Source organism: Anomaloglossus baeobatrachus, chromosome 2 (assembly GCF_048569485.1).
Source record: "Anomaloglossus baeobatrachus isolate aAnoBae1 chromosome 2, aAnoBae1.hap1, whole genome shotgun sequence".
In the NCBI taxonomy this organism is placed as follows: domain Eukaryota; kingdom Metazoa; phylum Chordata; class Amphibia; order Anura; family Aromobatidae; genus Anomaloglossus; species Anomaloglossus baeobatrachus.
Window position 1 is genome coordinate 167,976,566 of NC_134354.1, and position 576,716 is coordinate 168,553,281.

General features: G+C 44.0%; 1 protein-coding gene across 1 annotated transcript; it reads right to left on the bottom strand.

Annotated features, from left to right (window-relative positions):
• Nucleotides 1–25,234: 25,234 nt before the first annotated feature.
• Nucleotides 25,235–474,987, bottom strand: PUDP (pseudouridine 5'-phosphatase). The gene is made up of 4 exons (XM_075335481.1): nucleotides 474,770–474,987; nucleotides 327,684–327,902; nucleotides 314,671–314,900; nucleotides 25,235–25,509 (listed from the first exon to the last, which is right to left on the bottom strand). The coding sequence occupies exons 1-4, from the start codon at nucleotides 474,822–474,824 to the stop codon at nucleotides 25,333–25,335; spliced, it is 681 nt and encodes a 226-aa protein (XP_075191596.1). The 5' UTR covers nucleotides 474,825–474,987; the 3' UTR covers nucleotides 25,235–25,332.
• Nucleotides 474,988–576,716: the final 101,729 nt, after the last annotated feature.

Consider the following 576,716-nt stretch of genomic DNA (forward strand, 5'->3'; position numbering starts at 1 on the left):
AAAACACAATTTTCGTGGTAAAAATGTAACATTTTTCTTCACCACCCAATGATATAACATGTTGTGAAAGATATGTGATGTCAATATGCTCAATGTACTGCTATATGGTTTCATTAAGATGTGTAGTTTGCTAAATGGGGTCACTTATGGAGGTGTTCTGCTATTGCGGCACCTCAGGGGTTCTGCCAATGTGACATTGCACCCGCACACTTTAACAGTTAAATCTGCACTCTAATATTATTATTATTATTATTATTATTGCATCATTTATTCTATGGCGCTTTACATGTGAAAAGGGGTACACATAATAGTGAAAAGTACAATAATCATAAACAATATAAGGCACAGACTAGTAAAGGAGGAGAGAGGACCCTGCCACACAGTCTACAAGGGATGAGTGAGGATACAGTAGGTGAGGGTAGAGATGGTCATGTGGCGCTATAGCGGACTTAGGTTGTAGGCATGGCAGAAGAGGTGGGTCTTCAGGTTCCTTTTGAAGAGTTTCAAAGTAAGCAAGTATCTGATATTCTGTGGCAGAGAGTTCCAAAGTATGGGGGATGCACATGAGAAATCTTGGATCAGATGGTGGGAAGATGATTTGATTGGGGAGTAGACAAGGAAATCTTGTGAGGATTGGAGGTTATGTGCAGGTAAGTATCGGGACTAGGTCCCAGATGTATGGAGGAGGCAAATTGAGCATGGCTGTGTATGTCCTGGTTAGGGTTCTGAACTGGAGTCATTGGTCAATGGGAAACCAGTGAAGGGATTAACAGAGAGGGGAATTCGGGGAGTAGCAGGGGGACAGGTGGATAGTTCAGAATAGATTGAAGGGGTATGAGACTGTTTGAAGGGAGGCCACAATATGGCGCTCCTTCCCTTATATGCTTTGCACTCTGCCTGAAAATAAGTTCCGATCACATATGGGGTATTGCCATACTCGGGAGACATATTGCGTAACACATTTTTTTGGTCCATTTTCTCCTGTTATCCTTGTAAAAATGAAAACTGTATGCCTTTAGCATTATTTTTGTTGAAAAAAAATCAAGATTTAATTTTCACAGCTACGCTATGGAGGAGGCAGTTTTCTCTCTACTTAAATTTGCCCTATATATAAGGCATTAGGCAGGAAAGAATATAATATTCTAACAATATTGTTCCCAGCAGCGACTTGGAAGTCAGGGATGTTTCTTGGCATATTCTCCATGCTGCTCCATCCGTTTGATCTCTTTTTTGATCCATTTCAGCCCTTTCACTGACCCCAGACTTCCTGGAAGAGCATCCCAATTTGTTCAATTTGAGTACTGAGCACCTGATCATTTTAGTGCTCACTCTTCACTAGTGCTGATATAAGAGGTACAAATAAAGTGCTTGCAATAGGGGCAATCAAATAATGCTGTAAGCAAGTCACCAGCCAAAATCTATACCAGTACAGATAGAAAGTGCTACAGAGTTCATGGAAGAGAAAACAGGGGAATATTAGTTGAATTAGTGAGGTGAGGTGATGGGCTCATCTAAAGATATGTGTTTTTTAAGGCATTCTTGAATCCGTGGTACTGGAAATAAGGCCACATTCATATGTTGAGTATTTAGTCAGTATTTATAAGCCAAAAACAGGAGTGGAACAGTGAGAGGAAAAGTATAATAGAAGCACAGGAATTATGTATGCATTTTTCACCCAATTCTGGTTTTGGCTTACAAATGTTGATGTAAAATACTGAACAAATACTGAACTGAACGTGTGAACATGGCCTTAATCAAATCCTCTGTTGTAATGCACTCCACAAATCTAGAGCAGCAGAAAAAAAGTCCTGGAGATTCGGAGTGCGAAGTTTGAATTATAGAGGATGTTAGGGTACCTTCACACTTTAGCGATGCAGCAGCGATCCGACCAGCGATCTGACCTGGTCAGGATCGCTGCTGCATCGCTACATGGTCGCTGGTGAGCTGTCAAACAGGCAGATCTCACCAGCGACCAGTGACCAGCCCCCAGCCAGCAGCGACGTGCAAGCGATGCTGCGCTTGCACGGAGCCGGCGTCTGGAAGCGGCGGACACTGGTAACTAAGGTAAACATCGGGTATGGTTACCCGATGTTTACCTTAGTTACCAGTGCACACCGCTTAGCTTAGCGTGTGCAGGGAGCAGGAGCCGGCACTGGCAGCATGAGAGCTGCGGAGGCTGGTAACGAAGGTAAATATCAGGTAACCACCTTGGTTACCCGATGTTTACCTTGGTTACAGCTTACTGCAGGCTGTCAGACGCCGGCTCCTGCTCTCTTCACATTCAGGATTGTTGCTCTCTCGCTGTCACACACAGCGATGTGTGCTTATCAGCGGGAGAGCAACAATAAAAAAACGAACCAGCACTGTGTGTAACGAGCAGCGATCTCACAGCAGGGGCCAGATCGCTGCTCAGTGTCACACACAGCGAGATCGCTAATGAGGTCACAAAAAACATGACTCAGCAGCGATCTCAGTAGCGATCTCGCTGTGTGTAAAGTACCCCTTAGTATTAGGTCATTAGCAGAATGGAAAGGATGAATAGGATGGTAGATAGCGGTGAGGCAGAAGATGTAGAAGCATTAATGTGGAGAGCTTAGTGTGTAAGAGTTGTATGTTTATATTTGGGTTCTGTCGGGAATGAGAAATCAGAGCAAATACTGGCATAGAGTGAAAGCATCAGTGAAGCGGTTGGACAGAAATATGACTATAGCTGATGCATTCATGCTGAATTGGAGAGAGGAGGGTTTAGTAAGAGGGAGATCAATGAGGAGAGAGTTGTAGTAGTCCAGGTGAGAAAAAATCAGAGCAACAGTAAGTTCTTGCAGTCAAAGGTAAAGAAAGGTCAAATTATAGACAGCAAGGATGGCTTTCCCAGTAATGCCGGCAGCTATCAAATCAAAGTCCATCAAGGGAAACTACCATAGACGCTATAAAGTATGTGGGAAAGCAAAACAGTTGCCAGCTTAGGATTTTACAGCCTAGGGATAAGAGGACAGTGCAAACACCTCATCATTACAACAGAATTAGAAGTCATAATACAGTACAAATGTACTACTACTGCAATGCTTCATATAAAATGTGGGTATTAGTCTCATTCTGTAAATAATAATACATAGGTTCAAGTGATAGGGAGGTACAGAACCTTCAGAGTCAGTGTGATTCTGAATTGATTAATTAATTATATAATGCAGAAAAGTAAATAAATACATTTTTTTTATTCTTGATACTCTACAAAAAAAGAAGGTAGTGTATGTCCACTAAGTCTTAATGATTAGAGATGAGCGAACTGGTCCCGGTTCGGCTCGAGGTCGGTTCACCGAACGGAGGTCCCGTTCGAGTTCGACTCGTCGAACGTTCGACGAACCGAACTCGAACTGCATAGGAAACAATGGCAGGCAATCACAAACACATAAAAACACCTAGAAAACACCCTCAAAGATGTCCAAAAGGTGACAAACAACTCACAACACAACACAAACACATGGGAAAGTGACAAGGACATATACTCATGCGAAAACAAAACAGCTGGACAAGGAAAAAGAGGAGGACACACAGATATAGGCATGGCACGCCCTTCTAAAATCATGTAAAACACCGCAAGGTGACTTCAAGCGTAGTCTCGCTTTTTTTCCAAAAATTGGGCCCCACACACACCCACCCATTCAGTGGCAGCAGTTGTGCCCCAGTTGTACACTTCACAGCTAGATTTGCATCAAGCACATTCAAAAATACGCCATTCTTAACCGTCCCCAGGATGACACCGGGGTAGGTAGCAAAGTCTTTCCTGACCCCAGCTCTGTTCATCTTGGATCATTTTTAAAAAACACAGCAAGCAAGGGTTACTCCAAGCGGAGTCTCCCTTTTTTTCCAAAAATTGTGCCCCACACACTCCCACCCATTCAGTGGCAGCACTTGTGCCTTAGTTGTACACTTCACAGCTAGATTTGCATCAAGCACATTCAAAAATACGCCATAATTAACCGTCCCCAGGATGACACCAGGGTAGGTAGCAAAGTCTTTCCTGATCCCAGCTCTGTTCATCTTGGCTTCTTTTAAAAACAATGTAAGCAAGGGTTACTCCAAGCGGAGTCTCCCTTTTTTCCAAAAATTGGGCCCCACACACACCCACCCCTTCAGTGGCAGCAGTTGTGCCCCAGTTGTACACTTCACAGCTAGATTTGCATCAAGCACATTCAAAAATACGCCATTCTTAACCGTCCCCAGGATGACACCGGGGTAGGTAGCAAAGTCTTTGCTGAACCATGACTTGTTCATCTTCGCTCCTTTTAAAAACAATGTAAGCAAGGGTTACTGCAAGCGGAGTCTCCCTTTTTTCCAAATCTTGGGGGCCACACACACCCACCCCTTCAGTGGCAGCAGTTGTGCCCCAGTTGTACACTTCACAGCTAGATTTGCATCAAGCACATTCAAAAATACGCCATTCTTAACCGTCCCCAGGATGACACCGGGGTAGGTAGCAAAGTCTTTGCTGAACCATGACTTGTTCATCTTCGCTCCTTTTAAAAACAATGTAAGCAAGGGTTACTCCAAGCGGAGTCTCCCTTTTTTCCAAAAATTGGGCCCAACACACACACCCCTTCAGTGGCAGCAGTTGTGCCCCAGTTGTACACTTCACAGCTAGATTTGCATCAAGCACATTCAAAAATATGCCATTCTTAACCGTCCCCAGGATGACACCGGGGTAGGTAGCAAAGTCTTTGCTGAACCATGACTTGTTCATCTTCGCTCCTTTTAAAAACAATGTAAGCAAGGGTTACTCCAAGCGGAGTCTCCCTTTTTTCCAAAAATTGGGCCCCACACACACCCACCCCTTCAGTGGCAGCAGTTGTGCCCCAGTTGTACACTTCACAGCTAGATTTGCATCAAGCACATTCAAAAATACGCCATTCTTAACCGTCCCCAGGATGACACCGGGGTAGGTAGCAAAGTCTTTGCTGAACCATGACTTGTTCATCTTCGCTCCTTTTAAAAACAATGTAACCAAGGGTTACTCCAAGCGGAGTCTCCCTTTTTTCCAAAAATTGGGCCCCACACACACCCACCCCTTCAGTGGCAGCAGTTGTGCCCCAGTTGTACACTTCACAGCTAGATTTGCATCAAGCACATTCAAAAATACGCCATTCTTAACCGTCCCCAGGATGACACCGGGGTAGGTAGCAAAGTCTTTGCTGAACCATGACTTGTTCATCTTCGCTCCTTTTAAAAACAATGTAAGCAAGGGTTACTCCAAGCGGAGTCTCCCTTTTTTCCAAAAATTGGGCCCCACACACACCCACCCCTTCAGTGGCAGCAGTTGTGCCCCAGTTGTACACTTCACAGCTAGATTTGCATCAAGCACATTCAAAAATACGCCATTCTTAACCGTCCCCAGGATGACACCGGGGTAGGTAGCAAAGTCTTTGCTGAACCATGACTTGTTCATCTTCGCTCCTTTTAAAAACAATGTAACCAAGGGTTACTCCAAGCGGAGTCTCCCTTTTTTCCAAAAATTGGGCCCCACACACACCCACCCCTTCAGTGGCAGCAGTTGTGCCCCAGTTGTACACTTCACAGCTAGATTTGCATCAAGCACATTCAAAAATACGCCATTCTTAACCGTCCCCAGGATGACACCGGGGTAGGTAGCAAAGTCTTTGCTGAACCATGACTTGTTCATCTTCGCTCCTTTTAAAAACAATGTAAGCAAGGGTTACTCCAAGCGGAGTCTCCCTTTTTTCCAAAAATTGGGCCCCACACACACCCACCCCTTCAGTGGCAGCAGTTGTGCCCCAGTTGTACACTTCACAGCTAGATTTGCATCAAGCACATTCCAAATCCACAAGCATTTACTCTCCCCAGGATGACACAGGGGTAGTAAATTCCTTCTGGATCCATGACTTGTTCATTTTGATGAACGTCAGTCTGTCCACATTGTCACTGGACAGACGCGTGCGCTTATCTGTCAGCACACACCCAGCAGCACTGAAGACACGTTCAGAGACAACGCTGGCAGCTGGACACGACAAAATCTCCAAGGCGTAACTGGATAGCTCTGGCCATTTTTCTAGATTTGAAGCCCAAAATGAGCAAGGCTCCATTTGCAAAGTCATGGCATCGATGTTCATTTGGAGATACTCCTGTATCATCCTCTCCAGCCGTTGACTATGTGTCAGACTTGTTGTCTCTGGTGGCCTTGCAAAGGAGGGTCTAAAAAAAATTATGAAAAGATTCCATAAAATTGCTGTTACCAGCACCAGATACGGTCCTACTGATACGGGTAGACTGTTGAAGATGACGAGACCGTCCCATGTTTGTCAAGTTACAACTGGGAGATTCACTCCCTGCACCTGCACGGCTGTTTGGTGGAAAAGCCGATCTAAGATCGAGTAACAGCTTCTGCTGATACTCCTGCATACGTGCGTCCCTTTCTATGGCTGGAATTATGTCACAAAATTTGGACTTGTACCGGGGATCTAATAGTGTGGCAAGCCAGTAGTCATCATCACTTCTAATTTTGACAATACGAGGGTCATGTTGGAGGTAGTGCAACAAGAAGGCACTCATGTGTCTTGCGCAGCCATGCGGACCAAGTCCACGCTGTGTTTGTGGCATAGAGGTGCTAACCGTTCTTTCTTCCTCTGACATCTCCCCCCAACCTCTTTCAACTGAAATTTGACCAAGGTCTCCCTCATCTGCTGAGTCTTCTATGTCCATGGACAGTTCGTCCTCCATTTCTTCATGTTCTCCTGCACCTTCCTCAACATCTCGCCTGCTACCATGCGCCCTTGTTGATCCCTGTCCCCCATGGTCCCATGCCTGGCGCCTTGGTGATGATGAACGTCTGGACCTTGGTGATGTTGTTGTGTCTTGCGCATATGAATCCTCCTGTAGTTCATCCCCTTCCTGTTGTCCCACCCCCTGACTCCGAATAGTGTTTAGCGTGTGCTCCAGCATGTAAATGACTGGAATCGTCATGCTGATAATGGCATTGTCAGCGCTAAACATATTCGTCGCCATGTCGAAACTGTGCAGGTGGGTGCATAGGTCCTTGATCTGAGACCACTCCATCAGGGTGATCTGCCCCACCTCTGCATCTCGTTGGCCCAGGCTATACGTCATGACGTATTGCACCAGGGCTCGGCGGTGCTGCCACAGTCGCTGTAACATGTGGAGAGTTGAATTCCAGCGTGTCGCCACATCGCATTTCAGGCGATGAACCGGCAGGCCGAAAGACTTCTGGAGCGATGCAATTCGCTCAGCTGCGGCGCTTGAACGGCGGAAGTGAGCAGACAGTTTTCGTGCCCTGTTCAGAAGGCCATCTAGGCCGGGATAGTGTGTTAAAAATTGCTGGATGACAAGGTTCAACACGTGTGGAACAACAAGAGAGGTAGGAGCGCACCACTTAAATCAGGAATGAGTAAAGTACAAAGTCAAGGGGGTGCTATCTGGTGCAGTATGGACGTATATGGCAAAAAAAAGGAGGAAAGCTACTGCACATAAAACAGATGCACACCAGTGATAAAAGATAAAAAAGAAGCCTTTATTGGGTACAAAATGTTAAAAACATTAAAACCAAAGTGCAACATAAAAGACAAACATGAGGTGAGGTCAGCCCGCCCTGGGCCGGAGAGTCGGCACAATAATTGGTCATGAACAATAAATGTAAGAGTGGCAGTGCCGTGCACCAAAGTGCCAATATACAATGCTGAAAGATGGTCTATATACAGTCTGTGACAACAGGGAATACAAAGGTCATATACAGCAAGTCAAAATATGTTATACATGGAGATAGCCAATACCGGAATGATGAGCACAACAAGTACAAAGTACACCGAGCCGATGTAGAGTGGTAAATGGAACACTTATATATACATTGGTATCAAGAATAAACCTGAAGCACAATACACAGGGTAAGTGTCTAGCAATGAAAATGCTGGGCCCGCTTTTTGAGTGCAAAGCAATATATGAAGATGTTACGGGCGGTACTGCGACTGACTAGCAACGCACAGAACCGGCACAGTAAAATACATAGGTCACTGGGGTATATGGACTAATACCGGAAAATAACCTAAGACAAGTTGCACAGGATCATAAGCGGATAATGTGCATACTAGACCTGCTCGGCGGGTGCAGATGATGGAGTAATGCAAGCAAGAGCATCAGATTGCCAGTATTTGCCGAATAATGCTCAAAGGCAGAGTGGTGGCTGAGGATGCAGTTGTAGACGTGCTACCAGTACTCCGACTGTGTCCAGGAAGGCGCAAGGTAACTTCGTCATCAGTTGCATCCTCCTCCACCACCTCTGTTGACCTCCTCGAGTGCCTGACTGTGGGTTGACAGTAGGTGGGATCTAGAACTTCATCATCAATTGTTGTGTTTGCACTCCCCTCCCCCTCAGACCGAGCCTCTTCTTGCCCTGACCGAATATTTAAGTTGTCATCCCAATCGGGTATCTGCGTCTCATCTTCATCAGTATGTTCCTCATTGTCTATAACCACAGGTGTTACAGTTTGTGACAAAGGGTCAACATTATGCTCAGAAACTTGGTCCTCCCCACCTGAATCAGAGTCACAAAGGTTCTGGGCATCACTGCAGACCATTTCCTGTTCTGTACTCACTGTAGCTTGGGAGCAGACCTCTGATTCCCAGGCTATAGTGTGACTGAACAGCTCTGCAGACTCAGCAATCTCAGTTCCACCATACTGTGCAGGGCTGATGGAGACTTCAGAGCTGGGAGAAAGCAAGTTTGATTGGGATGACAACTCAGAGGACTGGTGTTTTTTGGATGCAGTACTTGAAGTGGCTGAGAGGGCACTTGTTGGACCACTTGAGATCCATTCAAGCATTTTCCTTTTTTGGCCATCATCTACCTTTGTTCCTGTTGTTCGTGTCCGTAAAAAAGGGAGCACATCGGATTGTCCACGGTAAGTAGTAGACATCTTACTTTTGCTGGTAGATGGTCTATCTTCAGCAGATGATAATGGAGCTTTGCCACCTTCCCCACGAACAAACCCTTTTTTTCCTTTTCCACCACGCCTCTTCCCCTTTCCACCAGCATCTGTCATTTTGCCACTCATGTTGATTGCGACAAGATTGTGCACTGAAAATGTGGTAGTAAAAATTGAGAGGTGGTGTAAATTGCAGCGGTGGTCTAGCTTTATTACCAGCAGAATAATAAAGAATAAATATCCCTGACAATGCAACTACGGCCCTTAAACTGGCAGCATCAATTGCTAGTATAATGGATTAGTTATAATGAGTTGGAGTGTGCAATGCAGGCAGAGGTGCTGCAAATGTCTTTGCACTAGTGGGACTAATGCAAAGTCCAATAGCCACGTTTAGGATGCCACTAGGTACACTGAGTGTTTGCTAGTATAATGGCTTAGTTATAATGAGTTGGAGTGTGCAATGCAGGCAGAGGTGCTGCAAATGTCTTTGCACTAGTGTGACTAGACAAAAGTCCAATAGCCACGTTTAGGATGCCACTAGGTACACTGAGTGTTTGCTAGTATAATGGCTTAGTTATAATGAGTTGGAGTGTGCAATGCAGGCAGAGGTGCTGCAAATGTCTTTGCACTAGTGTGACTAGACAAAAGTCCAATAGCCACGTTTAGGATGCCACTAGGTACACTGAGTGTTTGCTAGTGTAATGGCTTAGTTATAATGAGTTGGAGTGTGCAATGCAGGCAGAAGTGCTGCAAATGTCTTTGCACTAGTGTGACTAGACAAAAGTCCAATAGCCACGTTTAGGATGCCACTAGGTACACTGAGTGTTTGCTAGTATAATGGCTTAGTTATAATGAGTTGGAGTGTGCAATGCAGGTAGAGATGCTGCAAATGTCTTTGCACTAGTGGGACTATAGCAAAGTCCAATAGCCACGTTTAGGATGCCACTAGGTACACTGAGTGTTTGCTAGTATAATGGCTTAGTTATAATGAGTTGGAGTGTGCAATGCAGGCAGAGGTGCTGCAAATGTCTTTGCACTAGTGGGACTAGACAAAAGTCCAATAGCCACGTTTAGGATGCCACTAGGTACACTGAGTGTTTGCTAGTATAATGGCTTAGTTATAATGAGTTGGAGTGTGCAATGCAGGTAGAGATGCTGCAAATGTCTTTGCACTAGTGGGACTATAGCAAAGTCTAATAGCCACGTTTAGGATGCCACTAGGTACACTGAGTGTTTGCTAGTATAATGGCTTAGTTATAATGAGTTGGAGTGTGCAGAGGACAGGAGGGTACAGTGCCAGGATTGTGGGGCTCTGGGTAGAGGAAAGGAAGCCTGCCTTTCTATTCCCTCCTAATGGGGAAATGCAGCGACGAAATCCCTGACCTTTGCTACACAGACGCTGTCGCTGTTTTCAGGACCTGTCACCTATGGCTCTGACCCTGCCGGTACGAGCCCTTAAAAGGACTGATGGAAAGTGCTATCCCTATGCTGTCCAGCGCTGTGTATGGAGCGCATACAGCTGTATCAGCGATAGGACTCAGGACGGAGCTGCGCCAGTGATGTCTGACACCAAGGACGCAGAAGAGATAATGGCGTCCTGGAGGAAAATGTCCGGTTTTATAATGCAGGGACATGTGACATGGACATCCTATCACACATGCCGTTGCTTCTCTGGCTAAAAGTCCACTTAGCTGTGTGTATGTCTGGGATTGGCTGACATGCTGGCCCGCCCCACAAGATGCGCGCGCTTAGGGAAGGAAGACAAGGAAAAAAAAAAAAATGGCGATCGCCATTATACAAACAGGAGTGATCTGAAGGCGCTGTTCACACACACTATACACTGAAATGTCATAATAGTGTGAGTCACAGAGTGACTTACACTATTACAGCGGAAAGCCAGCTAGGAATTAGCTATTTTTTTGCTGCTAGAACCGTTCTCGAACGTTTCTAGAACTATCGAGCTTTTGCAAAAAGCTCGAGTTCTAGTTCGATCTAGAACAGGCCCCAAAATCACTCGAGCCTAGAACTGGAGAACCTCGAACCGCGAACCGCACTCAACTCTATTAATGATATAAACAAGCCATAGGCATTATCGTTCTTACATTTATTTTGCTTTTCTGCTTGTTTGTAAAAGGCAAGTTATTGGATGTTTTTTAAAGATAAAAAAAAATCTCAGGATTCCATACATTTAAGGCAACTGTCTACCTTGACGTTTGTTTAAAATGTGTAATAATTTTTACACACCAGTTTTAATAGTTCATTATTACATCATTACAAACTACCTAAAAACAGTGGCCTGTATCAGGTGCTTGCTTTTGGTACATGAACCTTCTTGCTTTTCCTTGTCATATTCAATTTCATAATGGTCTGGAGGAGGTAACTGTAAATTTGGCGTGCCCTTTAGAGAAATCAACACACAGCCAGTATGTCTAAACCCCGGCAACAAAAATGAGTACATCCATAAGTGAAAATGGCTAAATTGTGCCCAGTATCAATATTTTGTATGGCCACCATTATTTTCAAGCACTTTCTTAACTCTCTTTGGCATGGAGTTCACTATAGCTTCCCAGGTTTCCACTGGCTCCCTCTTCCACTCCTCTATGAAGACATCATGGGGTTGATGTATGTTAGGGGACTTGCACTCCTCCACCTTCTGTTTAACGATGCCCCACAGATGCTCAATAAGTTTTAGGTCTAGCAGTTTATCCTCAGTTTCTTTAGCAAGGCAGAGGTCGTTTTGGAGGTATGTTTGAGATTATTATCATGTTGGAATACTGTCCTGTGGCCCAGTTTATGGAAGGAGGGGATAAACCTTGGTTTTTAGTATGTCATAGTACATGTTGGTATTCCTGGTTCCCTCAATGAACTGTAGCTCCACACAGTTGTCAGCACTTATTCAGCCCAAACCAATGACATTCCCATCACCATAATTCACTGTAGGCAAGACACATTTGAATTTAGACTCCTCATGTAGTTTCTGCCATCTTTGCATTGACACCATCTGAAACATATAAATTTATCTTTGTCTCATAACATCACAGGACATGGTTCCAGTACTCTATGATGTTAGTGTGGCGCCCTGGACTAGCCAGGTCGTCACAGGTACTGCAACACACACCCCCACCTCGAGACAGGCACATCAGCCAAACACAAAATCCTTGTTGCCTCCCTCCAGGGGCTGATGTCCACACCAGGTGGGGTGGAGCCAGGTGGTTGGCCCCACCCACTGAGGAGTTCACAGTCCTGGAGGCGGGAAAAGGAAGTCAGTAGAGTTCAGTTAGGGAAGTGCAAGTGAGAAGGAGTAAACTGACCGTGTCCGGGTGTGTGGCCCGGGCACTAAGAGCAAGGTTGGCAGATGGTGGTGGCTGTCTGCAGGAGAGGCGAATCAACGCGGAACCGTAGGACCGGGGTCGGGCGGTGGCCCGCCGGTACCGAACCGGGGAGCGAAGTGAAGCCAGCACACACCGGCAGGGCCTGCGGCCCCTGACCAGGCTTGGAGTCGCCGTTACGAGGTCAAATCCGTTAGTGACCAGAACCCCAGGGGTTTCCTAGCAGCCAAGACCCGATAGAAGGCAACCGTACGACCAGTAGAAGGAAATACAGCTACCGCCACAGCTAGAGTTCCAAGGGCCAGAGCCTGCGGGCAAAAGGGCTCCTCCGGCACATATATACGCTGGGGAGCGGGTTACTGTTGGGAAGCCATCGGGACCGAACATACACAAAGGTGCAGGGAAAGGCAGCCACCACCAACCGTCCGGGAGAAACCACAGCAGCCGGCTGCGGGACCCGTCCATCCAGCCGTTTGGTTTACCAGAGACTTTGCGTACATTTGTGGCTGAGTGAGTACAACCGGATGGCACCGTGCTGCGCAGTCCAGGCGACCCTGCACCTTGCCAACCCTGCCTCTCCGTCACCTCACCGGGCCCCGGGACCACCAACCCCTACCCACGGAGGGGGAAAACAACATCCCAGCTGCTCCCTACCATCGCTCCCAAGATCCCCGTCACCAGCAGCGGTGGTGCCCAACCTCACCACGACCCGTGGGTGGCGTCACGGACTAAATCCTCCAAACCAACCACCCCTTTCACTCACAGGCGAGGAGCGCCGCTCGAGTCCCCAGATCCAGTCCACCGCTCGAGCCACCGAGCAGCCCTCGCAGCAGCGCCGGACCCGAGCGTTAGCGAGCGCAGCGCAGTGGCGTCCTCCCCGCCCGCGACATTAGGCTGCTTGCCTTCATCAAAACTGTTTGCGTGCTTGCTTGTACATCATCTTAAGAAGAGGTTTCCTTCTGGGATGACAACCATGCAGACCAATTTGGTGCTTTGTGCAGCATATCATATGGTCTGAGCACTGACTGGCTGACCTCCCACCCCTTTAACCTCTGCAGCAATGCTGGCAGCACTAATATTTCTATTTTGAAAAGAAAACCTCTGGATATGATGCCGCACAAGTGCACTCAACTTCTTGTCTGTTTTGAATGGCGCCTGTCTTGTTAAACCACTGTATGGTCTTGGCCACCATGCTGCAGCTCAGTTTCAGGGTGTTAGCAATCTTCATATAGCCTAGGCCATCTTTGTGTAAAGAAAAAAATATTTTTTTCATATCCTCAAAGATATCATTGCCATGAGGAGTCATGAACCTCCAGTGACCAGTATGAGAGTGTGTGAGCAATAACACCAAATTTAACATACCTGCTCCCAATTCACACATGAGACTTTGTAATACTAATGAGTAACATGACACCAGGAAGGTAAAATGGCTAATTGCGCACATTTTGGCCATTTTTACTTGGGGGTGTACTCACGCTTGTTGCCAGCATTTAGACATTAATGCCTGTGATTTGAATTATATAGAAGGCACACCAAATCTACACTGTTATACAAGCTGTGAACTGACTACTTTACATTGTATCAAAGCATCATACCTTCAGTGTTGTCCCATGAATAGATAAAATAAAATATTTACAAAAATTTGAGGGGTGTATTCATTTTTGTGATATACTGTATATGTGGCAACTATACACTCTAGAACTGCATATTGTGAGCTGTTGTCAATAAATAATTACACTAAAATAAGACATTTCACTATGCAGGTCCCTTTTGGCACTACTGTTTAAGAATTATCAGATTGGAAACACATTCACACCATACTGTTATCATGGGTAGGCTGGTGTTGCATTAGGCTTTTTGGCTATCATGTACAGTATATACTACCTAGCCTTTCTGGTTATTTTCATATTTTTTCGAAGGTGACTAAGTGCAGTAAAACGTTTTTTTAAACATTAAACTTATGTCCAAAATGTATATGCAGATATGTCCATATATACTGTATTTGGACAGAGACATTTTTGTTCTGTACATTACCACAATGGATTCCGGACAAATCAATTCAGATGCAGGCGAAGTTCAGATTTCCAGCTTTAATCCTGCGGGTTGAGCAAAATGATTGCATAAAAATGTGTGGAACAAAAGCATTTTTTAAACTCAATCCCTTGATTTCAGGGGGTCAATAGTAATTGGATAAATTAAATATTTGGAAATAAAATGTTAATTTCTAATTATTGGTTGAAAACCCTTTAGTGGCAATGACTGCCTGAAGTCTTGAACTCATACACATCACCAGACGCTATCTTTCCTCCTTTTTAATGCTCTCCAGGCCTTTACTGCAGCGGTTTTCAGTTGCTGTTTGTTTGTCGTTCTTTCTGTATGAAGTTTAATCTTTAACAAGTGAAATGTGGCTCTATTGGGTGGAGATGAACAGGCTGACTTGGCTGTTCAAGAATATTCCACTTCTTTGTTTTTAATAAACTCCTAGGTTGCTTTGGCTTTTTGTTTGGGGTCATTGTCCATCTGTATTATGAAATGCCGACCATTCAGTTTGGCTGCACTTCACTGAATTTGAGCACACAGTATGTTTCTGAAAACCCCAGAATTCTGCTTCTGTCCTGTGTCACATCAATAAACACTAGGGACCAAGTGCCACTGGCAGCCATGCATGCCTGGCCATCACACTGCCTCCACCGTGTTTTACAGATGATGTGGTATTCTATGGATCGTGATCTGTACTATGCCTTCACCATACTTTTTTCTTTCCACCATTCTGGCGGAGATTGATCTTGGTATCGTTTGTCCAAAGAATGTTTTTTGATGTTTTTTTAAGATTTTTCATTAGCAAAGTCCAATCTAACTTTCTTATTCTTGAAGGCTTGCACTGTGCAGTGAACCCTCTGTATTTTCTTTCAGGCACTCTTCTTTTTATGGTATATTTGGATATTGTTATGCCTACATCAAAGAGAGTGTTGTTTACTTGCTTGGATGTTATGAAGGGGTTTCTCTTCACCATGGTAATTATTCTGAGAACATCCACCACTGTTGTCTTCTGTGGGTGTCCAGATCTTTTGCATTGTTGAGGTCACCACTGCTTTTATTCTTTATCAGGATGTACCAAACTGTAATTTAGCCACTCCTAATATTGTAGCAATTTCTAGTATGCTTTTTTCTGTTTTCGCCAATGAAGGATGGCTTTGACCGCATGTTTATTTCTCAGCAAAAACTTCAAAATGCACGCACCACACATCAAATCAACTCCAGGCCTTTTATGTGCATGATTGAGAATAAAACAACAAAGGAATTGCCCACTCCGGCCCATGAAACAGCCTTTGAGTCAATTGTCCAATTACTTTTGGGTCCTTTAAAACCAGGGTGGCACATGTAAAGGAGTTGAAATTCCTAAACCCTTCATCAAATTTTAATGTGGATACTCTCAAATGAAAGCTAAAAGTCAGGACTTTATGTCCATTATAAAACTAGAACTTGAATATGTTTCAGTAAACAAGTAAAAAAACTAAAATTGTGTCAGTGCTCAAATATATATGGACCTAACTGTATATAAAAAGTAGCACTAGAAATGGATGTGGCAGTGTGAGGGGGGAAAACCTCATATACAGCAAAAAATGTTTGGCCGCCAGCTGTAGCACCACAAGGAATAATTATACAAGCTATCCCATCAGAAACAGTTTAAAATGCAGGAACATTAGCCCTCCTTTTCCTCACACAAGTGGGGACACAATAGAATATACATTCCTCAACATTAAAATGAAATTGCAACACCTAATGTGCATTTTTATAAACATGTCTATTAATCTGGTGATTTCCATAATTCCATGACTATTGCTTTCTGGTTTTGCAGTGTCCATGTTAAAGAGTGTTCATACTATTAGGACTAACATACATCAAAGCTTTCAAACAGAAGTGGGAACAGATAATTTGGTGGAACCAAGACATAAGCTAATATGGTGTCCTACTTAATGATGATAAAATTGTTCCCTGTCTGGAATGAAAAATGTATCTAGATAAGAAATCAAAAGAGTGCAGCTCTAACATGGAGGCATCAACTATACAGTATTTAGCTAGATAAAAGTAACCAAGATGGCCAACTGTGCACCAAGATGAAGTAATATGAATTAATTACACAGGCAAAGCAAAAGATAAATGTTTAGAAAAAAAATCATGTGAAAGTTTTAATAACCTATTTTTTCCAATAAAAAAAGTCTCAATAAAAAAGAAAAAAAATATGTATCTATATTTAGCATGGCTGTCTGTGTAACAACCTTAAATTTTAAATTTGCTAGTCACTTAGCTGTTCCAGAGAAAGTTGTAATAGATATGGCCTAATCCCATTTTCAGGGGTGCAGACATAAGCCACAGTGAAGCCTCTGAACATAGTTACAAACGCAGCCATAACACAGTCTTATGGCTCTTGAAATATGGCAACATAAAAAGACATTTTTTACAATAACACTCACTATCCATAATAGCCACAGGCTGTATCATTCTACTTCCAACCTGACCTCCTGAAGAACCTACATTTGTTTTGCGGGGGTGGGGGGGAAACATGTTGAGGCCATACCTTAAGACTTTATTTAAAATTACGTCCTAGCGGTCATAATGTTACTGCCCGCGGTCTGCTGGCGGCAGCATGCCACGATCGGCACACATCTCAGCTCATTTTCACAGCTGAGATGTGTGCCTGCTAGGCACGAGCAGAATCGTTATCTGATCGTGCCGTTTAACCCCTTAAATGGCGCTGTAAATATGTGACAGCGCCATTATAAGCGCGATCGCGGTAAACGTTTACTTACCGCCTAATACCGGAAGTCACGTGTCGCAATCACGTGACTTCCGTTCGTTGTCATGGTAGCACAGGGTCATGTGATGACTCCTGTACTACACATGAATTGCTTTCACTTTCGCTGTGCCAGCGGCACAGCAAAAGAGAAAGACAGCATATCTGCTGTTTACAGAGCGATCGGAATGCTAATCGCAATAGCCCCCTAGGGGGACTAGTAAAATAAAAAAAAAGTTAAAAAAAAGTTTTAAAAAATAAAAAAAGAACAAAAAAACCTAAAAGTTCAAATCACCCCCCATTCGCCCCATTGAAAATGAAAGAGTTAAAAAAATAAAAACTATACACACATTTGGTATCGCCACGTTCAGAAACGCCCGATCTATCAAAATATAAAATCAATTAGTCTGATCAGTATACGGTGTAGCGGCAAAAAAATTCCAAACGCCAAAACGACGTTTTTTTGTCGCCATAACTTTTGCGCAAAATGCTATGAGGCGATCAAAACGTAGCATCTGCGCAAAAATGGTACCGTTAAAAACGTCAGCTCGAGACGCAAAAAATAAGCCGTCACTGAGCCATAGATCCCGAAAAATGAGAACGCTATAGGTCACGGAATATGGCGTAAAACGTGCGCCACTTTTTTCGGTCAAACGTCCGGTTTTTTTTTAACCACTTATATAAAAGTAAACCTATACATGTTTGGTGTCTACAAACTCGCACTGACCTGAGGCATCACACCCACACATCAGTTTTATCATATAGTGAACACAGTGAAATAAATATATCTAAAGCAATAGTGCTATCGCACTTTTTTTGCAATTTTTCTGCATTTGGAATTTTTTTGCCGTTTTCCAGTACACTATATGGTAAAATTTATGGTTTAATTTAGAACTACAGCTCGTTCCACAAAAAATGAGCCCTCACATTACCATATTGACTGAAAAATAACAAAGTTACGTCTCTCAGAAAAAGAATGGCGAAAAAAAACCGGAATGCGAAAAATCGGCCTACGTGAAGGGGTTAAAGAAAAGTACCTTCTTTTCTATTGTTTGTATTTAGACCTATATGTAACAAATTGCCTTTTAGTACACTATGTAAGTCATTAGTGCTTTTTCATCTTAAGCTATTGCACACATTATACATGTACATCATGACATGTTACAATTTTTGTTTAGGAACTTTCTACATGTGAATATTATTTTTCATGGTGTTACATTCTCTCCTCCCATCAGCCCCAGGCTGCTTTTAATTAGTGTCAGAACCTACCTGTCTGTATATATTTTTAGACTTTAGTGCAGGAGAGGCATTGAATTAGGATAGAGTCCCATCAAAGAAGGGTCACCTTGATGCGATTGATGGGCACACATGAATTGGCCAATTTATGTGCCAAGTACCTTCATTTTTCTAAAGTATATTACATATAGCATTTACAGTGACAAGTTTGGACTCCCCTGATCAAAATTACTCTTATTATGAACAGTTAAGCCAGTTGAAGACGAAATGATATCTAAAAGGTATAAAACTAAAGATGACATTTCCTTTATAATTTAGGTAAAAACATTTTTTTACATCTTTTACATTTTAAAAATTAGAAAAAAGAAAATGGTCAAAAGCAAAAGTTTGAGCACCCTTGGAGATTTGTGCGCTCAGAAAAATTTGACTAAAGTTTCGAACCATAGCTTGTTAAGGTTATGGCTTGTTCACTCTCATTATTATATAAGGCCAGGTGATGCGAATTTTACAGCTTTATAAAAACCCAACCTCCTCTAGCCTTGTGCTAGAGCAGCCATGGGTTATTCTAAGCAGCTGCCTAGTACTAAAATGAAAATGGTGAAGGATCACAAAGCAGGAGAAGGCTATAAGAAGATAGCAAAGAGTTTTCAAGTTGCCCTTTCTTCAGTTTGAAATGTAATTAAGAAATGGAAGTTAATAGGAACATTGGAGGTCAAGTTAAGGCCTGGAAGACCATGCAAAATATTTATTTGAGCTGCATATAGGATTGCTAAAGACATAAGCATCAAAGAAGTCTCTGAATATAGTGGCAAACGCTATGTCAACACAACCTTATGGTTCTTGAAATATGGCGACATAAAAATAGACTTTAACTATATTTTAATAATTTTTCACAATAATACTCAAATAAACTATACTAATTTGGCATCACCTTGTGTGTAATAATCTAAACTATAAAATTAACATGCTATTTATCATATTTATACCACAAAAATAAGTCAGAATTGCTGCTTTTAGGTCACATTGTTTTTCAAAATAAATGGAATAAATGTTGGTTCTATGGTGTTGTAAAGATATACACAAGTATAAGAACAAATTAAAGTCAGACATTGCTTTTCAACCATGCTTCCACAGAATTAAAAAAAAAAAATAAAACTCATGAAATAGGCCTGGACAGAAATGATGGTACCCCTAAAAATAATGTGACAAAAGGGACATGTTAAATCAAGGTTTGCCCACTAATTAGTATCACAGGTGTCTACAATCTTGTAATCAGTCAGTCAGCCTGTATGAAGGGCTACAGATACTTACTGTGCTGTTTGGTTATATGGTGTGTACCACACTCAACATGGACTAGAGGAAGCAAAGTAAAGAGTTGTCTCAGGAGATTAGAAAGAAAATTATAGACAAACATGTTAAAGGTAAAGATTGTAAGACCATCTCCAAGCAGCTTCATGTTCCTGTGACTACAGTTGCAGATATTATTCCGAAATTTAAGATCCATGGGACTGTAGCCAACATCCCTGGACGTGACCGTGGAAGGAAAATTGACAAATCAACGAGACAGATAATACTAATAGTAACAAAAGAGCCCAGAAAAAACTTCTAGAGATTAAAGGTGAACATCAAGCTCACGGAACATCAGTGTCAGATCACACCATCCGTCATCATTTCAGGCAAAGTGGACTTCATGGGAGATGACCAAGGAGGACACCATTGTTGGAAAAAAAAACATTAAAAAGAGAGACTGGAATTTGCCAAACTACAAGTTGACAAGCCACAAATCTTCTGGGAGAATGTCCTATGGACAGATGAGACAGAAATTGAACTTTTTGGCAAGGCACATCAGTTCTATGTTCACAGAACACTGTTCCTACTGTGAAAATGGAGGAGGAGGCTCTGTTATGTTATGAGGCTGCTTTACTGCATCGGGCATAGGGTGTCTTGTATCTGTGCAGGGTACAATGAAATCTCAAGACTATCAAGGGATTCTAGAGAGAAATGTGCTGCCCAGTGTCAGAAAGCTTGGTCTCAGTCACAGGTCATGGGTCTTGCAACAGGATAATGATCCAAAACACACAGCTAAAAACACCCAAGAATGGCTAAGAGGAAAACATTGGACTATTCTGAAGTGGCATTCTATGAGCCCTGACCTAAATCCTATTGAGCATCTTTGGAAAGAACTGAAACATGCCATCTGGAAAAGGCAACCTTCAAACACCAGACAACTGGAGCAGTTTGCTTTTGAGGAGTGTGCCAAAATACCTGTCAAGAGGTGCAGAAGTCTCATTGACAGTTACAGGAATCATTTGATTGCAGTGATTGCCTCAAAAGGTTGTGCAACCAAATATTAAGTTTAAGGTACCATCATTTCTGTCCAGGTCTATTTCATGACTATTATTTTTTAAAAATTCTGTGGAAGCATGGTTGAAAAGCAATGCCTGACTTTCATTTGTTCACTTTCATAGATTTTTAATTTATTATTACTTTTGTCAGATTCAAGTTATTTATGTGACCAATGTGGGTTTTTCTTTCATTAAACAAGGGGTACCAACAATTTTGACCATGTGTGTATAAAATGCAGACATATAAGCCTAAATGTGGTCTCTGCACATGCCATACTTTTATTTTAGGATGTGAGATATGATGTAGTATTTTGGTTTTTTTTTGGGTTAGGTCACTTTATTAACCTATAAGACTACTATTATGCATTGTTTTTTTTAAAAAAATATCACTGATGCAAAACAGCATGAAACGATATAAAATACTAAGGAGCATTTCAATATGTCTAGTGTTCACTTTAGAATATAAAGGTATGGGGGGTTAATATAAATTTATTATTAAGTAATTTAGGTTTTTGTTTGTACACATCAAAAGTGTGAAAATATTACTAACCACCAGAGATGCAAAGTTTGAAAAACCATTACCAGAAAATAATTAAGCATTTTATAGGCCTTCTGTAATGTTATCTTGTTAAAGCACTACATTTTTTGCCAATTGGATGTTCATTATATCATTACCAGGGTTTTTAAAAAATATTAAGATACAAAATGTTCACTATATTTCTAACAAATAAGTCAAAGTCTTTGTGTGAAAAAAAGTTTGTTAAGTATTTCTTCATATGCCAAGAGGATGGTTAGTGTTTTTGTGTTCTCACTTTAAAGCAGATTAACCTTTTAAATTGACATAGCAATTTATTATCTTGCTTTTTTTGTGGGATGATTGGGAGTTTTCTTAGGTATCATATTATTATACCAATTTTTTGTATTGTATTTATATGTGTTACGTCACCGCCGGAGTCTGCTCTAGCGACTTCTGCTCCGATCGCCAGGCGACGCCGTGTTCCTGACATGGATGGTGCTGGTGATGGGAGTGGAATCGATGCCAGCAGCATCGGTGGGCGCAGGCTCCGATCATCCACTGGGCTGGGTTATCTTGGGATCTGCAGTACCGCTGGCTGACTGTAGGTGGCGGGTGTCTCCCAGCTGAAGTACCATCATTCAGCTACAGCTAATGGGAAGACACCACACCCTTCTTATTCCCCCTCCTGTCTGCTGGCCTCTGCCAGAGATAGTTCTGATTCTGGCTCATGTGCTGTTTGTTTTGTGATTCCTGTGCGCTGACTTGCTTGTTGTTGAATACCCTTCTGCCTGCTGTTTTGCACCTCTCTGCCCGATCCGGATCTGACCACTGCTACGTTTTCTGTTTACGCCTTTGCCTGCCGATTCTGTCCCTGTTCTGCTGTTCCTGGTTTGACCCTGCCTGACGACTACTCTCATCGGACTGCAGCCTTCCACGGGTAGAGATCTCCAGGGCCTTGTGTAATTCCAAATCACTGTATAGGGGTTAAAGGGTTTCAGGGTTCTGGGGTCCTGCTTGGTGAGGGGCTTCCCTTTAGTCTGTCCATTACATCCTACCTGAGTCTGTTTATCCAGGCAGGTGTTACAATATGAAAATGTTGCCCACTTCAGAATGCATTTCTTTAAATGGTCAAATGGCATGAAAAAGTGAAAGGAGCTCACCTTACCAATTGCAGGCCGGAAGAATTCCAACATTTCCCAAATTCAGCTTGGGTTTCATTCTCCTGGTCCCAGGACATAGGAAATAAGCACTCAGCCAATGTCAATCTGAAGAGGTTGTCCACTATAAGCCAGTGATTGGTGGCAGCTGGTCATATGTTCCCATGTTATAATATCATGGCGGCAGAAGAGCATATAAAGTTGTTGATTCAGGCAGGGTCGGGTCCCAAGATGAGGATCAGAGATAAATGTCACTTCTTGTTTTAAAACAATTTGATCACATTTTGAAACATATTTTTAGAAGTGGCCAATACTATTTTACTTCAGTAATGAGTAAAATCCATAATAAAAACTCCAGTTCTAAACTTTCTTTTGTAATTTATTGATTACTAAAGCTAATGTCACAAAGGTATTTTGCAGTATGCTTACAGTACCAGTAATACCAATTATGTCTATGTTGCATAAAAAAAATTAAGTCATACATTCCTGCATTTCCCAAGGAACTTGTGCTTTAGCCATGTATTGGTAAGTATCACTTTTCTCTGTGCTGTGATTTAGATTTCATTTTTAGTGAATATCAAATGTTACTTAGTGTTTTGTGATATTTCTTTAATAAAGTATAATACAATAGTGTACTGATTTACATTTTGGCATTGTTATTTTTAGTTTCTGTATAAATGTTAACTTTTGAAAAAAATACTGTTAACATATTTGTTTATCACATTACGAGGGTTTTATTTTTAATCCTTTTTCTACTTGTAACATACTTGTATTTATATATGTCTGTGCATTATACATTTGAAAGACAATAAAAAAAATATTGAGGAATTAAGATAGAAAAATACATGCAATGAGTTGTGAAAGTATTCATCCCCTTGACATTTTTTGTGTTTTGCTACCTCACAATGTGAAATTTCACGGTGGATTTTTTTTTGAGGGTTTGCATCAGTTCATGTAAAGAACATGCCTACACTTGTGAACATTTGGTTTTAATTTTATAAAGCAAACATCAAATAGGACAAAATAACTGAAAACTTTGGTGTGCATAACTATTCACCCCTTAAAGTCTGTGCTTCTAAGAGCCTCCTTTTATGACAATTTCAGCTGTAAGTTGATGTGAATAAGTCTCTATGAGCTTTCCAAATCTTGGTACTGGGATTTTTGCACATTCCTTAAGGCAAAACTGATCCAGCTCATACAAGTTAGATGTTTTCCTCAGGTGATTAGCAATCTTCAAGTCTGACCCCAGATTCTTAATTGGATTAAGGTCCGGGCTTTGACTAGGCCACTCCACTACAATTACACTTTCCCCTTAACCCACTCGATTATTGCTTTAGCAGTATGCTTTGGGTCATTGTCTTGTTGGAAGGTTAGCCTCTGTCTCAGTCTCAAATTACTGACAGACTGAAACAGATTGTGCTCAAGAATATCCCTGTATTTTGCACCCATCCATCTTCCCCTTGACTTGGATAATTTTCCATGTCTTTGCTGCCAAAACAAATTCCCACAGCATGATGCTGCTACCATCATGTTTCACTCTGTGGATGGTGTTCTTGCAGTGAAGAGCTGTGTTGCATTGGCACCAGACATAGCATTTACCTTTTTTGCCCAAAAGTAAAATTTTGGTGTTATCTGACCACAGTACCTTCTTGTATACATTTGTGGATTCTCCCAGATGTGTTTTGGCAAAATCAAAATAAGCCTTCCAGTTTTTGGCTGAAAGTAAAAGCTTTTTTTCTGGCGACTCTTCCATAAAGGCTAGCTCAATAGAGGGCATGGCTTATTGTGGTTGTATGGACATATACCTAATTCTATGCTAGGGAACTCTGCAGCTACTTCAGGGTTACCCTTGGTCTCTATGCTTTCACTCTGATTAATGCCCTCCATGCCAAGGCTGAGAAGTTTGTTGTGGCACTATATTTTTTCCATTTGATGATAATGGATTTTATGTTGCTCTGGGGATCATCATAGTGATTTTTTTTTTTTTAAACCCAACCCTAACTTGTACTTCTCAATAACTTTATTTCTGACTTCCTTGGAGATCTCCTCGGTCTTCATGGTGTTGTTTTGTTAGTTGTTCCTATTACTTAATGGTGTTGCAGCCTCTGTAGCCTTTCAGAAAACGTGTGTATATACTGACAGAGCATGGGATACTTAGATTACACACAGGTGGACTTCCTTCCACTAAGCATCTGACTTATATAGGTAATTGCTTGTACCAGGAACTTTTATGAGCTTCATTGCAAAAAGGGTGAATACATATGCACTTGGCAATTTTTATTTGATAATTTACATTTTTGCTTATATCTTTCTCACTTCACTTCCCCAACTTAGACTATTTAGTGCTGATCACACACAAATCAGTTTACAAAAATATGTAAACACAGGTTGAAATGTAACAAAATAGGTAAAAAGCCAAGGGGGTGGATACTTTTGCAAAGCACTGTATGTTAGAGGTAATTTATCCTATGGTTCATTATTACTGTTTTTGCCTCCTATACAGATATAGACATTTTTAAGCATTAGAAATGACATTGGTTATGCCTGACAATATTAAAGATCGTGGCAGGGTCATATAGAAGAATTAACACAGAAGCATAATGTTTACATTTTTTGTACGGAGAAATATGTCCAATCACCCTAGATGGTTGTGGACACACGTCTTGCATACACTGGTGAAGAAATCATTTCTACATCTTAACAGTATTTTTGTTCATGTCAATATGCTAAATAGCAATTAGGCACCACTTCCATTTTTTTTTTTACTTGTAAACAATTGCACATATAGAACTGTATACAAATATTTTTGGATAGATTATTTTTTTAAAGATAGAAACAGTTGATTTTTTTTTTACTATAACCACATTTTAATATAGTACTTAAAAAATATACATTCAGACAAATACATTGAGATAAATAAAGAGATAAATTTATTTCAATTGTAGTTTAATTGACTTTCTTATTTAAATTGACAAATTGTATGTTAAATCATTTTATTGACAGCTTTATTCATATGGTGGTAAACCAAATAATTCTGGTTTAAACTCCTCCAGAGAGTGAAGGACTAATGTCGCTTTCTTTGTAAGATCTCGATTCAAATTTTCATCTGGAACCATAATCACTTGCATGCCAGCTGCAAGTCCGGCTTCAACTCCATTTGGCGCATCTTCAAATACAAGGCACTGGGAAAAGATAAAGTAAATAACGTTATTACATTATACTCAAAGTTTATGACCTTGCACACATCCAAAGATCATGTTCATTGTAATCAGGCCAGGGATGATAAGATAACTGTTGAGAAGTAGTGATGAGTGAGTACTACTATGCTCGGGTGCTCATTACTCATAACGAACATTTTGACGCTCGGGCGGGCTCAACTTGTTAACCAAGTATAACGGAAGTCTATGAGGAACTCGAGCATTTGTCCAGAAAATCTACCAGAAAAATGCCTGTGTTCCCCATTTACTTCCATTATACTCGGCTAACGAGTCAAGCCCGTCTGAGCGTCAAACGTACCATGCACCCGGGCAATGGTAGTGCTCAATCATCACTATCGAGAAGGGATTTCTACAGAACAGGAAGTGTTAGCCAGTTAATTTTTACATACACCTTCAACAGCTGTCAGTTGGACAAGTTATACATGCTGGTTATGGCAAAATATACAGTACTATGGAAAAGGAAAAAAATCTTCACCAGGAATTCTATAAATATCGATATATATATATATATATATATATATATATATATATATATATATATATATATACATATATAATATATAAAGCTGAATGTGTGTGTGTGTGTGTGTGTATGTGTGTGTATGTGTGTGTGTTTGTATGTCCGGGATTGGCATCCGCACCGTCGCAGCTACAGCCACAAAATTTTGCACACTCACACGTATGGACCCCGAGAGCGTCATAAGCTATGTTTCGACCGGAAATTTTAACCCCGCGCTTTACAGTTATTGGCCAAAAAACTTGCCTCCATTAAAGTGAATGGAGCTGGGAGCCACAGTGCAGCCAGAACTTCAGAAGAATGCGCAGCCACGCCCTTATATGGAATGTTGTCGTGTCACAATGCAGCCAGGGAAAGAGAGACACAGACAGGGAAAGAGGCAGACACAGACAGAGTAAGAAACAGACATAGACAGGGTAAGAGACAGACACAAAGAGACAGACACAGACAAAGAGACAGAAACAGACAAAGAGACAGACAGGGAAAGAGAGGGAAAGAGACAGACAGGGAAAGTGAAAGACAGGGAAAGTGACAGACAGGGAAAGAGATTGAGACAGACGGAGAAAGAGATTGAGACAGACGAAGAAAGAGATAGACAGGGAAAGAGACAGAGAGAGACAGAGAGATATATACATAGCGGGAGACAGACAGAGAATGGGAGAGAAACAGAGAGACAGTTACTATCCCGGGCAGCGCCGGGTGCTATGTTGTGAGGCGAAATTTTAACCCCGCGTATTCCAATTTACCAATCAATTTCGCCCCTATCTACATAATGGGGAAAAAGTGAAACAAAAAGTGTTGGGGGCAAATTGACAGCTGCTAGATGTGAACAAGGGGGACTTAAAGAATGAGAGCGATGGCGCCAAAGAGTATATACCGTACAGTTGCTAAGGTGGGGCCCCGACATGGGATACTCACCACACTCGAGGATATGAACACACACACAAAATGCGCCACACACTACCACGTACTTGAGCACATATACCACCCTCAGCACACATTTTACCACACATACACCAACCTCGCCACATAATCGCCCTAAAACACACACAAGTCTGGTATTATCCTTCAAAAAAAAATCTCATTAATAAGCAGCCAAACTACAAGAACAACATATGTACCACATAGGAAATACGGCAGCTGTCAGTCACATGACCTGTCTATAATGTGTATGTGTGAGCTAATATATACTGTCAGGGGGAGGGCTTTCTGTTGCCTAGAGATTTATCAGGCTGCCAATAGCAACCAATCACAGCTTAGCTTCTATTTTACTACAGTTAATTAATGTGAGCTCTGATTGGTTAATATAGGCAACAATTTAATAATTGCATTTCTATTTGTTTTGTGGTTTGTGGGCAGAATACATTTTTGTTAATACATTCTATTTTGTTAACAGCAGTTATTAACCCGGGCGAAGCCGGGTAGAACAGCTAGTATATATATATATATATATATATATATATATATATATATATATATATATATACAGTGGTACTTCACTTAACAAGTAACCCACTTAATGAGATTTTTGCTTAACAAGCAAAGCTTTCTGTAAATTTGTAACCCACTTTACGAGAAAGTTTTGCTGTATGAGCGAAATCCTCACTGCACACACTTCCGGTTCCATACATCCACCGCACTCTGACCCACACTTGCAGTCCACATAATCACACACATGTACGCACAAACACACATGCATGCACACACATACAGTATTATGCTCACCTTACCTTCCGTTCCACCGCTGGCATCATGGTTCTTGTAGTTCCCGGGTACATCGCGACGTCCTCGCGGTGAACTACAAGACCCAGGAGGGTCTGGAATGGAAGGTAAGGAGAGCATATAATATAACATAATATGTGTACCTTTCGTTTCAGCGCCAGCCTCCTGGGTGCTGTAGTTCGCCGCTGTGCTCCAGTCCAAGCTGTGTATCGACATCCATAGCAACGAGGGAGGAACTTCCTGTCGGCGCTACTGAAAGGCAGCGCGCTGGCCAATCAGAGGCAAGTGGCTCTGCATTTGACGTCAGCGCTCTGACCGGGAAGTTCCTCCCTCGTTGTTATGGTAACGCGATACACAGCCCGGCCCCGTACCAGAGAACAGCAAGTCCCAGGAGACTGGCAATGGAACGGAAGGTAAGGTGAGCATATAATATGTGCGTGTGCGTGCGTGCGTGCATGTGTGTCTGTGTGTGTTTGTGTGAGTTTGTACGTATTTGTGTGTGTTTCCACGTGTGTGGAATGGCACAATAGGGGACCAGGATGGGAAATTTAACACGTTGTGGAACGAATCGTTTGCATTGCAATGATTTCCTATGGGAAATCTTGCTCTGCCTAACGAGTAACTTGGTTAACAAGCACACTCCCAGAACAGACTGTTCTCGTTAAGCAAGGTTCCATAGTATATATATATATATATATATATATATATATATATATATATAAAAAAAATCTTGAATTACTAGGAAAAATTGATTCTCAATCAGCAGAATGGAGCAATGGTGAAATGATTTAAACATAAACTAAACACAGATTAACAACACACAAGTTGTTCTGTGCTTATTTACAGGCCTGTCCCTGTAGTATAATGTCAAGCGCAGCACATTTCCTGTTAGTACAGAGCGGTATGATGTTGATAACAATTATTTATTTTGCCAGCATAAAAAATCTGATCACCTGAATTAACAAAATGGTTATTTGTCAGTTGATAGCCAGCATACTTATACCAGTGAATTATCAGGAAAGAGCGTTCATAAACATGCCTATTATCAACTGATGTAAATGCACCATAAGCCATAAACAAACCCCTCAGACAGTGGCTTACCTCACAGCAATAAAAGGATCAGTTAATAAAATGTAACATGTTATATCCTTATTTAGCACAATATTATCTAATGGGAGAAAGTCAGGGAGCACCATACGCTTTATTTAATTTATTAATATTATTTCTAATAATATATTATAAGCCATGTTCTAGGCTAATTTTCCCCCTTTAATCCGAGAGGTGGAAGCTCGTCTTAATAAACGGTCTTCTCTATGGCTTTCCCTCTTGGGCAGAATAGCAGCCGTCAAGATGTCCATGCTGCCACGGTTTTTATATCTGTTTGAGACAATCCCAGTGAGGCTTCCTCTAAAAGGAGAGTAAAGACATAACTTATAAGATTTATTTGGCATTCTGGCAGGCATTGTATTCCTGACTTGGTCCTGTGTGCACCTAAAAAATGTGGAGGCTTGGCATGTCCAGACCTTACCCTATATGCTACTCACCTCCACCAATAACCCTCTTTGTCATCTTTCCCTGCTTTTAATAAATGGACACAGATCAAAAAACTATGGTTAGCCTCATACCATCCAAGTTCTCTTATCTGGAGTAGACCCTGGGACTCCCCGTCACACCATTTACTGAGTCCTATGGCCTTAAGCAGGGAAATTTGGAATAGGTGTAGGCTCAAGTACCAACTGGCTCCAGTTTCTTCCCTCCTTACACTGTTTTTATTTACTCCTCATCTTTCAATGTCCATGGGGCTGGAGATAGTGAGGCAATGGGCGGCACTGGGTATCTGCTTCCGAGATTTAGTAGACCCACTCATGAGGAAGCTTAGGACATTCGCTAACCTTCATCACAAGTTCAAGGTTCCCCTGGCCTTTTTTTCTCCTACCAAATAGCCCATTACTTTTTATCAACTATGGGGCCAAAGCAGATTCCTAACCCCTCTCGGTTTGAATATTTATGTACAGATAACTCTTTCATGAGTTATCTGATCTCAGACATATATGGTCTCCTCTCTAACAGTGGCTCCCCATAAACGTCGACTCACCAGTATATGCGGAGATGGGAGTGCTGGATCGGGAAGGAACTGTCTGCATGGGTCTGGAAGGTTAATTGGTCTAGGGCCTCTATTAACACCCTATATAAAGAGAACCAAATTAAATTGTTGATGACATGGTACCACACACCGGAATATCTCCACAAATTTAATTCTTCTATACCAAATATCTGCTGAAGATGTGGAGGTGGTGGTGCCTCCCTGTTCTATATCTTTTGGTCGTGTCCCGGCATAGTAAGATTCTGAAGAACAGTGGAATGCTTGATTGAAAGGGTCCTGACCAGGAGCCTTCCTTTAGACCTAGTTATCTATCTGCTGAATATATTCCCACAATATTTGGCCAAAGCCGAAACAAAATTATTGTTGCATCTTCTTACAGCGGTAAAATGTCTCATCTCACTCTCATGGAAAAAAGTGGCCCCACCATCTAAGGAGGATTATATGCCCCACAATCTGAGGAGGACTTATAAGCTCGTGTCAAGGACATTTGCCAGATGGAGCTGAAGACAGCTACCTTGCATGGCTCTAAGGATATAAGGACAGTTTCCTCTGGACTTGGCACGACTAGGATACCTATGCTGCAATGTCCTATCTATAAAACTTTACTAGTCCAGAGGTCCTCCCTCGATCCCCCCGATAGACCATGAAGTGACTCCCAGCACCTAGACCTTATTGAATCTTATGATACACACTTAGTTTTGTCGACAGCTCTTAACATATGTCAGTCTGTGAAACAGTGTAATATTTGTTATTCTTGTTTTTTTGGATGTTAAAAACAGAAAATTTTCAATAAAGTTGGAAAAAAAATATATACGGTATATATTATAAGAATATAATCGACTAGCCTGCCAAACTTTGTTTGACTTTTTTCAAGTGAGTATAGGGCCTTTAAGAGAACACTTAAAAATTAATATTTGTGATAATATAGAATGTTTTATCAAAAATTAAAAAAAGATATCAAAATATTCACAAAATGCTTAGTATAAAAACTTAGAATTAATTAACTTGCAGTATTATTGAAATTGACCCTAATTGATTCCAAAATCATATTTGGTATGTCCCTAAACATTAGTGCCAGATGTTCTGTTGTGGGTCATGCTGCTTTCCAAAAACTGTAATGAATATTATATATAGCTATAGTGTAATAATGGAAGCCATATTTATCAAATATTTATAGTATGTCATGTGGCTATCTATACAGCTTCAATATGAATAGATTTTGTGGATGTTCTGTACCCAATTTCCATAACTGTGGACTCACATACCATATACTGTATACAATCTATGCTGATGTCCACAGCCTCAAGTGCTGTACAGAGGCCAAATGCCACTGAAAGCAGCTTTCTTCATTCTAATAGAGTCCATGTTAGTGAATTTCACAGCTCATAATTACTCTTGAATTATTAAAGAAACACAATGGAGTACTTATAATTAAAAAGGTGGCAAGTCACACATATCATTCCACATAACCTACTGTTTCCTATGTCAACCCAAGTACTGTGCTCTGTGACCATAGATTAATTGGAGACGAGCAAAAAATTAAGAGCATAAATTGAGCTAATTAAGATTTATCCTCTAAACTTACATATGGCCACAAGAGAAGTCTTGTGGGTCTCTATATGTCTAGAATATTTGAAAATTTTACTTGCTTTACAATTAAAGGTAATCTGTCTGCAGCTCTTCCCACCCCAAGCAACTTACAGATGTGAGTAACTTTTTCAAAGACACATGCAGCAATACCTTTACATGAGGACTCCATTCTTCTTTTACTGAAAATCAGATTTTGAATTGATATGCTAAAGTTTACAGTAGATCTGAAACCTCTGTCACTTCTGCTCTATTTCCTGCCCAGTGCCGCTTCCTCATGCTTGATTAAATGCTCCTTTGTATGAAATCCTATAGTATAGAGTCTGCCAGTCAAACAGGAGGAGGTAGCGCTGGGCAGAAAATAGAGCTGGAGTGACAAAAACTTCAGATCTATGGCCTAATTTGCACATCAACTGGAACGCTGATTTCTCAGTAATGAAGAAGCGTAATGGTCATGTAAAGATATCAGTGGACTTTTGTTTGCCAGAGCTACCTGCACATATACTAAAATGTTTGAAATCCTGCTGACAGATTCCCTCTTAAGTTAGTATCCATGATGTGCTTTCCATTTATGGCAGCTGATCTCAAAACCATAAAAGTTTGCATAGCTGAATATCCTCTAAAGCATATTTAAAGAATAATACAAAATTAAGTGTTAAAATAAATAAACTAGATAGAAGTCCACCTCCCTCATTGATTTATTTCCTTCAGCAGGTTATTTCATCAGGACATACTATGTCATCAAGCCCTATAATCAAACTATGTGTGACTATATCAGATGTTTTCAGTCTAGCAAGCCAATATGCATTAACTGTATTTATGAAAATTAGTATTACCAACCATTTATACCACTAACTCTGAATGTTATGGCAGATCATTACAAATTATCAACCATGTTATATTCCTTAATTTTTGTTTATTCAGCTCTTATATCAACTAGAGATGAGTGATTTTATTCTAAATGATTTAACATCCAGTTTAACAAAAACCCCTAAAAGTCAGATTTTAGAAAAAGTTCAGATTTAACAGAATCCATTTTTTGCCATTTGCTTTGTGCAAAGTCAATAAATTGGCAGTTGGTCAGTCTCCATTTTGCCACAACTGTCCAGCACCGTATGCCTTTCAGTCACTTATTTTATATTTCATCCATCGAGGGCCTCCATTCACTAAGCCCTACCTAGGCAACCATGGATGTGGTGCAACAAATGCCAGCTAAAAGACCCAGTGACCAGAAGACCTAGCCAGAATGAAGATAGAAGACAGATGATAGTAGAGCAGATCGAAGAACCAAATACAGTGGGACAGTTATGGGAAGGGCCAAAAGGAAAGGAATATACCGTATTTTTAATTGCGCACCGGATTATAAGATGCACCTCAAATTTAGAGATTAAAAAAGTAAACAAATATGGGGTTTGTTTTATAATCCGGTAGTGTTTCACTGGAGAGGGGCGGCAGCAGTGGTGAAGAAGGGTCACAGGAGCCAGGGACAGTTCTGGAGTACGGCAATGCTGTGGGCAGTGCAGAGGGGGGCCAAGATGCTCACTGCGGGCTGTGGCGCGGTGCTGGGGCAGCCATCGCTGCTCTGTGCTTGGGCAGCCATCCTGCTCTGTGCTGAGTCACCCGGCGCTGCTCTGTGCTGGTGCTCGCTGTGGGTGATGAGTCATTGGCCATTCTAAAGATGTCGTAATGCAGGATTCAAAAAAATTGGCGGCCAGAGTCGGCGTGTGTGTAGATGAAAGCTTGAGCCGAGACCTCCATCTCCGCATGCACCGACTCTGGTCACCATTTTTGAAGAACGTACTGCCGACATTTTCAGAATGGTCCTCGCCTCGCTGTCCACCGCACAGAGCAGCGCCACTTGCCACTCAGAGCCATGCCTCCCGCCATACAGAGCCGCACCACCCACCGCACAGAGCAGTGCCACAGAGAGCAGCACCCACAGCACAGCACACAGCATTGCCCTGTCTCCTGTGACCCCTCTCCACCACCCCCTTGTAAGCGCCATTTGGATTTTAAAACGCACCCCTCATTTTCCTCCTAAATTTTTGGGAGGAAAAGTGTGTCTTATAATCCAAAAAATATGGTAACTTTTTTTAACCCCACTCCAGCTGATTCAATTTGCATTAATTTTACTTCATTGAATCTAATTCCTCTACCTAATTTTGGGAGATATGCTCAACTCTAATATTAATCGCTTAATACAACCAACAAGTAATTTTAGATTTTCGAAAAAATTAGGTCACTGTCTTTATTGTTTAGTTTTTATAAAGCAATACAAATTACTAAAAGTAATTCTATTTTAATTATTTGATATGGCTATTTAGGAAACAGGCTTCAGAAATAGCCAATCTTTTATCACCAAATGACTGAAGCTTTACTTGAAATTGTGTCATTATACATATATTTAAATGTCAGGTGTTTTCTTTGTTCACAATATGTACATCTCAATGGCTCTTTTTAAATGTGTTTAGCTGGAGGCAAACTGCCCATTGTGCTCACTGTCTGTTCATATTCTTTCAAATGGTCACAGTCAAAATTGCTTGCTGCTCATGCACTTATCACAGCATTACTTCTAGAATATAGTCCAATGAAAATTGCAGTAACCTGCATAATTTAGCTTTCTGTAATGCACAAAATATAGTGTGGTTATAACTTTTTCTTTTTAATGTGATATAGTCACAAAATGGAAATTAAAAGAAAAAAAGTAACTACATTTGTCCAAAGTTGTAATTTGAGACATTATGATATGAGGTTATAAATTGTCAAGCTGGCTTACTTAGTCACACTGTACAAGAACTTACTATGTGTAAAAGAATTTGGCAACTTCTGGATATTTCTGTAAGCCACCATAGCCATACATATTATTAGACAACCTATCCTCACACTATTCCAAGACTTTGATAGGAGCCAGATTTGCCAATTGTTCTGAGTGGTTTCTCTTCTCCAGTTGCCTCCCCCACACTCAAAGAAAATTGGCAAATAGTGTACACTTATACATAGACTGCACCCACATTGTCCTTGCACAACTTTGGTTATTTACTACAAACACTTTATATACTGATTCTGTGGTCATACTCCTTTTGCCTTCTTTCTAACTTATGAGATGTATTTTATTAAGATGGTTGAAAGTATGGATCAAGGACCACACTATTGTCAAACAGTTATCATAAAGACAGCTGGCTCCATGTGTGGAGGTGTGCTGGAGTTAAGGGCTCCTGATTCATGAAGCATTGCAAGCCCTTTCATTAATCAGGACACTTGGAGAAGCAGCGCTATAGCGCTAACCTTTGTTTGCGTCTTGCCTATATCCTTACTCTAATCAGGCGCTGAAGTAAGGGTTCTGTCTCACTAAATGATGTACCAGCGATTCCGACCACGATATGACCTGGTCAGGATAGCTGGTGTGTCGCTACATAGTCGCTGGGGAGCTGTCAATCAGGCAGATCTCACCAGTGACCAGTGATCAGCCCCCAGCCCTCAGCGACGTGTGGAAGCGATGCTGTGCTTGGTAACTAAGGTAATAATCGGGTAACCAAGCAAAGCACCTCGCTTGGTTACCCTATATTTACCTTGGTTACCAGCACACACCGCTTAGCGCTGGCTCCCTGCACTCGTAGCCAGAGTACACATCGGGTTAATAAGCAAACCGATTCGCTTAGTTACCCGATGTGTACTCTGGCTACGTTTGCAGGGAGCCGGCGCTGGCAGCCTGAGAGCGGCGTACACTAGTAACCAAGATAAATATCGGATAACCAAGCAAAGCGCTTCGCTTGGTTACCCGATATTTACCTTGGTTACAGCTTACCGCAGGCTGCCAGAAGCCGCCTCCCTGCTCCCTGCACATTCAGATCGTTGCTCTCTTGTTGTCAAACACAGCGATGTGTGCTTCACAGCGGGAGAGCAACGTCCAAAAAATGAACCAGAGCATTATGTAACGAGCAGCGATTTCACAGCAGGGGCCAGATTGCTGTTCTGTGTCACACACAGCGAGATCGCTAATGAGGTCACTGGGGCGTCACAAAAAACGTGACTCAGCAGCGATCTCGCTAGCGATCTCGCTATGTGAGAAGTACCCCTTAGAGATCCTAAACTGTTATCTGTCCTTGAGATGGACAATCCAATGTGCAAAATGATGTCTGAGCCTTTACGGTGAACCTGAGAGCTAATTCATGCTGAACTACAGACATTATGAATAAGACAAAGGTTCTACAATTTCAGTCTACTATGTTTTATGCTGTTACACCTCCTCCTTGCCCTGTTCCACTAAAGTCACAGGTCTCTCCTTATAGAAACTTATGGTGTGACCTGTCAATCAAGAGGAATGGGGCAGGAAAGCCTTTTGAAATGGTCACCAGATCGACATGGTCCTCAGCCAGCCTTGAAATGTATGTATTCTTACAAACAGCAGGATTTCAGAGAAAACCATAGCTTGAAATGCATGGGTATTATTCTGATTTATGGTTCCCATACACTGGACAGCATGAAACAGCTTTCAGCTTGTTTAGTTCGTATTCTATAGAAGATATTGAAGACCATGATTTATAAAAATAAATTAAAATATTCTGTACAAATGTGTAAGGATTAGGAACCAAAACAAAGTAGCTGGATTTTTCCACAAATATACTGGTACCTTTGATTTTTGTTATTACATAAATAGATATAAAAGTTACAATATAAAAAAAATGTATGTGACTCTTATTCACTGTGACAGATGCAGGCTGAGAACAACATTTTCCTGCTGATATAAAGCAGAAAAATGAAAATATTTTTACTTATTGCAAAGGATTTTAAATAGCTTTTTACAGCATCTCACAAATGTAAGCTACACAAAAAATAGAAATATTTGGAAAAATTGTTTAGAATCATCTCAATGAAATATTTACAACACACTAAACAAAATGCAAGGCCCCAAATCTTCAAAAGCAATTTCGACAGAATTCTAAAGAAAATGATTTGAAAGGTCGGAAAAATAGTACATTTGTCGTTTTCATGCCAGTTTCTTCCAGCTACACCAAAATAAGTGGCATTAGAGTAAGACAATGGAGAGTCGGGTGCAAGACACAACGGCTTATCTAATTAATGATGAGCTGTGGCATACATTATTACAGAAAATTTATTCCAGTCTGAGATTAGTGAAAAATTTCTGGCATAGCACACCGTCCTCTCATCAATATTGGTGGAAAAAAAAAATTGATGGACTTGATAAACTGGCACCATTATATAGTGCCTTGCGAAACTATTCCGGCCCTCTGAATTTTTCAACCCTTCCCACATTTCAGGCTTCAAACATAAAGATAAAAATTTTAAATTTTATGGTGAAGAATCAACAACAAGCGGGACACAAATGTGAAGGTGAGCGATATTTATTGCTTATTTTAAATTTTTGTAAAAAATAAAAAAATGAAAAGTGGGGCGTGCAATATTATTCGGCCCCTTTAAGTTAATACTTTGTAGCGCCACCTTTTGCTGTGATTACAGCTGCAAGTCGCTTGGGGTATGTCTCTATCAGTTTTGCACATTAAGAGACTGAAATTCTTGCCCATTCTTCCTTTGCAAATAGCTGGAGCTGAGTGAGGTTGGATGGAGAGCGTTTGTGAACAGCAGTTTTCAGCTCTTTCCACAGATTCTCAATTGGATTCAGGTCTGGACTGTGACTTGGCCATTCTAACAACTGGATACGTTTATTTCTGAACCATTCCATTGTAGATTTTGCTTTATGTTTGGAATCATTTTCTTGTTGAAAGACAAATCTCTGTTCCAGTCTAAGGTCTTTTGCAGACTCCAACAGGTTTTCTTCAAGAATGGTCCTGTATTTGGCTCCATCCATCTTCCCATCACTTTTAATCACCTTCCCTGTCCCTGCTGAAGAAAAGCAGGCCCAAACAATGATGCTGCCACCACCATATTTGACAGTGGGGATGGCGTGTTCAGGGTGATGAGCTGTTTTGCTTTTATGCCAAACTTATCATTTGGCATTGTGCCCCAAAAGTTCAATTTAGGTTTCATCTGACCAGAGCAACGTCTTCCACATGTTTGGTGTGTCTCCCAGGTGGCTTGTGGCAAACTTTAAACGACACTTTTAATGGATATCTTTGAGAAATGGCATTCTTCTTGCCACTCTTCCATAAAGGCCAGATTTGTGCAGTGTACGACTGATTGTTGTCCTATGGACAGACTCTCATACCTCAGCTGTAGATCTCTGCAGTTCATCCAGAGTGATCATGGGCCCCTTGGCTGCATCTCTGACTAGACTTCTCCTTGTTTGACATGAAATTTTTGAGGGACGGCCGCGTCTTGGTAGATTTGTAGTGGTATGATACTCCTTCCATTTCAATATGATAACTTGCACAGTGCGTCTTGGGATGTTTACAGTTTTGGAAATCTTTTTGCAACCAAATCCAGATTTAAACTTCCCAACAACAGTATCATGGACCTGCACTTTAAACAGAACACTGAGACTATCACAGAGCAGGTGCATTTATACGGAGACTTGATTACACACAGGTGGATTATATTTATCATCATTAGGACAACATTGGATCACTCAGAGATCCTCAATGAACGTCTTGAATAAGATTGCTACATGAAAGTAAAAGGGGCAAATAATATTGCACGCCCCACTTTTCAGTTATTTATTTTTTTTCAAAAATTTAAAATAAGCAATAAATATCGTTCATTTTTACAATTGTGTCCCACATGTTGCTTCTCACCATAAAATTTAAATTTTTATATTTATGTTGTTTGAAGCCTGAAATGTAGAAAAAGGTTGAAAAATTCAAGGGGGGCGAATACATTCGCAAGGTACTGTATATAACTTATCAGAGATGAGTGGATTTTTTGAAATTTGAATATGCCAGCTTTGCCAAATTTTCCTCCAATTTTTTTTTTCCTGTGAATAAATGTGTATGAATTGCATAACTAAAAAGCCTCTAATTGCCTGGAAAAAAAATTGTAGAACACTGTGAGTTTTGTTTGGTGTCACGTTTTCAGTTCTGTAATCCAAACCAACAGCATGTTTAACAACACTTTTAAATTAAGACTTTTTAGACTAACTAAATTGTAAAAAGGGTCTAAAAATTATCACTTATGGTGGGCAGATACATGCATTGCTGTTTATAGAGAGGTGGTGCAAATGGCTACACACATTAATCATACTCAAGGAGTATGCAATTTGCATACTTGTGGTCACGTGCACCGTTTCCAACTCTGACTCTGGCAAATCCTCGCAAAGCTCAGTGCATGGGCTGGGAGGATTCGTGTGTCTGCTTTTACACAGAGTGTTTGCAAGCTTTTCATTGTAGACCGAACAACCTCTTTAAGCAAGATCTAGAGGATCAGTGGAGTCCTCTCTCTCCTGTTGAGCATAAACTCTTATGGTAGTTCTTTCTTTCCCCCAATGTGCATTTAAGTACATGAATGGAAAGTTATATGCGACAGTTGTCAGCAGTATTGCAGTGATCCCTATGATTGGTAAATGCTACAAGTAGAGTTGAGTATCTACAGTGCTGGCCAAAAGTATTGGCACCCCTGCAATTCTGTCAGATAATACTCAGTTTCTTCTTGAAAATGATTGCAATCACAAATTCTTTGGTATTATTAACTTCATTTATTTTGCTTGCAATGAAAAAACACAAAAGAGAATGACACAAAAATCAAATCATTGATCATTTCACACAAAACTCCAAAAATGGGCCAGACAAAAGTATTGAGACCCTTAGCCTAATACTTGGTTGCACAACCTTTAGCCAAAATAACTGTGAACAACCACTTCTGGTAACCATAAATGAGTTTCTTACAATGCTCTCCTGGAATTTTAGACCATTTTTCTTTGGAAAACTGCTCTAGGTCACTGAGATTTGAAGGGTGCTGTCACAAACCACCGGGGGGGTCACTCAGAAATCCCCCGCGCTGGCTACCAGTACGTCACAATCGGGGGGTAACAAGTGGGGGTCACCCCTACTTTATACCTCCCGACCGACAGACAGAGCACGTGACGCGCTCTCTAGCGCCCCTCTTATAGTCAGGCCAATTATGGAATTGCCCGACAATAAGCAAGGAGGCCGCTATACTACTTATGCCGATTATTGAAGGGTCCCCGGTGAGAGTAGGGTATATATTCCCCCGACCTCCGCGGGCGGAATATATAATATCTTCCCGAATCTCACTGGCCTCCCCACAATAATCCTTGGCACAACTCGCTGCCACCAACCGCTTCACGGTAACTATTAGCCGAACACACAGACGTGGGATTCAAGATCGAGATAACAGAACAGCCCAAGATTAATTATATAATTTAATCGCCTAAAGCACACTAGAAACTACAATATATACAATAGGGAATCTACAGAATATACAGTTATGTCAGAGTACAGTTACAAGCAAAGCATGGGTTACAAACAGGCACACACAGTTCAATCAGTTACCTTGTGCGTCTGGCCACAGGGGGGCGCTGTAGACCAGGTTTCTAGGAACTCTCTCACAGGTCTTTCCCAACCAGGCCCCCGAGCAGAAGAACACTGGAAAATGGCCGAAGTAGGGTTATCAACCTGGGCAGATCCAGGTCCCCTCCTACCTTAGTGACCTCACAGGGAAGCACTGCCACTCCCCCTGCATGGATCAGAATTATCCAGCCAAGGGGATATTGGCCATAACTTTGCCTGGGAGCGTCGTAGGCGGACGCCAATGCTCTCATTGTGACAGTTATGAATTTAGCTACAGAACGAGGGGACTCATGACCTGTCTGCCAGTTCCCCATTGGCTGATATCACGCCTGGGGCATTTCCCAATGTCCTGCTCCCATAAAAAGGGTGTGCCGGCATCGTCCACATGCGGAGACACCATTTTTATGGTTGCCATATTTATCGGAAATATGGCTTGCGAGATATGAACCATTTTTTACTGGAGTCGTTCTGTCTGGCTATTTCCATAGCCTTGCTAACTAGCTAGCAGCCCCCACTACAGGGTGACGGCAGGGAGTCATCCTGTGTCCATTGTCCCTAAGCCACCTCATTTCCATATCACAGGACATGGCCATGGATTTGTTGCTAAACCAGTTGTGTGAAGGGAAGGGGGGGGGGTGACACCAGGAGAGGGCTTCCTGACATGACTTGAATGTCATGATTTATCGTCATCTCTCCGGATTTACCTCACACCTCCCCCCTTTTGAGGGCGCTAGGGGGCAGCACACTCCGGTGTTCCCCCGTGCGCCCGTCCGCGACCTCTCCTTGTCGGGACAGCCCGTCTGCGTTACCGTGGTCACGGCCCCTTTTGTGGCGAATGGTGAAGTTGTATTGCTGGAGCGCAAGGCTCCATCGCAACAATCGCCCATTCGTCCCAGAGACGGTGTGCAACCAGCTGAGGGGATTGTGGTCCGTCTCCACGATGAAGTGGCGCCCGTATAGATAGGGTTGCAGACGCTGCAGGGCCCACACTATGGCCAGGCACTCCTTCTCCATCGTGGAATAGGCAACTTCCCTTGGTAACAGCTTCCTGCTCAGGTACAAGACTGGGTGCTCTTGGCTCGCAGAGTCCACCTGGCTGAGCACCGCACCGAGGCCGAAGTCACTGGCGTCGGTCTGTACTACAAACGGCCGCGTGAAGTCGGCTGCCTGTAGCACGGGCGGGCTGGACAGGGCGTCCTTTAGGGCCCGGAAGGCTGTCTCGCAGTCCATTGTCCAATCGACTGCAGAGGGCAGCTTCTTCTTGGTGAGGTCCGTCAAGGGCTTTGCCAGGCTACTATAGCATGGAACAAACCTCCTATAGTACCCAGCGGTCCCCAAGAAGGACATCACCTGCTTCTTGGTCCTGGGGGTGGGCCAGGATGCGATGGCTTCCACTTTCTCAGGCTCGGGCTTCAGTGTTCTCCCACCTACCCGGTGACCGAGGTACTGGACCTCGCTCATGGCCAGCTGACACTTTCCCGGCTTGATGGTCAAACCTGCCCGGTGGATCCGCCTGAGCACCTGTGCTAGATGCTCTAGGTGGTCCTCCCAGGTGGGACTGAAGACGGCAATGTCATCCAGGTACGCGGCCGCGTACCCTTCCAGTCCCTTGAGCAGGGTGTTGACCATCCGCTGGAAAGTGGCAGGGGCATTCCTCATCCCGAATGGCATCACCGTGGACTCGTACAGTCCAAATGGGGTAATAAAGGCAGAGCGTTCCCTGGCCTTGCGAGTCAGGGGGATCTGCCAATATCCCCGGCTCAGATCCATGATGGTCAGGTACTGAGCCCCGGCCAACTGATCGAGCAGGTCATCGATGCGTGGCATTGGGTACGCATCGGCGACCGTGACAGCATTGAGCCCCCTGTAGTCCACGCAGAACCGCGTGGTTCGGTCCTTCTTAGGGACGAGGACTACAGGCGAGGCCCAAGCGCTGTTGGATGCCTGGATCACCCCCAGCTTCAGTATCTCGTCAATCTCCTGGCGCATGTGTTGCTGCACCTCCAGGGAGACCCGATATGCTGAACGCCGGATCGGGGGATGATCCCCAGTGTCCACGTGATGGACAGCCAAGTCAGTCCTTCCGGGCTGGTTGGTAAACAACCCCCGGAAGGGGAGGAGGGTGGCCCACAGCTGGGACCGTTGGTCTTCCAAGAGCTGGTGGCCTACCTCCACATCCTCAATGGATCCGCCTGCCCTAACCTGGGCTAGCATATCCAAGAGGGTTTCCGCTTCTCCCTCCTCGGGCAGGTTGCACACAGGGAGTGCACATGCCTCCCGCTCATGATGTGCCTTCATCATGTTCACATGGAAGGGCTTCCGCCTTCCACGGGCAGGGTCCAGGGTGACCAGGTACGTCACAGGGTTGAGCTGCTGGTACACGAGGTATGGGCCTTCCCAGGCTGCCTGAAGCTTGTCCTGTGGTACGGGGACCAGTACCCACACCTCTTGACCCACTTGGTAGGTCCTCTCACAAGCGTTCTGGTCGTACCAACGCTTCTGATCGGCCTGGGCTTGAGCCATATTGTCGTGTACCAGTTGCGTCAAGGCCTGCATTTTGTCCCGGAAGCGCATGACATACTCGATAACCGACACTCCAGGGGTGGCCAAATCCCCTTCCCAAGCCTCTTTCACCAGAGCCAGGGGGCCCCGCACACGTCGCCCGTACAGGAGCTCAAACGGTGAGAATCCTGTTGAGGCCTGTGGAACCTCCCGGTAAGCAAATAACAGGTGTGGGAGATACCGCTCCCAGTCACGCCCATGGGAGTCGACCAACATCTTAAGCATCTGCTTTAAGGTGCCATTGAACCGCTCGCACAGGCCATTAGTCTGTGGATGGTACGGGCTGGCCACCAGATGTCGCACCTGGACTTGCTTACAGAGGGCCTCCATCAGCTGGGACATGAATTGGGTCCCCCGGTCAGTGAGCATTTCCTGGGGAAAACCCACTCGGGAGAAAATCTCCAGCAATGCGGTGGCCACCTTGTCAGCCCGAATGGACGACAAGGCCACTGCTTCTGGGTACCGGGTGGCATAGTCCACTACCGTCAGTATGAAGCGTTTCCCGGAGCTGCTGGGGATGGCCAGCGGGCCGACCAGATCCACAGCCACCCTCCTGAAAGGCTCATCGATGATTGGCAGAGATACTAGTGGGGCTTTGGGGTGTGGCCCCGCCTTCCCCACTCTCTGACAGGTTTCACACGAACGGCAGTAGGCAGCCACATCGGCCCCCATTTTTGGCCAGTAGAAATGCTGGTTTAACCTGGCCTTGGTCTTAGCGATCCCTAGGTGTCCGGCCATCGGAATCTCATGTGCGATCCGCAACAACTCCGTCCGGAACGGATAGGGTACCACCAACTGTCGGTCCCTGGGCCACGCCTCCGGTGAACCCTGCTGGACCGTGGCCCGGTACAGCCGTCCTTGGTCCCAGACCACTCGCTCCGGGTCCGAGTCCGAGGGAGGCTGTGCCGCCTGCTCCTTTAGAGCTTTCAGGCTGTCGTCAGCTTCTAACGCTGCCTGAAACTCCTGACTAGATGTGGCCAGAATCGACGAGACTGTCACATCTTCAGTCAGTACCCCGGGACCTGTGTCCTGGCCTCCACCTGACTCGGCTGCCACTTGGTCAGAAGGGGAAGAGCTATCGGACCTCCGGGAGGCCCCTTGGCTTCCAGCACTCCCACTGCGGGTGACAGCGGCCACAGCCGCTGCGACCGTGGGTCGTGCCTGCTCCTCCTCCGTTCCTGACCAAGTCGCCGGTTCAGGCAGACCTACCTGGCTTCCTGACACCCCGGTTGTGGGGGAACCATGCACCGAGATCTTACCTGGGAGCACTTCCGCTCCTGGACTGGCCCCAATCTCACCTGCCTGTTCCCCTCCTGCAGCAACAGAACCCCGCTGTGAAATCTCTGGGGACCCCACACTTGCTGTGGTAGCCCCCACCCCACACACTGGTCCTCCCCCTGCAGCACCCTGCTCTCTGCTTATCCCTGCAGAGGGCAGCAGATCCCAGCTCACAGGCTGGTTACTTGTAGAGGCATTGTCACACCTTTCTCTGACCTCCTCCCTTACATCATTCATAGATAACACATTAACATTGTTAGGAGTCAAGTCAGTACGGGCTGAAGGTTCAGCCCTTGGTTGGGGCCCAAACTGGGAGGTTATCTGCCCCAAATCTGTCCCAAGTAGCACGTTTGCAGGGATCCGATCAGTTACCCCCACCTCCCTCACCCCTCGCCCTGCGCCCCAGTCCACATAAATGTCAGCAACAGGCAGCGCCGGGTCAATGCCTCCAATCCCGGAGACAGCGAGGGTTTTTCCAGGGATCAAGTCTTGGGGGGACACCATCTCAGGCCGCACCAGAGTCACCTCCGAGGCGCTGTCTCGCAGTCCTATGGTCACAGACTGGCCGACGGTGACAGGTTGGAAGCTGTCCAGGGACCTACCACCACCCCCACCCACACAATACACCTTGGGCGGCCCTTGGGACGGGGACGGAGCCGGGGCCTTGGGACGCTGAGGGCACATGGCCTTGAAGTGTCCAGGTAGGTTGCACTGGTGGCACCGTCTTGGTTCTGCCACGGGCCTGGAGAGGGGAGTTGAGGGGGACACCCCCTGCAGTCTAGGGGCAGGTGGGGCAGTCGCAGAATTCATCTTACCCCCTCTCCAGGTGCTGCTGGTGGCCGCTCTCCTGGCCTCAGGGGCCCGGTTGTTGGTGTAGTCATCGGCAAGGGCAGCTGTAGCCGTGGACCCCTTTGGCTTCTGGTCTCGGATGAACTGGCGGAGATCCTCAGGGCAGTTCCACAAGAGTTGCTCCGTGATGAACAAGTCCAGGATCTCCGGTCCGGTGGAAAGCTGCAGGCCTTGGGTCCAGTGGTCGGCAGCTCGGGCAAGTGCCCGCCTGTGGTCAGCCCAGGAGTCCTTTGGTCCCTTCTGTAGGCTCCGGAACTTCTTGCGGTAGGACTCTGGAGTGAGGTTGTACTGTTGGATCAGGGCCCGCTTGATGGTGTCGTAGCCCTGATCTGCCTCAGCAGGCAAGTCCCCAAGGATATCCAGGGCCTTACCCCTTAAACGGGGGGTCAGGTATTTGGCCCACTGGTCCTTGTTCAGATGGTGCTGCAAGCAAGTCCGTTCAAAAGCAGTCAAGAAAGAGTCCAAGTCTCCATCCTTCTCCAGCACTGGGAAGTCCTCAACACGGACCTTTGGAAGTTTGGTGTCTTGAAGGTCACGTGCGGCTGATGAGGGCCGGAGCTGAGCTAGCTGCAGCTGGTAGTCACGCTCTGCCTGGCGCTCTTCACGCGCTGCCTGCCGCTCCGCAGCCTCAGCCTCACGCGCTGCTTGCCGCTCTGCCTGCCGCTCCGCAGCCTCACACGCTGCCCTGCGCTCTGCCAGGAGTGCCTGGTAGCCCTCCCGGTCTCCAGCCTGGAGTAGGGCCATAGCCATTTGAAGAAGGCTATCCGAGCCTCCCAGGCTCGGTGGAATGGCACGTGGTGATCTGCGGCCCGCTGCGGAGCCTGGTGCTTCACTGTCCATTGCAGAGCGGAGGGCTGGCATCTGGCTCGTTGAGGACCCTTGGGCGAGCTGCTCCTCATCTTGTCCAGCAGTGCCCGGTTGTGCAATGTCCTCTGCAGAGCTGTTTTCTGGCGTCGGGCTCCTGGAGGACTCGTGGACAACCTCCTCATCGTCTCTGGCCTGAGCATCGGCCATTCCTTTGGCTTTGCTCCTGGTGCTCTCAGCCATTCTTGCAGACTTTTGGTCACTGACACAGAACTGACACCTGATGCCTCCACACACCTTACAGTATCTGCACTCTGACACTCTAGTGTTGAGCTAGTCTGAAGACCCCAGCAGCCACAGCTGCTGCAGGCAGTCTTTAGTGTCTGGGAGTATGGGTCTCACACTCACACACACTATTATCTCGATCCCACCGCTTGCCACCAATATGTCACAAACCACCGGGGGGATCACTCAGAAATCCCCCGCGCTGGCTACCAGTACGTCACAATCGGGGGGTAACAAGTGGGGGTCACCCCTACTTTATACCTCCCGACCGACAGACAGAGCACGTGACGCGCTCTCTAGCGCCCCTCTTATAGTCAGGCCAATTATGGAATTGCCCGACAATAAGCAAGGAGGCCGCTATACTACTTATGCCGATTATTGAAGGGTCCCCGGTGAGAGTAGGGTATATATTCCCCCGACCTCCGCGGGCGGAATATATAATATCTTCCCGAATCTCACTGGCCTCCCCACAATAATCCTTGGCACAACTCGCTGCCACCAACCGCTTCACGGTAACTATTAGCCGAACACACAGACGTGGGATTCAAGATCGAGATAACAGAACAGCCCAAGATTAATTATATAATTTAATCGCCTAAAGCACACTAGAAACTACAATATATACAATAGGGAATCTACAGAATATACAGTTATGTCAGAGTACAGTTACAAGCAAAGCATGGGTTACAAACAGGCACACACAGTTCAATCAGTTACCTTGTGCGTCTGGCCACAGGGGGGCGCTGTAGACCAGGTTTCTAGGAACTCTCTCACAGGTCTTTCCCAACCAGGCCCCCGAGCAGAAGAACACTGGAAAATGGCCGAAGTAGGGTTATCAACCTGGGCAGATCCAGGTCCCCTCCTACCTTAGTGACCTCACAGGGAAGCACTGCCACTCCCCCTGCATGGATCAGAATTATCCAGCCAAGGGGATATTGGCCATAACTTTGCCTGGGAGCGTCGTAGGCGGACGCCAATGCTCTCATTGTGACAGTTATGAATTTAGCTACAGAACGAGGGGACTCATGACCTGTCTGCCAGTTCCCCATTGGCTGATATCACGCCTGGGGCATTTCCCAATGTCCTGCTCCCATAAAAAGGGTGTGCCGGCATCGTCCACATGCGGAGACACCATTTTTATGGTTGCCATATTTATCGGAAATATGGCTTGCGAGATATGAACCATTTTTTACTGGAGTCGTTCTGTCTGGCTATTTCCATAGCCTTGCTAACTAGCTAGCAGCCCCCACTACAGGGTGACGGCAGGGAGTCATCCTGTGTCCATTGTCCCTAAGCCACCTCATTTCCATATCACAGGACATGGCCATGGATTTGTTGCTAAACCAGTTGTGTGAAGGGAAGGGGGGGGGGTGACACCAGGAGAGGGCTTCCTGACATGACTTGAATGTCATGATTTATCGTCATCTCTCCGGATTTACCTCACAGGTGCCTTCTCCAAACTGCCATTTTTAGATCTCTTCACAGGTGTTCTATGGGATTCAGGTCTGGACTCATTGCTGGCCACTTTAGTAGTCTCTAGTGCTTTCTATCAAACAATTTTCTAGTGCTTTTTGAAGTGTGTTTTGGGTCATTGTCCTGCTGGAAAACCCATGACTTCTGAGGGAGAATCAGCTTCCTCACACTGGGCCCTACATTATGCTACAAAATTTGTTGGTAGTCTTCAGACTTCATAAGGTCATGCACACAGTCAAGCAGTTCAGTGCCAGAAGCAGCAAAGCAACCCCAAAACCTCAGGGTACCTCCGCCATGTTTGATTGTAGGGACCGTTTCTTTGAATGCCTCTTTTTTTTTCCTGTAAACTCTATGTTGATGGCTTTTCCCAAAAAGCTCTACTTTTGTCTCATCTGACCAGACAACATTCTTCCAAAACATTTTAGGCTTTCTCAGGTAAGTTTTGGCAAATTCCAGCCTGGCTTTTTTATGTCTCGGGGTAAGAAGTGGGGTCTTTCTGGGTATCCTACCATACAGTCCCTTTTCATTCAGACACCGATGGATAGTACGGGTTGACACTATTGCACCCTCGGACTGCAGGGCAGCTTGAACTTGTTTGGATGTTAGTCGAGGTTCTTTATCCACCATCCGCACATTCTTGCGATGAAATCTCTCGTCAATTTTTATTTTCCTTCCACATCTAGGGAGGTTAGCCACAGTGCCATGGGCTTTAAACGTCTTGATGACACTGCGCAGCGTAGACACGGGAACTTTCAGGTCTTTGGAGATGGACTTGTAGCCTTGAGATTGCTCATGCTTCCTCACAATTTGGATTCTCAAGTCCTCAGACAGTTCTTTGGTCTTCTTTCTTTTCTCCATGCTCAATGTGGTACACACAAGGACACAGGACAGAGGTTGAGTCAACTTTAATCCATGTCAACTGGCTGCAAGTGTGATTTAGTTATTGCCAACATCTGTTAGGTGCCACAGGTAAGTTACAGGTGCTGTTAATTAAACAAATTAGAGAAGCATCACATGATTTTTCAAACAGTGACAACACTTTTGTCCACCCCCTTTTTTATGTTTGGTGTGGAATTATGTGCAATTTGGCTTTATGACAATTTTTTTTTTTTCATTGAAGATAAATTAAATGAAGATAATAATACCAAAGAATTTGTGATTGCAATCCTTTTCAAGAAGAAACTGAGTATTATCTGACAGAAATGCAGGGGTGCCAATACTTTTGGCCAGCACTGTAACTATTCGTACTCGCTATACTCATAATGAGTACTGTCCAATACTCACGTATTCATTTTAAATAGCATGTGCAATGCAATTCAATGGGGAAAAACTTGCAATGTAATGAGTAACCCATATGCCATAGTATTCGTGCGAGTAGCAAATAGTGTAGCATTTGGGTTACTTGTTACTTTGCAAGTTTTCCCCACTGACTTGCATTTCACATGCTATTCGGAACGAATACACGGGTATTAGACAGTACTCGTTAGGAGTATAGATAGTACAAATAGTTAGGTACTCTCTCAACTCTAACTACTAGTCAAACTGTTGAACATCCTTAATATCTCATTGTACTTTTTTAAAAAAAATTTTTTTAAATAATTATGTTTCAAATGATCAAAATGAAAAGTATTTTCATGAAATGCTTGGTTGTGAAGTTACATTTAAATTCTTAACAAACATGTGGCAACAATTGTAATATGGATGTGGGATCTACATTAGGCAATATAAATAGGTATTTATTCCCTTCACCCCAGGGTGATTTTCCATTTTCGATTTTTCCTCTTCTTCTTCCGAGAGCCATAACTTTTATATATTTCAACAATATTGCCATATGAGGACTTATATTCGCAGTACAAGTTGTACTTTTGAATGAAATCATTAGTTATACCATATATTGTACTGGAAAAAAGGAAAAAAAATCCCAATGGGGTGAAATTGCAAAAAAAACTGCAATTGCATGACAATTTTTGAGGTCTTTTATTCATCTTGTTCACTATATAGTAAAACTGATGTGGCCATATGATGCCTCACGTCAGTATGAGTTTGCAGATACCAAACATGTATACTTTTACTTTTATCCAAAAGGTTTAAACAAATTCAGAAGATTGTCCCAAAAAAAGAGTGGCGCTTTTGTCGACATTTGACGAGACCCATAGCATTTTCATTGTTTGGGAATGGTGTGATCCCCGCTGTGGCAATTTAAATCGCACTTTCAGTATTTGACAGCGTTGACAGTGCAATCTAAGGGGTTAACAGGCACAGGTGGATCTCCTATCCACATGTGCCTTTTAGCCACACATCTCTGCTTCAGATCAAATTTACAGATTATGCAAAGCTGAGAGGGATAGCTAAAACTAAAGAAGACAGAAGGGATTCAAAACGGTCTAGATAAGTTGGAACAATGGGCAGCAAATAATAGAATGGTATTAAACAGGGAGAAATACAAAATTCTACATATGGGCAAGAAAAACAAAAATAGCATCTACAAAATGGGAGGAATGGGAGTAAGCAACAGCACATGTGAAAAAGTCATTAATATACTAAAAGATCACAGACTGCACGAGTCAACATTGTGAAAATGCAAAAAAAAACAAAAAACAGTTCTGGGATCTATTAAGAGATGCATAGAGTCTAGATCAAATGAAGTAATTATCCCCCTCTACTCCTCTTTGGTCAGACCTTGTTTGGAATACTGTGTCCAGTTCTGGGCAGCACATTTCAAGAAAGACATTGAAAAATTGGAGCAAGTTTAGAATAATTAAACTATGTCCTATGAGGAACTATTAAAGGATCTGGAAATGTTTAGATTGCAAAAAAGACGGCTAAGAAGAGCAATAATAGCTGTCTAAAAATATCTGAATGGTTGTCAAAGTGCAAAGGATTATCCTTATTCTCATTTGCACATGAAAACTTGAGAAGCAATGAAAGGAAACTGAAATGGAGAAGATACAAGTTAGCTATTAGAAAAAGAAAACTTTTTGACAGTGACGGTCATCAATGAGTGGAACAGGTTGCCACGAGAGTTGGTGAGTTCTCCTTCAATGGAAGTCTTCAGACAGAGGCTTGACAGACATCCGTCTGAGATGGTTTAGTGAATTCAGCATTGAGCAGGGGGTTGGACACAATGACTCTGGAGGTCCCTTCCAACTCTAACATTTTATGATTCTATGATTTTTAACCCACAGGTGATTCACATTGTATGATATTGGGCTGAGTAAATTAAAAATTCCCATTTTTTTCCATAAAATGTTTCTCTGGCCCCAAGATTTAATTTAATAAAGAAGTAATAAGAGAAAATCACCAGTACAATTTGTTACTCAATTTCTCCTTAGTATGCGAATACCTCATATGTGGTTCAAAACTACTTTTGTGGCACAGTGCAAAACTCAAAAGGGATGAAGAGTCATATCAAAGTGAAGATAATGATGATGGTTTGAGGTGTCATGACACATTGACAGAGCCCCTGACATGCCATAAATGACAAAGCAGAACCCACTCATAAGTGATCCCAGTTTATTAACTTCACTTCTCAATGAATTCATCTAGGGGTGCAGTGGTCATATTGACACCACAGTTGTGTCCCAGAATTTAATAACAATGGGTGGCAAATAAAAAATAGTTGTATTTAAAAACAAAAATTGTTTTAGCCCCAGATTTTACATTTGTAGATGGGGAAATGGGTAAACATTTCACCAAACGTTGTCAATTTATGAAATACCCCATATGTGGCTGTACAGTACTGTTTATCAACATGGTGAGACTCAGGAGGGAAGGAGCACTATTTGACTTTTGAGAACAGATTTTCCTACAATAGCTTGCAAATTCTACTTACAGAGCCCCTAAGTGCCAGAAAAGCAGAATCCCCCCATGTGACCCAATTTTGGAAATTACACCACTCTTGAATTTATCTACAGGTAAAGTGACAATTTTCCTGAGAGAGAATTGGAAAGCTGCAATTGTAGTGACCAATACATTGTATTGCCCATATATTGTGCCCAGCTTCAGCTTCTGGAGATATGCACCCTGTAAATTAAGCAGGCTCAAATCGCTACAGAAATGCCAAACATGTGGATGCTAAATGTGGTTTAGGGACACTGCGGGGCTCAGAAGGGAAGGGAAATTTGGAATTGAGAGCATAGAATTTGATGGATTTCTTTTGGGTGGAACCATAGCACTTTTTCAGACCCTTTGTGTTACCAGTAATATGAAAAAGCCCAATATTTACATTGAAAGATGATGGGTCTGAGTGGGAATGTGTTTTTTTGAGGACTGAGTTGAAGCTTTTATGGAGAACATCTTATATAACATTTTGGATCACATTTATCCTGTGCTCTCTGCTAAGCACTGACACTGAAGTTTCCATTTAAATCTACAAATGAGGTGATTCAGATAAAACTCCATTCTCTATAATGAGGCAGCAGAGTTACTCTGGACTATGTCTGGCATATGTTCAATGATGTCCATTGTGGAGACACAGGGTCAGTGGGTGCTCTTGTCCGCTGGCCCGGCCGCCTTTAGAAAAACAGCATGGCCCAGGGCTCATCCCAACTGAACGCCGATCTCCTTAACCGTGGGCGGAACACTACTCAGACAACACATGATGAGGGAATCACAATATTAAGACTTTATTGGATCCCTAAACAATTAACGGCACATAGCACATAACCAGCTGTCACAAACCACCGGGGGGGTCACTCAGAAATCCCCCGCGCTGGCTACCAGTACGTCACAATCGGGGGGTAACAAGTGGGGGTCACCCCTACTTTATACCTCCCGACCGACAGACAGAGCACGTGACGCGCTCTCTAGCGCCCCTCTTATAGTCAGGCCAATTATGGAATTGCCCGACAATAAGCAAGGAGGCCGCTATACTACTTATGCCGATTATTGAAGGGTCCCCGGTGAGAGTAGGGTATATATTCCCCCGACCTCCGCGGGCGGAATATATAATATCTTCCCGAATCTCACTGGCCTCCCCACAATAATCCTTGGCACAACTCGCTGCCACCAACCGCTTCACGGTAACTATTAGCCGAACACACAGACGTGGGATTCAAGATCGAGATAACAGAACAGCCCAAGATTAATTATATAATTTAATCAGCCTAAAGCACACTAGAAACTACAATATATACAATAGGGAATCTACAGAATATACATATGTCAGAGTACAGTTACAAGCAAAGCATGGGTTACAAACAGGCATACACAGTTCAATCAGTTACCTTGTGCGTCTGGCCACAGGGGGGCGCTGTAGACCAGGTTTCTAGGAACTCTCTCACAGGTCTTTCCCAACCAGGCCCCCGAGCAGAAGAACGCTGGAAAATGGCCGAAGTAGGGTTATCAACCTGGGCAGATCCAGGTCCCCTCCTACCTTAGTGACCTCACAGGGAAGCACTGCCACTCCCCCTGCATGGATCAGAATTATCCAGCCAAGGGGATATTGGCCATAACTTTGCCTGGGAGCGTCGTAGGCGGACGCCAATGCTCTCATTGTGACAGTTATGAATTTAGCTACAGAACGAGGGGACTCATGACCTGTCTGCCAGTTCCCCATTGGCTGATATCACGCCTGGGGCATTTCCCAATGTCCTGCTCCCATAAAAAGGGTGTGCCGGCATCGTCCACATGCGGAGACACCATTTTTATGGTTGCCATATTTATCGGAAATATGGCTTGCGAGATATGAACCATTTTTTACTGGAGTCGTTCTGTCTGGCTATTTCCATAGCCTTGCTAACTAGCTAGCAGCCCCCACTACAGGGTGACGGCAGGGAGTCATCCTGTGTCCATTGTCCCTAAGCCACCTCATTTCCATATCACAGGACATGGCCATGGATTTGTTGCTAAACCAGTTGTGTGAAGGGAAGGGGGTAGTGACACCAGGAGAGGGCTTCCTGACATGACTTGAATGTCATGATTTATCGTCATATCTCCGGATTTACCTCACACCTCCCCCCTTTTGAGGGCGCTAGGGGGCAGCACACTCCGGTGTTCCCCCGTGCGCCCGTCCGCGACCTCTCCTTGTCGGGACAGCCCGTCTGCGTTACCGTGGTCACGGCCCCTTTTGTGGCGAATGGTGAAGTTGTATTGCTGGAGCGCAAGGCTCCATCGCAACAGTCGCCCATTCGTCCCAGAGACGGTGTGCAACCAGCTGAGGGGATTGTGGTCCGTCTCCACGATGAAGTGGCGCCCGTATAGATAGGGTTGCAGACGCTGCAGGGCCCACACTATGGCCAGGCACTCCTTCTCCATCGTGGAATAGGCAACTTCCCTTGGTAACAGCTTCCTGCTCAGGTACAAGACTGGGTGCTCTTGGCTCGCGGAGTCCACCTGGCTGAGCACCGCACCGAGGCCGAAGTCACTGGCGTCGGTCTGTACTACAAACGGCCGCGTGAAGTCGGCTGCCTGTAGCACGGGCGGGCTGGACAGGGCGTCCTTTAGGGCCCGGAAGGCTGTCTCGCAGTCCACTGTCCAATCGACTGCAGAGGGCAGCTTCTTCTTGGTGAGGTCCGTCAAGGGCTTTGCCAGGCTACTATAGCATGGAACAAACCTCCTATAGTACCCAGCGGTCCCCAAGAAGGACATCACCTGCTTCTTGGTCCTGGGGGTGGGCCAGGATGCGATGGCCTCCACTTTCTCAGGCTCGGGCTTCAGCGTTCCCCCACCTACCCGGTGACCGAGGTACTGGACCTCGCTCATGGCCAGCTGACACTTTCCCGGCTTGATGGTCAAACCTGCCCGGTGGATCCGCCTGAGCACCTGTGCTAGATGCTCTAGGTGGTCCTCCCAGGTGGGACTGAAGACGGCAATGTCATCCAGGTACGCGGCCGCGTACCCTTCAAGTCCCTTGAGCAGGGTGTTGACCATCCGCTGGAAAGTGGCAGGGGCATTCCTCATCCCGAATGGCATCACCGTGGACTCGTCCAGTCCAAATGGGGTAATAAAGGCAGAGCGTTCCCTGGCCTTGCGAGTCAGGGGGATCTGCCAATATCCCCGGCTCAGGTCCATGATGGTCAGGTACTGAGCCCCGGCCAACTGATCGAGCAGGTCATCGATGCGTGGCATTGGGTACGCATCGGCGACCGTGACAGCATTGAGCCCCCTGTAGTCCACGCAGAACCGAGTGGTTCGGTCCTTCTTAGGGACGAGGACTACAGGCGAGGCCCAAGCGCTGTTGGATGCCTGGATCACCCCCAGCTCCAGCATCTCGTCAATCTCCTGGCGCATGTGTTGCTGCACCTCCAGGGAGACCCGATATGCTGAACGCCGGATCGGGGGATGATCCCCAGTGTCCACGTGATGGACAGCCAAGTCAGTCCTTCCGGGCTGGTTGGTAAACAACCCCCGGAAGGGGTGTAGGGTGGCCCACAGCTGGGACCGTTGGTCCTCCAAGAGCTGGTGGCCAACCTCCACATCCTCAATGGATCCGCCTGCCCTAACCTGGGCTAGCATATCCAAGAGGGTTTCCGCTTCTCCCTCCTCGGGCAGGTTGCACACGGGGAGCGCACATGCCTCCCGCTCATGATGTGCCTTCATCATGTTCACATGGAAGGGCTTCCGCCTTCCACGGGCAGGGTCCAGGGTGACCAGGTACGTCACAGGGTTGAGCTGCTGGTACACGAGGTATGGGCCTTCCCAGGCTGCCTGAAGCTTGTCCTGTGGTACGGGGACCAGTACCCACACCTCTTGACCCACTTGGTAGGTCCTCTCACAAGCGTTCTGGTCGTACCAACGCTTCTGATCGGCCTGGGCTTGAGCCATATTGTCGTGTACCAGTTGCGTCAAGGCCTGCATTTTGTCCCGGAAGCGCATGACATACTCGATAACCGACACTCCAGGGGTGGCCAAATCCCCTTCCCAAGCCTCTTTCACCAGAGCCAGGGGGCCCCGCACACGTCGCCCGTACAGGAGCTCAAACGGTGAGAATCCTGTTGAGGCCTGTGGAACCTCCCGGTAAGCAAATAACAGGTGTGGGAGATACCGCTCCCAGTCACGCCCATGGGAGTCGACCAACATCTTAAGCATCTGCTTTAAGGTGCCATTGAACCGCTCGCACAGGCCATTAGTCTGTGGATGGTACGGGCTGGCCACCAGATGTCGCACCTGGACTTGCTTACAGAGGGTCTCCATCAGCTGGGACATGAATTGGGTCCCCCGGTCGGTGAGCATTTCCTGGGGAAAACCCACTCGGGAGAAAATCTCCAGCAATGCGGTGGCCACCTTGTCAGCCCGAATGGACGACAAGGCCACTGCTTCTGGGTACCGGGTGGCATAGTCCACTACCGTCAGTATGAAGCGTTTCCCGGAGCTGCTGGGGATGGCCAGCGGGCCGACCAGATCCACAGCCACCCTCCTGAAAGGCTCATCGATGATGGGCAGAGATACCAGTGGGGCTTTGGGGCGTGGCCCCGCCTTCCCCACTCTCTGACAGGTTTCACACGAACGGCAGTAGGCAGCCACATCGGCCCCCATTTTTGGCCAGTAGAAATGCTGGTTTAACCTGGCCTTGGTCTTAGCGATCCCTAGGTGTCCGGCCATCGGAATCTCATGTGCGATCCGCAACAACTCCGTCCGGAACGGATAGGGTACCACCAACTGTCGGTCCCTGGGCCACGCCTCCGGTGAACCCTGCTGGACCGTGGCCCGGTACAGCCGTCCTTGGTCCCAGACCACTCGCTCCGGGTCCGAGTCCGAGGGAGGCTGTGCCGCCTGCTCCTTTAGAGCTTTCAGGCTGTCGTCAGCTTCTAACGCTGCCTGAAACTCCTGACTAGATGTGGCCAGAATCGACGAGACTGTCACATCTTCAGTCAGTACCCCGGGACCTGTGTCCTGGCCTCCACCTGACTCGGCTGCCACTTGGTCAGAAGGGGAAGAGCTATCGGACCTCCGGGAGGCCCCTTGGCTTCCAGCACTCCCACTGCGGGTGACAGCGGCCACAGCCGCTGCGACCGTGGGTCGTGCCTGCTCCTCCTCCGTTCCTGACCAAGTCGCCGGTTCAGGCAGACCTACCTGGCTTCCTGACACCCCGGTTGTGGGGGAACCATGCACCGAGATCTTACCTGGGAGCACTTCCGCTCCTGGACCGGCCCCAATCTCACCTGCCTGTTCCCCTCCTGCAGCAACAGAACCCCGGTGTGAAATCTCTGGGGACCCCACATTTGCTGTGGTAGCCCCCACCCCACACACTGGTCCTCCCCCTGCAGCACCCTGCTCTCTGCTTATCCCTGCAGAGGGCAACAGATCCCAGCTCACAGGCTGATTACTTGTAGAGGCATTGTCACACCTTTCTCTGACCCCCTCCCCTGTCACAGCTGCAGCTGAGTGTGTGTCTATGGTGTCTATGCAAGCAGAAATATCAGAGTTCACTCCCTCCTCCCTTACATCATTCATAGATAACACATTAACATTGTCAGGAGTCATGTCAGCACTGGCTGAAGGTTCAGCCTTTGGGGCGGGGCCAAACTGGGAGGTTATTTGCCCCAAATCTGTCCCAAGTAGCACGTTTGCAGGGATCCGATCAGTTACCCCCACCTCCCTCACCCCTCGCCCTGCGCCCCAGTCCACATAAATGTCAGCAACAGGCAGCGCCGGGTCAATGCCTCCAATCCCGGAGACAGCGAGGGTTTTTCCAGGGATCAAGTCTTGGGGGGACACCATCTCAGGCCGCACCAGAGTCACCTCCGAGGCGCTGTCTCGCAGTCCTATGGTCACAGACTGGCCGACGGTGACAGCTTGGAAGCTGTCCAGGGACCTACCACCACCCCCACCCACACAATACACCTTGGGCGGCCCTTGGGACGGGGACGGAGCCGGGGCCTTGGGACGCTGAGGGCACATGGCCTTGAAGTGTCCAGGTAGGTTGCACTGGTGGCACCGTCTTGGTTCTGCCACGGGCCTGGAGAGGGGAGTTGAGGGGGACACCCCCTGCAGTCTAGGGGCAGGTGGGGCAGTCGCAGAGTTCATCTTACCCCCTCTCCAGGCGCTGCTGGTGGCTGCTCTCCTGGCTTCAGGAGCCCGATTGTTGGTGTAGTCATCTGCCAGGGCAGCTGTAGCCGTGGATCCCTTTGGCTTCTGGTCTCGGATGAACTGGCGGAGATCCTCAGGGCAGTTCCACAAGAGTTGCTCCGTGATGAACAAGTCCAGGATCTCCGGTCCGGTGGAAAGCTGCAGGCCTTGGGTCCAGTGGTCGGCAGCTCGGGCAAGTGCCCGCCGGTGGTCAGCCCAGGAGTCCTTTGGTCCCTTCTGTAGGCTCCGGAACTTCTTGCGGTAGGACTCCGGAGTGAGGTTGTACTGTTGGATCAGGGCCCGCTTGATGGTGTCGTAGCCCTGATCCGCCTCAGCAGGCAAGTCCCCCAAGGATATCCAGGGCCTTACCCCTTAAACGGGGGGTCAGGTATTTGGCCCACTGGTCCTTGTCCAGATGGTGCTGCAAGCAAGTCCGTTCAAAAGCAGTCAAGAAAGAGTCCAAGTCTCCATCCTTCTCCAGCACTGGGAAGTCCTCAACACGGACCTTTGGAAGTTTGGTGTCTGGAAGGTCACGGGTGGCTGATGAGGGCCGGAGCTGAGCTAGCTGCAGCTGGTAGTCACGCTCTGCCTGGCGCTCTTCACGCGCGGCTTGCCGCTCTCGCTCGGCCATGAGTTCCTTGTAGCCCTCCCGGTCTCCAGCCTGGCGTAGGGCCATAGCCATTTGAAGGAGGCTATCCGAGCCTCCCAGGCTCGGTGGAATGGCACGTGGTGATCTGCGGCCCGCTGCGGAGCCTGGTGCTTCACTGTCCATTGCAGAGCGGAGGGCTGGCGTCTGGCTCGTTGAGGACCCTTGGGCGAGCTGCTCCTCATCTTGTCCAGCAGTGCCCGGTTGTGCAATGTCCTCTGCAGAGCTGTTTTCTGGCGTCGAGCTCCTGGAGGACTCGTGGACAACCTCCTCATCGTCTCTGGCCTGAGCATCGGCCATTCCTTTGGCTTTGCTCCTGGTGCTCTCAGCCATTCTTGCAGACTTTTGGTCACTGACACAGAACTGACACCTGATGCCTCCACACACCTTACAGTATCTGCACTCTGACACTCTAGTGTTGAGCTAGTCTGAAGACCCCAGCAGCCACAGCTGCTGCAGGCAGTCTTTAGTGTCTGGGAGTATGGGTCTCACACTCACACACACTATTATCTCGATCCCACCGCTTGCCACCAATATGTCACAAACCACCGGGGGGGTCACTCAGAAATCCCCCGCGCTGGCTACCAGTACGTCACAATCGGGGGGTAACAAGTGGGGGTCACCCCTACTTTATACCTCCCGACCGACAGACAGAGCACGTGACGCGCTCTCTAGCGCCCCTCTTATAGTCAGGCCAATTATGGAATTGCCCGACAATAAGCAAGGAGGCCGCTATACTACTTATGCCGATTATTGAAGGGTCCCCGGTGAGAGTAGGGTATATATTCCCCCGACCTCCGCGGGCGGAATATATAATATCTTCCCGAATCTCACTGGCCTCCCCACAATAATCCTTGGCACAACTCGCTGCCACCAACCGCTTCACGGTAACTATTAGCCGAACACACAGACGTGGGATTCAAGATCGAGATAACAGAACAGCCCAAGATTAATTATATAATTTAATCAGCCTAAAGCACACTAGAAACTACAATATATACAATAGGGAATCTACAGAATATACATATGTCAGAGTACAGTTACAAGCAAAGCATGGGTTACAAACAGGCATACACAGTTCAATCAGTTACCTTGTGCGTCTGGCCACAGGGGGGCGCTGTAGACCAGGTTTCTAGGAACTCTCTCACAGGTCTTTCCCAACCAGGCCCCCGAGCAGAAGAACGCTGGAAAATGGCCGAAGTAGGGTTATCAACCTGGGCAGATCCAGGTCCCCTCCTACCTTAGTGACCTCACAGGGAAGCACTGCCACTCCCCCTGCATGGATCAGAATTATCCAGCCAAGGGGATATTGGCCATAACTTTGCCTGGGAGCGTCGTAGGCGGACGCCAATGCTCTCATTGTGACAGTTATGAATTTAGCTACAGAACGAGGGGACTCATGACCTGTCTGCCAGTTCCCCATTGGCTGATATCACGCCTGGGGCATTTCCCAATGTCCTGCTCCCATAAAAAGGGTGTGCCGGCATCGTCCACATGCGGAGACACCATTTTTATGGTTGCCATATTTATCGGAAATATGGCTTGCGAGATATGAACCATTTTTTACTGGAGTCGTTCTGTCTGGCTATTTCCATAGCCTTGCTAACTAGCTAGCAGCCCCCACTACAGGGTGACGGCAGGGAGTCATCCTGTGTCCATTGTCCCTAAGCCACCTCATTTCCATATCACAGGACATGGCCATGGATTTGTTGCTAAACCAGTTGTGTGAAGGGAAGGGGGTAGTGACACCAGGAGAGGGCTTCCTGACATGACTTGAATGTCATGATTTATCGTCATATCTCCGGATTTACCTCACACCAGCAAAACACACAAATGTAACAGGCAACAGAGTCTCACCCTTCCACTGGCTCACCAGGGATTAGATTGTTCATGCATCGGGGTTTCCAGGGCCAGCTACTCTGAGAAAAGACTAGTGGCAAGCGTAGGAAGCTTACTGAGCACAGCAAAGTCTGTAGCCAGGTGACCAAATTGTCCCAACCTGGGTTTCTTCCTTAAGTAGTCTTTGGTATGATGATATAATATAATCCTGGCAGCCGGAGTCAAAATCCCTAGACTGTGGTATGGTCTCCAATCGGAATCGGAGTCCCTAGATTGAAGCCATGTAGCCAAGTGATCCTCTAGTCGGAGCCAAAGTCCCTAGACCAAGTCCACAAGGCATCCTGGTTCTGTTCCTCTAGCCAGCTTGTTATGATCCGGAACCATGGAAGACCACCACAAATGATTGGCAAAAAAGGAGACAAGAGCATTGGCAACTAATCTGGCCGCCATCCCCTTACTAACCATCACAACTAGAAGTAGCCGAGGGGTGAACTAACATCCTGTGCACCGCGAACCCAGCCGGAGAACTAACTATCCTAAAAGGGTAGGAAAGATTAATAACTCTCTGCCTCAGAAAATAGACAAGAATAGCAAGCCCCTAACATTCAAAGACTGCGATGATATAGGAAAAACACAATACACAGGTAGATGACAGGATTAGCAAAAGGTGAGGCCCCCGCTGACTAAAATAGGAAAGGACAGGAAAGGGACTGATGGTTGCCAGAGAAAAACCCTGCAAAATACCTACTTCCTGATAGTACAAAAAGGCCCTCAGATCGCTCGATCTGAACTCCGTCCTATACCAGGTGCCCTTGTCATACCAATGAACAGAAAACAAGAATTATAACAAATTCAACAAGCCACAAACACATGGACCCAAAGGAGCTATACTCCACACAGAACTGCAGGGAGTTCCTCAACAATCCACTGAGGGGGAAAATCCCTGGAAGGAACTAAACTGAAACCAACCACAACAAATGACAAACCCAGAAAGCAAAAGAACCAGACAATAAATAAAGAGCAAGCACTTATCTGGAGTAGATGTGGTGTAGAGCAGGATTAAGCAGACTAGAGATACAAAGAACAACTGACATCCGGCAACAGCCTGCAATCAGACCAGGACTTAAATAAGCAGAGAGTTAGCAAAGGAAACACCCACTGCACAACACACCTGGTCTCTGTCCAAACCTTTCCTGGCCACCAGAGGGAGCCTCCCAGCAGCCAAAACATAACTAACATTCACAACAGTACCCCCCTTTGAGGAGGAGTCACCGAACCCTCACCCACGCCACCGGGTCGCTCGGGATGAGCATGATGGAAGGCGCGAACCAACCTGTCCGCATGAATGTCAGAAGCCACAACCCAAGAGTTATCCTCCTGCCCATAACCCTTCCATTTCACAAGGTACTGAAGCTGATGCCTACTGCGACGGGAATCCAGAATTTTTTCAACCTCATACTCCAGATCCCCTTGTACCAAAACAGGGTCAGGAGGCGCTGCTGCAGGAACTGCCGGCTCCACATGTTTCTTCAACAATGACTTATGAAAGACATTGTGAATCTTAAATGATGCAGGCAGAGTCAAACGGAAAGATACAGAATTAATAATCTCCGAAATCTTATAAGGTCCAATAAATCTGGGCTTAAATTTAGGAGACGGAACTCTCATAGGAATATTTTTAGAGGACAACCACACCATGTCCCCTACTTTAAACCGGGGACCAACAGTCCGACGCCTGTTGGCAAACTTTTGGGCAGTTTCTTGGGACTGAAACAATTTATCCACTACCTGCCCCCAAATCTGCTGCATTCTGTTGACCACCGAATCAACCCCCGGACAGTCAGATGCCTCAAGCTGCCCTGAGAGGAACCTATGGTGATACCCAAAATTGCAGAAAAAGGGGGACACCAACGTGGTAGAGCTAGCTCTATTGTTAAGGGAAAGTTCAGCCAAAGGCAAAAACGAAACCCAGTCATCCTGATCCACAGAAACAAAACACCGTAAATAGGTCTCCAGGGTCTGATTAGCCCTTTCCGTCTGACCGTTGGTCTGAAGATGAAACGCCGAGGAGAAAGACAGCTGAACACCCAATTTGGAGCAAAAAATCCTCCAAAACCTGGATACAAACTGCACCCCTCTGTCAGAAACAATGTTTTCGGGAATACCATGCAAACGAACAACATGTTGGAAAAACAAAGGCACCAACTCTGATGAAGACGACAACTTAGATAGGGGAACCAAGTGGACCATCTTGGAGAATCTGTCACAGATCACCCAAATCACAGTCATTTTCTGAGAGACGGGAAGCTCTGAAATAAAATCCATAGAGATGTGCGTCCAAGGTTTCTTAGGTACAGGCAAAGGCAATAATAGCCCACTAGAACGTGAACAACAGGGCTTGGACCTAGAACAAACTCCACACGACTGCACAAAACGATGGACATCTCGGGACAGGGAAGGCCACCAAAAAGAGCGTCTCACAAGCTCCTGAGTACCAAAAATGCCAGGATGACCCGTCAAAACAGAGCAATGAACCTCAGAGACAACTCGGTCTCTCCATTGGTCTGGGACAAACAGTTTCCCTGTAGGACATCTCTCAGGTTTATCCCCCTGAAATTCCGCCAGTGCCAACCGCAGATCAGGCGAAATAGCCAAGAAAACTACACCATCATTCAGGATAGTAGACGGTTCGACAACCTCCAAAGAGTCAGCGCAGAAACTCCTGGAAAGGCCATCGGCCTTAACATTCTTGGTGCCCGGCAAAAAAGAGACCACATAGTTAAACCGGGTAAAAAACAAAGCCCACCTGGCCTGCCGAAGATTCAACCTCTTAGCCGATTCCAGATAGATGAGATTCTTGTGGTCCGTAAGTACCACAACTTGATGCCTAGCCCCCTCCAACCAATCCCTCCACTCTTCAAATGCCCACTTCATAGCCAATAATTCCTGGTTCCCCACATCATAATTCCGTTCAGAAGGAGCAAACTTCTGAGAGAAGAAGGCACAGGGCTTAAGTTTAGCCGACGTAGCGTCTCGTTGAGACAGAACAGCACCTGCTCCGATCTCTGAGGCATCGATCTCAACTTGAAATGGGCGAGACACATCAGGTTGCTGCAGAACTGGGGCAGAAGTGAATCGCCTTTTAAGCTCCTGGAAGGCCACAATAGCCTCAGGGGTCCAATGCTCAGCATCAGCTCCCTTCTTCGTCAAATCTGTCAGAGGTTTGACAATGGCAGAAAAATTGGCTATAAATTTACGGTAACAATTAGCAAACCCCAAAAACCGCTGCAGGGATTTTAGAGAAGTCGGTTGCACCCAGTCGTAAATAGCCTGAACCTTAACCGGGTCCATTTCAATAGCGGAGGGAGACAGGATGAAGCCCAAAAAGGAAATCCTTTGTACCCCAAAGAGGCACTTTGACCCCTTAACGTACAGTGCATTATCCTTAAGTATCTGAAAAACATCCCGTACTTACCCAACATGAGAGTCCCAATCATCAGAAAAAATCAAGATGTCATCCAAATACACAATCAAAAATTTACCAATAAGGTCCCGAAAAATATCATTCATGAAGGCCTGGAAGACGGAGGGTGCATTAGTGAGCCCAAAAGGCATCACTAGGTACTCAAAATGCCCCTCAGGAGTATTAAAAGCCGTCTTCCATTCATCACCCTCCTTAATACGGATGAGACTATACGCACCCTTGAGATCCAGTTTCGTAAACCATTTGGCACTCTTCACTCTAGAGAACAGATCAGACATCAGAGGCAAAGGGTACTGATATTTGACCGTAATTTTATTAAGAAGACGGTAATCAATACAAGGCCTCAACGAACCATCTTTCTTAGCAACAAAGAAGAAGCCAGCACCCAAAGGAGAAGATGAGGGCCGAATGTGCCCCTTCTCCAATGATTCTCTGATGTATGACCGCATGGCATCATGTTCGGGCACAGACAAGTGGAAAATTCGCCCCTTGGGAAATTTACAACCGGGCACCAACTCAATGGCACAGTCACAGTCCCGGTGTGGGGGCAGAGAATCAGATTCCTGGTCATTAAATACATCACGGAAATCAGACAAGAAAGCTGGAACATCAACTGCCTGAGCAGACGTAGACGACACGGAAAGGTCCTGATGCAAACCTTGACAACCCCAACTAGCTACCGACAAGGATCTCCAGTCAAGAACCGGATTATGGGTCTGCAACCACGGAAATCCCAGTACCAAGGTACCCTGTAGATTATGCAATACTAAAAATGTACAAGTTTCCTGATGCGCTGGTGCAACTCTCATAGGCACCTGGGTCCAAAATTGGGGTTTATGTTCTGCCAAAGGGGTAGCATCAATGCCCCTTAAAGGAATAGGAGTTTGCAAAGGAACCATGGGAAAACCACAATCCCTAGCAAACCCAAAATCCATCAAATTGAGCGCTGCCCCTGAGTCCACAAAGGCAAATGCAGAAAAGGAAGACAATGAGCAAATCAAGGTGACGGACAAAAGAAACTTTGGTTGCAAAGAACCCACAGTAACAGAAGTAGCCAATCTCCTTTCACATTTAGGGAATCATGAATGGATAAGAAAGTCGGGTTTAACACTGCGCTAAAACCATGAAGCCAAACGATGTGATGAATTCTTTGCTATATTTTCTTTATTTAGGCCAAGTCTACATGTTTCAAAGGCATGTCCGCCTTCTTCATCAGGACAAAGGAAATACTGTTTTTTTCCTTTTTTCCTTTGTCCTGATGAAGAAGGCGGACATGCCTTTGAAACATGTAGACTTGGCCTAAATAAAGAAAATATAGCAAAGAATTCATCACATCGTTTGGCTTCATGGTTTTAGCGCAGTGTTAAACCCGACTTTCTTATCCATTCATGATTCCCTGTTGCATCATCGGGGCTGCTGCTTGACCATTTACTGCATACATAGGAGTTGTGCCTGTCACAACTTCCATAGGTGAGCACCTGTTTTCATTTTCTAAGCCTGCATTGTTTGCCAGATAAGACCCTATGTGCGCTTTTCTCTCCACAGCATTTTGATTCTTTCACATTTAGGGCAGACAGAGATGTTATGAGAAGTGTCTCCACAATAGAAGCACAGTCTATTCTTCCGTCTGAACCCCTGCCGACTAGCATTAGAAAGGACCCTATCACACTCCATAGGCTCCAAAGGCTGTTCCACAGGCACAAAACCAGCAGGTATCTTCCTGCGCTCATGTAAACGCCTATCAATCTGAATGGTCAAGGTCATAGAGGCATCAAGACCAGAAGGGACGGGAAATCCTACCATTACATCCTTCACAGCATCCGCAATACCCTTGCGAAAAAGAGCAGCAAGCGCATCATCATTCCATTTGGTAAGGACCGCCCACTTACGAAATTTCTGACAAAACGTTTCTGCAGAATCCAAACCCTGAGTTAAGGACAACAAGACCTTTTCTGCTTGGTCCACAATATTGGGTTCGTCATATAATAATCCCAAGGCCTGAAAAAAGGAGTCCACATCATTGAGAATCGGATCATCAGACGCTAAAGAGAAGGCCCAGTCCTGAGGGTCACCACGCAGCAAGGAGATGACAATCTTAACCTGCTGTATGGGATTCCCTGAGGACTTAGGGCGCAGGTCAAAAAATAATTTACAATTATTTTTGAAGCTCAAAAATCTCGATCTATCTCCCGAAAAAAATTCAGGAACAGGAATCTTAGGCTCTGCAAGGGGAGTCTGTGCAAGATAAGACTCTATATGACGAACCTTAGCATCAAGATGAGCAACACGCTCACCCAATTCATCCATGCTAGAAAAATAAATCTTCCACAGAACCCAAAGAAAAAGAGTAAAAACACAAAAAAAAAAGCTGCTGAGAAAATTTTTATTTTTTTTTCCCTTCTTAAGAGTAGCCTTAAAATTTGTTGGCCGGATGTACTGTTGTGATCCGGAACCGTGGAAGACCACCACAAATCATTGGCAAAAAAGGTGACAAGAGCATTGGCAACTAATCTGGCCGCCATCCCCTTACTAACCATCACAACTAGAAGTAGCCGAGGGGTGAACTAACATCCTGTGCACCGCGAACCCAGCCGGAGAACTAACTATCCTAAAAGGTAGGAAAGATGAATAACTCTCTGCCTCAGAAAATAGACAAGAATAGCAAGCCCCCCACATTCAAAGACTGCGGTGATATAGGTAAAACACAATACACAGGTAGATGACAGGATTAGCAAAAGGTGAGGCCCCCGCTGACTAAAATAGGAAAGGACAGGAAAGGGACTGATGGTTGCCAGAGAAAAACCCTGCAAAATACCAACTTCCTGATAGTACAAAAAGGCCCTCAGATCGCTCGATCTGAACTCCGTCCTATACCAGGTGCCCTTGTCATACCAATGAACAGAAAACAAGAATTATAACAAATTCAACAAGCCTCAAACACATGGACCCAAAGGAGCTATACTCCACACAGAACTGCAGGGAGTTCCTCAACAATCCACTGAGGGGGAAAATCCCTGGAAGGAACTAAACTGAAACCAACCACAACAAATGACAAACCCAGAAAGCAAAAGAACCAGACAATAAAGAGCAAGCACTTATCTGGAGTAGATGTGGTGTAGAGCAGGATTAAGCAGACTAGAGATACAAAGAACAACTGACATCCGGCAACAGCCTGCAATCAGACCAGGACTTAAATAAGCAGAGAGTTAACAAAGGAAACACCCACTGCACAACACACCTGGTCTCTGTCCAAACCCTTCCTGGCCACCAGAGGGAGCCTCCCAGCAGCGAAAAACATAACTAACATTTACAACACCAGCTCCTAAGAGCTTAGACTGGATCATGCAACATCCATCAACCTTGGTGACTCCAAGAAGTCCCCTTTTATAGCCATAGCCTCCCCTTAGGATATACTGTGCCCTTATCGGATTGGTTGTACAAGGTTGCTTCTCTTATTGGATGAATTTCAAGCTGCATGGATAATGTTCATTTAAATGATGTGGATAGAAAGACTGAGGATAATTACATGTAGTCTGAAATCCACAGACTAGGCAATTGCCACTGAGGTAATTTACATTTGATTAGCAATACAATGGGTGTCTGGCCTTCAGTGGCCAAAACAATTACATGAGTCAACAAAAACTTCAATACTAAACTCCCAAGAGTCTTGTAGAACAATGAGGGCTTATCCCCCGTCTATAAACAAACTATCTTCATGTCTGGCTGAATGTTAAGAAACTTTAACCCATGCTAGGCAGTGAGTGTCCATGTCGTCACATCCATCTTTTCAGAAGTGCACAAAACTTTGCAGGATGAGTTGACATTTTTATTGGTACAATGTTTGGGCACATAAGATTTTTTTTATTTGCTTTCTAATCTGATTTTTGGGAGGTCGCATGAATATGAAACATCAATTCAGGAATTGTTTTTATTTTTGACACAGATCCCCATATGGTAAAAGTGATAAGACAGCTTTATTCTTTGGGTTAGTAAGACTAAAGTGATTTATTTCATTTTTGCTACTTTTACACAAATAAAAACTATTTTACAGAAAAAATAATTGTTTTTGCATTGCTCTTTTCTGAGAGCTAGAACTTTATTCTTCCACTGAAAGAGCTGTGTGGTGGCTTGATGTTTCTGGGACATGATGATGTTTTCAACAATACCATTTTTCTTTACCGAACAATTTTTGATTGCATATTACTCCACTTTTTTTGGCCGCATCGTTTCTTGCCATTTGAATTTTTTTTTGACAGTGCTCATTGAAGGGGTTAAGTAGTGTGAGTTTTATAAATCAGATTCTACTGGTTGCAGTGTTACCAAATGTGTCCTTTTTGTTTTTACAGAAATATATTTATTGGTATAATATTTTGTTCATTTTTTATATTCATTTGAAGATTTTTGTAAAATTTTTTACATTTTTTTTTACTTTTTTTTAACTTTTTTTCTTAGTCTCTATATGGAACATTTTTTTCCCTACTCACTGGTATAATGTATTGCAATGAACATGCAGAGCAATACATTACACCTGTCAGTATGACATTGACAGAAAGCCTTTTAAAGTCTGCTCTTGTCAAGGCTTAAGGCCACAATAGCCAGCACACCTGGATGTCATTATTTGACCTTGAATTGCCATGGCATTGATCGGCAGCCTGTGATTACCTTCTGGAGGTGCCAATTGCGTGGATGAGGGTATATTCTCACCCTCACTGCCTCTTAAATGCAAGGACCACTATTGATTGTGGCATTCGGAGGGTTAAGCAACCAGGGGAAGTGTAGGCACCTCCCCTGGCTGTAATGGCTGGAGTTACGCCAAACTCTCGGTGGTGATTTTAACTAACCATAATGTATGGGTACCTAAAATGTATTGAGGGGGTTAAAGAGGCTTAGATGTTGATGTTTCCATTTTCACCAGCCTATTTTAAGTTAAAGGCCATGATTGGTACAAACACCAATCGTGGCCAATGTAGGTATACTATACAGCTCACACAAGCTGCATTTTCTCCTGTAGGCATGTCTTGCTCTATTATTGGTATTATTGGCCAGATCAGTAAATAGTCATATTGGCAGTGGTATGGTTGCATTTTATAGAGGCTTCTGTAGAGATTGTGATCAAATTTCCTGCAGTGCATATTTATACTTCTTAGAATTATTTATCTGAGGTAGCTACAGAACATGAGGTTTGTTTTTTCCTGAATGTGTTTTGTTTTTTGATGCCACTGAGCATAACATTTTGACATATTACATGAAATTAAAATAATTACATCAATAAAGAAAATGCATCGTTATTTAAATTTGTCATCTTAGCACAACATAGGCATAGCAAAAAACATAATTATAGCTACGGTATATAGCTGGCCAGTTTGGAAAGAATGAAAATAGTATTGGTTGTTTGTGGTGATAATGTGACAGGAGGAGTCAACTCATTAATGACTGCACAATTTATAAAGTTATTTGGCCAACAAAGGAATTATCGCTAATCCCAGCAATTGTAGAATGATGATGAGTCTTAGCTATTTTTGATAACGATAGATGATGGTGCAGGCAAAGATTCCTCACCTGTATCATCACTGCAAGAGATCAGTGAATATAATTTAAGTGGAATTGAATTCTACTAGAATATTCCAAAAATCTGCATTCTCCAAAAAGTGTTTTTTTTGGAATTTGTCTCTGTACAGATACAGTAAAATGGTGGCTGCTGGTCGCATTTTTCTAATCATAAAGTGCCATCAAAAAATTGAAAAAAAAACCCCAATGCTTAAACTCACCTTACCATTCCCTCTCTCTATTTGCAGAGTGACTAGGTTAGTTTTTTTTGTTTGTAAACTCTTATGATCTCCAGGGTCCTCTCTCTCTTGTAGAGTCTAACATCTTATGGTCAGAGGGCTTCTCTCCCCATGTGTATTTTCCAATCAATTATAAGTTTTCAAGTACTGATATTTAAGTTAATTTATTTGTTGCAAATTTAATTTTTAGTAAAATTGGGCAAAATCGTCAAATTTGAATTTAAAATGTCTGCTCTTCTCCTTGAACCAAATATTGATGACCTCTGCTGCAAATGGAAGTCTCAAAAATGCCCTTAACAGGGCTCAGGCACTAATGAGTAGTGATGGGCGTTTCCGATCTTTAAAGATCGGGGATCGTACCGATCACATAGTGGAAAGCTCGTGTTACAGATCGGGTCCAGGGGCTGTAAAAAAAAGCACATTATTAAAAAAATTATGATCTTACTTACAGGTTCCACGATGAGTCCTGCAGATTGTCTGCCGGCCGCTTCTGCCTCCGTGATCGATCATTGCTTTGCCCCCAGTAACCAACGCTGGACTTACTTACAGGACCTTCAATGACGTCATACCCATGTGACCAGCTGGTGTGAATGTTGTACAGACATTGGCTTACAGACTGGTCACATGACTATGATGTTTTCAAAGGTCCTCTTAACTTCCTGGGGTGTTCACTGCACTGTTCGTCACTCGGCAGTCATCGGCTATTTTCGTCCAGGTTCGCGGTGACGTCAGGGTTCACTCGAGTCCATGTCTCATGGACTCGATTGAACTTTCACTGTCCCTGTGCGAGAATCGCCTCACGGCGCACAATCTCCTGACAGCGGCAGGTCAGCTGCATGTGTTTCCATGCAGCTGAAGCACTCCTGTCCTGAGATCAGTCCGTGCGGGGTGATGTCCATGCGAGACGCAAGTGCAATCATCCCCTCACTGTCAGCCTGCTTCTTGCTCTGTACACAGCGATGTAGCAGAGCTGACAGTGCTCTCTGTGCTTCTCACTGTTTATAATGCAAAAGGAGAAAGAGAGATGAGCTGAGTAGCACCCGGTGGTAAGAGGGGCTAAAAATAATGCCCAGAGGCTGCTCACCTCAAGAGGTTGTGCACCCATGCACAACCCCGGTTAATGCAGTGAATAATCCACAGGGTCCAACTGGAGCATGGAGCTGTCTGAAGATCCTGGGGAACAAAGTGGAGCGAATCCTTCCAGGTTAGTCACGTGATCGCGAGCAACCGGAAGTGCATCACCGCAGGTCCTGTGCAGTCAGAGCAACGCAGTATCATAGCAACCGTGGGTCCTAGTGAGTATTGTGTGAGGCTCACCGCTCCCAGAGCTGCTCCTGCCGTTGATCCCTCAATGGGATAATGCAATGAAGATAATGAGGTGATTCAGATAGGAGCGCTAGGAAACAGGAGGGCTGGGAGCTCCCAGCCCTCTTGCTTCCTAGCGCTCCTATCTGACTGCCACCTCGTTATCTTCTCGCACTGTGTATAGACACTGTCTGTACAGAGAGATGAAGCTGACAATGCTCTACCTGTGGATTACGTCGGACTAAGGGGTACTTTGCATGCTGCGACATCGTTAGCCGATGATAGCGATGCCGAGCGCGATAGTACCCGACCTTGTCGCACATGCAATATTTTGTGATAGCTGCCGTAGCGAACATTATCGCTACGGCAGCTTCCCACGCACTTAACTGCCCTGTGATGTCGCTCTGGCCAGCGACCCGCCTCCTTCCTAAGGGGGCGGGTCGTGCGGCGTCACAGCGACATCACACAGCAGGCGGCCGATAGAAGCGGAGGGGCGGAGATGAGCGGGACGTAAACATCTCGCCCACCTCCTTCTTTCTGCATAGCCAATGGAGGCAGGTAAGGAGATGTTCCTCGCTCCTGCGGCTTCACACACAGCGATGTGTGCTGCCGCAGGAACAAGGAAAAACATCGTACCGACATTATGGAAATGACCGATGCTACACAGATCGCCGATTTACGACGCTTTTGTGATCGTTTATTGGTGCATCTATGCTTTACACATTGCGACATCGTTACTGGCGCCGGATGTGCCTCACTTTCGATTTGACCCCGACGATATCGCAATAGTGATGTCGCAACGTGCAAAGTACCCATTAGGATTTTATATATTAAAGATGGAGTCTCTAAATGTTTTCTTTGTTTTATTTCTAATAAAAAATTTTTTTCTCTGTGTTGTGTTTCTTTTTACTGTTTACTAGAAATTCATGGTGGCCATGTCTAATTTGGCATGACACCATGAATTTCGGGCTTAGTACCATCTGGGAATCCAAAGCTGGTATTAACCCCTTTATTACCCAGTGAGTACCTTGCTCCAGGGCTGCTAGGTGAGCCGGGTAAAGCGCCTGGAAATGGCGCTAAGAAACAATGCGCCAATTCCAGGGACGGCTGTGGACTGCCAGCCAGTCAGGTAAAGCCAGCTGCCTGGCTTTACCTGACTGGGGATCAAAATTCAGCGGGAGCCCACACATTTTTTATTTAATTATTTTTTTTAAATAATTAAAAAAAATACTAATGGGCTTCCAGTATTTTGATTGCCAGTCAGGTAAGGCCAGGCAGCTGGGCGCTACGCAATTTTTAAAAATTATTTATTTTTATACAACTATATATTATGTACATTTTATACAATGTTCAGTTCTGGCAAAGATTAAAAGACCACAGCAAAATTTTCAGTTTTTCAGATTTTTCTCTTTATAGGTATATTTTTGAGTAAAAAGTTGTTGCAAAATAAATACAAAATGTTTTGCTTGGAAATTCGGAGACATGTTGTCAGCAGTTACTAGAATAAAAGAACAATTCAGAAATCAGAAAAACTGAAAATTTTGCAGTGGTCTCTCAATTTTTGCCAGGGTTATATATAATATATATATATATATATATATATATATATATATATATATATATATATATATATATATATATATATATATATATACAGTTAGGTCCAGAAATATTTGGACAGTGACACAATTTTCGCGAGTTGGGCTCTGCATGCCACCACATTGGATTTGAAATGAAACCTCTACAACAGAATTCAAGTGCAGATTGTAACGTTTAATTTGAAGGTTTGAACAAAAATATCTGATAGAAATTGTAGGAATTGTACACATTTCTTTACAAACACTCCACATTTTAGGAGGTCAAAAGTAATTGGACAAATAAACCAAACCCAAAAAAAATATTTTTATTTTCAATATTTTGTTGCGAATCCTTTGGAGGCAATCACTGCCTTAAGTCTGGAACTCATGGACATCACCAAACGCTGGGTTTCCTCCTTAATGCTTTGCCTGGCCTTTACAGCCGCAGCCTTCAGGTCTTGCTTGTTTGTGGGTCTTTCTGTCTTAAGTCTGGATTTGAGCAAGTGAAATGCATGCTCAATTGGGTTAAGATCTGGTGATTGACTTGGCCATTGCAGAATGTTCCACTTTTTTACACTCATGAACTCCTGGGTAGCTTTGGCTGTATGCTTGGGGTCATTGTCCATCTGTACTATGATGCGCCGTCCGATCAACTTTGCGACATTTGGCTGAATCTGGGCTGAAAGTATATCCCGGTACACTTCAGAATTCATCCGGCTACTCTTGTCTGCTATGTCATCAATAAGCACAAGTGACCCAGTGTCATTGAAAGCCATGCATGCCCATGCCATCACGTTGCCTCCACCATGTTTTACAGAGGATGTGGTGTGCCTTGGATCATGTGCCGTTCCCTTTCTTCTCCAAACTTTTTTCTTCCCATCATTCTGGTACAGGTTGATCTTGGTCTCATCTGTCCATAGAATACTTTTCCAGAACTGAGCTGGCTTCATGAGGTGTTTTTCAGCAAGTTTAACTCTGGCCTGTCTATTTTTGGAATTGATGAATGGTTTGCATCTAGATGTGAACCCTTTGTATTTACTTTCATGGAGTCTTCTCTTTACTGTTGACTTAGAGACAGATACACCTACTTCACTGAGAGTGTTCTGGACTTCAGTTGATGTTGTGAACGGGTTCTTCTTCACCAAAGAAAGTATGCGGCGATCATCCACCACTGTTGTCATCCGTGGACGCCCAGGCCTTTTTGAGTTCCCAAGCTCACCAGTCAATTCCTTTTTTCTCAGAATGTACCCGACTGTTGATTTTGCTACTCCAAGCATGTCTGCTATCTCTCTGATGGATTTTTTCTTTTTTTTCAGCCTCAGGATGTTCTGCTTCACCTCAATTGAGAGTTCCTTAGACCGCATGTTGTCTGGTCACTGCAACAGCTTCCAAATGCAAATCCACACACCTGTAATCAACCCCAGACCTTTTAACTACTTCATTGATTACAGGTTAACGAGGGAGACGCCTTCAGAGTTAATTGCAGCCCTTAGAGTCCCTTGTCCAATTACTTTTGGTCCCTTGAAAAAGAGGAGGCTATGCATTACAGAGCTATGATTCCTAATCCCTTTCTCCGATTTGGATGTGAAAACTCTCATATTGCAGCTGGGAGTGTGCACTTTCATCCCATATTATATATATAATTGTATTTCTGAACATGTTTTTGTAAACACCCAAAATAACAAAACTTGTGTCACTGTCCAAATATTTCTGGACCTAACTGTATATATACAGTGCCTACAAGTAGTATTCAACCCCTGCAGATTTAGCAGGTTTACACATTCGGAATTAACTTGGCATTGTGACATTTGGACTGTAGATCAGCCTGGAAGTGTGAAATGCACTGCAGCAAAAAAGAATGTTATTTCTTTTTTTAAATTGTGAAAAGTTTATTCAGAGGGTCATTTATTATTCAACCCCTCAAACCACAAGAATTCTGTTTGGTTCCCCTAAAGTATTAAGAAGTATTTCAGGCACAAAGAACAATGAGATTCACATGTTTGGATTAATTATCTCTTTTTCCAGACTTTTCTGACTAATTAAGACCCTCCCCAAACTTGTGAACAGCACTCATACTTGGTCAACATGGGAAAGACAAAGGAGCATTCCAAGGCCATCAGAGACAAGATCGTGGAGGGTCACAAGGCTGGCAAGGGGTACAAAACCCTTTCCAAGGAGTTGGGCCTACCTGTCTCCACTGTTGGGAGCATCATCCGGAAGTGGAAGGCTTATGGAACTACTGTTAGCCTTCCACGGCCTGGACAGCCTTTGAAAGTTTCCACCCGTGCCGAGGCCAGGCTTGTCCGAAGAGTCAAGGCTAAGCCAAGGACAACAAGGAAGGAGCTCCGGGAAGATTTCATGGCAGTGGGGACATTGGTTTCAGTCAATACCATAAGTAACGTACTCCACCGCAATGGTCTCCGTTCCAGACGAGCCTGTAAGGTACCTTTACTTTCAAAGCGTCATGTCAAGGCTCGTCTACAGTTTGCTCATGATCACTTGGAGGACTCTGAGACAGACTGGTTCAAGGTTCTCTGGTCTGATGAGACCAAGATCGAGATCTTTGGTGCCAACCACACACGTGACGTTTGGAGACTGGATGGCACTGCATATGACCCCAAGAATACCATCCCTAAAGTCAAGCATGGTGGTGGCAGCATCATGCTGTGGGGCTGTTTCTCAGCCAAGGGGCCTGGCCATCTGGTCCGCATCCATGGGAAAATGGATAGCACGGCCTACCTGGAGATTTTGGTCAAGAACCTCCGCTCCTCCATCAAGGATCTTAAGACGGGTCGTCATTTCATCTTCCAACAAGACAACGACCCAAAGCACACAGCCAAGAAAACCAAGGCCTGGTTCAAGAGGGAAAAAATCAAGGTGTTGCAGTGGCCTAGTCAGTCTCCTGACCTTAACCCAATTGAAAACTTGTGGAAGGAGCTCAAGATTAAAGTCCACATGAGACACCCAAAGAACCTAGATAACTTGGAGAAGATCTGCATGGAGGAGTGGGCCAAGATAACTCCAGAGACCTGTGCCGGCCTGATCAGGTCTTATAAAAGACGATTATTAGCTGTAATTGCAAATAAGGGTTATTCCACTAAATATTAAACCTAGGGGTTGAATAATAATTGACACACACTTTTATGTTGAAAATGTATTAAAATTTAACTGAGCAACATAACTTGTTGGTTTGTAAGATTTATGCATCTGTTAATAAATCCTGCTCTTGTTTGAAGTTTGCAGGCTCTAACTTATTTGCATCTTATCAAACCTGCTAAATCTGCAGGGGGTTGAATACTACTTGTAGGCACTGTATATATATATATATATATATATATATATACACACGAGTATATATATGTATATATATATATATATATATATATATATATATATATATATATATATATATATATATATATATAAAAAATGTACACAATATATAGTTGTATAAAAATAAGTGAATAACTTTAAAAAAATAATGTAGTGCTCCATGGTATTTTTGATTCTCAGGGCACATAAAGCAGACTCCCTGCTGCCTATTTGTACCCAGCTGGGAAACAAAAATATAGGGAAGCCCTTTTTTAATTATTTCATGAATTTCATGAAATAATTAAAAAAAAAAAAAACTACGTGGGCTTCGCCCATTTTTTGTGTCCAACCAGGTACAACTAGGCAGCTGGGGATTGGAATCCACAACGCAGGGTGGCCCACGTTTTCTGCCCCCCCTCGGCTGTGAAATGCAGTCCGCAGCCACCCCAGAAAATGGCACTTTCATAGAAGCGCCATCTTCTGGCGCTGTATCCAACTCTTCCAGTGGCCCTGGTGGTGGGTGGCACACTGGGTAATAAGGGGTTAATACCAGCTTTGTTTTACCAGCTAGTATTATGCCCAAGATTCTTAATGTCAGGCCAAGTTTGATCCAGCCATTAAGAATCTCCAAGAAAGGGTTAAATACAAAAAAGACACCACACAGTGAATAAATACTTTATTAGAAATAAATATACAGACACACTGTATGCTGTCTTTATTACTCCCTCTCACTCCTCCACTATACTGGTCTTCTGTCTTCTTCACCCAATCTAGCTCTGCTGTATCAGACAGCACGGGATGGGAGGAAGAACACTTCTGCTCCCCGTGCAGTCTAATGCCTCAATGAGTGAGCAGAGGCTGCGGGTTGGTAAGTGGTGACGTCACCGCTGCCACCGTTGTCATAGTGACCTAATGAGTGGGTTACTATAGCAACGGTGATCTCTGATCACCTGATTTCCGACGCCGCTATTCACCGGCTGTGGCACTGCAGTGTGTGGCAGCTAATCCCTGCATGTGGGTTGACTCTGTAAAGAGCGCCAACATGCAGGGAGGGGGTGCCGAGCTGAGCATGTGCCTTAGCATCTCGCCGGTATATGGCGGTCACCGAGTATACCGAGTGTTCAGATGAACAGACAAGCACCGAGTACCGGCAAGCATGCTGACACTACAGGACCTTGAATGACATCATAGTCATGTGACACAGTATGTATCCAATGAGATAATACAACATTCTCACGTGACTGGTCACATGTTATGACGTCACGGAAGGTCCTTTCGTTATCGGGTGGCACAGCGATAATCGAACCTAGAAGCAGAAGCGGTGGGAGACAGAGTGCAGGATGCGTCGCGGGACCTGTAGGTATAATAACAATTTTTATTATTTACTATATTCTTTATTTCACAAACCGCCCGCCCCATCACATAACTGTAAAGCTCGAGATCGGTGATCGGACAAGAGATCGTGTTATCTCGATCCTGATCTCGATCTTTACAAAATAATCGGACGAGTCTCCCCGATCCCGACCATGGGGGGGGGGATCGCCCATCACTACTAACGAGCTAATTACAGTGCTAAAACTGTAGACTAAAAACTCAAGAAGACATAAATCATATTATGGGTAAAAGAAAGAAGTGACAATGCTTTTAAAATATTTAGCTATAGTCAGCATAGCTTTAGTTACAAAGCCAGAAATTAATCAATTGAACAGTTTGTGGACAAAGGAGAATGGAAACAAATCTATGTTGCAGCTCTTTTTGTAAATTAGACTCCTAGTGCTTGTTAAACTCTATTAACTTGCTTTATGAGAAGAAAATAGTCTATTTTAGAATTACACAGCATGAAAAAACCCTGTGATGTCTATTTCCTATTGACAGTGGTGTCCCAGTGTCCATCAATCTGTCTGGGTCTTTTCAAAACGTACAATTGCAAACCTAACTAGTCTTTTATCCTTTGCGAGTAAATAAACCATCCGTTAATTAATCCTTTTTATTGAGGTAAGCAACATTCTTCTTTGACGTTATTCCTTATTTTAACTTTGTGTTTGCCCAACCTAAATAACATTTATTTTCAAGTCCATTGAAACTTACATTCATGAAAGAGTTTCAAGTCTTATTTTGTCATCATCCATGGGATTTGGCAGCTTCATCAATGAGCTTTATTTAAACAATATGGCATATAAATAGCTCAAAAGCAAGATTTCAATGGTAAATACTATTTCAACCTATTAAGTGAAAGCATCATCTAAAGCTGTATTATTTTAGCCTTACAGACTTGCATAAAATAATGTTCTTCAATCGCTGGCCCTGCAAAGTTCTAATTGAGTTCTGTGATGTCACTGTTATAGCCAGACAAGAGACAATCATTATTATAGATAGCATTGTGCACTGTGAATTAAGTAAAAATAATAAAAGGATAAAAAGTTATTTTCTATTCCAAAATTGGCCTAGAAAAATTAAATATAATTATTTAGCTTTTAATGTAGCAATATATTCTAAAGTACATAGCCTTAATCATTACTTATAATAAAAGCATTTTTTTAATCAAATGAAAAGACCAAGTCATAATAGAATGGAGTAGAGTGAAATATGAGTGAAATTAATTGTGTATTTTTAGTAATTTACTTCTCAACAGATTCGACATATAGCATTTGCTGGCCACCATAACGTGCATCTTCTGATTCCTGACCTTTGCACTGAAATTCCCTAGTTTCTCACTGTGCAGCAGGATTTTCAGCTCTAATGAGAGCCAAAGCCACTCTGTGCAGGCATGTGCAAGGTCAAGGCGCAAGTCCTGATCTCATAACCTTTTGAGCAGTTGCACAGAACCCTCCCAGGCCTCATAAAATGCATAAATCAGAGCCAATGAGAAAGGGCTGGGGTTTCAGTGAAAGCATTAGACATCAGAAGCTACAAAGAGGACCAGACGGCTGATGTTGAGGAGTAGAGTGGCTGGAGAGGTGAGTGGAAGGATTGTTTTTAAATCTTTACACATCCTATTGGTTATGCTTTGGGGTCTAAAGACATTACATTTCAGAAAATAACTTATTTACCAATCAAACGACCAGGGAAAAAAAGCTCAAATAAGAAAACTAGAATTTTGCCTGAGCAGCCTATCTCTAGAATGGACTATGGCAATCATCTTTAACCCCTTCACGACCATGGACGTAAAGATCCGTCATGGTGCCCTGGGCCTTAACGACCAAGGACGGATCTTTCCGTCCCCCCCACCTCTCATCCCCGTGATCGGCTACTCACCCCCTCCCCTGTCACCCCCGTGATGTGCGCTCCCTCTCCTGTCACCGCCGTGATGTGCGCTCCCTCCCCTGTCACCGCCGTGATGTGTGCTCCCTCCCCTGTCACCGCCGTGATGTGCACTCCCTCCCCTGTCAGCCCCGTGATGTGCGCTCCCTCGCCTGTCACCGCCGTGATGTGCGCTCCCTCCCGTCACCCCCGTGATGTGCGCTCCCTCACCTGTCACCCTCGTGATGTACACTCCCTCCCCTGTCACCCCCGTGATGTGCGCTCCCTCCCCTGTCACCCCCGTGATCTGTGCTCCCTCACCTGTCACCCCCGTGATCTGCTGTTCGCTCTCCCTCACCTCTCTGTGCTCCCTTCCCTGTCACCCCCGTGATCTGTGCTCTGCTCACCTGTCTCCTCCGTGATCTGCGCTGCGCTCCCTCCCCCACCTCTCACCCTCCCCGATCTGCTGCCTCCTTCATCTCCTGTGATCCAGCTGCCTAGATCCATCCTGTAGGGTAACTATCCCCAATCTCACCTCCCACTCCCCTTCCCACCCATACCCCCTCCCCCCATCCTCTGCCGCTCCTGCATCCACTGCGCCCTCTCCCATCCGCCCCCACCCTATCCCAGCCGTCGTCTCACAATCAGAGATGCTCCCTTTATATGCCGCTGCCCCCCCACCTCTCATCCCCGTGATCGGCTACTCGCCCCCTCCCCTGTCACCCCCGTGATGTGCGCTCCCTCCCCTGTCACCCCCGTGATGTGCGCTCCCTCTCCTGTCACCGCCGTGATGTGCGCTCCCTCCCCTGTCACCGCCGTGATGTGCGCTCCCTCTCCTGTCACCGCCGTGATGTGCGCTCCCTCCCCTGTCACTGCCGTGATGTGCGCTCCCTCCCCTGTCACCGCCGTGATGTGCACTCCCTCCCCTGTCACCCCCGTGATGTGCGCTCCCTCCCTTGTCACCGCCGTGATGTGCGCTCCCTCCCCTGTCACCGCCGTGATGTGCGCTCCCTCACCTGTCACCGCCGTGATGTGCGCTCCCTCCCGTCACCCCCGTGATGTGCGCTCCCTCACCTGTCACCCTCGTGATGTACGCTCCCTCCCCTGTCACCCCCGTGATGTGCGCTCCCTCCCCTGTCACCCCCGTGATCTGTGCTCCCTCACCTGTCACCCCCGTGATCTGCTGTTCGCTCTCCCTCACCTCTCTGTGCTCCCTCCCCTGTCACCCCCGTGATCTGTGCTCTGCTCACCTGTCTCCTCTGTGATCTGCGCTGCGCTCCCTCCCTCCCCTGTCACCCCCGTGATGTGCGCTCCCTCCCTTGTCACCGCCGTGATGTGCGCTCCCTCCCCTGTCACCGCCGTGATGTGCGCTCCCTCACCTGTCACCGCCGTGATGTGCGCTCCCTCCCGTCACCCCCGTGATGTGCGCTCCCTCACCTGTCACCCTCGTGATGTACGCTCCCTCCCCTGTCACCCCCGTGATGTGCGCTCCCTCCCCTGTCACCCCCGTGATCTGTGCTCCCTCCCCTGTCACCCCCGTGATCTGCTGTTCGCTCTCCCTCACCTCTCTGTGCTCCCTCCCCTGTCACCCCCGTGATCTGTGCTCTGCTCACCTGTCTCCTCTGTGATCTGCGCTGCGCTCCCTCCCCCACCTCTCACCCTCCCCGATCTGCTGCCTCCTTCATCTCCTGTGATCCAGCTGCCTAGATCCATCCTGTAGGGTAACTATCCCCAATCTCACCTCCCACTCCCCTTCCCACCCATCCCCCCTCCCCCCATCCTCTGCCGCTCCTGCATCCACTGCGCCCTCTCCCATCCGCCCCCACCCTATCCCAGCCGTCGTCTCACAATCACAGATGCTCCCTTTATATGCCGCTGCCCCCCCATCTGCCGCCGCCCCATCTGCCGCCCCCCCTTCATCTGCCACTGTTTTTTTTTTCTATGCCATGGGGGTCTAGTTTCCAAAATGAGCTCACATGTGGGGGAGCTCCACTGTTTCGGCACCTCAATTTTTTTTTTATTTTCACGGCTCAACTCTATTAACTTTTGTGAAGCCCCCAGAGGCTCAAAGTGCTCAATAAACATCTAGATAAATTCCATGAGGGGTCTAGTTTCCAAAATGGGGTCACATGTGGGGGAGCTCCACTGTTTCGGCACCTCAGGGGGTCTCCAAACGTAACATGGAATACGCTAATTATCCCAGACAATTTTGCGTTTGAAACGTCAAATGACACTCCTTGCCTTCCGAGCCCTGCTGTGTGCCCAAACATTTTATTTCCACCACATATGAGGTGTCTGTGTACTCAGGAGAAATTGCACAATACATTTTATGGTGCAATTTTTCTTGATACCCTTGTGAAAAAAAAGCTACCTGGTTGAAGTAACAATTTTGTGGTAAAAAATTTTTTTTTAATTTTCACGGCTCAACTCTATTAACTTTTGTGAAGCCCCCAGAGGCTCAAAGTGCTCAATAAACATCTAGATAAATTCCATTAGGGGTCTAGTTTCCAAAATGGGGTCAATTGTGGGGGAGCTCCACTGTTTCGGCACCTCAGGGGCTCTCCAAACGCAACATGGTGCGGCTAACGATTCCAGCTAATTTTCTGTTCAAAAAAGTCAAATGGCGCTCCTTCCCTTCCGAGTCCTGCCGTGCGCCCAAACAGTGGTTTTTCGCCACATATGAGGTATCTGCGTGCTCAGTAGAAATTGCCCAACAAATTTTGGGGATTCAGTTAATCCTGCTACCCTTGTGAATATGCAATATTTGAGGCTAAATTAACATTTTTGTTGCAAAAAGTAAAATGTTCATTTTTTCCTTCCACATTGCTTTAGTTACTGTGAAGCACTTGAAGAATAAATAACCTTCTTGAATGTGGTTTTGAGTAGCCTGAGGGGTGCCGTTTTTGGAATGGTGTCACTTTTGGGTGTTTTGTGTCATGTAGACCTTTCAAAATCGCTTCAAATGTGATGTGGTCCCTAAAAAAAGTGGCTTTGTAAATTTTGTTATAATGAGAAATTGCTCATAAACTTTGAACCCCTATAACTTCCTTAAATTTTTTTTTTTTTCCCAAAATTGTTCTGATGTAAAGTAGACATGTGGGAAATGTTATTTATTAATTATTTTGTGTCATATGTCTCTTTGGTTTTAAAGCATAAAAATTCAAAGTTTGAAAATTACAAAATTTTCAAAATTTTCGCGAAATTACCGTTTTTTTCACAAAGAAACGCAAAAAATATCGGCATAGATTTACCACTAACATGAAGCCCAATATGTCACGAAAAAACAATGTCAGAATTACCGGGATCCGCTGAAGCGTTCCAGAGTTATTACCTCATAAAGTGACACTGGTCAGAATTGCAAAAAATGGCCTGGTCTTTAGGGTCAAAATAGGCTTGGGGCTGAAGGGGTTAAGGTGCTTGCATTGTATGTTGTACAGGTTTAATATAAATGAGAAATTGAGAAAAATATTGACTATCTAAACTAGAGCATGTAATATTAATCTGCAGTGTCTAGAGCTAAGGAAATGTTATGTATAATCAAGGATGTTTTATTTTACCATTGAATTAATTGAGTTTATCTACTGTAGAATATACCATCCTTTTTTTTCAACTACTTCTAGATTGCCCATTGGCTTTAAAGATCCAAATAGTACATACTTTACGCTGCACAGATATTCTAAACCATCACTGCAGACCAAGCAGCTTGCAGGAGATTGTATTAAAGGGGTCTTACACGCAGTGATATCGCTAGCGATATCGCTGGTAAAAGCAGCCGCCCCCGTCATTTGTGTGCGACGGGCAAATCGCTGCCCGTGGCGCACAAAATCGTTTGGAGACGTCACATGGACTTACCTGCCTAGCGACGTCACTGTTGCCGGCGAACCGCCTCCTTTTTAAGGGGCGGTTCGTACGGCGTCACAGCAGCGTCACTAAGCGGCCGCCCATTAGAAGCGGAGGGGCAGAGATGAGCGGGACGTAAGATCCCGCCCATCTCCTTACTTTTGCATTGCCAGCAGCCGCAGATAAGCTGCAGTTCGTCGTTCCAGAGGTGTCACACGTAGCGATGTGTGCTGCCTCGGGAACGACGAACAACCTGCATGCTCAACAATCAACGATTATTTAAAAAGGAACGACGTGTCAACGATGGACGATAAGGTGAGTATTTTCCATCGTTAACAGTCGTTCCTTGCTGTCACATGCAACGACGTCGCTAACGATGCCGGATGTGCATCACGGAATCCGTGACCCTGGCGATATATCATTAGATCCGTCGTTGCATGTAACAGGACCTTAACTGTAAAGGGTGGGGAGTCAACAGTCAGACTCAGCCAGACTCCCTATACAGAATACCTTCATGAGCGCTGTGTAAGGCTGGTTTCACATCTGCTGTATTTTGCCTCACTGCCGGATGCGGCACAAATACGGTACAGTTCTATACAGTTCACAGGCATCGTGGCAAGCTCCGGTCACATGCTGTCTCATGCTCTGGTCACATGACCGAATGTGACAGGAGCTTGCCACAATGCCTGTGAACTGTATAGAACTATACTGCATTTGTGCCGGATCCGGCAGTGCGGCAAAATACTGCTGATATGAAACCAGCCTAACCAATCCTGAGTAAGCTATGTGAAGAAACTGGACTTAGTGATCATTTGATTACTTGGTATAGGAAGGGAATAGGATGTGCTTGGTCTTAGGAGACTCAATTAACTTTGTTATGCAAGTAGGCGGCTAATTCAGCAACAAAAAAAATGTATTAATATGTTTAAATGCTCTCCAAAGATCTTTTAATACCATTTAATACCTTAAAAGGGGCATTGTGTAAAATAATGGTAAATAAAATCAAGAACAAAAAAAAATACAATAAAAATTAAACCACCAGTCCAAATTACTGCTAAATTGTTCACCTCCATTGGAAAAAAATGACCAATCTGTACAAATAACTTTTGTGGAAAAGTGAACACTATATCATATGTACTTGGTCTGTTTTGGTCAGTAAATATTTCCTATTTTACCTTACATTTTCTCTCAACATCACTAAAAAAAATGAGGATTCACAAATTCTAGAAAAATTAAGCACCATGTATCACGAAAATCGAGGCAAAAATTGTTTGAATATATAATGAGAACATTTTTTATAGTCAATAAAAGCTTGTCTATGGAAAAAAAAAACAACAAAAATCTGCCTGGTCAGCAATGCAGTAAAATAGGCCTGAACTGGATAAAATGCACATATAGTTCCCGATGACTTTTGAAAATAAGGGATTCTATTTGTGCACATGGGGAATAACAGTATTTCTGGCTATCATGTCTTGTTCATTATTCACCATTCTTGCCTCTTTTGGCTTAATCTTTCATTTTCAGTTATCTCTCAGATAGTGGGTGGAGTAGCTTTTATGATATTTTCCTGACGTAATTAGTATTATAGATGTGTTTCTGATGCAAGCTGTGGAGACACGGGGCTCAGTGGGTGCTCTCGTCCACTAAAACCCGCCGCCTTTAGAAAGACAGCGTGGCTCAGGGCTCATCCCAACTGAACGCCGGCCTCCTTAACCGTGGGCATAACACTACTCAGACAACACAGGGTGAGGGAACCACAATAATTAGACTTTATTGGATCCCCAAACAATTAATGGCACATAACACATAACCAGCAAAACACAAATGTAACAGGCAACAGAGTTTCACCCTTCCGCTGGCTCACCAGGGATTTAGAATGTCCATGCCTCAGAGCTTCCAGGGCCGCTTACTCCAGTCCAGCAGCACCCCGCTTTTGGCGGGCACCCACCGAGAAAGGAATAATGCCAGATTCAGGAAGCTGTGTGAGGTCTGCAAAGTCTGTAACAGGTGACTGAACTGTCCCAACCTGAGTGTCCTCCTTAGGTAGTCCTGGTTTGATGTTACAATCCTGGCAGCCGGAGTCGAAATCCCTAGGCTGTGGATATGGTCTCCAACCGGAACCGGGGTCCCTAGAGTGAAGCCATAAGATATCCTGATCCTCTAGTCAGCTCCAAAGAGCTTAGACTGGATCCATCAGCATCCATCAACCTTCAACAACCCTGGTGGCTTAAAGAAGTCCCTTTTATAGCCATAACCTTCCCTTAGGATACACTGCGTCCTCATCGATTGGTTGGACAAGATTGCTTCTCCCATTGGATGAATTTCAAGCTGCATAGATAATGTTCATTTAAATGATGTGCTTAGAAAGACTCAGTATATCTACATGGAGTCGGCAAGTCACCGACTAGACAATGGCTACTAAGGTAATTACATTATCAATACACAACTACAATACAATTATTACTGGAAAAGTCTGGAGAGCAATAGCTAAGCAAACATGACTTAGCACACATAAGAACAATAGTCTGGCTGAATGTTAAGAAACTTTAACCCATGAGAGTCCATGTCGTCACATTCCTCCCCCTTCTTAATATTAGCCAGACATGATAGGCTTCCGATCATCCTTCTCCTCTTGTCGGGAAAGCCCATCCGCATTTCCATGGTTCTTGCCCTGTTTATGGGAGATGGAAAAATTGTAAGATTGTAATGCCAGACTCCACCTGAGCAAGCGTCCGTTGTCCCCGGCAGTGCGATTTAGCCAACTCAATGGATTGTGGTCAGTGAGGACTGTGAACTCATTGCCATAGAGGTAGGGCTGCAATTTTTTTAGGGCCAGGATTATGGCCAGGCATTCTTTTTCTATGGTGGCATAAGCCCTCTCTTCTCTTGAGGATCTAGGCCCCAATGCATCCAACAACGCTGTGGCTTGGGCCATTTTGGGCAACGTTGATTCCTGATTGTCACTAGATCCATGATGTGGCACATAGTTTAAATCCTCTGGGTCAATATCGGCGGGATCCTCATCGTCCTCTGCATCATTCTGGGCATCCCAACGGACTAATTTCTGGATCAAGTCTGACCGAGTCTCAGCGTTCCAGTGGATAATCTTTCGCTTCTAGCACAGATCCTGTAGCATCCATTTACTGCAGTGGTCGTAACTCCTCTCTTGTCCTTGTCCCATGGCTGAGCTGGTGGGGTTGGACATGGCAGCGTCCGAAACCTGAATGCCTCCCCTATGGCCTGCTGGGTATGCTTATGTGCCTCCCTGGTTGTTGAGCCCTGGACGGTGTCCAAAAACACCAGTCCGCTGCAGCTCCCCTGGGTAAACCAGGCTGAGTAGTATCCCACCGCTGCCGCCAATTGTGGAGACACGGGGCTCAGTGGGTGCTCTCGTCCACTAAAACCCGCCGCCTTTAGAAAGACAGCGTGGCTCAGGGCTCATCCCAACTGAACGCCGGCCTCCTTAACCGTGGGCGTAACACTACTCAGACAACACAGGGTGAGGGAACCACAATAATTAGACTTTATTGGATCCCCAAACAATTAACGGCACATAACCAGCAAAACACAAATGTAACAGGCAACAGAGTCTCACCCTTCCGCTGGCTCACCAGGGATTTAGAATGTCCATGCCTCAGAGCTTCCAGGGCCACTTACTCCAGTCCAGCAGCACCCCGCTTTTGGCGGGCACCCACTGAGAAAGGAAAAATGCCAGATTCAGGAAGCTGTGTGAGGTCTGCAAAGTCTGTGACAGGTGACTGAACTGTCCCAACCTGAGTGTCCTCCTTAGGTAGTCCTGGTTTGATGTTACAATCCTGGCAGCCGGAGTCGAAATCCCTAGGCTGTGGATATGGTCTCCAACCGGAACCGGGGTCCCTAGATTGAAGCCATAAGATATCCTGATTCTCTAGTCATCTCCAAAGAGCTTAGACTGGATCCATCAGCATCCATCAACCTTCAACAACCCTGGTGGCTTAAAGAAGTCCCTTTTATAGCCATAACCTTCCCTTAGGATACACTGCGTCCTCATCGATTGGTTGGACAAGATTGCTTCTCCCATTGGATGAATTTCAAGCTGCATGGATAATGTTCATTTAAATGATGTGCATAGAAAGACTCAGTATATCTACATGGAGTCCGCAAGTCACCAACTAGACAATGGCTACTAAGGTAATTACATTATCAATACACAACTACAATACAATGGTTACTGGAAAAGTCTGGAGAGCAATAACTAAGCAAACATGACTTAGCACACATAAGAACAATAGTCTGGCTGAATGTTAAGAAACTTTAACCCATGAGAGTCCATGTCGTCACACAAGATATCTACCAAATAGGCAATCTGTTTCTTTATAAACATAAAACATATGCCTAATGTTACATTAAAAAATGTTAAAAATCAGAAACATTTTTTACTGTTATCAAGAAGGTCAAAGTTGAAATTTCTCTTTTGAGATCAAATTTCACTGTTCCTCATAAGCTTGTTTTGCCATCTTTTAGATCAAAGTGGCATTGTATATATGAAAAGATGTACTTGATAGACCTTCAGGTCTAAGAATTCAGTTTGGTTTGAGTACTCATTTGCATTCTGTTCAGTGAAAAACTACAGCCCCTGCTTCAAAGAGACAAGCAGGAAAAAAAGCTAATTTATACATGACTGCTAAGTATGAAAATCTCATGTGAGTGGCCAAGTGACAGATTCTGGGACTTGCAAACAGAGCTGAATCCTGCCAGAATATGTTACATGCTGTTTTGGGCATGCTACAGTGCTTGATTTTATAATTAAAGATGTTGTACAAGTGTGTACACACTTCTGAACTCTCACAGCTAGCGCACTGCACACTTTCAGGATTCTCCCATGACAACAGCAAGTGTAGAAAGTCCTGTGAGTGTAAGTATTTGATTTGTATACTTCCGGCCACATTCCAACTAGACGTGTCTGGTCTCACTCAATCCCCTTGCATTGACTGAGGCTACAGATATCTAGTCGTCACGTGAAAGCATGTATGCATATATACTTATTTATATTTTCATGACCTCCTGCTCTCACTGGCAACATTAAACAACCATGACTATGTGCAGTTCATGCAATAAGAATTCAGAGGTCTGCATAGAGTGACAGCAGACTTACATCACAAACTTGGACAACTCTTTTAATACTTTTAACATAAATAATAAAACATAGTAACCCTTGTCAGATGTCACATTACCTTATTAACATGGCCATGCATCATGTAATCTTGCAAATTATGGAAAGTTACATGTGTACAGGATTAAAACTAATAACAGCAGTAGCATACATCGTCAAAACCACCAGCAGTACAGAAACACAGCTTCACAACCACCATCATTACATGAATTTACATGAATACATCACCAAAACCACCATTAGTACATGAATACATCATCAGAACTACCAGAAGTATAAAAAAGCAGCATCACCGCCACCATCATATTTGGATATGGAAAATTACTCTGTTGTACAAAGAGTGCTCCCCTGGGAAATGCTAATTTATATGGTACTGGCCCCCATGACTACTAGGTATTATAATCCTTAAGCTGCTGTGCGTTATGGGGAAGCATGTGGGGCAATGCAACATGACGTTGCCTACTGTTTGACACATAAGCAGTGTTGGAAATGGTTTCAGGCAAGGTTTAGGGTTTTTGTTGCAAACTCTTAATTAAATCTCAAAATATTTGAATTTGCAAGAAAAAAAGAAAAAAACAAATTTCAGGAAACTTAATCTGAATTAAATAATTTGTGATTCAATCAGCTCATTTCTATTGATTAGATATTATTGGCCTATCCTATTGGCAACTATTTATGGATCCAGAACATTCTTTTACTGTAGTCTCCTTATTTGATAAATTATTAAGCTATAACATATGCCAGATAGAGATGGAAGAATATTTCATTAGAAAAGAAAGTTGTGGGGGTTAGAAAAACAAATTATTTCTGAATACGGCCATTGCAGAATTTATTGCCGAAAATATGTAACACTGCCTGTAACACTTTACAAACAAATGCAATTATGTTTGGTGCACAGTTAAGTTTATCATGCATTTTATCAACACATTTTTACTTGATGTTAATTATAGTATTTTTAGAGAAAGGTGGTTATGTCAGGATGCTTAAAAAAATCTATATAGGAAAATGACAAGGGTAAAAAAAGAAGTCTGTCATTTTTATGCTTTGCATTGAATGCACACATCAGTGTTAGATGCCACTGCTGTGACATGTTTCAAAGAGCAAAATTGTTTTTACCATTGCCTTACGACAAACTTGACACTGGCATTCAAGCAGACCTCTCAGGGGGCAGCTAAGTTCCATTTTCTCAGAGGGTTTAGCTGATTTATAAGAATATATTGCTGAATAGCTGATTTTGCTGTTGTGATTTAAAAAGCATACTTCTAGAAGTGTAAAGTAAAAATACAGGAATTAAGAAAAAGAAAATTGTCGAACATAACTTAAAGATATATTATTAGTGTAGAAGATTAAATAAGAACACATAAAAAATAAACAGTTTGAGGTAAGAATAAATTGAGAAAGTGATTAACAAAAGGTCAAGAATCTATAATAAAGTACATAGTATAAACAGTGAAACCTCTTCCACGTTCAAATTAATATTTTTCAAATTCATAAAATGATTAGGTAAAAAAAAAAAGCTGCTGCACCTTATAATTTGCTAGTTACCTTCAAAATCTATATATATAATTGCCTTATTCTGTCTGTCTGTCTGTCTGTCTGTCTGTCATGCTCCAAAATTGTGTCCTTACGGTGACACAAAGCTGATTGGCCGCTGGGCTCGCCATGGCCCCGCCCCCCCACACGGATTGGCCTCTCGCCCCGGCTCTCTGCAGGCCCCGCCCCCCTCACGCAATGCACGCTCGCTCTGGCCCAACTGACACGGAGCTCCGACTCCCAGGTGAGTACACACACACACATCAGATCACACTCACTCTCACACACACCTCACACATCACATCCACACACTCACAACATCCTGGGATATCGCTTGCTTCTACACCAGCTTCGTCACGATCCCAGCAGCGCCAGACATAACCTTGCGATGCTGGGATCTTGACGGAGCCCGTGAACGCTGGTAACCATTATACACATCGGGTAACTAAGGTCCCTTGGTTACCCGATGTGTATCATAGTTACCAGTGTACACCGGCTCCGTCACGATCCCAGCAGCGCCAGACATAACCTTGCGATGCTGGGATCTTGACGGAGCCCATGAACGCTGGTAACCATTATACACATCGGGTAACTAAGGTCCCTTAGTTACCCGATGTGTATCATAGTTACCAGTGTACACCGGCTCCCGGTACACATGTGCAGGGAGCTGGCATTATACTCCTCTCCCCCCAGGACTACTCCTCCTATTACAGTCCTCCTATTATACTCCTCTCTGAGTATAATAGGAGAACTATTATAGCATGGGGGATGTAGCACGATGGGGGGTGCGCAGCATGGGGGATGTAGCACGATGGGGTGCGCAGCATGGGGGATGTAGCACGATGGGGAGTGCGCAGCATGGGGGATGTAGCACGATGGGGAGTGCGCAGCATGGAGGATGGAGCACGATGGGGAGTGCGCAGCATGGGGGATGGAGCACGATGGGGGGTGCGCAGCATGGGGGATGGAGCACGATGGGAGGTGCACACCTCCCCCCAACACACACACACACACACACACACACACACACATAGGGAACCACAAACACCGCCATACACAGACACCCACACACACAGACAACGCTGCACACACACAACACTCAACACACAAACACCGCGGCATACATAAATATACGCACATACCGCACAACACACACATTGCACAAAACATACCTCCCCCAAAACACACCACACCCACACAAACCGCGCAACACACACACACACAACGCGACAGACACACAGCGCTCCACAAACAACGCAACACACATACAACACCGCTCTCACCCCCGCCACACCCAGACAACACCCAGAACATGTACAGCACACTACACAAACACTTGGTAACTACACACAACAACATCTATATATATATATATATAACAAAAATCATACATTAACTACACAATACGTAAATTCTAGAATACCCGATGCGTAGAATTGGGCCACCTTCTAGTAATTAATAAATACATTGGATCCTTACCAGATTATGCTTGATAAAGGCTGAATATAGAAAGATTAAAAATAGTGGGTATTTTTTAGATGAATTCAAATTCTCTGCAGCCTATTATTATGGGATTATTATTGTTTCAAGCAAGAGTAATTCTAGCAATAGGTGTATAGTATATTATAGAATTTCTATTTATATAGTGTATCACTGTATTATATATGTAAGTACTTTTTCCAAACGTAAGTAATGACATCAAATTTAAAGAGATTATAATGAAAATGTGTGCTTTGCAAACTCTTGGAATTCTCTTGATCAGCTTTAAGAGGTAGTCACCGGAAATGGTTTTCACTTCACAGGTGTGCCCTGTCAGGTTTAATAAGTGGGATTTCTTGCCTTATAAATGGGGTTGGGACCATCAGTTGTGTTGTGGAGAAGTCTTGTGGAAACAGCTGATAGTCCTACTGAATAGACTGCAAGAAAAAAGAAGCTAAGTAAAGAGAAAAATGAGTGTCCATCATTACTTTAAGAAATGAAGGTCAGTCAGTCCGAAAAATTGGGAAAATTTTGAAAGTGTCCCCAAGTGCAGTGGCAAAAACCATCAAACGTTAAAAAAATAAACTGGCTCACATGAGGACCGCCCCATTAAAGGAAGACCAAGAGTCACCTCTGCGGCGGAGGATAAGTTTATCCGAGTCACCAGCCTCATAAATTGCAGGTTAACAGCAGCTCAGATTAGAGACCAGGTCAATGCCACACAGAGTTCTAGCAGCAGACACATCTCTAGAACAACTGTTAAGAGGAGACTTTGTGCAGCAGGCCTTCCTGCTAAAATAGCTGCTAGGAAAACACTGCTAAGGACAGGCAACAAGCATAATAGACTTGTTTGGGCTAAAGAACATAAGGAATGGACATTAGGCCAGTAGAAATCTGTGCTTTGGTCTGATGATTCCAAATTTGAGATCTTTAGATCCAACCACCGTGTCTTTGTGCGATGCAGAAAAGGTGAACGGATGGACTCTACATGCCTGGTTCCCACCGTGAATCATGGAGGAGGAGATGTGCTGGTGTGGAGGTGCTTTGCTGGTGACACTGTTTGGAATTTATTCAAAATTGAAGGCATACTAAACCAGTATGGCTACCACAGCATCTTGCAGCGGCATGCTATTCCATCCGGTTTGCATTTAGTTGGACCATCATTTATTTTTCAACAGGACAATGACCCCAAACACACCTGCAGGCTGTGTAAAGGCTATTTGACTAAGAAGGAGAGTGATGGGGTGCTACGCCAGATGACCTGGCCTCCACAGTCACCAGACCTGAACCCAATTGAGATGGTTTGGGGTGAGCTGGACCGCAGAGTGAAGGCAAAAGGGCCAACAAGTGCTAAGCATCTCTGGGAACTCCTTCAAGACTGTTGGAAGACCATTTCCGGTGACTACCTCTTGAAGCTCATCAAGAGAATGTCAAGAGTGTGCAAAGGAGTAATCAAAGCAAAAGGTGGCTACTTTGAAGAACCTAGAATATAAGACATATTATCAGTTGTTTCACACTTTTTTGTTAAGTATTTCACTCCACATGTGTTAATTCATTGTTTTGATGCCTTCAATGTGAATCTACAATTTTCCGACTCATGAAAATAAAGAACTCTTTGAATGAGAAGGTGTGTCCAAACTTTTCGTCTGTACTGTATATATATATATTTTAAGGATTTCAGGTATTAAGTAGTTCGTAGCGTATGCATACACAATGTCTCTAGTCCAACAAGACACTGTTTATTCTCTTCATAAATTCTCAGGGGGCTTGAAATAAGGAAAACAGCTTTAGGCTGTGTGCACACGTCTAGCACTGTAGCGTAAATGCATGCGTCCTGCATCCCCAGCACAATCTATGAAGATTGTGCATAATCCATCCGCACGTTGCGTTTGAGAGCGCAGCAATTTGGATGCTGAAATTTTGATCCAAAACGCTGCATTCAAAAAAGCAACATCACTTCTTTTGTGCATTCTGGATGCTTTTCCCACTCTGTCTATGGCAGAGCAAGCATCCATAATGCATGAATTCTGCATCCATTCTGCAATCACAATGCATCCAAAACAAATCTTTTCGGTTGCGTTTTGAAACTCACATGCGCTGTCAAAACGCTGCAAAATATTTGACAACCAGTATGCAAATGTGCGCACATACCCTTCCACCAGTACAGAAGTTTAACCAACAGAAAAAACAGTTCATACAGCCGTTTAAGTCCACAACTCAGTCTCTGTAATAAACTAGCTGACACTGGAGGCTTTTCTTTTCTTTTCCTCCCAGATTGCAAATGAGGCAGGTGAACTGCCCTTCATAGCTCGTTACAAATCTTGGAACTGGAGGTAAGGGAACAGTCAGACCAACCCAGCTTGTGTGGCTGTTCCTAAAACCCAACTCAAAATCTGGGCCCATTATAAACAGCTCTCAGTATTATATGTGCTGGAGTCTTCTTTTCTGGGTCCTATATCATAGAGACCTTGACACCTTGGTGACATGTAGTTTTTATCCAAGAACCGTTCCTCTGTCACCCTGCAATATATATTTATTGCAATTATATAAGTTTTTTTATTCACATGATTATTTTTTGTGCCTATTTGAACAATATAAAAAAAACTGAAAATAAGTCAAATTGAACATAATTTCACACAAAATCCCCAAAATAGGCTGCACAAAATTGATGGCATACTCAATTTAAAATTTAGTTGCACGACCTTTGGAATAAAAACCTGCAATCAATTCCTTCCTATAACCATCATCAAGCTTCTTACACCTCTCAACAGGAATTCTGGACCTCTGTTCCTTTGTAAACTGCTGTAGGTCTCTCATATTTGAAGGACACCTTCTCCCAACAGCAATTTTAAGATTTTTAAGATCTCTCCACAGCTGTTCAATGAGGTTTAGAACCTGACTCATTACTAACCACTTCAGAACTCTCCAGCACTTTGTTTCCATTCATTTCTGGGTTCTTCATTAAGTATTTTTGGGGTCATTGTCCTGCTGGAAGACCCATGACCTATGATGCAAACCCGTTTTTCTGACACTGGACACTACACTGCAAACAAAATTTGTGTTTTAGACTGTAGATAAAGGAACATCAAGATCTCTGGAGATGGACTTGTCATCTTTGGATTTTTATATTTCTCAACAATTTTGTTTTCAAGTCCTCAGACAGTTCTCTTCTTCTCTTTGTGTTTGCCATGCTTAGTGTGGCACACATGAACACACAAACACAATGCAAAGATTAAGTTAACTTCTCCCCTTTTATCTGGTTTCAGGTATCATTTTCATATTGCCTACTCCTGTTCCTTGCCACAGGTGGGGTTTGAACGAGCATCCCATGCTTGAAACAAAGTTGTTCACCCACAATTTTGTAAAGATGGCAACAATTTTGTCAGGCCAATTTTTGGGTGTTTTGTTTGAAATTCTATCCAATTTACATTTCTTACAAAAGAAGTTAACATGTGTAAAAGAAAATGTTTAAGTACAATAAGAGAGAAATACTTAATTTTCTGGAAAAATTTAAAGTCTGCCAACACTTTCTACCATGGCTGCATAATTTATCTAAATATATATATATATATATATATATATATATATATATATGTATTTAACTTAATCATTGAGTGTCACTATGGCTTGTTTCAGACGTTCGTGTTTAATCAGGTACCAGTCACACACATGGTTATGGTCATACGTGTGTCACACGTGTGACATCCGTGTTTGCATGCGTGTGACAGGTACCGGAGAAAACAGGGGTCTGTGAAATAAAAAGATTTTTCATATTTACCTGCTTTCTCCAGCTCTGCTGCCTCCTGCTCCTGACTGCCGCTCATTATATTCATCGATTATTCACCGCACTCAGGACCTGGAAGCCGGAGCATCGCAGGGACAGCATCGCCGAGGACAGGCAAGTATTCTTCAGCACTGTGACATCCAGGAGGTCATCAGAGTTCCCAATGAACTCTGATGACATCCTAATGACCCCCACGCCACAGCTTCACGGGTTCATCAGAGTTCACTGGGAACTGTAATGAGTCCCCGATGCTGTCCCCGCAATGTTCCGGCTTCTAGGTTCTCACCACACACAAACACACACACAGACACACACACACACACACTGAGCACATATACACACATAGCAGACACACATGGATACACTGAGCGCATACACACATAGCGAACATGCAGGTATACACACACACACACTGCTGTACATTCACCCAGCGATGCGGTCCCCAGCACTGAAGTCCCCATCACTGCTCCACAGGGCACTGAATATTCAGTGAGTATAATGAGCGGCGATAAGGAGCCGGAGACAGCACCGCTGGAGAGAAGTAAATATAGAAAATATTTTTATTAAAAAGACCCATATTTTCTCGGGTATGTTTTACACTGATGTCACACGGATCACATCAGTGTGCAATCCGTATGACATCCGTGCTGCCGGAGATGCCTGCTTGTGTGCGTGCGGGGTCATGAAAGGTCATATGGTCTGTGTGCAAACACGGACGTGTGAGGCACATCATAGAATAACATGGGTACGTGTGACATCTGTGTTAAAAACGGATGTCACACGTACCTAAAACACGGACGTCTGAAACCAGCCTACATTTAATCACTTTAGCTTCAAAGCTCTGTCGACATATGGTGAACATATTGTTCAGTCACGTATAAATTATACCTAATTGCTTAACTTTACTTACGAATGATAAATGTGCAAAAGACAATTTGTCATTATGACAATGACAAATAATTATAAGGAATGCCACTTTTACAATTTCAAATATTAAATGAAGTATTAATTTTTAACTATTTATATTGCGCAGAATTAATATAAAACATTAAATATGTTTTCTCTTTTTTATGATGCAGAACTGAAACAGAGATAATAACACTTAAGCTATAATTTATTCTAAGGACTAAATACCCTATAAGACTATGGATTTGAATAATCAAAGCAATTTCGCCAGAATTGTAATTCATGATGAGCTGTGGCATTGCTGATGCCAGAATCTTACTCTAGTCAGTGTCTATGAGACCCCCCATCACTAATCTTTAAGTGAAAGTAAATAAACACAAACACCCAAAAAATCATTTATTTAAAAATAAAATACAAAAAAAAATCCTCTTTCACCACTTTATTAACACCCATGCATGTCCCACGTAATCCACACAAGGTCCCATGACGATTTAGCTGTGCTACATATAAGTCACAGTGAGTGGCGATAGAGTATGACTGCCCGCTGTTGGTGCAGACAGAGAATGACTGAGCCGTGATGAGTGGTGATGTCCCTCAAGTGATTTGCAGTCACAGCTGGAGGTTCCCACATGTGACCACAAATAACCTGAGTGACGTAATCACTCATTTTCTGCCAGGAGGTGCAACTTTGTTGCTAAAATGTCTGCATTTCAGCACCAAATTTAAACCTTGTCACAAATCGACGCCTGCTGCGGTTCCTGCAACGCCCAGGCGCCCGCTTCTGTTTTTGGCCGTGCAACGGGTCATCCAGCTGGCTGCTTCATCCTCCACGTCTAAGTGTGGAGAGGTGGCAAGGGAGCACGCGCGTACCGATTTGCCCCAGCCAGAGCCTAGGTCCAGTATTTCATCTAGTGAGCATGCTCAGCCTGTTAGTACCATTTTTGAGGCTAAGTCCTCAGTTCAGGCTACTGAGCTTTACACACTTAGTGCGAAAAGCCTCTTTGCTCAGGTACTTGGACTTTGTTCTGTGTCCAAGTCCTCTGTTGTGCCTACTGAGCATGCTCAGCCTGATAGTCATGTTTCTGAGACTGTCAGTTGTTCATGCCACAGAGCATGCTCAGGCACTTAGTGCATCAGAAGCTAAGTCCGGTAAGTCCGGACTCTGTGTGGCTTCTGTTTGGTGGTGTCCAGCTTTTAAGATGTGCACAAAAGAGGTGGTCAATTGCACATTTATTCACTCCATCAGCCTAATTATAATAAATGTTCAATCAGGGGTTCCGTCTGAATCACGTATTTCAGAGATTTTCATAGAAACCTCAATGCAATTGCTTAGCATAGAGGGCAGGATAAATTTGAGCCGAGTCTTACTGCGATCTTCGGGAGGAAATATGAACAAATCAAAAGCAACTCAAGTATGTATTTAATTTATTTCTTATGCCATTCACTGTGCAGTATAAGTGTTAACGTAGCTTTATTCTTCAGGTCAGTAAAATTGCAGAGATAAAAAATGCTTTTTTAAATAAATAAATAAATATATAATTCAAAGACAAGCACTCAGGTAATGGGCTGGTCACCTGATCGTCTTCATATATAAAACAATAAAAGAACATTAAAATAAATTTAATGGTGATCTTTCATGAATGAAATTTGAAAAACACAACAGAAAACATTAAAAATACCTTTAGATTGGTAAATAGTATATCAATAGAGTAAAAAAAAATTAAATAAAAATTTGAATTAGAACCTACATCAGGACTGACATGTGTATGCACAATATATGGAGGGGAACAAACAGCGGGAGCCATAGGGAAACAGTATATAGTGGCAGACTGGAATTGATATGTATTCTGCATAAAAATTGATATTATATATATTGATAATGGTTGTGAAATGTATCAACAATTATATAAAAAAAATTAAAACGGGAGTTTTTTTAAAAAAAAACTTTCTATAACAGAAACTCTAAAGACATTTTATATGATAAAAAAAAAAAATCTTGTGCTAAAAATGAACTGTGAAGTAAAGAAGAATTAACTTGGTATATACAAATAAAATATTTATTTATCTAATATATAAAGCAGAATGTGTGTGTGTGTGTGTGTGTGTGTGTGTGTGTGTGTGTGTGTCCGGGATTGGCATCTGCATCGTCGCAGCTACAGCCACAAAAATTTGCACACTCACACGTCTGGACCTTGAGAGTATCATAGACTATGTTGTGAGGTAAAATGTTAACCCCGCACGTTCCAATTTACCAATCAATTTGCCCCTATCTACATAATGGGGAATAAGTGAAACGGAAAGTGTATCCGCACCGTCGCATTACAATCATGAAATTTTGCAGAGACACCTCATGTGACCCAGAGAACATCGTAGACTATGTTTTGACAGGAAAATTTAACCCCGCGTTTTACAGCTACACTCCAAAAAACATGACTCCATTAAAGTAAATGGAGCCTGGAACTACAGGTTATTAGTAGGAGCTGTGATTGGTTGCTATAGGAACAAAAGACATTCATAGTATAAGAAGCTTATATGTGAGGTAATAAGATGTCGGTGGGGAGACGGATAGACAGAGACAGAGAGAGACAGACAGAGAGAGAGACAGACAGGAAAGAGACAGAGATAGAGACAGACAGGGAAAGAGACAGACAGAGACAAACTGTGAAAGAGACAGAGACAGATAGTGAAAGAGACAGACAGAGACAGACGGGGAAAGAGACAGACAGAGACAGACCTGAAAAGAGACAGACCTGGAAAGAGACAGACCTGAAAAGAGACAGATGGGGAAAGAGACAGACAGACATGTAGATAGTGACAGAGAAAGGCAGACAGGGAAGGAGGAGACAGCCAGAGAGACAGACAAAGATAGATGGGGAAAGACACAGACCTTGATAGAGAAAGATGGGGAAAGAGACAGAGAAATAGAGTCAGACAAGGAAAGAGACAGACAGAGACAGGCAGACAGGGAAAAAAACAGACAGGAAAAGACACAGACAAAGAGACGGGTAGACAGACGGGGAAAGAGACACACCTGGAAAGAGACAGATGGGGAAAGAAACAGAGAGATAGAGACAGACAAAGAAAGAGACAGACAGAGACAGGCAGGTGGGGAAAGAGATGGATGGGGAAAGAGACAGAGACAGATGGGGAAAGAGACAGCCTGAGAAAGAGACAGACTAAGAAAGAGGCAGACCTGGAAAGAGGCAGACCTGGAAAGAGACAGACCTGGAAAGAGAAAGACAGGGAAAGAGACAGACAGAGACAGACTGGGAAAGAGACAGACCTGGAAAGAGACAGACCTGAAAAAAGACAGACGGAGCACATTACTTGGCCAATTTAGTTAAATCTGTGTGGAATATTTGGGGTGTTGAAATATATGTTGTGAAATGCTTCTATTAGCTTAGTTTTTGCCTTTTAATAATTACATTTCTATTTGTTTTTTGGCTTTTGTGTGCAGAATAATTTTTTGTTAATACATTCTATTTTGTTAACAGCAGTTATTAACCCAGGCAAAGCCGGGTAGTACAGCTAGTATATTATATATACAGTACAGACCAAACGTTTGAACACACCTTCTCATTCAAAGAGTTTTCTTTATTTTCATGACTCTGAAAATTGTAGATTCACATTGAAGGCATCAAAACTATGAATTAACACATGTGGAAAGAAATACTTAACAAAAAAGTGTGAAACAACTGAAAATATGTTTTATATTCTAAGTTCTTCAAAGTAGCCACCTTTTGCTTTGATTACTGCTTTGCACACTCTTGGCATTCTCTTGATGAGCTTCAAGAGGTAGTCACCGGAAATGGTCTTCCTACAGTCTTGAAGGAGTTTCCAGAGATGCTTAGCACTTGTTGCCCCTTTTGCCTTCACTCTGCGGTCCAGCTCACCCCAAACCATCTCAATTGGGTTCAGGTCTGATGACTGTGGAGGCCAGGTCATCTGGCGTAGCACCCCATCACTCTCCTTCTTAGTCAAATAGCCCTTGGTAGCCATGCTAGTTCATTATGCAATCAATTTTGAATAAATCCCCAACAGTGTCACCAGCAAAGCACCATCACACCTCCTCCTCCATGCTTCACGGTGGGAACCAGGCATGTGGAGTCCATCCGTTCACCTTTTCTGCATCGCACAAAGACATGGTGGTTGGATCCAAAGATCTCAAATTTGGACTCATCAGACCAAAGCACAGATTTCCACTGGTCTAATGTCCATTCCTTGTGTTCTTTAGCCCAAACAAGTCTCTTCTGCTTGTTGCCTGTCCTTAGCAGTGCATTCCTAGCAGCTATTTTAGCATGAAGGCCTGCTGCACAAAGTCTCCTCTTAACAGCTGTTCTAGAGATGTGTCTGCTGCTAGAACTCTGTGTGGCATTGACCTGGTCTCTAATCTGAGCTGCTGTTAACCTGCGATTTCTGAGGCTGGTGACTTGAATAATCTTATCCTCCACAGCAGAGGTGACTCTTGGTCTTCCTTTCCTGGGGCGGTCCTCATGTGAGCCAGTTTCTTTGTATCGTTTGATGGTTTTTGCCACTGCACTTTCGGACACTTTCAAAGTTTTCCCAATTTTTCGGACTGACTGACCTTCATTTCTTAAAGTAATGATGGCCACTCATTTTTCTTTACTTAGCTGCTTTCTTCTTGCCATAATACAAATTCTAACAGTCTATTAAGTAGGACTATCAGCTGTGTATCCACCAGACTTCTGCACAACACAACTGATGGTCCCAAACCCATTTATAAGGCAAGAAATCCCACTTATTAAACCTGACAGGGCACACATGTGAAGTGAAAACCATTTCCGGTGACTACCTCTTGAAGCTGATCAAGAGAATTCCAAGAGTGTGCAAAGCAGTAATCAAAGCAAAAGGTGGCTACTTTGAAGACCCTAGAATATAAGACATATCATCAGTTTTTTGTTAAGTATTTCATTCCACATGTGATAAATCATAGTTTTGATGCCTTCAATGTGAATCTACAATTTTCAGAGTCACGAAAATAAAGAAAACTCTTTGATTGAGAATGTGTGTCCAAACTCTTGGTCTGTACTGTATATATATATGTTATTTACATTAATTGGTGATAAATTGTGTCTGAAAATAATGATTTTTGAGGGACACAGTGAAATATGTCTAATTATAGAGAAGTTTTCATTATATTCTGTGTGCGATCAGTAATAGGGGCTGAACACTTTGGTACTAGAGAGATATTGAAAGGCAGACCGTGGGAATGGATGGCCTGCACATGTCAGACGAGGTCCCTAAAGTGCAGACAGTGGGATAATCCTCTATGCATACGTGAGCTCTCAAGGAAATAGATGTGCGACGGGTAGAGAAAAGAAAAACGCTGCGATGGAAGGAAAAAGATCAAGATAGAAGCAGAAAAGACCATATTAGAAAAAATAGGCCACACTAAAAAAATGATGACATTAAAAATAAATATTGTTTTAATCATAGGATAAATGATTAAATAACCAAAAGATATACAGTATACTGGGTTATATTTATGGTAATCACAAGCCTGATCTAATTAATTTAGTGTGAACCTTCTACACAAGTTAATTTTTATATTTATGCCCTGAATGAAGTATAATAAAGAAACCTAGTCGATAAATTGTTGTTTGTGATGTTAACATGTCTGTTATATTTGAAGATGAATTTTTAACAAACACATGATTAATTGAGCACATATTGGATTTTCTTCTGATCAATTAGTCCTCCTGGATGTAGAAGGTCCAGAAGGAGAAAGCTATATACTGATAGCTATAGCTATATATATTTTTGAAAGAGGTAAGAGTCCCGGTGCACCACCTACTCCACGTGTTACTACACGTTCAGCTACTTGAGCTCTACTGAGCCATGGAGGGGATCATGGTGCAGACTTGCGGTGAAGACCAAGATAAATCCAAAGGAGAAAGAAAGTCGCACTCCAGATGATCACCATATCACTCCGTCTTTATTGCAGGGGAAACATGAAGGTACAAGCGGTGGGGAGGGTGAGACAAGCCATACAACGCCGGACGACGGCGTGCCGTTTCGCTAGAACTTAGCTTCCACGGGTCCAGGCAACCCGTGGACCCGTGGAAGCTAAGTTCTAGCGAAACGGCACGCCGTCGTCCGGCGTTGTATGGCTTGTCTCACCCTCCCCACCGCTTGTACCTTCATGTTTCCCCTGCAATAAAGATGGAGTGATATGGTGATCATCTGGAGTGCGACTTTCTTTCTCCTTTGGATCTATATATATTTTTCGTTTTATAGGACGAATCGGATTATAAGACGCACCACAAATATAGAGTTAAAAAAGGTAAAGAAAAAAATGGGATCCATCTTATACTCCGGTTGTGTCTTACCGGTGGCGGGCGACAGCAGTGATGGAGCGGGGGCCACAGAAGGAAGAGGCGGTGCTGGAGTAGGGTGATTCTGGCTGCTAAGTGGCCAGCTGTGTTGGCCGCGGTGTGGCCGGCTGTGCTGGTCGCTGTGTGGCCGGCTGTGCTGGCAGCTGTGTGGCTGGCCGTGCTGGCCGCTGTGTGGCCGGCCGTGCTGGCTGTATGGAGCAGGGCAGTGGGGGGGTGACATGCTCTGTCGGTGGTGTAGTCTTCAAATAATGTAGCCCGAAATTGGCGCCTGCGCAGATTGAGCTGTTGGCTCAATGACAATCTCAGAGCTTCATCTGCGCACGCACTGACTCCAAGCGACATTATTTGAAGATCGCATCGCTGACAGAGCATCTCACCCACTACACGACCTTGCTCCACACAGTGCCCACCACAGCCAGCACCTTAACTGCCGCAGCCAGCACAGCTTCGCACCGCCAACAAAGCATCTCCCCCATCGCAGCCAGCCCAGCCCCGCTGACAGAGCATCTCACCCACCACAGCTAGCACAGCATCTCACCCGCTACAGCCAGCACAGGCCCACACCGCCGATAGAGTATCTCACCCGCTGCAGCCAGCACATCCCTGCACCGCCCTGTTCCTCACAGTGCCCACCGCAGCCAGCACAGCACCCATTCTCCACCTCCTGGTAAGCTACGTTTGGATTTTAAGATGCACCCCTCATTTTCCGCTCATATTTTTGGGAGGAAAAGTGAATCTTATAATCCAAAAAATATGGTGAATGTTTGTGTGGAAGCATTTTTTCCCAGTGGAGACAAAAAACTTCTCAACAATTCATATTGTAGGGTGAGTTTCAATTAATTTAATTTATAAAACCAATATGTTTATTTTCTGATTAAAGCTTCAATTCTGTTAGGTACATGATGTGGGATACGATCAATAGGTGTTTCTTAAATCCCATGGATTTTTATATGAACAATTGAAAATTGTTTAGATAAACCTTGTAATAAAAATCCTTTATGAATATTATGACAATGGGCATTTAGTCTATTATGTAGGACTTGTGTAGTTCTCCTTTATTGCAAGTGCACTCCACAAGCTTGATAAATTTTGATTGAAAAGTTAAGACTTCTTTGATGGAAAAACTCTCATATAATTATTACAGTATCTTATAATTGGAAGAAGAGATATGTACAGATTTTACATGTTAGATGGATTCCCCACTTCTTATTCAGAACAAAGAACAAATTACTAATAGTAATAATAATTTGGTCCCAACTCTGATAAAGTGGGGCATCGCTTAGAAACACTTCAATAAAGTACCTTTTCTCTTATACCATTATCTTATTCACAGCAGCACAGATTGAGCCATAGTTGACCAAGTTCCAACTTGACAATGAGGAATTTCGCCCACAATGGGAGTGTCAAGACCAGCTGGATATAGGCAATTGATATGATGGCAACTCAGCTGCAGAATTTGTCCTCCTCAGTCTCTACACTGTCCTACTGTTACAGGTCACCTTTCCTCAGGATTGACTTCCTCTCCAGTGGTCCTGCCTAATGCTCCAGTTTCTGGTGGAACAGCTAAACTCCAGCTTCCACTTCCATCCCACTATAATGATGGCCTCAAAGAGAGCCTCAGCTTTATAAACCAGTGCCAAATTCCCTTTACTCTCCATGCTCTTCTCTTTCCATTGGACCAAGCCAACATTGCGTTTATTGTTACACTGCTGTCCGGAGAAGCACTGGCTTGGGCAAATACCATTTTGGACAGTGGGGATCCAGAGACCGGTGAATTAGGGAAGTTCCTGGAGATGTTCTGGTGGGTATTTCAGGAACCACCCACTCAATAACCTTGTCATCTTTGACTCTGAGACAATGAGTGAACAACGTGGCACAGTATGCATTATTCTTCCGTATTCTGGCTGCGGGGCCAGCTTGCAATGAAGAAGCCTCGGTGGTGACCTATTGTCAAGAGTCTGACTGGTCGTATTAAGGATGAATTTTCAGGCAGACACCTACCGTCCTTGCTGCATGTTCTTATCCACCTGGCTACTAGAACTGATCTCCATTTCCATGACTGAACTTTAGGATTAGCTCTAGTACCTACTCATGTTCATGGAACACCCAAGCTGGACACAAACTCCCTGCAACTCTTGCTGCCGCAGGTCACACCTCTTGTTGTAGAGCCAATGCAAGTCGAGTTGTACAAACCTTCTGTACAAGAGTGACAGCGAAGGTATAGAGATAATAAGTACATGTACTGTGCATGCAAAGACATCAGGTTTATCAATGCCCAGTGAGGGCTGGGAAACTCCAGTACGTACAGTTGGTAGAAGAGATGACCTTAGTTGAGAAAGATTGCTCTCCAAAACTATAGACAGAGGTTACCCTGCTCTGTCGAAAGAGGAGACTATTTAGACTCTGGCTCCGCTGCCAACTTCGTATTCATACTTCTAACCTGCAGGGCAGCTGCTATAGATCTGGGGACTGACCTAGAGTCTTCACTGGTGACTAACTTAATGCCCCAAGCCTATCCTCACCATCAGAGGTTCTGGTGAAGACCAGGTAGTCACTTAGTTTTGCCTTCCAGGTTAAGCCCATCCAGTGGCTCCACACCCATGCACCGTCACACCGTGAGTATAAAAGTATGACAGTTAGAAAAATCGCTCCCATGATCTGACAACTTCATTTATTCTAAAGAAATGTAAATTTGCAGTAAATAAACTTACTGAGCCTGAAAGTCTTTCTGTCTTAGAAATGATATCTTTATAGCAAATTCCTTCAAAGCAATAGAAACACATTTTCTATCATTATTCAAAATGTTTAAACTAAGTGTCATCTTATTGTAGATTGAATTGCAGTTTTGAACAGCAAAGGCTGAGTACATTGCTTTACTTGTTTTGTCTTATGGATTTTAGTGATGTAATAACATGCGAGATATTGACATTTAGTTTTACTCATTCAAATATCACAAAAATATCAATTCACAGCGACTAGGTTGATATACTGTATAGCTTGATATTCTTCACTAAAGTCAACTAAAGTGAATACAGTAATTGTTGTACTCAACAGGTATCCAGGATTATGAATAGACAAAGCAGTCACTGGTCTTCTGTAAGCTTCAGGCACAGTTGCAAATCCCTGCTGTCTGTCCACTATTCCAAAATGCACTTTGCTTCAATATCTCTGGAACTTGGAGCCATTGACAAATAGCATTGATGGTAACTATTCCCAGAGGTGACATGAGCACAGAGACTACATTAGTTGAGAATTGTAAGTGTTGCTGCCCTTATTATTAGAGACTGTACAGCAGACTCTGCAAGTGAATATATATGTGTGTGTGTGTGTGTGTGTGTGCGCATAGTGTAAGTATTACAGGTGAATGACTCAGATGAGTAAATTGAATTCACCTCGGATTATGTAAAAGAAACTCAGATTCTCTACTCTAGCTCCTTTCCTTATGTAATTTGTAGAGGGACAAGAAGAAAAATTGAAAAATATATTTCTCATCTCGTCATTTAGCTGTCCTATTGCCAAAGTGCCCCATCTTATCCTATGTGCTTCTCCCTCCAGAATCTTCTTTACTACTACCCATTGTGAGACATCCCTTCATCTTCACTTTGCCATAGTGCAACCAGAGCTACGTAGGTATCAGAAGTAACATGTTGTGATGTTACCACCTGCATCGCCTGAGGGCCTGACTACCATAACATCCATAGCATGTGGTGCAGAGTGAAGAAGGAGGAAGAAAACATTGTGCGTAATGGAGCAGTAAAGGAGAAGCCATAAGGAGCTGCATGCAGAAACAGATGTAGGCCTGTGGCTGGACAGGTGAAAACCAAGATATTATTTTTAAAAAATGTTCCTCCTGGGTTTGTTATGCTCTGAATAATGAGAGACACCCCTTAATTATAAGCCAGAAGTCTTGGCCAAGTGTGAAGATGGCTAAGGCTTTAGTGAGCTGAAGAATGTTACGGGGAACAATGATCAGCAAATTTGATGCATATAATTTCTCATTAAAATCCTGCAGATTTATTGACTCATCTCTAGCTGCAAAGGTAAATAGTAGATTAAAAAAAAATCAATGTCTTTGGTTCTTATATTTTATAGTTTTGGAGCCATGTATATTTTATGGTCACATTTATAGCCATTGAGAGGCCTTTATTGTAATTAGAGTATTTGGCAAGGAAAATTAGATTGTACATTTAAGATATTGTTTGCATATTATTCTTGTTCTATAAGGTCAAAAAAGGGTGTCTGAATCTCAGACTACACTTAAGTTAAGGAGAATACAATAATCTGTGTGAGTAAACTCAGCTGTACTAGTCTGGCCAAAAGATTTATATTCAGTCTTTTTAACTGTAGTTATTGCTTAAATATAATTATTTTATTTTTTGTTGGTCCACTACCACAAAAAAAATATAAACATAGACATCTGTAATCAGGTCATAGTAAGCAAACCAGGTAACATCAGCAGATCACCTTTAGTCCTGTTCCCCATAGGGAAATATTGAGGTCACCCCAAAGTTCTGCTGTGACTTTACAAGGATTCACAGACAACACTATGTCAGCACGTAGTCCAAGATTTACAATCTCGTATACATTTTATATATACTTGTTCAGTGAACCTCCAGTTAGACCATAGAAGTGACTTATATATTTTCACTGCACCTTGTCATAAGCTCAATCTAACTGTTTGTTACATAATTTGTTCAGTCTTATTCTCTTAAAGTTCATGGTGGCTTGTTCTGTTCTATAACTAGTAAAGGTTACGTGTTTCAGCAAACCTTCCTCTCTGGATTTTTTTTAAACAATGAGCCTTCTCTAAAATGTCAAGATATCGCAAATATCTTGCCTAAAACAGTATGAAATCTGCTCAGCATAAGTGCAGCCTGACATAGCTCCCTTAGGTAACATAACAGATCATTATGAAGCAAGATATAACAATTTGCAATAGGTTGCAGAGGTAATATTGGTGCTGACTAATAGTATACAGCTGAATGGAATGAAAAGCACAGCCAACTTTCTAAAACTTAAAAAGAATGTGAAACTCAATCAACTATTTCTTAATCCATGTATGCTTGCAAATATAATATAACATACTTTGAATTTTTGGGAAATGTTAGAAGGTTGTCACTGGTAACACAGATGCTGCTTTCTTTTTCAGCAGTGCAGTCCATCTAAGATATAGTATTAAGGCCACTTTACATGCAACGACATCGCTAACGAGATGTCGTTGGGGTCACGGTATTCGTGACACACATCCGTTCTCGTTAGCGACGTCGTTGCGTGTGACACATATGAGCGACCGCTAATGATCAAAAATACTCGCCTTATCATTGATACGCTGTCCATTTCCCAAATATCGTTGCTGTCGCAGGATGCAGGTTGTTCGTCGTTCCTGTGGCAGCACACATCGCTACGTGTGACATCGCAGGAATGAGGAACCTCACCTTACCTGTGGCCGCCCGCAATGAGGAAGGATGAGGGTGGGCGGGATGTTCGTTCCGCTCATCTCTGCCCCTCCGATTCTATTGGGCGGCCGCTTAGTGACGTCGCTGTGACGCCGAACTAACCGCCCCCTTAGAAAGGAGGTGGTTCGCCGGTCACAGCGACGTCACTAGGCAAGTAAGTAGTGTGACGGGTCCTTGCGATGTTGTGCCCCACGGGCAGCAATTTGCCAGTAACGCACAACCGACTGGGCCGTGTATGCTCACTAGCGATCTCGCTAGCGTGTGAAGGGGCCTTTAGGCTATGTGCACACACTGTAGTTTTGTTTCTTCAGCAAAAAAATGCACCCTCTGGCAGAAAAACACACCCTCTGGCTGAAAAACGCATACAAAAATGCACCCTCTGGACAAAAAACATAAAAAAAGCATGCAATTTAGCTGTGTTTCGGTGCAGCTGTGTTTGTGGTGACCACAAAGATGCATGTTTTGGCCTAAAAAAATGCACCCGTTGCAAAAATGCATTAAAAAATGCATGCATTTAGCTGTATTTTTTGCCGCATTTTTTAATTGAATAATTGATTTAATTGATAGAATAGATAGAAAACTAAAAAGAATAGATAAAATATATAGAATAGATCGAAAGAACATATAAAAGATAATAAGAAAGAACAGATAGAATAGCTAGAAAGAGAAAACAAAATTGCTCAATAGATAGAGCAATAGCCAGCTGTTTTTTTAATTATTGTTTTGCTAAATAATGACATGGGGCTCCCCCATTTTTCATATCTAGCACAGGAACAGCAGCAGCTGTGAGATGCAACCCTCACCTGTCTGCTGTACCTAGGCTGGTTATGAAAAATTGAGAGGATCCCACACTTTTTTTTTTTTAATTATTTAATTTTTTTTAGAAAAAAAAATGATGTGGGGTCCCCCCCATTTTTCTAAAACCATTCAAGGTGCAGCAGACAACTGGAGGCTGATATTATTAGGGTGGGAAGGGCCATGGTTATTTTGCCCTTTCCATTAGATGCACCAATTCTTGTGCTGAACCTGGCTCTTCTCGTTGCCCTGGTGCGGTGGCAATTGAAGTAATAAGGAGTTAATGGCAGCCCATAGCTGCCACTAAGTCCTAAATTAGTGATTGCAGTCATCAATGAGACCCACCTCTATCAGTAATCTGCAAGTAAAAAAACACAAACACCTAAAAATCCTTTATTTGATATAAAAGACAAAAAAAGCACCCTCTTTCACTACTTTATTAACCCCCCCCATACACCACTCCAGGTCCGACGTAATCCACATGAGGTCCCACGACACTTCCAGCACTGCTACATCTGACACTCACAGCGAGTTCCATAGAACAAGACTGCCCGCCGTGAGCTCCACGCGGCAACTGAAGTGAGCCGCGCGATAAGCAGTAACTTCTGTCAGGTGATTTGTGGTCACAGCTGGAGTCCTCCACCTGTGACTGCACATTACCTCAGTGACGTTACCACTGGAATGACTGTACCCTTAGAAGATATTTTTATCAGGGTCCTTCAGAAAGGTAAAAGGAAGCTCTGGTGTTATATGAAGCTATGGGGTCCTGGGAGACCGCTATGGCCTTAGTCATACAGATCAATAGACACCTCAGAGATAGACCTGTGATCACCCCTCCTGCTGTTTTATTCTCTAGGGGTGAAATCTCTCCCTTATGATCTGATGAACCCATGCAGTTGGGACAGGATGCTCCTTAGTCTGAGCCTCTTGTGGTTCACTGTAATATGGGGCTTGTTTCTTTTGTGGCTGAAGGGGTCATTTTATTGGGGTCTGTCCTTTTGTACCTAAACAGAAAAAAAAGTCAGCAAACTACTGACCCCAGGTTGTGAGGAGAAATACAACTTGAGCGAATATATCTCCTCTGCATGTGCATCTCAGTTTGTCCTGCCTGCTGAGGTTGTCTTAGATACAAAATCTGATATAATTTCAATCCTATTGGAAAGTGGGCAGGGGCTAATATGATGGATTGCTGGTTTGCTTGGACCCATGGTCTCCCCTGAAGTATTTTGGCGAAAGTTATCCTCACTTTCGCCATCGACCGCGCCTCATAGCCAGGGGTGTTTTTAAGCAGCTTGTGCATAACGTAAACAATTTCATTGGTTTCCATTACAATTAAATAATTTCTTGCTAGGTCATTGAAATCCTTCTTACTAATATTGTGTTGGACTTTCCCTGGTTGGTTATACACAATCCTTTTGTTGATTGGCAGTCAAGAGAAATAGGTGGAGTGATTTCTGTTAGCATTCTCTCCACCGTCTCCACTAAAACCTTACTCTCTTTTCTGTCTGACTTTGAGGATGCTTTCTCAGAAAAGGGATGTCAAGAACTGTCCCCCATCATGCATATGACTGCCCGATAATTTGATATCTGGAGCAAAATTACCCAAAGCCAGCTTATAAAATCTTTCAGACCCTGAAAAGAAACTATGATATTGGTAGAGAATGACTGGCTATTAAGTTGGCTTTTGAGGAGTGGTGTCATTTTTTAAAGAGGGCAGCTCACTCTGTCATGGTGATTACCGATCATAAGGATCTGTTATATCTTGAATTTGCTAAACGTCTCAATCCTAAACAAGCTAGGTGGTCTTTATCTTTTACTACGTTTCATTTTTTTTTCACTTACTATCCTAGTGTAAAGAACATCAAGGCAGATGCTTTGTCCCAGAGTTTCCCCTGTGAGAATTAGTTCTGAGGACTGTGTTCTTATTCTACAAGAGGGGTGGTCAATTCCTCTATGTGCTCACATATTGAGGGTGAGGTGTTGAAGACCCAGGGGGAAGCCCCTGCTTCCAGTCCTTCAATTAAATTATTTATGCCTTTGTATTTGCCCCTCAAAATTGTAGGAAAACATCATAACTCGGTTCTTGCAGGTCACCCAGGTAATAAAGCAACCTCATACCTCCTTTCTTATCGTTTTTGGTAACCAAGGTTGCATCAGGATGTTGTCAATTTTGTGCCTATCTGTTTAATGGTTGTGCACATTCTAAAACTCTGCATACTCAGCCGCCTGGATCTCTTTTACCTTTAATTATACCTGACAAACGTCCTACATCTGCTGGAAAAACAGTGATTTTAGTGGTGATGGATAGGTTTAGTAAGATGTCACACTTGATTGCCTTATTTGCTTTTCCAAATGCCAAAACTTTGGCTCAAGTGTTTGTCAGTGAGATTGTGAAGTTTCACGGGGTTCCCTCCAATGTAGTGTCAGATCAGGGGACCCACTTTTTGCCCAAGTTTTGGAGGGACTTTTGTTTTCATCTAGGGGTATACCTACTGTCATGCTGCCGATGCCTCGGCAGCAATCCTTACCTGCTGAGCCGGTCTCACCATCGCACCACCGCTCCTTGCTCAATGAGCCGTTCCCTGCATCGCACCACCGCTCTGTACCCACTGATCCAGCCTCGCCAGCGCACCACCGCTCCTTCCTTACTGGTCCTGTTCACGCGTCCACCGGTCACGCCTGCCGCTCCTGCTCTTGCTCCCCTGAGTCCTGTTCCAGGTCTCAGGAGTCTGACTCTGACTGATACCTCTGTATAGGACCGGGCCGCGCCCACTCACCTGGTCTTATAGGCCCAGCACTGCTGCAACAGGAAATGACCTGAGGCTGTGCTGGGTATATAAGACTGGCCTTTCCATGTGGGCGGCGCCTGATCATCACTTGTGGTTCTTTGCTTTGTCTTGTGAGCTAGGTGCTCAGGTCATTTTGTTCCTGTATTACTGCCTTAAAGTACGATGTGACCCTAGTGACCTGGTCCTGTCTTTGCTTCCTGATACCTGCACCTGTTCCTGTACTGTCCTATGGGACTCCATGACCCTGGTGACCTGGTTCTTCCCGTTCCTGCCACGCTAGTGCTCCAGCTACCATGTACCCTGCCCTCCAGGTGGGGTGCTCGGTCCAGTGGATCCACCTCCTGGGCCTACCAGTCCTCCCCGGCCCTCACACCTACCTTATTTCTCAATTTTTCACCCTCAGTTCTTTGCCTTTATTTCAGTTAACTGCTTTCTTCAGGGGTTCCTGGGGAGTAACATTTTCTCTGTTTCTCTCTTCTGATTGTCAAGTGATACAGAACTATTTGAAGGATATTGGGGACAGATATAAACGTATGGCTGACAAGAGATGTTTGTTAGGTTCAGACTTGTGTGTGACTGACTATGTATGGTTGTCTATTAGAAATATTAAGCTGAAAATTTGTACTTGGAAACTTGTTCCTAGGTTCATTGATTCGTATAATTATCCTGTGGTTTTTTGCCTTGAGTTGTCATAAGCTCTTAAAATCCACAATGTGTTTCAAAGATCATTGCTCAAAAAATATGTTGCATCATCTGCACTGTGGCCCTTACCACATCCTCCAGTCTTGGCTGACCCTCATGATTCAACAACTGGTAGCAGCAGTTGGATACTACTCAGCCCGGGTGATCTTTTGAAGTTGCAGGGGACAGGAGATTGTAGATACTGTCCAAAGGCTCCACAATTAGGAAGGCATACAGACATACCCAGCAGGCCACAGGTGAGGTATACAGGTTTCAGACACCACCATATCCAATTCCACCAGTTCGGCTTTGGGAAGAGAACTGGAGTGAATATACAGCTGCAACAAGAAACGGCAAGTACAGGAGCTGTGCTAGCTTTGACAAAACAAAAGCCAGTCCACTGATACCTGGTCAGATTTTATACAGGAATTGGTCTGTTCTGGTGCCCAGAACATTAGGGAGAATGCCGAAAAGCCCACGGAGGCTAACCCAGACGAATAAACTGCATGTCAGATCAAGAATCTAGTAGCCGTCTGAAATCAACAACCCAGACCCTAGCAGCCCAAATTCATGAGTTATTGGTTGCATTAGGGCCTAAAGCCCCAAGCAGGGAGAGGGTTTGTGTTCTAGAATCAGTTTTGAGAGTTCCAGTTGCCCTAACATAAGTGGTGGCCCTTAATGCCATGATTATCCACAACCAAGGAAATCATCTCCACTACAGGGACGTGACACTAGTTAATGAGTTCAGCACTGAAGTTCATGATCACCTGCAAATCTTTGAGACCCTGATGCTGTTGCACTAGATGCCCATAGCTGATTGGGAAAATACTTGTGGACTAGTTTGGCTGGCCATATGTATATATCCCCAGCACACACAATGAAAATAGAGGACAAAAATATGAATGCAAGTGTCTTTATTTTGACAGACTGCAAAAAGGTGGACCTCCACTAGAGCAACAACAGAACCTTTCGGCTTTTACGCCTTTTTCAAGGTAGTTGCGTTATGCGCAAAATCAAGACAGCGCAGGTCACTTAGGACGACTGTATCATAGAAGTGGAAGCAAGGATCATCACATTTTTCAGTAGGCAGTCACAGTGGTGAATGGACAGTGAGACAGGTATGGAGGGTGAAAGAGTGACTGCAGAATGAGCCGTGTATATGGCGGCAGCGGCGGTCACCGCTGCTGCCGCCATATACACCGCTCATTCTGCATTCCCTGGGCTATGGAGGGTGAAAGGGCACCTGCAAAATGAGCCCAGGGAACGCAGAATGAGCGGTGTATATGGCGGCAGCAGCGGTGACCGACGCTGCCGCCATATACACGACTCCTTCTGCAGGTGCTCTTTCACCCTCCATACCTGTCTCACTGTCCATTCACCACTGTGACTGCCTACTGAAAAATGTGATGATCCTTGCTTCCACTTCTATGATACAGTCGTCCTAAGTGACCCGCGCTGTCTTGATTTTTCACATGATGCAACTACCTTGAAAAAGGCATAAAAGCCAAAACATTGAGGTGTTGCTCTAGTCGAGGTCCACCTTTTTGCAGTCTGTCAAAATAAAGTCACTTGCATTCATATTTTTGTCCTCTATTTTCATTGTGTGTGCTGGGGATATATAGATATATTCAGTAATTTGTTTTCCTCCAAGCACCAGCACTAGCAGTGAGCCTGAAATGTTCGTTTTTTCTATAGTTTGACTGGACAGGCTTAGGATGCTGTCCAATCACTTAGTTTTTGGGACTGCCTGGACTATAGGACTATTAAGAACACCCTGTTGGTCTTGAGAGATATTACACCAAGTTTCAGACTTTGTCTCGCCAGCCAGCTTCCTATGTAGAAATTGGAAGTCAACTCTGACAGCACTGAAACTGTTGGTTCAATGGTCAGGCTGCCCATTTCGCTGCTGCCCTCTGGGACGTGAACATACTTATGGGGAAAAATTGACCCAGAAATATGGGAGTGGATAGCTGATTAGACGACTGATGCCCCAGCACAAGCAGCCTGACTGGCAGATGAGTTTAGTGCCAATCGAGCCTATTGGAGACCAGATCTGCCAACTGATCTTTGAAGACCCTCAACCCATGACTCGAGGAGCCACCAGCCACTTGAGCAGGACTATCCCACTACTCAGCAGAAGTCCAGCTAGGATAAAGGTTTAGAAACATGGCCCGGGACTTGCCCAACCAACGGCGCTGTTATACATGCGGTCGCATTGGACACATTAACAAAGATTTTATGATAGGCCAAGGTCCCATGCCTGGAGCCTGTCTGCCAGTCCAGCCGGTCAACTTCTGCTGAGATGAGCCATCTGGGTCCGAGGGAGATTACCCCAGGGACACACCAGCCGTGGATGAAGTGACATACTCTGTTCACACGTTATGGTGAGGTGGCCACTTTACACCAACCAACCTCCATCTCCACATCTCGGCAGTTGAAGTCAGTGACATCCTGGCCCAGGGACATTGAGACACTGAGTTTTGCATCATCCTAGTCAGCCCAGATTGTGTTCCTCCAGAACACCATTTACCAGACCAGTGACCAACTTCTTTACCGGAGGTCAGTGCTCAGACATCCCTCTGGCACATGTTAAGCTGGACTAGGAGCCCGACCAGGAAAAGCTTGAAGTGGGGCTCATGTATGGCCTCCCCACACCTGTTATTTTGGGGAAAGACCTAGGACAAGGGCTGTCCAGCCACTTTGTCAAAGTCATCACTCACCACCAAGCAAAGCAGCACCCTGATACAGATCCTTCTCCCACTCCTTCTGAGGATAATAATTTTTCCCAGCCTCCATCATCATTCTCTGACTTGGTGACTGTGAGTACACCTGATCAAACTGTGGCCATTGACTGACTGTAGATAGATCATAAAAGTTTAAGGAAACCCATCTCACAGACCTCACCTTAAAGATTATCTACAGTGAGACTCCCCAACCTGTGGAAAGAAATAAGAGGGAGGTGTATAGATGAGAGAACATGCTCTTTTATTGGAAAAAAAAACACATCCAGTTAAGAGAAACCCTAGACCCCTGTCCATAAACTTGTGGTACCTCAGTAGTACAAACCCCAACTCCTGTGCTTGGCACATGACATCCCTGCAGCTGCATACATTGGGATAAAAAAAAAAAAACACGTTCACCTGCTGCACAGCTTTTTTTTGGCCAAGGGTCATTACAGAGGTGAAGAAATACCAAGCCTGTGGTCCAGTGTGTCAATGCCCTGTCATGCCCTGATCCAAACCATGCCCTTGATAGGAGAATCCTAAAAGATAGTTGATTATTTAGTAGGCCTTTTAGACATCCACAGATGCAGAAGAAAAACGTTCATCTTCACCCTGAACGATTAGATCACCCTCTATCTAGAGGCTGTTGCCCTGTCATGAGTAGATGCAAGACAAAACAATCACTGATCTCGGGGAGACCAGCCAGAGAAAACACTGCCGGCAGCCAACGAGGGCGCTTAATACAGTGAAATCCTAGGTGCATTGCCCCCTGGGAAATATGCAAATCAAAAAAGTCCGTGGAGCCTCTGTTAGGAGTCTCAACACAGAAACTAGCCAGATATCCCTCCGGGAAGGACCTAGCCAAGGAGTGGCTCTTTTTAGGAGACCACCATAACCACCATATTAAGTGGCCCTTTTAGTCAATATCCAACTCTTTGACAAGTTTAAAGATATGACAAGGGAAATACCAATAAAAAAAGAGCAAGCTTCGGTACACTCAAATAAGAGAATATGAAATATTTTTTTTTTCTCAGGTTACCATGCCTGATGAAGAGACTTGAGTAGTCTCGAACGCTTGCTATTATTACCATCTTTTCAGTTAGCCATTAAAAGGTATCAACCACTGAGGACTTCAGTTCTTTTAAACAATTTTTTTTCTCAGATGATTTTATTGCAAGGCACAAAAAAAGGTTCATCAATTACACCGACGTTTCAGCTCATAGAGCTTTTATCAAGGTGATACTAAAAAATATATATAAGGACATAGACCATACATTGGATGGATCAATTGGATCAAAACGTGGTTGTGGGATGATGCCTATTGCTGCAATAATACAAGTAGGTGTGAAAAGGAATGGTGATGATGCCAATATACACTGGTGAAAAGTGATGCTGTCCTTGGCAATAGTCCTCACGGAAAATAGAGAGTTTGGGAGCTGAAGAGCATGAATCGCCTATGGCGTCAAAGAGGGGAACTTTAATGGCAACCGTCAATACAGGCTTAGTGCAATAGGGATCCAATAGAAATCCTAAAGGTAAGTGTGTAATAGTGAGAATCTCTCCAGGTGGATTGAACCATATAATGCATATCAGAGATCCACATTCAAATCAGGCTGTGGTATGCTTCAATGAGACCATTGGAAGTGCCTATGAACTGAGTCATTGGGGAACATGGTGTGCACTCTTAAACGCCAGGGGACAGCAGGAGATTTTTTAACTGCAGGTGAGGTTATACATAGGTTAGGGACCCCTAGCGATGTTGCAGTGTGTAATGGGGCCTTTACTCCCAATCTTGTGGGATTAAATGCCCTAAAATGGAAGCTGAAAGATATAAAAGCGACTGCTTGTGTCAAATTGTGTCAATCCACAGGACTTTAGACTAGGTTCCAAGGTTGTAGCTGGAGGATTACAGAACTGAGCCCACAAATTCACTGGAGAACCTAAGTTGGGACAATCCAGTCACCTGGCTACATACTTTGCTGTGCTTGATCAGCTTCCCAAGTTTACCACTATCTCCTCTCAGTGGGTGTCCGACAAAAGCGTGGTGTTGTTGGGTGGGAGAGTTGGCCCTGGTAGTTCTGAAGATTCTAATCCCTGGCAGGCCAGCAGAAGGGTGAGACTCTGTCGCTTGTACTATCTTGTATTCTTGCTAAGAATGTACTACATACTGCTGACTGTTGATGACCCAATAAAGTCAGACTGGAGTGTAATACATTCACCCTGTGTTATCTGTGTAGTGTTCTGCCCACGTGGAAGGAGTGAGGGTATTCAGTGGGATGAGCCCTGGTCCGTGTCTTTCTAAAGACAGCCAGGTCAGTGGACTAGAGCACCCATGATCCTTGTGTCTCCTCAGCCAGTATATTATACCTTCTCTGCAGTATAAAAGTATGGTTATATGCGATAACAGCTGATTTCTAGAATTAAGAGAAGCTAGAAGGGAATAGCAAAGTGCCAGCTTCTATTTAAAAAAGCGTTTTCTTCAAGAAACAGTCTCTATAATGTGGAAAAGTTTATGTACAATAGAGAAATGTCTTAAAACAAATGTTGATAGATAAATATGTACTTTTGATGTTTGTTTGCTTTACCACTACAAAACATGACCACGTTTGCTTATCTGTAGTCATGTGTGTTATTTTTATGTTGGTGTATATATTGTGGTGCCTTTCAGATTATGTGTCTGTCAATTGACATTACCAGACATAACATAATGACATGTTTTATAAGTCACATTAAATTTGTTCCTAGAAAAAAAGCAGGATCTCGAATGAAGTTTGTCAACCTGAAGATATATAAAACCATGCATGTCATGAACAATATCCCTGGCAGCTAAATATTTCATGAAGAGAATATCTCTCCAATGATAAACTTGGCTTTTAGGGAAGCTTAAACCTAAAAGTGCTGCTGTAGCTGCCAGTGAATATGCATTTCAGATTTAAATATATGTCTTTTTCAATGTACTTCAAAGGAAAAAGAGTACGTCAACTTTACAAGACCTCTCTTTTATCCAAATATGTGTTCGTGCTTGAGCATAAAAAAGGTGCCGTTTCTAAATTCTAAGTCTTGTTTGAAGTTAAATATTAAACTTTTAGGTTTCATTGTAAATATGAAATGCACCTTCACCTTACCTCTATTTGTACATACAAAAGCAGGCACTAACCAGTCAATGACATTTTGGATATAAATTCAACATCCAGAAAATGTATACACATGTTACTTTCACCTTTTAGAATGGTATCATCACTAATAGTACTCTACTTCCACTAGAAACCGCTAAGTGACAAAACAAAAATATACAGATGATGTATTGTAAAAACTAGACTGAAACCTGAGAAAATAATGTAACCATTGGTCATGGTATGATATCCACCCAAGAGTACTGCAGAATATGCCAATTTCAAGTGTACAACGTACACCACCAGTGATTTCTAAATGGGGCATTCAAGAGGAGTTCCAGATTTTCCATTAAGGAGCCCAGGGCTTATTTTAATAATGAGCATTAGAGCTCCCTATTTAGAGCTAAAATTGGAGGAAACTGCATATCATTAGAATCTAATTCTTATGGGCTGATTCATATATATATATATACATATATATATATATATATATATATATATATATATATATATATATATATACAGTGCCTACAAGTAGTATTCAACCCCCTGCAGATTTAACAGGTTTGATAAGATGCAAATAAGTTAAAGCCTGCAAACTTCAAACAAGAGCAGGATTTATTAACAGATACATAAATCTTACAAACCAACAAGTTATGTTTGCTCAGTTAAATTTTCAACATAAAAGTGTGGGTCAAGTATTATTCAACCCCTAGGTTTAATATTTTGTGGAATAACCCTTGTTTGCAATTACAGCTAATAATCATCTTTTATAAGACCTGATCAGGCCGGCACAGGTCTCTGGAGTTATCTTGGCCCACTCCTCCATGCAGCTCTTCTCCAAGTTGTCTAGGTTCTTTGGGTGTCTCATGTGGACTTTAATCTTGAGCTCCTTCCACAAGTTTTCAATTGGGTTAAGGTCAGGAGACTGACTAGGTCACTGCAACACCTTGATTTTTTCCCTCTTGAACCAGGCCTTCATTTTCTTGGCTGTGTGCTTTGGGTCGTTGTCTTGTAGGAAGATGAAATGACGACCCATCTTAAGATCCTTGATGGAGGAGCGGAGGTTCTTGGCCAAAATCTCCAGGTAGGCCGTGCTATCCATCTTCCTATGGATGCGGACCAGATGGCCAGGCCCCTTGGCTGAGAAACAGCCCCACAGCATGATGCTGCCACCACCATGCTTGACTGTAGGGATGGTATTCTTGGGGTCGTATGCAGTGCCATCCAGTCACCAAACGTCACGTGTGTGGTTGTCACCAAAGATCTCGATCTTGGTCTCATCAGACCAGAGAACCTTGAACCAGTCTGTCTCAGAGTCCTCCAAGTGATCATGAGCAAACTGTAGACGAGCCTTGACATGACGCTTTGAAAGTAAAGGTACCTTACGGGCTCGTCTGGAACGGAGACCATTGTGGTGGAGTACGTTACTTATGGTATTGACTGAAACCAATGTCCCCACTGCCATGAGATCTTCCCGGAGCTCCTTCCTTGTTGTCCTTGGGTTAGCCTTGACTCTTCGGACAAGCCTGGCCTCGGCACGGGTGGAAACTTTCAAAGGCTGTCCAGGCCGTGGAAGGCTAACAGTAGTTCTGTAAGCCTTCCACTTCCGGATGATACTCCCAACAGTGGAGACAGGTAGGCCCAACTCCTTGGAAAGGGTTTTGTACCCCTTGCCAGCCTTGTGACCCTCCACGATCTTGTCTCTGATGGCCTTGGAATGCTCCTTTGTCTTTCCCATGTTGACCAAGTATGAGTGCTGTTCACAAGTTTGGGGAGGGTCTTAATTAGTCAGAAAAGGCTGGAAAAAGAGATAATTAATCCAAACATGTGAAGCTCATTGTTCTTTGTGCCTGAAATACTTCTTAATACTTTAGGGGAACCAAACAGAATTCTGGTGGTTTGAGGGGTTGAATAATAAATGACCCTCTGAATAAACTTTTCACAATTTAAAAAAAAAATAAAAAAAAGAAATAACATTCTTTTTTGCTACAGTGCATTTCACACTTCCAGGCTGACCTACAGTCCAAATGTCCCAATGCCAAGTTAATTCCGAATGTGTAAACCTGCTAAATCTGCAGGGGGTTGAATACTACTTGTAGGCACTGTTTATACATACTTTTTGGCCTTTTTGACGGTGTGTTTTATGTACGATGCTACTGTATGATGAAAGGTGTGTCCTCTGCATGCAAAGGGGTAGGGCCTCAGAATTATTTCCTTTGATGGCTGAAAAGAAACATAAATAGAGAGGAGCAGTTCGATCTGCAGAGGATTGAGTTGAATTTCCTGAAATATGAGGGTTGTAAGCAAATTCAAATATTTTGATATTCCATTCTCAATAGCAAATAAAAAATCCCAACAACTTGCTAATAGCATTCCTCACACTGGTTAAACATTTGAGAACAGGTGGACATCATTTTGCATTTCTGCGCAGGCTCTCACTTAGGCTCTGTGCGCACTAGTGCGTTTTACCCGCGGATTTACCCGCGGATTTGCCGCGGAAATTTCTTGAGAAATGTCTGCAATCTTTGTGCAGACATTTCCCAGCAAATTCTATGAGAAAAAAAAATAGCTGTGCGCACTGTGCGGATTTTTCTCAAGAAATTTCCTTGAGAAGAATTTCTCGAGAAAATTTCTTGAGAAAATGAGCATGTCAATTCTTTTCCGCAGGTACCCTGCGGATTTCGGCAGTACAGCCTGCAAAATTCGCAGGGAACCACCCGAGGGAAAATCGCGGCAAATTCGCGGCTAATCCGCGGCAAATCCGCATGCGGATTTGGTGCGGATTTTTTCCGGAGGTCTGGAAATCTTTTACTCCCAGAAGTTTCTTAAGAAATTTTCTTGAGAAACTTCACATTTCTAGTGCGCACATAGCCTTAGTTTACTGAAGTCTCATAGAATAGCATACCTTGTAAAGGGGAAGAGGGGTGGTACCTGGGCCATCTGAGATCACTGGTTCACAGTGGAGGACAGATTGTATGACAGAGTTGTTTTCCATCTCCAGTATGACTGGGTAAGCCTACCTCTCCTGTAGAGCGTAAGTTCTTATGGCAAAAGGGGTCTTTCCTTCCTTACTTTCTTCCTTCTTGCTTTGCTTCCTTCCTAAGCTTTTATGGTTACCCTGGTTTTATCTCTCTCACTCCTCTATCCCACGAGCAATTACAATCTTTCATTATTTAAACTTGTGCAAATGTATTTCCACAAATAATTTTCTTTTTTAAAATCTACGAATTTGAATTTCCTCTCTAAACAATAGTCTTAAAGGGAACCTGACAGCAGATACATGTTGCCAAAACTGTGAGCAGCATGTATCAGTCCATGGCTGTGTGATAAATTAGCCAGGTATGTGTCACGCCACCAGCCCAGGGGCATCAGCAGCACTCGTCACTCACCATCCCGGCCTTCATGCCCCCTGCTCCAGACCGCTGCCATCGGGTCTCACCACCGGCGCCGCCAGCGCTCCCTGCCCAGGAATCCCATCGTCGCTCTACGGTCTCCCCTTAAGTCCCCTAAGCACTTCTACTGGCGTTCCAGAGGGGCCCAGGTGCTGCAGTTCGATATAGCCTCCTCTCCTATGCTTCCTGCTCTGGAATCCGGGTTCCAGAACTTGCACATATGCACTAGGGCGTGGGCTTTTTCTTCATCTTAAAGGGCTAGCATCTCTTGACTCAGATTTTCCTCTGCTGACCTCTGACAGGTACTGGGTACTTAAGAAATCTTTCCCTATTGTGTGGTGCTTGTTCAACATGTTCCTGCAGTTTGTCTCTCGTGCTAGTTGTTCAGGTTCCGCTGTGCTCCATACTGTGTTAACTCTGTCTCTGCCTCCAGACCCCGAGTGCCAGTCTGAGAGCGTTCATCTTCCTGATCCCTCCTGTGAGTCTCCTCTACCAACCAGCTACCACCCGTGCCTGCCAGCTTCAGTCTCCACCAGACCCTGCAAGCCTGTTCCTGTCCTGGATCTTACTACCACCTCACCTGTAGACCCGAGCAGGACGCTATTCAGTCCACCTGAGTTTAGTATGCTGGTCCTCGCTGCCGTGCATTAAGGCCCTCTGGGGTTCCTCTATGTGGGTTAGCTTGTGGTTAGCTTCCCCGGGGGAGGCTGTGCATGGCCCTGTGGGTTTGTCCCTGAAATGCTGCGGTGTGTCAGAGATAAACATACTTTTATTAGCTGCAGGACGCAGAGCTGCGCTATTGGTTAGCTGTACAGGCTGGTCACCGATGGCTTCTCCCTGCCCGCTCACAGTGCCTAACAGGTCTCTGCCAGCATGTACGTATAGGCAGAGACTTGAAAGTCAGTAGCAGCGGGAATGGAGAAGTTATTGGGGACCAGCCTGTATGACTAGCCAATAGTGCAGCTCTGTCTCCTGTGGCTAATAAAACTATGCTTTTCTTTGAAATACAACAACGTTTCAGGGTCAAACACGCCTTGCTAAAATACTACAGCCTGTGGATGATACATGCTGCTCACAGTTTGGGCAGCGTATATCAGCTGACAGATTCCCTTTAAACTGAATAGAGCTTTTGATTTTAGGGTGGTTGTATAGATTTCAACTCTTAAGGGGGCTTTACATGCAACGACATCGCTAACAAGATGTCATTGAGATCAAGGAATTCGTGACGTACATACAGCCTCATCAGCGACGTCGTTGCGTGTGAAACGCAGAAACGACCGCTAACGATCAAAATTACTCACCGAATCGTTGATCGTTGACACGTTGTTCTAATCCCAAATATCGTTGCTGTTGCAGGACGCAGGTTGTTCGTCGTTCCTGCGGCAGCACACATCGCTATGTGTGACACTGCAGGAGCGAGGAACAACATCGTACCTGCGGCCGCCATCAATGAGGAAGGAAGGAGGTGGGCGGGATGCTCCGGCCGCTCATCTCTGCCCCTCTGCTTCTATTGGGTGGTCGCTTAGTGACGCCGCATGAACCTCCCCCTTAAAGGAGAGATTGTTCGGCGACCACAGCAATGTCGGTGAAGAGGTAATTGCATGTGACGCTGCAGTAGCGATATTGTTCACTATGGCAGCAATCACCCTGTGACGCGCCATCCGACGTGGACGGGTGCCATCGCTCGCGACATCGCTAGCAATGTCGCAGCGTGTAAAGCTTGCTTTAATCTTATTTTGCAAATATAAAGTTGTTCTAAAAGTTTCTGTGAAAAAAGGAGGCCAGAAATAATAATGAAAGCAATTAGAACGCTTTCACTATTTTCCGAATTTTTAAATTTACAGGTAGTTCTAACAGTTAGAGGGGCTTGCCGACACAAGAAAAATCTATTGGGCTTCAAATGTAAATAATAAGTAAATAAACATTAGTAAATTCTATATTGATCATCTGGTGCCAGACACTACATGTTGATGCTTGTTCTGCAACAGTCAAAAAACGTTCCTTGCCTCTTTCAATGCGAGACCGTCTGGCTCAGGTCATTAACTAAACCAGTTCTTTTCTTATCTCTGCATGAGAAATTACAGTGAGGGGAGCTGGCATAGATATTACATTAGGTAAACTAGAAAACCAGGTTCCTCCAGAAAAAAAAATAGAAAACAACACATTATTGAGGCTAAAAAGGACTCCTTTTACTTTATTCCAAACCTCTCCAGTTTAGGCACTAAAATGTAAAGATCATGTAGCACATTACACAGCTGAGTACAGGTTAAGGCAAAGGAAGTGTTAACATTTTCTGCTTGAAAAAGTATTTCCGTTTCTAGTCTATTATAACTAAATTGTTATGATAGGATTGACAGATGGAACTGCTTGGTCCCATTGACTATTAGGTTTAACACAGGTGCAAGCAACGCAGATCTCGCAGAGGGCATTTAAATGAGCAGTTAAGCAGAAGAAAAAAACAGAAGTCCAATCTCTTTGTAAAAATTGCCTCTCAGTAAAATCTAAATGATTCTTATGTTATGTTTTAAGTTCCTTGTTTATAGATTATTTAACTAAGAAGTCAATAAAAATACTGATGAAAAAATTGCTAAATTTCACTTTTTACGGATTGGCAGTTTAAACAGAATTAGTAAGCAATGATCCAGACACAGAGGGAAAGAATTACAAATTGTTGCTTCCACATAGAATTCAATCAAGTGAAAGAATGTGCTTCTGTGAATGACAGCTAGACAGAGACACTGTGACTCTATGAAGTAATGAGAAGGTCACATTTACATGGGAGGTTACTGTCATCATTCCGGATGGCTGGAGAATTCTTTTCATAGAGGGCTGTGTTTGGAAGACAACACTAAGAACTTTGTGAGGCTTCTTGAGTCGCAAGGCCAAAAAAATTCCCAGGCATCTTAGACAGTATTTGATTATATGAAGTATAACCATTTTAGTTTAATCAACAGATGCCTGAAGGACGAATAGAGAGGCCTTGTTCTTTCCTTAAGGTCAAAAAGATATTTCCATGAAATATTCATGTTATATACAGTTAATTGCTAGATACTATACTAAATACTACATTCGTTCTAGTTATCGATGTATTTGTATACAATATCTATACATTAACATAATATTATCCTAGAGACTGTTACAAGGTACTATTGATAATATGGTCTATAACAATACAAGAATATGTGAATAATGAATTGCATACTTGCCATGAATATTAGGAAAAAGGAGATATTTAGCAATCGCATTGATCAATGTAACTGAGCCCCAAGACCTCGTCAAGGTATATCTCTATATTGGGGTCCCTAGCTCTGTGACCCTAACTGTGTGTCATCTCATTGCAATTAAAAACTGCTGTGGGTGGAGAGGGGTAACTAAGGACTTTCTTATATAGGAGATGGAAAAAACATGGCCGAAAGTGGCGGAGCTGTGTTCACATTCAGAAAAAAAATATTGGAATATACAATGAATATACAATGAAAAATGCTACTTGCTAATTTGAACATGTGAATAATGAATTGCATACTTGCCATGAATATTAGGAAAAAGGAGATATTTAGCAATCGCATTGATCAATGGCAAGTATGCAATTCATTATTCACATGTTCAAATTAGCAAGTAGCATTTTTCATTGTATATTCCAATATTTTTCCATATGCTTGAGGCATTATACCATTATCTATGTTTGATGTGCAGCCTTATCCTTTGTATAGTATGTATTTTTTGGCTTGCACTCATAATATATATATTAGTGCTCACTTCAGTTATCCTATTCAGTTATATGTAGTTTTTTTCTGAATGTGAACACAGCTCCGCCACTTTCGGCCATGTTTTTTCCATCTCCTATATAAGAAAGTCCTTAGTTACCCCTCTCCACCCACAGCAGTTTTTAATTGCAATGAGATGACACACAGTTAGGGTCACAGAGCTAGGGACCCCAATATAGAGATATACCTTGACGAGGTCTTGGGGCTCAGTTACATTGATCAATGCGATTGCTAAATATCTCCTTTTTCCTAATATTCATGGCAAGTATGCAATTCATTATTCACATGTTCAAATTAGCAAGTAGCATTTTTCATTGTATATTCCAATATTTTTCCATATGCTTGAGGCATTATACCATTATCTATGTTTGATGTGCAGCCTTATCCTTTGTATAGTATGTATTTTTTGGCTTGCACTCATAATATATATATTAGTGCTCACTTCAGTTATCCTATTCAGTTATAACAATACAAAAACTGTATTTCTGTTTTATAATCTATATCCATTAAAGAGGTTGCCAGTACCATTATTGATTTTTTTTTCCCATAAATCTTGCTATTGTGTGTCTCTCAAAACATCCATTATATTATTTTAGCAATATTACTTTTAATCATGCTCTAGCAGAAAATCTTCATTGCTAGATATAGCTCTGATGGGTTTAATCAACAACTTTCTGCTGACTTCCTGTGTTTTATTACTACAAATTGCATCATGCATTGCCTAGGCCTGTAAGTAAGCACCTATCACACTCAAAACTCCACCCAAACCCCTCCCTCCCCTCCTTCCCATAGCTTGAACCCCTGCATCTTGTGACAAAGTGCAAGCACTGCCATTAGCGCCCAATTATACCAACGTCAGCTGCCGGCATACTCACTGCTCCCCACGCCCAGGTTTATGCACATGGTGAGCAGTGAATATTCATTTAATTAAACAGTAGGCATGATGTTCTACCCAGTGCTGGCTCCTGCTACCTGTGAACCCGCATTTTGCTACGCAAAGAACTAACAGGTCTCTGTACTGCAACGCATTTCAGCTGGATGTGAAAAGTATTGTGTTAAACTATTACAGACCAATGCCATACCCCCATAATCTTCCTTCCCATCATCAATCAAGAAAAGTTTATTCATCTTCACTACAAATCACACATCTCTACTCATGACTCCATCCACCTCCTCCTCCAACTTCACCATCCTGCTTATTCCATCCCTAAACCATATTTTTGCTATTCCCATACACCTCCAAACTCCTCGAACAGCAAGTCCACACTGATCTTTCCTCCCACCTCTCATCCAACTCACTCATTGACAATATACAATCCAGCTTCCGACCCCACAACTGTACTGAAACTGTCCTAAACAAAATTACTAAATCCTTAATGCAATACTAACAGACATTTCTCTATACCCCTACATCTAGACCTTTCCTATGGCTTTGACCATTCCCTCCTACTACAGATCCTGTCTTCACTTAGCATCAAAGACCATGCCCTTTCCTGGATCTCCTCATACCTCACTAACTGTACTTTTAACGTCTTCCCATAGTACTTCCTCATCCCACCCTCTCTCTGTTGGTGTGCCTTAAGGCTCTGTCCTGAGATGCCTACTCTTCCCTAGCTATACCTTTGGCCAGGGGCAACTTATAAAGGTCCATACACAAATCTACTTATCCAACCCAGACATCACGTTTGGCTGTTCAGAGTCCGAGAGTTCGATCAGCCATATCCTTCTCTTGGTTTCTAATATGTAATGTGGATGAAACCAAACTAATGGTTCTTACTAAATCTCACCTAACGTTCCCACCAGAGCTATCTATTACTATAAACAACATCATGCTTTCTCTGTAGCTGAAGTCCACTGCCTCGAAGCAACCCTGTCCTGTCCTTCAAGCCAAATATCCAAACCCTTACCACCTGCTGCTGCCTCCAACTCAAAAATATTTCCAGAATTTTTTCATTCCTCTACCCTCAACCTTCTAACATTACCTCCCGCTTTGACTACGATAATATCCTCTTCTGTGGGCTCACAACGAAAACACTTGAACCTCTCCAGTCCATCCTTAACTCTGCTGCCTGATTAATCCACCAGTCCCCTCACTGCTCCTCTGTCTCTCTACTCGCACATTTATACTACTAATGCTGAACAACAAAGCCATCCATAATCTGTTGCTTCCAGATATCTCCAAAGTAGTCTTCATATATCATTCCGCATGTGTACTCTGACTCTCACAAGATCTCTTTCTCTTCTCTACTTTCATACGTTCCTCATCCAACTGCCTACAACACTTCTCCAGAGCATCACCCCATCCTCTGGAATTCCATGCCCCAACAACATCGGGTTGCCTCCAACAATCTTGAGATTGGGGGCCTGGTTGCATCCTGGTAGTGCATTAGTTTTTTGGCTTGAGCAGTTCACCACTGCTTTATCCTGCTGTATGTTAAATTGTGCAGGATATTTAGTCCTCTTTTTGTTTTTTATATATATATATATATATATATATATATATACATATGGATTAGTGTAGGGACCTACAAGTATGAGGAACCGTGACATGATTTGTAGACTACCATTATTATGGCCATAATATCAACTAATACCTCAGATATTTTGTATATATTTTTCTGCACATAACATTTTATACAGGCTGCAGCCAGGCCCCTTTATGTCTGGTACTTGGATAATGGAGTCCCCGTCCCTATATGGTGCACATAAGTACCGGCAGCCCGCCTGGTCGAATAGTATGGGCGTGCAATAAGATGCTGGCTAGGATATTATGCAGCTGTAATTGTGAACGGCGCCCTATGCAAGACACTAGTGTGCAATTTATTATCTAGCGATCACCCCCTCCATGTTTGGGAGTTGTGTGAGTGATTTGCTCCTCTTGCACCTGTGATGTCTCCATCTTTTGGAGCTCTGGTTGTATCCTGGTAGTGCATTAGTATTTTGGCCTGATCAGTTCACCACTGCTTTATCCTGCTCTGAGAATCTTGAGATAGAACTTTAAAAAACATCTCTTCAACAAAGTATACACTTTGAAATGACCCCACTGTCACCTCACCACCTCTCGAGCTGCTGCAATGCTCCAACCTATTGTTTTTTTCTCCAGAAACCTGCAGGTTGTAAGCCCAAGAGGACAGGGTCCTCTCCCCTCTGTACCCGTCTGTCACTGTTATTTTGTTGATTGTATTTTATGATTGTATTTTTTATCTAGACCTTTTTCACGTGTACATCACCATGAAGTCAATGGTGCTCTAAAATTAAATAATAATATATACATACATACACATACATTTCCTCTATATTTGCAGCAAGTATTAGAAGTACCTAACAAACTGCAGCAGTAAAGGTAATCTGTCAGCTAGATTTCACTCCCTTCACCCCCCTCCCACAAAAAAAATCAATTTTTATGTGCACATAGCTTTCTAGCTATAGCAATACCTTTACATGGCTAGCCTATTCCTCCATTACTGAGAAGTTAGCATTTAAATTGACAAGCAAATTAGCCTGTAGATCTGAAGCCTCGGTCACCTTAGCTCTACTCCTCACTCAGCGCCACCTCCTCCTTCTTGACAGTGACTCCTTTGCCTGAAGCATAGAGCCTCTCAGTAAAGGAGCTGGAAGTGGAGCTAAGCAAGGACTAGAGCTGGAGTGACAGAGCATTCAGAGCTAATACTGTACTTCAGTCTGCTTTGCATATCAATTCAAACGCTGATGTCTCAGTAATGGAGGAATGGCTGGGCCACTTAGAGGTACTGTTGGACTTGTCTTTTAGAGATGCACGTGCATATAAATGGTTTGGAGGATGAAACAGACTCCTTTAAAGTGTCTTTAAATATTGCCTTTCATTCTTTAGCATTTCATCTGTTATAATCATGTGCAGCTTTTCATGGTCACAGTGTAATTTCATAAATTTGCATCAAATATTGCATCAAAAGCTTGCCATCGCTGACACTGACGGCTTCATATTATGCTATAGCTGCTTTGTGATCGCTCTGCGATAAACGTGAAAATGGAACATAGATCGGTTTCACAAAGGAGAAAAATATTTGAACTGCATTGTAGAGATTGCTGAAGTTAAATCACCTGTCACAAGTACAATTATAAAGCAATTATGGAATTCATTTCTCTGCTTGCCTTCTTGCTTCACTGTTAACAGGATGAAATGCCATGAAAGGAGCAGGTAACATCACTAGGAGAAAAACACTGCTCCAAAATGATGGCTCCGTGCTGCAGAGTGAATGCAGAGATAAAGGATTTCAACTGGAAAACAGCATTTCATCTGGATATTCACTCACTTCTTTTTTTCTGAAGTGAAGGGAGATCTGTCACATTTTATTTACATCTATTATTTGACAGTGTGCACTTCCCTACATAGTATCAACTCCTACGAAAGGAAATACAATTACACGTGAAATAACATATACGCATTTAGGAGGATACAGTAATTATCTATAGGTAACTGAATATTTAGGTTGTTAGGGATGACAATAATTACTGGTTTGCAGCTTCCATATTACTCTTCAGTCAAATAATGTAGTATTGACCAGCGTAAGGTATTTAAGTGTTTTACCTCATTATTTGTACGCCAAAACCAGGAATGGAGCAATCATGTAAACCAATTCTGCATTTTTCACTCATTTCAGGTTTTGGCTTACAAATACTAACATAAAAATCTCACCAAATACTCAATGTGTGCGCATGTGGCCTCTACGTTTTTGTGGCGATATTTCCCCATGCATTACTATGAAAGAAATCTGCAGCAAAAAAACACTGATGCCACATGCACATGAGTAATTGATGAGATTTATATATCGGTATTTGTAAGCCAAAACCAGGAGTGGATCAATCAAAAGGAAACAAATAATAGAAACACGTGCACAACGTCTGCATTTTTACCCACTCCTGGTTTTGGCTTTCAAATAGTGAAGTAAAAAACTAAAAAATCAGTAAATACTCAACGGGTGCATGTAGCCTGAAAGAATTGACATACTGCTGTCACGGGGTTGGTAGAGAACAGGGGAAAGGGGCTCCTAGACTGGCCTAGATATCCCTAATCCCAGAGATACCTCTGATGGTGAGAATATCTGGGCCACCTTCCTTGTCCTACTCCTGACTAGCCCTGATCTTATACCCCCCTCCCCCCAACCCCTGCGGAGAACTGGGGCAGGAGTGATAAAGCCAACAGAAATAGAGAAGCAGGGGAAACCAAATCTCTATCTCATGGCACACACACAAGTATTAGACAAAAAGAGGTTAGGAGGAAAATAACAGTAGGGAGGAAACAACAAGAGAACTACACAACAACTTCATACACAAAGTAATACAATCACCAGCACGGCTGGGATACAACAGCACACAAACTTGTTTAGCAAAAGCTATAGTCAGTATGGAAAGACAAGCTCCACCGTCTTAAAAAGGCAGTGTGTGACTGTGATAGGTGTTCCACAACATGTGATCCAAGATGAAACCAGCAGTCTAGCAGAAATTAAATCCTGCATGCCAGATCACTAATGAGATTTGATGTTTCTTGTGCCTGTTTGTCCTGAGGAAGGGAGCTGAGCCTCCTGAAATGCGTAGATCTGAGCATGAAATAAAGCAACATTGATCTTATCATCTCTACCAGTGGTCATTGGCGCGGTGTGAAATTAACCCGTTCTCTACTACTCTCTGATCACTAATGAGAACACAGCTGGCCAACACCCAACTTGTTGGTGTAAAGGCCCCGTCACTAGCGATATCGGTAGCGAGCGTACCCGCCCCCGTCGTTTGTGCGTCACGGGCAAATTGCTGCCTGTGGTGCACAATATCGTTAGTAGCCATCACACGGACTTACCTACCTAGCGACGTCGCTGTTGCCGGTGAACCGCCTCCTTCATAAGGGGGCGGTTTGTGCGGCGTCACAGTGGCGTCACTAAGCGGCCGCCCAATAGAAGCGGAGGGGCGTAAATGAGCGGCCGTAACATCCCACCCACCTTCTTCATTCTTCATTGCCGGCGGCCGCAGGTAAGCTGTAGTTCGTCGTTCCCGAGGTGTCACACATAGCGATGTGTGCTGCCTCGGGAATGACGAACAACCTGTGTTCTCAACAATCAACGATTTTTTGAAAATGAACGACGTGTCAATGATGGATGATTTGGTGAGTATTTTCCATCGTTAACGGCCGCTAGTTGGTGTCACACGCAACAACGAAGCTAACGATGCCGGATGTGAGTCACGGAATCCGTGACCCCGGCGATATATCGATGAATACGTCATTGCGTGTGACGGGGCCTTAACTCAGAAGCACCAAAGGAGGCATAGTGTGGAGTGTTAGATTCTGCAGTGTGAACATCATCAGTTGCCGCCATGAAACTCGGCGAGTTTAGAGCCAACACCATGTGACAGATGCAGATTTGCTACTGCTACAAAACTGAGTAAAAATAAATAATGTGCACAGGCCCTTAAATTAGATTTAAAATCTATTTCGTCATTCAAACCCTTCTTGAGATTACCCAGCCTAGTGCAATGTTATTGTTGCAATTTGATGTAATTGTAACACCTTTACAGGTTAACTAATCAAAGGAAGAGTCAATACTCTTCATCTGGAGTAAAGCGCTAATCCTCTTTTTCACTGGCCACAGACCTTTTTGGTGGATGATGGAGTGGGAAGTGTGAATTGATTTGCACCAACTCTAAGCAATATAGATCATAGATTCAGATTATAATCTATAGATCTAAAGATAATAATATAGATTTCTATTGTAGCCTAAACTCCATACACTACAACCTTAGAGAAATCAGAACTTGTAATAATAAGAACATGCAGTTATTTTATTGACCAAAATGGCCTAAGATGGACCATTAATTTTTTGGTCAACCAGTGTAGAAGGGTTTAAGACACATTATTAAACACCCCAGTGCTTTTGTCAAGATTCATGCACTGCTCTGCCATTCCTGAGCCAGTGTATGTATCCTACAAACGGGAGGGGCCTGCTTGTTCTGGCATCATTCTACGGGTCATTCCACCAGATCTTGGTGCTTCTGCCTCCGGGACGCCGCCAGTGATATTTCCAGCTCTGCTGTGTGCTCCGTTCCTGTGAGACATTCTCTGGTTCTTGTCCTGCTACCAGATACTGACCTGACCTCCGTTCGCCCCAACCTGACCTGACCTCCATTTCCCCCGCCTGTCCTGATCTCCATTCCTCCTGCCTGTCTGTACTTCCGTCCTGCCTACCCGTCCTTTTGTCCATACCTCCCCGTCATCTGATTTCCTGTCCTGTGTTCCCTACATCCTCCCCTGTGCTTTTGCTCTCCTGGTATATGACCTCGGCTCTGTTCTTTGACTTTAGCTTGTGTTCTCCTTGGTACTAACGTGACATCCCGGCTTAGACCCTGATGGTTCCATTATCCCTGCTCTTGTTAGCGACCTCTAGTGGGCTTATGTCTAACCACAGCAGGAGTTCTTTTCATACCAGAGTCCCTGCACCACCTAGTGGTAGCTTGACAGCTTTTTTTTTTCTTTAAAAAAGTAAAATCCCATGTACACACAAGTCAAAATAATTCAGTAACAAATAGTTTTTATTCCCTTCTTCATTGATAGATATGTGCTTGTAAAAACAATCACTATCGTTTTTCTCTATTTTTTTATGTAAATGGAGCACAACAGATATATCCATATATCAATAAAAAAAATCCTTCATTTGAAAATTGAGATATACAATGCAGAGGAACCATGTTTAAAGGGATATTCCCATCTCCAAGATCATATCCCAAAATATAGTAGGTATAATAATAATATTAGCAACTATCTCCAACTTGAAATCTCAAATAATTCTTCTGATTAGCTATGTTTCTTAACTCATGTGCAGGGCATTACAGCTTAGGTCTCCCCATGGTTACATCCAATCACAGAGTGACAGTTTGTTAATTAGATGTTCGTGGTCGTAACCATGGATACCCAAGCTGCATTGCCCTGCACATGAAGTAAGAAACATGGCTATATAAGGAAAACAATACTACATTTTTAATTTGAGGTACTTGCTAATATTGTTACACCTATTAGATAAAGGGATATGATCTTGGAGATGGGAATATCCCTTTGTGTTCTCTAAATTTTCTTAATTATGGTATCAGGTTAGTCATATTATTATTATTATTAATAATAATTAATAATAATTATTATAGCGCCATTTATTCCATGGCGCTTTACATGTGAAAGGGGTATAGAAAATAGGGATACGTACAATAATCATAAATAAACAATAGAAGGCACAGACAGGTACAGGAGGACAGAGGTCAATGCCCACGAGGGCTCACAGTCTATGAGGGATGGGTGAGGATACAGTAGGTGAGGGTAGAGCTGGTCATGCGGTTCTATATCAGATTGAGGATTACAGCAGGTTGTAGACTTGTCGGAAGAGGTAGGTCTTCAGGTTCCTTTTGAAGCTTGTCAAGGTAGGTGAGAGTCTGATGTGTTGTGGCAGAGCATTCCAGAGCATGGGGGAGGCACGCGAGAAATCTTGGATGCGATGGTGGGAAGAGGAGATGAGAGGGGAGTAGAGAAGGAGATCTTGCAAGGATCGAAGGTTACGTGCAGGTAAGTACCGGGAGACTAGGTCACAGATGTAGGGAGGAGATAGATTGTGGATGGCTTTGTAGGTCATGGTTAGGGTTTTGAACTGGAGTCGCTGGGCAATGGGAAGCCATATCTCACACTACATATAGTACTGTTTGTGTAGAATAATGTCAAGGATCATGCATGCCACAGTTCTGAATCACAGGAGGTCTCTGTGCTGCCATATGACATCGCCACACAAAACTTTTTTCTCCCCTTAAATATGTCAGACATGGAACCAGATTTTGTAGCTAGGACCCTCATTTACAAAAACTGCATCCTCTCTACCATCCGCTAAGCAGGGAATCTGCAGCATCAACAGTTTCTGCTCTGTGAGTATAAAAAAGCAGCTGATGTGGCAGAGACTTGGCAGCAATTTATAAGTGTGCGGATGTTGTAACATTTACATTCTTCTAGCATTTTTAGCAAGGAAAATAGTTAATTCTTTACAATATAAGGGAAGGCTGAAAAGATACTATGAAGATGCCCTTAGTGTTTTTTCTTAAAAAAAAAATGCTTTCATTTTCTTAATTGTTTAATGAGTTGGAAAAAATATAACTACAAAAAGACTTTAACACTATTCCCAAAAAATACAGAAAACACGCAGGAAAAATCAAAAAGTGCTCATGAAACGATGAAAAAAAAACATTTACAAAACTTCAGAAAATAGGAGATTCCTGAATTGACTTCTGCTTGAAAAATTTAGGTTATTGATTGCCATAAAAAATGAATTCATTTGTGCCATAATTGGGAGCCTAGGTCAAATCTGATCCAAATGGATAATATTTCATATTTACAGTGGAAATTCTCTTTGGCTGAAATCCTCAGTGATTCTGTTTCAAATTTGCATCTAAATCCATTTTGATTCACTTTGTCAAATTAACCAGTGTTTATTGCTATTCTGACTATTTGATCTGCATTATACTCATTGCGCTTGCACGTTATCATTTTTATTTGACCCTAAGTGTACTTTTTATTTTATTTATATCATAGCAAAATATAATTTTTTAGTCAATTTATTTAGTTTCACACAATACAAATGTATTTTCCAAATTGTATTTTATTATTTATTTAGCACTAGTTTGATTTATACATGTGATTTATAATAGTTATATTATTTTTCTGCCATCAGTTAGCGAATTCCCGCTTCTTTTTGCCAGTCATAAACTTTTTATCCTGTCTCTGTGCTATGTTGTTTTTCAGTTTTTATTTTGTAGTAATAAAATCAAATTGTTGATAATGTTCTATATTCATTTATATTACTGAAGTATCTTCGATTTTTGAGCCTTGGTTTCAGTGTGGAATAGCCGCTCATCACAGAGATGTAAGACAACTTCCCTGGTTATGAATGGAAGAAAGGAGATGCATAGAGTGGTGCCATATCACTGCATTAGAGAACAGCAAGGAAGCAGATAAATATAAGGGGTGAGAAGCTGAATAAATTAGGATTTTGTTGCCCCTCTTCCCCTCAAGGTGAACCTAGAGCACATGCTCAGATACTCCTAATCCTTCCACTTCAGCAACATCTCATTTCTACATGTAGAGCAGAGATGTCAAACTCAAATACACAGAGGGCCAAAGTATAATGGGCCCCACATATTCTTCCCAACAGAAAAATGGGCCGCACATAGTCCTTCATACAGAATAATGGGTACCACATATTGTTCCATACCGAATAATGGGACCCAAATAGTGCACCATACAGATTAATGAGCCCCAAATAAGTTGCTCCATATATTCCTCCCTACAGAATAATATGCAATACATAGCGCACCATACAGAATAATGGGCCACACATATTCCTCCCTACAGAATAATATGCCCCACATGGTCCTTCATAAAGAATTATGGGCTCCACATAGTCCTCAATACAGAATAATAGGTCCCACATAGCCCTCCTTACAGAACAATGGGCCCCACATAGCTCTCCATAGAGAATAATGAACCCCACATAGTCGTCCATGCAGAATAATGGGCTCCACATTGTCATCCATACAGATTAAATGGCCCCATAGAGTGGTCCATACAGAATAATGGGCCTCACATAGTCCTCCATAAAGAATAATTGGCCCTACATAGCCCTTTATACAACATAATGGGCTCCACATAGCCCTCCAAACAGAACAATGGGCCCCACGAAGCCCTCCATACAGAATAATGGGCCTTACATAGCCCTCCATACAGAGTAATGGGCCACACATAGTCTTCCATATGGAATAATGGACCCCACATAGTAATCCGTACAGAATAATGGGCCCCATATAGTCATCCATACAGAATATTGGGCCATACATAGCACTTCATACAGAATAATAGACATCTGCCATTGTGGGCCAAATAAAATCAGAGTTTGACATATGTGATATAGAGGTACTAACATTTTTAGTGAATGATGTAATTATTAAATCCCTGAAGTGTAAATAAAGAGGTCATGTTACTTTAGTTTTCTTTTTTATATTTGATTCCTAAATGCAATGAATCCGTTTACAGATCCTGCCATACTCTAGAATGCCTTACTACTATTAAACCTTATGCGGGCGTCACACGAGACGATCTATCGTGCGATGCATCGTCGGGGGTCACGGTTTTCGTGACGCACATCTGGCATCTTTTGCGACGTCGTTTCATGTGACACCTCCGAGCGACGCTGAATCGGTCACAAATCGTGAGTCGTGTACACGTCGCTTATTTTTAAAAAATTGTTTATTTTTCATGGCGCCGGTTGTTCATCGTACCCGGGGCAGCACACATCGCTCCGTGTGACACCCCGGGAACAATGAACACAGCTTACCTGCGTCCCGCGGCTCCTGCCGGCTATGCGGAAGGAAGGAGGTGGGCGGGATGTTTACGTTTCGCTCATCTCCGCCCCTCCGCTTCTATTGGCCGGCGGCTGTGTGACGTCGCTGTGACGCCGAACGTCCCTCCCCCTTCAGGAAGAGGATGTTTGCCGCCCACAGCGAGGTCGCTCAGCAGGTAAGTACGTGTGACGGCGGTTAAACGACTTTGTGCGACACGGGCAGCGATTTGCCCGTGACGCACAAACGACTGGGGCGTGTACGATCGTTCGTGCGATCGCACGATAGATTGTACCATGTGACGCCCGCATTAGTGTTGCATAGACACTACATGGCAATTCAAGAATACAAAGCAGCTACTACAATGTGTCAAGCATCATTTACCCCAGCTCATAATCACTAAGCCTAAAAGTTATGTTTTATAAATTGGAAACCACGTTCTCTTTTTCTGAAAGTTGCTGAAAATTTTTGCTGAGTGACACAATAAATGTGGCCTTTAGCAGAAGTTATAATTACTATACATCGATAAATATAATTCTACACATCTATACAGACATTTGTAGGGATGTAAATGTGGAAATTTACATACACAATGTATATGCTTTGACTTAATAATAATATGCAGCCTTTGATGCTATTTTTGACTAATATTTCCTGCACACTTTTTGGATTTTACTATGCTGGCAGCAAGAGTGGATGTTCATGTGAGTGCATAAATGCGATTTGCATACTTCAGCAGCATTTCGACTAGACTTGTCCGGTCTCACTCAACTCACGTGCATGAGTGAGACCAGCTCTCAATCCCATCGCTAGCATCAAAGAATCCTAAACAGTGAGCAGTGTATGATCTGTGAGAATTCAGAATTCTACATTTACCACCAACACTGGCTGCTCCTCTGAGGTGCCAGCGAGTGACATCAAAAGTGTGATCAGCTGACGTCGCAAAAGTGCCAAAGGTCTGGACTTCAGATGTACTCAAGTCTGAAAGGTGCGAGTACAATTGATCAGTAGGAATCAATACACTGCACCTTCTCTGAGACGGCTGACAAATTGACAGCCGGCTCTGAGAACGTCTGATTCCCACAACAGGGGTCGGAAAATTGCAGCTGCAGGGAAGACATCACTAACTGCCCCATCAGGTGACCAGACAGCAACCCCCTCCAGCTGCACCCTGTGCGTATGGTATGCCACTGGCATTCTGTATACCAGAATGGTACACCATTGGCATTCCATATACTAGAATGTTACGCCACTGGCATTCCATATACCAGAATGTTACGCCACTGGCATTCTGCATACCAGAATGGTACACCATTGGCATTCAGTATACCAGAATGGTACGTCACTGGCATTCAGTATACCAGAATGGTACACCACTGGCATTCAGCATACCAGAATGGTACGCCATTGGCATTTAGTATACCAGAATGGTACACCATTGGCATTCAGTATACCAGAATGGTACGTCACTGGCATTCAGTATACCAGAATGGTACACCACTGGCATTCAGCATACCAGAATGGTACGCCATTGGCATTTAGTATACCAGAATGGTACGCCACTGGCATTCAGTGTACCAGAATGGTACACCACTGGCATTTCGTATACCAGAATGGCATGCCTTTGGCATTCCATATACCAGAATGGTATGCCACTGGCATTCCGTATACCGAAAATGTTACTCCAGTCCCTATGTGGAGTAATATTTCTGGCAAGGCGCACAGAGGCACTTAATTATAAGTTAAAATAAAACAACAGTAGTCATGGATACATTCCAATAGATACTAATAGGAATGTCGGTAACACCAGAACTGCTAATTAACAGAACAGATCTGCAGCTGACTCAGTAAAGATAATTCGGTATAAATAGAGTTTGGTATTTTCCTTCACAGAAATACAACAAATTCTGTTGTTTCTGTGTCCATTACAAATATAACAAAGACAACAGGAAGGAAGTGGGAGGAAATAGGAAAATCTTAGAAGAAAACTACATGTTTGATAGAGGAGCTGCTTTTTTTTTACATATTCTGGATAGAGTGCCAGGCGTCTGTGCCCAAATAATAAACTACTAACTGGACGAGTAATGTTGTGGTGGGAACAATCTGCCATCACAACTTGGATTTACTGATATTCATGACTCATTTTTACACTGCTGGGACTTGGATGTACTACAAACAATCTGGTGGGTGTTAAAACTGATGAAAAAATACAAATTTTAGTAATTTCTGCAGTGAATTCTAAAAATACAAGTTAATTACAAGATACAGTTTTAAAACAATGTCACTAATATTCTAAAGACTACATTTTATAGAACAATGAGTTTTTCTTTTTTAACAAAAGGTTCACATCCCATACATGGAGCAGATAAAATCAATGATATGCAATTATTTGCAAGCAATTGTGTATATACTGCATGTTTGCTTGCTTTGAACGGTCACCAGATTTCTGGCTGCAAAGGCAAATTTTGAGTTTAGCTCATAAATACCCTGGACTCATAACCTATGACAGATTACACTGTAGCTGAATTCATAAAATACTCATTTTAATTTCAGACGGGCAAAGTTTCAAAAAGGATTTTATAGCCATTCTAATACGGATGTTTCAATGTAAGTACATCATTCTTATCAGTCTGAAGAAAAAATGTATTAATGTGGGTGTTTTTATTGTGAAATCTTAGCTTCTGCCTCTGATCCAGAGGTTGGTTGCAGCACTCGCATGCATTGTAGTTGTAATGTTGGCATTAAAACATATAAACAATCACAAGGAAAAGCTGTGGAAAACCAACAGGTGTAATGATCGTAGTTACAGAGGGTGGGTTCATGACCGGGCCCAAGCGGGAGGAGATTCCCTGAAGCCAGTGACCATTACAACTGGATGTGCATCTGAGCATGAACATTCAGTTGAAATATATTGCGGCACAGAGACCCACTGGCTCCCTGCACTGCAATACACTCCATTGGCCAATCAGTTGCTAGTAGCTGACATCAGCATTCCAGTCAACGGCCTGCATGTGTTGCCAATAACAGACACATAAAAGACAGCTGCCAGCTACAGAAGAGGATGCTGTGCATAGCAGGAGAAGAGCAAGGTGATATGAATCTTTTTTTTTTTTAAGGGTTAGAGAATAGCGGCTGAACGGGGAACATTATTATAGGATGGGCCCAGTAGGAGGGACATTATTCCAGGAAAGGGCCAAGGATTGGGAATATTACTCAAAGGGGCCCAGGATGCTGGACGCTATACCAGGAAAGGGCTAGGATGGAGGCATTATTACAGGAAGAGGACAGGATAGGGAACATTATACCAGAAAAGGACCAAGAATATGGACATTATTACTGGAAGGGGGCTATGATGGGGAACATTAGCACTGGGAAAGACACAGGATGTTGGACATTATTACTGTAAAATGTCCAGGATGGCAAACATTGTTACTGGAAGGGGTACAGGATGGGGAATATTATATCAGGATGGGTGCCTTTAGTACAGTACGGGGGCATTACTACATTATGGGGACAGGCAAAACATAGGTCTTTATATTATTAGAAAGCTACAAGGGTCCATATATCTGATCAACATGCAGGTGGGTGCCTAGATCCAAATTTTTCACTAGGGCCCATCTGATTATTTTTTATGCCACTGAAATCACTGCTAAAGCAATGAAGGTAAGTACAGCTGATTTAATTATTTTTACATTGGGCAAGTTAATGGCATGACAAAGGTTGAAGAAGAAAACCACATTTAATGACAAAAATCCAAATTTTTCAAATCTGAACTATTGAAAGAAAGCTAACTATTCCCACACCATTCTCTGTAGCACATTATCTATAGACAGTGAGCTGCTTAGTAGAGGAGGGGACAGACTCGGACCCATGCCCACACACCAGGTACTCACAGCAATTATAATCATCTTCAGTTTAAGTAAACAGAACACAATGTGACATGTGACAGATCATTGAATTCTGTATTTTAGCTCTTGCTGTCTGCAGATTACATAGCAAAAATCTGCTGACAGATTCCCTTTAAAAGCAGGTAAACCAAAAAATATGTATGATCATATACATACAGTATTTATCATGAAGTGTCAAGGAGTTCCAAAAATTACTTGAAAGTCCATGTGTCAAGATATATCACATATAGACAGCATGGTAGCTCAGTGGTTAACACTTTTGCCTCGTCACTGTGGGGTCCTGAGTTTGAATGCTAAAACAGGCAACATTTGTGTTTTTACAAGTTCTCTATTTCTTTTCTAGGTTTTTTTCACATTTAAAAAACATGCTGAAAGTTTAATTGGCATACTAAATCTGATTGAAATGAGGAACTATGGGAAAATTTAGATGAATGTATTTCACAGTTCAAGCATGGACTGCAATGCACTCACTGGCTGCAGGACTCCTGACTAGAACTTGACAGACTCATACATGTGGGTGTCAAGCTTGGGTCAGAAAACCTTAATGCAGAATATGATGTATTATATGTCTATTAAAGATAATCTGTCACTAGATTTATTCTACTCCATAAGAGAGAAGCACAATATAGAGGCAGAAACGTTGCTTGCAGCATTGTGTCACTTACTAGGCTGCTTACTGCAGTTATGATGAAATCACAGTTTTATCTGCTGTAGATCTAGCAGCTTTTTGAATGCTGAGTTCTATGTACCTCCGCGCATATCAAAAATTGGCAGCTTTCTGCATACACTGTGCATAGGCAGAAATCTCCTAATCAGTGTTGTGGGTGTAGATACACAAAGGACTATATGGCAGCATTTATACTAGTCATCTAGTAAAAATCTCCTGCTGAAAAAAGTTATTTTATGCAAATTACAGCAAGGAGCCCATGGTCTCCATCATGCTGCTCTCAAATTAGGTGGAAAAAACCTGGTGTCAGATTTACTATTTTTTATTTTCCACGTTATAGTTCATAATATTTTGTTACCTAACAATAAAAAAAACAATATTATATCAGTAATATGAATTAGTGAATCTGCAAAAATTCTAAGTGGCAGATTTACTTGAATTTGCCCAGAATAGTAAATGTAGGGACTGAGGACACACTCAGGGACATGATACTACTGTACATGGGTAAGCAATTACAATATGAGACTCCCCTCTCCCTCCGCTTCTCCCTCCCCTTCTCCCTCACCTTTTCCCTCACCTTTTCCCTCACCTTTTCCCTCACCTTCTCCCTCACCTTTTCCCTCACCTTCTCCCTCACGTTCTTCCATACCTTCAATGCACAGGTAACCGCCAAGACAGCAGGTCCTCAGTCTTTTTCCCAGTTCCTGTTCACTGGAGGCGCTTATAGGTGCTGTAATATTACCACTTATAGGAGCTCCTAATTTGATGTCAACATTATGTATGAAATCAGTTGGTGTACTAATAATGGTGGAGAAAAATTATTCAGCTCATCCTTCTATTAGTGTGCAGGAGTACTTGGGAGAGTCATTCCACCCAGAAAGTTCTAAGGCAGTACGGATCCAGCACATATGAATAAATAAATTCAATGTTTATTCCAAAATTGTTAAAAACCTCTTAACCATGTATATGCCATAAAAAGATTAGGCAAAAGTTCTAAACCATATGAAAGTTATTACGTGTTTCAAACCTTTGAACTATCAATTTGAGTTAATAAATATCTTCAGTACTGTTCAAAAGCATTTTTTTTCTTTTGTTATATTGATATTTTATTTTATACGGTGTATATGTAGATTTCTGTGAAGGGGATAAAAAAAGCCAAATTATCTATTCTGTTCTTTGTCTATACTAGTTATGTTTTTTTCTTGAGCTTGGTGCTAATAATACAGAGGCAATTATCTCTTTCACTTATTAGATATTACAACTAGTGATCAGTGAGCACTACCATGCTCAGGTGCTCTGTATTCTTTAAGAGCAGTTAGATGGTTGGATGGGTGCGATTTGAGTACCCAAGTTTAATGAAAGTCAATGGGGAACTCAAACATTTTTACAGGAAATCTTCCAGAAAAATGCTTGAGTTCCCCATTGACTTTCATTATACTTGGATACACGAGTCACACCCATCTGAGCATCCAACTGCTCTTAACAAGTATCAAACAACTGAGGATGGTAGTGCTTGCACATCACTAATTACAACCTCTCAATCATTTCACTAAAAGGAAAATATCTGCGACAATTCCAAATATTGTCCCTTTCTATTAATCCCTTGATGCCATGTAAAATTTTAATTTTACCATTTTGTTTTTCCCTCCCCTTCTAGAAGTCATTGTCATATGAAAAGCTTTTGTTTTGTGGGACATGTTGCACTTTTGATTGACACCATAACTTTTAGCATAGTATGTACTTTAGAAAGTACTATTTACTCCCAAACACTGAAAAATACAATTCATCCCATAGAAAAAAAACAGGCTCTCATACGACCCCCACCCAAAAAATGAGAAAAAGTTATGGGTCCTGCAATGTGAAAATAAAAAAAATGAAAAAAAAATGGCTTGAAATGAATGATCACTGAAGAAAAAGATGTCTAAGTGTAAAAAGCTGCAGAATATATTGCAGTTATATAAACAAGTGGGGGGCGGCGGGGAGGGGGGGGGAATGGAAATTCAGTCCAGTACTAATGGAAGTTTGAATTGAGAAATCACATACTATGGACTGAGCTTACTGCAAGGACAAGGAAATGTATGTTAACCTCTAAACTTGATTGAAAGAGCAGTCCAGGGCCAATGATATGTTTTTACATTGTTTATTACATGACTGCCAAGATTCATCATTGTCTTAAGAACAATAAAACAATAGCCAGTACATCCCATGTGTTGTGGCGTTCACTAATGAAGATTAGCTGGCACAATCTAAATGTCATAGTAGAGATATAATACAAGTCTGTTTTTAATGCCTTCAGAAGGCCGCGGCTACAAAAAAAGAGTTCTATAGTCTTTGAAGGAGCATACAATTTCCTCCGTGCAGTACATCTTATTGCAAGGGACAGCTATAGAGTACAAAAGCTGCCAAGGCCAGATTATAGCAAAAGCCTTACAAAGCCCAAATCGTAGAATTCACTATATGGCAGTTCCCTTATATTTAAAAATAAATGAGGTAGGAAGAACGAAGGAAAAAGGAAATTAGAAAAAAGAATACAGTAGAAATAATAAAGAAGAAGAAATATTAAAATAATGACACAATCAAGAGTTTTTACTAAATATTACTAATATATTCACATGTAATTACTTTACCATTGTATTTTTTCTTAATGAAATAAAGGTAGTTCTCTAAATCTAACTATGAATATCCCAGTACTAGCAATTTTAGGTTTCTTTGTCTGTTTTAACTTTAAACTCTAGGAAAAAGCACTTTAACCTTTTGTGTCCAGGTGATTTTTTTATTTTTACACCTTTGTTTATGCCCATTTTTTTTCCAAGGGCCATAACTTTTTTATTTGTCTTTAAATATAACTTTTTGATGGCTTGTTTATTGCGAGTCAAGTTTTAGTTTTAAAAGACACCATTGAAGAATTCTCCGTAATGGAAAAAATAAAATGTCAGTGAAGTTAGAACACCCCTCCCCCCCCCCGCAATTCTGTAATGGTTTATTGGGTTTTGTTTTTACGTTATTTATTTATATGGCAAACTTTTTCAAGGTAGTATGATTATGGAGATACTAAACTTGTATGTTTTTTTTTTAACTAAACGCTGGGAAAACGCTTGGAAATTCCATAAAAATAGATGATTATGTTACTGTTTTCCAAGACCTGTAACATTTTAATTTTTACGTTGACTGAGCTACGTGAGGGCTTGTTTTTTATGTGGCAATCTGGCATTTTATTGATAACATTTTGGCGTAAGTATAAGGTTTTGATCACTTTTCTCTACACTCTTTTGCTTAGTTATTATGACCAAAAATTATAATTTCTTATTTGTTTTGCTATTACCGATTAGTTAATTACATTTGTATTTTAATACACCAGTCTTTTTTCAATGTGTCAATACCAGATATGTTTATTTTTTATTTTTCCACTAATGACCTTAGAGTAGCATCCTCATCTGAATATCCCAGTCCCTTTTCTGAGACTTCTTATGAGCTGTGCCAATTCTCTGGAATGCACCACCCAGGACAATTTGATTAATTCTCAATGCCCAAAGTTTTAAGGGTGCTCTAAAAAGGCATTTCTTTACTGGGTTATCACCTTCCATTACTTATCTAACTTTTCAAAATAGTCTTCCAATCTGGTCCCTTGTGTAACATCTGTTTACACAAACTGTATGCTGCACTTAATGGCACTCTGTATCTGAACTTGTACAGATAGTGACTGGTGACCGGTTCATGCAGTGTTATCTGATTTCCCTATTTATTTTATTTACTAGCTGTAATTCTCGGCATTGCCCGGTAAAGTAACTGTCTCTCTCTTTTTTTCGCTGTCTCTCTCTCTCTATGTCTCTGTCTGTCTATCTCTCTCTCTCTCTATCTCCCTGTTTGTTTCCCTCTAGCTCCCTGTCTCTCTCTCTCTCTAGCTAACTGTCTCTCTATCTCTGTCTGTCTATTTCCCTATCTGTCTCTCTGTCTGTATGTGTCTCTTTCCCTGTTTGTGTCTCTTTCTCTGTCTGTGTCTCTTTCCTTGTCTATCTCTCTTTTCCTATGTCTCTCTCCCTGTTTGTTTGTGTCTCTTTCTCTGTCTTTTTCCCTGTCTTTCTCATTTCCTATCTCTTTCCCTGTTTGTCTGTCTGAGTCTGTCTCTCTCCTTGTCTGCCTCTGTCTTTGTCTGTCTGTCTGTCTCCTTTCCCTGTCTGTCTCTCTGTCGGTCTGTATCTGTTTTTCTCTTTCTGTCTCTTTCTCTGTCTGTCTGTCTCTCTTTCTCTGTCTCTCTTTCCCTGTCTGTCTCTTTACTTGTTTGTCTGTCTCTGCCTGTTTCTTTGTCTGTCTCCTTGTCTGCCTCCCGCTCTCTGTCTGTCTGATTCTTTCCCTGTCTGCCTCTTTCTGTCTGTCTCTCAGCCTGTCTGTCTGTCCCTTTCCCTGTCTGCCTCTTTCCCTGTCTGTCTTTTTTTGTCTGTTTGCCTCTTTCCCTGTCTGTCTCTGTCTGTGCCTATGTCTGTCTGTGTCTGTCTCTGTCTCTTTCTCTCTATAAGTCCCTCTACAAAAATCATATTACCTCACACATAAGCTTCTTATACTAAGAAAGTTCTTTTTTGCTTATAGCAACCAATCACAGCTCCTATTAATGACCTGTAACTTGAAAGCTCCATTGACTTTAATGTAACCAGTTTGTTTGGTGATTAACTGTAAAGCGCAGGGTTAAATTTTCTTCTCAAAACATAGTCTAGGACGTTCCCTGAGGCACATGAGGTGTCTGTGCAAAATTTTGTGATTGTAAATTCGAAGGTGCGTATTCCTTGAGTGAACATACGCACACACACACACACACACACACGTACACTCCGCTTTATATATTATATTATATAGATGGCTGAACCAAACAATACAAACATTATTTACCATTTATCCTTTGTATCTCCCTTATTTCCTTATATATTATTTTTCCGCAACTACCTACTAGAGGTCTGAGGTAAACTATTCCATGTATTTTGTCCTTAGTGTAACATGTCTTATTGTGTTGGTCAGTTGTCCTGTGCAGCATTGTATAAGTTATTCATTTATATATTGCCTGATAAACAAATATGTGTGCTCCCAAACACAGCAGGCATCTATTATTGGTTAGCTAAATGGTATCACTAATTTAATACTTTTATCTTTTTGGCTCTAAAGTATTTAACATTACATCTTTCCATAGTCTTTTTGTACAACTTTGTAGCAATTAAAAAGTAAAAGGTACCATCAACAGTTTCTATGGATAAATAAGACTTTACAAAGTATAATAAAACAAAAACAAAGGGCATTTAAAATCTTGAAGGCTGAGAATACAGAAATAGCATTTCAAGAGTAAAAAGATATCAATAGGAAATGTAAAAAAGAAATCAAGCAAGCAAACTTAGCTACTGAAACAAAAATTGAAAAAGACATTAAAATAAATCCCAAATACTTTTATAAATACATTAATGCCAAAAGAAAAACAAAGGATAGTATTGGCCCCTTAAAGAATAATAACAAGTTAGTTAGTTATAGAGGACAAAGAAAAGACTGAGATATTTAACAGGCACTTACTATCAGTGTTCACCAAAGAACTGACTGTTCCAGAGATCATTCAACAAGTCAAAAATCAAAGTTTAACACAAGCAGTACGCTTGCATCTTAGTAAATTAAACATTGACAAATCCCCCAGGCCAGATGGCATTCATCCACGAATATCGAGGTAATTGAGCTCAGTAATTGACAGACTGATGTATCTCATCTTCTTAGACTTGCTTGTAACAGGGTTGATGCCTCAGGATTGGAGGATTGCTGATGTGGTACAGATATTTAAGAAAGGTAAGAGGGTGGATCCAGGAAACTATCGTCCAGTAAGCCTGACTTCAGTAGTATGCAAAGCAGTGGGGTGCCACAGGGATCTGTGCTAGGACTGATTCTTTTTAATCTCTTTATTAATAACCTTGTAGATGGGATTGATAGTAAAGTGTCAGTCTTTGCTGTTGACACCAAGCTATGTAAGATATTAAAAACTGACCTTCCTAGTACAATATTACAAAATTATCTGGATAAGATGTCAGAATGGGCAGATTGTTGGCAAAAGAGATTTAATGTTGATAAATGTAAAGAAATGCACCTAGGACGGAGTAGTCCTATAGCGGTGTATACATTAAATGGAAGTAAACTCGGGACTACAGAAAAGGAGAAGGACTTGGGTATTCTCATTACAAATAAGCTGAGCAGCAGCACTCAATGTCAAGCAGCAGCTGCTAAAGCAAACAAGATTTTAGGGTGTATAAAAAGAGAGATTAGATCCCGTGATCTCAATGTATTGTTACCCCTCTATAAATCACTTGTAAGGCCACATCTGGAATATGGGATCTAGTTTTGGGCCCCACATTTTAAAAAGGATATTCAGAAGTTAGAATCAGTTTTAAGGCGGGTAACTAGACTACTACAAGGAATGAAAGTCCTCCCACATGATGAGAGGTTAAAAAAGTTAAATTTGTTTAGCTAAGAAAACATACGGCTGAGAGGAGATCTCATTTATATGTATAAATACATGTGGGGTCAAAACAAAGGATTGGCACATGGCTTATTTCTTCCAAAGACAATACCAAGGACCAGGGGGCATTTACTGCGAGTGGAAGAAAAGCGATTCCGGCAGCTAAATAGGAAAGGATTCTTTACAGTTAGAGCAGTCAAACTGTGGAATGCCCTACCAAAAAAGGTAGCAATGGCAGATACTATAAAAGCTTTTAAAAATGGCTGGATGATTCCTCAGTACATACAACATTGTTGGTTATAAATGCCTTAATGACAAAATGTATAATTGGTGGAGGAAGGTTGTACTACATGGAACTAGATCTTTTTTCAACCTATGTAACTATGTACACATGGTGGTGGCAGCATTGTTCTGCGGGGATTATTTTCTTTAGCAGGCAAGCTGGTTAGGATTGTTTGGAAGGTGGATGGAGCTAAATACAGGACAGTCCTGGAAGAAAACCTGTTAGAGGCTGCAAAAGCCTTTAGACTAGCTTAGGGTCACCTTCTAGCAGGACAGTTACTTTAATCATACTTTCAGATCTTCGAAGGAATGGTTTAGATCAAAGCATATTTATGTGTTTGGAAGGACCTGTTAATCCAAACCTAAAGCCCATTGAGAATCTATGGTAAGACTTGAATATTGCTGTTCACAGATGCTATCCATCCAAATTTCATTGAAAGAGCTATTTTGAAGAGAAAAATAGTTCAATATTTAAACCTCTAAATGTGCAAAGCTTGTAGTGGCATCCCCCAAAAGGATTAAAGCAGTAATTGCAGTGAAAGGTGGCCTTACAAAGTATTGACTCAGGGATGCTGAATACAAATGCACATCACAATTTTCAAATTTATATTTTTAATATAGTTAGAGACCAATGTATCATTTCCCTTTCACTTAAATACTTTCTATGTAGTGTAAATATACCCCATAAAATACATTTAAGTATGTGGGTGTAAGGTGAAAAAGTATGGGAAAGTTCATTAAGTACGGACACTACTATACAGTATGTAGTATTCGTTTCCCATGAACTTCCCCATGTTGTACCCACATACTTAAGGAGGTGGTCCACTACAAATCATAGTGGCCACATCGATTCAAATCTGGGAAAGAAGGCTTTTTCTAAATACCTTCTTTTTCCAATTCAGCCTGTGAGTGGTGCTATCGCTGTCCACTCTTCCCCATCACGTGACCCCAGGCTGCTCTAGCCTCTGATGTACGGTGATGTGACATCAATTTCCGGAATTGGAAATTGATGTGACATACCGAGGCAAGGACCCAGTCTCCCTGAGTGACTGCGCTGTGGTTGGAGTTTCATCGCACAACACAACATCTCATATGCATGTGGCAGTCTCTTAAGCAGTCAAGGTGAGAAGGCGTGAGAGCTAGGCTGTGACGTATGATGAAACTCTGCTCACAGTCCAGTCACTCAGGAAGAAAAGGGTCCCGCCTCAGTGATGCCAGGTCAATTTCCAATTCTGGAAGTTGGCATGACATTACCAGATATCAGAAGCCGAAGCAGTCGGAGGTCACGTGATGGGGATGAGCACCTTGTGAGCGGCGCGTATTGATGTCCAAATTGGAAAAAGAAGGCATTTAGAAAAGCCTTCTTTCCCAGCTTAAAATTGATGTGGCCACTATGCTTTGTAGTGGACCACCTCTTTAAAAGAATTTTATGGGGAATTGATGTGATATACCTACACAAAGTCAAAAAGTAAACAATATTTTTTAAGTGTAAAGGAAATAATACATTGTTCTCTAATTATATTCAATATATCGCACAAGTGAATACACCCATCACATTTTTGTAAATATTGTATACGTTTTCTTGGAACAACACTGAAGATATGATACTTTGATACAATATAAAGTAGTCAGTGTACATCTTGTATAACAGTGTAAATTTGGTATGTCGTCTAAATAACTGAAGACACAGCAATTAATGTCTAAACTGCTGGCAACCAAAGCAAGTACATCCTTAGGTAACAATGACCAAACTGTGCCCAAAGTGTCAATATTTTGTGTGGCCACCATTATTTTCAAGCATGGCCTTAACTTTCTTAGGCATGGAGTTCACTAGCGTTTCATAGGTTGACATTATCATCCTCATGCATCATTTTTAAAATAGGCTTCCTCCTGGATTGACAGCCATGCAGACCAATTGGGTCCAGTGTGGAGCATATGGTCTGAGTACTGACAGGCTGCCCTCACCCCACCTATTTAACCTCTGCAGCAATGCTGGCAACATTCATATATCTATTTTGCAAAGACAATCACTGGATATGATGCTGAGCACGTGCACTTAACGTCTGTGATTGCCATGGTGAAGCCTGTTCTGAGTGGAATCTGTCTTGTTAAACTGTTGCATGGTCTTGATCACTGTGTTGCAACTCAGTTTCAGGGTATTAACAATATTTTATAGCCTAGGTAATCTATATGTAGAGCAAGAATTCTTTTTTTCAGATCCTCAGAGAATTCTTTGCCATGAGGTGCCATGTTGAACTTCCAGTGACCAGTACGAAAGAGCGTGTGACCAATAACACCAAATTTAACAGACCTGCTCTCCATTCACATCTGAGACCTTATAATAAAAAATGGGTTGCATGACAGCGGGGAAGGAAAATGGCTCATTGGGTACAATTTGCCCATTGTCACTGATGGGTGTACTCACTTTTTGCCAGCGGTTTAGATATTAATGGCTGTGTGTTCAGTTATTTAGAGGGCACACCATATTAACACCATTATACAAGCTGTACACTGACTACATTTACATTGTATCAAACTGACATATCTGCAGTGTTGTTCAATGAAAATATATCATGAAATATGTACAAAAATTTGAGGGGCGTAGTCGCTTTTATGATATAATGACATACTGTATATATATATATATATATATATATATATATATACACACACACACACAAATATATATGCAGTATATATATATATATATATATATATATATATATATATACATATATGTATATATATATATATATATATATATATATACACACAGTATATATACACACAAGCGCACTACATGATAAAACTAGTGATGAGGTTGGATGATTTCTATCAGGTCTTAGTTACAGTACACGGTAATACTACTGCTATGATTGTAACATCACTATTCTATGAATATAGCACTATAATACATGGTTAGCAAATGCAGCCAATGAATTCATGCTTATAATGTGTTGCAGACAGCTTTGTAATGTCTATAACATTTTTTTTTTCAATGCAGTGAGCTAAAATAAAACTGTGTTTCAGGATGATTAACTCAACCATCCAATATCAAGTCTGTTGTTTCCTTCAAGACTCAGCAAAAGAAATCATGATTGAAAAATTAGCATGAACTAACCTTATAGAACCACCGTGATGTTGTCAAGGATATGTCCACCCTCACAGCAGAGGGCTTCAGTTATTGAGAACAGAAACAGAGATGGAGAAGAGATTCAAACGGAACAGCATTCACTGACTTGGCAACAAGGTAATATATGCAAGTCTAACTGTGGCTGAACTGACAAGTTTATGAGAAATTACTGGCCTTGAGAATAGAGTCTGCAATCTAAAATCTATCAGGGAACAAATCTCTATGATTATGATCAGGTATTTTATATACAAATCCTTGTTTTTTTGCTATATATGTTTCTGTTTTCCAATATGTCTATAAATCATAACTGGAAATTGACTTTGCCGTGCATTCTAGTGTTTGTCTCCTTATGTACTGACTGAACTAATTTTAAACCTTCAGTAGATCAAAACATATATTTAAGTATAGAGTAAAGGTCCATATATATGGCTGTTTTATGGATTGGTGTGACAGACATTGGCTTTTCCTATGAATTATATATGTACCCATTAGGAAAAGTAAAGTGACATGCATCAATGTAGGAACCTCTTAAGGCCGCTTTACACGCTACGACATCGCTAAAGCGATGTCATTGGGGTCACGGAATTTGTGACGCACATCCGGCCACGTTAGCGATGTCGTTGCGTGTGACACCTATGAGCGATTTTGAATTGTCGCAAAAACGTGCAAAATCTCTAATCGGTGACATGCCCCCCTATTCCCAATTATCGTTGCTGCTGCAGGTACGATGTTGTTCGTCGTTCCAGCGGCAGCACACATCGCTATGTGTGACACCGCAGGAACGAGGAACCTCACCTTACCTGCGGCCGTCCACAATGAGGAAGGAAGGAGGTGGGCGGGATGTTCGTCCCGCTCATCTCCGCCCCTCCGCTTTGATTGGGTTGTCCGCTTAGTGACATTGCTGTGACGCCGAACGAACCGTCCGCTTAGGAAGGAGGTGGTTCGCCGGTCACAACGACGTCGCTAGGCAAGGTAAGTAGTGTGACGGGTCTACGCGATTTCGTGCGCCACGGGCAGCGATTTGCCTGTGATGCACAAAAGATGGGGGCGGGTACGCACGCTAGCAATCTCGCTAGCGAGATCGCAGCATGTAAAGCGGCCTTAACTGGCACCAGAACTGCAGATAATTTGGCTAAACTACACTACCAGTCATCACCATTTTAACAGACATGTTTATGTGGTTGGATAACTAAAGATGGGTCTCTGGTAATTTAGTGAAAATCAGTGATGATGATCATCAAGGATTTTGATAATTGGACTCCCAAGAGAAAAGCATTAATTCCCTAATTTACATATAGGTAATTAATATTGAAATAGGACCTGTCATCAAAACAAAAGTGGCCCATTTTTGCTTTTATTTTATTCCTGCCACTTCAGCAGAAGAATTCTTTTTTTTTTTTTTCAATTTGGCAAAAATGGATCCTCCTACTTAGAGCTTGAGTTATTATACTCTGAGCAATGTCTTATCGTCCAGAGTCTTAGGGGTACTTTGCACGTTGCGACATCGCTACTGCGATTTCGTGGGGGTCAAATCAAAAGTGACGCACATCCGGCGCCAGTAACGACGTTGCAACGTATAAAGCCTAGAAGCACCGATAAACGATTGCAAAAGCGTCGAAAATCGGTGATCTGTGTAGTGTCGGTCATTTCCATAATTTTGCTGCAGCGACAGGTACGATGTTGTTCCTCGTTCCTGCGGCAGCACACATCGCTGTGTATGAATGTGCAGGAGCGAGGAACATCTCCTACCTGCGTCCCGCCTGCAATGAGGAAGAAAGGAGGTGGGTGGGATGTTTACATCCCGCTCATCTTCGCCCCTCTGCTTCTATTGGCTGCCTGCCGTGTGACGTCGCTGTGACGCCGCACGATCCGCCCCCTTAGGAAGGAGGCGGGTCACCGGCCAGAATGATTTCGCAGGGCAGGTAAGTGTTACACCTCGTGGCTCTCCTGTGGCAAGGAATGAGACAGTCTCCTTGCCTGCCACGAGCGCTCCTGCTCAACAGCGCCGAAGGTCTGCCAGACTGCGCAGAGTGCAGGAGAAACCTCCTCAGAGAGGCAGCACGAGAGTGACACCTAGTGGTACTCCTCTTGCAAGAGATGAGGCGGTCTCCCATTCCTTGCCTGCCGCAGCTCCTCCTGCTCAGCAGCCTCGAAGGTCTGTGAGGTTGCGCAATGTGCAGAGGTTTGCTGTTCAGGGAAGCAGTGAGACTCCCCTTATCTCTACACATTATGAGACCGAGGATCCCGCCTCTATTTCCCAGAGGCAGGAGGGTGAGCATGTGCTATGCTTGGTGGATCCTGATTCGCCCACTGACGTCACACGGCTTGATGACAAGGCCGGTGACGTGGTGAATCCTGACTGGCCAGGCTGGGATGTCGTGGATCCTGATTGGGTCAAGTCCGTCATCTCCGCCTCGCGCCCGCCCTTGGCTGGAGCTACACCTCCTTAAAAGCTCCTCCTGCCATCATGGCGGCGTGCGACCGTCCTTCTATGTTTGGATGTCTGGCAGCGTGCTGCCACGCCACTGCTCAGGCATTATCGTCTTCTGTGGGCTTGGCCCTTGCTGCTTAGGCAGCACCTGGTTTGCAGGCCGTGTCCCTGCCTTGCTGCTCCGGCAGTAGCTCCTTTGACAGGCCGTGTTCCTGTTCCAGGTGAGCTCCTCGAGTCTCCACCGGACTCACCTGGTTATTGAAAGCACACGTGCGTGGGCACCTCTGTGCTACCCTCGTGCCATATTCTCGTGACTTCCACTGGCACACGTGCGTGGGCACCTCTGTGCTTCCCCGTGCAACAGGTACACCGAGCCGTGTGATCCCTGCCATACAACCCTCACGGGTTAGGGCAGACCGGTGTACATAGATCGTCTGTGACATTCCAGACGATCGCTAGCAGCAACCCGCTCACTCTTCACCCACCATAGCAGCGGTCCCTTACACCGCACAGTGGACCTTGACCGGCGGAAGCTGTCCATTCCCCATCTTGGCACGCTTCCCCGGGTCCCCCTCGTAACATTACGGTCGCGCCAAAGGTCTGGCTATGGCTGAAGAGCAGCAGCAGTTGCTGCGTTATGTGCAGCAGTTGGAATCACGATTGGCAGCAGTGGAGCAGTCTTCCTCCGACAAGACTACTCTGACGACAGTCGCCACCCAGGCGGCTACCCAGGCTGTGATATTGGGCGGAAGGTCTCCTCGCCTTGCGCTTCCAGAGCGCTTTAGCGGGGACAGCTCCGAGTGCCGTGGCTTTATAAACCAGGTCACCACCTACTTAGAGCTGTCCGCGACTCTTTACGCTACCGAGAAGGCGAAGGTAGCCTTCGTCTAGTCCCTGCTCACAGGCAGAGCGCTGAAGCGGTCCACGCCGTTGTGGGAGCGCGGAGATCGGGTGGTGAATAACTTAGCAGCCTATCTTGGGGCCATGAGAATGGTGTTCCTCGAGCCTCAAGTCACCCACGACTCCGCGCTGCGCCTCCTACGACTTCGGCAAGCGTCCGCTTCAGTCGGGGACTTTGCCGTACACTTTAGGACACTTGCCGCAGAGCTGGACTGGCCGGATAAGGTCCTTGTCCCTGTGTTCTGGGAGGGCCTGGCGGGGTTCGTCAAAGACGCACTGGCCACGCGTGAGGTGCCTGCTACTTTAGAGTCCTTGATTGTGGTTGCCTCTCGCATTGACATCCGCCAGGCGGAGCGGAGGCTCGAGGTCTCTTCAGTACCCACGTCCTCAAGGCCTAAAAAGCGTCTGGCTTCCGTTTTTCACCAGACAGGTCTCCCAGCCAGCTCTGTAGGCGACTCCGTGGAGTCAATGGAGGTGTCCAAAGCGGTCTCCTCTACCCCAGGTTCTCGGTCTGGTGTCATCTGCTTTTCCTGTGGGCAGAGGGGACACATAGCTACCCGATGTCCCAAACCGTCGGGAAAAGACAGCGTCTAGTTTCTATCAGAGGGGGGACTCTAGACGCTACCTCTCCCTCTAGGTTGACTATCAGCGCCCAGTTGCAGTTCGGCACTACTCTCTTCTCTGCCCTGGCTTGCTTGGACTCAGGCGCTGAAGGCAATTTCATTTCAACCTCCCTGGCAACCCGATACTCAGTTCCCCTGGTTCTGTTGCCCAAGCCACTCAGGGTCCGGGTAGTCGACGGGTCCATACTACTCGATCCTATCACCCAGATCACTATCCCTCTCAGGATGGATGTACCACCGGGACACCATGAGCAGGTGTCCTTCCTGGTGCTTCCAGGGGGGACGGATGAGATCCTACTGGGCCTTCCCTGGTTGAGACAGCATGCTCCTATACTCAACTGGGCAACAGGGGAGATCTCATCCTGGGCAGGATCCTGTAGAGAGCACCTCGTGACTACCGAACCACCCGCTACCATTAGGTCGGTTGGGTCCTCAGAGAATACAGGGGGGCCGGGTTTACCGACACCTTATGAGGCCTATAGGGATGTCTTTTCAAAAAGGGCCGCAGATACTCTTCCTCCCCACCGGCCATATGATTGCCGAATAGACCTGAAGCCAGGCTCCGAGCCCCCTAGGGGCAGAGTGTATCCACTCTCTGCTCCAGAGACGGAGGCTATGTCCAAATATATTCAGGACAGCCTGGCGAAGGGGTTCATTCGCAAGTCTATTTCACCGGCTGGTGCAGGGTTCTTTTTTGTGCAGAAGAAGGAAGGGGATCTGCGCCCTTGTATCGATTACAGGGGATTAAATGCAATCACGATCAAGAACAAATACCCTTTGCCCCTCATTACTGAGCTATTTGATCGATTCCGCGGGGCAAAGGTCTTCACAAAGCTGGATCTACGCGGGGCGTATAATCTAGTGCGAGTCCGAAAGGGCGATGAGTGGAAGACCGCCTTTAACACCAGGGACGGTCACTACGAGTATCTAGTAATGCCCTTCGGACTCTGCAATGCCCCCGCCGTATTTCAAGACTTTGTGAATGACATTTTCCGGGATTTGTATCTTTCCGTGGTTGCATACCTGGATGACATTCTTATCTTCTCACCCGATCTTACCACCCATCGGAGGGATGTCATCCGAGTACTTAAGAGGCTCCGCACCCATTCGCTATATGCTAAGCTGGAAAAGTGCGTTTTTGAACGGGAATCCTTGCCGTTCCTGGGGTACATCGTGTCCAGTCAGGGGTTAGCAATGGATCCGGGGAAGTTGGAGACAGTGATGAACTGGCCTGAGCCCCGCTCGCTGAAGGCGATCCAGCGATTCTTGGGGTTTATCAATTATTATCGCCAGTTCATTCCCAACTTCTCGACGGTGGCAGCACCCATCATTGCCCTTACCCGCAAGGGCGCTAATCCCAAAGCATGGACACGAGAAACGGTAGAGGCATTTCACTCTCTCAAAACTCACTTCTCCAGAGCTCCCATCCTTCATCGTCCAGACATCTCCAAACCCTTCCTACTGGAGGTAGACGCCTCTTCGGTCGGTGCAGGTGCAGTCCTGTACCAGAAAAACGAACGAGGAAGGAAGCATCCTTGTTTCTTTTTCTCCAAGACCTTTTCTCCGGCCGAGAGGAACTACTCCATAGGGGATAGGGAGTTACTGGCGATGAAACTAGCATTCCAGGAATGGCGGCATCTCCTGGAGGGTGCGAAGCATCCATTTGAGGTATATTCTGACCACAAAAACCTCACATACCTCCAGACAGCACAACGCCTGAACCCAAGGCAGGCCCGTTGGTCTTTATTCTTCTCCCGGTTCCGCTTTATTATCCGCCACCTGGCCGGTGAGAAGAACGTACGGGCCGATGCCTTGTCACGTTGTATGGTTGTGTTGGAGGAGGACGAGGAGGAGCCTCGTCTTATACTACCCCCGGACAGCTTGAGGATGGTCACTCCCACTTCTTTGGACCAGGTGCCACCTGGCAAAACCCTCGTTCCCCCTGAACTACGGAACGAGGTGCTATCGTGGGCCCATGCCTCCAAGGTCGGGGATCACTTTGGGGTCAAAAGGACCAGAGACCTGGTGACCAGGCATTATTGGTGGCCGAGACTACCCCAGGACGTACAGGAGTATGTGGGAGCCTGTATGTCGTGTGCTCGGAATAAGCCGTCTCGGCAGAGACCGGCAGGTCTTCTTCACCCACTGCCAGTGCCGGATCGTCCCTGGGAAGTGGTAGGGATGGACTTCCTGGGAGATCTGCCCAAGTCAGCAGGGCACAAGGTCGTATGGGTCATCACGGACCACTTCTCTAAAATGGTCCACTTGGTGCCTCTCCCACGACTCCCGACGTCACGTGCTCTCGCCACCTTGTTCATTCGGCATGTATTTAGGTTGCATGGCATGCCTGACAAGGTGGTGAGCGACCGGGGTCCCCAGTTCGCGTCTCGCTTCTGGAGAGAGCTCTGTAAGCTCCTGCAGATAGAGCTGAACATCTCCTCCGCATACCATCCCGAGACCAATGGACTAGTGGAGAGGACTAATCAAACCTTGGTAACTTACCTCCGCCATTTTATCTCCGCGCATCACGACAACTGGGCTAACCTCCTTCCTTGGGCCGAATTTGCCATTAACAATTCGGTCCATGAATCCTCTGGCCAGACTCCGTTCCTACTCAATAACGGACAACATCCCAGAATCCCGGTTCCGATGCCCATTACGTCACCCGATACTAGAGTGGAGGATTGGGCGACCAAGGCCCGGGAGATCTGGGATGACACCCAAGAGGCTCTTAAGAGGGCTAAAGACCGGATGGTGACAACGGCTGATGTCCGCCGTCGCCCTGCACCATCCTTCGCCCCTGGTGACCTAGTATGGCTGTCCTCTAAGAATGTTAACCTACGGGTACAGGCAGCCAAATTCGCCCCTAGGTATCTGGGTCCGTTTAAGGTACTACAGCAGGTAAACCCGGTGGCATACCGACTCCAGCTCCCTCCACGCTGGGCTATAGCCAACACCTTTCACGTGTCCCTCCTGAAACCCGTACGACTTAATAAATTCTCGGGGTCCCTGCCGGCTCAAACAGACTCCCCGTCCGACGACCCTGAGGTGGCAAAAATTGTGGAGACAAAAGTCATACAGGGCAAGAGGTACTACCTCGTGGAGTGGGCCGGTCGTGGTCCGGAGCATAGATCCTGGGAGTTGGAGGATCATATCCGCGCCCCGGGGTTGATAGCGGCCTTCGAGCACGGGCAGGGGGGGGCCTAGACGGGGGGGTAATGTTACACCTCGTGGCTCTCCTGTGGCAAGGAATGAGACAGTCTCCTTGCCTGCCACGAGCGCTCCTGCTCAACAGCGCCGAAGGTCTGCCAGACTGCGCAGAGTGCAGGAGAAACCTCCTCAGAGAGGCAGCACGAGAGTGACACCTAGTGGTACTCCTCTTGCAAGAGATGAGGCGGTCTCCCATTCCTTGCCTGCCGCAGCTCCTCCTGCTCAGCAGCCTCGAAGGTCTGTGAGGTTGCGCAATGTGCAGAGGTTTGCTGTTCAGGGAAGCAGTGAGACTCCCGTTATCTCTACACATTATGAGACCGAGGATCCCGCCTCTATTTCCCAGAGGCAGGAGGGTGAGCATGTGCTATGCTTGGTGGATCCTGATTCGCCCACTGACGTCACACGGCTTGATGACAAGGCTGGTGACGTGGTGAATCCTGACTGGCCAGGCTGGGATGTCGTGGATCCTGATTGGGTCAAGTCCGTCATCTCCGCCTCGCGCCCGCCCTTGGCTGGAGCTACACCTCCTTAAAAGCTCCTCCTGCCATCATGGCGGCGCGCGACCGTCCTTCTATGTTTGGATGTCTGGCAGCGTGCTGCCACGCCACTGCTCAGGCATTATCGTCTTCTGTGGGCTTGGCCCTTGCTGCTTAGGCAGCACCTGGTTTGCAGGCCGTGTCCCTGCCTTGCTGCTCCGGCAGTAGCTTCTTTGACAGGCCGTGTTCCTGTTCCAGGTGAGCTCCTCGAGTCTCCACCGGACTCACCTGGTTATTGAAAGCACACGTGCGTGGGCACCTCTGTGCTACCCTCGTGCCATATTCTCGTGACTTCCACTGGCACACGTGCGTGGGCACCTCTGTGCTTCCCCGTGCAACAGGTACACCGAGCCGTGTGATCCCTGCCATACAACCCTCATGGGTTAGGGCAGACCGGTGTACATAGATCGTCTGTGACATTCCAGACGATCGCTAGCAGCAACCCGCTCACTCTTCACCCACCATAGCAGCGGTCCCTTACACCGCACAGTGGACCTTGACCGGCGGAAGCTGTCCATTCCCCATCTTGGCACGCTTCCCCGGGTCCCCCTCGTAACAGGTAAGTGCGTGTGAAGTTGCCGTAGCAATAATGTTCGCTACGGCAGCTATCACAAGATATCGCATCTGCGACGGGGGTGGGTACTATCGCGCTCGGCATCGCTACAATCGGCTAGCGATGTTGCAGCGTGCAAAGTACCCCTTAAACTCAGCCCCCCCGCCAATGAGCTGTTCTCGGTCGTGGCAGTGTTAGCAGGCAACTGGAAATGCTCAGTTCTAGAGCTGCCCCTTCAACTGATGGTGGACGCAGTCAGGGACCGCACATCCGTCTACCATTCAAATCAATAGTGGTGGATGTGCAGTACCCGGCCATAGCTGCTATCAGAAGATGGTGCAGAAGTTCAGAAGTGAGCATTTCCGGCTGTGTGCTGCAGCTGCTGGCACCGACTGATTGGTGGGGGTGCAGACTGTAAAGCTGAAAATCTTCCTATTCCTTATAGAAATAATTGGCATGGAATTTTGCAAGAACATAGCTGTACTCCTCTCATCCTCAAGCTACTTACTGTACAACATGTTTTATATGCCACTTAGAGAGAGAATTGTTATATGAGACGTTAGCAATGGCTGTCTGTTAAATTTATGAACTACGTTTAAAGTATACATCAGGTGACCTAATCAAATATATTTCAAATGTATTTCTATGGTGACAATAAACCTCCAACATCGGCAATGGTGGTCATGGTGCAAAACTTAAATAAAAAAGAGGAGGCAAGCCATGAGGAGAAAGCATCCCAGAGGACCCAACCCACAAAGTCGTGCCCCGATGCTCAAGCCACTGCACCAATGACGTAATTTATGAAGGTCTGACAAAGGATTTTTCAGAAATAAAGCATTAAATCTCTAAACAAAAGGTATGATTTGAATCAGCACCCTAGCGCCAGTATGGAACTGCATGTACTTTATACAGTCCCTGACAGGCGCTCTGTCCCTTATCCATGTTATGTAAATAAATAAAAGCTGATAACCTGACTTTAAATTTGTCCATTGGTTTTATAAATTACTCTTTTGAAAGCTGAAACCCTCCCAAATTTGTTTTAGGCTCTGAAAATAAAGTTGCTGCAAAGCTGAAATATTGATCATTTAATGAACACAGAAAGGTCAGATTTTGGCAAGACAAAAGTTTTGTTGCCCACAGAAAGTAATGTGAAATTCAAACAAATAATTAACTTATAATACAAAGATATATTGCATAACATTGGTGAATGAAGTTGTGGTGCTATTAGAGCCATATTTAATATTTTGAGTGATTTCCATGAGCTTAAAGGATTGTATCCATGTGGTTCAACAATGATTCATACAATTTATTGATAAAGTCATCAGGAATAGCAAAGAATGCAGTCTTACATGCCTCCCAGAGTTCATCTAGATTCTTTGGTTTTGGTTATCTAGAGTGCATGCTGATGAATTTGAAGACTACTGAAGCTCTATACTTTAGTGATGAGACCAAAAAAAGTTTTTGAAAGTCATGGCTTTAAAAATGTTATAGCGTTGCAGTGAAATATGGTGGTGGCAGTGTCCTTATGTGGGGTTGCATGAATGCTACTTGTGTTGGGCAGCTTCATTTCATTGACGGCATGAAAAACTCAAAGTTGTACTAATCTATATTGAAAGAGAGGATGCCTCCATCATCCTTTCCCAATAGGACAGAAATCCAAAACACACATCTAAGGCCACTGTTCCATTTTTTAAGAACAGCGTGAAAGTGATTCAATAGCCAAGTATGTCTCCTGATCTGAATCCAGAGGAGCAAGAATCAGAGCTCTTCCTTTTTCCTCCTCTTTTCCATCTCTATTGAATCTTAAAAGGCAATGCTGTGTTCTTCTATCTCAAAATTGTAAAAATCTGAATTCAGATTTACTGATAAATAAAAATTAAGAATTTTGAGAATGAAAAATAAGTCCTGGTGGAGAAAGAAGCAAATTTCTCTAAGACATAAGATACGATACGATACGATAATTTCCCACGGGATCAATAAAGTGTATCACAGCAGCACAACTTAAATCAGAACATGAATTACTTAATTGACAAGACAGTAGAGTTGACAGAAGAACATTATACATTAGATTAGATCATACACAGCGGGTGAACTGAAAAGTAGAAGAAATAAAGAAGTAGGCATTCACCTTGATGATTTAACACTAATGTTATTATTGTACATTCCCATAGCAGTTGGCACAAATGATTTCCTATATTTTTCCTTCTTAGGCTATGTGTCCACGGTAGAATGTACCTGCGGATTTTTCTGCCTGAAAATCCGCGACTTTCGCGGCAAATCCGCACCCGCGGATTTGCCGCGGATTTACCGCGGATTTGCCGCGGATTTTGATGCAGATTTTTTTTTTTTTTTTTTCCCCATTCAAAACCAAAAATCCGCACCAAATCTGCACCAAACAATTGACATGCTGCAGATTTTTCCGGATCAAAATCCGCGGCAAATCCGCAGCGGAAAAATCCGCAGCATGGACACAGCATTTCCAAAATGCCATTGAAATGGCTTGGAAGTGCCGCTGCTGCAGATTTTCGGGAAATCCGCGGCAAAATCCGCGCAAAATCCGTGCAAAATCCGCAGCGTGGGCACATAGCCTTACACCTCAGAAGGATTAGTCGGTTACTGAAGGTGCTCTTCTGTCTCATGAATAGCTCATATAATGGATGTGCATTATTATTCATAATCGCCATACACTTTTTCAGAGTTCTTCTCTCCACTACCTCCTCAAAAGAGTCAAGATTGCAGCCAACAGCGGAGCTTGCCTTCTTGATAAGCTTATTCAGCTTATTAGCACCAGAGACTCGCACACTACCACCCCAGCATATTAGTGCAAAAAAGATGGCACTTGCCACTACAGACTGGTAGAACATTTCTAACATTTTGCTGCACACATTAACACAGTCTGCTGATCCCCTTCTTGTAGACCATCTCTGAGTGGCATCTCCAGTCCAGTTTGCTATCCAGGTGGACCCCCAAATATTTGTAACTCTCCACCTGCTCCACCTCCTGACCAGCAATAGTTATCGGTAAACATTCCATCTTTCTCCTGCTATAGTAGGCCACCAACTCCTTAGTTTTCTTAACATTTAGTTGAAGATAGTTACCATGGCACCAATCCACAAAATTCGACACCACCCTTCTATATTCCTCATCACCCTGGTCCCCCCTAATACATCAAACAACCACAGAGTTATCCGAGAATTTTTGAAGGTGGCAAAATTCAGATTTATACTGAAAGTCTGATGTATACAGTGTGAATAGAAAGGGTGCTAGCACCGTTCCCTGAGGGGCACCTACACTGCTCAATAAACTGCTAGTCACAACTGCTCCCATCCTTACAAATTGTGGCCGATCTGATAGGTAGTCAGTTATCCAATTTCTCATCCCCTCCTCCACCTTCATATCAGTCATCTTTTTGTGTAGTAAAAGTGGCTGCAGGGTGTTAAATGCACTCGAGAAATCAAAGAACATCGCTTGCACAGTGGTTCCGTCATTCTCCAAAAATGAATGTACAGTATGTAACAGAGAAAGAGTAGCATTGTCCACCCCCAATCTATGCCGGTAAGCAAACTCACCCTCGGACTCAAGTGAGCAAGCACTAATCTTTCCAAGGCCTTCATAGCATGAGATGTTAAGGCTACAGGACGATAGTCATTTAGGGATGCAGGAGAAGTAGTCTTGTGTACTGGAACCAGACAGGAAGTTTTCCATAACACTGATACCCTCTGTGTTTGTAGACTCCCATTAAATAGGTTTGTAAAGACCGTACACAGCTGGTCTGCACACACTTTAAGGACACGTGGACTGAGTCCATCTGGCCCTGCAGCTTTACCAATGTTAAGTGACTTAAACTGCCTCCTCACATCATTTTCGGAGACTCTGAAATTAGTCTGCTCATCCTCCAATATCAATGTTGCAGAATTTGCACCAGATTCATATTCTCTGGCAGTTGGCGTTACACATGTATTGCTAAATCTATTGAAAAACTCATTCATCTCATTAGCCTTGTCCAGTTTTCCTCCCCCATGCTCAGAACTCACCTTAAGCCCAGTCAGTAATTTAATTCCTGACCAAACCTCCCTGGAATAATTGTGGGACAGTTTCTTTTCAAGTTTAATTCTGAAGACTTCCTGGGCCTCCTTTATTTTATACTTCAATTCATGCTGTATCATTTTAATTTCCTCTTTGTCACCTAATTTAAATGCCTTTTTTTTCCTGTTGAGCAAATGCTACAATTCTTTTGTTATCAATGGCTTGTTATTTGCAAAACACCTAATCTTTTTAACAGGCACCAACATATCAATGCAGAAGTTAATGTAGTCAGTCACTCTACCAACCACTTCATTAACATTTGTATACTTGTCCATTGTCCCTAGCAACACATCCCAGTCTGTAAGATGAAAACAATCCTTTAAACCCTGTTCATTTGTTGGATTCCACATTCTAATTGTTTTAATTGTAGCAGGCTGTTTACTACCAACAGGTTGGTAGACTGGTGACAATAGTATAAGATTGTGATCGGATTTCCCCAAGGGCGGCAGGGCAGATGATGAATAAGCATTCTTGACATTAGCATAAAGTAAATCCAAAATAATTTTGTCACGTGTTGTCCATTTAACAAATTGATAAAATTTATGTAAAGCAGTTGAAATTTTAGCCTGATTAAAATCCCTGGGGATTTTAGTAAGATTACAGTAAGCGAGTTGGGGTGTTTCATCTGGAGCCGAGCAATGACTCCTGACAGCACTTCTCCTGCAGTCTCATGGTTTGCTGATGGTGGTATGTACAACACTATTGCAATTACAAGCGAGAATTCTCTAGGAATATAGTAAGGTCTGAGGCCAACGGCTAGCAGTTCAATGTTCGGACAATGGCGCTCCCTTACTGTCACATGCCCCTGATTGCACCATCCGTTGTTTATGTAGAGTATAACTCCTGTTACAATTGTCTCATATTTTCACTTGTCTATTGATTTATGAAATAAAAATTAAAACAACAGTAGATCTAAGATTAAGTGATTAACACCTTCACAACCTTGGATGTAATGGTACTTTCAAGGCCATGTCTGTCAATTTAATATGGGCTCACAAGGCAAGCCTGCATGTTTCCCCACACATGTCAGCTAATCTGATCAGCTGACATGTGCAACTAACAGACATGGATGGATCTGCACTCTAGCAAATCATGGGGCACCGATGGGTTGTCATGACAGCCGGGGGGGTCATCTAATCACCCCTGTCACTGTCATGACTAGAGTTGAGCGCGGTTCATGGTTCGAGGTTCTCCAGTTCGAGGCTCGAGTGATTTTGGGGCCTGTTCTAGATCGAACTAGAACTCGAGCTTTTTTGCAAAAGCTCGATAGTTCTAGAAACGTTCGAGAACGGTTCTAGCAGCAAAAAAACAGCTAAATCCTAGCTTGGTTTCTGCTGTAATAGTGTAAGTCACTCTGTGAATCACACTATTATGACATTTCAGTGTATAGTGTGCGTGAACAGCGCCTTCAGATCACTGCTGTTTCTATAATGGCGATCGCCATTTTTTTTTTTTTTCTTGTCTTCCTTCCCTAAGCGCGCGCGTCTTGTGGGGCGGGCCAGCATGTCAGCCAATCACAGACACACACACAGCTAAGTGGACTTTGAGCCAGAGAAGCAACGGCATGTGTGATAGGATGTCCATGTCACATGTCCCTACATTATAAAACCGGACATTTTCCTCCAGGACGCCATTATCTCTTCTGCATCTTTGGTGTCAGACATCACTGTCGCAGCTCCGTCCTCCTGAGTCCTATCGCCGATACAGCTGTATGCGCTCCATACACAGCGCTGGACAGCTTAGGGAGAGCACTTTCTAGCAGTCCTTTTAAGGGCTCAAACCGGCAGGGTCAGAGAGCCATAGGTGACAGGTCCTGAAAACAGCGACAGCGTCTGTGTAGCCAAGGTCAGGGATTTCGTCGCTGCATTTCACCATTAGGAGGGAATAGAAAGGCAGGCTTCCATTCCTCTACCCATACCCACAATCCTGGCACTGTACCCTCCTGTCCTCTGCACACTCCAACTCATTATAACTAAGCCATTATACTAGCAAACACTCAGTGTACCTAGTGGCATCCTAAACGTGGCTATTGGACTTTGCTATAGTCCCACTAGTGCAAAGACATTTGCAGAGCACGTCTGCCTGCATTGCACACTCCAACTCTTTTTAACTAAGCCATTATACTAGCAAACAGTCAGTGTACCTAGTGGCATCCTAAACGTGGCTATTGGACTTTTGTCTATTCACACTATTGTAAAGATATTTGCAGCACGTCTGCCTGCATTGCACACTCCAACTTTTTTTAACTAAGCCATTATACTAGCAAACAGTCAGTGTACCTAGTGGCATCCTAAACGTGGCTATTGTACTTTTGTCTACTCAAACTAGTGGAAAGATATTTGCAGCATGTCTGCCTGCATTGCACACTCCAACTTTTTTAAACTAAGCCATTATACTAGCAAACAGTCAGTGTACCTAGTGGCATCCTAAACGTGGCTATTGTACTTTTGTCTACTCAAACTAGTGGAAAGATATTTGCAGCATGTCTGCCTGCATTGCACACTCCAACTTTTTTAAACTAAGCCATTATACTAGCAAACAGTCAGTGTACCTAGTGGCATCCTAAACGTGGCTATTGGACTTTTGTCTATTCACACTATTGTAAAGATATTTGCAGCACGTCTGCCTGCATTGCACACTCCAACTTTTTTTAACTAAGCCATTATACTAGCAAACAGTCAGTGTACCTAGTGGCATCCTAAACGTGGCTATTGGACTTTTGTCTATTCACACTATTGTAAAGATATTTGCAGCACGTCTGCCTGCATTGCACACTCCAACTTTTTTAAACTAAGCCATTATACTAGCAAACAGTTAGTGTACCTAGTGGCATCCTAAACGTGGCTATTGGACTTTTGTCTATTCACACTATTGTAAAGATATTTACAGCACGTCTGCCTGCATTGCACACTCCAACTTTTTTAAACTAAGCCATTATACTAGCAAACAGTCAGTGTACCTAGTGGCATCCTAAATGTGGCTATTGTACTTTTGTCTATTCACACTATTGTAAAGATATTTGCAGCACGTCTGCCTGCATTGCACACTCCAACTTTTTTTTAACTAAGCCATTATACTAGCAAACAGTCAATGTACCTAGTGGCATCCTAAACGTGGCTATTGGACTTTTGTCTATTCACACTATTGTAAAGATATTTGCAGCACGTCTGCCTGCATTGCACACTCCAACTTTTTTAAACTAAGCCATTATACTAGCAAACAGTCAGTGTACCTAGTGGCATCCTAAACGTGGCTATTGTACTTTTGTCTACTCAAACTAGTGGAAAGATATTTGCAGCATGTCTGCCTGCATTGCACACTCCAACTTTTTTAAACTAAGCCATTATACTAGCAAACAGTCAGTGTACCTAGTGGCATCCTAAATGTGGCTATTGTACTTTTGTGTACTCAAACTAGTGGAAAGATATTTGCAGCACGTCTGCCTGCATTGCACACTCCAACTTTTTTTTAACTAAGCCATTATACTAGCAAACAGTCAATGTACCTAGTGGCATCCTAAACGTGGCTATTGGACTTTTGTCTATTCACACTATTGTAAAGATATTTGCAGCACGTCTGCCTGCATTGCACACTCCAACTTTTTTAAACTAAGCCATTATACTAGCAAACAGTCAGTGTACCTAGTGGCATCCTAAACGTGGCTATTGTACTTTTGTCTACTCAAACTAGTGGAAAGATATTTGCAGCATGTCTGCCTGCATTGCACACTCCAACTTTTTTAAACTAAGCCATTATACTAGCAAACAGTCAGTGTACCTAGTGGCATCCTAAACGTGGCTATTGTACTTTTGTGTACTCAAACTAGTGGAAAGATATTTGCAGCATGTCTGCCTGCATTGCACACTCCAACTTTTTTAAACTAAGCCATTATAATAGCAAACAGTCAGTGTACCTAGTGGCATCCTAAACGTGGCTATTGGACTTTTGTCTATTCACACTATTGTAAAGATATTTGCAGCACGTCTGCCTGCATTGCACACTCCAACTTTTTTTAACTAAGCCATTATACTAGCAAACAGTCAGTGTACCTAGTGGCATCCTAAACGTGGCTATTGTACTTTTGTGTAGTCACACTACTGCAAATCTATGTGCAGCACCTCTGCATGACACCCTCCTGCTCTGTTTTAATAAGCTATAATTATAGCACAAAATACTGCCATTTAGTGGCATCATAGAACTGGCTGTTGTATTCCATTAGTGCCCCACTGGTGTCAAGCTATTTCTAGCACCTCTGCATGACACCCTCCTGCTCTGTTTTTAATAAGCTATAATTATAGCACAAAATACTGCCATTTAGTGGCATCATAGAACTGGCTGTTGTATTCCATTAGTGCCCCACTGGTGACAAGCTATTTATAGCACCTCTACATGACACCCTCATGCACATTTTGCTACGCTAATGTTATAGCAAACTCATGGAATTCATTGATGCATTTCATAATTCGGAGGGATAGAAAGTCAGGCTTCCTTTAGCTTTTCCTTCTGTTCATAGACAGCATCTCCAAGAGCAATTTCCCCTCCACGTTTAAGTGTGGAGAGGCAGCTAGTGCGCATGCGTGTGCCGATTTACCCCAGCTGCAGCCTAATTACAGTGTTTCGCCTAGTGAGTATGCTCAGCCTGACTGTGTTATTCCTGACGCTGAGGCGGGGTTTGCACACTACGACATCGCAGGCCGATGCTGCGATGCCGAGTGTGATAGTCCCCGCCCCCGTCGCAGCAGCGATATGTGGTGATAGCTGGCGTAGCGAAAATTATCGCTACGCCAGCTTCACACACACACTCACCTGCCGTGCAACGTCCCTGTGGCCGGCGACCCGCCTCCTTGTTAAGGGGGCGGGTCGTGTGGCGTCATTGTGACGTCACACGGCAGGCGGCCAATCGGAGCGGAGGGGCGGAGATGAGCAGGATGTAAACATCCTGCCCACCTCCTTCCTTCCGCATATCCTACGGAAGCTGCAGTGAGGCCGGTAGGAGACGTTCCTCGCTCCTGCGACTTCACACACAGCGATGTGTGCTGCCGCAGGAGCGAGGAACAACATCGGACCATTGCGTCGGCGTAATTATGAATTACGCCGACGCTATACCGATGATACGATTACGACGCTTTTGCGCTCGTTAATCGTATCATCCAGCCTTTACACACTGCGATGTCGCATGCGATGCCGGAAGTGCGTCATTTTCAATTTGACCCCACCGACATCGCACCTGCGATGTCGCAGTGTGCAAAGTGCCCCTAAGTCTTCATTTCGGGATACAGCGCATGCTCCCACACTAAGCGTGAAAAGCCTCTTTGCACAGGTGCTTGCATTCCGTGCCGGGTCTAACTCCTGTTTTGTGCCTAGACACCATGCTAAAGCTGATAGTCTTTTTTCAGAGACTGTATTTCATGCTACTGAGCATGCTCAGGCACTTACTGCATCAGAGACTAGGTCCGGTAATGAACTCTTTGGCCCTGCCCCTGATGTGGGGGTCCCATATAGACCACAGGGCATCAGGTGTCCTCCCAAATGGCTTGCAGAGGCCCACCCCTATGACTTGTCACCGCATGATTGATGGTCAGACGATGACTGGTGAGGTGTTTGGGTCATGGCAGCCATGAGGTCATCATTGAAGTTGCGGTTCCAAATAGGACGCTAGTTATGCCACTCATGACGTGTCACTCTACTTTTGTCTCCAGGAGGTGCATTGTGGTTCACCCTGGTTTGGGGCAGACCCAGGTTATAAAAGGGGCTGTAGCCAACAAGGAGGTGCGCAGTCTTCTATTATGCTACGAAAGAGCACACCTCCATGTGTTGAACCCATTGCGGCTTTAGGCCAGAGGTAGGCAGGGATAGGGTGTCGATGCAGGCCACCACCACAGTTGGTAACGCAGAACGGTTAAGACCAGCTCCTGTCCTACCAGTCCTGCTTGTGCAGCCCAGTGGCATTAACAGGCCTGCTGCTGCTGATGCGCCTGCTGTCCACAGGTGTGCCCCTACGCCGCACACGGTCAGCGTACTGAATGGCCCCTGTGTTGTTAACAGGGAGTTCCTGGGCTGGGTGGGCATGTGGACCCTGTGACGCTAACAGGGCTCACAGTCTCCAGATCCGAATGGCGTCTAACTCGGTTCAGGCTACTATTAGTTTCATAGCCACACAGCTCTGTATCCTCCACCAAACCTTCCAGTTGCCAACCTCTCCTTTTTGCAACTGGGAGCACGGTGGACACTGACTGCTGATGGGGATATATACCTTTCTCTTTCTTTTCTTATTAATTTTCGTTATATAGCGGTAACATAGTATATACCACTTTATCCAAATCTGTCAGTCCCACTGTAACAGATGGTGTTTCTTCAGCAAATGTTACTGTTGCTTAACCACCAAATCCACGGACCAAAACTTTTTTCCCCTTTCCAACACACCTGTTCCCCTTTCCACCAGCATCTGTCCTTTTTCAACTCATTTTGGTATATGACCAAAAGTGCAACTCTGCAGGGACACCGTACTCAACGCCATCTCAGCACAGCAGCCATCCCTCGGTCCCTCCGATGTGGACAAGTAAAAGACCATTTCCTCCTATCCATGACAAAGCGTTGAGATTCACTCTGTGCAGCACTGGTGTTTAGTGGAAAAGTAGATCTAAGATTGCGTACCACATTCTGCAGATACTCCTGTATACGTGCGTCCATTTCTATGGCAGGAATTATTTCGCCAAATTTTGTCTTGTACCGGGGATCTAACAGTGTGGCAACCCAGTATTCAGGATTACTTCGAATTCGTACAATCCGAGGGTCATGTAGGTAGTGCAGCAAGAAGCCGCTGATGTGTCTTGTGCATCCAGGAGGACCAAGTCCTTGGTGTGTTGGTGGCAGAGAGGTGAGAATCGTGCCTCCTTCCTCTGCCCTCTCCCCACAACTTCGCACAACCGAAATGTGAGCAAGCTCTCACTCATCTGCTGAGTCTTCCATGCCCATCGCCAGTTCGTCCTCCATTTCTTCATGGGCTCCTGCACTTTCTTCAACACTTTTTGCTGATACTATGCGCCCTTGTTAATCCCTCTCCCTCACCATGAATGCCGCATAGGTGCCGCTGACCATCTGGACCTCGTAGATCTTGTTATCCCTTCCGCATATGACTCCTCCTGTACTTCCTCCCCTTCCTCTTGTCCCAACACCTGACTCCGAATAATAATTACAGTGTGCTCTATCATGTAGATGACCAGAATTGTCACGCTGAGAATTACATTGCCAGTGCTAAACATTTTCGGCGACATTTGTAAACTGTGTAGCAGGGTGCATAGGTCCTTGATCTGACACCACTCCAGCAGCGTGATCTGCACCACCTCTTGATCAAGTTATCCCAGGCTATATATCATACCGTATTTCAGCAGGGCTCTGCGGTGCTGCCACACACGCTGCAACATGTGCAGATTCCAATTCCTGCGTGTCGGAACATCGCATTTCCGGCGTTTAACTGCCAGACCCTAAGACTTCCGGAGTGATGAAAGTTGTTGAGCTGCTGTGTGCGCACGATGGAAGTGAGCACATAGCGAGCGTGCCCGCTGCACAAGGCCATGTAGGCCGGGATGGTGTTTTAAAAATTGCTGGAGAATTCGGTTCAACACGTGAGCCATACAAGGCACGTGTGTCACATTGCCCTGACGATGGCCCGCAGCCAGGTTTGCATCATTGCCGCACACGGCTGTTTAGTCACCAACGGAGTCCGCTCCGTCAATTTGTACTCCGGTCGCCAGGTGACAACGTGTTCCTTTCATGAATAGTGCTGATGATGGGAGAGGAGTCTATGCCAGCGGCGCAGGTGGACGCAGGTTATGCTCACCCACTGGGCTGCATTACCTTGACAGATGCAGAATCTCTGGCTGAATGTAGCTGGTGGGTATCTCACAGATGAAATACCATCATTCAGCTACAACCAATGGGAAGACACCACACCCTTTTTTATGCCCATCCTGTCTGCAGACCACTGCCAGACATAGCTATGACCTCTGGTTACTTTTACCCCCAGTTCAGTTTTATGATTTTGTGTGCTTGTTACCTGACTACTTTTCCTGCTTGCTGTTTATGTACCTTGTTGGCCGATCCGCATTTCACCTCTGCTTGTTTTCTGATTAAGTCCTGGCCGTCCCATTCTGTTCCTGTTCCTCAATTAATGTTTTGACCCTGCCTGACTACTATTCTCTGGAACTGCAGCCTTCCACAGGTATTAATCACCTTGGGCCCTGTGCAATTCCTAATCCCTGTATAGGGGTTAAAGGGTTTCAGGGTTCTAGGGGTCCTGCTTGGTGAGTGGCTTCCCTCTAGCCTATCATTAACAGCCCATCTGAGTGTGTGGATCAAGGAAGGCATTACACCGTGCTCTCTGCAGAAGGCCATGTGGTCCAGGATAGTGCTTTAAAAATTGCTGGACAACCAGGTTCAACACGTGAACCACACAAGCCATGTGTGTCACATTGTCACAGCGAAGGGCCGCACCCATGTTTGCATCATTGTCGCACCCGGCCTTCCCTGGCTGCTGGTTGAGTGGAGACAACCATTGATGAAACTCGGTATCCAGAGCTAACCGTCCACAACTTCTCAGCGGTGTGACTCACATTTCCCATACATTTCAAAGTAAAACTTTGACCGCCTGATGGCATTGAGCTCTGCTGCCAGCATAGTAAGGAGGTGTGTGGTAGTCCTTGTGCGCAGTTACAAGGAAGGGTGGCCTGACCACACAGGGTTTGCGCCAAGGTGGAGGACCCACACGAGGTTGAAGAGGCAGAAGCAGTGTATTAACTTCTACATACAGAAGAAGGATTGAAACAACTCGTGGGGACGGCAAGACTTGGACAGCAGACCCTTCTCCATCTCTCACCATAGTTTGCCAGTGCCCAGTCAGTGACATGTAATGACCCTGTCTATGCTTACTGGTCCAAGTATCTGTGTTGAAATGCACCCTGTCGCACACAGAGTTTCTCAAGGAAGTGGTGATGTTGTGTGCGACATGCTGGTGTAGCGCGGGCATGCTGTTCTTGGAGAAGCAGTGGTGATTGGGCATCTTGTACTGGATCACAGCGACAGACATAAGGTCTCTAAAATCCTGTGTGTCCACTAGGCGGAAAGGCAGCATTTCGGTAGCCAACAGCTTACAGAGGGATAGAGTCAACCTCTTAGCTTTGTCATGGGTCGCAGGAAGTGGCCTTTTATTTGACCACATCTGAGGGACAGAGATCTGGCTGCTGTGTGTAGACGGTGTTGAGTAGGGTGTCCCTAAAAAAATGCAGGTTTGTGAGGAAAGTGCAGGCGGAGACATGATGTTGCCTTCATCCAACGTTGGTGCTATCGATGACTGAGAGAGCTGTACACAGTCACTTGTTTCCCCTTCCAAACCAACTGACGACCTACCAAGCAAACTGCCTGTTGCGGTTACAGTGGTGGAAGTTGTGGGTGGAAAAACAGGTGTGACAGCTGTCCCCACAGTCCTAGAAGATGACGAGCGCGCGGATGCACTGGAAGGGGCAGGCGGTGGATGGTTCGCTCCGCTAGGCCGCATTGCAGCACGGTGAGCTTCCCACCGGGCCATATGATATTTATTCATGTGACGATTCATGGAAGAAGTTGTCAAACTGCTGAGGTTTTGACCTCTACTAAGAGAACCATGACAAATTTTACAGATCACATAATTTGGGCGATCTTTTTCTATGTCAAAAAAGGACCAGGCTAGGCAAGGCTTAGAGGCCATGCGACCTGTTGATCCACCCCGAATAATGCTCAGAGGCAGAGTGGTGGCTGAGGATGCAGTTGTAGACGTGCTACCAGTGCTCCGACTCTGTCCAGGAAGGCGCAAGGTAACTTCGTCGTCGGTTGCATCCTCCTCCACCGCCTCTGTTGACCTCCTCGAGTGTCTGACTGTGGGTTGACAGTAGGTGGGATCTAGAACTTCATCATCAATTGTTGTGTTTGCACTCCCCTCCCCCTCAGAACGAGCCTCTTCTTGCCCTGACCAAATATTTAAGTTGTCATCCCAATCGGGTATCTCCGTCTCATCTTCATCAGTATGTTCCTCATTGTCTATAACCACAGGTGTTGGAAAGGCAGCATTTTGGTAGCCAACAGTTTGCAGATGCTGAAAGTCAACCTCCAAGCCATGTCATGCCCTTCTAAAAGCATGTAAAACACAGCGAGGGGACTCCAACCACAGTCTCCCTCGTTGCCACTAACTGGGCCACACACACCCCACTTGACTGGCATCGGTTGACCCCCCCTTTTGAAAAAGAAAAAGATGCTTGGCATGAAGCACTCTCAAAAATACGTGTGCCTTTCTCGTCCCCTGGCTGACCCAGGGGAAGAAAAGTCCTCTGAGAGCCATGACTTGTTCATCTTGGTTCTTTTAGAAACACAGCGAGGGGACTCCAACCACAGTCTCCCTCGTTGCCACTAACTGCGCCACACACACCCCACTTGACTGGCATCGGTTGAGCCCCCTTTTGAAAAAGAAAAAGATGCTTTGCATGAAGCACTCTCAAAAATACGCGTGCCTTTCCCGTCCCCTGGCTGACCCAGGGGAAGAAAAGTCCTCTGAGAGCCATGACTTGTTCATCTTGGTTCTTTTAGAAACACAGCGAGGGGACTCCAACCACAGTCTCCCTCGTTGCCACTAACTGGGCCACACACACCCCACTTGACTGGCATCGGCTGAGCCCCCTTTTGAAAAAGAAAAATATGCTTTGCATGAAGCACTCTCAAAAATACGCGTGCCTTTCCCGTCCCCTGGCTGACCCAGGGGAAGAAAAGTCCTCTGAGAGCCATGACTTGTTCATCTTGATTCTTTTAGAAACACAGCAAGGGGACTCCAACCACAGTCTCCCTCGTTGCCACTAACTGGGCCACACACACCCCACTTGACTGGCATCGGTTGACCCCCCCTTTTGAAAAAGAAAAAGATGCTTGGCATGAAGCACTCTCAAAAATACGCGTGCCTTTCCCATCCCCTGGCTGACCCACGGGAAGAAAAGTCCTTTGAGAGCCATGACTTGTTCATCTTGGTTCTTTTAGAAACACAGCGAGGGGACTCCAACCACAGTCTCCCTCGTTGCCACTAACTGGGCCACACACACCCCACTTGACTGGCATCGGTTGAGCCCCCTTTTGAAAAAGAAAAAGATGCTTTGCATGAAGCACTCTCAAAAATACGCGTGCCTTTCCCGTCCCCTGGCTGACCCAGGGGAAGAAAAGTCCTTTGAGAGCCATGACTTGTTCATCTTGGTTCTTTTAGAAACACAGCGAGGGGACTCCAACCACAGTCTCCCTCGTTGCCACTAACTGGGCCACACACACCCCACTTGACTGGCATCGGTTGAGCCCCCTTTTGAAAAAGAAAAAGATGCTTTGCATGAAGCACTCTCAAAAATACGCGTGCCTTTCCCGTCCCCTGGCTGACCCAGGGGAAGAAAAGTCCTCTGAGAGCCATGACTTGTTCCTCTTGGTTCTTTTAGAAACACAGCGAGGGGACTCCAACCACAGTCTCCCTCGTTGCCACTAACTGGGCCACACACACCCCACTTGACTGGCATCGGTTGACCCCCCCTTTTGAAAAAGAAAAAGATGCTTGGCATGAAGCACTCTCAAAAATACGTGTGCCTTTCTCGTCCCCTGGCTGACCCAGGGGAAGAAAAGTCCTCTGAGAGCCATGACTTGTTCATCTTGGTTCTTTTAGAAACACAGCGAGGGGACTCCAACCACAGTCTCCCTCGTTGCCACTAACTGGGCCACACACACCCCACTTGACTGGCATCGGTTGAGCCCCCTTTTGAAAAAGAAAAAGATGCTTTGCATGAAGCACTCTCAAAAATACGCGTGCCTTTCCCATCCCCTGGCTGACCCAGGGGAAGAAAAGTCCTCTGAGAGCCATGACTTGTTCATCTTGGTTCTTTTAGAAACACAGCGAGGGGACTCCAACCACAGTCTCCCTCGTTGCCACTAACTGGGCCACACACACCCCACTTGACTGGCATCGGTTGACCCCCCCCTTTTGAAAAAGAAAAAGATGCTTGGCATGAAGCACTCTCAAAAATACGCGTGCCTTTCTCGTCCCCTGGCTGACCCAGGGGAAGAAAAGTCCTCTGAGAGCCATGACTTGTTCATCTTGGTTCTTTTAGAAACACAGCGAGGGGACTCCAACCACAGTCTCCCTCGTTGCCACTAACTGGGCCACACACACCCCACTTGACTGGCATCGGTTGAGCCCCCTTTTGAAAAAGAAAAAGATGCTTTGCATGAAGCACTCTCAAAAATACGCGTGCCTTTCCCGTCCCCTGGCTGACCCAGGGGAAGAAAAGTCCTCTGAGAGCCATGACTTGTTCATCTTGGTTCTTTTAGAAACACAGCGAGGGGACTCCAACCACAGTCTCCCTCGTTGCCACTAACTGGGCCACACACACCCCACTTGACTGGCATCGGTTGACCCCCCCTTTTGAAAAAGAAAAAGATGCTTGGCATGAAGCACTCTCAAAAATACGCGTGCCTTTCCCGTCCCCTGGCTGACCCAGGGGAAGAAAAGTCCTCTGAGAGCCATGACTTGTTCATCTTGGTTCTTTTAGAAACACAGCGAGGGGACTCCAACCACAGTCTCCCTCGTTGCCACTAACTGGGCCACACACACCCCACTTGACTGGCATCGGTTGACCCCCCCTTTTAAAAAAGAAAAAGATGCTTGGCATGAAGCACTCTCAAAAATACGCGTGCCTTTCCCGTCCCCTGGCTGACCTAGGGGAAGAAAAGTCCTCTGAGAGCCATGACTTGTTCATCTTGGTTCTTTTAGAAACACAGCGAGGGGACTCCAACCACAGTCTCCCTCGTTGCCACTAACTGGGCCACACACACCCCACTTGACTGGCATCGGTTGACCCCCCCTTTTGAAAAAGAAAAAGATGCTTGGCATGAAGCACTCTCAAAAATACGCGTGCCTTTCCCGTCCCCTAGCTGACCCAGAGGAAGAAAAGTCCTCTGAGAGCCATGACTTGTTCATCTTGGTTCTTTTAGAAACACAGCGAGGGGACTCCAACCACAGTCTCCCTCGTTGCCACTAACTGGGCCACACACACCCCACTTGACTGGCATCGGTTGACCCCCCTTTTGAAAAAGAAAAAGATGCTTGGCATGAAGCACTCTCAAAAATACGCGTGCCTTTCCCGTCCCCTGGCTGACCCAGGGGAAGAAAAGTCCTCTGAGAGCCATGTCCACATTGTCAGTGGACAGACACGTGTGCTTATCTGCCAGCAGACCCCCAGCAGCACTGAAGACAGGTTCCGAGAGAACGCTGGCTGCAGGACACGACAAGATCCCCAAGGCGTACGTGGCGAGCTCAGGCAATTTATCCAGATTGGAAGCCTAAAATGAGCAGGGCTCAAGTTGCACAATAATGGAATCGATGTTTCCTTGCATATACTCATATATCTGTGTGTCCTCCTCTTTTTCCTTGTCCAGCTGTTTTGTTTTCGCATGAGTATATGTCCTTGTCACTTTCCCATGTGTTTGAGTTGTTTGTCACCTTTTGGACACCTTTGAGGGTGTTTTCTAGGTGTTTTTCTGTGTTTGTGATTGCCTGCCATTGTTTCCTATGCAGTTCGAGTTCGGTTCGTCGAACGTTCGACGAGCCGAACTCGAACGGGACCTCCGTTCGGCGAACCGGCCTCGAGCCGAACCGGGACCGGTTCGCTCATCTCTAGTCATGACGTAGTTCCTATGAACACCGGCTGATCGCTGGCATTCTGCTTTTCTATTGTTCACAGCGATCCTGAAGTAACACTCTGAACAGCAGAAGGATTGGACAGTGTCAGCATCAAGTCCCCTAAGGGGACTAGAAAAATCAATAAAAAAAGTAAAAAAAAGTTTTTAAATACATGAAAAAAACAAAACCCCATAAAAGTTCAAATCACCTCCCTTCTGCCCATTAAAAATAAAATAGTAATTAAATGTCACCGCATATTTGGTATTGCAGAGATCAGACATATAAAATAAAGTAATCTGATCGGTAAAGAGCGTAACGAGAAAAAAAAAATCAAAAAGGACAGAATTATGGTTTTTGGTCACCGCAACATTGCAATAAAATGCAATAAGAGGCAATCAAAACATCACATCAACCCAAAAATGGTTTAATTTAAAATGTTTGCACAAGCTACTAAAAAGAAATCCTCATGCAGCCCCACTTCGCGAAATATTAAAACGGGTCTTGAAAAATATCTAGAAGAGCGCAATTCTTTTTTTTTTCTTTTTTTTTTATAAATATCTGAATTTTTTTTACCACTTTAAAATAAAACTAAACATATTTGGCATCTACGAATTTGTACTGATGTGGGAAATCATATCGCTAGGTCAGTTTCACCATATAGTGAACATGGTAAATAAAAAAACCCTATAAAACAATTGTGGAATTGAGTATTTTTTGCCATTTCACTACACTTGGAACTTTTTTCCCCATTTCCAAGACAATATGTGGAAGAAAGAATGGTGTACTTCAAAAGTACAACTCGTCCAGTTAAAAGCTCTCATATGGCTATATTCATGGAAAAATAAAACAACTATGGCTCTTGGAAGAAGCGGAGGGAAAAACTAAAATGAAAAATCGATGGGTGGTGAAGGGGTTATACTTAGGGGTACTTTACACACTGCGACATCGCTAGCTGATGCTAGCGATGCCGAGCGCGATAGTACCCGCCCCCGTCGCACAGGCGGCCAATAGAAGCGGAGGGGCGGAGTTGAGCGGGACGTAAACATCCCGCCCACCTCTTTCCTTCTGCATAGCCGGTGGAGGCAGGTAAGGAGATGTTCCTCGCTCCTGTGGCTTCACACACAGCGATGTGTGCTGCCGCTGGAATGAGGAACAACATCGTATCTCCTATTGGTGCAACATTATGAAAATGTCCGACGCTACACACTGATTTACGACGCTTTTGCGATCGTTTATCGGCGCATCTAGGCTTTACACGTTGCGACGTCGTTACTGGCGCCCGATGTGCGTCACTTTCGATTTGACCCCGATGATATCGCAGTAGTGATGTCGCAGCGTGCAAAGTACCCCTAAGAATAAATGACAATCAAATTGAGATTTCAAGGTAAATATCAATTGTTCACACAGGAAAAAAAATTCCTAAACTCCAGTCCTCAGGACCCTCAACTTATCATGCTTTAAAGAGTTGCTTAGCATTGAACAGGTGATGGAATCATTATGAAGGCATCCCCTGTGCAATACTAAGGAAATCCTGAAATCCTGACTTGTTGGAGGCCATGAGGACTGGAGTATGGGAAACACAGCCACAGAAAATATTAGTTGCCTATTAAAAGTGCTAAATTTAGAAATGCCAACATACAGTTTATTATGAATGACCTCAATGGGCAAATGGTATATTGTGAGATCAATATCAAATAAAGATAGCAGTAATACACAGAAGAGCTCAACCTAAGAAAATCAGAAAACCATGACAACTAAACCTTTTGAGATAACAGTAAAATAGTATATTTCACGTCCTTGACTTGCTATCATGGTGTGTGTGCCATTTTGTTACAGCAACATTACTGTGATATTCTAAAGTCAAGATTTTATCAAAACACAACACAGACAACCACTTTGTAGAAAGTTACATACAGCAATAAAAGGATTAGTCCATATAATTGTTCTGCTCTGATGAATTTTAAACAGAAAATCTAATAGTATTGCTATTAAATATTACATCATATCTTGGGGAAGATAGTCCAGCCCAAAGAGCACCGCTTCCCCTAGTTTGCTTCCATATCTATAAAAGATTTATTCAATTTATCATTATGCAATAGATATAAATAATTTTACATTAGAATGTCAATATTTTCTTAATAACTATTGGTTTTTTTTTTAAATCATAAGAGATTATCAATCATATGTGAAGACATATTTTCTTTTTGTTATATGTCTCTTTAATTTTAAGTGGCTTACCCATAGTAATAAAAAAAATAATGAAGCCATGAAATGGTGGAAAACTGTCCATTTCTGTACTGCTTTTATTTACAGTTATTCAGGAGTTTTGAGGCTAGTGTTCACTAAATTATGTGAATTCTCCTTTTATCACATTTCTCTAATTATTTTTTGAATGTTCTCTTATAATGTAACCCAATACCAGGGTCACACTGACTTCCTAGGGTACCAGAGAATCTTCCTGAGAGCTCAGGTCGGTATAGTTTCATTTCAAACCGAAGACAATTCCATTTAGCGATATCATTTACAAGCCAATTACCAGTGGTCTCTATTTCTAATCGGCTGATTAAATAACCTATTTGTTCTTAATGATATGTCCTGAATCTACACATGATAACAACAAAGTTTAGAATAAAATTTAAAGTGAACAAATACATGTTTTATGTAAATTGAAAAATGGGCCATTGAGGTACATTTTTCTGTTTCTTAAAAGGAACACCAGCCCAACATTTTAAAACACATACAGTGGGTGAAATAAGTATGAATCACCAAATTTTTAAGTAAATATATTCTAAGGGTGCTATTGACAAGAATTTGCTATCATGTCTGTAACAACTCATGAAATCCACACAGGCAAATAAATTAAATCATAGATATCCATAAATTAAATTATGTTATGCATTGAACACATGAAGAGAAAAAGGTGCAAAATGCCATGGGAAATCTAATATCCTCTTTGTCATCTGATGGCTTATAAAAAAGTGTCTTATTACCAAGGTGCCACACAAGCAACATCTCATAATTGGTAAAACTAGTGAGCTGCCTAAAGACCTTCACAACATTATTGCTATAAAACATACTGATGGCATTGGTTAAAAAAATTTAAACTACTAGCTTCAGTGAGTACTCTTGAGGCCATATTCCGGAAATGAAAAGAACATCATTTCTCTATAAACCAGCCACAACCAGATGCTCTTCACAAGATTTCAGACAAAGGAGTGAAAATAATTATCAGAAGAGTCCAAAAACCAAAGGACACCTGTGGGCAGCCACAGAAAGACCTGTAATCAGCAGATACAATTGTTTCAAATGAGACAATAATTAATGCACCCAACATCCAAGGCTTGTATGCACACTCACCATGCAAGACTCCATTGCTGAGCAAAAAGCATGTTCAATCACATTTAAAGTTTACTCAACAACACTTAAGGCCGCTTTACACACAAAGACATCGCTAACGAGATGTCGATGGGGTTACGGAATTCGTGACGCACATCCGGCCTCATTAGCGACGTTGTTGCGTGTGAAACGCACGAACGACCGTTAACGATCAAAATTACTTACCTAATCATTGATCATTGCTGTTGCAGGATGCAGGTTGTTCATCGTTCCTGCGGCCGCACACATAGTTATGTGTGACACCACAGGAACGAGGAACATCACCTTACCTGCGGCTATTCGCAATGAGGAAAGAAGGAGGTTGGCGGGATATTTGGCCCGCTCATCTCCACCCCTCCGCTTCTATTGGGTGGCCGCTTAGTGACGCCGCTGTGACACCGCACGAACCACCCCCTTAGAAAGGAGGCGGTTTGCCAGCTACAGCGACGTTGCTAGGCAGGTAAGTATGTGTGACGGGTGTAAGTAATGTTGTGTGCCACGGGCAGCGATTTGCCTGTGACGCAAAATCGACGGGGGCGAGTACGCTCGCTAGCAATATCGATATCGCTGCGTGTAAAGTGCTCTTTAGACAAGCCTGTGAATTACAAGGAGAATAAAGTTTGGTCAGATAAGACCAAAATGTAACTCTACTGATGCCATAATACACACCATGTTAGGAAGCCAAAAAGCACTACATATCACAGCAAAAACACAATACCAACAGTGAAGTTTGGAAGTGAGAACATCATGTTGTGGGGCCTCATAATTGAAGGAAGAATGAATGGACAAATGTACAGAGACATTCTTAATAAAAAAAATCTGCTGCAATTTACAAGGATGATGAAGATGAAACATGGGTGGACTATTCAGCAAAACAATGATGCCAAACACACAGCCAACTAAACTCAATTTATTTTTAGAAAAAAAGGAAGCTACTAGAATGGCTGATTCAATCACTTGACTTGAAACCAATAGAAAATATATGGAAGGAACTAAAGCTCAGAGTTCATAGAAGAAGCCAACAGAACAATCCGGACTTGTAGAGTGTTTGTGTGGAAGAATGGTCCAAAATCCCACATGAGCAATGCACGTTACTAGTTTCTGAATACAGGAGGCATCTTAAAGTTGTCATCTTCAACAAAGGCTTTTGTCCAAAGTATTAAATACATTTCAGAAAGCATGTTTAATAAATTTTCCCTGTGTCATTTCTCATTATTACACATCACCAAATTATGATTTGATTTCTTTGACTGTGTGGATTGGATAGATTGTTACCATCATCTGGTAAGAAATTATTATCAGTAGCACCTTTATAAATATATGTACAGGACAGACCAAACGTTTGGACATACCTTCTCATTCAAAGAGTTTTCTTTATTTTCAAGACTGAAAATTGTAGATTCACATTAAAGGCATCAAAACTATGAATTAAAACATGTGGAATGAAATACTTAAAAAAGTGTGAAACAACTGAAAATATATCTTATATTCTAGGTTCTTCAAAGTTGCCACCTTTTGCTATGATTACTGCTTTGCACACTCTTGGCATTCTCTTGATGAGCTTCAAAAGGTAGTCACCAGAAATGGTTTTCAAACAGTCTTGAAGGAGTTCCCAGAGATGCTTAGCACTTGTTGGCCCTTTTTCCTTCACTCTGCGGTCAAGCTCACCCCAAACCATCTCGATTGGGTTCAGGTCTGGTGACTGTGGAGACCAGGTCATCTGGCGTAGCACCCCATTACTCTCCTACTTAGTCAAATAGCCCTTACACAGCCTGGAGGTGTGTTTGGGGTCATTGTTCTCTTGAAAAATAAATGATGGTCCAACTAAACGCAAACCGGATGGAATAGCATGCCGCTGCAAGATGCTGTGGTAGCCATGCTATAGCCATAGTATGCCTTCAATTTTGAATAAATCCCCAACAGTGTCACCAGCAAGGCACCCCCACGCCATCGCGCCTCCTCCTCCATGCTTCACGGTGGGAACCAGCCATGCAGAGTTCATCCGTTCACCTTTTCTACAAAGACACGGTAGTTGGATCCAAAGATCTCAAATGTTGACTCATCAGACCAAAGCACAGATTTCCACTGGTCTAATGTACATTCCTTGTGTTCTTTAGCCCAAACGAGTCTCTTCTGCTTGTTGCCTGTCCTTAGCAGTGGTTTTCTAGCAGCTATTTTACCATGAAGGCCTGCTGCACAAAGTCTCCTCTTAACAGTTGTTCTAGAGATGATAAGGTGTGTCCAAACTTTTGGTCTGTACTGTACTTGGAAAATTAGAGATATGTTCAATACTTATTTCACCAGCTGTAAAAGCAGATCTGTCAGCTATATGTCCTATTCATATACGCCAGTGATAGGATGAGCCTAAATAGTTTTGATGTGTGCGCCTTTTAATGAATTATTCACATCTATCATCACCACACCCACCATTAAGACTGTGGTATGTTTTCCCGGCTTATTGAACTGGGCCCTTGGCCTCTTGTTGGATGAATACTCTGTAGGAAGATCAATCTTATGCGAGCCTAGATAGGTCCATCAGGGTCTTCTCCGTCAATTTCTTGATAGTATCAAGTAATCAATATGTTTACTATTACTCCTATTACTGTATATTGGTGTTTATAGATGACAGGATATGTAAGTGCTCTATTGCTCACTAGGCAGTTGTTTTTTGTGGCTTTTCTGGCTGACGATGATAACATTGATTGGCTTCAGACTTGGGCAGATTCAAGTAGTTTTTTTAAATGTTCTTCCCTTAAACCGAGCCAATATTTTTAATCAAACTACAGGGCTCAGTTCGAGACTTTACAACTGCATGGTCATCCTCAAAGCCTATGCTCCTATCTTTATACACAAGCGTGCAGAAGAAAGGATTTTACTACCTGGTGGACTGCAGTAACTGATTTTAAAACAGGCTTTTATTGGAACTGTGATATTCCCAACTCCATCAGGTGAGCAGCATCTCAACCCTCCCCCCACCCTTATTCTACCACACAGTGTCACCTAAGGGCGCCAGTCCCTTTTCTCTATATTTTTTTTGAACACCGACTGGCACACTTTGTGAAATACTGTTGCTGGCATAATATGGGATGCAATGAGGATGACTCTTTCATGGGGCTAAAAGGTGTTTACAACATACCTCAGGCTTTGTAGAACATCAACTAAAGGGAATCTGTCACCTAATGTACGAAATGAGTCCCGACAATGTATCACACTTAAGCCTGCTTTACATGTTACGATTATGATATCGTATGCGATCGTAACCGCCCCCATCGTATATGCGGAACGTTCAATTTGTTGAATGTGCCGCACAAACGATTAACCTCCGTCACACGTACTTACCAGTCCATACGACCTCGATGTGGGCGGCGAACGTCCACTTCCTGGAGTGGGAGGGACATTCGGCGTCACATCGACGTCACGTGGCAGCCGGCCAATAGAAGCGGAGGTGTGGAGATGAGCAGGACGTAAACATCCCGCCCACCTCCTTCCTTCCGCATTACTGGCCGGGAGCCGGATGATGCAGGTAAGATCTGTTCATCGTTCCCGGGGTGTCACACACTGCGATGTGTGCTACCCCGGGTACGATGAACAATCTGACGTTCAATTTTTAGGAATTGAACGACGTGCATGCGATGAACGTTTTAACATTCAATCACAATCGCACGTACCTGTCGCACACTACAATGTACCTTACGATGCCAGATGTGCGTCACTTACGACGACGTGACCCCGCCGACACATCGTAATATATATTGTAGCGTGTAAAGCGGGCTTAAAGGCCGCTTTACACGCAGTGACATCGCTAGCGATGTCGCTAGTGATCGCACCTGCCCTGTCGTACGTGCGTCATGGGCAAATCGCTGCCCATGGCGAACAATATCGGTAGTATGCGTCACACACACATACCTTCCTAACGACGTTGCTGTGGCCGGCGAACAATCACTTTTTCAAGGGGGAGGTTCGTGCGGCATCACAGCGACGTCACACAGCGAGCCACCAATAGAAGGGGCGGAGAGCAGCCGCATTCACGTCACTCCCACCTCATTGCCGGAGGACGCAGGAACGCTGTTGTTCATCGTTCCCGGGGTGTCACACGTAGCGATGTGTGCTGCCTCAAGATAGACGAACAACCTGTGTCCAGAATGAGCAATGATATTTGGAAAATGAATGACATGTCAACAATCAATGATTTTGTGAGTATTTCGGATCGTTAGCGGTCGCTCGTAGGTGTCACACGCAACGACGTCGCTAACAAGGCTGGATGTGCGTCACAAATTCTGTGACCCCAGCGATATCTTGTTAGCGATGTCCTTGCGTGTAACGGGGCCTTTAGTTTACTGGGTGTAAGGCGGGCTTTGCACACTACGACATCGCAGGTGCGATGTCGGTGGGGTCAAATTGAAAATGACGCACTTCTGGCATCGCATGCGACATCGTAGTGTGTAAAGGCTCAATGATACGATTAACGAGCGCAAAATCGTCGTAATCGTATCATCGGTGCAGCATCGGCGTAATCCATGATTACGCTGATGCGACAGTCTGATGTCGTTCCTCGCTCCTGCGGCAGCACACATCGCTGTGTGTGAAGCCGCAGGAGCGAGGAACATCTCCTACCGGCGTCACTGCGGCTTCCGTAGGATATGCGGAAGGAAGGAGATGGGCGGGATGTTTACATCCCACTCATCTCCGCCCCTCCGCTCTGATTGGCCGCCTGGCGTGTGACGTCGCTATGACGCCGCACGACCCGCTCCCTTAACAAGGAGGCGGGTCGCCGGCCAGAGCAACGGTCGCAGGACAGGTGAGTCCATGTGAAGCTGCTGTAGCGATAATGTTCGCTACGGCAGCTATCACAAGGATATCGCTGCTGCGACGGGGTGGGTACTATCGCGCTCGGCATCACAGCATCGGCCTGCGATGTCGCAGCGTGCAAAGTACCCCTAAGAGTTGTGACACAATCAGAGTTCTTAGATGTAGAATGTAGCAAAGTTCAAAAATCTAATCTCACTGACACCACATCTTTCTGTGTAGATTGTCTATTGAGAGTGAACTGCTAATCAGAGAAGAGTGGATGGTCGAATGTAAACAAAAGGACACAGCCTAATAAGTGACATATTGCTTAATTCAGTAATTTATCCTCTACCTTATGCTGCCCTCTGATTCCATAGCAAAAACCTATTTTAAAGATTTCCTTTAAAATAGGATTTTTTTTTCTTGGGGGGTGTTGGTGTAATACAAATTAATCTAAAGATAGTTTAGTTTTGTGCAGCTTTCTTTTATTATTGTAATATAGGTTATATAAAAGATTGAAAATCATACAAAAAGAACATTTTGCCCAACATCTTGAAACTAAGGGGATTAGGAAACATTCTGTTTTTATGCTAACATCAAATCTGACACATCATCTTTTCTAACAGAACATAAAGCAATAAGCACAATTCTTATATCGGTCAACAATGGAGCAAACAATGACCACTTAGACTTACAAAATAAATTGATAAAGCAGATGATCACTTCTCTCACGCCATATATCACATTGCACTTACACCAATGACTGTTGTACTGCAGTAAGTATCAAATTCTATGTCCTTCATGACTAATAATCTTATTAAACCGTATAGAGAATGATCCAGTGCTCAGACAGATATCCTGGTAAAAGTTGATGTGCTTGATGTCCTTGTCATTTAGTTCAGGGCTGTTCACAATACTCCAATAATCTTTGCCACATTTAGATTGAATAATACAAAAAGCAGGCATAACCAAAATGCCGATATCATTTGTATCCGTAACTGAGATGCTGGACTCATGCATTAAACATTATTTTACCCATAATTGCACAGAATATTTTTCAGAACTGCTATCACTGCATTTCAGCACTAACATGTTTTTTAGATTCAGAAAACAAAAGCTATATCCAAGTTTACAGCCGATATGATTTATTGTTGCAATGTAGCTAAAATTAATAATAAGGTAACTAGCAAATAGTCCTAAAGGGGTAATTCACAACTTAAATAAAGAGGAGCCATGTTTAGGATACGTTGTTAGTTATTAGATTGGTGGGATCCAAGTATATGCACGCTCAGTGATTAACTGATAGGAAAGGGTTCTTTACAGTTAGAGCAATCAAATTGTGAAATGCCCTACCACAAGAGGTAGTAATGGCAGACACTAACAGCTTTGAAAAAAAGGCTGGATGATTTCCTGTGAGATATAAATGATTTAGTGACTAAGGCCGGAGTCACACTTGCGAGTGCCTCACTTGTATCTCGCGCAAGTCTCTTATTGAATCACCCGGCACAGCCACACACTCTCCAGACAGGAGCATCTCAGCTGCATAGAAATACATGCAACCAACCCGCTCCTGTCCGGAGAGTGTGCGGCCGTGCCTGGTGATTTATTCAGAGACTCGTGCGAGTTACACGTGAGGCACTCGCAAGTGTGATTCCGGCCTAAATGTATAATTGGTGGAGGAAGGTTGAACTAGATGAACCTGGGTCTCTTTTCAACCTATGTAACTATGAATGAGATATTCACTAGGAGTATTAAACCATCACTTTAACTAGCCATTATTTTAAATGAATAATGTGCTATACCTAAATACAAATAGTGGACTGAGTGCCTAATGTGTAGATTTTCCAATCAATATCACTATTAAATTCAGGCTGCCATTCCTAAACTTCAATCTTGCTGCAATAGTTGTAATGCTAGTGTATCTACAGAACACAACACCTTACGTATGGCAGGAACAGCCTCGACAAATGTTAAAAGATAAAACACAAGTCACTTGACACGTTTCACCATTCACCTGGCTTGTTCAAGGGTACAAGGCTTTAAGCGCCTTCAACAGGAGTGTGATGTTATAAGCCCTTGATTAACTTGAAATAAAGGTATAATATAACGAGGCAGGAATGTGTGATAGTATTGAGCAATACTACAAAGCTTTACAGGAAAATACTGGCGGGACGATGAACATAATACTGAAGTACTGCAGTGTATTATAAAAAAAATGTTAAAAAAGCTTATAACATTTGAAAACTATATAAAGAAAAGATAAAATATAAAGGTTGTAATACCTTTCTTTTCCACTGTATTAAATAATAAAAATGAAATAAAATATAACAATATATAACTCATGTGGTAAATGCGGTGATTAAATGCTTTTTTTTGTTGTTTAGCCTCTCTAGTAGTGTAATAAAAAAAGTGATCAAAAACTTATATGTACTACGGCTCATTTCAGAAGAGAAAAAAACAAACCAATTTATTAACACAAAAAAAGTTAGGGTTCTCAGAATATAACATAAACCAAATCATAATTTAATTTTTTGTTCAAATCAAAGTTTATTAGAATAGAAGAATATAATCAAACAATTGCACAGCGCGCAGGCTGAGGGTATATATCCAAGCTAGCTGCTAAAAACACAACAGTTCTTTGACTACACCTGCGCCACTGGCGACCAAAAATAACAAGTACAATTCGTATGTGTTTGAAATAGGAAGAACAAGTTGAAAAAAAAGAGATAAGAGGAGGTGGAAGAAGAATTTAGAGACAGTAAAGACAACAGAAACGTGGGAAAGTAAGATGAAAGGGGAAGGGTACAAAGAGTTCCCACCCGAGTGGACGCGCCCTCCTACATCAAAACCACATTTTCAAGGCTAACCTTCTAGGTACAGAAATAAGAGAATGGAAAATTACCTACATACCTGCCCCCCCGTGAATCCATAGACCCATATCCGGTGAGTCCCTGAACATGATCCACGGGGCCCACGTAGCATCAACTTTGTCCTTGTTGCCGAGTGTCTGACCTATCAAGGTCTCCATCCTGAAGATCTCGTTGCACTCTGCTATGAATTCATCCCGTGATGGGATTCAAGTTTGCTTCCAATATCTTGGAATTAGGTTTCTGGCAGCTGTTAAAAAATGTCTTAATAAACCTTTCCTAAACCCTGAAGCAGAAACATTCCCGAGGGACAGGAGAGCTAACTCTTTTGTGGGCCGGATCTGCCTCAAGGAGAGTTTATTGAGTAACTGGAAAATGCTCTCCCAGAATGATCTCACCGGGGGACATGACCACCAGATATGAGTGAGGGTTCCCCTCTCCTTTTGGCATCTCCAGCACACATCAGAGGCTGATGGAAAGGCAGCATGGATACTCACAGGACACCTATACCACCTAGTTAGGATCTTGTAGCACCTCTCCTGTGATATCACATTCAGCGAAGTTTTACCAATAAAGAGAAGGATTTTGGTCCGCTCCTCAGCCGAGAATGACCTCCCCCACTCTCTCTCCCATTTCCCAAAGTACCCAGGCAAGCCGTCCCTCGCACCTCTGCATCTGAGAAACAAGTCATACAAGGTCGAAATGGTATGGCCTGGAGGATCCTTCGCTAGGCAAAGGGCCTCAAAGGGTGTGAGTGCCCTATAGATGTCTACCCTCCTAGCCATAGACACTATAAAACTTTTCAGCTGTTCGAAGAAGAACCACATATCTTGAGATTTGGTGATATCTGAAGAGTAATTATCTAGGGGTGTAATACCTGTGTCTGAGATAAAGTCACGAATAATAGGATGGTCACTCTTCCTTTTATGGAGGAATGTTGATCTATGGAAACCCGCCTGAAAATCTGAATTACTATGGACCGGTGTCAATGGGCCTGGAATGGAGGACAAGTCAAGATATTTATTACCTTGGGACATAAAATTCCGCAATTGCTTTGTGATAAAGGGTACTGTGATAGAGCTGGAGCTGGGTGGTGCTCTGGTCCAAATAACTACCTTCGGATCAACATCAGATTGCGCGCTTTCGGCTTCCACCCATCTTTTCGTTTCACCTGAGTTAAATAGATCCAGAACGCACGTCCCTAAAGAGGCGTAGCTATACAAAAGGAGATTAGGGAGTCCAGTTCCTCCCATATCCCTTGATCTACTCAATATTTTGTGGGAAATACGTGGGCGTTTATGTGCCCAGACAAATTTGGTTATGCTAGATTTCAGACGTGAGAAAAAAGAGGCCGGCAATACTAAGGGGATGGTTTGGAAGTAATAAAGCAGCTTCGGTAACAGGTCCATTTTGATCGCATTTATCCTCCCAAACCATGAAAGCTGGAGTTTGTTCCAGTTATTGAGGTCTAATTCTAAGTTCCTGGAAATGTGGCGGTGATTTGATTTAAAGAGGTCAAGGGGATCTGCCGTCAGTTTAATTCCTAGGTATGTCAATGAATCCACCTGCCATTTGAAGGGGAGAGAGGCTTTGAGCTGAGTCACCAGCATTGGAGGAAGAGATATATTCAGTATTTCGGATTTATGAGTATTTATTTTAAAATTACTCAGAGATCCGAACCTCCGCAATTTAGCCATTATGTTGGGTAGACTAATGAGTGGAGAGGTAACGTACAGGAGCAGATCATCTGCGAATAAAGCTAATTTATGGTCCTGTTTGTGAAATGTAACCCCTTTAATTGATATATTGCTCCTCAATGCCACCGCCAGATGTTCCATGGTCAGAATATATAATAATGGGGAAAGGGGGCACCCTTGTCTTGTTCCATTACATATTGTAAAGGAATCTGAGAGGGAGCCATTTATTTTGATTTGTGCTGTGGGCGAAGAGTAGAGTGCTGTAACTCTGTTCATCATGTGCTCTCCCAACCCTATGTTTTTAAGGACCTGAAACATGAAACCCCAGTGCACCCTGTCAAACGCCTTCTCTGCATCTACCGACAGGATGCACATGGGGATCCTGTGACGTCTTGCGCCGTCAATCAGGGAGATGGTCCTCAGGGTGTTGTCCCTGGCTTCTCTTCTGAGCACGAAACCCACCTGGTCTGGATTTACCAGTCTGGGAAGAAGGTCTCGTAACCTATTTGATATCATTTTAGAATAAAGCTTGATATCTAGATTTATGAGCGAGATCGGTCTATAGTTGCAGCAAAGAGATGCGTCCTTCCCTGGTTTTGGTATAACTGTGATGTGGGCCATCAACGCCTGGGGAGGGAACGCACCCCCTGCAGATATATATCTACAGACCGATAGGAACAGAGGATTTAGAAGTTCTGAAAATTGTTTATAGAAACCCGCTGAGAACCCGTCTGGACCTGGGCTTTTCCCTGACTTCAAATCTGAGACTACCGCATTGACCTCCTCCAGGGAGAAGTCCTCTTCCAGCTCCAGTAAGGTATCATTTGAGATGGAAGGGAGATTATGGGATTTCAGGTAAGCTTTAACATCATCTTGAGTCCCATATGTCGCTATGTGTCCCGATTGTCCCCTAATATCATAAAGCGCCTTGTAGTATGTGCGGAAGCCTGCTAAAATGTCCTGGTTGCTATGCAAATGACCATCACTTCCTGGGTCTTTTATGAAAGGGATGTAAGTATTCATGGTGCGGGGATGGAGGGCCCTTGCAAGAAGCTTCCCACTTCTATTTCCCAGTTGATAAAAGCGGCTTTTGAGACGTTCTCTTAAGCCCCTGGATTTCTGGTCTAATATCTCTAGTAATTTATGTCTGGTTGTAGAGAGTTGTGCGTAGGTTGTAGGAGATGAGTCCCGTTTGTGTTTGCTTTCTAGTGAGGCAATCTGGTTAGATAACTGCGTTATTTCAATGGCTCTTTCTTTTTTCAGGCGGGTACCATGTGAGATCAAAATGCCCCTTAATACACATTTCAGTGATTCCCACTGGATTGCAGGAGAAGTGGTATCACATTCATGATCTCTAATAAAGTTATGAATTGACTGGGTAAGGTCCGCTTTGCATAACTGATCCTGTAATAGGTTTTCATTCAGTCGCCAGGTGAAATTTGATTTGACACGAGGCCCTAACTGAATCGATAAGTAAATGGGAGCGTGGTCTGACCATATTATATTACCTATGGTCGCTTCTACTGTCATGTCTAGGAGGGCATGAGAAATGTGGAAGGAGTCAATTCTGCTATAGACAGAATGGACCGAGGAATAGAAGCTGTAATCTTTGGTGTCCGGATGAAGAATCCTCCATATGTCCACCAATCTCAGACCATGCATGTGCTTTTTGACCCTTTGTATGACTGAGGCCGGATAGGACGACTTACCCGAGGACACATCGAGGGCCGGGTTCATTGGTAGATTAAAATCGCCTCCTAATATCACCGGAGAGGAGTCCGCAAAATCTTCCAGAATTTTCCTCCCGTCTGCACAGAATCTGTCCTGCCCCTGGTTAGGAAAGTACATGTTAGCAATAACAAAGATATTGGTTTTCCAAGAAAGCTTTAAGAAAATATATCTTCCCTTGGGGTCGATACAGGAGTCTAACACCTCTGGTATGAAGGACCTATGAAATGCCACGGAAACCCCCTTAGACTTAGCATCAGGATTCGAGCTATGGTGCCAAATCGGGTAGTAAGCCGAGGAACACTTAGGAATTGCATTTGACCTAAAGTGAGTTTCCTGAAGCATCAAGATGGCCACCCGTTGCTTATGACAGGAATATGCTATCTGTTTTCTTTTTTCAGGGACATTCAAACCTTTAACGTTGAAGGAGCAAAACTTGACACTATCCATAATGCAGGTCAGCTGGAAGCATGATGTGGTATCTGGGGGCTGGTCCAGTCAGGTGAGAGGGAAGGATAGAGAAGAAAGAAAGACAGAGAAAAGAAAGAGCAAGGTTTAGGTCAAAGGACCTAAAAGGTGGGTAAGGAACCCTAGTATTAAGTGGTGCAAAATTTCCATGGCAATGGATTGCCATTTGCACTAAGGGGGGTTAGAGGAAGCCAAGAACGGCAGCGAGTCCGTTCCTTACCCCCCGCCTCTAATACAATATGATATATCATTATAAAGCGCACTAACTATATGCTCCCGCTAAAACTTTATCATCTAAAGAAAAGTAAACATCATAACAGGCTATTATTCTAGGCATTGACCCCAATCAGCATTCCCGGTAGGTAAGCAAAGTGTTCAGATCAGGGACAAGATTCTAGTAATTGTAAAAAACAAGAAAATCACATGGGTCTCCCGGGCTTATTTCTCAAAAGGCCCAAATCTTCGCCTCTAGACGGTCCAGCCCCACGGGGTCCAGTCAGTAAAGGCTAGGGGAAGACACTCCAAACCAGGTCCACCAGGTGGAGGGTCCAAGTGGATGTATAACACAAACAGTTTACTGCTTCCTCCTATGAGGTTTAAGTAGTACTTGACCCAATGTCAGAACCTCTGATAACACCTGTGAAATAACACAATGCTAGTCTGGAAAGAAGCAATATTAGGTGACAGGAGAAAGACTTTCAACAAATCACAGTAACTTGCAACGATGCCTTTGATGCAGTTTCATGGTAAGGCCCTCCCCTGTGGCTCCAGGGATAATTGGCTATCATGCCGGAAGGGCCCATGAAGGTTATCCCCAGTAGGAAACAGGGGTGCTACACAGGACCGGTACCCTGTCGGATTGCTCTTGTCAGGACCTCTTTGTCTCCCATGGCGACGGACTGGCTGCCATACTGGGGGTTCCACAGGCAGTTGGGGGCCTGAGGGCCAATCCGGCAGTGCTACCATAGGAAGCTCGAAAGTCCCCAAGACCTTAGCCAGATCTCCGAGTTTGCGAAAGATTGCTGATTTCCCATCCTTATGCGCTGTCAGCTGGAAGGGGAAACCCCATCTATATGGAATGTTTCTGTCCTGGAGGTGTTGGAGCAGGGGTTTTAATGCTCTTCGCAGCTGCAGAGTGCGTCTAGCCAGATCCGGTAATATCTGGACCTGGGACCCCTGGTAGTTGATGGATCCTGCCTGCCGCACCGCGGACATGATGGAGTCCTTTACCTTATAAAAGTGGACTCTACATATTATGTCCCTTGGACGTGAATCTGGAGGGGATTTGGGACCCAGGGCCCTATGTATGCGGTCTAACTCAATCGGCCCAGAGCTTTGTTCTCCCAGAATTTGAGCAAAGAGCTTCTGTGCCATGGCCTCCAGTTCAGGCGTGCCAATACTTTCAGGGATGCCACGGATACGGACATTATTTCGCCGATTGCGGTTCTCTAAGTCCTCTTGCCCTGAAGTGAGCTCATCAATCTTTGCTGAGTGGCTAAGTAATATTTTCCTTTGTAGGGACAACTCAGCAGTGATGGCTTCCTGGGACTTCTCCACCTCCTCTACCCTGTATGTGAATTCAGATTTCAGTGCCTGCAGCTCTTTCTTATAAGTATTCTCAAGCCTGCTAGCAAATCTGTCCAAATCTTTTTTTGTAGGCAAAGCCTTGATAGATTTACTTATCTCATGTAGATTAGGCAGATCTCCCTCATTGTCCTCCTCGCTGGAGAAGTCCTGCTGTGATTTCCCCAGCTCCTGCTGTGTTTGACTTTCCCGGGGCTGTGAGTTTTCCATGAGGGAGGCAGACGCCATCATTGATCTAGTGTTCCTGACGGCTGCTGAGGTGCTCTGGCTGAGGAAACGATCCATGCTGCTCACTGTCTCCTTTGTCTCACCTCGGTGTCGGGTGACTTTCCTGGATCTGCCCATAAGCAGGGAGATGTTAATGTGCTCTAATGGAGGCTAATGGGGGAAGTTCAGGACAGAGCTCCCAGCAAGTGCAGCTCACTCGGCCATCAGCAAGCCACGCCCCCCCATAATTTAATTTTTAATAAAAAAAAAACACAAAACAAAATAAAAACTATAGTATGACATTTTGGCATTACTGTAATTGTACTCAGCTACAGAATAGAGTTGAAGCACATGCGAAACACGTGTCGGGACCGGGTCCACATGTGAGGCTGACAGACTCCCTTTCTGGGTGCTATACCTACCACAGGTAGGTCCTTCAGGTGCCATTTTACCCACCACTATATGACTTTTTTTTTTTTTCCTCTGAGATTATTCTGGTGGTGTTACATACTGGTGTATTCAGGCCCTGATCTGGACCTTATCCTGTTGGTTACTGTTTAATGTATGGACATTCCATCACTCCACTAGCCCAGGGGGTATACTATTGATATCTTTTGGTTACTTATATGCCCCCCCTGGATATAGTAATACTACTTTCTTACCAGTTTTAGTTAAGGGGTAGTCTGTCTCCCTCCCTGGGACCTTTTTTTTTCTCTCTCTGTCTCATCTAATTGGATTTTAACTACGTATGTCTAACTACTAACTGTCATCACATGTGATTTTTGATATTTGCACTTTTTGTAATAATAAAAACTGTATACTTTTTCACAACTGTGGTACAGTAGTTTTACTTAAAAAAAACATGATAAATACCCCTTCTTGTTCACAAGTTTTTGTAGAATAGAGTTAACGTGTCATTTTTCAACATCTTGAAAGTCATAAAAACTAAACTGCAAAAATGGCATATTTGATGCATATAGCCACTAGAGATGATCTAACTAATCCACTGGCGGACACAGACAGGAAAGCGCCCCTGTGCAAGAACAATATAAGGGCCTTGTGCAGCCTAAGAGCTCATCATAATATACAATTCATTCTTCTTTGGAGATAGAAATGGGTCCATTACATCTTGGCCCCACGGGAGCACAAGTTGCACCAATGATATCTCCAACTAATCCTCTGTTAATTGACTTTTTGAGTTGACTCTATTTAACTTTGCAGGTTCCTATAAATTTTAACAGTAATTTCATTCATGAGAATTGAAAACTAAAAAGCGTGATGTCTTCTTACACATTGCTAAAGAGAGAGTGGGCTTGAATTGTGTCAGGTGAGGCAAGTTCCCCAAAATGCTTTGCAGCGATTACGTTACATAGCTTAGCACTAACAATCAGGGTAGATTATTACAAGGGAATTTAGAAGAATCCAGCACAGGAAGAAATCTTTAAGATAGAAAAGTCTTTATTCACAAATCCACAGATCCATTAAAAAGAAACTGTGACATGGTAATATAGTGGGTACAGAAAGAAAGTATTCAGACCCTTTTAAATTTTTGTTTCGTCGTTGCAGCCATTTGGTGAATTCAAAAAAGTTTATTTTTTTTCCTCAAGAATGTACACTCTGCACCTCATCTTGACAGAAAAAAATGTTTAATAAATTTCCAAACATTCTACAAGAAAAACTGAAATATCACTTGGTCATAAGTATTCTTTAGACCCTTTGCTCAGACACTCATGTTTAAGTCACATGCTGTCTATTTCCTTGTTATCCTCCTTGAGAAGGTTCTACTCCCTCATTAGGGTCCAGCTGTATTTAATTAAACTGATAGGACTTGATGTGGAAAGGCACACACCTGTCTTTATAAGACCTCACAGTTCACAGTGTATGTCAGACTAAATGAGAATCATGAGGTCAAAGGAACTGCCCAAGCAGCTCAGATACAGAATTGTGGCAAGGCACAGATCTGGCCAAGGTTAGAAAAGGATTTCTGCAGTACTCAAGGTTCTTAGGAGTACAGTAGTCGCCATAATCTTTTAAGGGAACCTGTCAGGTGCAATATGCACCGAGAACAACGAGCAGTTCTGGTTGCATATTTCTAATCTCTGCCTAACCGTCCCTGTATCTAGTAGCATAGATAAAGAGATCTTTAAAAAAAAGTATTTCCAAAGATCTTTTATCTTATGCTAATGAGCGTGGGGACTAGTCCCAAGGGTGTTTCTCCCCTTAGCTAGTCCGCCCACATAGCATGCTAGCACAAAGCTGTGGGTGTACTAACATGCTAATGAATAGGCAGCAATGCCGCACATACCTCACTGTCTATGGCGGCCGGCGGAGGATGGATACACACTGGGCATGATTCAGAGTCCTCAGAACGTACCTTACTGAAGCCAGGAATCTTACACCCAGCATCAATTTAGTGCGCATGATCGGAAGCCTCGGGTACTCCGGATCTCCAGATCATGCACAGTGCACATCCATCCTCTGCCGGCCGCCATTGACAGTGAGGTATGTGCGGTGTCAATGCATATTCATTAGCATGTTAGTACACCCAAAGGTGTGTGCTAGCATGCTTTGTGGGCAGACTAGCTAAGGGGAGAAACTCACTTGGGACTAGTCCTCGTGCTCATTAGCATAAGATAAAAGATCTTTAGAAATAATTTTCTAAAGATCTCTTTATCTATGCTACTAGATACAGGGAATGTTAGGCAGGGATTAGCAATATGAACCCAGAATTGTTCGTGGTTCTGGGTGCATATTGCACCTGACAGGTTCCCTTTAAATGGAAGAAGTTTGGGATCACCAGAACTCTTCCTAGACTTGGCAGTCCAGTCAAACTAAGCAATCATGGGAGAAGAGCCTTGGTGAGAGAGGTAAAGAAGAACCACAATATCACTGTTGCTGAGCTCCAGAGATGCAGTAGGGAGATGGGAGAAAGTTCCACAAAGGCAGCCCTCCACCAGTCGTGCCTTTATGGCAAAGTGGCCCAGCGGAAGCCTCTCCTCAGTGCAAGACATATGAAAACTCGCATAGAGTTTGCAAAAAAACACATGGAGGACTCCCAGACTATAAGAAAGAAGATTCTCTGGTCTGAAGAAATGAAGATAGAACTTTTTGGTGATAATTCTAAGTGGTATGTGTGGAGAAAATCAGGCACTGCTCATCACCTGCCCAATACAATCCCAACAGTGAAACATGGTGGTGGCAGCATCATGCTATGGGGGTGTTTTTCAGCTGCAGGGACAGGACGACTGGTTGCAATTGAAGGAAAGATGAATATGCAAAGTACAGAGATATCCTGGAAGAAAACCTCTTCCAGAGTGCTCATACTTGGCCAAAGGTTCACCATCAAACAAGACAATGACCCTAAGCACACAGGTAAAATAACAAAGGAGTGACTTCAGAACAACTCTGTGACCATTCTTGACTGGCTTAGCCAGAGGCCTGACCTAAACCCAATTGAGCATCTCTGGAGAGACCTGATAAATTGCTGTCTACCAACGTTCACCATCCAACGTGACAGAACTGGAGAGGATCTGCAAGGTAGAATGGCAAAAGATCCCCAAATCCAGGTGTGAAAAACCTGTTGCATCATTCCCAAGAAGACTCATGGCTTTACTAGCTCAAAAGGGTACTTCTACTCAATACTGAGCAAAGGATCTAAATACTTATGACCATATGATATTTCAGTTTTTCTTGTTTAATACATTTGCAAAAATGTCTACATTTCTGTTTTTTTCTATGAAGATGGGGTGCTGAGTGTACATTAATGAGAAAAAAATGATCTTTTTTGAATTTGCAAATGGCTGGAATGAAACAAAGAGTGAAAAATGTTAAGGGGTCTGAATACTTTCCGTACCCACTGTATGTCCCACTATTACATGTGCCATAAAGGATGTGGGCAGAGAAAGCAGCAGCAACTTTTGGGCTTTAAAGCCTAGGTATCGGAGTTCAAGGCGCACAGCTTATAATTTCAAATATTGATAGAAAGGCAAAAAACAGAGTGTTGTGTACTACAGAAGCGGTGAAAAACAGGAGTGGTAGTCCCAGCCTGTGAATAATAATGCACAGATTCCAGTGATATGGAAGTGCTGATCCTGCAGTCAGTGTGACTGTGAGTTATCATTATGCTTTTACTTAATAAGCAATTGTAGATTAAGTCTGGCTCACAGAATTGGTCAATAGGAGCTTTGAAACCAAAAATTAAGTAACTATAGGGAGGTAATGCTAAGGCACTCAATAAGAAAAAAGCGAGTAAACAAAAAAAGAGCTCCTTTCCTGAAATACCTTTATTAGCTTATTTAAGAAACTTTTGTGAAAAATTTGTGGGAGACATGTAGTACATCCAACGTTTTGGTTGGTGGTGTCAGCCTTTCTCAAGGAAACACGTCTGTGTATGACAAAAAATGACTTTTAACAAGACAATATAATGGAAAAAAATTACACATTATTACAAACAATGTATGCACAATATATAGACAATATATACATAATATACAATATTTACAAAAGGCAATATAGTAGCATATCATAATCTTATAGATTATAGATAGATAATATTTATTCACTTATTTAGCGCCATTAATTACACAACGCTTTACATATACCAGCATACTGGGAATACTGTAATAATACATTTTTCTTCCATTATTTATGCACTAGAAAGAAACAAAAGAATACAGTTACCGTCCCTACTTTTTTGTACTGAAGTAAAAGACTCAAACCACATTTTGTTCGTCATGGAAAATGGGCTTTATGACTTGTGAGGCAGACAATTAGCATAAGCAATAAGATACACACCCATTAGTGTCTAAATGCTGGTAACAAAAGTGAGTACAACCCTAAGTGAAAATTGCTAAATTGTGCCCATTTTACTCACAAAGGAAACTGTGAGCACAATCCTTGTTAATACTGATGATGATTGGGAAAATAATTGGGGTGCCAAGGTGATGCCATTAAAGAACATAAGTGGTGGAGTCGTCATTAAAGAATAAAGCAGATGTCTGGCAAAAAGATTCCGGGGAAGACCCAATTCTTCTGTGGAAAGCTAGAGAACAAAAATGTTATTACTGATGTTTGTGTAGGATGTTCAACAGTGCCTGAAACCTCTGGCTTTGGTCTTGGTAATGTTTGAACATCTTGGGGGTGGGAAATATTTTCCATGTCTTTAGACGACCAATCTATTGCAATATTCAGGCTTTGGTGATAAAAAAAATTAGCTGTATACATCCATGGCACAATAGGACTAGAAAATATCTCACTCCATTATCACATGAAAAAGTATCACTAGGTTATGTGGGAAAAACAAACTGACCAGCAAGATGATCAAGCTTCAAGCTATCCTACTCCTCCTGATCATCTTCCTGGAAACCAGTCTGTATGAGGAAGTGGCACAGACTGGTTGTTGTCACCAGCCTCATCATCTTCCACATCTACTGCTATATGAACTCTTTTACTTCTTATATCACCAGTTATCCTCCTTTGTTAACTTGCGTTTACTCATTCATTTGAATTGAAACTTTATTCCCACATGAACAAGTTCACCACACTTGATGCAAACCACTTAGATTGTACTGCTATTTATAAAAAATTCATGTATTCAATAAAAGATATGTCGCCACAATAATGTGTTGAATAAAGTCTTCTCTGCTTTAAACTTTCAAGACGGAAAGATTGTGGCTTTCTCCATGGAATTGATGTGGTGTTGCACTACACTGCCAACAGCAGCAGTTACGACCAGTAAATTTACATGCACTTTGTGCCCGTTTAACGGAATGTTTTTTCACTTTTGCACAGCAGTGGGCTCATTTTTAACTGCTGAGACTGCTACACCAGACAATGCTTATATGTCCTTCTCATCTTCCTCAATAGACATATCATGTGATACATGTGATGGAGCAATGTCCTGCATGAAAATCATGTTTTTCTTGAACAATACCGACTTCTTCCTGTACCACTGCTTGAAGAAGTTGTCTTCCAGAAACTGGCAGTAGGTCTGGGAGTTGAGCTTCACTCCATCCTCAACCCGAAAAGGTCCCACAAGTTAATCTTTGATGATACCAGCCCATACCAGTACCTCACCTCCACCTTGCTGGCGTCTGAAGTATTGCCAAACTGGTGGCAAATGGCATCTTGGCAGCTTCACGCTTGATTTTCCTCAATTCATAGGCAGTTGTTTTGCGCCTTTTTTGCCCAACACGCTTCTTGTGACCCTGTTGGCTATTTGCCATGAAATGCTTGATTGTTCGGTGATCACGCTTCAAATGTTTGGCAATTTCAAGACTGTAGCATTCTTCTGCAAGGCAGCTCACAATTTTGGATTTTTCAGAGCCCGTCAAATCTCTCTTCTGACCCATTTTGCCAAAGGAAAGGAAGTTGCCTAATAACTAAGCACACCTTTTATAGGGTGTTGATGTCATTACACCGCACCCCTCCTCATTACAGAGATGCACATCACCTGATTTACTTAATTGGTAGTTGGCTTTCAAGCCTATACAGCTTGGAGTATGACAACATGTATAAAGATTATCATGTGATCAAAATACTCATTTGCCTAATAATTCTGTACACAGTGTATGTATATAACTTGTTGTAGTATATACATTGTATATTTCACATTTTGGTTTAGATTACCTTAAAGACTTTTTCGTTGAAGTGTCAGAAATAGATGTCCTTATACAGAATATATTTTTGATTTATTAAATATCATTTAATCATTGACGTCATTTTATTCTTTCTTCATTGCCGAAGTGTTTTTTATTCACTCCACTGTACAATGATTTGCAATAAGAATATTTTTTACTGAGCCACCAGCTGATTAGCAAAACTGCAATGTGATGGAATTTCCAATCATTGGTACGAGTAACAGGCAGTGAAGTGATGGGTAATACGCAGTATAGAAACTGTTTTACTTTTAAATCTGCCATTTATACGTGATGAGGGTCGTGTATTGCTTACTGAAGCCTTTGAAAGGGTGTGCACAAAATTCTTTGAAGTCCATAACTCAAAATATTAAAGCATACTCTTTATTTATACATAATTTCTTGGAAGAGCCCAAAACAGGGTGACAGGATTGCACTCCAGTGCAGGGATGGACTTAAATTACAAAAAGATGCTGGCCTTCTATGACTTCCAGTTTTATTTAACACCTTCCTCTCCCAGATTGTTTTCATCTTCCTGACTAGGTCAACTTTTACAATTCTGACCAGTGTCCTTTTATAAAGCAATAACTGTGGAATGCTTTAATATATCCCAGTGATTATGAGCTTGTTCTTTTATGACACATTGATTTTCATGTTGCAATGCTTGCGGGTGTGAGCAGGGAGTGGACCAACTGGGCGACAGCATGCAGAATGCCTGAGGGACGTAACTATAGTTCACACCAGGTGTTCACCAGAGACCCTGATGGTGGGGGAGTTGCACTACAGGTATAAACCAGGTGTATATGAGGGAGACTCAGTGCTGTGACAGCTGACCCCAGGGGTAAGGACACTCACTGATAGTTTCTGATGAGGCAGAGTGAACACATATGGTACAAAGAAACACAACATCCAGTAGAGAAGGCTTGGCCAATGGGGTACAATGCAGCAGTGGCCGGTATAACAGACTTGGCAGATGGGGTACAATGCAGCAGTGACCAGAATAGCAGACTTGGCCTATAGGGTACAATGTAATAGAGTCCAGTATAGCAGAGTTGCCAATAAGATACGATGCAGCAGCAGCAGCTGGTATATCAGACTGGGTTCATAGGGTACAATGCAGATGGAATAAAAGCCACTGGTAAAGTACCACAATCCAAATAATCAAAGGTAGCAAACCAGGGTACAAGAAAATATAAAACTTAACCTTTAATAAATATTCCTTAAAAGGAAGCAAGAGATCCTTACTTCAGTAAAGTTATCTAAAAAAAGTGCCGTACACCACACATCCTCCTTAGCATGTATCAGGGGTTCAAATGGCCAGAAAAGGACTTCCTGAAAGATAACATATATATAGTGTGCTGACCAGTGCAATCTGCACAGACAAGGACAGCCACCGACAGGATTTGGACTAAAAGTACCACAAGGTCCAGAAATCACTGTCTGAATAGAAAGAAAAATGGAATGGTCTCACCCATCATGATGTGATCCATCCACCTTCACTTATAAAGGATTCACATATCATCCTGGGCATCCCAATGGTCCTTAAATGGACTGAACATATGGTCCTCTTTTAAAGATGAAATCCTTAAGTCCCTGTTCTCCCAACGCGTTTCCTACATTTGTATTCTTCAGGGGAGTTTACAACAGAGACCAGTCCTTATCCACAAGGACTGGAAAGGACAGGCTGAAACAGGCAAACAACAACTGTAAGGTACTAATCACACAGGATCAAATCACCAAGCTAACCGCTAGGAATATCGCTGAAAAAAACTCACCAGATGGCAGCAGTGGGCCTTCCTAAACACTGTGCACCGCTAAGCTGCGCCCGCCATTATTAAATAGTTATTCAGCTGCAGCCGGCATATGACGCCGCATCCGTACCGCCCCATTTTCATTTCCGGGTCGCATGGTGGAACGCACGCATGAGGCGCACACGTCACAAAATGACAAAACTCACTGACACGGAAGAGACAATGAGACAATGCAGACCATCACGCCTCCTCACACATTGCAGGAGGACTTTACCCCATTACGCCAGGCATATTACAGCGCTATGTAACACAGTATTACCCATACACACAGCGCTGCTAAACCGCTCCAATAGCTTAGAGCCGGTAAGAAAAGCATAGTGACAAACACATTGTCACATACACAATATACCAGATATATAGCGATTTTCCAAAACCCAGAGACTTACTGGAATTCAGATAGCAAAAAAGGACTTACACCTAAATACAAGAATTACAAGAGGACTGACCACTGGGGGGATTGGGAGGAGAGGAAAAGGACTACCGGAGAAGTCTGGCCCTGGAGAAATAGACCCCAATAACTAGAAAATTGGAAAAATGGAAAAATGGAATAGAGGGGGAAAAAAAGAGGCCCTAATTACTCCTCCACCACTATTACTAACTAGGTGGAAACTGACCACTACCTAACCACAGAGGTTGGCACCCTAGAGAAGACGGTGAATGGTGCCCCCGCTCGTGCGACAGCTATCCCTTCTGACTATCACTAACCCTAGACTCACAAAAAGGGTGCAAAAGATAGTTTCATTTAAACCCCGGGGACTGACAGTTCTCAGCCTAAAATTCATTCAGCCTCCCGCTGAAGGATCTTTTTGTTCCAATCACCACCTCGTCTTAGGGGAGGAATTACATCAATGCCCTGGAAGGTGACCCAATCCGGATCACCCCCATGTGTGGCATTGACGTGCCGTGCCAGCGGGGTATCGTTTTTAAGCCTAAAGTCTCTCAAGTGCTCACCGACCAGCCTCCTCAATTCTCTCTTGGTCTTACCTATATACTCGAGACCGCAACGACACATGGCCTTATATATGACACCTTTTGTGCGACAATTAATAAACCAGCGGATGTCATATTCTCTCCCTGTAACATTACTTAGGAATTTTTTGCCAGTCTTCATCGCCTTGCAGGCGACACACCCACTAAAGCGGAAGCATCCTTTGATGTTACTCTTAAGCCACCCGCTATTGGTCTCTGTTGTCCACAAAATGACTGTGGACCAGCCGATCTTGTAAAGATCTGGCTTTCCTAAATGTGATGCTTGGTCTTTTTGGAATAACTCCTCCAATATCTCGATCCATCTTAAGGATTGGCCAGTACTTCTCCAGTATCCTCCTCAATGCCCTAGCCCCGTTGTTATAGGTGGTGATGAAACGAATAGTCTCATTCACCTCATCCCTCTCTTTTGGTGGAGGGTATAAAAGGGTGGATCTCTCAACTTTATCCATCATCTTGCGAGCCTCTCTGATAACTCTACGTGGGTAACCTCTCTCATGAAACTGATTCTCCAGGTCATTAGACTGTGCGACACATTTCTCTTCACTTGAGCAATTCCTTCTGATCCTAGAAAACTGGCCCCGTGGGATGCCCTTCTTCAAAGCCAGAGGGTGCCCACTCTCCCATCTTAGTAAAGAATTTGTTGCTGTTGGTTTTCGATAGGTACTTGTGGCAATACCACCCTCTGTAGTTTTCTCAACAAGGACATCTAAAAAAGGCAGACTAGAAGGATTGACCTCAAAAGTAAAGCGTAGACCAAGATTATTATTATTATTGAGCTCAGCTACCATATCAGATAGCTCAGATTCTGAGCTTCCTTTTAAGGAATATTTATTAAAGGTTAAGATTTATATTTTCTTGTACCCCGGTTTGCTACCTTAGGGTACAATGCAGCAGCAGACAGGATTATAAAACAGACAAATGTAAGTAACACAGCAACAGTAGCACATAAGTAAGGGTACAAATATTGCTTTAGCCTTGATTTTTTCATTTTCACAAGGTTATCAGGAGAAAATGAACCAAACAATTTGTTGAGCAATTTCTCCTGAGTGTGCCGATATCCCTATGTGGTGCAAAACTACTGTTTGGGTGCATAGCAGGGCTTGGAAGGGAAGGAGGACTATTTGAATTGTGGAGTGCAAAATTGGCTAGAATAGACACAGGATGCCATGTTGCGTTTGCCAAGCCCCAGAATCCCCCAAAAAGCTAAGCCTTATTGGAAAATACACCCCTCAAGGAACTTATCTAGATGTCTGGTGAGCAATTTGAACTCGTATATGGTTCACAGAATTTTATAACGTTGAGCGTGGAAATTACAATTTTTACCACAAAATGTTGCTTTAACACACATTTTTCATTTTCTCAAGGGTAACACTAGAAAGTGGACAATATTATTTATTGTACATTTTCTTCTGAGAACAAGGATACCCCAATTGTGGTGAAAAACAACTGTTTGGGCGCATGGCAGGGCTCAAAAGGGAAGGAGTGGTATTTAAATTTTAGAGCGCCATTTTGGCTGGAATAGATTGCATACACCATGTCACATTTGAAGATACCCTGACATGCCAAAACAGAAGAAATCCCCAACAAGTGAAAACATTCTGGAAACTACACCTCTCACGAATTTCATCTAGGGATGTAGTTATCAACTCTAATCCTCTGATGATTCTTACAATTATATAACATTGGGATGTGAAAATAAACAAAATAACATTTTTCCAGTAAAATGTTGCTTTGGCGCCAAAGTTTCAATTTTCAAAAAGGGTAATATGAGAAAATGGACCATATATTCCAGCATTCTGGATCCGCTGCAAGCTGTCAGACCTGTGTGAGCATGGGCAGCATCTCACTAATAATTTGTAAAGGCTACTTTACACGCTGCAATATCGGTACCGATATCGCTAGCGTGGGTACCCGCCCCCATCTGTTGTGCGACACGGGCAAATCGCTGCCCGTGTCACACAACATCGCCCAGACATGTCACACGTACTTACCTGCCCGGCAACGTCGCTGTGACCGGCGAACCGCCTCCTTTCTAAGGGGGTGGTTTGTTCAGCGTCACAACGACGTCACAGCTGCGTCACTGAACCGCCACCCAATAGAAGCGGAGGGGCGGAGATGAGCGGGATGAACATCCCGCCCACCTCCTTCCCTCCGCATAGCGGCCGGGAGGCAGGTAAGGAGAGCTTCCTCGTTTCTGCGGCGTCACACGGAGTGATGTGTGCTGCCGCAGGAACGAGGAACAACCTCGTTACTGCTGCAGTAACGATTTTTGAGAATGGACCCCCATGTCACCGATGAGCGATTTTGCCCATTTTTGCAATGATGCAAAATCGCTCAAAGGTGTCACACGCAACGGCATCGCTAATGCTGCCGGATGTGCGTCACAAATTCCGTGACCCCAACGACATCGCATTAGCGATGTCGTAGCGTGTAAAGCCCCCTTAAGGCAGACTATTTTTTTTAGGATGAAAGTGACTCTGCAAGGATGGCCTCTGTGATGGGCAGATAAAACTTACTGACATAACTCAATGTCTATTCCAGAAAATGAAAAGTTGTAATTTTTAATAGCTGTAAATTACAAAAATATTTAATTACAAATTATCTGCTTAATCAAGTATAACTTTTATAATGAGAATACCCCATTAATTATCTGGCTCTTTGCTTTACTATCTTGTTTCATTTACCGTATTTTCCGGATTATAAGACGCACCTTTCCTCCCAAAAATTTGGGAGGAAAATGAGTGGTGCTTCCTAAAATCTGAATGTAGCTTACCAAGTGGTGGAGAATGGGCGCTGTGCTGGCTGCAGAAAATGCTGGGTGGATCAGGGCGGTGCGGTGGGTCAGATGCTTTGTTGGCATTGCGGGGCTGTGCTGGCTGTGGCGGGTGAGATGCTCTGTCGGCGGTGCGGGGCTGTTCTGGCTGCAGTGGGCACTGTGTGGAGCAAAGCAGTGCCGAGGTGAGATGCTTTGTCGGCGGTGCGATTTTCAAATAATGCAGCCAGGAGTTGGCACGTGCGCAGATGTAGCTCTCGGATTGTTTTGAACTGAGAGCTCCATCTGCACAGTTGCTGACACCTGCTGGTGGCATTATTTGATGATCGCACCACCGACAGAGCAGTTCACCCTCGCAGTGCCTTGCTCCACACAACCAGCACAGCCGGCCAAACAGCAGCCAGCACAGCAGTCAGCAATGCCCTACTATAGCATCCCCCTTCCTCCTGTGATCCCGCTCCACCACTGCTGATGTCCCCCTATGGTAAGACACCACCGGAGTATACGATGGACCCCATGTTTTATTTTTTATTTTTTCTTAACCTTTTTTATCTCTATATGTGGGGTATGTCTTATAATATGGTGCTTCTTATAAAACAAAAAAATACGGCATATTAATTTGTGAGACAAATTCATGCTGGGGTGACTTCTCCCACTATAAAATCTTACAGGACTAGGTCCCCTACACATGGATAGACTATTATGGCTCTTAATTCTTTTTTAGGTCACTGCTTCACCATTATTTTTGCTGAATATGTTTTTGTTTTTTTTATTGGTGGCAGGGGGTTTAACAAGCTGACTTCCCCAGGTAGGATTTTGCACGTGTTTGGCCCTTGTGCAAGGATGAGAAAAAAAGGGTAAAAGTTATTTTACCTTGCCAAACAACAATTATTCGTATTCCATAAATACAATTTTTTATTAGATTTATTTTCTATTTTTGTATAAATATTAATTAATGATTTTGGACTGGATGACGTTCCTTGATATAGGACCATGCGCAGGATTGGATCTGGATATTAAGCAATTATCTTCACAATTATTATTATAACAGCAATACCAAGTCAAATCAAAATTGTTTCGAGAGCATCATAAAATTTCATCCTTTATTAATATAGAAATTTACAAGGAGAAAAAAAACATTGTTTTTTTCCTCAAAAACTGCAAAATGCTCACTAAGCCACCAGAGCTAACAGTCTATTCACTTAGGTCCAGTGTCACTATGATGGCCACAAATAGTCATACAAAAAACACATGGAACAAAACACAATAGACAGAACAATACACAGTAATATTGCTATAAAGCACTGGACAGTGGTCCTAGTCCATATTAACTAGGACCACTGTGCAGTGCTTTATAGCAATATTACTGTGTATTGTTCTGTCTATTGTGTTTTTTTCATGTGTTTCTTTGTATGACTATTTGTGGCCATCATAGTGACTCTGTCTATGTTCTAATTGATTTGTTGGGCAGTTTATATCTAACTGGATCCAAGTGAAAAGACTGTTAGCTCTGGTGGCTTAGTGAGCATTTTGCAGTTTTTGAGAAAAAAAACAATGTTTTTTGTCTCTTTTTAAATTTCTATATTAATAAAGGTTGAAATTTTTTGAATTCTCTTCACAAGGCACCACTTTTCAAGAATTTCTGGTTTAACAATTTAATTTATATTAGTAACTAGCTGTAGTACCCGGGCATTGCCCGGGATAGTAACTGTCTCTCTGTCTCTCTCCCAGTCTCTGTGTGTCGCTATCTGTCTCTCTGTCTGTCTCTATGTCTCTGTCTGACTATTTCTATCTCTGTCTGTATTTGTATCAGTCTATCTGTCTCCATCTCTGTGTCTGTCTGTCTCTATCTCTGTCTCTGTCTGTCTCTCTCTATCTCTGTGTCTGTCTCTATGTGTGTGTGTCTGTCTCTTTCCCAGTCTGTCTCTTTTCTGTCTACCTTGGTCTGTCTCTTTCCCCGGCTGTCTCTTTCCCCAGCTGTCTCTTTCCCAGGGCTGTCTCTTTCCCTGTCTGTCTCTTTCCCCGTCTGTCTCTTTCCAGGGCTCTCTCTTTCCAGGGTGTTACGGGGGCTGTCTGATTATAAAAACCAAATGGATATCAGACAGTCAGGGTCCACCGTGCAAAGTCTCTGCTGCAGACTATGGCAGAGGATAAGAGGTATCTTGTACTACGGAAGCAGTACTGACACTGATACGTCTCAGTGACACTAGAGCCAATCACGGCGTGTACTGTTAAAGTCACAGCGACTACCGTATTTAGCATTAACGTAAAAGGGATAGGTTAATGAGTGAGGAAGAGTATATAAGTGTGCCGCTGTAAATAGTAGTAGCACAAGTGCAGAGTGCAATACCTCTGTTAAACTCACAGAGGCATATAGTTAGGAAATAAAGCAATTCCTCCCTTACTCGGAGGGTGTGTGGTATGGTCCCTGTTAATGATCACAGAGACAAAAGCAGTGAGTGTGAAATGGCACCTACTTAGGTCCATTCCTCTAGTTGTGCCAGGAGACGGACAGCAGCGTAAGCCGCACAAAGCTCCTACCTGCGTTCGCTCCACTAGTGTGCGAGGACATGAACCACTAGATATGGCACCTGCCTAGGTCCGCTCCACTAGTGGTGCAAAAGAGACGGACAGCAGCACAAGCCGCACAAAGCTCCTACCTATGTTCACTCCTCTAGTGTGCGAGGATACGAACAACTGCCAGACGCAGTATAAGGAACATTACCCTAGCGGCAACGTCCACCTACAAGTAGAATCACAAGGCCAACTGGACCATGTCCCTCAGGCACCTGTCTATGTCCGCGCCACTAAGATGTAAGGATACGGACCGCAGCCGAAGCTGTAAGGTACAAGAACGTTACCCTGCCGGTAGCGCTAACCTAGCATAGACAGAGAGATGCCTAGAGGGAGGTGCACAGAGCGTCTACTCTCATGCATGAACCAAGAGGGCTGAGCGCCGGGCGGCGTGCATCAGGGTCTTATATAGACTCTGTGCCTCATCCAAGATGGAGGACACCAGAGCCAATCCGCTGCCAGAACGACAGTAATGACGTCACGCTGGCCTATCACCGAGCAAAGCGTCACAAGCACATGACCAGCGACCAATCGGCATAGAAGGTGTCAGAGACATGTGACCACGAGACACAAGCACATGACCAGCGACCAATCGGCATAGAAGGTGTCAGAGACATGTAACCTCGTGTCAGCGATGATGTCACCCGCACATGTGCAATGGCTCCTAGATAGGACTTAGTCTCCAGCGCTTGCACATGTGCAGTAGCAAGAAATCCGAACATAGTCTCCAGTGCTCGCACATGTGCAGTAGCAAGAAATCCGAACATAGTCTCCAGTGCAACAGCAACAGTACCTCCCCCTCAAGGGCCCACCTCCCGGCGACGCAGGTAATCGGCAACTAAGTCGGGAGCATGGACAGCCTCCTCAGGCTCCCAAGAGCGATGTTCCGGGCCGTAGCCCTCCCAATCTATCAAGAAGAACTTGCACCCTCGAACCATCTTAGAACCAACTATGGCTCGTACCTCATAGCTATAGCGAGAGGAATCAGAGGCAGGAGAGTGCACTTCACGAGCGTGAGGTAAAATAGCCGGCTTTACCATTGAGACATGGAATTTGTCATGGATCCTAAGATGGACGGGTATCTTCAATTGGTAGACTACAGGATTTACCTGTCGAAGAACCTCATAAGGACCCAGGAAGCGAGGAGCAAATTTGACAGAGCTCACTCTAAGTTTCACTTTTTTTGCAGAGAGTAACACAAAGTTCCCCGAGAAAAGACAGGAGCCGGGCGACGAAACCGATCGGACACCGTCTTCATACGGTCCTTAGCTGCTTGGATCGACTCTTGAGTCCGATCCCAAACCTCTCTGGCATTAGTTGCCCAGTCGGCCACAAGAGGAGGAGGTGCATCAGCGGGAAATGGTACCGGTACCCTAGGGTGTTGCCCATTATTGAGTACGAACGGTGTTTGCCCAGTGGCCTCAGCCAGAGAATTGTTAAGGGCAAATTCTGCCCAGGGTAGGAGGGAGGACCAGTTATCGTGGTTCTCAGCAACAAAGTGTCGAAGGTATATAATCATGGATTGATTGGTACGCTCAACCAAACCATTGGTCTCCGGATGGTATGTCGAAAAGAGATTCAACTCAGTTTGCAGAAGGCTACAAAGATCTCACCAGAAACGGGAAGCAAATTGCGGGCCTCTATCACAAATGATACGATCTAGCATCCCGTGAAGCCTAAAGACATGCTTGAGGAATAGTTTGGCTAGTACCCTAGAAGATGGGATTCTCGATAACGGTACGAGATGAACCATCCGGGAGAAATGGTCCGTAATGACCCACACAAATCTATGTCCCTGAGAACACGGAAGATCACCCCCAAAGTCCATGCCTACCACCTTCCATGGTCTATCTGGCACTGGTAAAGGATGCAAGAGCCCAGCCGGTCTCTGCCGTAACGGACAGCAGGAGCCGACATATCTCTTGACGTGGCTGGCCAAGTGTAGCCACCAATACCACCTCTCGAGTAACTCTCGTGTCCGTCTAATACCAAAATGCCCACCCACCTTTGAGGTGTGGGCCCACGACAGTATATCATTCTGTCGATCAGGCAGAACAAAGGTCTTGCCCGGTGGGATTTGGTCTAACATCACAGGGGAGAGCATATGAAAAAGCCTGGAGAAAAGGATAAGACGAGGTTCGTCAATCTCTAAATGGGTAGAAACCATAGAGCGAGACAGGGCGTCTGCCTTGTTATTCTTACTCCCAGACAGATAGTTGATGGAGAAGTGAAAGCGGGAGAAAAACAAGGACCAGCGGGCTTGGCGAGGATTCAGACGCTGAGCGGTTTGTAAGTACGTCAAATTCTTATGGTCTGTATAGACCTGGAAAGGATGTTTCGCTCCTTCTAGCAAGTGACGCCACTCCTCCAAGGTTAATCTCAGGGTGAGCAGTTCCCTATCCCCAATGGTATAGTTTCTCTCTGCCGGTGAAAAGGTTTTAGCAAAGAAGAAACACGGCCTTTTTCTACCTACACCGTTCTTTTGATACAAGACCGCACCAGCACCCACTGAAGAGGCATCAACCTCCAAGAGGAAGGGCTTATTCTCATTGGGTCTTTGAAGAACGGGAGCAGTTGAAAAGTGTCTTTTTACTGCTTCAAAAGCCTGGGATGTCTCAGTAGACCAGACTTTTGGATTAACACCTTTCTTAGTCAAGGCCACTAAAGGGGCCACCAAAGTAGAGAAATGGGGTATGAACTGCCGGTAATAATTTATGAATCCTAAGAAGCGTTGCACCACCTTCAAGGAATGAGGTTCGGACCATTCCAGGACAGCAGAGAGCTTCGCAGGATCCATAGCCAGACCCTCTTGTGAGATAATGTAACCCAAAAAAGGCAAGGATGACTGATCGAATACACACTTTTTGAGTTTAGCAAACAATGAGTGCTCCCTTAAATGGGAAAGGACATGAACGACATCCTGACGATGAGTCTCCAGATCAGGAGAAAAAATCAGGATGTCGTCCAGATACACCACAATGGAGGATAACAGTAAATCCCTTAACACATCGTTTACGAAGTCCTGAAATACTGCGGGTGCATTACATAAACCAAAAGGCATGATGAGGTATTCATAGTGACCGTCTCGGGTGTTAAAAGCGGTCTTCCATTCGTCACCCTCTCGAATTCGTACCAAGTTATACGCACCCCGCAGATCCAACTTCGTAAAAACCTGAGCTCCCCTCAGTCTGTCAAAGAGATCCGAAATTAAAGGTAACGGGTATTTGTTCTTTATTGTGATTGCGTTGAGACCCCTGTAATCTATGCAGGGACGCAAATCACCCTCTTTCTTCCGTACAAAGAAAAACCCAGCTCCCGCGGGAGAGACAGACTTATGAATGAACCCCTTCTCTAAACTCTCTCTTATATAGGTCGACATGGCCTCCAACTCAGGTATTGACAGGGGGTAAACCCTGCCCTTAGGGGGAAACAAACCTGGGATAAGGTCTATGGCACAGTCATACGGCCTATGGGGTAGAATAACCTCAGCACCCTGTTCGGAGAACACGTCAGCGAAATCCAAATAGGGTGTAGGTATGGGAGAGAGATCAGTTTATGCAACCGCAATGACCTTAGGTGGTAAGGGAAGACATCGGGACTGATATTTCGAACCCCATCTAATAATGCTGTCAGACTCCCAGTCAATTAGAGGAGCATGAGTCCGAAGCCATGGGAGACCCAGAAGAACGCCGTCTATACCCTCAGGCAAAAGAAGAAAAGAAATCTCCTCTATGTGACCCTGAGACAGGGAAAGGCGCAAGGGAACTGTCCTCAATGTAAAGGAGTCAGACAACATAGTCCCATTAACAACACGGACAGGAATAGGCGCCTCTAACATGATAGAGGGAATATTGTGTCTCTTTACAAATCATGAGGACACAAAAGTCCCGTCAGCTCTGGAATCCAAAAAAGCCATAATAGGCCATGTATTCTCAGAGAATGAGAGCTGACCTGGGATACTACACTTAGAGAGTGCAGAAGACGTCTCTAGTAACCCCCCTCTAATGGTTACTAGGCCTGGGAGTTTCCCTGACGGCTAGGACACTTGTTGGCATAGTGCTCAGCCTGACGACATATGTAACATATAGGAGGACCAGGCTTGCGTAGTCTGGAGGACGTATGACCTAACTCCATAGGAGTGGGAGATGTTTCAGATGCTGAGGAAGATGGTGGTGGACCCTCAACAACTGGAATAGCCCGATGCTTAGGGCGTGAGGAAGAGATCTCGAGTCTACGTTCCTTATGGCGTACGTCGATCCTTGTTGCTACAGTGATTAAGTCCTCCAGAGAAGCAGGGACCTCACGAGTAGCAAGGGCATCCTTGACATGGCCTGCCAACCCTCTCCAGAAGATAGGAATTAACACCTTTTCTGGCCAATCTAGTTCTGCCACCAGAGTTCTAAAAGCAATGGCATAAGAAGTAGTGGATAACGAACCCTGAGATAGATCTAACAGTCTCAGGGCCGCATCATGGGTAACCTGCGGACCCATGAATACCGCTTTAAGAGCTTCAAGAAAGTCTTGATGTCTCAGAGTAACCACATCAGAGCGCTCCCATAGTGGAGTCGCCCATTCTAAGGCTTTGTCCTGAAGTAAGGATATGAGAAAGCTTACTCTGGACCTCTCCGTAGAGAAGCGAGATGAGTTGACCTCTAGGTGTATCTGACACTGACTAATGAAACCACAACATGATCTGGCATCGCCAGAATACCTGTTTGGCAGAGCAAGTCGAGGATCATGTGCAGATGTCACCATGGTCTGAGGTTTATCCTCTATACTCTTGAGCCGCGACTCAAGTACTTGTATGTAACGGTGTAACTGCTGATATACTGCCATAACTGCCAGACCCTTGGCTCAGTCCTAATGTTACGGGGGCTGTCTGATTATAAAAACCAAAGGGATATCAGACAGTCAGGGTCCACCGTGCAAAGTCTCTGCTGCAGACTATGGCAGAGGATAAGGGGTATCTTGTACTACGGAAGCAGTACTGACACTGATACGTCTCAGTGACACTAGAGCCAATCACGGCGTGTACTGTTAAAGTCACAGCGACTACCATATTTAGCATTAATGTAAAAGAGATAGGTTAATGAGTGAGGAAGAGTATATAAGTGTGCCGCTGTAAATAGTAGTAGCACAAGTGCAGAGTGCAATACCTCTGTTAAACTCACAGAGGCATATAGTTAGGAAATAAAGCAATTCCTCCCTTACTCGGAGGGTGTGTGGTATGGTCCCTGTTAATGATCACAGAGACAAAAGCAGTGAGTGTGAAATGGCACCTACCTAGGTCTGTTCCTCTAGTAGTGCCAGGGGACGGACAGCAGCGTAAGCCGCACAAAGCTCCTACCTGCGTTCGCTCCACTAGTGTGCGAGGACACGAACCACTAGATATGGCACCTGCCTAGGTCCGCTCCACTAGTGGTGCAAAAGAGACGGACAGCAGCGCAAGCCGCACAAAGCTCCTACCTATGTTCGCTCCCCTAGTGTGCGAGGATACGAACAACTGCCAGACGCAGTATAAGGAACGTTACCCTAGAGGCAACGTCCACCTACAAGTAGAATCACAAGGCCCACCTGCCTATGTCCGCTCCACTAAGATGTAAGGATACGGACTGCAGCCGAAGCTGTAAGGTACAAGACCGCTACCCTGCCGGTAGCGCTCACCTAGCATAGACAGAGAGATGCCTAGAGGGAGGTGCACAGAGCGTCTACTCTCATGCATGAACCAAGAGGACTGAGCGCCGGGCGGCGTGTGTCAGGGTCTTATATAGACTCTGTGCCTCATCCAAGATGGAGGACACCAGAGCCAATCCGCTGCTAGAATGACAGCAATGACGTCACGCTGGCCTATCACCGAAAAAAGCGTCACAAGCACATGACCAGCGACCAATCGGCATAGAAGGTGTCAGAGACATGTGACTACGTGTCACAAGCACATGACCAGCGGCCAATCAGCTTAGAAGGTGTCAGAGAAATGTGACCTCGTGTCAGCGATGATGTCACCCGCACATGTGCAATGGCTCCAAGATAGGACTTAGTCTCCAGCGCTTGCACATGTGCAGTAGCAAGAAATCCGAACATAGTCTCCAGTGCTCGCACATGTGCAGTAGCAAGAAATCCGAACATAGTCTCCAGTGCCACAGCAACCGTAGCACAGGGCTCTCTCTTTGCCCGGCTGACTCTTTCCAGGACTGTCTCTTTCCAGGGCTGTCTCTTTCCCCGGCTGTCTCTTTCCCCGGCTGTCTCTTTCCCTGGCTGTCTCTTTCCCCGGCTGTCTCTTTCCAGGGCTGTCTCTTTCCAGGGCTGTCTCTTTCCAGGGCTGTCTATTTCCCCATCTGTCTGTCTGTCTCTTTCCCCATCTGTCACTGTCTGTGTCTCTGTCTGTCTGTCTCTTTCTCTCTCTCTATCCATCTATCCACCGACATCATATAACCTCACACATAAGCTTCAACTAACAATTTATTTTGTTCCTATAGCAACCACTGACAGTTACTATTATCAACCTACAGCTCTCACCTCCATTCAGTTTAATGGCGGCAGGATTTTAGAGACTAACTGTAAAGCACGGGGTTACATTTTTCTGTCAAAACATAGTATACGATGCTCCCTGGGTCACATGAGGCGTCTGTGCAAAATTTCATGATTTTAAATGCAACTGTGCGGATTCCTTTAGCGGACATACATACACACACACACACACACACACACACACACACACACACACACACACACACACACACACACACACACACACACACTGGGCTTTATATATTAGATGGCTAATTCTTCTGGTGATAGAGAGGGTGATTATTTGAGAAATAAAACCCTGATTGTCTCTTTCCCATGATACTCTACCATGTTACTCATTAAAAGTTCCATACATTTCAGGACCCTATGTGCATTGTCAGTAAAATTCAAGGTCACTCAAGTTTGGCTTAGACCAAAAGCCTAGTCAAGTCAATTCTGAGTTGGAAAATTGAATCTTTCTCATGGACTTACAATCAATAACAGAATGCTGATCAAATAAAAAAAGGAATAATTCTTGGACATTTTTCTTGAAATTTAAAAAGCATGAAAAGTCTGCATTTGCTTTGTGTTCTTCAATAAGCTATTGGTAACCACAGGTTACCTACCATTATCCATAACCATATATGTTGAGGTCGCTTTGACTTTTCTAAGCCTGTATTTACATTGAAAATCTAGACAAGGGTTTAATACAGTCCTGGGAGAGCTCAAAGTGATTCACATCTTTTCTGGCCAATTACAAGCTTAGCAACCCTTGAAATTCACAGCAAGTCGATTAACCACAAATAGAATTTTGGGGACAAAATTATTAAATGACAAATTTCAATTTCAAAAGATTTAATCATCTTGACTACTCACATTGGTTATTTTCAGGTTTTTTTTTATATATGTTTATGGTACATCATCTAGCATCATTGTGAAAAACAAACCTTCGAAAGACTATGTCAAAAGAAAGAAAAAGCCAATGCTCTTGGAAGGTAGGGATAAAAAAGGTGAAGAAAGATGAAATGTGGCTGCATTCAGAAGATGTACACATCTATTGTAACCATTGAAAATAGTACCTTTCATTGCTTATACTTAGGGGCTAAACATTTGTCCTGGTTATATGATGATCATTACAAGGCTTACAAGAGAAAACTAATACATGTACTGTAACAAGTCATGCACCTTTGTAAGTTGGTTTACAAAATACAATTTGTCATTACACAGTATATAAGCTTAAATTATTTTTACCAAAGTGCCACATTCAATTCATAATTAAAATGCATTCATATAGTCATTGTAATTATTGCCCTGTTATCTCAATCAGGACACAATACAAAGACAAATGTATGTACTGCTGCCTCGATTAATGCCAGGTATGCTTAGTCTATTTTAGCACAGCTTTTTTTGATACTATTGAAAAGCAATAGGAAAAAAGGGATCGAGTTATACACAAAATATACTCTTTTTACAGTATTAGAAAACTTGCGGCTTTTCCCAATTTCTTTTTAACATTTGAAATACAGTATAATTAATCACTTATAAGATGGAGGTTGAGTATTTAAGAGCAACTCTACATTCACATAAACAACATGCACCATTATAGCAGTATACTGTACTATAATATTATCATGCTGGGCATTAAACGTATTTACAGCTTCTACTGTCAAGCCAATAGATGAACAGCCTTGAAAAGTGTCAAGCTCTTCAGTGAGCTTTGAACACTGTCAAGTAGATGTCATGTCTCCTCCAGGTCTTACATTGACAGATCAGACAGTGAAAGATAAAAAATGGAGGAGATTTACAAGGCAAAATGCGCCTGAGGTAAGTTACAAAAATTGGTAAAGAGAAGTACATGGTAAACAGTACATACATTTTTTCAAGTGTTAAGTGTCTGGCACACTTCTCATGGTAGTCATAATAGTTTTAAAGATTATGGAAAAACTATGTAGTTTTACATTCAATCACTTGTACACTCATGGCATCTTGAGCTAATTATTTATTGATCACTGTAATTCATTACTGATTGCACATCCCCTCACCAAACTCATCTCGAAGCTATGGATGTCCTCTATTCAAAGAAATGTGATACATGGGCATATAAAAAGTTGGGTCATAAAATGATAGCAATGGGACTAGAGAAAAATGTGTATATGGTCTGGCATTTAGATTTTTTTTTCATTATGCTGTTTTCTGATTGGATTAATTTGTTTTATATTTTGTTAGGTGAGACTTTTATGAACGCCACAATACCCACAATCTGACTTTGATGATGGAACTTGTTCACCAGGTGATCCGCATGAAGATTTCCTGAATCAACCCAGGAGTTATCTTCAGGACTATTTGAAAAAATACTGTAAGCGGTACCAGGCACACTTGGAACTCAGTACTCATTCTACCTCAAAGTCTGGATCCTCTTCCAAATCCATCTTTATTATATCTCGAGGTCCAGATGTCCCCTCTAATCTTTTTAAAAGGGAAAAATAAAAAGACTTTTTGATTTTCCAAGCCAAAGGGAGTTGAAGTTTCACATCACAGGCTTCAAAACTTCAATAATCCTGTGTTGACCTACAAATTTGGTGGCAAACCTACTAGATGCCACTTTAAGACAGATTTTTTTCAGACAACCACCCAAACGCCACAACCCTAAAGACAGAAACCTTCTTACGTCTGTGGTTGGCACCTTTTTGGCCTGGTCGGTGATTACCAAATGACCCCCTTTAACCTTTTTCTAGTTTTAATTAATCGGGAAGTAAGTCTCTACTTCTCCAAGTTAGGCAGATCACTAACAAAGCCCATGGTCAAGTGATTACCAGGTCGCAACAGAACAGCGCTAGGCAAAAGTAAACCCAGAGAGGTTTTAGCTTTGGCACAGACTCTGCAAATACGGATATACTCTTCCACATCCTCATGACAATTCTGCCACCAAAAAAGATCTAGAAAGAGACATCTATAAGGCAGAATAAAATTGGATGTCACACTTACTTAAACTGAAGGATGCATTTCTTTAAGCAGATCTACCCGCAAAGAGAGGGGTACATAGAGTTTGTTTATTGGTAAATCTTTCAATGCACTTTCCTCAGCATTTTGAATGCACTCACTGAGATCTTCCCTCAGTGTACCTAGCACCACCCCTTCACTAAGAACCCTGACTAGTTCTGTGTGCCTCAATTCTGCTACAATACTATTAGACAAACCATCAGCCTCAACATTTTTAGATCTGGAGATACAAGTTATGGGAGCCAAGGATTTCAAGAGACACCCAGAAAATCAGTTTGATGAAATTCTAACTACAATCTAGAGTGAAGTCATGATCAAGTAGATTCAAGTTAGAACCTGAATCAACAAATGCAGAAGTGCAAACAAAACCAGACTTAGTCAAGTTATCAAGGGATACCTGTAAGAAAAAATGAACATCTGTACCAGAGACAATCTCAGACTCTTGTAAACTACAAAATGTCTCTTTTTTTCCTTATTACATTTTTTAATACATTTGAAACACTGAAACATGACATGAATAGAACCACCACAATATAAACAGAACCGAGCAAATGCTCCAAGTTCAGTTCCCCCTCTGGCATCTCTGAAAGTACCAATTTGCAGGTTCACCAATGTCAACTGGTAGAAAGGAAGATGCCACTGAAACACCTCTAAAGGTGTCTCTATCTCTTAGGAGTCTATCCAAATAAACAGCTAGTGTAAGAGCTTCTTCCAGATACTGAGAGCAGGTACTGTAAGCCATCCTGTCCTTTAATGTGACCCAAAATATCCCTGACATTGAAGAGTGCTCCTGGAGGTCTGTACTACCAAATATCTAAACTGTGAGCAATAGTCCTCAATTCTAAGGCCTTCCTGAACCAGCTTGCAGATCTTGGAAAAGCAATAGCGACTTTGTCAGAGTCAATATAGATGAGGTCAAGAGCCCAGAAAAATGCCTTATCCATGGAAAAAGCCAGCCAGTCCTTAGGTAAAGAAAATGCCCAGGCCTGTGGATCCCTGCATAGCAAAGACAATGCTCACTTGTTGTCACACTCACAAACACACACACACATACACACACACACACACAGAAAAGACAGGATGAGGGCGAACAAACAATTGCATGAGGCAAAAACAAAAACTTTATTCTATCCATCAAAGCAGTCCAGCAATTTTACTTTTGGCTGTAATGAGGCATAGAGACAGACAGAATCCACTGTAGTGGCAGAACATGCATGCTGCTGCTGGAGCTTGATATCCACCACTTCAAGGGACAAAGTCTCTAATTGCATGGCACAGTCGTTAACAACATCCGTAATAACGCCCCAGACCACTTTAATGGGCTGGCTATAATATTATGCACGTATCTAACTTAAACACTGGTAAAGGGGGAAATAGAGTCCACAACACAACAGCCAAACCCACACCCAACTGGCATCCTTAAAGGCCATTGAGCAGTTTCTCTTTCCTTTTGAGGAACCAAAGGGGAGACCGCTACACACAAGTAAACAAGAGAGAGAAAGTGTGCAGAGAATGACGGGGCCTCAAGATGAGAAAACAATGTATGTTCACAAGGGGGGGAGAAGAAATATAAATAAAAGCAAAGGAGATCTTCTACTAACCTAACTTAAGATTGAGGAAAGGCGGTGGGAAGTTAAATGCGCAAACGCAGAGCAGCAACACAACTAGTCTATGCCTAGTGGGCAAAATACCTTAGTTGCAGGGCTGGAACATCTTAGCTGAAATATAGCCAGCAAAGAAGGTAGGTGAAAGGTGAGCATAAGTAGTCCCACCCGGGATGTAATAGGATAGATACAAAAGAGAAAAGTGAGAACCTGTAAATAGCGAAAAAGCAGGGGAAGAAAAGCAAGGAGAACCATCAGGAGTTGGACAGAGGCTGAACAGTCTGTGGCCCAGCAAGTAAGGAAACTGGCCATGCTGCTAGAGGTCACCAGATGGAGTCCCGAAACTGAGTCATGAAATTTGCTTGATGGAGGAGCCTATATGCTCTGAAAGCTTGCAAATATCCTTTTTTTGGTTAGCTAATTAAAGTATTATTGTTAGAATACTTTAATCTTTTTTGGGCATAAACGTATTTCCATAGATTTTTATGATTAACATGACATGATAACCAATGACAGGCAGCTGTTCTCAAGTCAAATAAAATCATGGGATGCCTTAACAGAGGCAAAGATGCTCATAACAAGAACATAGTTTTGTATCTATGCAAGTTACTAGTCTGCCTACACCTAGAATACTCTGTATATTTTTGGGCTCCAGTTCATTAGAAGGACATAGCTCAACTAGAGCTGGTGAAGAGAAGAGCAACCAATGTAATTAAGGGAATAGGTTAATTGCAATACCAAGACAGTTTATCAAATTTAGATTTATTAGTGGGGAAACAATGGCTTGGGGGCAGTCTTATTACAATGTACAATGGTATAAAAGAACAGTACAGAGATCTTTCTAATGATCTTTTTACACTGAGGTCTGCAACAATGACCAGGGGGATTCCTCTGTGTCCAGAGGAAAAAAGGTTTAAAGAGGTTGTCCACTACTTTCACATTGATGGCCTATCCATAGGATTAGCCATCAATGTTTGATCTTCCGGGGTCCGACACCCAACACCCCTGGGTTAAGTCATGGAACCTCATGTGAATTACATCGGAACTGGGCATATGGAGTGAAAAAGGGTGTGTATTTTATTTTAAATACAGGATTTCTTTGGTGTTTGTGCTCATTTCTTTTCACTTACAGATTAGTAATTAAGTGGAGTCTCATAGACAATTCCCATTACTAATCTAGGGCTTAGCGGCAGCTGTGATATTAACCCGATAGCTACCGCATCAGGGCAATTGGGATAAACCAAGTAAAGTGCCGGTATTGTCGCATCTAATGAATGCATTTATTTTGGGTGGCTGTGGGCTGCTATTTTTAGGCTGGGGAAGCAATACCATGGGCCTCCCCAGCCTTAGAATACCAGCCCCAAGCTGTTGACTTGATCATGGCTGGGTATCAAAATTAGGAGGACCACACGCCAATTTTTATAATTATTTATTTAAATAATTAAAAGAGCTGCACTGGGTCCCTCTTATTTTGATACACAACCAAGATAAACACACGCCTGGGGGCTGCAGCCTATAGTTGCATGTGTTATCTGTTCTGGGTATCATAATGCACCATTTTTTTTATCTATCTATTTATTTTTACACCACGATAGACACGTAAACAGCATCTGTGATTTCAAGCAGTCAGACACGGTGTCACACAGAGTGGGGGCGCGGTATAACTGCAGCCAATCACAGATGCCCGGACTGTTGGTGGGCGGGGAAGCAGTGCATATGCATGAGGAATAATGAGCAGCCCTGGGAGTAGTGTTACAAAGATTGGTAAGTATAACACGCCTGCTGTAATGCCCTTAGCCCTTTCTACCACCATTTTAAAGCTCATGATTCAGGTCTTCATATACCTATATGAGGATCTGAGTCCGAGCAGACATCCAGGATTAATTGTGGGCCTGAACAGGGAATTTAAAAAAAAATCCGGTTGGATCCGCCGATTCAAGATATCTGCAGGTTCGCCGATCACTACTTAGGTTGCAGTCTAAGGTCTCCTACCAGGGCAATTAATTTGATTGCAGATAGTAATCTTTATCACAAGAGTTGCACACCTGACAAACAACACAGACAAGGTTAGTCTAACTTGACTTACATTGGTGAATTATGAATGAATGAAGGACATGTCCCAATGACAAGCATAACGGTAACCCCATTTCTCACTTTATGCAAAAATTACAGGAAGATCAACTGAAGAATTACAGAGTACTAGGAAACAATGCTCTAGGACTGTTATTTTTGGGGGGATGAAAAATAAGTGTTTACGAACAAAAATATCACGAGTTCTGATTATGCTACAGTGGTCACCTGTATATACAATAAAAACTGTAATGGGAAAGTAATACAGTTTATAGCAAACTTGTCTAAGTGAACAATCTAATCTTCTGCCATCCAAGAAAGAACATATTGCATCACAGCGTCTGAGGAGCATTACAGAATAAGCAAACAAAATGCAAGAATGCAAACCGCAGCTTTTTATTGTAGCCTAAAAATAATTCTATACAATGTTGTGAATAAATCTGGAATCCTAAAATATGTTTCATCGCTTGGTAATCTGTTTTTATTAACTTGTTTGATTTGTTTAAGACTACATAGTAATGATACTCAGACAGATGGTGCTGTAATATAATTCTCCTAATCTAAAGGTTAAAATGACAATTTTGCTGAAATAAAGACAAAATTCGCTACTTAACAGTCATTATGGTCTTGATGACAAGGATGTAATGGTTTTCAATACCTGCTTGGTATAATTCCACAGGCGGCGCATGGTTAAATAATGTGTTCATTGTAGAAATTTCAATATTGATCTTTCTAGCAGATCTATAAAATTATGCAATCATTTCCCCTTTCTTTAATGTAACACTTAGCGTGCAGTGTGTTTTCCACAATGGATTTCATTTTCATAGAATTTGTATAAAAGGCTAATGACTTAATGGGAAGTTGTCACCAGGTTTTTGCTCCATCATCTGAGAGCAGCATAATGTAGAGACAGAGTCCCTGATTCCAGCGATGTCACTTACTGAGCTACCTGCTATCATTTTGATAAAATCACTGTTTCATCAACTGCACATCTAACAGTTATCTGAGTGTTCAGCCATTTATAACCCCACCCACCAAAGATTTACAGCTTTATGCCCAAAAACAGTATACACAGAAAGTTGCAGGCAGGCTTACAGTATATAGAACTCATGAATATGCTTGCCTACCAGTCAGCAGGCCTACTAGTCCACTAATGATAGTCTCCAGGTGATAAAACAGTGATTTTAGCAAAACTATAAAAAACAGACCAGTAAGTGACAGCACTGGAATCAGGGTATCTGTCTCTACTTTATGCTGCTCTCAGATTAGGTGGTGGAAATCTAAGGATAGATGTCTATTAATAACAACGCTAGCAGACTAAACTTGTAATTCGAATATGGAACTTGTAATTGTATTTTTACTGCTGGGTAAAAGTGATGAAGCCACCAAAAATGACATTGTTTAAACTAATGTACAAATGTGTAAAAAATCGTTACATAAAGGTAAGAATTTTGGCTGCAGTTGGCTTTCTACCTGTCCTACTCCTAGGAGGACAAAACAATCACTGATCTCGGGGAGACCAGCCAGAGAAAACACTGCTGGCAGCCAGCAATGGCACTCAACACAATGAAATGCTAGGTGCATTGCCCCCTGGGAAGTATGCAAATCAAAAGGGCCACTTAATATGGTGGTTATGGTGGTCTCCTAAAAAGAGCCACTCCTTGGCTAGGTCCTTCTCGGAGGGATATCTGGCTATTTTCTGTGTCGAGACTCCTAACAGAGGCTCCACAGACCTCTTTTGATTTGCCCACTCCTAGGAGGCCACAGGGGAATCCTGATCATTGGAGCTCACAAGATCATACTAAGCAATACATCCATACAAAGACAGTCATATCCCAGGGGAAGCTAGGCATTTTATATCCTCTACAAATCTGGGTGACATGAAGGCTGGCACTATTATGCAGCATTATATATACAGATAAAGTCAGAATGGCTATGATTAAGTGGGTAATGCAACTGAAGGCTACAGAGGGCATGATTAAAGAGGTTGTCCACTGGTTGGGCAACTCCTTTTTAATCCATATTTTTCTACCTTTTAAAAAATCTTGCAGCCCATCACAGTTGCGTCACTCACCCCCATTTAAACAAATCCCACCCGGAGCAAATGAGTACCACTGCTCTCTCTCTTCCTTTGGATGTATGTGATATGTTCAAAGGTGATGACGGAGAAGCGGCTTCTAATTGACTGCAGGATTCACAAGATCTAAGACCCTTCTAAGACTGCCAACACCGCTGGAACAGCGTCAGCAGACGATAAGAATATGTGTTGTTATGTTAAAAGGCGGAAATAATCGAATTGAGAAGGGGTTGTCCAAGCAATGGACAACCCTTTAATTGTTCAAAAGGATGAAAGCGGATAAGGGTGTTTCTTTTTTTTTTTCCACTATCACTTTGCAGTAGAAATCCAATATTCTCAATACTGCATATAAATGACAAAGTAGAATTACTGCACTTCAGGATTTCTACTTACTTGTATGGAGCAAATAAGTCTTCACAATAGAAAAAGTTCCTAAATGCTGACAAGATTACAAATGTAAAGGTGTCAACCATATAATGAAATGGAAAGTTGCACCAAACCACCCTCTGCCTATCGCATATATTTCATAATATGACGTTATCAATGATTAACGGCTATCAGAACAAGATATTACTCTGTGTTACTCACCAGCAGAATACCGGCTGCAATTTACAGCAGCCAGTATAATATGTATAATAAAATAATATAACATCAAAATAGGTATAATATGTAAGGAAAAAAAAAATCTCTTTGCTGTCAGGGCAGAAAATGAATCAAAATAATTAAATGAATCAAAATACTTAAATTATAAAAAAAATATTTTCGGTGTAATTCCATAAAATACATAAAAAGTAATAAATAAACTAGAAAGTCATAGAAAAAAATAAAACACCTTTGTGTTTTGTCTTTTTTTAAAAAAAAGAGTATAATATACCGAGTGTAATAACTTTTGCAGCATTGAGTTGGCATGCCGCATACTAATAGTATGTTTTGCATATAATGAATAATTATACATATAGCGTATAATGAATAAAAATATAATGGTAAAAAACTTAAATTGACATTTGTGCATACTTGACACTTCCCATTGTTCTTGAAATAGATGAATGTTAATAAACGCTATACAATTTTAAATGGAAGACATAGTACATTAATGGGTATTATTACGGCACTAAAGAATTTATTGGAGCCCTTGTGACTCCAAATCTTAGGATTAGAGATGAGCGAACCGGTCCCGGTTCGGCTCGAGGCGGTTCGCCGAACGGGGGGTCTGGCTCGAGTTCGGCTCGTCGAACGTTCGACGAACCGAACTCGAGCCCATAGGAAACAATGGCAGGCAATCACAAACACAGTAAAACACCTAGAAAACACCCTGAAAGGTGTCCAAAAGGTGACAAACAACTCACAACATAACACAAACACATGGGAAAGTGACAAGGACATATACTCATGTGAAAACAAAACAGCTGGACAAGGAAAAAGAGGGAGACACACAGATATATGAGTATATGCAAAGAAACATCGATTCCATTATTGTGCAACTTGAGCCCTGCTCATTTTAGGCTTCCAATCTGGATAAATTGCCTGAGCTCGCCACGTACGCCTTGAGGATCTTGTCGTGTCCTGCAGCCAGCGTTCTCTCGGAACCTGTCTTCAGTGCTGCTGGGGGTCTGCTGGCAGATAAGCACACGTGTCTGTCCACTGACAATGTGGACCTGGCTCTCAGAGGACTTTTCTTCCCCTGGGTCAGCCAGGGGACGGGAAAGGCACGCGTATTTTTGAGAGTGCTTCATGCAAAGCATCTTTTTCTTTTTCAAAAGGGGGCTCAACCGATGCCAGTCAAGTGGGGTGTGTGTGGCCCAGTTAGTGGCAACGAGGGAGACTGTGGTTGGAGTCCCCTCGCTGTGTCTCTAAAAGAACCAAGATGAACAAGTCATGGCTCTCAGAGGACTTTTCTTCCCCTGGGTCAGCCAGGGGACGGGAAAGGCACGCGTATTTTTGAGAGTGCTTCATGCAAAGCATCTTTTTCTTTTTCAAAAGGGGGCTCAACCGATGCCAGTCAAGTGGGGTGTGTGTGGCCCAGTTAGTGGCAACGAGGGAGACTGTGGTTGGAGTCCCCTCGCTGTGTCTCTAAAAGAACCAAGATGAACAAGTCATGGCTCTCAGAGGACTTTTCTTCCCCTGGGTCAGCCAGGGGACGGGAAAGGCACGCGTATTTTTGAGAGTGCTTCATGCAAAGCATCTTTTTCTTTTTCAAAAGGGGGCTCAACCGATGCCAGTCAAGTGGGGTGTGTGTGGCCCAGTTAGTGGCAACGAGGGAGACTGTGGTTGGAGTCCCCTCGCTGTGTCTCTAAAAGAACCAAGATGAACAAGTCATGGCTCTCAGAGGACTTTTCTTCCCCTGGGTCAGCCAGGGGACGGGAAAGGCACGCGTATTTTTGAGAGTGCTTCATGCAAAGCATCTTTTTCTTTGTCAAAAGGGGGGGTCAACCGATGCCAGTCAAGTGGGGTGTGTGTGGCCCAGTTAGTGGCAACGAGGGAGACTGTGGTTGGAGTCCCCTCGCTGTGTCTCTAAAAGAACCAAGATGAACAAGTCATGGCTCTCAGAGGACTTTTCTTCCCCTGGGTCAGCCAGGGGACGGGAAAGGCACGCGTATTTTTGAGAGTGCTTCATGCAAAGCATCTTTTTCTTTTTCAAAAGGGGGCTCAACCGATGCCAGTCAAGTGGGGTGTGTGTGGCCCAGTTAGTGGCAACGAGGGAGACTGTGGTTGGAGTCCCCTCGCTGTGTCTCTAAAAGAACCAAGATGAACAAGTCATGGCTCTCAGAGGACTTTTCTTCCCCTGGGTCAGCCAGGGGACGGGAAAGGCACGCGTATTTTTGAGAGTGCTTCATGCAAAGCATCTTTTTCTTTGTCAAAAGGGGGGGTCAACCGATGCCAGTCAAGTGGGGTGTGTGTGGCCCAGTTAGTGGCAACGAGGGAGACTGTGGTTGGAGTCCCCTCGCTGTGTCTCTAAAAGAACCAAGATGAACAAGTCATGGCTCTCAGAGGACTTTTCTTCCCCTGGGTCAGCCAGGGGACGGGAAAGGCACGCGTATTTTTGAGAGTGCTTCATGCAAAGCATCTTTTTCTTTTTCAAAAGGGGGCTCAACCGATGCCAGTCAAGTGGGGTGTGTGTGGCCCAGTTAGTGGCAACGAGGGAGACTGTGGTTGGAGTCCCCTCGCTGTGTCTCTAAAAGAACCAAGATGAACAAGTCATGGCTCTCAGAGGACTTTTCTTCCCCTGGGTCAGCCAGGGGACGGGAAAGGCACGCGTATTTTTGAGAGTGCTTCATGCAAAGCATCTTTTTCTTTTTCAAAAGGGGGCTCAACCGATGCCAGTCAAGTGGGGTGTGTGTGGCCCAGTTAGTGGCAACGAGGGAGACTGTGGTTGGAGTCCCCTCGCTGTGTCTCTAAAAGAACCAAGATGAACAAGTCATGGCTCTCAGAGGACTTTTCTTCCCCTGGGTCAGCCAGGGGACGGGAAAGGCACGCGTATTTTTGAGAGTGCTTCATGCAAAGCATCTTTTTCTTTTTCAAAAGGGGGCTCAACCGATGCCAGTCAAGTGGGGTGTGTGTGGCCCAGTTAGTGGCAACGAGGGAGACTGTGGTTGGAGTCCCCTCGCTGTGTCTCTAAAAGAACCAAGATGAACAAGTCATGGCTCTCAGAGGACTTTTCTTCCCCTGGGTCAGCCAGGGGACGGGAAAGGCACGCGTATTTTTGAGAGTGCTTCATGCAAAGCATCTTTTTCTTTGTCAAAAGGGGGGGTCAACCGATGCCAGTCAAGTGGGGTGTGTGTGGCCCAGTTAGTGGCAACGAGGGAGACTGTGGTTGGAGTCCCCTCGCTGTGTCTCTAAAAGAACCAAGATGAACAAGTCATGGCTCTCAGAGGACTTTTCTTCCCCTGGGTCAGCCAGGGGACGGGAAAGGCACGCGTATTTTTGAGAGTGCTTCATGCAAAGCATCTTTTTCTTTTTCAAAAGGGGGCTCAACCGATGCCAGTCAAGTGGGGTGTGTGTGGCCCAGTTAGTGGCAACGAGGGAGACTGTGGTTGGAGTCCCCTCGCTGTGTCTCTAAAAGAACCAAGATGAACAAGTCATGGCTCTCAGAGGACTTTTCTTCCCCTGGGTCAGCCAGGGGACGGGAAAGGCACGCGTATTTTTGAGAGTGCTTCATGCAAAGCATCTTTTTCTTTGTCAAAAGGGGGGGTCAACCGATGCCAGTCAAGTGGGGTGTGTGTGGCCCAGTTAGTGGCAACGAGGGAGACTGTGGTTGGAGTCCCCTCGCTGTGTCTCTAAAAGAACCAAGATGAACAAGTCATGGCTCTCAGAGGACTTTTCTTCCCCTGGGTCAGCCAGGGGACGGGAAAGGCACGCGTATTTTTGAGAGTGCTTCATGCAAAGCATCTTTTTCTTTTTCAAAAGGGGGCTCAACCGATGCCAGTCAAGTGGGGTGTGTGTGGCCCAGTTAGTGGCAACGAGGGAGACTGTGGTTGGAGTCCCCTCGCTGTGTCTCTAAAAGAACCAAGATGAACAAGTCATGGCTCTCAGAGGACTTTTCTTCCCCTGGGTCAGCCAGGGGACGGGAAAGGCACGCGTATTTTTGAGAGTGCTTCATGCAAAGCATCTTTTTCTTTGTCAAAAGGGGGGGTCAACCGATGCCAGTCAAGTGGGGTGTGTGTGGCCCAGTTAGTGGCAACGAGGGAGACTGTGGTTGGAGTCCCCTCGCTGTGTCTCTAAAAGAACCAAGATGAACAAGTCATGGCTCTCAGAGGACTTTTCTTCCCCTGGGTCAGCCAGGGGACGGGAAAGGCACGCGTATTTTTGAGAGTGCTTCATGCAAAGCATCTTTTTCTTTTTCAAAAGGGGGCTCAACCGATGCCAGTCAAGTGGGGTGTGTGTGGCCCAGTTAGTGGCAACGAGGGAGACTGTGGTTGGAGTCCCCTCGCTGTGTTTTACATGCTTTTAGAAGGGCATGAAATGGCTTGGAGGTTGACTTTCATCATATGCAAACTGTTGGCTACCAAAATGCTGCCTTTCCAACAACTGTGGTTATAGGCAATGAGGAACATACTGATGAAGATGAGACGCAGATACCCGATTGGGATGACAACTTAAATATTCGGTCAGGGCAAGAAGAAACTCGGTCTGAGGGGTAGGGGAGTGCAAACACAACAATTGATGATTAAGTTCTAGATCACACCTACTGTCAACCCACAGTCAGACACTCGAGGAGGTCAACAGAGGCGGTGGAGGAGGATGCAACCGACGTCGAAGTAACCTGGCGCCTTCCTGGACACAGTCGGAGCACTGGTAGCACGTCTACAACTGCATCCTCAGCCACCACTCTGCCTCTGAGCATTATTCGGGGTGGATCAACAGGTCGCATGGCCTCTAAGCCTTGCCTAGCCAGGTCCTTTTTTGACATAGAAAAAGATCGCCCAAATTATGTGATCTGTAAAATTTGTCATGGTTCTCTTAGTAGAGGTCAAAACCTCAGCAGTTTGACAACTTCTTCCATGAATCGTCACATGAATAAATATCATATGGCCCGATGGGAAGCTCACCGTGCTGCAATGTGGCCTAGCGGAGCGAACCATCCACCGCCTGCCCCTTCCAGTGCATCCGCGCGCTCGTCATCTTCTAGGACTGTGGGGACAGCTGTCACACCTGTTTTTCCACCCACAACTTCCACCACTGTAACCGCAACAGGCAGTTTGCTTGGTAGGTCGTCAGTTGGTTTGGAAGGGGAAACAAGTGAGTGTGTACAGCTCTCTCAGACATCGATAGCACCAACTTTGGATGAAGGCAACATCATGTCTCCGCCTGCACTTTCCTCACAAAGCTGCATTTTTCCAGGGACACCCGACTCAACACCGTCTACACACAGCAGCCAGATCTCTGTCCCTCAGATGTGGTCAAATAAAAGGCCACTTCCTGCGACCCATGACAAAGCGAAGAGGTTGACTCTATCCCTCTGTAAGCTGTTGACTACAGAAATGCTGCCTTTCCGCCTAGTGGACACACAGGATTTTAGAGACCTTATGTCTGTCGCTGTGCCCCAGTACCAGATGCCTAGTCGCCACTACTTCTCTAAGAAAGGTGTGCCCGCGCTACACCAGCATGTCGCACACAACATCACCGCTTCCTTGAGAAACTCTGTGTGTGAACGGGTGCATTTCACCACCGATACTTGGACCAGTAAGCATGGACAGGGACGTTACATGTCGCTGACTGGCCACTGGGTAACTATGGTGATAGATGGTGAAGGGTCTGCTGCACAAGTCTTGCCGTCCCCACGACTTGTGTGTCAATCCTCTGTCTGTCCAAGTTCCGCCACTGCTTCTGCATCCTCCACCTCATCTGGGTCCTCCACCTCCGCCCCAAGCCTGCCTGGTCAGGCCACCAGCGTTCTCACTGCGCAGAAGGAATCACGCACCCCTCATTACTATGCTGGTAGCAGAGCGCAACGGCATCAGGCGGTCTTTAGCTTGACATGTCTTTGAAATAGGAGTCACACAGCGACTGAGTTGTGGGCAGCTCTGGAGACTGATTTTGATAAATGGTTGTCTCCACTCAACCTGCAGCCTGGTAAGGCCGTGTGCGACAATGCTGCAAACCTGGGTGCGGCCCTTCGCCTGGGCAAGGTGACACACGTGCCTTGTATGGCTCACGTGTTTAACCTTGTTGTCCAGCAATTTTTAACACACTATCCCGGCCTAGATGGCCTTCTGACCAGGGCACGGAAACTGTCTGCAGTGCTCACTTCCGCCGTTCAACCGCCGCACCTGAGCGACTTGCATCGCTCCAGAAGTCTTTCGGCCTGCCGGTTCATCGCCTGAAATGCGATGTGGCGACACGCTGGAATTCAACTCTCCACATGTTACAGCGACTGTGGCAGCACCGGCGAGCCCTGGTGCAATACGTCATGATGTATAGCCTGGGCCAACGAGATGCAGAAGTGGGGCAGATCACCCTGATGGAGTGATCTCAGATCAAGGACCTATGCACCCTTCTGCACAGTTTCGACATGGCGACGAATATGTTTAGCGCTGACAATGCCATTATCAGCATGACGATTACAGTCATTTACATGCTGGAGCACACGCTAAACACTATTCGTAGTCAGGGGGTGGGACAACAGGAAGGGGAGGAACTACAGGAGGATTCATATGCGCAAGACACAACAACATCACCAAGGTCCAGACGTTCATCATCACCAACGCGGCAGGCATGGGACCATGGGGGACAGGGATCAACAAGGGCGCATGGTAGCAGGTGAGATGTTGAGGAAGGTGCAGGAGGACATGAAGATATGGAGGACGAACTGTCCATGGACATGGAAGACTCAGCAGATGAGGGGGACCTTGGTCAAATTTCAGTTGAAAGAGGTTGGGGGGAGATGACAGAGGAAGAAAGAACGGTTAGCACCTCTATGCCACAAACACAGCGTGGACTTGGTGCGCATGGCTGCGCAAGACACATGAGTGCCTTCTTGTTGCACTACCTCCAACATGACCCTCGTATTGTCAAAATTAGAAGTGATGATGACTACTGGCTTGCCACACTATTAGATCCCCGGGACAAGTCCAAATTTTGTGACATAATTCCACCCATAGAAAGGGACGCACGTATGCAGGAGTATCAGCAGAAGCTGTTACTCGATCTTAGCTCGGCTTTTCCACCAAACAACCGTGCAGGTGAAGGGAGTGATTCTCCCAGTTGTAACTTGACAAACATGGGACGGCCTCGTCATCTTCAACAGTCTACCCGTACCAGTAGGACCGTATCTGGTGCTGGTAACAGCAATTTTATGGAATCTTTTCATAATTTTTTTAGACCCTCCTTTGCAAGGCCACCAGAGACAACAAGTCTGACACATAGTCAACGGATGGAGAGGATGATACAGGAGTATCTCCAAATGAACATCGATGCAATGACTTTGCAAATGGAGCCTTGCTCCTTTTGTGCTTCAAATCTAGAAAAATGTCAAGAGCTCTCCAGTTACGCCTCGAAGATTTTGTCGTGTCCAGCTGCCAGCGTTGTCTCTGAACGTGTCTTCAGTGCTGCTGGGTGTGTGCTGACAGATAAGCGCACGCGTCTGTCCAGTGACAATGTGGACAGACTGACGTTCATCAAAATGAACAAGTCATGGATCCAGAAGGAATTTACTACCCCTGTGTCATCCTGGGGAGAGTAAATGCTTGTGGATTTGGAATGTGCTTGATGCAAATCAAAACATCCTGTTTGCAACTAGGGCACAAGTGCTGCCACTGATAAGGTGTCTGTGTGGGGCCCAATTTTTGGAAAAAAAGGGAGACTCCGCTTGGAGTAACCCTTGCTTGCTGTGTTTTTTAAAAATGATACAAGATGAACAGATCTGAAGGCAAGATGAAGCCAACATCATGTCTCCGCCTGCACTTTTCTCACAAACCTGCATTTTTCCAGGGACACCCTACTCAACACCGTCTACAGACAGCAGCCAGATCTCTGTCCCTCAGATGTGGTCAAATAAAAGGCCACTTACTGCGACCCATGACAAAGCTAAGTGGTTGACTCTATCCCTCTGTAAGCTGTTGGCTACCGAAATGCTGCCTTTACGCGTAGTGGACACACAGGATTTTACAGACCTTATGTCTGTCGCTGTGCCCCAGTACCAGATGCCCAATCACCACTGCTTCTCCAAGAAAAGCATGCCCGCGCTACACCGGCATGTCGCACACAACATCACCACTTCCTTGAGAAAATCTGTGTGCGACAGGGTGCATTTCAACACAGATACTTGGACCAGTAAGCATAGACAGGGTCATTACATGTCACTGACTGGGCACTGGCAAACTATGGTGAGAGATGGAGAAGGGTCTGCTGTACAAGTCTTGCCGTCCCCACGAGTTGTTTCAATCCTTGTTCTGTATGTAGAAGTTAATACACTGCTTCTGCCTCTTCAACCTCGTGTGGGTCCTCTACCTTTGCGCAAACCCTGTGTGGTCAGGCCACCCTTCCTTGCAACTGCGCACAAGGACTACCACACACCTCCTTACTATGCTGGCAGCAGAGCTCAATGCCATCAGGCGGTCAAAGTTTTACTTTGAAATGTATGGGAAATGTGAGTCACACCGCTATTACAGAGAATAGTAGTCAGGCAGGGTCAAAACATTAATTGAGGAACAGGAACAGAATGGGACGGCCAGGACTTAATCAGAAAACAAGCAGAGGTGAAATGCGTATCGGCCAACAAGGTACATAAACAGCAAGCAGGAAAAGTAGTCAGGTAACAAGCACACAAAATCATAAAACTGAACTGGGGGTAAAATTAACCAGAGGTTCATAGCTATGTCTGGCAGTGGTCTGCAGACAGGATGGGCATAAAAAAGGGTGTGGTGTCTTCCCATTGGTTGTAGCTGAATGATGGTATTTCATCTGTGAGATACCCACCAGCTACATTCAGCCAGAGATTCTGCATCTGTCAAGGTAATGCAGCCCAGTGGGTGAGCATAACCTGCGTCCACCTGCGCCGCTGGCATCGACTACTCTCCCATCATCAGCACTATTCATGAAAGGAACACGTTGTCACCTGGCGACCGGAGTACAAATTGACGGAGCGGACTCCGTTGGTGACTTAACAGCCGTGTGCGGCAATGATGCAAACCTGGCTGCGGGCCATCCTCAGGGCAATGTGACACACGTGCCTTTTATGGCTCACGTGTTGATCCGAATTCTCCAGCAATTTTTAAAACACCATCACGGCCTACATGGCCTTGTGCAGCGGGCACGCTCGCTATGTGCTCACTTCCATCGTGCGCACACAGCAGCTCAACAACTTTCATCACTCCGGAAGTCTTAGGGCCTGGCAGTTAAACGCCGGAAATGCGATGTTCCGACACGCAGGAATTGGAATCTGCACATGTTGCAGCGTGTGTGGCAGCACCGCAGAGCCCTGCTGAAATACGGTAAGACATATAGCCTGGGATAAGTTGATCCAGAGGTGGTGCAGATCACGCTGCTGGAGTGGTGTCAGATCAAGGACCTATGCACCCTGCTACACAGTTTTGAAATGTCGACGAAGATGTTTAGCACTGGCAATGTCATTCTCAGCGTGACAATTCTGGTCATCTACATGATGGAGCACACTGTAATTATTATTCGGAGTCAGGTGTTGGGACAAGAGGAAGGGGAGGAAGTACAGGAGGAGTCATATGCGGAAGGGATAACAAGATCTACGAGGTCCAGATGGTCAGCGGCACCTATGCGGCAGTCATGGTGAGGGAGAGGGATTAACAAGGGCGCATAGTATCAGCAAAAAGTGTTGATGAAAGTGCAGGAGCCCATGAAGAAATGGAGGACGAACTGGCGATGGGCATGGAAGACTCAGCAGATGAGTGAGAGCTTGCTCACATTTCGGTTGTGCGAGGTTGTGGGTAGAGGGCAGAGGAAGGATGCACGATTCTCACCTCTCTGCCACCAACACACCAAGGACTTGGTCCTCCTGGATGCACAAGACACATGAGCACCTTCTTGCTGCACTACCTACATGACCCTCGGATTGTATGAATTTGAAGTAATCCTGAATACTGGGTTGCCACACTGTTAGATCCCCGGTACAAGACAAAATTTGGCGAACTAATTCCTGCCATAGAAATAGACGCACGTATACAGGAGTATCTGCAGAATGTGGTACGCAATCTTAGATCTACTTTTCCACTAAACACCAGTGCTGCACAGAGTGAATCTCAACACTTTGTCATGGATAGGAGGAAATGGTCTTTTACTTGTCCACATCGGAGGGACCGAGGGATGGCTGCTGTGCTGAGATGGCGTTGAGTACGGTGTCCCTGCACAGTTGCACTTTTGGTCATATCCCAAAATGAGTTGAAAAAGGACAGATGCTGTTGGAAAGGGGAACAGGTGTGTTGGAAAGGGGAAAAAAATTTTGGTCCGTGGATTTGGTGGTTAAACAACTGTAACATTTGCTGAAGAAACAACATCTGTTACAGTGGGACTGGCAGATTTGGATAAAGTGGTATATAATCTGTGACCGCTATATAACAAAAATTAATAAGAAAAGAAAGAGAAAGGTATATATCACCTTCAGCAGTCAGTGTCCACCGTGCTCCCAGTTGGAAAAGGAGAGGTTGGCAACTTGAAGGTTTGGTGGAGGATACAGAGCTGTGTGGCTATGAAACTAATAGTAGCCTGAACCGAGTTAGACGCCATTCGGATCTGGAGACTGTGAGCCCTGTTAGCGTCACAGGGTCCACATGCCCACCCAGCCCAGGAACTCCCTGTTAACAACACAGGGGCCATTGAGTACGCTGACCGTGTGCGTAGGAGCCACACCTGTGGACAGCAGGCGCATCAGCAGCAGCAGGCCTGTTAATGCCACTGGGCTGCACAAGCAGGACTGTTAGGACAGGAGCTGGTCTTAACCGTTCTGCGTTACCAACTGTGGTGGTGGCCTGCATCCACCACCCTATCCCTGCCTACCTCTGGCCTAAAGCCGCAATGGGTTCAACACATGGAGGTGTGCTCTTTCGGAGCATAATAGAAGACTGCGCACCTCCTTGTTGGCTCCAGCCCCTTTTATAACCTGGGTCCGCCCCAAACCAGGGTGAACCACAATGCACCTCCTGGAGACAAAAGCAGAGTGACACGTCATGAGTGGCATAACTAGCGTCCTATTTGGAAACGCAACTTCAATGATGACCTCATGGCTGCCATGACCCAAACACCTCACCAGTCATCGTCTGACCATCAATAATGCGGTGACAAGTCATAGGTGTGGGCCTCTGCAAGCCATTTGGGAGGACACCTGATGCCCTGTGGTCTATATGGGACCCCCACATCAGGGCCAGGGCCAAAGAGTTCATTACCGGACCTAGTCTCTGATGCAGGAAGTGCCTGAGCATGCTCAGTAGCATGAAATACAGTCTCTGAAAAAAGACTATCAGCTTTAGCATGGTGTCTAGGCACAAAACAGGACTTAGACCCGGCACAGAATGCAAGCACCTGTGCAAAGAGGCTTTTCACACTTAGTGTGGGAGCATGCGCTGTATCCCGAAATGAAGACTTAGCGTCAGGAATGGCACAGTCAGGCTGAGCATACTCACTAGGCGAAACACTGTAATTATGCTGCAGCTGGGGTACATCGGCACACGCATGCGCACTAGCTGCCTCTCCACACTTAGACGTGGAGGGGAAATTTGTCTTGGAGATGCTGTCTATGAACAGAAGGAAAAGCTAAAGGAAGCCTGACTTTCTATCCCTCCGAATTATGAAATGCAGCAATGAATTCCATGAGTTTGCTATAACATTAGCGTAGCTAAATGTGCATGAGGGTGTGATGTAGAGGTGCTAGAAATAGCTTGTCACCAGTGGGGCACTAATGGAATACAACAGCCAGTTCTATGATGCCACAAAATGGCAGTATTTTGTGCTATCATTATAGCTTATTAAAAACAGAGCACGAGGTTGTCATGCAGAGGTGCTGCACATAGATTTGCAGTAGTGTGAATAGACAAAAGTACAATAGCCACGTTTAGGATACAACTAGGTACAGTGAGTGTTTGCTAGTATAATGGCTGAGTTTAAAAAAGTTTGAGTGTGCAATGCAGGCAGATGTCCTGCAAATATCGTTCCAATACTGTGAATTGACAAAAGTACAATAGCCACGTTTAGGATACAACTAGGTACAGTGAGTGTTTGCTAGTATAATGGCTGAGTTTAAAAAAGTTTGAGTGTGCAATGCAGGCAGACGTGCTGCAAATAACGTTCCAATACTGTGAATAGACAAAAGTACAATAGCCACGTTTAGGATACAACTAGGTACACTGAGTGTTTGCTACTATAAATGGCTGAGTTTAAAAAAAGTTTGAGTGTGCAATGCAGGCAGACGTGCTGCAAATAACGTTCCAATACTGTGAATTGACAAAAGTACAATAGCCACGTTTAGGATACAACTAGGTACAGTGAGTGTTTGCTAGTATAATGGCTGAGTTTAAAAAAGTTTGAGTGTGCAATGCAGGCAGACGTGCTGCAAATAACGTTCCAATACTGTGAATTGACAAAAGTACAATAGCCACGTTTAGGATACAACTAGGTACAGTGAGTGTTTGCTAGTATAATGGCTGAGTTTAAAAAAGTTTGAGTGTGCAATGCAGGCAGACGTGCTGCAAATAACGTTCCAATACTGTGAATTGACAAAAGTACAATAGCCACGTTTAGGATACAACTAGGTACAGTGAGTGTTTGCTAGTATAATGGCTGAGTTTAAAAAAGTTTGAGTGTGCAATGCAGGCAGACGTGCTGCAAATAACGTTCCAATACTGTGAATTGACAAAAGTACAATAGCCACGTTTAGGATACAACTAGGTACAGTGAGTGTTTGCTAGTATAATGGCTGAGTTTAAAAAAGTTAGAGTGTGCAATGCAGGCAGACGTGCTGCAAATAACGTTCCAATACTGTGAATAGACAAAAGTACAATAGCCACGTTTAGGATACAACTAGGTACACTGAGTGTTTGCTACTATAAATGGCTGAGTTTAAAAAAGTTTGAGTGTGCAATGCAGGCAGACGTGCTGCAAATAACGTTCCAATACTGTGAATTGACAAAAGTACAATAGCCACGTTTAGGATACAACTAGGTACACTGAGTGTTTGCTACTATAAATGGCTGAGTTTAAAAAAGTTTGAGTGTGCAATGCAGGCAGACGTGCTGCAAATAACGTTCCAATACTGTGAATTGACAAAAGTACAATAGCCACGTTTAGGATACAACTAGGTACAGTGAGTGTTTGCTAGTATAATGGCTGAGTTTAAAAAAGTTAGAGTGTGCAATGCAGGCAGACGTGCTGCAAATATCGTTCCAATACTGTGAATAGACAAAAGTAAAATAGCCACGTTTAGGATACAACTAGGTACACTGAGTGTTTGCTAGTATAATGGCTGAGTTTAAAAAAGTTAGAGTGTGCAATGCAGGCAGACGTGCTGCAAATAACGTTCCAATACTGTGAATAGACAAAAGTACAATAGCCACGTTTAGGATACAACTAGGTACACTGAGTGTTTGCTACTATAAATGGCTGAGTTTAAAAAAGTTTGAGTGTGCAATGCAGGCAGACGTGCTGCAAATAACGTTCCAATACTGTGAATTGACAAAAGTACAATAGCCACGTTTAGGATACAACTAGGTACAGTGAGTGTTTGCTAGTATAATGGCTGAGTTTAAAAAAGTTTGAGTGTGCAATGCAGGCAGACGTGCTGCAAATAACGTTCCAATACTGTGAATTGACAAAAGTACAATAGCCACGTTTAGGATACAACTAGGTACAGTGAGTGTTTGCTAGTATAATGGCTGAGTTTAAAAAAGTTTGAGTGTGCAATGCAGGCAGACGTGCTGCAAATAACGTTCCAATACTGTGAATTGACAAAAGTACAATAGCCACGTTTAGGATACAACTAGGTACAGTGAGTGTTTGCTAGTATAATGGATGAGTTTAAAAAAGTTAGAGTGTGCAATGCAGGCAGACGTGCTGCAAATATCGTTCCAATACTGTGAATAGACAAAAGTAAAATAGCCACGTTTAGGATACAACTAGGTACACTGAGTGTTTGCTAGTATAATGGCTGAGTTTAAAAAAGTTAGAGTGTGCAATGCAGGCAGACGTGCTGCAAATAACGTTCCAATACTGTGAATAGACAAAAGTACAATAGCCACGTTTAGGATACAACTAGGTACACTGAGTGTTTGCTACTATAAATGGCTGAGTTTAAAAAAGTTTGAGTGTGCAATGCAGGCAGACGTGCTGCAAATAACGTTCCAATACTGTGAATTGACAAAAGTACAATAGCCACGTTTAGGATACAACTAGGTACACTGAGTGTTTGCTACTATAAATGGCTGAGTTTAAAAAAGTTTGAGTGTGCAATGCAGGCAGACGTGCTGCAAATAACGTTCCAATACTGTGAATTGACAAAAGTACAATAGCCACGTTTAGGATACAACTAGGTACACTGAGTGTTTGCTAGTATAATGGCTGAGTTTAAAAAAGTTAGAGTGTGCAATGCAGGCAGACGTGCTGCAAATATCGTTCCAATACTGTGAATAGACAAAAGTACAATAGCCACGTTTAGGATACAACTAGGTACACTGAGTGTTTGCTACTATAAATGGCTGAGTTTAAAAAAGTTTGAGTGTGCAATGCAGGCAGACGTGCTGCAAATAACGTTCCAATACTGTGAATTGACAAAAGTACAATAGCCACGTTTAGGATACAACTAGGTACACTGAGTGTTTGCTACTATAAATGGCTGAGTTTAAAAAAGTTAGAGTGTGCAATGCAGGCAGACGTGCTGCAAATATCGTTCCAATACTGTGAATAGACAAAAGTACAATAGCCACGTTTAGGATACAACTAGGTACACTGAGTGTTTGCTAGTATAATGGCTTAGTAACAATGAGTTGTAGTGTGCAATGCAGGCAGACGTGCTCTGCAAATGTCTTTGCACTAGTGGGACTATAGCAAAGTCCAATAGCCACGTTTAGGATGCCACTAGGTACACTGAGTGTTTGCTAGTAAAATTGCTTAGTTTAAAAAAGTTGGAGTGTGCAATGCAGGCAGATGTGCTCTGCTAATATCTTTGCACTAGTGGGACTATAGCAAAGTCCAATAGCCACGTATAGGATGCCACTAGGTACACTGAGTGTTTGCTAGTATAATGGCTTAGTTAAAATGAGTTTGAGTGTGCAATGCAGGCAGACGCGCTATGCAAATGTCTTTGCACTAGTGGGACTATAGCAAAGTCCAATAGCCACGTATAGGATGCCACTAGGTACACTGAGTGTTTGCTAGTATAATGGCTTGGTTTTAATGAGTTGGAGTGTGCAATGCAGGCAGACGCGCTCTGCAAATGTCTTTGCACTAGTGGGACTATAGCAAAGTCCAATAGCCACGTATAGGATGCCACTAGGTACACTGAGTGTTTGCTAGTATAATGGCTTGGTTAGAATGAGTTGTAGTGTGCAATGCAGGCAGATGTGCTCTGCTAATGTCTTTGCACTAGTGGGACTATAGCAAAGTCCAATAGCCACGTATAGGATGCCACTAGGTACACTGAGTGTTTGCTAGTATAATGGCTTAGTTAAAATGAGTTTGAGTGTGCAATGCAGGCAGACGCGCTATGCAAATGTCTTTGCACTAGTGGGACTATAGCAAAGTCCAATAGCCACGTATAGGATGCCACTAGGTACACTGAGTGTTTGCTAGTATAATGGCTTGGTTAGAATGAGTTGTAGTGTGCAATGCAGGCAGATGTGCTCTGCTAATGTCTTTGCACTAGTGGGACTATAGCAAAGTCCAATAGCCACGTATAGGATGCCACTAGGTACACTGAGTGTTTGCTAGTATAATGGCTTAGTTAAAATGAGTTTGAGTGTGCAATGCCGGCAGACGCGCTATGCAAATGTCTTTGCACTAGTGGGACTATAGCAAAGTCCAATAGCCACGTATAGGATGCCACTAGGTACACTGAGTGTTTGCTAGTATAATGGCTTGGTTTTAATGAGTTGGAGTGTGCAATGCAGGCAGACGCGCTCTGCAAATGTCTTTGCACTAGTGGGACTATAGCAAAGTCCAATAGCCACGTATAGGATGCCACTAGGTACACTGAGTGTTTGCTAGTATAATGGCTTGGTTAGAATGAGTTGTAGTGTGCAATGCAGGCAGACGCGCTCTGCAAATGTCTTTGCACTAGTGGGACTATAGCAAAGTCCAATAGCCACGTATAGGATGCCACTAGGTACACTGAGTGTTTGCTAGTATAATGGCTTGGTTAGAATGAGTTGTAGTGTGCAATGCAGGCAGACGCGCTCTGCAAATGTCTTTGCACTAGTGGGACTATAGCAAAGTCCAATAGCCACGTATAGGATGCCACTAGGTACACTGAGTGTTTGCTAGTATAATGGCTTAGTTATCAGTTGGAGTGTGCAGAGGACAAGAGGGTACAGTGGCAGGATTGTGGTGCTCTGGGTAGAGGAATGGAAGCCTGCCTTTCTATTCCCTCCTAATGGTGAAATGCAGGTAGGAAATCCCTGACCTGGGCTACACAGACGCTGTTGCTGTTTGCAGGACCTGTCACCTATGGCTCTCTGACCCTGCCGGTTGGAGCCCTTAAAAGGACTGCTATAAAGTGCTCTCCCTAAGCTGTCTAACGCTGTGTATGCAGCGCATACAGCTGTATCGGCTATAGGACTCAGGAAGACGGAGCTGCGACAGTGATGTCTGACACCAAAGACGCAGAAGGCAGATAATGGCGTCCGTGAAGAAAATGTCCGGTTTTATAATGCAGGGACATGTGACATGCAGATCCTATCACACATGCCGTTGCTTCTCTGGCTCAAAGTCCACTTAGCTGTGTGTGTGTCTGGGATTGGCTGACATGCTGGCCCGCCCCACAAGACGCGCGCGCTTAGGGAAGGAAGACAAGAAAAAAAAAAAAAAAAAATGGCGATCGCCATTATAGAAACAGCAGTGATCTGAAGGCGCTGTTCACGCACACTATACACTGAAATGTGATAATAGTTTGATTCACAGAGTGACTTACACTATTACAGCAGAAACCAAGCTATGATTTAGCTGTTTTTTGGCTGCTAGAACCGTTCTCGAACGTTTCTAGAACTACCGAGCTTTTGCAAAAAGCTCGAGTTCTAGTTCGATCTAGAACATGCCCCAAAATCACTCGAGCCGCGAACTGGAGAACCACGAACCACGAACCGCGCTCAACTCTACTTAGGATCTCATGCTACACCTAATCATACTGACCATTAACCGACATAGAAAGAAGCAATTTAACAAATATTAATGGCGTAAAGGTCTGATGTTATGAAGGTATGAATATAAAAGCTTGACCTTGTTAATTTTATGCAGCTAAGCATGCCTGTTGGTTAGTGTGGCTAATTAATAGATGGAAATACAGAAAAAGTTTTGCATGGGCAAGGAAGCAAATTTTCAATTAAAGTATATTTGGTTGGAGATCAATGTTCTCTGTGTCATGTATTTGAGTAAAGAATTTGAGATAATATAATCATGTCAAATAATTAAGTAGTAAGACTTAAGTCCATGGCTTCTGACCTGTCTGTGGCTGCTGGCACTTTAAAAAAAAGTACTCCCACCCAATTTAAAAGTACTGTATATGTAAGCGTGGTAATATACACAAGAATTGCAGTCTTCCACAGTTTCCAGCACTGCCATGGTCCTCATCTTGGCTATGTGATTGCTATCTGACTTGCCAGATCACACTGACCTCTGTTTAAGCTGGAAGGAACTTTTACAGTGCAAGATTATGGAGCCTCGTTCTGATACTCCATAGGGTCATTCCATGGTAAGTTACGTTACATTCAGAAGCCAAAAACTGAGTTAATAATGGCTACAGACTGTTCTTTGAAGGCAGGCACAAAAATTAGTGAATGTATATTGTACATTGAACTATTCTCAATAGATTTCAACACAGTTTGATTTTTCAACAATACAAATTAAATACAAAATACAATGTTATTACTTGGTAACTTACGTTTCGGTTGTGTAAGTTACAAAGTAATAAAGTAATAACAATGTATTTTCTATTTAATTTGTATTGTTGAAAAATCAAACTGTGTTGAAATCTATTGAGAATAGGTCAATGTACAATATACATTCACTCATTTTTGTGCCTGCCTACAGAGCCCGGTGTGAACCTGTGAGTTGGAATAGTCTTCCTATGACCTAGAAGAGCACCGATGCTGTGCTACAAAACAGGCAAAATGGCAATTAGGTAGTATATTTCCACACTTAGACAACATTACATAAAACTTTAGGCAGTGAGACGTTTGGACAGACTACTTCTTTAAAGCTTTTTTTTTTTTAATTTCACTGCTTGACTTGTGCTTCAAATTTAAGTCTCCTGCCCCTAGTCTGATACTTACCCTTCAGAATCCTCATCTGTTATCAGCACCTCTGTGGTCGGGCTTATACAGGTTGCGACCTGTCGGCTGCTCCAGTGTTTCATGGAAGATGCCGGGGGTCACTCTTCAACAACACAAGTCTTTGAGAACCTCATTCTAGCTTTGATGGACTTGCATTGAGAGCTTGTGGCATAACTTATGACTCTCGACCAGTCAGAGGTTAAAGTCATAATATGGCGCCACAGGACCAGTGTAACTCAAAAAATAAGGTGCAGACATTGAAGGGGGGTTATAATACTAGAAGCAGGAGATTTAGATGTCTAACACCGTTACAGGGCTGAAATGGAAGAAAAAAGAACACTGGAGTGGTCCTTCAAATTTTTATTTATGTTCTATGTCTTTGTTGTTTAGAAGTGGCTTGCATCATTGTGAAGTGAGCTGGTTAGCATGTACTCTGCCAAGTATGCTATGCTGTTCACTTTTTATTGTGGTTATGAGAGACTGTTCACAGCAATCCTAAGTCAGATGCAAAGCAAGTATTGATTGTAAATTGATGCAGATTTCATGAATCATCATTAAGCATGTCTCGATTAAGTTTTTGGAAAAATAATAGAAATTTTGGGTTTGTGTCCCTTTATTATGCGTTTTTTTTTTTTAACATCTTCACAGCATATAATGAACATATACAAGTGCATCTCAATAAATTAGAATATCATCAAAAAGTTAAATTATTTCAGTAATTCAATACAAAAAGGAAACACATCTTATATAGAGTTAAAAATGAAGTAAACCAATTCTGTAGTGGCCGCGCTCCCCGTAGTAATGATTTTAAAAACTCAAACATTACTCAAACATACGGAAATAAAAAACGGATATTTTGTACCATTAGTAGACCAAAGAGCAAAAAAAAGAAAAATAGGGCAAGGGGATCGAGAGGAAAAGGGTACACAATAAAAAAGAAAGAAAGGAAAAATCGAAGAAAGAAAAATAAAAATAAGGAAATTGAACTTGGAGAATCCGAAGGCATATCTATACCAACAATAAAAATATTTAATTTATCCTCATATATTTTATCTGAATCAGAAATAGAATTTTTAAGTAAAGGTTTAAATTTCTGTCAGACACAGGATGCAAATGCGTTTGATCTTTTTTTGGATCTGAACAATATTTCTAAGCAAGAGAAAGAGGCTCTGGAGGTTTTAAAAAATAACACAAATATTGTGATACGCCAAGCAGATAAAGGGGGCGGGGTGGTGGTCCAAAATAGAAAAGACTATATAGAAGAAGCGCATAGGATCCTCTCAGATGCTAAATATTACTTAAGACTAGATAATGATCCAACACAAATATATATAAAAGAATATAAATCACGTATCAATGAAGCTTTTATGGAAAATATTATAAATAAAAAAGAAAAACATTTTTTGATGATTCCTACACCAACAATGACATTGTTTTACCATCTGCCTAAAGTACATAAAGATCCTGTTAACCCTCCAGGAAGACCAATAATATCTGGAATTGGCTCCTTAACTACAAATTTATCTCACTATATAGACCTTTTTCTACAGGACATTGTTAAATCCTTACCATCATATCTAAAAGATTCCACACAAATAATCAATGATCTCAGAACTATCGAATGGCAAGAACATTTTTATTTTATTACCATGGATGTTAATGCATTATATTCCAATATAGATCATGATCGAGGGATTAATGCGGTAGATTATTATCTCACAAAGATGGGGCTTGCAATTAAACAAAAGAATTTTTTGTTGAATGGTTTAGGGTTTATATTAAGACATAATGTATTTGATTTTGAAGGGTCACTATACCTACAACGGCACGGGACCGCGATGGGGACTTGGGTCGCACCAAGTTTCGCAAATCTTTTTATGGGGCGATTTGAGTCCTCATCAATTTTAAGTAAGCTGGAAAATATAAAGAAAATAGTTTTTTCTAGGCGTTTTATAGATGACCTGATAATTATCTAGAATGGTACAAAAGCAGAAGCAATAGAAATGATAAATACGTTGAATAAAAACGATTGGGGTATTTCATTTACTTCAGAAACAAATAATGAAAAAATAGTGTTTTTAGATTTGGAAATTAGCCATAAGGGGACTGGTATCATCACAAAAACGCATTTTAAGAAAGTTGATTCCAACGGATTTTTGGATTTCAGAAGTGCCCATTATAAAAAATGGAAAGAAAACATTCCATACAGTCAGTTCTTTCGCATCAGGAAAAACTGTACTGAAGATAAAGACTATGAAACCCAGGCTGATATTTTAAAGAAAAGATTTAAGGAAAAGAAATATCCCAAAAAATTGGTTCATGCCGCATATGAAAAAAACAGGAGGATTTTTTGGGTAAGAAAGAAGGGGAAAAAAATGAGGTGATGTGTAAAAAAACAAATGACAGAGAAGGAGGCAGGTGGAAATTTAATTTTATTACGACCTATAATAGAGGGAATAAGATGATATGTATGATTCTGAAAAAATATTGGTATATTCTAAAACGGGATCAGATTTTGGGAAAATATTTGCCTGAGGAACCAAATATAACATTTAGGAGGGGGAAAACGATAAAACGCTTAATAGCCCCAAGTAGATTAAGAGAAAATAAAAAAAAATCAGCAAAGATAGAAAAAAATGAAGATCAGGTGATTGGAGTTTTTAGATGTAGTTCTAGGAAATGTCATACGTGTGGAATTATAAACCATGGAGCAAAACAGATTACAAGTAAAAGTACAGGCAAATTAATTGAAATAAAACAAAATCTGAGTTGCGATAGCGATTATATTATTTATGTTATGGACTGTAGCTGTGGGCTACAGTATGTGGGACGCACGACACAGACGTTACGTGCTCGTATGAACGGGCACAGAAATAGAGCAAAAAATGGGTTTTTAAAACATAGTTTATCAAGACATATACTACTCAAGCATGAAAAGAATTTTAATATAAGGGTGACACCTCTAGAACAGATACCTATGGAAACGATCAATAGAAATTGATAAAAAACAACATTGGATTTACAAAACATATTGGAGATATATAGAAAACATAATGGATTTACCGCCTTCAAACATTGCATCCTAATGGCCTTAATGATATTGTGGAAAGAATATAGTATACATCCCTGTCTAAATATAATGAAAAAGAAAAAAAAAAAAAAAAGATTTTAAATTTTGTTTTTAAAGAATTTTTATCTAATATTTTTCTTTGTACTACCTTTTATTTGATAAATCTTATTGATAGTAATTTTATTGATAAAAGCTTACAGTGTTTTTAGTTTTATGATTTTTTAAGTGATTTGTTGTTTGTGGATTTGTTTTTAATGAACCACTAGAGTTGAAGTGAACTAAGAAACTGATTATACAGCTGTGGTTATATCCATACCCTTATTTGAATACCAGGTAAATTGTATTTATTTTTTTATCTATAAAGTAGAGTGAGATGCTTTTTTTATTTATATACCTGAGGAAGGCGGTTGTTCCCGCCGAAACGCGTTGTATCCGTTTTTTTATTTCCGGATGTTTGAGTAATAAATTCCATTTGAGGACAAAAGTTTTTAAAATCATTACTACGGGGAGTGCGGCCACTACAGAATTGGTTTACTTCATTTTTAACTTTTTCACCTGTGGTAATCCGAGGCAGGACCATACACAGGATCAATTCAAGGCAAGCAGCAGACCTGGATAAGGAGACTTTGGAAAAGTCATATATGCCTGAAGTTTTGTGGCAAAAGGTGAGTGCATAAAACTTCAGTAAAAAAAAGGGCACCAGAGAGCCGCTTTGATAACTCGCTGAGATTGGCGCCGCGTGTTTGTTTTTTATTATATACCCTGCAGGGAATCACCTTACATCTTATATAGAGTCATTATACACAGAGTGATCTATTTCAAGTGTTTATTTATGTTAATATTGGTGATTATGACTTACAGCCAATGAAAACCCAAAAGTCATTATCTCAGAATATTAGCATAATTACCACAAAACACCTGCAAACGCTTCCTAAGCATTTTAAATGGTCTTACATAACACCTCAGCAGTAACACAGGCTGATCGCCTCCATGCCACGCTGCATTGATGCAGTAATTCATGCAAAAGGAGCCCTGACAAGTATTGAGGCATTTACTGTACAGAATTTTCAATAGGCACCAACATTTCTGAGTTTAAAATAATTTTTTCAGTTGGTCTTATATAATATTCTAATTTTCTGAGATAATGACGTTTAGGTTTTCATTACCTGTAAGCCATAATCATCAACATGAACAGAAATAAACACTTGCAATAGATCCCTCTGTGTGTAATGACTCTATATAATACATGTGTTTCCCTTTTTGTATTGAATAACTGAAATAAATTAAGTTTTTGATGATATAATTTATTGAGATGCACTTGTATATCATAGGTCATGTCCCTGCCTTTCATGTGGGCTTGCACGCCGAGCTCGAATCTTTCCCTGAACATAAAAGCTGATGCAATAAGCCAGCATGTGCTTTTAACAGCCGTAGGTGGAGTAGAGCTCCACTTGTGGCTGTTACCCTATTAGATATTGCTGTCAATCTCTGGCACACACCGGAAAGGGGGCAAGTCAATCAATGTAGTCATCAGCGTGCCCGTAACGTTATCATGTGGTGCTGATATGCTGTCATGACAGCTGGGGGGGTCTGCTGATGACCCCCGTGCCTGTCTTTATGATTATCCTTAATGTAATGTAAGGGGTGCACAGCATATCATTTTATGGATAAATAAGTAGGGTGCTACATCATGCATGGTAAGGCTAAACAAGGACCTTAGAGAAGACAGGACCATGCAATGTGTACACCAGTATAAATGAAAAAAGAGAAATTTATTGTAACATACATAAAGACAATAAAAACCTTTATGATTATCCTGTGAATGCTGGCCTATGGCTGGAGTTGATTAGAGATCATGATTTCGGCTATACATAGAAGTGCTGGTGCACTGCTATGTATAGCAGAGGTGCTTAGATGATTGGGGACTGGGCAATACAATCAAACATGAAAACAAAGTTTATAAAAATATGAAAAAATAAATTAAAAAAAAAAATCAAAAAAGTTAAAATCACCCCGCTTTTGCCACATTAAAATAACACAATTAAAAACAATTAAAAATTATATACATATTTAGTATTGCTGCATTCATAAAAAAGTCTGATATATCAAAATATAAAATCAAACAATCCGATCGGTTAACAGCATTAGAAAAAAAGAAAGATAAACAAAAGAATTACATTTTTTTGGCCACCATAACATTGCAATAAAATGCAATTAGATGCAATAAAAACATTGTATCTACCCCAAAATGGTATGAGTAAAAACATCCTCTTAGGGTGCAAAATAATAAGCCCTCACAAGGACTCATTTGACGAAAACTGAAAATGTTACGGCTCTCAAAAATGGCAGCTAAGTTTTTTTTTTCAAAATCTGGAACTTTCATTCACCATATATTTTATTGAGCATCCTAGTGGCATTCACAAGGGGTTGTCTAGGACTGGGGACAATCCCCTTAACAAAACACATATGACCTGATCCCACATCTTAGTTTATTTTTATTAATGGGGCTGTGACTATGAATGCACATGAATGTCGGGCGTGTGGAACCTGTGTTATTTGAAAACCACTTATTAAATCCCTTATTTTAGAAAAATATAGTTATGGTGATATCTAATTAATTCCCAATTCTTCTGAATGAGCTGTATTAAATCCTGCAAATCAATATTAACGAAAATTATCACGTAATACTCTGACTTTAACATGTAGTAATTCAATGCAGCAGATATTTAACTCGCTTTAACCTGTCACTGTACAGTGTGAAGAATGTTTTCTGATCAGCTTAATTTTGATTTATGAGTCAAATATTCACATGTACTTCTAAGAGTCTCTGGAGACCCCCTTCACTCATATCCAGATCTTCTCCACTAAACATTTCTTATTCGCTAAGTCCCCTGTGCCATCACCAATCACATAAATTCTGCTCTGATGTTTTTACAGATTTAATTCTAATTATTTAGAAAGAATCATTTTGTTTTATGCTTCAGGCACTTAATCGAAAATTGCAGAAAGCAACATGTTAAGCTACTAAACAGTGTTAACAGTATTAAACCTCATACTGGAGTTCTCACAATGGTACATATCGGGCCCTTGTGAAAGTACAATACCATTGCTCGATCACTGTATTTGCAATAGAATGCAATTTAATTCTTGAATGTTACAAAAATCTATATGCTCTGGAAAACAGATTTTTTTTTTTTAGGGCCATTTTGTCGAACTGTGGAGGTTTTTTTTTAAAAAAACCGTATAGTTATCCCATCGCTCAACTGTCCATGCACATCCAATGCCTCCTTCTATCAACAAGCAGGCACTGATGTCTTCATTCTTGAACAGGACTTCTGGCCATGAACAGGTCTAGGAGGTCACAACAAGGCACAGTCATTGCTGGAAGTCATGTTCTATCGTGAAGACACCACCATACAATTACTGAAAGAAGATGCTCTGAAGACTGTACAATGGTCAGTGGGTGCCAGTGATGCTGGGACAGGTGAGTGGTGAGTTAATATTTTTTTTAAACAAATAACATCAGACATGTCACTTGAAGCAAGGATCACCAAGTTGTAACTTGCTTACTTTGGACACATCATATGAAGAGAGCAATTACTGCAGAAGGGCCTAATGGTCGGAAGAATAGAAGGAACAAGGTTAAGAGGATGACCAGCAACTGGATGGCTTGATACAATCAAAACAATATCATAGAAGGCCATGATTGATGTATCTACACTTGCACAAGATCGATCTTCCTACAGATCGATCATACATCTAGTCGTTACTGGTTGGGATTGAGCAAAAAGCAGTTGAAAAAACAAATCAAGAAGAATACTAAACTACTTTTTTTACAGGCCCTATTCTTGTTGAAAAGTATAATTTATCCTGTTTTATGGCTCTTTCGGACATTTGTGCAACATGGTCCATGCACAAACTAGAATACATGGACTGGCCGCTTCTCTCCCGATGAGAGCATGACAGCCTCCACAGACAATAACTCCACTTGTAAAAAACATGATACGTCATTGTCAAGCTGTAATTGATGCTGAAGGCCACATGACAAGTTATAAAGACATTGACATTTTTGTAAGATATACCCACCACTGCTGTTGGCATTTGTTTCAATAAATAGTTTGAGATGAGGAAATCACCATTGCGTGTTTCCACTTACAGTGCCTACAAGTAGTATTCAACCCCCTGCAGATTTAGCAGGTTTACACATTCGGAATTAACTTGGCATTGTGACATTTGGACTGTAGATCAGCCTGGAAGTGTGAAATGCACTGCAGCAAAAAAGAATGTTATTTCTTTTTTTCTTTTTTTTTTAAAATTGTGAAAAGTTTATTCAGAGGGTCATTTATTATTCAACCCCTCAAACCACCAGAATTCTGTTTGGTTCCCCTAAAGTATTAAGAAGTATTTCAGGCACAAAGAACAATGAGCTTCACATGTTTGGATTAATTATCTCTTTTTCCAGCCTTTTCTGACTAATTAAGACCCTCCCCAAACTTGTGAACAGCACTCATACTTGGTCAACATGGGAAAGACAAAGGAGCATTCCAAGGCCATCAGAGACAAGATCGTGGAGGGTCACAAGGCTGGCAAGGGGTACAAAACCCTTTCCAAGGAGTTGAGCCTACCTGTCTCCACTGTTGGGAGCATCATCCGGAAGTGGAAGGCTTATGGAACTACTGTTAGCCTTCCACGGCCTGGACAGCCTTTGAAAGTTTCCACCTGTGCCGAGGCCAGGCTTGTCCGAAGAATCAAGCCTAACCCAAGGACAACAAGGAAGGAGCTCCGGGAAGATCTCATGGCAGTGGGGACATTGGTTTCAGTCAATACCATAAGTAACGTACTCCACCGCAATGGTCTCCGTTCCAGACGAGCCCGTAAGGTACCTTTACTTTCAAAGCGTCATGTCAAGGCTCGTCTACAGTTTGCTCATGATCACTTGGAGGACTCTGAGACAGACTGGTTCAAGGTTCTCTGGTCTGATGAGACCAAGATCGAGATCTTTGGTGCCAACCACACACGTGACGTTTGGAGACTGGATGGCACTGCATATGACCCCAAGAATACCATCCCTACAGTCAAGCATGGTGGTGGCAGCATCATGCTGTGGGGCTGTTTCTCAGCCAAGGAGCCTGGCCATCTGGTCCGCATCCATGGAAAGGTGGATAGCACGGCCTACTTGGAGATTTTGGCCAAGAACATCCGCTCCTCCATCAAGGATCTTAAGATGGGTCGTCATTTCATCTTCCAACAAGACAACGACCCAAAGCACACAGCCAAGAAAACCACGGCCTGGTTCAAGAGGGAAAAAATCAAGGTGTTGCAGTGGCCTAGTCAGTCTCCTGACCTTAACCCAATTGAAAACTTGTGGAAGGAGCTCAAGATTAAAGTCCACATGAGACACCCAAAGAACCTAGATAACTTGGAGAAGATCTGCATGGATGAGTGGGCCAAGATAACTCCAGAGACCTGTGCCGGCCTGATCAGGTCTTATAAAAGATGATTATTAGCTGTAATTGCAAACAAGGGTTATTCCACAAAATATTAAACCTAGGGGTTGAATAATAATTGACCCACACTTTTATGTTGAAAATTTATTAAAATTTAACTGAGCAACATAACTTGTTGGTTTGTAAAATTTATGGATCTGTTAATAAATTCTGCTCTTGTTTGAAGTTTGCAGGCTCTAACTTATTTGCATCTTATCAAACCTGCTAAATCTGCAGGGGGTTGAATACTACTTGTAGGCACTGTAAATGCCCTACTTTCATCATAAAATAGTTTTCCATACATTTCACAAGACAGCAAAACATCCCTAACTTTTTATGAGTAGTATAGGGTGTGCATTGTCATTGTGTTTTCGACTGCGTAATTTTATATTCTTATTTTTATGCATTTGATAGGTCCAGCTTTTGTGTATTTTAGGTATGTGATGTGTGTAAATAAAACTGCTTCTGTCATAGGCGGGAAGTTCCTATTAGCTTTGATAAAACTTAGTTGATACAGTTACTTGCAGATTACATGCGCTACTGCGTTTCTGCAGCTGAAGCACCAAATCGGGTATCATTGGGTATCTGTGGATTTGCATCAACTCAGTCAAGTCTATGGTGAAAATCTGCATATAAAAGCACATTTACCACAAGCAAAAGCAACATGTAAAAAATTTCTGACATGGCCACAGCTCCTGGGGACAGACTGCAATTCAGCTTAACGTGTACACAAAAGGCAAATACAGCATTAACCCCGGAGGGTCTGGAGCACAAATTCATTTTATGAGCCCACTCATAAGACACATGCATTAATTACTTCAAGGATCTTCCTGCATTTCTATACAGGCGAATAATTTTCCCTAACTGCCCAGGAAGGACAGGATACTCCTACCCTGAACTCCACTGTGGAGGGAACAGGAAAAACCTCACCATATTGCCACTTTTTTTTGGATTTCTGGACGAACGTCTTTATACATATGCCTATGAGTAAGGAGACTACTGTCTGTTAATCATTAAAAAAAAAAAAAAAAAACACGTTTCTTCATAGTAATTTAGCGATTAATATGATCAAGGTCCTGGAGGACCGAAACGTTAATTGTCGCAAGTGTCACATGTCTTTCGATTGTTGCTATCTTGCCTTCTGCATTAAAAATCTATTAGCATTGAGAAAAAAGAGTTACCAAATTTTTCGCTTTATAAGACGCACTTTTGTTCCCCCAAATTTTGGGGGAAAGTAGGGGGTGCGTCTTATAAGCCGAATATACGGGGGGGGTATGTATATATATATATATATATATATATATATATATATATATATATATACACTGCAGGGTCCAGGGGAGGTGGGGGCAGCTCTGGAGCGCAGGTGAACGCTGCGGCGGCAGCGTTTGATCTCCTGCTCCCGCTCATATAATATGCACAGCCGCTGTCCATCTCCGGTGGTGCTGAAATCGCACGGCAGTGACGGGCTGGAGGAGCGGTGCATATTATATGAGCCTGCGCCCCACTGTGATGGCACTCCCCCCCCCCCCCCGTGTTAGATATGGCCCCCATGCTGCTGCTCATTCTAAAATAAAAAAGCTTTACTTACCCCCTCCAGCGTTTCTCCCCGGTGTCCCTGCTTCCACTGTGATCAGGCACGCAGAGATCTCAGTCTGCTGTGCCGATCACATGACCAGCACGAAGAACCAGGAAGTGGAGGAAGAGAAGCACGGAGGGAGACAGGAGGGAGATCAGCGCTGCAAGAGGTAAGGAAAGAGTGTTTTATTTTACTATGGGCAGCAGCCTGGGGGCGATATCTAACACAGGGTGACTTGTGCGATCTATATAGGGGCCATGGGCAGCACCATGGGGGCGATATCTAACACAGGGGGACTTGTGCGATCTATATAGGGGCCATGGGCAGCACCATGGGGGCGATATCTAACACAGAGGGACTTGTGCGATCTATATAGGGGCCATGGGCAGCACTATGGGGGCGATATCTAACACAGAGGGACTTGTGCGATCTATAGGGGCCATGGGCAGCACTATGGGGGCGATATCTAAGACAGGGGGACTTGTGCGATCTTTATAGGGGCCATGGGCAGCACTATGGGGGCGATATCTACCACAGGGGGACTTGTGCGATCTATAGGGGCCATGGGCAGCACTATGGGAGCGATATCTAACACAGGGGGACTTGTGCGATCTATATAGGGGCCATGGGCAGCACTATGGGGGCGATATCTAACACAGGGGGACTTGTGCGATCTATATAGGGGCCATGGGCAGCACTATGGGGGAGATATCTAACACAGGGGGACTTGTGCGTTCTATATAGGGGCCATGGGCAGCACCATGGGGGCGATATCTAACACAGGGGGACTTGTGCCTAGGGGCCATGGGCAGCACAGGGGAACGTGTGCCATCACAAGGGGGCTATATTCAATATAAGGGGGCCATATCCAGATTAAGGGCGGCTAATTTTAGGATGGGGGTCTATGAGGGACATATACTCTATATGATTTGTTAGAGGGACACTGGCATTATAAGATGGACCCCATTTAACATTAAAAAAAATCTCTTTTCCTTCATCAAATTTGGGGGTGCGTCTTATAATCAGGTGTGTCTTATAAAGCGAAAAATACGGTATATCTTTATTCATTCTTGCCCATTGACAGTGCAGTGCTATATTTATATAGGAAATGCAAATACTACATGAAAATATGCAATATATAACAAACACTGAAATAATCATCATGGTAACTCATCGTTAAAGTTTCCAGAGGGCTTATATCCCTTTAGAAAACCCCCTCCCATCAGGTCAGTTGTATGAAAACAAACCAATGAATACTTACACACTCAGCGTTGTATCTCCACTGCTGCACAGTCTCTGTTTGGCTGCTGCAGAGACATTATGTTGACAATACTGCAGCCATTCACTGAGCTCATCAACTTATGCCATCTACAATAATATATAATGTTACCACATTTTCTAAGTAAATATATTTCTAATGATCATCTTTTTAAAGGCCATCAGTTGAACTGCCTGATATATTTCACTAAGCAACAGGATTGCTTTCTAATTACTAATTCATTTCAGCTCTATGGGCTCTATGTCTGGTAGCCTAGAAGTTCTAAAAAAAGGGTCTTCCAGAGATAAACAAATCGCCGTAACATAAGGCTAAAAGATGAGGTTTCAAAAGCTGTTTCAATACCAGGATGTCTGAACACAAGCAGAAACTTTCTGTGAAATGACACAAATCAGAATACAGGCCGGGTACGATAACAGGAAAAACATCAGAAAAACAGGAGCAGATATCAAAAGTGTGACCTGGTTGAGGCTAAACTTAGAACAAGCACCTAGTGGGGAATATTCAGGAGATTTAAATTATGTGAGATCCCACACCCCCCTCTTTCCCCAAAAGGGTTCACAGATGGATCTAATTAGATCACTCAAGAGTTACCCTTTAAGATCCTATCCTAATATACAGTAGGTGTAATAATATTAATAATAATATTAGCAAATACCTCCAATTAGAAATGTAATATAATTCTCCTGATATAGCCATGTCTCTTACCTCATGTGCAGGGCATTGCAGATTAGATATCCATGGTTATGACCATGAGAAAATAACTGTCACTATATGAGTGGACATAACCATGGATACCTAAGCTGCAATGCTCTGCACATGAGACAAGAGACATGACTATATATTAGAACTATATTACATTTCTAATTGGAGGTATTGGCTAATAATAATAATAATAATATTATTACACTTACTAAATATTGGGATAGGATCTTGGAGATGGGAATACCAGTTCCCCGTCTGGTCGGCATAACGTTTTCCTGAATAACAAGTAAATCTACTGCATTGTCATCCAAAACAAGTGGAAATGGAAGCAGAAGTGAGCTCAAGCCTAAAGTGGGCTTTACACGCAACGACATCGATAACGAGATGTCATTGGGGTTACGGAATTCGTGATGCACATCCGGCCTCGTTAGCGACGTCATTGCATGTGAAACGCAGGATCGACCGTTAGCGATCAAAAATACTCACCATATCGTTGATCGTTGACACGTCGTTCTAATCCCAATTATCGTTGCTATTGCAGGACCCATGTTGTGCGTCATTTCCTGCGGCAGCACACATCGCTATGTGTGACACCGCAGGAACGAGGAACATCACCGTACCTGCGGTCCCCCACAATGAGGAAGGAAGGAGGCGGGCGGGATATTCCGGCCACTCATCTCCGACCCTCCGCTTCTATTGGGCGGCCGCTTAGTGACGCCGCTGTGACGCCGAATGAACCACCCCCTTAGAAAGGAGGCGGTTCGCCGGCCACAGCAACACTGCTAGGCAGGTAAGTATGTGTGACCGGTGTTAGCGATGTTGTGCGCCAACGGGCAGCGATTTTCCCATGACGCACAACCGACGGGGGTGGGTGCTTTCACCAGCAACATCGCTAGCGATGTCGCTTTGTGTAAAGTACCCTTAACAGTTCCACAGCTGCTGCAGGTATGTAATAAGGTGGTTCAATCAATTTAAATGTTTCTAACAGTGAGAATAAGTTTGTGAACCCCATGCAACAGTCTGGACTGTTAAGGTTGTAATATGTGCATACAGTAATGGCCCTTTTAAATAACAAGTCTTTTTGTGTAAATTGCACAGAAACATTTTTATATTTCTATTATTTTTTATTTATTTTATAGTACAAATACTTACATTATGCAAAAATATACTCATTGCAGTAGTGTGCAATGAATTTTTTTTTTTTTGTCAATTTCCAATTTAGCAAGCACAATTGATTTGACATTAGCAGTCTTAGGGATGTTACAGCTTGAGATTACTTTATGTAACTCGCAGGTTATTTGCTAGATGTGTTTGCAGAGTGTGCGCTAGCAGGATTTTCAATTAAAAAACATTGTCTCTAATTTAACTGTATGGAATTTAAAAAGGATAAAAAAGCTGAGGAAGGTATTGCATTGCATAATGAATTGTCATTAGAACAAGAAAGCTTGCATGTCTGTGTTATTGGTTTGAGACCAATGCATGTCAACTGGGACCAACCATCATTACTATCTAAAAGCCATTAGGTTTGTGAAATTTGCATAAAATGAACTTGTACTTTCAGAATTTTAAATAAATACCAGGTAAAACCTTAGGGGCCTCTTACGTGAGACTGTACTCGTTTGATGGGTTGTGGAATCATTTTTAAATACCTTTATGTCAAAAGAGACCAAAGCATTCTAGGAGTCATACCTAGAAAAATGATATCTGCAAAAATCACTCCTAGAAAACTTTAGTCTTTTTTATACATAAGGTATTTACACAGCTTTTTGTGGCTAACACGATACAACGTTTTATATTATTTTTTCGTTTTATTACTTGTCCAATAAGTATATGCCGAGAAATGCTACAATAGGATTAATGCCACACTGCGTCACGAAGAAGCAGGTTTGATTCATTGTGAGAATTGGATACTTTTTTCATGCATGTTTAATTTTTCTAGCAAGTATTCACTTAAAAATAAACTGACTGAGAAAATATAAGAAATCGACACAGTGGAAGTGCCATCATATTGCTTAGAACTAGAACTAGATAGACGATGCAAGCGCCTCTAGCAAACCCGATACAGAGTTATCAAAGGGTGAGCTATGCCTATAACATCTTTCCCATAGCCTTTGTTAGGCCCCCTTCACATGTGAGTGATTCCGGTACGTGTGACACAATTTTCATACATACCGGAATCATGGACATACTAAGACCCATTAAAATCAATGGGTCTGCGTACACATCAGTGTTTTCCCAAAGTCCGTGTGTCCATATGGAGCACACGCGTGTCCGTGTGTTCCACATGGAGACAAGTCCATTTTTCTCCGGCAGGACTGATGTCACATGGACCACACAATGGTGTGATCCGTGTGACACGTGAAGAAAACACGTATATTTGAAATAAAATTATTTCTATACTCACCTGTCTCCAGCACTGCTGTCTTCGGTGCTGCTGTCACTTGCTTCAGGTCCCGCTCATTATGATTATCGCATATTTACTGCACCGAGGACCGGAAGCAGCAGTGCCACGGACAGCAGCACCGGATAGGGGAGTATAAAGTTCCTGATCTCTGTGTGTGATCACGGATAGCACACAGAGAACACACGTGTGCCAAAATCACAGCACACGGAGGGGAATACACACCTTCAACACATCTGTAAAAAACGTGTGAAAGATGCCTTGAGTGTGGTATTCTGCTGAAAAGAGGAGCTAAAGGGGTATTCCCAATTCCAAAAATAATAATATTAGCAAATACCTCCAATTAGAAATATAGTATAGTTCTCCTGATTAGCTAGTTTCTTACCTCATGTGCAGGGCATTGCAGCTGAGGTATTCATAGCTACATCCATTCATATAATGACAGTTAGTTGCTCCTGGTCATAACTGTGAATAGCCAAGGAGCACATGAGGTAAGAGACAGCTACTCAGGAGAACTTTACTACATTCCTAATTGGAGGTATTTGCTTAGAATGTTTTTATTATTGCAAGTAGTAATATAAGGATAGAGTCTTGGAGATTGAAATAGCCCTTTAGATGCTTCTTGACTGTGTAGTAGATACTTCTTTGGATAATATAGTGCATAAAAAAACTGGAGGAGCAGGTGACTGCTTATAGCAACAGTCTCAGTAAGTCCCCATTAACACATCTGTGTCTCTGGTATGTGTGGTGTTTATTTCCACACGTACCGGATACACTTACACACATAGAGCTATTAAATTCAATTAATTTGTTCACAAGTCCATGGTTTGATACAGCCCGTGTGCATATGTTGAGCACATGCGTATTCGTGTACTCCACAAAGCAACATGTCCATTTTTGTGTGGCAGCACGGATGTTGCACAGACTGCACAATGATGTGGCCTGTGTGATATCGATGTGACACGTATCGGAGGACACCTCACTGATATTAAATGGGTTTTTATACTTACCTGTTTCCGGCGCTGCTGTTGCTTCTGGGTTTCGATCATTATGCTTATGAATATTCATTGTGGACCCAGAAGAGAGTGTGACAGCATGCCGGAGACAGCAGCACCGGAAACAGGTAAGTATACAAGTTAATGCTGTCCATGTGGATTTAACCTAGATAGCACACAGGCCTAAAACACACGTCCTTGATAACCACGCACGTGTAATACGGGCCATTTTTCATGTCCGTGATCCGTTTTTTGGTCCGTAAATAACGCACGTGTGGTGGCTGTGTGTCCGGCGTATGGTAACCATGTGTGCGTGTGAAACTTAACTGACGTTTGTGTGTGTGTTGTCCATGTGAAATGTCCGTGTGTGATGTTAAATGTCGTTGACACATGCCGGCTGATAGCAGACAGAGTAGCGCGCTGAGAATGAACTCGGGTGAACTTCACCCGACTTCATCCTCATACCGCGGCTCTGTCTGTGTCGCGTCCTGATTAGCGGTCACCCGTGAAGGACTCACCGGTGACCGCTAATCACCAGAGTGACTGAATGGAGTACCCCTCTCGCATACTCAGCGGCGCTGCACGGCTGTTCTCTAAACTCCTGCGGCTTTTCCTCTTTTGAAAAAGCCGGCCGCTCATTAATCAATCTCGTATTCCCTGCTTTCCTTGCCGGCCGGCAAATATGATTGGTTGCAGTGAGACACGCCCACACACTGAGTGACAGGTGTCTCACTGCACCCAATCACAGCAGCCGGTGGGCGTGTCTATACTGTGCAGTAAAATAAATAAATAATTAAAAAAAAAACGGCGTGCGGTCCCCCCCTATTTTAATACCAGCCAGATATAGCCATACGGCTGCAGGCTGGTATTCTCAGGATGGGGATCCCCACATTATGGGGAGCCCCCAAGCCTAACAATATCATCCAGCAGACGCCCAAAATTGCAGCATACATTAGATGCGACAGTTCTGGAACTGTACCCGGCTCTTCCCGATTTGTGTAATCCAGGATGGTCCAGCGTCGCTTCCAGCTCTGCTGCATGAAGGTGACCGGAGTAGCAGAAGACACATCCACTCCTGTCAGCTCCACACAGCAAATGAAGAGAGCCGCGTGATCAGCTGAGCTGTCACTGAGGTTACTCACGGCCACCGATGGATCCAGTGACAGCGGGTAACCTCAGTGACAGCTCAGCTGATCACGCGGCTCTCTTCATTTGCTGCGTGGAGGTGACTGGAGCAGCGGTGTCTTCTGCTGCTCCGGTCACCTTCATGCAGCAGAGCTGGAAGCGACGCTGGACCATCCTGGATTATGCCGGACATGGAGGGCTTTGTCGGGCTGATTAAATTGGTGAACCAGGGAATGTGTTAGTGTTTTTTATTTCTAATAAAGGATTTTTCAGGTGTGTGAGTTTATTTACCGTAACTTACAGATTAATCATGGAAGGTATCTCAGGGAGACGCCTGAAATGGTTAATCTAGGATTTAGTGGCAGCTATGCCATTAACGCCTTATTACCCCGATTTGCCAACGCACCAGGGCAAATCGGGAAGAGCCGGGTACAGTTCCAGAACTGTCGCATCTAATGTATGTGGCAATTCTGGGCGTCTGCTGGCTGATATTGTTAGGCTGGGGGGCTCCCCATAACGTGGGTCTCCCCATCCTGAGAATACCAGCCTGCAGCCGTATGGCTTTATCTGGCTGGTATTAAAATAGGGGGGGACCGCATGCCGTTTTTTTTTAATTATTTATTTATTTCTATACTCCATAGTGACACGCCCACCGGCTGCTGTGATTGGGTGCAGTGAGACACCTGTCACTCAGCGTGGGGGCGTGTCTCACTGCAACCAATCATAGGCGCAGGTGGGCGGGGAAAGCAGGGAATACGAGATTGTTTAATGAGCGGCCGGCTTTTTCAAATTAGAAAAAGCCGCCGGAGCAGTGTGAACGCCGTGCAGCGCCGCGCCGGTGATCGGAGATCGGTGAGTATGAGAGAGGGGGGGAAACTTCAGTCACTCGGGGGATTAGCGGTCACCGGTGAATCCTTCACAGGTGACCGCTAATCAGTACACGGCACACAGACAAAGCCGCGGCATGACAATGAAGTCGGATGAAGTTCACCCGAGTTCATTTTCATCCCGCTACTCTGTCTTCCGACATGTAGTAACGACATTTTGCATCACACACGGACATTTCTCACGGACAACATAACCACACATCCATGCAAGGAACGTTATATTTGGACTCCCATAGGCCAACATTATGTCCGTGTGTGCGTGCTCCATCCCAAAAACGAACATGCTTCCGTGCCAAACGGAGCAAAAAACGTGGGACGCACACGAACACACGGAAAATCAAATAACACACACGTGTGCCTTTAAACATAAAAAAACAGATGTGCACGTTTGGTCGTATCTCCGGTATGTACGGAAACGGACCAAACACGCACGTTTTAAACGGATGTGTGTTGCAGGCCACAGACAGCACACTGGTGACTTGGACAGTACAAAATGTTTGTTTCTTGCACACATATGTGAAGAGGGCCTAAGGCTGGGTTTGTTATAGCTGTCCTAAAGTGAGGATTCCAGCAATGGCAAAGAGACAATCTCCAAATATTTCAAATATAATGAGTTTAAACAGCAAAAGGTACGTTAAGTAGTTTGGCATAAATTTCAGCACCATTTCTGCATCTCTTGGTAGGAAAATGCTGCTCAAAATAGATGGATTTTTGTTGTTTTTTGCCACGTTTTGATGCATTTTTTACATGTGTTTTTGTTGCAGATTTTTTCACATAGATGATATTCTGTAAAGTATTTGTTGATGAAATTCCTATCAAAACAAATGTTTTTATTGGTTCATCTTGGTGGAAATTTTATTGATAATTTTTAATGGTATAATTAAAAGTAATGTTTCATCTGCTCAGTACCAAATATATTAGTGGGAAGCTTTTGAGGAGCCATTTGCCAGATTTGTGCTTGCTCTATTTGAGATATTTCTGTGTGAAATCTGCACTAAAAAAACCTGAAAGAATTCACATGCTGAAAACTTAAATCTGCACCGAATCTGAAAGGAGAAATATCCGACGTGTCCATGAGCCTTCAGGATTCTCAGTCACTTTGCTGGAATCAGGAAACACTTTAGATTTTGTGACAAATCTATGCAGAAAAAAAAAATCTGCGACATGTGCCCAGACCCTTTAAGCAATCCTTAACCCTTGCACCAAAAAAATGGCTATATATTTATTATACTCACTCTACCTGACACCCAGTTTTTGTCTTTTCTACTAAAATAGGTATTTTAATCCTGCTGCATCCAAGATGGCCTCTGCATTAGCTCGGAGAACACATTGTTCAGTCTGAACTACGCCTCCATTACCTTTATTGTCCAGCAGTAACATTTATTAAAAGAGCATTTGAGGCGGTCTGTTGTGCATCAGAATATGACCTCTGCCACCAACTGTTGCCCATACTTTCTCCAATACGCCCGTCTTACTTTTTAGAAAGGTGAAAAATTTAACAAAGGCACAAAATGTATCTGTCATATCTCCAGCTCCGCTCCTGCGACATCTGCTCCGATCGCCAGGCGATGCCGTGTTCCCGCCATGGATAGTGCTGGTGATGAGAGAGGAGTCGGTGACCGTGGCTCTGCTGAACACAGGCTCCGCTCATCCACTAGGCTGGGTTTCCCTGGAACCTGCAGTAACACTGGCTGACTGTAGGTGGCGTGTCTCTTCCAGCTGAAGTTGCCATTAATCACCTGCAGCCAATGGGAAAACACCACGCCCCTCATATTCCCCCATCTGTCATCTGACCACTTCCAGAGATAGTTTGTATTCCTGGTTCCTGTGCTGTTTGTATTTTGATTCCTGTGCACTGACCTTGCTTGTGTTCTGACTACCCTTTTGCCTGTCATTTATATACCTCGCCGCCAGTCCCGGATTTGACTTCTGCTTCATTTGCTGATTACGTCCTTGCCTGCCGATTCTGTCCCTGTTCTGCAATTCCAGGTTTGACCCTGCCTAATGTCTACTCTCTCGGACTGCAGCCTTCCACATGTAGTGATCTCCAGGGCCCTGTGTAATACCAAATCCCTGTATAGGGGTTAAAGGGTTTCAAGGTTCTAGGGGTCCTGCTTGGTGAGTGGCTTCCCTAAAGCCTGTCCATTACAGCCCGTCTGAGTCTGTGGATCCAGGCAGGCGTGACAGTATAATAAAAATATACATTTTTCGTTAAACAGTATTATTGTGGTTTACATGTATGGATTAATTTCCTCATTAGTATGTTTTTTCCCCCCTTTGGTTTTATTATTTGATAAACCACTTTCTGGATATAATGAATATGTATAAGAATTTTCACAGTAATAACATTAATTATCACTTTTTTATTACTGTGTTTCCTGAAAAGCAGATTAAAACTTTGGGGGTTAAATTGCCTTCTTGTCATTTAGAGATAAGCAAATCTGCAGAAAAACAAATTTGTCAGTTTTTCACTTGATTCACTGTTATTTATTTTTTTTTACTATACTAGTCTATTAATACTATACTATTATACTATATTATTATAGTTAATTATTATACTATTTTGGTATACTATTATTCTACTATACTATTATACAATGCTATACAATTATTCTCCACTGTACTATTATTCCATACTAGTATACACAATATTATACCATTATACTATATTATTATACTATTATACTAAATTATTATTCTATTATACTATACAATTATACAATACTATACTATTATACTCTACTATACTACTATAATATTATACAATACTATAAAATTATACTCTACTATACGATTATACTATACTATACAATTATACTCTACTATACTATTATATTATACTATTATACAATATTATACTATACTATTATACTAAAACAATATACTATTATGCTTCTATACAATACTATACTATTATGCTATATTATACTATACTATTATACAATACTATACCATTATATTATATTATGATACTATAACAATATGTTTTTACACTAGAACATTATACTATACTATTATATTATAATATTATACTATACTACTTTACTTTTATACTGTACAATACTATACTATTATACTATAACAGTATGCTATTATCAGAGGCGTATCTAAGGAGGGTTGGCGGGGCATGTGCCCCGGGTGCAGTGTCAGGGGGGCGCTGTCATGTGGGTTGATGCAGCGCTGGCCGAGTTCCAGGGACCACAGTGCTCATGCCGGCAGCCGCACTTTCCTGATTTGCTGACTCTTAAATCCACACCTGCACGCAGTTTTCACTGCTGTGTGCAGGGTCTAAGTTCTTCTGTGGGCAGAGGTAGCACGCACTGTACACTGCGCTCCCGTCCCACAGATGCACAAATGCTAAAATGTATGGGCTCCTTCCAGGTATGACTTAATTTGTCATGAAGCTGGTCATGCCCACTAACTTGGAAGGAGCCTATACATTATAGGCTCAACCTACAGATGAAGAGAGAAGCCGAAGCATCAACATCCAGCTGAGCTGTATGTCGCCCCCCCACCCCAGTGCTATATACACCTAGAACTGTCTGTCCCCCCACCCCAGTGCTGTATACCCCAGTACTGTCTGTTCCCCCACCCCAGTGCTGTATACCCCAAGTACTGTCTGTCCCCACCAGCCCAGTGCTGTATACTCCCAGTACTATCTGTCCCCCCACTCCAGTGCTATATTTCCCCAGGTCTGTCTGTCCCCCCCAGGATAGGTAAGCAGGGAGAAAGCCTATTATTTTGTTATATATTAACTCTTCTTGGCTCTCTATACTCCAGCAAAATAGTAGCCAGCTGCTACGGTATTTTGCTGGATTTACGAGACATGAATCTAAAAAAAAAATCAGATACAGGTGAATGTGAATTGTTATGTGAAAATCAGGGCAAATTTGGAAAGCCTTGAGCCGATTTCCTCATCTCTAGGGCCATTATCATTGCCATTTCTCACTTGTTAATGTAAAATACAGGACCGTTTTTGTTATTTGATACATAGTCATGCAGAAAAACAGATCTCCTAAAATGACTTGTTCCACAGTACACTAAATTGCTATGAAAGACAGAAGCATTTTCTTATAAAATGATAATGATAATATTGCAGAAGAAGAGCAATTATGCTGACATGCACAGAACAAATGAAGGTTTAATTTAATTCACAGCATAAATAAAAAATCTTAGTTGTTTTGTTGCTGGAAAATAAAGAAATGACTAGATAGGTGAGAATATTTTATTTTTAAGACAGATAAAATGACCATTCTGCCAGCGCTGAAAGAACATATTATCTTTTATTTTTATAATACAATCCTGGCACAATGGAGCTGCTTTGTTCCGCAGTGATGCTTCATCACCGAGCATATAAAGCAATGCTTATCTCTATTTGAGCCCTGATTTTCATAATATGTTGAATAGAGAGCTGCCTCTGGGTGGAAAGTACTCTACACAAAAGTGTTCTGTTAAGATTATATCTTGAAACACATTTGTCAGTGCTCGGTGACAGCAGGGGTCATTTAATGATCCTGGAGTAGTCATGGTTTAGGCCTGGGCTCTGAAGTAGCGGAGGGCTCAGGAACACGCCGCCGTACACTACCCTGCAGTTTGCAGCAGCTCTCATCTACTGACTGAGTGATTTACTGACACTGTACTGAGAGGCAGTTTATTAATGGTAACAATGGATGAAATGCAGTCGTTGGGAATCAAGCACTTGACACAGCTGATATTAGATATATGTTGCGGCTGATAAGAGCTTATTGATTTCATGAGGATTTATTGACACATGTAATGTTTGATTTCTCGGTTATCAGTCTCTCTTGCCTTGTATATTTAGGTTTTTGTAGTTATTATTTGTCATCTCAGAGGAGTTTTGTTAAGCATTAGTTATTTGTGAACTTTTCCAGGGTATGTTTTGTATTTCATTTATTTTAAAGGGAGTCTGTCAGCCCAAACTAACAGTATACACAAAGTAATTAACTATGTGAAGGACATATCAGTGTAATAATTGTGCAAAACCATTGTAAGAATGGTGGACTGAGCTGATCAACCACACCAGGGGTGCACTGAGCTGATTAGCCACACCAGGGGTGCACTGAGCGGATCAGTCACTCAAGGGGTGCACTGAGCTGATCAGTCACTCCAGGGGTGCACTGAGCTGATCAGTCACTCCAGGGGTGCACTGAGCTAATCAGCCACACCAGGGGTGCACTGAGATGATTAGCCACACCAGGGGTGCACTGAGCTGATCAGCCACACCAAGGGTGCACTGAGCTAATCAACCACACCAGGGGTACACTGAGCTGATCAGCCACACCAGGGGTGGACTGAGCTGATCAACCACACCAGGAGTGCACTAAGCTGATCAGCCACACCAGGGGTGCACTGAGCTGATCAACCAAACCAGGAGTGCACTGAGCTCATCAACCACACCAGGGGTGCACTGAGCTGATCAACCACACCAGGGGTGCACTGAGCTGATCAGCCACACCAAGGGTGCACTGAGCTAATCAGCCACACCAGGGGTGCACTGAGCTAATCAGCCACACCAGGGGTGCACTATGCTGATCAGACACACCAGAGGTGCACTGAGCTGATCAACCACATGAGCGGTGCACTGAGCTGATCAACCACATCAGGGGTGCACTGAGCTGATCAACCACATCAGGGGTGCACTGAGCTAATCAGCCACACCAAGAGTGCACTGAGCTGATCAGCCACACCAGGGGTGCACTGAGCTAATCAACCACACCAGGGGTGCACTGAGCTGATCAGCCACACCAGGGGTGAACTGAGCTAATCAACCACACCAGGGGTGCACTGAGCTAATCAACCACACCAGGGGTGTACTATGCTGATCAGTCACTCCAGGGGTGCACTGAGCTGATCAACCACACCAAGGGTGCACTGAGCTGATCAACCACATCAGGGGTGCACTGAGCTGATCAGCCACACCAGGGGTGCACTGAGCTGATCAGCCACACCAAGGGTGCACTGAGCTAATCAGCCACACCAGGGGTGCACTGAGCTAATCAGCCACACCAGGGGTGCACTATGCTGATCAGCCACACTAGGGGTGCACTGAGCTGATTAACCACATCAGGGGTGCACTGAGCTAATCAGCCACACCAAGAGTGCACTGAGCTGATCAGCCACACCAGGGGTGCACTGAGCTGATCAGCCACACCAGGGGTGCACTGAGCTAATCAACCACACCAGGGGTGCAATGAGCTGATCAACCACACCAGGGGTGCACTGGGCTGATTAACCACACCAGGGGTGCACTGAGCTGATTAACCACATCAGGGGTGCACTGAGCTGATCAGCCACACCAGGGGTGCACTATGCTGATCAGTCACTCCAGGGGTGCACTATGCTGATCAGTCACTCCAGGGGTGCACTGAGCTGATCAGTCACTCCAGAGGTGCACTGAGCTAATCAGCCACATCAGGAGAGCACTGAGCTGATTAACCACACCAGGGGTGCACTGAGCTGATCAGCCACACCAAGGGTACAATAAGCTGATCAGCCACACCAGGGGTACACTGAGCTGATCAGCCACACCAGGGGTGCACTGAGCTGATCAGCCATACCAGGGGTGCACTGAGCTGATCAGCCACAATAGAGTGGTGCACTAAGCTGATCAGCCACATCAGGAGTGCACTGAGCTGATTAACCACACCAGGGGTGCACTATGCTGATCAGTCACTCCAGGGGTGCACTGAGCTGATCAGCCACTCCATTTGTGCACTGAGCTGATCAGCCACACCAGGGGTACACTGAGCTGATCAGTTGCTCCAGGGGTGCACTGAGCTGATTAGCCACGCCAGGGATGCACTGAGTTGATCAGCCACAAAAGGGGTACACTGAGCTGATCAGTCGCTACATGGGTGCACTGAGCTGATCAGCCACACCAGGGGTACACTGAGCTGATTAGCCACACCAGGGGTGCACTGAGCTGATCAGCCACACCAGGGGTACACTGAGCTGATTAGCCACACCAGGGATGCACTGAGCTGATCAGCCACACCAGGGGTACACTGAGCTGATTAGCCACACCAGGGATGCACTGAGCTGATCAGCCACAAAAGGGGTACACTGAACTGATCAGTCACTCCAGGGGTGCACTGAGCTGATCAGCCACTCCATTTGTGCACTGAGCTGATCAGCCACACCAGGGGTACACTGAGCTGATCAGTTGCTCCAGGGGTGCACTGAGCTGATTAGCCACGCCAGGGATGCACTGAGTTGATCAGCCACAAAAGGGGTACACTGAGCTGATCAGTCGCTACATGGGTGCACTGAGCTGATCAGCCACACCAGGGGTACACTGAGCTGATTAGCCACACCAGGGGTGCACTGAGCTGATCAGCCACACCAGGGGTACACTGAGCTGATTAGCCACACCAGGGATGCACTGAGCTGATCAGCCACACCAGGGGTACACTGAGCTGATTAGCCACACCAGGGATGCACTGAGCTGATCAGCCACAAAAGGGGTACACTGAACTGATCAGTCACTCCAGGGGTGCACTGAGCTGGTCAGCCACACCAGGGTGCACTGAGCTGGTCAGCCACACCAGGGTGCACTGAGCTGTCAGCTACACCAGGGGTACACGGGGCTGATCAGCCACACCAAAGGTACACTAAGCTGATTAGTCACTCCAGGGTTGCACTAAGCTGATCAGCCATACCAGGGGTGCACTGAGCTGATTAACCACACCAGGGGTGCACTGAGCTGATCAGCCATACCATGGGTTCACTATGCTGATCAGCCAAACCAGGGGTGCACTGAGCTGATCAGCCACACCAGGGGTGCACTGAGCTGATCAGCCACACTAGGGGTACACTGAGCTGATTAGCCACAACAGAGGTGCACTGAGATGATTAACCACGCCAGTGGCACACTTAGCTGATCAGCTACACTAGGGGTGCACTGAGATTATTACCTACACAAGGGGCAAGTGGTGCACTGAACTGATTAACTACATCAGGGGTGCACTGAGCTAATCAACCACACAGAGCTGATCAACTGCACTAAGGGGTATTTTGTACGCTGTGACATCGCTAGCTGATGCTAGCAATGCCGAGCATGATAGTACCCGCCCCTGTCGCAGATGCGATATCTTGTGATAGCTGCCGTACCGAACATTATCGCTACGGCAGCTTCACATGCACTTACCGGCCAATAGAAGCGGAGGGGCGGAGATGAGCGGGATGTAAACATCCCGCCCACCTCCTTTCTTCGGCATAGCCGGTGGACGCAGGTAGATGTTCCTCGCTCCTGCGGCTTCACACACAGCGATGTGTGCTGCCGCAGGAACGAGGCACAACATTGTACCGACATTATGGAAATGACCGACAGATCGCCGATTTATGATGCTTTTGAGATCGTTTAAAGGCGCATCTAGGCTTTACAAATTGCGACATCATTACTGGCGCCGGATGTGCATCACTTTCGATTTGACCCCGACGATATCGCAGTAGTGATGTCGCAGCGTGCAAAGTACCCCTAAGGGTGCACTGAGCTGATCAACCACACAAGGAATGGAATGACCATACTAATTAGCAAAATTGTTTATTTTTTTTAATTATTTTACTCACTTATGTACGGTAGCGCTATTAATTCCACAGCACTTTACCACCATGATCATCAAATGTGATTAAATTTCATTTTCTGCAGAATGGAGTCAGCGATTGGAACAATAAAGCTGAAACTTTTGTATAGGCAATACATCTTTTTTATAGACTCCTTTTAACGACATAGGGAAATATTGTTCTTTTTTATAAAGTGTACTAGCTAAAAATATCTAACCTAGTGGCATTAATACTTTTTTTCCTCTGTACTTTTTGTTCTCTCTACCAAATACGTCCCATTGTGTGCATTCCTCTTTATAGTATCAGGTGCAAATGTTTGCACACATAAGATGCTTTTAAAAGCTCAATTTACCAGTTCTAATAATGGCTGCTGTAAATGACATTAATTGTGACTTATCTTTACTGGCACTTGGCTTCTTTCTTGCACTATTATGCAAATGCATCATTATCAAGAGAAAAACACACACTTTACCATGCAATGAAATACTCCAGGCGTAAAACACAATAATTACCAATCATGTTCAAAATGGTGCAAATGCTCCTGACTTCATTCTGCCAACAATGCTATATAAAAACAGTTATAAGCATGGGAAATCTCAAAGATTCCTATGTGTATGTTTACCATTTGCATTATTATTAGGATTAGCAATATTTTACAATACAGTTTATTTTATAATAAGTGGTGCTTGTTAGTTGTTACTCTAAAGCACAGATGAGAAATGGAAAAAAAAAGCATAAATGTTACAATATGCATTTTCTTTTGTAGGTCACTTGTACTGAGAACGCAATGACATTTATGTTTGGAAAAAAAGCTGATCTGGTATAATGTTTTGCTTTGTTCTTTGGCTACATTTATCTTTTTAAGGACTGAAATGCTTGAAAGAGATAAAACCGGAAAAATAAAGCACTGCAACAGATCGTATTAAGTTTTATGACAAAAAAAAACACATTTAAGAAAATGGACACTCCAATGGTGGACAGAATTTCAATATCAATATAAGTACATTGTCAAGAACATTTGTCATTTATCATTGTCACATCAGAGAATAAAAATATTCACAAAAACTATTTTTTACAAACTATGCGAATATAACCGGTCTGTTATCTTTTCTAGCTTTTCATGATGATTCATAGACTGTTCCTCAGATAGGTCTTTTGAGATACAAAATTATTGAAGGTTAAAGGGGTTGACTGTGATATATTATTGTTCTTGTGTAAATGTGTCCTATAAGAAACTATGACTTCTCTTACTTACAGCCCCACTAGCAGTTAAACTAAAGAAAGTCTTGGGTGAAAAATCGTTCTCTGTTCTATAGAACAACTGACTTATGAATTGAATTAACTATTTTTAATTTTGTGACAGGTCTGATGAGCAATTACACAAAAGGCAGAAAATAAATCTCGGCAGATAAGAAATAATACAGCACATTCATAGTTATTAGTCAACTATATAAATCTATCCATTGCTTCCTTACCTATGAGCCATGACGTAGGATGCAAACTGATAAGGGGCTTGACAAAAGGCCCCCGTTACACGCAATGACATCACTAACGCGATGTCGTTGGGGTCACGGAATTCGTGACGCACATCCGGCCTTGTTAGCGACGTTGTTGCTTGTGACACGTACGAGCGATGTAAAATACTCACTAAATCGTTGATTGTTGACACTTCGTCCATTTCCCAAATGTCGTTGCTCGTGCAGGAAGCAGGTTATTCATCGTTCCTGAGGCAGCGCACATCGCTACGTGTGACACCCCAGGAACGACGAACAACACCGTACCTGTGTCCTGCCGCCGGCAACGAGGTGGGCGTGACCTTCTGTGACTGCTCTCCGCCCATCTGCTTCTATTGGACGCCTGCCGTGTGACGTCGCTGTGACACCGCACAAACCGCCCCCTTAGAAATGAGGCTGTTTGCCGGCCAGAGAACAGCCTCTTTTCTAAGGGGACGGTTCGTGTGGCGTCACAGCGACGTCGCTAGGAAGGTAAGTTTGTGTGACGACTCCCAGCAATATTGTGCGGCACGGCCAGCGATTTGCCCATGATGCACAACCGACGGGGACGGGTGCTTTCACTAGCGACATCGCTAGTGATGTTGCTGCGTGTAAAGACCCCTTTAGTATCGGGTATTCAGCAGAGCCTCTGATGTTTTTTTTTTAGAACAAGTGAAGTTCAGACAGCTTCGACCTATTGATCAGTATAATACAGCTGCGGTGCTTGGAACTACAGGCCAATTCTGGATTCATGGATAAGGCAAAAAATAATCTTTTTTATCTTGCCTTTTATTTTGCCTCTGATGGTGTGGTTGGACTTGTCTGCCAGTAGACACCAGATACCATTCCAATGCAGTCTCCAGGTCTGCACAAGCTGACCCAAGCAGCAGCAGGAAAGGCAGAGGCATATCCTCAAGCTGGAGTCTGGACTGGCAATAGGCAGGATAAAGTCAGAGCCTCAGGATGGAGTAAGGCCTGGCAACAGGCAAGACAGAGTCAGAGCCATAGGCTGGACAAGTTTGGGTACAGGTGGAGACAGGACTGCTGGCACAGGCAGGACTGGTACTAGTTCTGGTGCAGACTGGGTCACAGGTTGGATGCAGGTACAGGATGGCTAGTTTGGACCTGATAACAAACAAACAAATAGCATACACACAAGAAACTAAAGAATAATGTTGCTCAGGCACCTGCCTAAAGAGGAAGGTGCCTTAAATACCTTGAAGATCCCAGCAATAGGCTGAGCAAGAGTTTTGGAGGGCGCACCACCCCTTTAAGAGGCAGCAAGCAAGAGCAAGCTCCATTAGGGCCATACCTGAAGACCTGTGTGGTCAACTCGAATCATGGAACACAGAAGGAGCCAGGAGTGAAGCGGTAGCAGCAGGATGATCAACACAGCAGGAGGAAGGTGTGGGTGTCCGTTGAGGGGCAGAGAAGCGAGCAGATTGGCTGTTGAGGTCAGAAAATCAACCTCCATACCATAGAGAGAGGGAAGGACAGTGCAAGAATTCCAGTTTTACACAATCCCAGCTGTCTGACGCTGGGCACGACTTTGCGACTTAAAATCTTTTGTTAATCTTCAGATCCATGATGTTTTGCACAGAGTCAAGGCACACAGTGCCAGAGGCAGCAAAGGAACATCAAAATATGTTTTAATCTCCACCATATTTGACTGTAGGTACGGTGTTCTTTTCCTTGTAGGCCTCATTTAGTTTTGGTTAAACAGTAGAATGATGTGCTTCACCAAAAAGCTTTATCTTGGTTTCATATGTTCAATAGATGCTTTCCCAGAAAGATTTTGGCTTACTCATGTACATTTTGGCAAACTACAGTCTAGCTTTTTTATGTCTCTGTGTCAGCAGTGGGGTCCTCCTAGGTGCTGGAGTAGCTGGTTTGCGCATGCCATGTCACATTAGCAGTAACACTAAGGTGCCAGAACAGCAGAAATCCCCCACAGGTGACCCCATTTTACAAACTGCATCCCTCAATTAATTCATTTAGGGGTGCAGTGAGCTTTTTGACATGACCGATGTATCACAAAATTTATATTATTGGGCAGTGATAAAAAAAATAATTTAATTTTACCACTAAAATGCTGTTTTAACACCCGATTTCCAATTTTCACAAGGTGAATAAGTAAAAAAGAGCAATATAATGTGTTACCCAATGTCTTCTGAATGTGGAAATACAGTACTGTTTGGCCACAACACAGGGCTTGGTAGAGAAACAGCAACATTTAATTTTTGGAGCACCATTTGATTTTTGGAGCACAGATTTTCCTAAAGTTGTTTACAAACTCTATTTTCAGAGCCCCTAAGTGCTAGAACAGCAGAAAACCCTTCAAGTGACAATATTTTCGAAATTACATCCCTCTGGGAATTGATCTATGGGTGTAGTGATAATTTTGTCCCTGGAAAGTACCCACGGTGTCAAATGCAGTGAATGTTGCAAAATTACAAATTGCAAATAAGACTTTGTATTGTTAAGTACATTGTTATGACAGTGCATTGTGCCCAGCTTGTACATAGTCCCCGCAAATTAAGCAAGCTCTTCTCACCACAATAATGCAAAACATAGGTCCATTGTGGGGCTCAGAATGGAGGGGAATATTTAGATTTCGGATTGTAGATTTTGCTGCTTTTCGTTTTGGGGCAGCAATAGCGAGTTACATATCTTGTAATTCAGGTGAAACCCCCGACCCCCCGATCCATTCACTATAACAAAGGGCAGAGTTACTCCAGAATCCATTTGGCCTTTGTTCAGTGGTGTCTGTCATTTGAAAGGTAAATACAACTGTTGACCGCACTTTTGTGCATGTCTAAAAAGACACGTAAAAAAATGGACACCAATAGACCACAGGCCTGACAAGATTCAACATGAATCTATCTCGGCCTCATTACAGTGAATTTACAGTTGGGAATTTTGTCTGAATTACATGTTTACAGAGATTTACATGTATATCCCCAATATAAGCGCTCAGGGTAGAGCGCAGAGTAAATATGAGCTGCAACTTACTGCGAACTTTGGGAGGCAGAATGAACAAATAAACAGCAGTTGAAGAAGTGGCTTTGTTACTATTTTTTATGCGGTTTACCTTGGGTTATAAGTGATAGGGTGGCTTTATTTCTCATGTCTGTACGATTACAGCGATACCAGATTTATATAGGTTTTATAGGGATGAGTTGGAGTTTTTATTGGTACTATTTTGGGCCACATATTTTTTGATCACTTTCAACAGCAATTCAGGAATTATTATTATTATTTTTTTTTTAGGTCTTTCCTATGACATGAAGGTGATAATACAACTTTTTCTTCAGGACAGTATGAATACAGCAATTGCACATTTTTATTGTTTTTTTTTAATGTTTTGCTGATTTTACACCATAAAAACTATTTTTATAGAAAATAGAATTGTTTTCGTAATGCTATATTCTAAGAGCTATAGCATTTTTATTTTTTTATGAAAGAGCTGTATGTCAGCATGTTTTTTGCGGGACAAGATGACTTTTTCAGCTATATCATTTTCATTTAAATTATACTTTTCATGCTGTTTTATTCCACTTTTTTTGGGCGATATGATGAGAAACCATAGGTTTTTTTTTGCATTTTTTACGGTGTTCACTGAAGGGGTTAACTAATGTTTAGTGATGGGCGGACCCGGACTGACGGATCTGGCACTTGGAAAACAAAGGAAAAATAAAAATGAAGCAAGCACTTTATACTTACTGAGGCTCTGGCATGGCTGTAACTCCTCTCGTGGCCGCTCATTCCTTTTCCGGGGCCACTCACTATTACTCATTCATGTGCATTGCTTTCCTCACCCTCCATAAGTTCTGGTGGCTGTGATTGATTGCAGTAAGATATGCCCTCACCCTGTGTGACAGCGTCTGACTGCAACCAATCACAGGCGCTGTTTGCAGGTCACTATCGTGGTGTGGAAATAAATAAATAAAACTATTGATATAGAGTCCCTCCATGTTATGATACCCAGTACAGATAAAGCATATGGCTACAGGCTGCAGTCCCCAGCCGTGCGCTTATCTTGACTCTGTACCAAAATAAGAGGAACTGCATGCAGCATTTTTTTTTTATTATTTAAATAAATAATTAAAAAAACAGAGTACCGTCCCCAATTTTGATACCCAGCCATAATAAAGCCTGACAGCTAGGTGCTGGTATGCTCAGGCTGGGGAGACCCATGCTTATTGGGCACCCCCCAGCCTAAAAATAGCAACCTGCAGCTGCCTGGGACTGTTGCATTCCTTCGATGCGACAAGCCCGGCACCTGACGTAGTTCTTCCCAATTTATCCTCAATGGTTAATTTCTTACATATTTTTTTGGCCCCCAATCCTTCATAACTGTGTCTCTGTTCAGTGTGAAGTTAGTGGTCCTTCAGTGCCACTGATGAGACCACTGTAAACTACATAATAACCTACTTATACTCTAGTTTGCTTACTCTCCACATGCATAGATATTTCCTTCTGGGAAAATATCTTGTGAACAGATGAGACCAAGATAGAGCTTTTTAGTAAAGCATATCATTCTACTGATTACCCAAAACGGAATGAGGCCTTGACTGTTTGAAAGGCATCAAAAATATAAATGATCTCACTAGAACAATTGATGTCACAATGATGAAGATATAGCCCATGCCTGTGTGTTAGAAGGTGCTCAAGGGAGGTCCAGGAGCAGTTACTAACAAACAGGAATGGACCATATATTCAGAGATAATGTGTGGCCTTAAAATGTTGCCCTCTTTCTTCTCTAAGCCTATAGCCCTCTAGGATCAGCTCTTAGTCGTTGTAGCATCCATTGTCCCGGTGACATCATTCATTTTGTCTATCGGTCTGACTGCAGATTGTAGATATTGATATACTACTTTCTGTATTATGCTTTATTAGACCACATACCATTGAGCGTCTTTATATCGAAAGGTGTCTTGTTTGGGAGACTACTTTTTATTGCTTAAGAAACATTTGCCACTTATTCTAGCTTTTTCTATCTGTGGCAACAGTTTTTTACTGAAAACAGCACAGTCATATGTGTTACTATTTATAACAGGATTTCACAGGTACTATTTAGAACTTTATTTATGTGTGGTTTGTGCCCTAGGGGCGATTCTTCTTTTTAACTTCATAGTAAAAGATACGTTTTATATATATATATATATATATATATATATATATATATATATATATATATATATTTTTTTTTTTTTTTTCTACCACGCTGCTTTAATATATTAATTGGGTTTGACTTTACTGCTAATTATACAAAGGCCAAATATCCCTAACGTTTTGTGAGGGGTGTATATTATACATAATTTAAGGTGATTGAGCCATGCTAGTGCTATGGCTAACTGTCAGGGAGAGTTGTTGGCGGGGTGTGGAGTTTTAGAAGTGGCAGTGGATACTTTAATTTCTTTTTCACTGTCTTCTCCTTTTCCAAGTAATTTTTCTTGTTTCACTGGTAGTTGTCACCACTACGGCTGTGTTGGGTCCGGAGAGGGCAAGCAGCTGCTGCAGTGCAAGTCAAAAGCCCACTGGGACCTCTATTCTATACCCAGCATTAATTGAGTGGAAATCAGTGAGAAAAGAAGCAGTAAATCATTTCTCTCACCTGGGAGCCAGCATGTGCTGACAGCCAAGCACTTAACATCGGTTGCCTCATTGCTTTGCCATAACACAGAAGTACCAGAATGGGTTTTCTCACAGTATCAAGCACTACTCAGTGACTTCAAATTCTCAAATAAACGAGGTTGTCAACTGCAATCAATTTCAGCATTCGCTGTTTCGAATAATGCCCATTGAAAACACTAGTCAAAGTTTTTGCCTATCTGGGTGTCCAAGGATATGTGCTGTAGTCCTTTTTTAACGAATCGCACATGCTCAGTAGTTTTCTGTTATTCTTCTATAATGGGTATTCTGTTCTTACTACGACACAGCACATGTCTGATTGCACAGTCATTAGTGTACATCGTGGACATTGACACTGTGTACCAACTACTGTCAAATCCTCCTTTCTGACTGCACTGCTCAGTTGTGTGGCAGACGAAGCAAAGCAGGAGTACCGGTAACTAAACCATCTATTATTTAGCTCCAACAAAATGAAAGCTGCACAGTAATTGGTTACTATGAGCAGCAAAACATTTTAAACTTTAGAAGAGACCAAAGAGAACGCATAGGGGGAATATATCTGAAACACAAACAGGAGGATGGAGGATTAGGAACCTTTACACATGGAGGTAGGGGCAGAAATTATATTTTTATTATATAACATTACAAACTATGCAGAACACCATGTCTCCTCTTGTCAAATCTTCCGCGAAGGCCATTAGCATGGCAATAGGCAAACTATAGGATTGTAATGGTCACGGCCGTGGTACTGGCAGCAAGCAAGATTAGTGGACCCACTGGGCGACAGAGGGACCAGGGGCTTACTCCTTAGTGGAAGGGGCATGACTAAGCACCCACCACAGGGTGGACGCCAGGTACCAATTACAGGGTAGTGACTGGGACTGTGGCCGTGACCCCCAGGACAGATAACGGACTCAGGTATATGCAGACTGATTAAAGCAAGCTGGACAGGCAGGTACAGACAGGTATGGAGGGAACGGCAGGGGTACACAGGTATGGGAACGCAGGTAATGGAGGCAGACACAGAGTTCATAGGACAGGAGCTCAGGACCTGTCAACTAGCTAGGTAGCAGACAGGATGCTGACTGACCAACTAAGGCATTGCACAGGAACCTTCCCTAATGGGAGGCAGCTTTAAATACACAGTGCCTCTCAGCCGTAGGCTGAGAGGCATCTTCTGGAAATGGCACACCAGTTCTTTAAATGGGGGGCCGGTGTGCATGAGTGCCTTTTAGGTGCACTCCCATGAACCCCATACAGCGTGTATAGGGCCCAGGAGGGGAAGGAGTCAGCAGAGCACGTGGATGATCGTGTAGTAGCGACTCTGCGGAGATGCTGGCACTACAAGGAAAAGCAGGTGGTTATAGGAAATGTAGTTTAGAGTGGTCTCACCGGTGACACTGAAGGACCACCCACTTCACACTTAGCAGAGACACAGTTATGTAGGGTTGGGTGCCCAAAAAATATGTAATAAATTAACCATTGAGGATAAAGGCATTGAGGATAAAGGTATGATTGGGTTATTTTAGAGTAGTTATTAGACTACAGTGATTTTCAAATAACAATATATTCAGGGATAACCAGTTTATGTGGCAAGGAACTATAACATAATTCATGTTAACAAGTACATTTTGTTATTTAATTATTCAGTGAACAAAAGTATAAAACACAACAGTTTTGTTTTTGCTCTCATCTTTCATGTGCTGAACTCCAAAATCTAAGTACACCAAAAGCATTTTTTTCCTCAAATATTTTTCACAAATCTGTGTTAGTGAGCACATTTCCTTTGCTGAGATAATCCATCTACCTTACAGATGTGACATATCAAGATGCTGATTAGACAGCATGATTACTGCACAGGTGTACCTTAGGCCCCTTTCACACGTCAGTGATTCTGGTACGTTTGTGCTTTTTTTAAACGTACCAGAATCACTGACATACGCAGACCCATTATAATCAATGGGTCTGATCACATGTCAGTGATTTTTCACTGCACGTGTCTCCGTGCGGCGTACCCGCGTGTGCGTGATTGCCGCACGGAGACATGTCCATTTTTTTCTGGCATCACTGATGTTCCACGGACCACGCAGTGGTGTGGTCTGTTAAACACGTGCTAGAAAAAAACGTGCTTTTAAAATAAAAATCATTTTTACTCACCCAGCGTCCAGCGATGTCCTCTGCAGCCCATTCTCCCTGCTGCTTCTGAGCCGGCTCATTATTGTCGCGCATATTCATTATGCGCGACACAGCCGACCCGGAAGCAGCTGCTGCGGGGGTCACCGCCGGCCGGATGCTGCACCGCGGGAGCGATCAGCACCATGGACAGCGGGAGCGCGCACAGGTGAGTTGTTTTCTAAGTGCAATCACGGGCCACAGAGAACGGAGCCTGGATTGCACTTAGACAACCCACGTGTGCCGTGAATCACGGCACACGCAGGGACATGTGCGTGTTTTACACGCCAGTGAAAAACGTCACTGTTTTTCACTGACGTGTGAAACAAGCCTTAGGCTGGAAACAATAAAAGGACACTCTAAAATGTGCAGTTTTACAGTATTAGGGAGATCCTTGGGGTTCAAAAAACCAGTCAGTATCTGGTGTGACCTCCATTTGCCTCAATAAGTGCAAGACATTTCTTTTCTCATAGGAATGTTTATCCCCTCCTCTTCAATGGCAGTGCAAAGTTGCTGGATACTGGCAGGAACCTGAACAAGTTGTTGTATATGCCAATCTAGAGCATCCCAAACATGCTCAATGGGTGACATGTCCGGTAAGTATGCTGGCCATGCAAGTACTGGAATGTTGTCAGCTTCCAGAAATTGTGTACAGATCCTTGCAACATGGGGCCATGAATTGTCAAGCTGCAATATGAGGTGATAGTTGTGGATGAATGGCGCAACGATGGGCCTTCAGATCTTGTCATAGTATCTCTGTGCATTCAAAATTGCATAATTAAAATACATCTGTTAGTTGTCCATAAAATATGCTTGCCAATCTCATAACCCCACCGCCATCGGTGACAACCTGGATTCATCTATGAAGAGAATATCTCTCCAATGTGCTAGACACTATTCAATATGAGCATTTGCTTATTCAAGTCAGTTACAACGATGAACTATAGTCAAGTGGAGATCCTGATGGAGACGACGAGCATGCAGATGAGTTTCCCCAAAATGGTTTCTGACGGTTTTCTAGGCAGGGAATTTAGATAGAAAAACCACAAAGAACTATATCAAAAAAACACCAAAAAGGAGCCAAGACAAATGATATGTGCACACACAGAATGTGGTGAGCCTTCCTCATAAAGATGGCTGCAGCCGAGGTGCAAGATGCTGATGTCACAGCCACTCAACCTCCACACTAGGGGGGAGGGGTGGCTGCTTAGCATAAGACATGCACACTAATAAGGCTTGCACTGGGAGCCCATCATATAATGAGTGAAATGCACAGTGTCTGAACTGTGACCTATAAATGACGCCAGAAACCCAGGTCAGGCGGGCAAAACAGCACTATATAGGTGCATCTCGCACGGATACACGAGACGCACAGTGTCTGAATAATGGCCTATAAATGACGCACAACACCAGGTCCAGGCGGGTCAGTTAGCACTATGAGTACATAACACATGGTGAGCATGTCAGACACTGTGCATTTCACTCATTATATGATGGGCTCCCAGTGCAAGCCTTATTAGGGTGCATGTCTTATGCTAAGCAGCCACCCCTCCCCCCTAGTGTGGAGGTTGAGTGGCTGTGACATCAGCATCTTGCACCTCGGCTGCAGCCATCTTTATGAGGAAGGCTCACCACATTCTGTGTGTGCACATATCATTTGTCTTGGCTCCTTTTTGGTGTTTTTTTGATATAGTTCTTTGTGGTTTTTCTAACTAATTCAGTGTAGGGACTCGCAAGTGTGAGAATCCTTGACGAACGGATTGCGAGCTTACATATTTTGGGCCAAAATATAAACTAATATCTCACTAATTGAGGTATGGCACATTTTATCCATTTTTGCAGGATGTGTGTGGACCTTTTGAATTCAGGTGGTTAAATGGTGAGCCTGTCATGTGTTATGTACTCATAGTGCTAACTGACCCGCCTGGACCTGGTGTTGTGCGTCATTTATAGGCCATTATTCAGACACTGTGCGTCTCGTGTATCCGTGCGAGATGCACCTATATAGTGCTGTTTTGCCCGCCTGACCTGGGTTTCTGGCGTCATTTATAGGTCACAGTTCAGACACTGTGCATTTCACTCATTATATGATGGGCTCCCAGTGCAAGCCTTATTAGTGTGCATGTCTTATGCTAAGCAGCCACCCCTCCCCCCTAGTGTGGAGGTTGAGTGGCTGTGACATCAGCATCTTGCACCTCGGCTGCAGCCATCTTTATGAGGAAGGCTCACCACATTCTGTGTGTGCACATATCATTTGTCTTGGCTCCTTTTTGGTGTTTTTTAGGGAATTTAGATAGGTAGACACAACTGCTTGCAGTTCGGTGGGCACAGGTTTGCTTTAATGACCTATAACATACATTTTCATTATTGAAAATATTAAGCTGGCTAAGGTATTCAGCCTACTTCATAGCCTTCATCTGCTTGTAACTGCAGCAACCAGAGATTGATCCAATTGCTGCAGTTTAACTATATAAATGCTGCCAATAATCTCTAACGCCTGCATTTAAATGACATCACTGCCTGTGTCTGCATGCACTCGCTCCCACCAGCCCTCCATAACAGAATCAAGGTTACTATGGCATCTAGGGGCCAGCTGAAATGCTCCTTTAACTACCATCTTGGCAAGCATGTAAAACTGTGCGCTCTAAAAAAAGAATCATACATTAATTTTATACTGTGAAATTTCTGCGTAGAGTACAAGCAACTGAGCAATTGCAGGTTCAACTCCCTAAAGCCTGCTTTACACGTTGCAATTAGTTGTACAATCGCATTTGCGATGTGACGCGCCCAGGTTGCATACGGGATCTTAAGAGATTGCACGTAGGTCGTTCATTTGCTGTCACACGTGCATTAGTAGTCTATGTTAAATTGATCAATTTTGTGTGCAATCCTTTAGATCATGTGTTCTGTGACGTATGCATTGGGCACCTTTTTTTTTTTATTTATTTATTGACTTGACAAGCGTGTGTAATGTGTAGGGATGCGTTTTTACTGTGTCATCTGCCATTCAGCTCTGCTACATGGCTGCTGACAGCAGACACAGACAGCCATGTAGCAGAGCTGAATGGCAGATGACAGCAGACACAGAAAGAGCCGCACGATCAGAATGAACTCGGGTGAACTTCCCCCGACTTCATTGTCATGCTGCGGCTCTGTCTGTGCCGCGTCCTGATTAGCGGTCACCGGTGAAGGACCCACCGGTGACCGCTAAACTCCTGAGTAACTGAATTGAGCAGCCCTCTCTCATACTCACCGATCCCCGGCGCGGCGCTGCATTCACACTGCTCCGGCGGCTTTTACTCATTTGAAAAAGCCGGCCGCTCATTAAACAATCTCGTATTCCCTGCTTTCCCTGCCCACCGGCGCCTATGATTGGTTACAGTGAGACACGCCCCCACGCTGAGTGACAGGTGTCACACTGCACCCAATCACAGCAGCCGGTGGGCGTGTCTATACTGTGTAGTGAAATAAATAATTAAATAATTAAAAAAAACGGCGTGCGGTCCCCCATAATTTTAAAACCAGCCAGATAAAGCCATACGGCTGAAGGCTGGTATTCTCAGGATGGGGAGCTCCATGTTATGGGGAGCCCCCCAGCCTAACAATATCAGCCAACAGCCGCCCAGAATTGCCACATACATTAGATGCGACAGTTCTGGGACTGTACCCGGCTCTTCCCGATTTGCCCTGGTGCGTTGGCAAATCGGGGTAATAAGGAGTTATTGGCAGCCCATAGCTGCCAATAAGTCCTAGATTAATCATGTCAGGCGTCTATGAGACACCCTCCATCATTAATCTGTAAATTACAGTAAATAAACACACACCCGAAAAAATCCTTTATTAGAAATAAAAAACACAAACATATACCCTGGTTAACCACTTTAATCAGCCCAAAAAAGCCCTCCATGTCCGTCGGAATCCAGGATGCTCCAGCGTCGCATCCAGCTCTGCTGCATGGAGGTGCCCGGAGCAGCAGAAGACACCGCCGCTCCTGTCAGCTCCACGCAGCTAATGAAGACAGCCGCGCGATCGGCTGAGCTGTCACTGAGGTTACCCACGGCCACCGCTGCATCCACCGCTGGATCCAGTGACAGCGGGTAACCTCAGTGACATCTCAGCCGATCACGCGGCTGTCTTCAGTTGCTGCGTGGAGGTGACAGGAGCGGCGGTGTCTTCTGCTGCTCCGGGCACCTCCATGCAGCAGAGCTGAAAACGACGCTGGAGCATCCTGGATTCCGCCGGACATGGAGGGCTTTTTTGGGCTGATTAAAGTGGTTAACCAGGGTATATGTTTGTGTTTTTTATTTCTAATAAATGATTTTTTCGGGTGTGTGTGTTTATTTACTGTCAATTACAGATTAATCATGGAAGGTGTCTCATAGACGCCTGACATGTTTAATCTAGGACTTATTGGCAGCTATGGGCTGCCAATAACTCCTTATTACCCCGATTTGCCAACGCACCAGGGCAAATCGGGAAGAGCTGGGTACAGTCCCAGAACTGTCGCATCTAATGTATGCGGCAATTCTGGGCGGCTGCTGACTGATATTGTTAGGCTGGGGGGCTCCCCATAACGTGGAGCTCCCCATCCTGAGAATACCAGCCTTCAGCCGTATGGCTTTATCTGGCTGGTTTTAAAATTGGGGGGAACCGCACGCCGTTTTTTTTAATTATTTAATTATTTATTTCACTATACAGTATAGACCCGCCTACCGGCTGCTGTGATTGGGTGCAGTGTGAGACCTGTCACTCAGCGTGGGGGTGTGTCTCACTGTAACCAATCATAGGCGCCGGTGGGCGGGGAAAGCAGGGAATACGAGATTGTTTAATGGGCGGCCGGCTTTTTCAAAACAGTAAAAGCCGCCGGAGCAGTGTAAATGCCGTGCAGCGCCGGGGATCGGTGAGTATGAGAGAGGGGGATAGACTGACATGGACAGAGAGTGAGGGACAGAGATAGTGACCGACTGACACAGATTACTGAATGACAGACATTGTGAGGCGCTTCAGAACGCAGCTTATCAGCTGCGCTCTGAAGCGGACCTTTTTTAAGCTGCGGTGCAGAGCGCACACCTGCGCACATAGCATCAGACACCAAAATCGTATGAGGGATGTCACACGTTACAATTGACTAGGTTCGTGCAACAAAACGCTCAATTCTAGACAAAGATACGATGTGTTTGCGATCAACGGTTTTGCGTTCAATCCTGATCGGACGTAGATGTCACACGCAGATACCTTAGAAACGATGCCGGATGTGCGTCACTTACAACTTGACCCCAACGACGGATTGTGAGATATATTGAAGCGTGTGTTGGGGGCTTAAGGGGGACTAAAAAAAACAAGTAAAATTTTATTTAGGCAGATGTGTTGGAAAAATCAATAAATATTGAAATAATCCAAGATTATCTAAGATAAGACTGTAAAGGAAACTATCCAAAGGGCAGATCTGATGTCCGTGTGGTTTCTTTCTGATGTCAGACTGTTGAATCCAACATGGTATATTTTTCAGTAATGAACCTGAAGGTCTACTGATAACACATCAGGATATAAAGCTCAGGAATGTTACATCTCTATACATCAGTGCGGATCTCCTATACTCTGGTTTCATTTTTACATTATTCTTTATGAAGAGTAGACATATTTGCAGGTAGAAAAATGCTCCATCGTGGCTCACAAATCGATGCTTTTCAGAGAAAATCTTTGTGTATTCATGGAGTCCAGATGTATGGTATTAGAAAAGCACATTTGTGCTCTGCTCCTAAGTTTTTATACAATGCCATTGACCTTTTTCATCCTAAGCACTGGCAGCTTGTGCTTGCTGGCCTCGCTTAAATGAAATATCACAGAAGGACAGTTCTTGGCTTTATTTCCAGAAGTCAAACAACAATGGCTTGGGATATTTTTATGATTATCATGGTTAATTTGTTAATGAAGTTATTCTCTGATATCTGATATCTAATGTGATTTACAAAACATTTTATATAAATATTTTACATTTAACATGAGAATTAAATTTAATTATTGTGTCACCAATCTGTTATAAGGAAAATTTGCAAAACAATTTTATTTTCAATTTATTACGTCACAGTGCCTTACATACTTTCAATTATTTTTTTGACTATTGTCATTAAAGGGAATAATCAAGGACTTCAAAACAAAAAATATGCCCAAGCACGAACAGGCAGGTAGTTGCTGCCTACATGCCTGTTGTGCCTGGCACCGCTTACCGCCAGAACAGAACAGTCACAGACCGCTCCTTCCTGTGATACAGTGGCTTCGTCAAAAGAGCAGAGGTTTCTTTTCCATTCTGCTCTGTAGACAAAGAAGGACACCGACATCATACTGACTGACAGCCGGCTCCCCGTTGCCTAGCGGTGTTGGCAGTCCTGCTCTATCTACAGAACAGAGCAGATGAGAAGCTGCAACTCTGTTGGTGCGACGTCAGCAGAAGCAGCTGAATCGCCGACATGAGTCGTCTGCGACCGCTCTGCTCTGCGGAAGAATGGCACAGGGCACAACAGGCAAGTAGGTAGCTGCTACCTTCCTGTTAGTGCTTGGGCACATTTTTTTTATGTCCCTGATATACCCTTTAACTAACTAGTAATCTGAGGTTATTCCGGACAGAAACTGTTGCCTCTCCATTCTTAGTCCTTATCAGTGGCATTAGTTTTTCTTGATGAAGGGAATTTTCTGAAAATATGCCTTTTTGGCATTTCTACTTAACACTGTTTCTCAGAGGCAGATAACGGCTTCTCAGCTACTGTTTGCACATTGTATTATAAGGCTGTGCACCCAAGATGAGCATTCAGTCTGTTTTTGATATTGCAGAATTTTTGAGTGTATTTTTTTACCTGTGTTTTATTCATGCTTTGGCATTGCAAGCTGCAGCTCTTTTTGGGAAGTAAATGTGCTTTTTTGTTTTTAATACTTCCTGGTAATTGGCTTGACAAAACTTTATTGACACAGTTATAAGTGGTTTTATGCATTTACGGTATTTTTAGGATTATAAGATGCACCGTACTATATGACACTCAATCTGCATATGCACCACCTCCGGTGCCATTTTCATGAGATCCACCGTGTCTGTCGTTGGGAGATTAATGGTGCCTGCCTTGCACCACCATTACACCTGTCGCGGGCGGGGGACAGATCACAACCGGGGTGCTGCTCAAGTGACGCTGGGGTCTGGGATCGTTTCTGGGGCTCGAGTGGCAGCCAGATCCGGGGCTCGAGCAGCCGTCCATCGCCCACGAGTGAAAAGGGGTTATTTACAGGGGATTTAGTCTTTGTCAGTGACGCCACCCGTGGGCTGCGGTGAAGGATGGTGACACCACCACTGCCTGGTGATGGGGCGCCCGGAGATGATGGAGCAAGGTAGCAAGGTGGGATCCCCTCCACGGGTAGGGGAGGTGTAGTCCTGGGGCCCGGGGTAAAATGAGAGGTATTGCAGGGAGCAGGAAACTCATAGTCGGGTTGTCGTGGTTCTGGATGAGGCTTAACTCATGTGGATAGTCAGTAAACACAGAGTCCTTTTGTAAACCAAAGTCGAATGCCGGGAGCCTTTTGGAGGGGTGTGCTCAGGTCCCACACCAAGATATACAGCCAGGGGCCCTTTCTTCCACACTCTCTGTCTGTCTCTTTCTTGTCTGGACTAGTCCGCTTGAACAGCCTCTTGATTGGGTCCCCTCGCTCAGCACTGGCGGGCTACAACCCTGCCGCGGTCATCCTCAGGTTCCCCACGACCGGATTTCTGTACCAGTGGCCCTCACTGTCACCTAGTCCGGTAGTCCAGGGCTCCAACCCCGACTACCAACCTCTCCAGGGAGCTCCAACTCTCTCCTGTCAGCTCTCCACTGACTACAGCTCAAACTGAAACTTAACTCCTCTCTGCACTTCCTAAGCTCCTCTCGCTCCCTCCCATTTTCCTGGGGAGGGGGTGAGTAGGGCCTGATTGGCTGGTGTATATCTGTGTGGGGAATGTGTTGGTGCCAAGGTGGATTAACTCTTTTTGTGACTACCTGGTTTTGCCAGGGCGTCACACCCCCCCACTTCCCAGCCCACGGCCAGCTGCATCAACTCATTGGTGCTGCCGCTGGCTTCCTAGGACCTTGTTCCCCTGCCCCAATGACGCCGGGTAAGCTACATTCAGCTTGTAAGACATGCCCCCATAATGGAATTTTATGGGGGAAGTCTGCAGATAGTACTCAGCATACCCACAAAATCCAAAATGAAATGTTACAGATTTGAAACAAGGACCTAAGGTCATTTTGAACTGCGTAAAAAAGCACAGTGGGCATGAGATTCCATTTGCTAGAACTGTAAGATGCAACACTTTTAATACAGCAAAAATACATGGCATAATAAAATGAACTAAAAACTCATTATGGGCACATAGCATAATATTCTAAACATGCTCCCAGCTCCAAGCTGAGAATTCCAGAATAGTTTGAATATCTGGCAGCCATAATACACAATTATACAAGGAACTGGAAATTAAAGAAACCAAACATAAAGATTTAAAATGAGGACATTAGGTTTACATATGCATTTGGTTTATTGCATACTAACTATTGAGTTGCCCATCAGCAAACATTTTCAATTGAGGCATGAAAAGAGCCCTCTTAGGCTGCTCTTAGGCTGCTTTAACAGATCCGTTTTTTGCCATCAGGCACAATCCGGCAAATACCGGATAAAATGGATTTGGAACCGGATGCGTTTTTATTCTCATTTAATTTTATTTGCGCCGGATTGTGCCTCATGCCCTTGTGTTTTATCCGGCGTGCGGCTGCCGGAAAGGACGCACACGGAAACGTTTTTTCTCACTGGCCAAAAAACGCACCACACCGAATCCGGCGTTGTGCGGCGTGTTGTAAAATTAAAGCCTATGGGCGCCGAATCCGTCGTAATGCAGCAAAAAACGCAATCCATCGACAGATACGTTTTTTTTAAAATGCTCAGATGTGTAAATTCCTTTCTGGTTAGAAAATCTCTCGCTCTCTCTCTGTCTGTCGGTCGGTCTCTCGCTCTCTGTCGATGTCGGCCTCCCCCTCTCACCCCCTCTCTCATACTCACCGACGCGGCGCTGAACAGCTGTCACACTGTTCCGGCGGTTTCTCCTGCTTTGAAAATGCAGGCTGCTCATTATCCCATCTCGTATTAACTGCTTCCCCCACCCACCAGTGCCTATGATTTGTTGCAGTCAGATGAGCCCCCACGCTGAGTGACAGCTGTCTCACTGCAACCAATACCAGCCACCGGTGGGTGGGTCTAAATCTTACAGTAAAATTAATAAATAAATAAAAAAACGATGTGCGGTCTCACCCAATTTTGATACCAGCCAAAATAAAGCCACACGGCTGAAGGCTGGTATTCTCAGAATGGGGAGCCCCACGTTATGGGGAGCCACTCAGCCTAAAAAAATCAGCCAGAAGCCGCCCCGGAAATCCCGCATTAATTAGATGCGACAGTCTCGGAACTCTACCCGGCTCATCGCAAATTGATCTGGTGCGGTGGCAATTGGGGTAATAAGGAGTTAATGGTAGCCCATAGCTGCCACTAAGTGATAGGTTAATCATGGCAGGCATATATGAGAGACCTTCCATGATTAATCTGTAGTAAAAGTAAATAAACACAAACACCGAAAAAATTTTTTTTTCAAATCAAAGACAAAAAAACACCCTCTTTCACCACTTTATTAAAATCCAAAAACACCCCTCCAGGTCTGACGTAATCCACACATGGTTCCACGACACTTTCAGCTCTGCTACATCGGAAGCTGACAGGAGCGCCCGCAGAACACCGCCGCTCGCTATGAGCTCCACAGAGCTACTGAAGTGAATCGCGCTGTCAGCGGTGACGTCACTCAGGTAGTGCCAGCATGTGTGTGGTGATAATGGGGGCAGTAGTACCTGCGTGTATGCAGTGATGATGGGGGCGGTAGTGCCGACATGTGTGATGATGATGGGGGCAGTAGTGCTTGCGTGTGTGCGGTGATGATGGGGCGGTAGTGCCTGCGTGTGCGGTGATGATTGGGGCGGTAGTGCCGGTGTGTGCGGTAATGATGAGGGCGGTAGTTCCTGCGTGTGTGCAGTGATGATGGGGGCAGTAGTGCCTCCGTGTGTGCAGTGATGAAGGGTGCGGTAGTGCCGGTGTGTGTACGGTGATGATGGGGGTGGTAGTGCCTGCGTGTGTGCGGCGACGATAAGGGCGGTAGTGCCTGCGTGTGTGCGGTAATCATGGGGGCGGTAGTGCCTGCGTGTGTGCGGTGATGATGGGGTTTTTTTGCTGGATCCGGCGCTTTAGTTTTTATACAATCTGCGACGGATCCATTGCATAAGGCACAAATCGGATTGTGCATGTCGGCAAAAACCGGATGTGTGAAAGAAGCCTTAGCCCTCTTAAAAATTTTCATTGGTGGGACCATGCTTTCTTCTGTGGTCACAACTCTCCATGGGAATTTTTATTTGTAACTAAAGGATTGATAAGAGCCTCTTAATAGTCATCTCAGCACTAATTATCTACTGTCAAAATGAATAAATTATTACTAAGCGTAGAACAGAGAATTTGATTTTTTTCTTGGTGGTTTACTTACACATGAATTTAAATACGTAAATAACCAAGAAATATAAAAAAAAAATAAAAAAAAATATTACTAAAAATAAATTGCCCAGAAATTAAAAAGAACTCATGCTTTAAATTGACAGCAGATAATCCTGTATATCGACTCACTGTAGGGTTCTGTGGATATCAAGAAACATGACATTTAAAGAACAAAAATAATAAAAGACTTTTCAAAATGATGAATGAGTAGCTCACATTTTGCCTTTTAGTTCTTGATATCCCTAGTTCCATACCGCAGGTGTTCCTCTCCTGAGCTTCTCTACAAGTATCAGGGGAGGCTCTTTAATGAACTCTTTCATGTTCAAAGGGAATAAGCAATAAGCATCCATTGTATTAGTCTCGTGCTATCTGTAAAGTTAATCAGGTTGCTTCTAGCACTGTCCAAAAAATGTACATTTTGCCTGATGACATTTGGCTGAAAATAAAGCTGAAAGATCCGGAGATTGAAACCAAGCTATGGTAGGAACAATTTATCATCCTTAGAAATCACAGCCTAGGTTTACAGCTTTTATGTTTGGTTTATGATGGATTAAATCAGATAATGAAATGATCCAAACATGTAAAATTATTAATTTTTATTAAATTTCATCAACCCAATTTCATCAACGCTCACATTTAACTTTTTTTTTATCATTCTAGATTACAGCCAATGGATTGATACATGACTGAAAAACAAGAAAACCTGATCTCGAAAGGATAAAAGGATTTTGACCATTTGTTCAATTGTTATTCTACAGAATAATTCATAAAAGAAACTAATTGAAAAAATAAAAAAAGTAAAAGTGTTAATGGATTGGCTAAATATATTTTTTATTTGCATTTACCTAAGTATTTTTCCTCTCTTTTATTATACATAGTTTAATTAAACATTGATTGTGGTCAAGTTTGGGTTAGTATAAATGTAAGCAGGCATCATTCTGGATGAAACACTGTTATAGGATACTAAAATGGGAATACAACTTTTAGATGAGGGTAATAGGATATTTTATGATAAATTATCCACGACGACTAGGTCATTCACCTACGTGCCTGTCCACAATGCACAGCATCATATTATTTCAGTATCTCAGCAGAAACACATACAAATATTGTTAAAAAAAAGAAAAAAGAAATTAATAATCACTGGCCGAATTCACAGCCAAATTTTGTAAAGAAATAGTCCTAACTGCATAATGCTGCTAATCCTGGTGTAACGTCCATACCAGTGTCCTCACACTCTACTGCCCCCTTCCCCGGTGAAGATGTTGGTTTCCTCACTGTCCTGCGGCAGTGGTCCCATCTCATGCTGCTTCCTCCCGGAGTGTCTGTGCACCCTGCAGGCATTCCACCTCTGCCCGTAGGGCACACCAGTAGTCACGCTCTCTTTCTTAAAAGGCCAGTGTCTTCCTACCCCAGAAGTTCCTCCCAGGTCAGCTGAGAGGCTGCAGATATAAAAGGCACATTTACCCTATGGGAGGGGCCTAAGCATTGAGTTGGATTCATTCCTAGTTGTCAGGTCCCTTAGTGCTGCTGCTGATATAGTACTGTCTGCTGCTGCCGACACCTGTTTGTCTTTCAGTGCTGTGCTACTCCTCTATTCCGCTGCTGCCATTACCATCCACACCAACAAGCTTACACGATATCCATCTCTGCAATTTTCCATGTCAGTCGCTGCTGCTGTATCATCCGTCCGTCCATCCATCCATCCATCCATCCATCCACCCCAGGCAAAATCTTGACATCTGCTACTGCTGCAACCTATTGCCAGAGACTGTCGCTTCCATTCCCCTGGGGTCAGCTGATGCAGCACCAGTCTTCCCAAGTGGCACCCGGACTCATACCTGCAGCATAACACCCTCACCTTTAGTGGCTCTGGAGAAAACCAGGTGTAGGTTTGTAGTTACACCCCTCTGGGATTTTTGTATGCTATGGCCCAGTGGGTTCATGAACATCTCTGCTCACCTCGCAAGCATAACACCTGGAAGTCATAATTTTCACCTCTACATAAAAGGGATGTTTTATATTGGCAAGCTATTTACATATAGATAATATAGAAAGTTTCATGCTTGTGCAGCATCAGCTAGGAGCCAAGCTGGAAGTCTGGTAACAACCAGTAGTAGTCACGACGGAGCAAGGGAATCCTCGGTGTGCGGCAAAACACAATGGGAAAACCAGAGTAGATGTTGAGGAAGGCCCTGGCAATAGAGAGAGGGGAAAAAGTTTTCACCACCTCACACTCACCTGTGACTGATTCCTGAGATCTCTAATATTCCTAGATGAGTCCTTCCCCTGTGCACTGTTATGTGCCTAGGCCTGACTCTAAACTTACCCTGACTAGTGAGTAGGTCAGCAAGATACCAATCCCACTACTGCAATAAAACAACACAAGGAAGGTAAGACAAATGAGTGATGAAAAACACAAAAAATAGCACTACTTGGTTTCTTCAGCAGAAAACTTCACAGCTGCAACTGAAACGACACCTCAACTTCTCCAGAGCCAGGCTCTTTCAAAGTCGTCAGTATAGGAGATCTATCAACGGCATGGAGTAGAGCCAGGAGTGGGAAAATATAGTGGAAGGGCATGATGACAAGATGCTGCAGCTGTGAATAAGGTTGTAAGTAATCTCAGTCAGAAATGAAATAGTCCTTAATCCTTTCAGTATCAAATGAAAGTAAATCCATTGCAACACAAGATATTAATCTGAGGAGGCTACACACTTGTGACAGTAGCTTTCTGGTATTATGTAAAAACCAATTCATTTAATCACATCTGCCCATTTAATGCCCAGAGATATTCTCACGTTAGAGGTATTCTTTGCAATGAAAGAATTGTAAATAGCACCAGGAACACACATACAATATGTGCTATCTGTGTAGATAAAAAAGGTAAAACTGGGCAAAAAGGATATAAGGTATATGGAGCTCCTTACTGTCTATTACATGCAATGTTACAGGTCTTTTTCAGCCCCTCTGGTATACATCACCCCACATCTAGTCCTTGTAGCATGTTCTGATCCCTCACCGGTTGCACTGGAATCTTTTGTGCCAGTCTTCTGGATGTCATTGCACCCTGAAGGGCTCTAAGCTTGAAAGCAAAAGTGGAATGTTACAGAACATGTCATGACACCACTGACAACTAGCGCACTTGTAGTGATGCCTCCTGGGTGCAATGACAACCAGAGGTCCAGCACAATGAGAGAGGAACAAAGAATCCAACAAAGGTGGATGTATTAGATGCATCTGTAGAACAAGTAAGGGCAGAAAATGTGGCGGTGAGTAGCGGAGGGGTCAGAGAGGTGAGCGGGTGGTTAAAATAACTATTTATTTTATTTTTAATATATTACTAGCTGTAGTACCCGGGCATTGCCCGGGATAGTAACTGTCTCTCTGTCTCTCTCCAAGTTTCTGTCTGTCTGCCTCTGTGTTTCAGTCTCTCTATCTGTCTCTGTATCAGTCTCTTTGTCTGTCTCTGTATCAGTCTTTCTGTCTGTCTCTCTGTATCTCTGCGTCTGTCTCTATCTCTGTGTCTGTCAGTGTCTGTCTGTCTTTCTCTGTCTGTCAGTCTCTCTCCAGGTCTGTCTCATTCCCGGTCTGTCTCATTCCAGGTCTGTCTCATTCCCCATCTGTCTCGCTCCACGTCTGTCTCGCTCCACGTCTGTCTCGCGCCCCGTCTGTATCATTCCTTGTCTGTCTCGGTCCTCTTCTGTCTCATATCCTGTCTGTCTCGCTCCAGGTCTGCTTCGTTCCAGGTCTGTCTCATTCCAGGTCTGTCTCTTTCCCCGTCTTTGTCTTTCCACTTCTATCTCTTTTCAGGTCTGTCTCGTTCCCTGTCTGTCTCGTTCCCCGTCTGTCTCGTTCCCCGTCTGTCTCGTTCCCCGTCTGTCTCGTTCCCCGTCTGTCTCGTTCCTCATCTGTCTCCGTCTCTTTCCCTGTATCTTTACTTGTCTCGGTCTCTTTCATTTTCTCTTTCCTTGTCTCTATCTCTTTCCCTGTCTGTCTCTTTCCCCACCTGTCTCTGTCTCTTTCCCTGTCTCTTTCCTTGTCTCTGTCTCTTTCCCTGTCTGCCTGTCTCTTCCCCTGTCTGTCTCGCTGTCTCTTTCTATCTCTTAATATTCATCTCCCTACCGACATTCTATTACCTCACACATTAGCTTCTTATACTAACAATTTATTTTGTTCCTATAGCAACCAATAACAGCTCCTATTAATAACCTAATAACTCGCAGCTCCATTGACTTTAATGGAGGCAGGTTTTTTGGAGAGTAACTGTAAAGTGTGGGGTTAAATTTTCCCAGCAAAACATAGTCTATGAGGTTCCCTGAGTCACATGGGGTGTCTGTGCAAAATTTCGTGATCGTAAATGCGATGGTGTGGTTTCCTTTAGCGGACATACACACACACATACACACATACAAACATACATACATACTTACAATCAGCTTTATATATTAGATGAGGGACAATAAATTCACAGAGAATAAATCATCTACAAATGGAGTTTCCCATGAAAAGATAAGCGAAAGGGCGAATTTGAATTTGGCCACATCCACTCATTTCTAGTGAACTTACCAGCAAAAAATAGCCTCCAATGAGTAGCCAATCAGAATATCATTATGACAAAATTTACAAATTTTTTATGGAAATGATGTTTTATCGAAAGTGGCTGATGTACACTTTATACCTAATGAGTCTCTCAACGTGTTCTTATTGCATGAATGTGCTGCAAGAACACAAACAATCTATTATTATAGACATTATTGCATCTACTATATCCACAAGGAAATTGTGGACACACCTTTTTTCCTATATATCATTTCCACATTTTTAATTGTGTATTTGCAGCTCTTTGATATATAAATATATGTAGTCATGGATGAATGTGTTGGCACCCTTGAAACTGTTCCATAAAATGAAGTATTTCTCCAAGAAAAGTTATAGCTATTACACATTTTGTTGTACAAATGTTTTTTCCTTTGTGGAACAACATGGAAAAAAAAAACCCTGAAAAAAAGGCAAATTGGATACAATTTCACACAAAACCCCAACAATGGGTTGGAGAAAACTGTTGGCACCTATCCAAAATTGTGAGTAAACAACTTTTGTGGACCCACTGTGCCACGGAGCAGGCCTTACTCTGGAGGGGCTTAACTAAGCAGCTACCTGATCTTCACTTGAGCCTCTGATGGAGCTAAGCTTTTCCTGGAGGGTGGCCACAAGGTACCAATCAAGGGCAGTCCTTGGAACTGCGGCAGCTAACCCTAGAGGTTAAGCAATGCAGCTACACACAGGCAGGACAGCTGGTACTGGCTGGACAACAGTAACTGGCTGGGTGACAGGTTCAGGCAGGTATGGCAGGTACTGACAGGGAAGCATATACATCAGGTACTAGCAGGGACAACAGGTTGAGGCACTAGCACAGGACAAAGGTAATGGATACTGGACAGATTACAAAAACAGGTAAACTCACAGTAGTACACGGTCAGGAACCTTGTGGCAAAGACACCACTCTAAGAGGGAGGGTGCCGTAAACAACTAATGCTTCACAGCAGTAGGCTGGAGGCATGACCTAATTGAGCATGCTACCCATTTAAAAGGTAGGGGGTATGCGAGCATGTGCCCCAAGCATGCTCCCAGCAGACCTGCATGGCGAGCAAAGGCTTCGGGAGCAATAGGCAACAAAGGGGACAGGTGCCACAGACAGCACAGGATGGCCAGAAAGGTGATAGTGGTGGCGCCCCTGCTGGGAAGAGGAAGAGGGGCAGTGCAGGGAAGCTGCTGCTGGTGCTACACAGATTAAGTAGAAGCTCCTACATAGCCATTGAAACTGTAAAATGGGGCCCACATAGCCCTCCAAATAATATGATGGCTCTTACATAGCCCTAAAACTATATCATGGTCCCCACATAGCCCTCCAAACTATATAAAGGTCCCCAGATGGCCATCAAAATGGTATAATGATCCCCACATAGCCCTGCAAACTGTATAATGGCCCTCATATAGCCCTCCAAATAGTATTGTGGTCCCCATATAGATCTTGAAACTGCATAATTGCCCATACATAGCCCTGTAAGCTGTATAATGACCCCACATAGTGTTTCAAACTGTATAATGGGTCCCACATTGCCCAGCAAAATGTATAATGACCCCTATTGATTTAAAAAAAACAACAAAAAAAAACAAAACTTACTTGTACTTGTTGACCCATTGTTATAGTCTCTGCAGGGTGTGGTATGCAGCTCTGCACTGCATAACAGCTGGATTGAGATGTCAGAGCTCATACATACAGAGAATGATCAAGGAGGAAGCAGACAGCTCCTTCTTCCATCTTTGCTTTCAGCTGTTTCGACTTACATTATGCAAATACAGTTGAAAGTGCAATGTCAGGCGAGGGGGGATGGCTTTGGCAACAATCTGCCGACTCATGGTCCTACAGTAGCAGCATGGCCTAAAGCTATTAGCAGTACAACACTGATTGCTGCACATATAAGCTGTTTCCTATAGAGACTGTAGGTGCTACTTTAAAGTTGGCCAGAATGCTGGAGTTAATTAGTTTAAGGCCTCATGCGCACATAACTGCTGAATATTCTACGATTGGACAGCACATGTGCACTTCAAATCGCTGCAGAAACACTGCATAATGGATGCAGTTTTTTTGTAGAAAAAAGCCAATTTCATGCGCTATGGCTGCTGCCCCCACCATAGACAGAGTGAGCGCTGCATACATAGCGCACGGAATAATTGACATGCTCATTGTATGAACACACGGATTTGGGTCACAATTTTAGTACCCAAATTGCTGCGTTCATAAAAGCATTGTGTTCACGTCTCATGCACAATCTTCGTAGATTGTGCTGGGGACGCAGGACGCATGCATTTACGCAACGTGCGCATGACCCCTTAGTGCTCCTGTGCTAAGAAAGTGCTGTGAAGGCAAAGCTGTCTCAGGCCTCTGCCACACTCACGTGCCTCCGGTACGTGTGTGCCTTTTTTTTCACGTACCGGAGACACGGGCCCACGTGGTCCTATGTATTGTTATTGTTTTGGACACACGTAAGTATTCAGGAACGGATCGTGTGTCCGTTCCGTACTTACGTGTGTCCGTTTTTTAAAAACGCTGACATGTCCGTGTTGCTACGGTAGCACAGGTGTCACACGGCCCGCACCCGTACCACACGGATGTAGTGTGGATGCGGGCCCGTGTGACACGCGCCGGAGAAAGACACGTGTCAGTGTAAAAATAATAAAAACACATACTCAGCTCCACCATACCTGCAGTCTCTGCCGTGGCTATCCCCTGCATCCGTCCCCCAGTAAATTTGAACAACACTTCTTCTACACTGAGTGCCGGAAGCAGCGTCAGCATGGCGGGGCTTTGGCCGGACGCTGTCATTCCGCACCACAGACAGCGCCGGATGATGCAGGTAAGGTTGGGCTTTCCGTTCTCCATGTGTTATTACGTATAACACACGGAGAACACGTACGTGCCATAAACACGGCAAACGGGGACAAAACCACCCCTTTAACACATACGGGACAAAAACATTACGTTTTGTCAAGTAAGTGTGGCAGAGGCCTCAGTTGCAGCTTTGGAGACCACAAAGTGCAGGTCAGCTGGGGCCAGTTCAGACTGTGCAATGATGCTGCTGGTCTGAACCATCAAGATTTCAGGAGTGCACTTACCCCCGGAATGCATGAAGTTGGGAGGTTAGGGAGCGGTGCGCTTCTGTAAATCAATCATGTGTCAACCCTTTAAATCGAATAGTCAGAAGACCAGTTTAATACGCCAAATCAGTCATTTTTGTTTTTTACTTTACGTGCAACATTTCTGGCCTTTTTCTATCTACACTTCATAAGCCATTTGTATTCATCTCCCTTTAAAGTTTTTGATGCAGTAAGTTCTCTTCCAACATCTAAAGTGTTAAAAATAGATGAAGAGTGAATTCTATGCTGAACAGTAGCAGAATGCATTGAAAGCTAGGGTCATTAAAAACATGTCTGCTAAGAAGGTATTTATAGACAGATAAAGAATTCCAGACATAACTATAGAAAGCTGTCTGCTTCCAATGTTTATATCCCTTGTTAAATAGAACTGTTATATGTTACCTCATTAAATTGTGGATTGATTAAATGTCAGATGAGAGGCCTACACTTTACAAACCTCTGTCTGGGTGTTCTGGTGATGCTGTGTGTGGGATATAGCTTGACCCCATTTAGCCTTTTCCAGACTACTTAGCACAAGTCTCTTAGTGCAGCATAGCTCATGAAACTGAAGCATGTATCATCACATTCAGCCCAAAAATCTGTTCTTTTAATGGTTTTTCTGAAATGAACTGGTCAAATTCTTCCCCAGGAGTAAACGTATGTAATGCAGCATTCTCCGACTATTTCTGCTAAAATGAAACAGAAAAGTGTGGCCAATTCTAACTTCTTAAAAGGGATCTTCTTATCCCGCTAAATTGGTAAAATTGAAAAGTTCTTGAATAAACAATCAACTTTGCAATTTACCTCGTATTAAGAATCCTTCCATTCTCGAGAAGAGAGGAGCTTTCAATTCTTTAGTTTACAATTCGTTGCCACAGTTACGTGGTCAGTTTCCTAGGCAAGTAGAGATTGCTTGGATACCGTCAGCTTCAGTGCTTCTGCATTCCCTACACTGCTGCGGAGGGAAAGCTGCCACTTCTTGTAGCATCGGAGAGCACACTGTTTGGGCCGGCAGTTTGTAAATCATCGTGAGATCCTTAGGGGTACTTTGCACACTACGACATCGCAGCTGCGATGTCGGTGGCGTCAAATCGAAAGTGATGCACATCCGGCGTCACTGTCGATATCGTAGTGTGTAAATCCTTTATGATACGATTAACGAGCGGAAAAGCGTCGTAATCATATCATCGGTGTAGTGTCGGGCATTTCTATAATGTAGCTGAAGCGACGGTAAGATGTTGTTCCTCGTTCCTGCGGCAGCACACATCGTTATGTGAGAAGTCGCAGGAACGAGGAACATCTCCTACCTGCGTCACCGCAGCTCACGCCAGCAATGAGGAAGGAAGGAGGTGGGCGGGATGTTTACGTCCCGCTCATCTCCACCCCTCCGCTTCTATTGGCCGCCTGCCGCGTGACGTCGCTGTGACACCGCCCGACCCACCCCCTTAGGAAGGAGGTGGGTCGCCGGCCAGAGCGACGTCGCAGGACAGGTGAGTGCATGTGAAGCTGCCGTAGCGATAATGTTCGCTACGGCAGCTATCACAAGATATGCTGCGACGGGGGCGGGGACAATCACGCTCGGCATCGCTGATATCGGCTTGCAATGTCGTAGTGTGCAAAGTACCACTTAGCGTGAAAGTGAGACAATCCCTTTAAGACATCCATACTTATTAGATCAGCAAGATTCAATGTGATGGCAGATTGCAATATTTTAAACATACCTTCTCACTGTGCATGCACAAAGGGGCAAATGATCAGCCGTACAAGTCTAGCTTTACCTTATGAAGACTGAAAATTCAGGGAGACTGTAGTCTGCTGCCAACACTTGCCATTGGCAAATCATATTAACCCATTAATGACTGCCAATATGACTTTTTAGTGCAGTCATCATGGGGTCTTATTCATCACTGCCTTCTTCTTACTCCCTCGATGTGCTAGAATTGAAAGGGTGTCAGCTGTACATTATAGCTTATACTCCTCCAATATAGAACACTTTTTGTAGCTAATTAACTATCTACATGCTGCTTTTAGTGGTCACAGCAGCATCTAGGGGATTAAAAGAAAGAAAGGGTTTCACTCCATCAGCACCTCCATAACACTATTTGGGGGTTCCTGATAGTCACTATGGCAACTAAGAGGCCTAGTAATGGCCTATGGGTCTATAGCTTTCCATGACCTTTTAATGGCAGGTTTTTGCTATGTAAGCTGAAGCCAACATGCTGCAAGGGTTAACATAGAAAATTCAGGCATGCCTGTTTTTTCACAGTTTGATTCTTTGATTACTTGCTACATTTGCTTAAGCAGAAGGACCCTTATCATTACAGGACAACAGAAACTCAGATAAAGAGACGTTTGACACACCCACTCCTCTGATTGACACCTCATTGTCAACATACAATTTCTATAGAGGGCCTGGTGTGGGTGGGACAGGTACCTGGGCTCAGCTACATAAGTAAAGCTAAAAAGTCCAATTGTGTCAGAACAGCTGCAGCCAATTATCTAAGTGATACATCATTTGATTCAGAATCTCTTTGTCTACGTCATGGTGCTCTCAGATGAGGTAGCAAAAACCTGTTGACAGATTCCCTTTAAGCCTGGTCTAACAAGCTGTGTATCAGTGTAAAAAGGGAATAGGACCCTGCTTCACCATATAGGTGCTCAGGAGAAAATATGTAGAATAATAAAAGGAGAGCTCCGGCACACTACCTCAATGTAGTCAGACACAAAAAGGTTTCTTTTTTATATTTTATTAAATTTTTGAAAAAAAGAGAATTCAGATGTCCAAAATTAACGTTTCAACCATATTATGGTCTTCATCAAAAGGACCATCTAAATACAAATGTGGATACAAATAAATACATAAATAAACAAACAGCAGATGAACAAAAAATCACATATTGTCAATATAAGAGTTCAGATTAGAATGGGGTAGGAAAGGGAGAGATCCATTAGGAATTATGATCATTGTTGATAGTACACAGGAGGTATATATTAACCATGACACCATCACCCTGATACAGATTAGTAGGTGCCCGTTTGGTGAAGATAAGTCTCCGCAGATTTTCCGCAAGTTGGTCACTGCGGATTTTTACCATTATCTATGGCAAAAAACGCAGTTACCTACGAAAAAGAAGTGACATGTTCATTAATTCCGCAGCGGAAAATCCGCGGGTATAAAAAAACGCAGTGTGCGCACAGCATTTTTTAAAACCCATAGGATTTGCTGGGGAATGACAGCAGGAATGTAAGACACATTTTCTGCAGCAAATCCATGGCAAAATCCGTGGTAAATCCAAAGCGTGCGCACAAGGTCAAAAAAGGTTAAAAAAAAATATGAAAGTGATGTTTTATTGTATCATACAGCTATGCAAGTAAGTGGTATGAAATAATAATCAGAAAGACACATACATAGAAAAAAAAATGTATTACTGGAAATCATTCATCTTGTAAAAAACAAGCACTTAGGCCCTGTGCGCACACTGCGATATTACCTGCAGTTTTTTTTGCATTTTTGCTGCAAAAATTTCTTGAGAAAATGGTTGTAACCTGTCTGCAGACATTCCCCAGCAAAACCTATGGAAAAAGAAAATAGCTGTGCGCACACTGTGTTTTTTTCTCAAGAACATTTTTTCTGCAGAATTTCTTGAGAAAAAGTATGAGCATGTCACTTCTTTTCTGTAAATACCTGCGTTTTTTGCCATAGATAATGGTAAAAAAACGCAGGGAACAACCTGCCGAAAAAAACGCATAAAAAATGCATAAAAACACACAAACAAAGCGCGGTAAAAATGCATGCGTTTTTCGGTGCGTTATTGGTGCATTTTTTGAACGCAAGTGAGCTAATCTTTCAGACTCTCAAGAAATTTCTCGAGAAAAATTATTTTTCTAGTGCGCACAGGGCCTTCTAAAGTTCTTTCAGAGGATAATGATAATTAAAAAAAGATATAGCTCTTAGACTATGGAAATGCAAAATTAAAGAGATTTTTGTATCTTTTTATTACTAAACAAAACCAGGTAAGTATATAAAAAAAATCTATATAAATCTGATATTGCTATAATCATCGTGACTGACCTAAAAGTAAAGTTGTCTTACACAATGAATGTGAAAAAATAAAAACAATCCCTCAATTAATTCAGCCTTCTAAAAGCATAATAAAAAGTGATCACGTAATGTTGCATTCCCTAAAATGGTACCGCTGAAAACTTCAACTCATCCAACAAATAAAAGCCCCCACTTGGATCCGTAATAGATCAAATAAAATATAGCCTTCTGGTAGTTCAAGGCTGCAAAATCCAATCCAGAAAATTCCACCCTCCTAAAGCCAAGTGGCCTCCCTTTATGTGGGCGCCACAAAGAGTCCAAACCACAGGTTATGTTCACATGCATGCAGGGTTGCCAACTGGATTTTTTCTGGACAGGTTCTCAAAAAAAAAAATCACAGACAGACAACATTTTTTTTTTTTAAACTTTGAATTTTTATTGAGATTTTCAATTTACGTTTTTCATACATAAAATAAAACATAAAATTCACAATTCTTATCGAACCTAGACAAACAATGACAGGACAGGTGAGGAGGGTTAGGAGGGGAGAGGAGAAATAGGAGGGAAGAGGGAAGGGTTTCAAGAGTCCATGCTCCTTCCATAGGACCCATAGGCCTCAGTCTCACAGATCCTCCTGTCCCGCAAAGTAGTCCCATGGTGCCCACACGGCCTGGAAACGGTCAACTGTGTCATGCAATAATGCCGTGAGATGTTCCATGCGTCTAACGTCCAGTAATCTATACTTGAGGCTCTGGAGTGAGGGTGTCCCTGGCTGCCTCCAATTCTTTGCAATTAAGCATCTGGCCACCGTAAGGATGTGGGACAAAAGCTTAGAGGCCGTTTTTCACAATCCCCCATTCCCAAGACCCAGAACATAGATCAGGGGATCAAGATCAACCTCTATATATAGTACTTTATGGATCAACCCTCTAACCCGCTCCCAGAAGGGGACTATCCCTGGACAGGACCAGAATATGTGCAGAATGGTGCCCCTGCCTCCCCCGCATCTCCAGCAACAAGCCGGTATGGAGGGGTCTATGCCATGAAGGAAATCTGGAGTGTGGTACCAAAATAGCAAAATTTTATAGATATTTTTTTGTGGATAAAAGATCTGTAAAAAAACATGTAATAGTACCATGCGTACGAGCTCAATCAGTGAAAACGCGTATAGTGTATGGGACATGGACATGTAAATATTACCATGCATATAAGCTCAATCTGTGAAAACGTGTATAGCATATGGAACATGGACATGTAAATAGTCCCATGCGCACGAGCTCAATCAGTGAAAATGTGTATAGCGTATGGATCATGGACATGTAAATAGTACCATGCGTACGAGCTCAATCAGTGAAAACGTGTATAGCGTATGGGACATGGACATGTAAATAGTACCATGCATAAGAGCTCAATCAGTGAAAACACGTATAGCTTATGAAACATGGACATGTAAATATTACCATGCATATGAGCTCAATCAGTGAAAACGCGTATAGCGTATTGAACATGGACATGTAAATTGAGCTCATACGAGCTCAATCAGTGAAAATGCGTATAGCGTATGGGACATGGACATGTAAATAGTACCATGCGTACGAGCTCAATCAGTGAAAACGTGTAAAGCATATGGATCATGGACATGTAAATAGTACCATACACACGAGCACAATCAGTGAAAACATGTATAGCGTATGGAACATGGGCATGTAAATAGTACCATGCATACGAGCGCAATCAGTGAAAACGCGAATAGAGTATGGAACATGGACATGTAAATAGTACCATGCGTACGAGATCAATCAGTGAAAACGCGTATAGCTTATGAAACATGGACATGTAAATAGTACCATACACACGAGCACAATCAGTGAAAACATGTATAGCATATGGAACATGGGCATGTAAATAGTACCATGCGTACGAGCTCAATCAGTGAAAACGTGTATAGCGTATGGATCATGGACATGTAAATAGTACCATACACACGAGCACAATCAGTGAAAACAGGTATAGCGTATGGAACATGGGCATGTAAATAGTACCATGCATACGAGCGCAATCAGTGAAAACGCGAATAGAGTATGGAACATGGACATGTAAATAGTACCATGCGTACGAGCTCAATCAGTGAAAACGTGTATAGCGTATGGATCATGGACATGTAAATAGTACCATGCATAAGAGCTCAATCAGTGAAAACACGTATAGCTTATGAAACATGGACATGTAAATATTACCATGCATATGAGCTCAATCAGTGAAAACGCGTATAGCGTATTGAACATGGACATGTAAATTGAGCTCATACGAGCTCAATCAGTGAAAATGCGTATAGCGTATGGGACATGGACATGTAAATAGTACCATGCGTACGAGCTCAATCAGTGAAAACGTGTAAAGCATATGGATCATGGACATGTAAATAGTACCATACACACGAGCACAATCAGTGAAAACATGTATAGCGTATGGAACATGGGCATGTAAATAGTACCATGCATACGAGCGCAATCAGTGAAAACGCGAATAGAGTATGGAACATGGACATGTAAATAGTACCATGCGTACGAGCTCAATCAGTGAAAACGCGTATAGCTTATGAAACATGGACATGTAAATAGTACCATACACACGAGCACAATCAGTGAAAACATGTATAGCATATGGAACATGAGCATGTAAATAGTACCATGCGTACGAGCTCAATCAGTGAAAACGTGTATAGCGTATGGATCATGGACATGTAAATAGTACCATACATACGAGCACAATCAGTGAAAACAGGTATAGCGTATGGAACATGGGCATGTAAATAGTACCATGCATACGAGCGCAATCAGTGAAAACGCGAATAGAGTATGGAACATGGACATGTAAATAGTACCATGCGTACGAGCTCAATCAGTGAAAACGTGTATAGCGTATGGATCATGGACATGTAAATAGTACCATGCATACGAGCTCAATCAGTGAAAACGCGTATAGCTTATGGAACATGGACATGTAAATAGTACCATGCGTATGAGCTCAGTCAGTGAAAACACGTAAAGTGTATGGAACATGTACATGAAAAAACAACATCTGAATGAGGCCTAATGCAGATAAACGCAAATGTACTATTATTTGTTGTCTCTTTTGTGGATGGCGACCATGTTATACATGACTGCGTGAAGTCTACCAAAGTAGTACATCAGCTAAGTTTACACAAGACATGGTGTCTTCAGTTTACACAAACAATGAACAATTCATTCTAGAAATGTATGAGCAGCACAGCATCTCCACTTTCTAATGCCATTTTATTATTTTTTTTACTCTTCAGCTCATGAAGATGTGATGTTAAATATTTCTGATTTTATCCGAACATTTTCTATTGTATTCTAGAAAGTTTTTTTTTCCCCCATACACATTATAATCATCTGAGATGCTGGTATATAACATTACGATGGAGAGGAGATGGTAACTAAATTTGGCTACCTGGATGCACTTTTTTTCCCTTGCTTAGTGTTCTATTTTTTCTTCATCTCTGAGGCGGGCATGAAACAAAATGTCACTTTCCTTAAAGTCTTTTGCTGATCGACTGAGACTACAATAGTCCATGTATTTTGTTATGTATTTTAACAGATTCCTACTTTTGACATATTCAAGAGTGTGCACTGTATTAAATAGAAAGGGAAGATATTCCCAGGGTGATATTTTATCATTTCTTGTATAGAGGAGACCCTTTAATATCCACACAGGGATAGTTTGCTCTGTGGAATAGTTACACAAGTTAGAAGTATTTCTGAAAAGTTGTATCTTGACATTGACATATATTCTGGCCTATATTTCTCTCGACAGAGTGATGGTCCTGTAGTCTCGGCAATAAAGTACGGCAGCTTAAATTGATTTCTGCACTGAGTGCACACAGAAAACTTGGTTTATTTTACTTCTAAAAATACTTGATAAGGGTTTATGAAAGGAAGTTGACTCTTAGTGGTTATGTAAGAGTACCGCTTGAAGTAAATGTCAAATCCAAACTGTTTGTTTAGAGTGTTACATGGTCAAAACGCATAAGTATCAGTAAATTAGACTTGTCATTAGTCTTTCCATACATTCTTCATCTAACTAGGTCCAAAATCCTGTGCTGGTTAATTCCATCGTATTTGTGATTACTTATTTTACTCGCCTATACACTGTGTGCAGAATTATTAGGCAAATGAGTATTTTGATCACATGATACTTTTTATACATGTTGTCCTACTCCAAGCTGTATAGGCTTAAGAGACAACTACCAATTAAGTAAATCAGGTGATGTGCATCTCTGTAATGAGGAGGGGTGTGGTGTAATGACATCAACACCCTATATAAGGTTTGCTTAATTATTAGGCAACTTCCTTTCCTTTGGCAAAATGGGTCAGAAGAGAGATTTGACGGGCTGTGAAAAGTCCAAAAATGTGAGATGTCTTGCAGAGGGATGCAGCAGTCTTGAAATTGCCAAACTTTTGAAGCGTGATCACCGAACAATGAAGCGTTTCATGGCAAATAGCCAACAGGGTCGCAAGAAGTGTTTTGGGGAAAAAAGGCGCAAAATAACTGCCTATGAATTGAGCAAAATCAAGCGTGAAGCTGCCAAGATGCCATTTGCAACTAGTTTGGCCATATTTCAGAGCTGCAACGTTACTGGAGTATCGAAAAGCACAAGGTGTTCCATTCTCAGGGACATGGCCAAGGTAAGGAAGGCTGAAAAACCAACACCTTTGAACAAGAAACAAAGATCAAACATCAAGACTGGGCCAAGAAATATCTTAAGACTGTTTTTTCAAAGGTTTTATGGACTGATGATATGAGAGTGACTCTTGATGGCACAGATGGATGGGCCATAGGCTGGATCAGTAAACGGCAGAGAGCTCTACTCCGACTCAGACGCCAGCAAAGTGGAGGTGAAGTACTGGTATGGGCTGGTATCATCAAAGATGAACTTGTAGGACCTTTTCGGGTTGAGGATGGAGTGAAGCTCAACTCCTAGACCTACTACTAGTTTCTGGAAGACAACTTCTTCAAGCAGTGGTACAGGAAGAAGTCGGTATCGTTCAAGAAAATTATGATTTTTATGCAGGACAATGCTCCCTCACATGCATCGAACTACTCCACAGCGTGGCTGGCCAGTAAAGATCTAAAAGATGAAAAAATAATGACATGGCCCCCATGTTCACCTGATCTGAACCCCATAGAGAACCTGTTGTGCCTCATAAAATGTGAGATCTACAGGGAGGGAAACAGTACACCTCTCTGAACAGTGTCTGGGAGGCTGTGGTGGCTGCTGCATGCAATGTTGATCGTAAACAGATCAAACAACTGACAGAATCTATGGATGGTAGGCTGTTGAGTGTCATCATAAAGAAAAGTGGCTATATTGGTCACTAATTTTTTTAGTTTTGATTTTGCATGTCAGAAATGTATATTTCTAAATTTTGTGCAGTTATATTGGTTTACCTGGTGAAAATAAACAAGTGAGATGGGAATATATTTGGTTTTTATTAAGTTGCCTAATAATTCTGCACAGTAATAGTTACCTGCACAAACAGATATCCTCCTAAGATAGCCAAATCTAAAAAATCCCACTCCAACTTCCAAAAATATTAAGCTTTAATATTTATGAGTCTTTTCGGTTGATTGAGAACATAGTTCTTGGTCAATAATGAAAAAAATCCTCTAAAATACAATTTGCCTATTAATTCTGCACACAATATATATGTAATTTCCACCATTTAATATTGTAGATTTTTAGATCAGCAAAAACATATATATGAATTTTTTTTTATGTGTCATGCTTAACACGTGCTGGGCACGTTCAGACCTACAGATGTCTGATGCACAACAATAAACAAACCTAAACAACACCACAAACAAGGGGGGCACCAGGAAACAATAACAACAGTGGGCCCTGGTACTAGTAAGAGGACAGATGGACACCTCCTGTCTTACCTGGCGCTGTACCCTGCACTCCTAGCCAGACCACATATAGGTTCCTCACCTGTCGCCAAGCAAGAACACCTGAAGCCCTAAAAATTTCCTACTATAGTCCGGGCTAGGGAGTGGGAGATAAGATACACTTGACCCACCACTGCACTAATACAACAAGAGGGTAGATGAGACAAACAATCTAAATGGAGAGGATATGATTTCAGGAGAATCTATAGCAGCTCCTTCCACCAAGGTGGCTTGCTTTCAAATGGCTTTGTATAGTCAGCAAAGCTTGCTGGGAGACCTAGCTATTTAAACTCCAGGGGGTGTGGCTACAGCTGACCTGAACTACATTAGAGCTGCTGGCAGAAAAACTGACATCAACTATTTCAGAACTAAAAGAAATTAAACAACATTTAAATGCAGAGTTCAGATGGAGATGAGAAGCTCCAGACATTAAAGCTGTCACTAATCTCCAAAAACAGGGAGACAACTGTGACATTATGTGGCCAGATTTCCTTTAGTTATAGAGAGCTTCATATCCTCTGTTCGTCCATAGTGTTAAATATTAAAATTAACCTTGCCTTCAGAAACCATTTACAATTTTGCTCTATGCTCTTATTGAGCTCACTATATAGGTGATATGCAGTAAGCTCCTTTTAGTAAATATCTTTGAAGGGAATGTGGAGCTTTATAGTGTAAGTAACAAACCCTAAGCACAATTTCATGCAGTGTGATAATAAAAGATTTCTGTACCAGTTTTACTTGGTATTTGAAGACTGGTATTCACTTTAAAGAATTCTTGTAGTTTCACATACCTATTTAGAAAAGTTGTCATGTTTTAGTAATAACACATCAGCAGGCGCTTTCTATAAAGTTTAGTCACCACTGAGCTAGTGAGTGGTGACCAGCTGCTATGATGTCTTTCATACACAGGAACATCAAGGTTTCTTTTAGAACATGCCCAGAAGCAGCGTCCTGGAGGCCATTATACAGCAGTACTGAACTAAGTAGCTGTGAATCCAGATATGGAGCAGACACATGGCAATAATCTATTTGTTGGGGCTTCTTCTCACTCTGCTCCTCCATCCCCCCTTTTCTATCACCTTTATTATGTGTCAGTAATCTGTTCCCTCAGTGCATTGAAAATTAATTTATCTTGAGCAAGACAGAGTTTAGCAGGTTTTTTGGGTTTTTTTTTTTTTACAGAAAATATTGAGTTCAAAATGCAGATAAGAGGATAAAAAGTGGCTCATAATGGAGAAAGTAACATACTTCTATAAGTTATCATACAAAGTTTCCTACATTTGCTAGATCTATTGCAAAGTGGTCATTTAAATCCTCTCCATTCTGTCATTTACAAAAAACATTGTAGTCAGATTTATATTCTAAAGTTATCAGGTTTTGTAAAAATATTGTATTAGTATAGGGTAGAAAGACACTATAAAAAGACCTTGTTAAAGTTAATTGCAATTTAATCTGAGAGCAGCAAAATGTAGAAGAGAGCCTGATTGCTACTTGCTCTGCACCTTGTTGTAGTTTCAATACAATCAGTGTTTTATTAGCAGGAGATTATCACAAGAAGACTACCTGTCCTATGCTAGGCAGTCCAGCTTATCTATGTAAGCACACCCCCATGATTGATTGATGGCTTACTGGCAATGTACAGTGTATACAGGAAGCTGTGTTTTATGGCATTCATAGCACTACACAATTGACAGCAAAGAAAACAGAGATTTTATCAACACTGCGCCAAGCAGAAAAGTAAGTGACTGTGCAGTGCCCAGAGAAGGGGGTGCTCGGTCCCGGGAAGTAACAAATGGGAATGTCACTTTGGTGGCCGTTGCCCGGTCCCGTGCCCTGGGCCCCTTTTGCTAATGGGGGGTATTTACAGGGGAGATAAGAGTTTTTATCATGTGATGCCACCTGCGGATTGCAGTTAGGGATGGAGAACCGCCACTGTTGTACGTGGGTACTCCCAGAGCTGATGGTAGTGGCAGCTGTGATGGTAGGCGCTCTGCATGTAGGGCTGTACCTGGGAGATGTAGTGGGGCAATAACGGAGACCACACCAGGTTGTCTTGAACAGTCTCTACTCACTGTGGACCCTTCCTTGGAGGACCAGTGCTAATATCGTGATCCAGGTTGCTCTGTCCCCGGCACTCTCTGTAGATTGAGTCCCCATAGCGTGGAGTGTTTTGGGACCCCCGACTGTCCTTTTTGGGGTACAGTCTCCTTCTCCGTACGGTGGGCAGTGCGGACCCTGCGGGGAGGTAAGCATCCGAACCCCGATCCTAGTTTACTGCTGATGCCCCCAGATTATTTGGTTCGGTGAAGTCTGAGAAGGTGTCCTCACCGGTCAGGTATTTGCCAAACAGTGTAAAACTTGCGCTTGACCCAGGGCCCTGTGCCCAGTGCGTACTCCGGTCCCAGTGGTATCTCAGTACCCGTCCTGGCGACCTCTCTCCTGTGCTCCTGGGTCACCGCTGCACGTACCCAGCTCACGCACGTCCGCACACCTTTACTGTGTCCTCCTGTCTCTAGACTACTCCCTGGACTGCTGACCCCTCCCACAAGGCTGGCTATACCCAGGGACTCGTTCCCATGGCGACCATCCCCTCACATGGTTAACCCTCTATGCCCAGGTGTGGAAAGGAGAACTAGGATTTTGGTCATGTTTGGGTGGAATCGGCACTGGTACTCCAGGTCCCATGGGGTAGGTCCTGCATCCCCAAGAGGATGCAGTTCCCTGTAGTGCCCTGAGGGTCTCAGGGGCGCTACAACTATAATCGCTGGAAATGAGCTCTCTGCCCCTACATTATGCTGCTCTCAGATAATAAAAACCTGCTGTCAGATTCCCTTTAAAGGGAACCTGTCAGGTCCTCTATGTCCTCCAACCAAGCAGCATTCATACCTATATGCCCAAATCCCCTGCTAACCACCCTCATATAATGCTATGCGCTGATATGAATGTTTAAAAAAAAAATAACAAAACAACTTAGGCTAAGTTCACATTTCCGTTGATTTGTATCAGTCACATGCGTCGCTTGACGCATGTGACTGATGCGCTGTTCAACGCTGTACAACGGATGACAAAGAACAGAATTCTTTGTCGGATTCCGTTGTGTGCGGGGGGCGGAGTTCGGGGGCAGAGCCGAGCGGGGGGCGGGGCCAGGCGCTGAGGATGTCAGTGGAAGTGCTGCGGTCTGCATGGCTGGGGACAGGTGAGTGTATCTGTGAGTGAGTGAGTGTGTGTATGTGCATGTATGTATGTATGTATGTATGTATGTATGTGTGTGCACATGCAAAGTGCGGGAGGGGGCGGAGCCGAGCGGGGGGCGGGGCCAGGCGCTGAGGATGTCAGTAGAAGTGCTGCGGTCTGCATGGCTGGGGACAGGTGAGTGTATGTGTGAGTGAGTGAGTGTATGTGCATGTATGTATGTATGTATGTATGTATGTATGTGTGTGTGTGTGTGCACATGCAAAGTGCGGGAGGGGGCGGAGCCGAGCGGGGGGCGGGGCCAGGCGCTGAGGATGTCAGTAGAAGTGCTGCGGTCTGCATGGCTGGGGACAGGTGAGTGTATGTGTGAGTGAGTGAGTGAGTGTATGTGCATGTATGTATGTATGTATGTATGTATGTATGTATGTGTGTGTGTGTGTGCACATGCAAAGTGCGGGAGGGGGCGGAGCCGAGCAGGGGGCGGGGCCAGACGAGGGTGTCAGTGGCAGTGCTTGTCTGCATGGCTGGGGACGTGTGTGTGTGTGTACATACATGTGCGGAGTGCGGGAGGGGGCGGGGCCGAGCGGGGAAGTGTCGGCCTCCCTGCACACGTAACCAGCCTAAATATCGGGTAACAGCAAAGCACCCGATGTTTACCTTGGTTACCCGATATTTACCTTGGTTACGGGCCTACACCGCTTAGCGCTGGCTCCTTGCACCGTAACCAGGGTAAATATCGGGTAACCAACCAAAGCTGGTGACGTGTGCAGGGAGCCAGAGAGCATGCGCAGCGAAATCCGACGGATCTCGCTGCTCAAAAAACGTTACATGCTGCGTTCCCCCCGCCCGGCGGTCAGTCGTTCCACGACTGATCAGTCGGGCGGAGGGTGCAACGCAGCATCATCAGTCACAATCCGCTGCTCATACAAGTCTATGGGAGCAGCGAAATCCGCTAAACGGATTCCGTTGTTTACAAGAGCAGCGGATTGTGACTGATAGATTTTAGCGGAAATGTGAACTTAGCCTTATAAACCTCGCTGTCCCTATGCTAATTGGACTTCTGATTAGTCGCAGGGGCATTATACCCCGACTTGTCGGCCTTTTTTCATGTTATCACACCTCTGTGGGTGTGATAACATGATTTACACAAGCTAGAGATCAAAAAGGGCTAACTAGTCAGGGGAATTAAAGCCCCTGTGACTAGTCAAGGCGCTAATTAGCATAGGGCCAGGGAGGTTTATAAGTCGTTGTTTTAAACATTCATAATAGTGAATAGTATTAAACAGGGCTGGTTAGGGAGGGAATTTGGGCACACAGGTATAAATGCTGCTGGGTTGGAGGGTAAAGGGGACTTGACTGGTTCCCTTTAACTAATGCAACTTTTAAAGGTAATATGTCACCAGGATTTTGCCACTTAATCTGAGAGCAGGATACCGTAGGGGCAGAGATTCTGATTCCAATGGTGTGTCACTTACTGGGCTGATAGTGTAGTTTTGATAAAATCCCTAATTATCAGCAATAGATTATCATTTGAGGACTCCTTGATGTGCTGCCCAGTAGTCCAGCAGATTCATGAGCTCTGTATAAGTTCTTAATCTGCAGCAGAGAAAACATTGAGTTTATCAAAATGACAGCAAAAAGCTCAATAAGTGACACATCGCTGGAATCAGGGTCTCTGTCTCTACATTATGCTGTTCTCAGGTGGGAGAGCAAAAAACTAAGTGACGGATTCCCTTTAAGGCTGGAAACACATCTATGCGAGAAAAATTGGTCCGACTGGGCTGAAAAAAAAACTCTGCTGATTTTAGTTCACGTTGGGTCCAAGTGCAACGCAAGTGCGATGCTTTATCTGAATAAATTAATGATTTTACTAGCGTGTGTAATGCGTGTGTAATGCGTATTTTTTACTATGTCATCTGCCATTCAGCTCTGCTACATGGCCGCTGACAGCAGACACAGACAACCATGTAGCAGAGCTGAATGGCAGATGACAGCAGATGCAGACAGAGCCGCACGATCAGAATGAACTCGGGTTAACTTCACCCGACTTCATTGTCATGCTGCGCCTCTGTCTGTGCCACGTCCTGATTAGCGGTCACCAGTGAAGGACTCACCGGTGACCGCTAATCCCCTGAGTGACTGAAGTTAGCAGCCCTCTCTCATACTAACCGATCCCCGGCGCGGTGCTGCACGGCATTCACACTGCTGCGGCGGCTTTAACTATTTTGAAAAAGCCAGCCGCTCATTAAACAATCTCGTATTCCCTGCTTTACCCGCCCACAGGCGCCTATGATTGGTTGCAGTGAGACACGCCCCCACGCTGAGTGACAGGTGTCTCACTGCACCCAATCACAGCAGCCGGTGGGCGTGTCTATACTGTGCAGTGAAATAAATAATTAAATAATTAAAAAAAACGGCGTGCGGTCCCCCCCAATTTCAATACCAGCCAGATAAAGCCATACGGCTGAAGGCTGGTATTCTCAGGATGGGGAGCTCCACGTTATGGGGAGATCCCCAGCCTAACAATATCAGCCAGCAGCCGCCCAGAATTGCCGCACACATTAGATGCGACAGTTCTGGGACTGTACCCGGCTCTTCCCGATATGCCCTGGTGCGTTGGCAAATCGGGGTAATAAGGAGTTATTGGCAGCCCATAGCTGCCAATAACTCCTAGATTAATCATGTCAGGCGTCTATGAGATACCTTCCATGATTAATCTTTAAGTTACAGTAAATAAACACACACACCTGAAAAATCCTTTATTAGAAATAAAAAACACTGTTGGAGGATCCAGCGGTGGCCGCAGGTAACCTCAGTGACAGCTCAGCTGATCGCGATACTCACCTCAGTTGCTGCATGGAGCTGACAGGAGCGGCGGTGTCTTCTGCAGCTCCTGCTACCTTCATGCAGCAGAGCTGGAAGCAACGCTGGACCATCCTGGATTACGCCGGATATGGAGGGCTTTTTGGGGCTTATTAAATTGTTGAACCAGGGAATTTGTTAGTGTTTTTTATTTCTAATAAAGGTTTTTTTCGTGTGTGTGTGTGTGTTTATTTACTGTAACTTAAAGATTAATCATGGAAGGTATCTCATAGACGCCTGACATGATTAATCTAGGACTTATTGGCAGCTATGGGCTGCCAATAACTCCTTATTACCCCGATTTGCCAACGCACCAGGGCAAATCGGGAAGAGCCGGGTACAGTCCCAGAACTGTCGCATCTAATGTATGCAGCAATTCTGGGCGGCTGCTGGCTGATATTGTTAGGCTGGGGGCTCCCCATAATGTGGAGCTCCCCATCCTGAGAATACCAGCCTTCAGCCGTATGGCTTTATCTGGCTGGTATTAAAATTGGGGGGGACCGCATGCCGTTTTTTTTAATTATTTAATTATTTATTTCACTGCACAGTATAGACACGCCCACCGGCTGCTGTGATTGGGTGCAGTGAGACACCTGTCACTCAGCATGGGGGCATGTCTCACTGTAACCAATCATAGGCGCCTGTGGGCGGGTAAAGCAGGGAATACGAGATTGTTTAATGAGCGGCCGGCTTTTTCAAAATAGTAAAAGCCACCGCAGCAGTGTGAATGCCGTGCAGCGCCGCGCCGGAGATGGGGGAACAGTGAGTATGAGAGAGGAGGGGAAAATGACCGACAGACTGTGAGAGAGGGACAGAGATAGTGACGGACCGACAGAGAGAGAATAGAGACCGAGAGGGAGAGACTGACTGACAGAGAATAGTGATTGACAAACATTGTGAGACATCACTCGTTTCTAGTGTTTTAGGAAACATGCGAGAAATGTATTTAGAAAATCGGATGACACTAGGATGGTGTGAGTGCCGTCCCGTGACATCCGATTATTTACACGCTCCCATAGACTTGCATTGGAGAGACTCGCAGTAGAAACTCGCAAAAAAGCAGCATGCTGCGATTTTTTTCTCAGTCCGATTTGGACTGAGAAAAAAATCGCAAATGCAAGCTGAATCATTCACTAACATGTGTCCGATTCCAATGCGAGATTTTCTAGCATTGCTCTACTGCGAGAAACTCGCAAGTGGGAAGCAGCCCTAAATTTTAGCTGCAGTGTTCCTATGCTACAGTTTCCAAAACTAGAATATTTTTCTCACTGGATAATGCAGGATACTACTGTAGGTACTATTACCAAGAAATGCAATAAATTGGGCAAAATATATATTATCCAATTTGCAATACAAAAACACAACACGACGAATACTGTATGGTTCCTACAGCAGAAACGTTTTCTCAATTTCCTCAATTTTTAAAAGCAGTGTAATGGCTTTATGCGAGGTGACAGCTGGACTTATGGGAATAACCTTTTGCATGCCTATTTAGCAGTGAGACGGAGTGGTGCGACTGACATAAATCAGCAGGTTCTAGGCATAAAATAATGAGTACGTTAGCAGCAGAGCACACCTAAAGCAATATAACAATGTATATACTGAGCTAAGTGGTCACTTACTCTTCTTCCCTTCGAATGTTAACTGGATATGGCAAGACCAAAAACATCAAATATATGAGATGCTGCTAGGAATCAGGCTGTACTGTATTCTACTTGATATGTCACTTAATGGTCATCTAGGCTCTTTTTTTTAAGGACTTAAGGGCGCTTTACATGCTGCGACATCGCTAGTGATTGCTCCTGCCCCCGTCATTTGTGCGGCACGGGCAAATCGCTGCCCGTGTCGAACAATATCGCTAGGACGCGTCAAACGGATTTACCTTCCTAGCGACGTCGATGTGGGTGGCGAACAACCTCTTTTTTAAGGGGGCGGTTTGTGCGGTGTCACAGTGACATCACACAGCAGGCCACCAATAGAAGCGGAGGGGCGGAGAGCAGCCGCATTCACGTCACTCCCACCTTGTTGCTGGAGGACGCAGGAACGCTGTTGTTTGTAGTTCCCGGGGTGTCACACGTAGTGATGTGTGCTGCTTCAGGAACGACAAACAACCTGCGTCCAGCATGAGCAACGACGTGTCAACGATCAACGATTTGGTGAGTATTTCTGATCGTTAGCGGTCGCTCGTAGGTGTCACATGCAACGACGTCGCTAACAAGGCTGAATGTGCGCCACGAATTCCGTGACCCCAACGATATCTCGTTAGCGATGTTGTTGCGTGTAAAGCGGCCTTTAGGCACATGTGGCGGGTTTGGGGTTATTTTTGGCATTTTTTTCATGAATTTCTATTTGTTTTAATCAATAAAAGCAAGGAAAAATCATCCCAGCAAAGTCTAATACCAGCAAAGAATCGTGACTTGCTGTGCATGCACTGCTTCTTTTTTACTTGCAGACTTTGTTGCTGGAAAAAAAAAGCAGCATGTCAATTGTTTATGCGATTATTTCTTGCATTTCTATATTCCCCTGAGATGCTTTATTTCTACAGGGGATTATAGGGCAGCACTTTGCCTTACATACTGTACATACAGCATGGTCTGTGAGGCTCTCCGTAGCTCAGTAACCTGGGGTCATCATGGTGATGACCCAGGTTTACTATGGCAGCGATCGAGTCCCTGTGATCGCATTGTAGGGACCAGATTGCTAGGAAGAGGTAAGCGATTCCTCTCTCTGCCTCCTGAATGCTGCGATCGCATTGATCACAACAGTCAGGGGGTTAAACTGCAGGAAGCGGCACGGTCACCACTTCGGCCAGTGAGAGCTGTGTCCTGGCTGTAACATCACTTGGAGATCCGGGGGCGATCATGTGGGTACAGCGCCTGAACTCCCACAATCACCATGACTAAAAAAAAGCACAAAAAGAAGCAGGAAAAAACGCACAAACGTAAGAAAAACGTGTGTTATTTCTGTTCCGGTTTTCCAGCGAAAACATGCAGAAAAGAACCACATGAAATAAAGCAAAGTGGGCACATAATCTTAAAATCCCCTTCTGTTCATTAAATCCATTGCCCTGTAAAGCTGGATGAAAATTAGCTATATCATTCTGTGATTTCAAAATCCAGCCCTACGCAGCGTCAGCAATGATATGGATTTTCACACTTACCTTTCCATTGCTCGGAGGGGGGTTAAACCTCTTTGCACATACAAGAAAAGCATCAGGCTGAGGTTTGCCATTTTTCACATCTGGGTCGTCTCCAAGCACAATATGACGGAATAAATTGAAGAATTCTTTGTGCCTACTTGTTTTCATTTCAAATGTCACTCTGGCTGAGCTGGTGGCAACAGCCATTGGGATGTTGTGCTTATTCAGATGGTAGATTAACTTTCCAACCCCTGTGACAGAGGAAGAGAGAGAAAATAAATGAGAAATGCAAAGATTACATGATAAAGCTTGTCCATACTATCATTGATAGCAGATAATAATAATATGTGACAGTTTCTGAGAAAATAAAGTTTTGGAGATCACTGTTATTATCTGTGCAAAACAATGAGATTGTAGAAAGAGGAATGACTCCACCGTACCCTGCTCTCTAGACGCAGAGCACAGATATCAGAGCGTCCATGTGGATTAACCCTCAAATACTAGACCTGCGCGCTAGATTCATACAGCAAAAAGCCATTTACACTTCTCAACACTGACATTGTAACGCCCAGAAGAAACAGAGGTGTAATTATGAAAGTCACAGAACTGATAGATGTGTTAATGATATGCAAATGCAGAAAAAAAATGGAATCAAAACATCTTAATTTATTCATCATCCAGGTAGAATACAATGCGCAGAAATACACGCACTTACCTCCTTGGCATGATGTCATTGAGGTTACTAAAGGTTGTAGAATGTTCTGCCATGCGAAATCTATTTGGTTCACAAATCATCAAGATCCACTGCTGGCAGTTCCTTTTGCCAAGAATGTTACAGATGTTTTCAATGGGAGACAGGTAAGGAGATGCTGAGGGGCCAGATAACATGTTTTGGCCATGTAGGCTGCTCACAGTAGCATGAGCAACATAATGTCTTGTATTGCTATGTTAGAAAATGGCTCTAGGGACACTTTCGAGAAATGGCAGTACCACTAGTTACACTAAATCAATCCAATGCCAAACTGTTATTTTACCTGGAATGAAGACTAAAAGGGGTTGTCCACTGTACATTCCACGTCAAAACATAATTCGGAGATAAGGATCACAGTGATGGCTCGTAGTGATATATTCTCTACTGCAAGTGGAATTTCAGGCCACATACCAAACCAAAGGCATTGAATAGTATATACACCAACCATAGGAAAATGTTTGCACGACATTGCGCTATGAGTCAGATGTCAAGCTACAGGTGTTCTATTGACCTCACACAATTGCTCTCAAAGTCTATCATGGTGCAGAGCAGGGCAGCAACAGAAGCTATAATAGGGCTATCCTCTTCAGTAATAAGTCCCACTTTGGTCTTGGATTCAATGATAACCTGAGATTGGTCTGGACAATGTGTGGGCAAAGCCATAAAGAGGTCTTCCTGAGGGAAAGTGAAAACAGCAGGCTACATGTTGATTGTGCTAATGTGAGAAGCTTAAGTGGCCAAAAACAAGTGTCAATATGTCGCGGGCGGGGAGGGGACGCTGCGCTCACCCACTGCTCGGGTCCGGCTGCTGCTGCTGCTGCTCGGTGGTGGCTCGAGCGGTGGGCCGGATTCCGGGGACTCGAGCGGCGCTCCTCGCCCATGAGTGAAAGGGAGGGGGGTGGTTTGGTTTAGGGATATTGTCCGTGACGCCACCCACGGTTGTGGTGAGGTTGTGACACCACCGCTGCTCTGGACGGGGATCCCGGGAGCGGTGATAGGGAGCAGCTTGGATGTTGTTTTCTCCCCTCCGTGGGTAGGGGGGTTGGTTGTCCCGGGGCCCGGTGAGGGGTAGGGATGGCAGGCGGGTTATGGGGCCTGGTGAGGTGCAGGGTCGCGGGGGCAGCGCTGTGCCGCACGGCACGGTGGTACTCACTCAGCCAATGATGAATGCAAAGTCTCCGGTAAAACAAATGGCTGGATGGACGGGTCCCACAGACAGCTGCGGTAGCTCTCCCGGTAGGTTGATGGTGACTGCCTTTCCCTGCACCTGTGTTGTGTTTACGGTTCCAATGGCTTCCCACCGGTAACCCGCTCCCCAGCTTGGATGGATGCTGAGGGAGCCCCTTTTGCCCGCAGGCTCTGGCCCTGGGAACTGTAGCCTTGGCGGTGACTGTGTTTCCCTTTACGGTGTGAGCTGTTGCCTTCAATCGGGTCTTGACTGCTGGGAAACCCCGGAGGTTCCCTTCGCTAACGGATTTGACCAGTTTTACGGCGACTCCTAGCCTGGTCGGGGTCCATAAGCCCTGCCGAATGGTGCTGGCTTCTCTTTGCTCCCCGATCCGGTACCGTCAGGCCACCGCCCGTCCCCAGTCCTTACGGTTCGCTCCAATCAGCCTCTCCTGCAGACGGTTACCACCATCTGCCAACCTTGCTGTTCCTTCAGTCTCCTCTCCTACCACTTCACTCTCTCCAACTCAAAACTAATCTCCTTTTCTTCTCCCGCCTCCAGGACTGTGAACTCCTTGGTGGGTGGGGCCAACCGCCTGGCCCACACCCTGGTGTGGACATCAGCCCCTGGAGGGAGGCAACAAGGATTTGTGTTTGACTTTTTTGTGCCTAGCAGGGGTGTGGGGTGTGTTGTTGTAGTACCTGTGACGTCCTGGCTTGTCCAGGGCGCCACAAATACATATTAGGATCTGCAGCCGTGTGTTTCATAGAGCACATCTAGGACATTATTAGCTGTCAATTACAAAGAGAGCTACCAGCAGCGGATCTTCATCATTTGCACTATGTGGCAGAACATTCCTCAGACAACCATAGCCTCATTGATAACATGTGTGTATTTCTGCATGTGACCCTGATATTTGATATTGAATAAATACAGAGGTTTTAAAAATGTTGCTTCCATTTTTCATCAATTGCAAAGCAATTGATTGTGTATTGATTCTGTGATTTACATAAGTAAAGGTTTCCCTCTTGATGTTGCAATTTCAATGTTGAGCAATGTACCTATAATATAGTAAATTAATTTTCTTAAAATGTACATGTTCTTCAGTAAAATCTTATATTATGTGGTGTTTTATGCAAATCACTAAAATCATTAAATTTTATGTTACAGATGTTTTCTTAAAATTGCTTATTATTCGCTATACACAAGATAGGGGATAACTTGCTGATTACTGGGGTTCAATATTTGGACAACGCAGTGATCCTCAGAACAGGCCTCCTTCCCCGAGAAAGGGTCTCTGAAAGCCCAAGAATGGAGCCCTGAAGAGTTCCATCCTGAATGGAGCAGAGGGGCACATGCTCCGACTCCAATATAATCACCGGCACTTCCAGAAAAAGCCAAGTTCTGTACTCAACTTTCTGATAATCCTGTAGACAAAAGAGCAAAGCTGCAATATTTAATTTGCACTGCACCAGAAAAGTCATATGTGACTTCCCAGTGCCAAATCAACTGTAAAGGACACTTTACACACAGCGACATCGCTAGCGATGTCACTGGTGAAAGCACCCGCCTGCGTCGGTTGTGCGTCACGGGCAAATTGCTGCCCGTAGCGCACAACATCGCTAGGAACAGTCACACGTACTTACCTGCCTAGCGACGTCACTGTGGCCGGCAAACCGCCTCCTTTCTAAGGGGGTGGTTCGTTTGGCGTCACAGCGATGTCACTAGGTGGCCGCCCAATAGAAGCAAAGGGGCGGAGATGAGCGGGCGGAACTTTCCGCCCACCTCCTTCCTTCCTAATTACGAGTAGCGGCAGGTACGGTGATGTTCCTCGTTCCTGCGGTGTCATACGTAGCGATGTGTGCTGCCTCAAGAACGACGAACAACCTGCGTCCTGTAACAGCAATGATAATTAGGAATAGAACGACGTGTCAACGATCAACGATAAGGTAAGTAATTTTGATCGTTAACGGTTGTTCGTGCATTTCACACGCAATGACGTCACTAACAAGGCCGGATGTGCGTCACGAATTCCGTGACCCCCAACGACATTTTGTTAGCGATGTCTTTGCGTGTAAAGCGGCCTTTAGTCCAAGCAGATGTGGAGCAGTGACAGCTTGGGTCCCCTGTTTCTTTTATGGCGACAAAGCTGCACATATAAATGTATATACATATATATTATACAGTGCCCTCTTTATATACAGAATCATCCCTTTTGGATTCTCTTATTAACTTTGCTATTTATTGTGCCCTGTCTTTATTTCATAGCATCCTCTCTTGTTAGATATAAAATGACCTGACTTCCGACAAACATGGTAAGGCTTATTTTCTAACAGAGGAGCTGATGGAGTGGTCTTCTGGTCAGATGCTAATCCATCAGCAGTCATTTTATATCTAACAAGAGAGGATTGTATAATAAAGACATGGCGCTGTGAATAACAAAAATAACGAGAATATGCTATATAAGAGATAGTGCTATACATAACAAGAGAGGACGGACACTATTTAATAAGGGACAGCCCCATACATAACTAGCGAGGATCCTCATGAGAGACAATGTTTTACATAATAAAAGGGTAAATTATGTAATTAAGGACGGCGGTTTACATAGTGACTACACTAAATACTAATGGACGGTGTATACATAATAAGGCTACATTCCTGCATCCGTGTGCAGTGTCAGTGTGCTGCCTGACTTTATTTCTCACACATTGCATAGACCCATGAAGTATGTCCTATTCCTCATAATCAGATCAGAATAGCACATGCTTTGAGTCTTGCAGATCTCATTCTCGGATCTGTGATTTTCACAGATATGTAAATGGATCTATGAAACTAGGAGTCCATATGCTGTCTAATAAAAAAAGTCGGGCAACACATGGAAATATCACACAAATGTGAGAATGTGTCCTAAGGGGTTTAACAAATAGCAGCAATACTCCAAGTCATACAGCACAGAATAAAGATTTTCACAAAGTTACTTCCCGCTGACGTCTCATCTGCTTAGTTATTTTCTCTTGTTTCTTCTCCATCTGGTCAGACCATCATGTCACCATCTTCCAGCCACGATTCGTCCTGTCACTCTTAACACCGCAGCCCCGAAAATAGCAAGGTCACGTATATTGTATATATACACTTGCCTCTTGAATAAAAAATCTCCCAGACTGCACCCCTGAATATAAATATGCACCAAACTATATATTATACAATTAGCCACTCACCATTCACAATATAAAATAATAAAAAAGCTGGCACTGTGCCCCCCATTAACTATAATCTATGTCGCCCAATAAATATAAACTTATTAGTCTCTGTGACTCTCGCTCCAATTAATTTTAATGCTACAGTGATGGCCAAAAGTATTGGCACCCCTGCAATTCTGTCAGATAATACTCAGTTTCTTCTTGAAAATGATTGCAATCACAAATTCTTTGGTATTACTATCTTCATTTATGTTGCTTGCAATGAAAAAACACAAAAGAGAATGAAACAAAAATCAAATCATTGATCATTTCACACAAAACTCCAAAAAATGGGTCAGACAAAAGTATTGGCACCCTTAGCCTAATACTTGGTTGCACAACCTTTAGCTAAAATAACTGCGAACAACCACTTCCGGTAACCATCAATGAGTTTCTTACAATGCTCTGCTGGAATTTTAGACCATTCTTCTTTGGCAAACTGCTCCAGGTCCCTGAGATTTGATGGGTGCCTTCTCCAAACTGCCATTTTAAGATCTCTCCACAGGTGTTCTATGGGATTCAGGTCTGGACTCATTGCTGGCCACTTTAGTAGTCTCCAGTGCTTTCTATCAAACCATTTTCTAGTGCTTTTTGAAGTGTGTTTTGGGTCATTGTCCTGCTGGAAGACCCATGACCTCTGAGGAAGACCCAGCTTTCTCACACTGGGCCCTACATTACGCTGCAACATTTGTTGGTAGTCTTCAGACTTCATAATGCCATGCACACGGTCAAGCAGTCCAGTGCCAGAGACAGCAAAGCAACCCCAAAACACCAGGTAACCTCCGCCATGTTTGACTGTAGGGACCATGTTCTTTTCTTTGAATGCCTCTTTTTTTTTCCTGTAAACTCTATGTTTATGGTTTTTCCCAAAAAACTCTACTTTTGTCTCATCTGCCCAGAGAACATTCTTCCAAAACGTTTTAGGCTTTCTCAGGTAAGTTTTGGCAAACTCAAGACTGGCTTTTTTATGTCTCGGGGTAAGAAGTGGGGTCTTCCTGGGTATCCTACCATACAGTCCCTTTTCATTCAGACGGATAGTACGGGTTTACACTGTTGTACCCTCGGACTGCAGGGCAGCTTGAACTTGTTTGGATGTTAGTCGAGGTTCTTTATCCATCATCCGCACAATCTTGCGTTGAAATCTCTTGTCAATTTTTTTTCCTTCCACATCTAGAGAGGTTAGCCACAGTGCCATGGGCTTTAAACCTCTTGATGACAATGCACACCGTAGACACAGGAACATTCAGGTCTTTGGAGATGGACTTGTAGCCTTGAGATTGCTCATGCTTCCTCACAATTTGGATTCTCAAGTCCTCAGACAGTTCTTTGGTCTTCTTTCTTTTCTCCATGCTCAATGCGGTACACACGAGGACACAGGACAGAGGTTGAGTCAACTTTAATCCATGTCAACTGGTTGCAAGTGTGATTTAGTTATTGCCAACACCTGTTAGGTGCCACAGGTAAGTTACAGGTGCTGTTAATTACACAAATTAGAGAAGCATCACATAATTTTTCAAATAGTGCCAATACTTTTGGCCACCCCTTTTTTTACATTTGGTGTGGAACTATATCCAATTTGGCTTTATGACAATTTTTATTTTTTTCATTGAAGACAAATTAAATGAAGATAATAATATCAAAGAATTTGTGATTGCAATCATTTTCAAGAAGAAACTGAGTATTATCTAACAGAATTGCAGGGGTGCCAATACTTTTGGCCAGCACTGTATGTGCTCACATTGCAATTTTGTAGCGGAAAATACGCAGTGTTTTACAGTTACAAGCAAAACTTTTTATTAGTATTTTATGCAGTGCTCTTCCTGCCAACACATCAGGAACTGCTGCACAATTTTATGCTGGAAATCTTGAACATGTGCACATAGCCTTAGGCGGGCTTTACACGTTGCGACATCGCTACCGATATATCGTTGGGGTCACGTCGTTAGTGATGCACATCCGGCGTCGGTAAAGACATCGTAATGCGTAAATCCTAGGTGCGACGATGAATGAGCGCAAAAGTGTAAAAAAAATCGTAGATCTGTGTCACGTCGTTCATTTCCATAATGTCGTTACTGCTGCAGATACGATGTTGTTTGTCGTTCCTTACATCTTTTTACCTGCATTCACCGGCAATGCAGAAGGAAGAAGGTGGGCGGGATGTTACGTCCCGCTCATCTGCGCCCCTCTGCTTCTATTGGCTGGCCGCTTAGTGACGTCGCGGTGATGTCGCTGTGACGCTGAACGCACCTCCCCCTTGAAGGAGGGATTGTTCGGCGGTCACAGCGACGTCGCCGACCAGGTATGTGCGTGTGAAGCTGCCGTAGCGATAATGTTCTCTACGGCAGCAAGCACCAGATATCGCATGTACGACGGGGGCGGGTGCTATCGCGCTCTACATCGCTAGCAACGTGTAAAGCCCACCTTAGTTCCTGTAATGTGTTCTCCCCCAATAATTTATCATAATTCCCTGATAGCTTCATAATGAATTGTGAGGGGGCAAGCCATAACCAGTGACATATAATAAATAGTTTGTGGGGAGGACACAATGAAGGCCAAAAAATGAATTGTGCAGTGGGGAGGATGCTATAAAAGCTATGTAATGAATTGTGGGGTGAGGAGGACACTATGATGGCCATAAAATGAATTGTGGAGTGAGGAAATGCCACAGTAAGTACGAAAAGTATTCATACCCCTTTACATTTTTCATTCTTTGTTTCATTTCAGCCATTTGGTAAATTCAAAAAAGTTCATTTTTTTCTCATTAATGTACATTCTGCACCCCATCTTGACAGAAAAAACAGAAATGTAGAAATTTTTGCAAATTTATTGAACTAAAAAAATTAAAATATCACATGGTCATAAGTATTCAGATACTTTGCTCAGTATTGAGTAGAAGCACCCTTCTGAGTTAGTACAACCATGAGTCTTCGTGGGAATGATGCAACAGGTTTTTCACACCTGGATTTGGGGATCCTCAGCCATTTTTCCTTGCAGATCCTCTCCAGTTCTGCCAGGTTGGATGGTGAATGTTGGTGGACAGCCATTTCCAGGTCTCTCCAGAGATGATCAATTGGGTTTAGGTCAGGGTTCTGGCTGGGCCAGTCAAGAAGCGTCACAGAGTTGTTCTGAAGCCACTCCTTTGTTATTTTAACTGAGTGCTTTGTGTCATTATCTTGTTGGAAGGTGAACAATGAGCCGAATGATTTTGTTCCAGGTAATCTCTATACTTGGCCGTATTCATTTTTTCTTTAATTGCAACCAGTCGTCCTGTCCCTGCAGCTGAAAAACACTCCCATAGCATGATGCCACCACCATGTTTCACTGTTGGGATTGTATTGGGCAGGTAATGAACAGTGACTAGTTTTCTCCACACATACCACTTAGAGTTATCACCAAAAAGATATATTGTCGTCTTATCAAACTAAATAATCTTATAATCTCTATGCAGGCTTTCATAAGTCTTGCACTGAGGAGAGGCTTCCATCGGACCACTCTGCCATAAAGGCCCAACTGTTGGATGGCTACAGTGATAGTTGACTTTGTGGAACTTTCTCCCATCTCCCTACTGCATCTCTTGAGCTTAGCCACAGTGATCTTGGGGTTCTACTTTACCTCTTTCACCAAGGCTCTTCTCCCACGATTGCTCAGTTTGGCTGGATGGCCAGGTCTAGGAAGTGTTTTGGTGGTGCCAAACTTCTTCCATTTAAGGATTATCGAGGCCACTGTGCTCTTGGGAACCTTGAGTACTGCAGAAATTCTTTTGTAACCTTGGCCAGATCTGTGCCTTGCCATAATTCCGTCTCCGAGTTCCTTGGGCAGCTTCTTTGATCTCATGATTCTCATTTGGTCTGACATGCACTGTGAGCTGTGAGGCCTTATATAGACAGGTGTGCGCCTTTCCAAATCAAGTCCAATTAATTTAATTAATTACAGCTGGACTCCAATGAAGAAGCAGAACCATCTAAAGGAGCATCACAAGGAAATGGACAGCCTGTGACTTAAATATGAGTGTCTGAGCAACGTGTATGAATACTTAAGGCCAAGTGATATTTTAGTTTTTCATCTGTATGTCAAAATGCCCTGCCTAATCAGCCCTGTGTAAGATGTTATTCACTAAAATTAATGTTTAAAAAAAGGATGTTTAAAGTGTGCGGTTTCTATGGTAATTATGGCCTTGACTAGTGTATAGGGCCTTGTTTCCCCAGACTAGTCGGCCTTTTTTCCATGTTAACACACCGCTATGGGCATAATAACATGATTTCCACAATCCGCGTCACCGCCAGCCCCTAGAAATTTTGCACATGCCTGCGGCTGTGTTCACTCACATTGAATCTCATCTGAAGTCGGGTGTATGTGTCCTGGCTTCAGAGAGGCGCACTGAGCATGATCAGAAGTGCAGAAGCTGTTCTTCTGATCATGCGCAGTGCACTTTTCTGAAGCTGGGATGTGTACACCGGACTTCAGATGAGATTCAATGTGAGAGAATACAGCCGTGCACATTCACAAAATTTCCAGGGGCTAGTAGTGACACTGGCTTGTGGAAATCATGTTATTATGGCCACAGGGGTGTGATCACACGGAAAAAGGACCGACAAGTCTGGGAAAGCAATGCCCTATCAAATAGTCACACGCAGAATAAACATAGAAACAGCTCAGGTTATTAGTCCTTATTTTAAACATTCATTTTAGTGAAAAGCATTACACAGGGCTGGTTAGGCAGGGCATTTTGATATACATATCTACAGATATAAATGCTGCTGAAGGACATAGGAGGAAGGACATAGGAGGACCTGTCAGGCTTTGAAATTCACATATAATGTCCACCCCCCATTCTCACGTTCATCATAAGGCCCTGAAGCCCCTCTTCCACCGTCTTGTGATCCCAATCCTTGCCCTTCTTATTGTCACCTCCTTAGTCTATTAGAAAATAAAAAAAGTAAATAAACTTCACCTCTCCATATGGGCTCCCACAGCACAACTTCCTATCCTGCCGGGCACTTTTGAAATGACACAGGTGCGTGCGCCGTACTGATGTTATCAGGGTGTATGCATCTGTGTCACAGAGAAAGTGCCAGGCAGGGAACAGTGAACAGATTCCTGAGTTCCACTGACTACACTGTGCGGAGCTCTCCGCTGCAGGATCGCTCCCTGCCTGGCAAGCTGCATATGATGAGGGCAATATGGCCAGGGGTCTTCCGAAGCTTAAAGCTTTGGGCAACAGGTCAGATTCCCCTCATTATTACCTGGCCAGCAATGGCGCCCTGAACCTCTGGGCCCCGATGCAGCTGCACTGGCGGTATGTCTGCCACTGAGTCCAAGGTTCCAAGAGACAAATACGTGACAATATTCTGATCACCCTGGGTGCCGCAGTCTAACAGTGGTTGTCTTTGATAGGGTTCTTTCTATACATTACCTAAATAGCATGCCTATAAGTAGCCAGCTGGCATGCCATTCAATCAATATCTACTACAAGTATACATGTGAAAAAATACACATATTCAGAAGTTATACAAGATAAAAATGAGAAAAAAATGTGAATAATAGAGCCTTAGGAAATTTAGTCTTTCTTGAGTAGTTATGCTTTGTTAACCTTTCTAGATATAAATTTCCATGACACCTTGCTGCTTTTGGCATTTTTATTTACGATATGTCAGCTTCAGGAAGATCAGTTGTTAAAGCAGCTCAATAACAAAACACAACATTTAAATGACTATAACAATAAAATATATGAATATTTTACTGAATGGAGCAGCAATGTCTGACATTGCGGATAAGTGAGCTCTCCTACTATTAAAATGAGCAGGTTAAAGCTCTGACACATTACTGCAACACATGAGTTTTAATATAATATAATATAATCTATATTCTATTTTTTGTGACACCCACATAATATTGTAAAGTTTGTGAGTGCAGATCATGATGCCCTGTTTATGCAACCATTCAACTCATCTGTTCATACCCCATGTCAGAATACGTCCCCTCAGCCTTATTTAAAGGAAACCTGTCACTTCCTTTTTTGATGTTAAACTCAATGTCTTTTTAGTGATACAATTTGCATCACTAACATGTTTTTTTCAAACAAAAAATGTAATATGTGCACATGCTCCAGGCCTTCTCTCGTCTGCTTGGGAGCGCACACTCTAAGCATTCCCCTGTGTTACCGCCTTTCCTGTGCTCCCGCCGCCCTCAAGGAGACGTGAGACAGCCCAGAGTATGTGTACATATGAAATGAAGGTGAGGACGTACACTCAGATTCTGTGCGCATGCTCGGGCAGCTGACGGACAGTTGTGGTACAATGCACAAGAGCAGGATTATTTGTCAGATTGCCGTGATGGTAGACTAGTCACAGCCATCAATTGCAATAAGGGGGTGTGCATAATTTGAAGAAGCACCATGACTGAACTGAAGATAAGCGCCACCCCTATGACTATAAGAGAAGGTATGTAATGCATTAACATGAGTATAAAAAGTGTTTGGGGTTTATTTTTTTTTTAGAAATATGGGGAACTTTTATTTTGAAAAAAAACAGGTTAGTGATGCACATCGCATTACTAACAAGAAATTGGGGGCAGATTAATATAAAAAAAGGATGTGACAGGTTCCCTTTAAGTTAACAGAAAGGACATACATAAACACATCAGAGTAGGTTTACAGATAAAGAATCTGTACAATCTGTACAAATATTGTTCATAACCCTGCATAGTGAAATGATTCCCAACAGACTATATTCTTTAACCCATTCTGCGACTCACGCCAAAGGAAGTGATTTAGTTCAAACATATTAAATGACAAGAAAATTATTTAGTTCAACCATATTAAGTGACAAAATTAAAGACGATTTCCATAGTAATAATTATGTAACTGATCCTCATTGTATTCCCTGCAGAAAATATGACGCACACACTGTCCCTCTTATTGTATATACCCTCCACACTGCCGTCTTTCCATGCTGGGCTCCATATTCGCACTGTGTACCCCCTATACTGCCCAGTTTCTATATTGTGCCCCATCACACTCCTTCTCCTTCTCAACATACTGTCCCATCCTTGCTGTGGTCTCACATTGTCCCCCCATGCTGTCCCGTTTCCCTACCGACCCACACTACCAAGTTTCTATTCTGTGACCCATCACATTTTTCTCATCCCATATTGTCTCTTCACTACCACCACTCTCATCTTCCCCTTGCTCCCCAAACTGTGTCCTCAAATTTTCTTCTCCCTGTTTCTCCCCATACTGTGTCAAATACAGTATACATTCCCCCTATCCTCTCTGTCAAATACTGTGTACTTAAACATCTGCCACCCTTCCCCTAATTATAATAAATCTTCAGTGTCTTCAGCTTCACTGGAGCACTTTCCACCAATGCTCCACCGGAGCCGAAGAGTGACATCAACAGCGTGATCAGTAGACCTGATCATGCTGCTGAAACTGTCCTGACCCGGAAGTGCCGGCGGTTAGGGCATCAGTTTCTCTAAAGCAGCTTTCTCTGAGTTGCTGCACTTTCTCAGAGGCAGCTCTTAGAGATTGTCCGACTCTCAAATATGGGAGCGCGGCAAAATACACCTGCTAGAGAGATGCCTCTTACAGTCCGACAGTGGCCCCCCTGCCGGCCTTGGCAAATGAACCACCTTCTCCCCCCTCCAGATATGCTACTGCATCCTTTATATTTCAAGAAGTTCCCTGCTTTTAGTGCCTTTTTTTTATTTCTTTAGCATTCCCTTCAATCATGTTTTTCTTCTGTTTCGAAGGTAATGGTTTCAGAAGACTTGTATTTACAGCTACATTAAAAGGAACATGGCTTTGTCTGCCAATATTATACACATCAATAAACAGGCATTTATAATAACGCATACCGTACAATTTTCAGAATACCTGGCATTAGGGATGCAGTTGGAAAAAGCTTCTCCTGCTTAATTCGACTTTCATTCAGTAATTCTTCAGCAGTAATAGGAAGGTCGAGAACATCACGGATAATTTGGGCTGCCGGCAATGCTTTTTCCCCCATGACTAAGGATTTCACATCCCAAGTGTATTTTTTTCCAAATTGGTCACAGATTTCTTGAAAAACCACTGTGTAAAGACGCTCTGTATCTGAAAAGCAAGGCATGTAAAAGCATTAAGATGGATTACTTGTATTGGTACAGTGGGAGTTTGTTAGTAAAAAAAGGAAAAAAACTACAATAAAAATCCCGTAATCAGTCATTATTGACAAGTTAGAGGTGCCATACTGTCAAATAGTATGGATCAATGGATGGTAAGAGAAAGATATATACACTCAACTAGCAACTGCAGATAGCCTCCTCAAAGACTACTACAATTATTGTTTTTTTGATGTTTTTTTTATTAATGGAAGAACAGCCTAATTGTCTAGAGTTAATTATCTGGATCTGACGTTAAAGGTCAGACTACCATATAAATCAGCCCTGTGTTATCTGATTTATTTAGCAGATAGCACACTGACCAATGTTATTCAATGAGGCAGTGTAGATGATCAAATTTGTCTGTGAAAAAAAAGTTGCAGCATGTTATAATTTCACTATGAAATGAGATGCCACTAACCTATTCAAGTCGGAGGGCAGCATGAATCAGAGCATCCCTGCAGCCAGGGACTAAGGAAAAGAAGAGACTAGTCTGCCACTGACCCGGTCTTGCTTTTCCCTGCATCATTCTAGCTGATTGACAGGCCTCTCTCATGTGTGCTCATGAGTAGAGATCAGCGACCCGAGGTTCAGTGTTCATACCAAATACAGACTTGAGCTCTGGTACGTTCAGTCCTCAGCCCAGTGTAAGCCACTTACAGTGTTTGTTCAGCGTGCACTGGGGGTAACAATAGTGTGATCAGATGTAGTGTGCAACCCCTCCCCCCCAAAAAAAAAAAAAAAATGGAAAACCCCCGCCCACTCACTCCAGAAGTGATCTGCTTATGGCTTGGCTGTATGTGGGGGGAGACCCAAACTGCCAATCAGTGACTTCCATTGGGGTTGGGTTCAAGTCCGAACCAAAGGAGGTCTGGTTTGCTGCACCTACCGTATCAAACTGCCACGGGTACGCTCATCTCTAGTCATGAAGAGAGAACTGTTGACATCTGGAGCATTCAATAGTGTCTAACAGAGAACGTTATGAGTATTGGTGTTAGCCCCTTAAATGGTGCTGCCACTGCCAATTTCTAACAGTGACATCTAAGGTGAATGCTATGCCAGTCATTCATTGCCCATTTTTTGAGGTGACCTGCTGAAAGCCCTAATGGCTGCCATGTTGATACTCCTATGAAATCGACACACAAGATGGGCTTCATATGAGATCAAGACTTTACCATTTTCCTGAAGTACATTTCTTTTACAGTATTAAGAAATTACTCATATTTTCCTTATTACATTTAGGATATAATAATATGGATAATATTCTGTTTTGCAGCATACACAAAAGTCCAATCTATGAAAATCTGAAATTATATAAAGCGAACCATGAAAATGCAGCCCAATCTGAAGGCACCATGAGGAGCAGAGTCAATCGCTAAAGAGTTTTGCGAGTAGTTATTCAATATAACCTGTGTTTAATCATTTAAGTCTCTGCTCTTTTGGGAATTTTTGGTCAAATGGTTGGTCCTATCAGTGATTGACATATTTCTAAGTATAAAGACCCCGCTACACGCAACGACATCGCTAACGAGATGTTGTTGGGGTCACGGAATTCGTGACGCACATCCGGCCTCGTGAGCGACGTCGTTGCGTGTGACACGTATGAGCGACCACTAACGATGCAAAATACTCACCAAATCGTTGATTGTTGAAACGTCGTCCATTTCCCAAATATCGTTGCTCGTTCTGGACACAGGTTGTTTGTCGTTCCTGAGGCAGTACACATCGCTACATGTGACTGACACCCCAAGAATGACGAACAATACCGTACATGCGTCCTCCGGCAACGAGGTGGGCGTGACTTTCATGCGGCTGCTCTCTGCCCCTCCGCTTCTATTGGACGCCTACCGTGTGACGACGCTGTGACGCCACACGAACCGCCCCTTAGAAAAGAGGCTGTTCACGGCCACAGCAACGTCGTTAGGAAGGTAAGTATGTGTGACGGGTACTAGCGATTTTGTACGCCATGGGCAGCGATTTGCCTCTGATGCACAAACGACGGGGGCGGGTGCGAACGCTAGCGACATCACTAGCTATGTTGCAGCGTGTAAAGCCCCCTTAAGTGTGCATAGAGAGATTTCTGTCAATTACTGATAGGACCGCCCGCCCATTGGACAAAAATAACAGAAAGAGCAGGGGTTTAACCCCTTCCCAATCTGGCATTTGTGTGCATGTGTCTTTTGACCTCTTATTCCAAGAGTCATAACTTTTTTATTTTCCCTTTACATGGACGTGTGAGGGCTTACTTTTTGCAAGATGAGGTGTACTTTTGAATGGGACCACCCATTTTATCATGCAATGTACTTGAAAGTGGGAAAAAAAATTCTAAGGCTTTGTGCGCACTTTGCGTTTTTTTCTGCGTTTTGGCTGCATTTACAACTGCACTGTGTCATTGACAAAATTCATGCGTTCCGATTCCCTAGCAAAGTCTTTGAGAATCATGCAAAATCTGTGCGCACGATGCTTTTTGAAACGCAGCAATTTGTCAAAAACCCATGTGTTTGAAGAAGCAACATGTCAATTGTTTTTGCCATTTTGGCTGCGTTCTACACCCATTAAAATCAATGTGTTGAAGAAAATCGCTGCCAAAATGTAAAGCAGTGTGCTTGCATTGCATTATTGTTGCGATCTGCATGTTTTTTAACATAATGAAGGCAGGTCTTTCGTCTTTCTCTCTCTGTCGGTCGATCTGTCGGTTGGTCTCTCTCTATCTCTATGTCTCTATCTCTCTCTGTCCATGTCGGTCTCTCCCTCCCACCCACTCTCTCATACTCCCCGATCCACGATCACCGGCGCTGCACGGCGTTCACACTGCGGCGGCTTCTTCTCTTTTGAAAATGCCGGCTGCTCATTAATCCATTACGTATTCCCTGCTTCCACTGTGCATGTGCCGCGGCTTGATTTGTGGTCACACGTGAACGACTCACCTGTGATCGCAAATCCCCTGAGTGACTGCAGTGAGCCGGGCAATCAGCTGTGCTTTCACTCAGGTTACACGCGGCCACAGCTGCAGTCCTCCACCTGAGAGCGGTGGCCACGAGTAATCTCAGTGACAGCACAGCTGATCGCGCTACTCACTTCAGTTGCTGCATGGAGCTGACAGGAGCGGCGGTGTTCTACTGCCCCTGTCAGCTTCCAATATAGCCTCACAATTACAATGAAGTCGGGTGAAGTTCATCCAAGTTCATTCTGATCGCGTGGCACTGTGTCGCAGCCAGCCATGCTCTTTTTGACAGTGCGGTCCCACTTGGCTCTGCTGCAAGTTTATGGGGATGCTGCAGTGCCGAGTTGGACCGTACTGTAAAAAAATGTGCATTCTGCATGCTTTTGCCACTCTGTCTATGGCAGAGAAAGCATCCAGAACGCATGAATTCAGCAGGAATGTGCGCACATTGCATTCTGCCGAATGCATCTCAGAACGTAGCTTTTTTGGCTGCGTTCTGAGATGCACAGGAAGTGACTTACATGCTGCGGAATTGAATGCAAAGTTCAATCGCACATAACCTAAGAGTGACTAAAGAGTGAAAAAGGGTAATTAAGCAAGATATTTTTATTATTATTATTATTATTATTATTTACAGCTTTCAGTATAAAGGTTAAAATTACCTAAAACATTATTCTTCAGGTCAGTATGATTATGCAGATACCAAACAAGCATAATTTTGATTTATTTAGGTGATGAATTTTTTTTTGAAATTTATAAAAAAAAATAATATTTAACTTGTGTTGTCATTTTTTGAAAGCCAAAACAGTTTACATTTTTGGGATATGGAGTTATGTGAGCGCTTGATTTTGATATCCCGAGCCAGTGTTTTTACTGACATTATTTTTGGGTAGATATGATGTATTGATCTCCTGTTAGTACATTTTTTTCTGTTGCTGTGAGGACTTGGAATAATGTGTCTCAGTGTCCACATGCTTTAAAAGCCACTGTCAGAGATTGACAGCAGAATTTAAAAGGTTATCAGCGGGGCCAGAGCTCCGCTCCATCCGCGGCCATTAGAAGTAGATGATGGCTGAATACTTTAGCCATTATCTGCCAGAAAAGATGCAGAATTAACATGTAAGCACAAATCAAAGTCAGAGAGCCAATATATGATGCACCAGTAAGTCATATGTCATTAAGGGGTTACGTGATTAAAACAGAGGTTATACTGAATTAATTTTCCCAAAACTATCAACCGTTTGTGAACCCTCCCCAACCACACCTATTGCCAATCCATATCATAGGCATAAATAGCCTGGGTCTCAGCTTCCCATACACGGTAGGTTTTTTAACTGCATGAGAGGACACACACAAGCTAGGGACCCCAACGTAGAGAAATACTTTGGCTTAGTGTTGGGGCTCTATTGCATTGATCAATTCAGTAGCTAAATTTCTCTTGATTCATATGTTCATGGCAGTAATGCAGATTCCATTTTTCACATATTCACACTTGCATATAGCTATTGGATTTTTCAAGTCAGTATTCACACAGCAGTTTCTGCTATTTCATGTATTCCCCTTACATAGTCACTGGTGTGCATACCTTATCTCCCCATAGTGATGTTTTTTTAGGTTTTTGCACCCAGTTCGGACTTAGAATGGTGTTCCAAACGTTATTCCTATTTGTTACTGCTGTACTGTGACATCACTGTGTGTATTGCCCCTGTACTGTGACATCACTGTGTGTATTACCCCTGTACTGTGACATCACTGTGTGTATTACTCCTGAACTGTGACATCAGTGTGTATTACCCCTGTACTGTGACATCACTGAGTATTATTCCTGTACTCTGACATCACTGTGTATTATCTCTGTACTGTGACATCACTGTGTATTATCTCTGTACTGTGACATCACTGTGTATTATATGAGTGTGCAAAATTTTACTATGGTTCCTAAGGCTGTAAAAGGGGGCATAATTGTTACCATTATATGGAGGAGACAGATGTGAACATTTATTTTGTGTGTGGGGAGGGGCAAGAAGGAGGATTAGTTAAGCTAAGTTCACAGATGGCAGATTTTTGGGGGACTTGCGGTGTGGACTCATTGGTCTTTGTTCAGGGGGCTTTGCCCAGTAATAGGATGTAGTTATATTCAGACTGTATGTGGTGATAATATTTGGTCATAGTTTGGCGGCATTATTTCACAATGTACAGTAGTATTATTTGTCTTGGTATGGCGGGTGTTGTTCAGTAACACTATATAGTATGGTTTATTTGGTAATTGCATTACTAAAAAGAAATGTAGATATTTATAGATTTGTTTTATTTAATTATTTTAACAGTGGCAGTAACTGTATAATTAATTATTGTGCACAAAAACAAACAAATAGGGATCAGCTCACCCCATCTAGAAGACTATCTACAGCATGGATCCTGGTGAGCAATCAGGGGGTACACTGGGAGTAATGTGAAAAAATTCCAGCGAGAAATCTTCTAAAAACCTAGACTATAATTAATTCATAAAAAAAAATATTTTCATTACATTACGTGCATAAAACCAAAAAAAGGGAATATTCCGACGCTACATCAAACTGTGTCTGGACCTCTATGATGTGGCATCGGAATATTCCCTTTTTTTGCTTTTATGCACGTAATGTAATGAAAATATATTTTTTTTATGGATTAATTAAAGTTTTGGTTTTTAGAAGATTTTCTCGCTGGAATTGTCTCACATTACTCGCATTAATTATTGTGAGGCACTTTGGTAGACTATTTTTTAGTACTGTTTACTGTGGTGTTCTTTGGTTTGTTGGCTCTGGCTGATTCCAATGTTTGCAGGCACTGCAGTGCTCTGGAAGCGTCAGGCACTGTTACTTTGGCTGCCGCTGGTTTGCCCTTTTCAACAAGGTTCTTGAAGGTATCACAGCGTTGTTCTATTCACATCAATGGTACAAAGCTGTAATACTGCAGAAACCGCTATATAGTCGGCCGATAGATGGAACCTCACAGATGTGATAATGGCTTGGCCTAAGGATAAGACATAAAACTGTAAAGATTGGAAAATGCACTTGATGTTGTGCTTGTCCACTGCACAACATCAAGTGTATTTTCCAATCTTTACAGTCCGAAATGAAATTTTATTTTAGTCCTAAATCTCTATGTATCTAAATTTGCAATTTAATATTTTTTCTAATATAATCCAATTAAAAATTCCCTATCATTCTCGCACTACTCTAAATGCCTTATTTTTTATATTTCTTCTTTGATGTTGCTTCGTTTGAATATCTCAGTGCATGCTAAGAGGCTCAAACGTAACATCAGGGGGCAGAGGCTGTGGTCATTGTTGCAGCCTCTGACCCCTACCTGAAATGAATTGTCATCAGTGACATCCATTTCAGGGGCTGGGCTCGTCCCTGCTCTATTGAGTATATGCCAGCTGTTAATTCCAGCGGACGCTCAGTAGAATCTTGTAACTGTGCAGATTTCTTCTCAGTGCACAATGGCAGTGCACTCCCTCACTACCTCTGATTAGAAGTGACAAGCTGGCAGCAGACTGCACTGTCAGTGCACATAATAAGTAAAGAACGATCAAGCAGAGATCAGCGCCGCCCGCATTGTGGACATATAGCCTTGGATATGTTTGGCATTTAGGCCAAAGATCACCACAACAAAGCTTTATTCATTATCAGTGAAAAATTATAGTCTTCATTTAATAACAGCAAGAACAGATCCTTGTAATCGCAAATAAATACAATCAGTAAATTATACTTATGGATCGTTAGAAATTTAAATTTACTAACTTTGCAGAATATCCTCCAATTCAATTTAAAAATCACATTACACCAAAGCCTTTAAAGGGAATCTGTCACCAGTTTTTTGCCCTATAAGCTGCGTCCACCACCAGTGGACTCTTATATACAGCATTCTAACATGCTATATATAAGAGCCCAGGCCGCTGTGTACAACATAAAAAACACTTTATAATGCTCACCTAAACTGGTCGCTGTGGTGAAGGTGGCTCAAATGGGCGTCTTCATGCTCCGGTGATGGTGCTGCCTCTTTCGGCCATCTTTGTCACCGCCTCTGTCGTCTTTCTAAAGCCACGGTACATGACGCGTCCGACGTCATACACACTCGCCGGCATTCAGGTCCGGAGCAGGCGCACTTTGATCTGTGCTTAGCAGGGCAGATCAAAGTATTGTAGTGCGTATGCGCGGGATCGGCAAGTGTGTATGACGTAGACGCGTCATGCACCGCAGCTTCAAAAGGAGGAGGAAGATGGCTGAAAGAGGTGGCGCCGACACCGGAGGATGAAGATACCCATCTGAGCCACAACCACTACAGCGACCAGTTTAGTAAGTATTATAAAGTGTTTTATATGTTCTACACAGCAGTCTGGGCTCTTATATACAGCATGTTAGAATGCTGTATATAAGATCCCACTGGTGGTGGCTGCAGCTTATAGGGTAAATAACTGGTGACAGGTTCCCTTTAATTGTCTGGAAAATATCTGTCTAACTCTCTGATGTCACCAAGTACAGCAATGAACCACTTTTGAGATTTTACTGCATTTACAGTCTTTCTAATGTCTTTTTAGGGAAAAAACGGATGGTAAGTGATGGAAACCAAGTCCATACTGTAGTATCTTGACTTGGGGTTCGATCACACGAGTGTATAACATATCCAAGTGCTCTATGATGTTAGCCCTTGGCCCAATGTTATACTATGAAGAAGTGTCGACCAGCGCTTTTTTCTCATGGCGAGTTGGCATGAGGAAAAAAATTGCTGCATGCTGTGTTTGGCAGCATATATAGACAATGTGCACACATAAAAGTGTATGGGTGAGTGCACTCGAATTTCTTCAGCTATACGTCGACACAGACAAAGGAGAAGATGGAGAATCTTCATCTTCTTATCACCTGTGATGAAATTCCTACATGCGAGAGAATTGGATCACAGTAAAATGACACGGTTCACACTTGGAGCAGAGTTTGAGCTGCGAGTCATTTGCATAATGCATCCGCTTCTCTTGGAACAGAGAAAAAAATGCCACTGTGAGCGAACCCATAGGCTATTTACATGAAAAAATAATCAAAAAAAAAAAAAGTGTCACTTTTTGGGAGAAGATGTCCGTCTTGCTAGTGTTTACACAGGAATTTTTTTTAGTAGAAAAATTTGTACAGAGGAAGATTAACCCGTTCCTGCTGAAGCCAAGTTCCGTGTTTTTCTCTCTCTTCTTCCAAGAGCCATAACTCTTTTTATTTTACTGTCAACATAGACATATGAGGGCACCAAAATCTATAGTTTTAAGTTTTACTTATTTTAAAAGTCAGTTAGGGGTGATACATGGGCAGGTGGCTTAGTTAATTAGGGGTGAAACAAGCGGTCAGTCAGTTAGGGGTGTAGACAGTGAGAGGTGATACAAGGGGAAGGGGCTTAGTCAGTCAGGGGTGATTCAAATTGAAGGGGCTCAGGCAGTCAGGGGTGATACGGGATAAGGAACTGGGAAAAGAGGGCAGTAGTGTCCATGCGCTGCTGATATAGGGAGGTCTCATACTGCTGCTAGTAGACTTCATTTTCTTTATTGTACTATGAACATCTGGGACGGTCTGTCCCCTTCAGGAGGTTTTAGGGCATGTCAAAATGTGGATTGTTCAAAATCGCCAGCAACTACAAATTTTAAGAATCGGTTCACATTGGTTTAATCCACTGATCTTTACAATATATCATTATTTTTTATATTGTCTGTACATAGTGTGTATACTGTATGGAGGAAGAAAGCCCATGCTCTACACAATTCACAAAAAAATGTCTTTCTTTAAAATATGCTAGGAATGCCGCTAAAATGGTAGTAACCAGATATGGCCAAATTTATAAAGTGGGAGTAAATCCTACTCCAATTTTACCAAAATCTCTATTCTGAAAACATATTTTTTTTTGTAATTTCAGTCAATGCAAATTCAGCGAAATAGCTGACCAGCAGACGGACGGCAAAAGGTCAAAACACAAAAAATGTAATATGCACCTCCACGCTCATCTCTCTTGCTATCCCTCTTCCCCACCCACATCTGATCCTCTTTTGCCTCTTCTTACCACCATCATGTTTTGAAACCATGAGCTGCTCACACTAGGCCAGGACATCCAACCATGACCAAGCCCGGGATGGTTTTCCACTGTGATCAAGTTTTTTCAGGCCATCTATGTTTAGTTAATATGCAACATATTTTTTTGCGTGTATTTTGTTATTGCTTATCCACAAACAACCTTTACGATCTGGTTTGAGTGACCTCTCTTGTCTTATTGTGTTTTTATTTCTTCAATAAAGTTGTATTTTAATGATATATTATGTCCCCATTTTGGCTCAATACTCTTTTTTTGCATAGGTAATTTAATTGGAGTAGAACTTCTTATTTTCCTTGGCCATTATAGTTTTCTTTCCAGACTGGGATGGGCCTGCTCCTACAACGTGCACCATGACTTTCAATGCAGAGGCACTGGAAATACCGGTCTAGTGCGAGATGCCTGGGTTTCAGTTCACAAACCTTTCTTAAAGATATTTTTATACCTTATGTTTATTATGCCTTGGCCAGTGGAGAAACTTCAGATCATAATATGCAATATTCAATTTAAAGAACAGATAACATTTTTTGGTAAAATTTGCACGATTTATTCTATGATTCTATACATATAGCTGGGATGATTTAGGAAAACCTGCACTTGCAGGGGGTTGGACCCAATGGCCGTTGAGGTCCCTTCCATCTCTACCATTCTATGATTCAGTAAATATGAATCTTGTCTGATTTAATCATCTCTATTGGTGACTATTGAATATTACAAAATATGTTACGACTGACTTTCAGAAATCATAGAAATAATGAATACATTATGAAAAAAATGCTATACTTTAATCTTCTGGAAATCTGACGGGTGAAATTTGATGTGTGATTAAATACTGGCGCACCTTTTGTACCTTTTCCTGGGCGTATTCATTTTGAGCGAAAGTCATAAAATACATATGACAGAAATCAACCATCAACAACAGTCTAGTGCGGACAAATCCTTTAGCACGCTTTATTGGGAAAAAAAAATGGAGTAGCGCAGCCCCAAAAGCCCACAGGACATATATCACAATACTGTTTCAAATCAGCACAAATTTAACAGACTAGCTCTGATAGTTTCAAGATTGATAGCCTAACTAAAAGAAAAAAAAATGTACACTTGGCAGTACCAGGTGGCGTTCTCAGCAAGTGAAAGTTAAAGATAAATTGAAGGCATATGGCTTAAGCTGTTGCTGTCCTACAGCCTAATTTATTACTGATGCAGTGGGAACTAAGAGACAAATAAAAGGAATAGACAACGATCTCAGGGCAATGTGGTACTCGTACATTTTTAAGATCACGCCAGAATAATAAACTGCCTCTATGCCACAGTCCAAACAGGCAAACAAAACCACAGAGCATCAAATGGGAAGCCAAACCATTTATATGGGTTACCAACATCTGATAAGACCTATTACTCAGACGATTTATGTTAATATAAGCGAGTACCATTCCTAGGCTACAATTTGTCAAGCTCAAATTCTACGGATTGGATAAGGATCTGGTGATACAGCCAATTCAATCCTAATGTGTGATGGATGGGATTACCTTTCTGTGAATTCTGCATGTAAAATTCTTTATAGTGCTACTGAATGCACTGTAGAATGCCAATATATTTTGTCTATGCAGATGAGTGGGTTATCCGATGATTATGTAACAGAATGTGTAATATTATAAATATGATAGTCAGTGTTTCCATGCTATTAATATTAATGTGTGGCTGTAACTGAAATGACACTAGCGTACAATAAGCCAAAAGATCTCTTCTAAACTAAACTCATGATTTATGTCCGCACAACTGGAATAAATAAATATGCAGTGATCTGAATTTGATCTCGCAAGGTAACATTTGAAATTTTACTTATATTTATTTTTTTTCACAATCCCTATATATGAGGGGCTGCTGATAAGTCTTTAGCTTTGTGATCTTTTCTTGTTTCTATGGCAACGAATGTTACATCACATGAAAGCCTTATGTGTTTAATATATGTTTTCAAAATTTTGTGTTTGTTGCTTATGGCTTCATACGCACGCGAGAAAACAAAATGGCAGAGTCTAATGTGATATTCACAGCAACTGACAGCAGAGGAGTGATAAAATTGGGGATTTACCATGAACGTATTTGGACATAAGGAAGCTATCTGCAAAGTGTGTCCTCAAATGTTTGACAACAGATCAGAGAAGCATGCGAGTGTAAACTCCCCGGTCCATTTGTCAGCATTTCCGGACTGATAAGAACTTCCTGGATCGACTGGTCACTATGGATGAGACCTGGATTTATTTGTATGACTCTGAAAACAAAGAGCAGTCAAAAGAGTAGAAGCACAGTGATTCTCCTTGTCCAAAGATGTTCAGGGTGCAAAGATCAGCCACTAAGGGGATGTGTCTGTGTTCTGGGATAAGGAGGGCATGATGCTAGTGGAATACCTTCAAAAGGGTTCCACCAACAATGCAAGGTATTACTATTGGGCCAATTGAAGGCAGATGTGAAGGCCAAAGGAATCTTGTTCCTGCAAGACAACGCCTCTGCTCACACTGCAAAAGCGACCACGGAAAAACTGGCAGAGCTGGGTTTCCAGCTGGTTGACCACCCATTATATTCACCAGATCTAGCTCCCTCCGACTATCATCTGTTTCCAAATCACATCTGTTTCACACCATTTCTGATGCAAGGGCTGCTATGGATGCCTGGTTTGAAGCACAACCAAAATCCTTCTTTTTGCTAGGCTTACAGAACTTGGAATACCGATGTAAGAAGGGTGTTGACATCAGTAGAGAGTATGTGGAACAAATGTAAAATTTGAACATCTTATCTCATTTCTTCTGGGTAAAGCCAAAGACTTATCAGCAGCCCCTCATATGTTGCTACAAAGCTGTACAGAAGGTGTAATTTAAACATCAGTCCAAGTCTCTGACAACAATATAATGTTCCTATTTCAGGAAAAAAGTAGGGAAAATGTCATAAAAAAACTATTCCACTTATAAGGCTATGTTATGTGCTCACCAAATCTGCATCTCCTTGCAGAAAAAAAAGCGCGCGCATTTTGAATGGCAATACGTTAGCAAAAACACTGAAAGAATTGACATGTTGCAAATTATTTTCTGTACAAATCTACAAGGATAAAAAAGCAACATGTCCACTAGACTTCAGGATTCTCATTGACTTTGTTGGCATAAGGCATGCAGATTTGTGACAAAACTGCACCCAAAAACGCATAGAAAATGCAATTTATGCACATGGCCAATCAACATTCGGGAATTGACTACCATAGATGGTAATGGGGGTAGACATGTTACAGTAGCTACTGACATTACTGTGATTAGCTGTCCGCATTGCATCATCAGGTACTATATGAGACCCGGGGTGTGATGCTCAGCACACTGTCCTTTGGAAGTAGTTCATGGAGAGTTGATGTAGGAAAGAGAGCTTACTGTAGATTGTAGAAGGGATTGTACAATTGAACTTTGAACCTTTAGTGCCTTTAATGTGGCACTAAAGGATGTTTTTAGCCTTGTTTAGCCAAATAATTTTAAAAAATGGAATGGAGTCCCTCCTATTTTTGGTAACCAGATAATACAAGCCCCCATCAGTCTGCTTTAACTTATCAGGCTGGGAAGGTCCATGTATAGTGGCCCCTCCCCAAACTAAATATACCAGTCAGCAGTCACTCCAGAATTGGCAAATCCATTAGATGCGTAAATTCTGGCAGTTTGCCTGAGTTCAATTGCCTGGGTGCAGTGGCAATTGAGGTAAAATTTTTGGGAGTTGAGGTCAGCTGTGTACTGTCATCTGGTATCAAGCCCAGGGGTTAGTAATGTAGAGGCGTCTATCAGACACCTCCATTACTAACCCAGTAAGTAAAAAGAGCAAAGAACACACATAATTTTTTTTTATTATTATTATTATTATTATAAAGAACACTTCCCAGCGCTTGATCTGGTTCATCAAATTATTATCAAAAATGTTCCCATGAAATTCCTTTGCCACAGTTCATGATACATGAATGCAGCTCTGGCAACTGTGAATAGCAGTAGAGTACAGCTATTCACATGTGCCGGGTAGTGACAATAAGTGTCATTAGTTGCCTCTGCACTAGGGCTATCAGGAAGAGCTGGGCAAAGTGCCAGAATTGGTGCATCTAATATGATGTGCTAATTCTGGAGCAGCTGTGGGCTGGTATTTTTAGGCTGCGAGGGGCCAAATAACTATGAACCTTCCCAGCCTGAGAATTTCAGCTCCCAGCTGTCTGCTTTACCTTAGCTGGTTATCAAAAATGGTGGGGATGCCACGTTATATTTTTACAATTATTTATTTATTTTGTTTCTAGTAGTGGCCTAGGAGTCAGCTATGCATTTAGGAGTCCCCCCATACTGTTCCCATTCCATTTCAGTGATTTTACAGTCCCCCTAGCCCTGCTGTTAGGATCTTTAAGAAAAATGCTTGAGGTTTACGTTGACTTCCATTGTACTCTTTACTCAAGCTGCGCCCGTCCTGAGCGTCTGACCTGCTCAATTTGTGTACTGAGCATTCCAGTATTCCAGTGCTCGCTTATCACTAAAAGGAACCCTTAAATGACAGCCATGATAAGAGATGAATACTATGTTCAGAGAAATGGTTGGGAATAAGAATTCTTCCCAACATGGTGGATCTTTAGGCAGCAAACCTGACCCCAGGAGATAAAATTTTGGATAAAATATCATCTTAATATAAAATGGGTAAGCTTTTCTTGATAATGGTTAAGATGGCATTATAATCGGTGCTATTTGAGGTAGTGAATGTGATTTTATCAACACAATTACTTTCACCTTGTTATCATTGCTGTTTTTAATGATGTTCATATTTGAAGAGAGTAGATCACATCTTATTTTAGATTTTGATATTGATTGGGCTCAATTTAAAGTAGAGTTGTTGTAATCTCTGCCTGTCAATCTGAGTTGAATGATGCTGCATTCATGATTAAATGTAATATCATCTCAGCATGGTTGGCAAGTGCTGATAAATTCCCCTACAGGAAGATTTTTGGTGACATGTTGTGGGTGACAGCTAGTAGCATGTAATATAGAATTGCCACTGGTTGGTTTGCGATACAGCATGGTATTTATGGTATGGTAAAGAGCGTCACCAGACAAAAGGACATCTAAAAATCTTTTTTGTTGTGCCCACAGTGAGAAAGCTTATTTAATATATTTCATCATTTTTTTTTTCATTTGTCATACTCCAATTGTGGACTTTATATTATCACAATGCCTACAGCACATGTAGCTGGAGATTTACCCTCCTTCACGTTGCCCATGGCACATTCACTACTATTATCCAAAGTATCGCAGGATTTCTGTACGGATAGTGATGTGAATAGTATGTTTACAGTGGTGCAGCGGAAAATCACAGGCATGCCAATACTTGACATGGCAGTGATAGGGCCGGAAGTTCCCATATTGGAAAAGCCTGCTGATTAACTGCTCTGCGGCTTTTCAACAAGTTTTATTCGGATCACAAAACTGGGCATGAACTGGACGTACGATAAAAAGTCTGTGTTCAGAGTTCAGCACCGGACACAAGGTTTATTCGGTAAAAACCCAGAACTTTACAGTTCGAGTTTTCATCTGCTGACATTCAAACTATTGACATGACACCCCTAGGATCAGTTCCCAATTTTAATGCCAATTTTCAGGAACAATGTACCGTTGCAATGCTTAGGCTGCTTTCACACATCCGGTTTTAGCATAGTCGGCCAATCCGGCTCTAAAACCTATGCAACGGATGCGGTGACAATACCGCATCCTTTGCATAAATTTTTGACATGCGTCCCGTCCAGTGTTTGCCGCTTGCGGCAGGCTACTGAGCATGCGCAGTGGAAAAAAACCACATGCGGCGGCCGGATGCGGTGTTTGACGCAGGACACCGCGTGCGGCGTCCATAGGCATGCATTGCAAATCGCACCGCATCGGCCGGATGCGGCGCAATGCGTTTTTTTTTTGCCAGACAAAAAAATGTGCCAGGCAACGTTCCATCCGGCCGCCACATCAGCTAAATCTGCCGCATGCGTAAAAAAACGGACCGAACGCAAGCCCATGTGGCACGATACGGCACTAATTTAAGTCTATGCAAAAAAAAACGCAATCGGCGGCAAAAAAAAAACGGTTGCGGTTTTTCTGCAAAGCGTCGGATTGTGCCGCACAGGAAAAACCGGATGTCTGAAAGCAGCCTTGCAGACCTTGAGCATGAAAATATAATGCCATCAACTACCTTTTACCCTATACAGTCTAGATCCCATAATGGATAATTTCCAATACCCCATGGAAAGGGATTTGAAAGAATTACTGATACTCAATTTAACATTACTGCCAATTAAGGGATAACCCCAACATTATAATTCGACCATCATATAAGGGTGGCTCTGTAGTTATTTTGGATAAAGAATTATATAACAATCTAGTAATGGACATGCTGACGTTTCTACATATCCCAATCCTAATCAATCCTACTAATAATGTCAAATCTAAAATGTCAAGATTACTTGATGATTGGGTCGCCCTAAGTTTAATTTCCAAAATAGAAAACACAATATATTTTGCAAGACACACCTGTTTGTCCTATCTTAGGGTACTTTCACACTTCCATTTTTTTTTTGGCGCAATCCGCTGTCTTGGGAATTAGCGGAATCCTTTAACGGATTCCGCTGTTTCCCATAGACTTGCATTGATGACGGATTGTGCCAAAAGTACCTGCGTTGCTTTTGTTTGCCGATGCTCCGTTGCTTCCGCCGAGCGGAAGCAACGCTGAATGTAACGCTATTTGCTTGCGTCAAAATGACGCCGACCAGCGGATTCCGTTGCTTCCGTTAAAATTTATAATGGCTCCCTATAGTAGCAGATTCCGTTGCAAACTGCTTTACAACGGAATCCGCTTCTGGATTCCGCTAATTTCTACTGAGCATGCCCAGAATGAAAAAAATAAAAAAACAGAGCTGACGCATTCCGTTAGACGGACGCCTAACGGACGCCAAACAGATGCAATGGGTCCGTTATTTCACAGGAATCAGCTAACGGGTTCCTCTGAAATAACTGATCTGTTGCATCCGTGACACCACAAAAATAACAGATGCGTCAAAACGACGCAGCAACGGACCCAGCGGATTTCGCCCAACGCAAGTGTGAAATTAGCCTTATATGCCTTTCCAAATGTCCATAAGCAATTGTTTCTGCCTCCATTACGTTGCATAGTTGCTGGCCTCAATTCTCTAACAGAACGATATCCAACTGGTTATACAATATCCTACAACCTCCAGTGTTGAAAACTGCAAGTCACATTTAAGACACTAAACAGCTGTTGAAAGTGATGGATAATCTGCCTGGGTATCAGAATATAATTGGGTCACCAGAGATATGGTTTTGCTTTATTTTTGCATCCCTCATGATAAATCCCTTATAGCACTACGTTACCAACTATCTAAATATACTGGGGGGTTTTCAGAGAACAGTTTACATACAACTGGTTACCTCTTTTGTGTTAACAAATAATTTCTTAACATTTAATAATTCATTTCCTTCAGGTACAGGGCTGCTGTCTATGTGAGTGAGATTCTCACCATTTTTACCCAATTTCTATAAAGGCATAGGTGGATAATAATATCTTGCATTCCATTAATAACCCTTTTCATGATAATATCATCTTGTACTGTGGATACATTGAAGATTACAAGTTGATTTTCATGAAAACTGCACACATATTTTAGATGTCCTTTTGGCTGGTGAGCCTCTTAACCATAGCATAAAAACCATGCTGCATCGCAAACCAACCAGTGGCAAATATAGAATTGTTACTGGTTGGTTTGTGATGCAGCATGGTTTTATGGTATGGTTAAGAGGCTCACCAGACAAAAGGACATCTAAAATAGGGGTGCAATTTTACATGTCACTAGCTGTCACCCAAAACATGATGTGTTGCTTCTGCTGCATCTGCTATTCTGCAGTTGCATGAAGGAGGTCAGACTGTGAGTCAGTATGCGGTTCAATTCTGCACCCTCACCTCAGAACTGGTATGGAATAATCAGGCGCAGGTGACCTCCTTTTGGGAAGTTCTATCAATGAGGATTAAGGATGAACTGGCAGGCCATGATATTCCCGCTAAGGTGGATGATCTGATTTCCTTGGCTTGCAGGGTCGATCACAGGTTCCAGGAACGATTTATTGAGGTGTCACATGAAAGGAAGTCTATGCCTATGGCTTCATCCCTCCAGAGACCGCTGGTTTCCCTGTTTTCAGTTCTCGCTATGGCTCCTACACCAATGCAGATGTCAAGATGTCTGAATAACGACAAGAACATTGCTGAACCATGGGTCTGTGTTTCTTTTATGGAGAAGCAGAACATTTCATCCATGGTTGTCCTCTGAGACCAGGAACGTCTTGCCTTGGGCTGGTAGGAGGGTCCACCCTTGGCAAAAAGTTTCTCTTCTTCATTAACCCTGTGTCCATATTGTATAGGGGAATTTGGTTCTTTGAGATGGCCCACCTAGATGTCGGATGTGCTGGATGCTTTACACAACAAGCGGTAGTGGATCGATACCATATTCCCATGCGACGCCTTCGGAATGCCTTGTCTGTGTTGTCTGTCGATAGAGTACTCTTGTCCTAACCCATATGCTTTGTTTCTAAATCTGTGGAACAATGCGCTGGAACTTTGCATTTGGAGAGGATCTCTTTCCTGGCGTTTCCAAACTTGTCTTGCCCGTTTCTTCTGGGTCTGCATTGGCTCCATACTTATGAACCTGTTCTGGACTGGAAATCTGGAGAAATGCTTAACTGGGGGCAGAATTGTCACAAAAAGTGTCTGATTAGTCCTCATCCATCCAGGTCTTCTAAGGTACCACCTAGCCATCCTGTTCTGCTTCCTGCCTGTCGGCCTGCAACTGTTGACTTTGACAAGAGGGGAAATGAATCCGAATGTGTCCCTGAGATGACAACCCTGGAAAACAGTCATGTCTACCATTCAGGGGCAAGAATAAAGCTTCCCAAGTAGCAGTCATCTGGTGTACCTCTTCCACCAGTTATTCCTACACTATCAACTCCAAGGACATCATTCTGAAGAAAGTTCTTTCAGGCATGGTGAATAGGGGAAGGTACTGTAGCGCTGGTGTCCTGCCTCTTCCCTTCAGCAGGAACACCGACTCAGCGCCACAGCCGGACCATGTGCTCTCTTGCTTTCCTGTGGCTCTCCACATGCTTATCCCCTGCCTCTTGCTCCCAGGGACTGTACATGCTGCACTGGTTCCTCAGGAACGCGCTTAGGATGCACCCCCATGCTCTCCCTCTTAAAGGGCCAGCACATTAATACCCAGAAGTGCCTCTCAGCCTATGGCTGAGAAGCATTAGGTACTTAAGACATCCTTCCCCTAGGGCAGGTGTCTGAGCAACATGGTCAGTTAGTTATTTACTGCCTTGCTAGATAGTTGTCAGGTCCCTTTTATCCTGTGCCCACCAACCGTACCTGTGTCCACTCACCATACTGGCAATTGTAACAGTGGGTAAAGGGTGCTCTCATTCGCTGGCTTAACTATCTTTAGAATAGTCACATGGAGCAAGGCTCATCCCAGTGAATGCCCATTCTCCTTTGCTATTGGCAGAACACTACTCAGACAACAAAGGGTGAAGGTACCACACTCCGGTAAGACATTATTGGGTTCCCAACAGACAACGGTAGATTGTACATTTCCAGCAAGGGTACAAGATTCTGCAAGTGACAGAGTCTCACCCTTCTTCTGACTTTTTAGGTATTAGAACCTCCGCAACTTTGGGGCATCGATTACCACTACTGCAGCCAGCAGCACCCTGATTTTGGTGGGCACCAACTGAGAGACGATAGTGGCAAGCTTAGTAAGCCGACTGTGCAAAGCGAGGTATGTGGCCACATGACCGGATAGCCCAAACCACGGTTCTCCAAACAAATTTAGTGCAACAGTTCTGTAATTGACCATTTGGAACAATGGCTTGAATACTAAGCAGAATCACTGGTCATAGGGGCAGGCCCCTCTTTACATCCCTGAGCTCTCCAGATGCTGCAGACTAGTACATTACAAAAAGGGGTTCAGGACAACCCCACAATAAACATTGGCCCATGTACCTTGATTCCAAACAAAGGAACAATACATCTGATATAATAGGTGATCTCAATGAATAGGGTGTTTTCCCTTGGACACCAGCACTATTTGGGTCTGCAGTTTGCTATTTATGAACAGGATCCCATCTTTGAATCAGACATTAGGCTACAGAGGGTTTTCCTGAACCACTATTGCAGTTTACTATTGGCCTCCTGAGGAACCCACTTCTGGGAGAAACGTGTTGAGGCTTGAAATTACCATTCTGTTCACATCAATGAGATAAGTTTTTGATTTTTCCTCCCTACTGTCCACCTGCCACACCAATTTGTTTGTTGCACTTATCTTAGGCACTGCACCTTTTTTCCGGCAGGGACTTCAGGGGCAGCAGGGAATGTCGTAGTGGAGTGGGGGCGCCATATCGTATTTTAAAGGGTGCCAACCCTCGCTGTTAGGCAGTGCACAGATAGGCGCAGCTATTGAGGACTAGCAATCTATCCTGTGCACTTTTAGTAATCACGGTGTGGTTTTAAGTGACTTTAAAAAGCATTTAAGTTTTATAGGGACAGTCTATGTGCATGTATAATAGTTCACCCCCACACAAATGGCCAGATATTCCTTATTGACAGTGAGTCATCACAGGGTCCAATTAGGACTTTTGAAACGGGTCCCTATAATTTCTACTGCCCACCTCCACGAGAATTGTTAAATGAACTTTAACATTCAAACTTGTATCTGCATTAAGAAGACAGCTACATGAGAAAAGTTACAAATACTGGAAATAAAATGGATTCATTCAATTAATCTATTGACTGCTAATTCAAGAAAATCTCCATTCCACTATGCATAAGCTAAAATTACAACACCAGTTTCTAAATTATGGGTGAAGACAAAAGAAAAAAACTAAATAAATGTTTAAGAAAATGCTAAAACAAATGTACACATAAGGTTCTGTAAATGTCATATTGTGACAAAGTAAAATAAATGTAAAAGGAAACTCATGAAATACATTGTTTGCTTTAAATGATAATCCAAGATCCCCAGACTCGTGGTTGAGGATTTTGATCTTAATATATTGATCTACATATTTTTTTTCAATACAGAGATAAAAAAAAACATTCCAAAAAAACATGAAAAATGTTTTAAGCTAATCTCAGTGGTTTTGCTTTTCTTCTACAACAAAACAATTATTGGAAAGCTAGAAGTAAATCCTTCAGGGCAGCAACCACTGGAGGCCTTCAAATGCACTAAATTATTCTTTTGCTCATGAAAGACTGTTTTGATTCAATTCTATGAGGCAAATATGTATACAATAGCTGTGTATAGCAAAAATAGTACCAAGAGAAAGTAGCCAAAATCTAAACATTTTGTTAAAGTTAACTTTTTTAATAGTAATTATTTGTAACAAAGAAAACATAGAAAAGTGATGAAAGCTTTGGAAACTTAATGAAAGTTATTAATCTCTACCTAAATAACTCAAAACATAGTTCTGGTAAAGGACACATGGGAAGATGTGGGTTAGACATTACTCTAAAGGGTACTTAACACACAACGATATCGCTAACGATATATCGTCGGGGTCACGGTGTTTGTGACGCACATCCGGCGCCGTTAGCGATATCGTTGTGTGTGACTAAAAAGAGCGACGATCAACGATCGAAAAAACATCAAAAATCATTGATCGCTGACACGTCGCTCCTTTTCATAATATCGTTGGTGGTGCATGCCGCTGGTTGTTCGTCGTTCCTGCGGCATCACACATCACTATGTGCGACACCGCAGGAACGCCGAACATCTCAGCAATGAGGAAGGAAGGAGGTGGGAGGCATGTTCCGGGGGCTCATCTCCGCCCCTCCTCTGCTATTGGGCGGCCGCTTAGTGATGCCGCTGTGACGCTGAACAAACCGCCCCCTTAAAGGAGAGATTGTTCGGTGTCTCCAGCGACGTCGCTAAGCAGGTATGTGCATGTGACGCTGCCGTAGCGATATTGTTCGCTACGGCAGCGATCACCCCCATGACGAAACAGTGACGTGGGTGAGTGCTATCGTGCATGACATCGCTAGCTATCGTTAGCAATGTCGCAGCATGTAAACCACCCTTTAGACATTGTTAGGCTGGGTTCCCACAATGAGCTTCTGGCAAATTGTTGACGCTTTGCCTTTTTGCTGCATCAAAAAAGCCAACGTCTTACAGTTCCGGCAAAATGGATGGGATTTATAAAAATCTCATGCCCATGGTGCTTCTTTATTTCGCTCCATAAACTGACTTGTGGTGTGTTTGTCAAATCTGCATTGTCATTATGTTTTCTGTGCACATTTTCCCTATAGCCTTGCATAGTAATAAATATTATATATACTAATGTATACTAAAACCTGATGTGAACATTGCCTAACCAAGAACATCAAGCCAGATGAAACAGTAGAAGTCTACAAGCAACTTAAAGGGGTTCTACTGAATATCAAAAACATGGTTGTTTTGATTGTGAGCAAATAGAACTTGAGTTACAGAGAGGTGTAATACCAAGTACAATCTGTGTAAAGCCCCCTTCACACAAACATGTTTCTGGTACTGGAAACAAGGACACATGTAGACCTATTAAAATCAATAAGTTTGCTCACATGTCCGTGTTTTTACACAGACTGTGTGTCCTTGTGGAGCACATGCATGTTTTTAGAAGGCAGCACGGATGTCACATGGACCGCACACTGATGTGATCCTTGTGACATCAGTGTGACATGTGCCGGAGGACACCCCTTCACTGAAAGTAAATGGATGTTTATACTTACCTGACTCTGCCGCTGCTGCTGCTTCCAGGCCCACTCATTATGTCTCATGAATATTCACTGCACTGACTGCGACCCAGAAGTGTGACAGCAGCACCGGAGACAGGTAAGTGTACAAGTTCATGCTGTCTCTGTTCTATCTGCATGTCACACGGATAGCACACGGAGAACACACAGGGGCACATGAACGGCCATACGGACCTGCACCATGGGCCATCAGACATGTGCATATAATGCATGGACATGTGAAAGGGGCCTAGAAGGTACCATTTTATTCTGAAGCTTTATAACCCTTTTAAATGGAAAAGTACATGTGTGTTTTCTTTAGTGTTGCTTGAATTCCTATTTTATGTATAATAACAAAGACATTTAGACAGAAACACATTATTTTTAGCTAAAACAGCATTGCTGCATTATTTAGTAAGCAACTACTGATCACCAACACCTATAATGTCATTATCGATCAGTAACTGTTTTCTAAATGATGCAGCATGCTTTACAGAGGATAAAAGCACAGGATCTCGCTAAAACATAAAAAATCCTGTGTTTTTACAGGGAGGGGGACAGCAGGGTTTGTGGGATCCCGCATAGCGTGTCAGCATGCAAGAACCAGAGGTTCAGACCCGATTTTTGATAGAAATTGAGGTCCTTTGCACCTGTAATGTCCATTTTGAAATCATTCAGCTTGTTTTTGCTATGTAATCTGAAAGCAGCATGATGTAGGAGCGGAGAGCCTGATTTCAGCGATGTGTCAATTACTGGACTTTGTGTTGCTGTCTAAATAAAAATTATCACCAAAGGACTAGGTATCTCATGTTTCCTAGTAAATTGCTCTTGAACTTCCATCATATTTGACTGTATGTACTGTGCTCTTTTCTTTGTAGGCCTTATTCCAGGTTTGGTAAACAGTACAATGATGTGCTTTACTAAAAATTCTTAACTTTGTCTCATCAGACCACAAGATGCTTACTAAGGATTCTGTCTTACCCTGGTACATTTTGACAAACTGCAGGCTAGCTTTTTTATGTCTGTATATCAGCAGTGGGGTCATAGTGTTTAATTTCAGTCAAATATCGACAGATAGTTCATGTTGACACTGATGTACCTTGACCCTACAGGATGGCTTGAATTACCTTGGAAATTGATTGGGGCTGCTTATCCACCATATGGAATATCCTACGTTGCAACTTTCATCATTTTTTCTCTGTAGGTCACATCCAGGAAGATTAGCTACACTGTCATGGGTTGGAAACCTTTTGATTATGTTGCGCACCATGGACAAAAGAACATCAATATATATGGAGATGGACTTGTAACCATGAGATTGTGGATATTTTTCAACAATTTTGCTTTTAAGTCCCCACACAGTTCTTTTTGTTCTCCATGTGGCATAGACAGACACACAATGCAGAGCTTGAGTCAACTTTTCCCCTTTATATCAGGTTTCAGGTGTGATTTTATATTGCCCACACCTGATACTTGCCACAGGTGAGTTTGTAAGAGCATCACATGCTTGAAACAAAGTTGTTTACTCACAATTTTGGAAAGGTGGCAATAATTTTGTTCAGATCATTTTGGGGATTTTGTGTTCAATTTTGTCCAATTTGCCTTTTTGTTCTCTTTTTTTTGTATTGTTCCAATACACACAAAAGGAAATAAACGTGTGTATGATAAAATATGTAATTTCAATAATCTTCTGTGAGAAATACTTCATTTTCTGGAACAATTTCAAAGGTTCCAACACTTGGCAATGACTATATATCTCTCAGATGTGAAACACTTGTACATTCCAGCTCTAACAGAACAAGATCAGCAGGTGCTACTGCAACGTACATGATAGCAGATGCTGAACTCAGCTTTGTTGTATCTGTCTGATTCATTTTGTTTCAAACATACATTGGTAGTATTTACACGGAGGTGAAATATATGTTCTCACCTATCCATGTGATTTAGTGTCTCAACAGATTCTGCGAGGTCTACATGTAACAAAAAGCGTAAACCCCGTGGTGCTTGGAGATTAAACGGAGACAGATCATGCTGAAATGTGAATGTTTTATTTACACCTTTAAATAACAGAATTCCAATGTGAACGTCTGATGTAATGTCTATCAAGTAAGATAAAACTGTTGCCACTTTATTTGACAGTAGTGTTCACAACTGACCTGCATATTATTTTTTTCCATTGGTTAAGGTTTAGCTATATGAAATTATTATGTCAGCTACTTAAAATCCTCAAGTAGGATTTCTACTATGGACAATCCAATAACAGGGTATACCGGTTACAGCATGCCGTGCTACTTAGACTCTCAATGATCAGCTGTAGATTTTAGGGGCATGTGATTAATGTCCACATACAGCTATCAGAAAGCAAGTAAAACATTACAGAATTACTATAAATATCAAAAATAACTGATTAAAATTGATTCTGAACTAATCAAATTAATTCAGATTTTCCCAAAATTTGAAACATTCAAAAGGATGCGAATTTTGAGCAATTCATTTTACGTGAATAGAGAAGAACCATATCCAGCGAGCCAATGAGTAAACAACTAATTATTGATGCTTTATTTTGAAAAAATTGTTCTTAACTATTGTTAGAATCCATTTCCATACAGGCAATAAAAGGCAAGAGTGAAAAAATATAATCGCCTAGGGATAGACAAGAGACCCGTTTCGGCTACGCCTTCATCACAGTCATTGTGAAAACTTTTGACTCTCTAGGAAGTTAAAATACGGGAAAATGACGTAGAATCCAATTAATACTAATTAGAAACAAAAGTAAGAATCAAGCTGTCATTAATTCCCATTAGAAAAAAGAAAACATATAGTGGACAAATACAAGTATTGTTATACATGAGAATAAATACGTTACAGGATAATTTTATGTGAATGGAGCAAAGAGATGGACCCCACTGCTAACAAGGCCCAATTCTTTCCATTTGTGATTTAATGACTTTAAGGTCTGTCGCATTGCAAAAAGATGAGGCACAGTTCACATTATTGTAGTCAATTACATCCCTTGTGACAGTATCCAAAATAATGTGTAGGCACCAAGAAGACCCAGAATGCAGAGATGTAATATTGTTCAGACGATCGGATATGGTTTGGGCAGATCAAGTATGGGAAGGGCCGAGGAAAGGTGATTATGAAGTGTATTGTAATCTCTAAGTATTGCGCTGATGTATTTGTTTTTACAGAAAAAACACTCTCCATACTAGCTGATAAATGTGAACCCCCAAGTTATATCAGAATTACCTAATAATGTATTTGAAAATTTTGTAACCAATTTACCGTATTTTTCGGACCATAAGACGCACTTTTTTTGCCCCAAATGTTGGGGGAAAGTGGGGGGTGCGTCTTATGGTCTGAATGTAGTGTTGCGGGGAATGAGGGTGCTGCGGTGGAGCGGGTCATCGGGGGCACGAGCAGGCTGTAGCAGCCTGCCGTGACCACGTGGGCCTGCTCATTACATATGCACGCCGATCCTCCCGCCCATCTGTCAGCGCTGATAGGTGGGCAGGGTGATGGGCGGGGGGTGCGCCCATAGTAAACAGCCAGCCGTGATCACCCCTGGCAACTACAGCCTGGAGTGATCATGTGCAGCTGTATTTACGGCTCCCCACGCATCATCATCAGTGCGGGGTGCAGTGAATCAGTACACTCACCGTTGCCCTGCAGCACCGCGATGTCCTCCTGATTGCCGGCCGCGCGGTGTGGAAACTAGCGGGGCTCACAGTGATGATGTCATCGCTGTGCGCACGTGTCCACACAGCGGCGCCGGCACAGACAGAAGGAGATCACGGTGCTGCAGGGAGCGTGGCCGGCTCCACACAGTGCTGCCGGCACAGACGGAGGAGGAGCGATGCTGCGTGGAGAGAGGAAAGGTGAATATAAATGTTTATATTTTTTTTATGTGTGTGCCGCAGGATGGGCGCATATGAAGATGATGATGGACGCATATGAGCATGATGATGGGCGCATATGAGCATGATGATGGGCGCATATGAGCAGGATGATGGGCGCATATGAGCAGGATGATGGGCGCATATGAGCAGGATGATGGGCGCATATGAGCAGGATGATGGGGGCATATGAGCAGGATGATGGGGGCATATGAGCAGGATGATGTGGGCATATGAGCAGGATGATGCGGGCATATGAGCAGGATGATGGGCGCATATGAGCATGATGATGGGCGCATATGAGCATGATGATGGGCACATATGAGCAGGATGATGGGCGCATATGAGCATGATGATGGGCGCATATGAGCAGGATGATGGGCGCATATGAGCAGGATGATGGGTGCATATGAGCAGGATGATGGGGACATATGAGCAGGATGAGGGACATATAGCAGGGTGAGGGACATACAGCAGGATGAGGGATATATATATATATATATATATATATATATATATATATATATATATATATATATATATATATAAATATAAGGATGGGGATTATATACAAGGCAGGAGGATCATTACCAGGATGGGGTACCTTACTAGAGAATTTGGGGACATTACCCCCATAACAGTGTCAGCAGCAGATCCTCGCCCCATAACAGCTTGTCATGACCACATTTTTTGCTTAAAATTTTATTTTCCTATTTTCCTTCTCTAAAACCAGGGTGCGTCTTATGGTCCGGTGCGTCTTATAGTCCGAAAAATATGGTAATAGATTTTTATGAGATGCTTTGCTTATCAAAAACTCCCCAGAAGTGGCACTAGTAATTTATTAAAAAATAAAATATTAAAAGAAGGTCTGTAGGCTCCTAAATCAGTATCAAAGCACAAAGATGAGTGTGAGATGGGCAGCATGGTTTCTAGCACCATTTTTGTTGCACCTGTTAGCTCAGAGCTACCAATCAATGTAATTGTGGTGGATAAAAACATAGTGAGCACTATTTATATACCTACCCTGATCTACCATTTAATCATATATACCGTAAGTACTTTCTCACGCCTGAGAAACTTTGGGTGCTTTCAGGATTGTATCAACATTTGAGAGATAAAACATAGAATATACAGTGACTTGCGAAAGTATTCGGCCCCTTCGAATTTGTCAATCTTTTCCCACATTTCAGGCCTCAAACATAAAGATAAAAAAAATAATGTTATGGTGAAGAATCAACAACAAGTGGGATACAAATGTGAAGTTGAACGATATTTAGTGCTTATTTTAAAATTTTACAAAAAATAATAAACTGAAAATTAGGGCATGCAATATTATTCGGCCCCTTTAAGTTAATACTTTGCAGCACCACCTTTTGCTGCGATTACAGCTGCAAGTCACTTGGGGTATGTGTCTATCAGTTTTGCACATCTAGAGACTTAAATTCTTGCCCATTCTGCCTTTGCAAACAAATCGAGCTGAGTGAGGTTGGATGGAGAGCTTTTGTGAACAGCAGTTTTCAGCTCTTTCCACAGATTCTCGATGGGATTCAGGTCTGGACTTTGACTTGGCCATTCTAACACCTGAATATGTTTATTTGTGAACCATTCCATTGTAGATTTTGCTTTATGTTTGGGATCATTTTGTTGTAAGACAAAGCTCTGTCCCAGTCTCAGGTCTTTCTTCTTGCCACCCTTCCATAAAGGCCAGATTTGGGCAGTGTACCACTGATTGTTGTCCTATGGACAGACTCTCCCACCTCAGCTGTAGATCTGTGCAGTTCATCCAGAGAAATCATGGGCCTCTTGGCTGCATCTCTGATCAGTCTTCTCCTTGTTTGACATGAAATTTTTGAGGGACGGACGGGTCTTGGTAGATTTACAGTGGTATGATACACTTTCCATTTCAATATGATCACTTGCACAGTGCTTCTTAGGATGTTTAAAGTTGTGTAAATCTTTTGTAACCAAATCCAGCTTTAAACATCTCCACAACAGTATCACGGACCTGCCTGTTGTGTTCCTTGGTCTGCATGATGCTCTCTGTGCTTTAAACAGCACACTGAGACTATCACAGAGCAGGTGCATTTATACAGAGACTTGATTACACACAGGTGGCTTATAGTTATCATCATCAGTCATTTAGAACAACATTGGATCATTCAGAGATCCTCAATGAACTTCTGGAGTGAGTTTTCTGCACTGAAAGTAAAGGGGCCGAATAATATTGCACGCCCCACTTTTCAGTTTATTCTTTTTTACAAAAGTTTAAAATAAGCAACTTCACAATTGTGTCACACTTGTTGATTCTTCACCGTAACATTAACATTTTTATCTTTATGTTTGAAGCCTGAAACGTGGGAAAAGGTTGAAAAATTTAAGGGGACCCGAATACTTTTGCAAGACAGTGTAGCTCTTATGAGTCCATCCTCAAAGACGTTAAATTTATGGAAATTAGCTTAAAATGGAATAGTAGAAATATCAGACTTGAAATAACCATAGAAATTATATAAATGAGATGTAAACTTTCTCTTTCATCAGGTTTAGGAAATTCATTTTCCAAAGGAGTTATATGAGAGCCCATTATTGTTGCAGAGGGCTGAACCAATAGACTTCAGGCATCATTTAAGGCAAGAACTCCAAGCAAGACTCCAGCTATTGAGAATGAGCAAGGCAGGCGAGGACATACTGCCAGTGACTAAAGACGTGTGTAGTACGCCAGAAATACATAAGTTTGGTTATAAACATGCTATAGCTTCAACTTGTTTTAAAATGTTGAAATACAGGATGTTGTTTCAACCGGACTCCTCCACTAGGATGTGCTGATCCTTTCTCTCCCTCCTTTCCATACTTGTTTTGGACTTGTTCCTGAAGATAGATGCCTGGAAGTTTCTTTCAGCCTGGTATGTCTTATTCCCTTTGTGTTTTTTGGTAGAGCACGACTAGTGCACCTGCTACCCTGCACACTAGTCAGCGCTGAGCTTAAGGTAAGAAAGGGGTAGTAATGTGATTGTTGCATGGAGATTAAGAACCAGTCTAGAGACGTCAGGGTTTTCTAGGGTACGTGTCAGGGGTTGCCCTTTCTTTCCATGACTAGTGGCAGTATTCCCTTTCCCTTCTTTTGTGTCATTTGGCTCCTTTGTTGAGCCTGAAAGGTGGAGATCTATGAATATTTGCCCTTTTTGCAATGTAACTCTGGTTTTAGTAATCTATGTTTACACGAGAAAAAAAATGAATCATTATCCCTTTAAGAGCAACATAATAAGCAAACCATTTAGAAACACTATATTCAGCCAAGGATAAACAATGAAATGTATACAAAGCTATAATGATGTAGAAGATTTAAAAATACATTTTTTGCAGATAATCCACATTCCTTTTGAGAAAAAAGTTCTACGTTGTATTGATTTTTAATGGTGTGACATGCAATTAGGCATAATAGCTGATTTTCTAACAGGCACCACAATCTCTACATACGGCAGAATACTAAATCACCTTCTGTGTCATCTGCAATTTTAAATTATCACATTCACAGAGTATTTTTTCCCAGACTTCACAAAGAACTGAGAGATATCAAATGGAATACACCAAGTACAATCTGAAGGCAGCTCACAAACAAAAATGAAGTAATAGCAATTAGCACAATGTTTAATAATAATCTGTGATTTGCTTTGTCTCAGTCTATGGCGGTGACTGTTTTTATTAAGGAGTATGCAGGAAGACCAAAAATAAAAGAAAGAGAAAAGATAATTAAGGTCTCTGACACTCTCTATAGAAAGTGGAGAACAATAAGTTTGGTGGGTTAAGCATACGGCAGTAAAAATGACAGGGTCGGCATTGTTCTTTGCAAAATATGTAAAACCTTATAGGGAGTATACAATGAAAAATCCTATAATTAGAGGTCAAGAATTGAGAAACGACGTGCTAAAATGGGAAGGATTTCTCTCAAGTTCATTCAAAGTAACCAATCTCATTATATGGCTCAGATTTATTACTAGAAAAAAAAAGATCTTACAATTTACTTAGCACCCATCCCAAGCTTTGACATCCCGTTTCCAAATTAATCTGTGCAGTCTTTCTTCTCCCTTCTAAGCCTTCACTCTGTTTCTTTGTACAATGTAATTTCTTTTTCGAGAGATCCTTCTTTTGAACATCAAAATAGTGGATATATAAAATATGTATAATGCTTCATGGAGAATTTATTATTGTACATTAAAATTCTGACCTTTTGTCTAGTATAAATGTCAGAAAGATCAGTACAAAAACGTACACTAGCCCTGCTGCGGAATAGTAACTGAAGTGGCATAAGTCAACCACAGAGCATAGAAACCTCTGTCTTGCTTTATTTTGCAGGTGGCATTATGGTCACTATTTTTACTTAATAGTGTCATACGATACAGCATTGATGTTGTCCTAGTAGCTTCATTAAATCCTTCACACTTTATGCCTTTTACTGCCTAGGAATGGCAAGAAATGTCAATTTTGGTGTTACCTAAACTTTCACACGGAATAAACCATAGCAATGCTTTATTGAACGCGCTATGAAAGTCAATTTTCATTATATCTATATATATATATATATATATATATATATATATATATATATATATATATATATATATATATACACAGTACAGACCAAACGTTTGGACACACCTTCTCATCTCTAGAACAACTGTTAAGAGGAGACTTTGTGCAGCAGGCCTTCATGGTAAAATAGCTGCTAGGAAACCCCTGCTAAGGACAGGCAACAAGCAGAAGAGACTTGTTTGGTCTAAAGAACACAAGGAATGGACATTAGACCAATGGAAATCTGTGCTTTGGTCTGATGAGTCCAAATTTGAGATCTTTGGATCCAACCACTGTGTGTTTGTAGAAAAGGTGAACGGATGGACTCTACATGGCTGGTTCCCACCATGAAGCATGGAGGAGGAGGTGTGATGGTGTGGGGGTGCTTTGCTGGTGACACTGTTGAGGATTTATTCAAAATTGAAGGCATACAGAACAAGCATGCCTACCACAGCATCTTGCAGCGGCATGCTATTCCATCCGGTTTGCATTTAGTTGGACCATCATTTATTTTTCAACAGGACAATGACCCCAAACATACCTCCAGGCTGTGTAAGGGCTATTTGACTAAGAAGGAGAGTGATGGGGTGCTACGCCAGATGACCTGGTCTCCACAGTCACCAGACCTGAACCCAATCGAGATGGTTTGGGGTGAGCTGGACTGCAGAGTGAAGACAAAAGGGCCAACAAGTGCTAAGCATCTCTGGGAACTCCTTCAAGACTGTTGGAAAACCATTTCCGGTGACTACCTCTTGAAGCTCATCACAAGAATGCCAAGAGTGTGCAAAGTAGTAATGAAAGCAAAAGGTGGCTACTTTGAAGAACCTAGAATATAAGACATATGTTCAGCTGTTTAACACTTTAAGTATTTTATTCCACATGCTTTAATTCATAGTTTTGATGCCTTCAATGAGAATCTACAATTTTCAGAGTCCTGAATGAGAAGGTGAAAACTGAATGAAAACTGAATGAGAAGGTGTGTCCAAACTTTTGGTCTGTACTGTATATATATATATATATATATATATATATATATATATATATATATATATATATATATATATATATATATATATATATATATATATATATATATATTTCGAACTAGAAGTTTACATATGATATCTAGAGACACATCTGCAGGGTTTTTTCCACTATCTGACATGAAATCAGAATAAGCCTTCCCCATCTCTGGTCAATTAGGAACTAAAAAATATTTAGATTTGCCAAATGCAAGAATAATGAGAAAGAGAGAGATAGAGAATGTTTTAAAGCATTTTATTACTTTCTGCAAAGTAAAAAATGTACATGCATTTCATTAGTATTTGGTATCATTGCCATTAATCTCTAAGACTTGGGTTAAAATTTTGGATATCCTACCACAAGCATCTCAATAGTTGGTAGGAATTCTGGACCATTCCTCCTGACAGAACTGGTGTAACTGAGCCCTGTTCATAGGTCGCCTTGCTGGCACCTGCCTTTTCAGCTTTGCCCATCATGTTTCAATAGGATTGAGATCACGACTTTCTGATGGCCATTCCAAAACATTGACTTTGTTAGCCTTAAGCCACTTTGTAACCAAATTGGCAGTATGCTTCAAGTCTTCATCAATTTGGAAGACCCATTTTCACCCAAGCTTTAGGTTCCTGGCTGATGTCTTGAGATGTTGCTTCAGTATTGCCACATAATCTCCTTTCCTTATGATGCTATCTATTTTGTGAAGTCCCTCCTGCAGCAAAACAACCCCACAACATGATGCTGTCACCCCCCATGTTTCACATTCGGGATGGTGTACTTAGGCTTCAAAACTTCTCCCTTTTTCCTACAAACATAACAATGGTTATTATGGCCAAACAGTTCCATTTTAGATTCGTCAGAAAACAGGACATGTCTTCAAAAATTAAAGTCTTTGTTAGTGTGCATTTGCAAACATTAATGTGGCTTTTTAAGTTTCTTTTGGAGTAATGGCTTCTTCCTAACAGAGTGGCCTTTCAGCCCATGTTGATACAGTACAAATTTCCCTGGGGATAATGACACAATCTTACCAGCTTCTGCCAGCATCTTCACAAGATTATTTGACTTAGTTTTTGGGATGATATGCCCATGTCTGATCAAAGCACGTTAATACTTAGTACATGTATATGATAATTGCACCCAAGGACAAACCAGACTTGTGCAAGTCCATAATTCTGTTCCTGAGATCTTGGCTGATTTCTTTTGACTTTCCAATGATGCTACAAAAACAAGCAGTGTGTTTCAGGTGTGCATTAAAATACATCCATAGGTGTGTCTCTAATTAACTCATATGTTGCCAATAAATCTATCAGAAGCTTCCAATGACATTCTATCATCATATGGGCTGTCCTATATTGTTTAAAAACTAAAAATGGTGCTGGCACTTCCTAATCTCATAGTCTGAAGTGATGCCAAAGAATATCTAAAATAGCAGTTGCACTCAAGTAAAGAGAAGGAGAAAAAAACAAGTATGTAGATGGTGAACATTGGAATACAAATATGCATTACTGCCAAGAAAACATAAAAAATGTTTTTGAAAAATATGAGTTACTTAGCAAATAAAGGTGGCCAAATTTACTTGTGCCCAGACACCACATCAAGGTGTAACTCTCATCTGGGTCCTACTCTAATTGCTATGCCAGAACCCAGATGAGAGTTACACCTTGACATGGTGTCTGGGCACAAGTAGATTTTGCCACTTTTATTAAGTAACTCATATTTTTCAAAAATAATTTCATGTTTTCTTGGCAATAATGTGTATTTATATTCCAATGTTCACAATCTACACACTTGTTTTTTTCTCTTTCCCTTTACTTGAGTGCAACTGCTATTTTAGATATTGTATGTCATGTTCAGTATGCACCAGTTCAGATTATGAGATTAGGAAGTGGCGGCAATTTTTCTAGTTTGTAGTCTGGAGTCATGTCTTTTCTCTGCGCACTCCTCTGAGTTTTTTTCAGGTGTTTTTAATTTTTCTTTTGCAGTTTTTATTCTAGGCCAAATAAAAGTTCATTTTTGACAAGAGAGGCATAGCAATTAGAGTACGACCCAGATGAGAGTTACACCTTGACGTGGTACTGGGCACAAGTATATTTGGCACCTTTATTTGATAACTCATATTTAAAAAAGAATGTTCATGTTTTCTTGGCAGTAATGCATTTTCATATTCCAATGTTCACACACTACATACTTGTTTTTTCTCCTTCCCTTTATTTGAATGCAACTGCCATTTTAGATACCATAATGTTTAAAGGCATAGCACTCTTAATGTATGTAAACTTTTGACTTTGCAGAAACAAATAAAAATGCCTTAAAACATTATCTGTGTCATTATGCTGACATTTGGCAAATATAAATAATGTTGGTAATCCTAATTGACCTAAGATGGGAAAGGGTTATTCTGATTTCATGTCACATGAGAAAAACAAGCATGTGTCCTTATATACAGTGTATGTAAACCTCTGGTTTCAAATATAGTGTATATATATATATATATATATATATATATATATACATATATATATATATATATATATATATATATATACATATACATGTACATATACATATACAGTGCCGGCCAAAAGTATTGGCACCCCTGCAATTCTGTCAGATAATACTCAGTTTCTTCTTGACAATGATTGCTGCAATCACAAATTCTTTGGTATTATTATCTTCATTTATTTTGCTTGCAATGAAAAAACACAAAAGAGAATGAAACAAAAATCAAATAATTGCTTATTTCACACAAAACTCCAAAAATGGGCCAGACAAAAGTATTGCACCCATAGCCTAATACTTGGTAGCACAACCTTTAGCCAAAATAACTGCAAACAACCGCTTTCGGTAACCATCAATGAGTTTCTTACAATGCTCTGCTGGAATTTTAGATCATTCTTCTTTGGCAAACTGCTCCAGGTCCCTGAGATTTGAAGGGTGCCTTCTCCAAACTGCCATTTTGAGATCTCTCCACAGGTGTTCTATGGGATTCAGGTCGGGACTCATTGCTGGCCACTTTAGTAGTCTCCAGTGCTTTCTCTCAAACCATTTTCTAGTGCTTTTTGAAGTGTGTTTTGGGTCATTGTCCTGCTGGAAGACCCATGACCTCTGGGGGAGACCCAGCTTTCTCACACTGGGCCCTACATTATGCTGCAAAATTTGTTGGTAGTCTTCAGACTTCATAATGCCATGCACACGGTCAAGATGTCCAGTTGCAGAGGCAGCACAGCAACCGCAAAACATCAGGGAACCTCCGCCATGTTTGACTGTATAAAAAAATAAAAAAAAGAATATCATAACTTACAGCAAAATGGAATTGCAGCTGTATATTGCTCAGGCCAAAAAGACTACTACTACTCCAGCAGGATACAGCTAAACTCCCACTAAGTGGAGGCATCACAGGTGCAGGAGGAGCAAATCACACTCACTTCCAAATATGGAGGAGCTGATTGCTGGATGTTAAAACTGCACACTAGTGGCTTGCATAGAGCACTGGTCACACTAGTAGACGCACAGTCACAAACCCGCAGCCTATTAGGTGACGCCCATATTATTAGATCAGCCGGGCTGCCAAGCCGTACCCCCACCTCATATATATTTTTTGTACAGGATACAGCCAGGCCCCTTTTTGTTAGACCTTGCTATTAGAGTTTCTGTCCCTGTGTAGCACGCAGTGGGGGAATAGCTTTGCAGCCCCCCTGATCTATTAGTATGGGCATCACCTAATAGGCTGCGGGTTTGTGACTGTGCATCTGCTAGTGTGAATAGTGCTCTATGCAAGCCACTAGTGTGCAGTTTTACTATCCAGCAATCAGCTCCTCCATATTTGGAAGTGAGTGTGATTTGCTCCTCCTGCACCTGTGATGCCTCCACTTAGTGGGGGTTTAGCTGTATCCTGCTAGAGTAGTAGTAGTCTTTTTGGCCTGAGCAATATACAGCTGCAATTCCATCTTGCTGTAAGTCATGTTTGACTGTGGGGACCGTGTTCTTTTCTTTGAATGCCTCTTTTTTTTTCCCTGTAAACTCTATGTTGATGGCTTTTCCCAAAAAGCTCTACTTTTGTCTCATCTGACCAGAGAACATTCTTCCAAAACGTTTAAGGTTTTCTCAGGTAAGTTTTGGCAAACTCCAGCATGGCTTTTTTATGTCTCGGGGTAAGAAGTGGGGCCTTCCTGGGTATCCTACCATACAGTCCCTTTTCATTCAGACGCTGACAGATAGTACAGGTTGACACTGTTTTACCCTCGGACTGCAGGGCAGCTTGAACTGGTTTGGATGTTAGTCGAGGTTCTTTATCCACCATCTGCACAATCTTGCATTGAAATCTCCTGTCAATTTTTCTTTTCCTTCCACATCTAGGGAGGTTAGCCACAGTGCCATGGGCTTTAAACTTCTTGATGACACTGCGCACCATAGACACAGGAACTTTCAGGTCTTTGGAGATGGACTTGTAGCCTTGAGATTGCTCATGCTTCCTCACAATTTGGATTGTCAAGTCCTCAGACAGTTCTTTGGTCTTCTTTCTTTTCTCCATGCTTAATGTGGTACACACAAGGACACAGGAGAGAGGTTGAGTCAACTGCAAGTGTGATTTAGTTATTGCCAACACCTGTTAGGTGCCACAGGTAAGTTACAGGTGCTGTTAATTACACAAATTAGAGAAGCATCACATGATTTTTCAAACAGTGCCAATACTTTTGTCCACTCCCTTTTTTATGTTTGGTGTGAAATTATATCCAATTTGGCTTTATGACAATTTTTTTTTATTTTTTTTCATTGAAGACAAATTAAATGAAGATAATAATACCAAAGAATTTGTGATTGCAATCATTTTCAAGAAGAAACTGGGTATTATCTGACAGAATTGCAGGGGTGCCAATACGTTTGGCAAGCACTGTATATATATATATATATATATATATATATATATATATATATATATATATATATATATATATATATATATATATATATTGTATATATATACTATATTTGAAACCAGAGGTTTACATACACTGTATATAAAGACACATGCTTGTTTTTTTGTATATATATATATTTCACATACATACTGTATATCACACACACATTATCTTTCTCAATTGGATTATATTGTCATAAATGGCTTTCAGTGAATCATTCCTGTTATTTTCTTCCTTTTAGGCTTTTATGATATTTTGGAGGGTTTATTTTGGTTAACTGTATTCTGTAAATTGTATAGCCCGCTGTTCGACTGGTAAGTAATCTAGAATTATCTGTAGAAATAGTCACTCTTAGCTTCACACACACTGAGCATAGCCATTATACTACCATCATTAGGGATGACTGGCTATCTTTATATTTTGACACGTAGCTTAACATACATTCATTCTTGGCTTTTGTGTGAATAACCCATCAAAACTGTAAAATGTAATGTTTATCATAGAATGAAGGATATAATGAAAATGCCACTAGGTTATCTAGATTCCTTGGCTTAATATAAAAAAGTACAATGGTGGGGAGATTATAAGGCTGCACTATACATGATAGACTATATTGGGTTTGAACAGAATAAAAGAAGAAGGCAGCAACGTCTCAAGCTGAGAGTAAAGAAAACAGATATTGTAACTTTATGTACAATGTATTACAAGTTAGAGCTGTGAATCCAGTGCAGCTGTGTTTCTTTAAACACCAAGACAAAGTCAAACAATATAGGCAGGTTTCAAATTTACACAAAATATAGGCAATTTTTACCAGAAAAAAAATCATAAAAACACATAAAATTACTAGGGAAAGATTGTCTACATTAAAGGGCTTGGTCATGTGTAGCCCCACAAGTGTTGTGTCGGTGCATTACCTTCAGGGACTCCACGTGGATGGAACAGTCTGGTCACAGGTAGGAAACCTTCTTTTAGGATTGTCGTGACGCCACTCTCAGAATTGCGGTCAGTGGGGACCGCCACTGCAGATTAAGGGATGCCTGGGGCTGATGGTGGGTGCAGTCAGTTGTAATAGCCTCCTGAGAGTGAGGCAAGATCCAGGGCCCTGTGTAAGTGTGTGGAACCACAAGGCGCAGAATAACTCAACACAAGCAGAATGTCTTTCAGGGGTTTTACTCACATTAGGTGGCAGGGTGAGTAACCCGGGCGTAGCTGGGATGAACCAGGCTGGAACCAGGCGTCCTTCAGGCTGACTTGTGAGGGTGGCTACTGACTCGCCTTCCTTAGCCCTCTGTTGTTTGTGGTAACCCCGACTTGCAGTCCCTATGGGGGTCACCCAGGGAAGTTGCTGCTCCCCTCGTTTCGGCCCGTTTGCTTGTAGCCTGGACCAGGTCACTCCGGCTGCTTGCCTCCTGTGAACTATGGGCCCTCACTTTGCTACGTGGCTGCGGACTCTGTGGTGTTGTCTTGGGGGTGTAAAGTGCCCCCTCAAGCAGGTTTGGCAAGGGAAAGGTGAATCTATCCCTGCATTGGGACCTGTTACCCCTGCGGGCCTGGTACCTCCCTAGCAGTCCTCTTACTCTCCACTCCGTTGCTCTCTCTGTAGCCTTGTGTGGATTTCGGACGGCACCACTAGGTGACCGTTCTCCCCCGTCAGTAGTCACTGCGCGGACGCTGTTAGACTGCAACAGCTCCAGGGTCTGCTTCTGCTCTCCCTGAGCTGCACACTAAACCGGCTCACTCGTGGGACCTGCACTGCTGCTCCTGTCTGAGCTCCACTTCCATGCTCCTCACTCCTCCACACTCTGCTTCAGACTGCTCTCTCCTCCTTCCTCTTTTCCCTTTTGTGCCTGCCTACGCCACCTAGCAACCAGGCTCTCTACCACACCCCTTGAGTGGAGATGGAGGCCTCGCCCCCTCCTGGGATCCCCAGGGGTCCTCCCAAAGGTACATGTGTGAGACCTGATCACTATGCGCCTGTGTAGTCACACCTCGGTCAGCCTTCTGGATTACCTGTTTTGTACTGTCCCCAGCATGGGTGCAGTACTCAGTGGTGCCTGACCAGGTCAGGGGCGCCACATTCCCCCTTAGTTATCACCAGCACGTCCTCGGGCTGCAAGACAACATTTTAAAATGCGTAAAACATTAAAACATTGTAAAACATTTTAAAACCACCAGGTACCATACATCACCACCCTCCACCCACAAGTCCGTTAACCCACCCTAAACCCTCTCACGTTGGCCGCGCCTTCAGCCACTTCTGGCAGGATGTAGAGGCGGCTTTCATGGTCTGGTGGTTTCAGGGTATACCTGGCCTGGTGGAGCCGCGCCTTCAGCCTCTTCTGGCAGGATGCAGAGGCGGCCTCCACAGTTGGTGCTGACCAGGTACCCTCTTTGTGGTGGAGAGCCAGGCCCCATAAACAGGCGTGCTCCCTGGTTGCAGGCGAGCCAGGCCCCATAAACAGGCGTGCTCCCTGGTTGCAGGCGAGCCAGGCCCCTAAACAGGCTGGCTCTGGTGGTGGTACCTCTGGGGTAACTATTTACACTGCGAGAGTTTGTGGCTATAGCCAGTTCATAGCCTTAAGGTTCATGGGTTTCTCACACTAGTTCATGTGGGCACATTTCTTAAACTTGTAAACGTTGCAAAACTTCAAACTTTAACTTCTGTACTTTACATGCTTTACACAGATTCCTCCTCACCAGGGCTTGGGCCTGTAGGGCTGCGGCACCTGTTGCTTTCTCCATCTCTGTCATCATCTGTAGTGGTCTCATCAATGGGTTCTTTGTCTTTTCTTTCCTCTTCTTCTTTGTTTCTGTAGGGATTTCTGGGACATGGTGTAACATCTAGGGCATACCATCCTCTTTCTCCTTGGTGCTTGGTAAACTCCACTGAATCTCCCATCTGCAAGTTTCTTCCTGGATGTCCTCTAGGCAAATGGGCTCTAACATCCCTTCTGTTCACAAAGATGCCTTCTTTCATGCCAGGTGCAACTATGAAACCGTATCCAGATTTTAAACTAAATTCCTCTACAATTCCACGACAAAGTGGGCCTCTGACCTGGGATTTAGCTCTCCTTAAAGACCGTTTCTCTTCCAAGTCTCTGGCTGTTACTTCATCCTTCTTATCTGGAAACTGCTGTGCAGGTGGATCCCTTGTCCTGCTGCGGCGCCGTGTCCTGCGGGCTGGGTCCTGCCTGGCTGCTATCTCACCGCTTGCAGGCTCCCAGGTGATGTATCTGGACAGATCTTCCTCAGCGGAGGGTGTCGGGCTCTCTTCATCCCAGCGGGAATATGGCAACATCTCTGGCTCTGGGCATGGATCCACTGCTGATGGCTCCGGGGTCAGCTCCTCAGCCTTCTGTCCTCCTCTCCCCCTTAGTTCTTCTGAGCACTCCTGTGGTGGCAGCGCTGGGGATGGGTGTTCATCAGCTGGCCAGGGCGGTGGACTTTTTGGCGTGGATGTTGCAGGAGTCTTCCTGTGGGTGTGCGGAGGGAGCAGATACCGGTCCACCATCTCTTGTGGGAACTGGGCCTCTAGATCAGCCTTCAGCTTCCAGTATTCGGGGTCCTCTCCCAGCAGGGACTTCCTAGAAGGGACTTCCTTGGACTGGGGAGCGGTGTCTGCTCTGGCCTTGCAGGCCGGGGTAAATGATTGTACAGTCTTGTCTTGGTGGGCCGTGCCCTGCATGGCGGCGGCCTGGTCTTGGCGGGCCGCGCCTGGCATGTGGGCGGTCTGGATCAGCGTCGCTGTTGCAGTCTCAATCAGGGTCGCAGCTGGAGTCTTAGCGGGCATCGCTACTGTGGCCGGTTCTTGGCGGGCCGGGCAGGGCATCGCTGCGGCGGCCTGGACTGGCGTCGCAGCTACGATGGGATCTGTGCAGGCCGGGCTGGGCGCTTCTGCGGCCTGGATTGGCGTCGCTGTTGCGGCCGGTCCTTGGCGGGCCGGGCTGGGCGTCGCTGCAGCGATCTGGGCTTGGCGGGCCGCACCTGACGTGGCTGCGGCCTGGTTCAGCACCTCACTTGCGGCGCGGACGAGCGTCGCTGCTGCGGTGGGGTCTTGGCGGGCCGGGCCTAGCATGGCGGCGGCCTGGGTCAGCGTCACACCTGCGGCGTGGAGGAGGGTCGCGGCTGCGGAGGGATCTTGGCGGGCCGGGCTGGGCGCTTCTGCGGCCTGGACTTGGCGGGCCGCGCCGGGCGCTTCTGCGGCCTGGTTCAGCGTCGCCGCGCCGGGCATCTCTCCTGGGACCGCGGGCATGGCAGCAGGGGTCGGGGCACTCGCGCTGGCAGGGGCAACACCGGACTCACCCATCAGTAGCATCATCGGGGTCGGAGTCGTCGCCGCTCGGTCTGGCGCTCGTCGCGTGGCTCTCCTCTCGTAGGCCTGAACCGCCGCAGCGATTTCCTGCAGCTCCGCACGTCCCTCTCTGATCTGTTGCACGATTCTCGCCTCCAGCCGGTTGCTGAACTGGGCAAGCTCCCGGGCCCACCAGGCTGCGGAGCCTGGCTCTGAGTTTCTGTCTTCAGACGCCATCTTCACCGCGTCGTCGCTGCTCTCCAGGTCTTCTCTCAGCAGCAGACTTCTGACTTCTTCTTGCAGCCGAAGTGCCAATTCCTTCACTTCCTGCAACTCCTCTCCCAACAGCAGGCTTATGGCTCCCTTTCTGTCCCGACGTCTCTGAACGCCTCCGCTCCCATCACTTGCGAGGTCAGGACTCTGCAGGGGATCTCTGGGTAGCCACACCTCTTCGTGGGCGGTAACTTCTCCCAGCGCGGGCTGCTGTTGTTTTTCAGCGCGCTTTTCATGGTGGCAATATGGCGGCGCTTCCAATTTTTCAAGCGGACCGCCCAGGCACATGGTCACCTGTCTGAACAGGTCTAGTCCTTATCCTGTTCGTGACGCCAGATGTGTAGCCCCACAAGTGTTGTGTCGGTGCATTACCTTCAGGGACTCCACGTGGATGGAACAGTCTGGTCACAGGTAGGAAACCTTCTTTTAGGATTGTCGTGACGCCACTCTCAGAGTTGCGGTCAGTGGGGACCGCCACTGCAGATTAAGGGATGCCTGGGGCTGATGGTGGGTGCAGTCAGTTGTAATAGCCTCCTGAGAGTGAGGCAAGCCCCAGGGCCCTGTGTAAGTGTGTGGAACCACAAGGCGCAGAATAACTCAACACAAGCAGAATGTCTTTCAGGGGTTTTACTCACATTAGGTGGCAGGGTGAGTAACCCGGGCGTAGCTGGGATGAACCAGGCTGGAACCAGGCGTCCTTCAGGCTGACTTGTGAGGGTGGCTACTGACTCGCCTTCCTTAGCCCTCCGTTGTTTGTGGTAACCCCGACTTGCAGTCCCTATGGGGGTCACCCAGGGAAGTTGCTGCTCCCCTCGTTTCGGCCCGTTTGCTTGTAGCCTGGACCAGGTCACTCCGGCTGCTTGCCTCCTGTGAACTATGGGCCCTCACTTTGCTACGTGGCTGCGGACTCTGTGGTGTTGTCTTGGGGGTGTAAAGTGCCCCCTCAAGCAGGTTTGGCAAGGGAAAGGTGAATCTATCCCTGCACTGGGACCTGTTACCCCTGCGGGCCTGGTACCTCCCTAGCAGTCCTCTTACTCTCCACTCCGTTGCTCTCTCTGTAGCATTGTGTGGATTTCGGACGGCACCACTAGGTGACCGTTCTCCCCCGTCAGTAGTCACTGCGCGGACGCTGTTAGACTGCAACAGCTCCAGGGTCTGCTTCTGCTCTCCCTGAGCTGCACACTAAACCGGATCACTCGTGGGACCTGCACTGCTGCTCCTGTCTGAGCTCCACTTCCATGCTCCTCACTCCTCCACACTCTGCTTCAGACTGCTCTCTGCTCCTTCCTCTTTTCCCTTTTGTGCCTGCCTACGCCACCTAGCAACCAGGCTCTCTACCACACCCCTTGAGTGGAGATGGAGGCCTCGCCCCCTCCTGGGATCCCCAGGGGTCCTCCCAAAGGTACATGTGTGAGACCTGATCACTATGCGCCTGTGTAGTCACACCTCGGTCAGCCTTCTGGATTACCTGTTTTGTACTGTCCCCAGCATGGGTGCAGTACTCAGTGGTGCCTGACCAGGTCAGGGGCGCCACAGTCACTACTCTGCCATAGTGACCACATCCCTGTAAAACTGATAGGGAAGGCTTTTTCTAAATACCTTGTTCAGCCAATTCTGCCTCTGAGCAGTGCTATTGCGGTCCACTCATCCCCATGAAGTGACCTCCCTGGGCTCCGTGACCTCTGAGATCTGGTGAAGACTAGTCAACTTCCAGTTGACCCGACATGACCGAGCCTGGCCCCAGTCTCCCTGAATGACTGGACTGTGGGAAGCGTTTCCCTGCTCATCACATCCCAGCAGGTTGTGCTCCCTCTCCTTCGCTGCAAAGCACTGTAAGCAGGAGAGATGCTGTGCTGTGACGAGTTGTGAAACAGCACTCACAGCCCAGTCAGTCAGAAAGACTGGAGCCGGCCTTGTTGATGTCGGGTCAACTTTAAGTTGATATGACATCACCGGATCTCAGTGGTCACAGAGCTGAGGGGTCACTTCATAGGGATGAGCGGACCGCAATAGCGCCGCTCAGAGGCAAAACTGGCTGAACAATGTATTTAGAAAAAGTCTTCCCTCTCAGTTTTACAGAGATGTGGCCACTATTGCAGAGTAGTGAACAACCTCTTTAATGAAAAAGAGAACTTGGGTAGTAACAAAATTTTGTTAAAAAGAAACCATTATAGATACATTTGATTGTACAAAGTATAATATAGCAAAAACAAAAACGGTATTCAAAATCTTGAAGGCTGAGAATATAGAAATAGCATTTCAGGAGTATAGAGATCTCAATAGGAAATGTAAAAATAAATCAAGTTAGCCAAATTAGCTACTGAAACACGAATTGCAAACTCCATTAAAATAAATCCCCACAAATGTTATACATACATCAATAGCAAAAAGAAAACAAAGAATAATATTGTCCCCTTAATAGATAATAATAGGATAATTATAGAGGACAAAGGAAAGCCTGAGATATTAATTAGGCACTTTTCATCCATGTTCACCAATTAACTGACTATTTCATGGATCACTCAACGAGGCAAAAATCAAAGCTTGCCACTTGATATAACTAATTTAACACAAAAAAATGTAAGCATGGATCTGAGCAAATTAAACACTGAAAAATACCCAGGGCCAGATGGTATTCATCCACAGGTATTGAAGGAATCGAGCTCAATAATTGACAAACCGCTGTATCTCATCTTATTAGACTATTTTGTAACAGAGTTGGTGCCTCAGAATAGGAGGATGGCTGATGTGGTTCCAATAAGAAAGGTAAGAAGGTGGATCCCGGCAACTGCCGTCCAGTAAGTCTAACATTTTTAGTGTGCAAAATTTTTTAGGGCAATTGAAGAGATGACATGCAAAAATATATTGTGAGAATAATATAATAACTGATAAGCAGCATGCATTCCTGAAAGTTAAATTGCGTCTAACCAACATGTTGGGGTTCTATGAGGAGGTAAGTGCAAATCTAGATATTGGTAATGCAGTGGATGTGATTTATCTGGATTTTGCAAAGGCATTTGATACTGTACCACATAACAATTCAAAATAGGAAAGGGTTCTTTACAGCTAGAGCAGACAAACTGTAGAATGCCCTACTGCAAGAAGTTAGTAATGGCAGGCACTATAACCACTTTTAGGCGCGTTGCGCACTAGGCATTTTTACCCGCGGATTTACCCGCGGTTTTGCTGCGGAAATTTCTTGAGAAATGTTTGAAATCTTTCTGCAGACATTTCCCAGCAAAACCTATGGGAAAAAAAATAGCTGTGCGCACACTGCGTTTTTTTCTCAAGAAAATTCTTTGTGAAGATTTTCTTGAGAAAATGTGCATGTCACTTCTTTTCCGCAGGTACCTGCGGTATACCCCTGGTATTTCACTCCATTCACTGTAATGTAATCGCGAAATTCCGGGGGTATACCGCAGGTAGCAAATGATGTGCGGTATACCCCCGGTATTACCGCGATTTACCTGCAGTAATGTTCATCGCTGCCTGCGGTTTTGCAGGAAGTGATGTCATTATGACAGAAGAGGAAGCGGAGCAGAGTAAACACATATCACACTCCCTGGACGCCGCACAGAAGCACTTCCGTGTGACCTCCAGGTGCCCGTGCAGTCTGTGTCCCGCTCCGGCCCCGTGGCTGCCTGCCCTGCAGTGTGTCAGTGTCTGCCCGCAGTATCAGCAGCTTGTCACCCTGCAGCACAGGCAGACACTGACACACAGCAGTATGTGCAGCCACAGGGATGAAGGGCGCTGCTGTCAGGAGGTGAGATGAAACGATCTCCTGCCTCCTGACGTCACCGCGGTCACTGCTGTCTATGCCCATCTCGCGAGCGGCCCGAGACTGTCACTAGCGGTGACGTCACGGGCTCTCGCGATACTGCTGAGAACGCGGCGGGCATAGAAGGCAGTGACAGCGGTGACATCAGCGGTGCAGGAGATCATCACAGCAGGTAATGATCTCATCTAACCTCCTGATGGCAGAGCTTGGCATCCCCTGCAGGGACATGGGCTGACCTATTGATGTTAGCTCAGGTCACTGCATTACTCTCCCAGCAAATGAGGAACCTACTGTTCTTCATTGACTGAGACAGTAACTATGGTATGGATCGTCGTGAGACCCCCCTCCTTATTGGATTACGCCGGACCCGGATTTGATTGTTCTTGTCAATAAATTGGTGAAAGAGGGAATGTGGGCAGTGTTTTTTCAAATAAAACTTTTTTTGTTGTCTATTTTTTATTTTTTACTGACTGGGTTGGTGATGTCGGGTATCTGATGGACGCGTGACATCACTAACCCCAGGGCTTGATGCCAGGTGACATTACACATCTGGCATCAACCCCATATATTACCCCGTTTGCCACCGCACCAGGGCAACGGGATGAGTTGGTGGGAAGCACCAGGATTGGCACATCTAAAGGATGCGCCACTTCTGGGGCGGCTGCAGCCTGCTATTTTTAGCCTGGGGAGTGTCCAATAACAGTGGACCTCCCTAGTCCGAGAATATCAGACCCCAGCTGTCCGCTTTACCCTGGCTGGTGATCCAATTTGGGGGGCACCCCATGTTTTTTGTTTTAAATTATTTAATGTAAAATAACAGCGTGGGGTGCCCTCTGTTTTGGATTACCAGCCAAGGTGAAGCTGCCAGCTGTGGTCTGCAGGCTGCAGCCATCTACTTTACCCTAGCTGGCTACAAAAGATGGGGGGACCTCACGTCATTTTTTTTTAAATTATTTATTTATTTTTTGGCTAAATACAAGGCTAGGCACCCTTTAGTGCCACATGAAAGTCACTAAAGGGTGCCAGCTTAGAATATGCAGGGGGATGGGACATTATATAGGTTTTTCTCATCTATCTATCTATTCATCTATCCATCTTTCCCTCTATCCATTATCTGTCTATCTATCGATTATCTATCTATTATCTATAATATTTATTGCAGTTCAGCATAAAAAAAACGCAGGGACCAACCTGCGGAAAAACCGTGGCAAAACCGTGGCAAAATCGCAGCAAAAACGCATGCGTTTTTCCCGCGGTTTTGGTGCGGGTTTTTTACCACAGGTGGGGTAATCTTCAACTCCCAGAAGTTTCTCAAGAAATTTTCTTGAGAAAAATCACTTTTCTAGTGCGCACATAGCCTTAAAAGTACATATAACATTGTTGGTTACAGATGATTTAGTGATGAAAATATTTACTTGATGGTGGAGGGTTGAAATTGATGAACCTCGGTCTTTTTTCAACCTATGCAACCAAAATGTACTTAGAATCTTATCAATCTCAAAATGAAATTACCAGAGTCTCAGTGTATCCTATGTGATGTATATACTGCAGTCTCAGTGTATCCTACGTGATGTATACTGCAGAATCTCAGTGTATAATAACTGATATGATGATATTCTACTGGCCCCAATTTATTATTAAGATAGACTCTTGTATGTGTGCATGGAGGTATGCAAAGTTAATTTATTATGTGACAGTTGCTTTAGGTTTAATTGTAGCATTAACTATTTTTTTTTATTGATTCTGTGGATATTAAATGGAAATTCTGTTTTCAGACAACCACAATCCCAATATGAGGGTTTTTTTAAAAGACAAACAAAAAAAAAAACAGACTGTACTTAACTTACCCTCATTGGGCTTAGTGCTGTGTCGCCGTGGCTGGTTCTGATGTCTGTTTGTAGCATGGACATCAAATCAGCAGTACTGCAGCAAATCAGTGAGCTTAGTGGCTTATTTCCTCGTTACGGGCTATAAAGTGGTCAGTGGAAAATACAAGAAGGGAGGTATGTATCCATGAGATTATCCTTTATCCATGAGATTATTAGCCTCAGTGATGTGAGCCCCAATGTGCTCTCCAGTATCCTAGATACTGAGATGGTTAAACGGCTTTTTAATAGGGTTTTTGTCAACAGCTAAAGAGTTGGGTGTGGTGGCAGTTCCCCATATCTCTACCTTAGAGTGTGGTCCAGCAGGTAAAAGTAAGGCTTCTGGAATCATTCTGGGTTCTGTGTTTGGAAGTACCAGACCACCAAAGAAAAGCTCTGATTGAGCAAAGCAGAACCCTGGAGCTTAGGACCCACAACTGTATAGTCTGTGTTATACTCTTATTTATTTGTGACAGAAAGGTTTTTCTTCTTTTTGTTTTACTTTGTTGAGCTGGTTTATGAAGTTCAGTAAACCAGCTTGAAAATTTAAAGGAAAAGCATTCCTGCGACTACCTCAAACTGCTGCTGAGTGAGTTGATGTACCTCAGTTGATTTAGAAGTACTTGTAAGATTCCCAGGGAGTGTCTCTGACTGTTACAAAGGAACTGCATGTCCTGGGTGAAGACAACCATAAGCTGCGAAGCACAATCAGACAGTATGGAGGACCTGATCAAAACACCTGGTGCAAGCACAGCAGCAGGCATTCGAGCAGCGGCAGATATATCTCTTAGGAATTTCATGGCAGGGAGACCACCTCACATCTCAAGTCCAGGTGAAGACTCCAACATCTGGAAGTCGGTGAGATGAGCATTGCAAAAAATGAGATCCCAGGAATGCCAATGATCTGGCTGGACTGGTGGGAATGTATCAGGTAGTAGAAAGCTCCTTGGGGAAGAAACGGGACCTACTTTCTCCATACTGGGGGGGGTCCAACCGGAGTGCTGACACCCAATAGAAGGGTACTAGAGCCACAGGTGGGGGTAATCCAAGGTCCCAAAGGGTGAGTGGGTGTTTGTCAGATCCCAACGAATAATGTAATCTGTTGGAGGTGTCATGGCCCAAGACACATAGCAGTCTGTTGTCCCCTGACTACTGAGCTAATTGACTGCAGCTTGGGTCTGTGCTCCTCATAATAATCATATCCATCCTGCAGTGTGGACAGTCAATCCAGGGAGGGACAGCAGGCATGTCCCGTAAAAACAAACAGTGTAAGAGTGACGGGAATGTTAGACTCGGAGTTTGGTGATCATGATGAGGACCACACTCCCACACCAGATGATTCCTGTGAAGATGGTGGGCAACTGATGTACCATGTTGATACTAAGGATTACCCTGTTGCCACTGTTACCATAAAAACAAACTGTGGGATGGAGTCTCATGAGGTCAGAGTGGTAAGAAATCTGTTACATCCAATGATAGTAGGGCAGGACTTTACCTTATTCTGAGACTTGTGTCAAAAGCTGGTGGTAATGAGTGTCTCAGATAAGGCCAGTGCGCCCTTAATGAGACTTCACATTTGGAGGAGGATGAGTTCCTCCTGTGTGTGTTGGTTGGTGAAGACAACAAAGCAGCAACCTATGAGGTCAACATCCTGGAGTTGGGGGTTTCTGGGGAATCTTTGTCTGCTCAAATGAAGGACCTGACACTAAACAGGGCATTTGAGTATGTTACGGTAAAAAAGGGGGTTGCCCAAGAGCCAGGGGTTGACACCAGATACCCAGACTTTGCGGTAAATGTAGAATTACTATATCAGGTTACCCAGCTGAGGGGTGAGGTAATCGAACAACTGTTAGTACCAGGGCCCTATAGCCACAGAGGGTGTAACATGGCAGAGAGTATGTATCAATAAATTGGTGTAAGCCTGGATATCTGCTCTAAGACTTGTAGTGCTACTGAATTAAAAGGGCAGTCAAGGGACAGCTTTACGGATAGCCGGAGAGATGGGTGGGTCTGGCTAGCCACATACACCCATGTGCGGAGGTATCTCAGGCTTTTAAAATGGTGTCAGTTTGTTTGGCACATGGTCTGTGTGTGGAGGTGTTTTGATACCTTCAGGCATGAACCTCTGAGAGGAGGGGGGGTCGATATACTGACCGGGGTCAGTGTGCAGAGGTAAGAAGACCTCTTGTGAGAATTCTCTGCTGGGACTTAAATACTGGACAGTCTCTGAAGGGCCAAAACTTGGAATGCATTTTCTATATTTCTGCATTTAAAAGGCTGTTTATTTTCTGTATTGATGGCATGCTTTATGAAGTGTTAATAAAGCAGCCTGGACGTTTTATTCAAAGTGCCTCTTGTGCCTTCCTCAATGCAACTGAGAAGCAAGCAGAGTGAGTACACCATCACAAGGGTTAGACATATCTGATTCCCATGTCTTTGGTGGTCATCTGGGTGTAGACAAAACAAAAAGAGCAGATCCTTCATAGGTTCTAGTGGCCCAGATGCCACCAAGAGATTTTGAACTATTGTAGGTTTTATCCCACTTGCCAGCTAACCTAGCCAGTCTCTCATTTCTGTAATCCCTGGTTCTATTACCGATTATAGAGGTCCTGTTTGACTATATTGTGATAGATTAAGTGGGGTCCCTGATCAAATCTGCTATAGGGCATCAGTATATTTTAGTGGTTTTGGATTATGCAACACAAAACCCGGAGGCAGTATTCTTGAGAATTGTTCCACTAAGAATATAACCCAGGAGTTGGTCCATAGTTTCTCTCAAACTTTACTGCTGAAGAAGGTACTAATGGATTAAGGAACCCTATTATGTAGAGGGAATTGTGTAACTGTGCAGATTACCCAACTGAAGACTTCAGTGTACCACCTGGAGACAGATGGCCTTGTGGAGAGATTCATCAAGGTTTTAAAGTGCATGCTCAAAAAGGTTGTGGAAAAGGATTGCCAAGACCGGGACTGTCTGCTTCCATATCTGCTGTTTTCCATCAGCGAAGCTCCCCAGGCCTTTGAATTCTTTCATGATCAACATCCTAGGGGTCTCTAGACATAATAAAAGAGACCAGGGAAGCAGAGTTTACTCCCCACAAGAGCACCATTGAGCATGTTGCCCAGATGCAGGAAGGATAGCAGAGGTAATGCCCATAGTGAAAGAGTCTTCTCTGGGCGGAAGAGGCCCAGGCGAGGGTATACAATCACTGTGCAAAAATGAGACAGTTCAGCAGTGGCGATCGCATGTTGGTGTTGATCCCCACTGTGGGGAGTAAGTTTCTGGCCAAGTGGCAGTACCCTAAGAAGTGGTCAAAAAACTGAGTGAGGTGAACCGTAAGATCCACAAATGGGTAGAAGAAAGCCCTACCAGGTGTACCACGTCAATCTGATTAGGCAGTGGTGAGAGACAAGCTGTGGAAACGGTCATTAAGGATGTCACAGTGGGTGGGGGAGATGCAATCACAGGCCCAAAAATAGCAGTGACGGAAATTACTACACCAAAACAGAGACATCTTTTCAGCATTGTCAGGGTGTACACAGGTTGTGGGACATGAAGTTCTGATAGAACCACATGTAAAGGTAAATTTGAAGCCGACCCGGATCTGTCACAAGGTGTGAGTAGATAACAGAGAATAGGCTCCTAGAGTGGCCCTCAGGCTAGGGGCCCTGGCTGTCCCTAATCCCAGAAATACTTATAATGGTGAAGATGTCAGGGCCGCCTTCTTTGCTCTGCTCCTGACAAATCCTGGGATACCCCCACTCCCTCAACCAAGGGGAGCACCGGGACAGGATTGTTTGAACCCACAGATATAGACAAATGTTTAAACCAAAAACTCTATCACATAGTTAGCACGCACAGAGATATAAGCCAATAAGTGATAAGGAGAAAATAAAAAGCAGGGAGGAAATAACCAGATGACGAGAGGATTTCCACAGCACACCATGTAGCACAATAAATTACTAGCAGCTGGAACACAACACATAGAATAGTTTAGCATTAGCTATAGTCGGTATGAGAAGACAATCTCCACTATCTTAATATGGCAGTGAGTAACTGTCATCAGTCTCCCACAAAATGTGATCCAAGAAGTAAATAGCAGATTAGCAGAAATTAACTCCTGCAAGCCCAGTCACTAATGAGCACACAGCTGGTTGATACCCGAGCCTGTCTATGCAACTCAAAAGCACCAGAGAAGGCTTAAGCAGGCTTTACATGCTACGACATCGCTAGAATTGCTAGCGATATCGAGCGTGTAAGCACCCGCCCCCGTCGTGGATGCAATATCGTGTGATCGCTGCCGCAGCGAACATTATCACTACGGCAGCGTCAAACGCACTTACCTGGTCGGCGGCGGCGCTGTGACTGCCGAACAATCCCTCCTACAAGGGGGAGGGACGGTCTGCATCACAGCGACGTCACCGCGACGTCACTAAGCGGCCAGCCAATCAAAGCGGAGGGGCGGAGATGAGCGGGACGAAACATCCCGCCCACCTCCTTCCTTCCGCATTGTGGCCGGTGGCAGGTAAGGAGACGTTCCTCGCTCCTGCGGTGTCATACACAGCAATGTGTGCTGCCGCAGGAGCGATGAACAACATCGATAATCAACCATTACCGATTTTTGGTTTTGGGACGACCTCTCCATTGTGAACGATTTTCACCATTTTTGAGGTCGCTTAAGGTCGCTGGTAAGTGTCACACGCTGATGCCGGATGTGCGTCACTAACAACGTGCCCCCGACGATAAAACATTAACGATATCGTAGCGTGTAAAGCCCCCTTTAGTCTGGAGTGTCCGAATCTGTGTGAACCATGCCAGATGCCGCCATGACATTGGGTGAGTATAGAGTCAAACTCCACATGACAGGATCCCAGAGGCCCTACAGGTGGTGATTTAGAAGGAGGGGAAGAGAATGTTGAGCCTTAGCATAATTGAGGAATTTAAATGTGGCTGGTTTAGTCACATCATCCTTATGCCGAAGCCAGATTTTGTAACAATTATTGAAAATTGAATGAAGTCTCCAAATTTGACTCATAATGTAAGACCCAAGTTGATGAGCTCATTGAGATGTTATGGCAAGCAAGGTATATCACCACTCTTGACCATACAAAAGAGTACCAGCAAATCCCTATGTCCTAGAGTACCAAGGAATACATGGCTTTCTCTACACCTGACAGTTGCTTCCAGTACACCATGATGATGTTTTGGTTGCGGGGAGCATCACCCACCTTCCAGAGGGCTATGGATTGGATCTCATCCCTCATAACAGGTACACAGAAGCACACCAAGAACACATTGTGATCTTCGGCTCGGATTGGGGAAGAAGTTCAAAATGGTAAAGGTTGCACTGAGGAAGGTGGGGTTTACCATAAACCCCCAAAAATGTACCATGGGGAAAAAGGAAGACAAGTATTTGGCCTATATCATTAGTAGGGGCTAAATGAAGACACAAGTCAAAAAAGTGGAGGCGATCCAAAATTGGCCATGATCGCTCTCTAAGAAGCAGATTAAGGCCTTTCTGGGAATTGTGGGATACTATTGGCGGATTATGCTGAATTTTGCTGTGATTGCCACACCTCTGACTTACCTTCTTAAAAGGAACAAAGTTTTGATGGCCAAGTGCACTTCTGAAGCAGGGACAGCTTTCCAGGAGTTGACGTTAGCCGTGTGTAAACAACCGGTCTTGATGGCATCTGACCTCAGTATGGAGTTTGTGTTCCAGATGGACGCTTCAGTGGTTGGGTTGGGAGCCATTTTATTACAGTAAATAAATGGTGAGGAACATCCAATCCTATACATGAGTAAAAAACTCACCTTCTGTGAGAAAAACTATGCCACTGTAGAGAAGAAGTACTTAGCCATCTGATGGGCAGTTGACACTTTGAAATATTATTGGCTAGGTCAAAAGATCAGGGTAGTGTCAGACCATGCGCCCTGAGGTGGAAGAGAGAAAGGAAAAGGAAGAGTGCCCGGGTGACTGAGTGGTTTCTGGCACTCCTGGACTTCCTAGTCCATGTAGAGCACAGGCCTGGGAAGTAACATGGGAATGCAGATGCCCTGTCAAGACTCACCTCTGTAGTTTCTGAAAGTGGCAAAACCCCTGGCTTTGGGTAAAGGGGAACATATGTAAGGTGGTCACTGGTAAAATACAAGAGGGTATATATCGCTGAGATTATTAGCCTTAGTGATGTGAACCCCAATGTATGCTCCAATATGCTGAGTGGATTAAACAGCTTTTAACAGGGAAAAGGGTTTGTGAACAGCTAAAGAGATGGATGGGATGGCTACTCACCATATCTCCACCGTGGGGTGTGGTCCAGCAGGTAGAGTAAGGCCTCTGGAATCACATCACTCTGGGTTCTGTGTTTAGAGGAAGCAGATCTTCAAAGTGGTGCTCTGATGGAGCAGAACCCTGGAGCTTAACAGTAGGAACCCGCAGTTGTGTGAGCTGTGTTAGCCAGGGGCCAAACAAGCATGAATGCAAGTGCATCACGTGACACTCGGCTCCCGCTCTGCTGCGAGTGTAAGCCGAGTGTCATGCCACTGTGTTGCGATCCTGCGATCACAGCACAACTGTGGAGAAGTCGGGCACTGCAGCGAAGAGGGTGGGACTAATGTCCCTATCTCCTCCATTGTCAGCTGATTCGCATATCGCACTGAACTCCGCTGTAATGCAAGTGCAATGCGATGTTTCGCTCGCACCCATAGACTTTTATGGGTGCGAGAGAAAATTAATCGAATTTCCCCGCAGCATGCTGCGATTGTTTTTTTCTGCCCGATTAGGACTGAGAATAAAATCGCTCATGGGAGCGGCCCCATAGAGTAACATTGGTCCGAGTGGAATGCGATTTTTTAATCACACTCCACTCACTCTGTTTTACTTGCCGTGTCCTAATCCTTATACTCTTATTTTCTTTGTTCCAGAAAGGCTCTTTTTGTTTTTGCTTTACTTTAATGGGCTGGTTTATAAAGTTAAATAAACCAGCTGGAAATTTTAAATGAAAAGCATTCTTGTGACTACCTCGAACAGCCTTAAAGGGAACCTGTCAGGTCCCTTATGCATTCTAACCTAGAAGCAGGGTGATGTGTGGCCTAGTAACCCCTTCCTACCCATTCCTGTGTTGTAATAGTGTGTATTATGAAAGTATACAAATATGTCTCATTACTTATGTGTTCCGTATGCAAATGAGCAGGGTCTCTAGCCCTCTGGGTGTCGCATCGCCCTGTGGGTGTTTCCCTGTTTTCCGTGGTATCACACCCGTGAGCGTGATACTATGGATATACGTGAGCGACGTCCCAGTCAGCTCCTTACGATCCTGTGTGTGTACCTCTGAAGCAGAGAAGCAAGCACCCAGATAAGAAGCCTGTGGAAATGGAAAGTGTGCACGCGCGGGATGTCAAGGAGCGACGTCGACGTCGCTCACTTAAATCCATGGTATCACGCCCACAAGGGTGTGATACAATGGAAAACATGCAAACGCCCACAGGGCGATGTGACGCTAGAGCCGCTGCTCATTTACATACGAAACACATAAGTAATAAAACATGTTTTTATACATTCATAATACACACTATTACAACACAGGGATGGGTAGGAAGGGGTTTCTAGGCCACACATCACCCTGCTTCGAGGTTAGAACACATAAAGGTTCCCTTTAAGTGAGTTGGTCTACCACAGGGCATAAATTTCCTCAAACTGGCAGTCATAGTTACAAACTAAGTTCCCACACATGGCAGTCTAATAGTTCAGATATTGCTTTCCACAGTTCTGTCAGTAATTTTGGGCATGTAGCATTGCACTGTAGAAATAAGATTTCCCTAATAAGAGCCAGCTAAAAAGAGTCCCATTTCACTATAATCCAATGTTTAGAAAGTCTTAATGCTGCCTAGTTAGTTCCAGCCTCATTTAGTAAAAAGTGCAGTAGAATTACATACAACCGTATAATTGGCAGAGGTTTTGGAAGTAAGTTGCATATAAGTATAACTAACTCCTTAAAAAAATTATCACTAAATCACTGTGCGCACACTGCTTTTTTTTGCTGCTTTTTTATGCAGTTTTGGGTGCAGTTTGTGGTCTTAAACTGCATGTATAACCTTCCCCAGCAAAGTCTATGAGAAATCTGAAAGTCTGTGTGCACGTTGATTCTTTTTTGCATGCAGTTTTGGATACAGAAAAAAGAAGCAGCATGTCATTTCTTTTCTGTATTTTTCCATTGAATTTAGTGAAAAAACACGAGCAAAAACGCACCAAAACACGGCAAAAATGCACCAAAAATGCATGCATTTTTTCTTTTTTTTCGGCCAGAGTGTCCATTTTTTTTGCTCAAGAAACAAAACTTCTGTTGCCCATATCCCCTTACCGTACAAAAATATGAGCAAACATCAAATGCAGGATTATTTGTATTAGTATTCACATCCATGTATGTTCTTCTAGATAAACATTTTTTCTTTTAGCACAAACACATTGAGCTACAGGAGATCCAGGCATCCTTAGTTGCAAAGCATTGTAATAGTTTACCTCCCATGAATAGACAGGATTTCCAGAGCAGACAGTACAGTCGCATTGTCATATGAATGGTGGGGGTGACAAATTCATCTCTCGTCATTTCAAAAACTGACTGTTGAGTTTGACAGAACATTAGAGACGTCTCATCCAGTAAATATCACTAAAATAGATATTATTCTCTTTAATTTACTTGCTTTTAACATAGACGTCAACAAAAGTGTTAACGCTTGTTACACCCGGGTAACCGGACAAGGAGGAAGTGGGTCCACTGATCCACTGATACAGTTCACTGACCAAGAGGAGTGAACCTGAGCAGCTACTGAGATTTTACCTCAACCACAGGAGGTGGAAGCAGACAGAATGTAGGTAAGTAACCGCCAGGAGGCAGCCCCGGGGGATCCCGATATCACGGCAGATGGAGCCACAGGACGTAGACCAGGTGCTGGAGAAGAGGTAAATGCTGATGCAAGCCGGGGTTCCGGAAGCCAACGGAGAACAGAAGGCGCAGGCAGGGTCTGGGGGACATAGGATGGACACACATGGACAATACTAGATAGGAACAAAGGCAAGGTCACTGGACAGTACAGAGAGTAGATATAAGCACAGAGACCATATTACTAGCCTGGGAATACTAGCTACGGGGACACATTGAACAGGCACCTCCTAATGGGGGCGGCTGCCTTATATATACTATGTATAAATGGGGTCGGGAAGCACTTCCGGGTTAAGGTCATGCTGGCCCTTTAAGAAAAGGGAGAGCGCGCTCCCAAGATCCCTACTGTGCATTTGTGGGCATCGAGAGCCAGGGGAAGGACCAGGAAGTGTGGAGCAGGAGGAACGTCGATGCCCCTGACACATGGGGAGTGGGGGTGCCGACAAAGGTAGAGGAGAGATACAGGGACCGGACAGAGGCTGCAAAGGCAGCAAAGGTGAGAAGGGAAGAGAGTTGGTGCTCCTGGGCTGGGACCCCTGATGATGTGACAATCTTCATGTCCTGAACAAAAATATAAACAAAACACTTTTTCTCTCAAATAGTATTAACAACTATGTCTAAATCTGTTAGTAAACACTTCTCCTTTGCTGAGATAATCCATCCATCTCATAGGTGTGGCATTTCAAGATGCTGATTAAACAGCATGATTATTGCACAGGTGTGCCTTGGGCTGGCCACAATAAAAGGCCACTCTAAAAAGTTAAGTTTTATCACACGGTACAATGCCACAGATGTCACAAGTTCTGAGGGAATGTGCAATTGGCATGATGAGGTCAGGAATGGCCAGGGGAGCTGTTGCCAATGAATTGAACTTCTCTACTTTAAGCCATCTCCAAAGGTATTTCAGAGAATTTGGCAGTAGATCCAAGTAGCCTCACAAACATGGACCACCAGCCCAAGACCTCAGTATCCAGCATCTTCCTCTTAGAGATCGACAGCTGCTGCAACAATCAGTTTGCATAACAAAAGAATTTCTGCATAAACTGTCAAAAACCATCTAAGAGAAGGTCTTCTGCAGGCGTTAAAGGGAACCTGTCACTAGGTTCCTCCTTAATGAGCTGTGGCCAGCACCCGTGAACCCTTATATATAGCATTCTAGAATACAGTATATAAGGGCCCAGGCTACTCTGTTGAACATAAAAAATATCTTTATTATACTCACCTAGGGGGCAGTCCAGTCCTATGGGCGTCACTGCTCTGGGTTTAGCATTTCCTTTATACTGTGCAAATGCCATCCTCCTTCCCAGCCCCATGTGGATGTCACATCCTATGTTATCCACAGACTCCACCATTGCGCTCCTGCACATGCACATTTTGATCTGTCCTGCTGAGGGCAAAGCAAAGTACTGTAATGCACAGGTGCAAGGAAAGGTCAAAGACTGCCCACGCATGCGCACTACAATACTTTGATCTGCTCTCAGCCGTGCATATCAAAGTGCACATATGCAGGAGAGCAATGAAGGCCTGGGAAAGAGGATGGAGATCACTCATGCTGGAGGAGGTGCCAGACCAAGAGCAGTGATGCCCATCGGACAGGACTACACCCTAGGGGAGTATAATAAAGGTCTTTTTTATGTTCTACAAAGCAGCCTGGGTACTTATATACAATATTCTGGAATGCTATATATAAGGGCTCACTGGTAGTGGCCGCATCTCATAAAGGGAAAAACCTGGTGACAAGTTTAATTTAAAACTGCGCATTTTAGAGTGGCCTTTTTTTTTTGTCAGCCTAAGGCACACCTGTGCAATAATCATTCAGTCTACTCAGCATCTCGACATGCCACAACAGTGAGGTGGATGGATTATCTCGGAAAAAGACCAGGTCTCACTAACACAGATTTAGACAAGTTTGTGAACAATAATCAATTCAAGATTCATAAGACACATAGTGAATTAATGGGGTCAGGGACTAGTTCAAAGTTAGTTAACCCCCCCCCCCATACTGTCTGGTGTAACACTCAAAAATTACATGGAAAACAACTATATGGCCAGAGCAACCAGATTAATCAACCCAAATTAATGGATAGAAAAAATTAAAATATTTATTGGGATATATTTAAAAACATATATGACAGAAAATTACATATAATAGAGATCACAAGGAGTACACAACTAAACCCCAAAAGCGGGGGAAGAACCAGATGACAAATGGTGATTCAATTCATATATAGTACAGGCCAGAAAAAATAATGGAAAAAATGACTGATTACATATATCAATACAAGTATTCAGTATACAAATATTCAGTGTATCTAAAAGCAAAATGGCCAAATAGTAAACAGTTAGTACGGCCATATAGTCCACAGCACGCTCATGTAGATGTCCCCACACGCAATCCGACGCGCGTTTCGTGAGATGCTTTGTCAAGGAAGGAGTCTCCTAATTTGTGTACTCCTTGTGATCTCGATATGCAATTTTCTGTCATATATGTCTTTTAAATATATCCCAATACATATTTTGATATTTTTATACATCAATTTGGGTTGCTTAATCTGGTTGCTCTGGCCATATAATTGTTTTCCAAGTTTGTGAACAATATTTTAGAGAAAAAGGCCTTTTGTGTACGTAAAAAAGTATTAGATTATTTGATTCAGGTTCTGAAAAAGAAAGCAAATACAAAAGTGTTGCGTTAATATTCTTGTTCAGTATAGACTGATCATTAGGAAACAAATGAGAATCATTCCCATATATATATATATATATATATATATATATACTTGCACATACAAATGCACAGAGGGCTGGCCTTAGGCTGGATGAATATATACATTTATGTAGTGCAAATAGTATTCTTCCTCATTATTGTAGGTCTCCTTTTGGCCAAAATTCTTGCTATCTTGCCTTCACGACTTTAATCCTTTTGGTACCTAATCAATTGAATATGTACTGTATTTTATTCTGAATTCAAAGAAAAAAATTGGGGGCGAAAATTCACATTGAGCCTAGACAAGGATGTATTTTCCAGTGACAGGCCCTTTATGTATTATACTACATGTGAGTACATTCAGTACAGTATAAAAAAAATTCTGCACTGTATGATCTTTATTTCTACATTTGATATACAGTGCCATTCAGCAGCACAAACTCATTAAAAATATATTCACGGCATACAGTACTGCAAGAGACACAAGACCGCTACTCATAATTCTAAAGTCCTCTGGGGTCAGTACGGTATCACTGTGCTGACTAGTCAGATATAATAACAGGATTCCCGTAATGCTGTCTGCAAAACAGCTGTACTCAATCTGCCAGCCACTGTGAAATGAACACAGAAAAAAATTCTGCGCTGTGCAAAACCAATTTTCAGATTTCATAATAAATAACGAACTTGAAACAGAGATACAGATGTAATAGATACTAAGTGGCATTTTCTATTACTGGTGCAGGAAAAGGAGAAAATGATGTCACAAAACAGCAACATCAAGGCAAAAAAGATTTTTTTTTATAAAAATAAACATAACAGACAATTTCATTAATTTTATTCTTCAATAAAAGAAGTACACAGAATTTTAAGGAACATGATGTGTGATAAAAATTGTCTTCCTGTGAGCAATAAAAGCTTTAGAAATGCTAATACTGCGTCCTGCACAGTTCAGAGAGGGGATTCCCCTGCAAAAATGTGATTTACATAAGAACAAAGCAGACAATCTCTTTTTAAAGTTATTTCTTGTCTTCGCCCATCAGAATCACACAGCTGACTTCTAATACCGCCTGCAAATATGAGAGGCAAAGCATCTCCAAAGTAGATTATTGTCAAATCCCACGGTTTTTACAAATTATGTCTTGGCCAAATATTGAAATTAAGGTAGTGTTGTTTTCTTCTTGTACAGAAAAATAAGTGTATTGGTAAAAATTAGAAAAGGTGTATAATATACAGTACAGACCAAAAGTTTGGACACACCTTCTCATTCAATGAGTTTTCTTTATTTTCATGACTCTGAAAATTGTAGATTCACATTGAAGACATCAAAACTATGAATTAAAACATGTGGAATGAAATACTTAAAAAAGTGTGAAACAACTGAAAATATGTCTTATATTCTAGGTTCTTCAAAGTAGCCACCTTTTGCTTTGATTACTACTTTGCACACTCTTGGCATTCTCCTCATGAGCTTCAAGAAGTAGTCACCGGAAATAGTCTTTCAACAGTCTTGAAGGAGTTCCCAGAGATGCTTAGCACTTGTTGGCCCTTTTGTCTTCACTCTGCAGTCCAGCTCACCCCAAACCATCTCGATTGGGTTCATATCTGGTGACTTTGGAGACCAGGTCATCTGGCGTAGCACCCCATCACTCTCCTTCTTAGTCAAATAGCCCTTACACAGCCTGGAGGTGTGTTTGGGGTCATTGTCCTGTTGTAAAATAAATGATGGTTCAACTAAACGCAAACCGGATGGAATAGCACGCCGCTGCAAGATGCTGTGGTAGCCATGCAGGTTCTGTATGCCTTCAATTTTGAAAAAATCCCCAACAGTGTCACCAGCAAAGCACCCCCACACCATCACACCTCCTCCTCCATGCTTCAAGGTGGGAACCAGGCATGTAGAGTCCATCCGTTCACTTTTTCTACAAAGACACGGTGGTTGGATCCAAAGATCTCAAATTTGGACTCATCAGACCAAAGCACAGATTTACACTGGTCTAATGTCCACTCCTTGTGTTATTTAGCCCAAACAAGTCTCTTCTGCTTGTTGCCTGTCCTTAGCAGTGGTCTCCTAGCAGCTATTTTACCATGAAGGCCTGCTGCACAAAGTCTCCTCTTAACAGTTGTTCTAGAGATGAGGTGTGTCCAAACTTTTGGTCAATACAATAGTACAATAAAAAGGTGTGTGATGCACAACTTATGTTTTCACAGGTCCCACCATAAGCCATGGTGAAGCACTAATTAAAGGGTAATTGTACTTTCAAGTAAATTTCAGAATAGACTATTGTCCTATGTGTGAACATGAAGAACCCTATAAATGACCATTGCATGTCTCGTATTTTGAGTTTTCACTAAGTTCCTCCTCTGCAACCTCTACAATTTTCAATTCTCTCTGATCTAGTGAGTAGACTCTAGCTGCTATAATGTATCCTATACAGACCTCTTCTCACATAGTGATACACTGGAGATTAAAATTAAAGAACAACACACAATTTCCTAAATGTTGCAGTCATTGTGCAGTCCTATGTGATTATATACTAACATGTGTATATTAGATGTATGTTAAGCTGATTTCTTTAACTGAATTTATTGTAAAGAACATAATAAACATTTAAAGGAGATAAATGAAAAAAATCAATGATCAAAATTAGAGAACACTTTCAGATACCTGCAAGTTATTGGTGTTAATCTGGCACCTGGTGCTAATTTCTTTATTATAATTATATTATTATTATATTATTAATAATTATCTGACAAACCCTATATAACTGGCAGCCTAACTTTCCAGTTTGCACTGACTTTGCAAAAATGGTGAGTAGTTCCAAAGTGACTGAAACCCTCCGGCAGTAGGTTGTCCAGATGAGGGCCAAAGGGGTGACCCTAGCAGCCATATTAAGAGAAGTTGATCATTCCAAGTTTGTGATTTCAAGAATATTGCATCTTTAGAACATCACAAATTGTTTCAAGTCCCTCCAAGAAGGCTGGTCACTCTCAAAAGACAAATGCAAGAGAGGACAGAATAATGAAGAAAATATCCATGGGTAATCGTTTCAACACTGCAGTTGGAATTGGTAACCAGTTCAGCACTGAGCAGGGTAAGGATCTGTCTCGTCATACAGTGTCATGATGTTTAAGAGCATTTGGACTGAAAGCCCACTCTGCAGTGACCAAACCGCTCATTAGCAGAAAGAATCAAAAGCCTAGACTCACCTTTGGTGAAGAGCATGTTGTGTGGACAGAAGAGAAGTGGTCCACAGTTCATTTTAGTGATTAAAGCAAATTTAATTTATTTGGGTCTGATGGGAAACATTATGTTTGTTTACAAACTGGGGAAAGACTGAACCCAAAGTGTGTTAACGAGTCAGGAAAAGGTGGTGGTGGAAGTGTCCTGGTTTGGGGAATGTTTTCTGCAGAAGGAGTTGGACCTCTCATACAGGTGCATGGCAGAGTGAATGCAAGTGTGTATCAGAACCTTCTTCAACAACACATGGTTCCTTACTTGGGTTCATGACACAATCAGCCAGCAAATGTCATGCAGGACAATGCCCCCTGTCACACAGCAAAAAGGGGAAAAGCAGTTCCTTGAAACAGAAAACACTGAAACAATATAATGGCCAGCCCAAAGTCCTGCTCCAAACTCAATAGAAAACCTCTAAAAAATCCTTGGTGACAAATGTATGGCCAAGAAACCCAAAAGTCAAAGAACTGTGGATGTGACCGGAAGAAGAGTGGACCAAAATCACACCAGAGCAGTGTGAGAGACTAGTGATGTCCTGTGGCCACAGATGTGCTGAAGTAATTCAAAGCGAAGGCCTTCCTACATAATGGTGACTGTTGTTACCTACAGAAAATTATATACCATATATACTCGAGTATAAGCCAAGTTTTTCAGCCCATTTTTTAAAGCTGAAAATGCCCCCTTGGCTTATACTCTGGTCAGGGTCCCACAAAAAAAATTATTGTCATATTCTCACCTCTCCTCCGTTTTCGTGGTGGACTCATCCGTGATAGTGTCCAACCCCTTTGTGATAGTGTACAATACACGTCATCATGCCATCATGTCTTTTCTGCAGTTGAATGCGGCTGTGCAGTAAAGCAATCAACTGCTGTAAAGCACTGACGGCAGCAGTGGCCCTGTGTATTGGACACTATCGCGGATGGGGTCTATGTCTGCGGTCTGCAAGAGGCACCCCTTGATGATCGCGTTCCAAGCATGGAGCCACCGATGCAAACTACCATCATGGCTTTACAGCAGTTGAATGCTTTACGGCAGCAGCGGTGCGCAAAGCATTCATCTGCTATAAAGTGCTGACAGCAGCGGTGGCTCCGTGCATGGGACTTGATCATCAAGGGGTGCCTCTTGCAGACCGCAATCATAGACCTCTCCATCATACCATTCTTTACATGGTGCCGCTGCTGCTGTCAGCTTTTTAGAGCAGTTGAATGCTTTACTGCACTGCCGCCGCTGTAAAGCATTCAACTGCAGTAAAGACGGGACGGCAGACAGCAGACCCATGCATTGGACGCGATCACGGAGGGGTCTACAAGGAGCAGCTGAAGCACCGCGGGAACGGAGGGGAGGTGAGAATATTTTTTTTTTCATAATAGAGGACAAGAAGGGGACTAGTAGGAGGACATTACTACAGGGCACTTTACTAGAGGGCACAAGGAAGGGGTACAAGGATGGGACACAAGGATGGGCATATTACAATAAGGGGAGGGGGGGAGAAGGACGGGGCACATTACTACAAGGGGGGACAAGGATGGGCACATTACTACAATGGGGGACAAGGATGGGCACAGTACATTTTATTGGGATCTATTTTTATTTTTGTAACTTCGCAGTAGCTGCTGCATTCCCCTTCCTAGGCTTATACTCAAGTCAATACGGTTTCCCTGTTTCTTGTTGTAGAATTAGGGGCCTCGACTTATACTCGGGTCGGCTTATACTCCAGTATATATGGTAATCTTTCTCTGTGCTACAGTCATTGTTGTTCTCTAATTATGATCATCATGTTTTGGACAAATTAAAGGTTTAATGTTTGCAAACTTTGGATCTTGTGTAAAACACTGTTCTAATAGCATGGTGTACCCTTACAAAAAACCTTCAGATGTTGATCAATGTAGATTACATGATTTCTGAAAAAAACAAGTGATCATACATTGTTCTCCAATTTTGATCTCCTTTAATTTTTTTTTTTTTAGCACATAGACATAAACAGGAGCAACTCAGAAGATATTGCACAGCACTACCAAATTGTCTGGATGTCAGTCAATCTCTGGGGTGCGGTAAAAGACTTTTTAGAAAGCTTAGCATTATCATACTTTGGCTCCTTCTGCCTGTTTTCCCACTTTGCTCCTCACTAATAGAGCTGGGCGGACTCGCAGAAAACCGGGACTGGCCAGTCCCTGCTAAATTTTTTTAAAAAAATCGGATCCGGTCCACAATCTGGTACTCATATAAGTCTATGGGGACCAGAATCTGGAGATTAAAAATGTTGGTAGAAGGAATAGGGGGTAGGAGTGCGCGCACTATACTCACCGATCCCGTGATGGCAGCAAGCTGCTTCAAGGTCATGCTTTCACTTTGAGAGCTGACAATTAACGCTCATTAAACATTCACTGTTCCTCCCCACTGGCGCGTGCACTTTTTTTGTCTTAGGGTAGAGATAAGCTATTCCTTAGTATTTTCTTTTTTCTAGTATTGGATTCCGAAATCCTTTATGACAGCCTGATGTAATTGTGCCATATGAATACTCGCTAACAGCAAGTGTTTTCATTGAGTTTTATCCTGTAGAGGTTTCATTAATCCGTCTATTGACTGTATACATAAGGGTACCGTCACACTTCAGCGACGCTCCAGCGATCCCACCAGCGATCTGACCTGGTCAGGATCGCTGGTGCGTCGCTACATGGTCGCTGGTGAGCTGTCAATCAGGCAGATCTCACCAACGACCAGTGACCAGCCCCCAGCCACCAGCGACGCATGGAAGTGATGCTGTGCTTGGTAACTAAGGTAAATATCGGGTAACCAAGCAAAGCACTTTGCTTGGTTACCCGATATTTACCTTGGTTACCAGTGCACACCGCTTAGCACTGGCTCCCTGCACTCGTAGCCAGAGTACACATCGGGTTAATAAGCAAACCGCTTTGCTTATTTACCCGATATGTACTCTGGCTACGTGTGCAGGGAGCAGGTAGCAAGCACTGACAGCGTGAGAGCGGCGGACGCTAGTAACCAAGGTAAATATCGGGTAAACAAGCAAAGGGCTTCGCTTGGTTACCCGATATTTACCTTCGTTACAGCTTACCGCAGGCTGCCAGAAGCCGAGTCCCTGCTCCCTGCACATTCAGATCGTTGCTTTCTTGCTGTCAAACACAGCGATGTGTGCTTCACAGCGGGAGAGCAACGTCCAAAAAATGAACCAGCACTGTGTGTAATGAGCAGCGATTTCACAGCAGGGGCCAGATTGCTGCTCAGTGTCACACAGAGCAAGATCGCTAATGAGGTCACTGGTGCGTCAAAAAACGTGAATCAGCAGCGATCTCGATAGCGATCTCACTATGTGAGAAGTTCCCCTAAGCGGAATCAACCAGAAAAAGATACTGTGTGCACATATCCTAATAAGGATTGCTTAAAAATAAAATGACCACGGAGGGAGCAATTCACTGAGGCTTTTGAGCCATCTTTTTGTTGTAAAAATGTCTCAAATTGCATTACACTTGTTTCTTTGGTACTTTTTTCTGCTCATGCCGCTGGTAGTGGTTATACAAATAAGGTTTAGGCTAAATTTATGAATCCAGAACGGCATAAAAAGTGGAAAATCAATTCTTAAAGAGAATAGATCCAACAATTTTAACATTATGCAACACGCTGAGAAATAATGGCAATTCATCCACAAGAAAAAGCGACAAACAATTATTCTTACAATAAAATTACCCTAAAGTGTTCATTGTATAGCCCCCTACGATCAGCTCTTATGTATGGGGATATTTGGCACTCAGTGTTTAGTTTCCTAGAAGTGCCAACAGGAGAAACTAAACATTATTTAATGACCTTTGAAAACAATAGGTTGTCGGTCTAATGGAAGATTAGCACTTGAGGACATGAACAGAGAAGCTTTAGGTAACTGTACCCCACTTTGGCCAAAAGATGAGAATCCTAAAGAGAGGATCCCCTCCCATCCCGTTCATAAACTCAGAATTTTAATGAAAAATAGAGGACCTTTTACGGAAAAGAGCAATGTTTTTTCTTCTTGTATGTCCATTTTTTTAAGCAAGGGGACTTGAATATAGAAGATCTTGATCACTCATATTATACACTGAAATATCCTGCCACTGTTTATCAATGTGTTTATGTCTGTAAATCTGAAGTTAATGTTACATTGCTTTGGCAGTAAAAGGCCTTTCTACATCCTGCAATCGGCCACTGGTGTGACAGAGGGAGGGTTTAGCTGTTTCTGGCTAATAACATGAGGTATTAGTGGTATAATACACCTGGTACTGGCATGTCAGGGTTTGGGCCTGATCCTGTGCCAGCACCATCATTACAATATAGTACAATGCTGCCGTGCATGAGTTGCATAGTTCCAAAGCCTAACAATAACGCAACAGAGCATAAGATGCTAGAAGACAATATATGCGGCTAGAGCAACCAGATCAAATGACCCAAAATGAATAAAATATATCTAATTTTTTATTGAGATATGTTAAAAAACACACATGACAAACAATAAATATAATAGAGGTCACAAGGAGTAAGTACATAACTACACCCCAAGCGAGGGAACAACCAAATAACAGTGGTGATTCAAAATTGATGTAGTGCAGGTCAAATGAATTGACAAGTGACTGAATAAATGTTTAAATGCAAGTAATCAATATAATATATCAAGCACAAGAAATCCATATATTTATCGCCTAATGCAACCATATATTGCACAACTCACCCATGTGGAAGTCCCCACACGCAGCCCAACGCGCTTTTTGCGAGATGCTTTATCAAGGGAGAAGTGATATTTTGATACATTTTATTAATTTTGGGTCATTTCACCTGGTTGCTCTGGCAACATATATTGTCTTCTAGTTATTCCTTTGAGCGTTATACCAGATAGTTTGGGAAGTCCATCTCTTTTTGAAGTGGTTCCCGACACATCTGATGTATACGTGTCTTATGAATCTTCAATTGATTAGAACATAAGATGTTAAAATGAATAACAAAGTGAAGGGAAAGCTGTGATCTGCATTGCCAACTATAAAGAAATTCCAGGACAGTCCGTATAAAAAGGGCACTTTTTTGCTCTATCCGTAAACAATATTTAAAGTGGCCGTGATTTTTTGAAGCTCAAGAAATGTATGCAGAATATTTTGACTGTAATTATCATCATTTTAGAGTTTACAGTGAGTGCAGCTGATGTTTTCCTATCAGAATTATGGGCTGTAGACATGTAGCACTTAATTACAATGATGAGTTATTATGGCTTTACGAGTGTCCATAAAACATACTGCCTGTCCGTGACTTTAATAAGATGTCTACGAAAAATAAGAAGGCAAGCTGGCAATCCTGTCTGTGACTAGCACAGGGTGCAATTTGGCTGTAGTCTTTATAATGTAATGGAAAGGGGACGGTTTGGACAAGGCATAACAAGGATGTATAGTTATGTTATTACTGAAGGAAAACCCAGAGGCATTAATATTCTTAGCACTTGAATACTTGCATACTTTATGAATTAAACGGCATTGCCGTAGAATTGTTTTATTTAAAGCACCTATACAGCATTTTGATTTCACCGCTGTAATATTGCTTTAAATGCAAGCCCCCTGTCTCATACTCACCTTCTGGCTTTTTAATACTTTACCAATGCCCCTTTGGTACTGCGAGGAATTCTTGTCCTGACTGGCCAGATGTCAGGAGTTACGTCACAGGCGGTCAATGTAACTCTATGAGAGACAGAACAAGGCCAGAATGAATAAAGAATGAAGCTCTCATAGAGATAAATTGAAGTAACCCTCGGCGCGCTCCATGAAACCTACCGGGTCAATGGTGGAAAAGGAAAACAACTGCGTAAGGTGAATATGTGACAGGGCTCAGGGGACTAAGATTTAAAGCACCATTCCAGCGGTGCAATTTGAAAAAAAAAAAAAGCTGTAGAGGTGCTTTAAGCACTATGTATATGTTATACTATAACGGAGGACATTAATAGAATGAAACATAGGCGGCACAATCCAACTTAACACTCTGTAGCTCTGCACAGCATCTGTCCTGTGTTCCCGATACATATCTACTTATACACTGTGTGCAGAATTATTAGGCAAGTTGTATTTTAGAGAATTTTTTTTATTATTGATCAACAACTATGTTCTCAATCAACCCAAAAGACTCATAAATATCAAAGCTTAATATTTTTGGAAGTTAAGTGCGGTTTTTAGATGTGGCTATCTTAGGAGGATATCTGTTTGTGCAGGTAACTATTACTGTGCAGAATTATTAAGCAACTTAATAAAAACGAAATATATTCCCATCTCATTAGTTTTTTTTCACCAGGTAAACCAATATAACTGCACAAAATTTAGAAATAAACATTTCTGACATGCAAAAAGAACCCAAAAAATAAGTGACCAATATAGCTACCTTTCTTTATGATGGCACTTAACAGCCTACCATCTATAGATTCTGTCAGTTGCTTGATCTGTTTACCAACAACATTGCGTGCAGCAGCCACCACAGCCTCCCAGACACTGTTGTACTGTTTTCCCTCCCTGTCTATATTTATTATATTTTATGAGGATCCACAGGTTCTCTATGGGGTTCAAATCAGGTGAACAAGGGGGCCATGTAATTATTTTTTAATCTTTTAGACCTTTACTGGCCAGCCACGCTGTGGAGTAGTTGGATGCATGTGATGGAGTATTGTCCTGCATGAAAATCATTTTCTTCCTGTACCACAGCTTGAAGAAGTTGTCTTCCAGAAATTGGCAGTAGATCTGGGAGTTGAGCTTCACTCCATCCTCAACCCGAAAAGGTCCCACAAGTTCATCTTTGATGACACCAGCCAATACCAGTACCCTACCTCCACCTTGCTGGCGTCTGAGCTCTCTACCCTTTACTGATTCATCCTCTGGCCCATCCATCTGGCCCATCAAGAGTCACTCTCATTTCATCAGTCCATAAAACCTTTGAAAAATCAGTCTTAAGACATTTCTTGGTACAGTGTTGACGTTTTATCTTATGTTTCTTGTTCAAAGGTGGTCATTTTTCATCCTTCCTTACCTTGGCCATGTCCCTGAGTATGGCACACCTTGTGCTTTTTGATAAAGCAGGACATCTCACAATTTTGGACTTTTCAGAGCCCGTCAAATTTGTCTTCTGACCCAGTTTGCCAAAGGAAAAGAAGTTGCCTGAAGGCCGCTTTACACGCTGCGATATCGGTACCGATATCGCTAGCGTGGGTACCCGCCCCCATCTGTTGTGCGACACGGGCAAATCGCTGCCTGTGCCGAACAACATAGTCCAGACCCGTCACACTACTTACCTGCCCGGCGACGTCGCTGTGACCGGCGAACCGCCTCCTTTCTAAGGGGGCGGCTCGTTCAGCGTCACAGTGATGTCACAGCAGCGTCACTGATCCGCCGCCCAATAGAAGCGGAGGGGTGGAGATGAGCGGGACGTAACATCCCGCCCACCTCCTTCCTTCCGCATAGCGGCCGGGAGGCAGGTAAGGAGAGGTTCCTCGTTCCTGCGGTGTCACACAGCGATGTGTGCTGCCGCAGGAACGAGGAACAACCTCGTTACTGCTGCAGTAACGATTTTTGAGAATGGACCCCCATGTCACCGATGAGCGATTTTGCACGTTTTTGCGACAATGCACAATCGCTCATAGGTGTCACATGCAATGACATCGCTAATGCGGCCGGATGTGCGTCACCAATTCCGTGACCCCAACGAGTTCGCATTGGCGATGTCGCAGCGTGTAAAGCCCCCTTAATAAATAAGCACACCTTATATAGGGTGTTGATGTCATTACACCACAGCCCTCCTCATTACAGTGATGCACATCACCTGATTTACTTAATTGGTAGTTGGCTCTCAAGCCTATACAGCTTTGAGTAGGAGAACATGTATAAAAAGTATCATGTGATCAAAATACTCATTTGCCTAATAATTCTTCACACAGTATAGAAATCTCACATGCCACTATTTGCATAGAAATCAACCAAAAAAACGTAATTTTGGCGTTTGGAATTTTTTTGCCGCTACGCTATTTACCGATCAAGTTAATTGATTTTATAATTTTCATAGGTCAGGCATTTCTGAACGCAGCAATGTGTGTATATTTTTATTTTTTTAACCCTTTAATTTTCAATGGGGTGAAAGGGGGGTGATTTAAACTTTTATTTTTTTTTAATTTTTTTTTAAATTTTTTTAAAAAAACTTTTTTTTTAATTTTTTACTATTCCCCCTAGGGGACTATAACTATCAGCAGTCTGATCACTCTTCTATTTCTCCCGATCAGAGCAGCACTGCTCAGACCGGGAGAAATGATCATCTCTTGTAACAAGCAGCACTCAGCTGTTTCTTACAGGACCTGAGTCATGTGAGTACAGGAGTCATCACATGACCCTGTGCTGCCATGACAACTACCGGATCCACGTGATCACGATATGTGACTTCCGGTATAGTTATAAGTAAAGTTATAGCGCAATCGCTATTATAATGGCGCTGTCACATATTGAAAGCGCCATTTATGGGGTTAAAAGGCACGGGCGGATAGCGATTCCGCTCGTGCCTAGCAGTAACACATTTTAGCTGTATAAATCAGCTGAAAAGTGCGCCGATCTTCCCCGGCTGCCGGCAGCTGCCTGGGGAGATTAACACTATGACTGCTAGGACGTTATATTACTGACCACTGTCGTTAAGGGATTAAGCATCCTACATTATATACTACATAACACCTTATACCAATACACATACATTATATCATTAGTACTGCTACACCTCTACATAGCAACATTCTCAACTCTGCTAAATCTTATACATTACAATGCCATACACTATACATTCCTACACAACAGTACTCGATATCCTAATTACACATTTGGTGTCTTCAGGTCTAGGAACTTGACCATCATCTAACAAGCTGCATTCAAAGCAGTCATGTATAAGCTGTATTAAGCATCTAAGCTTATTGTGTGGCATTAATAGGTTCAAGAAGAAACATTAAAGACTAAGGAAAAACAGATCAGGTTTTTTATTGGGGTGTTCCAATATAAAAAGTTGAAATTGGTTGATTAATTTTTGATTTTCAATGCACTATCTTGCTGATTAACAAGTGGAGATTTTCCAGCACCTTACATGTCATGTGATTGACTAATATAGTGAACATGACCAGCAGGCGTGGGATTACTCTGCCTCTATGGAATAGGGAATTGTAGAATGACAGCTGCGATATGTATTATTTTAGCAGGTTAAGCAATTTAATTTTCTGGGAGTGAAGTAAAGCTTCCTTTAGGGCTAAAATAGTTTTTATAGAGTAAGAGAGTCATGGCTACTTGGGTTCTATTAAAGATAATAGAGCTGCACCCCAATACCACACACAACCTTTTTACATGTAAGGCAGTAATTAAAAAAAAAATTAAAAAATACCTTTAAGAGGATTGTGAAGGACTTGGATATTGAAGACCTTTTATTATCAGATTAGTGTAGGTGTGAGATTCCAGGTCAGCTCTTTTCAGGTCTGGAGGTCGGAAGTAATTTTAAATAACTTTATAATACTTACTTAAATGGTCGGTGAGGTGCAGATAGGTGTTTCCGTTCTCTGGTGCCGGCAACTCCTCTTTCAGCCATCTTTGTCCTCCTTCTTCTGAAGCCTTGGTGCATGACACATACTACATTATGCACATGCACGGCATTGAGGTCCTGCGCAAGCGCATTAAAATACTTTGATCTGCCCTGCTCAGGACCTCAATGCCGGCCTGTGTGAATGATGTAGTATGCATCATGCACCCAGGCTTCAGAAGAAGGAGGACAAAGATGGCCGAAAGAGGAGGCGCCGCACCCGGAGAACGGAGCCACCCATCTGACCCATCTGCACCGTGCCGACCGTTTAGGTAAGTATTATAAAGTGTTTTTTACTTTCTACACAGCGGCCTGGGCTCTTATATACAGCATGTTAGAATCATAGTATCATAGTATCATAGTTTTTAAGGTTGAAGGGAGACTCTAAGGCGGGCTTTGCACACTACGACATCGCAGGTGCGATGTCGGTGGGGTCAAATTGAAAATGACGCACTTCCGGCATCGCATGCGACATCGTAGTGTGTAAAGCCTAGATGATACGATTAACGAGCGCAAAAGCGTCGTAATCGTATCATCGGTGCAGCATCGGCGTAATCCATGATTACGCTGACGCGACAGTCCGATGTTGTTCCTCGCTCCAGCGGCAGCACACATCGCTGTGTGTGAAGCCGAAAGAGCGAGGAACATCTCCTACCGGCGTCACTGCGGCTTCCGTAGGATATGCGGAAGGAAGGAGATGGGCGGGATGTTTACATCCCACTCATCTCCGTCCCTCCGCTCCGATTGGCCGCCTGGCGTGTGACGTCGCTATGACGCCGCACGACCCGCCCCCTTAACAAGGAGGCGGGGCGCCGGCCAGAGCGACGGTCGCAGGACAGGTGAGTCCATGTGAAGCTGCCGTAGCGATAATGTTCGCTACGGCAGCTATCACAAGGAATTCGCTGCTGCGACGGGGGTGGGTACTATCGCGCTCAGCATCGCAGCATCGGCCTGCGATGTCGCAGCGTGCAAAGTACCCCTTAGTCCATCTAGTTCAACCCATAGCCTAACATGTTGATCCAGAGGAAGGCAAAAAAACCCCAATGTGGCAAACAAGTTCCAATGGGGAAAAATTTCCTTCCTGACTCCACATCCGGCAATCAGACTAGTTCCCTGGATCAATACCCTGTCATAAAATCTAATATACATAACTGGTAATATTAAATTTGTCAAGAAAGGCGTCCAGGCTCTGCTTAAATGTTAGTAGTGAATCACTCATTACAACATCATGCGGCAGAGAGTTCCATAGTCTCACTGCTCGTACAGTAAAGAATCCTCGTCTGTGATTATAATTAAACCTTCTTTCCTCAAGACGTAGCGGATGCCCCCGTGTTCCAGTCGCAGGCCTAGGTGTAAAAAGATCTTTGGAAAGGTCTCTGTACTGTCCCCTCATATATTTATACATTGTGATTAGATCCCCCCTAAGCCTTCGTTTTTCCAAACTAAATAACCCCAAGTTTAATAACCTGTCTTCGTATTGCAGCCCACCCATTCCTCTAATAATCTTGGTCGCTCTTCTCTGCACCCTCTCCAGTTCAGCTATGTCCTTCTTATATATCGGTGACCAGAATTGTACACAGTATTCTAAGTGCGGTCGCACTAATGACTTGTACAGAGGTAGAACTATATTTTTTTCATGAACACTTATACCTCTTTTAATAAATCCTAATATTTTATTAGCCCTGGCAGCAGTTGCCTGACACTGTCCACTAAAGTGAAGTTTACCATCCACCCATACACCCAAGTCTTTTTCTGTGTCTGTTTTACCCAGTATTCTACAATTAAGTACATAATCATAAATGTTATTTCCTCTACCCAAGTGCATGACCTTACATTTATCTACATTAAACTTCAATTGCCACTTCTCAGCCCAATCCTCCAATTTACATAAATCGCCCTGTAATATAAAATTATCCTCCTCTGTATTGATTACCCTGCAGAGTTTAGTATCATCTGCAAATATTGAAATTCTACTCCGCATGCCCCCAACAAGGTCATTTATAAATATGTTGAAAAGAAGCGGGCCCAATACTGACCCCTGTGGTACCCCACTATGAACTGAGACCCAGTCCGAGTACGTACCATTAATAACCACCCTTTGTTTCCTATCACTGAGCCAGTTTTTAACCCAGTTACACATATTTTACCCTATCCCCATTATTCTCATTTTATGTACCAACCTTTTGTGTGGCACCGTATCAAAAGCTTGATACAGAATTCTGTATATAAAAGAGCCCAGTGGTGGTGGCCGCAGCTTATTGTCACCAAATCTGGTGACAGGTTCCCTTTACAGTGTATGGAGATAAGGTGTCCCAATCCGACTAATAAACAGCTGATCAGTAGTGATGCCAGATTTCGGACAGGAGTAGTAGTCAATATCTTAGCCCTGGAAAACCCCTTTAACTTATATTGATGATTATTTATGGCTAAGTCTGTTAGCTACAGTATGTATAGAGAAGATGACCTGTTTCGCAGTGAGATTCTGCAATGAAGCGAGCAATTTATCTCTTTTTGAATCCAGCCAGTCAATTTCAATTAAAAATGTGCAATTCTAAATTAACGACAGCTTGTTTTATTAACCTAGATTGAACAAAATCCATTGCCACACACATGATATTTGCTTTGTTACTTCTAGACAAATTCTATGCTGTGTTTCTATTTATCTTGGTTTAAGGAAATGATATATCAAAGTCAATCAATCTAAATAAAACTGGTAAGCATTATTTTGTTCCAAACGTATCCAGCGGACTCTTTGTAGGGCTTGGAGGAAAGGCTTGTTGTCCCCAGGGCCATAGATTCCTGCTAATTAGATCTCCACTCTGTAGCTTTCAAATGAATAGGAAATTCAAACACCAAATTGGAGATTTATCATAACATTACATTAACAAGCTGTCTTGCTGCGGAAAGTATTTCCACCTGAATAACGATCATAGTGTTGAATTCATTTTACATGATTAAACCTTCTGAAACAAGAGTCAGCACATAAAAGAAACATACCTGTTTAATTCATATTCCTACACTGTGCTAAGCAGACATTTCATGTTCAGGGTGACGCTTTTAACCCTCACTGACGGGAAACCTGGAAACTGTGCAATGATTAGAACTCAAAACACCAAAGTACCGGGACATTCATCTAACGGCTTCCTCACTTAATATTAGCCGAAAAACAAAAAGGAAAAACAAGGAACAAAATCATTACACAAAACATCAAGGAGCCATTCCATTGTATTTATAGACTTTTGTAATATATCTCCAAATACCTCTAATGTCAATATCATGCACAGTACAACAAAAACATGGAGGCATGTAACATTGGATGAAATGATACATCCAGGGACGGACTAGGAGTGAAATTCAGCCCTTGTATTCGAAAGCACACAGATCTATGCTATACCCGCCCCCGAGGGGACTTTTGATTACTAATATTACAGTAACTAAAAAAAAAAAAAAAATCAAGTTTTACTACAAAATCAATATTTGTAATAATACCGATTATAATAGTGATTGTTGTCATTTATTTTCCATTTTATCTTTCTGGTCAACCCACACCACCATTACCTCTTCTTCCATCCATTACTAATCATTTCAGACATCTTGGGCTGACTGCTTTTTAACCCTCCATACATTCCACCATCTCTGCACCAACCAAACAATGCCTTTGGACAGTGCTATAAACAGTAATAAACCCATTCTGTGCCCTATATAGCAGCAGTACCTTCCTATTGTGCCCCACACAATAACAGTGCCCCCTCTGTGCCCCAACAGAGTAATAATGTTTTCTCTGTACTTCCTCTAAACAATAATGCTTCCTTGTGTATCTTTATAGTTATACAGCACTCTAGAAATATTGGCGCCTTGTGCCTCCATATAATAATAATGCTCCCCTGTACCTATACAGCAGCATACACTAATAATGTTCCCCTGTGCTAATATATACAGTATTTCCCTTTTGTCTCCTTTAATAATACTCCATCTTCCCCTTGACCACTTATAATAATCCTCTATCTTTATAATAATAAAATAGCCCCTGTGCTTTCTTTTAATTTCTCCTGTGCTTCCCCTTTAATGATTTCAAAAGGACCCTTAGTGCCCCTTTGTTGAAAAAATATCCCTGAGAAGGGGTGTACATAGAAATCAAGAAGCCCCATAGCAAAAGTCCTATCACGGCACATAGGCTTAGGCTGCTTTCACACATCCGTTTTTTTGCAGTGTGGCTCAATCCGGCTCAAAAACCTATGCAACGGATGCGGCGGAAAAACCGGATCCGTTGCATAAGTTTTTCCATGAGGCCCGTCCGTTTTTTGACGGATGCGGCTTGATATTGAGCATGCGCAGTGGAAAAAACCACATCCGTTTTTTTTGTGCGGAGAAAAAAATGCATTGCGCGATGCGGCGCGATTTACAATGCAAGCCTATGGACGCTGGACGCGGCGTCCTGCGGCAAAAACCGCATCCGGCCGCCGCGTCCAGCGTCCATAGGCTTGCATTGTAAATTGCGCCGCATCGCGCAATGCGTTTTTTTCGCCGCACAAAAAACGTGCCAGGCAATGTTACATCTGGCCGCCGCATGGGCTAAATATGCCGCATCCGGCAAAAACAGGACGAACGGAAGGCCATGCGGAACAATACAGCGCTAATGCAAGTCTATGCGGGAAAAAACGCAAGCGGCGGCAAAAAACAACGGTTGCGTTTTTTTCTGCAAAGCGCCATATTGTGCCGCTCAGCAAAAAACGGATGTGTGAAAGCAGCCTAAGTCACAGACGGGAATAGCTCTCAAATGTTTAAGACCTAGAGAGAGATATATAACCACTGAAATATTATTTTACCAATTAATTACACCTAATCATTGAACAGGGTGGCTAAAAATCAATTTTTAAAAAAAAAAAAAAAAACGGATTTTTTTTATTTAAATCGGATTTTTTTTATTTAAATCGGATTTTTTTCAATAAACTGCTTTTTGAGGAAAATATTTTACCATCCAAAGGTTCTTCCATCATGAGATAAAGCTGAGTTGTTTAACTCAGTAGAATAAAGGCTGTATATGTGTAACATTCACAATGCCATGCTCTTCCAGAGGTTTCTGTAGGGTTAGTGGGCAGTTTCTCTCCTATATTATCACAGACGCTCGCTTTACTTACGCAGTTCTCAAAACTGAATTTGACTCCGCAGAGGTCCCAGCCTCTTCTTCACGGCAAAAATATTACAACATGAACAGAGTTGAGAAAAAGACCTTAATCCTATTGTTCTACAAACCTATGAATACAGAATCAACCCCTTCAGTGCCAAGTCCAAGAAGTTAGACAATATGTTTCTGATTGTTTGGAGTGGAATAGATCTGCACAACACAAGAAGAATGTGAATCTAAGTGTGAGGAGGAGGAAGGGCAAGCAGACAAGAAAATGAAAGTGAAACTTTGAGCACAATACTGCAGCATAGCCACAGACAGACAAGTCTGGATCTGTTTGTGTGTACGATCTGAGGTTTATTACATTCTTTCCTTATAATGGCAGCAGGCCGTAAAAGAGACCCAGTTTGGTAATATTTTAATGAAGCTCCTTCGCCTATCAGTAAGGCAGACATGCGTGCAAAATGCAAACGATGCAACAAAGAGATGCAAGGCCTGGTGGCGCGAATGAGGCAACATCATGAGAAGTGCGGTGAAGAAGATGACCAAAGAAACACTTCTGAACAGGCAGGATCTTCAGGTTGGTAAACATTTTTATTGAATCCTATTTCTAAAGACTGAACTGTCATGTGTGAGAAAAATTATATTTCTTATTATTATTGCATGTTACTGTCATTTGGTACAGTTATGAAGAAAAACAAATATTCCTTTTGAGGCAGGGGCAGTGATGTGTTGTGTACAATAAGCAGAAATTGTACAATAAACAATAAAATAACAGCATTGACTTTTTTTGTTTAGGGGAATTCATGGATTCTGGAAACTATCCACCTCCAAGATCACCATCATCCTGTTCTACAGTTTCAGAGTTATCCATCCAGGATAGTGCTTCATTAGCAGCAGCAGCATCATCATCAGACACCCACAGCCACATATCACCATCACCCAAAAGGAAGAAAAAACCTTTACCTCCTGGAACCACCATAGATAGGTTTGTGATAAGAACTAGCAGATTAGAAAAAGAGTTGATTGATGAAAAAATTGCCCAGTTTATTTATGCAACGAACTCTTCTTTCCGTCTGACTGAGAACCCACATTTCATTAATATGGTTCAGCCACTGAGACCAGGATACAGTCCACCCAGCAGAGCTGATGTTGCAGGGAAACTGCTGGATCAAGTGTATGACAGAGAAATGGAGCAATGTGCAACAGCTCTGGAGGGTAAAATTGTTAACCTAAGTATTGATGGGTGGAGTAATGTCCACAATGATCCTATTGTATGTGCTTGTATAACAACAGAAGAAGGTAAAGTGTTCCTTGCACAAACAACTGATACGTCAGGAAATGCACACACAGCAGAATACTTACAAGAAGTGGCAGTAAAAGCTATAACGACATGTGAACAAATATTCAAATGTCTAGTATGCAGTTTGGTCACTGACAATGCTGCAAACGTATCCAAGATGAGAAGAGATTTAGAAGAGCAGGGAGGGAATACAAAGCTGCTAATAACATATGGTTGCAGTGCTCATTTGCTGCACGTCTTAGCCAAAGACTTGTGTTCCAGAAATAAAGGCTAATGTTGTTGAAATTGCTAAATACTTCTGTAATAATCATTTTGCTGCAGCAGCTCTGAAAAAGGATGGGTGGAACCAAGCTAACGCTCCCACAAGATGTTAGATGGAACTCTGTGGTGGACTGTTTTGAGCAGTATATCAAAAACTGGCCTATTCTGATGACACTTTGTGAAGAAAATCGAGATAAAATAGATGGCACTGTCACGGCCAAAATCCTCAACATTGGGCTTAAGAAAAATGTTGAACATATGCTGAGCTTCCTGAAACCCATCTCTCAAGCTTTAAACAAAATACAGAAAAATAGCTGTTTTATTGCTGATGCTGTTGAAATTTGGAAGGAACTGAGTGAACACTTAAAAACAGAACTACACATGGACAGAATTAAATTACAAGCAGTAAACAAACGAATGGGACACGCACTGACTCCAGCTCATTTTTTGGCAAATATTGTCAATATCCAATATCAGGGTCAAAACCTAAGTGCTGAGGAAGAGGAGTTAGCTATGACATGGGTATCCAGCAATCATCCATCTTTAATGCCAACTATAATAAACTTCAGAGCTAAGGGGGAACCATTCAAGAAATATATGTTTGCTGAAGATATTTTAAGGAAGGTCACACCAGTAAACTGGTGGAAGTCACTTAAGCGCTTGGATTTAGAGACTGTTCAAGTAATGATTTCACTTTTAACAGCAGTAGCTTCTTCTGCAGGCGTTGAAAGAATATTCTCTTCCTTTGGACTCATTCATTCTAAATTGAGAAATCGGTTGGGACCCAATAAAGCAGGAAAGCTTGTTTTTCTTTTCCAGATTATGAATAAGAACAAAGAAGAAGATGATGATGAAGATGACGACAAGTGAGCAAAGAGGACAGCAGGGACAGTAGTATTTAAGTTTTTCATGTGTCGGCTGGGCTGACAGTCTAAGTTTCTTAAAATACATATATATATTTTGTTTAGCCAAATTAGTTAACAAACATGGATGTTTGTTTAAGCAAATAACTTATGCTGTAATGTTGTTATTGTTTCAGTTGAATAAATCTATTTAAATTGTTATTAAGGTCAGGATTATTTTTCTCCTTCCTAAGTACAACAGAACAGTGGTGTCCAAATATGAATGATTAACCCATTAAACTGGGGAGAAAAAAGTAATATAAAAAGTGATTCTAAAAATCTTCATCTACTTGCATGTTAAAGTAGCAAGAACTAGTTTAGGTAGAAACTTTGATTTAAATCACTGATTTAAATCAAGCCTTACTGACTAGTGATTTAAATCATGATTTAAATCGTGATTTAAATCAGTTAGATTTAAATCAAATCCACCCTGTCATTGAATAAGCAAAAGTCCACAGAACATGAGAAACTTTAAAGTGCTAGGAAAAAGGTCAGCAAGGGGAGTATATGAAAACTTCAAAATTTATTGAAACAATAATTTTAAAATCACAATAGGATATCTAACAAGTGCAGCTGGTAAATGCAGGTGACACTCCACCAACTATACCTAGTGAACACATATGTACAGTATTATGATCCAAGGCAATGAAAACCATGCTCAATGTGTTGCACAAAAAAATATAATTCCAATAAGGTTGAAATCTAGAATAGGTCAGCAATGATTAAAGCCCATAAGAGAGCCAAATGTAAGGAACCACAATGTGTATGTCTATTTACAGGCAACTGAAGGAATGCGCGTTCCATCTTTTCTCCGTCAGGAGGCGTGTGTTGAGCAGAAAGAGCCTTGGACCTTTTAAGTCCAAGATGACCAATGAGTGTTAGCCTTGAGTAGGTGTGTGTGTATAAGTGATGTAATGATGGGAGACTGGTATATGACTACAGTGTACAGTGGCAATGTGGCGCCCACATCTTACCTGCCAGAAATAGTCTTCAGCTTGCAGACTATCGGAACTTCACCGTTGCTAGGCAATGATGCATATAGAAATCATGGCACCCTATAGCAAAAGTCCTATCACCGCACATAGGCTTAGCCCCAGAATGGAAAAACTTAAATTTTTATGACAGAGAGGGATATGTATTATGCACGTACACAGATAATTTGCCCCTATTGAAGCCCCTTAGTGTTAACACTCATTATGATAGCCTTTTCATGGCCTCCATACAGTATGATGGCACAACAAACAAGGTATGATGCACCACAGCACTCACACAGTAAGAAGATAGTCACCACAGCCCCCCCAAAAACAATATATTGTGTACTACAGATCACCATACAGAATTATGTCCACTATAGCCCCCTATGTAGAGTATAATGGCACTCAAAACCCTCTCATACAGTATGATGGTTACCACAGCCCTCACAAAGTTTAATGACCTCCATAAATCTTCACATAGGGTAGTTTAATGTCATCTACAGTCCCCAATACATGATTGTCTACCACAGCCATCTGACCCCCCCCCCGGTAATTATGTTCACCAAATGCACCCTATACAGTATGATGTTCTCTCATAGTTATTCCACACAATGTAATGATGGTCCCCCCTACAGTGTGTTTGACAGCGTGAGCTAAAGGATTAACAGGTGTGGGTGGATTTCTGATCCACCCGTACCTCTTAGCTGCACATGTCTGCTGATCAGATCAGTGGTTAATGACATTATTGTAGTCACAGTATTGCAAACGAATACTCAAAATGAGGTTTTCGCACAGTGTTAATAACCCAACATTGTTGAGCATAAAGAGGCAATGTCAAAAAGGGAAAATAAATAAAGAAGTGCACCGTGGCAAGTAACGTAGAATCACCAGTTAGAGAAACCCCACCAGAATCGTGGTTCACATCTAACTTCGTCACACTTGACAAAGCTAAATGCAAAATGTGTGTCGAGTGCACCAGAAGCTATATTACAAGTGCTAAGTGTAACTCTATGAGAGCCAGCACAAGTCCAGAATAAGGCTCTCATATAGTTACATTCAATTGTGACCCTTTTCCGCTCTACATGAGACACTGGAGCTTCCAGAAGGTCGCAAATCACACCGGAGCAACCATAGAAAAAAATGAAGATGACGGCAGATCAATATAATACAGGAGGCCGTGGACTTACATTTAAAGCACCACTCCAGTGGGGAAATAAGAAAAAAATGGTGGAGTGGTGCTTCATGTAAAAAACAAACACAAGCCCCCACTTATGAACAACTCTTTTAAATACTACATTTCTCTGATAGACTTCACAAAAATAGCAAATTTTCAATTGGAATCTTTAAAGAGTCTTATGTCTAGAAATTGCTAATACATATTTATAATGGCACCCTATAGTGTTACTTCTTAAAGGGAACCTGTCATCAGAAATTTGGCTTTCAACCTAAATGTTTCCCCCTCTGCAGCTCCTGGGCTGCATTCTAGTAAGGTTTCTATACTTTTTGTGCCCTCTTTTAAACCAAAATAAATACTTTATAAAACTGTACCTTTCGGTTTGAAAATCTTGTAAATTATCCATGGGGGCGGGCCGTGTGGCATCCGTTGCTGTATCTTACGCCGTCCCCCATGCTCCAAATCATCCCTCAGGACGCCGCCCACTGCGCCCGAGGTCCCGTGCACGCCGGGACACCTAATGACGTGGTCGCAAGCACGAGAGTATGGGCAGCGCTGTGATTGCATCACAAGTGCCCGCCCATACTCTCGTGGGCGCCCTCTCCCATCTGTACGTCGCTCAGATCCTCCGCTTCTCCTGTAGTGGACTGCTCCGCTCCTCCAATCTATTTCCTGCTGCAGGGTACGATGGGAAGGAGGTGACATCGGGCCGGCGCAGAACGCTGGAGGCAGTGGTGAAAGGGCGGGCACGAGAGTATGGGCGGGCACTTACGATGCAATCACAGCGCCGCCCATACTCTCGTGCCTGCGACCACGTCACTAGGTGTCCCGGCGTGCACGGGACCTCGGGCGCAGTGGGCGGCATCCTGAGGGATGATTTGGAGCATGGGGGACGGCGTAAGATACAGCAACGGACGCCACACGGCCCGCCCCCATGGATAATTTACAAGATTTTCAAACCGAAAGGTACAGTTTTATAAAGTATTTATTTTGGTTTAAAAGGGGGCACAAAAAGTATAGAAACCTTACTAGAATGCAGCCCAGGAGCTGCAGAGGGGGAAACATTTAGGTTGAAAGCCAAATTTCTGATGAAAGGTTCCCTTTAACACATCCATTTAATGTGTCTAGTGCTGGTGATCATACACACGTATGCAATGAACAAATTCCTTTATTCTTTGGAACTGGAAACAGTAAGTGGATATTCTTCTAAGAAGGCGCTAAAAGACCCTAAGCAACATCATAACAAATAAGCAATATCTGCCCATAGTTGTATTTTTTTTAATAATGAATTAAAAAAATTATTACGTTTTGTCTAAAAAATTAATCTAACACTTAAAGGAGTCTCACTGTCCACTAATGGACAAACCCTTCTTAACACAGTAGCTCAGCTATGAAGAAAACAATTAATAAAACTGTATACGGTATGTACCTTTAAGACCATTATACCTTCTCTGTGCCGTGTCTTTTAGCACAATGACACATGACCACTGCGATTGATCACTGAAGTGGAGCATAGGTTACATGACATTGCTGATGGCACATAACAAGTGGAAGATCGGTATAGCATGGCACTTATGCCTGGGTGGTGCACAAGTAGGTTCCAAATCCATATGTCATATCAAGTAATACTTTGCACTCAATAGGTGATTTTGTTTAATTTATTTTAAATATCCAGAAATTAAACAGGCACAATCATTTTGATCAGGGGACCTTCATCAATGTGCAGACATGGTTAACCATCACTGTCATCAGGATGATTGAGCGTTGTGTGCAGACCGTAGCTTCAACCGCTGGTGTTTCCACCACCGTGCATAAATGAAAACTGGTGATGAAAACCTGACTGTAAAAACTGACACATTGACCAAACCTCATGAACTCAGATCCAAAACATAAAATGAAACTTGGAACATTATTTTGCATACCTGAAAAGTCACGGACATCTGAATAAGGTCTTATATAAGGAGCATGCCCTTGTCCATTACTATCCTTACTTCATCAATGTGACCTTTCTGATGTCTTACTTCATAATCTTTTAATTTATTCATTAATTTATTATACTTTATTTCTCTATTTGTAGTGAATAATGTTCCTTGTATGATACTCAATGCATTACTTTTTGCATTTTCAAAAAGCATTCCCTAAAAGAACATATTATAGTTGTGATAGCACATAACTTAAATCCTGGAGAAAAGTTATAGTTAACATTTACAAAAAATTAAAGAAATAATAGAAAATGTAATAGAAAAAAGACAAAACAAATGACGGTAATGTACACTCTTGTATGTCGTCTGCTCATCTAATGCATAATAAATCTTGAGGATCTCAGTAATTAAAGGGAACCTGTCAGGTCCCACATGCGATCTGACCTACAAGCAGGGTGATGTGTGGCTTGGAATCCCCTTCCTACCCATCCCTGGGTTGTAATATTGTGTAATATAAATGTATAAAAAAAAAATTATTACTTACATGTTCCCTATGTAAATGAGCAGAGGGTCTAGTCCCCAAGGCGTCACATTGCCCCATGGGTGTTTTCATGCTTTCCGTGGTATCACGACTCTGTGGGCGTGATACCATAGATTTACATGTTCGACATCACCATCAGCTCCATGAGATCCCGTGCCTGAGCGCTTGTCATTCCCGTAGCTTTGCTATCCGGGTGCTTGCTTGTCAGCTTCAGACGCGCACTGAACATGCTCAGAATACTCCTACGGTTCCGATCATGTGTAGAGCGTGTCTGAAGCCAGCAAGCACCCGGATAAGAAGGCTGCGGGAATGGCAAGCGCGCACACGCAGGATCTCAAGGAGCTGTCGGTGACGTCGCTCATGTAAATCCATGGTATCATGCCCACAGGGGCGCGATACCACAGAAAGCATGCGACGCCCAGGGGGCTAGAGCCTCTGATCATTTACATAGGGAACATGTAAGTAATAAAACGTTTTTTTAGATATTTATATTACACAATATTACAGCACAGGGAAGGGTAGGCAGGGGTTACACAGGCCACACATCACCCCGCTTCTAGGTCAGAACGCATATGAAATAAGTTCACTACTCACATCTTATTACCTTGCAGCCTATCCCAGAGCTGTATTTACACTTCTCCATGATTTTTTAAGAAGTTAAACATTTCTTTCTTTCTTTTATCAATGAAAACAATGCAAAATGCAAGGTACTAGAACTAGCTCAGTACAGAGTCTGAATTAGCAATGAATGCTGGGTGATTTCAGCTCTGAAACTTGCACTACTGTGAATGTAGAAGACAGATTAGAAGTCCACGTATTCATCATTCTTGCCAAGCATAATTCTAAGAAAAAAAAACACCCTACAAAAGTTATCCAATTTAACACTGGGTAAAGTGTAATAATTAAGCCGCTTGTCTACACCTAACTACTTCTGACATCTCGTTTTCCACATAATATTTTGTGCTGTAAATGTTAATAGATAGAGAGAGCAGCATTCAGTACAAAGCAGTTGCCAACACATCGCATTACTTATTGACACAAAGGTTCAATAGCTAATTAAATCCAGGTCAAGGCAGCCACAGGCTGGAGGAGTTGGCTATTCTCTTTAACTTTTGGACAGTTTATGATAAAACTTTTATAAAGATATTAAAAAACTAAGACATGTCTCTAGAAGGGGACAACCATCCATACTTTACCGAACATCAGATGTAAGTACACCAAATTTAATAAACTTATGGATAAATCTCTCTCTTCCTGGATAGCAAGTAGCACATGGATGCAAAGACCTCTTGAAAATTAAGGTATGATATATAAGGCTAAGTTCACAGTTCTGTTGTTTTGCATCAGTCACAATCCGTCGCCTTGAGGAATTACGGTATCATGCAAAATATTTTGCAGGAATCCGTTTTTTCCCCATAGGCTTCTATTTGTGACGGATTGTGACGGATGTTCTTGCATTGCATCCGCCGCATGACGGATCAGTCGTTTACTGACTGACCGTCAGGTGGGAGCAAAGCTGAATGTAACGTTTTTTGGAGCGGCAAAAAAACGCAGTCCGCAGGTGTCCATCACAATCCGTCAAGAGCAATATTGAATGTCTATGGTGCTGGATTACGTCATGCTCTACACAGCATGCCCAGCATGTTTGGCACACCCACTGGGCTGTCCCAAAAACACACTGATCACGATGGATGCGTCAAAAAACGGACGCACAGGGGATGTAATGGATGCGACTATTCGTTTTTTTCCACAGGATTCCTGTGAAGGGAATCCTGTGAAATAACACATTTGTTGTGTTAGTTGACATCTAAAAAACAACGGATCTGACGGATTTAAAACAACGGAAGTGTGAAGTTGTTAATTTACGGTCAAATATTTTGTTAAATTTGCAGTAAGGAATATTTTGAAAATGTCTTACAGGGCAAATGTAAAGTTTATACCAAAGTAGTCAATAAAATGCAGTGGACAAAGCACCAACAAACTTTATGGTGGAACTGGACGCAGTGACACTATCCTGTGTTGATCCATTTAAGTCCAAAGTTTCAAGTCATGCATCGCACTCTCCATATTTAAAGGAGTTGTCCAGGACTTTAATCCTAAGTAGGGCTGAGAGGATCCGCACTGTAAAAGTCCGGATCCGTGCGGTTTCAAAGATATCTGGGTGCCGTACCCGGGCGCAGTATTCCGGGTGCATGATCTGCATTCGGTTATTAAAGAGAAAATAAACAAAACAAATAATAAGCGAGAGTGCCATACTTACCGAGACTCGGTATCATGGCGGCAAACTGCTTCCGGGTCGCGCATTCACTTCCTGTACTGTGCATCGGATACACACAGATTTCCATGTTTCCACCCCACCGGCCGTTCTCTTGTCTGCAATTGGTTGCATGCAGATGCGCCCCCAGCCTGTGACAGTGTCTGCCTGCAGTCATTTTTCATCGCGGCTCAATCATAGGCTACACTCAGAGCTGGCGGTCGTTCTCTATGACCGCTAGCTGCCTGATGTAGCAGAGCTGGACGTGTCGTCGTGGGACCTCGTGTGGATTACGCCGGACCTGCAGGGTGTTGAATGTTAATAAAGAGGTGAAGGAGGGTGTGTCTTGTACTTTATTCCAAATAAAGGATTTTTATCTGTGTTTGTGCTTATTTACTTTCATGTACAGGTTAATGATGGAAGTATCTCATAGACGCCTGTGCCTTCATTAACCAAGGGTTTAGTAGCAGTTGTGCGCTATTATTAACCCCTCATTACCGATTGCCAATGCACTAGTGCATTCAGAAAGAGCCAGTATAACACCGGGATTGTCACATCTAATAGATGTGGCAATACCGGGGCGGCTGCTGGATGAGAATTCAAGCCCCCAGCCGGCTTTATCTTGGCCGGGTATCAAAAGACCACGTCTGTTTTTTTTTAAATTATTTAACAAAAGGAAAGGCGCATGCGGTTCCACTTCTTTCGATACACAGCCAAGATAAGCACAGGGCTGGGGCTGCAGCCTGCTTATCTGTGCTAGGTATCAGAATACTGAGGGGACAACCCTGCACCAATTGTTTTATTTACTTTTACAAGATGATAGTACCAAATTTGCATCCCTTGGCCCAAAAATGAATTATTTTTTTTCTCTGCCAGGAGGTGGAAATTTCAGCACCAAATGTGCACCTCTTAGCACAAAACTGCAGCAAAAACCGCAGCAAAAAAATGCGTAAAAAAAACATGTTTTTTTGCCAGGAGGTGTGCATTGGGTGTAGGAATATGGTGTAAAAATGTCAGCACCAAATTTACATCCCTCGGGCCAAAAATTAAATTGTTTTTTTTTTTTCTGCTATGAGGTGGAAATTTGGTGCTGAAATCTGGTGCAGACGATTTCAGCACCAAATGTTCGCCTCCTGGTAAAACACTGCGGCAAAAATCGCGGCAGAAACCGTGGCAAAAACATGCGTCGGAAAACTGTATTTTTTTGCCAGGAGGTGTAGATTGGGTGCAGACATATGGTGTAAAAATTTCAGCACCAAATCTGCATCTCTTGGCCAAAAAAAGTGCAATTTTCTAATAGGGGATGCAGGTCTGTGAATTCAGTGAACTCCACCAAAGGTCAGGTTACCTGCGATCAAAGGTGAAGGACCGTGGGAATCTCCAGCTGTTACCACAAATGACCTGAGTGATGTCACCGCTCATTGCACAGCTCATTCATTCTCTGGAGCACACAGCGAGTGGTCATGCTCTATAGCCACTCGCTGTGATATTCAGATGTAGCAGAGCTGGATGCGGCATGGGACCTCGTGTGGATTACACTGGACCTGCAGGGTGTTGGGGGTTAATAAAGTGGTGAAGGAGGGTGCGTTTTTGTATTTGTTTGTGCTTATTTACTTTCATGTACAGGTTAATGATGCAGGTATCTCATAGACGCCTGGTACTATTATTAATCTAGGGCTTAGTAGCAACTGTGCGCTGTTATTAACCCCTCATTACCCCGATTGCCACCGCTCCAGGGAATTCAGGAAGAGCCGGTATAGCACCGGGATTGTCAAATCTAATAGATGCAGCTGGCACCTCTGCTGATCAGCAGTTGCTAGTGCCACCGGCTGAAATTGCTCAGTTGCGGAGTTGCACAGCACAGTTCTGTCAACAGTATACTGGCCGTTGCTGCATATCGGCCCCTTATTCAAATCAACAGGGACTGGATGTGCAGTACCTGGCTGCGGCCACTATACTGTGGACAGAGCTGCGCAGCTCTGCAACTGACTAGTTCCACCCGGTGAGGGAGCCGGCTGTCCACACCACTACCGATCAGACATTGATAACATATCCAAAGGATTGGTCCCAATCATTCACTTTAATATCTTATTTTGACTAGGCCTATATCAATATTGTCTACCAAGAGTAAGGTCCTACAATTTGGAAATGTCAACAGGTCTCCAGCACACGATAGAGATTCAGGTACTACAAGGCTGTGTCATGAAAGTCACAGTGGCTTCTATCTTCTTTGAAGGCAGACACATCCATAAAGTCAGACTAGTAATTAATCATTAAAAAGGGAATCAGTCATCTAGTTTTTGCCAATTAATCTGTGAACAGCATAAGGTTATGTTTACACATGTTTTAGCAGTGTTTTTTTGTGCATTTTTTATGCAAAGTAAAAGCTTATTGTTACAAAACCAGCAAAAGCGGTGAGATTTCAGAAATCTCATGCCCACAATTGCTTTTTTTTCCTGACTAAATTGGATAACTGCTACATTTTTTAAAACTGCAGCAAGTCAACTCTTTGGCTTTGTGCGCATGTTGCGTAAATGCATGCATCCTGCATCCCCAGCACAATCTATGTAGATTGTGCATGAGATGTGCACACGTTGCTTTTTTGAACGCAGCGATTTGGGTGCTAAGTTTTTTACCCTAAAGGCTACTTTACATGCTGCGACATCGCTAGTGATCTAATTAGTGATGTGAAATTCTAGATTGCAAGTGCGATCTTTAGAGATCGCACATAGGTTATTTTACGCATGTGCGATCTCTAAAGATCGCACTTGCGATTTAGAATTTCACATCGCTAATGAGATCGCTAACGATGTCGTAGTATGTAAAGTACCCTTTAGGCTAAGTTCACACACTGCGTTTTTTTGACACTGCGTTTTTTGGCCGCTTAAAACGCACAAAAACACACCCGCATCAAAAAAACGCAGCAAAAAATGCATGCGTTTTTACCGAAATTTGGTGCATTTTTGGCTGCGTTTTGCTGCGTTTATGATCTCTGCATTTTTCTGCGGTTTTCCAATGCATTGCATGGGGGGAAAACGCAGAAAAACGCAGGAAATAACTGACATGTCCATTTTTTTTTTTTAAAGCTCAAAAACGCAGCTTAAAAAAAAAGTTGTGTGCGGACAGCAAAATTGAAAACTCATAGACTTTGCTGGGGAAGCAAAGTCATGCAGTTTTGAGGCCAAAAACGCACCCGAAAAACGCGCAAAAACGTTGCGAAAAACGCACTGTGCGCACATAGCCTAATCCGTGCATTCAAAAATGCAGCATGTCAATTCTTTCGTGCTTTCTGGATGCGGCTCTCATTCTGTCTATGGGAGAGGTAGCATCCCGAGCGCATGAAATCGGCATTTATTCTGCTGAAACACTGCATCCATTATGCAGTGTTTCTGCAGCGATTTGAAGCGCACATGTGCTGTCAAATCGCTGCAGAATATTCAGCAGGTAAGTGCGAACACAGCCTTTCAGTGTTTTTGCTGAATTTTTCACAAAAAAAGCAATATGGAAGTGTAAAAATGTTGCAAGAGTGCAACCATGTCTTTTGCTGCGTTTGTGGCGAATGAAACTAATTTTACTAAGCATGTATTGTAGACAAATGAACCATATAAATTGCACCAAAAATGCAGCAAAATCTGCTTTGTCTAAGTAGCTTCTATACTGCCAAAAAAGCAAATTTTGTGTGAAGAGAAAAAGCAGCAAAAAAGCAATATGTGAACATAGCTTAATATAGTGCACAAGACCCTGATTCCAAGGATGTGTCATTTATTAGGCTGTGTGTTGTAGTTTCAATGCAAACAACCAAGACCTGCTAATCAGTGTAAGGGCTCATGCGCACGTTGCGTAATTACATGCATTTACGCTGCGTATTGCACTGCAGCGTAAATGCATGCGTCCTGTGTCCCCTGCACAATTTATGATGATTGAGCATGATACGTACGCACGTTGCTGTTTTGAAAGCAGCAATTTAGGTAATAAAATTTTGACCCAAATCCGTGTGTTCATACAAGCAGCATGTCGATTAATTTGTGCGCTTTGGATGCAGCTCCCACTCTGTCTAAGGTGGGGGCAGCAGCCATAGCGCATGAAATCTGCTTTTTTTCTACAGAAAAACTTAATTCATTGTGCAGTGTTTCTGCAGCGATATGAATCGCACATTTTTCCCCCCTTTTAACCATTTTGGAATACTTATGTGCATAACATTGGGTCACTGTTTTGGATGTACATATTTCAACAGGGGTAAAGATCCGATATAGCCCATCTCACTGCAGCCACACTTGCTTCCTACTTTCAGTAGACTAGTATTCCTAGCTGCACAACCCCCTAATGGCTCTTGCACAGATTGGAATATTTCTACCTGCACAACTAGAAACCCACAACTTGGACTTGTCTGCCTGAAAGGCCATCGAGTTGTCTGTCGAACCCCCTGAGGAACCAAAGGGGAGAGTAATAACACTACAAATCAAGATAGGGTAAAGATGTATATATAGGCAAGGATTCAAACATAAAACATGTGCACAAATGAAAAAGAAAGAAATAATAAATGCAAAGAACGGTAAACTCCTAACAGAAATCAAAAGGTAGGTGTAGGAAATGTAAAAAAGAATACACAGAGAAAACAACACTCTCTTCCTAAATCCTTTAGCTGCAGGCTTGTAACTCCTTAGCAGACATTCACATAGAAATCTAGCCAGCAGAGAATTCTGATTCTGGTATATGATGAGTATAAATAGGCCCACCTGAGTTGTAATAGGACAGAGAAAGTGAGCAAGTGAAACCACCTGATAACCACAAACTAAAAGGATAGAAGCAAAAGTATAATACCATCAGCATTTGGACAGGGATGGATCAGCCTACAGCTCAGCATAGAAGAAATCGGACCATGCTGCACAAGCTAATCGGTTTGAGTCTCAAATCCGAGGCATGAAAGTCACTTGTAAAATAAGTGAATATGTAGTGTAAACGGGTTTGATGTGGATCCAGGTGAATGACTTGTTCAGTATTTCCTTCTGTGCTGTTTGTAACATATCCATTTCTTATGAGAACGTGACAAATACACAAATGAAAAAAAATAAAAAATGGATTCCCGATATCTGCACTGAACTCTAACTACTGGTTACTTTATAAAACATCATCTTCACCGAACCTCTTACTGTGTCCTTGAAAATATTTTCACAAATGTGCGATGTTTTAGACTCTTCATCTTTCCCTTAAGCTTCCTGCAGAGAGATGTTTAATGCAGGTATACAAACTAAAGTACAAATCATAGCAGGATATAGTTTCCAGCCTCTACCTTCCTCCTCATAACAAACACTGATGGAAAACAACATGACTTGTATGGCAGATGAGCATTTTACTCTTTTGTCACTATTAATCATTATTTAGTATTCACTCTTTACATTTGTATGACTTATGTGTAGCTGTAGGTAACATTATGACACTATGTTACTAGGATATCTAAAATCAGAAAAAGGAACATAATCTATGCAAATTATTTAAATTAATCAGCATGAGTACTGTGATTAGGAAAACAGAACTATTCTTTCTGCACAAGTCTATAAATTCACAGATGAACTCCCAGCAATCTAATAGGGTTCATTCACAATGGGGTTTTTTTTGTAGAGTAAAGGCCCTGTCACACACAGAGATAAATCTGTGGCAGATCTGTGGCAGATCTGTGGCAGATCTGTGGCTGCAGTGAAATTGTGGACAATCAGTGCCAGGTTTGTGGCTGTGTACAAATGGAACAATATGTCCATGATTAAACTGCAACCACAGATCTGCCAAAGATGTATCTCGGTGTGTGACGGGACCTTAACTAGCGGCATGTCCTGGGAAACATATATTTAAAAGAATTAGCCATTTTTTCATTTTCTGAAAGACGTTATTTAGAAACTGATGACCAATCTTTAGGACACATCCTCAATATCAGTTCATTGGGGGTCCAATATCCATCACACTCATCGATCAGTTGTTCGCAGCTACATTGGCGATCAGAACGTGATCTGATACGGTAACAGATGCCCCCTAAAGGTCACCCCTCCCCGGAGGAAGCATTTGTGAAATGTACATAATGTATGTTTGTGAGTGACCTGCCATATATTGCTACCATGTATTTCACTGGTGGTTCACTCACCAACACATGTTTTCTGGTAACTGTTTTGGATATGTATATAAACATATTTTTAAAAAAAAAACATCTCCAATAAAAGCTATATTTAATTTATCCTTATTTTTTGTGTCTTGCCCTTTTTTGCTTCAGTTTATTGATCTGGAACCTCTTACTTTTCCTTTGGTTATGGTTTTTTGTGTTGAGTTGTACTGTGTATTTCCATTTAATATGTGATGGCAGGGCAGGCTCAAAACGCTATTAATCTGCAGATTAACCCCATAACTGCAGGAAAATGTTCTCTTTAAGGGTTCTTTCAGATGTCCGTGCAACAATGTCTGTGCACAGATCATAATGCAAGGACTGGCCGCGGCTCTCCCGACCAGAGCATGACAGCTTTATATATTTCTATAAGGCTGTCACGCTTGGATCAGGAGACCCCACGGCCAGTCTGTTGCATTGCGGTCTGTGCACTAGCTGGCCAGGATTCTCCTGTGCTGAGCAAGACAGCATCATAAAAATATATGAAGCTTTCATGCTGTTGTCGGGAGAGTCACGACTAGTCTGTGCACAGACCGTGTTGCACGGACATCTGAAAGAGATCTTAAAGGGAGTCTGGGTTTTTTCCATTTAATCTGAAAGCAGCATAATAGAGATATAGAGACCCTGATTCTAGTGAGGGTGCTTACTGATTTTGATAAAATCACTGTTTTATCAGAAGGAGATTATCATTAGTCAAGCATGTTCATAACCTCTGTATAACCCCCATCCCACCACTTATTTACAGCTTTCTGTGCACACTGTACATGGGCAGAAACCTGTCGATCACTGGTGTAGTGGGGGTTAGAGAGTTCAACATTCAGATAACTGGTAAATCAGCAGCAGATAAAACACTGATTTTATCAAAATGACAGTAAGCAGCTCAGTAAATAACATTGCTGGAGTCAGGCTCTCTGTCCTTACATTATGCTGCTCTTTGATGGAGTAGCAAATACGTAGTGACAGATTCCCTTTAAGGAGAGACAGTTTTCAATTTTGTCCTTTAATTTTTATCTCTTCTCTTGCCAAGAGCTTTAGTTTAATGAAACAGTAGACATATCCCTATTAAGGCTTGTATTTTTTCATGTGGAACCAGTTACAGCTTTAAATGGCACTATTCATTTTACCATAAAATGCACTGAATAACAGGAAAAAAATGGGATGAAAGGGTGAAAGAAATGCAATCTTGCTATTTTTTATTCTATCTATTTTCCTTTTTTTATGTCTCTTTAGGTGACTTCAACTTGCATTTTTTTACCCCATACATGATATACTGCAATACCCCATTGTTATAGAATATAGTGAATATTGCTGTCACTGATGAAGCTTAGCAACTAGAGTATCAGAATGACAGTGATAGGGGCCTGCAATAAGCCCCTGGTTAATGTGATAACCCATGAGGGCCCCATAATCATGCCTTAGGGAGCTGGTATGAATGAGTGCACAGGTAATCTGTGTACTTAAATGCTACATTCAGAGATTGATAGCAGCATTTAAATGGTTAACAGTAGCAATAGGAGCCCAGCTCGTGCTGTTAGACAGTGATGTCCACTTTGAAAAATAGCCAGCATCTAATGTTTATATCTCCTTAAAGAGAACTGGTCACCAGTTTTTCGGCAAATAAGCTGCGGCCACTACCACTGGGCTGTTATATACAGCATTCTAACATGCTGTATATAAGAGCCAAGGCCACTGTGTAGAACATAAAAAACACTTTATAATACTCACCTAACGGTCGCTGCGGTGGAGTTGGGCCATATGGGCGTCTCCGTTGTCCGGTGCTGACGCCGCCTCTTTCGGCCATCTTCGTCTTCCTTCTTCTGCAGCCGGGGTGCATGACGCATCTACGTCATCTACACTCGCCGGCATTGAGGTCCTGCGCAGGTGCACTTTGATCTGCCCTGAGCAGGGCAGATCAAAGTTTTGTAGTGTGCCTGCACGGGACCGGAGAGCGGGTATGATGTAGGATACGTCATACACACAGACATCAGAAGGAGGACGAAGATGGCCGAAACAGGAGGCGCCGGCACTGGACAACGGAGATGCCCATTTGGCCCAACTCCACCACATCGATTGTTTTAGGTAAGTATTATAAAGTGTTTTTTTATGTTCTACACAGCGGCCTGGGCTCTTCTATACAGCATGTTAGAATGGTGTATATAAGAGCCCACAGGTGGTGGTTGCAGCTTAGATGCCGAAAAACTGGTGACAGGTTCCCTTTAACCTTTTCCGCAGTCACCCCAGCGATGCTGTACATGTACATTATTATGCGTTAACAGAAATAGGTCATCAATATTATGTGCCCGGTCAACTCCTTTAAGCTAGTGCTTTAAGCAGCCATCGGCCAATTAGGTAAAACCAGCATTTTTACATTGTGATGCATTAGTAAGTACAATCTGAATTATTATGAGGCAATTTCTCACAAAAATATAGTATAGTAGTTGGCATTCAGGAAGCTGAACCCACTGGAGTTAACATCTACCAATGGATTCAAAAAGTGTCCCGAAAGGAGAAAATAAGTTGCAATTTATTGCAGAAATATGGAATGTTGTATCTTACAGCAGGATAACTGAAAAGAGAAAATGCTAAATGAGTCCTGTGCCCTCTAATGACATGTAAAGTCACCAAATCAAATGAGAGCAGGTCTGGAGAGAACATTGGTGCAAACTTTGCAGCCACTCAGGGGACCAAGAAGAGCCTGTTATAGACATATAATGGGTTAATATAGTGGGATAGTGGACTGTAAAAAGCCATGCACAGTTTGAGCATTGGGGCCCTTTTCTGTCTGTGTAAGGCTAGTTTCACACTTGCGTTGGGCGAAATCCGCTGGGTCCGTTGCTGCGTCGTTTTGACGCATGCGCTATTTTTGTGGTGTCAACGGATGCAACGAATCCGTTATTTCACAGAAATCCGTTAGCTGATTCCTGTGAAATAACGGACCCATTGCATCCGTTTGGCGTCCGTTAGGCATCCGTCTAACGGAATGCGTCGGCTCCGTTTTTTTTTTCATTTTTTTTAATCTGGGCATGCTCAGTAGAAATTAGCGGAATCCAGCAGCGGATTCCGTTGTAAAGCACTTTGCAACGGAATCCGCTACCATAGGGAGCAATTATAAATTTTAACGGAAGCAACAGAATCTGCTGCTCGGCGTCATTTTGACGCAATTAACGTTACATGCTGCATTGCTTTCGCTCGATGGAAGCAAGGCAGCGTCGGCCAACGGAAGCAACGCAGGTACTTTTGGCACAATCCGTCATCCATACAAGTCTATGGGAAACAGTGGAATCCGTTAACGGATTCCACTGTTTTCCAAAAGGGCGGATTGCGACTGAAGGAAAACAACGCAAGTGTGAAGTACCCTAAGCTACCGTATGAGACATTTTTTGAAAAATATATAACCAGAAAATAAAAAAAATATAAAATATCTGCACTGCTAACTTTCATCTAACTATAACCTTCAATTGTACATGAATTGTGATACCTCACTCAATAAAGATCTGGCTTGAAAGAACCCGTGACATGCCATAAAGCCGGAGCTTCCTTCCTTCAGGGTATTAGCTATTGCTGTCATCGTGAAATCAATATGCCGTACTTACATAAATCATGTGCAACATAAGCATATTGGCTCACAGTGGTGTCCAAAAGCACAACATGGAGTCACGATAAAAGGAATACAATTAGAAACCTCCATTTTCGCCACCTGAGAAAACTTGTAAAAGCAGAAGGAAAACCTTTATGTGATGAAGAAGTCACAGCTCCTCTGCTGAGTCTTTTTTTATCAGATAGAATAATGAATGTTAAAGATGTTCACATAAAATATTCATAATGTATAGAATATTCCACATATTCAAATGAGCTCACAACAGCTTTCCAGCGTCTTTTCGCGACATCAGCTTATTTTCGCCTTTTCTTGTCACCTCTGGGATTTCTTAGTATGTATTAACTCAATAAATGTTGACAGTATCTACACTATGATCATTACTGTATGTTACAAAAGATTATAGAAGCAAAGAAAGAAAAAAATTAAATGTAAGACTTTGTTACTTTTTATTGGTCCTGGCCATGCTCTTCATCGGAAGGATCTAACCTTTCTATAGATCTGAAGTCATCAAAGAAGGCCAATGATTTTTTTTTTTTATAAAGCAAGTGAGTGGATAAAAGGTACTTATAAATATGTATATTAGGGTCATAAAACAGTGTGAACAGATGTTGGGCACTGTCTGAGATGAGTTTTTGTTACTATTGAACCATTCAGAGACTGATGGATATATTTCCATTAGTAAGAAGGGGAAAAACAGATTCAATTTACAATATTTTCCTAATGAGAATGTAGATATTATCATGCCAGATGGCTTAAAGGAAATGGGACATAAGTAAGCCATTCTGCTAAGTCTTTCCTTAACCATTCACTACCTTGTTGTTTTGGTAAATTCATGTTTTTGCTTTGCATCATTTGCATAATTGTTAATACATTATCTGAATTTCTGTAGTGGAAAATCGTTAGCTTTTTTTCTTCTTCTCTATTACATCTGTTACAAACCATAGAAGAAAAAAAACACATTGTTTCTTTATGACATAGTATTTTCAAGAAAGAATGATGAACACTACTCAAGGTACAATATTCCTTCTGCCTCGTAGCTCATGACTAATATTTTCCCTTTATGTTGCTAAGTGATGATCGGGCCTCATCTTTATCATGTATTTAAGTGTTAATTTGCGAAATGCAGCTGTCATCATTTAATGACCAAAAAAAAAAAAAAAATCAATGTAGGCTTATAACATAATCTCTTTGAAATATTCAATTAAATATCTTCTTCTGATATGGTTTTAAAAGAAAAGTAAGTCTGAAGATGTCGAAAGAAATTAACTATCTCTCAATTAGAGATGAGCGAACCTGAGGTTCGGTGTTCATTCCAAACACAATCTTTACAAAAACAGTTCGGAGTTGGGGTGCTTTTACATATGAACACCACTTGAGCGAGCAGTCCTCAGCTCAGTGCTAGCCGCTTGCAGTGTTTGAATGGCTCACACTGAGGGTCACAACAGTGTGATCAGATGTAGTGTGCACCCAAAAAAAGAAATGGAAAAACCCCACCTTCCCACCCCCGGAAGTGATCTGTTCATGACTGGCTGCATGTGGGTGGAGACCCAAAATGCTCAATTAGTGACTTCCATTAGGGTTTAGGTCAAGTCTGGGTGCCAAGCTGAACTTTATCTAAAGTCCGGCTGAACCCGTGGAAACGAACTTCAATGGGTCTACTCATCTCTACTCTCAATAACTATTAGGCCATGTGCCCACGGGACAATGTACCCGCAGATATTTCCGCAGGTTTACCACAGCTGTTCCCCAGAATCCACAGCTATCCATTGCTGCGGTATATCTGCAGAGTTGTTGCGGTAAACCTTGCGGAAATGGTACCAATTTCGTGCAGAATTCCTGCGGAAATCCCGTCCTGCATCTCCATAGTGGAGGAGCGGGAATTCCACAGATATTTCGGCATGAATAATTGACATGCAGTTACGTGCATGCGGGAATTCCAAAGCATATTCCACAGCCGCATATACCGTAGCATTGATACAGCACTCCCCAAGTCCCATAGGATAGGATAACATGGGGAGTGTCTGTACCTGCTAGAACCTGCGGATTTATCTAGAAAATCCAGATAAATCTGCGGGTTTTCCGCGGCAAAATCCCTTGGTATGTTGTCCCATGGGCCCATAGCCTTATGCTACACTCAGAGTAGATGAAGCCCTTTTGGGGGGGGCGTTACTGCAAATATCTATTAATTAGTAAGAAATAAACAGATTTAAACCCAGTATTAGAGATGACTGAAATTGTTCAAGTAGAAAAAAAATCTGGAAGTTTACAAATATTCAGATTCTCCAAAATCAAAATATTTTGAAATTCACTCCACGCGAATGCAACAAAATGAAAACTGGCATAACCATTAGGCCTAACCCACACAGCATGAAAATCGGTGTGAGTGGAGTGCGATTAAAAAAAAAAAAAAAAAAAAAAAAAAAAAAAAAAAAAAAAAAAAAAAAAAAAAATCGCATTCCACTCGGACCAATATTAGCCTGTGTGTCAGCACACATGAGCGATTATTTTCTCAGCCCTAATCGGACCGAGAAAATAATCGCAGCATGCTGCGACTGTAATGTGAGACTCTTTCTCTCGCACCCATTCAAGTGTATGGGGTGAGAGAAAAATCGCACTGCACTCGTAGTACACCGGTGTACCGCGAGTGCAGTGCGAGACTGGCAATAGCCGGCTACGGAGGAGAGTGGGAGATAAATCCCTCCCTCCCCTCCTCAGTGCCGTCTCGCCCCTCCTCAGCACTGGCCCGCCCCTCCTCAGTGCTGGCCCGCTCCTCCTCAGCGCTGGCCCGCTCCTCCTCAGTGCTGGCCCGCTCCTCCTCAGCACTGGCCCGCCCCTCCTCAGTGCTGGCCCGCTCCTCCTCAGCGCTGGCCCGCTCCTCCTCAGTGCTGGCCCGCTCCTCCTCAGCGCTGGCCCGCTCCTCCTCAGCGCTGGCCCGCCCCTCCTCAGTGCCTGCCCATCCCCTGCAGCTGAGGTCCGCTCACACGGTCAGACCTCAGTCACAGGGACACTCGCATGACACTCGGCTCTGCTGTACTGCCAGCGTGAGGCAAGTGTCATGCGAGGGGATCGCAGTAATCCCCGTGTGGCCCCAGCCTTAGAATTACATACTTGTACTTGTACAAGTTTTATATATTGAGTTCAACTTATGAAAAATGGGAGCAAAAACAAAAGTGTTGCATTTCGATTTTTGTTCAGTGTATATATATTTACCGTATATAGATAGATACACACTATTTGCACATGGTTGAGTTTCTCACTATGATTATATTTCGTTAATGTACTGATTGTATCAGCTACAGACTTAGTTGTACTTATGTTGCACTGGATTAAAATGATTAAGCAAATGCTGCAGAATTCATTACATAGATGACTGCTTACACTCTCTCAAACTACCATTATCTATTGCTAAGTAGGATTGTGTGAACATATGTGCATTATGTTTTCTTGGCCAAATACCTATTGGCAAACATAGTTTAGCATTAATTGTGTCCATTATTTGAGATATACCGATGGGAGATGTAATACTTGAAGATGTGTTAAATAATATTGAAAAATTAAAAAAATATTAGTTTTTTTTTCAGCTCGATTTACAAAAGGGACATTGTCTATATGAGAAATGAGATGTGGCTTGTGAATTTCATGCTCTGCAATTTTCTTATTTTCTTGTGCAAAATGTGCCAACCTTAGAGTAGACAAACCAAAGGTGCTCCAAATTCTTCAAATGACACAATATTGTCAACTCCAAAAGGTGCCAACTGGCTAAAATTAGACTACACTACATTCAAAAATGTTTTTACCCCAGTCGGAGCCATTCAGAGACTGCAAATGGCTCATACTGGGCAGAGCGTACCCAAGCACAGTGATGCTTGATCGAGTGGTTAGCATATGTTCAGCACCCAAACACCGATCTCGGACACAGATTTTTATTTTGTTTTTAAAGTCTATGTATGGTACGAATCCTGAACTTTACAAATCAGGTCGTTAATAAAGATACAAAGACACTACAGGAAGCTGCCATTTGCTGTTAGGAATGAACATGGCTGTGGGACAGATGGCCGCTATGGTTGGCAATATATTAGAGACACAGGATGCAACAGCGGTATGATAAAGGCTGAGAGAGCACAACCCACATACCTACCATTCATGGAAGGGCATTTGTATAGTATTACCAATCAACACAGATACGGTTTGTAAATGGCACCAGTCACACAAATAAATGTGGTGCACAGAGTCTGGCTTACTGCCACTTAGTGACACCGATATTATTGGATGGCTGCTAATCTTTATATAAGTGCCCTCTACAGGAATAGACAACCCAAACCCCCAAATCCACTATGCCATGCAAAAGATAAAAAATGTGCAACAATTAAGATGTTTGAAATGCATAAGGTATTGTTCAACATTTTGGCTAAAACACGCAACCATGTAAATGGTTCTAATTGTCTCACAAGTCTCTACACTAAAATTCAAAGCAACTCACCAAAAAGGACATCAAACTAAACAAATTCAGCACCTAGCTGTACGGTCTGCCAATTCAAACATCTATGAATGCATGGCTCTACCTAAAGAACTCCTTGAAAATACAGCAATGGAATGCCACTGTTATAACAATTCCATCCTAAATATTCCACGATCAACTGAGTTGTAAAATTGAAATGAAGAGGGGGGCGTGGCCAGCAGGCAGCATGAGCGGTCGCATCTGAGAGCAGCTTTGCAGTCCAACGCTGATATATACTATTAATCCTGCCGAAATTGGTGCCTAAATACACCTACGGATTACCTGTGGTGCGGTGATCATTCTGAGCGGTAATATGAGTAGAGGTCGCAGTGCTGCGGCGGCTGAGAAGCTGAAGAAATTTGCCTGAGACTCCCAGCAAGATGGCGCCGGCAAACAGGCAGAGCGGGAAGCCAGTGAGGCGGAGGAGGAGGAGAGCATGGAGGCCGGATTCAAGGAATCGCAGGAGCTGACCTTGCAGCAGGTTACTTCGCAATTACTTGCAGCGATCCAGGATTCAAAAGTGTCGCTGACGGGTAAAATTGAGGAGGTTAAGATCGATGTGGGTCTCCTCAGGCTGGATTTGCAAAATCTGAGAGAGCGGGTAACGGAGACGGAACAGCGGATCTCCACGCTGGAGGACGGCGCAAGAGCGACGCCGGGCAGATTGTCCTCTTTGGAAAGCGCGGCAAACAACTGGGCGCAGAGGGCTGACGATCTGGAAAACCGTCTGCGTCGCAACAATTTAAGAATTCTAGGGATGCCGGAGAGAGCAGAAGGGAGCGACCCATGTAAGTTCATGGAAACATGGCTCTCCGAAACTTTCCCTGATGCGACACTGTCGGCGGCCTTCGCCATAGAAAGAGCCCACCGGGTGCCGGCCAGACCTCCTCACCCTGGAGCGCAGCCCAGACCCCTCCTGGCCCGACTGCTGAGCAGCAGGGATAGAGATGCGATCCTTGGTGCGGCGAGAGGCAAGGGCCCAATCTTACACAACAACGCTTCCATATTGATCTTCCCTGACTTCTCTGCGTCTCTTCAGAAAACGAGGGCATCCTTCATTCAAGTGAAAAAACGCCTTAGAGAACATCAAATTGCCTACTCCATGATCTTCCCAGCCCGTCTCAGAGTGGTTTATCAAGAGCGCTCCCTTTTCTTTACTTCTCCTGCGGAGGCGGATGCCTGGATCAACACACTGAAGAGGAAGCGCTGATGCGTTACAGTTACGGGCGATGCCTGGAGGGTCGTTGTTGTGTGGGCGTCGCGGCTTTGATCCACTTATTTCATCTTCTCCGGAGTGAGGTCGGTAATGCGATCCTAATTCCTGGGACGTCGTGTCTGAAATCGCTGTTGTGATGGTTTTATGATCATCCTATGCAGGTACTCGGCGTTCCTTGTTATCAAAGGCGCGAAATAGTTTGGTTTTCTACACCTCTTCTGTCATATGAGTGGAGCGGGGTCGGGATCGCAGTTGCGCCCGCGCCCTGATCTCCTGGTTCCAGTTCGTTGAGAAGCTGATGAACTTATCAGAAAGCGCTGATGCGCTTGTGGCCTTCCGGAAGCATGCGAGCCACTGGGTGCGATTATTATTGGCCTTCCATTGAGCCGGTTTCCAGGTCGGCCCTTCTCGGGTCTGGGCAGCTTGAGGTCGCGCCTGGGATGCGATGTGGCCTGCGTTCACTGCGATCATTGCTAAGCCCAGTTTGAGCTCCGGATCACTCGGTCGCAGGTGCGTCGCTTGTGGGACCGGACCGAGTTGACATCAGGCGGGACTTGGGCCAGACTGCAGTTGCGGCACCAAGAACACTCTCCAGCGAACTTGTGTTATCCTGTATTTTTTGATCCAACATGGGACTTTACTTTGGGTTCGCAACAGTCGGCAACGCACTTAAGTTCATATTGCTGAATTTTGCTTTTAGAGTTGTATTCAGCTTCTAAGGTTACCATACATCATAATATCTTATAACTTAAGATTACCTGCAAATTCCCCTTTCATTTCCTTCACACTTCCATCTCTTCCTTCCCCCTTCCCCTCTTATTTGCTTAATTCCCCATCCTCCCCATCCCACCCCCCTACCCCCTCTTTGTCCTCTTACTCCCCTCCTACTCTAAGTCTCTCCCTGCTCTTCTCTCCAATTTCCCCCTTTTACCCTTCCTCTCTTCCCCCCAGTTTCCTTCCAGTTTTGCTCACCGTTACCCTTTTCCTCCTCATATCTCCATATTCTCCCTCCCTCTTCCTCCCTCTTATCTCATTTTCTTCCCTCTCTCTCTCTCCTCCCCTTGCCCTCTTTCTTTTCTTTTTCACACTTCTATTTCGCCCCCCCCCTCCCTGTTTCCTTTTTTTTTTTTTTTTCTTCTCTCTTTCTTTTCTTTCCTCTCTGTTTCTTCCTCGTCTTTCCTCTCCCTTATTTCTATACTCACCTATTCTTGGTCCTTTCACTTAGGCACGATTAAAGGTTATGTTGCAGGGTAATTCAATTTATTGGACTGCAGGAGAAGCTTAAGTCCTTGTTTGAGGACACCCCCGTACCAAGTACACCATCTAGCCACGTTGGTTCACCATAGTCGTTGCTAGGGAAAATCTCTCCTGGTCACACTACTGGACCAGTTCTTATCGGCTGTGTGAGTGCAACCGATTGTTTGTATTTAAGGGTACGTTTACCCCAGTTCTACTGTAGGTTAAGTTTTGTCTTTTTTCATTCAATTTAGCAAGTGATATCTTTCAATGGCTTTAAGCTTGATGACATGGAATGTTAGGGGACTGGGCACATCCAGGAAAAGGGCGGCAGTATTTGCACATATCAAAAGATCCAAAGCTCAGATTGTATGTTTACAGGAGACCCATTTATTGTTGGAGACCACTAGAGTGCTCCAGAAGCCTTGGGTTCAATGGTCAGCTCACTCTGTTCATTCCTCATATTCTAGGGGAGTATCGGTACTAATCCATAAAGCACTGCGGTGGGACCCGGGTAAGATTATAAAGGATAATGAGGGGAGGTATGTGTTTATCCAGGCTCATATTGATGGGGTAATGATAGTGATCCTAGCCATATATATCCCCCCTGCGATGGGAATCTCGATTCTGTATGAGGCGGCTAAGTTTGCCTCACAATTCCCACAAGCTTTGGTGCTCTGCATGGGGGACTTCAATTTGATCAATAACCCAGGTCTGGATAGATTCAACACACGACAGGTCCCGATCTCCCCTACGATACAAACTAGACTGAGTGCATTCCTACAGGAGGTGGGATGGTACGACATGTGGCGGTTTTTCAACCCAGTACTGAGAAAATATACATGCTATACTCCAGGGAAAAACTCATTATCTCAAATTGATTACATTTGTGAAAATGAAAGAGTCTGTGCCCATATACAATCGGTATGTCACCTGCCCAGATCAGTATCAGATCACTCCCCGGTATTTGTAGGCATTAAATGGGAAGGATGTAAACGTCGTAAAGTGTCACGGAAGATTAACCCTTGGTGGCTCTCACTTTTTGGTACCAATGATAGGATTCCTGACCAGCTCAGGGCATACACTGAGACGAACTCCGTGGAGGAGAATCACTCGGCTTATTGGGACGCGCTTAAGGCGTACCTGAGGGGATTCTGTCACTCCTCTATCTCCTATCTCAAGAAACAGGCAGCCAGAGAGGAGGAGGAATTGGCCAATCAAAATAGAGTGCTCGAACATAGATTCACCTCGGATCCTTCTGAGGAAAATAGATCTCAGTGGCTACAGGCTGGGAGGAAATATCTTTTGTACTTGCAAGATAAGGCTAAGAGACATGTCTTCTTCACGAACCAGAGATATTTTGAGCAAGGGAACCAATCTAGCAGTTTACTAGCGTTCTTGGTGCACCAATCCAATAGCTCACCTGCGGCCCTTAAGATTAGAGACCCTAGCGGTGAATCAGTCACTTCCGTCAATGGTATTCTGGAGGTGTTTCTGGATTTCTATAAGAACCTATATGAGTCCAGGCTGACCGTGTCAAGGGAGGAGATCACTGATTATTTACGAGATCTGGAGTTTCCCAGATTGTCTTTGGCCCAGAGATCGGCCTTGGATGAGTCCATTAGTATGGAGGAGATAGTGGAGGCGATGGGAGCCCTCAATAAGGGTAGAGCGTCTGGGCAAGACGGACTCCTGATTGAGATATTTGACAAATATCAGGGGGAGCTGGCTCCAGCCCTCCTGGAGACGGTTGAGGCTTCGTTCCGCAGGGGACGGTTGCCTGATTCTTTCTATGAGGCAACCATCGTTCTACTATTGAAACCAGATAAGGACCCATTGGATTGTGGCTCGTACAGACCAATATCTTTGTTAAACTCTGATTACAAAATTCTTACCAAAATTCTAGCAACTAGACTCAATAAAGTGATCTCCTCCATAGTACATGAGGATCAGTCTGGATTCATTCCGGGTAGGAGTACCTCGGATAACCTGGGGAGGGCGCAGGTGGTCTTACAGATGGGCACCAAGTTAGAGGAGGATTGGGCTTTGGTCTCCCTGGATGCGGCCAAAGCCTTTGATTCTATAGAATGGCCGTACCTGTTGGAGGTGCTGCGGGCATTTGGTTTCGGCAACAATTTCATTAGATGGATTGAGATTATATATAAAGCCCCATCTGCTAACATTCAGGTGGGTGGCGGGGTGTCAGAAACTTTCCTCTTGGGGAGGGGAACCAGACAGGGATGCCCCCTATCCCCTCTTCTGTTCGCCCTCGCCATGGAACCGCTGGCGGTGTGCATTCGGGCGGACCCAATTTACCGGGGAGTGAGGCACCGTAGGGGAGATGAACGCTTGTCTCTGTATGCAGATGACTTGCTATTGCTCGCATCTGATCCGGATTCCTCCATTCCTAGAGCCGTGGAACTAATTGACCGATTCGGGGAGTTCTCGGGTCTGTCAATAAACTGGTCAAAGTCGTACCTCCTCTTTCTGTCCCGGGACAGAGAGGAAATGGCGAACACCCGCATATGTAGGGTTCCAGTAGTGGATCATTTTAAATACCTTGGGATTATACTGGCGGGAAGCCCTTTGGAGATGATAGCAAGAAATATTGCCCCCCTGTTATCACACCTCAGGGAGAAATTTAATAGATGGAGCCAACTCCCGCTCTCAGTGGCGGGAAGGATTAACCTCCTTAAAATGATAGTGCAACCAAAGTGTCTTTATATTACCCAGCATGTGTTTGTACAGATTCCTCGCTCTTTCTTTCGGTCCCTGGAATCCTTAATAATCACCTTTGTCTGGGGCACGTCCAGATCGAGGGTCCAGTTGGCCAAATTACAGAGACCCAAGGACATGGGGGGTATGGCCCTTCCGGATCTGTACATATACTACCTGGCCGGACAATTGAAATATCTAGGTCAGTGGACACTTCCTGGGGTAAGGGGTTCTCTGGAGGGACTCCTGGCAGAGTTCACAGGGGTGGATCTCCTATGGCCACTATTGACAGATCACAAGAGGGCCCCTGAGGGCCGCATCCTCCCGATACACAAACTAGGGGCCAGGATCTGGAAAGAGGCTAAATCTATATTCGGATTTCAGGATATACCAACTGAGACACCCATATGGGATAACCTGGACCTTCCACACTTTTGTGGGCTGCCGGGGTTTGGCGAATGGAGGAATCGAGGAATAGTCTCCCTGGGATCACTGGTCCGGGATGGTGAACTCCGCCCCTTTGCACAACTGCATACGGAATTCGATCTGCCGGAATCTCATGGGTTTCAGTATCTCCAGATTAGGCACGCCTTTCGGGCTCAGTTCTCTGGTCGTTGGTTAGATTCTCTTCCTTTCCAATCATTGGAATTATTAGATCACAGGGCCCTGGCGGCCTTATTTCCAAATTATACTCCTTCCTTATTCGGGCCAAGGACATGAACAGTCCTCTTTGTATCCGGGAGAGGTGGAGTGCCAGGATCCCTGCAATTGATGATGTAGTGTGGGACGACATTGTCGAATCCCACACGCTGGTCTCTCCCGCAATTAATAATAGACTGATTCAGTTATATATCATACACCAGAGTTATATCACTCCCCAGAGACTAAACAAGATGAAAAAGGCGAATAATTTGATGGGGGTGGGTTGTCCGAGATGCGGGAGAGACGGTGCTGATTTCTGGCACATGATATGGGATTGCCGGGCTATTCTCTCCTATTGGAGTGAGGTTGTAACGACTCTTTCCACTATACTTCAAAAAGTGGTTGCTCTGTGCCCAATTCTGTGTCTATTTGGAGTGGTGGATGTACACTCCTGGTCCCATGATGAAAATTTATTAATAAAAAAGGTATTGTTTCTGGCCCGGAAGGGCATTATATTAAATTGGATGGGCACTCATCCCCCAACTAGAGTCTCTTGGATTGCATTGGTAAATGCTATAATCCCGTCAGAACAATTTGTTTATAAGACAAGAGGTTCATTACATAAATTCGACAAAATATGGGGTAGATGGCTGGGATCGCCCTTGACCGGAGGATCACCCGGTTCCCTAGCTGATAACCTACAGTTGGTATTATTGCAATAATAATCAATAATGCTCCGGTGAGAGGAAAGGAGAAACATGTGATCCAAGATATACTGTATCAGGATTATGATGAGGTCCCTGAAACCTGGGTTGCACTTTCCTTGTTGTCTTGCTAAATTCTACTAAAAAGGGGGCTGAAAGCCCGTACTTACGAAGCGCTCACTGATATCCTAATCAGGCACGAATACTAATATTCTTTATAGCAAGATACTATTTATTTTAATAGCACATGAATATAATCAATGGTACATAGGCATTAAGAACTATAGTCATAGAAACTTATACAATAACAGAAATATGCATCAACATTACCGTTATGTTGTAGCAATCCTTTCACATCGGAGGGAACTCGAGTTAATGATAAGGAATCAACATGGCATCTTGCATCACAGGAACAGTGCGTACGTACACTTCAATGTCCTGGAAGGTTTCCCTTACATTAAGCGAGTCCAGTGTAATTTTTATAGGAAAACTTTGTAGGTTGTGTTTAAATGGTCACCAGCATGTGACAGCTGAGTCATGTTCATGTAACTTGACCACAAACTGCTGTGGGCACCAGCAGCTTCCTGCACATTTCCTGCACATCCTGCCAGTTGACAACTGACCGACCACAGTTGACCATAGTGTTCCTTAAACCTGTCTTTAAGCCAACCACAAGTTTCCGGTAAGTGGAACTGTAAATGTGACTTCCTCATTATCTTATTCTTTGGTCATCATAGTGAAATTGGTTATCCAAAGGACATCTCTTTGATACTGAATTATTGATAGGTCAAATAATATCTGGGATCACTCTAATCACACATTCTTTCAGTCATATCACATTGGTATCACACTTGTTAACATGGGCTTTTTGCCTCAGGATGGATATGCCTCGCGAGTTGACACCTTTGTTATGTTTAATGTACTAAGGCCATGCTGAACGTAATAGACGTTGACTTGATTATTGATGCTTTATTACTCTGATTATCAACCAGTTTATAGGTATTTGTTTTTACTGTACATTTTGCTGATTTATCCCTCAATGTAATGATTTACTTAACCTTCAATAAAACGAGTTTAAAAAAAAAAAAATGAAATGAAGAAATGTTTGCCTCCTGGTTCTGGCTACCTGACCATACCGGCCAGCCAGCTCCTCCAGACAAAAGTTAGTTTGAATATTGAACCCGGGGTCCAAATGTAAATCCATTTTGATTTACAGGGATTAAAGTATAAAGAACAGGGCTCCTTTGTGACCTGAGAGTAGTTAGCACAAAGCCTTTGTATGGAACTGCTATTTACAGATTTTAGGCAGTCTGAAAAAGAGCCAATTTTTATTAATGCAATGGGGTTGTTTTTCTAGAGTTGACAAAGACCCCTTAGTTCCATTGAAGGGAAATTTTAATGCTTCTGTGATGCCCCTAGGCTATGGGGTACTTGGTCCCGGGCCGTATATGTATGGGGATGCTGTGTCACGGTTGTGTAATGGCCAATGCCTGGTTCCGTGACCCTGGGGATCACTTTTTAAAGGTATTATATACAGGGGAAATTAAAGAGTTTATATCCTGACGCCACTTGCGGGTTGTGGTTATGGTGATGGAACCGCCACTGCGCAGTCTTTTATCACTGGGGCTGATGGTGATGGCAGCCTGGATGGTAGGCCTTCCGCAAGTAGGACCGGGCTCCAGGGAGTGGATGATGGGATCTGGCTCAGAAAGAAGGGTAGGCCACATAAGGGTTGCTGTTTAACTGGTTTTCTTTACTCGCTGTAGGTGGTAACTGGTACCCGGAGGAACGCTGGTATTCACCTTGGGTTCCTTAGTCCCAGTGCCATTGTGGTAACCTGATGGCTCCTTTCCCCGCCACGTCTCGCTGGTTGGTGGGACCACGTGGTTTGAAGCGTCTGAGGGTCCCCTACTTTCTTTTATCAGTCTAAGGTCTGTACGGCGGGCAGTGCGAACCCTGTAGGGTCGGTGTTTTGTTCTGGTCCCTGGATCTATATTTACTGCTGGTGCCCCCAGATTCTTGGGTCAGTGAGGTGCGTGATGGTCCCCTCACTGTGCAGGTATGTCAGGTAGCCTGAAGCGTTCACCTGACCTAGGGCCCTGTGCCGCATCAGTGCTCTGGTTCCAGGGGTACCTGGCTGTACCCTATCTGGCAACCACTCTCCTACGCCACCTAGGTCACTGCTGCACGACCACGTCTGGAGACACGTCCATTCCCCTTCAACTGTCACTACCGGACTCTCGTGTATTTTTGTCTGTCCCCTCCCACCTGGTTGTCATCTCGCGGACTGGACTGGCTCCACCCCTGTTATCCTGGCGGTTATCCTTTGGGTTCCGAACTAGTCAGTCACCCATGATTCGGAGAGGGAAACTGGGGATGTTTATGTGTTTTGATGTTACCGACACTGGTCTTCCAGGTCCCTGTGGGTAGGCCCTGCATCTTTGGCAGGATGCAGTACCTAGTAGTGCCCTGATGGGTTCAGGGGCGCTACACTTCAGCATATCAACGCACTTTAGACAATCGTTTGCTTCAAACTGTTTGGGAACAATTTAGGGAAGGCACTTTTCTATCCCAGCATGACTGTGCCCCAACGCACAAAACAAGGTCCATAAAGATATAGCTCTCAATCTCAAACACCTTTGTGATTAACCGGAACAAAAAAAAATTGTGAGTTTTGTCCCACATCAGTGTCTAACTTCACAATTGGTCTTGTGGATGAATGGGCAAAAATGACCAAAGGCACACTCTAAGGACCCTTTCAGATGTCCGTTTTTAATCAGCTACAAGCGACACACATCGGTATGGTTATACGTGTGTCACATGTGTGACATCTGTGTTTGCATACATGTGACATCAGTGTGACACGTACCAGAGAAAACACGGGTCTTTGAAATAAAAAGATTTTCTTTATTCATCTGTATCCAGTGCTGTTTTCTTCGGCTCTTCTGCCTCCTGCTTCTGACCCCCACTCATTATATTCATTGATTATTCACTACACCTCAGACCTGGAAGCCGGAGCATCGTGGGGACAGCATCAGGGAGTGCATCGCCGGGGAGAACATCGGGGACCACATCGCCGGTGACAGGCGAGTATCCAGTAGCAGTGTGTGTGCAGTGACGTCCATGAGGTCATTGGAGTTCCCAATGAATTCTGATGAAGTCCTCATGACACCCCCACGACACCCGCACTACAGCTGGTGTCACCATGGTGACTTCACGGGTTTATCAGAGTTCATTGGGAACTCCAATGACCTCCTCGACATCACTGCGCTCACACACTGCTTTCTGGATACTCACCTGTCACTGGCGCATGCGGCGATGCTGTCCCTGGCGCTATCCCAGGCGCTGTCCTCGGCAGTGCTGTCCCCGATTCTGTCCCTGCAATGCTCCGGCTTCCAGGTCCCAGTTCAGTTGCAGTGAATAATCAATGAATATAATGAGTGGGGGTCAGAAGCAGGAGGCAGAAGAGCCGAAGAAAACAGCACTGGATACAGGTGAATAAAGAAAATCTTTTTATTTCAAAGACCCGTGTTTCCTCCGGTACGTGTCACACTGATGTCACACGGATCCCATCAGTGTGTGATCCGTGTGACACCCATGCTGCTGGAGAAAAAACAGACATGTCTCCGTGTGTGCGTGCGGGGCCATGGGGGATCAAACGGTCCGTGTTTAAAATGGATGTCACACGTAACTGAAACATGGACAGTTGAAAGAGGCCTAAAATATTATAGAAAACCTTCCCAGAACAGTAGAAGCTGTTACAGCTGCAATGGGAAGACCAATTCCATATGAATACCTATGAACATAGAATTGAATGTCATTAAAAAGCTCATGCAGGGTCTCTCACCAGGGCAGCTGTTGAGTGCAGCCGGGATGGTGTCGCTCCCCACAGGCAGAGCAGGCCCCGGGAGGATGGCAGGGGCACGGCAGTCCCTGAGAGCGCCAGAGCGCAGGGCAACGGCAATCAGAGTCAGAATCAATAGGTGCGGGTTTCAGGTCTTTACTTACTGGTTCATTGCCGCACCCCGGGTACCGGTCTTTGCCGTGATGAAGCTCCGGTCGATCCCGGGTAGGTCAGAGCTTAGGTCCGGTATGGCAGTCTCTGTGGGTCTCTCCTTCTCTAAGATGCACTGTGTCGATCCCCGTGGCATAAAGCACCTTGGGGACCCCCTTGATTGTTTAAGTGTTCCAGCCCTATTGCAGGTGAAGTGGATCCTCGCCTTGGGACAAGCTGCTGAACTCAGTTCCGGATCCTGTGCCTCGAGCTATTTGGGTGGTGGACGAGAGACTTGAAATCTTTCCATCCTGCAGATTTCAGAAGCCAACGTGAAGTATAACTTGCCCTAGAGCTCTGCACCCTGTAGTACTGCCGATCCCGGTGAAGCAATGAAGCGCTTCGGCGACCGCTGTTGAACTCCTCCGTCCCACAAGATCTACCGGCATCGGTCCCCTTCCTCCTGATGTATCTAGCCTGCCCCCGGTCTGGCCGGTTCTACCTGGAAGATCTCTGAAGCACGCCTTCCAGGGACCATGTTGTTCTCTGTCCCAGACTGATCTAAAGTAATTCTGTCTCTGCTTCTTAATTTCCCTGTGCTCCCCGCTCCCTTTGAAGGCGTCAACAAGCAGTGGCACATGCCAGTTGTCGTGGTGATCGCCTCTGCTCTAGTTAGTGAGACGCCAGTGTTATGCAAGGGAAACTGTCTGACTCATTTCCTGGCTGTGTTAGGCTAGATTCACATTTCCGTTGTTTTGCATCAGTCACATGCGATGCTTGACGCATGTGACTGATGCGTTGTACAACGGATGACAAAGAACAGAAATCATTGTCGGACTCCGTTGTGTGCGGAGGCGGAGCGCGAGGGGGCGGAGCCGAGCGGGGCCGTGGCGCTGAGGACGTCAGTGCCGCGGTGACTGCAGGGCTGGGGACAAGTGAGTGTGTGTGTGTGTGAGTGTGTGTGTGTGTGTACACATGCGGAGTGTGGGAGGGGGCGGAGCAGAGTGGGGAAGTGTCGGCCTCCTTGCACACGTATCCAGGGTAAATATCGGGTAACTAAAACCAAAGCACTTTTTGCTTGGTTACCCGATATTTATCTTGGATACCAGCGTACACCGCTTAGCGCTGGCTCCCTGCACACGTAACCACTGTAAATATCGGGTAACTAACCAAAGCGCATTGCTTGGTTACCCAATGTGTATCCTGGCTACGTGTGCAGGGAGCCAGAGAGAGTATGCACAGCAAAATCCTACGGATTGCGCCGCTCAAAAAACTTTACAAGCTGCGTTGCTCCCGCCCGGCGGTCAGTTAAAAAACGACTGACCGCGACGCAGCGGATGCAACGCAGCATCATGAGTCGCAATCCGTCACTAATAGAAGTCTATGGGGAAAAACTGGATTCCTGCAAAATATTTTGCAGGATACCGTAATTCCTCAAGGCGACGGATTGTGACTGATGCAAAACAACGGAAGTGTGAACCTAGCCTTAAGCAAGCTATGGCACAGGTTGTTGTATAAGAGAGACATACTAGACACCAATTTCTCCATACCCGGGATGGATACTGTACCTTAATTGAGATGTGGCAACCAAAAGCCTCAGGGGCGCCACAGACACCATATGGATGGAAGTAACAAAATGACATCAGTAAAACAAGATTATGATATTACTTGTCTTAAAAATTACAGATGTCTTGATGTAAGTTTACAAAGTGGCAAGACAGCCTCCATCTAAGAGTCAAAAGTAGGAAAATCTGTTTACAGCTATAAAAATTTAAAATGCTTCCTTCCAACAGAGGTTTAAGAAGTCACTGTATTTACTAATCTCTCACAAAAAAAAGTCAGTGTTCTCTTTCTGGACTTATGCATACAATGACTTTAAATAAAAAAGCAACAAAAAGAGGGATACAAATCTCCTCCAAAAAATCAGCAAATAGAGGGCAGCAGTTATAACCTGCCAAGGCCAAGGAACTAATGCACTAGAAGGATGCAGCAAGCCCCCCATAAGGTGGAGGCATCACAGGTACAAAAGAAGCAAATCACTCACACTCTTCCAATCATGGAGGGGGCGATTGCTGCATCATAAAATTGCACACAGATGGCTTGTATAGGGTGCCGTTCACACATGTAGGCGCACAGTATCTGACTAGCAGCCTATTAGTTACGCCATAATACCATCTAATACCTTATATATATTTTATATATTTTTTTGCACTTAACATTTTATACAGGATGCAGCCAGACCTCTTAATATGAGGCCTTGTATATTGGCGTCCATGTCCTTGTATAGTGCACTTACAGTAGATAGTACTGGGAAGCCCGCCTAGTCAAATAGTATGGGCGTAACTAATAAACTGATAGCCAGATACTGTGCACCTGCATGAGTGAACGGCGCCCTATACAAGCCATCTGTGTGCAATTTTAAAAAGATTTTAAAAGAGGTTAACCACTACTTTTACATTGCTGGTCTATCCTTAGGATAGCTCATTAATGTTTGATCGGCCAGCATCCGACAACCTGCACCCCTGCAAATCAGCTGTTCATGGTCTCGGCGGCAACACCAGGCAGCCGGAAATGCTCAGTTCCGCAACAGCTCGGTCTTCTAACAGTGGCCAAGGCCGGGTACTGCACACCCGTCTCCTATTGTTTAGAATGGGAAAAAGATGTGCAGTCCCCAGCCACTATCAAAAGACGGAGCAACTTTGTAACTGAGCAATTCCGGCTGCTGCTGTCGCCGCCGGGACCGAGAACAGCTTGTCAGCCACGGTGCAGGGTGTCTTAAGGATAGGCCATCAGTGTAAAAGTAGTGAACAACCCCTTTAATATGCAGTACTTTTCCCCACCCTTTTATTGTTCCAGTAAAGTCTTGGATCTTGTTAAATTCATTATACTTATGTGTAATATAGTAAACTACCAATTTAGTTAATGAAATCCAAGTGTGCATTCTGCATGCAAGGGGCTGATGAAAAAAAGATGTCAGACACTAGAAAAACATTAGTTTTCAATGATAACCTAGTCGGCGATATGTATGCACATATTTACACGCTTTACTGCATAGGCCAGTAAAGAGCACAATGTACATATGTAGAATGTAATGTCAAGCTTCTGAGCAGCAAAGAAATGTTCATGGGCACCAGAAAATGTAAATATATGAAGTAATCCATTATGTATCAGCAGGTATGTATCTAGGCCAAAGCAATAATTCTGAATCTTAAAGTATTATTAATTATGTAATACAGACATTCAGCAAATGTGAGATGTGAATAAGTGAAAGAATTAGAAAAAAAATAAAATATATATACTTTTCAGGTTCAGGTACTTAAAGAACCACTCCAGTATTTTTCTTCATTTCACCGCCTGAGAGGTGCCTTTATTCCCCTGCCCCTGTCTCACACTGTCCCTCTGGTGTCTATCTTTTTCCACCGTTGCTTTTGTCGGCCTCCGGCAATTTGTGACCTGCCGGTAGCTCCAGTGTTTAAATTATCACCGTAATACTGGTCAATGGTTTTTTCAAAGTTTGTATATCAGTTCCCAGAGGGAATAGAAAAAAAACACTTTTTGAAAAATGTACAACCATAGATTAAAAGATGATGTAGAACATGTACATCTAGAAAATGGAAACAAATTTCCTCCATACAGCCCACATTACATTGGGGTAAGAAATAAATGCAGTATGTAGAAAAGACAATATATTAAATTTTATATCATACAACTACATATATTAATCACAGTGCTAACTACCCTTATGAGGACCGTGTTTTAATTACTGGAGTATTTATACATTCTTCCTACACTTCAGGTGGTAAGTGTGCTATAAGTCCATCACCGGGGTATTGGTCATGTAGCTGTCATAGAAAAAAAATCATCCAGCCTCAGTTCCATGATTTGTCCAGTAATGATGTCATATGGAAGTGATGATTGTCACTAGTCAAGGGTGTGGGTTTAAAAAATGCCCTATTAAACAGAATAATTGGATTCAGAATATCCAACGCGCTTCCCCTCTGTATGAAGAGGTTCTTCAGGGGTATATATTCAGAGTCTCAATAGATGTGTACCTTATGTTCAGATATTATTCATACAACATAAATACATTACATGGGCAATATTATATCAATATAGTGCAATCTAATCATAGATATTTCCTATCCGGATGAAGACAACAGATCTCCCCCTTAGCGATATAGGGTGTCAATTATACAACAGACCAAGGACATACTCAAAAATCACCAAGTTCATTAGACAATTCCCATCTTTATGGTAAAACTTTATTGGCCATTAGACAATTCCCATCTTTATGGTAACCCTTTATTGGCAATTCATCCATCTTGATTCTGTGGATGGTTTCTGGTAGGATGGGAGTTTGTTTAGCACGATCTAGCTATTAGCTAGTCTATGATTAGTCTTTGTTGAGGCATATTGAGTTACAGTAATGATCTATAGGAGTGTGCGGGCACTGTACCAGCTTTCTGCAAGCACTGTACCAGCTTTATGTAGGCAGCATACCGGTTTTCTGAGGCACTGTACTGGCTTTCTGCGGGCACTGTAGCGGCTTTCTGCAAGCCCCGCAGCGGCTTTCTGCAAGCCCGTACCGTGTTTCTGTGGCCACCGCACCAGTTTTCTCTGACTACCGCACTGGCTTTCTGCGAATACCGTATCAGCTTTCTGCAGGCCCCGGACTGGCTTTCTGTGGCACCCACACCGGTTTTATGTAGGCAGCATATCAGCTTTCTGCGAGCACTGTGTCGGCTTTCTGCACTCCCCATACTGGCTTTCTGTATCCACCACATTTGCTTTCTGCGGGCACCGTAGCAGCTTTCTGCAAGCCCCGTAGCGGCTTTCTGCAAGCCCGTACCGTGTTTCTTTGGCCACCACACCAGTTTTCTGTGGCCACCGCACTGGCTTTCTGTGAATACACCGTACCAGCTTTCTGCAGACCCCGGACTGGCTTTCTGTGGGCCCCACACCGGTTTTATGTAGGCAGCATATCGGCTTTCTGTGAGCACCGTGTCGGCTTTCTGCACTCCCCATACTGGCTTGCTGTGTCCACCGCATTGGCTTTCTGCGGGCAGCGTACCGGATTTCTGCAGGTAGCGTACCGAATTTCTGCGGACAGCGTACCGAATTTCTGTGGACAGCGTACCGGATTTCTGCGGGCAGCGTACCGGATTTCTGCGGGCAGCGTACCGGATTTCTACGGATTTCTGCTGGTACTGTTCTGACTGCTCTCAGTAGTGAATGAGAAATAACGTTTGGAACTCCATTCTACGTCTGAACTGGGTGCAAAAACCTAAAAAAACATCACTATGGGGAGATAAGGTATGCACACCAGTGACTATGTAAGGGGAATACATGGAATAGCAGAAACTGCTGTGTGAATACTGACATGAAAAATTCAATAGCTATATGTAAGAATGAAATGTGAAAAATGGAATCTGCATTACTGCCATGAATATATGAATAAAGAGAAATTTAGCTACTGAATTGATCAATGCAATAGAGCCCCAACACTACGCCAAAGTATTTCTCTACGTTGGGGTCCCTAGCTTGTGTGTGTCCTCTCATGCAGTTAAAAAATGAATTTTTCATGTCAGTATTCACACAGCAGTTTCTGCTATTACATGTATTCCCCTTACATAGTCACTGGTGTGCATACCTTATCTCCCCATAGTGATGGTTTTTTAGGTTTTTTTTGATGTTTTTTTAGGTTTTTGCACCCAGTTCAGACGTAGAATGGAGTTCCAAACGTTATTTCTCATTTGTTAGTAGTTTTTCGTTTGTGAACCCTCCCCATACACACCTATTGCCAATTCACATCGTATATAGCCTGGGTCTCAGCTTCCCATACACGGTAAGTTTTTTAACTGCATGAGAGGACACACACAAGCTAGGGACCCCAACGTAGAGAAATACTTTGGCGTAGTGTTGGGGCTCTATTGCATTGATCAATTCAGTAGCTACATTTCTCTTTATTCATATATTCATGGCAGTAATGCAGGTTCCATTTTTTACATTTCATTCTTACATATAGCTATTGAATTTTTCATGTCAGTATTCACACAGCAGTTTCTGCTATTACATGTATTCCCCTTACATAGTCACTGGTGTGCATACCTTATCTCCCCATAGTGCTCTCAGTAGTGAGACCTATTTTATCAAAATGGAAGATGCAAACTTGCCTTCAGGTCTGGCTATTATATAATAGTAGTAATTTTAGAGATTTTAACATAAGCTGTGCAACTTTTTAATAAATAAGTCACAGATATTACTCAAACTAATGACAGTTTTTGCACAGTGCCAGAAAGTGTCTTCACAAATTACTGATACATCAGCTACAGTCTGTCAAAATGCTTAATATAATTTACTCCCATATCAGTCATGTTTTATACAAATTTACTATTCTTTAAAATAATGAAAACATTGCGGAGCTGAAATTTTCATCGATTTCATCTGTAAGCTCTGCACAACCTATTTTGCATACACCTCCCTTTAGTAGCACAGAAGGTCAAACGCAGGATTATTGACTGTATACGTCAATGCATCATGTACTGAATACATTCAATCTTCTTTGGCTATGTGAAATATTTTGATAGGAATTTTTATATCAATGGTAAGTCATGGAAGGGTTACAAAGACTTCACTAAATGTGGGAAGTAAAGAAGATAGCACACCCCTTTGCAATGCAGCAAAACTTAGTTTAAGGCCACGTTCACATGTTCAGTATTTGGTCAGTATTTTACTTCAGTATTTCTAGCCAAAAAACAGGAGTAGGGAAAAAAATGAAATGCAGAAGTGGTGACGTGTGTCTATTATAGTATCCACAAATAGTGAAGTAAAAAAACTCACCAGATACTCAACATGTGCACATTGCCCTAAAGGGATATTTCCTTTCCGCTCACTTTCCATGTTAGGAGGCAAGTTGGGCAGGTGACATTACGTGAACTGATATCTGCCAAATTTAAGCAATAAATAGGACAGGTGCACGACACCCATTGTTCACCATCTGCTTTACAAAAGTAACACGGGCAATGCAGTTTACAATGTGCATTGGCTTCTGTATGGAGATCATTCTGCAGGGGGTGGGGGGGGGGACAGGTAAAATACCACCATGACCCATCATCTGTACGATGATCATGAAGAAAACTATTGAAAACAGCAGGCATTCTCCAAATAGTAGCCTTATTTTAAAATATATATTTAATATAAAAACCTGATTTAAACAATAGATCATTTTAACCCCTTTCCAAGATGCCACATGACAATGAGCACATTAAGCAGCACAGTGAGAAGACCAATGAGCAGGGGTGTACATAGAAATAATGGGGTCCCATATCTCTAATTGGGAAAAAAATACTCCGGAAAAAAAATAATAATAATTCATATTCGTCTGGGTCACATAACGTATCTCACAACTTTACTGCCCTTACCAAATAATTTTCCTCCTATTGAAGACCCTAGATTCCTCTCCATAAAGTATGATGCCAACAAAAAAAAGTGTCCCACAAACCCTGTATGATACCCCCTTAATAAATTCCTCCACACACAGTTTGATAACCCTACTGTAATATTGTACCTCCCTCAATTACCCCGGTAAAGTATGGTGACTATAACGTGGTATGATCCCAAACTGTGATCCCCACACAACCTTCCATACAATATAATGGGGATACATAGAGTATAATGGCACCACACCTCTTCACACTGAATAATGGCCCCCACTAGCCCTTCAACAATATAATAGCCCTAACACAGTCCTGTGTACAGTATGATGGACCCCACCTAATCCTTCACACTGTATAATTGCTTGCATAAAATTCAATAGCTCTCAAATTGACCTCCATAAAGTATAAAGGCTCCCTCATAGCCCACTAAATATTAGAATGGCCCCACAAAACCTTCCATATAATATAAATTGTCTCACATAGTCCTTCATATAATATTATGCGCCCCCATAGTGTTCCATATAATATAATTGTTATACATAGTCCTCCATATAATATTATGCACCTCCAATAGTCTATATTGTATAATGCACCCCCATAGTCCTCCATATATTATAATGCACCTCATAGTCCCACATAGTATAACGCACCCCCATGGGCCTTTATATAATAAAATGCACCCCCCATATTTTATAATGTACCCCATAGTCCTCCATATATTAAAATGCACCTCATAGTCCTCCAAATAGTATAATGCATACTCCATAATCATCCATATAGAATTATGGCTATTAGCCTCCAGTGTACTCACTGACTAAAAAAAAACCAAAACAAACACTCTTCTCTTTCCCAGCTTCTCAATTCTTTGCAGTGTCAGCTGTTCTGCAGCTCTACATATTCCAACACAGCAAGTGCACAGCAGTGACGTCATCGTGCCTGCTGTGCAGACACGTCAGAGCGTAGACACAGCGCGAGAATGATGGAGGGTAGTGCTTCCTCTTTCATCATTGCTTTCAACTGTATCGGCAACTGTGATGCCGATACAGTTGAAAGTTCGATGCCAGGTGGGGAGGGCCCAGTGATAGTATTCCTATTCTTATGGAAGGGATTGAGAAGGAAATGCACAGGGCACGTCTCTGAGGGTATGTGCGCACGTTGCTTTTTACCTGCTTTTTACCTGCTTTTTTGCTGCTTTTTCTTCTGCGCTGTTTAATGCCAAAATGGATGTGTTCTTCTATTCAAGCAAAGTCTATGGGAATTTGGGTTTCTTGTTCACACTATGTTGTTCCAAATGCTGCCTTTTTGTGGCAGAACTTTGGTCAAAAACTCAGCTTTGCAGTGCAAAACCCAAATGGCAAAAACAATTGACATGTTGCTTCTTTGAAAAGCTGAGTTTTTGACCAAAGTTCTGCCACAAAAAGGCAGCATTTTGAACAACATAGTGTGAACAAGAAACCCAAATTCCCATAGACTTTGCTTGAATAGAGGAACACATCCATTTTGGCATTAAACAGCGCAGAAGAAAAAGCAGCAAAAAAGCAGGTAAAAAGCAGGTAAAAAGCAACGTGCGCACATACCCTAAATGATGCTATTAGTCGAAATTCACATTTAGCGTTTTGCTGCTGCAACCTGTATAGGCTGCCCAAAAGGACTTAGGCTGAAATGACTAACACAGCTACGAGGTGCTCATTCAAAAAGCCAACAAAAATTCCACTGTGTATATAGATAGAAAAAAGAATAAGCACTCACCGGTTATTGCTGTGTAGAAATGTGGAAATTTATTCATATTAAGGAGTTACATGCTGTGGCAAGCGGGGAGGGGGTAAGACAGGACAGCATGTTAGACGACGGCCGTTTCGCACTCTATAGTAGTGCTTCGACGGGTCTACACAGCAATAACCGGTGAGTGCTTATTCTTTTTTCTATCTATATTCCTATTCTTATGGCTTACTAGCTCAGGAGTCTGTGAAGTGCTCACCCTCTTACCGGATTGTTGCCCATCTTTCCTGAATGAGGGGGATTCTAGCCTTTATAGTAAAGTAGATGTGATTCTCACTAGCAGTGAACTCATGATCACAGAACAGTTGATGACCATCTTCACTAACAACGCTGCATTTACATGTAGGGTAGAGAGGAAATATCACAGGAACATAGGTGCACAGGAACAAAAATAAAACTATAAACAAAATCCAGGTTCAATGGAATAGCAACATGCAGTATCTATGGCAAGTGTCTCCTTGAAGTACTGTACATTTTTGTTGTTGTTTTACAACATTTGTGACTCCTCCGTTTTATTTCACTTCTAATACCCTCTTAATATATATATATATATATATATATATATATATATATATATAAAAAAAGTATGTATTTTTTATGTCTTCAGTGAACCTAAAAGAATAAGTTATCTTTTAAGTGCCCTTCAATGTAAATATTTAGCACTGAACTAATGGAATATCTCCAGCTATAATACCTCAAAAAGCGGTCTGAAGATTTGGTTGGATTTAACTTATGAGAATTGTTCCTCAAACTAAACGAAAATAAAAATCTTTAAAAACAACAAAAGAAGCCTTTGACGTATTTTATTATACATTGCTTGTTCTGTAGGTTATGTAGCAACATCCAAGACAAGGGACCGTGGATTGATCATATCCTGAAGGGATTTACGAGCAGAGAGAAGAAGGAAACATATTCTTGTTTTCTTGGGGGAATATTTTTGCTATCAACAGTCACTTAGCAGAACAGCAAGAATAGGGCAAATAAGTATCATAAGGAAATAGAAAATAGAATGACGACAAACAAGGTCACTTAGGTGTCTGCGATAAGCAAGAGGGAATAGGAACAAAAACAATATGAAATGAAACCGGGGCAAAGGAATAACGCTTTCAGCTAGAAGGAGCTCAATGAATTTGCTTTTTATGCACCAAAACCTGCATTGCCCTGATAACTGCTCCATTATATACGCTGTATACAAATGGAAATAAAGCTTAGTGTGCATGTGTCACTACTAAGCCTCCAGACTGGCACCAAAATTACTGAAAAAATACATTAATTAGGAGTTTAGTCTCTTTCACTAGAGATTGCATAGCACATAATTAAAAATAAGCTAAACTAAAAACAAACAAAAAACATGATCCTGCTTGGTCTCCCAACTCAGTGTTATGGCCCGCTCCCATTTGTATATAAGAAAAGGAAAAAAAAAATGGTCTCTTTCTCATCCAGCAAAGCAGGGCGAGTGAAATCTATTTGGTATTCCATATGCAATGCGCGTGCACACTTTTTTTTTTTCTCGTCCAGTATTCATCTGACATGCGTTTTTTTCTCAGCAGCTATAATTCTACAATTATTTACATCGGAGATAAAAATTAGAGAACAACACACAATTTCCTAAATGTTAAGGTCATTGTGTAGTTCTATGTGAATATATCTTAACAAGTGCAAACTCGCAGTATTTTAAGCTTATTTCATAAATTGAATTTATTGTAATACACATAAAAATGTAAATGAGATCAATGTGAAAGATCACTAATCAAAATTGGAGAACACGTTCAGATACCTGCAAGTGTTAATCTGGCACCTGGGGCAAATTTTCTTAATTATCTGACAAACCCCATTTAACTGGCAGCCTAACTTTCCAGTTTGCGCCAGCTTCGGGAAAGTGGTGAGCTGTTGCAAAAAGTGACTGAAACCCTCCAGCAGCAGGTTGTTCTGTTGAAGGCCAAAGGGATGACCCTTTCAGCCATAGCGAGAGAAGTTGGTCATTCCAACTCTGTGAATTTGAGAATATTGCATCTTTAAAACATCACAAACTCTTTCAAGTCCCCCAAGAAGGCTGGTCACCCTTGAAATACAAATGCAATAGAGGACAGGATAATGCAAAAAATCTCCATGGTAACTGTTTCAACACTGCAGCTGGAATAGCTTGCAGCAGGAGTTGGACCTATCCTACAGCTACATGGTAAAATGAATGCAAGGGTGTATTAACAACTTCTTCAACAACACGTGGTTTCTTACTTGCATTCATCACTCAATCAGCCAGCAATTTTCATGCAGGACAATGCCTCCTGTCACACAGCAAAACGGGTAAATCAGTTACTTGAAACAGAAAACATTGTATCAATGAAATGGCCAGTCCAGAGTCCTGATCTAAACACAATACCTCTGGAAAATCCTTGGTGAAAATGTTATGTCCCAGAAACCCACAACCGTCAAAGAACTGTGGAAGAGACTGGAAGAAGAGTGGACCAAAATCACACCAGAGCAGTGTGAGGGACTCGTGATGTTCTATGGCTGCAGATGTGCTGAAATCATTCAAAGCAAAGGCCTATACACTTCCTACTGAATGGTGACTGTTGCTATCTTCAGAAAATTTAGTTATAATCTTTGTGCAACAGTCATTGTTGTTCTCTAATTATGATCATCACATTTTAGACAAAATAAAGCTTTAATGTTCATAAACTTTAGATCTTTTGTAAAACACTGTTCTAATAGCATGGTGCACCTCTTACAAAAAAACTTTCAAATGTTGATCAATGTAGATTACAATACTTCTGAAAAAAGCAAGTGATCAGACATTGTTCTCTAATTTTGATCTCCAGTGTACATGACGATATAGTGTTCTATGTGTAGGAGAGCCACTCCCTCAGCAGTAGGAGATGGATGCAGGAACACCTCACATGTCGATTTTCACCTGGTTTATTATCATCAGCCACAATCCATTTACAAAAGACAGACTACTTCCTCCAGCACAGGAACATACAGAGCTAAACAGAAGCCCATGAGTGTGTCCAGAGGCCTGGCTTTTACCTCTGGGACCACACCCCGAGGTGGAGATATGGTGAACAGCCATCCCACCCATCTCTTTAGCTGTCCACAACAAACCCGGCCCAGGTAATACAACTTAACCCTCTCAGCATCTAATATGCTGGAGTACTACATCCGGGTTCACATCACTGATTGCATAGTCGCAGTGACACATATCTCCCCTCGTGCACATCACCAGTGATCACATATGTTACAGAATGGTAATGTATCTGGAAAAAATGGATCGCATACAAATGGTCCATCTGATGGCCAATTTTTTTCTCAAGCCTATAGACTTGCATAGACAAGTCTCATGCGATATATACGGTGTGCAGAATTATTAGGCAAAAGGGTATTTTGATCACATGATACTTTTTATACATGTCATACTCCAAGTTGTATGGGCTTGAGAGCCAACTACCAATTAAGTAAATCAGGTGATGTGCATCTCTGTAATGAGGAGGGGTGTGGTGTAATGACATTAACACCCTATATAAGGTGTGCTTAATTATTAGGCAACTTCCCTTCCTTTGGCAAAATGGGTCACAAGAGAGATTTGACGGGCTCTGAAAAGTCCAAAATTGTGAGATATCTTGCAGAGGGATGCAGCAGTCTTGAAATTGCCACACTTTTGAAGCGTGATCACCGAACAATCAAGCGTTTCATGGCAAATAGCCAACAGGGTCGCAAGAAGCGTGTTGGGCAAAAAAGGCGCAAAATAACTGCCCATGAATTGAGGAAAATCAAGTATGAAGTTGCCAAGATGCCATTTGCCACCAGTTTGGCCATATTTCAGAGCTGTAACGTTACTGGAGTATCAAAAAGCACAAGGTTTGCTATACTCAGGGACATGGCCAAGGTAAGGAAGGCTGAAAAATGAACACCTTTGAACAAGAAACGTAAGATAAAACGTCAAGACTGGGCCAAGAAATATCTTAAGACTGATTTTTCAAAGGTTTTATGGACTGATGAAATGAGAGTGACTCTTGATGGGCCAGATGGATGGGCCAGAGGCTGGATCAGTAAAGGGCAGAGAGCTCCACTCCGACTCAGATGCCAGCAAGGTGGAGGTGGGGTACTGGTATGGGCTGGTATCATGAAAGATGGACTTGTGGGACCTTTTTGGGTTGAGGATGGAGTGAAGCTCAACTCCCAGACCTACTGCCAGTTTCTGGAAGACATCTTCTTCAAGCAGTGGTACAGGAAGAAGTTGGTATCGTTCAAGAAAAACATGATTTTCATGCAGGACAATGCTCCATCACATGCATCCAACTACTCCACAGCGTGGCTGGCCAGTAAAGGTCTAAAAGATGAAAAAATAATGACATGGCCCCCTTGTTCACCTGATCTGCACCCCATATAGAACCTGTGGTCCCTCATAAAATGTAAGATCTACAGGGAGGGAAAACAGTACATCTCTCGGAACAGTGTCTGGGAGGCTGTGGTGGCTTCTGCATGCAATGTTGATCGTAAACAGATCAAGCAACTGACAGAATCTATGGATGGTAGGCTGTTGAGTGTCATCATAAAGAAAGGTGGCTATATTGGTCACTAATTTTTTGGGGTTTTGTTTTTGCATGTCAGAAATGTTTATTTCTAAATTTTGTGCAGTTATATTGGTTTACCTGATGAAAATAAACAAGTGAGATGGGAATATATTTGGTTTTTATTAAGTTGCCTAATAATTCTGCACAGTAATAGTTACCTGCACAAACAGATATCCTCCTAAGATAGACAAATCTAAAAAAAAAAAACCCCACTCCAACTTCCAAAAATATTAAGCTGTGATATTTATGAGTCTTTTGGGTTGATTGAGAACATAGTTGTTGATCAATAATAAAAAAATCCTGTAAAATACAACTTGCCTAATAATTTTACACACGATATACGTAGCTATAAGCACCAAGTTGAGATTATTTCATTAGCCCGATTACATCGGAGGATAAACTCCAGATCAGCACTGACTGAATAATATGGGACTATAATGTGTTTTTTTTTTTCTTGCATTGCACGCGTCTGTCTTATACACAGGTGGGAGCGAACCTTCAGCCTTCAGTGGTGGAGTACAGGTATGGATTTGCAAGTGATATATATATATATATATATATATATATATATATATATATATATATATATATATATATATACTAGAAGGTGGCCCGATTCTACGCATCGGGTATTCTAGAATTTACGTATTGTGTAGTTAATGTATGATTTTTGTTATATATATATAGATATAGATGTTGTTGTGTGTAGCTACCAACTGTTTGTGTAGGGCGCTGTACATGTTCTGGGTGTTGTCTGGGTGTGGCGGGGGGTGAGAGTGGCGTTGTATGTCTATTGCGTGTGTTGCGTTGTTTGTGGAGCGCTGTGTGTATGTAGCGTTGTGTGTGTGTGTGTGTTGCGCGGTTTGTGTGGGTGTGGTGTGTTTTGGGGGGAGGTATGTTTTGTGCAATGTGTGTGTGTTGCGTGGTATGTGCGTATATTTATGTATGCCGCGGTGTTTGTGTGTTGGGTGTTGTGTGTGTGCAGCGTTGTCTGTGTGTGTGGGTGTCTGTGTAGGGCGGTGTTTGTGGTTCCCAGTGTGTGTGTGGTGTGTTGTGTGTGTGTGTGTGTGTGTTGGGGGGAGGTGTGCACCTCCCATCGTGCTCCATCCCCCATGCTGCGCACCCCCCATCGTGCTCCATCCGCCATGCTGCGCACTCCCAAACGTGCTCCATCCGTCATGCTGCGCACTCCCAAACGTGCTCCATCCGCCATGCTGCGCACTCCCAAACGTGCTCCATCCGCCATACTGCGCACTCCCAAACGTGCTCCATCCGCCATGCTGCGCACTCCCAAACGTGCTCCATCCGCCATGCTGCGCAGTCCCAAACGTGCTCCATCCCCCATGCTGCCCCAGCATCAGCCTCTCTCCTCCCAGCATCAGCCTCTCTCCTCCCAGCATCAGCCTCTCTGTCCCCAGCATCAGCCTCTCTCCTCCCAGCCTCAGCCTCCCCCAGCATCAGCCTCTCTTCTCTCAGCCTCCCCCTCCCAGCCTCCCCCAGCATCAGCCTCTCTCCTCCCAGCCTCCCCCTCCCAGCCTCCCCCAGCATCAGCCTCCCCCAGCATCAGCCTCTCTCCTTCCAGCCTCCCCCAGCATCAGCCTCCCCCAGCATCAGCCTCTCTCCTCCCAGCTTCCCTCCTCCCAGCCTTCCCCAGGATCAGCCTCTCTCCTCCCAGCCTCCCTCTTCCCAGCCTTCCCCAGCATCAGCCTCCACCTCCCAGCCTCCCTCAGCATCAGCCTCCCCCAGCATCAGCCTCTCTCCTTCCAGCCTCCCCCAGCATCAGCCTCCCCCAGCATCAGCCTCTCTCCTTCCAGCCAACCCCTGCATCAGCCTCCCCCAGCATCAGCCTCTCTCCTTCCAGCCAACCCCAGCATCAGCCTCCCCCAGCATCAGCCTCTCTCCTCCCAGCCTCCCTCCTCCCAGCCTCCCCCAGCATCAGCCTTCCCCTCCCAGCCTCCCCCAGCATCAGCCTCCCCCAGCATCAGCCTCTCTCCTTCCAGCCTCCCCCAGCATCAGCCTCCCCCAGCATCAGCCTCTCTCCTCCCAGCCTCCCCCAGCATCAGCCTCCCCCTCCCAGCCTCCCCCAGCATCAGCTTCCCCCAGCATCAGCCTCTCTCCTCCCAGCCTCCTCCAGCATCAGCCTCTCTCCTCCCAGCCTCCCCTAGCATCAGCCTCCCCCTCCCAGCCTCCCCCAGCATCAGCCTCTCTCCTCCCAGCCTCCTCCAGCATCAGCCTCTCTCCTCCCAGCCTCCTCCAGCATCAGCCTCTCTCCTTCCAGCCTCCTCCAGCATCAGCCTCCCCCAGCATCAGCCTCTCTCATCCCAGCCACCCCCAGCATCAGCCTCCCCCAGCATCAGCCTCTCTCCTCCCAACCTCCCCCAGCATCAGCCTACACCCTCCCAGCCTCCCCCATCAGCCTCCCCCTCCCAGCCTTCCCCAGGATCAGCCTCTCTCCTCCCAGCCTCCTCCAGCACGCCGTGCTCCTCTGCCAACACTCACAGATCCGATCGCATACTCACACACACACACACCCGATCGCATACACTCACACCCACCCGATCGCATACACTCACACCCACCTGATCGCATACACTCACACACACCCGATCGCATACACTTACACACACACCCGATCGCATACACTCACACACACCCGATCGCATACACTCACACACACCCGATCGCATACACTCACACACACCCGATCGCATACACTCACACACACACACATTGACGATATTGCACATACGCGCTCACTCACAACATCCGGAGATACCACATGCTTCTGGCCATGTGATCCTCCGGCAGGTCCTGGAAGCTCACTGCAGCACAGTATCGTGGCCGAGAAGCAAGCGATATCTCCGGATGCTGTGAGTGTGTGCATGCGATCTGATGTGTGTGTGAGGTGTGTGTGAGAGTGAGTGTGATCTGATGTGTGTGTGTGTGTGTGTGTGTGTGTGTCTGTTGTTATGTGTGTGCGTGTGGATGTTCCGCCGCTGCAGGACCTTGATGCGCTGGTAACTATGCTACCATGATTACCAGCGCATCCCGTCCCCCACTCGCACGGGAGCCCACACCAGCATACGGCAGCAAACCCCAGCAATGCGAGGGTTTGTGTCGGCTGGGTTGGCGTATGCTGGTGTGGGCTCCCGGGGGTACAGTACTCACCTGGGAGTCGTGTCTCCATGTCAGTTCGGGGGATGCGTGCGGGGGCGGGGCCAGAGCGAGCGTGCATTGCGTGAGGGGGGCGGGGCGTGGCCCAGTTGCCAATACGTGTAGGGTGCCGGGGCAAGAGGCCAATCTGTGTGGGGGGCGGAGCCTGTGCGAGCAGCCGGCCAATCCGTGTGGGGGGGAGCCAGGGCGAGCGACCAATCCGTGTGGGGGGGCGGGGCCATGGCGAGGCCAGCGGCCAATTTTTTTTGTCACCGTAAGGACACAATTTTGGAGCAAGACAGACAGACAGACAGACAGAATAAGGCAATTATATATATAGATTAGTGTCTGATATTTCACTATATACAGTGAAACACTGTCTGATATCATGAACGAAAATCACTTTCTGTAGACCCCTCAGCTCTAGAATATTTAAGTAATGTGGTCACCTGCTGGTGTAAATAGCAACAAATCTAGGCAAAGTAAGTGATAATTGGGATAATACAGGACTTTGCAGAATGGGGACTGAGCACCCAAAAGAATAGTACAAGATGTCCAGCTATAAATGGATCAGTTGGGTTTTCGGTAGGAGTACACCATTGTGCAGTGCAAAGAAAAACAATAAAGCAAATTATCAATAAGCTTTACTGGGGTTAAATGGCTTGTCTGCAGAATACCATAATTTTAGGGGACGTGCAGGTAGGGGTGTTAATGGGAACCTGTCATAAGTGATAACAGTATTTTCCAGCAGATATAGGGTTAATCTGAAGGAAAATAGCATTAGAAAGCTGCCTGGTCACCATGCTGAAAGTGTAGCTCCCGGTAGATAATACACTTTATTCCCACTGGAAGCCGTCTAGCTTTCAGTTATCAGGTGTGGAAGCACGCCCCGACACTTGGACAGCTAGTTCTGCACTCATGAGCCGGCTTTCCGTCAAAGCATGGGGGTGTGCATTGTGAGCAGCAGGTACTGTAGGCACGCAGGCACACTGGGCATGACTGAAAGCCAGCAGATTGCAGGAGGAATAGTTCGTTTTCTCTCAGGACTAATGCAGCCAACCGATATATAATCCCTAAAATCTTATAGTCCTCTAAACATACAAATATATAAAACAAAAAGAAGTTATCATTTGGTACAATGATAGTATTTTAAATGATGTATCCAAAAAAACAAACAAAAAAAACTAAGGAAACGGGTAAATAAGTATTCAGGATATAAATAAAGTTTATTGCTGAATACATGCAAAAATATATAAATAGTGGTATGGGAGCGGTCAGACTAAAAGATGGACATAGCGATAATATAGATCAGTGGTTCCCAAACTCCAGTCCTCACGACCACCAACAGGTCATGTTTTCAGGATTTCCTTAATATAGCACAGGTGATGCCTTCATATTGATTCCATCACCTCTATAGTAAGGAAATCCTGGAAACATGACCTGTTGGGGGCCATGAAGACTGGAGTTTGGGAAACACTGATATAGGCTTCTGCCACACTCACGTGAAATTCACGCACGTGCCGAGAGACACGTATTTTCCCTGCGTGTTGCGTGCAGGTAAGTACGTGTCTCTGGTACGTGCGTGACACGTGTGTTCTACGTGTGCTATCCGCGATAGCACACGTAGAACCGGTAATTATTATACTCACCTGGTCCTTCCTGATGTCCGCGCTGCTGTCCGTGGTGCTGATCCTCGGTCTCCAGCCCTCCCGTCTCCCCGCTGCTGCTGCTGCCAGGCATTGAAGTGAATATTCAATGAGAATAATGAGCGGCGGTCGGCAGCAAGAGGCAGCAGCGGCAGAGACAGGAGGGCTGGAGAAGGTGAGTTAATGTTTTTTTTTTTTTCACTGACATGTGTGTTTTCTCCGGCGCGTGTCACACGGGACCGCATCCACACTACACCCGTGTGGTACGGGTGCGGGCCGTGTGACACCCGTGCTGCCGGAGAAAACACTGACATGTCAGCGCTTTGAAAATCGCACACACGTACAAACGCACACGGACACACGTTCCGTGTGGTTTTACGTGTGTGTGCCTGCTACCATAGGGTAGCATTGCTGAACATGTCTCCGTGCCGCCGGTACGTGTAAAAAATGCCAAACACGTACCGGAGGCACGGATGTGTGGCGCTAGCCATAGATGGTGTAATAGTCCATAATTGGATCAAGAATCACTTATGCAAGAGGAAAAACAACAATTCCCTTTGTTATGATCAAATAAATATTATTGATGAAATATACATAGAGTAATGAATCAAATACAGAATAACAATGTCAGGAAATATGTCCAAAAATTCAGGCTATTTTCAGGTTTTTGCCACCTCATCTGAGAGCACCATGACGTAGGCAAAGAGACCCTGAACCTAATGATCTATCACTTAATTGTATCAGAACGACTGCATCCAATAAACTAAGAGAGTTTTTAGATATACCATGTAGCAGGTCTGTGAAAGGAACCGCGCCCACACCAGGCTCTCTATGTACAATGTCTTTAGAAAGTGAGCTGGTTATCACAGGAGGGTGTGTGTCCTAGGAGTACCTGGGCACCAGCTAGTCACCAGCTAATCACAGCAGTGATAATCACCAGGTAATAAAACCATCAGTTTAAGTAAACAACAACACACAGCTTGACTTGATATCTGTGTTTTAATCCCTATCTCATGCTGTTCTCATATTACCTAGCAAAAAGCTGCTGACAGATTCCCTTTAATCACTTCCTAACAGAAAGTAGTAGAGATGGGTTTTCAAAAGCCGCCCCAATGACCAATGGACGGAGGAAATATAAGATTAATGTTGCTTTATTTTCATGCTCAGGTCAACACGTTTCAGGAGACTATGCTCCCTTCATCAGGACAAACAGGCAAAAGAACATCAAATCAAATTTGAGATTTGATATTCTTTTGCCTGTTTGTCCTGATGAAGGGAAAACCCATCTCTACTACTTTCTGTTATCAACCATTGGGGTCTGCAGACGTGACCTGGAGTTACATGCTTATACAGGAGTGACTTTCACAACTTCCATAGGTGAGTCCAACCACATCATTTAACCCCTTTCTTACTGGGGTAAGTCCCTATTGCGCTTCTTATTCCACAGTTTTATCATTTAACCACTTCCTGTCTGAGCCATATGATTTTATATGTCAGATTGACGTTTTGAATGATACCATAATGGTTAAAGGTTTATTTCCTAATTTTCTGAGACCAGAATATTTTTATATTTCAGTCAATTGAGCAGTGAGATTTTTTTTGCAAACCAAACTGTAATTTTAATTGTTTCCATTTAGTGGTACATATTATTTTGAGGAGATTTTTTCGTAAGGGGTATATTATACTTTGATACATTAGACTTTTATGGATGTGGCTATATCAAATAGCCATTTGTATGTATTTATTTATGCATTGGGAAAGTGTGTGTGGGGGGAATGAGTCTAAATATTTATCTTTTTTTTTACTTTTACATATTTTGTATTCACCTTCGGGGACTTTCTCCTGTAGTCCCTTGTATTAAAGACTGCAATACTCTAGAATTGAAGTATACAGTGAAATTAATGACATGCTAGGAACTGATCAGTGCCTCATTATTAGAAGAGAAGAGTTCCCTAATGTACTCCCATTTACTTTAACCTTTTAATTGCCACTGTCAGAGATAGACAGCAGCAATTAATTGGCTAAAAAGAAGCAAGTGGCTCTGGCACCGGTTGCTACTGTTGGAGCAAGTGTCAGCTGTATGACACAGCTAGCCCCCACTCTGTATGGAACAGGCTCGGCTCTGGAGCCCACTCCGTATACAACAGAGGATGTACATATATGTCCTATATTGGGGATGGGAATAGCAAGTGGCATACTTCTACATCAAGAACAGTACATGGGTGGAGATATTGTTGGTGCAACCTGTGTAGCCACACGAGTACCCCAGAGGAATAGGGGCAATTTCCACCTCCAATGCTGGTGAAATTGTGCATAATGATGAGTTATTAGACTGTAAAGGCCACGTCACACTAAGCAACATCGCTAGCAACATCGCTGCTAACGAACAACTTTTGTGACGTTGCTAGCGATGTCGCTGTGTGTGACATCCAGCAACAACCCGGCCCCTGCTGTGAGGTCGTTGGTTGTTGCTGAATGTCCTGGGCCATTTTTTAGTTGTTGCTGTCCCGCTGTGAAGCACAGATCGCTGTGTGTGACAGCGAGACAGCAACAACTAAATGTGCAGGCAGCAGGAGCCGGCTTCTGCGGAGGCTGGTAACCACAGTAAACATCGGGTAACCAAGAAGCCCTGTCCTTGGTTACCCGATATTTACCTTTGTTACCAGCCTCCGCCGCTCTCACTGTCAGTGCTGGCTCCTGCTCTGTGCACATGTAGCTGCAGGACACATCGGGTTAATTAACCCGATGTGTGCTGTAACTAGGAGAGCAAGGAGCCAGCGCTAAGCATTGTGCGCTGCTCCCTGCTCTGTGCACATTTAGCTGCAGCACACATCGGGTAATTAACCCGATGTGTGCTGTAACTAGGAGAGCAAGGAGCCAGCGTTAAGCGGTGTGCGCTGCTCCCTGCTCTGTGCACGTGTAGCTCCGTGCGCTGGTAACCAAGGTAAATATCGGGTTGGTTACCCGATATTTACCTTAGTTACCAAGCGCAGCATCTTCCACGTGGCGCTGGGGGCTGGTCACTGGTTGCTGGTGAGCTCACCAGCAACTCGTGTAGCCACGCTCCAGCGATCCCTGCCAGGTCAGGTTGCTGGTGGGATCTCTGGAGCGTCGCAGTGTGACATCTCACCAGCAACCTCCTAGCAACTTACCAGCGATCCCCATCGTTGTTGGGATCGCTGGTAAGTTGCTTAGTGTGACTGGACCTTAAAGGGCCCATATACTATTGTAGCACTGACGCCCTTTACGGCCTGTGTCTGACAATGGACAAACAGTCTGTATTGACTCCTAATTTGAAAATTGCAGAGTAACAGCCATAGACCAACTCTTTCGAGGCCCTCAATAAAATCAGAGATCAAATGTAAGGGTCAAGACTTTTTTCAATCAGTTTCTAAGAAGACGCCACTACCAATTTTATTAAAGGATAGTAGTTGTCCCTCTATTCCACGAGGGTGTCTGCCAATGTCCCATATACTGTATACAGTGGAACCTCGCTTAACGAGTAACCCACTTAACGAGAATTTCGCTTAACGAGCAAAGCTTTCTGTAAATTTGTAACTCGGTTTATGAGAAAGCTTTGCTGTACGAGCAAAATACTCACTGCAGACACTTCCGGCTCCGTACATCCACCACGCTCTGACCCGCCCTTGCAGTCCACACAAACACACACAAAACACACACAAACAAACACGCACACACAGAGTATTATGCTCACCTTACCTTCCGTTCCATCGCTGGCCTCCTAGGTCTTGTAGTCCACCGATGCATCGCAACGAGGGAGGAATCCTCACAGAGAACTACAAGACCCAGGAGGCCGGCGATGGAATGGAAGGTAAGCTCAGCATAATATGAGTACCTTCCGTTCCATCACCGGCCTCCTGGGTCCTGTAGTTCGCCACTCCAGGCTGTGTATCGGTAACCATCGGCGATGAGGCAGGAACTTCCGCTGTCAGACGCTACTCAAAGGCAGCGCGCTGACCGATTTTAGGCTCCTGCCTTTGACGTCAGCGCTCTGGGTGCGGAAGTTCCTCCCTCGTCGTCATGGTTACCCGATACACAGCCCGTGCTAGAGAACAGCAAGCCCCAGCAGGCCGGCGATGGAATGAAAGGTAAGGTGAGCATAATATGTGCATGTGCGTGCATGCATGCTTGTGTGTTTGTGTGTGTTTGTGTGTGTTTGTGCATGTGTTGAATGGCACAACAGGGGACCAGGATGGGACATTTAAAACGTTGTGGAACGAATTCTCTGCATTGCAATGATTTCCTATGGGAAATCTTGCTTTGCTAAACGAGTAACTTGGTTAACAAGCACACTCCCAGAACGGATTGTTTTCGTTAACCAAGGTTCCACTGTATTTGCAATGCTATTTAGACAATAGCTGAGCCAAGAAAAATGACTCAATTCTAAATCTAAAGACTCGAATAGATACAGTTCCACTGAATACAGTTTACTATAGCTAATTGGTGTTATCTTTCAAATGTTTCCATCAATTAGCTCCTCTTTATAAAGGATGTTTGGTTCTTTTTCCTTGGGAAAGCAGATTGCAGCATTGGCTGTTTTTGCTCATGGAGTATACGGCTGTGTGGGAGACAGTTCACTTCATGACAGAAGGTTTAGGTGCATTTTAAACAGGGAACCAGCAAGATAAAACTTTATAGAGCTAATAAAAGAGAACACATCACACTGTATATATCTCTGCACTGATCCAACGCTGTTCTGCAAGTGCAAGTAAAACTATGCTACAGATGAAAACCAAAATGTCAGTTCTCCAACACCTTCACTCCGGAGCATGTTAATTAGAAATAATGTTATTATACGATGCTTTCACTGAACCATTAATCCTTTAAACACAGAGGATGGATTTAATTTAGTCATGACCGAAAATGTCTCATGTCTGGGCTAACCAGGCTAGAACGTAGTACTTAAAGAGGTATTCCCATCTCCAAGATCCTATCCCAATATGCAGAAGGTGTAATATCTGAGAGCAGCAAAACGTCATAACCTAGAGGCAGAGATCCTGATTCCAGCGGTGTTTCACTTACTGGGCTGCTTAGTGGAGTTTTGATAAAATCACTGTTTAATCAGCAGTAGATCATCATTAGAGTTGAGCAATATCTAACTATTTGTACTCGCTGTACTCATAACGAGTACTGTCTAATACTCACATATTTTTTTCCAAACGGTGTGTGCAATGGAAATCAATGGGGAAAAACTCGCAAAGTAATGAGTAGCCCGCTACAGTATTCGTGCAAGTAGCGAATACTGTGGAATTCAGTTGTTCATTGAGTATTCTCCATTGACTTTCATAGGCACACGCTATTCGTAATGAATACGCGAGTATTAGACAGTACTCGTTATGAGTATAGTGAGTACAAATAGTTAGGTACTCGCTCAACTCTAATTATCACTAGAGGACTACTTGGTGTGCTGAAGGTAGTCCATCATATTGATGAGCTCTGTATAACTGCTGGATCTGCAGCAGAAATAACATTGATTTTATCAAAATGACAGCGAACAGCTCAGTAAGTGACACATCGCTGGAATCAGGGTCTCTTTCTCTACATTCTGCTGCTCTCAGATGGGGGAGAAAAAACCTGGTGACAGATTCCCTTTAATGCGAATGGAGGAGTCAGGAAAGATAGCAGAAGGTTAAATGAATTCTCAATCAACAGCTCTTCTATCTGTATGGCCATCTTAAAGGGGTTTTCACACAAAGTTAATTTTAATCAATACGTCTTTGAAAAATAGTAGTGTGTACAATTGGATGTGTTTAAAAAAATGTTCCTTTGGTGAGATAATCTTATGAATGTGCCCTTGCTATGTGCTGTGTAATGGCCGTGTCTGACTGTAGAGGGACATGGTCTGATCATACCACAGCTCATGGGCTGGGGAAGAAGTAAAAAAATTATCCAGACATTAAAGCACAGGATAACAAATAATTATTTTTTGAGGTAAAACATTAAAAAAAAAAAAACAAGCAGGGTTGTACCTCACAAAAATAATCAGCTATCATCCCATGCTTGTAATGTTCTTATACACTTTTGCATCCTCCCCTGGCTAGGAGATGTGGTATGGTCAGACCATGTTCCTCTACAGTCAGACATAGCCATTACACAGCACATAGCAGGGGCACATATATAAGATTATCTTGACACACAAACAGATTTTTAAAACACATTAAATTGTGGAAATTATTATTATTAAAATATCTATTGTTTAAAATGAACTTTAAAAATCATTTTGTTTGTGGGAAACCTCTTTAAGGCCTAAGCCACACGGCGAGAAAATCGGTGCGAGTGGAGTGCGATAAAACATCGCATTCCACTCGGACCAATTCTAGCCTGTGTGACAGCACACATGAGCGATTATTTTCTCAGCCCTAATCGGACCGAGAAAACAATCGCAGCATGCTGCGATTGTAATCCGAGACTCTTTCTCTCGCACCCATTCAAGTGAATGGGGCGAGAGAAAAATCGCACTGCACTCGCGGTACATCGGTGTACCATGCGTGCAGAGCGAGAATGTCTATAGCCGGCTACACAGGCGAGAGGGAGAGAAATCCCTCCCTCCCCTCCTGAGTGCCGGCCCGCCCCCTGCAGCTGAGGTCTGCTCGCACGAACGGACCTCAGTTGCAAGGACACAAGCATGAGACTCGGCTCTGCTGTACTGCCAGCACGAGCCGAGTCTCATGCAAGGGGATCGCAGTAGTCCCCGTGTGTCCCCAGCCTAAGACTTGGCCTTTATAGATCTTGTCAACATGTTTAGATTTTAAGTGTCTAGTATGGATAGAGAGTTAGACAAAAGTATGGGATTTGTCCTATCATGAAGACATCTCCTGTCCATATTCCTCAAAGAGGAGACACGATTTGTGTCAAACATATTAGGCCATCTGTGGTATGCTGGAAATAACATTGAATCTGGGCACATCTGTGGCTCTGTGGTTAGCACTATGGTCTAGCAGCACTGAGATCTAAACACTTTCACACACAGGTAACCGGAAAAGGGAAGACCTACAACAGGGAGATGTCACACCCGCACCCAACCGGGGCCTATACAAACTAGAAAAAGTACTAGCCACACAAACTTGGACTGGACTCCTTAAAAGGTTGTTGAGGGGCTTCTCATACCTATTGAAGGACCAGAGGGTAGACCAGCACATACTGCCAACAAGTAAAGAAGAAGGTGTTCAGGAAGATACACAAACCCAGAGTGAGAAAAGTAAAACACATTCATATAATGTAGAGATTAGAAGCTAAAGACAACTAAAACCAGAAACCTAAAACATGTGAAAAGAAAGGGTGCTGGGAAGGCAAACAAACCAAATCACTTGCGGAAACTAAACTGGTGTCTACCCAATAAGGTAAACCCCTTAGCTGAAGGACTGGTATTCCTAAACCCAGGTCCACCTGGAGGTATAGCCAGCAAGGAAGTACAGTGAATGGTGAACATATAAAACCCAACCCAGAATGTGATAAGCAAACCAAAACGGGAAAATGAGAGACACTTAGAGAGGAGTGAACCAAGAAGGGAAATAAAAGACAGCTGGAACCATTAGCATTTGGACAGGGTAGAAAAGGTAATAGCCAAGCAGCCAAAGGAACCAACATGGGACTGCAGGTCACCGGATCAAATCCCCAAACTGAGCCATGACGCATAGTTGGAATTATTAAGGTTCTTCAATAATAAATAGAAGGAAAGAGGAACCAATACATTGTACAAGTCCTGTATTCCACACAAAACACAATTATCATATAATATGATGTAAACGTGTCTGAGTTACTCTTCACTGAACTTCCTAGTCTTTTCCTCTAAATGTCTGAAATAAAAAGAATATCAAAGATTTTGTCAGTTGTGATAAATGCGTTGGAATTTGGCAGAAAACAGCAGAAAAGTTTTAGCTAAGGGTAAAATGGAAGAAAGCCCAGGGCTTTTTGTGTGGATCAGTGCATTCCAACAACTTGATTTGGAACAAGCAGTTATTCCGTTATTTTGAATGCCCTACATAGGGAATGCTGCCAGCAAACAGTTTCAGAGCAACCTTGATGGAATTCAGGCAGATCGCGCTGCACTTTGATCCAAATATAGAGATATGAAATCAGATTTGGCTTTAAAGGCCTTTGATTTAGACATATAATATCAAACTGCTACCTAAGCTAGATTGCATTAGTTGTGACTTTAATACCACTAAAGAATCATTTGAATCACTGCCATGACTTCATTATTGAATCGGAGAAAGACAAAAATTGTTGAAACTAAGCCTTTATTTACATCTGTGCTATTAATTTCTGCCCACACCCTGCATGCTGCACATCTACAGACCCAATGGATTATAAATAACGCCTTCAGTTTGGATAAAAATAACAGTCTGCGGCGGAGACTACTAACAATGTAAATGTGAACTCAGCCTTAAAGTTTCCAAAAACAGAGGAAATCTGTTTTTGCCCCCACACTTAGCACTACTGCTATTACTTAGGAATACAGTACTTGCAGTTATAAGGTTGCAGCTAACATCTGACAATAGTTGTAGTTCCAGACTGGCCTTGTTAAATCTTATCTTATGCACATTGGCCAATATGTATTTAAACTGATATAAAGGGAAAAGAGGATCCATAGCCCCAGCCGATCCAGACCATAATAAAGGGCTAGCACAAATCTATTGGTCTAAACACCTGGGCTTTTTTACTTCCATTTTTATAAAATGTCAAGATGTGCTACATTCATTTATTTTACAGATGGAATCTGCCCAATATTCCATCATTATTGAATGTGCATTAAGTCAGTATTGGTCTCTGATAAGGAATAACTGCAGCTATTTGAAAATTCATAGTGAAAACAGATGTTGATCATTTATATACAAAATAAGAAAATTAAAAAAAATAAAAAATGATGAAACTGCAATTAAAGTGCACTGTGGAAACCCAGACCTAGTATTCATAACTGTTACACGCCGATCCCGAGTCTGGGTTGTCTTCCCTTCACCCCAGTCCACTAAACTCTATTGTGCGCCATGTCAGGTTTTTCAAGTAAACTGGTGTGCTTCCCTGTGATGAGCGCCTTAGGCATATACAATGCCTAACAAGACACATAGCCTTCTGTTGATATTAAGACTTTTAGTTTACTGTGCAATACGACCTGTTCCCGGTCATCCAGGACCTCTACTACCGGTGTGCAGATTCCAGGATGTCTACGGTATGCCTGCGGCATCCAGTACCTCTGCTACCAGTTATAGTTCTTCCAGTACCTCTACTACCTGTTTGCAGTCTCTAGTATGACGCCTGTCTGCCTGCAGCTCTGAATATTTCTGATACCTGTTTCCGGTATTCCAGGATCTCTGCTACCTGTCTGCGCTCTCCAGGACGGCGTCTCCTGTCTGCCTGCGGCTTCCAGTAGCTCTACTACTGTCTTCCAGAACCTCTGCTACCTGTCTGTGTTCTTCTTGGCTGCCTGCTGCACAGATGTGCATGATCTGTGTGTCCACCCGGACCTTGGGATTTGAGGATCCACCCCAACTATTGAGCCTAACAATTATACACTCCTTCACATTGAATTTGCAACAATAAAAAGAAAATGTCATGGAACTTTGTAAATTATGGGATCAATAGAAATGTTAATGTTATGCAATTGATGAAAAAAAATGGAAATAATTTTCAAAATATCTCAGTTTATTCAGTATCAAATATTAGCATGCCAAGGTATGGAAGTGCCAATATGGCGCTATCAGTGAGATTATTAATGCTTGTCTGAAAAATGTTCTCCAACAGTGAATACATCAGGGCACGTACATCATCATGAAGCACCGCTCGTTGCCATTTCAACAAAGCGTACCAGGAGCTATTTTTCAACACTAAGATGCCAGGCCACATGTTGCTCAAGCCACTGTGAGCAGCCTATTTGGTCTAAATGTGCTACCATGGCTTGCAGCATCTTTAGACTTGTCTCCCATCGAGCACATCTGGGTCATCATTGGCCGGCTATTGCAAAACAGCAACAGATCTTGAGGATTTGCATGGCCAAATGAGTTCATGTCTGTTGATTCTGTGATTTTTAGGATTCCACAACTATTCCTACTTGGTGCTGCAATTTCAGTATTGAACAGTGTAATTGAAATCGCATTGACTGACCTGTTCAAATGAATGTTTGGGCTGATATTACACACCCAAGCCGACAGGTTGAGATGACTATCGAGGGGATGGATCTACATCCTGTCCCTTTAACCTCTAAATGATAAATTCTGTTTTAATCAATGTGCAGTTCCTAATGCTCATTTTTATCAAAGCTGGCAGAGTATTAGGTTTGTAGCATGGGGTATATACATCTTCATATTCGCTTAATTTGAAAGGAAGTACTAACAAAGATGCCAAAAAGTAAACTGAAAACTGGCATCAGACTATATTGGGGATTACGAAGACAGGTGAGATGAGGTTCTCTATCAAAATACAACACAAGAGAACTGACTGACAGCGAGTCCTAATGCAGAGCTGGCTGTCAGGCAGTGCCTAGACGCGGTTACAGTCACTGCTTACAATACACTGAGCAGTGAATGAAACTGTGCTGGCACCACCCGTAATGATTAAAAGCCAAAAGCTTCCAGGATGAATAAAGTTTATTTCCTCTTGGCAGTAGGGCTTTCTGTGCGGGTAATGGGCCAGTTCAAAATTAACGTGCCGATTAACCCCAAATATGCAGGTTAATTGCATTTCTTCCTCATATCACAGGTTGTCCTAGGGTCAGAAAATTATCATGGGGACTAATGAGCAATAACTGAGGACGTTAACATCTCTTCATCACAGAACTATGTTACTGATGTCATCAGTGAACTTACAAAGGTTTAAAGGGCACTTTACACACTGCGATATCACGATCGATATCGCTAGCGAGCGTACCCACTCCCGTCGGTTGTGCGTCACGGGTAAATCGCTGCCCGTGGCGCACAATATCACTTACACCCGTCACACGGACTTACCTTCCTGCGACGTCGCTGTGGCCGGTAGCTTAGAAAGGAGGCGGTTTGTGCGGCGTCACAGCGATGTCACACGGCAGCCATCCAAAAGAAGCGGAGTGGTGGAGATGAGCGGGCGGAACATGCCGCCCACCTCCTTCCTTCCTCATTGCCGGTGGACGCAGGTAAGGAGATGTTCGTCGTTCCTACGGTGTCACACATAGACGAACAACCAGCGGCATGCACCACCAACGATAATATGAAAAGGAGCGACGTGTCAACGATCAACGGTTTTTGACGTTTTTGCGATCGTTGATCGTCGCTCCTAGCTGTCAAACGCTGCGATGTCGCTAACGATGCCGGATGTGCATCACAAACACAAAGACCCCGACGAAATATCGTTAGCGATGTCGCAGCATATAAAGCACGCTTAAGATACCAATGAATACAATACAGAAACTTTAGCTATCACTGATAAATAGGGAGAAGAGCTGTAAGAGCGCTGAGAAATATTCAACTGGAAAAAATACAGCTGAAGTGTTTTATGGCCTTTGTCTTTTACCAGGAGCGTCAATACATTACAAACTTCAATTTCTATAAGAAATCCTTTCTTCTAGCAGGAGAACACACACTTAGCTGGTTTATGTGCCAAGCAAAAGGAAAGTTATTGCAGTCTTTTTCAGTATTCTTGCCAGTTTAATTTTAATTTATCACTTTTGTAACTAAATGATACTAAAAGAGGGAAGTTGTGAGATAAGAGGCTTGCTGTACTATCAGAGAAGTAGCTATAGGGGGTGCATTGGAATCAGTCGCATACCGGCCCTTGAAGGTTCAAAGACCTACTGCCACATGAGATAACTCGCCACATGACAGCTGGCAAGAGATGTGCCCTCAAGCTGCACATTTATATAATATTTAGCTCACAAAATATTTTACTGAAAGACTATGTACAGTAATAGAAAGGAAATTTTAATGGTGATACCTCTCCTCGAAAACCTAATAGCATTATGAACACTCAGATCCCTCCAGATGTCACTGGAGAGCTCTGCATATATGCACAGTTTAGTTGTTGTTATGCAAGGTGTAAAACTCCTTATAAGAAGAGACAACCATTTTAAACATTGATCAGAGGTAGACAATAGGAGTTGACCATGATGGTCCTCCACATTTCTGGCACATGCAAAAAAATTGCTAGCAATCTCCTCAGCTGCACCCACTTCACCCTGCAACAGTGTCAGTGTCAATAGCTCTGCATATGTAGTGCTTGTCATCAACACTTTTCTTAGTATCCACTGCAGCAATCTTCTGAGTTGCCTGCTTGGAACTTTGCATACAATTGTGGCCAAGCCTTTGCAACCACTGCATCTCAGTTTTGTGCACACAAGCACCAGTAACATCGCTGTCACAAGCAAGGCACTCCTAATTACAATGAAATGTCAGCTTACAGGCTTCTCTGGTGAGTTTAATCCTTGCCTTTACCAAATAACAGAACTCTCCTTCAATCAGAAAAAGCATTTATGGATGTAGTGGTCACCTTCTTCTAATGGTAGTCCTCTCTCATAGAAGTGGGCTGGTCTACTGCCCCTGAGATAAATAATACCTTTGCAGCTCAAGTTGGAGCACTTTTATATGCTCCATTGTGGCACTCACTAATCCTATCAAAAGTGAGGGTTAACTAGCACTCATTATTGACTAGCTACGGCACAGGCGTTTCTGTACTACATTTTCCTCCTCTCATCATGTGTCTTACCTCTACTTTTGAAAAAGTCTTGGCTTTTCAACTTCATACTGGGGAAGGCATATGCTAATGCAAACCTATAATTTGTACACTACAGTCTATTTACCAATATATGTTATGTTTGTTTCAAATATCTAGCATTTCATACAAATTAAAGGGAACCTGTCAGGTCCAATATGCACCAATAACCACGAGCAGTTCTGGGTGTATATTACTAATCCCTGCCTAACTGCCCCTGTAGCTATTAGCATACATAAAGAGATCTGTAGAAAAAGTATTTCTAAAGATCCTTTATGATATGCAAATGAGCGCAGGGACTAATCACAAGGGCATTAGTTCCTGTACTAATTCCACCCTCTTAGAATGTTAGCACACCCACAGGGGCGCTCTAACATGCTATTAAATGCAGCATCATCGGCGGTGACGAGCGTACCTGTGTCCGCTGTCACCAATGATCAGAGGTTCTGGCACTTCCAGTCATGCGCAGTATGAAGCCGGGTGTACGTGTCCAGGATTCAGAGAGGTCTACTGAGCAAGACCAGAAGTGTCGGGACTTCTGATAGGCGGAGACAGCGGATACAGGTACGCATGTCACCACTGGGGATGCTGCATTGACTGGCATGTTAGCACATCCCTGTGGGTGTGCTACTATGTTAAGAAGGCGGAATGAGTACAGGAACTAACTCCCTTGGGACTAGTCTCTGCGCTCATTAGCATATCATAAAAGATTTTTACAAATATTTTTTCTAACAATCTCTTTATCTATACTACTAGATACATGGACTGTTAGGCAGGGATTATCAATATGCACCCAGAACTGCTCGTGGTTCTGGGAGCATTTTGCACCTGACAGGTTCTTGTTAAAGTAAAAATATACATTGCATAGTGAGCATACCATATATACCTAAAAGGCACATATAACATAAAACAGTATCACATGACATAACAGAGAATATACACTGCAAAACAATAGCATTTGCATAGTAATAACATTATGTAGGTAACCAAGTCCAGTGCAGCACAATCAACAGAAACCCACAGCACCCAATAAAGGCAGACCTGTGTATAACAATGAGGCCCAATAGTATGACAGATCTTCAGCACACTGCACTGTCACTTTATAACACACCTGTGCATGTGGCTAAGGCCTCACACAGACATATTTTGCAAACAAGAAAAACACATTGATATAGATCAGCATTTTGTACACAATTTTACATTCATTCTTATTTTACATTGAAACAAGCAAAACAAAAGGTTTCCAAGCTTTTTCTATGCATTAAACAGAAATAAAAACCTGAAAGCATTAGGATGAAACATGACATTCATCACAGGGCTTTTATAAAGGACCCAATGACTTGAATAGGCTATGTTGCCTTGTATAGAGAATTGGTTTGCAAGAAAAAGGGCATGTGAAGATGAGCTTAGGCAATAATGTTTATACACTGTGTGCAGAATTATTAGGCAAGTTGTAATTTAGAGGATTTTTTTATTATTGATCGACAACTATGTTCTCAATCAACCCAAAAGACTCATAAATATCAAAGCTTAATATTTTTGGAAGTTTGAGTGGTTTTTTTTAGATTTGCTATCTTAGGAGGATATCTGTTTGTGCAGGTAACTATTACTGTGCAGAATTGTTAGGCAACTTAATAAAAACCAAATATATTTCCATCTCACTTGTTTATTTTCACCAGGTAAACCAATATAACTGCACAAAATTTAGAAATACACATTTCTGACATGCAAAAACAAAACCCAAAAAATTAGTGACCAATATAGCCACCTTTCTTTATGATGACACTCAGCAGCCTACCATCCATAGATTCTGTCAGTTGCTTGATCTGTTTACGATCACCATTGCATGCAGCAGCCACCACAGCCTCCCAGACACTGTTCCGAGAGGTGTACTGTTTTTCCTCCCTGTAGATTTTACATTTTATGAGGGACCACAGGTTCTCTATGGGGTTCAGATCAGGTGCACAAAAGGGCCCATGTCATTATTTTTTCATCTTTTAGACCTTTACTGGCCAGCCACGCTGTGGAGTAGTTGGATGCATGTCATAGAGCATTGTCCTGCATAAAATTATGTTTTTCTTGAACGATACCGACTTCTTTCTGTACCACTGCTTGAAGAAGTTGTCTTCCAGAAACTGGCAGTAGGTCTGGGAGTTGAGCTTCACTCCATACTCAACCCGAAAAGGTCCCACAAGTTCATCTTTGATGATACCAGCCCATACCAGTACCCCACCTCCACCTTGCTGGCGTCTGAGTCGGAGTGGAGCTCTCTGCTCTTTACTGATCCAGCCTCTGGCCCATCCTTCTGGCCCATCAAGAGTCACTCTCATTTCATCAGTCCACTAAACCTTTGAAAAATCAGTCTTAAGATATTTCTTGGCCCAGTCTTGACGTTTTATCTTATGTGTCTTGTTCAAAGGTGGTCTTTTTTCAGCTTTCCATACCTTGGCCATGTCCCCGAGTCTGGCACACCTTGTGCTTTTTGATACTCCTGTAACATTGCAGCTCTGAAACATGGCCAAACTGCTGGCAAATGGCATCTTGGCAGCTTCATGCTTGATTTTCCTCAATTCATGGGCAGTTATTTTGCGCCTTTTTTGCCCAACACGCTTCTTGCGACCCTGTTGGCTATTTGCCATGAAAAGCCTGATTGTTCGGTGATCACACTTCAAAAGTGTGGCAATTTCAAGACTGCTGCATCCCTCTGCAAGACATCTCACAATTTTAGACTTTTCAGAGCCCGTCAAATCTCTCTTCTGACCCATTTTGCCAAGGGAAAGGAAGTTGCCTAATAATTAAGCACACCTTATATAGGGGGTTGATGTCATTACACCGCACCCCTCCTCATTACAGAGATGCAGATCACCTGATTTACTAAAAATCTGAGCTGACCACTACAGGTATGTATAGAATCAGCCTGATAGTGCCAATACTGCACTGGCTTTAGGTTATATACAAAAATTCTGGTGATTGTTTCCCCTTAAGATTCTCTACTCTTTACCTCTGTTGTGACCTCCTTTTTTTACTATGAGCCTCAAAAGTTTACATGGTCTCATTTATTCAAATATGAGCCACAATCTTTGTATGTGGATGATCACATGTCCATACCTGACCAATACTGGCCGCATATGATACATATGTAGGTCCTTTTTAACATCATACTTGAGTTTGTTTAGTTGCAGGGGTGTACATTTGTACTTGTACTTTGTACCTTTTGTTTTCCTGTTTTTCTTAATGGGTTATTTGTGCCCTCACTTTTCTACACTCATCCAACCCCCCCCCCCTTTTTTCCATTCTCTAATGTATTGTGCATTGTATCTAGATAATAAAACATAATTTTTTGACATTTATGAATTTTCTTGTAATTATGCTTGGTACGTATCCTTGTCCTCCTGTGTTTTCAATATGACTTTTGAAGTTTGTACCCACCTGGGGAACATTAATTGGTATATCCCCCGTCCAGAGCAATTCAATATGGCCATATCGTTATTGTGGTTAATATGTAAAAAGAAAAACAGTATTACCTGCAGATATGGGGGTTCTGACGCTGTACGGCCGCCGCTCTGAGAGCTCCGATGTCGAAAGGAAATTAACTTTATTCCTCCCGCGGCCCATGGCTTTCAGTCACAGAGGTGCAGCTTCAGTCACCGCTCAGAGCATAGTGAGGGGCTGCTGTAACCAAGACTGACTGACAGCCAGCTCTGCATTACATTAGTAGAGAGCCAGCTGTCAGTCAGTGCCCGGTTGTCTGTCAGTCAGTGCCCAGAAACTAAATATAGACACAAGGCACTCCCAAAATTCTTGATGCTATGATTTTATTTAACAGTGGATGTGCATAAATAACGTTTTCGGTCACAGAAGACCTTCTTCAGTTGCACATGGGGAGACTGGCTGGTGCTCGTAACACAGCGCGGTATCCACCGCTGCATGGGGGCCGCTCTTTCCATCTACATAATATTCACCATTTCAAGGAAGTGCCATTTTTTATATTCAATCTGTCAGTCAGTGCCCGGCTGTCTGTTCGTTAGTGCTCGGCTCTCTGTCACTCAGTGCCCGGCTTTCTGTCACTCAGTGCCCAGCTCTCTGTCACACAGTGCCCGGCTCTCTGTCACACAGTGCCCGGCTCTCTGTCACACAGTGCCCGGCTCTCTGTCACACAGTGCCCGGCTCTCTGTCACACAGTGCCCGGCTCTCTGTCACACAGTGCCCGGCTCTCTGTCACCCAGTGCCCGGCTCTCTGTCACCCAGTGCCCGCCTCTCTGTCACCCAGTGCCCGGCTCTCTGTCACTCAGTGCCCGGCTCTCTGTCACCCAGTGCCCGGCTCTCTGTCACCCAGTGCCCGGCTCTCTGTCACTCAGTGCCCGGCTCTCTGTCACCCAGTGCCCGGCTCTCTGTCACACAGTGCCCGGCTCTCTGTCACCCAGTGCCCGCCTCTCTGTCACCCAGTGCCCGGCTCTCTGTCACCCAGTGCCCGCCTCTCTGTCACCCAGTGCCCGGCTCTCTGTCACCCAGTGCCCGGCTCTGTCACCCAGTGCCCGGCTCCATTTCGATGACTGTAAGCCAGAGGACGCTGAGAGGAATAAAGTTTATTTCCTCCCAACAGCAGGGCTCTAATGGCGGCAATAGAACATGATTAGCCTGCAGATTAACCCCATATCTGCAGGCTAAAAGTGCTTTGTTTTGGGGGTTTTTTTACAGGACAGGTTCCCCTTAATAAACATGAAAAAGAAATCTTAATCTTTCAACAACAAAAAACAAACACAGGAACAAATAGACAACTCGTTATGAAATGTGGATCAAAAACTATTATATTATGGACAGAAACTAAAAGAAACTGTACAGGGCCTGAGCCACACAGCACATCTCTATTCAGCCCCCATTTGTATATGGAGCCCCAGTACCAGCTGCCATTATTGGGGGCAGCACACCAGGCTCGGGCCTCACTGAACGCTGGAGTGCCAGATGAGCTGAATTAATACGGTAATTGGAGTTCCCGAGTACAACAGATATTACGGTACTGCAGGCAGAGCTGCTGCGCCAATATTTGCCCCACGGTATGAGGGGTTTCTCCAATGCCCAGCAGGGGCCACTGTGTGACCTAGCTCTATGACGTCCGTAGGAGGACAGTCTATTGGCAGATGACGTGCAGAGTATTACACCCGCCCACTGCAGAGGATTGCACCTGCAGCAATGGCAGGCAGAGAATGATGTGAAGTAACCAGCGCTCCCTCCAAGCTGGACACTTTGGAAGGGAAAGAGTTAAGTGGATTGTTAACACTATCGTTTCCACACGGAATAGCAATATTGCAGAAATAAATAGGGAAGAATGCAGCGTACACACCGAGCAGGAGGCCGTCCATGTCAAAGATGATGTGGGTGACGGGCTGCAGCGCCATGCTCGTCAGAGAGTCCAGCAGCGGTCACTGCACACAGCGCACTGTACCGAGATATGAGCGGCCGCGCGCAGTCACACCTCAAGGACAACCACCAGCTAACCGTGGGACAGGAGCCGGAGACTGCTCTGCCCCAGCCCGACCGCCCGCTCCTCCCGCTATGCCTCAGATAAAGGATTACTGAGCAAAGGAAATCCCAGATAATGTAACCATCTCACTGCTGGGAAATAGTGTACTGTACTGAATAATGGGGATATAAAGAGCAAAGAGAATAAATGGCGGGCTTACAGAAAAGACCAGAGATCCTGCACATTACAGAGGGATCAAACAATACAGAGGGATCACACACAATACAGAGGGATCACACAATACAAAGGGATCACACACAATACAGAGGGATCACACAATGCAAAGGGATCACACACAATGCAGAGGGATCACATAATACAGAGGGATCACAATACAGAGGGATCACACACAATGCAGAGGGATCACACAATGCAAAGGGATCACACACAATGCAGAGGGATCACACAATACAGAGGGATCACACACAATGCAGCGGGATCACACACAATGCAGAGGGATCACGCAATGCAGAGGGATCACACACACAATACAGAGGGATCACACAATGCAGAGGGATCACACACAATATAGAGGGATCACACACAATACAGAGGGATCACACACAATACAGAGGGATCACACACAATGCAGAGGGATCACACACAATGCACAGAGATCACACACAATGCACAGAGATCACACACAATGCACAGAGATCACACACAATGCACAGAGATCACACACAATGCAGAGGGATCACACACAATACAGAGGGATCACACACACATGTACCGCCCTGAGAGGGGCCCGGCCTGCTTCTCCGCTGCTCAGGCTGAGCCGCTCGGGGTCCGGGCTCGGGTTGTCGGTGGCACGAGCGCCTCCAGCCCGGTGGCCACGTCGCTCTGTTAAAGGGGAGAGGCAGTGGGGTGGTGGTGGTGGTGGTACGAGGCGCGCAGCCGGGGAGGGCCGAGCTGTCGTCTCACGGGTCGTGATGCCACCCACGGGTCGTTGGGACGGGATGCACCACCGCTGCGGCTGAGGTGATGGCGGGCTCGCCCAAGATCGGTGTTGCGGCCTCAGCCGAGATGGTAGCCCCTCCATGGGTAGGGACGGTGTGTCCCGGGGCCCTGGCTTGGGAGACTGCAAGCGCTGATGTTGTTGTCGGGGTGCAGGGTGCCGTGCCGCGGTGTAGTGTCTGTCGTGCCCAGATGGCACTGGTGTACTCACGATTAATTCACACTCAGAGTCACTGGTAAACCAAAGTTCGGATGTGGTCGGTTCCCGCGGCCGGCTGCTGATGTCCCCTGTGGGGTTGATGGTGGCCCCTTTCCCGTGCACCTCTGGTTGTTGTGTTTCGGCTCCCCTGCCTGGGCAGTGGTAGCCCGCTCCCCGGCGTTGAGCTGCCGGAGGAGCCCTTGGTTGCCCGCAGGCGCTGGCCCGTCGGGTGTTTGGCCCTTGGCGGTGGCGCTCACCCGGTCTTGGTGGGATTTTGCCTTCTTTCGGGACTTTGGGTGTGGATGAACCCATGAGGTCCAGCCAGCAATCAGTCAATTTGCCTATACTCAGTGGCTTCTAAGCTAGGACGGGGTCTGAGTACCCGGTTTCTGGTGCTCCGGTACATGGTTGACTCCCCGGTTCAGAACCGGCGGGCTCCAACCCAGGCCCGGTCCGTACGGTTCCGCCGGTTGCTGTACCGGTACTCCTGCAGGCAGCCACCACCGTCTGCCTGCCTGACGATTCAAGGGTCCCAGGCTCCTACCCGGGTCCCTGACAGCTCTACAGCTCCTCTCCACACTCTCTCTAGAACTTCACTCAACTCCTTTTATTTCCTGCCTCAGGACAGTAGTCTCCTCGGTGGGCGTGCCTTTCCGCCTGACTCCGCCCACCTGGTGTGCCCTACTGGCCCTGAGGGAGGCATCAGGTTTCCCTTTCGGGTGACGTGTATGTGACCTCATAGGGGGTGGGTGTGTGTGTGTATGTGGTAGGTTTTATTACCTGTGACCCCTGGGGTCCAGGGCGTCACACACAATGCAGAGGGATCACACACAATGCAGAGGGGGTCACACACAATGCAGAGGGATCACACACAATGCAGAGGGATCACACACTACAGAGGGATCACACACACTACAGAGGGATCACACACACACTACAGAGGGATCACACACACTACAGAGGGATCACACACACTACAGAGGGATCACACACACTACAGAGGGATCACACACAATGCAGAAGGATCACACAATACAGAGGGATCACACACAATGAAGAAGGATCACACACAATGCAGAGGGATCACACACAATGCAGAGGGATCACACATAATGCACAGAGATCACACATAATGCACAGAGATCACACACAATACAGAGGGATCACACACAATACAGAGGGATCACACATAAAGCAGTGGAATTGCTCACAATGAAGAAGTATCACACACAATACAGAGGGATCACACATAATTCAGAGGATCACACACCATGCAGAGGGGTCACACACAATACAAAGGGATCACACACATTACAGAGGAATCACACACACTACGGAAGGATCACACACAATGCAGAGGGATCACACAATACAGAGGGATCACACACAATGCAGAGGGATCACAATACAGAGGGATCACACAATGCAGAGGGATCACACACAATACACAGAGATCACACACAATGCTGAGGGATCACACACAATGCAGAGGGATCACACAATACAGCGGTATTGCACATAATAAAGAGGGATTGCTCACAATGAAGAAGGATCACACACAATGCAGAGGGATCACACACAATACAGAGGGATCACACATAATCCAAAGGGATCACACACAATACAGAGGGATCATACACAATACAGAGGGATCACACACAATGCAGAAGGATCACACACAATGCAGAAGGATTACACACAATGCAGTGGGATCACACACAATACAGAGGGATCACACAATGCACAGAGAGTGCTGTCGGACAGAGGGAGTGGTCTATAGATGTACATTGTGAGACTGTGACCGGGGTTATCTATGACGGCCGGTATGTCTCGCCCCGGTTGTGCTCACTCCATGATAGAAAGTAAATCCACTCTAGGGTTAATGCTGTTTCCCTACAGGCTAAAGGAAGGGTTAAATGGAGACAGGAACAAGGGCAGGTGTGCCGGGTGTGAGGGAGTGAACAGAACTCCCTGAGTTCTCTGCTGGAGAGGCACATGTTTATTGTGGTGGACTTTTGTTTGGATTAAACCGTGTGCTGTGAACCTTAATGCCTGGATCCCGTGTCTTCTGCTGCGCAGCCGACCGTGCTACCTCACATATGGTGGAGAATGCGGGCATGCCAGCTCGGTGAGGTGTAGCATCCATCCCTGGTGACCCGGTAGCACATGTCCTGGATTCGAGCGGCTATACTACAGCCCAAACCCGGTGACGCCATGGAGGACATACTAAGGCAGCTGGCTCAGGCTAATGCACAGCAACAACAGGCTAATGCACAGCAACAGCAGGCTAATGCACAGCTACAAGAGGCTAATGCACAGCAGCAACAGACCAATGCACACCTGCTCCAGGCGTTGGAACGTCAGCAGCAATCCTTGCAAGTGCAGGACAAAAGGCACCAAGAACAGCTGGTTCAGGCCAATGCACGTCAGCAGCAAGCCTTGCAATTGCAGGAACAAAGACATCAAGAACAGATGGTTCTCCTGGCCAAGTCGATCCGTGCCGGACCGGCAGCAACAACCCCGGGACCGGGTGACGACGGCAGCGTCCGGAAAGCGGTGAGACAAGCGTTGCAAAAGATGACCCCGGGGGATGATGTGGAAGCGTTCCTCGCGGTGTTTGAGCGGGTTGCCGAGCAGGAAAAGCTGCCGACCCCCCAGTGGGCTGAGGTATTGTCGCCCTATCTGACGGGGGAACCCCAAAAAGCGTACCTGGACCTCTGTACCGAGGACGCCATTGACTATGTGACCCTGAAAGCCGAAATACTGGCTCGGTTGGGGGTGAATACCTATGTACGGGCTCAGCGGGTAAATCAGTGGTTCTATGAGGAAGCCAAACCCGTACGCTCCCAGGCCTATGACTTATTGCATCTTGTAAAAAAGTGGTTGCAGCCTGACACTCTGAGCCCGGCGTAAATGGTGGAAAGGGTAGTAGTGGATCGTTTTGTGCGCACTTTACCCGTCACCGTTCAACGGTGGGTAGGACAGGGGGACCCGAGTACCCTGGACCAATTAGTGTCCCTGGTAGAGCGGCATGTGGCTACGCAGGACTTGATACGGGACACTGAGACTTTGCGTACCGCCCGTCGGTCCGGCCCCTCCAAGCCTAGGGCCAAGGACCCACCGCTGACAACGGTACAGGAGTCCCCTACCGTCCCGTCAGAGGCCGCGGCCGCCATTCCTGAGGTCCGGAAGGTTCTGTACCCTAAACGACAACCCGTCAAGGGGGTTTCCGTCCTCATTAGATGTTGGCGGTGCCAGCGGGTGGGACATATGGAAGCCCAGTGTCCACTCACCACGGAGCCCATGGATTGTGGGGTTACCCGGCGGGGTTCAATGTATGCTCAGGTGGTGTGTACCGCTGACCTGGTCTCCCCAAAGACGGAGCCCCACTTGTGCCAAATACAGGTGAATGGATGTCCGGTTACAGGATTGTTGGATTCCGGGAGCTTTGTGACCCTTGTGCGATCCACCTTGAGGGCTGAAGTAAAGGCCACAGGACGTACCGTGGGGGTGGTTTGCATACATGGGGACCGCCGAGACTATCCCACGGGGATTGTCACCATCACAGCACCTTGCGGTCAGGTGCAACATGAGGTGGGACTTCTTAACACTCTTCCTTATGACGTGATCCTCGGAAGGGATCTGCCCTATTTTTGGACTTTATGGAGGGGACCCTCTAAGTCCCCTCAGATATTGGTCAGTCCGGGACCTGAGCCCTACAATCCTGAATCCGGGACGCCTGCCGTAGGGGTCACCATGATAGGGACAGAGTGTGAACCCGATAGGTCACCCCTAGAGGTATTGGCAGGAGTGGCTGAAATGGTCGAGCCCATCCCGGAGTTGGAGGCATCCCCAGATACGTTTGGGACAGCCCAACTCCAGGACCCTACATTAATACATGCCCGGAGTCGGGTGACAGTAGTTGACGGGGTGGCACAGCTGCCCGGTGCCCAGGTAAGGTACCCCCATTTCGCTCTTAAGCAGGATTTACTCTACCGGGTAGATGAAATACGGGGCGTGGGGGTAGAGCAGTTGGTGGTGCCCCAGCCGCATCGCCGGCGGGTCCTCGACTTGGCTCATAAACACCTTATGAGTGGCCACCTAGGGGTCAAGAAAACGCAGGAGCGAATATTGCAAATGTTCTATTGGCCCGGGGTCTTTGGGGAGGTAAAACGGTTCTGCGAAACCTGCCCGGAGTGTCAGCTTACTGCACCCCTGACCCATTTTCGCAGTCCGTTGGTACCGTTGCCCATTATAGAAGTCCCTTTTGAACGGATAGGGATGGATCTGGTGGGGCCCCTCATAAAGTCCGCTCGAGGGCACCAACACATCCTAGTGATCGTTGACTATGCCACCCGGTATCCCGAGGCGATACCTCTCAGACATACTGCAGCAAAGCTTATAGCTCGGGAGTTGTTTGCTGTGTTCTGCCGGGTGGGGTTGCACAAGGAGATCCTTACGGATCAGGGGACCCCATTCATGTCTAAAGTGACCAAAGAGCTATGCCGGCTACTCCAGATCAAGCAGTTGCGTACGTCTGTGTATCATCCTCAAACGGACGGTTTAGTCGAGCGTTTCAATAAAACCCTGAAAACCATGCTCAAAAGGGTGATTTCAAAAGACGGGAAAGACTGGGATATGATGCTTCCCTATTTGATGTTTGCCATCCGTGAGGTGCCACAGGCATCCACGGGGTTTTCGCCTTTTGAATTGTTATACGGGCGACATCCCCGGGGATTGTTGGACCTGGCAAAGGAAACATGGGAACAAGAGCCCACCCCCCATAAAAGTGTGATTGAACACATTTTAGGAATGCAGAACCGCATAAGCGCGGTCATGCAAATTGTGAAGGAGCATTTACAGGAGGCTCAGGCCGCGCAAAGCGGCCGCTACAATAGACAAGCCACAGTGCGGACCTTTAAACCCGGGGATCGGGTGTTGGTATTAATCCCCACGGCGGAGAGTAAATTCCTGGCTCAGTGGCAAGGCCCCTACGAGATAAAGGAAAGAGTGGTGGTTAACTATAAAGTATTGCAGCCCGGTAGGCGGAAACCTGAACAAATATACCATGTCAACCTATTAAAACCTTGGCAGGAACGGGAAAGCCTGATGGCTGTTTTTTCCCCATCTCCCTCCTCTTCGGGTCGTTCACCTCCGGCTCCAGCGACCTCCGGAGAGGACGAACCGGAAGTAAGGATTGGAGAAGCCCTCACCAAGACACAGAGGCGAGAGGCCAGACGGTTGGTTCAGCAGAACCCCGATGTCTTCTCCGAGCTGCCCGGTAGGACCAGTCTGATACAACATGATATTGTCACTGAGCCCCATCTGAAGGTACGCCTGAAGTCATACCGGGTACCGGGGCTCGACGACAAGCCATATCAGAGGAAGTAAAGACAATGTTACGCCTGGGGGTCATCGAAAAATCCCGGAGTGAATGGGCTAGTCCGATTGTCCTAATACCAAAACCCGATGGCTCCTTAAGGTTCTGCAATGACTTTAGGAGATTGAACGAAATATCCAAGTTCGATCTCTACCCCATGCCCCGGGTGGATGAGCTGATTGACAGGCTGGGACAGGCGCAATATTTTACCACGCTCGACCTGACCAAGGGGTACTGGCAGGTGCCACTGACGGAGTCCGCCAAGGAGAAAACCGCTTTTGTTACGCCGGAGGGTCTCTTCCACTATGTTGTCTTGCCTTTTGGGTTACATGGCGCTCCGGCCACGTTCCAGAGGTTGATGGACTTAGTGCTGGAACCCCACCAGGCGTATGCATCAGCGTACCTTGATGACATCATTATTTACAGCTCCGATTGGCAGACCCACTTGGAACAGGTGCAAGCGGTGGTGGACGCGCTTCGAACAGCCGGATTGACAGCCAATCCCAAGAAATGTGCGTTGGGACTCACAGAAGCCCGCTACTTGGGCTACGTGATAGGCCAAGGAGTGATCAAGCCCCAAATTAACAAGGTTGAGGCGATCCAGAAGTGGCCTAGACCCCTGACCACGAAGCAGGTTAGGGCCTTCCTGGGTATCGTGGGATACTACAGGAGGTTTGTAAAAGATTTTGCGGGACTATCAGCCCCCTTGACGGACCTTCTCAAAGGCAAGACGTCCGTCATGGTGCGCTGGACTCCGCAGGCCGAGGACTCCTTCCAGGCCCTGAAAGGGGTCCTGTGCGGACAGCCCGTTCTTGTAAACCCTGATTCCGGAAGGAGTTCATAGTACAGACTGACGCCTCGGAGGTCGGCCTGGGGGCAGTGCTGTCTCAGGTGGTTCAGGGGGAGGAACACCCCGTCACCTTCTTAAGTAGGAAGCTCACCCCTCCCGAGCGGAATTATAGCGTAGTGGAGAAGGAGTGCCTGGCGATCAAGTGGGCCTTGGAGTCCCTACGCCATTACCTGCTGTGACGGCAGTTTCGCTTGGTGACTGATCACTCTCCGCTGGTCTGGATGAGGTCCGCCAAGGAACAGAATGCCCGGGTTACCCGGTGGTTCCTTTCTCTGCAGAACTTCCGGTTTACGGTTGAACACCGGGCCGGTAGGTTGCAGGGCAACGCCGATGCCTTGTCCCGCGGCCCGTGTTTGATGGCGGGAGTTCAACCCCGCACGCTTGAACTGAGGGGGGGGGTATGTGAGACTGTGACCGGGGTTATCTATGACGGCCGGTATGTCTCGCCCCGGTTGTGCTCACTCCATGATAGAAAGTAAATCCACTCTAGGGTTAATGCTGTTTCCCTACAGGCTGAAGGAAGGGTTAAATGGAGACAGGAACAAGGGCAGGTGTGCCGGGTGTGAGGGAGTGAACAGAACTCCCTGAGTCCTCTGCTGGAGAGGCACATGTTTATTGTGGTGGACTTTTGTTTGGATTAAACCGTGTGCTGTGAACCTTAATGCCTGGATCCCGTGTCTTCTGCTGCGCAGCCGACCGTGCTACCTCACAACATGCTCGTGCCCAATGAGCTATATTGGCAAAACAAAACGCCAGCTCCGTGTACGGATAGGGGAACACCTTGGCGATATAATACACAAGCGAGATACACCAATCACTAGACATGTGGTACAGTGCCACCAGGGGAATCCCAAATCTATCCAATTTCAGGTGATTGAGGTGATACCGAGATCTCCACGAAAGGGCAACTGGGACAAGAAAATTCTGCAGCGGGAGGCGAAATGGACCTATCTGCTTGATACCTTAAAACCTAAAGGCCTAATTGAGGTTCTCAGCTTCACTAGTTTTATTGAATGAGCGTCGCTAATCCACTAAGAGTTCTTATGTAAGAAAACCCTGAAAATATTGTTTTGAGGATTTTCCGTATCCAGTGTAAGCACCCAGGATAAGGGGTGTTAAATTATATCTGTCAACAATAGATCCTGAATTGCCCATCCTTCATCCCATAAGAAATGGGGTATATGATGTTAAATTAAATTATATACTATGTATCTGCGGATGTGGATGTGTAAGACATCCTTATAACTGCCCCATAATATATCTTATATGAATGTCCCATGATGGTGACAAGTGCCATAAATACTAAATGGGTGGGATTAAGATCAACTTATAATTACCCCATTTAGAACAACACTGTACTTATAGAGAGAGTGTTAGCTGCTGTGACTATAATTTTGGCAGCGCTGTAATACTAGCACTGCTGGATGACCTGTAATATAGTACTTGGAACACAGGAGGTTGTGATGGGTTAATCAGCCCTGATAGATGTGACCTGTCTAAATGCCTTGATGCAACTTATAAACTAGCAAAGGCACAGATGCGATCCTATATATTCATTATCTAAGAATGAGAATGGACAGGCGGCTCGGGAACGCAGATGCGTCTCATGCACAAACAGGCTCTCATGTAACACACAGCACGTTCGCTAGGGACCATATGGAGCGCACGCTGCATTCCACGTGATTCACCGCCCAGAAGATATGAGTCATCAGGTGGGCAGAGTTTAATTAGATCGTGCCCTGGATGAACGTGATAACAAACGCTGATACCACCCTTGCATACTAACGAGGGGTGCAGCGCAGCGCTCCACTGAGATTGCTGCTGGGGATGACATCATCCAGCTAGATGAGGGAAGCCCCGCAAAACACGTGGCATATGAAATACCGCCCACAATAGGAGGCGGGAAACCTTGAATCTGCAAGAGCCAGGATAGGCTGCTTCTAAGGGGGATGGGATCTTTAACCCCTTTAAAGATACTCATGAAGCACGCGCACCAGACTATTAAGGAGTCGGTGCCACAGTGAAACGCTGCTATTACAAGCACTCACTGTTTTCAGAGCCTCCCTTATGATGCACTGTTGATCTGGGAGGAGACCTTCACCATTACAGTCAGCACGCGACAGGGTGATCCAGGACAGCATCCGGACCCCTATAGGGTAACTAACAACTACCCATCTATTGGAAGGACATATGGAAGCATGAGGTATGTGCAATTCAGGATGGATGGGTCATGGGATGGCGAAATGTGATACATTTCCTAAGTGATGATATGTTCTAATTATAGATTGATGGCCTAAATTAAACAGTGACAACTTGCAAATTACATCTCCCCTGATGAACCCTGCTATATTGGGGAGAAACGCGTCGGGAGTAATAACGGTCCTGGCAAGATAAGTGCTAGGACAGTTGGGCCTATCATACCTTCTGTCAAGACCTTTTATATCTCTCCAGAACTCTATTATAGATATCTCCCTAAACAATATAGTCTACTAGTTCATTTAATGACTGAGGGCCGATAGCTTTAAGAACTATACTAACTGGAGTACTGGGGATGAATAATTCTCTCTTTTTAATTCACATAAGGTCTTGACTTATGACTTGTGACGCATGACCACTTAATCACTCCAACACATTGCACTGGTGGTGGTTATAGGCCTGAAATAGTGACAGGGGCATATAGGGCTAGCCACCGAGGAACGGGGGCACCCAAAAACTTTAAGGTGTATTCACCTCCGTTGCCAGGTAGGGATAAACATTAGGGAATATTAGGTCCCTCTATCCCATATCGCGATATCATTAAAAGCCACGAACGGGGAGCGCACGCCCTTGGCCCACTGCCCTATTTTCAGGACCTTATACACTATTCACAATTCACGACTTTTTGTCTAGTGTTGAACTACTGGGTATGACCCCAAGGTTTGTTTAGATTGGGAACATTTTAATGAATATTTAATAAAATTTATGTTTTAGAGGTTTTTTCATGGTTATGGGTGTTTTATATGACAATACAGCACAGATTAACCCCTTCACCCCCGGCCACTAAAACACCCTAATGACCTGGCCATTTTTTGCAATTCTGACCAGTGTCACTTTGACAGGTTATAACTCTGGAACGCTTCAACGGATCCTGGCGATTCTGAGATTGTTTTTTCATGACATATTGTACTTCATGTCAGTGGTAAATTTAGGCCGATATTTTTTGCATTTATTTGTGAAAATTTAGGAAATTTTGCGAAAATTATGAAAATTTCGCAATTTTCAAACTTTGAAAATTTATGCCCATAAATCTGAGAGATATGTCACACAAAATAGTTAATAAATAAACTTTCCCACTTGTCTACTTTCCATCAGCGCAATTTTCGAAACAATTTTTTTTCCGTTAGGAAGTTAGAAGGGGTCAAAGGTCATCAGCAATTTCTTATTTTTCCAACAAAATTTACAAAATAATTTTTTTTAGGGACCACATCACATTTGAAGTGACTTTGAGAGGCCGAGTTGACAGAAAATACCCAAAAGTGACCCCATTCTAAAACCTGCACCCCTCACACTGCTCAAAACCACATCCAAGAAGTTTATTAACCCTTTACGTGCTTCACAGCAACCAAAGCAATGTGGAAGGAAAAAATGAAAATTTTACTTTTTAACACAAAAATGTTACTTTAGCTATAAAATTTTCATTTTTACAAGGGAGAAAAGAGAAAGTGCACCCTACAATTTATTGTGCATTTTCTCCTGAGTACGCTGATACCCCATATGTGGTAAAAATCAATTGTTTGGGCGCATGGCAGAGGTCGAAAGGGAAGGAGCGCCATTTGAATTTTTGAACGCAAAATTAGCTGCACTCATTAGCGGACGCCATGTCGGGTTTGAAGACCCCCTGAGGTGCCTAAACAATGGAGCTCCCCCACAAGTGACCCCATTTTGGAAACTAGAGCCCTCAAATAATTTTTCTAGATGTTTGGTGAGCACTTTGAACACCTGGGGGCTTCACAGAACTTTATATCGTTGAGCCGTGAAAAGAAAAACATTTTTTTTTACCACAAAACGGTTGCTTCAACTAGGTAGCTTTTTTTTTCACAAGGGTATCAGGAAAAAATGCACCATAAAATGTATTGTGCATTTTCTTCTGAGTACGCAGATACCTCATATGTGGTGGAAATCAAATTTTTGGACATACGGCAGGGCTCGGAAGGCAAGGAGCACCATTTGAATTTTTGAGTGCAAAATTAGCTGCACTCATTAGCGAACGCCATGTCGGGTTTGAAGACCCCCTGAGGTGCCTAAACAATGGAGCTCCCCCACAAGTGACCCCATTTTGGAAACTAGAGCCCTCAAATAATTTTTCTAGATGTTTGGTAAGCACTTTGAACACCTGGGGGCTTCACAGAAGTTTATATCGTTGAGCCGTGAAGAGAAAAAAAAATATTTTTACCACAAAACGGTTGCTTCAACTAGGTAGCTTTTTTTTTCACAAGGGTATCAGGAAAAAATGCACCATAAAATGTATTGTACATTTTCTCCTGAGTACGCAGATACCTCATATGTGGTGGAAATCAAATGTTTGGACACACGGCATGGCTCGGAAGGCAAGGAGCGCCATTTGAATTTTTGAGTGCAAAATTAGCTGCACTCATTAGCAGACACCATGTCGGGTTTGAAGACCCCCTGAGGTGCCTAAACAAGGGAGCTCCCCCACAAGTGACCCCATTTTGGAAACTAGAGCCCTCAAATAATTTTTCTAGATGTTTGATGTGCACTTTGAACCCCTGGGGGCTTCACAGAAGTTTATAACGTTGAGCCGTGAAATGAAAACAAAATTTTTTTACCACAAAACGGTTGCTTCAACTAGGTAGCTTTTTTTTCACAAGGGTATCAGGAAAAAATTCACCATGAAATTTATAGTGCATTTTTTCCTGAGTACGGCGATACCTCATATGTGGTGGAAAGTGATTGTTTGGGTGCATGGCGGGGCTCAGAAGAGAAGGAACGCCATTTGACAGCAAAATTGGTTGGAATCATTAGCGGACGCCATGTCACGTTTGGAGACCCCCTATGGTGCCTAAACAGTGGAGCTCCCCCACAAGTGACCCCATTTTGGAAACTAGACCCCTCAAGGAGTTTATCTAGATGTTTGGCGAGCCCCAAGGGGCTCCACAGAAGTTAATACTGTTGAGCCAGGAATACAATTTTTTTTTTTTCACCACAAAACTGTCACTTGAAGCAGGTAGCTTTTTTTTCCACAAGGGTATCAGGAAAAAATGCACCATAAAACGTATTGTGCAATTTCTCCTGAGTACGCAGATACCTCATATGTGGTGGAAAGTAATTGTTTGGGCGCATGGCGGGGCTCAGAAGAGAAGGAACGCCATTTGACAGCAAAATTGGTTGGAATCATTAGTGGATACCATGTCACGTTTGGAGACCTCCTATGGTGCCTAAACAGTGGAGCTCCCCCACAAATTACCCCATTTTGGAACTAGACCCCCTCAAGGAATTTATCTAGATATTTGGTGAGCCCCTTGTACCCCCAGGGGCTCCACAGAAGTTGATAACGTTGAACCGTGAAAATTATTATTTTTTTTTAACCACAAATTTTTTGCATCAATCAGGTAGTTTTTTTTTTTTACAACGGTATCAGGAAAAACTGCACAATAAAACGTATTGTGCAATTTTTCCTGAGTACGTAGATACCTCATATGTGGTGGAAAGTAATTGTTTGGGCGCATGGCAGGGCTCAGAAGAGAAGGAACGCCATTTGACTTTTCAAATGCACAGACGCGGTGCACTAATCGGCCGCTGCAGGACGCACGGTCGGATGCGATACAAAAAGCGTTGGGGATACGTAAAAAAAAAGTCACGCCAAAAATTGACCATGGATGCAGATACGTTATGTGCATCCCTGATCAGCGCTTGGCAGGATGCACGGACGGATGCGATACAAAAAGCATCGGGGATACGTAAAAAAAAAGTCACGCCAAAAATTGACCATGGATGCAGATACGTTATGTGCATCCCTGATCAGCGCTTGGCGGGACGCACAGACGGATGCGATACAAAAAGCGTCGCAGATACGGAAAAAAGTCACGCCAAAAATTGAGCAGGGATGCCGATACGTTATGTGCATCCCTGATCAGCGCTTGGCGGGACGCACAGACGGATGCGATACAAAAAGCGTCGGGGATACGGAAAAAAAAAAGTCACGCCAAAAATTGACCACGGATGCCGATCCGTTATCTGCATCCCTGATCAGCGCTCGGCGGGACGCACGGACGGATGAGGTGTAAAAATGGACAGGGGATACAGAAACAAAAAAAAAAAGTTATACTCACAGTACCCAGAAGATTAGCAGGAGGATCACTGACCAGAAGAGCTGCAGGAGGAACAGATGGCAGAGAGATGGACAGCTTTACAGGAGCAGCAGGCAGGACGTTGGACAGCTCTGCAGAATGCCCAGGAAGGACCCAGCGATGGAGGCAGATGTGATCGCGCCAGTTAAGACCTCGGACGACCCGGTGAAGACAGGTAAGAGGACGTCGGGGGAGAGCAAAGGGGGAGAGAGCAGAGGGGGAGGTGGGGAGACCAGAGGGGGAGACCGGAGAGGGATCTGCAGAAGCAGAATAGAGATAATGGGGGAGGCAGTCAGATCGCAGGGGGAGCAGATCGGGATGTCGGGGGGGGCAGATCGGGATGTCGGGGGGTGGCAGATCGGGGCGTGGGGGGGCAGATCGCAGGGGGGCACGGGCAGGGGCCATCACGGGAGCGTGCAGGGGGCACCACGGGAGCGCGCACGGGCTGCAAGGTGAGCACAGTCCTCACGTGCAGCAGGAGCGGTGACATCAGCGTCGGCAGCAGCAGCGGTGGCGTGGTACCACAAGTACCAGCCACTGCACGCTGCAGACATGTTGGGGGAGGGCTCGCAGGCCAGCACAGGCCTGGGGAGGGCGGCCACCGGCAGATCAGACCGCCCCACTGCACACTGATTGGAGCGATTGCGCGTCATAGCACGATCGCTCCAATCAGTGCTGCAGGGGCTGGGGGCGACATTTTAGAGCTCCGGCTATGATTTGTTGAAGCTGCTAGAGCAGATCATAGCCGGATCTCACAGTATCGCAGTAATTCTGGCATTATTTTTGCCGAAATTAGTACGAACGATGTGGTTGGCGGTTCAGATTTGAACAGCCAATCCCATCGATCGTCGATAGGGAGTGGCGATGCCACCCCCCCTGGGGTCAAGCAAAGGTCCCTTGCTGTAAGAAACAGCAGGGGACATCATTTGAAAGCCGTTGCTATGGCCACGGCAATCAAATAAAGTTTAGGCCGTAAAATTACGTCCCTGGTCGTTAAGTCACGTTAAAATAGGACGTAATTTTACTGCCCGCGGTCGTGAAGGGGTTAAGTTAAAAAAAATTTTTGGAGTTTATGTCGGACAACTCTTTTAAACATTTTGTTTCCTTTGTGTGTATTGGAACAAAATGAATCTGAAAAAGAGGCACATTTGACATAATTTCATGCAAAAGTGGGCTGAACAAAAATTGTTGGCACCTTTCCAAAAACGTGGGTAAACAGCTTTTTTTCAAACATATGATGCTCATTCAAACTCACTAGCGGCAAGTATCAGGTATGGACAATATGGAAATCACACCTGAAACCAGATAAAAAGGGGAGAAATTCACTAAATCTTTGCATTGTGTTTCTATGTGTGCCACACTAAGCATGGAAGTATAATATATATACATACTGTGAGACTCATGTGGGTTTAGTGGATGAGGGCAGGTATATCTCACCCCGGTATCGGTCCTATGTGACTTAGCCTGGCCAGGATCACCTGGCTACTAATGGATTAATGGGAGGTGAAGGACGGAGGTAAAAGGAATCTGGGAAGTTGGGGGAGGGTCTCCATCTGGGAACACAGTAAGCCTGTCTGTGTAGGAGACACTTGTGAGGAGCAGTGCCTGATGTTTGTATGGTTTAGCTGGAAGGGAGAAGCCCTCCAGTTGGTAGTTAGGATAACACTGTGTATAGTTAGTGCCGGACAGGCAAGGATTTATTTTGTTGGTGTTTTTTTTTCTTTTTGTTTATGCTTCACTGCAATAAACCTGACCAAGCGTCAGTTACACCTTGAATTCGGCTGTCTGCCTGAGGTGAATACGTGCCCTTTGAACCCAGCAAAGGCGATCCCGGAGCGTGTTATCACATTGTGGTGGAGAACGCGGGCAGCACGTTACAGCGCATCATAATGGATGACGTGGTGAAAGCGCTGGTACAATCCGCAGCTGTGCAGCAAGAGGCTAATCGCTTGATGCCGGCACAGTTGAAGGAACTGGTGGAATCGACGGTTAAAGACCGCCAACTTTTGCAGCAGGTGGCGCAGCGTCTGGCGACCGTACCGGAGAGTAATGCGGAGGCTGACCAGAGGGTGATTCATGTGAGTCGGTGCTGGCAGAAATTAACCACAGAGGACGATATGGAAGCTTACCTGACCACGTTTGAACGGACGGCGGAGCGGGAAAAGTGGCCAAAGGAGCAATGGGCCGACTTGCTTGCACCGTTTCTGGCAGGTGAGGCACAAAAAGCCTACTTTGATCATGAGCCTGAAGCAGCGCATGACTTTGATAAACTAAAAGCCGAGATCCTTGCCCGGCTGGGAGTGACGACGGCCGTGCGAGCACAGAGAGTTCATCAATGGACTTATCAGCCCGATAAACCACCGCGGTCACAGATGTTTGACCTCATTCACTTGACCAAGAAATGGCTACAGCCCGAGGTTCTGACGGCGCCAGAGATGGTACAAAGAATCGTTCTTGATAAATACCTAAGAGCTCTACCGCCATCTCTGAAGAGGTGGGTAAGCCATGGAAACCCCACGACAGCGGATCAGCTAGTGGATCTAGTGGAGTGTTATTCCTTGGCAGAAGGACTTATGGACGATGCTACACATCCTCGCTCTTCCCCTTCTCGACGAGGATCTGGTAAGACTGTTCCAGGGTCATGGGGAGGAGGAAAATATCCTAAGGCAGTGGAGGAGGAAAACAGGACTGCTGGCCCTGTGAGGGCTAAGGTGCCAAACTATGGTCTTAGCAAGGGGCCCGTGAGGTGTTTCCGCTGCCAGGAGGCGGGCCACATTGCTGCAAACTGTCCAGTAACTGCAGAACCGATGCAGTGTGATGTCACGGACTTTGAAAAACGCAGGGCTATGGTTGCACGGGTAGTGTGTGTTGCTGCATGTCAAGGCGATATGAAAAAACACCTGTGTGAAGTGTCCATTGATGGCAATACTGTTGTTGCACTATTAGACTCGGGAAGTGTGGTGACTCTGGGAAAGGCCAGTCTGGTGGCAGTCCCGATGGGACCGTCAGATAAATTTTCTGTGACATGTGTGCATGGAGACAGCTGCTCGTACCTCACAACGGTCTCCTGCATTACTACGCCCTATGGGTCTGTGCATCATAAGGTGGGACTAGTACCAGCACTATTGCATGATATCATTTTGGGCAGGGATTTTCCCCACTTCTGGCAGTTGTGGGAGAACCAATTAGTACCCCAGGGTAGCCGCACGGATGATCCTTCTCCCACACCTTGTGTGGGCCCGGAGCCACTAGAGGATGCCCCACAAGAGGGTTCAGAGGAGGAATCCGCTGAAAACAACCCCAAGTTCCCCTTTTCAGTTCTGGCGGGTGATTCCGATGAACCCGGGGCAGAGGCAGACACGGGTGGCTGTCCCCCTTCCTCTTGGCTGAATTTGGAAGTCCAGAAAGATGACTTCCAAAGTGAGCAAATGAGAGATCCTACCCTTTCTCAGGCTATAAAAAATGTTAAAATGATAAACGGGGTGCAGGTGGATGCAGGTACTAGGCTGTCTTACCCCTACATGGCACTGGAGAATGACTTTCTCTATCAGATAGAGAAGAAGGGGGATGACACAGTACAACGATTGGTTGTGCCGAGAGCCTACAGGCGGAGAGTGCTGGACCTGGCACACGGACACATGATGGGGGGACACCTGGGGGTCCAGAAAACTACCGAAAGGATATTACACTGTTTTGTTTGGCCCGGCATGCATCACGATATTCGCACCTATTGCGAGTCTTGTCCTGACTGCCAAATCTCTGCGCCTAGGCCCCGTTTCTGTAGCCCCTTAGTACCTCTGCCTATCGTCGAGATCCCATTTGAGAGAATTGGGATGGATTTAGTTGGACCCCTCCCCAAGTCTGCACGAGGACACCAGCACATCCTTGTCATCTTGGATTATGCCACTCGTTACCCCGAGGCCATCCCTTTGCGTAACACGGCCACCAAGACCATTGCCAAGGAGCTGGTCCATGTGTTTAGTCGGGTTGGTGTCCCAAAACAAATACTCACAGACCAAGGAACCCCCTTTATGTCTAAAGTAATGAAAGAACTCTGCAGGCTGTTACAAATAGCACAGTTATGCACCTCCGTGTATCACCCTCAAACGGACGGACTGGTCGAACGGTTTAACAAAACTTTGAAACAGATGCTCCGTAAGGCGATAGACAAGGACGGGAAGAACTGGGACTACTTACTCCCGTATTTGCTTTTTGCCATCCGGGAGGTGCCCCAGTCTTCCACCGGGTTCTCTCCTTTCGAGCTTCTGTACGCCCGACGTCCCCGTGGACTGTTAGATGTCGCTAAAGAAACCTGGGAGGGACAGGTCACCCCGTTCAAAAGCGTAATAGACCATGTAACCCAAATGCAGGACCGTATTGCGGCGGTGATGCCCATCGTTAAAGAGCATATGATACAGGCTCAAGGAGCACAGAAAAGGATTTATGATAGGGGGGCCAAGATCCGTACTTTTGCACCCGGAGATAGGGTGTTGATCCTGGTCCCCACGGCAGAAAGCAAATTTCTGGCAAAGTGGCAAGGCCCCTTTGAAATTAAGGAACGGGTGGGTGAGGTAAACTACAAAGTGTACCAGGCTGGTAAAAGGAAGCCTGAACAGATTTATCACGTGAATCTGATAAAACCCTGGAAGGACCGTCCAGCTCTGTCAGCAGGTCTGGCCCTTCCGGTCTGCAAGCAGACCATACCGGATGTCGGGACGGCGGAGACTCTGTCGGAGCGGCAAAAGACCGACGTCAAGCAGTTTGTAATCAACAATCACGAGTTTTTCTCGGAAAAGCCCGGGCAGACCACTCTCATTAAACATGACATCATAACAGAGCCTGGGGTAACAGTTCAGGTAAAGCCCTACCGAATACCGGAGGCTCGGCGGGAAGCTGTCTCCCGAGAAGTGAAGACCATGTTGGAGTTAGGTGTAATCGAGGAATCGCATAGCGCCTGGTCGAGTCCGATTGTGTTAATACCGAAACCAGACGGCTCCATTAGATTCTGCAATGACTTCAGGAGATTAAATGCGGTCTCCAAATTTGATGCATACCCTATGCCACGGGTCGATGAATTAATAGATCGGCTTGGAAAAGCCCGGTATATCACGACCCTAGACTTAACGAAGGGCTATTGGCAGATCCCGCTAACAGAGGCCGCTAAAGAGAAAACCGCGTTTTCTACACCAGAAGGTTTATACCAGTATGTGTATATGCCGTTTGGACTACACGGGGCACCGGCAACCTTTCAAAGGTTGATGGACCGAGTCCTGAGGCCCCATAGGCAGTATGCTTCTGCGTATTTGGATGACATAGTCATTTACAGCCTGGACTGGGAGACGCACCTCCAGAAACTAGAGGCTGTGATTGAGGACCTGCGGGAGGCGGGTCTAACAGCAAACCCCAAGAAATGTCATATCGGGCTGGAAGAAGCCCGGTATTCGGGATACGTAATTGGGAGGGGAATTGTTAAACCCCAGATTGACCAGATACAAGCCATTCAGAAATGGCCGCAACCAGTCAACAAGAAGCAGGTGAGAGCGTTTTTGGGAATAGCCGGCTACTACCGACGGTTCATTCCCAATTTTGCGGCTACCGCTGTTCCCCTGACGGACCTTACCAAAGGGAAAGACTCTGTCATGATCAAATGGACCACGGCAGCCGAAGAAGCCTTCCATAACTTAAAACTAGCTCTTTGCTCTCAACCTGTGCTAATGACTCCTGACTTCCGCAGCGAGTTCGTGGTCCAAACGGACGCTTCTGATGCCGGTATAGGGGCTGTATTGTCACAACTGAAGGACGGAGAGGAACATCCAGTCCTTTATCTTAGTCGGAAACTTAATAAGCATGAACGCAACTATGCCATAGTGGAAAAAGAATGCTTAGCCATTAAGTGGGCTCTAGAGTCCCTTAAATATTACTTGATTGGAAGGAAGTTCCGGCTGATCACTGACCATGCCCCTCTCAAGTGGATGCACTTGAATAGGGAACGGAATGGCCGAGTGACCCGGTGGTTCCTTGCACTTCAGGCCTACCGTTTTACAGTGGAGCACCGCCCGGGGGTGCGGATGGGGAATGCTGATGCCCTGTCTCGTGTGCACTGTTTTGTGGGTGCTGCTGCTCAGCTGCAGTGGTCTGAGCAGAGGGGGGGGGATATGTGAGACTCATGTGGGTTTAGTGGATGAGGGCAGGTATATCTCACCCTGGTATCGGTCCTATGTGACTTAGCCTGGCCAGGATCACCTGGCTACTAATGGATTAATGGGAGGTGAAGGACGGAGGTAAAAGGAATCTGGGAAGTTGGGGGAGGGTCTCCATCTGGGAACACAGTAAGCCTGTCTGTGTAGGAGACACTTGTGAGGAGCAGTGCCTGATGTTTGTATGGTTTAGCTGGAAGGGAGAAGCCCTGCATCCTTAGGGGGATGCAGAACCTTGTATCACCCTGATGGTCTCAGGGGCGCTACATTCCACCTTCACCTTGGTTAATTCCAGCACGTCCTCGGGCTGCAAGGTAAAACTGGTTACACATTTTTTTTTTTATTTTCATGTAAAACATTAACAGGTCTTTCCTTGCAGGGGAGGTTCATTGCTTCAAACGTTTCAACTTGGGATACCCCCCCTGCATCCACTACCCAAAGGTCCTGGTCCCAGAACCCTCTAAGGAGGCAGGTCACCGGTTCCGCAGGTGACCAGGTCCGGACCATCTCTGTCCCGGACCTTTCCTGCACCCGGCCTCTTCTGGTGGCGGTGCTTACAGCAATGTCCGCTGGATGAATGGACCCTGGTGGGGCACAACAGGTGCAACTTTGTACAAAAATACAAGTTTGTGTTGGCTGCTGCCAGTCCTGAGGCCTGGGTTCATTTTTATATCAACACATCAACTGTTAACTTTTTCAACTTTGCTGCAATTGTCCATTGTTTAAGCAGTAAAATCTACATTTACATTTTTACATATTTACATTTTATGTTATACACTTTATTTTCTGTACCTGAGCAGAGGTTGACCTAGGTTGCTGTGGGATGATTTACGCAAACCTGGTATGTCAACTTGTCTTTGTGGTGCTCTGGTATCTTGTGTCTGTGTCACTATAGTGTTGCTAAGTGAACTGAGTGTTTGTCTGTCGCTTCTCAATCTTCTAGGTTGAGCGTCTTGAAATGTACTTTCTGTAGGCTCCTCTAGTGTTACTGCAGCAGGTATTTCTTCTGGAGCTGGGGTTACTTCTCTTTGGATGACTTTTTCCACTAGTTGCAGGAATGTAATCATTGGTAAAAGGATTGCTCTGTTATATTGAGGCCAGTTCTCAGGAAAATCTCCAAGTATTGTGTGTATCACCTTTTCTTTTGGTTCTTGCACTTCAGGGATAATGGGAATCTCTTTTTGAGGTTTTAGCTGTTCTGGACATTTCTTTAAATGGTCTCTGGACACTATAGATGTAGTTTTCCCTTGATTCTTGGTAATTACACAAATTTTCTTTTGTCTTTATTGGAAGGTAGCACTATGTAAGGTTCTGCTTCCCATTTATCGTCGAGTTTGTGTACTCTTCTCTTTCTTTTCAGTACTATTTGTCCTGGTACTAAGGGAGCAGCTTTTGCTTTCTTGTTAAAGTCCTTTTCCTGTTTTTCTTGACTCTAGTTCAAGCTGTTCTCAACGCATTTTTGTATGTTCTTGTACTGTGCTTGACGAGTAGTATTCCAATCACTTTCAGATGAATCTAGTTCTGGCAATATGACTTCCATTTCTAAATCAACTGGTAGTCTTCCAGGTATCGCTCTCATGAGACAGGCTGGCGAACAGTGTGTTGAGCTTATTGGGATGTTATTGTAGATATCCACTAGGTTTGGTAGCTTCTCGGGCCAGAAGTTTCTTTCCTCTAGTGGGAGAGTCTTCAGCAATTCCATGATGATTTGATTCATTCTTTCACACACGCCATTAGTTTGTGCATGCTAAGGAGTAGTACGAATCTTCTTGCATCCGTACAGGTTGCAGAACTCCTGAAAGATCTCAGCTTCAAATGCAGGTCCTTGGTCTGTTAATACCTGTTCAGGGTATCCATGTGGTCTCCTGAAATGCACTTGAAAGGCATTTGCTGCTGTCTTCGCTGTCAAGTATTTAACTGGGATGACCACTAAGAACTCGGAGTAATGATCCACTATTGTTAGGGCACAGGTGTAGCCGGTTCGACTGAGTGTCAGCTTCATGTGATCTAGGGCATTAAGTTCCAAAGGCTGTTTTGTAACAACGGGCTGCAGTTGCGTTTTCTGACTGTTCTGATCCTTCCTTCCTTCTCAGTGCACAGGGACCACAGTTTCTGCACTAGTTTTCTATAGAGTTTCTCATTCCAATCCAATAGAATCTGTCCCGCAGCAATGCTTCCAATTTCCTTCATTCAAAGTGTCCTACTCGATCATGGTAAGCTTCCAACACTATCTGGATGTGGCTTCTGGGTATCACCTCTTGACACACTCTTTCATGAGTTTTAGGGTTGGTAACACTTCTGCATAGTTTACCTCTGTGGATGCATAACCTGCTTCTTTCTTTCCACAATTGTTGAGCTTCAGGTGGAGCATCAGGACCTAGGTGTGCATCTGGTTGAGTGATCAGCTCCTTGACCAACTTCACAGCAGGGTCACCATCCTGACTCTCTTTCCAACCATGATGAGGTAACGGGGTTAGTGCAGCATCTTGATGCTTGTTATAGATTTGTTGGTACTGGGAAGCACTAGGGCGATGGAAAGCTGGTAACTCGATTTCTTCCAACTCATCCACATCTTCTCCCTCTTCTGGCAGGTGAGGCATCCTGGATAAGGCATCTACGTTGGCATTCTTGTGACCGGCACGATATTTGATGGTGAAATCGTAATTTGCCAGTCAGGTCATCTACCGCTGTTCCAATTTTCCCAATATTGCTGTATTCAGGTGGGTCAGGTGATTGTTGTCAATGAACACAGTAAACTTCTCAGCTGCCAGGTAATGTTTGAACAACTCTGTGACAGCCCAGACCAACTCTAGGAACTCCAATTTAAAGGAACTGTAATTCTCAGGGTTCCTTTCCATAGGGCGAAGCTTCCTGCTTGTGTAGGCAATCACTATCTCTTTACCGTTCTGTACCTGAGACAACACAGCTCCTACTCCCACGTTGCATCTATGTACAGCACAAAGGGTAGATTGTAGTCAGGGTATGCCAGAATTTCATCACCAGTCAGGGCCAACTTCATCTGTAAGAAGGAGTTTTCTTCTTCCTCTGCCCATTCGAATGGAGGACCAGAAGTTTTCCCCTTTTTGCCTTGACCTACCAGGAGTTCCTGTAAGGGTGCTGCCATCTTCGTGTAGCCTTTGATGAATCTCCTGTAGTATCATGCCAGGCCTAGGAATTGGTGGACTTCCCTGACAGTAGTTGGTCGTGGCCAGTTCTTGATGGCTGTTACCTTTTCTGGGTCTGATGCCACTCCTTCTGCACTGACAATGTATCCAAGGTATTGGACCCTGGGCTTCAACAGGTGACACTTGGATGGTTGCAACTTCATTCCATACTTGGATATTGCCTCGAATACCTCGGCCAGGTGTTCCAGATGATCCTCGTAGGTCTTCGAGTAGACGATCACGTCATCCAGGTAGAGCAGTACTGTCTCGAAGTTGCGATGTCCCAGATAACATTCCATCAACCTTTGAAACGTTCCTGGCGCATTGCAGAGTCCAAAGGGCATGCTGTTAAACTCACACAATCCCATTGGGGTAGCAAATGCAGTTTTTTCCTGGTCCTCTTCTGCGACAGAGACTTGTCAATAGCCACTGGTGAGATCTAAGGTGGAAAAGTAGTTAGCAGCCTTCCATGCAGAAAGGGATTCTTCTATACGGTGTAATGGATAGGCGTTTGTGTGTTATCTGGTTGATCCTCCTGTAGTCCACGCACATCCTCATGGTGCCATCTTTCTTTTTCACCAGAACCAATGGAGCTGCCCAGGAGCTACAACTGTCTCTGATGACCCCAGCCTCCTTCATGTTCCTTAGCATTTCTTTGGCACACTGATAATGTTTAGGTGGTATAGGTCTGTACCTTTCTTTAATGGGAGGGTGATTCCCTGTAGGTATGTGATGGTGTACCCCTTTGATTTTCCCAAAGTCTAGTGGGTGTTTACTAAAGACTTGCTTGTATTCCTGTACTACCCTGTAAACCCAGTGTTTCTGGTATGTAGGTGTGGAATCAGTACCTACATGTAACTCCTGGCACCAGTCCTCTAACTGTTTTTGGGGGTTGTCAACCTCTGCTGGCTCTGTTGGGACCAGGGATTCCACTGCCTGGATGGAGTCATCGGCTACTGTGAACAATTTGGCAATGGTGGCGTACCTGGGCAATTTGGTTTCCTCTTCCCCACAATTTAATACCTGCACGGGTACTCTTCCCCGGCAGAAATCAACCACTCCCTTGGCTGTCAGGACCGTGGCCCAATTTTCTGAATAGATGGGCTCCACTATCACCTGGTAGTCCTGCCCCTTTAAGCCTATGACTGCCCGACACCAGATCATCATTTCAACTCTGGGTGGTATTACAATGGGACCAGGGTCTATCAACTCATACATTACCAATTTCTCCACCAGACAGGGTTACCTGTTGCCTTTGCAGGAGGGCTCGGATTTTTCTCTGCAGGACCCTCTGCTGCCCAGCACCTGCAGTTTCAACAATCTGTTGGAGTAAAAACAACACTTCTCTTACACAGTTTTTAATCACATTGGTACCTAAGATCACCTGTGGATTTCTGTCATTTACATCACTTTTGACTACAATTAAGCCTTGGCCTTTTAATTCTACCCTCCCCACTTTTATGGTTGCTTCCTTAAACCCAACTTGAGTTACTGGTAGTCCATTCACAGCATAAATAGCGAGGCCCGAGTCCGGACAGGTAAGTTCAGTGTCTGACCAAAACCTTTTGTACAGTACATATGGTATGGTGGTTACCTGGGAACTGGTATCCAGCAATGCTGAAGTGGGCATACCGTCCAAGGTGATGGACAGAATCGGGCATCCTTCTACATACCGGTCTCGCCAGTTAGCTGGGCCTTGTCTCCTTAATCCTGGGGGTTGGCCCTTGGCCCCAGGGTTTGCCGGTTTAAAGGACACCTGCGTGCAAAATGGCTGGCCTTGTTGCAACGACGGCAGATGAGTTGTCCAGATGAGTCGTAGCAGTCACTGCTCCTCCCTCTGGATGACGGGATTCTCCTACCTCGAATCCAGGGCAATCAGCTAACTGGATCTTCTCCAACGGCTTGGATTCCAGCTGGATCTGCATCACTTTCAGGATTTTAGCAACATGCTTGCTCAGCTGCTGCACCTGGGAACACAAGTCAATTGGAGCACCAGGGGGCACAGCCTGCTCATTAGCTGCTGCCATGGTTGAGGAAGTGGGTTCATCTTCACAGGTGAGATTCTGGTTTGCCAGGACTGGGAAACAGAGTCTGTGGTTGCAGAGGACTGGAGGGCTTTTATAGCTCGGTCTTTTAAAACATCAAATTCCAAGTTTGAGTGTCCTAGGGCCGACAGGCGCAGTTTTTTGCAGTCCTCTACGGATTGCTACCTCTGCAGGAATTGTTCAACCATCATTTTGTTTTCTACCTGGTTATCAATGGGGTCTATGTGTTTCAGATCCCATAGTGCAGCTTACAATATTAACGCATAGTTTCTCATGTTATCCTGGGGCCGCTGCCGGCAATTATAAAAGTCCATCCACAGCTCTGCTTCTGTGCGGGTTTCAAAAGTAGTCTCTAGTTTTTCAAAGATGGTGGGCACAGATTCCCCATCTATATCGGACCAGGTTCCACCTCCAGTTCTGCTGCACCCGTCATCTGTCCCAGCACAACAGATGCCCACTGCTTACCGGTCATTGCATACATGTCCACAAGGTGCATATTTTCTTTTTAAACCCGGGTAAGGCGTCCGGTTTGCCATCATATTGGGGCAGCCATGCCGCTCTGGGGACGTACGGCATGATCGGTACTATTGCTCCGGCACCAACTCCGGCTCCAGGTGCTGCCGCTTGGTCCACCGGGGCAGACCCCGCTGCATTTCTGCTATCAGGAGACTGAATTTTTCCAGTCCACCTTAGTTTTTCTTTACCACTCTCGGGGGACTGGGGTACCTCCGGAACTTCCGGGTCAGGTTACTGCCTTCTTCCGCCCGCGCTTACAGGAGTCGAGGGTGGGGTTTCTTTTCGTGCCTTTTAGTCTGTTGTGGCACAGTTATTTTTCACAGCAAAATGGCGGCAGTTTTTCAAAGAATAAAGTTCAGTCCAAAACACATAGTTTTTAAGTCACACGTCACCAGGTTCGACCGGGTCCAGTTCAATCCTGTTCGTGACGCCAGGGAAAAGGGTTGTAGCACCCATGGATATGGGGTACTCGCTTCCCGGAAGAGTCTCTATTGGGGATGTCTCGGTGGTGGCCGTTACCCGGTTCTGATCCCTGTGCCCTTTTTGTAATAGGGATAATTACAGGGGAGATTATGATAATGTTCACTTGTGACACCACTTGCGGTGTTGCGTGTAAGGGCGGCTTTGCACACTACGACATCGCAGGTGCGATGTCGGTGGGGTCAAATCGAAAGTGACGCACATCCGGCGTCACTTGCGATGTCGTAGTGTGTAAATCCTAGATGATACGATGAACGAGCGCAAAAGCGTCGTTATCGTATCATCGCTGCAGCCTCCAACATTTCCATAATGCCGGTGCAGCGACAGGTGCGATGTTGTTCCTCGCTCCTGCGGCAGCACACATCGCTGTGTATGAAGCCGCAGGAGCGAGGAACTTCTCCTTACCTGCCGCCGGCTGCAATGAGAAGGACGGAGGTGGGCGGGATGTTTACATCCTGCTCATCTCCGCCCCTCCGCTTCAATTGGCCGCCTGCCGTGTGACGTCACTGTGACGCCGCACGACCCGCCCCCTAAGGAAGGAGGCGGGTCGCCGGCCAGAGGGACGTCGCACGGCAGGTATGTGCGTGTAAAGCTGCCGTAGCGATAATAATCGCTATGGCAGCTTTCACTAGATATCGAACGTGCGACGGGGGCGGGACTATCGCTGCAGCATCGGTAACACATTGTTACCGATATTGCAATGTGCAAAGCCCGCCTAAGTGTAGGGAGCCGCCGATGCAGTATTTCTCTACTGGGGCTGATGGTATTGGCAGCTAGTATGGTAGTCCCTCCGCAAGTAGGGTTTTGCCCCAGAGGGTGTATGCTGCAGTGGGCATCGGAAGAAGTTAGTTCAGATGTTCAGTGCAACTGGTTTACTCACTTTCTGCAGATGTTAACTGGTTGCCCAAGGCCACCTGGTTTTGCCTCCAGGTCCCCTTCGTCCCAGTGCCAGTCTGATTCTCTGGTACCTTCTTCCCCTGCATCTGTCTCTGGTAAGTGGATCCCCGTGGTATAGAAAAACTGAGGGTCCCCGTTCTGTGGATCAGTTTGACAGCTCTCAATCTCTCTTTATCTCTCTCTCCCCCTAGGACTTAGTGGCAGTTATAGGCTGATATTAACTCCTTATTAACCCGATTTCCAACACACCAGGGAAATTGGGAAGAGCTGGGTAAAGTGCAGGGACTGTCACATCTATTGGATGCAGCAATTCCGGGTGGCTGCTGGGTGATATTTATAGGCGTGGCAGAGCCTAATAACCATAGCTAATAACCAGCTGGGGGCTTTCTCTTGGCTAGGTATCAAAATTAGGGGAACCGCACTCCATATTTTTTTTTTATTATTTATTTTACTGTACAATATAGACCCACTCACTTGTGGCTGTGATTGGTTGCAGTCCCACAGCTGTCACTTAGTGTGTGGGCGTGTTTGACTGCAACCAATCACAAATGCCGGTGGTCGGGAGAAGCAGTAAATATGTATGAGCCTAATGAGCAGGTCCAGAAGAAGAATGAGAGGCAACTGGAGCAGCGTTACAGCCGTGCCAGTGATCAGTGAGTATGAAGGGCTTGGGGGGAGAGAGAGAGAGAGAATGAATTTATCCTGGAATAATGCGGATGACTAGCATTTTCTTTTTACAAAAATGGATCCAAAACGATACCAAAACACAGTGCAAATGCACAGCTAACATTTGTCTTGCATTTTCCAATCCATTTCAGCCCTTTCCTGAGGTCCCCAGACCTTTGCTGGGTCCAGCAGAAAATTACTCGCATTTCCCATTGACTTGCATTGTACTTTCTTTTCGGAACGAATACATGAGTATTACAAAGTACTTGTTACGAGTATAGCAATTGCGAATATTTGGGTACTCGCTCATCTCTAAAAAAGACACATATTTTAAGTTTTTCTCACTATCTAACATATCAGAATAAACTTTTCCTGTTTTAGGTCAGTTAGGAACCAAAATTATTTATATTTGCCAAATGCCAGAATAATTAGAGAGAAAATGTTTTCAAGTATTTTTATTACTTTCTGCAAAAGTCAACATTATACACTATGGTTTGGTTAAAATTATTTCCCAAACCAAAAAAGCTATAGAAATCAATGATTTATTAAAAATATTTGTTTTATTTCAAACATCATTAAAAATGTTTAACATACAACTATAACATTTCCAATGGAGTACTACATTTTTACAACCAGAGACACAGAGATGAGTTAAAAGTGATTGTATATATATATATATATATATATATATATATATATATATATATATATATATTATTAAAATATTCTAACTAAAAATTATATTTGTACTATATATATATATATATATATATATATATATATATATATATAGCTATATATATGTATATATATATATATATATATATATATATTTATATATATATATATATATATATATATATATATATATATATACAGTACAAATAGAAATTTTAGTTAGAATATTTTCACAATATATATATATATATCTTCAATATCAGGGATCTATCAGTTCAGTAGTATATATCTTTATATATAAGCAGTTAGTATTAATCTTAAAACAGGCAATAAATATTTCATGGTTAAATTCAAATTAATTGTATGAACTAGTTTATAAAAATAAGTAAGTAAATGTGTCTGTAAATAAACAGCAATGATTATAAAGTGCTTAGTATTAGCACATATATTCACCAGATCAATGAAACATAAGCAATAAAATATAGTTCATATTATCAAAGAGCACCCATAATATATCAGCCATCCTGAATGATTCCAAATTACTGCTATATATATTAAAATAAAGCAACAAATGCTACAGTTAGGTCCAGAAATATTTGGACAGTGACACAATTTTCGCGAGTTGGGCTCTGCATGCCAGCGCATTGGATTTGAAATGGAACCTCTACAACAGAATTCAAGTGCAGATTGTAACGTTTAATTTGAAGGTTTGAACAAAAATATCTGATAGAAATTGTAGGAATTGTACACATTTCTTTACAAACACTCCACATTTTAGGAGGTCAAAAGTAATGGGACAAATAAACCAAACCCAAAAAAAATATTTTTATTTTCAGTATTTTGTTGCGAATCCTTTGGAGGCAATCACTGCCTTAAGTCTGGAACCCATGGACATCACCAAACGCTGGGTTTCCTCCTTCTTAATGCTTTGCCAGGCCTTTACAGCCGCTGCCTTCAGGTTTTGCTTGTTTGTGGGTCTTTCCGTCTTAAGTCTGGATTTGAGCAAGTGAAATGCATGCTCAATTGGGTTAAGATCTGGTGATTGACTTGGCCATTGCAGAATGTTCCGCTTTTTTGCACTCATGAACTCCTGGGTAGCTTTGGCTGTATGCTTGGGGTCATTGTCCATCTGTACTATGAAGCGCCGTACGATCAACTTTGCGGCATTTGGCTGAATCTGGGCTGAATGTATATCCCGGTACACTTCAGAATTCATCCGGCTACTCTTGTCTGCTGTTATGTCATCAATAAACACAAGTGACCCAGTGCCATTGAAAGCCATGCATGCCCATGCCATCACGTTGCCTCCACCATGTTTTACAGAGGATGTGGTGTGCCTTGGATCATGTGCCGTTCCCTTTCTTCTCCAAACTTTTTTCTTCCCATCATTTTGGTACAGGTTGATCTTGGTCTCATCTGTCCATAGAATACTTTTCCAGAACTGAGCTGGCTTCATGAGGTGTTTTTCAGCAAATTTAACTCTGGCCTGTCTATTTTTGGAATTGATGAATGGTTTGCATCTAGATGTGAACCCTTTGTATTTACTTTCATGGAGTCTTCTCTTTACTGTTGACTTAGAGACAGATACACCTACTTCACTGAGAGTGTTCTGGACTTCAGTTGATGTTGTGAACGGGTTCTTCTTCACCAAAGAAAGTATGCGGCGATCATCCACCACTGTTGTCATCCGTGGACGCCCAGGCCTTTTTGAGTTCCCAAGCTCACCAGTCAATTCCTTTTTTCTCAGAATGTACCCGACTGTTGATTTTGCTACTCCAAGCATGTCTGCTATCTCTCTGATGGATTTTTTCTTTTTTTCAGCCTCAGGATGTTCTGCTTCACCTCATTTGAGAGTTCCTTAGACCGCATGTTGTCTGGTCACAGCAACAGCTTCCAAATGCAAAACCACACACCTGTAATCAACCCCAGACCTTTTAACTACTTCATCGATTACAGGTTAATGAGGGAGACGCCTTCAGAGTTAATTGCAGCCCTTAGAGTCCCTTGTCCAATTACTTTTGGTCCCTTGAAAAAGCTGAGGCTATGCATTACAGAGCTATGATTCCTAAACCCTTTCTCCGATTTGGATGTGAAAACTCTCATATTGCAGCTGGGAGTGTGCACTTTCAGCTCATATTATATATATAATTGTATTTCTGAACATGTTTTTCTAAACAGCTAAAATAACAAAACTTGTGTCACTGTCCAAATATTTCTGTACCTAACTGTATATCTGGATCACCTGAAGTTGTAAGCTTGTTGCTAGTTTTGTGAGGTGTTGCAAAGTATATGTGTCACCCTGTTTAAGGTGACGGACTCGGCCGTAATCACCATATAAATATAGCAGATTTATGTTTCAGATTTTGAAAAAAATCTTTTAAATAAAAGCTTTCTTACGAAAAGATGCAGATCTTTTATTGTTGTGAAGAGGTCTGGTGAAGAAGAGGGAGAGAATGAAAAACCCTTTTCCAACAATGTGATATGGATATGTGTTTGAGAAAGCACATGTGAGGAAAGGTTAATTACCTTAGGGGTACTTTGCACGCTGCGACATCGCTAGCCGATTGTAGCTATGCCGAGCGTGATAGTCCCCGCCCCCGTCGCAGATGCGATATTTTGTGATAGCTGCCATAGCGAACTTTATCGCTACGGCAGCTTCACATGCACTTACCTGCCCTGCGACGTCGCTCTGGCCGGCGACCCGCCTCCTTCCTAAGGGGGCGGGTCGTGCGGCGTCACAGCGACGTCACACGGCAGGCGGCCAATAGAAGCGGAGGGGCGGAGATGAGAGGGACGGAAACATCCCGCCCACCTCCTTCCTTCCTCATTGCAGGCGGGATGCAGGTAAGGAGATGTTCCTCGCTCCTGCGGCTTCATACACAGCGATGTGTGCTGCCGCAGGAATGAGGAACGACATCGTATCTGTTGCTGCAGTGAAATTATGGAAATGACCGACACTACACAGATCACCGATTTTCGACGCTTTTGCGATCGTTTATTGGTGCTTCTAGGCTTTACACGTTGCGACGTCGTTACCGGCGCTGGATGTGCGTCACTTTCGATTTGACCCCGTTGAGATCGCAGTAGTGATGTTGCAAAGTACCTTTTAGGTCGATCTCTCAAGTTCATTCTAGCCTCTGCATCAAAAATGTTATATTGCTTTTTTATTTGCTAGTTGTTTCTTTTGCATTTTACGTTTTTTAGGGATCTCAGACATAAGAGATGCTGTTTCATTGTCTTAGATAGAGGACATTTATGTAATGGAACCTTACTTAATTTCTTCCTTGATTTTATGATTTTGCCAAAGAAAAATATTGTTTTTCTCAAAATCCAAGATATCCCTCTGATATTTAGACGCTTTACTAGCAGTGATGTTCTTATCCCATTTCTCAGAGTCTTTGGTCATAGATATGGAGAATTCCTTAAAGGCATCTGTGACGGGGTGTACATCAGAGCAAAGAGAGACAACAGGCCGAGGATGATCCAACAGGTTTACTAACAGGAATACAGGAACAGCACACGACAAGTCCAAATAAAACAGATTCGGGGGCACCTCCCGATAATCCAAAGTGCCAGATCACAACGTAATAGTCCTTTTCAGAGTCCCAGAAATCCCACACAATCCACTGGACGGCGAGGTCTGTCCGCAGATTCAGATCTCGCTCCCTTCCTCTTCAAAAACTCAACTCCCAACTGCATTTAGAAACAGGAGTGAATTGTTTGAGCTCGTGGGCCCGCCCCTCAAGGGTAGGGGTCTATGCAATGGTTGGGCCCACTAGAAGATTCTAGAAGGTTGGCTCCGAGATGTCTACAGGTTTGTGTAGTTGGCGTTATCCACTGCTTACGAAACAATGAGAAGTTCCCCTGGCTGTGTGGACAAGAGATAATTGCATTATGGGCCCAGAGACACAGGAGATGGGGGGAAGGTATGGTTACTTACATCCCAAGACATTTCAAAGTGTTCAGTAAGTACAACCAAAGGAAAGTGACATCACATCCTGACATAGTATTACAGCAAATACAGTGAGAAGGTAAAATACATCATGACAATTCCTTCCCCTCCCAACTTGTGTACGTACTAGGGACCTCTACAGGTCGCTGGTTAAGTACACGCAGGCATGGCTGACAGGACTCAAGGCTCCTCTTGCCTGGACAGTCCATCTGCATTTTGGTGTTGGCTGCCCCTTCTATATTGTATGGTAAAGTTATAGGGCTGCAGAGCCAGGCTCCATCGCAGTAAGCGTCCATTGTCCCCAGAGACTCTGTTCAGCCAGGTGAGGGGATTGTGATCAGTAACCACAGTGAATTCCCGTCCATACAGATACGGCCGTAGTTTCTTAAGGGCCCACACTACAGCCAGACATTCCTTCTCAACAGTTGCATAGGCCACTTCTCGGTCCAGCAGTTTCCGGCTGAGATAGGCGATGGGGTGCTCGTCCCCAGCTGCATTCACCTGGCTGAGGACAGCTCCCAGTCCATAAGCAGAGGCATCCGTTTGCACAATGAATCTCCTCTTGTAGTCTGGAGCAGCCAGGACAGGATCGCAGATCAAAGCATCCTTCAGCCGGTTAAAAGCCTCATCACAGGCTGGAGTCCAGATCACCAGCCGGGGCATTGTTTTCTTGGTCAGGTCGGTAAGAGGCTTGGCCACAGTACTGAAATGAGAAACAAATTTTCGGTAATAACTGGCAGTGCCCAGAAAAGCCATAACTTGTTTCTTAGTTTGGGGTACAGGCCAGTCTCTAATAGCCTGGATTTTGGCAGGCTCAGGTCGGAGCTTCCCTCCTCCCACTCTATGTCCTAGGTACTGGACTTCCCCCATCCCCAATTGGCATTTATCGGGTCGAATAGTTAGGCCGGCTGCAAGAATCAGGTCCAAAATAATGGCTACTTGATTCAGATGTTCCTCCCATGTGTGGCTGAAGACGGCGATATCATCCAAGTAGGCACAAGCAAAGTCATCACATCCCCGGAGGATCTGATCCACCATTCTCTGGAGGGTGGCCGGGGCATTTTTCATTCCAAAAGGCATGCTTAGAAATTCATACAGACCAAAGGGGGTTATAAAAGCGGACCGTTCTCTCCCTTCATCCGTTAGAGGGATCTGCCAGTATCCCTTACTGAGATCCAAGGTAGTGACATATCGGGACCCAGCCAGTCGGTCTAGAAGTTCGTCAATACGAGGCATTGGGTAAGGATCGCTGACGGTATGGTCGTTTAGTCGCCGATAGTCCACACAAAATCGAGTACTCCCATCCTTCTTGGGTACTAACACCACAGGGGAGGCCCAAGGGCTATGGGAGGCCTGGATTACCCCAAGCTGTAACATCTCCTCCAGTTCGTGCTGCATGGTGTTTCGAACTGATTCAGGTACCCGGTAAGGAGCCAGTTGTATGGGACGGATGCCCTGAGTGTCCACATGATGTTGGGTGACGGTGGTTCGACCTGGTTGGGATGAGAAAGCAGCCCGTCTCTGTTGAAGCACTTCCAGCATCTGGATTTTCTGTAAGGAGTCCAGGTAATCTCCCAGGGGAACCTGTTCCACAGTGGATGGGGCTCTCGCTGCTTCCACGAGATCAGGTAGAGAGTCCTCATCCTCTTGACCATCTTCTGAAGCCAACCGACAGCTTGCTATCATTGGAATGTTCCGGTCATGGTACTCCTTAATCATATTCACATGGACAGTCTTTTGCCTTAGCCCCTGATCATCTAAAGCAAGAAGGTAATTGGTATCATTCAGTTTTCTGAGAACCCGGAAGGGACCCTCCCATGAGGTCTGCAGTTTATTCTGCCGATGGGGAACAATCATTAAGACTTGTTGTCCTTCTACAAACTCCCGATAGCGTGCGTTACGGTCATACCATGTCTTCTGTCTGGTTTGAGCCATACGCAAATGACTCTGTGCAAAACTAGCAAGTTGGGCCAAGGTTTCTCGCAGCTTTAGGACATAAGGGACAACAGGGGTTCCTGTATCTTCAACTTGCCCCTCCCAGTATTCCTTGAGCAGGGTTAAGGGTCCTCGGACCTTTCTTCCATAGAGTAGTTCAAAGGGGGAGAACCCAGTGGACTCCTGGGGAACTTCCCGATAGGCAAACAAGAGATGGGGTAGGTACTTCTCCCAGTCTGAATCTCGGTCCGTGAAGGCCCTCAGCATATTCTTCAGAGTGCCGTTGAATCGTTCACAAAGTCCATTTGTTTGGGGATGATACGGGGTCGTTCGGATCGCTCGTACTCCACAGGTGCGCCACAGACACTGGACCAACTCTGACATAAACTGGGAGCCTTGGTCCGACAAGATCTCACTGGGGAATCCTACTCTGGTAAAAATAATAACCAAGGCCTCGGCCACCTTGGCTGCAGAGATACTTGACAAGGCCACGGCTTCTGGATATCGGGTGGCGTAGTCCACAACAGTGAGAATGTACTGCTTTCCAGATTTACTTGGTTTAGCCAGAGGTCCAATGATATCAACAGCTACTCTTTGAAAGGGTTCTTCTATTATAGGGAGCGGTTGCAGGGGTGCCTTTGGGTGATCTCCGGGTCGCCCTCTACGCTGACATATGTCACAAGTTCGGCAGAAATGCGCCACTGCTTGGGAAATCCCCGGCCAATAAAAAGTTTGAGTCAATCGTCTCTCGGTGCGGGTTTTGCCTTGATGGCCAGCCGTAGGAATGTCATGAGCCAGGTGTAATAGGGGAATTCTGTACTTCTGAGGAACAATCAGCTGTTTGCTATAAGTCCAGGGCTTATCTAGGGAGTCGGCATTGGCAACCCGATACAGAAGTCCATTTTCTCTGATAATTCTTTCTCCGTTTTCCCCTAGCTGCCCTATTTCAGCCCGAGTTCTAAAACTAGCAAGGGTGGGGTCAGTCTCTACTTCTTGTCTAAACTGAACTTTATCCCAAGTAACATTCATATTATCCCCACAAGAAGAATCACTCACCGGCTGTAATGGCAGTTCTGGTGGCCTCAGTTCCATGGATGGGTTGTACACGTCCACATGGGCTGCTCTCTTGGCTTGACTTCTGGTTACCGCACCGACAAAGTGGCAATGAAGATTCCCCACATCATTTCCTAGAAGAACGTCTGCAGGGAGGCCGCTCATCACACCGACCACACATTGTTTTGCCCCAAAGCCATAATCCAGGGTCACACTCTCTCTTGGAATATATCTCTGGGTACCTCCTGCCAGTTCAATGGCAATTCCTGGTCCCTTTTGAATTGCTTGTGGTTGAATTACTCGGGGATCGGCTATGGTGAGGAAAGCCCCAGTGTCACGGAAGCCAACAACTTTTTGGCCATCCAGCACGACCTCCTGTAGATGTTTGTCCTGAAGATCAGAAGCACAGGTGGCTGGAGCTCGCACCCCATAGACTCCGGGTAGGGGAGCCAGGATATCTGAGTCACTTGGCAAGTCATCAGGCACAGAATCCAGCTCTTCTCCTGGTGAAGGTGTCTGTAGGTAATGAACAGGCAAAGGCGGTCTGTAGCTGTTCTGTCTACGAACACCTGGACATTGGAATTGCATGTGCCCAGGCTGCCCACATCCATAACATCTGCGCTCTGGGATTCTTCCTCCGCATCGTATTCCCAAAGGTGGAGCATGAGTAATGCGAGGCACAGTCACACGAAGGTCCCCATGAGTTGACGGTCTAGGGTGATGGTGAACATTGGGGCCAGAAGGACCAGGGGCCACCAGCGTTGGGGGGTTGGTGTTTTTTTTCTCACTGGGTAGTAGTTTTTTCCACTGAGGCTTGATGGTGAGAGCCTCATCAGCTAGAGCTGCAGCTTCCTCCACAGTGGCTGGTCTCCTTTCACGCACCCATTCCCGGATCTCAGCGGGGCACTTGAAGTAAAACTGCTCTTTTAGGAGGACCTGGAGGACGGTCTCCAAGGTTAAGGCCTCCTCTGCCTCCAACCAACGATGCCACAGATGTTTGAGTTTGTGGGCATACATCTTGAAGGACACTTCCTCATCACATGCTAGAGTACGGAACTGAGTCCTGTAAGTGTCTGGCGTTACAGCATAATGTTCTAGAATAGTCTGTTTAATATCCGCATACTCACAGTTCCACCGAGGGTCCATAGCTCTATAGGCTGCAGCAGCTCCACCCTCTAAGAGCCCAACCAGATGCCGGACGCGCTCCCTTTCTGGGACTTCCATTAATCGACACTGATGCTCAAAGTCCTGGAAGAAGCCCTCAATGTCACCAGCAGCCTCATTAAACTGCTTGAAGTCTTTGCGGGACACTCTGGGAAGTTCCCTCATGATGGGTGCTGGGGTTACAGTCTGTCTGGAACCTCTCGCGGCTTCCACAGCGAGCTGCTTATCCAGCAATGCCATCTCCTCCATCCTGCGCTCCTTCTCTTCAGCTCCACGCATGGCCTCCCTCTTATCTTCTATGGTGGCCTCATCTCCAAGCAGTGCCATCTTTTCCTTGTACCACACAACCCATTGACTTTTTTGGGTATTCACCTCCGGCTCCCGTCTTTGCTCCCCTTGCTGTGGAAATTGTTCCTCGGTGCCATCTTGCAGGCAAGCGTGTTCCAATGCCTCAATTAGTTGCTCCTTAGAGAGTCCTTTGTAGCCGACACCTAATTCACGGGCCTTTGTTTGTAGACTCGCCACAGTCCAGTTCCTGTATCCTGAGGTTCTGGTTTCAGACGTCGATTGGCTGTTGTCCTCCATTTCTTCTGCTCTGATCCCGCTGCTGCCACCAGTTTGTGACGGGGTGTACATCAGAGCAAAGAGAGACAACAGGCCGAGGATGATCCAACAGGTTTACTAACAGGAATACAGGAACAGCACACGACAAGTCCAAATAAAACAGATTCGGGGGCACCTCCCGATAATCCAAAGTGCCAGATCACAACGTAATAGTCCTTTTCAGAGTCCCAGAAATCCCACACAATCCACTGGACGGCGAGGTCTGTCCGCAGATTCAGATCTCGCTCCCTTCCTCTTCAAAAACTCAACTCCCAACTGCATTTAGAAACAGGAGTGAATTGTTTGAGCTCGTGGGCCCGCCCCTCAAGGGTAGGGGTCTATGCAATGGTTGGGCCCACTAGAAGATTCTAGAAGGTTGGCTCCGAGATGTCTACAGGTTTGTGTAGTTGGCGTTATCCACTGCTTACGAAACAATGAGAAGTTCCCCTGGCTGTGTGGACAAGAGATAATTGCATTATGGGCCCAGAGACACAGGAGATGGGGGGAAGGTATGGTTACTTACATCCCAAGACATTTCAAAGTGTTCAGTAAGTACAACCAAAGGAAAGTGACATCACATCCTGACATAGTATTACAGCAAATACAGTGAGAAGGTAAAATACATCATGACAGCATCCTCATCCAATTCCGTCTTGATGCTCTCCTGTAGATTTTTAATTTCATCCTCAATCTTTTTTAGAGTAATAGAATTTTTATTAATTATGATCTTGATAAATTTAAGTGAGCAGGTATTTGCTGCTTCCATCCATCGTTTAATCAGTATATCATCCTCCAGATCAAAAGTGGGGTAAATCTGTATATTATGTATATTGCATTAATCATTGTTTAACACACTATATTATTGTTTAATACACTATAACTATTCATGACTATATTCTTAAATACATTATTAATATTATATAACTATTTGCTACACATTTTATATATTTTTATCATTTTTGTCACGCATGGATATGCGCATACATATACTATTTACAACTTAATAAAGAAAGAATCGGGGGTTTTGTATGCATATTGCAGTAATCACTGTTTAACACACTATATTGTTCACTATTATTGTTTAATACACCATAATAATTTATGATTATATTCTTAAATACATCATTATATTATATAACTATTTATATGCTACACATATCATTTTCTTTATATTTTTATTGTTTTTGTCACGGATAGATATAGGCACACTCTATATATACGCTATTTATAATATAATAATGAAAGAACTGGGTTTTTTTTTCAGAGAATAGAAAAGGTTTTTCTGGAAGAATTTTTCGAGGGAAGTCTTTTTATATCTCATGTATTATCGGCACTTTACTGTAATCTTATTTTTCAACTGTGTTTATCAACTATTTGTCGCTCCTATTTGATATTGTATTTATATTATATGTATTTGTAGGCTTATATACCATGTATTGTATGTATGAAATGTAGTATAACTATGCATTTGAATGCCTTTCATATAGTAGACATTATATGCATGAATGTGATGTATTCTATATTAATTGTACTGGTATTATTGTATTGGTTATGACTTCATAACCTGATGCCCGAATATATATATTAATAGTGATCTAATATATTAATATATCTCAATTTCAGCAAAAGCCATATATTATATGCCTTCTCCTTATATTATTTATATATATATATATATATATATATATATATATATATATAAATATATATATATATAAATTATACTCTATAAACTTTGAACTGAAGCACTTATTGAATATAAGAAAATCCACACATAGTCTATTTTTCATGTCGACATTGCCTCCTGTATTGTGCGCATGTTCAGTCTTGCGGCGCTATTACCTCTGATCAGTGATATTATATGACGCTACGGGGCCTCCGTTGTCTTGTGACTAATGAAACGCAGCGTGCATCTCACTTCCACTGATCGGAGGTTATTTGTCTATCTAGCCCCGTGACCTGAACTATGCACCGTAACACACAGCTGTTGGCGGTCCCGACATTAAAAACACACTATAAAAGACCGCAGCCCCTCACCTTAACACACACCCCCGAAGAAGAAAAGGCGAAACATATGTTGGGGTGACGGGGCGTGGAAAGAGTTATAGTGAGTATTGTGCGGGTTTTTATGTCTGCTATATTTATATGGTGATTACGGTCGGGTCTGTCACCTTAAACAGGGAGATACATATACCTCGCACACCTTACAAAACTAGCAACAAGCTTACAACTTCAGGTGATCCAGATATAGTATTTGATGCTTTATTTTAATATATATAGAAGTAATTTGGAATCATTCAGCATGGCTGATATATTGTGGGTGCACTTGGATAATATGAACTATATTTTATTGCACATGTTTCATTGATCTGGTGAATATACTGTATGTAGTAATGCTAAGCACTTTATAATTATTGCTGTTTATAGACACATTTATTTACTTATTTTTATAAACTAGTTCATATAATTAATTTGAATTTAACCTTGAAATATTTATTGCCTGCTTTAATATTAATACTAACTGCTTATATGTAAAGATATATACTACTGAACTAATAGATCACTGATATTGAAGATATATATATTATTAAAATATTCTAACTAAAATGTATATTTGTACTGTATACAGTTAGGTCCAGAAATATTTGGACAGTGACACAAGTTTTGTTATTTTAGCTGTTTACAAAAACATGTTCAGAAATACAATTATATATATCATATGGGCTGAAAGTGTACACTCCCAGCTGCAATATGAGAGTTTTCACATCCAAATCGGAGAAAGGGTTTAGGAATCATAGCTCTGTAATGCATAGCCTCCTCTTTTTCAAGGGACCAAAAGTAATTGGACAAGGGACTCTAAGGGCTGCAATTAACTCTGAAGGCGTCTCCCTCGTTAACCTGTAATCAATGAAGTAGTTAAAAGGTCTGGGGTTGATTACAGGTGTGTGGTTTTGCATTTGGAAGCTGTTGCTGTGACCAGACAACATGCGGTCTAAGGAACTCTCAATTGAGGTGAAGCAGAACATCCTGAGGCTGAAAAAAAAAGAAAAAATCCATCAGAGAGATAGCAGACATGCTTGGAGTAGCAAAATCAACAGTCGGATACATTCTGAGAAAAAAGGAATTGACTGGTGAGCTTGGGAACTCAAAAAGGCCTGGCATTCCACGGATGACAACAGTGGTGGATGATCGCCGCATACTTTCTTTGGTGAAGAAGAACCCGTTCACAACATCAACTGAAGTCCAGAACACTCTCAGTGAAGTAGGTGTATCTGTCTCTAAGTCAACAGGAAAGAGAAGACTCCATGAAAGTAAATACAAAGGGTTCACATCTAGATGCAAACCATTCATCAATTCCAAAAATAGACAGGCCAGAGTTAAATTTGCTGAAAAACACCTCATGAAGCCAGCTCAGTTCTGGAAAAGTATTCTATGGACAGATGAGACAAAGATCAACCTGTACCAGAAAGATGGGAAGAAAAAAATTTGGAAAAGAAAGGGAACGGCACATGATCCAAGGCACACCACATCCTCTGTAAAACATGGCGGAGGCAACGTGATGGCATGGGCATGCATGGCTTTCAATAGCACTGGATCACTTGTGTTTATTGATGACATAACAGCAGACAAGAGTAGCCGGATGAATTCTGAAGTGTACCGGGATATACTTTCAGCCCAGATTCAGCCAAATGCCGCAAAGTTGATCGGACGGCGCTTCATAGTACAGATGGACAATGACCCCAAGCATACAGCCAAAGCTACCCAGGAGTTCACGAGTGCAAAAAAGTGGAACATTCTGCAATGGGTAAGTCAATCACCAGATCTTAACCCAATTGAGCATGCATTTCACTTGCTCAAATCCAGACTTAAGACGGAAAGACCCACAAACAAGCAAGACCTGAAGGCTGCGGCTGTAAAGGCCTGGCAAAGCATTAAGAAGGAGGAAACCCAGCGTTTGGTGATGTCCATGGGTTCCAGACTTAAGGCAGTGATTGCCTCCAAAGGATTCGCAACAAAATATTGAAAATAAAAATATTTTGTTTGGATTTGGTTTATTTGTCCAATTACTTTTGACCTCCTAAAATGTGGAGTGTTTGTAAAGAAACGTGTACAATTCCTACAATTTCTATCAGATATTTTTGTTCAAACCTTCAAATTAAACGTTACAATCTGCACTTGAATTCTGTTGTAGAGATTTCCTTTCAAATCCAATGTGGTGGCATGCAGAGCCCAACTTGCGAAAATTGTGTCACTGTCCAAATATTTCTGGACCTAACTGTATATATATTTATTCAATCACTTTTAACTCATCTCTGTGTCTCTGGTTATAATAATGTGGAACTCCATTGGAAATTTTATAATTGTATATTAAATTTTTTTAATGATATTTGAAATAAAAAAAATATTTTTAATAATTCATTGATTTCTATAGCTTCTTTGGTTTGGGAAATTAATTTTAACCAAACCATAGTGTATTACCGTATTTTTCACTTTATAAGACGCACTTTTGTTCCCCCAAATTTTGGGGGAACATAGGGGGTGCGTCTTATAATCCGAATATATGGGGGGTGTATATATATACAGAGTCCAGTGGAGGTGCAGGCCACTCTGGAGCGGTGCTGGGGGGGCTGGTAGAGGCTTGTGAAGCTGCGGGCGGCAGCGTTTGATCTCCTGCACCCACTCATATAATATGCACAGCCGCTGTCCATCACCATGGTGCTGAAACTGCACCGCGGCGATGGGCTGGGGGAGCTGCGCATATTATCTGCCTGTGCTTACCTTTGATCGCACATGGCCCCTCCCCCTGTGTTAGCTATGGCCTCCATGCTGCTGCCCATAGTAAAATAATAAACTCTTTACTCACCTCCTCCAGCGTGTCTGCCCGGTCTCCCTCCTGCTGCTGTGATCAGGCACGCAGAGATATCACTCTGCTGTCCTGATCACATGACCGGCACTAGAACCAGGAAGTAGGAAGTGCAGGAGACAGGAGGAGCTCAATCCCGAGGAGGGAGACACGAGACAGGACAGTGCTGCAGTAGGTAAGGAAAGAGTTTATTTTACTAAAAGCAGCAACATGGGGGCGATATCTAACAGAGGGTGATGTGTGCCTGCCACAGTGGGTCTGTGTGCCTGCCACACTGGGCCGTGTGCCATCCACAGGGGCCCATGTGCAGCAATAGGGGTCCTGTGTGCCAGCCACAGTGGGCCTGTGTGCCAGTCACAGTGGGCTGTGTGCCAGCCACAGTGGGCCGTGTGCCATCCACAGGGGCTTATGTGCAGCAATAGGGGGCCTGTGTGCCAGCCACAGTGGGCCTGTGTGCCAGCCACAGTGGGCCTGTGTGCCAGTCACAGGGGGACGTGTGCAGCATTAGTGGGCCATGTGCCAGCCACAGTGGGCCTGTGTGCCAGCCACAGTAGGCCTGTGTGCCAGCCTCAGTGGGCCTGTGTGCCAGCCACAGGGGCCGTGTGCAAGCCATAGAGGATGTGTGCCAGCCATAGGGGACATGTGGCATCACTGGGGGACGTGTTCAATATAAGGTGGCCATATCCAGATTAAGGGGGTTAATTTTAGGATGAGGGGGCTATGAGGGACATATACCCTATATTATTTGTTAGACGGACACTGGCATTATAAGACGGACCCCATTTATTAAAAAATTCTTTATTCCTTCACCAAATTTGGGGGTGCGTCTTATAATCAGGTGCGTCTTATAAAGCGAAAAATACGGTATGTTATTGTTTGAAGCTTGACCACTCAGTGGGGAAATATAATTTATACTGGCACACTGTGTGAGTAAAAGTAAACATTAGTGTTTGGTACCACTGCCCTTAAACTCTATGACTTGGGTCAAACATTTTGGATGGCTTCTCAAGACAGCTGGTAGGAATTTGCGCCCATTCCTCCTGACAAAAATGGTGTAACTGAGCCATGTTTGAAGGTCATCTTGCTCGCACCTACCCTTTAAGCTCTGCCCATAAATTTTCAATAGGATTGAGATCAGGTCTTTGTGATGGCCACTTCAAAAGATTGACTTTGTCATCCTTAAGCCACTTTTTAACCAGTTTGGCAGTGTGCTTCAGTTCATTGTCCATTTAGAATACCCATTTCTGAACAAGCTTTAAGTTCCTGGCTGATGTCTTGAGATGTTGCTTCAGTATTGCCACATAATCTTCTTTCCTTATGATGCCATCTATTTTGTGAATTGCACCCTTCCTTCCTGCAGAAAAAAAAGCCCACAACATGATGTTGCCACCCCCGTGTTTCACAGTTGGGATGGTGTTCTTAGGCGTCAAAGTTTCTCCCTTTTTCTTCCAAATGTAAGGTCGGCGTCACACGGTACGATCTATCGTGCGATTGCATGAGCAATCGTACCCACCACCGTCGTTTGTGCGTCATGGGCAATTAGTTGCCCGTGCGCACAAAGTCGTTTACCCCGTCACACGTACTTACCTCCCTAACGACGTTGGTGTGGGCGGTGAACATCTTCTTCCTGAAGGGGGAGGGACGTTCGGCATCACAGCGACGTCAAACAGCGGCCACCCAATAGAAGCGGAGGGGCGGAGATGAGTGGGACGTAACATCTCGCCCACCTCCTTTCGGGGGGATGGCGGGATGTTACGACCCGAGTCCCGCGGGACTCATTTAAGCTGTGTTCGTCGTTCCCGGGGTGTCACACAGAGCGATTTGTGCTGCCACGGGAACGACGAACAACCGGCGCGCAGAAGGAAGAACGACTTTATGAAAATGAACGACGTGTCAACGAGCAACGATAAGGTGAGTATTTTTGCTCGTTCACAGTCGTTCGTAGCTGTCACACGCTATGATATCTCTAACGATGCCGGATGTGCGTCACGGAATCCGTGACCCCGACCACATATCGCCCGATATATCGTAGCGTGTGACTTCGGCCTAACGATGGTCATTATGGACAAACAGTTCAATTTTATTTTTGTCAGACCTCAGGATATGTCTCCAAAAATTAAGGTGTTTGTTCCTGTGTGCATTTGCAAACATTATTTAGCTTTTTATTTTCTTTTTTGTGTTTCAGGTGTGCACTAAAATACATCCACAGGTGTGTCTCTAATTAACTCAGATGTTGTCAATAAATCAGAAGCTTCCAAAGACATGACATCATCACATGGGCTGTCCCATATTGTTTCAAGACATAGTGCTCTTACTGTATGTACACTTTTGACTTTGCAGAAAGTAATACAAATGTCTTAAAACATTATCTCTTATTATTCTGGCATTTGGCAACTATAAATAATTTTGGTTCCTAATTGACCTAAAATGGGAAAGGTTTATTCTGGTTTCATGTCAGATAGTGAGAAAAACATGTAGATGTGTCTTTTTAGATAGTGTATGAAAACATATGATTTCACCTGTATATAGTATTATGACTACACAAAAATATTTATACTCACTTTTCCGGCTACTCACCACTAAGTCTGGTCCTTATCCCATCAGTGCTGAAATTCAGGGTGGCTCGAAAAGTAGCCCTAGGCTTCCAGGTTAGCTAGGCCCTTTCTTGGGATCTGTGCATACTCCCTCAAATGCAATGGCATGTGAGGTCATAGCATGGACTGTGACTTTTGTAAGTACATGTACAAAACCCTTCTGGATGTAGAAAACCTGGAAGCCTTAGCATAGCTACCAAATTTGAGTGCTGCACATTTTAACCACACAGAAAGCTAACAGTAGCACAAGCAATAAGTGGCCAGGGGTTGTCATGTTGAAAAATGCTAGTCCTACTACAGGGAATTATAGTGTGTGGTGGTATTATGTACAGTAGCTGAACCTCTACATTCTCCATTCAAGCTGCACCAGCCGCTCATAATTACATTGATTTTGTTGGGAAAACGTTGTATGGCAATTTCTCCAAAGTGTCCTTGGAGCCATTTTTCAATAAGTCAATGCAGGCTTTTGCTACTGTTAGCAGATTGGAGCAATATGTGCGACCTAAACGTCTGCAACTGTGTGGCCTAAATGTGCTACCATGGCCTGCAACATCTCTGGACTTGTTTCCCATGGAGCATCATTGGTGGGCAAATGTGAATGGATCTGCCACCAGTGGATCTTGATGATTTGCATAGCAAAATGTATTCAGCCTGGAAAAACATCACTTACACAGTCATTAATAACTTGAAATATAGCATCCCATGGTGTGCAAGGGCATTTATTCTCTCTAAATAAATTGAGATGCAAGAAAAATTTTGTTTCCATTTGTTCCAAATTTTCATGTAAAATTGGCAAAAATTGCTGGATGATTTTTTGATCTTTTCCTGGTATCTGTACACAGCCTAGCTCAGTGGTATTATGTATGCAGTAGTTGAAAATCCGGAGTTTTGTTTTGTACATTCAGATTTCTATGTGTAATTATAGTTTATACTTTATCGTTCTCTTTAAAGCTTCTCTCCCTTGTGTCGGGGAAAAAAAGAAATCATTTGCATAGATTGTACATGACATGACAAATACTGTGCATATTCAGGTGATACAGGATGGTTTAACCTAATAATCCTCTTCTCTATGTACCAGCCACAATATTTGCAGTTCTAAATGTCATCTGCTACTCAGTGAAAGGCAATATTGTTGACACAATAAAATATTTGCCATTCACATGCTCGGCTTTAGTTGTATTTTATAAAAAGGAATTAAATATATAACGTACAATAAGCCTCATAAAAAAGGTAGCTGAAGGTATTGCCTTTAGCAAATAATCAGATTTTAGCTGACATTTCCCAGTGCAGATTGGGATATGAATGGGTTGTCCCGCGAAGGCCACCTGGGATCAGCCTTTGGGATCAGCTGTTATCACTGGGAAAAGCTTCATTGTGCTGAACAATTTCCCTGCAATGCATTTTTGACACACTTTTTGTCACACCTTGCCACATAAGAAGATATCACTTGCTTTGTAAGGCTTTCTTTACATACATTACATATTTTTAATTCAGACCCAGATTAAGTGGGATTTGTGCTTTTTGATTCTTATAGAGCTCTAGAACAAAGAAAAAGTGACTTTTCAAGAGATGTGTCCTTTATTTTCTGACTAGATTTTCAAATATCTGGTCATGTTCTTGAAGGGAATCTGTCAGCAGGTTTTTGCTATGTAAGGTGAGGACAGCATGCTGTAAGAGTTAAAAAACAAAAGGCAACTGTGCTTCTCTTATCTGTGTGTGTAACTGTATACATAAACTAAAGGTTTAAATACCCCACAATTACCATTACAGGACTAGAAAGTAAATCATAGGGCAGTCCAATACCCCCCCCTGCTGTGTTTGACACCTCACTATCAATGCACAACCTCTATTGAGAGCCTGATGTAGGTGGAACCCTTCTTTCAGCTCTGCTATGTTCCTGAGTCTAATTTTTTTGATTGTTTCAGAAAGGCCACACCCAGTAATCTATATGACATCCTGTTGAATCTCCATGCCTACATTATATTGTAGTCAGATGAAGTAGCAAAAGCGTGATAAGATTCTCTTTAAAGTGGTTCTCTTGTTTCTATCTTCAGGAGCGCCTGGTGGCTTCCTTCTTTCTGTGTTGCAGTGCACTCCTGTTGAGGACCAGCTGGATTTTGGCACCGTTGTCCTGAATTCGATGCTCTCCAATGTTGTTACCTGAAGTAGCTCTGACTCTTCAGCTTTTGAAGGAGCACAGTTTCAGAGCAGCAGATGTAAACTATATAGTACTATGCTCCTTGTGTAGGAGACTGGATACCTCTGTTAGATTGCTACAGTAGCTGGTAACCTAGGCAACAAGAAGTAAACTATCCAAAAAAAATCCCTCAGTTCTCCACATGTAATGTAAACTGCGAAAAATTTTGAAATATTATTAATTTAAGAAAATGCTAAACCTCTTTAAAGGTGTTATCCAGACCTACCATATTTATGACCTATCCTTATTGTAGGCCATCAGTATCAGTCCAATGTACATCTGTGATTTTTTCCTGATGAAGGAGTCATTAAAGACTCTGAAAGGCGTTGAAAAATAAAAATCACGAACATTAACCCTTGGATTCATTTCCTGCATTTCTCCACCGCATTGCAGTTAACCCTTTCCTTTCTCCATTTCTACATTATAATTAGAGATAAGTAGATTGCTTTACTCATTTTGGTTCACAGTCCAGGTCAGAGCTATACAAATTTCCTTTGCTTCTGGGCTCCCTGATGCAGCATTTGATTCACTGGCCTGGATTGACATCACCTGTGCGGCGTTCGGCACACCAATCCATAAAAAAAATAAGCCGAGCATCAATTCCGAAAGTGCAAGTAAATTTGCGCAGCTGCTGTCCACAGCCATAGAGCACTGGCCTGGAGTTACTGGAGTTACTTGAAGCTATCCGTTCACCATTACCAAGCATACATTATTTATATAGAAGTCTTGGACAAGTCCTTCAATATGTAACCATTCATCTTATAGGGTCTGTAGGGGCGTAACTACAATAGGTGCAGGGGATGCAAACATACCCAGGCCCTGGAGCCTAGGGGGCCCAAAAAGTCCTTTTAGCCTATGAAAAGAATAACGCTATTAAAGACTTGCAATAATTGGGGGCCCCATTGGAACTTTTGCATTGGGATCCATGAGCTTCACATTATGCCACTGAGGGTCTTTATGTATTACAGTTACAATATTATATCAGATGTCTAAAGGTAAACAGTCACTCAGTTGCTATGATAAACTTTAATAGATATAAAATGACATATTAGCATTTAATTAACCAAATGTTAGGATCAACCAAGATGAGGCATGTAAACAGGCCCAGCTCTAGGTTATTGTGGGCCCCTGGTGAAAGAGTTTCAGTGGGCCCCTTTAACACATACATTCATGATACACAGATACAGCAGAGAATTATAGCTATAGCACAATGCCAGCAGTATTAGAGGTAAATGGGATATTGAGAAATGTACCCTACCAGCAGAAACTGTCCTCAGCAGTGTACCCTTTTCAAAAAATGGTGACCCAGACCATCTATTCCATGTTGAACCTGCAAATATTACTTCATTCATGATCAGATTTTTAGATGTATTTCTGCTGCTAGGTATGACAAGCATCAGCTTATAAGCTTGTGATTAGACATAAGTGGACCTGAACTCTAAAGTTTGGTTTTCGTACCAAATCAGTGTTGGAGCTTCGGTGCTTTATATATGCTAAACACTCAAGCCAGTATCAATGTTTGATTTGCTTGCACTGTGAATAAAATCAGCATTATAGCATGTTGTGATGGTATAGCTGGAGAGCAGGGGACAGAAGTTCCTAGACTGTCCCTCAGGCTAAGGGACCCTCCTAATCCCAGAGTTACATCTGATGATGAGGATACCTGAGCTGCCTTTCTTGCCTTGCTCCTGACCAGCACTGATCTTATACCCCTGGGCTGGGCCGGGGAAGGAGTGATAAAGCCAACTGAAATAGACAAACAGGGGAAACCAAATTTCTATGTCACAGCACACATGCACACACACACACACACACACACACACACACACACAGAGGTATAATACAAAAAGACCTTAGAAGGAAAATAAGAGCCGGGAAGAAACAAGAAAACAACAAGAGAACTCCACAACAACTTCACGCAAAAAGTAATACAATCACCAGCAGGACTGGGATACAACAGCACACAAACCAGTTTAGCAAAAGCTATAGTCGGCATGGGAAGACAGGCTCCACCATCTTAAAAAGCCAGAGAGTGACTGTGATAGGACCAGCAGGCTAGAAGAAATCAACTCCTGTAAGCCCGATCACTAATGAGAACACAACTGGTTGATGCCCAAGCCTGTCTGTGTAACTCAGATGCACCAAAGGAGGCATACTTTGTAGCGTCAGATTCCGTAGTGTGAACAGTGTGAGATGCCGCCATGACTCTCGTTGAGTTTAGAGCCAAACACCGTGTGCACAAAGCAAAAAAAAGAAACACCCCCCCCGCTTTCCCTGAAGTGCTCTGTTTATGACTGGCTGTGTGTGGGTGAATAGCCAAACTGACAATCAGTAACTTCCAATGAGGTTCGGGTCATGTCCAGGTCCAGAACAGATCTTTATCTAAAGTCCTGCTGAAATTACAGGACTTGAACTTCCTTGGGTCCGGTCATTTATACTTGTGATTCTTGATTGTAGACTTTGACATCAAAGGCCAGTGATTTGCTGCAGTGCTCATGGGGATGGAAACCAATAATAAAGACCAATACAACGACCACCCACAACAATTCTTTAAATGCACCAAGAATCAATAAAAAGTGGATGGATCTGACTGCTGTTATTGTTGGTGTGTCAATGGCAGTAGTGCTCCCATGCAGGTATGTATGTAAAGATTTCATACAAATAGTATAATTTACATGGTTTGGCATTGTTTAGTAACTGAAGCTTTCTGAATATATTTCTTTGCACAGTGAGTAGCTACCATAGAACCTCTTTTGATTGAATTGAGCTGTGTTGAAGTTCCCTCAACACTAGGTGACCAATAGCACCATAAAGCAGGATATATGCTGAAGAGACTTCACTCCCTTCATTCTTGGTTTATAAAGTTCTCAGTAGTGAAATGCTCACTGATGATGATATTTTGGCATGTTCCAGCAATATAATATAATATTTTAAGATGTGTGTACCTCCTTAATCACCATTTAATCTACTTTAATTTACATTTGTCCAGGTCATTTCCATGCATAAAGTCCATTACAACAGATTCTACATGTGCTACCATGATACAGTTTTCATTGAAGCATTTTTTTCATATGTATTCTATAAAAGCATCTGTAAAACAATTAGAGCCGTCAATCATGGCAAAGCCATAGTAAAAACTGCATCTATAAATATCATACTGCTGTTTTTCCAGTACTTTTTATGATGTATGATATAACAAAATATGTTAAGTCTCATAATACTGCATGGACAGTATAGTTTCCTATGTTCCCCGTTTTAAGCTTGAAAAAAGATACAAGTGTCACGTGCGTGTCATGGGTGACAGACAGTCATGTGGTTTCTGGCAATAGAAGGTCACAGCATTTGGCTGCCTAAAATGCTCCCTGACATTCTATTGTTCCTGCTGTTAGTATTCATTGTACTAAGTAGCTTTCCTGCTGGTTTTCATCTCTTCCCCTTTAGGACCCTGTGAAGCTCTCCTTCCATCCAGCTGTTGATTATCAGTATTAACCCTTGTGCTTTAATACTCTCATCTTACCTAGACGTGTGCTGTTGATGTTATTCAGTTCTTTGTGTTGCTTATTGTTGCTGAAACTTTGCTGAACTTCTGCCTGAGTCATCTCTGGAAAAGTAGTTAATGCTTTTCTCCCTGTGTGTCCTCCTTTTGTCTGCTTTACTGTTTAGTGGGGTTGACGAAGGGCTCATCCTACATGTTCCTTATTTAGGGTCTTGCACTAGGAATACCTAGGATTAGGTATCCAGCTTGGCAAATAGGTGAGGAACCTATCTAGGGTGGTGATAAACCCCAAGGACCAGCGGTAGGTTTAGTCAGAAGTCACCATCTCCCCCTTCCCTAGACGCAGGATTCCCCTTCCCGTCGCCATTTGCTTGGTACTCTCCTGTACATAGTGTAACGTCTTGGATGTGGATTCACTGGGCCATGCACCGGACTCCCCCAGAGAGGCAACCCGGAGCTAACCTCTATACAGGGACTGTCCGGTCACCCCGCCAGAGGGCCTAAATGCACGGTAGCCGGAACACGGGAGGTACGAAATCCAAGTCCTATAGAAGTCTGCAAGAGTCCAAAGGAAACCGTAGGCAGGCCGGATGACTGGAACCGGGTTCAAGTGCCGAGTAGAGACAACGGGCAGGATCAGGATCCAGACGAGATGTGCAGAGCGATGTACCAGGTAAAGTCGGGGATCGGTGACGGGTGCAGGCTGACGGAAGATGGCGGGATCCTCATCAGATGGTCACCGGGACACTTCCTGGAGAACCAATAGTCAGGACCAGCGGAAGGACTCTGCAGACGAGACAGTGTTAATAACGAGACAAAGCACAAGGGGACCTGAGCACCTAGCAATAGAAACACATTGATCAGGCTCCGCCCACCTGGAAAGGGAAGTCTTATATACCCTGCACCTGTATCAGCCGTATCCTGTTCCAGGGATGCTGGGCCTATAAGGCAAGGTGAGTGAACGCGGCCCCGGCCTAATGCACATGCATGAAGCCTAGGACCTAGAGGCAAACACAGGAGGCCTGGGACAGGATGCAGGGGAGCACGAGTGGGAGCAGCGGCCGCGAACGGCAGGCACGTGGACCGGATCAGTGGGTAAGGAGCGGTGCTGGGACACCGGAAGCGTGACACACAGCATGATAACAAGTCATTTGAGTTGAACTTATAAATTAACATGTTGGTCCAGGGAAAGGCAAAAGCCTCAAGAGGCAGATGATAGCTGCCCCATATTAGAGAAATTATTCCTTCCCATTGCCACATAAGGCACTCAAACTAGTTCCCTGGATCAACATCTGAACTCCAAAAACTATCACTCATAACCTGAACTACATTATATTTTTCAAGAAATGTATCCATGTTCTCCTTGAATGTGTTTAATGGACAGAGCCTTTAACATAGTGCAACAGAGAGTTCCATCGGTGCATATCCTGATGAAGTAGTGGGGTTATCACTTCGAAAAGCATTGAATAAAGCATCCTCATCTACAATCCAGCAATTTGGACCTTTTTTTATCTACAGCAGCGAAGTTCTAATCCATGGTTTTCTCCTAGTTCCTTTATATGTTTTGGGCATTAATATTTACACCAGATTAAACTACACATTATTGTCAATGATTAAGCATTAATGCTCAATAAAAAGTCTACATATCCATCCATCTATCCATAATCACTGAGCAGTTGACATAATCGCCTTGTAGTCCTAAGGTCGGTGTTTAAGTCCAACCAAAGATAACATGTGCATGAAGTTTGAATGTTATCCCCATGTTTGTGTGAGGTTCCTCTCGATATTACCAGGCTCTACTTCCAATAAGTGGCACTAAAGTTCGTCTCCTTCCTCCCTGAAAAGACAATTTGAATATTTCCCAGAGGAGCATTGCAGCTATAAGACTCCTCACTGGCAGCCAGAACTGGTATGTCAGGTCTCCGCAAGGAGAAAAGATTCCACTTAGGCGGGCTTTGCACGTTGCGACATCGCAAGCCGATGCTGCGATGTTGCACGCGATAGTCCCCGCCCCCGTCGCAGGTACGATATCTTGTGTTAGCTGGCGTAGCGAAAATTATCGCTATGCCAGCTTCACATGCACTCACCTGCCCTGCGACCGTCGCTCTGGCCGGCGACCCACCTCCTTCCTAAGGGGGCGGGTCGTGCGGCGTCATAGCGACGTCACACGGCAGGCGGCCAATAGTGGCGGAGGGGCGGAGATGAGCAGGATGTAAACATCCTACCCACCTCCTTCCTTCCGTAGAGCCGCCGGTGGCAGGTAAGGTGATGTTCCTCGCTCCTGCGGCGTAACACACAGCGATGTGTGCTGCCACAGGAACGAGGAACAGCATCGTACCTGTCGCGGCAGCATAATTATGGAAAAGTCGGAGCCTGCACCGATGATACGATAACGACGCTTTTGCGCTCGTTAATCGTATCATCTAGAATTTACACACAATGATGTCGAAAGTGACGCTGGGTGTGCGTCACTTTCGATTTGACCCCACCGACATCGCACTTGCGATGTTACAACGTGCAAAGCCGCCCTTAGACCCCACGATAGCTTCTCATACAGCCAGATCAGATCTCATACTTTGCACTTATGAGGTTCTGATCTGGCATAAATTCTAGGTCATAGTAAAAGGCTTGTAAAGAGCCACTTTTGACATTTAGGATTGCTACTTTCAATAGAAGGCACTGGAGTTTGTCCCCTTCCTCCCTGAAGAGACAATTTGAATACCAGTCTCTAATCATCTATTGATCGGAAATTTACATTGTACGCGTTATTGAAGACAACATCTGTAAAGTGCCTTGGAATATGTTAGCGCTATAAAAGTAACAGAATAAATAATCCATCTTCTGTACCTTATCTAATTTTATCTATATAATTGTCTTGTCCACATACATTAGTTATGCAACACCAACATAATGTCCTATGTAAAACTAAATAACAAGCTCAGCTATTTTTTTTCTGGAATTTAGTTAAACAATTCTAGCAGAAGCAAAACATGTGCGCTCCTCGTCCTTACTTATTATACCAATTGCAGAATCATTTTCCCTGAGGGAGACAAAATGGCTGAGCATGTCAAAACTGGTTGCTGCTAATGATTGTGGGATAGAGCAAAGAATATCAATATCTACCAGTATTCCAAAAGTAAATGTCTCTGCCACACATTAGAGCTCTGATACTGTATGAATCAATTATGGCCATTATGCAATTACAATATTAGAGTGAGTTTGGTTCTTTGGATATGGTGGTAGTCTCTTGAATTGGTCTTTTTTTTTCCTTTAGACAAAATAGTGACAATAAATTCCTTGTCTGTGATTGAAACAAGTAAACTTAATTGTGTGTAGCACATGCATTTTGTAATGTCAGAAAGTACTGTAAAGCTTAATGATGGGTATATTTGTGTAGCAAGTTGGAATTAGTGAAGAGTAATTGGATACACTGATACTGACTCATTCACCAATAAATATAAGTCCCTGAATTGATTTCCACGATTCTAACCCCTTTTTATAGCTAGGAAAGAATGGGCAGACTATACTGCGCTTCCCAGTTACTCTAGAAATTCTATATAGTTTGCAGACTTGGATTAAACTACAAGAAAAGAAATGTAAGGTATGGGATTTTGAATATATTTTTTGTTTTATTGTTTTGTATTGTATACTTTGATATGCAGAACTGAGAATGGCTCATGCATATAGAGCTTTACAGGGAATCTGTCAGCAGGTTTTTGCTATGTAATCTGTAGACAGCATGTTGTAAAGCGGGCTTTACACGAGACGACTGATCGTGTGATGCATCGTCGGGGTCACGGTTTTCGTGATGCCCATCCGGCATCTTACACGACGGTGTCTCGTGTAAAACCTCCTAGCGACGCAGTATCGCTCACAAATCGTGAGTCGTGTACTCGTCGCTAGGTTTCATAAAATTGTTTAATTAAAATGGCGGCGGTTGTTCATCGTTTCCGTGGCATAACACGTTGCTCCGTGTGACACCACGGGAACGATGAACAGCAGCTTTGCCTGCCTCCCGCGCCACCCGACGGCTTAATGGAAGGAAGGAGGTGGGCGGGATGTTTACATCCCGCTCATCTCCACCCCTCCGCTTCTATTGGCCGGCTGCCGTGTGATGTCGCTGTGACGCCGAACGTCCCTCCCACTCCAGGAAGACGTTCGTCGCCCACAGCGAGGTCGTCCGGAAGGTAAGTACGTGTGATGGGGGTTAAACGAGTTTGTGCGCCACGGGCAACTAATTACCTGTGACGCAAAAACGACGGGGGCGTGTACGATCGATTGTGCTATCGCACAATCGGTCGTCTCGTGTAAAGCAGGCTTTAGAGTTATCACAGAGATTTCAGCCATGTGTCTCTTATCATAAAGTGTGTTTTTGTTTACATGCATGTTAGCTTAAGCTTCAGTAGCTATCATTAGTTGGACTGAGAAACCTTTGAGCTCAAGTTTGACTCCAACCCGCTCTGTGATTAGCAGTTTCTGTGTATAGAAAAGTACTTCTAAATAGTGATGGGCGGACCCAGATTGTAAAAGTCCGGATCCACGAGGGTTCAAAAGTATCTGAGCATCGACCGGAGCCTGGAATTCTTAGTAATTAAAAACAATAATGGAAAAATAAAGAAAAAAAGGGAAAAGCAGGCGCTTTATACTTACCAAGTCTCTTGCGTGGCTGTACACTTCTTCTGGGACCACGCATTAACCTCATACATATGCAATGTTTTACTTGCCCATCGTCACTTATGGAATCTCTGATTGGTTGCAGTCAGATGTGCCCCCACCCTGTGTGGCAGCGTGTCTGACTGCTTGCAATCAGAAAGGCGGTCTGTGTGTCTATAGTGTAAAGACAAATAAATTTAAAAAATTGACATAGGGTCCCCATCCTATTAAACCCAGCACAGATAAAGCATATGGCTACAGGCTGCAGCCTCTAGCTGTCTGCCTATCTTGGCTGTGTATCAACATGAGAGACACCGTATGCAGCTTTATTAAATTATTTAAATAAAATAATTTTAAAAAACAGCATTCGGTCTCCCCCCATTTTCATATCCAGCCATGATAAAGCTGGGGAGCTGGTATGCTCAGGCTGGGGAGACCCATGCTTATTGCCCCCCTAAAAATAGCAGCCTCCCAGGATTGTTGCATCCATTAGATGTTACAATCCCAGAACTTTACCAAGCTCATCCTGATTGCCTTGGTGCAGTGGCAATCGAGGTATTAAGGGGTTAATAACAGCTCACAGCTGACTCTAATCCCCAGATTAGTAAAGGGAGGCATCTATGAGACACCCATTACTAATCTCTAAGTGAAAAGAAATAAACACAAACACCAAAAAAATCCTTTATTTGAAATAAAATACTGTACATATACCCTCATTCACTCCTTTATTAACCCAAAAACACCCAGATCCAACATAATCCACACGAGGTCCCACAACAATTCCAGCTCTGCTACATCTGAAGTGACAGTGCGCAGGCACAGAACGTGACCACTGTAAGCTTCAGGCAGAGAATGACTGAGCCGCGTGATGAGTGGTGACATCACTCAGGTTATTAGCGATCATAGCTGGAGGTTCTCATAGTCCCCCACCTGTGACCACAGGTAACCTGACTTCAGGTGTCTTCATTGAACTGAGTTCACAGATCTCATTTTATGGCAATAAACCACATTTTTTGCTAAGAGTTGCAGAGTTAGTGCAGAAATTTCTACACCATATTTCTGCACCTAATCTATACCACCTGGCAAAAAATGCATCAAAACACCATGCTATTTTGATGCGCTAGTGATGCGAATGTTTTTGCTAGGAGGTGTAGATTGGGTGCAGGAATTTGGTGTAAAAATTTCAGCACCAAATCTCATCTCTTGACCAAAAAATGCACAAAAATGGTTTTGATGCCATTTCAGTGCAGTTTTCTGCCAGGAGGTGCAAATTTGGTACTGAAAGGTCTGCAACTGAGTATACTAAAGTATACAATAGGCCTCTGTGAAACTGGCACCTGAGAGATGTCTCCTTTCACAAGACTTCAGAGGTTCATTGTCAAAACTTGGAACTATAGTCATTAGCGGTGCAGCTCCCCCCTGCATTAGGTTCATGATCTTTACCGCTGCATCCTGGACCCTGTAAGATTTATCATAGAAAATTCCTAATGCATCAAAAAAGGTATCAACAGGAGACTATTCCTGACCTAGTGGAGCAGAGACAAACAAAAAATGCCCAAGTCTGAGGACCCCCTCGCAATAGACACATGATTCCCACCCGCTGGGACTCATTCCTTGACTACCTGGGTCGCAAGGGAAAAAATAGTTTACAACTCTCCCTGAAAACGCTAAACTGGTCTTTCTTCTGGAAGTGCCACCACAGGTTTGGAAGAGACTTATTGCACATCAGAGGTTTCAGAAATTATGACTACAGTCGGTAGTGGAGGACTTTGGGAAGCACCCATAGTACTAGAAAACTCACCCTGTAACTGTAGTTACATGACCTCATGCTGAAGCATCTACATCAGATTTGCCACTGTAATACACAGAGTGTATGCACATGATCCATAGGTGGGAAAAAAAAAGATATATTGCTAGACATATTGTGACACTAATCACTTATTTATGGGCAAGTTGAGAGGCAGGGTGGTTGGATTTTCCTAGGTCAGATACCAGCAAAGCTTGTCGTGGATCCAAGGAGTAAACAGAAACGTAGTCAGGTCACAGTCCAGGGTCAAAATACCAGGATTATAGCAGAACAGAGCAAAGGATCAAGACAACAACAAGAAATGAATAATTGGGTCCATATTATTAAACACCTATATATATGAAGGGTCACCAAAAGAGGCACAAAAAGAAGAAAGAGAGACCTTCAACCATACATGATTACCGCACCAATATCATAATAAATCCAGGAAAATTCCATTTCATATAAGGTGCAATTTAATTCACATATAACAATACAATTTACCAATAGATTTAAAGGGATGTCATTTGGACACACAAAGTGCAGAAGTGCCTGTAAAAAATCACACCCAGGGAGGCGTGCCTGAAAAGGCAGATCCAGGGGTTTAATAAAACATAACATGCATGGGGATTATTGTAATTGCAAGCATGCAGTATTCTGTAGTACAACCATTGTATACAATTACATTTCATCAGGTTAGCTGAGCATAAGATAATAACCACTATTCAGCAATCACAGCTCATGATAAAACATGATAACAGAATGGAACATTATCCTTGCATATGGGAAAGTGCATACAGAACAAGCTATTATCTCCATGTATGGAAAGGTGCTGTCACAGCCTGAACCATAGCCATGGCAATTGGGAAACAATAAGCTCCCTTGTGAATATAAGAGGCTGGACCGGCAGATAGGATAACCTACCACAATAACCCCAGGACCTGGTACAGACACACCACCCTGCACCTCGACGCAATTCGCTGTCGCTTCGTCGGGAGGTGCAGGAGTGATGTGAGTGGCTGCTATATATCCGAAAATATATCCCTTACCGTCCCTCATTGGCGCGCCGCGGCAATCCGATGCCCATCCTCCACACTGACCGGCGTCCCGGAAACCGAGGTGCGCATGCGCGCAACCCAGAGTCCTGGTAGGTCGCCAGACAGAAAGGAGGAGGGGAGATCGGACGGCCGTGCGCGCTCAGGACGGAAGCCGGTGACACCATATTTAGAGAGGGCAAAGAGATGGGCAGCACGATAATGCAGCACATAGCAGCAGAGAGCAATGACAAATAAGATCACATATACAGTAAGTCAATTTGTTAAACAACATAATAATGATGACGAGGATCCTTCTATTAGCAGATCTCTGTTGTGCTATAAATCCATATGAAACATATAGTTGTCTCTCTTCACTCTCCAGTGTCTCCCTTCTGGTAACCAATCAAATCAGGGGCAGCAGCCAGTCACATCTAAAAAATCATGTAATGGAAAAACATAAAAATTAATTAAAAACAAAAAATAAAAAATGGTGTATAGCCACCGGCACAATCACCCACAACCAATGCAGAGCCACGGTTAGTACATTTAATTCTGTTCAAGCAGATCAATTCAAAAACGGCTTGTAACTAATCATGTCATTCAAACCCCTTGGTTTAACGGTGTCAAGTATAGTTATCCACCGAGTTTCTCTTTTAAGTAGTGTATTTTTAAGGTCACCACCTCTAGATCCAAGATGAACTTTATCAATTCCTCTGAACTTTAACAAACGCCAGTTACAGTCATGACATTCTTTAAAATGTTTAGGAATATTTTTTTAAAGGAAAATATCCTCTGGCCTGTGTAGTTTGGCCGCGTTTTTGATATCCCGGATGTGCTCCAAAATCCGCACCCTGAATTCCCGGGAAGTCAGCCCTACATAGACCAGACCACAAGGGCAGACCGCCCAATAAATAATGCCTGACGAACGGCAGTTGATGAATTCTCTGATTTTATAGACATTTTTACGGCTTGAGTCCCAAAACTCCACCGCACGATCCATCTGAGGACACGCGCCACAATCCCCACAAGATCGAGAACCCCAGTTGGAACCCCTAGAACTGCCAAAAAAATTAGTAACAGTGGGAGTATAATGACTCCTCACAATTTGATCCTTTAATGTTTTTGATCTTCTTGGCGTAATAGCAGGTGTCGGACTTAAAATGTGAGATAAATCACTGTCAGTCTGAAGAATTGACCAGTGTTTTCTGACAATGTCCGACATCTCCCTCCACTGGGCATGGTAAGGGGTGATAAAGCGAATGACTTCATCATGGCACTTAATATGAGTTTTAAGTAATTCCTCACGTGGAGTATCCCTAGCCCTAATGTACCCATCTTGTATGGATCTATGATGGTAATGGCGGGCCCTGAACCTCTTTTTTAATTCATCAGATTGCTGCTCAAACAAGGCATCACTAGAACAGACACGTCGAACACGTAAGAACTGGCCAATAGGTATAGACTTAATCACCTGGGTTGGATGTGAAGATTTTGCATTCAGGAGTGAATTCACCGCTGTTTGTTTACGAAATAAATCTGTGCATAAAGTTCCATCATTCCCTTTAAAAACCCGCACATCAAGGAAGTCGATTCTCTCACTGCTGTGGACATAAGTAAGATGAATATTAATAGAATTAGTGTTGAGTCGCTGCATAAAGGTGTCAAGCTGATCAATCTCCCCCTGCCAAATCAAAAAAATATCATCGATGTAGCGCAGCCACATGTGGACTGCGCCCATCTCAGAATCTGGAAAATAAATAGACCGCTCCCAATGTCCAAGAAAGAGGTTCGCGTATGAGGGCGCACAAGACGCCCCCATCGCAACTCCTCTCTCTTGGAGATAGAAGCGGTCCTTAAATAGAAAAAAATTATGAGTGAGAATAAATCTTAAAAGAAGCAGGAGGAGATCAATCAGCCGGGCATCCAACCCAGTGGTTTTCAGAAAAAAATTAACCGCTTCAACACCGTCATCATGCTTTATAGATGTGTATAACGACTCAACATCAGCGGTTATCATTACCACATCAGTTTCAAAGATTATACCATCAAGTCTATTTAGAAAATCGGTAGAGTCCCGGATGTACGAGGGAAGGGTATTAACCAAAGGTTAAAGGTAATAGTCAAGGAATCTGCAAGCAGGTTCACATAGACTGTTATTGCCAGAAACGATCGGTCTCCCTGGCGGACAGATTATGTTTTTATGTACCTTTGGTAGAAAGTAAATTGTGGGTACAATAGGATGTTCCACTATCAGTCCCTCAAAAATGGACTTAGGTATGATGTTTCTCTCAAATGCCAGAAAAAGCAGATCAAAAAGTTCACTCTGATATTTCCTTAATGGATTAGTCTCTAATTTAGTGTAACAGCTGGTGTCATGGAGTTGTCTAAAAGCTTCTGCTTCATATTTCTCTTTTCCCCACAATACTACATTCCCCCCCTTGTCGGATTGTTTTATGACAATATCATCCATATTTTTTAGTTCTTGCAAAGCCACTCGTTGATTACGGGTGAGGTTGTCATGTGTACGCCTACGAGGTAGGCGTCTAAATTCCTGTGTTACCACTTTCGTAAAGGTATCAATCACAGGACAAGTCGACAAGGGAGGAAATGCAGTAGATCTTTTTTTAATAAACGAGGGAAAGCCTGCCATGCTTCCATCCTCCTGTTCTGCCAATAGTGACTCCAATGTTCTCACTGCCTCCAATTCTTCAGGAGATAAGTCAGAGTGCAAACTCATCTCTTTTTTCCTGAAATACTTCTTAAATAGAAGCTTACGACCAAATAGATTAAGGTCCTTGATGGCAGTGAAAACATCGAAGTCAGCTACAGGTGAAAAAGAGAGACCCAACTGTAACACCTCAGCCTGATCATTTGTTAACAATTTGTCAGTAAGATTAATTACCTTAAGGGTATCCGCTGGGTTAGAGGATTTTTGTGCATTCTGGCGCTGCTTTTTCTTTGCAAAATTTCTCGTTTCCATCCTATATGTGAAGGGATTGTGTCTTCCATGACTACCAAAGGGAGGGCGGGAATGTGATATTCCCTCACCAGAGGAGAGTGATTCCGTGTTCGACTGTGACTTGGAGCGACTATTAGACCCAGACTTGAAGAATTTGTTATGATGCCATCTGAAAACATTCCCATTTTGATAATCAGTGACATCACGCTTGAATTTATGTGCCTTTTTCTGTTTGATATCTGCCTCCCATTCCTCAAATTCTTTGGCCAGCTCCCTGTCAAAATCTGAGAGGGCAGTTTCAGACATATTCTGCTTCAACTCATTATTGATTTTCTCAATTTCACATTCAAGTTCTTGAATTCTCTTTTTGTCATAACCTACAAGAAGCTCCAGCATGGTTCGGGAGCATAACATGCAGGCCTCTTCCCACCTGGTTTTGAACATATCATCATCTACCACAAAGGCAGGAAATGTCTGAATACGTAGCCCTCTTGGTATAATATTTTTACAAAGATATTGCTCTAGTGATGCCTTATTCCACCACGTCTTGGTCCGCTTGAACAGAAAGTTTTTCAATTTAACCTGGAGCTCGCGGTGCTGCACTGGGGGCGAGGGGCCAGGCTGGCCATCACCATTTCCAAACACATCCGACACCTGTGTTGCCCAATTGGCATCCCGACCTCGATAATCCATTGTTGGACCTATATTCCCCAAGAAACCAGAAAACAACAAGAAATGAATAATTGGGTCCATATTATTAAACACCTATATATATGAAGGGTCACCAAAAGAGGCACAAAAAGAAGAAAGAGAGACCTTCAACCATACATGATTACCGCACCAATATCATAATAAATCCAGGAAAATTCCATTTCATATAAGGTGCCTGACTGTAACTGGCGTTTGTTAAAGTTCAGAGGAATTGATAAAGTTCATCTTGGATCTAGAGGTGGTGACCTTAAAAATACACTACTTAAAAGAGAAACTCGGTGGATAACTACACTTGACACCGTTAAACCAAGGGGTTTGAATGACATGATTAGTTACAAGCCGTTTTTGAATTGATCTGCTTGAACAGAATTAAATGTACTAACCGTGGCTCTGCATTGGTTGTGGGTGATTGTGCCGGTGGCTATACACCATTTTTTATTTTTTGTTTTTAATTAATTTTTATGTTTTTCCATTACATGATTTTTTAGATGTGACTGGCTGCTGCCCCTGATTTGATTGGTTACCAGAAGGGAGACACTGGAGAGTGAAGAGAGACAACTATATGTTTCATATGGATTTATAGCACAACAGAGATCTGCTAATAGAAGGATCCTCGTCATCATTATTATGTTGTTTAACAAATTGACTTACTGTATATGTGATCTTATTTGTCATTGCTCTCTGCTGCTATGTGCTGCATTATCGTGCTGCCCATCTCTTTGCCCTCTCTAAATATGGTGTCACCGGCTTCCGTCCTGAGCGCGCACGGCCGTCCGATCTCCCCTCCTCCTTTCTGTCTGGCGACCTACCAGGACTCTGGGTTGCGCGCATGCGCACCTCGGTTTCCGGGACGCCGGTCAGTGTGGAGGATGGGCATCGGATTGCCGCGGCGCGCCAATGAGGGACGGTAAGGGATATATTTTCGGATATATAGCAGCCACTCACATCACTCCTGCACCTCCCGACGAAGCGACAGCGAAACGCGTCGAGGTGCAGGGTGGTGTGTCTGTACCAGGTCCTGGGGTTATTGTGGTAGGTTATCCTATCTGCCGGTCCAGCCTCTTATATTCACAAGGGAGCTTATTGTTTCCCAATTGCCATGGCTATGGTTCAGGCTGTGACAGCACCTTTCCATACATGGAGATAATAGCTTGTTCTGTATGCACTTTCCCATATGCAAGGATAATGTTCCATTCTGTTATCATGTTTTATCATGAGCTGTGATTGCTGAATAGTGGTTATTATCTTATGCTCAGCTAACCTGATGAAATGTAATTGTATACAATGGTTGTACTACAGAATACTGCATGCTTGCAATTACAATAATCCCCATGCATGTTATGTTTTATTAAACCCCTGGATCTGCCTTTTCAGGCACGCCTCCCTGGGTGTGATTTTTTACAGGCACTTCTGCACTTTGTGTGTCCAAATGACATCCCTTTAAATCTATTGGTAAATTGTATTGTTATATGTGAATTAAATTGCACCTTATATGAAATGGAATTTTCCTGGATTTATTATGATATTGGTGCGGTAATCATGTATGGTTGAAGGTCTCTCTTTCTTCTTTTTGTGCCTCTTTTGGTGACCCTTCATATATATAGGTGTTTAATAATATGGACCCAATTATTCATTTCTTGTTGTTTTCTGGTTTCTTGGGGAATATAGGTCCAACAATGGATTATCGAGGTCGGGATGCCAATTGGGCAACACAGGTGTCGGATGTGTTTGGAAATGGTGATGGCCAGCCTGGCCCCTCGCCCCCAGTGCAGCACCGCGAGCTCCAGGTTAAATTGAAAAACTTTCTGTTCAAGCGGACCAAGACGTGGTGGAATAAGGCATCACTAGAGCAATATCTTTGTAAAAATATTATACCAAGAGGGCTACGTATTCAGACATTTCCTGCCTTTGTGGTAGATGATGATATGTTCAAAACCAGGTGGGAAGAGGCCTGCATGTTATGCTCCCGAACCATGCTGGAGCTTCTTGTAGGTTATGACAAAAAGAGAATTCAAGAACTTGAATGTGAAATTGAGAAAATCAATAATGAGTTGAAGCAGAATATGTCTGAAACTGCCCTCTCAGATTTTGACAGGGAGCTGGCCAAAGAATTTGAGGAATGGGAGGCAGATATCAAACAGAAAAAGGCACATAAATTCAAGCGTGATGTCACTGATTATCAAAATGGGAATGTTTTCAGATGGCATCATAACAAATTCTTCAAGTCTGGGTCTAATAGTCGCTCCAAGTCACAGTCGAACACGGAATCACTCTCCTCTGGTGAGGGAATATCACATTCCCGCCCTCCCTTTGGTAGTCATGGAAGACACAATCCCTTCACATATAGGATGGAAACGAGAAATTTTGCAAAGAAAAAGCAGCGCCAGAATGCACAAAAATCCTCTAACCCAGCGGATACCCTTAAGGTAATTAATCTTACTGACAAATTGTTAACAAATGATCAGGCTGAGGTGTTACAGTTGGGTCTCTCTTTTTCACCTGTAGCTGACTTCGATGTTTTCACTGCCATCAAGGACCTTAATCTATTTGGTCGTAAGCTTCTATTTAAGAAGTATTTCAGGAAAAAAGAGATGAGTTTGCACTCTGACTTATCTCCTGAAGAATTGGAGGCAGTGAGAACATTGGAGTCACTATTGGCAGAACAGGAGGATGGAAGCATGGCAGGCTTTCCCTCGTTTATTAAAAAAAGATCTACTGCATTTCCTCCCTTGTCGACTTGTCCTGTGATTGATACCTTTACGAAAGTGGTAACACAGGAATTTAGACGCCTACCTCGTAGGCGTACACATGACAACCTCACCCGTAATCAACGAGTGGCTTTGCAAGAACTAAAAAATATGGATGATATTGTCATAAAACAATCCGACAAGGGGGGGAATGTAGTATTGTGGGGAAAAGAGAAATATGAAGCAGAAGCTTTTAGACAACTCCATGACACCAGCTGTTACACTAAATTAGAGACTAATCCATTAAGGAAATATCAGAGTGAACTTTTTGATCTGCTTTTTCTGGCATTTGAGAGAAACATCATACCTAAGTCCATTTTTGAGGGACTGATAGTGGAACATCCTATTGTACCCACAATTTACTTTCTACCAAAGGTACATAAAAACATAATCTGTCCGCCAGGGAGACCGATCGTTTCTGGCAATAACAGTCTATGTGAACCTGCTTGCAGATTCCTTGACTATTACCTTAAACCTTTGGTTAATACCCTTCCCTCGTACATCCGGGACTCTACCGATTTTCTAAATAGACTTGATGGTATAATCTTTGAAACTGATGTGGTAATGATAACCGCTGATGTTGAGTCGTTATACACATCTATAAAGCATGATGACGGTGTTGAAGCGGTTAATTTTTTTCTGAAAACCACTGGGTTGGATGCCCGGCTGATTGATCTCCTCCTGCTTCTTTTAAGATTTATTCTCACTCATAATTTTTTTCTATTTAAGGACCGCTTCTATCTCCAAGAGAGAGGAGTTGCGATGGGGGCGTCTTGTGCGCCCTCATACGCGAACCTCTTTCTTGGACATTGGGAGCGGTCTATTTATTTTCCAGATTCTGAGATGGGCGCAGTCCACATGTGGCTGCGCTACATCGATGATATTTTTTTGATTTGGCAGGGGGAGATTGATCAGCTTGACACCTTTATGCAGCGACTCAACACTAATTCTATTAATATTCATCTTACTTATGTCCACAGCAGTGAGAGAATCGACTTCCTTGATGTGCGGGTTTTTAAAGGGAATGATGGAACTTTATGCACAGATTTATTTCGTAAACAAACAGCGGTGAATTCACTCCTGAATGCAAAATCTTCACATCCAACCCAGGTGATTAAGTCTATACCTATTGGCCAGTTCTTACGTGTTCGACGTGTCTGTTCTAGTGATGCCTTGTTTGAGCAGCAATCTGATGAATTAAAAAAGAGGTTCAGGGCCCGCCATTACCATCATAGATCCATACAAGATGGGTACATTAGGGCTAGGGATACTCCACGTGAGGAATTACTTAAAACTCATATTAAGTGCCATGATGAAGTCATTCGCTTTATCACCCCTTACCATGCCCAGTGGAGGGAGATGTCGGACATTGTCAGAAAACACTGGTCAATTCTTCAGACTGACAGTGATTTATCTCACATTTTAAGTCCGACACCTGCTATTACGCCAAGAAGATCAAAAACATTAAAGGATCAAATTGTGAGGAGTCATTATACTCCCACTGTTACTAATTTTTTTGGCAGTTCTAGGGGTTCCAACTGGGGTTCTCGATCTTGTGGGGATTGTGGCGCGTGTCCTCAGATGGATCGTGCGGTGGAGTTTTGGGACTCAAGCCGTAAAAATGTCTATAAAATCAGAGAATTCATCAACTGCCGTTCGTCAGGCATTATTTATTGGGCGGTCTGCCCTTGTGGTCTGGTCTATGTAGGGCTGACTTCCCGGGAATTCAGGGTGCGGATTTTGGAGCACATCCGGGATATCAAAAACGCGGCCAAACTACACAGGCCAGAGGATATTTTCCTTTTAAAAAATATTCCTAAACATTTTAAAGAATGTCATGACTGTAACTGGCGTTTGTTAAAGTTCAGAGGAATTGATAAAGTTCATCTTGGATCTAGAGGTGGTGACCTTAAAAATACACTACTTAAAAGAGAAACTCGGTGGATAACTATACTTGACACCGTTAAACCAAGGGGTTTGAATGACATGATTAGTTACAAGCCGTTTTTGAATTGATCTGCTTGAACAGAATTAAATGTACTAACCGTGGCTCTGCATTGGTTGTGGGTGATTGTGCCGGTGGCTATACACCATTTTTTATTTTTTGTTTTTAATTAATTTTTATGTTTTTCCATTACATGATTTTTTAGATGTGACTGGCTGCTGCCCCTGATTTGATTGGTTACCAGAAGGGAGACACTGGAGAGTGAAGAGAGACAACTATATGTTTCATATGGATTTATAGCACAACAGAGATCTGCTAATAGAAGGATCCTCGTCATCATTATTATGTTGTTTAACAAATTGACTTACTGTATATGTGATCTTATTTGTCATTGCTCTCTGCTGCTATGTGCTGCATTATCGTGCTGCCCATCTCTTTGCCCTCTCTAAATATGGTGTCACCGGCTTCCGTCCTGAGCGCGCACGGCCGTCCGATCTCCCCTCCTCCTTTCTGTCTGGCGACCTACCAGGACTCTGGGTTGCGCGCATGCGCACCTCGGTTTCCGGGACGCCGGTCAGTGTGGAGGATGGGCATCGGATTGCCGCGGCGCGCCAATGAGGGACGGTAAGGGATATATTTTCGGATATATAGCAGCCACTCACATCACTCCTGCACCTCCCGACGAAGCGACAGCGAAACGCGTCGAGGTGCAGGGTGGTGTGTCTGTACCAGGTCCTGGGGTTATTGTGGTAGGTTATCCTATCTGCCGGTCCAGCCTCTTATATTCACAAGGGAGCTTATTGTTTCCCAATTGCCATGGCTATGGTTCAGGCTGTGACAGCACCTTTCCATACATGGAGATAATAGCTTGTTCTGTATGCACTTTCCCATATGCAAGGATAATGTTCCATTCTGTTATCATGTTTTATCATGAGCTGTGATTGCTGAATAGTGGTTATTATCTTATGCTCAGCTAACCTGATGAAATGTAATTGTATACAATGGTTGTACTACAGAATACTGCATGCTTGCAATTACAATAATCCCCATGCATGTTATGTTTTATTAAACCCCTGGATCTGCCTTTTCAGGCACGCCTCCCTGGGTGTGATTTTTTACAGGCACTTCTGCACTTTGTGTGTCCAAATGACATCCCTTTAAATCTATTGGTAAATTGTATTGTTATATGTGAATTAAATTGCACCTTATATGAAATGGAATTTTCCTGGATTTATTATGATATTGGTGCGGTAATCATGTATGGTTGAAGGTCTCTCTTTCTTCTCAAAGGATCAAGACAAACAGGTGGTCAGAGGAGGTCCAAGACCAGGCAGCAGTCATAAGAACAAACACATCACAGGAATGTAGGCCAACAGCACCATCAAAACAAAATGCTAGAAATGGCACAGTTCTAGGAGAAACTGTTCAGCTAAATAGCTGGGCAATCACTGGGAACAGGGAACAACTGATTAACCCAGTACTTCCCAGAATAAGACTGAATGATGGCATTGTCATTCAACTCACCAACAATTCAGCACACCCCAAAACCCGATATTATGACTGAGCTGTCACTAAATAAAACTGACAGCTTAGCATGCTCTGATTCCATAGGTACATCAGATAATCACTCACTGCATCATAGATGCACTGAGTGGAAGAATCCTGACACTCCAGGTAAAAGTGAGTTGCCTAGGCAGACCTCCGTAATATGATATACAGTGGTATGAAAATGTTTTGGCACAACTGGTCAAAATTACTGTTATTATGAACAGTTAAGCGATTTAAAGATTAAGTGATCTCTAAAAGGCATAAAGTTAAAGAGTACACATTTCCTTTGTATTTTAAGCAAAAAAAAAAAAAGAATTTAATCTTTGACATTTTAAAATAATAAAAAGGAAAATGCGCTGATGCAAAAGTTTAGGCACTCTGAATGTTTACTACCTACCGTGTTTCAGCCAAAATAAGACAGGAACTTATATTATTTTCTGCTTTGAAAAATGTGCCAGGGCTTATTTTCAGGGGTGTCTTATATTTGCCTGCTGTATTAGTGCCTGTACAGCACACCACAATCCTTGGTATCTCTCCTGAGCTGAGACTTACAGCTGCATAGACATACATGCTCTCAGTCTCAGATCAGGAGTGTCGGCTAATTAAGTGAATACGTATTCACCCTCTCCCTACCCAGAATCCCGCCCACCTCTCTCTCCTGCAGGGCACCAACATTCTATGCCTGCTGTAAGATCACATTGTAATCCTTGGTGGCTCTCCTGAGATGAGAGTGACAGCTGCATAGAGATACACACTGTCACTCTGATATCAGGAGTGCCACCAATAGTTGCGGTGAGCAAGTGCAAGCCTGTTTAAGAGAATGAATATTCACCCCCTTCTCCCCTTAGCCAACTGATCTGCCTGCTGTATTGTCGGTACTGCCAGCCCGAGAATTGCATCACAATCATCGGCGACTCTCCTGAGCTGAGTATAACAGTTGCAAAGACATATACACTGTCTCGATCAGCTGAGGAGAGTTGCTATTCTGTCTCTTCCTAGAAGCTGTGAATCCAATCGCTCTAATTATCAGTCCCTTAGATAACTGTATGATTGTACTCACTCTTCAAAGCATCAACAGATTTTTTAGTTGTTGCTGTCCCAACAGGGCCATTTTTTAGTTGTTGCTGTCCCGCTGTGAAGCACAGATCGCTGTGTGTGAAAGCGAGACAGCAACAACTAAATGTGCAGGCAGCAGGAGCTGGCTTCTGCGGAGGATGGTATCCACAGTAAACATCGGGTAACCAAGAAGCCCTGTCCTTGGTTACCCGATATTTACCTTCGATACCAGCCTCCGCCGCTCTCACTGTCAGTGCCGGCTCCTGCTCTGTGCACATGTAGCTAGCTGCAGGACACATCGGGTTAATCAACCCGATGTGTGCTGTAGCTAGGAGAGCAGGGAGCCATCGCTAAGCGGTGTGCGCTGCTCCCTGCTCTGTGCACATTTAGCTGCAGCACACATCGGGTAATTAACCTGATGTGTGCTGTAGCTAGGAGAGCAAGGAGCCAGCGCTCAGTGTGCGCTGCTCCCTGCTCTCTGCACGTGTAGCTCCGTGCGGTGGTAACCAAGGTAAATATCGGGTTGGTTACCGATATTTACCTTAGTTACCAAGCGCAGCATCTTCCACGCGGCGCTGGGGGCTGGTCACTGGTTGCTGGTGAGCTCACCAGCAACTCGTGTAGCCACGCTCCAGCGATCCCTGCCAGGTCAGGTTGCTGGTGGGATCGCTGGAGCGTCGCAGTGTGACATCTCACCAGCAACCTCCTAGCAACTTACCAGCGATCCCTATCGTTGTTGGGATCGCTGGTAAGTTGCTTAGTGTGACGGTACCTTAAGAGAGGAACATAGGGACAAACGTCATACAGTCTAATCTACCTAGTAACAATAAGGAAATTCCTGATAGGAGGAAAAATATGCAATGCAAGAAATATAAACAACAGGTTGTTCCCATTCATGGGACACAACAGTTGCTGTTGATGGCAATGCAACCGTCAAGCTGGCAGTACTGGTAATACAACAGGCAGAGTGAAGGTGCAGTGTAGAACTAAGAGTGGTTGGCAGGATTATGGGAGAGGAGGGTGAATATTCATCCTCTTAATTAGCCATGCTCTTGCTCACCACAATCATCAGCGTGACAGCGTGTATGTCTATGTAGCTGCTACACTCAGCTGAGGACAGTAGCCAATAATTGCGGTGGGATCCTTGGGCTGGAAGTACTGGTAATACAGCAGGCAGAGTGCAAGTGCAGTGCAGGACTCAGAGCAGTAGGTGGGATTACGGGACAGGAGGGTGAATATTCATTCTTTTAATTAGCCGGGACATAGAGCAACACAAGAGGAAAATAAAAGTTATGTATCCTGAAATTGGCTGCACAAGCCCTATTTCAGGATATTGTTAGTTTGAGTACGCAACTAGGGCTTATTTTTGGTGTAGGCTTTATATTTCCAGCCTAATCCAAAAGACTGAAAAATCCTGCTAGGGCATATTTTTAGATACATATTGACAGATTTCTATATTTTCTCCACCATGGTTTTTATGGTACTTTAACTCAAAAGAATATTGTGAGGTATCAACCGGCTGTATTACAAAGGGCCGGTATGTTTTGCAGAAGCGTGGGTGCTCTGCAATGTGAAGCTGGCTGGGACCTGTGGTTCCACAGGATTGCATTACATGCAGAGCCATGGAAGGGTGTGTGATGCTGATTACACACTCCTTACCACCTGTGGGTGTGGCTCCAGGGGTTAAAGCAATCCTGTCTCTGAACCTGGGTGGAGTGTGTCTAGGGCAGTCTAGAGAGAGACTGGCTCTAGATGTCCAGTGTGTGGACTGGAAACAAGCGAGAGCAGAGCCGAGAGCTTTGGGTGTATCAGCCTGCATGGAGGCTGATCACAAGGATCTGATATTGAGTCTGAGGTGAGTGCAGCCAGGCCAGGGCTGTAGGGCCGAATCTCTCCAGGAGGAGAGACAGACAGGGGTCTGCAGAGGGCCCTGGGTGCTGGAAGGAACCTTGGCTAGAGTTGTACGCTGGCAGGAGCCAGAGAGTGGGGAAGTTGCTAAACTTCCATTATGGACTTATTGTTTATGTTTGAGGGCAGTTTATGCTGAGTGTTTTTAATAAACTGCCAGAATTTCTATGAAGAGACTGTGTACATGTGTTGCTGAAGCTACCTCACACCACTGCAAGCGAGTGAAACCCCCACGTTGCAGGGCGCAACGTTACATATGGTGTCTCGAATGCGGGCATGCGGTCTGGTTGCTAGGGGCAACGCAGCCTGGTTGCTAGGGGCAACGGCCTAGGACATATTCCTGTGGATACGGACTGCTTGCGGTGGATCGGCGGGTCCACGAAAATTGTCTGCGCACTCAAGCAGCTGGCAGTGGATCGGCGGGTCCACGAACAGGGACAGCGCTCTCAAGCACCTGGCGGTGAATCAGCAGGTCGTTGGGGACCCGTGCTGCAGTGGCGAGAGTCCAGCGACTGGAGGTTCCAGGCCAGCCGGAATTGCAAGGCCCTGCTTGGTGAGCAGTGATACACCACAGGCTGGAGATCCTGGTTGTACGGGCGGTACAACCCGGAAAGGTTAGTTGTTCTCTAACCCCCCCCCCTGTCTTTGACCATCGGGTATTACCCATTGGAGCGCCCCTCCTGTGCCTCTTTTTCGTTACAGCATGGAGGAGCTCCTGAACCAGCTGCTGCAGCACCAACAGCATGTGCCTGGAGGTCCAGTGACAGCAGTGGGGGCTAAAAGCCAAAAAGAGGGAATGGTCCCTGCGGACGTTGTGGAGGAGCTGTACCAGTTCCTGGTCCAGGGACAGCAGAAGCTGTCAGTGTGTAGCGATGTCGCAGCCATGGACCAGTTTGAGCGTACCCTTCGGGGGCCAGTATGGACACTGGGTGCCCAGGGAGACAAGGGCAAACGGTGTGAACTGGGGGCTAAGGACATTGCATGGAAACCGCAAAAGGGGGCGGAGTCCCAGAAGGGAATAGTTGCCCATAACGGGGTGGAGTCCCATAAAGGGGTGGTTGCCCATAAGGGGGTGGAGTCCCAGAAAGCGATGGTCCCCCAAAAGAGAGCGGAGCATCCCAAATCTAAGGGTGAAGTGGTGCAGATGGACTTTAGCCAGGGACAACAGTGTTCATGCCTTAAGTGTCCTGTTTGCAATATAGACCACCCATCCGACGAGAAGGCACGTCTGTGTTCCGTGGAAGTGGATGGGGAATCTGTAACAGGAGTCGTAGACTCAAGGAGCTTGGTGACCCTGGTGAGGGCCACCTCTGATGTCCACTTAATTCCTGGAAGGAAGATCCACGTCGGCTGCACCCACAGTAATGAGACAGAATACCCGGTCTCCAGCGTGGTCATTAAGACAGCCTGGGACAGTGGTTCTCATGATGTTGGAGTAGTCTCAGATTTACTGCACCCAATTATTATAGGTTGGGACTCTAAATTATTTGTGCACTTGTGGAAGCAGGGGGACGTATACGGTTGCTTGTGTAAGAGCCGGAACAGCCCAAAGGAAACCCCACCACATTGGGAGGTGAAAAGGGGTCCTTGTTGTGCAGTTATGTGTGGTAAGGAGGAGATAGCACCTCCTAAAATTGACTGTCCTAAGTTAGGGGTGACCAAAGAAAATGATGGACGGACCCAACTTAGTGTCATAAGGACTAAGGGAATAACCGATAGTGTGACCGTTAAAAACGGGGTAGCTCCAGAAAGGGAGGCAGATATCTGGTTAAGTGGGGACATGATAGTCCAGGATGCCAGGGGGAGTGATGATGACTCCAGTAAAGACACTGACTCTAGTAAGGTGACAAACGAGTACAGTGTGGTACAGATGGGCGAGAAGGGCAAAACTTCCTCCCGACGCCGAAGACGTAATAAGCGCCGAGAGGGGGCACAGTGTAGGCCGTCTGAGGGTGCAGAGAAAGTGACATGCCTGGTTAATGAAGACATGGTGCTAATAACACCTGCTACAGAAGAGTCAGACAGTGATATCCTGCAAAAGAAAGCGGAATCAAAGACTGAACTGACACATTGTCACGACAGAAACCAGCAGGGTGAAATTGCAGGGGAGGAACCGACCAAAGACGTAATGGCGGTGTCTCCTATAATTTCCATGCATGAAGCTGGAGGTCTGTTGGATGATAGTGCTGTACGAGATGACATCCTACAGAACAATATAGGAGAAGGAATCCAGGGCAGTGTTGGTGGAGTACAAATCCACAAAGGTCATGGTGAGCAGACTGGTAAGCTACCCAGTGGTGAAGTGATGAATGTTGAAAATGGTGCCAAGGTTCTAAGAAGAACAGAGTACCGTGCTGAAGGGCGTAACACCCTGGTAGAAGGCGATGCTGTAAATGCCCAAGAGAAGGCAGAGGGTGACACTGCAGAGACCCAAGTGGAAGTTGGAGGGAATGCAGTGAAGTCCCAAGACACAGCAGGTGCTGTAAAAGCGGAAAGAGCCTCTGAGGAAGAGGTGAAGTCTGGACATGAGGTCTCATCAGAAGCTGAGAGCCTGACTGACTCAGTGGGTAAGACCCAGATCGCAGACAAGAAGATTGGCTCAGCTAAGAGCCTGAAACCCAAACGTTCTGAAGCTGAGATGGAAGAAGCCTCAGAAATAGTGTGTCGTAGACCAGAGAGGTCCGCAAGTGAAGACTCATTCAAGAGGATGAGCAAAGACCATCTGCAACAAGAGATACTTCTTAGGCAGGCTACTGAGAGTCGAGTAAGGGAGCTGGAGAAAGAAGTGGCTGTGCTCCGAAGTCGCTTGGCAGAGTACCAGTCCAAGTCCCAGGGAGCCTTGGAGCAGATGGAGCAGCGAGTGTCAATCCTGACCAAACATGTTGAAGCAGAGGAGGCCAAAAGAGAGCTGACTCTGGAAGCTAAACTTGACAAGCATGTGGCAGGGATGAATGAGACTTCTGTAGTCAAGTGCATGGTGGATATACCTAAGGACTTAAGAGAAGCGTGTGCCACCGAGTGCATGCATGACGAATTTAAGAGAGCTGTGGAAGCGTGTGAGGTCTACTGTACCCCAGGGGCTGAACAGTTAGTGATATTGTCCACCAGTGAAATTACTGGGCAGCGGGTGGCTATTCTAAAGGACATGCACTTCAGATGTGTTCGTATGAAGTGGCAGGTCCAACTGCAAAAGGAAGAAGCCACTAGACAGCTAGAGTATAAAAGGAAAGCGCAGAGTCTGGCGGAAGATATTGTCCAAGTACCCCGGGCTCTGGTGGGGAGAGTCATTGGAAAAACCGGACGAGTCATGCAAGACATGGTGAATAAATCAGGATTGGTGAGATTAAGAATCCCTGCTGCTAATGAGAGCAAGATACCCAGGGAAGCTGGTATGGTTCCGTTTGTTTGTGTCGGGACTGTAGAGAGTCTTGGAAACATTCGAAGCCTTATTGAATATCGGGTACACCATGTACGTGACATGGAGCGGTTGTGGCAAGACAACCTGAAAATTAAGGAGCAGCTTCGCCAACTGTGTGGGGGACAGCAGCCATCTTCCACCCGTTGTTCAGTGGAAAAAAGTGGAAGATGGCGTGTCGGTCCAGTCGTTCAGACGCGCGATAAAAGGAATCGCCGACAGAGAGGTAACCTACAATGTACTGTAGATAGTGGCCGCTATGAGCTTAGAGTTCCCGACAGTAGCCTTGGGGGTACTCGAGAAAGCCTAGGTTCGGACAAGACTGTAGGTTTGACCGGGGACGTGTCTCTCTACTGCGGTGACCCTGGGAGGGGGTCAGGGAGAGAACGGTCTGGAAATGGGACGTCCTTTAACCCTAGGTTGACAAGACAAAGTTTGGTGACAGTGTTGGGCGATGTCTCAGGGACTACTGCTCTTGGACGGCCCTCTTGACTGGTGGGGCATGGCAGCGGGGATGCCCTGTCTCGCGGCCCCAGGTCATTGGCAAGTGTTCTCCCCTACGGGTTTGAACAGAGGGGGAGGGTATGTGAGGTATCAACCGGCTGTATTACAAAGGGCCGGTATGTTTTGCAGAAGCGTGGGTGCTCTGCAATGTGAAGCTGGCTGGGACCTGTGGTTCCACAGGATTGCATTACATGCAGAGCCATGGAAGGGTGTGTGATGCTGATTACACACTCCTTACCACCTGTGGGTGTGGCTCCAGGGGTTAAAGCAATCCTGTCTCTGAACCTGGGTGGAGTGTGTCTAGGGCAGTCTAGAGAGAGACTGGCTCTAGATGTCCAGTGTGTGGACTGGAAACAAGCGAGAGCAGAGCCGAGAGCTTTGGGTGTATCAGCCTGCATGGAGGCTAATCACAAGGCTCTGATATTGAGTCTGAGGTGAGTGCAGCCAGGCCAGGGCTGTAGGGCCGAATCTCTCCAGGAGGAGAGACAGACAGGGGTCTGCAGAGGGCCCTGGGTGCTGGAAGGAACCTTGGCTAGAGTTGTACGCTGGCAGGAGCCAGAGAGTGGGGAAGTTGCTAAACTTCCATTATGGACTTATTGTTTATGTTTGAGGGCAGTTTATGCTGAGTGTTTTTAATAAACTGCCAGAATTTCTATGAAGAGACTGTGTACATGTGTTGCTGAAGCTACCTCACACCGCTGCAAGCGAGTGAAACCCCCACGTTGCAGGGCGCAACGTTACAATATATATTATCAACAAACAAACAGAAATCAGATTATATTGTATGAAATAGTTTTTATTTTACAAAAATATTTTTTTTAAAAAACATTTGTTTATTCCAAATCACTAAAAAACATCAAACAAATCAAGAAAAAATATCACTTGAAAAACACATAGACACAGAGGGGATTTCTGACCCAAGAAATTATTGGTGAAAGAAGCAACAGGATATTATACTCAATTCATAAAAAAGTACTAAGAGTTTATACAATTAGAGCATCACCTCTGCCATTTCACCAATATTTAAAAATACAGCACTAATAAATAGATTGCATTAATAAATATAATAGGTACATGCAAGAGCCCCTGTACACAAATATTCAGTCCCCCAAAAAGTCCACTCTCATATAAATCCAATGAAACCTTATAAAAATTCAAAAGGCTCTCATCCATATAAATATAAATATATTTTTCCTTTTAATAATGGTACTCAGATTATAATAACTATGGAGTTGTAAGGGGTACAACTAGTTAATAAGGAAGAGGAAAAGACTCAGCCCATACAATGGCTTACCTAATTGGGCTAGATGTAAATTCCCACAACACCCAACTCAAGTAAATCGATCCCTTTATAACAGAGGCTCTTAATTAAATCCAGCATAAATTACTGTGCCATACTTGCCTAGTATAAGGTGAGAAGACCCCCCAGAACCTCGACGCACGTTTCAAGAAAAACCTTTTCATCAGGAGCCTCCTAAAAATCTCAACACCTATAAACACCTCAAAATGCACAAGCTGAAGGTTTTACAATGGCTTTCACAGTCAATGATCTGAACCTCATTGAAAAAGCTTTCACAGGCTGTGATACTTGCCAAAGCGGGTGCTATTAGGTATTAACCATGCAGGGTGCCAAAACTTTTGCATCGGCCTATTTTCTTTTTTGTTAATTTAAAAATGTAAAATATGAAAATATATATTTTTTTTGCCAAAAAAAAAGACAATATGTCATCTTTAACTTTATGTCTTTTACAGATCATTTAATCTTCTTGCTTTACTGTTCACAATAACAGTAATTTTGGCCAGAGGCAAACTTTTGCATGCCACTATATGTACATACTGTAGGAGGGAAAAAAGCGCAATAGGGTCTTACCCGGTATGAGGGTAAACAGACAAGACAGAAAAAACAAACAATCACCTGATGAGGTTCTGCCAGTCACAACCCCTTATGATAGCCTGTGAGTGCCTGATGGTTTAGCTGCAGCCCCGGGAAGGATATTTGTAATTTATAGGTAGAAGAGAAGACCGGGTTTATGCCACGCTAGAAACCACTGATGCGTGTAGATTAAAAGATTTCCTTTTATTTTACTTTTATTTTACTTTAAAATAAAAGGAAATCTTTTAATCTACATGCATCAGTGGTTTCTAGCGCGGCATAAACCCGGTCTTCTCTTCTACCTGTATATTACAACTAGATGTACATAGACTTGTCTCCCATAGAGCATATCTGAGACATCACTGGTTGTCAATGGCAAAGGGAGCTGCCAGCTGTGGATTCTGATGATTTGCATACCTAAATACATTCAGCATGGCAAAACATTCCCCAGAGAAACATTAATAACCTCAATGATAGTAGGTCAAGGTCTGTAAGTGCTTGTAACTTTACACTTGGCGCCCATACCTCGATAGTGAATAAATTGGAATGTCATCATTAACATATCCTGTGATTCCCATAACTCGCTGACTTTTCCTTCTCAGTATATATTTTTTTTTTTTGTGGGGTTTGCTCATGGTAGGCATAGGCAGACACTCAGGACACACAGTCTTTCCAAAAATTCCAGTAGTTTATTAAAACATTCCATGCATAAACTGCTCTTAAACATAAGCAGGCCTTTTCCTGGCTCAAATGAAACACAAATTAAGCCACATGCCATGGGCTTCTAGTCAGTGTCTTTAATGGAATCAACGTCACTCCCCCTGGTGTTCTGGACTAATACGTCCCAACTTAAAGGAAAACTGTCATCAGTTTTTTCACTAGTAAATAAAAGTTTCACCTTCTGCAGCTCCTGGACTGCATTCTATAAAGGTGCCGACCTCAAAAATAACTTTATAAAAGCTGACCACCACGTATGCTAATTACCTGTGTGGCTCAGATGGGCGTGCTCTTTTTCTACTCTTGTCCCCCCTCTGGCCACTGTTCGCTATCCTCATTTCTTGATTGACGCGATGAGACGCCTCCATCAGCATCCCTGTTGCGCTTTCAAATCTTGTGCCTGTGCAGTCATGTCTGCTCGCGCAGGCACAGTTCGATCTGCCATATCCGCAGGCACAGTTCGATCTGCCATATCACAGGCAGAGTAGAAAACATAGATGCCCTCGTGTGTGCCAGTGAGCTAAATGTGCAAGCACAAGGATTAGGTCAGGTACGAGGATGGCGCAGTGACACCATGCACAGCGCCGACCATAATCTCGCGCCTGCGCAAATAGCTCAGGGCAGCTGTGTTTTCTGCTCTGTACTCGATATGGCAGAGCGAACTGCGCCTGTGCGAGCGGACATGACTGCACAGGCTCGAGATTTGAAAGAGCAATGTAGATGACGAAGGAGGTGTCATCACATCGATCAAGAAAGCAGAACGGCGAACAGGAGCAGAAAAATAGCACGCCCATCTGATTCACACAGGTATTTAGCACACATGGAGGTCAGCTTTTATAAAGTTATTTTTGGGGTCTGCAAGGGGAGTCAGGGAATAAGGTGCACCTTCATAGAATGCAGCCCAAGAGTTGCAGAAGGTGATACTTTTTGTTTAATAGTGAAAAAACTGGTGACAGGTTCCCTTTAATCAGATGTCGGCACCCTTTTTGGAGCTTCCCCGTTACTAATGGTCATATTGTCCTTTATTTCTGCAAACATCATGTCGTTAAGTAAGGGATAGCCACCATTTTCTTTGCTTCCCACTAACTTAGGACAGTCCACATTAGAGGCGCTATCCCCTCCTTATTACACATAATCACACCACAAGGAACCCTTTTAGCGCCCCCACTCTATAGGGGGCTTCCTTTCGGCCATTCCAGCTCTTACTCCAGCAACAAGACACTTCCCCTTGCTCCCACAAATCCCCAAAAAACAGAGTCCCTGCCACATCAATGTCCCTGGAAGGGGCGTACATAGAAATAATGGGGCCTCATAGCAGAATTTCTAATTGCCCTCCCCCCCAAAAAAAAATATAATAATAATAATAATAATAATAATAATAAACAAAAATATTCAGCTTGGTCACAGAAGAGCATATGTCACAACTTTACAGCCCTTACCAAGTAATTTTTCTCCTATTGAAGCCACTAGATTCCCCTTTAATTGCAGTCATAAAATATGATTGCAACTAAAGTGACCCACAAATACTGTATGATCCCCCACAGTAAGTTCCTCCACAGTACCTTCCACACATACAGTATGATGAACCTACAGTACCCCTCTTCAACTACCTCAGAAATGAATGGTGACCCCCAACACAGTAATATTTCCAACTGTGACCCCCACACAGCCCTCCATGCAGTATAATGGGCCTTACTTTCCTTCAAATAGTATAATGGCCCCCATACAGCCCTCCACACAGTATGATGGACCCCACATAATCTCTCACACTGTATAATTGCTTGAACACAGTATAATGGCCCTCATAACTCTACATAAAGTATAAAGGCTCCCTCATAGCCCTCTAAATATTAGAATGGCGCCACAAAGCCTTCCATATAGTATAATTGCCCTCACTTAGTCCTCCATATAGTAATGGGCCTCATATAGTCCTCCATATAGTATAATGGGCCTCACGTAGTCCTCCATATAGTATAATTAGCCTCACATAGCCCTAATTATAGTAATGGGCCTCACATAGCCCTCCATATAGTAATGAGCCTCACATAACTTATTGATTAGTTATTGATTAGTGAAATCTGACCAGTGGAAACCGCACAGATAGGAATAAAAGTTCCACATTTTTCCTTATAGGGCACTTGTATCCCCATTATACAATGCAGCAGCGGCAGGTGGGGTATGTGACCACAGCTCCATTCATCCTCTTTGGGGCTTCCAGATAAAAACAAGTGCAATGCTTACAGCCACTGAGGGAATGAATGGATTAGGGGTCAAATCGGACATGAGCGCCAATGTAATGGGGATAAAAGTTGCACATTTTGCGGATCAATGTGAGTCCTAGAAATTGGATGCCAACTGATAAATAAGTTATCACTATGAGCGGTGTTCGAGGTTCGCCAATTTCATGTTCGAGTGACTTTGGGGGGTGTTCGAGTCGTTTGACGAACTCGAACGATTTGCTAAAAGTTCGGTAGTTCGAGTTATGTTCGAGAACGGTTCGATCACCAAAAAGGGTACCTAGTTACTAGATGGCTTTTCACTGTGATAGTGTGAGTCACTGTGAATCATGATATTATCAAAACTCAGCGTATAGTGTGCTGGGGGGGTTTAGATCAGTGCTGCTGCTGAGCGCTTTTTTTTTTCCTAACCGTGCGTACAATGGGGTGGGCCAGGCTGTCAGCAAATCACAGACACACACACATCAAAGTGGATTTTTGCCAGACAAGCAAGAGCATGTGTCATAGGCTGTGAATGTCACATGTCCTTGCCTTATAAGACACGGCCATTTTCCCCATCGCCGCCATTATCTATCTGCTGCGGGTGGGTAACAGTCACCGCTCCCGCTGCTGCTGCTGCTGTGTGCACTATAGACATACAGTGCAATCTACACAGCGCTTTAGGGATTAGGGACTACTTGTAATTTCAGCCCTTTTCAGGGCTGCATTACAACCGTTCAGAGCCATTGTTGCTAGGCAGGTCCGTGGCAAATATGTGCAGGGGTTTCTATAACAGCGTCTGGCTACATCAGCTCAGGCAAATCCTTGGTGCATTTTTTCATTGGCAGGGATGGAAAGTGAGGCTTCCTTTGCTGTCCAGCTACCTACAGCACCTGTGCATTTAACACACCTGCCCATTTTTGCTACACAATTTTCATTGCAAACAGTGCTGACACTTTTAGTGGCATACTAAAATTGTCTGGGATACTAACTTAGTGTTCCTTTGCTGTCTAGCTACCTACAGCACCTGTGCATTCTACACACCTGCCCATTTTTGCTACGCAATTTTCATTGCAAACAGTGCTGACACTTTTAGTGGCATACTAAAATTGTCTGAGATATGAACTTAGCGTTCCTTTGCTGTCCAGCTACCTACAGCACCTGTGCATTCTACACACCTGCCCATTTTTGCTACGCAATTTTCATTGCAAACAGTGCTGACACTTTTAATGGCATACTAAAATTGTCAGTTATAGTCAGTGTTGGTTCTTCAGCTGTCAATAAAGCTAGACCACCTCTGTATTGTACAACACCTCTCCATTTTTGCTATGACATTTAAAGTGTCCAATCTGGTCACAAACAAATTGAGTGGCAAAAGGACAGATGCTGGTGGAAAGGGAAACAGGCGTGTTGGAAAGGTAAAAAAGGTTTATGTCTGTGGGGTAGGTGGTAAAGCTACAGTAACATCTGCTGAAGAAAGGCCATCTTCCAGCAAAAGTAAGATGTCTACTACTTTCCGTGGACAATCTGAGGTGATCCCTTTTTTACGGAACCAAACAACTCTAACAAAGGTAGATGTTGTGCAAAAAAAGAACATTCTTGAATGGATCTCAAGTGCTCCAACAAGTGGCCTCTCCTCCACCTCAACTTCAACATCCGAAAAACAGCAGTCCTCTGAGTTGTCACCCCAATCGCACTTGCTTTCTACCAGCTCCCAAGTCTCCACCCGCCCTGCTGAGTATGGTGTAACAGAGATGGGTGAGTCTGCAGAGCTGTTCAATCACACTATAGCCTGGGAATCAGAGGTCTGCTCCAAAGCTTCAATGAGTACAGACCAGAAAATGATCTGCAGTGATGCCACGAAGCTTTGTGAGTCAGATTTAGGCCCTGATGACCAAGTTTTTGAGCATAATGTAGACCCTCATTCCGAAACTGAGACTCCTCTTGGTGGAGACAATGAGGAACATACTGATGACGCTGAGACTCAGATACCTGATTGGAATGACAACTTAACTATTCAGTCAGAGCAGGAAGAGGTTAGGTCTGAGGACGAAGGGAGTGCAAACACACTGGTTGATGATGATGTTGTAGATCCTACTTACTGTCAACCCACAGTCAGGCACTCTAGGAGGTCAGCAGTGGCGGTGGAGGAGGATGCGACTGATGACGAGGTTACCTTGCACCTTCCTGGACAGAGTCGAAGAACTGGAAGCAAGTCAACAACTGCATCCTCAGCCACAACTCTGCCTTTGAGCAGAAGTTGGGGTGGCTCTGCAGGTCACATGGGTTCTAATAGTTGCCTTGCCTGGTACTTTTTTGACATCGCAAAGGATCACCCAACTCATGTGATCCGTAAAATTTGTCGCCAATCTGTAAGTAGAGGCCAAGAACTCACTAGTTTGACTACTTTGTCCATGAACCGTCACATGAATAACAAGCATAAGTCCCAGTGGGAAGCTCACTGTGCTACAATGCGGCCTAGTGGAGCGGGCCAACCACCGTCTGCATCCGTGTGCTATTGATCCTCTATGACTGTGGGGACAGCTGTCACACATGCTTTTCGACGCAGACCTTCCACCACTTTAACCGCAACAGGCAATTTGATTGGCAGGTCGTCAGTTGTTTTGGAAGGGGAAACAGGTGCTGGTAAAGCTCTCTCAGCTTTACTAACTTTGGATGAAGGCAACATCATGTCTCCACCTGCACTTTCCTCACAGACCAGCAGTTTTCCAGGGACACCCGACTCAATGCCGTCTTCGCACAGCAGCCAGATCTCGGTCCCTCAGATGTGGACAATTAAAAGACCATTTCCTCCTAGCCATGACCAAGCAAAGAGATTGATTTTCACCCACTGCAAGCTGTTGGTTACAGAAATGCTGCCTTTCCACCTGGTGGACACAGAGGATTTTGGAGACCTTATATCCGTCGCTGTGCACCAGTACCAGATGCCCTGTCACCACTACTTCTCCAAGAAAGGCGTGCCTGCGCTACACCAGCATGTCGCACAGAACATCACCGCTTCCTTGAGAAACTCTGTGTGTGACGGTGCATTTCACCACCGATACTTGGACCAGTAAGCATGGACAGGGGTGTTACATGTCGCTGACTGGGCACTGGGTAACTATGGTGAGAGATGGAGAAGGATCTGCTGTACAAGTCTTGCCGTCCCCACGAGTTGTGCGTCAATTCTCTGTATGTAGTAGTTCCTCCACTGCTTCTGCCTCCTCAACCTCATCTGGGTCCTCCACCTCTGCCCCAAGCCTGTCTGGTCAGGCCACCCACGTAGTAACTGCGCACCAGGAATGCCGCACACCTCCTTACTATGCAGGCAGCAGAGCTCAACGGCATCAGGCGGTCTTTACAGTCATGGTCAAAAGTTTTGAGAATGCTACAAATATTAATTTTTACAAAGTCTACTGCTTAAGTTTTTCTAATGGCAATTTGCATATACTCCAGAATGCCATAAAGAGTGATCAGCTTAACAGCAATTACTTGCAAAGTCAATATTGGCTAAGAAAATGAACTTTAACCCCCAAAGCACATTTTAACATCATTGCATTCCTGCCTTAAAAGGAGCAGCTAACATTGTTTTAGTGATTGTTCCATTAACACAGGTGTGGGTGTTGATGAGGACAGGGCTGGCGATCAATCAGTCATGATTAAGTAAGAATGACAACACTGGACACTTTAAAAGGAGGCTGGAGCTTGATCTCATTGTTTCTCTTCAGTTAACCATGGTTATCTCTAAAGAAACACGTGCAGCCATCATTGCTCTGCACAAAAATGGCCTAACAGGGAAGAGTATCGCAGCTACAAAGATTGCACCTCAGTCAACAATCTATCGCATCATCAAGAACTTAAAGGAGAGAGCTTCAATTGTTGCCAAAAAGGCTCCAGGGCGCCCAAGAAGGACCAGCAAATGCCAGGACCGTATCTTAAAACTGTTTCATCTGCGGGATCGGACTACCAGCAGTGCCGAGCTAGCTCAGCAATGGCAGCAGGCTGGTGTGAGTGCTTCTGCACGCACTGTGAGGCGGAGACTGCTTGAGCAAGGCCTGGTTTTAAGGAGGGCAGCAAAGAAGCCACTTCTCTCCAGAAAAAACATCAGGGACCGACTGATATTCTGCAAAAGGTACAGGGAATGGACTGCTGAGGACTGGGGTAAAGTCATTTTCTCAGATGAATCCCCTTTTCCATTGTTTGGGACATCTGGAAAACAGCTTATTAGGAGAAGAAGAGGTGAGCGCTACCACCAGTCTTGTCTCACTGTTAAGCATCCTGAAACGATTCATGTGTGGGGTTGCTTCTCAGCCAAGGGAATCGGCTCACTCACAGTCTTGCCCAAAAACACAGCCATGAATAAAGAATGGTACCAGAATGTCCTCCAAGAGCAACTTCTCCCAACTGTCCAAGAGCAGTTTGGCGCCCAACAATGCCTTTTCCAGCATGATGGAGCACCTTGCCATAAAGCAAAGGTGATCACTAAATGGCTCATGGAACAAAACATAGAGATTTTGGGTCCATGGCCTGGAAACTCCCCAGATCTTAATACCATTGAGAACTTGTGGGCAATCATCAAGAGACGGGTGGACAAACAAAATCCAACAAATTCTGTCAAAATGCAAGGATTCCTTATGCAAGAATGGACAGCTATCAGTCAGGATTTGGTCCAGAAGTTGATTGAGAGCATGCCAGGGAGAATTGCAGAGGTCCTGAAGAAGAAGGGTCAACACTGCAAATATTGACTTGCTGCATTAACTAATTCTAACTGTCAACATAACCTTTTGGTACTCATAATATGATTGCAATTATATTTCTGTATGTGATGTAACATCAGACAAACACATTTAAAAACCAGAGGGCAACAGATCATGTGAAAATGTAATTTTGGTGTCATTCTCAAAACTATTGGCCATGACTGTATGTTGAAATGTCTTGGAAATAAGAGTTACACAGCTGAGGAGTTGTGGTCAGCTCTGGAGACCGAGTTTAGTAAATCGGTGTCTCCACTCAACCTGCAGCCAGGGAAGGCTGTGTGCGACAATGCTGCAAACCTGGGTGCGGCCCTTCGCTGGGGCAAGGTGACACACGTGCCTTGTATGGCTTACGTGTTGAATAGAGATGAGCGAACCGGTCCCGGTTCGGCTCGAGGTTGGTTCGCCGAACGGAGCTCCCGTTCGAGTTCGGTTCGTCGAACGTTCGACGAACCGAACTCGAACTGCATAGGAAACAATGGCAGGCAATCAGAAACACATAAAAACACCTAGAAAACACCCTCAAAGGTGTCCAAAAGGTGACAAACAACTCACAACACAAACACATGGGAAAGTGACAAGGACATATACTCATGCGAAAACAAAAGAGCTGGACAAGGAAAAAGAGGACGAGACACAGATATAGGCATGGCATGCCCTTCTAAAATCATGTAAAACACCGCAAGGTGACTCCAAGCGGAGTCTCCCTTTTTCTTCATCGTTCCTTATAGGAGACCCAGACCATGGGTGTATAGCTTCTGCCTCCGGAGGACACACAAAGTACTACACTAAAAGTGTAGCTCCTCCCTCCGAGCATATACACCCCCTGGATGACAAATCCAACCAGTTCAATGCTTTGTGTTCAGGAGGTCACACACACATGCATTCTCTGATTTTTGATTTTTAAGATTTTTGATTTCAAAGATTTGGAAGAAAAGCGGGTCCAATCTGGACTCCCGGCATGTCCCTTCTCACCCCACTGTGTCGGCGGTGCTGTTAAGGTTGACTTACAGGCTGGAGCCTTCACATGCCGCGCTCCTTCACCATCCCCTGAGGCTCTGGCTTGAAGTGGGAGCCATCACGGTTCTCACTGCTTTGCAGGAGACCGGTCTCCATCCGCAGCCCTGTCAGGATCCTGCCGGACGGAGCGTTTACCCCCCCCCCCCCCAGGGACCTGGCCCTGCGTCTCAAAAGCTAAGTATTGAGACGTTATTCAGGGGTCCCGGGTACATTTATTGTGGGGAGAGTGTGTTTTGCCACTTTGCTGTAATTTCCGGCCGGTTCTCTGGTTTTTTCCTGAGAACCGCGCCGAGGGTGCCTGCTCGTCGGCCGCATTGAAAAATCTAGGCCCCGGCTTCAGATGCGGCCTAGTTTTGTTTTCAGTTCTCCTGTGCAGGGGAACAGTGCGGCGCCGCCCACCGGCCGTTCAGCAGAGGGGAGGACACTCCTCTCTGAGGAGATGTTTCCCTCCCCTGTATCTCTCCTTGGCCCTCCGGTTCCCGCTCTTGGGCTAGGTCCCGCCCCCCCCCTCCTCCTCCAGCACCATTTTATCAGCGTTCACACACTGATCGGCGCTGGCTGCTGCAACTTCTGCATCCACTGGGGGTCCGAGCTGGGAATCCGGAGGGCACACAAAAACCGGTCTGGTAAGCCACAACCTCTGGTTGTGGGCTTTATTATACACTCTCAGGGAGTCATTCTAAAGAAGTGTATTTTTTACTGCAGAGCCTCCACCTCAGCAGCATGTCTGTCACTAGGAGCAAGGCTGCAAAGCTGTACTCTATATGCACTGCATGTAAGCTCATTCTGCCTGAACCGAGCACATATCCACATTGTGGTGCCTGCTCTAACATGGTGGTGCCTCAGCCTGGAGCCTCCTCAGGGGTCCCTCCGGCTGCTCCGGCCCCGGTGGCTGAACCCCCGGCTTGGGTAGCATCGTTTTCTAAAGCTATCTCACAGTCCTTTGCCGACTCCATGGGACAGCTGTCCCGGACTCTGCTGACCATGCATCAGCCCCCTTCTCAAGGTGTCTCTGCTGCTCCGTCTCGCTCTGCAGAGCTAACAGAGCATGTTTTAGGACCCCGTCCTCCTAAACGGAGACGCAGGGACTCTTCTCCTTCCTCGTCCCACGGCTCTGATTCACAAGCTGAATTGCAGGGCGAGGAGGATACTTTTACTGTGGGCTCAGACGCTACCTCTATGTACCCCATTGATTTATCTGAGGGTGATGCGGATGTTAGTGACTTGATTGCATCCATTAACTCCGTACTGAACCTCAATCCACCAGTGTCTGAGGAACAAGCCTCTCTTGTAGAAAAACATCAGTTTACCTCACCTAAGAGAGCAAGGAGTATGTTTTTTAACCACTCCAGTTTTCAGGCCACTGTGACCAAGCCCAGGGCCTGTCCTGACAAACGCTTTCCAAAGCGTAGTTCTGATGACCATTTTCCTTTTCCACCAGAGGTGGTCAAGGAGTGGGCTCAGTCACCAAAGGTAGATCCTCCGGTGTCTAGAATCTCAGCCCGGACAGTCGTATCTGTGGCCGATGGCACCTCTCTTAAGGATCCCACTGACCGCCAGGTTGACCTTCTGGCCAAATCTGTATATGAGGCGGCAGGAGCCTCGTTCTCCCCGTCCTTTGCAGCAGTATGGGCTCTTAAGGCAGTCTCTGCTTCTCTGGCGGAGATACATTCCCTCGCCAGGGACTCTATACCCGAGATGGTTGCCTTAACTTCCCAGGTTTTGGCTTTTTCATCCTATGCCATGTCTGCCATTCTGGAGGCTGCTCACCGCACTGCGGTGGCTTCCGCTAATTCCCTTGCGATCCGCAGGATCCTGTGGCTTCGAGAGTGGAAAGCAGACGCTTCTTCCAAGAAGTATCTTGCTGGGCTCCCCTTTGCTGGGTCCCGGCTGTTCGGTGAACAACTGGATGAAATTAAGGAAGCTACTGGCGGGAAGAGTACTTCCTTGCCACAAACTAAAACCAGGAAACCTGTCCAGGGCAGGAACCAGTCGAGGTTTCGTTCCTTTCGTTCCTCTAACTGGTCATCCTCTAAGCCCTCAGCTTCGTCCACCAACTCAGCCAAGGATCGAAAACCCAGCTGGCGCGCAAAGCCGCGTCCTCAGAAGAACGGAGGAGCCGCTGCCACTAAGGCAGCCTCCTCTTGACTATCTGGCTACGCCAGCAACGTCCTTGGTCGGTGGCAGGCTCTCCCACTTTGGCGACGTGTGGTTTCAACACGTCTCCGATCAGTGGGTGCGGGATATCATCTCCCACGGCTACAGGATAGAATTTTCTTCCAGCCCGCCAAACAGATTTTTTCTGTCCACTCCCCCCTGCTCCAAAGCCGCCGCCTTCTCACAGGCCGTGGCATCCTTGCAGGCCAACGGAGTAATTGTTCCGGTTCCCGCCCGGGAACGGTTCAGAGGTTTCTACTCAAACCTCTTCCTAGTCCCCAAGAAGAACGGTTCCTTCCGGCCCATCCTGGATCTCAAGCTTCTCAACAAGCATGTTCAGGTGCGAAACTTCCGAATGGAATCTCTGCGATCGGTCATTGCCTCAATGACCCAAGGAGATTTTCTAGCATCCATCGACATCAGAGATGCCTATCTGCATGTGCCAATTGCAGTTTCACACCAGCGTTGGCTACGTTTTGCAATCGGAGAGGAACATTTCCAATTCGTGGCTCTCCCTTTCGGGTTAGCCACGGCCCCTCGTGTTTTCACCAAGGTCATGGCAGCAGTGGTTGCGGTTCTGCATCTCCATAGGTTGGCAGTAATCCCTTACCTGGACGACCTTCTGGTCAAGGCCTCATCCAGTGCAGACTGTCAGCGGAGTGTCTTGCTCACTCTCGCCATGCTTGTTCATTTCGGGTGGCTTGTCAATCTGCCCAAGTCCACTCTGACCCCGACCCAGAATCTTACGTACCTAGGGATGCAATTCGAGACTCTGCCGGCACTTGTGAAGCTGCCCTTAGTCAAACAGCAGTCCCTTCATCTGGCGGTGCGTTCTCTGTTGAAGCCCCGCCGTCATTCCATCAGGCACCTCATGCAGGTGCTGGGTCAGATGGTGGCGTCAATGGAAGCGGTTCCCTTTGCCCAGTTCCATCTGCGTCCTCTGCAGCTGGACATTCTCCACTTTTGGGACAAGCGGACCTCTTCCTTGCACAGGCTAGTGGCTCTGTCGCCACAAGCCAGGAGCTCTCTCCAGTTGTGGCTTCGGCCCCTCTCTCTGTCTCAGGGACGCTCCTTCCTGACTCCGTCCTGGGTGATCCCCACCACGGACGCCAGTCTCTCCGGCTGGGGAGCAGTATTTCTTCACCACCGAGCACAGGGCACTTGGACTCCGTCCGAATCAGCCCTCTCGATCAATGTGCTGGAAATCAGGGCTGTACTTCTAGCTCTCGTAGCCTTTCACCATCTGTTGGCGGGCAAGCACATTCGAGTCCAGTCGGACAACGCGACAGCAGTTGCCTACATCAATCACCAGGGCGGGACTCGCAGCCGCCTGGCGATGTTGGAGGTTCAACGCATCCTTCAGTGGACGGAGGACTCCAAGTCCACCATATCCGCAGTCCACATCCCAGGCGTAGAAAACTGGGAGGCAGATTATCTCAGCCGTCAAACCGTGGACAGCGGCGAGTGGGCCCTGCATCTGGCAGTGTTCCGGTCAATCTGCCGCAAGTGGGGCACTCCGGAAGTGGATCTAATGGCATCCCGACACAACAACAAGGTCCCGGTTTACGTGGCTCGCTCCCACGATCCTCAGGCCTTGGCAGCGGACGCGCTGGTTCAAGATTGGTCCCAGTTCCGTCTGGCCTACGTGTTTCCCCCTCTAGCTCTTTTGCCCAGAGTCCTGCGCAAGATCAGAATGGAGGGCCGTCGGGTTATAATCATTGCTCCAGACTGGCCCAGGCGAGCTTGGTACCCAGACCTGCTCCGTCTGTCCGTAGAAATGCCGTGGCATCTCCCGGACCGCCCAGACCTTCTCTCTCAAGGTCCGTTTTTCCGCCAGAATTCTGCGGCTCTCAGATTGACGGCGTGGCTCTTGAGTCCTGGATCCTGACGGCTTCAGGCATTCCTTCCGAGCTCATCTCCACTATGACTCAGGCTCGGAAGTCTTCCTCGGCCAGGATTTACCACAGGACTTGGAGGATTTTCCTGTCCTGGTGTCGCTCTTCCGGCCATGCTCCTTTGGCCGTTTTCTTTGACGACCATCCTGTCCTTTCTACAGTCCGGTCTGCAGCTAGGACTATCCCTCAATTCCCTCAAGGGACAGGTCTCGGCTCTATCAGTGTTGTTCCAGCGGCGTATCGCCCGACTGGCCCAGGTGCGCACCTTCATGCAGGGCGCATCTCACATCATTCCTCCTTACCGGCGGCCTTTGGATCCCTGGAACCTTAATCTGGTCCTCACGGCCTTACAGAAACCCCCCTTTGAGCCTCTTAGGGAGGTTCCTTTGTTCCGACTTTCACAGAAAGTGGTCTTTCTGGTGGCCATAACTTCTCTCAGGAGAGTCTCTGATTTGGCTGCGCTCTCTTCGGAGTCACCCTTTTTGGTTTTTCACCAAGACAAGGTGGTTCTCCGTCCGACTCCGGACTTTCTCCCTAAGGTGGTGTCTCCTTTCCACTTTAACCAGGACATTTCATTGCCTTCCCTTTGTCCGGCCCCTGTGCATCGCTTTGAGAAAGCGTTGCATACTTTGGATTTGGTGCGGGCGCTCCGGATCTATGTGTCACGCACCGCCGCTCTTAGGCGGTGCACCTCTCTTTTTGTACTAACCACGGGTCAGCGCAAGGGTCTCTCGGCTTCTAAACCGACCCTAGCTCGTTGGATTCGGTCGGCCATATCCGATGCCTACCAATGTTCTCAGGTGCCCCCACCGCCAGGGATTAAGGCGCACTCGACCAGAGCTGTCGGTGCCTCCTGGGCTTTCAGGCACCAGGCTACGGCTCAGCAGGTTTGTCAGGCTGCCACTTGGTCTAGTCTGCACACCTTTTCAAAGCACTACCAAGTGCCTGCTCATGCTTCGGCAGATGCGAGCTTGGGCAGACGCATCCTTCAGGCGGCTGTCGCCCATTTGTGAAGTTAGGTTTTACCTACTTCTCAGTTCTGTTTATTTCCCACCCATGGACTGCTTTGAGACGTCCCATGGTCTGGGTCTCCCATAAGGAACGATGAAGAAAAAGAGAATTTTGTTACTTACCGTAAATTCTTTTTCTTATAGTTCCGACATGGGAGACCCAGCACCCTCCCTGTTGCCTGTTGGCAGTTCTTGTTCCGTGTGTTTTCACCGGCTGTTGTTGTAGACAGAGGTTCCGGTTATTCCGGGTTTTACTCTATCTCTACTTATGGGTGGATGTCCTCCTTCAGCTTTTGCACTAAACTGGTTGGATTTGTCGTCCAGGGGGTGTATATGCTCGGAGGGAGGAGCTACACTTTTAGTGTAGTACTTTGTGTGTCCTCCGGAGGCAGAAGCTATACACCCATGGTCTGGGTCTCCCATTTCGGAACTATAAGAAAAAGAATTTACGGTAAGTAACAAAATTCTCTTTTTTTCAAAAATTGGGCCCCACACACACCCACCCATTCAGTGGCAGCACTTGTGCCCTAGTTGTACACTTCACAGCTAGATTTGCATCAAACACATTCAAAAATACGCTATTCTTAACCGTCCCCAGGATGACACCGGGGTAGGTAGCAAAGTCTTTCCTGATCCCAGATCTGTTCATCTTGGCTCCTTTTAAAAAACACAGCAAGCAAGGGTTACTCCAAGCGGAGTCTCCCTTTTTTCCAAAAATTGGGCCCCACACACACCCACCCCTTCAGTGGCAGCAGTTGTGCCCCATTTGTACACTTCACAGCTAGATTTGCATCAAGCACATTCAAAAATACGCCATACTTAACCGTCCCCAGGATGACACCGGGGTAGGTAGCAAAGTCTTTGCTGAACCATGACTTGTTCATCTTGGCTTCTTTTAAAAACAATGTAAGCAAGGGTTACTCGAAGCGGAGTCTCCCTTTTTTCCAAAAATTGGGCCCCACACACACCCACCCCTTCAGTGGCAGCAGTTGTGCCCCAGTTGTACACTTCACGGCTAGATTTGCATCAAGCACATTCAAAAATACGCTATTCTTAACCGTCCCCAGGATGACACCGCGGTAGGTAGCAAAGTCTTTCCTGATCCCAGATCTGTTCATCTTGGCTCCTTTTAAAAAACACAGCAAGCAAGGGTTACTCCAAGCGGAGTCTCCCTTTTTTCCAAAAATTGGGCCCCACACACACCCACCCCTTCAGTGGCAGCAGTTGTGCCCCAGTTGTACACTTCACAGCTAGATTTGCATCAAGCACATTCAAAAATACGCCATACTTAACCGTCCCCAGGATGGCACTGGGGTAGGTAGCAAAGTCTTTGCTGAACCATGACTTGTTCATCTTGGCTTCTTTTAAAAACAATGTAAGCAAGGGTTACTCCAAGCGGAGTCTCCCTTTTTTCCAAAAATTGGGCCCCACACACATCCACCCATTCAGTGGCAGCACTTGTGCCCTAGTTGTACACTTCACAGCTAGATTTGCATCAAGCACATTCAAAAATATGCTATTCTTAACCGTCCCCAGGATGACACCGGGGTAGGTAGCAAAGTCTTTCCTGATCCCAGATCTGTTCATCTAGGATCATTTTTAAAAACACAGCAAGCAAGGGTTACTCCAAGCGGAGTCTCCCTTTTTTCCAAAAATTGGGCCCCACACACACCCACCCCTTTCAGTGGCAGCACTTGTGCCCTAGTTGCAAACAGGATGTTTTGATTTGCATCAAGCACATTCCAAATCCACAAGCATTTACTCTCCCCAGGATGACACAGGGGTAGTAAATGCCTTCTGGATCCATGACTTGTTCATTTTGATGAACGTCAGTCTGTCCACATTGTCACTGGACAGACGCGTGCGCTTATCTGTCAGCACACACCCAGCAGCACTGAAGACACGTTCAGAGACAACGCTGGCAGCTGGACACGACAAAATCTCCAAGGCGTAACTGGATAGCTCTGGCCATTTTTCTAGATTTGAAGCCCAAAATGAGCAAGGCTCCATTTGCAAAGTCATGGCATCGATGTTCATTTGAAGATACTCCTGTATCATCCTCTCCAGCCGTTGACTATGTGTCAGACTTGTTGTCTCTGGTGGCCTTGCAAAGGAGAGTCTAAAAAAATTATGAAAAGATTCCATAAAATTGCTGTTACCAGCACCAGATACGGTCCTACTGGTACGGGTAGACTGTTGAAGATGACGAGACCGTCCCATGTTTGTCAAGTTACAACTGGGAGAATCACTCCCTGCACCTGCACGGCTGTTTGGTGGAAAAGCCGAGCTAAGATCGAGTAACAGCTTCTGCTGATACTCCTGCATACATGCGTCCCTTTCTATGGCTGGAATTATGTCACAAAATTTGGACTTGTACCGGGGATCTAATAGTGTGGCAATCCAGTAGTCATCATCACTTCTAATTTTGACAATACGAGGGTCATGTTGGAGGTAGTGCAACAAGAAAGCACGCATGTGTCTTGCGCAGCCATGCGGACCAAGTCCACGCTGTGTTTGTGGCATAGAGGTGCTAACCGTTCTTTCTTCCTCTGACATCTCCCCCCAACCTCTTTCAACAGAAATTTGACCAAGGTCTCCCTCGTCCATGGACAGTTCGTCCTCCATTTCTTCATGTTGTCCTGCACCTTCCTCAACATTTAGCCTGCTACCATGCGCCCTTGTTGATCCCTGTCCCCCATGTTCCCATGCCTGCCGCGTTGGTGATGATGAACGTCTGGACCTTGGTGATGTTGTTGTCCCTTGCGCATATGAATCCTCCTGTAGTTCCTCCCCTTCCTGTTGTCCCACCCCCTGACTCCGAATAGTGTTTAGCGTGTGCTCCAGCATGTAAATGACTGGAATTGTCATGCTGATAATGGCATTGTCAGCGCTAAACATATTCGTCGCCATGTCGAAACTGTGCAGAAGGGTGCATAGGTCCTTGATCTGAGATCACTCCATCAGGGTGATCTGCCCCACCTCTGCATCTCGTTGGCCCAGGCTATACATCATGACGTATTGCACCAGGGCTCGGCGGTGCTGCCACAGTCGCTGTAACATGTGGAGAGTTGAATTCTAGCGTGTCGCCACATCGCATTTCAGGCGATGAACCGGCAGGCCGAAAGACTTCTGGAGCGATGCAAGTCGCTCAGCTGTGGCGCTTGAACGGCGGAAGTGAGCAGACAGTTTTCGTGCCCTGTTCAGAAGGCCATCTAGGCCGGGATAGTGTGTTAAAAATTGCTGGACGACAAGGTTCAACACGTGAGCCATACAAGGTACGTGTGTCACCTTGCCCAGACAAAGGGCCGCATCCAGGTTTGCAGCATTGTTGCACATGGCCTTACCAGGCTGCAGGTTGAGTGGAGACAACCATTTATTAAACTCGGACCGCAGAGCTGACCACAACTCCTCAGCTATGTGACTCCTATTACCAAGACATGTCAAGTTAAAGACCGCCTGATGCCGTTGCGCTCTGCTGCCAGCATAGTAATGAGGCGTGCATGATTCCTTCTGCACAGTGAGAACGCTGGTGGCCTAACCAGGCAGGTTTGGGGCGGAGGTGGAGGACCCAGATGAGGTGGAGGAGGCAGAAGCAGTGGCGGAACTTGGACAGACAGAGGATTGACACACAAGTCGTGGGGACGGCAAGACTTGTGCAGCAGACCCTTCACCATCTATCACCATAGTTACCCAGTGCCCAGTCAGCGACATGTAACATCCCTGTCCATGCTTACTGGTCCAAGTATCGGTGGTGAAATACACCCGTTCACACACAGAGTTTCTCAAGGAAGCGGTGATGTTGTGTGCGACATGCTGGTGTAGCGCGGGCACACCTTTCTTAGAGAAGTAGTGGCGACTAGGCATCTGGTACTGGGGCACAGCGACAGACATAAGGTCTCTAAAATCCTGTGTGTCCACCAGGCGGAAAGGCAGCATTTCGGTAGCCAAGAGCTTACAGAGGGATAGAGTCAACCTCTTAGCTTTGTCATGGGTCGCAGGAAGTGGCCTTTTATTTGACCACATCTGAGGGACAGAGATCTGGCTGCTGTGTGTAGACGGTGTTGAGTAGGGTGTCCCTGGAAAAATGCAGGTTTGTGAGGAAAGTGCAGGCGGAGACATGATGTTGCCTTCATCCAACGTTGGTGCTATCGATGTCTGAGAGAGCTGTACACACTCACTTGTTTCCCCTTCCAAACCAACTGACGACCTACCAAGCAAAGTGCCTGTTGCGGTTACAGTGGTGGAAGTTGTGCGTGGAAAAACAGGTGTGACAGCTGTCCCCACAGTCCTAGAAGATGAAGAGCGCGCGGATGCACTGGAAGGGGCAGGCGGTGGATGGTTCGCTCCGCTAGGCCGCATTGCAGCAAGGTGAGCTTCCCACCGGGACATATGATATTTATTCATGTGACGATTCATGGAAGAAGTTGTCAAACTGCTGAGGTTTTGACCTCTACTAATAGAACCATGACAAATTTTACAGATCACATAATTTGGGCGATCTTTTGCTATGTCAAAAAAGGACCAGGCTAGGCAAGGCTTAGAGGGCATGCGACCTGTTGATCCACCCCGACTAGTGCTCAGAGGCAGAGTGGTGGCTTAAGATGCAGTTGTAGACGTGCTACCAGTACTCCGACTCTGTCCAGGAAGGCGCAAGGTAACTTCGTCATCAGTTGCATCCTCCTCCACCACCTCTGTTGACCTCCTCGAGTGCCTGACTGTGGGTTGACAGTAGGTGGGATCTAGAACTTCATCATCAATTGTTGTGTTTGCACTCCCCTCCCCCTCAGACCGAGCCTCTTCTTGCCCTGACCGAATATTTAAGTTGTCATCCCAATCGGGTATCTGCGTCTCATCTTCATCAGTATGTTCCTCATTGTCTATAACCACAGGTGTTACAGTTTGTGACAAAGGGTCAACATTTGGCTCAGAAACTTGGTCCTCACGGCCTGAATAAGAGTCACAAAGGTTCTGGGCATCACTGCAGACCATTTCATGTTTTGTACTCACTGTAGCTTGGGAGCAGACCTCTGATTCCCAGGCTATAGTGTGACTGAACAGCTCTGCAGACTCAGCCATCTCAGTTCCACCATACTGTGCAGGGCTGATGGAGACTTCAGAGCTGGGAGAAAGCAAGTTTGATTGGGATGACAACTCAGAGGACTGCTGTTTTTTGGATGCGGTACTTGAAGTGGCTGAGAGGGCACTTGTTGGACTACTTGAGATCCATTCAAGCATTTTGCTTTTTTGGCCATCATCTAGCTTTGTTCCTGTTGTTCGTGTCCGTAAAAAAGGGAGCACATCAGATTGTCCAATGTAAATAGTAGACATCTTACTTTTGCTGGTAGATGGTCTATCTTCAGCAGATGATAATGGAGCTTTGCCACCTTCCCCACGGACAAACCCTTTTTTTCCTTTTCCACCACGCCTCTTCCCCTTTCCAGCAGCATCTGTCATTTTGCCACTCATGTTGATTGCGACAAGATTGTGCACTGAAAATGTGGTAGTAAAAATTGAGAGGTGGTGTAGATTGCAGCGGTGGTCTAGCTTTATTAACAGCAGAATAATAAAGAATAAATATCCCTGACAATGCAACTACGGCACTTAACCTGGCAGCATAAATTGCTAGTATAATGGCTTAGTTATAATGAGTTGGAGTGTGCAATGCAGGCAGACGTGCTGCAAATGTCTTTGCACTAGTGTGACTAGACAAAAGTCTAATAGCCACGTTTAGGATGCCACTAGGTACACTGAGTGTTTGCTAGTATAATGGCTTAGTTATAATGAGTTGGAGTGTGCAATGCAGGCAGACGTGCTGCAAATGTCTTTGCACTAGTGTGACTAGACAAAAGTCCAATAGCCACGTTTAGGATGCCACTAGGTACACTGAGTGTTTGCTAGTATAATGGCTTAGTTATAATGAGTTGGAGTGTGCAATGCAGGCAGACGTGCTGCAAATGTCTTTGCACTAGTGTGACTAGACAAAAGTCCAATAGCCACGTTTAGGATGCCACTAGGTACACTGAGTGTTTGCTAGTGTAATGGCTTAGTTATAATGAGTTGGAGTGTGCAATGCAGGCAGACGTGCTGCAAATGTCTTTGCAATAGTGTGACTAGACAAAAGTCCAATAGCCACGTTTAGGATGCCACTAGGTACACTGAGTGTTTGCTAGTATAATGGCTTAGTTATAATGAGTTGGAGTGCGCAATGCAGGCAGACGTGCTGCAAATGTCTTTGCACTAGTGTGACTAGACAAAAGTCCAATAGCCACGTTTAGGATGCCACTAGGTACACTGAGTGTTTGCTAGTATAATGGCTTAGTTATAATGAGTTGGAGTGTGCAATGCAGGCAGACGTGCTGCAAATGTCTTTGCACTAGTGTGACTAGACAAAAGTCCAATAGCCACGTTTAGGATGCCACTAGGTACACTGAGTGTTTGCTAGTATAATGGGTTAGTTATAATGAGTTGGAGTGTGCAATACAGGCAGACGTGCTGCAAATGTCTTTGCACTAGTGTGACTAGACAAAAGTCCAATAGCCACGTTTAGGATGCCACTAGGTACACTGAGTGTTTGCTAGTATAATGGCTTAGTTATAATGAGTTGGAGTGTGCAATGCAGGCAGACGTGCTGCAAATGTCTTTGCACTAGTGTGACTAGACAAAAGTCCAATAGCCACGTTTAGGATGTCACTAGGTACACTGAGTGTTTGCTAGTGTAATGGCTTAGTTATAATGAGTTGGAGTGTGCAATGCAGGCAGACGTGCTGCAAATGTCTTTGCACTAGTGTGACTAGACAAAAGTCGAATAGCCACGTTTAGGATGCCACTAGGTACACTGAGTGTTTGCTAGTATAATGGCTTAGTTATAATGAGTTGGAGTGTGCAATGCAGGCAGACGTGCTGCAAATGTCTTTGCACTAGTGTGACTAGACAAAAGTCCAATAGCCACGTTTAGGATGCCACTAGGTACACTGAGTGTTTGCTAGTATAATGGCTTAGTTATAATGAGTTGGAGTGTGCAATGCAGGCAGACGTGCTGCAAATATCTTTGCACTAGTGGGACTAGACAAAAGTCCAATAGCCACGTTTAGGATGCCACTAGGTACACTGAGTGTTTGCTAGTATAATGGCTTAGTTATAATGAGTTGGAGTGTGCAGAGGACATTAGGGTACAGTGCCAGGGTTGTGGGGCTCTGGGTAGAGGAAAGGAAGCCTGCCTTTCTATTCCCTCCTAATGGGGAAATGCAGCGACAAAATCCCTGACCTTAGCTACACAGACGCTGTCTCTGTTTTCAGGACTTATCACCTATGGCTCTGACCCTGCCGGTACGAGCCCTTAAAAGGACTTATAGAAAGTGCTATCCCTAAGCTGTCCAGCGCTGTGTATGGAGCGCATACAGCTGTATCGGCGATAGGACAAAGGACGGAGCTGCGCCAGTGATGTCTGTCACCAAGGACGCAGAAGAGATAATGGCGTCCGGACGGGCAGATACTCGTTTTTATAATGCAGGGACATGTGACATGGACATCCTATCACACATGCCGTTGCTTCTCTGGCTAAAAGTCCACTTAGCTGTGTGTGTGTCTGGGATTGGCTGACATGCTGGCCCGCCCCACAAGACGCACGCGCTTAGGGAAGGAAGACAAGGAAAAAAAAAAAAATCTGAAGGCGCTGTTCACGCACACTATACACTGAAATTTCATAATAGTGTGAGCCACAGAGTGACTTACACTATTACAGCGGAAAGCCAGCTAGGAATTAGCTGTTTTTTTGCTGCTAGAACCATTATCGAACGTTTCTAGAACTATCGAGCTTTTGCAAAAAGCTCGAGTTCTAGTTCGATCTAGAACAGGCCCCAAAATCACTCGAGCCTAGAACTGGAGAACCTCGAACCTAGAACCGCGCTCAACTCTAGTGTTGAACCTTGTTGTCCAGCAATTTTTAAGTTAAAGCAAGGATTAAAATGTAACTTTTAATATCAATAATCTAAAATCATGATAGAACAAAGTGCAAAGTGCAGTGCAGTGCATGAATAAATAACAATAAATAGATAGATCTCACACAGTTCTTCTCTTGAGGAGATCAGACACCACCGGAAAAATCAAAGGCAGAAGCGGGCCAAATTGAACATGAGGGGGAGGAGACCAGTACCAAAGTTCCTTACCCCTGTCGTGCCCCTGCAAAAAAAGCTTCCGCCCTTACAAGGGCAGCACCCAAGTCAGGAATGCTAACCCGATGAAAATGCACACCCTCCCAACGCATTTCCCTCTCTGTGTAGTAAGAGAGTTCATCAGAGAAGAAAATATTCAAGTAAAGCCTGCAATGGCAGGACAATACCACACAAAGCACGTTAGTGGTACAAGTGTGTATGCTAATGGCCAGTGGGACGCTGTGTGCAGGAAGTTTAATACTGGTCCCCTCCCCTTCATATGTTCAATTTGGCCCGCTGCTGCCTTGGATTTTTCCGGTGGTGTCTGATCTCCTCAGGAGAAGAATTGGGTGAGATTATCTATTTATTGTTTTTTTTTCATGCACTGCACTGCACTTTGCACTTTGTTCTATCATGATTTTAGATTACTGATATTAAAAGTTACATTTTAATCCTTGCTTTAACTGAGATTCCAATCAGGATTTGGGCTGCACTGTTTTGCCATTGCGGCAGAATTGCTTTTCCAGCAATTTTTAACCCAAAATCCTGGCCTAGATGGGCTTCTGCACAGGGCACGGTCACTCTCTGCTAAAATCCGCCGTTCAACCGGCGCAGCTGACGGACTTGCATCGCTCCAGAAGTCTTGCGGCCTGCCGGTTCACCGCCTTAAATGCGATGTGGCGACACACTGGAATTCGACTCTCCATGTTGCAGTGACTGTGGCGGCACCGCCGAACCCTGGTGCAATACGTTATGACGTATAGCCTGGGCCAACGAGATGCAGAGGTGGGGAAGATCACGCTGATGGAGTGGTCTCAAATCAAGGACCTATGCACCCTTCTGCACAGTTTCGACATGGCAATGAATATGTTTATCACTGACAATGTCATTATCAGCATGACAATTCCAGTCATTTACATGCTGAATCATACTCTAAACACTATTTGGAGTCAGGGGGTGGGACAAGAGGAAGGGGAGGAAGTACAGGAGGACTCATATGCGGAAGGGATACCAAGATCTACAAGGTCCAGACAATCAGCATCACCAAGGCGGCAGGCATGGGATGGTGGGGAAGATGGATTAACAAAGGCGCATAGTAGCAGCCAAACTGTTGAGGAAGGTGTATGAGACCAGGAAGAAATGGAGGACGAACTGTCGATGGGCATTGAAGACTCAGCAGATGAGGGAGACCTTGGTCAAATTTCGGTTGAAAGTGGTTGGGGGGAGCTGTCACAGGAAGGAAGCACGGTTATCACCCCGCCGCCACACACACAGCAAGGACTTGGTCCACATGGATGTGCAAGACATATGAGCGCCTTCTTGCTGCACTACCTACAACATGACACTCGGATTGTCCGAGTTAGAAGTAATGATGACTACTGGGTTGCCACACTATTAGATCCCCGGTACAAGTCCAAATTTGGTGACATAATTTCAGCCATAGAAAGGGACGCACGTATGCAGGAGTATCAGCAGAAGCTGTTACTCAATCTTAGCTCGGCTTTTCCACCAAACACCAGTGGTGCACGGAGTGAATCTCCCAGTTGTAACTTGCCAAGCATGGGACTGTCTTGCCATCATCAGTCAAACCGTACCAACAACACCATATCTGGTGCTGGTAACAGCAATTTTATGGAATCGTTTCATAATTTTTTTAGACCATCCAATGCAAGGCAACAAGAGACAAGAAGTCTGCCACATACTCCAAACAAAGAGCCTCATGGTTATAACTTAGAGTCTCATTTTGGGCAGCACCGGACAAGGTATGGCATTAACCCTCCAGTGTGACCCCGAGACAGCACACTCCAGAAACAATCTGAATAAACAAGAGCACTAGGAGTATTATTTGCAAAAGTAGAAATTTATTATAAGTATCAATAAATAGCAACAAAGTAAACAAAGGACATTTAGCAAGCAAGATGAAGGGAAATAAATACCTGGGTCCCATAGACCACACTGTAAAAAACCCTAGTACATACATGGTTGCCGAGCCAAACAGTGATATGCAGGATATTCACATAGTCTCACCGACTAAAAAAGTGGCGGCAGACCTACGTTCTCATGGTAGTGTTTACAGGGCAACCAGGGGTGCTTACCTAAATACAATGGTGGTTTAGGGGAGCCAGGCCAGACCAGGGGGAACCTCCAGGTTGAGAACGTAGGTCTGCCGCCACTTTTTTAGTCGGTGAGACTATGTGAATATCCTGCATATCACTGTTTGGCTCGGCAACCATGTATGTACTAGTATGGGGGCATTGATAAAATTAGGCTTGACTCACAGGACTTATTATTTTACTATTGGGATCTATGTGATCTAGTACTCTATATAACTGTATTTTGATCACCTGTGAATCAGCCTGATTTAGTCCCTAGATATTGATCCCACAAAGGGTTTTTTACAGTGTGGTCTATGGGACCCAGGTATTTATTTCCCTTCATCTTGCTTGCTAAATGTCCTTTGTCTACTTTGTTGCTATTTATTGATACTTATAATAAATTTCTAAGTCTGCCACATAGTCTACGGCTGGAGAGTATGATACAGGAGTATCTCCAAATGAACATCAATGCCATGACTTTGCAACTGGAGCCTTGCTCATTTTGGGCTTCCAAACTTGAAAAATGGCCGGATCTCGCCACTTACGCCTTGGAGATCTTGTCGTGTCCCGCAGCTAGCGTTGTCTCGGAACGTGTCTTCAGTGCTGCTGGGTGTGTGCTGACAGATAAGTGCACGCGTCTGTCCAGTGACAATGTGGACAGACTAAGGTTCATCAAGATGAACAAGTCATGGATCCACAAGGACTTTACTACCCCTGTGTCATCCTGGGGAGAGTAAAGGCTGTTGTATTTTGGAATGTGCTTGATGCAAATCAACCTGTCAAGTTTGCAACTAAGGCACAAGTGATGCCACTGAAGTGTGTGATGCCCACTTTTTGGAAAAAAGGGAGACTCTGCTTTGAGTCCCCTTGCTGTGTTTTTAAAAATGATCCAAGATGAACAAGTCATAGTTTAGCAAGGACTTTGCTACCCCTGTGTCATCCTGGGGACAGTTAAGGTTGGCATATTTTGTAATGTGCTTGATGCAAATCAACCTGTCAAGTTTGCAACTGGGGCACAAGTGATGCCACTGAAGTGGTGTCTGTGGCCCAATCTTTGGAAAAAAGGGAGACTCTGCTTGGAGTCTCCTTGCTGTGTTTTACATGATTTTAGAAGGGCATGACATGCCTATATTTGTGTCTCCTCCTCTTTTTACTCGTCCAGCTCTTTTGTTTTTGCATGAGTATATGTCCTTGTCACATTCCCATGTGTTTGGGGTGTCTTGGGAGTTGTTTGTCACGTTTTGGACACCTTCGAAGGTATTTTCTATGTGTTTATATGTGTTTGTGTTTGCCTGCCATTGTTTTCAATGGGGTTCGAGTTGGTTCAGCGAACCTGTCCTCCGTTCGACGAACCGAACCGAACTCAAACTCTAGGT

Bases quoted from the DNA above. Each gene is read 5' to 3' on its own strand.
- PUDP (XM_075335481.1), bottom strand. From the start codon at position 474,824: ATGGCGCTGCAGCCCGTCACCCACATCATCTTTGACATGGACGGCCTC. The intron at 314,901-327,683 runs GTATTCTGAAAA...CCTCTGTCACAG, and splicing joins AACTGCATCCCTAATGCCAG to GGGTTGGAAAGTTAATCTAC. The intron at 25,510-314,670 runs GTAAGTGTGAAA...ATCTTTTCCCAG, and splicing joins CCCCTCCGAGCAATGGAAAG to TGCCTTGTATTTGAAGATGC.